Genomic DNA, 576,716 nt, shown 5'->3' on the forward strand with positions numbered 1-576,716 from the left:
AGGCTGATTTTGAACTCAGTCCTCCTGAATCCAGGGCGGGTGCTTTATCCAATGAATCACCTAGCTGCCCCCTTACTCTTTTTTTGTATCTTCATCACCCAGCCTATCTGTGCCTGACACTAGGTACTTACATGCTTAGCCATTGATTCATTGATTGAATCTTCTTTAGGGCTTTTGGTACGATTGCAGTCTCAAAAAGGGATAAATGTGTAGGTTGGCAGCCATAGGGTTAATGTGATTTTAGGTTGCATTAAAAGAAGTACAAGCTTAGCCCCAAAGAACAGAGAGATATGAAAAGATGTTCTCTTTACAGAGGTGGGGATTGGGGATGGAGGTGGGGCTCACATGTGAAATATTATATATAAAATATAAAATTTTTCAGTTTTAATGATTTTTCCCTCTTCTTTCCCTTTCTCTATTATTTGAATTCTTTATTATAAGGGATAGTTCTGGGGGGGGGTTGCAAAATGAGGAAAGATATAGGGGAAAATCTAGGTGATGTACACAAAAAGAGATCAATAAATCTATTTTTAAAGAAAAGTCTATTGTCCAGGATTAGAGAGAGGTTGGCCACACCTGAGTGTTCAACTGTAGGACTATATTTTAGCAAGGACTTTCATAAAAGAAGATTTAAGGAAAAATTGATGACTACATTATCTTCAAGTATTCAAAATAGTTTCCCATGCTTAGGATTATACTTTGATTCCAAAAGGCACAAATAGGAGAGCTATGGGTGGGAGATTTAAAATGAATTTTAAGTTTAATACTGTGAGAACATCTAACTTTTCCCAATTTGGATCAGAGGTACAGTTCTGAGTTTCTGTAATTTTCCCTATCCTATTTCATTTGGCTTTGGCTCACCAGAATCTTGGATCAATCTCTCTCCTTCTCTGTCTCTGTCTCTGTCTCTCTGTCTCTCTCTCTGACTCTGGTGTCTCTGTGTCTCTGTCTCTGTGTCTCTGTGTCTCTCTGTATCTCTCTCTTTCTCTCTCTGTCTCCTCTCTCCTCTATTTTCTCTCTCCTTATTGGTCAGAATCAAATCAGTCAAACTAGCAGTTTCTCTAATTATTCCTTCATCCTTTTAAAGAATGAAATTATCATTGCAGCAGGTCAATAAGTGATTAGCTATTTGGTTTTAGCTCGATGAGGATGAGTTCTTGCTGTTCTTAGGTTATGATGTATTTCTTTAAAAATCCTCATCATTACCTTTTCCAACTCATGCAGATTTTATTATATGCCCATCATATTATCTCTGTTCTTTCTCCCACCACTGACTCTCATTGACCTCAGATGCTCTCTATTATGTTTCTTATATCTGGTTTGTAGATATCCATATAAGTACATCAAATTGCCATACTTTGCTACCTACCATCATTTTCTTTTCCTTTTTACTATGGCCTCATGTCTTGGGGTTAGAGCAAAGACCTTGGTTTAGGAATTCATAGGAAATTGGTATTTGGGATAAAGAAGCCAAAAACCAATCAATCTCTCTCTCTCTCTCTCTCTCTCTCTCTCTCTCTCTCTCTCTCTCTCTCTCTCTCTCTCTCTTTTCCTCCCTCCACTAAGAACAATGTACAGATTCAGCCCTGAAGATATAAAGAAACTCACCCAACTCAAGAGGGAGGAAGACATGTACAATGGCAAAGATCTTGATGGGACTCCAAGCCCAGAGTAGGGGTCTGACCAGAGAAGTTTTATACCTTAAAAAATGGGCTTGACTGAGAACAAATAATCAATGCCAGATGTGAGAAAGGGCATTCCTAATCAGAACCAGATATGGTAGGGATATTCTGTGGGTCACTTATTGATGCCAGATTTGGGTGAAAGGAGTCAGTTTTCTTATCTCATGACCAGAAATTGGGTAAGGGTTTGAATTGGTGATCAGAGGCTCCAGGGATGGGTGTGAGTTGTAATAGCTGCAGTCAGCCTGGAATCCCATCCTCTCTGAAGATGTGATCATTTAAGTGTTTGACACAGGGTCAGACAGATTCAGAACAGTGGAATAGTTACAGTAGAAGCTGTCTCTCATTGCTTCTGGTGTTTACAGACATTAGGAACACTTAGCCAAAGTGACTACATGTTGTAGTTCCATCATAACTACAACATCAAATAACAAATTTCAAAAATTACAATTATTGAACTAATAACTTCCTTTTTAAAATAAAAGGTATAAAATCTTTGCTTAAATCTCTTTGGGTATCTATTATAACCCTATATATTCATTTATATATTATATATAATACATATTTATATGGGTCTATACATGTATAGACACATACACATACTTATACACATACATATGTATGTATTTGTGTGTAAGAAGAAATTTGTTGGTATAGAGGTAGCATTATATTTGGAGTCATGGGCTGAGTTGTTATTCTAAGACTGTTATTTATTACTGTGCAATCATAATCAGTTTATCAACTAGCATTTACTAAGTGATTATTATGTGTGCTAAATGTTGGGATACAAAAAAAAGGCAAAAATAGTCCCTGCCCTCAAAATCACATCTTCTAATGCATAGGCAGCGATTAAACCATTTTAAGCCTGTTTCCTAGTTTGGGGCACTGAAATATGAAATAACAAAATAAATGGTTGAGCTTTTGAGCATATCAATTTAAACAATACCTGCCAATTGCACAATCAAATCGGCACTAGACCTCCTCATCTTTGGCAGTAAACCCCAAATACAGATTTTTATACATTAAAAACAAGAAGGTAAGACCAATTAATTAAAAAGGAAATCACTAACAAGGTTACAAAATTAAGTAATCTGATTTCTATTTGGAAGAAAGATTAGGGGGTTTCTGAGTTGGGAAAGATAGAGCAAATAAGTGCAATTCCCTGAATCAGCAAAAAAGAGTGTCCCACTCCCTCCAAGTGTCTGTATTCAATCAAAGGAACATGGAAACAATAACTAACTGACCAGTACAGGACCAGTACAGTTTTCAGATAAGACGTTTGGGTTGCTTGAGATATATAATCATGAGACAACTCCTTGCATCAATCTTTGCATCTGACAGGGTTCTGGTCAGCATAACCTAGGTCGGTAGTTAAAGGTCTCTAAGCAGCAGGTAGAGGTGGTCCAGCTTTGTAGCCATGCAGAGTTAGATTCAAACAATGCCATAAGTTTTTTTTTTTTTCCCAATTCCCACAATTGAATAAACTTTTCTCGCAAGAAAGAAATTGGACTAGACCCATAATTGGAGTCAGTATGGGTCACTCAAATCCCACAATTCCCTCAATTTAGAAGATGAAAAGGTTGAACTAAATAATCTTTAAGGTCTCTTCTAGCTTTAATGGCATATTCCCCTTAATAGATTGTCTGTTCACCTTTGCATCCTCTGTACTTTGCACAATGTGTACATACGCTGCTAATACACTATTAAATCTGTTATCTCATCAATGTGGCTATCCTGTCCAGCAGAGAAGATTGCAGTCTATCTTATTCATGTACATGTTTTACAACAGATCCACCCAATGTGCCTTGGAGTTTCACTCTGGCTTTTTTTTGTTTTGTTTTATTTTGGAATTACAAGGATTTCAATGGTTCACATCAGATATCCATCAGGTATTTGTTCTTGCTACAGGACCAGCCATCTCTCTCTTTTATTTTTTTCCTTTCCCGTGTAATTCTTCATTTATAATGTGCTTTAGCTCCGCACCCCCATAAGCCTTTTTATTGCTCTTTGGGGATCTTAAATAAAATTCTTCCTATTTTGTCCTAATCCATGACATGCAGCCATGCAACATCCCAAAAGAATAATGATTTTACAAATCAAGTATATTGATGGGCATACAGTAAGCACTTAATAAATGGTCGTTGAATTAAATTAGTCAGAGTCCTGGATAATTAGTTCAGGTCTTCTCTGTAAGTGTCTGATTTGGGGCTATTTTAATCACTGGCTGCCAGAAGCTTTTTCAATTAATTCCATGCTTTTAGCTAGTGTGGAAGAAAGGCAAGGGGGGAGTCTTACATATTGTTTAGATAACTGTAGTGATAATGAATTGTACTGTCTTATTAATTACATTATTTTTTCTGTAAAAAAAGTGAAGTTAATTTACCATCTGTTGCCAGAAAAATTTCTTTGTCTTCTTCCCTTTTCAACTTCTCCTCCCCCCTTAATTTTTTTTAGGCAGCTACTGATCTCCTGCTCTTTCTCCAGCTCCCAACTCAAAAATCTACCTTCAGGTCCTTTCTTTTACACTGAGGTATATACGACTAAAACCAGTTTATCCCTTCTCAGGATTTCCATTTTAACTGGGACCAAATCTTTAAACTAAAGTAGAAATCCCTGGATTGGTATTTCAGGAACCAGCCACCAGGTGGTGTAAGTTCTTTCGAAGCCTCAAGGTGTCTTGGCACCAATGATATCATATCACCTATGAGTAAACCTTTCTCCTCCACCCTGCATTTTAGTGCCCCATCATTTTGAGGCCTCCAGAACCTGCCAATCGGAAGACCAATTAGCTCTGTGATTGTAGTACCTCTTGGACTGTTTCCCTTTGGTCTCTGAAGACTCTCTTGTTTATGTCCTGGAGTTGGGGAAATTCTCTGATGGGGCTCACTCAGAACATGGAACAATAATAATTAGTCTTAGAATGACAATGCTATTATAATTAAAACTTCTCTTTCATCTCCCAGGATGCCCAGACATCTTACCAGCTCTGTCTGTGTAGCTTTTCCCTTAAAATTGTAACTATATCAGGGCAGGGAGTAGAAAACCCAGACATCATAGCAGGGTGATGAAAAGCAGGTATTGTCGTTTGGCTGCTTTGGAAGCAGGTCCCCAAAGCTCCCTCCCCTCCTTGTGCCATACTCAGACTTAATTCGTGTTTGCTAAGGGGAAGGAAAGCTGAGTCAAACCTAGCCACTTATATACTGTGGTTCCAAAGACCTTAGGGGCTACCTAAGGCCTGCAAGGAAATGTTCTTAGGCTCTCAGACATGTCCTAAAGAAGATGGCATCTTTGTAGCTAAACAGCAGCCTCTGAACTTAAGAAAAACAGCCCTTTTAGAATTCAACAGCTGGTAGTAGCTGCCTTGGTCAAACAACCCACTGAATAGGTCTTCATTGTTTATTTACTCCCCGGGATGCCTGTTCTCAAGCTCCTTTTTCCCCCAATAGAATGGATGGATAGATACAGATAGATATACAAATACATAATACATACATAATGACTGCTGTTATTGCTATTCAGTTGTTTCAGTCATGTTCTGAATTCTTATAACCCCTTTGGGATTTTCTTGGCAAAGATATTGGAGTGTTTTGCCATTTCCTTCTCCAGCTCATTTTACAGATAAGACAAACAGGGTTAAATGACTTGCCCAAGGTCACACAGCTAGTCAATGTCAAAAGCTAGATTAGAACTCAGGAAGATGAATCTTCTTGGCTCCAGACTCGGCACTCTGTGCACTATGGTTTCACCTAGCTGTCCTCATACATAATGACTACAACAGTGTAAAGAAATGAAAAGATCATATTGTCTGTGTGTGTGTATGTGTGTGTGTGTGTATATATATATATGTGTGTGTGTGTGTGTGTATGTATATATGTGTGTGTCTATATGTCTGTGTGTATATATGTATATGCATTACACACATATTGGAAAAACGTTTGTATAGATGAATATGTGTGTATACATTTGTATGTATGCTTGCATGAATGTATGTGTGCGCGTATGTATGTATGTAATTTAAAACCACAGAATCCTGGTATCAAAAATGGTCTCAGAAATCAGTGCCTGGCACATAGTAGGCACTTAAATGTTCATTGAATTGAATTGAAATTGAAGCCTGAAGAGGTTTTATAACTGGTCCAACCTGGGGCAGCTATGTGCTACAGTGGATACAGTGATGGGCTTGGAGTCAGGAAGACCTGAGTTCAAATCCCTCTTCAGATACTTACTTAGCTGTGTGACCCTAGGCAAATCATTAACCCCCAATTGCCTCATCTGTAAAATGAGCTGGAGAAGGAAATGGCAAACCACTCCAGTATGTTTGACAAGATAACTCTAAATGGGGTTATGCAAAGAGTTGAGCATGACTGAATAATAACAACAACAATTCCCCCCACCACCATTTTAAAGGAATGTTGTTATATGTCCATTAAACTTCCTGGTTATACATTAATTTTAAAAAATGTGACCTTTAAAATGATTGATCGTGTGAGAATCTTTCTATCTAAGCAAATGTGCATGAGCACATGAAAAGCAGTGTGGAGAGATCACCACAAAGTGGTTTGAGAGAACACAGAAGGGGGAAGTTAGGGGTTGATCAAGTACTTTTCAAATTTGTATATTCCCAGTTCTGTTTTGAACCCTAGGTCCTAGTCTCAGTTGAGGGATTTTCTTTGCTTTCCTTTGTCTTGATTTCTCCACAGAGTTACAAAGATAAATGAAAACTTCTTTTTTGTGAAAACATGGAGGGGGAGAGGAATGATGCAAAGGAGAAAAAGAAAATAATGCCTTTTTAAAAAACATCACAACTATTTCCTAATCTTTCTCCCTATCCTAAAACTGAAACTTCTCTTGTTACAAGAAAAAAATAATTAAGCAAAAACAAAAGATACTGAGAACTGAGAAGTCATCTGAATATGTATGCAATATTTTGACCTAGTAATCCTTACTTTGCTCTCTAGAGGAATGTATGTTTTATTATCCATTTGTTGGAATTATTATTGGTTTTCTGTTTCTCAGAGCTTGCATTCTTTTTTAGTGATCTTTTCATTTATTTATTCTGTTGTAGTCATTATGTATATTTTTCTTCTGCTTCTGGTAATTTACTCTGTACCATTTAGTGAAATTGCTTTTGTGTTTTTTTTCCCTGAATTTTCCATGTTCATTATTTTTTGCTTCATGAATTGTGTTCTGAGCATAGTATATTCACCTTTAGGTGAATACCATGACAGTTGACTCTATGATGAGTGTATTTCCATGCCCAGAATAAGGAGTGATGTCACAGTGGGCCTCCTGTTGCAGTTAACCACCTAGAGATATTTCTTCATCCTGGACTGGTTTCCTGTGTCTTCCTCTTGCAAACCCCAGGACTCTCTCATAGATCACTTAGTATTACCATCACCCCCTTTCTTTCCATCTGTGGTCCTGTCTCTCTTGCAGAAAAGAGCCCAGGCAGCCAACATCTAACCTACACTTTTGCCTTTTGAAATAAGCACACAGTTCTTCTGTTATTGGTAATAACAATAGGGAAACTTGGGGGTCAGGGGTCCTGACCCGTGATTGCAATAAAATCACACAGGGTTTTAAAATAACAATCAAAACGAGAGAAGTTGCAAATGGACGAGGATACCCCAAAATCATCCTTGGCTTCTAATAAAAAATGAAAAACTAGACCTGATCTTAGTTACACGCTTTTTTTTTTGGTGGGGCAGTGAGGGTTAAGTGACTTGCCCAGGGTCACACAGCTAGTAAGTGTCAAGTGTCTGAGGCTGGATTTGAACTCAGCTTCTCCTGAATCCAGGGCCAGTGCTTTATCCACCACACCACCTAGCTAGTTAACTTTCTTAGTTCCATCACGGACTTATATTTTAGTTAGCTCCTGTCCCAGTCTTGACTAATTTGTATACTAGACCAAGCTTTCAGTCACCCATTTATCATAAATGGAGCAGGTACCTGGGACCCTAAGAAATTTTTCATCTAGGTTGTAGATACACCAGCTCAATCAATTGTTAAATTTACAGTGTAAGCATTTATGCCTTGGAAATTAGCAAGCCCTAGAAATTAGGATTTGATTTATTGTTATGTTGATTATCTAGATTTATGAAAGTGATTGAGAAAATATTAATAATACAGATTAAACTTAAAAGTGTGTCCTACATACTTCTCTCCCTATCACCTCCCACTGAACTAGTTGTCAAACACTTTACAAAAATACTGGTTGCTTCAGTTCATCCTGTACTAATGTTGGCAATTAACTCCTTCATGGTTTCCCCCCTTTCCCACAAAGGTTCTGTCCTCTGAACACCCTATCTGACCCATGACCCATTTATCTCTGTGCTGTTTGGTTTCTCAGAATTTTTATTAATTAGTTGTCTATGTTTACCTTTAGTCAAAGCTCAGTGCTTTAAACATTATTGTAAACCAGCCTTTGAAATCAGTCTTTGATGGCTGGCACTTTCTGATATAGAGAGTTCTATAAAATTTTTAAACTTATATACTAAATTTTATTTTAAAAATATTATAATTTTTTTCCTTCAAAGGTCAAAAGCAGATTACTCTTTTTTCCCCTGTTTCAAAGCTTCTCTCCCTTGTTGGAAATCTTGCTTAGTTTCTATGTTTCCAGGTCTGAGGGATTGCCTCTAACCCTCAAGTAGGGGTATGGTACTGACAATTTCTGAACTCTAAATGGTATCCAACAAAGATTAGAAGTCCTTTCCATTTACTTAATTGCTCATTGAAGACCTTGAGGTCTCTCAGAATCCCATCACTGCAATTTTTCTGTACAGAACTACTCCCAAATAGGCTAATAATACAATTCCCATGAATCATAAAAAGGGTCTTTTCTTCAAAAATGGCTCAAAATAAAAATATTTTGCAAACCTAATAATATCACTACTATCAAATAAAAAAAATTCCCTACAACAATTGTGTCCATGTAGCAATCCCCCTTTTTAATTTTATTTATTTTTTTTCTTTTGGTGAGGCTATTGGGGCTAAGTGACTTGCCCAGGGTCACACAGTTGGTAAGTGTCAAGTGGGTGAGGCCAGATTTGAACTCAGGTCCTTCTGAATGCAGGGCCAGTGCTTTATTCACTGCACCACCTAGCTGCCCCAGCAATCCCTTTTTAAGGGGAATATATTTTTTAGTTGTTGTCTATATGTATAATTTCTGACCTGTCTTTGCATTCAATGTAATAGTCATAATTTTTAGGTCTTGAAAAAGGTCATATTGGTGTTTTCAGTTGCTTGCTCTTGCTGGATCAAACCAGTTTTCAAGTTTGCTGAAAAGGTTTTTAATCTTCAAGATTTGGTTAAGTGGCTAGTGATGGAACAGAGGTTCTATCTCATCATGGCTTCCTGCTTTCTATTTGAAACCACAAATGCTGCTAAAATTAGTCTATGTAAACCACTTGAGAATGCATCCTCAAATTAAGGTGAAACTCGCTTGGCAGGAGATGGGGGGAGAGGGTGCATTCACGCTGTCATATGATTTGGATATTGGTGAGTCCTTTCCATGAGAAACGCAGGCCAGCAGTATTTGTATGGAAAGCATCCAGCAAAATGCAAAATGTCATTTTATTTAAACACTCTATTTCATTGCAGTATTTCTGATAGGAGAAAATGGTAGCATTGATACTTTCCATCTATAAGAAAGAAAGAAATCATGGAGTGATTTTCCAGCATGATAAAGTAGAAAGAACACTGGCATTGGTGCCAAGGGATATGGATTTAAATCCTTCATGTTATGGCAACTACCTGTGTGACTTCTGGCACCTTACCTCACTAGGCCTCACTTTCTTCTGTAAAATTATGTGGGGTTGGGCAAGAAGGCCATGGAGGTCCCTTCTCAATCTAGATCTATTATTCTGGGGGGGGGGCAACATTCAAACATTCCCGTAATGATGTTGGCAAGATGGGCTCTTGTGAAAGCTCAGCTATAGATTTTTTTTCATTTTAACTGGCTAATTTTCAGTGGTAACATCTCTCTTTGTTTCACATCTCTCTCTGTGTGTGTTTCATTTGGTGAAGGGGAAAAAAAGTACCTTTCAAAACAAAACAAAGCAAAAAATGAGAAAGGGAAGAAAAGGACCCATTTGTAATCCAATCCATTGGAAATAAGTTCTCATACGCTACCCTTCTGCTCCAGACCTGGAGGTTATAGGGTGTCTCCAGAACAATTGATTGACAATAATTGGGAAAATCCCAATAACCTGAGAAGTTTTCATTTCCTGTGTCCCAGCTGGCTTTCTCTAGTTCTGAATGTATCACACCAGTTTGTAATATTAACCTGTGGCTGATCATTTGCACAGGAAATGTTTTTGCACATTCACAACTCTTGTTACACAAGGTAGGTTTTGAGAGATGACTTAAGCAAAGCTTCTTGGCTAATTACTGGCAGTATGTTGTGTTCTTCCTGCTTTGCTGAATGTGGGGATAAACTGAAAACCATTTAATAGAGTTGGTGGTTTTTCTTTGCCTTTCCTGTTTGGAGAAGGACATTTGCAGCTGTATTCAGTCACTGACTCATAGAGAGCAGCGGAGGTTTTCAACCCTATCATATCGACCTCCTAAACCCCAAGGCCATATTCTGTGCTTTCAATGCACATGATGAAATCCCCTAATGACAAATACAGTGGGGAAAAAAAGAAGGAACTTGTACCTTTCTAGGACCCAGATTTAAGGACACAAAACATTGTAGGTTATAGTGGAAAAAAATGGCCAGTTTGTAAATTCAATGAATAATGCTATACTTTCAAATGATGAACTCAACTTAAATTTTATTCAAAAAACATTTATTAAACATCCATGCAATTAGATCACAGAACACTGTGATGGATACCATAGGAGAAACAAAAATAAATGGTTCATGGTTTATGTCCTTGAGGAGTTTATAGACTAGTAGGATGATACAATCCATATAATAATAGTTGTAAAATGAAATAGAACAAAAATACAAACAAGCTGTTATGGTGGGTCAGAGGAAAGAAGGTCATTTCTGACAAGAAGCATTAAAAAAGACTCCATGAAAGGGATAGTGTTTATCATCAGTATTGAAGAATGGGGAGGAATTCAACTGGCAGACATTGGGAGTGGGTATTTCAACAATAAAGAACTGTGTAAAAAAAAATCATGGCATTGGGAAAGCACAAGATGTGAAATGAGGCTGGCTTAATTGCCTGATTGTCTCTATTGCATTACTTGTTTCAGTGAAATCTCTACTTTAGGAAAATGATCAAATGATCAAACTAGAAAATAGCTTAGGAAAAAGTAGAAATTCCCCATTAGTCTCTGAAGATAGATTGTATTATCTGTAAATCATAATCACCAAATTTTGGTTTTTGTCTTGCTATTAGATCAAAATCTCCTTGAGCTGAAGAAAATAACGTAATTAAACATTCTGTGTCCCTGTCGTGGGAGCAAGATTCTAAGGCCCTACTGTGAAAAATGAAATCACTGAAGAAACAAAGGTAAAAGTTTCTGAGTATATCAATTTATTAAGCAATGCATACAAATTGCATAACAAGTAGGGACCAAGCCTCCTCAACTTGGCACTGGATTCTGGAAGGGGGGGTGGGCAGATTTTTAGGCATTAAAAGCAAACAATTAGGGGGCAGCTAGGTGGCTCAGTGGATAGAGCACCGGCCCTAGAGTCAGGAGTACCTGAGTTCAAATTTGGCCTCATACACTTAACACTTACTAGCTGTGTGATCCTGGTCAAGTCACTTAACCCCAATTGCCTCACAAAAAAAAAAAGCAAACAATTAACATAATATAAACCAGCATACAAGGTTAGGTGGTTTGGTTTCTAATTGGAGGAAAACTTAGAGGCTTTCCTAGTTAGAAGGGGACAGTATAAATAGATGCAATTCCTTGAAATCAGAAAAGAGAGGTGTTCCACTCTTTTCCAAATGTTTATATTCCGTGAAAGGAACTTGGAAACAATAAAATTGACAAGTATGGGGCCAGTTTTCAGATAAAACATATAGGTTGCTTGAGACATGATTGTGAGAAAATTCCTTGTATCAGTCTTTGGATTTGACTGGGTTTCTTGTCAGCATAACCTAGGTCCTTAGTTAAGGGTTTCTAAGCAACAGATAAAGGTAGTCTAACTTCCCAGCCATGCAGGGCTAGGTCCAAACAATGCAATAAAGTTTTCTCACAATTCCCATAATTCTCACAAGACAGAAATAGGAATAGACTATAATTGAATAGAAAGGGAACAGAGCTAGCTCCATAATTGAGTCACAAAATGGAGTCAGTGTGGTTCATTCAATTCCCACAATTCCCATACTACCCTACACAGACTAGACTGTCTTTTCCTTAAAAAAAAAATTGAAACTGTCCTCAGGACTTAATTGCCTCTAGGGACTGACAATTCATGGAGTTTCATGGTGACTTCAAAAAGACAGGGCATACCGGTGCTGGATTCAGAAGGACCTGAGTTCAGGTCCAGCCTCAGACACTTGGCACTTGCTGTGTGACCCTGGGCAAGTCACTTAACCCCAATTGCCTCACTTAGAAAGAAAGAAAGAGAAAAAAGACAGGGCATGGGGGGTGACCATCTCTCTCCTCAGGCTCTGACTGATTGGCAGACCAGCAGAGACAACACAGGGAAAAGGATGCTATGCCCAATTGAATCAGTACTGTATTTTTCCTGCTAAGGTTAAGTAAACCTCCTTTAGTTAACTGTTAGATATTCAACTAGTATCTCATTTGTTGCAAACTCTAATTTGAACTACCAGACCATCTTCAGTCAGGCCTGTCCTATTATATTCTCCTGGAACTTAGTACAGTTCTCTGGATATAACAAGCATTTAATAAACGTTAACTGAATGAATTAAGGAAGAAAAACTATGAATGTCAAAGTGTGGCTGTCAGTTGTAATAATCAGTCACCCACATCCTAATTGAATTAACTAACACAATTCTAACAAATAAAATGTTCACTTTTATCAGGTGAAAACACATATAAAATCAATCAAAGAGCATTAGACTGATTATAAGTAACCTAATTAATTAACTTGAAAAGTAGGATGATTCCAGTCATTGGATAACTTGAACTGATTCAATATGAAAAAGTATAATAGCATTGGTTTAAGAAACTTAGCTATGCCCCGTGGAGCTTGTACGAAAATAGCAAGCTGCTTTGGAATCCAACATTCTAATTGCAAGGCAAGAGAGAGCAATTACCTGAGATTTAAGAGGGGGAGAAGAGGAAAAAAGCCTCTGTCTCCTCTCTACCCTACCCCAGCCTACCCTTCATCAGAAGATGCACTTATGAACTTTAAAGGCTCAGAAAATTTGAATTCCTTTTAAGTACCCTAGCAGGATCTCTAGAACCACACCAGTTGGTGGCAGCACCAGCATAAAGAGCAAAGGACAAATTAAGCATAATGAGGAAAAGTAAATTTGGGACTCTACACATTATAAAATACCTAAAGGGGATTCCATAAGAGAAGAAAATCCTACCTCAATTAATTTACCTATTCAGTGCCATACCAATCAAACTACCTAAAATTATTTTATAGAGCTAGAAAAAATAATAACAAAATTCATCTGGAAGAACAAAAGGTCAAGAATATCAAGAAAACTAATGGGAAAAAATGCACAGGAAGGTGGGCTAGCCATACCAATTCTAAAATTATACTAAAGTATCAGTCATCAAAACTATTTGGTACTGGCTAAGAAATAGAGTGGTGGCTCAGTGGAATAGGTGAGGCACAGGAGACACAGTATTAAATGATTATAGTAATATGCTATTTGATAAACCCAAAGACTCCAGCTTCTGGGATAAGAACTCACTATTTGACAAAAACTGCTGGGAAAACTGGAAGATTGTGTGGCAGAAACTATGCATATATCAACATCTTGCACCATATACCAAAATAAGGTCAAAATAGGTATATGACATAAAGGATAATGCCATACACAAATTAGGAGAGAAAGGAATAGTTTACCTCTCAGCTCTATGGAAAAGAGAAGATTTTATAATGAAACAAAAGATAGAGAATATTATGAAATGCAAAATTGACCATTTTGATTACATTAAATTAAAAAGGGTTTTGTAAAAACAGAAGCAATGCAGCCAAAATTAGAAGGAAAGCAGAAATCTGGGAAACAATTTTTACAGTCAATGTTTCTGATAAAAGCCTCATTTCTAAAACATATAGGGAACTAAATCAAATTTATTTATAAGAATGCAAGTCATTACCCAATTGAGAAATGGTCAAAGGATATGAACAGGTAGTTTTCAGATGAAGAAATCAAACCTATCTATTGCCATAAGAAAAAATGCTCTAAATCATTATTAATTAGAGAAATTCAAATTAAAACAACTCTGAGGTACCACCTCATACCTTTCAGATTGGCTAATATAACAAAAAAAGGAAAATAATAAATGTTGGAGATGTGGAAAAATTGGAACACTGATGCATTGTTGGTAGAGTTGTGAACTGATCCAACCATTCAGGAGAGCAATTTGAAACTATGCCCAAATTACTATGGGACTGTGCATACCCTTTGACTCAGTAATATCACTACTAGGTCTGTATCCCAAAGAGATCATTAAAAAGGGAAAAGGACCTATGTGTACAAAAATATTTCTAGTGACTCTCTTTGTGGTGACAAAGAATTGGAAATTGAGGGGATCCCCATCAAATGGGTATGCCTGAACAAGTTGTGGTTTATTAGTGTAATGGAATATTACTGTGCTATATGAAATAATGAGCAGTAGGACTTCAGAAAAACCTGGAAAGGCTTACATGAATTGATGCTGAGTGAAACAAGCAGAATCAGAAGAACATTATATACAGTAACATTATGTCATGATCATATGGCATAGACTTAGCTCTTCTCAGCAATACAATGATCCAAGACAATTCCAAAGGACTATCATGGAAAATGCTCTCTACATCCAGAAAAAGAACTGCAGAAGCTCAATGCAGGTTGAACCATACTATTTTTACTTTTATTGGTTTTTTAGGTTCTTCCCTTTTGTTTTGATTCTTCTTTCAAAACACGACTAATGTGGAAATATGTCTAATATTATTGTACATATATATCAGATTGCTTGCTGTCTTGGGGAGGGGGAGGGAAGGGAGAGAGAGAGAGACATTTGGAACTCAAAATCTTATAAAATGAATGTTAAAAACTTTCTTTACATGGAACTGGAAAATATAAAATGCATTTAAGGTTGAAAAAAAAGAAAGAAAAAAAGTAGACCTCCAGCAACCATACTGGCATCTTCCTTACTGCCAGTGAAGATGCCCAGATGTTCTCTTCGCTCAGAAAAACCTCAATTGACTCTTATTTTTTGCTTCTCCCCTCCCTTTCCCTATCAAAATCCAAGAAAAAAAAATCTGCCTTTTCCTTACCTCCCACTTACTTCGTCATTTCTCATTTACTTCATACCTCTTTACAATATGGCTTTGGTTCCACCAATCAACTTACATTCCCTTTCCAAAGTTTTTATTGATTTATTATTTTTGGTTTTGGGTTGGTTTTTTTGAGGCAATTGGGGTTGAGTGACTTGCCGAGGGTCACACAGCTAGTAAGTGTTAAGTGTCTAAGGCTGTATTTGAACTCAAGTCCTCCTGACTCCAGGGCTGGTGCTCTATCCACTATGCACCTAGCTGCCCCTCAAAAGGTTTTAACAATCTCTTAACTATGAAATCCAATAACCTTTTCAGTCTTCATCTTCCTTAACCTTCAGACACTGCTGACCTTTCCCTTCTTCCTTCTCTTCTCACTGTTTATATATATGTATGTATGTATGTATGTGTGTATATGTATATGTCTGTATGTCTTGTATATGTGTATGTGTATATATGTATATATCAGTAGAGTATACCATATAGATAGATAGATAGATAGATAGATAGATAGATAGATAGATAGATAGATAGATAGATAGATAGATAGATATTTATGGTATACTCTACTGGTTCTCTTTGTACTGTTTTTCACTATTTCTCAGTTTACTTTGCTGCATCATCATCCTGGTACCACTGAATTTGTATGACTGTACCCCAATGATCTCTCTCTCTAGACCTTTTCTTCTCTCTATACAATGTCTCTTGGTTATTTTTCCACTCCTATGGGTTCAATTATCATCCCTTTGAAAATGACTTTCAAAGCTATCCTTTCAATCCTCATCTCTCTCCTGAACTATGATTCTGGCTGAATACCCTTTACTTGTATCTCAGATTCAACATGTCCAAAAGGGAAATCAATATTTTCTCAAAATACACACACACACACACTCACACACACACACACACACACACACATACACACACACTTTTCTAACTTTCTTATCACTAATTAGGGTACTAATATGTAATCACTCAGGTATATAAACTTCAAATCATTTTTAACTCTTGTCTCTCCACCCATGCCCATCCCCACATCCAACCAATTGCCTTCCTATCTTCCCCTGCCCTTTTCTCTTCACTCACACAGCAATCACCTTTGTTCCAAATCCCAACCTCCTGACTGATTCCCGTGCATCTATCCCTGCTACAAAATTGATATTCTTTTTTAATAGTATTTTGTTTTATTTTTTCCAATTACATGTAAAATATTTTTCAATATTTATTTTTTGGGGGCGGGGCAATGGGGTTAAGTGACTTGCCCAGGGTCACACAGCTAGTAAGTGTCAAGTGTCTGAGGCCAGATTTGAACTCAGGTCCCTGAATTCAGGGCCGGTGCTTTGTACACTGCGACACCTAGCTGCCCCTCAATATTCATTTTTGTAATATTTTGAGTTCCAAATTTTTCTCCCTCCCTTCCATCCCTCTCCTAGAAAGCAAGTAATCTGATATAGATTATACAGTACAATCATGTTGAACATATTTCCATATTTATCACGTTGTGAGAGAAGAATCAGAACAAAAGGGGAAAACTACAAGAAAGAAACAAACAACAACAGTGAAAATAATAAGCTTAGATATGCATTCAGATTCCATAGTTCTTTTTCTGGATGTGTAGAGCATTAAAATTGATATTCTTTTTTTTTTTCGGATAATGACTGTTAAGTGACTTGCCCGGGGTCACACAGCTAGTAAGTGTCAAGTGTCTGAAGCCAAATTTGAACTCAGGTCCTCCTGAATCCAGGGCCAGTGCTTTATCCACTGTGCCACCTAGCTGTCCCCTAAAATTGATATTCTTAAAGAAAATTCTAACCCTATGATGCTCCTGCTCAAGAAGGTTCAGTGGTTTCCTGATATCTCTGAGCATACAAACTCCTCCTCTGTTTGATATTTAAAATCCCTTATAATCTGGTTTCAAGCTATCTTTTTTCTTTCTTTCTTTCTTTCTTTCTTTCTTTCTTTCTTTCTTTCTTTCTTTCTTTCTTTCTTTCTTTTTGTGGGGCAATGAGGGTTAAGTGACTTTCCCAAGGTCACACAGCTAGTAAGTGTCAAGTGCCCGAGGCCCAATTTGAATTCAGGTCCTCCTGAATCCAGCACTGATACTTTATCCACTATACCACCTAGCTTCCCCCCCATCTTTAAAAAAAAATTTATATTTAAAATTTTGAGTTTAAATTCTGTTCCTCCCTCTTTCCTTCTCTCCCCTCCCCTCCCCCTTATCAGTAAACAATCAGATAAAAGTTATATTTGGACAATCATGTAAAACATATCCATATTTGTCATTTTGTATAAGAAGACTCAAATGAAAGAAAAAATGAAAGAAAGTGAAGAAAGCACGTTTCAGTCTGTTCGATCAATATCAGTTCTTTCTCTGGAGGCAGATGATATGCTTCATCATTAGTCTTTTGGGATTGTCTTGTATCATTGTACTGCTGAGAAGAACTAAGTCATTCACAGTTCTTCATGGAACAATACTGCTGTTGCTCTGTACAACATTCTCCTGGTTCTGTTCATTTCACTATATATCAGTTAATGTAAGTCTTTCCAGGTCTTTCTGAAATCATCCTGTTTGTCATTTCTTATAGCACAATAACATTCCATTATAATCACATTCCTCATCTTGTTTAACCATTCCCCAATTTAGGGGGATCCCTTTGATTTCCAATTCTTAGCCACCACAAAAAGAGCTGCTATAAATATTTTTGTTCAAATAGGTCCTTTCTCTTTGTTTTATATCTTTGGGATATAAACCTAGCAATGGTATTGCTGGACCAAAAGGTATGCACAGTTTTCTAGTCCTTTGAACATAGTTTGAAATTGCCCTCTAAAATGGTTGGATCAGTTCACAACTCCTCCAACAGTGGATTAGCATCGCAGTTTTTCCATAGCCCCTCCAACAGCCAACATTTTCCTTTTTTTGTCCTATATTTATAGACTTAGCCCATAAGAAAGCCCTTCACACAGTCTTGATTACTGTAAAACTGGACTATTTGTTACTCCCTATATATAACATTCTATCAGTTGCCTTTAGGGCATTGCCTAGGCTATTCTCCATTCCTGGAATGCTCTCCCTCCTCACCTTTAATTGGAAGAATTCTTTAAAATATGAAGTCTCCCTTAAGATTTCCCCCATTAGGTTACTTTGTATTTAGTCTGTTTATACTCATCCAAGTGTATGTTATTTTCACCCAGTAGAATGTAAGATCCTTGAGGGTAGGAAATGTCATGTTATCTTCTTTGTACCTTCACTACCTAGCACAGTGCTTGATATAGGCCAAAAAAAGTGCTCAGTAAATGCCTTTGAATAGAATTAAAAACAAAACAATGAGAATTTAAAGAAAATATATTCATGTTCATATATGTGTGTGTGTGTGTGTAAATATAATTTAATCATATTAATACTATCAGCTCTTAAAATGCAAATAGTTACTTTAAAAAACTTGAAGATATTATGAAAAATAGTTCAACTGTTCTTATTTCTCTAGTGAGAAACCTAAAAAAAGAAGCTAGCTAACTTGTACAAGGTACCACCTAGTTAGTATCAGAGCAGGACCCAGAAATAAGACTTTCTTTCTCCCAACACAGTACCATACTGATTCACTGTTTCTAAGATGTAGCATAGTGCATGGCCTATTCTATTTGTAATTTTTTTTAAAGTGTTAAGAGATTAAAGAAGGAAACGCAAAAATACCACTGAACTTGTATTGTCTTGAGTTTCCCTTCAACCTATCTCTTATTATTTGAACTTATCATAGGTGTTAGATAAGCACGCCTAAAAAATGAGAAGAAATAAGTTGACAGTGATTTCAGTTCATTCTTGTATTATCTGTAGAGATTAGACACATTCTACAAGTCTTCCAAAGTCTTCAACTATAGGAAGTCAGCAAAACAGTTGAACTCTGACACCAATTTTTAACCTTGCACTGCTACCTTCTAGTCAAGTGAAAAATAAACAACAACACTTATTTACTAGTCCATGTATGATAAATACTCTTCTACATACTGGCAGAATATTGAAATAATTTTTTCCCCCTCCAAATGAAGCTACTGGTAGTATGGTAAATTTGGCCTGCAGTTAGAACAACCTGAATTTAAATCCAGCCTCAGCCACTTCCTAGCTCTATGACCCTGGGCAAGTCATCTAACCTAACTCATTTTTCTCATTTATTATGTATGTAGGTGTATGTGTACACACACACACACACACACACACATGTATATATGTATGTATGTATACTGTGGGGAAAAATTTTTAATTGGAGAATGTTGGCTAAGTGGTTCGCCGCAATATTGGGGCAAGGAAGGATACTAGCAGCCTCCCTCAAAACAGAACAGGATTTATTTTAACAAGAATGAACTTAAAAAAACCCCCACACAAACAGGATCAGTAGGATCAAGGGAAAGGAAATAAAATGGGGAAAGGGAAATTATACAACCTGAAAAATACCACAGCCCAGGAATCAGCTGAGAATACACAGCGGAGCTCCTGTCGCCTTCCAGTTTCCAGCTAGAATGGCGAATTCTCCCCATTCCTAGAAACCCCACACAGCCCCCAACCAATTGTCTGGCTACTCTGATAGTCACATGACTGCCCTCACTAGGCTTCCAATCATTATAATTTTGCCAGGCCCATGTAGGCATCGGTGAGTGGTGATGATGTGAGGTGCCAGTGCCAAGGCAACAGCTACAACCAGTGGGTAGTGCACCGTGCGGTTTGTGGAGCCTCAGGCCAGTGTGCACCGAGGCATAACAACCTCAAATAACAATTAATTCTTTATAATACAGAAATGCATATATGTGAGTGTGTGTATACATACATATATGCATATATATAATATATAGGATTATTACAAGAACAAAATCACATCATATTTATAAATCATTTTTGTTGTTGTTCAGTCATTTCAGTTGTGTCTAACTCTTCATGACCCCATTTGTGATTTTCTTGGCAAAGGTACTAGAGTGGTTTTCCATTGTCTTCTCCAGCTCATTTTACAGATGAGGAAACTGAGGCAAACAGATTAAGTGACTTACCCAGGGTCTTACAAATAGTAAGTGTCTAAAGCCAGATTTGAACTCAGGAGGAGTCTTCATCAGTTAAGGAATGGATAAAGAAACTGTGTTTCATGAATGTAATAGAATCTTATTCTTCCATAAAAAACAATGCAAATGAAAACCTCAGAGAAGCATGGGAAGACATATAAACTGATGCAAAGTAAAATAAGAACATGGAAATAATATACAGAATGACTACAGCTACAACAATGGAAATAGAAGGAATGGCAGCATCAGAATCTCTGAAAAAGAACATTGTAATTGTAGTGATCAAGCTTGTTCTTGAAGAAAAATTGAGAATGACCCTGGGGGACTATGTATGGGCTTGGAATAATGCATATACTATTAGACTTAGTTTGGGTTTGCTTTGTTATATGGGATGGCTTAAAGGGTAAGCTATATGGAAAGGACACATTTGGAAATGAAGATAATGAGAAAACAAAATATTTACATCAAGTAAATTTTTAAAGGGTAAGTCTTTACAGCAGCCTCAGTCATAAGTCATATCATGTCTATAGTAGTTCTTTTTCATATCTATTTGGTCCTTTTAAAAGTGGAAGAATTACTATATTTTTAATATTATATATCTGCCAATAATCTTGAGAAGAAAATCACTGACATCCTGTTTGGAGAAGTAATGTTCATTGGTGGTAAATAAAAGGTCAGATTACTTAAGAATGAAATCAGATGTTTTCCCAGTAGTCTAGAGAGTTAACTTGTATGGTTTTTTACCCTGAGGGCAGGGTAGGAGGGAGTGATAAAGGAGAGAGACAGAGCAGAGAGACAGAAAGACAGAGAAGGAGAAAGAGGGAGGAGGAGAGGAGAAAGTGAGAAGGGAAGTATGAAGGAGAGAGACACACACAGAGACAGAGAGACAGACACAGACAGACACACAGAGAGGGAATGAATATGATCTTGACCTAGAAACTCTACTTCATAGCTTTGTGTTATGGACATTTGCTTGTTTTTTCAAGATAAGCCAATGATTCCAAAACACTTGGGATTCTTTGTTAAGTTAAGGATATAATTATTTTTTTTGCTGATTTACTATTCAGAAAATTTGCATCTATATTCTTAAGACCTCAAAATCAGTGAGTCATAAAATCATAGAATTTTAGAGTGGGACGGGATCTTAGAAACCAGTTAATCCTTTTATTTGAGAAATGGAGAAACTTTTATACAGAGAATTAATATGATTTGAATAAAATTAAGAAGCTAATTAATGCCAGCTCTAGAACTCATCTTCTGATTCCACATCCAGGTATCTCTAAATATTTGAAAAAAAAACAACAAACTGATATTTACATCACAAAGTACAATATGTACATTATAATATTTAATTTCCATAACAATCCTGTAAAGTAGCTACTACAAGTATCATTATTTCCTTTTTTGTTGTTTTTTGGGGTTTTTTTGGTGAGGCAATTGGGGTTAAGTGACTTGCCCAGGGTCACACAGCTAGTAAGTATCAAGCGTCTGAGGCTGGATTAGAACTCAGGTCCTCCTGACTCCAGGGCCAGTGCTCTATCCACTGCACCACCTAGCTGCCCCCCATTATTTCCATTTTACAGATGAGGTGACATGCCCAGCATAACGGTAATGGATGTCAAATATGGGATAAAGGTGATATCTGTCCTGTCTCCAAATCTAGTAATATTTCCATTGTCACACATTGTCTGTTATTAGCGTTAGGAATTAAGAAGTTATTCCTAAATACATGAACTCATATAAGGTTCAACTTCTATACAAAAGGATAAACATTGGAGTTTGTTGAAATAATTATGAAAAGTTTCAGAAACTTAAAGAAGTTCCCTTTAAATGTCAACAGAAATTAAAAGCTTTCATAGCTAGATAAGATTACGATCAACTCTCAGCTCCATAATAGGTATTGCTGTTTTTTTTCTAATTTTTCATGGCAAGGCAGAAAACAGAACCCAGAAGAACCAGGTCTCATACAAATGAAAGATAGATATCATGAAAAGTTCATTTTTGTGAATGAACCAAGCAGAGATAGATACATTTTTAAAAGCCATAGTCTTCCATTAATAATGGTTACATACTCTGCTCCAAATAAGGCACAAAGGACAAAAAAAATGCCTAAAAAATGAGAAACGGTGGCTTTTGGTTTTGTATTATTAATCTGACAGTTGTTATAGGTGGCACTGAACAAAATTATAATTCCTATATTTGTAACTAATGGCTTACACTATTTGTACTCTGAAAATGCAGCAAATTTCATTTATTCAGAATGGTTGAGAAATGGGATACTCTAGTAAACTGATATTCTGATTAAACAAATAACTCTAAACCTGTATACTGACGTACAGATTAGCAATTTTCAAACTAAAATTCAACAAAACATTAAATCTAGACTGAACAGAATCGAATGATTTGGAAGGTACTTAAAAATTTCGTAATAACTCAGATTCATCAATATAAATGTAAATAGATGTAAAAATTATTGTCAGGATAGGCTTTATATATATGCAGAATAATTTGCAGTTATGTGATTTGTAGAGTCCTGAAAATCACCACTCCCAGACCAAAAACAAACAAGTAAACTTTTTACAAGTATGTTGCCCACATTTGAAATTGTATCCTGAAAAAATAATTTTTTGTTTGAAAATATCCTGTACTCTTTTAAAATGCATGTAATTCTTGAAGAGACACTATATTAAACTCCTATTGTTCAGTTATTCAGTTGTGTCTAACTCTTTGTGACCTCATGGACCATACTTTCCATGGGATTTTCTTGGCAAAAATACTAGAGTAGTTTACCATTTCATTTTCCACTGAATTGAGGCAAACAGAGGTTAAGCCCACAGGGTCAGACTGCTTGTACATGTTGAAGGCCAGTTTTGAACTTAGGTCTTTCTGACTCCAGGCTCAGTGCTCTATCCACTGAGCTACCTAGCTGCCTTCTAATCATTTGTTAATACTTCAATGTGAATTAGTTATAGGACCATTTCTTCTCATCACAAATATCTAATAAAAGATTCTAGTGTATGAGAAGTTTTGGATGAATGAATAAAGCATTTATTTTTGTTTTGTTTTTTTGATGGGGCCATGAGGGTTAAGTGACTTGCTCAAGGTCACACAGCTAGTTAAATGTCAAGTGTCTGAGGTCAGATTTGAACTCAGGTCCTCCTGAATCCAAGGCCAGTGCTTTATCCACTGCGCCACCTAGCTGCCCCCAAAAAAGCATTTATTATACACTTAAGGGGGTATAAATACAAAATTAAAACATCCCCTGATCTCAAGGAGTTCACTTTCTAACTGAGGAGACAAAATATATAGAAGTTCTCCCTTTAGTTCAGATGCAAAAGTCCCATAAATGTAGAGGCAAAGTAGATGGTAATGCCTCATCTTTAATGCCATTTCCAATAATGAAATATTATCAAATTTTGATGTTAAACTACTTGACAATGCCAAAGATTTTGATGAAAACGTCTTTTTGTGGTTTTTCAGTACATGGGGCTATAGCACCTGTAAGAGCATTTGCCAAGCTGTATCCCCATAGGGAATGGTATGGGCAATCAAGGATGATGGCTTGAGGGTATGGAACTAGAAACATTGTCATTCCCAGGATCTTGGGTTCAGGGTCTTGAGTTGTCTCCAAGAGGATCACCAGGAAGATGATAGTCAAGGTGCTGGTGTTAGTGGTAGCTACACACACACACATATTCATTCATTCATACATACATCTGGCCTTTTTGATCATCTTTGTTCTGTAGGTGAAGTTTCTTACTGTTAATTGTAATTCCACTGATCTCTCCCTTTGGGCACTGATTATATACTGCATTTTCCCATTTCCTCCCTTTAGCACAAAAGTCACACTTCTAAAACTGCTGCTAATTCTGCCTTTTCTTACTACATTTCATAATTGGATACTAGTACTGGTTTCCTGCTTAACAGGAAAACCAGTTTTCCATAATGTGCCTAACTGGCCATAACATTGTGTACCCATCTACTGCCAGGTTTGCTATGCCAGTTGTATTAAAGGTTATGAGGATCCTGATTGCCTTTCTTGTCTCCCAATGCATTGTGTACCACCCATAAGCTAATGCTGAAATGCATGTGGACTATCAAATAAAGCGGTTTGTATTTATTTAGGAGTTGCCAGCCCTTTCCTAGGAAGTGATTTTATGAGTTAATATTGCCCCCAGATTAATCAATTAAAACACTATGCAGCAATGACAAATAATCACTATACCAATGGTTTTCTAAAAAACCCTGCCACTTTTCAAAACTCCTAAAAGTATTCATCTAGAATGAAGTCAGTAGCCAACCCATCTCAAACAAAATGTTTAAGCATTCCACAATTCCACATTTGACTAGATAGGCATATAATCAAAAGCAGGAACTGTTTTTTAAATTGTTGTTGTTATTATTATTATTATTCAAGTCCCAGAGGTGAAAATAACAACTCACTATTTTATTTTTTTGTCCAACTAGACATATAGCCACTTGTACTTTAAATACAACATATATGGGCTGTGAGGTCCAAATAGAAGGAAATTAAGATTTCTTTATTTTTTTTGAAAGAACCTGTGAGAAATGAAATATCACATTTGTTAGTCAACGAGTCAATAGCAAGAGTTTATCAAGTGCTTACTATGTGCCAGAAACTGTGCTATGTGCTAGGGAAACAAAGAAAGACAAAAAATAGTTCTTTCTCTCAAGGAACTCATAGTCTAATGGTAGAAAGAACATGCAAACAACTATATAAAGACAACATATATTTAGGGGGAAATATAGATAATCAACATAGAGAAGGTGCTAGAATTAAAAGAGATCAGCAAAGGCTCTTTGGTAAATGGTAAGATTCTAGTTGGGATTTGAAGGGAGTAAGGGGAAGCGAGGAGGTGGAGATGAGGAAGGAGGAAGAGGATTCTCATTAAGGGGAATAGTCAGTGAAAATGCAAAGTTGGGAGGATGCTTTATGTAGGAGATAGCATATTTTGTACTCTGTAATCGAGTTTTATTGGATTATAGTGTTCATAAACAGCAATAAAGTTAAAAGATAGGAAGTGTCCAGGTCATGAAAGGTTTTTTAAAAGCCAAAGAAATGATGATATATTTGGTCCTGAAAGCTATGGGGAGTCCCTATTGTTTATAGAATAGGGGGTTACATGGTCAGACCTGCACTTTAGGAAGGTCTTTGATAGCCATGTGGAGAATAGATTAGAGAGAGAGACACAAGTCAAGGAGACCAACTAGGAAACAGTTGCAGTAGCACAAAGGTCCTTAGTCTGGGTGTTGGCAGTGTCAGAAGCCACAAGAGGTCATATATAAGAGGGATGTTTCAAAGAGAATCAATGGAAATATCCTTGGGAAAGAGAAAGGCTACTTCGTGTGAGATGAGGCTGAAAGAAGAAATAGTAACACAAACTATCTGAGTAATATAAGATTAAGAGGGGGAAAGAGGGAAGTCTTTGTGAATAGCCTAATTTTTTAAAGTAAAATAAAAGGTGACTTTCTCAACTGAGGAAGAGGTCAGGGAGAGTCATGGAAATCTTGAGGATTGATGAGATAGTTTGGAATAACTTCTGTAGTGAGTGGGATAATCAAGAGATTAGTAGGGAGTGATGTTTTAAGTCTTTTGCTGCAGCAAGGTCATAATATAAATTTGTAGCAGGCCCATTCAGCATGGTTTCATGATTTTCTCCAGATTCTTTCAACAACATATAAGTAGGAGAGAATATAGCAGAAAATGGGAGTAATTTCAGGCTGAAGCTTGGAAGGACAATATTGGCAATAGGTAAGGGAACAAGAGACTAGATGAGAGGACCTTGGTGTTCTATAGACCAATGGGTTAATCTGGGGAAGGGATCAGAGCATACCCAATCCAGGGATAATAGCCTAGTGCCATGGGGGAGAGGTGGTGGTATTCCTCAATAAAGAATTACACTCTCAGACACAGTCCAATTAGAATTAAAGTAGTCATTTATTTGGAGCTAGAGAAAGTGACCGAGTGGGAAGTCAGACTTCACCCCTTGGGGGAGAGGGCTTAAAAACATTATCCTTTTCCTTGAACAGAGGGAAGGCAAAAGCTTTTATAGAGGATAAATGGGGTGTCCACTTGAAAACTGGAAAGTTCCCTTTGGGGGTGGGATGGGGAAAGATTGGATGTTTGTCATATTCCAGATAATCCAGGGAGATTTTTTTGAAATGATGGTCCTGACCTTTGGGGTTATCTTTATTTCCTAGCTCTGGTCAGGTAGTAGCCACACCTAATTGACTTTCCTGCTATAGAATTTTATTTCCCCTTACTCCTTTAGTATGTCTGTCCTGATTGGTCAATCTAAACTTTAATAGTCCCTTGATTCCTCCATATATGTGTCCTGTTATCTGGTCATCTTTGGTTTTGCTTCTCACAGGAGAAACATCTTTTGATTTATCCTAAGCCCCATGTTACTGGGAAAGAACTAAGGGGTTGAGTGAGTGGAGGTCATAATGAAGACAAAGAAAACAATTTGGGATTTCAAGGAAGATGGAGGAATAGAATGACAAAAAATTATGATCAGATAAAGGAATTCCAGAATTAATGAACATGGAAGTAGAACACTTGTGCATGATAACACCAAGATCAAGGTATGACCAACTCTCTGTGTAGCTGAGTTGGGGTAGAGGAGTAGGTTATGGTGTACAAGTATATTAAGGAACTGGGATGTTAGGGTGTTTGAGGAAGTATCAATATATATGTTGAAGTCCCTTAGTGGGAGGACAAGAGTTGGAAAGGACAAAGATTGTGATGCAGACACTGAATTTATTGAAGGAGGGAAGGTTTCCTGGAGGTAGGTGGATAATAACTACCATAATTGAGTGATAAATGTGGATGAAATGAACCTCAAAGGAGGAAAAGTTACTGAATCATATTGATAGGGGGAGAGCCTGGAAATAATAATGGGGAGCAAGAAGTATTCCAGTTTTCCCACATCAACCAATGAATTGGGGGTATAATAAAAAAGTATAACCAGTGGTACAAAGGACAGTCAGAAAAAATTGTCCTCAAGAAGGAGGGGGAAAGTAAAATGTTTAAGATAAAAGCAAGTTTATTACCTATACATAAGGCATTCCAGAGAACATATTTGAAGGGGTCCTGGACGTTAGAAGTAAGATGTTAAAATAACTGGAGTGGGAATAAGGTAATGGTCAGTGAGCAGTGAAGAATGGGGTTTGAACAAGAACAGCTGGTGGTTCAGAATCACTGGGATGGCAAGCAAATCATTGAGTGGGATTATGTTAATCATTGACTAGTCAATTTAGGTAGGTTGTCTCCCTACTTTGTTTGATTTAGGAGTGGAGTCATCCCAGGACATGAGGTGGTGCATAGATTAAAAAAGAGAGAGGAGAGATAAGAGAGCCAGTGTGCTATTACAGGAGGCTGTGTGCATGATGACTACAATTCAATTCAATTCCACAAACATTTATTAAGCACTTATGTGAATGGCACTGAGCCAAGTACTGTAAACACAAAAACACCAATGATGTCCCTGTCTTCAGGGAACTTACATTCTACTGAGGGTTATAGACAAAGCTAAATATATATCAAGTGTATAGAAAATTATGTAAACTAATTTCAAAGAGGTAGAAAGCACTAACAACCGGAAGGGATGGGTGGAAACAGGAAAGGGCTTGTGTAGGAGTTAAGTATTAATGGTATGCTTTAAAAGGTGGAGATTCTGAGAGGCAAACTTGAGGACAGAGTGAATTCCAGACAAGGTGAGACATGTAAAAACATGGAGGTAGGAGATAGAATATCATGAGTAGAGGACATGTTTTTACAAGGTTCTTGTTTTACAAGAAAAAAGCAAAAAGTTAGAGGGAATAAGATGAATTAAGACATATGAGGGAAGCATATTCTACAAACATTTTAGCATTATTTTGTTAAAGAGTATTTTCCCTGAAAATTATTACTAAAAAGTACAACCTAAAGATTTTCTATTTTAACCTAGAAGCAGTAAAAAGCCTTGAAAGTTTTGTTGGGTTGTTGTTGTTGTTGTTGTAGGGAAGTATAATAACATAGTCATAACTATTTTACAAATATCAATTTTGTAATTGTATGGACAAGGATTTGGAGAGAGAGAGTGGAATCAGGGAAACCAGTTAAGAAGCTATTAAAGTAGTTCAGGTAAGAAGAGTTGAGGGATGTAGCTAGAAGAGAGGCTCTGTAAGTGGAGAGAAGGAGAAAAATAGGAGAGATGTGGTAGAGACAGAATCAATAAGACTTGGCAACTGATAGTATTTAGTAGTGGGAAATGGGAGAGATTGAAGAGTCAGGGATGACCCCAAGGTTGTAAGCCAAGGTGACTTGGATGGTAGTGACCAGAACTGAAATCCTTTAAAAAAGTGAATGAGGAATAGTCTTGGGGAAAATGTAATTAATTTTATTTTGGACATGTTGATTTTGAGATGACTGTGGAACATCCAAGTAATGAGGTCTGGGGTCAGGGACAAAAGTCATGGTAAGGACAAAGAATAGTTTTAGTAAGGCAAAGGGATGAGATTGATGTAGTCAACTAAAGGGATTTTATAATCTTAGATTTTAGGGTTAGAACAGTTACATATCATGGTCAGATCAAATGAATAATCATACCTGTATATAATTAAGGTGGAATGAAAACGAGGCCATGGATGTTTAAGAAATTCATTAACTGAAAACCCAGCATATTCAAAGAAACATCAGTGTGTAGTCCCTAGGTCAAGGTCAGGAGTTGGGATAGAAAGGAAAACTAGGAGTCAGGTATTGAACTCCTTGAGAACAGAAGAGAATGAGCTAAAGGCTATGACTGTGACAAGAATTCATATTGGTTGACAGGTGGAGTGAACTTCTAAAAAGGAGAGTTATCTAATGATGTTTTTGTTTGTTTGTTTTGGTGAGGCAATTGGGGTTAAGTGACTTGCCCAGGGTCACACAGCTAGTAAGTTGCCAAGTGTCTGAGGCTGGATTTGAACTCAGGTCCCCTGAATCCAGGGCCAGTGTTTTATCCCCTGTGCCACCTAGTTGCCCATGTGTGTTTTCTTTTAAAGCAGCATGATCTGAACCTACTATTATTTTCTCACAGAATCTATCAGTGACACCTCAACTTAATATAAGTTAATATAACAATATAAGTTGAGGCCAATAATAACTTCCATTTGCAGAATGCCTCAAGTTTTGCAAATCTCTATCTTCCAAGTACAAAAGATCAAGAATTTATTATGTACCTACTATTCTGTATGAAACCCTGTGTTAGGTATTGGGGATACAAAGACAAAAGTAAAATAGTCCCTGCCTTCAAGGAGTTTCCCTGCTACTGGAAGAATGGGTATGTCATGGACAGAGGTAAATGTAATATTAGAGATATAATCAATGGGGTCAAAGATAGATCAAATAAAATGCTATGGGAAAATTGCATGGACCGGAAAAGCTAACATCCAGTCTTCTTGGAAGAAATAGCACTAGAGCAAACCTTGAATGCAGATTAAAAAATCAGAAAGCCAGAAACCAAGAGGACTATATATTCTAAGCATAAAAGATGGTTTGTGAATAAGCTTTACTCACAAATCAGAACCTCAGTCAGACCACCAAAAGCATTAAATGAAACACAAGAGTGAGGCAGAGTTTCCATCTTTGGGGCAAACTAGACTTGGGGTGAAATATTATTCTGTATTTAAGCACTGTAATGGAAAGATCACCACTCTGTTCATTTCCATTGCTTATATTATTTGCTGTTAAATGTTTAGCTTTTCTTTCTTTCTTTCTTTCTTTCTTTCTTTCTTTCTTTCTTTCTTTCTTTCTTTCTTTCTTTCTTTCTTTCTTTCTTTCTTTCTTTCTTTCTTTCTTTCTTTCTTTCTTTCTTTCTTTCTTTCTTTCTTTCTTTCTTTCTTTCTTTCTTTTTCAAATTGTCGGCTGTGTACATAGAGACCCGTTAAGTTCACTGTGAATTGAAAAACTTAGGTATTAAACATCTCTCCACAAATGTTTAAGAGATGATTAAAAGCTGAAAGTTTTTTGTGTGATGTTTTCAGTGCCTGAAAAAAATGCTTTGATTTTGATGCTTCTACAAATAAATGTGATTCAAAAAGTTACAGCTACCCAATATCCTGGGAATATTAGAACTCAGCAATAAAAGTTAATGTGTCTGATTTTACTGGATTTTTTGGAGGTGGCATATTTCATGGCCATTAAGGACCCCATTTCTAACCCCCTTCATAAGTGGTGTGGGGTATGGTAGTAGTATGAGAGAAGCAATGCTTGTAGGGGGGAAAAATGAGGAAACCACAGTATGACCTTGGGAAAGTCACAACTTTTCTAGTCTTCAGTTTTATCATTCATAAAATGGAAAAAAAAAGTTTGATTAAATGATTTCTGATGTCCCTTCTAGTTCCAACAGTTAAAGTTTCTAAAAAACCTCTGGCCCAATGCACCTGTCCCTCAGTTTAATTTGTATGACTCACAGATTAAAAAGTACAAGGAAATCCTCTGTATGTCTTTCAATATATCTTTTTCTCTTTGTTTTGCTAAGTATTTCAGTGTGGCACTGCTTTTATTACTTTTTTTCTTTCCCTTCTGTCTCCCTCTCTTACCTTATCTCCTTTTCATCTTTTCCTTCCTTTCCTTTTTCTCTCCCAACTGAATTACATTTTATCATTATTTGAGCATGTTTTCTGTTCTTTATTTTTTTAAACCGTTGAGAATATTTAATTTTAAAAAGATGCTTTTTACTTGCTTGAATTTTCTCTCCCCTTCCCCCACCAAGTGAGTCTTCTTTATAGAAAAACAAAATAAATCCCCTCTCCTTTGCTAGTAACTAAGCATTTTCCTCGGTTATGCGGTCAGGTTAATTTTGATTCCATTGTCCTGCTACTTTGGGCACAAATATTTTCAGGACTCAGAAACAAATTATTCCAAAGATTTGCCTACAAAACTCAGTAAGTCTCACAATTACACACTGAGCTTACTTGCTTGTAAATTACAGTTATTACATATTTATATGGCATCTTCTATTTTCAAAGTGTTTTTCTATCCATTAATTAGTAAATTCTTAAGTACTTCCTCTAAAGACCGGTATTTTGATCTCCACTTTGTAGCTAGATAAATTAAAGCTCAAAGATAAATGTCCTGTCCAGTAAAGGAGTTAATATTAGGACTTCAAAACTTGAATCTATATCTTAACTTTATGCATTAGGCCAAATTGTTTTTAGTGTCATTGATATATTTTAAATTCTTAGAGGAATAGAATTAATCCAATATAGCAATGTTGTTAGAAATAGTTTACTTTTCCTCTTCTTTCCACCCCCTTTACTTTTTCAGAAATTTGGGTCAGTTTGTGCCTGATTACCAAGTCTCTGGGTAGAGCCCTAGCTATGAATTTTTGTGCCTGGAGCAAGTGACATAAACTGTGCTCAGGGCTAGAAGCATGAAGTACACCCTCAGTTGAGTGATGGGGTGCCACACTGACTCATGGGGAGGGAAAATTATTGTGAATGCTGACCTGATGACACCAAGATGCAGAGCTTCCTGAAAAGTCTGGTGGTAGAGTGTGGAGAAGAGAGCTCACCCTAGTCCTCTCTCTGGTGGCTTCTTATTTTGACTTATTACTCATTATTTTTGTGTTATTTTCTCCATTAAGCTGAGATTCTTGAGAGCTTTTGTCTTTCTTTGTATCCCCAATGTTTAGCCTAGTGCCTGGCACATAGGAGGTACTGAACAAATGTTTATTGACTGACTAACTGGCTGATGGAATTAGGCGGACTATTACAGTTCACAGAAGGGTGAAACAGATTATTTTCTGAACATCGGTAAATGTATTCCCCAAGATTTGATTACTGCATGATCTGGAAAAACAGTGGTTTGAAAGGTTCCTCTGTTCCCATAACATTTTTGACCCAAGTCTTACAAATTCAGAGAGAGACCTTCTTCCTTTATTGAGTTTACAATAGCTGGTTCCTCTATTCTGCAGGACTAGGGTGAAGAGAAAGTAATTACAGGATATCTACTTCAGCTGTTATGGATTACCTCACAAGGAACGCAGCATTGTTATGATTGCACATGAGTGACTCCAAATTGTTGCTTATAAATGCATTGCAGGTCATGCCAATTGTGATAACAGGTGAGCAAATCCTGGCCAATAGCTCACTGCTTGAAATTGTAGTAAGCCAATAGATATTATTAAGCTACTATTCAACTAAGTGGAAATATCCCAAGAACAGATGCATGAAAAATAAATAAGTACGTAGATCTGGTATAGGAACCAAAACAAATTTGGTGATTGAGAAACACCAAATTGGCAACATGGGTGGTTCCTTCCAAACTAACCATCTTGACACTGATATTAATTCAGAAGGTTAGAGACAAAAGATTACCTGTCACAAAATCAGAAGATTATTACCTCCATCATAGCTAATTGTAATTTGTTTGGCTAGTTCTCATTGTTATACTCGGTAAGGAACAGATTAATTTAAGAAATCAAATACAGTAACAACATCTTAAAGTTTTATTGAGTGCATATCATAAGCACAGAACTCTTCCAAGAGCCTCTGGGATTACACAGGAAAGAAAAAAAGAAGTTTGACTATGAGTTTTGGTTTTTTGAGTTTTGTTTTGTGTTGTTTTTTTTTTTTGGCAGAACAAAATATTAGATATTTAGAAGCAACATTAAAAAAAAAACAACCTTACAATTTCTACCTGTGAAGAATGGAGGGCATCATAACCTTAGGTGGCTGGATTTTCAATTATTCATCTCTCATTTTTACATAATGTGTAGGGCTTTGAGTATTTTAGTTTCACAGTATAGTTGTTGTTTGTACTTTGTTCTCGAAAAGGACTATGACATGGTTAGATAATGCAGAAATCACAACGTAGAGCTCTACATGGGAAGAAAATGAGTGCTAGAAGTTTTATTTTTATTTGACTACCTAATGTATTATGATCATAGTAGCACTCCTCTTACAATTTAAGCTTGCTATTTCTACTCGTACTTATAATATTTTTTTACTATCCCCTGAAAAAATTTTCATGCAGTTTTTTTTTCTTATGTAGAATTTTTATGTATCTTCATGTTTTCTAAGGTTAACCCTGAAGATTAAGGAGGTTTCTAGTAGTTTTCTCATCAGTCCCCATGGTGGGACTTGCCACTAATTATCAGCCTGGCTTAATAAGCTTTTATAATGTAGGTTAATAAATAGTGGTTTATTATGTAGGTTAACAATAGTGGATAGAGTCCGAGGTCTAGAATCAGGAAGACCTGAGTTCAAATTCAGCCTCAGACACTTACTAACAGCATGAACTTGGACAAGTTATTTAACCTCTGTTTGTCTCAGTTTCCTTATCTGTAAAATGGGGATAATAATAGCACCTATCTTCTAGGGTTGTTGAGAGGATCACTTGAGATGATATTTTGCACCATACCTGGCACATAGTAAGCACTATAAAGATCTTAGTTGTTTATTATTAATTATTATTGTTATTATTATTATGTAGCAAAATCACTTGTTACAGAAATAACCCCCCCCCCAAAACTGTGAATATACTTAGGTCTTCCACACACAAGCTCTGCCAAGAGTGGATTTGGTTGGGGTGGGGATGATGTTATCTTGACTTGCTTGTGAATTGGACTTAAGTGAGGCAGAACTTTTCTTCACTCCATCTTTCAGAGTTGTTAAATTCTAATCAAAAGACAAAAGTCAAGAGGACTGGCAATGACCCAGAATTCAGTAAGTAACCTTGACCATTTTAAATTAAGGTCTTTTCCAGGTCTCAGTTTGTCTGAGGCAACAGCCATCTAAGAGTAGATCTAAATAGTAGACCTGCTGAATAGACCCTGTGAATAGTAATAAATCACAGGGTAGTTGGGCATCGAAGTGGATAATGTTAGGTTTGAAGGCAGGAAGACTCATCTTCATGAGGTCAAGTCTAGCCTCAGACATTTAATAGCTGTGTGACACTGGGCAAGTCACTTAACTCTGTATGTCTCAGTTTTCTCATCTATAAAATGTGCTGGAGAAGGAAATGGCAAACCACTCCAGTATCTTTGCTGAGAAAACCCCAAAGGGGGCCATAAAGAATCTGACACTGAACAAATAAATCACATGTCAACAGCCTGTGGCAAAGGGCTAACTCAGTTCCTGGATGCTAGAAGTCCTTGTACAGACAATATCTTCAGCCATGACTGCTCCAGGGACCTTGCTTCCAGCTGCTAAGTTGTTGATTGGATATTTTAAGGTACACCTGGACAATCTTTTTTTTGTTTTGTTTTGTTTTGTTTTTTTGTGTGTTTTTTTTTTTTTTGCGGGGCAATTGGGGTTAAGTGACTTGCCCAGGGTCACACAGCTAGCAAGTGTTAAGTGTCTGAGGCCAGACTTGAACTCAGGTACTTCTGAATCCAGGGCTGGTGCTCTATCCACTGCGCCATCTAGCTGCCCCACACCTGGACAATCTTACTCCTTCCCTTCCTCTACAAACACAATTTACTATTAGGAGTTCATATTTAGTAGATTTGACCACCACTTATCTGAGTCCCTCAAAACTAATTTGTTGTTCTTATACATATGGTTGATTTTATATACTTGAGACTGATTCTCTTTCTCCAGCATCAAGCTATTTCCTATGTGATGTCATTTACTTTAACTTAATGACCCAAGGTCCCTAAATTCTTTTCAAATAGACTAGGGATTTGTGAACCCCTAGTTTATTTATTTATTTATTTATTTATTTATTTATTTATTTATTTATTTATTTTCCTAGTTTATTTTTGATGTTTGATTCAGCTGAGACATTTGAGATTTTTGTATTTAATTACACTTCAGTAGAGCCCTACCCTCATGCATGTTTTCCTCCGGATTATTTTCTAATCATTTCTATGTACAGGTATTTTGATATTTCCTTTTCCACTTTCTTTTTTTTCCTTTTTTCCCCTCTCATCCCAGTTCTCTTTGTTTCTTCTTTTTCTCCCTCACCTTTCTCACACATATGAGGACTATCCTTTATTTTTTTCTCCTTTTTCTACTAGAAGGTAATGGAAAAAGCAATGTGTCCTGGTTTTAGAGGTTCTGTGTTCATATCCCATTTATTTGTTATTTGTATGACCTTGGGCTAGCCTCTGTCTTTCTATACCACATTTTCCTCATCTGTAATCATTTACCTCTCCCTCTGCTAGGGGTATTCATCTATGATGAGAGCAATATTTCTGCCTCCTAAAAGCCCCATACAAATTAGACTATTTTTTTTCCTTGAAAGACATTGAAACTGTCTTCAAAATTTAATTGACTCAGAGGACTCTGGTTTGGGCCAATGACAAAGCTTCCTGCTCCCTTGGGGACAAAGTGGTCAGGACTCCTCCCTCTGGCTTGTGGTAATAGATCAGAAACATAAACCACACCAAGAAACCTGCAGTAAACTAAACTAACTGAAGCACCTAGGTGGTGCGATGGATAGAACGTTGGACCTGGAGTCAGGAAGATGTGACTCCCTTAGCTTGTTATTATCTGTGTAACCCTAAAAGAGTCAAGTAGCCTCTATTTGCTTTGTTGTTTTTTCCCATCTTTAAAATAGAGATAACAATAATAATAATAAATAATAGCACCTACCTCTCAGGGTCATCTTTGGAGAGAAATGAGATATTTGTAAAATGCTCTGCAAATCTTAAAATGTTAAGTTATTTTTATTATCATCATCAATTAATGCTTTCTCCTTTCCCTGCTCTGAATGTCCTCCTCCTATTATGGCCAAGCAAAACTCATTTTGTTAGTTTGGGAGAAACAACCAGGGGAGTCACCCTGAGTTAAACCCAGTTCAGAATTTTACTAAACTTCAGTAGAATAAAGTAGGCTAGTAGAAGGACTGTTTCCAAGAGAATTGGTTTCTCTTCTTAGTTTTGACAGTTGCTTTAATCCCTACCTCACTCCAAAATGTCCTCTAAATTCCTCTGTCTAGTTTTTAAGGCCCTCTATAAGGTAGTCTTGCATTACTTTTCCAACATTACTTCCCATTACACCTCCAATAGAAACTCTCAACTCCAGTTGGTCCATTGTCTTACAAATCCACAAGGTGGTCTCTGTGGAAATAAATTTTCTCCTCTTTATGTGTGTAAGTTCTACCAATCAAATGAAGACTTAGTCAAGATTCATCTCTTCTAAGAAACTACCCCTTATGTTATACAGAATGTTATTCTCCATATTCCTCACTCTTTTCCTAAAGCACTCTTTTTCCTCTACTTGTATTTAAAATAATTGCTTATATCCTCTCAGGAACACTTTCATTCTTCACTCTCTCTCCAACTGCATACTCAGCTTTTAAAAGAAGAGGCATACTTGTACTTAGCTAGATGCTCTCCTAGCTCAATATTGAGCACATAGCCATAGAATTGCCAAAGTAGACAAAATCTTTGAAGTCATCTACTTTGATCCATAGCAGGTGCTCAATAAATACTTAAACACATTTTATTGATACCTTTCATTTCTATACTACCTTCATTGCCAAACATATCCTCCCTGTTCCACTACCCAGAGAGCCAGGCTTGTATCAGAGATTTATTTTGTTTATATTGTTTTTGTTGTTCTATATACTGTTTTCCAGGTTATTTTACCAAAGTAAAATCATTTCCTATGTCCTCCCTGTCTTATTGGAATGCTTCATATCCATTTTTTCTTATGATGTAGTAACATTCCATTCATCCTGGAAACAAGATTTATTCAGCCATTCCCCAGTTAATGGATATCCCTTTTGTTTCTAGCTTTCTGCTTTTGGTGAATATTAAACTTTTCTGCCACTGACCTCCTTGGGATGTATAACAAGCAGTTTTAGTCACTTTCTTAAATGAACGTCTTTCTCCTCAGTCAATGTTTTATGGTGGGAGGAGAATAAGAGCATAAGAAGTTAGCAATAAAGACATGGAGAGAGTTAAAACAGTGAGATACAAGTAGAAGCACCTGGAATAAAAGTTATATGAGTAATGGGCACAGTGGCAAAAGCATTGGTTCTGGGATAAGAGGACTTGGGTTTCAAAATCCCATTTTTGCTGCTTCCTACCTCTGTGGCTTTGGTTAAGTCATTTAACATCCCTGACTTTAAGTTTTTTCATCTGTAAAATAAAGGGGTTTTCGCTATATCCTTTCACAGGGCCCTTCCAGCTCTAAACCATGATCCTATGATTAAGTCTTGCTGTTCTTCAGGTTTTAGTCAGCAAATGATTATCCTATAATATTTGTTTATAGAGATGTGTGGGAATTAATAAATAAATAATGTTAACTAGCATTTACACTTTATATTCATTATCACATTTAAACCTCACATCAGTCAGGAGAGGCAGGTACTATTCTTATGTTTTTACAGAAAATGAAACTTGAGGCTAAAAGAACCAGGCCCATCAATTGACCAGCAAAAAATTGACCAGCTTGATTCCTCTGGGTAATCTTAAATTCTGGTGCTCCTTTAGGTGACTTGTTCAGGGTCACACAGTTATTGTATCTGGGGCAACATTTGAACTCAGATCTGCCAAGTTCCAAGTCCCAGCATTCTATTCACTAAATTATCCAGGGTGTATCTGAATCGTTGCAAATGAAGGCCCTACAAAATGTAATTATTTAGTTAGTACATTTTTGAAAGCTTCAAATTCAACAAGCATTTGTTGATAGTGCCTACACTGTGCAAGGTGCCAGGGCTCCAAAAACAAAACAACAAGCAGTTACATATACTGTCAGACTTTTCAGGTATTTATTCCTGTGAGCCAATCCAGACGTGTCCAGCCTGAAATATTCTCTCTTCCTGCCAGGCACCTGAGCATATGGTAGATTAGCCAACGTGCTTCCGGTTTTTTTGGTCGGAGGCAATTTACAGTTCTCGGGCCGGACTGACTGTTCCCCTTTAAGAGACTGCTCGCGTGTGAGCTAGTGTGAGTGTGTGTATGCATGGGTGAGTGCTGGGAAGTTGCAGCTGTTGGTCGTGATGCCTCCTCCGCTGCCGGCCCTTTCGCCCCTCCCGCCCGGCAGCCGGAGTCCCTGGGGGAGAACCTTGGCAAGCTCTCCCCATGCATGAGCGGCAGCGTCCCCTGCCACCAGTCTGAGCCGAGCAGGTGAGCCGAGCGCTTCCAACCAGGTTGCACGGCTGGGGCGGCAAGCTGAGCGCCCTTCAGCAGGGCTGGAGCCCTTGGCTCTGCTGGGCTCCCGGTGAGCGCTGACATTAAGCAGGTAAGGCAGGTGCCTTGCACTCACTTGGATCTCTATCAGTGCGGGGACTGGATGGGAGACTGACCCCCCAGTTTCGTAGCGGGCACGGGGAGAAAGTTGGTGATGAGAGAGGGGGACTCTCCCCTTTGCGATGCAATCCTGTTGGGGTTCTGTAGCGCCAGGTTGCCTGAAGCGCTTTTAGGACAGGTAGCACTGACTGACAGAATAGGGGTACTGAGAGTTGTAGGACGACATTGGATTGTTGAATCTGGGCTAAGCGACAGAAAGTGCAGGGAGAGAGGAGCTTAAGTTGTCTACCTACAGGAAGGATCTCCTTTGGTGACATTAAAAGGATTCAAACCGAATCTGCTTTGAACGCCTGGGAACCAGCCACTGTTTGAGACTACTTTCACCTACTCTGTGGTTAGATTATTAACCCAGATTCAATGGCTTTTGAGGCTTCCCCCAAGCGTAGACCCGGTGAATCCACTTCGAGTGGTTCGGTCTCTGGTCTCTGGCCGATTGATTTGTTTAGCAACATATAAGCAGAAAGCTACTATGCTAATTACGCAAATTACATACTTCCTCTGTGCAGACTTTCAGTAAAACTTTAAACTATGTATTGAGCCAGACTTGGTGTATGTAAAGGTTAAATACTAGTGTGGTTAACAATCCAGGCAACATTCATATTTGCTAAACAAATCGCGCATTATCTAACTTTAAACCATTCGAATCTTCATGTTCAACATTTTATCTTGTCCAAGTGAAGTTTAGAGGATGTGTTAGAGGTGTGAAGATCTAGCCATTTAAAGCATGTTTTTAAAAGCATGTACAGGAAGTAATATTTAGCACAGTCATACTGGAGTATTTAGAACCCTCACTCCTATTAAACCTACTTCAGGAATATGCAGAAGTTCAAGCTGGCTTTCTGTTGATTTGACTTTTAGTTCTTCCCTGAGCATTCGTTTTTGTTAGACTGGTGAGACGTTAAAAATCTGACACTAGGCAACTAACTCTGTTAGTGTTTGTCTTCTTTGACACTGAAGTACAAAGTTATTTTAAAAATTAATTTCTTTGTAGGCCAAGTTAATCATCAAATAGATATTTGGTAAGCTATGTAGGAAGCTTTTAAGTCTGTCTTAAAACACTGACATCTCTTACATAGTTTGAAAGATATGTTGTAGAAATGTCAAATTCTAAGGAGATTATAAATGTCAATCTGTTAACATTCGAAAAATATAATAAAATTTTATGGAACAGTATTTTTATGGGATACAAGCATATATATGTTTGTGTGCATGTATATGTATACATATATTTGTGTATTCTCATGTCAATATAATACAATCTTACCTGATGGGGCAAACTAATAGGTTTTTTTTTTTTAATCCCTTTTTTTTTTTAGTGCGTATATAATGAGGTAGCGACCTCTATCTATTCATGTCTTTTCAGCTTGTGTTAATCTTGTCAATATATTTCCTGTAAATCCTCCACAGGCAGTTCACTAAATGTACTCTTGATTTCATGACATGTCATGGATACCAATAGAGCATGTGGGCAGTCCATTGGTTTTTAACACAGGTTTACCTTTTTTAGTCATACATTACTTGAGAATAATATCTTTACATCATTTTTCACAGGTCTAATTATGATTCAGTTTACTCGAGTAGATCATGCATGTCTCTGCCCTTTGTGTGGCCTGAAGCTGTAATTCTTCAGAAACTTTAGCTTACTTAATCACTAGATTATTTCACCCCAAGAATGTTGGGGTGAAAAAGATGGGCCTTTGTTTAGTGAGGAAGCTTTGGGTTGTTACAAGTGTTGTACAATTTAAAAAATACAATCCAGGCCTCTACTCTTTCTATTCAACTCAAATTCCTGTTTATTGTCCATGTGCAATGATTGTCCAAGATGTCTATGTTGATAGTGCTGATATACTAATTGGGTGGTTTTTCCAACTGTGTATCATAGACCCAGACAATCCTTGGAATTAAAGTTCTTACCTTCAACAAGAAAGTAAATGGCAAATTTGAAGGATTGTATTGTTCATCATTTTCTATAAGGTCTCAGAAAGGTCCAAAATGGAACTAGAAAACCACAGTTAGTGACTTTGAAGGTGGATTTTCTATACATTAGCATTTTTGTCATAATTAGGTGTCATTCCCATGAAAGAGGGGTCACTATAGCTACTTAGAAAATTAAGATATGTTATTTGCAGAATTTTGATTAGATATTTTTCAAACTTGTCCTATACCTTCTTTGGTCAAAAAAAGCCCAGAAGTAGCATAGCAAATGGGAAGAAATTCAGAATTTATTAAATTTATATATATATTTTTTTTTTAATTTTTTTTTATAATTTTTAGTGAGGCAATGGGGGTTAAGTGACTTGCCCAGTGTCACACAGCTAGTAAGTGTTACGTGTCTGAGGCCGGATTTGAACTCAGGTACTCCTGACTCCAGGGCCGGTGCTCTATCCACTGCGCCACCTAGCTGCCCCCTAAATTTATATTTTAAGTAAATGATCTTTAATGGTTTGATCTCTAAGTTGTTTTAGCAGATATATGCTTTTTGATAAAGCACATTATTCACTATAGAATGGGAAAGGACAGTAACTTTTAAGAATTCCAAAGAATCTTTTCTGATGGAAGCAGGATATTTCATTACAACTTCCTAATCATTGTATGTGATTATATCCTAAAATGGAGGTTTTAAATAATTGATTAAAGATGGTTTCATATCTGCCAGACGTATTGAAGAGAATATTCTACTTGGATCAAATTTGGTCAGGGCTTCTAGCATTTTCATTTGGTTAACAACAAAACAACTTGTTAGAGAACTAAAAAACTTTTCTGGAAAAGAATTGTTCTGAAAGTATTATTTCCAATTAAAAAGATTTTATAAAGTCTTATAGACTGATGAAATGGTGGAGCTGTCCAGAAAGACCAAAGAGTGATGAACATAATTAAAAGGAAAACTTGTAATTAAGACACCAACTGGAAGAAAAGCCAAGGCCTAAACCTATTTCTAGCTCCACCCTCTCTGCTTTGGTGAGTCACATCATTTCTCTGAGCCTCAGTTTCCACTGGAAAATGACTTTGCAATAAATAAAGTCTTAGGTTCCATCCAACTCCAGAATTCTGTTTTTCTAAATGCCTTATATTTTGAACAGAGAAAACCACAGTTGGTTATATAATAAGGTAAAAGAAAGAGAAGGTGCCAACCATAAATCAGACTCATCTTCTTTATGGGACTTTTCCCTGACATGGATCAGCACAATTCTTCCTTCTCCATCATTATTTTGGGTACTCTTGAATTATTACAGTGGGAGCTCAATAATCTGTCCTCTGGGAGGCTTTTTACAGCTTAATTTGAATACCAGAATCACAGATGACAGAATAATAAATGTTATACCTGAAATCAATCTTGGGAATCGTTTAGAGGAGTAATTTGAGTTCTAGAGAGGGCCTTACCACCATTAGAATCTCAGACAAGACTAAAGCCCGACTATCCAGATTCTGACTCTAGTGCTTTTTCCACATCTTTGACCTCTTCCATTTCCAGAGAAGAACTGAATTTTTTGATCTATGACTCTCCCTAGAATAATGATACCCTATAAGCTTTCATGACTAATGTATTAAGTGAATCTATTAGCTTATCGGTAATCATACCATTAATATGAGGTACCACTAGTGTTGATATCATATATTACCAATGTGTGTGACTTTTGTTCTTAATTGTAGCTCTCATTCTTTAGAAAATGGTCTATTTTGACCATCACAGGTAATTTTAGTTTAAATAGACAGGTAAGCCTATTTCTAAGAAAATAATCCCATAAACCAGCCAAATGCTTTCCTTCTGACTCTGAAGGATACAATTTGCCCCCTTAATGAGTCACAGAAGGGAGAAAATATTCACTTACCTTTCACTTTACTGTAGGCAGAAGAATTCTCTTCCAAGGCCACTATAAAATTGGAACATATATGACCTCCTAATCTTTATTTTTTATTTATTTTTGTTTTTGTTTTTTTTTAGTGAGGCAATTGGGGTTAAGTGACTTGCCCAGGGTCACACAGCTAGCAAGTGTTAAGTGTCTGAGGCCAGATTTGAACTCAGGTCCTCCCGACTCCAGGGCCGGTGCTCCATCCACTGTGCCACCCAGCTGCCCCGACCTCCTAATCTTTAATTGGTCTGAATGAAAATTATCAGTAACTAATATAACTAATGTAGCAATATTAGCTGCATATCCATTGAAATTCAAAAATAGAGTTGAATGAAAATGTGTGATGGAAATTTAAATCATACTATATTTTAATGTAACATATAGTCTTTCGTATCTTAATTTGTTCACATGTCACCTATTTATTTTTTATAGTTTGTTTATAATTTTTCTAATAAATTATACAAATATTACTTCACATAACTCAGTAACAAGCATAAATTTATATTTTAAGGGCAGATTAAAAAAAAATTCAAATGAAGAGAAGATACTCATATACTGTCCCTGGAACTAGGGCTTTAAAGACAAAATTGTAAGAATCCTTGCCTTCAAGACGTTTAGAGTCTTTGGAGGGGACACCATATGTGCACAAGTAGACTACAAAGAATAGTGAGGTGAAATAGTGAAAGCTCTAATGCTTGGAGGCAGGAAAAGGTCATACCTTACTTGAACCTTGAAAAGAGAAAAAAAAATTCTGAGGAGAGGTGAGGAGAAGGGAAACCCATTTTAGGCTTAAGGGGTGGCTCCTGCAAACACAGAGCCAAGACATAGAGAACCAAATTAATGAAAGAACTTCATTATTGTGGGTAAAACTGATTATAAGAGTCACTTTTCTAGAGAGTAAAGTGGTCTTCACAGATGATATGATGAGACAAATAGGTCTATTTCAGCTTTTCTCCTATATAGATTGTAAACTTCTTGAAGGCAGGGTGCTTTTTTTTTTAATCTCCAGTGCCTAGCAGTAGCAGCTTAAGAAATACTTGCTGATTGAACAGTTAAAAATTGTAAATAAAGAAACATACTGTACACTCAAGCTAACAAGGTAAAATGTAACATGGGCAAATATAAAATCTCATATTTATGTTAAAAAATACCTACATAACTCAAGATAAGGATCTTCATTTGACCACTTACTACTTTTATGACTATATGTAAGCACCATAATGACCCTTCCAACTCTAAATTCTATGTGTTATCTCCAAATCCTAGTTTCTGCTTCTGAATTAATCACATTACATATACTTAATAATCATATAACAAATTTATTGAATTTTTATTCTCTTAACACTACTCATGTAAATATTATGAAAACTTTGGTGGAGGGGAGAAGATAAATTGACCAAGAGATTATAAAATAATCTTTAGCAAATTTTCCAAACATTTTGGGGAAATTTTCAATTATGCAATATTTTTTATATAAAGAATTTCCAAATTATGGGAAATGAAAACTTATTAGCAAAGAACAATGTCTCACTTGAACCACAGAAACCTAAAATGCTGGGACTGTTTATACAACTTGTTGTCAAGATGACAGCTTTCAATGAAATCTACATTTTGATTATCCTGCAAATGACCTTTTACTTTTATTTCCCATTTCATTTATGGGAACAGAATATTCGATTGATTCTTCTTCCACAAAAAAAAAAAAAGCCTCCTTCTTTATAAAACACTCATTATCTTTAACCTTGTTTTTGACCATTTCACTCACTTCCTTATATGTTTTAGTATTTTGAGTCACTCAGGAAAACTTGGCAGTAGTTGTTCTCAGAATTTCAGACCTGTCTAAACAAGATACATTTCTCTGATATTTCTTCACCTTCCTCACTCCCCTGTGAACTGGCACACAAATATCTAGCTTTACTAAATCATAGAAGCATAGAAGCTTTGGATTGAATGGGGCCGTAGAGATTATCTAGTTTAACCCTGTAACTTGCAGAGCAGTCAGGGAGGGAGTGGAGTTATCCAGAAGTGTGGTGCATTAGCAGTTTATAAGATTGATCTGAAAAACACAGCAAAAGCAGAGAAAGGTACATAGCCAATTGCCTTTAAACAACATAAACTATTTATGTGTGAGGGGAAAAAAAGAGTCTTTGCAGGTAGGGTGTGGTTCTGGTCATTAATAACAAATTGCTTTTTGAGACATTTCCTTCATTAACTTGTTCCTCCCCATCTCCCAGACTTCTTTTATAAGTACTTTATAAAATTTATATTTAACTGCCCAATTACCAGACTTTCGAGATTATTGCTTTTACTCTGTGTTCTGTGTCAATATGTGCTGTTTGTCAATTTTTTTTTCTCTTAGTGGAAGAAAGCTCATACTAAATACATTGAATAACTACTGGATGTTTTTACTTCTTAAAATTGAAAGCAGTTTTTATAGCCTTTCTTTCCGAAAGCACATTAAGGAATAAAACAAATAAAATGGCATCATGTATTTATATGCGGTAATTTTATTGTGCTGAAATGCATCCATTTTCTTTCTCTCAATTTCTCATTGACTATTTCCAAATCTAACTTCTCTTTCAAGGGAAATTATTCTTAATCTGTCTAAATAATTCTGGCTTTCTTAAACTGCATGATTATGCATCTGTTGTTCTTTGGAGGCAGCATGGTATAGAGCAAAGAACCCTGAACTAGGAGTCAGTACTTGATTTCTAGTCTCAATTTGTCCAAGGCCACCTTCATCAAGTAATTGAAATTCTGTGGGATCCTGTTTCCTGGTTCATTTTAGCTCTAAGATAAGTCAGTACTCTCTGAGGTTGTTATACTGTAGTCTCTAGCCTGACTGCAGATGTAAAATCCTTAGAAAACACAGATTATTTTGAACTATATGAGAGAGAGGCAGAAAAGCTGAGAGAAAAAAAAAACAGGTAGCAAGAGAGACACAGACAGAGAGACACCCAGTCAGAAGTACACAGACACACACACACACACACACACACACACACACATATGTATGTATGTATACTGAATATATTGGCATAGGCATTGACTGCATTGATTGATTGATATATTCCTTTGGTGACCTTTCCAGCCATGTGTGATATGAGTAAATGTGACCAGGTGCTTTGGTAAAGTTGTCTTTCACCTGATCCAGGTGATGCAATAACATTATCTCTCCAAAAGAAGCCACCTGTGGAGCAATCCAAGAAATCATTTCTTTTAAATACACACCAGATTACAGTTTGTTCACATGAGATATATACTTTATTTTGGTTTTAAAATGATATATTGTCTCCTCCAGATGAAAATGGATTGGCATTTCAAGGCCCATACAAAAACACTTGGGTGCTTGTTGTGGGTGTGGGTATAATTGTAATTTCATTGACGATAGGGAGCTTCCCTATGGGGAACTGGGTCTACCAGTGCAGAGCAGTAACTATTCTACAACTTCTAGTGTTAGCCTATAGCCTGGAGCACTGATAGTGACTTTTCCAAGACACTACATAGCCAATATGACACAGAGGTAAGACTTAAACATGATGGTGGGGTTTTTTTTGTTTTTTGTTTTTCTTCTTTTTAATTTAATACACTTCACCTTTGCTATCACAATACAGAAAGCTCTGGAATTTGGCATATATCTAAGATGTTGTGAGTTGGATTTCTCAAGGGCCTTTTATAGCTGATCTTGTGGTTTTCCCCAAAACTAAATGTAAATATTGGTTAACAGTTTCATCTAAGGAGGCAAAGAAGTCAAGACATTGCCATTTTATAAGTTTAAAGAGCTATAGTGCTTTAGGTCTTTGATTCTGAGATATTTTTGTCTTTCTCACAAAACATAAGGACTGTAACAGGCCAAAAAACTAGTCTTAGGATGTGGCAGAAAGTCTCTTGAGTCTGAAGTGCCAGACAACCAAGAGTGGGAGGACATAGTTAAGCCTCATTATAACTGACATCTGATGTCCTAGATATAGTCCTAATGCACCAACACTCATCAAACTTGTTATCCCAATAAGTATGTTATAGTAAGAGGCCAAACTTTATCTTACTTAATTCATTAAAAGGAAAGAAGGGAAACAGAAATTTGCAGAGGTGAACCTGAAAAGGCCTCTTGTCTTTTTGGGCATGCACCAGGCAAGTCTGTACAGTGTAGATACTATTGCTTTGCATAATGTTTCCTGCTGCTGACCAAAGCTTCAAAGAAAGAAAACTTATTTGACCTTGGAGAAGAGTAAAGAAAATCCCCTCCCCTCTTTTGCAGAGGCGGGAAGACTGTGTAGTGTGTACAAAGACTTTGTTGATGGTTGGTTTTGCTGAATATGCTCTTTTTTTAAGGAGAGATTATATTTGGATGTGAAAATTCTGTAAAAACAAGAGCTATCAAAATAGTTTTCGAAAATAATAGTTTATTATTTCCATAAAAAGAGGACCCAAATGATGAGTCTCTTAGAAACTGAATAGAGGCATATTTTTAAATACTGATAAATGTTTTAGTAGGCATGGAAGATTTTCTAAAGCAGATCAAGTTCAGTAATTGGGGGTTATGATAGCCCTGTTCAGTTTCCTGAATTTTTAACCTTCCTTTTTAAAGGAAGACTAAATACTAGCATTTAATTAAATAGTTGATAATAGAATGCCAATTAAAGGAATATAGAGACTAAAAACAATACAATGTTCTGAAGAGAGGACTAAAAGCTGAAGTTGAAGTCCATATCAATGCATTGTATCATAGCTGTCCCGGAGGAGACAGTGAGCCCTTTGGAATGATGTAATCAGAGAAAGTTTCTTAGAATAGGTGGGGGTCTTCATTAAACCTTAGAAAGATGGAGGAGATTTGGATAGCTCAGGGCCATACAGTTGTCCCTGATGGGAATAATACTTAGTTTCTATAATTGCTACTTGAAGTTTTGCATAACTTTTTCTAGGACCCCTTACTGAGCATAGGAAAATAGGTGGCCTATTTAAAGTCATTGGGAGGTAGTTGGTGTGGTAGATAGAATACCAGGCCTGGAGACTGGAATATCTGGGTTCAAACCCTGCCTCAGACACTTACTAGCTATATGACCCTGGGCAAGCCACTTAACCCTGTTTTCTTCAGTTTCCATATCTATAAAATGAGCTGGAGAAGTCAATGGCAAACCACTTCAGCATCTTTGCATCTCTCCCCAAAAAACAATCAAATAGAAAATCTAAATGAGGTCATAGAGTCAGATATGTCTGAAATGACTGAACAACAACAATAATTTAGGGTTATTGGTCAGCCTTTATTAAGTTTCTACTACATGCCAGGCATCATGTTAAGTACTGGGGGTAGAAAGAAAGACAGAATACCATCCCTGCTTTCAAGGGGCTCACAGTCTAATGGGGGAGACATAACATGAAAACAAAAATTTTCAAACACAATATAGACAGTATAAATTGGAGATAATAAATAGAGGGAAGACCCTATGATTACATAGGATCATGAAAAGATGCTATTTTAGCTGAAAGCTTAAAGAAGTCAAGGAAATTAGGAGATAGGGTTGAGTGAGAGTATTGCAGGTATTGGCAACATCCTATGAAAACACCCAGTTAAGAGATGGAGTATCTTGGGGGAAGAACAAGGAAGCCAGTGCCACTGGATTACAGAGTATGTAGAGGGGTAAAAGTGTGTAAGGTGTAAGAGAACTAAGGAAAAAAGGAAAGGACAAAGTTGTGAAGAGTTTTGAATACCATGTCAATGCACCTAGAGGTAAAAGGAGCCACTGGATTTTATTGAATAGGAATGCTTGTCCAAAAGTTTTGAGCTTTAAATAACAGAAAACTGCACTAAAGTTTTTGGGACACTATCATGATTAAACAGAGGCCTGCTTCTATATCTGATGATCTTTGGGGAATTAATTCTAATTGTAATGAAATGTTAGAAGTCATGACTGTTTAATCTTGTTTAGTAATTACTCCGTGTTAAGATTTTGTTTACAACATTTTAGCCTGAAGTGAAAGTGCTATCAAGATGTTATTAATCCTTGCCACCTAATTTTATAGCCGACATTCTTTGCTTAACATTAAATGAGCATTCCAAGAAAATTAGAAAAGGTTAGAATGTGGTAACTGTCCACTTAAACAGTTATATATTAAAATTCATTTAATAAAATTGAAACAGACATGGATATAATCAAAATAGGAGGGGGAAAGCCCCCCCCCTTTTTAAGCAAGATTGTTTTACAATTGACAGATTCCATTTCACTCAAGAAATGTCTTCATCAAGCATTTTCAATACAGATGACATCTTTGATATTGGGTAACTCTTTGGGGAATATTGACATAATGAAGTTTAGTCAGTCAGCTAGCATTTATTAAGTACATGCTTTGTGTTAGTTACTGTCCTAAGAACTGTGGGTACAAAGAAAGTTACTCATAGGCTTGGTCTAAAGAGAAGGTATTTGTGGCTTAACAAATGGAGAGTTGGCCTAGAGCCAGGAAAACCTGGGTTCAAGTTATACTTCCTGCATATACTGGCACAGTGCCTGGCACATAGTAGGTCCTTAATAAATGTTGGTTGATAGATTGACTATATGACCCTAAGCAAGTCATTTTACTTCTCAGTTCTCTAGGCAACTCTCTAAGACTATCCCTTGCAGAGGAGGTGCTAATCTATTGAAATCACAGGTCCAGTAGACTATTCCTAGTCCTCAAAAAAAAGCTATATTTCACATTACTCCAGGAAATCTCTATTTACACATATATTTTAACTTAATATGAAGGCAAGGAAGGTTATAATGCTCGTGCTTGAATTAGCTTGAATTCACTCTTGGTAATTCTTATTTGGCTCATTCAAGCATTATGCATCAGGCTTGGGAAGAAGGCAGAGGTGAAAAGGAAATCCTCATAAATTAATTCCCTTTCAATGCTTTTCTCATTTATTCCTCTTTGCATTTATTTCCCATAATTGTTGGTGGAAGGCAGATAGTTCTAAAGGAAAGTCAGTTTTGAAAGATCAAAGACCCTCACCAAACATTAATAAGGCTACCTAGGTAGTACAGTGTATATGGAGTGTTGGCTAGAGTCAGGAAAATTCCTCTTCTTGAGTTCAAATGTCACCTCAGACACTTATTTGTTGTAGGATCCTGGGCAAGTCACATAACCCTGTTTGCCTCGGTTTCTTCATCTGTAAAATGAGCTGGAGAAGTCACTCCACTGTCTTTGTCAAGAAAACCATAAATGGAATCATGAAGAGTCAGATACTCCTGAAAAATGACTAAAGAACAAGAAAAATTAATGGAAGAAGAGAGTATAGCAAAGGGCTGATAATGTTTGAATTAATCATATGGATTTCCTTTATCTTTTGGTCAAATGTGAGGTATCTATTATCAACTTAACTATGTCTTTTGTGAAGATGATAAGATGAGCAGGTGGTCTTTTCTAGAAAAGATTGATGGAAGGGAAAGTACACTTGGGCTGGAGAAATGATAAATTGCTTTCCATATTTACTTCACTTAAGAGAAACCTTCAAAGAAGTCAGATTTCCTTATTTTATTTACCTATTTTGTATCAAACAGCACTGAATGTCAATATAGCATAAATTGTTTAATAATTAAGGAGCTGATTACATTAAAAGTGTGTTTTAGGTTCTGTACCTTTACGTCAGTTTCTGGTCAGTTAGTATTGACTATAACAATCGTAAAAGGAATCACTGAGCAAAGTGACTTATAGGAAAATTAGTTCGTCTGAGGTTTGACCCCTGTCTCTCTTCCCGTGCTCTTCAAGAGCAGTCTCATATCACATTTCTCCTGCTCTGGGACCCTTGAACTGAACAATCTGAACCTAGTAGTTAGATATTCTCAACAGAATGATCCTCATTTTTGAAGGTGTCTTAGAGTCACAATTGCACAAAATCCAAGTTGAAAATGACTTCTTATATGTTTTGTGGTTTTATTTCTTTTTCAATTGCATTAGCCTTTTTGGAAAGGTCCGAAATGGAATGAGTCCTTAAGTTAATTTCATATGTAAATACCCTTATTTCACATTACCTTTTTAAGCTGTTTGTAGAAGATATATCAGTCCTTCATATTCTTAGGTAGTCAAAATCTATTGAGACACCTGCCGGAAATAGGCGCTTTCTCTTCTTACAATATGATCTTTCAACCACGGATTTCAATTGTTTTATAATATTTAAAGTGTTTGAATAATTGTGTGTATTTAAAGAAAAAGGTGCTAAAACCAGAAACAGTCATATAGGCTTCTGACTGGAGAATGAGTAAAAAGAGACAAAAAAAACCCACTTGATTAATGGAAAGCATATGCAGTAGTGTAAACTGTACTGTGGTTGTTTAAGCACATGCATTTTCTTTCCAATCGATTAACTCTCATCTTGGGGATAGGGGGTGGGGACAAAGGGAGAGCGAGAGAGGGAGAGAGAGAGCGAGAGAGGGAGAGAGAGAGGGGGAGAGGGGGAAAGACAGAGGGGGAGAGGGAGAGAGAGGGGGAGAGGGAGAGAGAGGGGGAGAGGGGGAGAGGGAGAGAGAGGGGGAGAGGGGGAGAGGGAGAGAGAGGGGGAGAGCGAGAGCGAGCAAGAGAGGGCGAGAGAGCGAGAGGGGGGGGAGGAGAGAGGGAGAGGGAGAGAATATGAGTAACTAAGCAAAGACAGGAGCACAATTCTCATGACCTAATTTTGGTACCTAAGAGCAGAAAAAGTATGATGACATTTAAACTACAGATTTGTATGCAAGTGGACATAGCTAAAACTGAACACTGATATTAACTTTTAAAAGGTAGAAACTACCAAGTTCTGTGATATCTAGAGAGCTCCTTCTTAATTTAATCATTTCTTGGACAGAGGTGGAACACCTCCTCTGGAGTCACTATTCCACACTGGGTCCCAAAATACATTGGGTCCCAAGAGGCCTGTCTGCTACTTCTCCTAGGGTGAACCTTGTGGGTAGCTCTCCTCCTAATACTAATTCATTACAAGTCATTAGTATGCTTCCTCCAATAGGCTCAACTGTGTTGTTTAGTCATTTTAGTCATGACTGACTCTTCTTGACCCCATTTGTGATTTCTTGGCAAAGAAACTGGAGTTGTTTCCCATTTCCTTCTCCGGCCCATTTTACAGATGAGGAAACTGAGGCAAACAGGGTTAAGTGACTTGCCCAGGGTTATGCAGCTAGTTTGTGTCTGCAGCTCTTCCTGAGTGCAGGACTGGCATTCTATCCACTGAACCATCTAGCTGCCCTTAGACCCCTTTAGAAAAGGCATTTATTCAAATGGTAAAGCCAGAATAGTTGTTAACAAAGCATCCCACCCCCCCTCCCCGCCCAAACAAGTCCACTGCCTGAAAAATACAGAGGTCATGGTGGGGGAATGAATTTAAAGTATAACATTAGAAAGTGTCCCATGTAGAGTACATATGAGGCCAAGGTAATTCACAACTTCAGAAATGCAGGTCTCCAGTGTCTTTTTTTTTTTCCCTCTGAGTGTCTTTATGAAGTTTTGCTATTAGGCATGCTAGTAGTGGATGATGCATCTTGCTACCTGGCTGAGCTGACTCCTTCAAGGATAATGTCTCCACCAGATGGAGAATTCACTTGAGTTTGCACATGGAAGCCTTCTGTGTCTTGGTTGGATGGACTAATCTGCTGTTGAACTGGGTCAGGCAAGTCATTCAACAACTGGGGCAGCTGCTTCTGGTGCAGGCACATCACCCACTGCTGGACGGGACTGGGCAGAACACTGTGTTACTCACTGTACAGCTGCTGCTGGACTAGGCTACTTAGGCTGCTCTGCCACTGGGCTCTTCTCAAATCATGCTGTCTCTGATATATGGTTTCCTCTGCTGGATTCTCTGGATTTACCCTTTAAAGACTGGTTCAAATCTGGTTTGGCTGGGTTCTATGGTACCTTCTTTAGCTATACACAGTGCTCCTCTCAAGAAGTGCTGCTGTGGGTTCCACCCCCCCCCCCCCTTTAGGGCCATTACCTTTAGTCTAGAATTGGTAACAGCCCTCTCCTCTTCCATGCTTTCAGAGCATTAGCTCTTAAGGTGGCGTTGTGTTTTTTTTCCTCTACATAAGGGGTGTTGCTTTCTAGTTCAACATTAGTCCTGTCACTATAGACTTCCTCGTGGATTATGCTAGGCATTACTGATTGGGGTCAATTATGCTGAGTGTCTAGAGTGAAAATTAAGATGAATAGTCTCTGCCTTAGAGGCAAGTTCATTAGCTCACTGGCTTTTTCACTTGCAATTGAGCAATTCAAGCTTCTAACTCTTTCTAAGGAGTTGAATGTTTATTTTGTTTTTGAAGACCTTTCCCTTAACATTTCAGTCTTTTCCACCTCCCTACCTTCAACTTTGCTAAAGTCTCCCTGGGGCAAACTATTACATTCAGATGATCTGTTTGTCCAGAATTGGTACCCTTAGGAAATCAGGATGTCAGGCAGAAAGAATTTTCTGTTGAATGTAGAGTTAGCTTAATTTAAAATTGAGCAGGTTCTTACTACAACCATTAGTGTTAAACACTAATTTTGATGGAGTCAAGGGACAATAATTCTACTCTGATGTTGTTATAGTGCAAAACCTACTACTAATCACAAAGACCAGTATATAAGCCTTTTTTTCATAGTAGTTTCTCCCCTTTAATATCAGATACTGGTGATGGCTGAAATACAGAATTTCTCACATTATCTCTTATGTGCAGTAGCTCATATGCATGGCTTATTTGTTGTGTAATGACCCTTGTTAGCCTTTAGTTGCTATGTACATATTAGCCTCGCTGATTTCAGACATTTTTTATATGTATTTCCACTTTGAATTCTGAGTTTTTCTCTCTGCTTTATATATGTATAGTGCCTTTAATATGTTCATGTGAACACATACATTCCTACATATGTACATGCACATATGGATGTGGATAGGATTATATTATAGATACAGATGCACACATAAAGCAGAGGCAGAGTGCTATAATTCATAATATTTGGAGACCAGAAGAGCTAGGTTCAAATACTAACTAATATTAGATGCTTGATTTGGGTAAGTCACGTAACTTCTTTGTTCCTTAGGAAATACTATAAGGATTTATCTACAGTCATAGGGGCAACTAGATGGTGCATAGATAAAAGTCCCAGTTCTGAAGTCAGGAAGAATCATCTTCATGAGTTCAAATCTGGCCTCAGACACTTACTAACTGTGTGATCCTGAGCAAATTACTTAATCCTGTTTGCCTCAGTTTTCTCATCTATAAAATGAGCTGAAGAATGAAATGCAAACCACACCAGTATCTTTGCCAAGAAAAACCCAAACAAGGTCATGAAGAGTCAGGCATTACTGAAACGACTGAACAACAAAAAATTAAATCATAGATTGTTACAATAATCATTGATGATGTGGTCACAATGCCAGGAGTTTCCCAAAATTGAATATATGGATCCTTCTATGTGTGAGCGGCAATTAGGTGGCACAGTGGACAGAACACTAGGCCTGAGGTCTGAGATCAGGAAGACCTGATTTCAAATTTAGCCTCAGACACTTACTAAATGTATTACTTTGGGCAAGTCACTTAACCTCTGTCTGCCTTAGTTTCCTGAACTATTAAATAAGGACAATAATGGCACCCATCTCCCAGAGTTGTTGTGAAGATGAAATGTGATAGTATTTGTAAAGCACTTAGCAAAGTGCCTGGCATATAGTAGGTGTTTAATAAATGCTTGTTTCCTTCCTTTCATCCTTTTGTCTGTATATACACATATGCATATGCTCATATATTTATATGTATACAATAAATATACAAATGTGCATATATGTATATGCATATATTTATATATTTCCAAATTCTTGTGACCTAAAGAACAAACTCTTGGGCCTGTAATGAATTAAAGAATTGTCATGGTTTAGTTGCTGCCCTGCACTGGCTGTGAAAAATATATTCTGTTTTTCCCCCGAAATCCTGAAGCTACTTAAAATTTCACATAGTGAAGACACTTTGGGAGTTGATGTGGAATCTTGTGAACCATATATTTTATATGTGTGCATTTTTTTTTTTTGCACAATGCTGTGTCTATTAAAAAAAAAAGATATGTTAAGGCAAATCACTGGACTCCCAGAAGGATCAGTGCTTTGAAGTTACTTACAAAACAAAATGTATCTAAGTGGATTTATGACTTAGGTTAAGAATGGGAAATGGGAGTTGTTGATTTTCTTTTTGTTGGCTCTGAGTTGGATCTTTTATATTAAGTGATCTGAGTTAAAGAAACATCTGCAAATAAAATCATTCAGAAGCCAGTGGTAACATTAAGAAGAAGGGGTGGGGGTTGGGGGGAGGCAGGAGGAATTACCTATTTGATTTTGTACACACACACAAACATATAAATGGTTATAGAAAGGACTGAAAATGTCAAGACAGGCAAAACATGCCAGCAATTTTCATATGAATATTATCTCTTATGAGGAAAAGTGGATTGTACTATATTATTAAATATAACTCAGTGTCCATTATTTTAAAAGTGATGACTATGGAGTTTAAAGTTCATAGGACCCATTTTCAATAAGTGCAGTGATAATAAAAGCAATATACATTTTCTACAATAAAACCATATTTATCTGGAACCTTAGGGAAAGAGTCATTTTAGAAACCTTATGGTTTATCCTTTTAAGCATAAATGCTTCAAAACACTTTAACCAATTTGAATGGAAATCTTCCTAAAATAAACTTTCCTGCTTCCTTAAACAGAGTATATTGAACATTTTTGAACCTTTTCTTGATGACTCAGGGTCATCTCTGAGAATCAGTTATGTTACTGTCTATTATTATAATGCCCTTGGGAGATATTGAGGCGTGTAGAGATGTTTGTTCCTACTCTGAATGATATCAGACTGTTGGGTTTGGGGTCTATTTTTAAAACAGGTTTTGTTTTTTTCTTCCTGTTTCCTCACTGGCTTTCTTTCATCTGTAACTTCAGAGTCTGTCTCTAGGTTCTTACTCTCCCTTCTATTTTTTTGTATCTTAAGAAACTGGAAAATGAAGCTAGGTAGAAACCTGTGCAAAATGAGAGAAGATAGGCTTAGAGTCAGGAACTGAGACACTTTCCCAAAGAAAGCACAAAACCTTTACTGTATCAATTTTATGGTATGATCTCTTTTGTTCAGAGGATTATCATGTTTATTTTATGTTTTTTGGTACTTTCTTTTTGGTTCTTGGCTATATCCAGATAAATTAAATTACTGGATTACTGTCTAAGACAGGTGAAGTCTTATAATGCCTATATATGTGTGTGTATACACACACATACATAGATACATACATATGTGTGTGTGAATACTACATCATACTTTATCTGTCCCCTAGCTCCAATAAAGCGCAGAAATTGTATTTTACCCATTTTTGTCTCTACCTGGCATACAACAATTAATAGCTTAGATAGCACTGAAATTTAAATACCTAAGTCTAATAGAAGGTGGGGGGGGGGTCTGAAAAAAAAAGGGTTTTTTATAATGCCAGAGTTTGTAGATTATTGATAGTTTAAAGCTGTAGGGTGGGGAGAAAGAATGTTGGGAGTTTAAATTAGGTCTTCAGAGTAAACCTCAACAATAATTTAGGAATACAGAATCCCAGCTTTTAGAGCTGGAAAGAACTTTCAAGATCATCTCAACACCTTTGTTTTGCAGCTGAGGATGCTAAGGTCCACCTCTCGGAAGTGACTTAGCAAAAAGTCACACTGGGTGACCAAGACCCGAACTCCTCGAATTTAAATCCAGCAGAATTTATGTAGCACTTAAAGGTTTGCAAAGCACAGTATATATTTTATTTGATCATCACAGCAACCCTGCAAGGTAGACACTTATTATCCCCATTTTACAGAGGAGGAAATTGAGACAAACAGAAGTTAAGTGACTTGTCCTAAGTCACATGGCTAATAAGTGTCTGAAGCTGGATTTGTACCCACATCTTCCTGACTTCAAACCCAGAGCTCTATCCACTCCTCCACCAGTTACCTCCATTAAAATATGACAGATTCAAATGTCCTTGCTGTGAATGTGAAAGACACTTTTGTGTTTTTCTTTCTTTCATATTATTCTTTCATAGCTAAATAATTTATGGTTTAGTAGTAAATCTGCTACTAATGAATCTTTTGATGCATAACCCCAGAGAGTAGGTCAATAAACATTTATTGTTGTTCAGTTTCAGTCTTGTCTGACTCTTCCTGACCCCATTTGGGGTTTTCTTGGCAAAGATACTGGAGCGGTTTGCCATTTCTTTCTCCAGCTCATTTTACAGATGAGGACACTAAAGCAAACAGGGTGAAGTGACTTTCCCTGCATCACACAGCTAGTAAATATCTGAGGCTGGATTTGAACTCGGGTCTTCCTGATTACTGGCCTGATACTTTATCCACTGTACTACCTAGCTGTCCTAAATATTTATTAAAGCCTTAATATGTGCTAGGCATGGCAATTGTTCGATGATTGTGATGTAGATGTAATAGGTAAAGACCAAATACTGAAACTTTTATTCTTCAAAACTTCTCTTAAATCCTACTCTGATGATGGATTCTCAAAGTTCTAAGTCAGCAAAGCATGTCCTCCAATAAAGATTTCCAAGCTGAAAAGGGCTTCTGATATTTGGCTGGGAAAAGACTCAATGTCTATTATTCAATATTTTTTTATATACATACCCATTCTTTCCACTTACACAGTCACCATACTAGCTTGAGCCTTTTTACCTCTCCTCTGATCTAGTGAAATAGTTTCTGAGTAAGTCTTGCTGCCTCAATACTCCTGAATTCAATCTGTCCTCCACACTATTATCAAAGGAATTCTCCTAAAGCACAGGTCTGACATGTCTTGCCTCTTCCGCACCCCCCATAAAAGTGGTTTCCTATTACCTTTTGGATCAAATATACAATCCTCTCTCTGATGTTTAAAGTTCTTCACAACTTAGCCCCTGCCTGCCTCTCCAAGCTTCTTACAAGTTACTCTCTTCCATATGTTCCACAAGCATATATCTATGCATTCTTGATGTATTTCATCCACAGAGCTTTATCTGACATCCTCATTCTTTTTACATGAGCTGACTTCTATGCCTGGAATGAACTACTTCCTCACCTCCCAGTCTTCTGGAAACCTTAGTTTCCTTCAAGACCCAGTTCAAAGGCTTCCCTCTACAGCAGTCTTTTTATAGTACCCCCAGCTAAAGATGTTAGTGCCTAGTGGTCTAGTGGTTAGAATGCTGGACTTGAAGAGGGAAAAATGTGGCTTCTGATACTTACTAGCTATGTTAAACTAAGCAAGGCATTTAACATGTCTGCCTCAGTTTCCTCCTGTCTAAAATTTGAATAACATGAACTTCTGTGTTTTGAGGATAAAATTAAATATTTAAATGCTTGCAAACGTTAAAGTATCATGTAAATTGTAGCACAATTATTATTATTCATTGTATGTGCCATCTTTATCATCTGTCTATCTGTCTACCTACCTACCTACTTACTTAGCTATATAGATAGATACCTATCTATAGATATATCTCCTCTTTAGAATATAAGCTGTCTAAGGAACAATTTCACTTTTTTTATTGCTAGCACTTAGCACAGTTCCTATGTTATAATAGACACTTGATGGATATTTCCTGATGGGCTGAATAACCTAATTAAGTTGAGTAACTTATCACATGATGGTTGAAGGATAATGATTTTTTCTATCTACTAAGCTGAAATGGAGTTGAGTGATATATGGAGAGAGTTCCCACACCATGAAATCACACATTCTTGAATTATTGAAGTTCTTCAAAATCTAAAACAAAACAGAACTTTTAAGTTACTGTGTCTCTTCAGAATATTAAAAGTGGTATTTGCTTCCTTAGCTAGATTGCTTTTGTTGCACTTCCCAAGGCTGGTTTCATTCACATTAAGTTTCTTGAAATCAGGATTGTGCATGTGTTCTCATGGATGGGTCAGAAGGAAGTGACATTTAAAAAAAAATTTGAATCCTTTCAAAGTGGTTATGCATCGCTATTTTTTAAAGAATAATCTTATGACCTCTTATGCAGTCTCCATTTTTAGTTCGTATTGAAGTTTCTTCTGTTCTCAAGAAGTTTTGGAATTTCTACTCAGGTGTTTATCATCACTGTAAATAATCTACTTGTTTGGCTAGCTCTTACTCCACTACTATCATTGTTTATTGTTATAGAAATCAGATTTTTTTTAAAGAAATTTTAAAATCGCTAGAGAGATACACTTTTATCAATTGGATGTTCAGTTCTTGTACAAACTAGTTTTTGTTTGTTTGTTTTTGTGATTTCGTCAGTGTAGGGACTTCCCCCTGAGGAAGTGAGAAAATGAAGAAATTCCTTCTACCAATGTACTTCAGTAGTTCTACAACCCAGACTTAGAGTACTCTGGGCTACTGAGAGGTAATTTAAGTGATTTGCTCAGGGTCAGGCAGCCTGTCAGAGGCAGGATTTGAACCTAGCTTGTGCTGACTCTGAGGCTGACTGCAGTTTCCCCATTTACTATATCATTCTGACTCTGCTGTGAACTTGTTGCATTTGTCAAATATGGATAGTTCATATGTTTCTTGCAAAGATTTCCCTAGTGGGTATACATAATTCAACATTTATTAAGGTCAAGGCACTGTCCTTGGTGCTGAGGGTACAAAAACAAAGTGAAGAACAACAATCCCCTTACCATAAAAAGAGTAAGTTCTACTGGGCATAGTGTATTTATTTAAATAAACCAATTCAAGGTAATTTGTCTATGCAGACAACTAGGGCATTTAGGAATAATTTCCCATTGGAAGTTGGTAATGAGTTGAACTGGTGAAATAAGATATGAACTATAAGTGTCAGAACTGAGAAGCGGGATGTACTCCAGCCCCTTCACACTGATGCTGGTGATGGAATTCTGAGTTTAGGGAATATTGCCCTTGTCTTATGTGATAATTTCTTTATATTGATGAATGTATATTAAGAAAAGACAAATCAAAACACATTTTCTGTTCTTCAAAATGTAGACTCTTGGAATATGTTTTTCATTCTGACAGTGGCATATTAGTCATTGAACTCCAAAATGTGATTTATGGTTATTTGTCTAGAGTATGATATTTTTAACCAGTGATAATGTTTTAGCTCTCTTACTTGGTGGGAAGCTAAATAAAGTCTTTCTTTGTTGTTCACCTAAAGTGGACTTCTTCAGGTGGGCATTTTAACAAGAAAAAGTGTTATATTCACAAAAGCTTAACAAATGAAATTGTAAGGTTTGACAAATTTAGTACTAAGAAGAAAATATTGTTTCATTAAGGAAAAAGGAAGGGAACAAACATTTATTAAGTATCTACTATGTGCCAGACTCTGTGCTCAGCACTTTACAATTTTTTTTTTATTCTTTCAACTATCCTGGGAGGTAGTTGCTCTCATTATCTCCATTATACAGTGGAGGAAACTGAGGCAGAGTTTAAGTGGACTTGCCTGTGGTCACACAATAAGTATCTGATGTTGGATTTAAACTTACCTTTTCCTGACTCTAGAGCCAGTGTTCTATCCATTAATGGACATATTCCTCATTCTAAAGTAGTATGAAGCAAGCCAACTAAAGATAAAAACCTATTTAATTTTGCCAGCATTATCCCTCCTCCAAAATCTTGATGTTAATGATCTTTAATCATAAAGATTTGATAGTAAAAACAACATTTTGTTTAAGAAGCTAATTATAATGGGCATTAATAGGGCTTTAAAAAATAATTATTTATTTATTTAAAGTTTTGAGTTCCAAATTCTATCCCTATCTCATTCCCTCCCTCTCTGACCTCACCCCTCCCTGAGGTAGTAAACAATCAGATATGGGTTATACATGTGCAATTATGTAAAACATTATCATATTAGTCATTTTGTATAAAAAGACAAGTAAAAAAAAAAGAAACCTCAAAATAGCATGCTTCAGTCTGTGTTCAATCAATATCAGTTTTTTCTCTGGAGGTGGATAATATGTTTCATCATTAGTCCTTTGGGATTGACTTGGTTCATTGTATTGCTGAGAGTAGTTAAGTGATTCACAATTGCCTGTAGAACAATAATGCTGTCACTGTGCACAATGGTCTCCTGTTTCTGCTCACTTCACTATACATCAGTCCATATGAGTCTTTCCAGGTTTTTCTGAAATCATCCTGCTTATCATTTTTTATAGCACAATAATATTCTATTACAATTATATACCACAGGGGCAGCTAGGTGGTGCAGTGGATAGAGCACCAGCCCTGGAGTCAGGAGGACCCGAGTTCAAATCCGACCTCAGACACTTAACACTTCCTAGCTGTGTGACCTTGGGCAAGTCACCTAACCCTAATTGCCTTACCAAAACAAAACAAAAAAATTATATACCACTGCTTGTTTAGTCATTCTCCAATTGATGGGCATCCCTTCGATTTCCAATTCTTAGCCACCACAAAGACTTGCTATAAACATTTTTGTATAATTTTTTCCTTTTCTATTTTTCAATTACTATTGTTAACTATTTCCCTCCAGCCTATTCCCTTCCCTGTGATATTTTCTCAATTTTCTAACTTCTTTCACCCTCTCCCTTCTCGAAAGGGATTTGCTTCTGACGCCCCCTCATCCAATCTGCTCTCCCTTCTTCTACCCCTCCCTCCTTATCCCCTTCCCCTCCTACTTTTCTGATGGGTTAGATAGATTACTCTACCCAGATGAGTGTGTAAATTATTCTCTCCTTGAAACAACTCTGATGAGATTAAGGTCTTTGAGCCAATTCTGATGAGTGTAAGGCTCATTCACTGCCCAGTTTAGATAGAATACTCCACCCAATTGAATGTGTATGTTAATCCCTCCTTGAGTCAACACTGATGAGATTAAGATCTTTGAACTAGGCAGGGCCAAGATGGTGGAGGAAAGGCAGTGAGCTCTCGAACTCATGACATGATCATTCCAAAAAACATCCAAATAATGCCATAGGAAAATGCCTGGAGCAGCAAAACTCACAGAAGAATGTGCTGAAATCATCTTCTAACCAAGAACAGCTTGGAAGGTCAGAAGGAGGGAGATGCTAGCCTAATACAGGAGTTGAGCCCAACCCCACAGTCACCCTGACACAGATCCAGTCTCAGGAAGTCCTCACCAGAGAAGGAGACCCCAGAGCCTCTGAATCAGCTGAAGCACCAGTGTCGTCTGGAACTAAGCTCACAATCTGGTGAGTAGGCTGAGCCCTGGGCAGGGGAGAGACTACAGGGGTCTATGCTGGTGCTAAGGCAGAACTTGGATTTTACACCCCTACTGAGAACCAGGTGGTAGGCTCAAGTAGAAGTGGCCCAGGTGGGGGAGGGACACAGGCGCGTCAGAGCTAACAACCACAACACACAAAGCTGGTTGATTAGCAAGTTGGTCTGGAGTCATCTAGGACCAGGAAACAGGCTGGGTGAGGGAAGAACCTGATTCTCCTTAAATCATACCACCTGGGACTTCTTAAGCTTGGGATACTGCAGCCTGGAAACAGTGCCCCACTTTAAGGAGCTAAAAATCTAGTAAAAGAAAGGCAAGATGAGCCGACAGAGAAATGTGAAGACCATAGAAAGTTTCTTCAGTCACAAGGAAGACCAAGGGGCACCCTCAGAGGAAGATGTCAACATCAGGGCCCCTACATCTAAAGCTTCCAAGAAAAATACAAATTGGTCTCAGGTCATAGAGGTGCTCAAAAAGGATTTTGAAGATAAAATTAGAGAGGTAGAGGAAAAAATGGAAAGAGAAATGAGGGTGATGCAGGAAAGACATGAGAAAAAAGTCAACAGCTTGAAAAGTCAAATGGAAAAGGAGGTACAAAAGCTCTCTGATGAAAATAATTGCCTAAGAACTAGGATTGAACCAATGGAAGCCAGTGACTTTATGAGAAACCAAGACACAATAAAGCAAATCCAAATGATTAAGAAAATAGAGGGCAATGTGAAATATCTTCTGGGAAAAACTGCTGACCTGGAAAATAGGTCCAGGAGAGATAATTTGAAAATTATTGGTTTACCTGAAAACCATGATAAAGGAAAGAGCTTAGACACCATCTTCCAAGATGTTGTCAGGGAAAATTGCCCTGAAATTCTAGAAGAAGAAGCTAAAATAGAAATTGGAATTAAAAAAGAACTTTGAACCAATTCTGATGAGTATAAGGCTCATTCACTGCCCCATTCCTCCCCCATCTCTCCCCTGACTCCATAAGCCCTTTCCTGTTTCTTTCATGTGGGATTTTACCCCATGCTACCTCTCTGCTCCCCTTCCCACAATGCAATCCTCTCACCTCTCAATTTTACCCTAAAGATGTCATCATGGTGCAGTGTTAAAGGCTAAAATTCTAGCTATTCTGTCTAAAATCTCTAATGAATGGTCGCCAATAAATTATAAGCTTTAGCAAGAGTTAGGTTTTTTAGCATTTATTAAGGAGAATAAGAATTTGATAAAGAGAGAAGAAAAGGCCTAGATTCCTATCTATTAAAGGGAGAGCGCATTTCTGGCTCCCTTCTCCACCAGCGTCCTCAGGAAAAAAGCGAGAGACAGAGCGCCCGGCTCCCCCTTCTTCCTTCCACAAGCAAACGTCACTTCCTGACGCCAAAGAAAAGACTCCTGGTCTTGCCCTCAAAGACCTTCACTTCATGGCAGAACTTTCCTATTGTAAGTCTCCAGTAGGTGGCATCATTCCAATCATTACAGCAGCTAGGTGACACAGTGAACAAAACATCCATCCTGGACCCAGGAGGACCTGAACTCAAATCTTACCATAGTCACAAGATACTCACCCACTCCTCGACCCCCCAGCATGTCACCCAACTCCTGCCATCCCATACACAAAAATGATAAACAAAAAATAAATCATTTACAGATATCATCTCTTCATAATCAATTCTTACCTGTACCCTCTGTCTAAATTTATTTCTATCATCTGCCTAATACTGAGAAATTTCTCATGAGTTAGATATATCATCTTCCCATGTAGGAATGTAAGCAGTTTAATCTTTTAACATCCCTGTTAATTTCTTTTTTTACTGTTTACGTTTTTATGCTTCTCTGGGGTCTTGTATTTGAAAGTCAAATTTTCCATTCAGTTCAGATCTTTTCATCATAAATAACTGAAAGTCATCTTTTTCACTGAAGTTCCATTTTCCTCTCTGAAAGATTATACACAGTTTTTCTGGGTAGGTGATTTTTGGTTATAATCCCAATTCCTTTGCCCTCTGGAATATCATATTCCATGCCCTCTGATCCTTTAATGTAGAAGCTGCTAGATCTTATGCTATCCTGACTGTAGCTCCACAATACTTCAATTGTTTCATTCTGGCTGCTTGCAATATTTTCTCCTTGACCTGGAATCTCTGGAATTTGGCTATAATATTCCTGGGAGTTTTCCTTTTGGGATTTCTTTCAGGAGGTGATCAGTGAATTCTTTCAATTTCTATTTTATTTTCTGCTTCTAGAATATCAGGCCAATTTCCCCTGACAATTTCCTGGAAGATGATGTCTAACCTTTTTCCTTGATCATGGCTTTCAGGTAGTCAAATAATTTTCAAATTATCTCTCCTGGATCTATTTTCCAAGTCAGCTGTTTTTCCAAGGAGATATTTCACATTGCCCTCTATTTTTTTATTCATTCGGATTTGCTTTATTGTGTCTTGATTTCTCATAAAATAATTAGCTTCTATTTGCTGAATCCTAATTTTTAAGTAGTTATTTTCTTCAGAGAATTTTTCGACCTCCTTTTCCATTTAGTCATTTTGGCTTTTCAAGCTGTTGACTTTTTTTTCCATGACCCTCCTTCATCACTCTCTTTCCTCTTTCCATTTTTTCCTCAACCTCTCTTACTTTATATTCAAAGTCCATTTTTGAGCACTTCGATGCCCTAAGACCAATTCATATTTTTCTTGGAAGCCTTGGATATAGGAGCCCTGATATTGCTATTGTCTTCTGAGGGTGCAACTCAATCTTCCTTGTCACTAAAGAAACTTTCTGTGGTCCACATCTTTCTCTGTCTGCTCATCTTGCCCATCTTTTACTTGACTTTTAACTCCTTCTTAAAAGGGAACACTGCTTCCAGGATGTACTGTCCTAAGCTTTAGGGGATCCTAGGTGGTATGATTTAAGGAGGGGCAGGTTCTTCACTCACTTGGCCTGTTCTCTGGTCCATAGATAACCCCAGGCCAACTTGCTAATTAACCAAAACTTTGTGTGTTATGGTTGTTAGCTCTGAGGAGCCTGTGCCCCTCCCCCAGCCTGGGCCACCACCACTCAAGCCTACTTCCTGGTTCCCAGTAGGGGAGAAATACCAAAGTTCCACCTCAGTGCCAGCAGAGACCCCTGTAATCTCCTCCCTGGCCAACCGCTTAACCCTCTCACCAGACCATGAGCTTAGTTCCAGATGACATTGTCACTGCAGCTGATTCAGAGGCTCCAGGGGTCTCTTTCTCTGGCGAGGCCTGCCTGGGACTGAATCTGTGTCAGTGTAATCACGGATTTGGGCTCCACTCCTGCATTAGCTCAGCAGATCCCTCCTGCCAACGCTCTAAGACATCTTTGGCTAGAAAATTATCCCAGTCCATTCTTTTGTGGGTTCCACTGCTCCAAGAATTGTCCTATGGCATTATTTGAAGGTTTTTTGGATTGATCGTGTAGTGAGTTCTGAGAGCTTATTGCCTTTCCTCCTCCATCTTGGCTCTACCATGGAAATCTTAAATTGACTTTAGCACCTAGTTATTCTGGGAAGTTAGGTGGTGCAGTGGAGAGAGCACTGGCTCTGGAGTCAAGAGGACCTAAGTTCAAACCTCATCTCAGACATTTACTAGTTGTATGACCCTGGGCAAGTCACTTAACCTGAATTGTCTTAAACATCCAAGGTCATTTCCCGATGTCCTGATATATATCTTGCCACTGGACCCAGATAGCTTTGGAGGAGAGAGTGAGGTTGGTGACCCTCCACAGCCCTCCCTCTTGTAAATCAATTCAGTGCAAGTTGTGACATTGCCCTGAAGTCATGATCTTCTTCAAGAACAAAGTATACAATAGCATCACATGGTTATTAATAATCATTGCTCATTTCTGCATACTTGGAATCCAAGAAGATTCCATACTGCTGCTTCCTGGACATTTTCATGCAATGCCACATAACATTTACTCTTCTCTGCCTTCTACTCTCTGCCTTCCACCTTTATTTCTTTCCTGAAGATCTTCTAACTTAGGTCAGTAGATTGTTTCACTCTGTTTTTTTTTTTTTTGCAGGTTTTGCAGCCATTAATATGGCTTTAAAAAAATACCTATTTAACCTTGCCTTTAAACTGCTTCCTCTTTCTACAAAGGGTGGAGTCTTTTTCAAATTCACCTGCAAGGCTTTATAAAGATTTGCACAATGTTTTGTGGCATTACTTAAGGTGGAGGAGGATGTTATAATCCTATTGCTAAATATCTGGGAAAGTAAATTTTCTTATGTAATACGTCTGCCTTTCAACTTTAATAATAGAAGTAATAAAAAATTGAATTGGAAATGAACATAACTCTCCTCTTACACCTTACCCAATCCCTATAGTTTACTTTGGGGTGTATTAACTAAGGGATATAGAGACAACTAGGGTCTTGCTTATAGTGTAGTAAGCTTTCTGTCAGTTTTTACGAGTGCTTGTAATTTCAAGACACATAGTAAATACTCCTTGATTTAGAATATGAACAGAAGGAAGATTAAAATGACAAAACTGTTGTTTTGAATGCTCTAAACTCTATTTTATGAGAAAGTAAATACAAGCAGACAATATCTGGTATCTTTAAAAAGTAACTCCAAAAATTACTTGTCATATCATATAGTCATTACTTATTCAAATTTTCTCTATATTGCACATCTATTACACCATTTTTACTTAACTTTATGCATGGGAAGGACCTAAGAGAATAAGCATTTATGTAGAGTCTACTACCTGCTTTTTACAAACATTATCTCAGTGATCCTTACAAAAACCTTTTGAGGTAGGTTCTATTATTATCCCCATTTTATTGTTGAGAAACTGAGAAAAATAGAGATTAAGTGACTTGTTCAGAGTCACACAACTAGTAAGTGTCTGAGGCCAGATTTAAACTCAGGTCTTCTTGATTCCAGGCTGAGTACTCTGGGCTAGCAGCTGCTATAATTACAATATTAATTAAAGACAACATTTATTATTATTATTCTTTCCACTTTTAATTTTTAATTTAACAAACACCAAGATAATAAGCATTTCCATATATAAAACAGAAAATTTTATATGAAATTTTTAATATCACTTGCTTTATATTAAAGCATATAATAAATTCAACCTTATTTTTTAAAAAACTATCCTCTTTATCCTTCTTTTTTGTGCTTCTTTCAGAGCTTCCTTTCATGTTCTTGTTTATGTTTTAAAATATTTCAAATAAAGTGCTTAGGGAAAATACATTTTTTTTCTTTTAGTCTCTGCTTGTACTTGTCATAGAGTTGCAATTTGAAGTATTTTTTTTTATCTTTATAATAGTCTGTATCTTCTACTTCCTCATGCATGTCTCCAGTCTGATATGGGGTCTATTCCAGGACCAAGTGATTGCATCCTTTTTCACTTTGGGGTGGGCTGATCAACTCTGCTTGCATTTGAATCAGCTAGGTCCTTGGACTAGGACATCCATCTCTCTGGGTTGAGTCCTGGGATCTTTGAGGTAGGTAGAGATCACTGGATTTTTTTTTTTGGCCTAGTTCTTTGGTATCTCAGCAGAAAGTAATATGAACCTAGATTTAGGGTTCCCTGGAATGAATTCAGCAGTGCCCTGATTGGTTGCTGTTGCTCTCAGTGGCTTCCAATGTCCCTCACCCCTTCAAATTTCTGACTACTCTGGGGTTGCCTTCAGAGAGTCGTCCAGTTGTGAAGCCTTTGAATACTGAGCCTTGCAGATTACAGGTGTCTCTGGTCAACCTGGGAGGCTGCTGTTTGATTTGCGTGTCTTGGTACTAGTTTTTGTCGGAAGCACCCTTTCTTCCCCTTTCTTTTTCATTTCTTTTGATTGATTTTATATGCAGCTAATTATATGCAGTAATTTACTATAATTTTTCATTGGATTTCTTGATTATTATTTGGTATAGCTCTAGGGTGCAGTATCCTGCTGACTATACCACTTGTTGGATACAGTCAGGGGCTCAGATGTATACCTCCCCTGTACTCCTTAGATAACAGCACAATACCTAAAAAACCCAAAAAACAAATAAACAAACAAACAAAAAAACCACTGGCAGCTCTAGGGTTAAAGAGAGAGAATTTATTTAAAGGAGATTTAGTTACAGGAGTGTCCATCTCCAGGACCAAGTCTCAGACTTTGTGAATTCCTGTCTAGCTCCTCCCCATCCTTCCCATATATATTAGCATACCTGGCAGAAAGTCTTCTTTGTCTATGCAAGCACAAGTCAGAGATATAAGGGTACATGCATGAGATGTTGATTGGTCAAAAGGTTGCATGACTTCCCCATGCTTGGTTACCTCATATTGTATGCACCTTAAGTGCAGCACGGAAATCTCTTCCTAATTTGTATATTCTGTTCTGCATGTCTTGGATCCTGCACTCCACCTATACTTCCCTGGAAAACTATTAATAAGAAAGTCTCCAAGACTGTCAAGGCTGGTCTAATAGGATAAGGATGTGCCTGAGAGATACGCATGCACACATACCTCCCCTTATTTAACAGTGTGAATGAGAGGTCAAATTTTTCCTTGTGAGATCTGGCCATACAGCTAAAGCCACAGTACTCTACAATAGCTTTTAAGATTTTACTCCAGTAGGTATGGTAGAGCTAGGCTGCCAGGCTCTCTTCAGGCAGTCATCTTTAAACATCTATTATTTGGGAAGTATTCATGCTAGCTGATGGGAGATCAAAGGTTAAAAATAGCACTATTGGGGCCCTGGATTCAGGCAGAACTGAGTTCAAATCCAGTCTCAAAAACTTGACACTTACTAGCTGTTTGACCCTGGGCAAGTCATTTAACCCATTTAACCCTTATTGTCCCACCAAAAAAAAAAAAAGGCACTATCCCTGTTCTCCAGGAAATTGAGATTTACTTAAAATTGAGGCAGAGGAAAAGATATATTTACCAGTGAATATAGTTCAAATAATATGCTCAGGGACAAGAGGGTGAGGAGAGAAATCTATACAAAGCATTAGAGGAAATTCAAGGGGCAGGAAATCAGTTGGTGGCATTAGGGGAGGCCACATAGAAGAGGTGGAACCTGATCTGGACATTGAAGTAGTAGAACGATGTACCTGTAATACTAGCTTTGTGACCTTGGGCAAGCCACTTAATTCTCAGCACCTCTGTCTCCTCAACTGAGCAAATGAGGGGGATTGGTCTAGAGTGCCTCTAAAACTGTGCTGTCTATACCCTGACCTCCTCTTCCTCCTTTTTCTCCTCATATTCTTCCCATCATAACTCTGACTCCCACTTCTGCATCCTGGGCTCTGACTGGTAAGATTTCACCTTATATCTTCTGGTCCCAGATCCAAAATACCATTTAATGGCTATCTCCAATCCATGGAGATATGGATACTCTAACTTCACTATATGTAATATCTTCTGCTATCATCATGGAAGATCCTTGAGGTCAGTGACTTGCTTTGCTTGTATTTGTAGTTCAGACACTTAATACAGAGTATGGCACATAGTAAATGCCTAATAAATAATATCTTCATTCATTCATATGTAAAGGAAATGCATTCCAGGCATGAGGAACTGCCTGCCACAGGGGGTAGAGGTAACAGAAGGCTGGATAAGACCAAGGAACTACTGCTAGTAACCCCATTTATCTGGAAGGTAGTGTAAGAAAAAGAGTCTAATGAAGCACTGCTAGAAAGGTAGGTTGAAGCCAGATTATGTGAGACCTTAAATGTCAGATTAAGGAGTTGTATTTTACCTTTAGGAAGTGAAGAACTGCACCTCCCCCCAAATTGAATAGAAATCCATTCTTTTGTATTAACTTGAGTTATTAATGTTACCTGTGTTATTCATGATCATATCTGTACTTAAGGAAGGCTTATTGGCCATAGATGTGAAGGTTGGGTTGCAGAGGCCAGAGGCTGGAGGCAGGGGGTCTAGTGAGAAGGAGATGATAACAGTCCACGCAAGAGGAATGAGAATCTGAATGGGAATGGTGGCAACCAAAGTAGAGAGGGGGAAACATGATAGACATATTGGGGAAATAAGATGGACAGTTCTTGGCATCTGCTTGAATGTGGATGATCAGAAAATAGGAAGAGTCAAGGACGATTCATAGGTTTCAAGCTTGAAGGTCCACTATTAACAAGTTGTGGTATATGATTGCGATGAAATACTACTGTACTATAAGGAATGATGATCTCAGTGATGTAAGAATAAAAACGTGAAAAGACTTGCATGAAATAATGAAGAGTCAAATGAGCAGAATCAAGAGAATATTGTATATAGTAACTGCAGTATTGTTTTAAGAATGCTTTTGAGTGAATAAGTTATTTTATCATTATAAATACCCAAATTAACTATAAAAGACATATGAAGAAAGATTCTATCTGCATCCAGAGAAAGAGCTGATAAATAGAAGTATTATAGAATAATTTTACACACACATACATACACATACACACACACCTATTTGTGTCTAATTGTAGTCATCTGTAAGGGAAGGAAGGGGGGGAGAAAAAAGAAATTTAAATGATAATGTATATCTGAAAGAAATTTGCAGTTTAATGTGCAATCATCTTTTTTATTGTACTATGTTATGGAAATGCTCATTTTATACCATAAATAAAAAATATATTTTTTTAAATAGTAAGGAGAAGTTGAAGGGCACTAGAAGATTCCTAGCCTTCAGAATCATCATAGAAAGATCCCATTATGGCTATCATAGTTTCAGGGTCAATGTTATCTTTATTGTGCTCTAATTCTTTGAAATGATAATATTAGGTTATTTAGATAGCATTTTACAATAACTCTGTGAGACATGTGGTAGAAGCGTTATTATCATCAGTTTGCAAATCAGAACTTCTAGGTTCAGTGTTTGTGAAGCAGAACTCAAATCCAGGTGTTCTGTTTCCTGATAGGTTTGTGCTCCTTTGGTAAAACTCAGTTGATTGGACAATTAAGTTACTCAAAAATAGTCCTTGCCCCAATTATTTTGAATAAAAAAGAAATGATTGACTTAATTCTCTGGTTGTGAAAGTTTTTTTCTCATCACATAGGGCCATCCCAAGTGAGAAGGAAGAACTTTTTCCCACATTCCACTTGATCTCCTAATTAGGAAGAAACAAGGAAGGATACAAGCATTTCTTGAGAGCTTACTATATGTCAGGCACTATATTAAGTACTTTACAAATATTATATCATTTATATAATTTGTTCTTCACAACAACCCGAGCAGGGGGAGGTTATACCATAGTTCTACCTGTTCTATAGTTGAAGAAATGGAGGCAGGTGTAAACTATATGACTCTGTCTGAGGCCAGATTTCAACTGTCGTCTTCCTGACTCCAAGCCCAGAGCTCTATCTATTGCACTATCTAGCTCCCTTTGAGTAAGTGGAAATGCTTCTGTATATATTTGAGAGATGAACATTATATTAAGTGTGAGAGAAAGCAAGAGCATGTACTATACTTTGTAGTTTGCAAAACATTTTATGAGATCATAGGATCATAGATTTTGGTCTGGAAATAGTTTTAACGATCATCCAGTTCCACTTCTTTATTTCTACATGTTAGAAAATAATGGGTTTAGGGATGCCCAGAAGCCCCTGCTTGAGGGAATTATTTTAAGATTGATTGGACTGACTGTGCTGATTGACTGGAACCACACCTACCAGAAGGCCTGGCTCTCAGGGGGTGTATTCTCTGAACTCGGAGCTCAGCACGTTCTGCTCATGGACCACCCTCAAGTCCAGTGAACTGATAGATTTGGGTGATGCTGGCCAATTATCTTGGAGAGGTGTGTAGGGACCGCCTCTCATCGGGGCCCACAGGAAGCTTCAGCTCACAGAGGCATAGGGACTTCCTTTTTTGGCCTGAGACTCAGAGGTGGCAGCGCATTTCTGTCTCTCCTCCTCTGTCCTAGCTAGGCTTTTCTAACTTTCAGGGTCATGTGCTCTATATTTACTAATACTTAATATGCTTTAATAAATGCTTAATGTCCCCAAACTGGTGCAATAGCTTCTAATTTCTAAGTATATGATAAACCCCAGCTAATTTTCCCCAAACTTGGGACAGAAATAAGGCAACCATCTATAATTTTAAACGTCACATACAGATGAGGAAATTGAAGCCTGAAGACTTTGTGAATTCCTTAGTCATACTTATAGTAAGTGGCTTAGACAGGATTTGAACTCAGGTCCTCTTAAGGCAAAGTCAGCATTCATTCCACTGCATTATGCTAGGCCTTACCATTCACTGAAGCTATAAGTTATTTTTCCCAAGATTATTACCACCAGAGGTAACAACTTCAGCTGCAAATACCTTTGCTTGCAAGAGTCTTTCTTTTGTTTTAATTTACACTAATTTTATTGTCTTCTACAATGAAAGAAGTCTTCTTCAGTTGAAAAGCAATGATGCTAAAGAGAAAGAAAAATTCTACTTCTCTAATTTCTGCTTCTTTGTATGTAATTTTGTACCTTCCTCTGCCTAAGAGGTATTTTAAGGTGGATGTGTTAATATTTAACAAAATAAACAGCAGACTAGTAATTTATTATAGATGAAAAATTTACTAAATGAAATCAATTTACATTTGTGTCTAAGGTGGGTGATGTGCCCACAATAAATTATCTCTTGGGAAGACTTTAAATTTAAAACTCTTGGGGCAGCTAAGTGGCACAGTAGATAGAGCACCGACCCTGGAGTCAGGAATATCTGAGTTCAAATCCGGCCTCAGACACTTAACACTTACTAGCTGTGTGACCCTGGGCAAGTCACTTAACCCCAATTGCCTCACGAAAAAAATAAATAAATAAAATTCTGAAAAAAAAAATTAAAACTCTTTAATGGAGTGGCGGGGGGGGCAGCCAGGTGGTGCAGTGGATAAAGCACAGGCCCTGGATTCAGGAGGACCTCAGTTCAAATTGGGCCTCAGACACTTGACACTTACTAGCTGTGTGACCCTGGGCAAGTCACTTAACCCTCATTGCCCCACAAAAAAAAACAAACAAACAACAACAACAAAACACCACCCCAAAAAACCCCTCTTTAATATTTCAAGACTCTGGGATTTTACTTGTATAAGCACTCCTCCATAAATATAGATTATTTTTGCTTGGGGACTTAGTAAATGTTTTCAGAATTTTCTGTGGCTCCCAAGTAAGCCATCTTACAGGAAACTAAGGGATGAACTTCTTCAAACCTGGCCTTTCTAATCTTAACAAAATAGATGTAACAGCACATCATTAAACCCTTATTTAAAGCCTTGCAAAGTTATCTTCCACTGGTATTGCCTTGAGGACTCCATAGTGATTGAAAGAAGACTTTGGTGGAAGAGTCTTAATGTATTTATTTTAAATCCAGACTAGCAAGAACAATGAATAAACTGGTACATCCTTTTGTTAAACTTCAATTCCCAAAGGCAGATGTTACTTTGTTCTAGTATTTTGATAACTGGATCATATATATTTGCATAGTAACCTCTGATTATCAGTTTTTTCCCCTATGTCAAATCAAGATTTGTGAAATGAATGTACCTATAATTCCAATTAAGCTTCATTTGTTAAGTCACTTGTAATCATAATGGACCTTGTTAATGAAAAATAAAAAACAGATTATTTCTTAGTAGTGTAAACTTAGGATAATTAATAAATATGCTCATTTTCTTTTTTGCTATGGGCATTAGTTAGCATTACTGTGATGAATCCATAATTGCTTGCCTTAAGTTTGTACCTCTAATTAATTTATTTTAATGAAGTCTTTCTACTTCAGGGTTCTTAGTATGGCATCTGTAAACTACTTTTAAAAATATTTTATAGCTCTTTCAATATAATTTTTCCTTTGTAATACTATTTATTTGATTTTATTCACCTAAAAACATTATTCTGAGAAGAGGTTCATAGCTTTCAACAGATTTCCAAAAGGGTCCAACACACACACACACACACACACACACACACACACACACACACGCACACACACACTCAGAAATCCCTTTTCATTTGGATAGACCCAAATTAAAACAAGTTATTGTTTTAAGAAATATTTTAGAATTTTTAAGACTTTTAGATTAAAACACATTAAAGATGTGTTTTAAAACATGATCTTTGGATCAAGTCATAATGAAGCTTCAATATGTCATCAGGGGAGTCAAATGACTTTCTGGAACTGTTATAAAATACTTTAGTGTAATGCTTATAACATAAGGATATGAATATAGTTAGTATAGATAAATTCTAATCATCTACTTCTAAATCATTGATCATTATAAGGTATTTCACTATTAATAGTTTTATGCATAACCATTTATATTAATTGATAACAATTAAAGACATTTTTTATGAATAAACACCTTGCTGTTGCTGTAAGATGATGTAAGATGATGAAACATTCCTCCACTAAAGTCCTGCTTCAGTGCTTCATTGGATCATGAAAATAACCCTGAGTTTTCAAAGACTATGTCAGCAGAGTATGATCCCTGGCAGTTCCATTGAACAGAAAAGTCTGTGACTGGAGCGGTCAAGAGATTGTATGTTTTTCATAGCAGGATGACCTAGCTAAGTTAGAAGCTCCTCATAAGTAAACATTATAGATTCCAACCCCCTCATTTTATAGACAAGGGAATTATGGCTCATAGGATTGTATATTTAGAAGTAGAAGGGGCAGTAGAGTTCATCTCATTCAAACCCCTCTCCCTACCCCATTTTCAGATGAAGAAACTGAGGTCCAGAGAGGCTGTGATATACCCAAGGTCTAATAGTCAGTGACGCAGGTAGGATTTTATCTCAGTTCCTCTGACTTCAAATCCAAGGTTCATTTAATCATGCTCTGTAGACTCAGGGTCACACAAGCAGCAAGTGTCAGGATTGGAAATTGAAGCAAGGTCTTATGACTTTAAATCCAGAATTCTCTTCTCTATACCTTTAAGCTTCCCTTTGAGTTGCAGAATGATGAGTTATTTGGTATGGAAATTCTAGAAAGTTTGTGATCTGCATTGGAAAATGGAAACCCCACATTAACAAAATTATATTAAAGTATTAAATTGATTATTAAGTACCTTAATATAGGTAAGAGTTGGTGAGTGGTCATTTCTTACTTTGACCTGGAGTTGTCATAAAGATGTTACTTTAAGTTCAGAAATATGGGTATATGTTCCCTTTTGGTTGCTCTTTTAGCTAATAATTTTATTAGCTCTTTAAATTGGTAGATACATTTAATCATAGCTAAAACATTAGGCATCTTTTATTAAGATGTGTAAACTAACCCCTAATTTTATCTTTAATTGGGAAAGCAAATTCAGCACAACAATTATAAGATTTATGAAAGTGATAATGGTGGTGTTCATAGGCTCAATTACAAATGCTTAATATTTGACTGTTTTTAGGGCACATATTTTAATAAGGCTCACCATGAGTTAGAGGGTAATACCTCCATTGCAAAGCAAATTGAGCATATAACTTGTTGAAACAACAAAGCAAACTCTTTTTGCAGGGCAGTGAGAGTTAAGTGACTTGCCTAGAGTCACATAGCTAGTAAGCGTCAAGTGTCTAAGGCCGATTTTTGAACTCAGGTCCTCCTGAATCCAGGGCCCGTGCTTTATCCACTGCACCACCGAGCTGCCCCTTGGGAAAACTCTTATTGTTTCCTACTAATAGACCTACTATCAAATCTTTGTTTCTGTGTTCTGCCATCACAGGCCAATAATAGCAGGGCTCTGGCAGTGTCTTAGGTTGCATATTAGACATAATTTTTAATGAAATCATCTACTTCCTTATTTAGATCTCAAGAGGAGAAATCAGATTGTAATTTACTTGCAAAACATGTTTTTAAAAATTTGGCTTATATTTTCAGTCAACAAGCATTTATTAAACACTTACCATGTTGTAGACATTGTGAAAAGACCATAAAACATGTTTTTTACCCTCAAGGATTTCACATTCTAATGGGTGAGACAACATGAAAAAAATTATACATGAAACTGTATAAAGAGTAAACGGAAGGTGATCTCACAGAGAAGACACTACTAGCAAGGGGGAAAGTAGAAACAGAAAGGACTCTTACAGGAGATGTATTCTGAGCTGTGAAAAAAGCCAGAGAAACTATGATATGGTGTGTTTTTTACAGTTTAATGATGGAACAAATGCAAAAGTCACAAACCTGGCCAGGCGTGAGGGTTATTCAAGGGAGTGTTATTTAAGTCTGGTACATTCAGAATAGATACAGGGAGGGCCAAAAGTCACAATGTTGTAATAACTTTTTGAAAATTATTTTTTCATTTTGTCATTTATAAGATTAGATTTTTCACATGTAATGTAAATTTATGCATTATATAAACTGTACATGATTCTATAGTATTGTAAATTAAAAACAAAAATATAAAGGCATTATTAAATATTGAAAGCTCTTAATGTCTAACCTGTAATACCTTAAACCTTAAAATGACTTAATTGCAATTCTGTTAGGAATTTTATTATTTATTGGAGTGTGTGTGAGTGTGTTCTCTATTAACTGTGTATATATGTTTTGAATTCGAGTAAGAAAACAAACGAGCGGTTTCTGTAGCTAAAGTCATCTTAGTTGTTAAAGGATCTAATACACAAAATGCTCCTCACAGTAAGTTTTGAATCACTAACCAGGAGAGTATTGCTTTTAAATTAATTTTAATAAGTGTTTCCCAATTACAGTTTATTTATTTATTTAGTTAGTTAATTTCTTTTTAGGCAATGGGGGTTAAGTGACTTGCCCAGGGTCACACAGCTAGTAAGTGTCAAGTGTCTGAGGACGAATTTGAACTCAGGTACTCCTGAATCCAGGGCCGGTGCTTTATTCACTGCGCCATCTAGCTGCCCCAAGTATTGCTTTAAAAAAAAAAAAAGAGTTAGCTTTATTAGAAGAAGAACTCTGATTTAGTAGACACATAAAAGTGGGATTTGGGATTTGGGATTTGGGCTGAGCTGCAGTTGAATAAACCTGAGAGGACCAAGATTAAATCTGCTGCTTTCCAGTGATGTTGGTCATTCTATTCCTCACTTTCCTCCATGGTCCTTCCTCTTCTCTTTGTTGTCTTAGCTGACTATGGTTGGTGAGCAAAGGTTAACTCAGGATCCAGGTTAGAATCTGGCAACTTCTGGGTGTCTTTCAGTCTTTTAGCTGCCCATGAATAATATAATCAATATAATATAAAACTTCCACCTCTGCATTAACTTAATGTTTAGTTTAATTGGTAAATTTCTGATGTTAACAGAAATCTAATTCGACCTCCAAGTTAAACAATATTCCTTCTTTGTCTTCTGTTTTTAGAGGAGAGAAAGACTACACAGGAGTGAAAGGAATGATAATGGGTTTAGTAAACAAAAGAAAGAAAGAAAGAGAGAGAGAGAGAGAAAGAGAAAGAAAGAAAGAAAAAGTAATAATTATAAAAAGCAGCATCTGAAGTATTTGATGACAGGAGCTGGGGGGTTGGAGGCAGGGGGATGATGGAGTAACCAGAATTGGGCATCCACTTACGGTGTCAATGACCAAAGAAGAAAGGGGCAACTAATTAGGGATCAGATGCCAAAGACCTTCCAATCTTGAGATCCAGCCAGGCTTAGTTACCCCCAAAAGGCCAAGATATTCCCTTTCTCAAATTAGGGTTTAGAAATCAGAAAGTTAGGAATTATAAAGAAGAGAGAGAACCCTGGACCTGAGAGTTAAAGACCAAGTCTTCTATAACTTTTGACTACCCTGGAAAGCTGAACCAGATTGTCAAGGTCTAGAGTCCAGAACTTAACCTGTCACATGTGTCAGATCACTTACAATGCCTTCCTTGATTGATATAATAATAGAAGAAGAGCCAGGGAAAGAAAGAATCCTGAGCAGTATTTGAAAATTGTAATTGGAGAATCCTATTCACTAGATGCCTTGAGATTATTCATTGTAATACTTCACTTTTTTACCATAAAAAGAATACCCAGGTGTCATGGACAGTGAAATTCTCTCTAGCATGAAAAATATGTTCATTTATAAAAATAGATACTAAAAAGTGTCCCTTATTATTTCCTTCCTAGTGTTGCTTCAGACTACCTACCTTACTTAATAACTGGTTCCTGCCTCTGAATAAGAAAGTATTTTCTGGAGGCAAGATTTGTGTAACAGGATAAAGAAAGTAGAATCACTTTCCTCATTGCCAATCCTAAATGCACTTTTCTTATCTGTTTCCTCTTCTATCACTACAAAAGTTAATTATCTCTAAGATGCCTTCCATCTCTAATTCCTATCATCCTTTGATAAGAAGGAACAAGATAGTTTGGCAAGTCATTTAAACAAATATTTAGTATGTCAAAACACTTCACTAGGTGCTGTAAATGCCAAAAATGAAGGATGGCAGACAGCCTGAGTTCAAACTGCTCCTAGTCTAAAAATTAAGGGAAAAGAAAATGACACAGTGAAAGGGTAGTTTAGGAGAGGACTTCTCATTGATGTAGAAAAGCTGTTGAAGTTGTTAAAAAGATGAGGACTATCACTGATCTTACTAAGTATGGCCTGTAGCCTCCAATCAAATATCTTTTATTTTATTTTACCTCTTATGAGGAATGCCCAATTACATGTTATGGAGGTACAGTGTATAAAATGTATTTTGTATGACTGTTTTCCCCAAAGAACATCTCGGGATCAGTTGCCTTTTCTCGTTTTTTACCCCCCCCCTTGTCCTTGGCAGTATTTAATACCACTAATCACTCCCTCCTTCTGATGTTCTCTCTTTCCTTGCCTTTTATACCACTTCAACCTAGGTTCTTTTCCTACCTCTCTGAACAGTTACCTCCTTGTCAGTCTTTTCTTCTACCTATCACCTAATTATGGTCATCTTTCAAGTTTCCATCCTTCATTATCTTTCCTCTATATTTTTTTTTTGCAGGGCAAGGGGGGTTAAGTGACTTGCCCAGGGTCACACAGCTAGTAAGTGTCAAGTGTCTGAGGTCAGATTTGAACTCAGGTTCTCATGAATCCAGGGCCGGTGCTTTATCCACTGCGCTACCTAGCTGCCCCCTCCTCTATATTTTCTTAGTAATATTACCCACTTCCACTGGTTCATCCATCACCTCTCTCTGATTTTTTTTTCTCAGCTCCAACCTCTCTTCTTCGTTCTCTTTCAGCATTTTCAACTTCCTGGTAAACATTTCCATCTATGTGTACCACCCAATGATGTACAACAAAGCTAAAACAATTCAATATATCTAAAGCAAAACCATCTTGCCTGTTTCCCCCAACTGGTTCTTCTGCTCTTCTGCCTGACTTCTTTATTTTTAATAGCACTATCGTTCTCTCAGTTATTCAGGTTTGAGATCCTGGAATCACAGTTGATTTTTCCTCTTGTTTCCCACATACAAATCCTGCCAATCCTGTATTTGAAGTCTTTCTATTTCTCCTATCTTTTCTAATCTCATTGTCACCATCATGGTTCACATGCTCTTTTTCTCCTAGAACCTCTCTGTCTTGTGATCATTGAAACATTTACCTAACTAGTTTTCCTACTCCAAATCTCTCAAGCTTTCATCTATCTTACCACCTCACTGTTAATCATCCTAAAATGTATTTGTGATCACATCGGTTCCCTTGATCAGAAATCTTCAGTGCTTTCCCATTGTCTACTGTATAAAGTCTAAACAACTCAGCCTGGAATTCATACTGTGGTCACAACTCTTCTACTTTTATCTCTGATTATGTCTCTTTCTCATGCCCCCAGTGTTTCAGTCTAACTGGACAAGATTACAACACCCCTTGCTTTTCTCTTTCCAAGCCTCTGCTTATACAATTTTTCTCTGCCTAGAATTTTTTCCTTTTTCTTCTCTTGTGCTCCATGTCCTCTCCCAGTAGCTTCCTATTAAATTCCTATCTATGGGGGTAGCTAGGTGGTGCAGTGGATAAAGCACTGGCCCTGGATTCAGGAGGACCTGAGTTCAAATCTGTCCTCAGACACCTGACACTAGCTGTGTGACCCTGGACAAGTCACTTAACCCTCATTGCCCTGTCCCCCCCTCCCAAATCTATCTATCTATTCCTATCTTTAAAGTTTTGCTTTAATTGTCTCCTCTTTTATGAAGCTTATGTGATTTTTAAATAGTCATCTGTCTTCTCTGAACCTCACTATTTTGGCACCAGCAGCATGTATATCATATGTTAAACTATTAAATACTTTATAAGTATTATTTTACTTGAATCTCACAACAAGCCTGGGAGGTAGATGCTATTATTATCCTCATTTTACAGATGAGGAAACAGACAGAAAGATTTGCTCAGTGTCACACATCAATGCCTGAGGCAACATGAAAACTCATATCTTTCAGACTCTAAGGCCTATGTTCTAACTGCCTGATGACACTTAGCTCTTTTATCTTATAATTATTTGTACATATACTGTATCTCCATTATATCTGAGGACTAGGAAAATATTATTTTTTTTTACCACCACCCTTAGAATGTCCATTACAATGCTTTGTACCCCATCATCGGGGAAAAAAATCTGTTGAATGAATGACTGAACTATCTCAAAGAAATGAAACATTTAGTCTATTTTTAAACATTTATAAGACAAGAGCTTCTATACTCTTTTTCTGTAGTCTATTTTAAAAAACCTGTCTATGTAGAATGTTAAATTACATTTGTTAAAAATTATATTTTATTACATTTTAAAAAATCATTGCACTGTTCCAACCATTCCTCCTTACACCATCCTTTCTAGAAAATAGTACAAATCTGGTACCATTATCTTTATATTTGAACATGTTTACTAAACTGTCCTTAGACTTCTGTTCTCCCAGGTCCAATCTTTTCAATTTCTTCATCTCTCCTCATAGATCAGGGGTTCTGATAGCCTAAGGTCCATGGACCTCCAAGGGGTCTTTAGTTTGATTTCAGGGGGTCTTTGAACTTGGAAAAGAAAAAAATTACATCTTTATTTTCACTACCATCTTAGTGAAATTAATATTTCTTTTAATTATTTTAAAACATGATTATGAAGAGCCCATAGGCTTCATCAAATTGATAAGAATAGTCTAGTACTCAAAAAAAGGTGAAAAATCCCTATCTTTGACCCTATTTTTCACATTTATAATAATTTAATTAGTGTGCCTCTGCAGCTTCTCCTAAATTTTTACTGTTCTGGTTAAACAGTCCAAATTTAAATGTTGTACTCTTACATAGATTTGATTGTTTCCAAATAGAATTGTAAAATTACTCTGTAGTTTCTCCTTCACTGTCTTTTGTTGTTGAGTCATTGTTCAGTTGTGTCCAACTCTTCATGACCCAATTTGGGGGTTTCTTGGCAAGGATATAGAAGTGGTCATCAAAGAGCATATTTCTTAGATATTTGCTTCACATATATGCTAACAGGATTGTATTTTTAGTTTCTTTTTCCCCTCTCTTTTTTTAAAGGTCAAGAAGGTGTTTATCTCTTAAGATTCTATCTAAGAAGAACTTGGGCAAAGATAGTTAAAAAGCATTTTTAAGTGCTCATTATGTGACTAGAAATATGACTTCTCTTAAAGAATACTGATTGTACAAGGCATCTATGTCCCTGTATGACTCCTGATAGTTCCTACTTTACAAACTAGCACAACCTCCCTTCCGTTCCACCACCACTTTGTCATTCAGAAAACCTATAGTCACTTTGATCCTGGGAAAATTTTCTCAAGTTGTCTCTTTGCCTCCATTAGAGAGTTTTTCCTTTTTTTTTTTTCTTATGTGACCAGTTGATGTGTTTGCCTACCCTACTATCTGTCCTGCCTGCAGGTTAAAGATAAAAAATGAGAAAAGGGACAAGAAATGGGTTGAACTGAAGATAGTTACTCCTAAGCTCTTCCCAGAGGAATTTTATTATAGATTGACTTTCCTGGTGATGTGTTTTCATCTTTCTCTCAACTAAAATCTGATGCCAATGCCTTATTATGGTGTGAATAGAACCTTAGGATTTTTTGTTTGTTACTTTTTTTAAAAAGGCCATTCCAATGAACTATGGCCTTTGATAGGCTTTGAGTATTGACTGAGTGCAATGTTTCATTTCCATGATATGATGACTAGCCAGAGTTTAGGGAGACCATATCAGAAGACAAAATATGTATGTGTGCACACATGTGCTTCTATATATACATACATATACACACATATAAGTAGATGTACATACACATGTTTGTGCATGTATATGTATATATGCAGCCATGTTTCATTCTGCTCTTGGGTAAACTTTTGCCCCTCTAGATGTTGCTACCATTGATCAACTATCTTCTTACCCAAGAACTCATCTCAGTACCCTGGGCCTTCTGACCCTGAAACAAGGCTGGCCTTGTTTCCTACTGGTACATTCCTTCTGGGGCCTGCATGAGGGGATATACTTCTTCCTTCCCTCTTTTCAGCTCCCTTTTTATATGTTTCATTTCTCACTAGGATGTAAGATTCTTAATAAGCTGTCTTTCTTTTTCTTCTACTTGCATCCCCAGTGCTTAGCATAATGTCAAGCACATGATAAGCCCTTGAAAAATACTTGTTGCTTGCATTGCCTGCCTATCCATATGACCATAAAAGAAACAACTAAAAATCAAAGGAAAACCATAGACTGAATTGTATTCCTTTATTTGAGAACAGTTAAAAACATAATTAACTGCATTACTATAATGTGTAAAAAGGGGAAGAAAGGAAGCAAGGGTTTTATCACAAATTCAACAAGATAAAGAGACACACTGAAAGCGAAACAAAGCAACCTTTCACTCCATTGAAATAGTTAGGTAAATAGGGGCTATTTTTGAAACCTGAAATAGTATCTTTATAAAAATGGTGCCATTGAAATGGGATGCATTCGAAAGTCCAGGGTTGACAAATATTGGAGAAGTCAGTTAAGGTACATAAGCATACAGTGTTTTTAAATTATTTTCTTTTCAATGATCTGTAAATTGGCAGAAATCCAGCTTATGTATCTTATCAGACCATCTGGTTGAATGCATACATGAAAGGGTTCCCCATAAAACCTACCTAACAAACAATTGTCTAGACCCTGCTTGAAGGTCTCCAAGGTAGTGGTAACCACCACATCTTGAGGCAGCGCACTTAACTTTCAGACCATGCTTTTCTTTTCCTGAAATCAAGCCTAAACTTGTGACTTTTTGGTAACATCTGTTCATTGCTCCTGGTTCTGCCTTCTGGGTTCCAAACAGGAAACAGAAGATAGGGACTGTGGTTTCATTGGTAGAAGGAAGTCTCAGGTAAGGAAATGTCCTCTATCAACACAGGTCAACACATTGTCTCTACTGTTGTTTTCTTGAACAGGGCTGTATGGTATTTCTGAAATGATATTTCTGGCTTAATGATGAAATTTAAAAAGGTAGCAATTCTCCATCTCTCGTATAGCTGTACTCTCATTGGGATTGAAAAATATTTGTCACAGATATATCATGCTGTGCTCTACTCATGTACATTGTTTTCCAGGTGTTTTATATATCTTATCTTGTAAACCCATTTAGGTTAAGGACCACTGCATCCTCCTGTTTGTATATTACCATGCTCTGTAGAAAATTCTTGGGAACAGAGTTCAAAGTTATAGATGCAAAAGCAAGAGATGGTAGATTTCAATGCCTTGCTCTTTCTACTAAATGAATATCTTTCCTTCCACATTGTTAAAGGAGAAGCATAACTCTTTTTGCAGGATTAATGGGTGAACACAATGAAGTTTATTAATATAGTTAAGGGACTTAGTCCACCAAATTTATTCTTGGCATGCCAGAATTATCATTTTTCCTTTCTCCCTGTCCTTGTTACTGTCCCTCTCCCACTGTCCCTGCCCCTGTCTCTGTCTCTCTCTGTCTCTTTCTGTTTCTCTCTGTCTCTCTTTCTCTTTGTGTCTCTTCCTTCTCCATTTTCCCTTCTGAGAGAGTGTAATTATTCCTATATTAGACAATGGAAGATTTCTGTAATTGATTTGTACAAGTTAGGAAAATATTTGGGGAACCAAAGTGCTTGAGATACTGTGTATTAAATAAACCCAGGAAAGCCCTGCAATGAGATTGGTGGGGTAGTGGTAAATTGTGTTATGTTGTTGTTCTTCAGTCATTTCAATCATGTCTGACTCTTTCTGACCGCATTTGGTGTTTTCTTGGCAAAAATACTGGAGTGGTTTGCCCTTTCCTTCTCTATCTCATTTTATGCAGTAGGAACTGAGGTAGATAGGTTTAAGTGACTTGCCCAGGGTCACACAGCTAGTAAGTGTTTGAGGCCAGATCTGAACTCAGGTCTTCCTGACTCTAGGCCCAGCACTCTGTGCCACCTTGTGGAATATGATTATGTTAAAGACATTTTTTTTTCAAATTTGAATTTATTCCCAGAATTATTCCTCCTTTTCATTTAAGATGATGAGGCCCAGTGAAATCATGTAGGTAAAGGGCTATGAAAACTTTAAAGCCTTATGTTGGCATCAGTTGTTGGCCACCATTTTCCCTCCTCTGGTAATTGGTTGTTAGATTCACAATACTTTTATGCAAATGTAATGCTTTTTTAACCACCCAGAGACACCTTGGAATGTAGGTGGGAAGGTTTCTCACATTCAAGTCTGTGCTTATTATTAGACATTCCTCTTAATTGTCCTTGTCTGCAGAAAAGTATTTTCTATGTCTCTACTTCTATAAGTCCCAGTGGCAAGCTCATTTTGAACTCTCATATGGTGAGAAACAAGAATCTTAATCTCAGAAACCCTCTCTTTTCACCTCTGCTACACCTCTACTTGCACAAATCTCAAGGAAAAACAGTTATCCTCTCATGACTCAGCAAGTGATAGGATGTTGATGTGATGAAAGCAGAAACAAGGATATTTGAAATATGGCAGGTTTTTCTTCTGCGTAATTTTTTTTTACCTAGAATTGATGTGTCTGTGTATTTTTATATTACTCTAACACAATGGATCACAGAATCAAGATCCAAAAAAAATTATGACAGACTAGAATATTGTTCTCTCAATAAGATACAATTGATAGGAATAAGTTAATCTCATAAATGAATTTTAAAAATCAACTTGAATATATAATGAGGGAGGCATGCATATTTTTAAAAGTTTTTTTTTTTCCTGAAAAAGATCTGGTGATTTTGGTGGACTGAAAATTCAATATTAATAGTGTGATATGACACCCAAAAGAACTAAAGAGACTTTAGGCCTCATTAAAAGAGGCATCGATTCCAGGAATAAGCAGGTATCTGTCTTATACTTAGCTATCATCAGACTACATCTGGATTATTGTGTTTAGTTCTGGCAACCAACATATAAGGATAACATTTATAAGCAGAAGGACACCCAGAGGAAGTCAACCGGGAAAGTTAAAGGCCCCAAATCCATGCCATATGAAAGTTGTTTGAAGGAACTGTGGATGGCTAACCTGAAGGAAGGGAAGACTCAGGTGGACATGATAGCTTATATCAAACACTTAAAGGGCTATTTTATGGAAATATGGATTAGTTTTGTTTCATCTAGCATTTGAGAGGACAGAAGTAAGAATAATGCTTGGAAACAACAAAGAAGGAAACAAATCTCCTAACAATTACAACTGCACAGAAGCAGGAGATAGTAGTTTTCCTTCTCATTGATGGCCTTAAAGTGGACTGGATGAACACCTGTAAGGTATATTGTAGAGTTTTTTTTAGTGTATGATTTAGACTAGATGTTCACTGCTGTCTTTTCCAACTTTGAAGTTCTGTGATTAGGTAAGCCATCAAATGTCTCTAAATGTAGGCCAGTAATTTTTGTTGCTGTTGTTTCCATTGTACATTTTGAAAAAGCTACATAATTACTTCTGGTATATCACTTGTTCTCTAGGTTTTGAGCCTATATCTTCATGAGGGCAAACATTTATTTCAAAGAGAAAAAAAATGGTCCACATAGTAATGGATGTGGTTAAGGGGCATTTCATTCAATAAGCATTTATTGAACATCAAGTAAACACAGAGACCGGTGTTAATCAATATAAAAGTATGGAAGATGAATATTACATCACCATTATAACTCTGCAAGATTATAAATTGAAGATAAGAGACTCTGACATATTAGACGATTGGGTTTCTCCATCCAGGAATTCCCTATGCTAATGAAATCACAGATTCAGTCCTTATCCATTCTAAAGGAGAGACTAAGGGAAACATAATTGTTACCTTCAAGTATTTGTAGGAGAAGTTGTGCTTTCAGAGATCAAGAGTAAAACAAAAGAATGTTGAAATTATATAAAGATGCATATTTTTACTTCAGTGCAAATAACTAGACCTGTCCACTGATGGGATGCTCTGCTTTGGGGAATAAGGAACTTCCCAGAATGGCAAGTGATTGGGTAGTCTTTCTCTGGGCATGGCAGAGCATTTAAACATTATTAGAGGTTTTCCCAAATGACCTCTTGAGATCACTTGCAGCTCTAAGTCTGATCTTCTTCTTCTCCATAATCCACTCCCAGTAGCTGTTTCTGTGTGCTCTGCTGCCAGAGAAATTTCCTGGCCACTGAAAGGTGAGAGCTATATGTTCTTTGTCAGTTTGAATCATTGATTTTGTCAAGGACTTAAATGTTTGTTTATTCGCAGATTACACTGTTCGCTCTTTAATCTGCATCTTCTGGAAAGCATGTCTTGGATGTGCTTTTCCTCAGTTCATTTCTCTCTGGTGCTCCAGGCAGGATCATAACTAATTCTGTTTAATTGAATTTTCTTGGCCATGTTTGCTAGCCTGTATTTGGAGATCTTTTATTCTTTAATGAGATTTTCCTTTTCTGTTTCACCTTATTTGTTTTTCTTCACTTGTTTGTAGAGAAGCCCTATTGAGAACAATTAGTCTTCCTCCAAATGTCCTCTGAATCTTTGGGATTTTGACTGTTTCATTTTCCTTTGTATCTGGATCTGGTAGTCCTCGGTTGGAGCACATGTAATGTTTAAGAAACTTCATTATACTTGACACATTTATATTTAAGGACTAGAATGCTCATTTTAATGACCCAGTATCACTTGACGTGATGAAGGACTAAGAATTTTCTACCTGACCCATAAACATACTTTTGTCCTATAGTCCTGATCACATTTTCCTTGACTACCCAACACATTTTGAGGAGAGAAAGCAAAAGTTATGAAGAATGAAGAAGAGAAAGTGGTAGGTAGGTTTGCTCTTCAGTGATATATAGCTAATTGGGAGAGGTAACTATAATTAAATTGCCAAAAAACCCTAAAGGGTCCTTCATAACCAACTGAAGTTTTAACTTTTTTTTTTTTTTTGGTGAGGCAATTGGGGTTAAGTGACGTGCCCAGGGTCACACAGCTAGTAGTAAGTGTCAAGTGTCTGAGGCTGGATTTGAACTCAGGTCCTCTGAATCCAGGGCCGGTGCTCTATCCACTGCACCACCTAGCTGCCCCTGAAGTTTTAACTTTTGACAGGGTAAGGGTGAGTTGGATGTTTAAGGCTGGGAATCCTGGACTGGCTCCGTGAGATCACCATGAAAGAATGAATGAAAAAATCATTTATAAAGTATTCACCATATGTATTCTAAGCTCTTAGAATACAAATATGAAACATTTACTGACCTCAAGAAGCTTTTATTCTAGTGGGAGAAACAACAAATATAGGGTAGTGGTGGCCAGAGAAGGGAATGTTGGTGTGCAGAGTTGGGGAACATAAGTTGATCCATAGGAGAGCAGACTGACATTTCTTTTATAGGGCCTGTGGCAGTATTGATTTGGTTACTGCTCCGAGGACAGGAAATGAAAAATGTGATGTCTCCTAAGCTGGATAGGCTGTGAGACCCGATCTGCTGTGTGATAAATGGTGAGCTAGATGAGTTTGACCACTCACCAACCAAAGCAACTCTACCCTAGGGTCGAATTTCCATAACTGAGTGAATTAACTTCCTCAACAACTAGAGACATAATTTCTGATGGTCCAGTCCACAAGCAGCTCATGCAGGGAGAAAGGATAAAATAAACTAGACCTCAGCTCTTCAGGTTCACATAGCTTGATTTTACTAAGGTGATTGGAGACTGAGTTTAATAAGCCAGATTTCTTAATCAGAATGTGAATGTAGGAGTTAATTAGAAAACTTGACCAGAGAATCATGACTTTCGAGGGTCACAGGATGCTCTGTTTATGAATGATAAGTCTAATCAAGGAAACAACATCAGATGCTTCAAAAACAAGATATCAGAAAAAGGAAACTGGATGTTGCCAAAAGGATCTTTACTTGTAGTTAATATAGCTTGGTGAGTTATACTTCCTTAGTTTAGGGATATTTTTGTCTAAAGACATCACAAAGTTATATAGATTCACAGTGTTCTAGTTTGCTAGTTCTTTGTATAGCATTCAATGAGTATGATGGAGAATGACTGCTTTCTTACCATTTAATAGAAACTTCTTTTACTCTAACATTACTTTTTGATGATAACCCAAGATTTTTGCGTGCCAAGATTATAACTTAATCTCTAGTCATTCTTTTCTAATGGCTTCTCTCATCTAGGATACCTAAACTGTGAGTTATTTTGAAATTACAGTTTTAAATGGGGATCACATCTAATTTCATTTATCATTTTGTTGACTCTTTACATTACTATAGATAAAATCATTGTTGATTTTATTCCTCGGGTTCTAGGATCCATTCCTATCTTATTCCTTGAACTGCAAACACTAAGAAAAGTGTAACATAGTAGAAGAAATACTGATTTGACAACTAGAAAACATAAACCTATATTACAATGCTTTTCTTTTAAAAAACATTTATATATAATGTTTAGTTCCAAATTCTCTTTTTCTCCAGCCCCCCCCCCCAATTCTTAAGGCAAGCAATTTGGTATTTATATGTGTAAAGTCATGCAAAACATATGTCCATTTCAGTCATAATGTGCAAAAAAAGTAAGAAAAAAGTGGGAAAATATGCTTTAATTTGCACTTAAGAGTTCAGCAGTTCTCCTTCTCGAGGTAGATGAAATTTTTTTATCATGAGTCCTTTGGAATTCTCAAGGAGTAGCTAAGTCTTTCACAGTTGATTATTGTTACAGTATTGATGTCACTGTGTGCAATGTTTTCCAGGTTCTCCTTACTCCACTTGACATCAAATCATATAAGTCTTCCCAGGTTTTATTAAAACCATCCCCTTCATCATTTCATACAGTAGAATGGTATTCCATCACAATAATATACCACAACTTGTTCATCCATTCCCCAGTTGATGGGCATTCCCTCATTTTCCAATTCTTTGTCATCATAAAAAGAGCTACTATAACTGGTTGTTATTGTTTTTTTTCATATAGGACTTTTTTTTTCTTTGATTTTTTTGGGATACAGACCTAGTAGTGTTATTACTGGTTCAAAGGATATGCACAGTTCCATAGCACTTTGTACATAGTTCCAAATTGTTCTCTAAAATGGTTACACCAGTTTATAATTCTGCTAAGAGTACCTTAATGTACCTATTTTCCCACATCCCCTTCAGCATTTGCCATTTTCCTTTTCTGTCATGTCAGACAATCTGATAGGCATCTTGGGATTGTTTGAATTTGTGTTTCTTTAATAATTAGTGATTAAGAGCATTTTTCATATGCTATTGATAACTTGGATTTCTTCTGACAACTGCCTATTCATATTATTTAACCATTTAGCAATTGATGAATAATTTTTATTTTTATAAATTTGGCTCAGTTTCCAATATATTTGAGAAATGAGGCCATTATCAAAGAAATTTGCTATAAATTCTCTCCCACCAATTTCCTGCTTTTCTTCTAATTTTGGCTGCATTGATTTTATTTGTGAAAAACTTTAATTTGATGTAGTCAAAATTATAAATTTTAGCTCCTGTAATCCTCCCCATTCTCATTTGATTATAAACTCCTGCCTAATCCAAAGATGAGATGTAATTTTTCCCAGTTATTCCTTTGCTTTCTAGTATTTTTAATAGTTTAATGGGGCATTATTTTTTCAAAAGCTTTTTTCTGCATATATTGATATAAATATATAATTTTATGATTGTTATAATCAATTGTGATGATAATCTTTCTAATATTGATTCAGCCCTGAATTCCAGGTATAAATCCCACTGGGGCATTGTATATCATCTTCATGTTATATTGCTGTAGTCTCCTTGCTAATGTTTTATTTAAAATTCTCACATAAATATTCCCTAGGAAAGTTGATCTATAGTTTATTTTGGCTATTTTTCCTCTCCATATTTTAGGTATCAAAACTGTATTTGTGGGCAGCTAGGTGGCACAGTGGATAGAGCACCAGCTCTGGATTCAGGAGTACCTGAGTTCAAATCCGGCCTCAGACACTTGACACTTACTAGCTGTGTGACCCTGGGCAAGTTACTTAACCCCCATTGTCCTGCCCCAAAATAAAACAAAACAAAACAAAAAACAAAAAAGCTACATTTGTGTGATAGAAGGAATCTGATAGGACTCCTTTACTATTTTTTCAAATAGTTTCCATAGTATTAGAATTAATTGTTCTTTATATGTTCAGTAGAATTTGCTTACAAAACCATCTTGTCCTTGGGAATTTTTCTTGGGGAGCTTACTTATTTCTTGTTCAACTTCTTTTTCTAAGATAGGGTTATTTAAGCAATTTATTTTCTCTTCTGCTAATCTGGGCAATTGATATTTTTAGTAAATAATCATACATTTCATTTAAATTATCACTTTTATTGGCCTGCAATTGGAGAAAATAACTCATAATAATTGCTTTAATTTCATCTTTATCGATATTATAATCACTGTTTTCATATTTGATACTGATAATTTCATTTTCTTGTTTAATTTTTAATCAGATTAACAAATGGTTTATATATAAATACATATACATGTATATGTGTATATAACTACATATATACATAATAATAAAACTACCTCATAGTTTCATTTATCAATTCAATATTTGACTTTTTAACTTTCAATTATTAATTTTTCCTTTAATGTTTAGGATTTCCATTTTAACATTTAATTGGGGATTTTTAAATTGTTCTTCTTCAACATTCAGTTTTACAAGATTTAGAGTTCCAAATTTTTCTCCCTCCCTTCTCCCTCCCCAAGATGGCAAGTAATCTGATGTAGGTTATATATGTACAATCACATTAAACCTATTTCCACATTAATAGCACTGTGCTAAGCACTAGAAATACAAATTCAATAATAAAGACATTCCTTGCCCTCAAAGAGATTATAATCTAATGGTGGGAGACTACACATATAGGAGAATGGTGCCTAGGGAGGAAAATTTTGAGTTGCAAAGTTACCTTGATAGTAAGTGGATCCTGAGAATCGTAGGTTAACATGCCCTTTCCAAGAGCCATTTTAGCTGGTCCTAGATTTGATTATGATTCAAGAAAGATATTGTTATACTCTCTGCCATGGCAACTCTTTAGGGCTTAGCCAGGGAGTGAAGTGAAGCTTGACCAGAGCCAGACCTAAGTGTAACAGGAGACTATGGAAACCATCAATTTTAATAAGTCAAGCATAAAAAGGTTAAGTCCTCTGTTCATTGGTTTTTGTGTCTTTTTGCGCACTAAGTCAGCATTGAGCTTTTCTAATCTTCATACTCAACTTCACTCCCCTATAGCCAACTACTAGCTGCTAGAAACTTCTACCTGTATGTCCCATTATGATCTCAAGCTCAATGTATCTAACAAAATTCATAGTATCTCTCCCAATTCACCCTCACTCCAAATTTCCCTATTTCTGTGGTGGGGCACTACCATCCTTCCAATCACTTGGGTTCATTATCTTTGAATCTTTTTCAATATGCCTCTCTTCTCCTATACAAAAACAGGCATCAAGTTTTGTCTCTTCAGCCATCCCAATTTCTCTCTTATCTCCACCACTCTAGTTTGGGTCCTCATAGCTTTGTAACTGGAGTTATTAATACAGCTTCCTTGTTCTTCTCTTTTCTAGTTTCTCCATTTTTTAATCTGAATTCCACAGAGCTGCCAAGGTAATCTTCCTAAGGCCCAGGTCTGACTCTATCCCTTCCTGCTTAAAAATCTTTAGTCCTTCCCTATTGCCTCTAGGAATGTGTTTTAGTTTTTCAGCCTGACACTTAAAACCTTTTGCTATATGACTCCTAACTACCTTTCAGACCTTTCATATTACAGCCCTCTTTTAACTCTACCTTCCACTTAAACTAGACTAGCAACTGTTCCCAGAATTCCACCTTCATTTTGCTGTCTCCATGCTATTGCAGTCTATCCCTCTGGCCTGCAGCCCCCTACTTCCTAATTTCTATCTCTTAACATCCTTTTTGTTATTTCCTTCAAGGCACAGCTTTTTTTTCCTGAGTTCTCTGAACTTCCAGTTTTTATTACTTCATTCCTCCTCAATTTAATAAATTTATGTAAATGTTGTAGAGTTTCTTGTGGGAATGTCCATTTAATTTTCATCTTTATGTCTCTACTGCCTAGCACAGTGTCTAACCCATATTAAGAGCTTAACAAATGTTTATTAAATTGAAGCCATCAGAGTAAGTTTTTTTATTTTATTTTATTTTATTTGTGGGGCAATAGGGTTAAGTGACTTGCCCACAGTCACACAGCAAGTGTCAAGTGTCTGAGGCCGGCTTTGAACTCAGGTCCTCCTGAATCCAGGGCTGGTGCTTTATCCACTGTACCACCTAACTGCCCCTAAGAGTAAATTTTTATGGAGATCCTAACGGCCTAGATGTTTTTCCCAATTACTTTAGAAATATTTGAGATCTTTTTAGTTGTTCTATTTCTTTACACTATATGTTATATAAAAATATGTTTCTAAGTAATTAATGCCAATTATGGGACTTTTGTTAAAATGTTTTTAAAATGTTTATACCTCAGATCATAAGGGGACCCCCACACCACCCTAGCATATGTCTAGGTTCAAAATCTTATAACCCATTAAAATATAACCCTTTTTTAAAAAAGAATTTTAATTGACCTGCTTAGGAAAATTGTGCTCTGAGCCTTGTTGACTTTGCTTCTCTGGGGTTTGTGTATTGATTCCAAACTGGCCATTTGAGCTAAGAAGTCATTAGCACTTTAATAGATTGGTTGAAAAGTTTTGATTCAGGAAAGTAAATCTAATTTAAGAAAAATGGGGCATTCCAGGATTACAGGAGAATGAACTGAAGGGCCACATTTCTCAATGCTGTTCTCAAGTTTGATAATGGATCTAGTTATGGAATTGTAAAAATTATGCTTTCAAATATGAAAATATATTTGGTAGGCGGGTGGTATAGTGGATAGAGTTCTGGGCTTGGATTCAGGAAGACCCAAGTTCAAATCCTGCCTCAGCCACTTAATATCATATACTGTGTTACTCTTGGCAAATCACGTAATCTTTCTTGGATTCAATTTCTTTAACTGTAAAATGAGGACCAGTTCAAAATCTATGATCCTGTGTGGATTTATAATCCTGGTAATTATCCCAGGTAAAATAGGATGTTATCCCGGATATAATCTGGTATAATCTAAAATGTATGTGTCTCCCTTATACTAAAATAAGGTCAAAATGGATACACGATTTAGACATAAGAGGTGATACCATAGGTAAATTAGGAGAGAAAGGAATAGTCCACCTATCAGATCTTTGGAAAGGAAAACAGTTTATGACCAAACAAGAGATAGAGTATATTACAAAATGCAAAATGGATGATTTTGATTATATTAAATTAAAAAAATTTTGTACAAACAGAAACAATGCATCCAAAATTAGAAGGGAGTCAGAAATCTGGGAAACAATTTTTGAGGCCAGTACTTCTGATAAAGGCCTCATCTCTAAAATATATAGGGAACTAAATCAAATTTATAAGAATCCAAGTCATTCCCCAATTGAGAAATGGTCAAAGGATATGAACAGGCAGTTTTCTGATGAAGAAACCAAAGCTATCTATTCCCATATGAAAAAATGCTCTAAATCTCTAATGATTAGAGAGATGCAAATTAAAACAACTCTGAGGTACCACCTGACACCTATCAGATTGGCTAAAATGACAAAAAAGGAAAATAATAAATGTTGGAGAAGCTGTGGGAAAATTGGAACACTAATACATTGTTGGTGGAGCTGTGAACTGATCCAACCATTCTGGAGAGCAGTTTGGAATTATGTCCAAAGGGCGATAAAGCTGTGCATACCCTTTGACCCAGCAATACCACTTTTAGGTCTTTTTCCCAAAGAAATCATGGAAAGGGGAAAGGGACCCATATGTACAAAAATATTTATAGCTGCTCTTTACGTGGTAGCAAGGAATTGGAAGTTGAGGGGATGCCCATCAATTGGGGAATGGCTGGACAAGTTGTGGTATATGAATACAATGGAATACTATTGTGCCATAAGAAATGATGAGCAGGAGGAGTTCAGAGAAACTTGGAGGGTCTTACGTGAGCTGATGATGAGTGAGATGAGCAGAACCAGAAGAACATTGTACACAGTATCATCAACATTGAGTGTTGATCTACTGTGATGGACTATATTCTTCTCACCAATGCAATGGAACAGAAGAGTTCCAGGGAACTCATGATAGAAAAGGATCTCCAAATCCAAGAAAAAAAAAAAAGAACTGCGGAGTATAGATGCTGAATGAACCATACTATTTCTTTTGTTTTTGGTGCTGGTGTTTTTTTTTTTTGTTTTCTATTTTGAGATTTTTCATCATTGCTCTCATTTTTTCTCTTATAACAGGACTAATGCAGAAATAGGATTCACGCTATTATGTGTATACATATATGTGTGTATAGATATATCTATATCTATATAGATATATACATATATACATATAACCTATATCAGATTACCTGCTGTCTAGGGGAGGGGGAGGGAGGGGAGGGAGGGAGAAAAATCTGAAATTGTAAAGCTTATATAAACAAAAGTTGAGAACTATCTTTACCTGTAACAGAAAAAATAAAATACCTTATATGTAAAAGAAAAGAAAAGAATTAAAAAAAAGAAATAATTGTTTTCTCACACATCTTGGCATGTAAGCATATCTTTCTGTTCAGGACAGGGCAAGAAAGGAATTTGTAGCTTTTTGCCATATTTATAATCAATAATAAAAGTTGGTTGGTTAACATAAAAAAAAATGTATGTGTCTCCTTCCTAGACTAGGTAGACAGAATTCAGGGTTAAGGATATTGAGTTCTTTTTTCCCCCCTTCTCCCTACTCCCCTCAGACACACAGCATGTAGTGAGGTGTCTTTGAGCTAATGGTAAAGTACTCAATCAATATAGGGTACAATCAAAGGGAACATGCCAGATTGTTGGTTAAACAAAAGGAGGTTCCAATTATGAGTAGTTGTTTTACTGTTCTGTCATAGGAATTTTTTTTTCCTAAATCCAACTTTTTCAAAGCATTTTTACCTAAGGAGAACTTAAGGAAATTGATATTTTGTTTGTGTCATTGAGAGTTAGAGTGATCTGTTTTTTTTCATTGTATTCTTATTCTCAGGCCTGATTTCTTGCCATTCATATTTGTATTTTTGTCATTGAGTCTGAGTTATACAGTAATATTATTCTGTATCTTAAAAGTTTTTGAGTTGTTCCCCCCCCCAATTAGGCTAGTTGATTGCACCTGATTTAGAAAACTGTACTCTTAAAACGGTAATAAATGAGGCTTCTTCCCTTAAGTGACTTGGCCAGGACTTTGCCAGGTAAAGATCTTGATTGCTTTTTGGGAGCTTGGCAACAGTATATTCTTCTAAATTCAATAACTGAAAGCCATAGTTTGCCAGATTATGTAGTTCAAATGTCCTAGTCTAAGGGAAATACTTTTTGGAGCTTAGTTACATTTTAACTTGTAAACTTGTGCTTCCTATTAGTAAAGGGAAAAACAGTCCCTTAAACTTGTTTTCAAACCTCTTCTGGGAGGAGTGAAGACAGATACTTTGTTATACATATAGATTTTCATTTAAACTCTTCTTTAGAGAGAAGAACGAGTAAACAAAAAGATAGGCTGAAGGTAAATTAGAAACAAGGAATCTGCCTGATGTACATATTAGATAATTAAATCTGTCGTGGCTTGTGACATGAAAATAGTTTTTAAAAAATATCAAAATGAGGAATAAAATATATTGAAAAAAATAGGATTGGTAGTTTTCCCCGTTCAGTCTCCTTTATGATTTATATGCAATTTGGATTTATAGACTCTAATACTTTGTATTTTTCTTTAAAGGACATTTCTTTATCTAACCTAAGTATTGTAAGTGTGATGATCAGACTTTTTAGACACTTCATGAAAGTTCGACTTTCGTTTGAAAGTTCTACTTTTAAGAGGGAAAAGTGCTTTTAAAAAAGCTTTTCAGAAGGAATAATCTTTGTCAAATAGATTTTGGGATAGGAAAACATGGTTATGTGTCTGCAGGGGTAAACAAAATACTGGTTTTGAAAATATTATGCATTTTATGTGTCTACAGAGAAAAATTGTCCAACTTGGAATAATTAGGTAGCTCTTTTTATCACTTGCTTTTAGATTAGTTATGATAATATATGAAGTAAATAAATGAAACCCTGCCTGTCTTGTAGAAAACAATTTTAAAAGGCTCTTTTTTTAGCTATGTACCTTGATATCTTTGGAATTTCCAGCAGAATAAATGAATGAATGAATGAAAAAGAATAATCCCCAACAATTTGCCAGGCTCTGTGCTAAACTTTAAAAAGAGAAACAGTTCCTGCACTTAAGAAGCTTATATTTGAATCGAGAAAGTCAACATTTGAATAGGAGAGAGTTTTGGGCTAGTTTTGGTCTGGGAAGTCACAAGGAGGTGAATTGCTCCAGGCAGATAATTGACATGCTTCTTCTAGAACAAGTGGTACTATTGATTGATTTCTATGCCCAAAATAAGAGATGGAAAATTGTGGGAAAGGGATGATCAGATGTTAAAAGTTGATGTGGACGGATGTGAAGATGAAGCATGGTCTGTAAATTTAGTAGGTGAATTTGCAATTGTGGAATCACCAACCAACTGGCCTAGGGTTAGGAGCTACAAAGATAAGTAGATGATCTTCCCCAGGGACTAGGAGCATTGATAGGATGTCGAGGTTGTAAGATCCAGGTTGAATGTGAAGGGTGCACATACAGGTTAGGAAAAGCCAGACATCAGTGGCAGACAAATAACAGGGGGACTTGGGAATGGCTAGATGGTATATGGGGCCATCTGGTAGATATAGTTGCCTGAGTAGGCTAATTCTCATTGTGTCAACCAATCAAATGGGTTAGACCTTAGAGTTGATGGCATACCATCGAGTCAGGATAAATTTTGGAAAGAAAGAAAGGAAAAATGCATTTCTTAAGCACCTTCTACATGTCAGACACTTTGTGATGTGCTTTACAAATATTATCTCATTTGATCCTCACAACAATCTTGGGAGGTAGATGCTATTATTATCCCAAATTTACAATTGAGGAAACTGAGTCATACAGAAATTAAGTGACTTGTCCAGGATTATATAGCTGGTAATTGTCTGAGGCAGGTCTCCCAGACTCTAGGCAGTGTTCTATGTTTACTCCATATAGCTGCCTAAGCTGAGTATCTAGACTTTTCTTTCAGTTATTTTTAGTCCTGTCCAATTCTTTGTGATCCCATTTGGGGTTTTCTTGACAGAGATATTAGAGTGGTTTGCCATTTCCTTCTCCAGTTCATTAAACAAATGAAAAAAGTAAAATGACTTTCCCAGGGTTATACAGCTAGGAAGTGTGTGACATCAGATTTGAACATGGAAAGAAGAAACTTCCTGACTTCAAGCCCTACTATACCATTGTACCACCTAGCTACTTTTCCTATTTGAGCTCTTTTGTTTTGAAGGTTCTTCTCTCAGACATGGCAACAAAGGCATATAATCTCTGTAAAAGATTTCCTGATGGTTTAACTTTTTTGCTGGTAATTTGAATACTGCAGATGCTATTCTGATTGAGTTGAGTGAGCAATTGATCTCAAAAATAAGGACATCAGTGGAGAATACCTTTTACCTAATATTTTGGTTTAGGGAATGGGAAGGTGTCTATACTGATCATACCAGTTAAAGCAGTTGAAATTCTTTTAATTTATAAAATGTGTAAATAATCCCTAGGAAAATTTTGTCATTATGCTTTCCCTTGGGAGGAAAAGAAGGAAAATAGTTTTCTAGATTATGTGTTCCGTGCTTTGTGTGTTGCTTTTACTTGCCTGGTCCTATTGTGATAAAGTCTAAAGGCCTCGACTCATAGCCAAAAAATATTGCATTTTCCCCAGTGGGGAAAATTACTAATTGAATTGTTCTCATTCTTGAGTCATTTTGGTTTAAGATTGGGAAATACAAACTGTGTTTTCTCTAAAGTCTTTTGCTCTAAAGCCAACCTATTAAGAAAGTTAACTACCATTCTTCCTATATTATGTTTTGCAGGATTTGTTGAAGTTGTTTTAAATTGAAGCACTTCAGCAGAAAAGATTTTTCACAGCAGCTTATGCAGCCATGGATCTGGATAAACCATCTGTTTGGGGTTCATTGAAACAGAGAACACGGCCTTTGTTACTCAACTTAAGTAAAAAGAAAGTGAAGAAAAACTCAGACAAAACTCTGGACTTAAGCGAAAGTTGTCGTTTAGACAGACGACTGAGCCTGTCCGTACCAGACATACTAGAGGCTGGGACTTTGGCCCAAGATGAGCATTCTTATCCTGGGCACCAGCCCTCATTCACATCTGTACCTCATGGCCTTTCCACTGCAGGAATGTCTCTCAAGAGCAGCAGTAGTTCCCTGAAACAATCTGAAGAAGACTCAGAGTGGAGCCAAGAGGAGGTAACCCATTACAGTGTAGCTGAAACAGATTCTGAAGACATATATGCCTCTGTATTGGAGGATAGGAGGGCATCTAGTGATGGTATCTTTGAGGTACTTCAGAAGACAAACCTGGGTGGTGATACAGTAGAAGAGACAGAGGTGAGTGGGTTGGTTTGGAGGAAGGGGGCTTTATTTCTGTGAAATTTAGTCAAAAGTTATAAAAAAATGTCCTTTTGGGTTTGTGTGGTGCTTGAATCAGGTTAGGAAAGCAACATTTTACTAGAATTTGTTAATGGAATGTTGACATCACTAAATATCCACATGAGTTTTGAAACTGACATGTGTAATTCCAAATTTTTTCACAGTATAGTTCACAGTATTTTTTCCCAGTGTAGTTTAGTTTATTAAAAGCTATAGTTAATACTTGGGGATTTTTGTTGTTGTTATTGTTTTACCTCTGGCATGAAAGTCTAAAATGTGCCTCTTTCTAATTTAATTCAACAAGTATTTATTAAGCATAAACTATGTAAAAGATACTATGCTAGACACTGATTATGCAAAGGTAAAAATGAAACAGTCCCTGCCCTCAATGAGCTTACATTTTATTAACAATATACATCAAATACTCAGAAAAATAAACATAGAACATGCACAAAATAAGTACAAAGTAATTCAAGGTAGGGAGAGAGTACCACAAACTAGAGTAGGGTATTAGGAAAGGTCTTCTATAGACAGCAACACCAGAACTAAACTTTGAAGGAATTTATAGATTCCATGAAGTAGAAGTGAGGAATGAGAGAAAGTATTCTGGGCTAAGATTGGGGGTGGGAGGAGGGAGAAGAATGCTTATGAAAAAAGCACAGGGGCAGAATATATAATGTATACATATGGTAAGTTGATGTGCTTACAGTACCTGATGTACTAGGGTTGGGAAGAGGGAGTTCTATATAGTTAGTCTGGAAAGGTAGGTTTTAGCCAAATTGTGACTGGCTTTAAATGCTGAGAAAAGGAGTTTACATTTCATCCTGCAGAAAATAGGGAGCCACTTTAGCTTGTTGAGTAGTCAGGCTGCTGTTTTAAGCAGAATGTTTTAGTAAATTTTTGGAGAATTAATTTGTATGGGGAGGTACTGAAAGCAGAGAGAATAATTAGATTTGTAATGGTTTGAGAGAATGGTCCCTTTAATAATAATCCAATCCTACAGATGAACTATTCTTTAAATAGTTGGTACTTTTTAGAGGTGGATTCATTCTTTTGGGTTACTAAGGTAAACATATATTGATTGGTAATAATGACCATATTTTCCTGAAACTGTAAGATCTTCAGTTATGAAAATATCTTCTCTGATTGTGTTCTTCCACTTTCCTGGCCCCTTGCTTGTTTTTTCCCCACCCTCTTCTACTCTATCACGTTTGTTTTGGCTTTATTTCCCTTCCTTCATAGTCTTCTTTTTAAATTTTATTAATTAATTAATTAATTAATTCATTCATTTATCTATTTACCTATCTTTCTATCTGTCTGTTTATTTATTTGCAGGGCAATGAAGGTTAAGTGACTTGCCCAGGGTCACACAGCTAGTAAGTGTCAAGTGTCTGAGGCTGGATTTGAACTCAGGTCTTCCTGAATCCAGGGCTGGTGCTTTATCCACTTCATCTAGCTGCCCGCATAGTCCTATTTTAAAAAAAAAGTTTAAGTTTTATTACTTCTTAAAAATTTTTAGGTCAATTTCATTTCTAGATGCCACTTCCCTCCATTCCCAATGAGGGGGAAAAGAGCAAGAGGTGAAAAGGCAGTTCAGCAAAATGAACACATCACCAAGGCTAACAGTATAAGCCATGTTCTGTACCTAGAGTCCTTTTCTTCTTCACAAAAGGGAGTAAGGTGCCTTTTCTCATTTTTAGGCAGTTAGGTGGTACAGTGAATAGTATACTAGCCTTGGAGTCGGGAAGACCTGAATTCAATTTTGGTCTGTCTTTATTAGCTGTGTGAGCCTGGGAAAGGCACTTAACCTTGTCTTCCTCATTTTCCTTAACTGTAAAATCTGGATAACATTTACATCTCAGGATTGCTCTAAGGTAAAGTGAAATAATATTTGTAAAGTGCTTTGCAAATTTTAAAGGGCTATATTAATGCTCCTGTTGTTATGCAGTCCTTCCATCATATCTGACTTTTTGTGACCCTGTGGACCGTAGCATAACATTATTATTCATGGATCTTTCTTGGCCAAGATACTGGTATGGTTTGCCATTTCCTCCTCCAGTGGAAAAAAGCGAACAGAGGTTAAGTGACTTGCCCAGATTCACATAGCTGGTGGGTATCTGAGGCCAGATTTGAACTCAGATCTTCCTGATTTCAGGCACAGCATTCTATCTTCTGAGACACCAAGCTCCCTCTGAGCCCTCTAGCTGCTTCATATAAATGCTATTTATAATAAAAATAACCAGCATTTATATAATTAAAATATAATATGGTGATTTGTAATCATAATAATACTTCATAATTATATATAATATAATATTTAATTACATAATACATTATATATTTGTGGATGGTAATTATAATAGCATTTATATCATAATATTATCACTGCTACTTAATACAATAATGACAATCATAATTTTCTGGCAATCATGAGCCTACTGGACTAGGAAGGGGGCAACTCCTTCCAAGTTCTGACTATTGAGTTTGCTACCTAAACCTATTTGGGTTCTAGGACTCCTAATATCTTTTCATTTTGGTTTTAGCATGCTACCAAAGTTATACCCCAAAATTATATAGTTGTGTTCTAGAGTGAAGTAATTAGTGGGGATACAGTGGGGAATTCTTAGCTATGTAATGAACAGGCCACCTGCCTGGAACAAGGTGAACTGCTAGGAACATGGCCTGCTGACTTATAGGAGATTTCAAATAATTTCCATTGAGTTAGTTTCTTTACTGGGAGTGCCTTGCACAAATCACATTTGGAGATCAAAAATAATAACTGGGGGGATGGAATAGGTAATTCAATCCAGCAAATATTTTATCCAGTGACTGTTTTGTTCAATAGGGGTAGCTAAGTGGCACAGAGGATAGAATGCCAGGCCTGGAGTCAGGAAAACTCCTCTTCCTGAGTTCAAATCTGGCCTCAGACAATTAAAAGCTGTGTCACCCTGGGCAAGGCACTTCATCTTCTCTGCCTCGATTTCCTCATCTGTTAAAATGAGCTGGAAAAGAAAATGGAAGACTACTTTAGTGTCTTTGTCAAGAAAACTCCAAATAGGGTCACAAAGAGTTGGACACTACTGGGAAAAAAGACTGATTAAATATGTTCAAAGCTTTGTGCTAGATATTGGAGGACACTAAGATAAAGCAATCCCCCTGGTCTCATAGAAGTAATAATTTAGTATTAGGTATCAAACCAGTATGTCTATATTTGTAGAATCTGTGACTACATAACTGTCAGCATTCTCTCCACAAATAGTTCTTACTATCTGTTCAGGTCTCCAGGCTTTAGCTGAAAGCATGGATGAGATGCAGTGTTTGGGGAAAAAGCAATGATTAATTCATTGATGGCCAATCTTTCTAGATTGCTGCTACACTTTGGGCTTAGTCTTTGTTCCTGGTTATACATGTGACAAAGGAAGCTGTAAAGAAAGAGGAAGTTGTTAATAGTGTCAAGTGCTATGAAGTGTTCAGGAGGAATGAGAACTAGAAAAAAATGTCATTGGGTTTAGCAATAAGGAGTTATTAGCTACTTTAGAAAGTACAGTTTTAAAAGTATAGAAAGTGCAAAAGTCAACTTCCAAAAGGGTAGAAGATGAAGTGGATATTTAGCAAATGGAAAACTCTTCCATTTTTAAGGTTCTTTGAATCAAATAGTCCATCCTCCCTCACTTTGTATATTCCCATTGCAGTAGGATAAGAATTAATATTCAGAGAATTGATCAGGTAAGTAGGAGGGAATAGACCACTAGATTCAGAGTCAGAAATATCTAAGTTCAAATCCTGCCTCAGACACTAACTTGTGTGACCCTGGACAAGCCATTTAATTTATCTTACCTCAGTTTCCTTATATGTAAAATAGATAATAATAGCATGTATAAGGATCAAATGAGATGAAATGTATTTAAAGTAATGACAGAAACACTGCAGACTTCTCAATCAACTTTGGTTTTATATTGTAATGATAATAAGTTCATATATATACATACACACATAAATGTGTATACATACATGCATGGGCACATACTTATATATATATATATATATATATATATTTATATAATTTTAAGGTTGAAAATTGGTTTGTTCACAACAATCCTGTGAAGTACGCAGGGAAAATATTATTTTTCCTTTTTAATAGATGACAGAATTGAAGCTTAGAAAGGTTCAGTGACTTACCAGTGGTCATCACAGAGGTAGGAACCTCTTTTCCTTAATTCTTTCAACATTTTTCCACTATAATACTGTCTCTTTCCCAAACTTAACACTATAGGAAAGCAAAATGAACTATAGAATTTTATTTTCCTGCTAACATAGGTTGAAAAAAAAAAAGATTGCTCTAATAATCTTAGATTGATCTGAAGTCAACTGGGACACCTGATACTTCAAGAATTATAGTTAGTTCCAATTTCACTTCATTTAGTTTTAGAAAAGAAAATGGAGAACAGTTTTCTTTGTTTTGTTTTATCATAAAGGTAAATTCTTCCATTGTATGAATCTGGAAGTGTACCTAAAAAAGAACTAAGAGCAGCACACTAGGGCTACTTCCCTAGTATCATATTTTACAAGCATTGGGTGCCCTTCCATATGTGCATTACATTCATATTTCTTAAAATTTCTGTATGGGTAGTAGCCCTAAATTCTTAGGTCAGATAAGCAGCTTTACATAGATTGATAGAATGTTAGAGCAAGAAAGATCCTCAGATAGCAATCTCCTCATTTTACAGATAAGTAAACTGAGGCCAACAGATATCAAATGACACAGATAATGAACGTGATGACAAGCTAATGAGAGACAGAACTGGTTTGGGAACCCAGTTCTGTACCATACAACTCAAGTCTTAAAATTGTAATATACCATATTGACACTTTAGCAGACACGTAAAACTTAGGAGTCCAGCTCCTTTCTTTTGTGCAGTAATTCTTTATTCCATTATCTTCTTCCCTCCTTTCTGTGTTCATTAGAAAACATGGGGATATGGATTTTCTGTTGATCACAATATATGCCTCAAGCATTCATGTATACAGAATACTAATGCCTCTAAGTTTCAGAGCTAAAAAAAGCAAAAAAAAACAAAAAAAAAACCAACAATATTTGTTGATGAGGTTTTAGAGGACGTTAGATCAGTGAACTGGAGGACATCTATTAAGCAGCTGTATTAGAGTGATAATCTAATTTTTAATAATAGCTTCAGGCTGATTCTAAATTTAAGAATTAACATACTTTTTCAGGTTTATAAATAAGTAGAAAGAGGAAGATAAAGATTGAATTTTAAGTTTTTTTAAAATTTTAACTTCTTCTATTGACATGATTGTGCCATTCTATTTTCATTGTGTCTGTGTGTATATGTATATATGCATATGTGTGTATGCATACATGTATGTATGTCTGCCAGTTAACAAATTAGAAAGTATTTTATTACAGTTTTAGACCTTCCATTTGTTGTCTGAGGAGCAGCATGGTTAAATGCAGAGATGTTAATCATAAAAAGGTTGTTTACAACAAGCATAGTAATTCACAAAGATGAGGACTAATCAAACATTGTACTCCCTTGGAATAACCATAAATGAAATCTATAGAACTACTTTACTTTGATATTTTTATGGATTCATTATCTCATCCATCTGCCAGAAGCAGAGGTCATACCCTACAGATTTTAACCATTTCATGTCAGGAATTTTTGAACTGGAGTAAAACCCACTGTTCTGATTGGTGCCTGCCTCATCTGTCCCACAATTTCAGGGAGGCCCCAACCATTCTTCACTTTACTTCCTGCTCCTCAGCCATTATCTTGATAGCCCTATCAGTCACCTTGCCCAAGATGTGTATCTCTCCAAACTTTAGTACTGAATCTATGATCAAATCAGCTCTGACGTTGTCCTTAGAGATATGTCAAGCTACTTCCCAAGCCATTCCACTCACCATCCCTGCAGGTTTCTGCACCAGATATATTCCTTTGGCCACTCTCTTCTCATGTGTATTGTCTCCCCCATTAGAATGTAATGGGGAAGTAGCTGTCTTTGCTCTTATGTTTATATTCCTGGGGCTTAGCCCATAATAATTGCTTAATTTTTTCATCCCTTCATCTATCCATTCATTGATTCATCTAGGTATGCCAACCACTGGTCTAAGATAAAGGCAACCCACACTTTGATGTTCTGGGTTATTCTTGTCTATGCCTTTCCATAAATTCTCTTCAGAGGAGCATCCAGGCTGCCCATTTGATAATGCTCACTCTTTTTAATGTACATTTCACCTTTTTTATTCACAGAGGTGTCTTGCATGTCATTAGTTATTTATAAATCATCATTAGTAATAATGGCAGCTTTTGGAGGTTTATCATTTGCCTTTCTATTGTTCTTTCTCACCTTGAGTTTTGATTCATCTAAGTTCCTGTCTTTTCTTGATTCACAATTATTTTGTATTACACAACAAATAGTTGGAGGTAAAAAAATATTTTTATTCTGTTAAAATAATTATGTATTATTTCTATTGAAGAAAATTCAGTTCAATAGATTCAACAAATGTTTATTAAATTCCAAATATGTGCTACATGTTGTGCTAGCTACTGGAGATACAAAGACAAAACTAAAAGTATATCCATCTTCAGGGACCTTATATTATCCGAGGGTGCGTACAACATATACACAGACAAGAATTCAGAATGGAAAATTGCAGAGGGAGAAGAGTCTTAACAACTGGGGCGATTAGGAATGGCAAGATGGCAAGTCTTCATGGAGGAGGTGACACTTGAGTTGGCTCTCAAAGGAAGATATTCAAAAAAGAATGTTTATTGATATAATTAAATAAAATAATTGAAACATTTGGTGATTTTAGTACAGGTATTCCAAAAGACAGTATAGTTTTAAGCTTTATATCTTTTGGAATATCCTATACTTGTTTCAGACCTCAATATGATATAGTGGAAATAAATTCCTAATAGTGTATCTAATTGGATATTTTAAAAATAGCTACTTGAATTAGTTTTGGTAAATAAAATAGCTAAGTTATTAAGTAGTTTTATAATATAGGTCTATATTAACTTCAAAAATATTTAAAATCACTCATAATATGTAGCATATACTTTCTAAAAAGAAAATCTGCATCTTTACCTAATTTGTAAAATAACATTGCTATTTTTATCAGACAATGATTTCAGTTTCTTATAAAGATTAGTATAATTGTGATTTTAAAATCTTAAATTAACCTAAAATCAAATTCCTGCTTTTTCCTTTCATTCAGTGATTATTTTTGCCTCTCTCACCCTCCAACATTACCAAGGATAACAGTATTTATATAGTGTTTAATATCGTTTCAAGTATAATGACCCTGGGAGATAAGTTGTTCAAATAGGAATATCCATATTTTACAAAGGAAAAAAAAACAGGCTTAATGAGATGAAGTAACTTTCTCACATTCATTTTTTATTTTTGGGACTAGGTCCTGCATTGAGCATTCTTTCCATTATGCCAGTGCCCATTTGGTAAGCTAAGAGGAGATGTTAATGTCTGTTAATTTAACCCTCATTGGGGAAAGTAAATGCTCTGTTGAACCATAATTCCCAACTTTACTAGTTCTTTCTGTTTGGGAGTTACCACTAGTACAAAATGCTGTTGCCGCTCTTTTTGTGGTGGCTAAGAATTGAAGATCAAAGGAATTCCCATCAATTGGGGAATGGCTTAACAAGCTGTGGAATATTATTGTGTTATAAGAAATGGCAAGCAGGATGATTTCAGAAAGGCCTGGAAAGACTTGTATGAAATGATGTATGGTAAAGTAAGCAGAACCTGGAGAATGGTGTGCACAGAGATGGTAATATTGTTTGATGAACTGTGAATGACAGCTATTTTCAGCAATACAATACAATCCAAGACAATCCCAAAGGACTAATGATGAAAAATACTATCTGACTCCAAAGAAAGAACTTATATTGATTGAGCACAGACTGGAGCATGCTCTTTTTCACTTTCTTTCATTTTTTTTAAGTTTTCTTATACAAAATTATTAATATAGTAATATTTTACATAATTGCACATGTATAACCTTTATCTGATTGCTTACTGTCTCAGGAGGGGGGGCAAGGGGAGGGAGTAAGGAATAGAATTTGAAACTTAAAACTTTAAATAAAAATGTTTGTTGAAAAAAATAAAGTGAGCCTGATAGATTTTTTTTAAATGATGGTACTGGCAATAGTATTGATTATTGAATCTTGAGAAGTCTCTCAGGGTCTGTGGCCAGAAATGATCCTCCCTAAATGAACAGTTGGTGCTTGAGTATGTTTTGTTTTGTTTTGGTTTTTTTTTAGTTGTAAAGCTGAGAGGAAAGGTAGAGGGGATTATTAAATTTAGTAAAAATTTATTAAGTTAGATAAATATTTATTATGTCTAAGATAACTGTGTTTGCTTTGGGTGTAGAAAGATGAAGGATGAGAGTCTCCTGAGGACCTTAAAATCAAATAGCAGGGAGTAGGGATAAAGCATGTATAGAAATAATTACAGTATAAGTTTGAACTCAATAGGGACAAAGATAAGGTTCAGACAAAGTGTGGTAGAAAGATTCGAAGAGGGAAAGATCATTTTCATATGTGTATGTGTGAGAGAGAGTAAGGAGGTGGGTAGAAGATTTCCATGGAGTATTGAACAACTCAAAGGGAAAGAAAACTTTAATATACCTGGTGATAGCATATGTTACAGGTGTGGTAGCCAGTCACATGGATTCTTGCCAACAGGTTTTCCTGCCTCTGTTCTCTTCATTGTCCAATCTTTTTTTCACACGGCCAGCAGAATAAACTTCCTTATGCATAAATCAGCTCAAAAACCTGAACTGCCTCATAATGCCTGTTGAATAAGGTTCAAACTTCCTTTCCCTGGAATTCAAGGCCTCCATGATTTAGCACCACCCGACCTTTATAATCTGTCTCATATTATCACCCCCTTTGTTCCTTCTATGTTCTTTGTCCTCATGTAACCAAACTAGACACTTCTTTGTTCCCAAAGATGTCACCTCTCTAGTTGTTTTTTTATTTTTTTGCTCAGTCTTTTCCATCATGCTGTAGTATCTTTTTTTTTATGAGATATTTTATTTTTTCCGTTACATGTAAAGATAGTTCTCAATTTTTGTTTATACATGTTTTACAATTTCAGATTTTTCTCCCTCCCTCCCCTCCCTCCCTCCTCCCCTAGACGGCAGGTAATCTGATATAGGTTATATCTATATATCTCTATACATATACATATAGATATATATATATACACACACATATATATACACATAATAACATTAATCCTATTTCTGCATTAATCCTGTTACAAGAGAAAGAATCAGAGCAGTGATGCAAAACCTCAAAATAGAAAAAAAAACAACAGCACCCAAAACAAAAGAAATAATATGGTTCAATCAGCATCTATACTCCACAGTTCTTTCTTTCTTTTTTTTTCTTGGATTTGGAGATCCTCTTCTATCATGAGTTCCCTGGAACTCTTCTGTACCATTGCATTGGTGAGAAGAATATAGTCCATCACAGTAGGTCAACACTCAATGTTGATGATACTGTGTACAATGTTCTCCTGGTTCTGCTCATCTCACTCATCATCAGCTCACGTAAGACCCTCCAGGTTTCTCTGAACTCTTCCTGCTCATCATTTCTTACAGCACAATAGTATTCCATTGTATTCATATACCACAACTTGTCCAGCCATTCCCCAATTGATGGGCACCCCCTCAACTTCCAATTCCTTGCTACCACGTAAAGAGCAGCTATAAATATTTTTGTACATGTGGGTCCCTTTCCCCCTTCCATGATTTCTTTGGGCAAAAGACCTAAAAGTGGGATTGCTGGGTCAAAGGGTATGCACAGCTTTATCGCCCTTTGGGCATAATTCCAAATTGCTCTCCAGAATGGTTGGATCACATGCTGTAGTATCTTGATATCTTGCTTCACCCACTTTGATTGCTGAATTCTTTCCTGTTCTTCAGGTAAAGAACAAATAGTAGTATCATAAAATATGATTAAAGCTCTAAACCTGGAATTCTCTCAGATGCCATCTAGTCCATTCCCCTCATTTGTCAAATGAGGAAACTGAGGCCCAGAAAGACTGAGTCACTTGCCCAAAGCCAAATTGATATTCTTAAAGCAACCATGTAGAATTAGTCAACAGACATTTATTAAGCACTTGCTGGTGCTAGTCACTGAGAAATATATGTATAGAAATAAAATGGTTTCCTTTAATAATATGCTTAATTATCGTTAACAAACATTTATTGAACCTAATATGGGGAAATTTATTAAATAGCAGAAGGTAGATTCTAACCAGGGTAATAATTCAGGGAAAGCTGGTCAGGAGAAGAACATTTTGTTATTTGACATGGCATATTTTTCCCCTCCTAAATTTTGCTATTCATTTCTAACTTCCATTAAAATAATAAAGGCTATAATCAGTAAAATTTTTAGTGAACAAGGAAAAAATATATGTGTATGCTCAGACATTTTGTATACCATATAACATAAACATGAAATATTTATATATGTGTGTGTGTGTGTATTTATAATATATATGTATACTTACATATATTTCAGGAATAAAGAGGAGGCTGATTAAAGAGATGATAATATTAGTACTCCAGCTCTCAGTAGACTGTACTTTAGACTTTTTATACATTTGTCCATGTCAGAATATTAAAAGTTATTGTTCCCCCAGTGGCTGTAATTCTGCCCTTTTGTGCATATGTAGTATTTTCTATTACCCCATAAGGTGATAATTTTCTTACCTTGATATGTATATATAACATGTGACAGTTACTGTTGCTGTGGGAATCATAACTTTAAATTCTGTGACTTCTCTGCAAGTATAACCTCCATCATAATGGTGAGTTAATGGAGCCCCTTGCCTTTAATGTTCTTGTTGTTTTAAGGAGAAGAGTTATTATAGTGTTTTGAAACAAATGTACTGCACCTGTCCATTTAGAAGTATGTAAATAAAATAAAGTGGTTAAATGGTGTCACTTTCTTACTTGCATGGAATCATCTGAAATGGGTAAAGCAAAGCTGGAGAGACGGTAGGCTGCCATAATTTTGGTGAGTTAGAGGAAAGGCGCTATTTAGATACATATTTTTTTTTCTGTACTAGAAGGCTAGTATATACTCCGCCATATTGGAGTACCTTTGTTTAGAAGGTGACTCTAACTTCTTGAAGTCTATGTCAGCATAGTCCAAACTCTGGCAGATCTGACCAAGGAGTAAAAGCTTTGAAGAAGTACCTGATAACAACAGACTATCCAACTTTTATCTGAGGATATCAAAAAGTGATCTACAGAAAGATGACTATCAGATTTTGGGGTTTGGAGCCACTGGCACCTGGCAAACATCCATGGAATTATTGATCTTTTGAGATATTAAAGCAGAAATATGAGTACTGGGACAGTTAGGTTCTCTGGACTCTTTTCTCAGTACCACCATAACTTAAAGTCAATCAATCAATAGATATTTCTTAAGCACCTACTTTTGACCTTGTGGTAGGTACTGTGAGATACAAAAATAAAAATGAAGTGGTCACTGCCCTCAGGGAACTTACGTCCTCCTGGAGGAAATATCAAGTATCCTCATAAATAGTTAAAAAAGACATATGAAGTAATGATAAGGCAAATTAGCAGGTAGGGAGGGGGGGATCTGGAAAGGCCTCATGTACTTTATGCTTGAATTGAGCTTTGAAGGAAGCTTGGGATTCTAAGAAGTGCAAGTGAAGAAGGACTGCATTTGGGTTTGGGAGAAAGATAATGCAAAGAGAAGGAAAATTCAGTGTTATATACCAGTAAGAAATAGCCAGTAGGCTAATTTGGCTGGGACACGTACATGACATGGGGATGATATAAGTCTGTAAAGATAAAAAATGGGGCCAGATTGAGAAGGGCTTTAAATAACTTTTTTCATTACAATGCTCTGTTTAGTGTTCCAAATCCTTCATACCTTTATATACTTGCCCCCTCTTACCGTTCCAGTCTTCTTACATCTGACTACTCACCATGTACTCTACAATCCAGTGATATGGGCTTCCTTGCTATTCCTCACACAGGATGTGTGTCTCCTGACTGTATTTCCACTGACTATCTTCCATTCCTGCAATCCTTTCCCTCCTCATATGTGCCTCCTATCTTCCCTGCTTTCCTTCAAGTTCCAATTTAGATAGATGGATGGATGGATGGATGGATGGATGGATGGATGGATGGATGGATGGATGGATGGATGGAAAGAAGGAAGGGAGAGAGAAAGAGAAAAGAAAGAGAAAGAGGTGTAAGGGCCTAAAATTTATCTGTGATGTCTAAAATCTAATGAGTGGTCACCTTAAATTAGAAGCTTTAGCAAGAGTTTAGCCTTTTAAGTATTTATTAAAGTGTATTTTAAGTTAGGGGAAAGAGAGAGAGAGAAAGAGAGAGAGAGAGAGAGAGAGAGAACGGCCTTCATCTATCTCTAAAAGCCAGCTTCCGACCTCCCGCCAAGCCCAAGTCCAGAACCGAAAAGACCTTGTTCTTAAGTGGCTTCTCCCAGAAGTCTCCTGTGAAACAAGAAACAGGGCTGTTCACAAACATAGCTCCAAGCTAATTGGCTGGTAGCTCTGATTGATAGGACCCACGGGTGGCAGACATCACTTCCTGATGCTGATCTGACCTTTGAAACCCCAGAAAGGTCACTTCCAGACACTAAGTCACATATGTTCTTTTCATGGTGGAGCTTCCCTGCAATATCTTTCTCAGCAGGTAGGTAGCACGGAAGGAAGGAAGGAAGGAAGGAAGGAAGGAAGGAAGGAAGGAAGGAAGGAAGGAAGGAAGGAAGGAAGGGAGGAAGGAAGGGAGGAAGGAAGGGAGGGAGGGAGGGAGGGAGGGAGGGAGGGAGGGAGGGACCAAGTTACACTGGAAGACACCTTTGGTGAAAGACTTGTTCACAGTTCCAGAAAATAAGAATCTCTATTACAGATTTTATTTCCTGGATAAATCTTTCTGGAGAAGAAATCAATAACAATAATGGAACAAAGTCATTACTCATCCTGGAGGTTTTAGAATCCCATATAATGGGGTATATTGTATAAATGTCAACACTGATGAACAGATAAACTAGCCACCCACAAAATAACAAACCAACCAACAGTTTTGCAAACTAAAAGCTAATTTAAGGTAAAATTAGGCTCATTCAAAATGAACCTGCAGAGACTACATCCTCCATGTTTGGAAGAATCAGAGTCACAGCAACTCCACTATGCAGACCTCATTTGCTTTGGCTGCAAGTTTCCTTGTATAGCCTTTCCTAATGGCAAGTATAGGATCCAGGTTGCCTACTGAAGGCAACCTCGTGAAGTTGGTACTTTATTGCTAAAGCTTACAGAGGGACATCCTCACTTGGTTGCTGGTTGGTTTATGTGTTTCAGGGGGTCAGAGAGAGCAATTTGATTATCAGTTTCATTAGAAGTATATCTGTAGACTTACTTGGATGATGGGATGTTTTATTGAGAGGGGAGACCCTGGTTAATGTTGAGAGAAGCATTACATTACTATTAGTGAAAGCTCCCTCTTCCATTTTGAAGAAGTGAAAGGTATGGTTCATGGATCATATTTCACATGGTGTGGGACTGATGTTTTGTTCTAGATACCCCATACATATGATATTCTGAATATGAGAACTGACAGGCCCCAGAATGCAGCTAGAGATAGACATAATCTATGGCATCAGACTGAAGCTCTCCATGTTATCAAGCTTCTCTCCTCCCATCCCACACCTCTAGAAGCCAACCTAAGAACCTGGTGTTCTAAGCATTTTTCTGTTTTATCTATATTTTGTATCCAAATGTGCCGATGAGGGCACCAGCTCAGAAAACCAGAGGAATGAGCTATAGCAAGTTTCCTTTATGGGTTGTGTTATAATTATGTCTATATTATTTTAGTATTATAAGTTGTAATTACTATTTCTTTCATAAAAGATCCTTGAAGGCAGGGATTGTCTTTTTTTTAAATAATCAACATTTTTATTTAAAGTTTTGAGTTCCAAATTCTATCCCTCCTTTCTTCCCACTCCTCCCCCCTCGCTGAGGCAGTAAGCAATCAGATATAGGTTACACATGTGCAATTATTTAAAACATTATGATATTAATAATTTTGTGTAAGAAAATTTGAATAAAATAAAAAGGGAAAGTGAAAAATCTCTAGCATTTAGCACAGTGTGTAGTATACAGTAAGTGCTTAATAAATGCTTGTTGCCTTGATTTATTGATAACCTTGTGGGTTAGTCAGAATATTATCACCATTTCATAGACGATATAGTTGAGTCTCACAGAAGTTAATTGATTTGCCTAGTGTCACACAACTAGTAGCAGAACGAATTAAAAACCAGATTTCTACTTATATCCAGTGTTCTTTCTACTACACTCCACTGCTTCCCTATACTCAGACAATTGATAAAAATAAGGCAAAAATTCTCTTTAAAAATCCTGAGAAAATCAAGGAGTTTTCTGGTTGTAATTTATGTCATTAACAAACTGTTTTATACAAGGTAATAGTTTCTTTATCATTAAAATTACAAAACTACTTCAAAATAGGATGACTCCAAAAATTATGGATAGAATGTTAGCATGTTGGAGCTTAATTTCTTTGGACATTATAAATCTAATAACAATCTAGAAGAAAAGGAAGAAAATAAGTTTAGAAATTAATAATATGGATTTAGGGTACCTAGAGATGTGTCAGGTAAGTCTTGTGATATTTAGATGGCTTCAAGCAGGCTTGGTGAGTAATGCCCTTCAAATGGGAAAATAAAAGAGGATTTTGAGAATACTCTCAAACTAGAATTCCTAATGCCATTATGTTTACTTTGATAGAAAGTTTTCACAAAATTAAGAGCCCTTCTAATTCCTATAAAATCAGTTAATCAAGGGGGCAAGTAGGTGGCACAGTGAACAAAGCACTGACTCTGGATTTAGGAGGACCTGAGTTCAAATCTGTCCTCAGACACTTGTCACTACCTGTGTGACCCTGGGCAAGTCATTTAACCCTCATTGTCCCACCAAAATAAATAGATAGATAGATTAATAGATAAATAAAATAAAATAATAAAATAATCAATACATCAAGTCCCTGGCTGAGAATACAAGCACAGAGAACAATCCTCACTCACAGTGAGCTTACCTTCTAATTGATGTCATAAAGGAAAGAAGCATTGAACTTGTAATCAATAGACTTGGGTTGGAATCCTAGTTCTAACCCTGACTAGCTGTATGACCATGGATAAGGAACTCAATCTTTCTGCCTCTGTTAACTCATCTATTAACTAGGAATGATAATAACTACTCCATTTCTCCAACATAGCTGACTTCAAGTATTTGAAAGTTTGTAAAGTATATCTATTCTACGTGGTTATAGGAGGCAGAACCAAGCACTTCCAGAAACTGGAAGTAGGCATTTTTTGGCTTAATAGTAGAACATATTAACAGAACTATCTCAAAAGTTGTGAGTTAGACCAGTAAAACAGGGAGTAGTTGGAGTTTGATTGGTTGGTCATTTGTCCTCAATTCATGTATCAGATAGAAGTTTGAATTAGATAACTTCTAAGCTTTCTTACAACTGAAATTATATCCAATTAGACAATGGGTGCAAAGGTCACTTTAACTCTGAAGTTCTATGCAAATTTAAGGAACCATTGCTAACCACATGTGTTTCATTTGTATTAGTCTGTGGCATAATTTTCTAGGTATCTTGACATATTCAAATGAGGAAACGAACTGGCATTTATAAGCTGTTTATATCCAGAGGAGGGCCAGGATATTGAAGATCCTTCATACTGTTCAGGATGAGGATTTTTTGAATGAACTCAGGGGAATTCCTTCCCAGATTTGGGAGAAGGCACACAATAATGATCTTTATAATATTCTAAGGGTTGTTATGTGGAAAGAGTTTAAACTTGTGGCACTTGACCCTGGAAGCTTTCAGTGGAAGTTAGGGAAAGTCAGAGTTAAGACAGTTAAGACAGGAACAAAAAATTTCCTTAGCAATTATTACCGCCCCAAACTGAAATGGATTATTTGGGGAATAATGAATTTTTGGTCCTAGAGCCCTTTCAATAGAGGCTGAACATTGTAGATAGGATTTATGATTTGGGGAAGGATTAGACTAGATGCCCTGGGGTTCCTTCCAGTTGTCTCCAATTGTATGTCATTCAATGATCAACTTCTTTAGAATGTTTTTGTAACTCAGAGCTAATGAAAATTCATTTTATGTTTAGCGAACTTGCTGTCTAATAGTTTGATACAGGATTTCAAATTCCACAAAGGTATAATTTAAAGTAGCACCATCAGGCCTCATTTGGGAAAGCGTCCCATTTTATTTCCTTATTTATCCTTCAGTTCCTGAGTACCATGTACTGCCCAAAATGTTCTATGAACTAGTCAACCACATCATACCAAAATTTTACCCTGCAAGCATTAAAACACTAAGTACTTCCTAGATTCAGCTGATGTAAAACATGTAAGGGACACATTTGCAAATAGCGAGCCTTCGTGAAGAGCTGTCTTCAGAATGTTCTGATCCAGGCATAAGCTTTTAATCTGTCAAATGTTCAAAGCTGATGAAGCACTTTCAGCCAGCCAGTGAAGAGACATCTTTCTATGTTTTTAGTCTGCTTAGTTCTTTCAATTGATTTATTATCAGGGTTTTAAAAAAAATATTTTTTTTAAAACAACAGAATCCAGGTGGATCTAGTGATTTGGAAGCTTCGCTGACCTCCCAGCTTTTTGAAGAACAATCTGTGAGTTTGTGGTTATTTTATTTTTAAATTCTCTAACACTCAAGTAAATATTTCAGAGGAAATATTTACTGGAAAGTAAAGTTAGGATTGGATTTGTTTTTTACTCTATAGAATGTTGAATGCTAACCAACCTCATTTATGGGGTTTGTAAATCATTTTGTAATAAACATGCAGTGACTCGACATCAACAATTTCTGCAGTTCTCAGAATGTTAATTTTGCATGGCAATCTCATGACTGAGTTACTGGATGGTATTTGATTTAAGACAATAAACAGTTAAGTGCTGACCATGGGCAGAGTTCTGGGTTTGGACAAGGGGAGAGACAGAAAAGGCCCTGCTTTGTGGGGTCTGATTATCTAATGGGGGCACAACAGTTACAAAAGTAGATACATACTCTCCAGTAGGAAGCAAAACAAAAAACTGTCTGAGGTTTAAAGATAATATTCTTTACTTGTGGAAATCAAAGGTTTCACCTAGTAAGTGGCCTGACAAGTAATTCACCTAGTAATTTGAGGAATGGGATTATACAATTTGAGGATTAGTGTGTGTATATACATATCTGTGTGTGTGTATAGAACTCATACCTATCAACATTTCAGCCCTTAAAAAGGGTCACTACCTTTAGCAATTTTTTTCTTTCTTAAGAAAACAGTTTTGTTTACTTTTGTGTAGTGAACATATGTGTATGTGTGTGTGTGTGTGTTTTCTTTTGCTTACATATCAGGAAAAAAATATATATGGTTTCTCTATTCCCTATAGACAATAGAAGAAGCAGGAGATTGCTTAAGTAACCTCCCCAGCCCTTTTGCTTACCTCCTCACCATACACCTGAAAGAAGGCAGGAACCTTGTCATTAGAGATCGCTGTGGTAAGGACACACTTTTATTTGCTATACTATTTGTGGGTTTTTTCCATGTTTTCCTTTCAACTCTGGCATTTCTTATCAAATTCTTCTTCCTCCTTCCTCCATATGTATTTAGACATAAGTCCATACAAATATTTTAAAGTAGAAAAGGAGGATAAATGTGTTCATTAAGTTTCTAGTGGTATTTGTTTTTTGGAAAATATCAATAAAATATCTACAAATACTCTGACTACTGCCTTTACCTGCACCTTTCACAAATGGTATTTTGTTGGATGATTGCTTTTTGCAGCTACATTTTATTTGATAATTTGGTGTTTTCTAGAGATGCCTTGTTAGTCATATTAGGAAGGAAACCATGATAAACAGAAGAAAAATGAGGAGTGAGGAGCCTTTATTTTTTTCATAAAAGTAATTTATTTTCCAGTTACGTGTAGAGATAGTTTTCAACATTTGTTTTTGGTTTTTGGTTTTTGGGTTTTTTTTTGTGGGGCAATGGGGGTTAAGTGACTTGCCCAGGGTCACACAGCTAGTAAGTGTCAAGTGTCTGAGGCCGGATTTGAACTCAGGTACTCCTGAATCCAGGGCCAGTGCTTTATCCACTGCGCCACCTAGCCGCCCCCTCAACATTTGTTTTTATAAGATTTCTAGTTTCAGATTTATCTCCCTCCTTCCCCTCCCTCTCCCCTCCCCAAGATAGCAAGCAATCTGATATAGGTTATATATGTACAATCACATTAAACATATTTATTAGAACTTTTCTGGTAAAGAGTAACACTTACATATAAAGAAAATATCTTTGGCCTATGATGTACACTTATTTGTTTCCTGCCTCTCTATTGAAGCTTAGCCTGGCCATCTTCTATATTGATATGTATATTTGTCACAGTATGAAGATAAGTAGAATTAATAACCAAGTTTGTTATGCAGTGAGGAAGTGACTGAAATCATAATAAATTGAAATGAAGTCATTGTTAAAATTTGAGTTTGCTTCTGCCAAGTTAATTCCTCAATGTCCTTGAATGTCAAGGAAATGTGATGCTCTTTAGTCTTATAAATTCTCATCTTCAAATTGAAGGTCTAATAGTTTTCTGAAGGGACATTTGTTTTGCAAAGGACCTTTATTTTTGTTGTTGTTGTTAAGGTTTGTGATAATGAAATGGATAAGGAATCTGAGTTGTATGACAATCTTTATTTTGGTTCCTAGGCCTATCCATGTTTATTTATGATCATTTCTATTTTTTAATAATGAGAATGTTAAGGATTAACTTCATAGGATTAAAAAAGACAAATCAACTCTGAAAAACTGGCTCTTTAGAGCTCTTGACATTCTGTTTGGTGGAAATTGACTTAACTCATTTCAGAAACATTCACTTAGTTCAAGAACCTGTGAAGGGTAAAATAAACCTTATGCCCAATGCCTGTGGTGAAATATAGATAGTCAAGTCTTGAAGCCCCACTTTGTCCATTATCCTTCATAAAGCCTTACATTCTAACTGTCACCAACCATCTAACAGACTTCTTGAATTATTCCAATAAAAGCAATATACAAAAAGTGTTTGGGGAAAAGGAAAGGAAAGAGCACACACTGACTGAGGAGATTCGTGAAATTACTTCATTTGATTTGTTGATCAAATTGAAGGAGGGTTAGGAAGGAAAAAGGCAGAGCTAAGAAATGAAGGCTACATTGTAAGAGGGAAGCATATGAACCAAAGGCACAAAGACAGGGAAACAAGGAGTTCGATTTCTTTTAAAAAAAAGTCTCCTTCCGTGCATATCAGCTTCTAAATATTCATTTGGAACTCATTTATTAGTTAAATGAACTTCATGAATATAACTTTAATATATAACATTTATAGGTACTTCAGTTAGCAGATGTCCAAAATTTAGGGACCACCTCGTATTTATAGTATAGGTTAACTGTAGCACATGATGTATTCCTTGTGGGAGATTAGGCTGGTCAGAAAGTATTTGGGGTACAGTAGAAGAATGTCTTTGATACAAGGATGAAAAGTTTGGATTTTATTTTTTGTATCATTTATACCATTGCTTGTCTCTATTGTATAAAAGGGAGATGACTGTACCTCTATTCTAATTTTCCTTGTCAGCATGTGAGAATATTTTTATTTTTTTATTTCTTTGCTGATTTATGCTAAGAACATGGTTAGTTTTGGCCTGTTTTGTTTGAGATCTAATTTATGAGCCATAGTTTTAAGTGGTTGAAATACATAGATAGCATTTTATCTTAATATTTGTAGGTCATGAAATGGCATTTAACACAGCAGATTAAAACACTGCCTCAAAGACTTCATTACAATAAAGTGTTTTCTATCCGTACTTCTAAATTATTCAAGATTCCTTGAAAGGTAGCCTTGTTTGTTTATTATCTCAGCAAATCAGACGAAGTATAAACCGGTATAAAGGTATGAAATCATTAAAAGTGATTACCACTGTTATATCATTATGATGAAGGAGGTTTATCACAGTGTTTGAGTTGAAGAGAAATTCCATGTGAATGGTGAGGTCCTCCAGATCAGAGATGTCAAATACATGGACCAACTGTGTAAAACTCCCAAGTTCAATGCAAACCAAAATAAAATGTAATTTGGAAATATTAAAAAAATAAACATAGAAGAGAATGTAGATGTTAACATATAGTTTTCTAAGTCAATATGTGATATGCAGGGATCCTTATATTCAGTTTAGTGCCTTCATTTCTATTTCAGTTTTATACCTGCTTCAGATGATTTTGTTGGTGGGTAACATTGTTCTGGCTACATCAAATGCTGGAACATTTCAGAGATCCATAACCATTTAAGAGTTTGGTCTGATCATTCACTCAGAAAGACTAAGCGAATAAGGAATGTGTTCTCCTCTGCTTACAACATATATTTGGAGGGGAAACTTGTTGCTGTTATCCATCAATATGTACATATAGAACAGACAGTACACATGAACAAAAGAATTGTGCTCAGACTTAAAGATTAGGAAGCATATGAGCTGGATTTCCTTCAGGGGACTGTGAAAGTAATTTAATGATGGTCAAGCTTCTCCCAGAAACAAAGGACCAGTAGTAGTAGTAGGCCTCCACCTGTCGCGGACGACCATGGATCAGCGTCTTGAAGAGCCACAGGCCACAGTGTGGCTGTGCAGTCCTATGTGGGAGCTGAAGCTCCGGAGTGACTTATAAACAGTAACTGCTGCATCCCGTGTTGTATCTACCCCATAAGGAGTAGCTGGAGTATCCTCTCCAGGGTGCTGGCCTGCGCAGATCAATATGGAAAACAAGCTGTTGCTCATGCAGCAGGTTTTCCCTCTCCATGACATTGGTGGATCCAAAGGAGAGGCAGAGCCAATACAGTTTGGCACCAGTGCCCACATCCAACTGCCTAAGGGACTCCAACTCCTGATTTTTCTTCAGGGTTAACTCCTGAAGCCTTTCCCATATATGGGCATAGCCACAAGGCAGCAGAGGTTTAAAATCAGGGTTCTTTCCCCTAGGTGGGTTGCCTGCCAAGGCTCACGAGCCCCACGTGCCCAAAGCGACTGGTTTTAAGGTGCCAGTGACTCACCTTTGCCCCTTCTCCTGTCATGCCGGGGTGGGCAAAACAAAGGACCATCCTTGTTAATACTAACTTTATACTAGGGGTTATTATTTGGCTCTGAGACATCAAATACTGTCTCTGTATTATTAAAAAGGAACATTCCACAGAAAGCAGTGGAGAGGTCTGTGGTGAGCATGCTATGAAATATAACCATTGAAGAACGGGAGTAAAGGATGTCATCGGGAAAATACATGATAGCAAGAGAAGATGGACTTGTCATGTGACAAGCGTCAGGGATAACAGGTCCAAATGCTCTATTAATAGAAGGTGATGAGACATTTTCGTGGTAAGTAGACCCTCTGTGATGAACTGTGAAGAACCAATACCACAAGGGATGAGTAGGAAAGGAAAAATTTTAATTGAGCATCATTGGAGTGACCATCTGCATCGATGAGATCACAGACACTTTTGAATATGTAAACATTTTTAGCATGACAAACAAAAAGCTTATTAATAAAGAATAATGAGAGCTGAGAAATCAATACTAGAGGGGATGCTGGAGAGATGATCTAATTCATTATCCTCATTTTACAAATGAAGAAATTATGGCCTAGAGAGATCAATTGATGTGCTTATGATCCCACAGACAGTTAATGAAAAAAATAGGACTAGAATTTGGGTCTCTGGATTTCTAAGCCAATTTTTCTGGCATGAATAGCCATGTGTTCTTCTCCTTGATCTGCCAATAATTTTTGCAAATTTTGTCACTATCTATCTACTTTCCCTCTTTGCATCACCTACAGATGACAGCAATATTTAGCACCTTTTGTCCTAGAGACATTCTCCGACAGTTAATTATGTCTACAGATTTGCTTTATCATAGTGAGATGAAAGTCAGCACTGAAGTACAGTACGCTTTATTTTATTTTGGGCCATAAAGTCCAATTGATTGAAGGTATAAATATTGATCAGTGACTCAAAGTGAGAGATGTCGAAAGTAGGTTTCAAACTTGTCTTTAACCTAATTACAGAGCACTCACTATTTTTATACTTGAACCATCAATGTAAAATCTGTATTTCTCAACCTCCGAGGAAAACAATCTGTGACTAACTTTTCCATGCTTTGGAAGCATCCCAACGTTCCTTGGAGTCGTATATAATTAATATCTCTTCAATACCTTTTCCCTGAAGATTACAGTGTTCTGAAATTGGACCTTTTGCTATGAAAATTTGCTTTTTTCATGGCTGCCAGGTAGAAACGATTTAGGTAAACAAGAAGGTTTTTATAATTAAAAGGAAGCTTAAGTATTGTACACTTAAAGTTTAAGCAGCAGATGATTAACTTTCATAGAATATCATATTATGGGGGGGGGAGGAATGGGGATGCTTGGGAAATTGCTTGTTTTTTAATATATATTTCCACTGGATAGTAGTGAACTGAAGAATTAAGCTACCCACCTTGAGGCATGAACAATTCTGAATACTTCAAATGAGGATCTTAAAATGAAGTTAAATTGTCATATGTCAAGAAAAGAAACCTACTGTCAGTGAACCCATTCAAAAAATAATGGGACTTGATAGGTCTTTTTTCCCAAAGAGATCATAAAAAAGGGAAAAGGACCCATATGTGCAAAAATATTTATAGCTGTTCTTTTTGTGGTGGCAAGGAATTGGAAATTGTGGGGATGTCCATCAGTTGGGGAATGGCTGAACAAGTTGTGGTATATGAATGTAATGGAATACTCTTGTGCTGTAAGAAATGATGAGCAGGCAGATTTCAGAGAAACCTGGAAGGACTTACATGAACTGATGCTGAGTGAGATGAGCAGAACCAGGAGAACATTGTACACAGTATCAACAACATTGTGTTTTGATCATCTGTGATGGACTTGACTCTTCTCAGCAATGCAATGGTCCAAGATACTTCCATGATGGAAAATGCCCTTGAAATCCAGAAAAAAAGAACTGTGAAGTCTAGAGGCAGATTGAGCCATAGTATTTCTACTCTTTTTTTCTACTCTATTTTATAATACAAAAAGGAAATCAGCAAAGTGCTGTAAAACTAATATATAACAGATTGAAACCTTTAGCCAAATTGTGTGTACTTCACTAGCTTGGACAACAAGGTCCTTTGTTTTGATTTTTTCTTTTTTGAAGTTTTTCTCTTTTGTTCTGGGTCTTCTTTCACAGCATGACTAATGCAGAAATATGTTTAATGTGATTGTACATATATAACCTATATCTGATTATTTACAGTCTTGGGGAGGGAAGGAAGAGAGGGAGAAAAACATACAAGAAAAATATACAAGAAAAAATCAAAACAAAGGACCTTGTTGTCCAAGCTAGTGAAGTACACACAATTTGGCTAAAGGTTCCAATCTGTTATATATTAGTTTTACAGCACTTTGGTTTTATAAGATTTCTAGTTCCAAATAGTGTATGTTGTTTTGTTTTGAAAGCAGGGGGGCGGGGTTGAGATATCCTGGGTGCCATACTTGATAATATTTTCTGGAAACAAAAATAAAATGTGTTTATAACTCCTTTGGAAGAAGAACTTGGGCTTATCAGTGTAAGGCTCCTCTGTGTTTACTCTTTATTTAGGTATTTGTGCTGCCTTAGTCTGAATGGACTCTTTGTGCTTTTAGAAAGCACTGAGAATTAGTGGATCATAAAATAGTACTGATATTAATGACATATTGATGAGCATACCTTTTCTTCCAACTAAAGCTCTGAGAATAGTAATTAAATTAATACTGACCTTCCTAGAAAGGACATGCCAGTCAGTGACTATAACTCCAATCTCTATCCCTCTCATTTCCCTGTCCAAAACCATCCTCCCTGGCCACTTCTTTCCTGTGGGTATTGTCTTCTCCTTTGGAATGTGTTCTCTTTAAAGACAGAGGCTGTCTTGCTTATTTTTAGTTGTGTCCTGTTAAGGGCTAAAATTCTAGCTAAACTGTCTAAAATATCTAATGAGTGGTCGCCAATAAATTATAAGCTTTAGCAAGAGTTAGACTTTTAAGCATTTATTAAGGAGAATAAGAATTTGGTAAAGAGAGAGAAAAAGGCCTAGATTCCTATCTATTAAAGGGAGAGCACATTTCTAGCTCCCTTCTCCGCCAGAGTCCAGAGGAAAGAGGCCCGAGACTCCGCGCCAGTCTCTTCCTTCCTCCTCCCACTAGTTCGCGTCACTTCCTGATACCAAAGACAAGACTCCTGGTCTTGCCCTCAAAGACCTTCGCTTCATGGGCAGAACTCTTCTACAGTTAGTATCCAGCAGGTGGCGTTATTCCAATCGTTACAGTCCCCCCTGTTGTTCCTCAAGAAACAAAATGTTTCCTTGACGGAACAGTAAAAAGAATATAATAACTATTGATAACTAATAATATGTGAACAACAATATAGAAAAGGAAGAGAGGAAAGTTTTGTCCAGAGGGGCGATTTTTTTTTGTCCTCATGAACTGACGCTTTGACATTAGTCTTGCAAAGGGAGGGCCTCTGCAGAGAATACATATTACAGATGGTGTATATTATAACAGAAAGAGAAAAAAAAAAACAAAAACAAAAACAACAAATCAAAACTGTTCATTTAAAGTCTCTGAAAGTCTTTTCTTAGATGTCCTCTAGGTGTAGTCGTGGAATGGAAGTCTTTTCAGGGGTTGATGTGTGGATACTGGTAATCAGCCAGGAAATTTCCTACAAAATTGAGCTTAACACAACTTTAAAATAGCTTTGTCAATAATCAAATCAAACAATGAAAGTTCTCAAAAACATGTCTAAGGGAATTCAGAATCTTAGTTGTTACACATGAAACATATAATAAAACAAAAATTGAAACATTCTTTAAAATTATAATATTACTATAGTCCCCCCCTTATGGAGGGTAATTGAGAAGACAATTGCTGCGATATTAATTATTAAAAATAATTTTTATCTTTGTTTCATCACTTTTTGCATCATCTGCCTAATTATCCTCATGCCATTATGAGAAATTAAAAAATCTAATATAATTGGTAACAGATGTCAAGGCCAAATTCAACACTGTATTTATCATGACACCTGAGATAATTATGGGGGTTACCATAAAAGAACAGAGAAATGATGGGATATGAGCATTCCCACACTTGAGCAGTATGTACTGCCCATACAGTATGCCAGGCTTAAAATAGGTGGATGGAATATACGTCCATGCCACCGAACATATTGGAGGAAACTGAGTCAGACTTAATCAGATGCATGGGATTGACATGGTCCATGGCATCAGGCATATAGGAGGGAGCATAGAAGCCAGGTGTAGAAGTGAGATGGGTGGGATCAATACTTCCAGCCATCTGTACAATATTGTGGGGAAAAATAAAATATTAAACCAAGAGAATCCAACCTCAACATTTGTCAAAAGCCGTTCCCTTGGCCATACCTTGACTTCATGCATGTCTCCCCTCATGTGACAGTTCAGTGTCTGCTCTTGCGTGTATTCCTCTTGTGATTGGATGGCATCTTGGCCAACTGGCATCTGATAACTCAGAATAAAGGCAATTAATGTCTTAAATGATAAGTTCCCATAATCCAAGTCTCATATGTATTTAAAAATTGAGGATAATAAATGATTGCAAAAAATGTGAATACATCTTGACTCAGAACACAATATATAATTATGCAACAATTTCAAATAATACCCCTTTTTTAAAAACTTAGTATACAATTACTTTTGTGAAAAATCTGAATATATTTAAATACAAGTTAAAGCATAACAGAATCTCAAAGAACTTTTTTTTTTTTGAAAAAAGAAAACTTTTACAAATGTTCCCCTCTTTTTTTTTTTTTTTGGAATATGCTTATCAAAAATAATACTTCTAGAATCAATTTACACTTGCCATGGCAAACAATTTGCTAGGGAAATGCTTTAAAGAGTTTGATCAAATAATCAGTTGAGAAAAAATAACAAAAACAAACAACTCAGAATATGGGAGCACAATACTCCTAGAATTAACATTGTATTATGAAATCAAAACCATGTTTCAAAATTAGATAGATGAATGAATAGAAGAAGATACATGTGGAACAATAAAAGACAATGAAATTCAAACTAGGGAAATCTAAATGAATATGAACTTAATATCAATAAGAGTATTATAAAATATAAACTGGACCACATGACTATAAAAAGCTTTTACAAATATTCTCTTTGTTTTAGAAACTAAGTATAAAACACAATCTCAAATGCATGAAAACCTCTACGAAAATAAACCTATACCATTAATTTCAAAATGTACATATAATAGCATAGAAATCCTATGTAACCTCTGAACTGATACTATTACTCTGAGTGAATTCAGAACACTTTTGATTCCGATACCTAAAATCCCCAATACTCATATCAATACCTTGCTGCTTACTTCTACATTTCTGTAAAATATATACCCTTCCATGGCAAAAGAATCGGAGTCTTGAACTATGTTGATGATTGTCATTCTTATTCGGCTTAAGTTTTTCTTCTTTAACCCCTCTATATTGTCTGTCAGCCTTTTCACCATACAAATGCTTTATAAGATTACTAATTAAAGACAAAAGCAGGTTAGCAAAATTATGAACAAAACGAGCATATCTGGAATTTAAAGGGTTTTCTAAAGTTGTCTCAGAAGCACAGCCAGGCTGGGGAAGGGGTGAGCCTGAAGCTGCAAATGCAGTTAGAGAAAGTTGAGCATGCGCATTAGATCTTTGGACTTCCCGGGCCAGGGAAGCAATGGGCTTGGCCATGGGAGGAGTAGAGGGTGGGGTTTGGAGAGGAGGGGAGGGACCAGAGCAATTAGAATCAGACTTGATTTTGAACTCAGGCCTGGATTCCTCTTCCCCCACTTGGCCTCCAGGTGCTAGGGGATTAAAAGCTTCTAGAGGGTGGGTCATTGCCTCCAGGCATGCAAAATTAAAGCAACAATTAGTGTTAGAACTGGGAAAAGCTGCAGGAATCTCTTCAGGTTTCTCTGAAAAAGCATGGTTGGGAGAGGGAGAGATATTTCCTTGTGTGAGTAAGTTGCTGGTTCTTTTAACAAAAATAAAAAGAAAAATAGAAAATCCACAAAAACAAAGCATTAACATGATCTTATCTCCCATTTGTCTGGTTAAACAGACTAAAATCAAAAATAGGGTAATTAGGGAGTTTAAAAGGTCCATTCGAAAAAATTTAAAGGAAAACACAGCCAGTGCGCCAGTACTTAGCAGTTAAAGGGAGAGGGAGGGGAAATTTCTTACCCAACCAGCAGATCAGAAGACTGAGGGTTAGCTTTCCTCTTCGTGGTCAGCCATCTGTTAAGGGCTAAAATTCTAGCTAAACTGTCTAAAATATCTAATGAGTGGTCGCCAATAAATTATAAGCTTTAGCAAGAGTTAGACTTTTAAGCATTTATTAAGGAGAATAAGAATTTGGTAAAGAGAGAGAAAAAGGCCTAGATTCCTATCTATTAAAGGGAGAGCACATTTCTAGCTCCCTTCTCCGCCAGAGTCCAGAGGAAAGAGGCCCGAGACTCCGCGCCAGTCTCTTCCTTCCTCCTCCCACTAGTTCGCGTCACTTCCTGATACCAAAGACAAGACTCCTGGTCTTGCCCTCAAAGACCTTCGCTTCATGGGCAGAACTCTTCTACAGTTAGTATCCAGCAGGTGGCGTTATTCCAATCGTTACAGTCCCGAGGTCTTCATACTGAGTTTGGCTCATAGTAGGCATGTAATAAATATTTCATACACTGATTTATATAGCTGATAGCATGACTCGTAAATCAATTATGATAAATAATAATCTAGGCCATATTCCCATATAAAATAGGTGGACATTTATACAGGTAAAGATGACTAAGGAGAGTCTGGGATGGGTAAGTATAGACTCTGAATTTAGCGGTCATCTAGTTCAATCTCCTATGTAAAAAATAATTCTCTACTCGGTCATCCCATGGTTCTAGTAAAGGGGTGCTTACTATTTATTAGGGTAAGCCCATTCAAGTCTTGGATTTTAATAAGGTATTTGCCCTATTTTTAGCAAGGTATTGACTCTGAACCAAAATGTGCCTCTCTAACTTCTACCTTAATTTTGCCTGAATAACAAGACAGAAAATAGATAATCCCTATTAAAAGAACATATACACTCTCTGTGTTTCTTTGACATATATAGCTATGCATGTAGTCAAGTTTTCCCACTCCACAGTTAATAGAGATGAGAATCCCACAAATAGCAGGGTTTTTTTACTAACCTACATGTATCAGATTTGGTAGTAGAAATATAATATAACATACTCTAAATAGCAACACCCCTAGAGTACTTTTAAAAATGTACCAAACCTGACCCCTCAGCCTGCAACTTTCTTCTTTATCTTATTAATCTTCTCTCATTGGGCTCAAAGGCAATCAAAGGACATGTTCTGATATTATCTAATAACTTGCCACAAATAGAGAAATGAACTTAATTAATTCTTAGCCCCTCCCTGGTTTATTTAAAAAGAAAACAAAAAATATCCCTCTCTTCCCATAAACCTTCTTCTGTCTCAAAATCCACTCTCACAGAAATAGACAAACATCAGTATTTAAAATTATCTAATTTAACTGATAATGCAATTACATAAATTAATATTTCAAAACTATATCTGCTATGAGAAGGGTCACAACTAGATACACCTCTTGCTATTGGCTAAAACTTCCATATACATTGGAATCACAAACCCAAAGTCATATTGTTCTCTCAGGATACCAGTTAAGATCTCTGTTCAAAACATCTCCACAGCATACCTGCTCGACACAAGGAAAGTTAGTGTCACATCACTCAAAATGTCTCCTTAGTCTTTCTCAAAGATGACAACATTTCAAGTCCCTCATAGACCTCGTCTTCGTAGATGACAATTAACTTTGCAAGTTTCCTCATGAAATAAATTGTCTTATTCCTCCCTCAGAGCCTTTTACAGAGACTTTCTCTACATCATGACAGTTCATGTACTAAAGAATACAATTAACTATCCCTCCTCAAGATTTTCATTTTCTCTCTTAAAGGTACAGAAACAGTGACCATGGCCTTTGTCAGAGCAATTGTTTATTCTGGAGTTACATATATAAAAAACACCCAGAACATCTCAAAAACTTCTGGTAAAAAAAAAATATATGTATGTCTATATGCATATGTGTATATGCATGTATATATTCACAAATGTACATTGTGTGGCAGGGGAATTAAAAGCTATTTTATAGTCCTACAGTTGATGTTCATATTGTACATTGAGGACCTCAGTAGGAGTTTTGAAAACTGTTGCATACTTTTGAGGAAACCAAAACATAAATCATACCTAAGCTTTATATGTATGCTTCTGTGTGCTTGCTTATGTATGTGAGAATACATATAAGTATATACATACTGTTCACTATATCACAATGCCTATACATAATGCATTTATATAACATATATATGTATGTGCATATATATTACATGTAACATAGAGATTAACTCTGTATACATGCACATATACAGACACATAAATATATGTGTATATTTATATATAGTGATTTTCTACATGTGTATGTGTGAATATGTATGGTTATATATACACTATAGAGAGGCAGTCTGGAAGACTGGATAGAGAAGCAGTGTTGGAGTTAAAAGACCTTGGCTAAAATTCTGTCCCTAATACATGCTGGTTGTGTGAATTTGGGCAAATCCCTTAACCTCTCAATGCCTTCAGAAAATGTGGAAAGACTATAAGTTGAAAGGTGCCCCTATCTTTGTTTGGTGGAGAGATTTCCCTAAATGAAAGCTTCCTAAAAGAATGAAACAACAGGGGGTGGCTAGGTGGCGCAGTGGATAGAGCACCGGCCCTGGATTTAGGAGGACCTGAGTTCAAATCCGCCCTCATACACTTGACACTTACTAGCCGTGTGACCCTGTGCAAGTCACTGTAAGGGGCTAAAATTCTAGCTAGTCTGTCTAAAATATCTAATGAGTGGTAGTCAATAACTTATAAGCTTTAGCAAGAGTTAGACTTTTAAGCACTTATTAAGGAGAATAAGAATTTGGTGAAAAGAAAGAGAAGGGCCTAGATTCATCTGTCTATTAAAGGGAGAGCACATTTCTAGTTCCCTTCTCCACCCGAGTCCTAAGGAAAGAGAGTGAGAGAGCCAGCCTCACCCCCTCTTCCTCCCACAAGCAAACGTCACTTCCTGACGCCAAAGAAAAGCTGCATGGCCTTGCCCTCATCACTTAACCCCAATTGCCTCAAAAAAAAAAAAAAGAATGAAACAACAGCTCTACCCTTCAGCCCACCCCTCCCTTAGAACATATAAACTACATGAGGTCAAGGGATATATCTTATTTAAACTTTAAATTGTCCCTGGTCTGGCGTTTTGCATATAATAGGTCCTAATAAATGTTTGTTGAATTGATTCAGGAGATTTGGGAGGAGGGATGCATGGTAGAATTATGGAGCATTAGATTTAATCTGTAAACATGAAAACTGAAGCAATGGCAATGAATGATTTTACAGAGGAAATATAAGTAGAATGAAGCCAGAGGAAGACAACAGAGGCTCAGGTGCTGCCCCTACCCGAGGCTTAGAAGATGATGAAGAATTGATAAAAGTGATCAGAAGAGTGGTTAAGAGGTGAATTAGAGATAGACAGCAGAGCCACAGAAATCAAAGGGGGGATTATAATAAGAAGGAGATGGGATAAGCAGTGTAAAATTCTGCCATACCATGTTACATTCTATATATGTATGTGTGTTTATAATATGAATTTATAAAACTACAAAGTAATTTTCTGGGAAAAGTCACAGAGGTCATAATTAGATAGCACTACATATTAGATACTGAACTGTTTCCAAAACCCCTTTATTTAACTCTTTTGTTATATCTTAAATTCTTTTCTTTCCCCCTATATCCTTCCTTTTTTTCCCCCTCCAAATGAGAAAATCCTGAGGAAGACCAGTTCCCCAGAATAGTTTTATTCTCTCAAAGCATTTGATCATCAAAGCCTGAGATAGAGATGTGCTCTAGGTATTCTTGAATGACTCTCTTGAGCAGAATAGATATGATATTATTAGTTCAGGTAGACTTCTTTCAATATTTCTTGATTTTGGATATTTTTAGATGGAGAAAACCATAGTGAGATTTAGTTCTGAGTCCCTGGCTTTCAGAACCAAGGACAAAGTATTATTCTTTGATATGAGAACTTTCCAAAAGTGAATATTGAAAGTATTGATAACTCCATGGGACACAATCTCTGTGGGCCTCAATTTCCTCATCTCTAGAGTGAGGGGACTAGACTAGCCATTAACAGAAAGCATATGTAAATGTTTTTATCCCATGCATCCCTGCATTTTAATCTTTAAGTCTGTCCTATCAGAATATAACTTGTGCTACCCATGACTTCTCAACCTATATTTGTGTGTTCCAGAAGATTTTTTTTTTATAACTCCTTGGAAAACATTAGCTTCTTCATTCAAATATTATTCCAACCTTATGGTTTGGAAGCTGATTACAATAGGTAGCTACTTGCAGATAGAAAAGTACAGTATGTTGATGCCCTCTGGTGGCCATTTCAAAGTCTTGCAATAGGGAAAAGTGAACAACTCTCCAAATAGTAATGTTAATAAAACCATTTGCTAAAATACCCTAGAGTGTTAGACCCAGAAATTAATAGATAAATATAATTTTATTCAGTGTGAACATATAAATGTTCTTGAGAAAACTCATGAACTTGCTGTGATGGTAACTATAGGAACTTGCAGCCAGGTTCAGAAATAGACAACTGTCCATTTTTCAAGCATAGCATTAGCTACTTTTCAGGTAATAGGGAAGACTTTGAATATATAATTATGAATACATGTGTATATATCTATTCATAAAAGATATTCAAAACTGTTGGTTTATAGGGTTTTATTTGTGGGGCTCCTGTTTATATAAATGAATACAGAATTTGTCAACATGGTTAATTACTTATTAAATCCCAGAGATTTTCCAGAGGCACTGTTACCTTTAAGAATCTTGCCCAGGGTCATCTGACTAATAAGGGTGAGGTGTAGGATTTGAACCTAGAACTTCTAGACTCAATCTTAGCATTTTTTTATAAACTATATTAAGTTTCTTTTCTAACTCAGGAATAGTTGATAATAATTTACATAAATGTTATGGCAGAAATATAACCAGACTAGTAGGCAAAGGACCTTTTTTCTCATTCTGTTCATAATGCTAACTCACTATGTTATCTTGAGAAAATGATTTAAATTCTCTGGGCTTCAGCTTTCTCATCTTTAAAATGAAGGGATTGGATTAATCCATCTCTGATTATAGTTACACTATGATTCTGTGAGTGAAAGATAGATTTTTAGAATATGCTTCCCATTTATTAATGCCCTATTTTAATTAAAAGAAAAAATGTTATATTTGACTCATTATTTTGTTTTTCCATGTAGTCAGATGTATATACTGCTTTTGAGAAAATATAAAGTTTTTACTAAAACGAAGGAAATATATTTCTGTCAGTTATGGATGAATTCTAGTGATCATTATGGCATGTTTAGTTTTTGTAGATAAAGATTTTGTAGACCATCTAATGGGTTTTGAATATTTGGAACTTTTTCAATAGCTCTTATAGCTCATATCACTTATGTTTGCTGTTTTTATTTTTTATCTCCATCTCAGGTTCTAACCGAACCATAATATTACTCATTCCCAGTCACTTGCTTTTTTGTTTTTTCTTTCTTTTGTCGTATTGGCAATCCTTCATGTTTTATCCTGCATATAATCGTGTTTTTTAAGTAATTTTGTTTGGATTTTGTAAACTGTCTGAAGTGACTGTTTACTTCCCTTTACTGACCTTCCTCAATTTCATCATTTCCTGTTTCTGTGTGTGAAATGTGATTTCTCTTTCATTTCTATTATTATTTTAGGATGTAGTATTTGTGTCTAGCAAATTCCAGAGTTCATTTGTGAGGTCGTGTGGCATCATTTTCCACATTTGTAATTAGGTTCTACATGTTTTTCTTAAATGTCATCATCGCCTCTTGCCGGGACTATTGCAATAACATCCTAGTTGATCTGTCTGTTTCACCTCTCTAGCCTCTTCAATCCATCCTCCACAGAACTACCAAAGGGAATTTTCTAAAGTACAGGTCCAGCCATGTCACTCCTTTGCTCAGTAAACCCTAGTGGCTTCCTGTTGTGTTTAGGATCAAATATAAACTCCCGTGATGGATTTAAGGCCTTTCACAACCTGACCCCAACCTACCTCTCCAGGCGCTGTCTGTATTACTCCCCATTCACATAATCTGGCACAATTGCCTTCTTATTATTCCTCCCACATGGCCTTACATCTTCTGTCTCTGGGCCTTTTTATGCTGTACTTTATGACAACTCCTTCCTCATCCTCTATCCCTTAGGGTCCCCTGCATACTCCAAAGCTTAGCTCAAGCAATACCTGCATAAAGCCTTTATTCTTCTCAACTACTCACACTTCTACTAACCCCCCTAAATTACCTTCTATTTCTTTTGATACATATCATGTATACATATATACCTATATACTCATACATATCCATATACATCCATATGTATGTGTGTATATGTATACATGTTGTCATTTCCAGCAGAATTTACACTCCTTGAAATCAGAGAAAGAGATTTTTACCTCAGGATCACCAGTGCTTGACATGTAGGTGCTTAATAAATGTGTATTGATTAATTTGATTGATAATATTAGAGACAAATGCAAGCCAAGAATTGCTAATCACTTACTCATTAATACCTACATCACTCTTCTCGGGCCTTTTCAATTCATTCTTTCCTCCAAGTGCCAAAATAAAATATAAAATAAATTTAAGTAAAGAGCAAAGAAATGTTCATTTGCCCTTTGCTGAAATTCAAGGTAAAAAATGTACAATTCCTAAGAAGAGAATTTCCAAAAAAAAAAAAAATAAAAATCAGTCTTTCTGATTAATAGGTTCCTGGAAGTCTGGCTAGCAGCAAGTTTTCAGAGTTTTATAGTGACTAGTACACTTTCGTCACCTAGCTTCCTTTTGGTGCTGCTATTAAAAACAATCAGCAGTGGGGCAGCTAGATGGCACAGTGGATAGAGCACCGGCCCTGGAGTCAGGAGTACCTGAGTTCAAATGTGGCCTCAGACACTTAACACTTACTAGCTGTGTGACCCTGGGCAAGTCACTTAACCCCAATTGCCTCACTAAAATTAAAAACAAACAAACAAAAAAATCAGCAGGGGCAGCTAGGTGGCGCAGTGGATAGAGCACTGGCCCTGGATTCAGGAGGACCTGAGTTCAAATCCAGCCTCAGACCCTTGAAACTTACTAGCTGTGTGACCCTGGGCAAGTCACTTAACCCCAATTGCCTCACAAACAAAAACAAAAAAACAAATCAAAACTTGTAAAGTGTGTTCAAATGATAAAGAGAGGTACCGCATAAATCAGGCTATTTAACTTGTCCCTGATAATTATTTACTTCTTTGTTTAGATTTCATTTTAAAAATCAGATTTTGTTTATGGAACAGTGAGAATTACAAGGGTCTCATGCTTGAGCCCCATTATTCTTCTTTACAAGATTTAACATGGGTTCCCTTGGAAAAGAAAGGGAAACATGAGAGAAAGAAAGAGAGGGAGCTATTAGGCTATGGTGCTGAAATAGTGATATTTGCCACTTGAGGCAGAGAAGAACAGAAGACATAGCAGTTACTTGGAATTAAGAAATAAAGAAAATATAAGATTATTTTTAGACAGAACTAATGAGTGGTTTGTGTGTGTGTGTGTGTGCGTGCGCGCGTGTATGTGTGTATGTGTCTGTATACACCCATGTATGTTTGCCTGGTAAGTAACATTTTAGAAATAAATTTGTCTACACTAATGTAGAATGGTTCCAAGAATATTTAATCAAGTGTATAGTCCATCATAGGGTCTGTACATAAACAAAGCCCCTCTTGGTTAGTAAGTTTTCCCAAAGCTTGTATTCTGCTGGCCTACTCTTCAAAAGTCCAGGGTCACCTCTATCCCATGATGAGGCACTGGAATTAGACCTTTGTGGAGGAACACATTGTATAGAGACAAAATATGTACAAGCCTTCTGAAATTTTTATTAGATACTACTTTTAGTAATGCTCACTTATATGAAGATCAGATTTCTGGGAACCTAGGCCATCCAGAGAGCAGAGAGGTGAATATGGAAATAAATATAAAATGCCTCTTAAATAGGATGAAGTAGCTATCACAAAGCTCTGTTATTAAAACTTATATACTTTATTGAATAATATAAGCTTTTTATCTCCTTACTCTTTTTAAAAACATAATTCATACATGATTAATTATTTTGTTTCCTAGCCCATGGCCAATCAAAAAGGAGGTGGCACTGCTAAAGCATAGCACACTGAGTACAAAGTTATAATTATGTAAATTATGATAGTTGATTCCAGTTGAAATATACAGTGAGAATTCAAATAATTCTACCACTCCATGGATTCATTATGTGCATTAATCAGGACCTAGCCGAAAATGTAGAGGAACATATAAGAATTCATAAAATATGGTTATCTGGGGCCTTCTTACACAGAGACAATCAATCCTACATACCTCAGCAGAGTCTGGGGGCATCAAGAATTACAGAGTATGATAGCCTAGTACAGTAATTATGTTGACCAAAAAGGGGTGTTTTTTTAATTGATGCTTTCTGTCTTTATATCATAACCATTCTCAAATAAGACTATGCCCAATAGAATAAAGTAAAACAGTTACAGCAAAATTAACCAGCCAATAAATATTAATTAATAATCTACCATGTGCCCACACTATGCTGAGCACTGAGGATAAAAATAAGAAAGAAAAAAAAGGTTCACTGCCCTCAAGGAACTTACAATCTAATGAGGAAAGACAATACACAAAAGGAAGCTGAGAAGGAGGTGGGACAGGGAGAAAGAAGGGAAGGCAGTTGCACTGGGCATGATGGAGGGTGAAAAGCTAGTAGGAAGTGAAAAGGTGGCTGGCCTGGGGCTCTCCTTAAATGGAAGTTTGGAGATGAGCTGTCTGGTCCCCCATCCATTCAGAGGGTACCCAGGAGCAGATAATACTAATGAGATCTGGGCTCCAAGACCAATTTGATCTTACAAGATGATGAGGTACCTGTGGGCATGATAGCAAAGGCCAAAAGAGGATAGCTAGGTAGGAAATGAAATTGAAAGTAAAACAGTTAAGTCAAACAGGGACTGGCATAATGACCATGTGTGGCAACATGTACAACATTCAGTATATGATGTGTTGTGTTTTGTTCTATATGATCCGTTTCTCTCAGATCAATGTTGGTCACTGTATTTAATCAAGATTTGAGTGCCTTTTAGTTCTGTTTTCATTTAAATTACTGTAGTCATGTTGACTATTGTTCTCTTGTTACCACTCTCTTTACTCTATTGGTTCATACAAGTCTTCTCCCATTTCTCTGAACTCCTCGTATTCTTTTGTCCAGAACAATAATATCCAATTAAATAAATGTACCACACTTTGTTGAGTGATTACTCAGTCAATAGGTACTTTGTTTGACTTTTTTTTCTTGAAAGAAAAAAATATTGCTATGAATATTCTCACAAGCATGGGACTTCTCTTTTTATCTTTGATCTTCTTAAGGATATTCAATTTAGTTATGGAATGGGTGGATCAAAGGATATGATTAATGGTTCTTCTTGTATTTTAAAAACCATTTTACAAAATTATTGGAGCAATTCACAGCTCCACCAAGAGTAAGTTACTGTTCAACATAGACTATGACATTTATCCTCTTTCCAGATTCACTGGGTCTGATTTATTTTAATTTACATTTCTCATGATTAATCCTTTGGCACATTTTAATAAAGTTGATATTTTTTATTGCTTCTTTTGCAAATGTTCATATCATTTGAGCCCTTGCATAGCTAAATGCTAGAGAAGACTTCTTAGTATTACATCTTTAGTTCAAAAAAGGTAATATTGCAGTCTGACATCACCACTGGTGAGGCAAAGAAAATCAATATTTGTCTCCCCCTATCCCCCAGTGAACATACATTCTAATGGAGGAAATAGGGAAATAACTAGTTGAATATAAAATATATACAGATTCCATTTAGGAATCTTAAAGAGGAATGTATTGGCAGCTGGGAAAATAGGAAAAGCTTCCAGCAGAACATAGGATTTGACCTGAGTTTTGAAAAAAAGCCAGGTAAGGGCAGCTAGGTGGTGCCATGGATAGAGCACTGGCCCTGGATTCAGGAGGACCTGAGTTCAAATCCGGCCTCAGACACTTAACACTTAGAAACTGTATGACCCTGGGCAGGTCACTTAACCCCAATTGCCTCACCAAAAAAAAAAAAGAAAGGAAAGGAAAAAAAGCCAGGTAAATGTGGTGCTGGAGATGAGGGGGCAGAGCACTCTAGTTTCTAGTTACATAACCATTGCAAAGGCATGAGGATGGGAGCTGGAGGGACACATTTGAGAAACTGCAAGTAGGCCAGTGTGTCTGAATCATAGAGCACTTCTTGCTGATTAACTTAAAGATATTGGTCCAGCACTGCAGGTCTTGCAAAGATATATTTTACTATAGGAATATCCACAAGGTCAAGTTTTTATTAAAGACTGCTCTGAGTTCTAACTAGAGGAGATCTGAAAAACTGATCCCAGAACTAGCCCTTTATGACCTTGGGCCCTTCTTGGCCTTAATCATTCCTGACAGCTGAAACCAAAACACCCTAGGTGCTAAGTAGTGCTTTTAGACTTGATGATGAATAGTAGAATGACTAAAAGATTGATGTGTAATGTTTCTGAATCAGGTTGTTTAGAATCGAGTTTCTTTTGGGGACTCATTTTGACAATACCTGGCTATCACTTAAATGCACAACAGGCTGCCTTTATAGTGTAAGGGTTGAGATAACTGCTGATCAAAAGCATCAGTGCAGGCAGTGATAACTATGGCCGAATCTATCCTTTTGGACGCCCTGTTTCAAAAATGATTTTTAGCACTTTCTCTTTTTGGCCTCAGGAGGGACATGACTCATTTATAGGGTACTTTATGACTCTACAAAGTGCTTTCCTCAAAGTAATGTTATAAGGGAAGTAGTACAACTATATTATCCCATTTTACAGAAGAGGAAACAAGCTCCAAGTGATAAAGTAATTTGCCCATGGACATAAAACTATTACTAGGTCTGGCTGACACTCAAATCTAGTTTTCTTTACTCCAAGATTATTGTTCTTTTCACTATATCATGATGCCTTTCAAGGTTCTGTTGTAGGAAATTCATAAAGGAGATTTTTTGTATTATTATTTTTTAAGATTTCCATCAAATTATTTTGAATATGAAGCAGTATTTTCTTTTTAAATAGTGTTTTATTTTCCCCAATCACATGTAAAATAGATTTCAACATTCATTTTTGTAAGATTTTGAGTTCAAATTTTTCTCTTTCCCTCTTTTCCCTCTCCCCTCCCCAGGATAGTAAACCATCTGATAGAGGTTATACATTACAATTATGTTAAACATATTTCCATATTAGTCATGTTATGAGTGAAGAATAAGAACAAAAGGGAAAAAGAAAACAGGAACAAACAAACAAAAAAGTGAAAATAGTATGCTTTGATCTGTATTCAGACTCCATAGTTCTTTTTCTGGATGTGGAGAGCATTTTTCATCATGAATCTTTTGGCATTGTCTTGGATTATTGTATTGCTGAGAAGAGCTAAGAATATCACTGCTGATCATCACACAATGTTGCTGTTACTGTGTACAATGTTCTGTCAGTTCTGCTCACTTCCCTCAACATTAATTCATATAAGTCCTTCCAGATTTTTTTGAAATCTGCCTGCTCATAATTTCTTACAGCACAGTAGTTTTCCATTACATTCATATACCACTTATTCAGCCATTCCCAAATTGATGGGCATCCCCTCAATTTCCAATTCTTTGCCACCACAAAAAGAGCAGCTATAAATATTTTTGTACATATGGGTCCTTTTCCCTTTTTATGACCTCTTTGGGATACAGACCTAGTAGTGGTATTGCTTGGTCAAAGGGGATATGCATATTTTTATACCCTTTGGGCATAGTTCCAAATTGATCTATAGAATGGACGGATCAGTTTGCAACTCCACCAACAATGTGTTAGTGTTCCAATTTTCCCACATCTTTTCCAACATTTATCATTTCTTTTTTCTCATATTAGACAATCTGATAGGTGTGAGGTGGTATTTCAGAGTTATTTTAATTTGCATTTCTCTAGTCAAGGATGATTGAGAATATTTTTATACTGTAACAGATAACTTTAATTTCTTCATCTGAAAACTGCCTGTTTATATCCTTTGACCATTTTTCAACTGGGGAATAACTCGTATTCTTATAAATTTGACTCAGTTCTCTATATATTTGAGAAATGAGGCCTTTGTCAGAAAAAAAAAAACAACCTAGCTCTAAAAATTGTTTCCCAGCTTTCTGCTTTCTTTTTAATCTTGGTTGTACTGGTTTTGTTTGTGCAAAACCCTTTAAATTTAATGTAATCAAAATGATCCATTTTGCCTTTCATAATGTTTTCTATCTCATCTTTGGTTATAAATTCTTCCCATCATGACTTAACTACTTTCAGGAGTACAATGGTCTAAGACAAGACTAAAGGACTAATGACAAAGTATACTATACACCTCCACAAAAAGAACTGATATTGATTTAACACAAACTGAAGCATGCTATTTTTCACATTCATTCTTATAGTCAAGTTTTCATGTACAAAATGACTAATATGGCAATACTTTACATATTTACACATGTATAACCTATATCTGATTGCTTACCACCTCAGGGAGGGGGGGGAGGGCAAGTAGGGAAGGAGGGATAAAATTTGGAGCTCAAAACTTTAGATAAAGGAGTATTTACTGAGGAAAAAAAAGAAAGTTAAATAAAAGCATTCTTCCTCGCTTCATAGATCTGACAAGTAAACTATTCCTTCCTCTTCTAATTTGCCTATGGTATCAAGCTTTATGTCAAAATCATGTATCCATTTGACTTAACTTTGGTATATGGCATAAGATGTTGCTTTATGCCTAGTTTCTACCATACTATTTTCCAATTTTCCCAGCAGTTTTTTCAAGTAGTGAGCTTTTATCCCAGAAGCTAGAGTCTTTGGGTTTATCAAACAGCAGATTGCTATATTCATTTACTTTTATGTTTGTGTGCCTAACCTATTCCATTAATCCACCACTCTATTTCTTAGTACCAAATAGTTTTGATGGTTGCCACTTTATAATATAGTTTTAGATCTGGTACAGGTAGGCCAGCTTCCTTTGCATTTTTTCATTAAGTCCCTTGATATTCTTAACCATTTGTTCTTCCAAATGAATTTTGTTATTATTTTTTCTAGCTCTATAAAATAATTTTGGTAATTTGATCAGTATGGCACTGAATAAGTATGTTAATTTAGGTAGAATTGCAATTTTTATTATATTAGTTTGGCCTACCCAAGTAATTGATATTATTGTTTAGATCTGACCTTATTTGTGTGAAAAGTCCTTTGTAATTGTGTTTATATATTTCCTGGATTTGCCTTGGCAGGTAGACTCCCAAATATTTTATATTGTCTACAATCATTTTAAATGGAATTTCTTTTTCTATCTGTTGCTGCTGAGCTCTGTTGGTCATATATAGAAATTCTGATGATTTATGTGGATCAAACCCATATTCTCAATGGTGTAATAATTCTGCAAATTTTTGAACAGTACCAATTTGTGATAATCTTTATTAAAAGTAATCCAAAAGGTAATGGAAAGCTACATGGTAGACATAAGTGCTGTGGGTTATTGCATGATACTTATGATGACTTATCTATTAGCAGAACCTTAAGAAGATATCAGTAGGGACCAGTATGACCAGATATGTCAGTGGGCAAGTCATAGCAAGAAGAGAGGAAACATATAACCTAAGAATACATCAATGCCTCTTTCTCCCAGGGCACTAAACTAAGATGAGAAAAGTTGCTGACATATCAGGTCAATTCTCCATGAAGGACTTGAAAGACAAGAATTAGAATTGCTCAGAATGAGAAGGCATGCCAATATTGTGACTCCTTTCAATGGAACAAAAACCCAAACTACTGAAATGATGAGTTTCTAAAAATGTCAAAACTTGTAAGATTTGGAACATTTTTTAAAAATCATTAAAATATTCAACTTGAAAAGGATCTTAAAGATCATCTAAACCAATACCTTTATTTTCTGAATGAAGAAACTAAAGGTCAAATAGTGAAGTGATGAATAAATAGATGGATGGATGGATGGAGGAAGGAGGGATGAATAAAAAAAAAACATTTACAATATGAAGAACATTGTACTAAGTGTCGGGTGCAAAATAGAAAATTAACATGGTCCTTCTTCTCAGGGAGCTCATAGTCTAATAATAAGGACATCCTCATATATGAAGTAATCATCCAGGGAAGTTGGAAGCCAAATTAGATGAATACATTTGGTTTTTTTGTTTGTTTTTTGGGGGGTCAGTGGGGGTTAAGTGATTTGCCCAGGGTCACACAGGTAGTAAGTGTCAAGTGTCTGAGGCTGGATTTGAACTCAGGTCCTTCTGAATCCAGGGCCAGTTCTTTATCCACTATGCCACCTAGCTGCCCTAGACAAATACATTTGCCCCTTGATTGCTGGTTGTACCTCAGTTCCCCAAGGCTTTTACCATTCCTGATGCTATACTCATTTCCCCCCCTGTAAAACTAGATTATGAGTGGTCCTCTGCTCTATTTTGTATTGCTCTATATCTTACTACTGTCCTGTAAGCAAGCACATATATTTCATTAAGGTTCTGTCTGACTGTTTCAGGGATACCCTGGAGCCACTCTGAAAAAATGCAGCCTCAGACACCTCTCTTTTACTGCTTTGTCTGCATTAGAGACAAAATCTACCCAACCTAAGGACATGTACTTAGTTTTAATTTATTATGTCTCTTCCATTTAGTTCAGTGGAGCTTTTCCATGATGTTTGATTTTATCTGACAATACAAGTAGTTGATTTCTGGACCAGTAAGCTGGGAGTGATTTTGTTGCTGCATGCTGCTTTCCCTTTTTACTATTTACATTTTGTCTTTCGTTATGAAAATTATCTACCTAGTAGTGTGTGCATGGGGTAGGTGATTTGGAAGAGAATGGTAGCCTTTTTGTGGTTTGAGTATAGTTTTGTGTGCTTGCTACACTGGAAAACAAAACCTCTAATTAGCATTGTAGCATTTTATCATTATTTCATACTTTAAATGTTCACAATAGATTGAATGTAGTAAATAGCTAGACCTATACCTCCCCTCTTCAAGGAGGAAGTTACATTACCTTGGATCCAAAGGGATGATTACTTATGCTACTCTGTTCCTCATATTGTCCATCTTTCAGTCTCCTACATGGAGAGGAGAAGGCTAGGGCAGTTTTCAAAGAGTGTGATTATAGTACAGGCTACTTACTACGTAGCAAAACTGATTCTCACAAGGGACTCTATTGGCACAAATAGGTTTTCCCATTGACAACCAGGTAGCAACATTGTTCCCTGACGGAAGAATTATTAAAACTATGATATGAAGTGTTCCACCTTAGCTTTTCCTTAACCACACCATTGACCATTTCCTTTCCTGGGGTTATGTGACCCAATGATGCTTATGCCACAATACTATCACTATGATGCTGGATTTCCAATGATCCGATATAGATACACAGTAGTTATAGATATAGATCTGTACATGATATAGGTATGTTACCTATTAGGTATAAGCTGGGATGCTAGACATTGTCAGGAATAAATGGTATAAACAATGACCACACAGCCTGTGAGAAACTTATGGCTGGTGATTTAAGTCCTATACGAACATAAAAATAACACCATAAGGCAGAATATGGTGTCGATCTCAAGTGCTCTACCTCACAGAAATTCAGATAAGAGTATTCACACACTCTAGTATATGGGGAAGAATGAATCAGAGGATATCTTAGAATATCCATAACATCTTTCTCTAGTATTTGTGATCAAGGTTTGCTTTAGAAGCCTAAAATTTGATATGACCTTTGCTATTCACTAGACCTAAGCTTTCATGAAGATTATTAAAGTTTATGAAAGGTAAATTAAGTGTGCAGAAGTTTGTAACCATTGCATTAGGAAATCTCTGTTTAGCTGCTAGAGGGCAGCAATAGCTACTACAAAAGCATCACTGACTCCTTTTGGTGCTTAGCTGTTGTGCACAGTAAGCCCCAAACAGCTATAATTTTAGTCCATGGATAACCATGCAAAAATAATTTGGAATCTTCAGAGACTTTTCCTGGCAAAGCCTCTTTCATTCAGAAAGTTACAGTTCTGAATGTGTCCACAGAGAAATATTTGCTTACTTTTGTTATCCCAAGGGGTGTGGGAAAGACCAAACTCCTATTCATCTGTTTTTCTGATAAAGTTTGTATAGGATAATAGTGCACAACTATGAATTTCAACCTCTTGCTACTATAGCACACAGTCTAGTATGTCTTATCCCTAAATACATTTCTGTCCCACTAGGTGAATATTGACTTCTCAAAGAAATGTGATAATATAAAGCTATGCAAATTTTTAAAATTTGTCATATTAATTTTTTTCTTACCTCTCTGTCCCACTTTCCTATTGAACAATTAAAAAGTCAAATCTCATAAATTATGTGTAGTCGAACAAATCAAATTCCTACGTTAGGGGTTTTTTTCTCTTTTTTTCCCCCCAGACAGTGGGGGTTAACTGAGTTGCCCAGGATCACACAGCTAGTAAGTGTCAAGTGTGTGAGGCCAAATTTGAACTCGGGTCCTCCTGAATCCAGGGCCAGTGCTTTATCCACTGTGCCACCTAGCTGCCCCTCAAATTCCTATATTAGACATGACCAGAAATATATGTCTTACTTTATAATGTAAGGCTGTCACCTCTCTGGCAGGAGGTGGGTAGCACATTTCATCCATGGACATCTAGAAGCATGGCATGTTATTGTTTTGATAATACTTCAAAATCTTACAAAGTTGTTTTTCTTTAAAAATGTTTCTGTTATTATATATATTATTTTTCAATGTCATTACTCTTGTGCAGATTTTTTAAATAAAAGTTATGTTACCTATGTAAAACTTATTTTAGAGAGGAACTGGAGGAAAAGGTGGGATGACTTAATTAAGAAATTATTATAATGAGAAGAAAAAACCTCTCATTTAAGAATTAAAGATTTTCTTGTTTAAAAATCCTTTCTCTGCAGAGAATTGTTCTGATTGTCATATACCTTAAGTAATAAGTATGTTTCTTGATTTGCATCAGGGTTGAAATTTTTTTTACTCAGGTTAATTTTTTGAGGGTGTGAGTCAGTGATATCATATTTATTAGGTGCTGAAATACCATAATTTATGTGTTGAGCCTCAAAAAAAAAATGATAAATTGTTTGGTTTACAGTCTTCATCACTACCTTTTAGCAAGTTAATTGTACTTTCCCCCCAAATAGTTTTTTGATGTGAGGACAATTAAATAGGTCATTGTGTTGAGAAATAAAGTGCCTACCAGAGCCTGTCATTTTTCTTAACATCAGTGGACATTTGCTGGCTTATAGATTTCAGAAATAAACATGTTTACTTTACAGAAACTATCCTCACCAGGTACTTTGAGACCTTCAGAGAAAAGTCTCATGATTATAGCCATAGCAACATCATGGATACTAATTCTTTGTGTTTCTTATTAGTATATTCTTGCCAAATATTATTAATTTTTTCATAATTTTAAATTTAAATTTCAGCAAAATTTTTGAGGAGCATATAAAATAGTGTTTTCCTATGATTTACAAATACAGAAATAGAACTAATCATAGTGTAAATGGCTCAAAACCTTTTTATAATCATAGGGAGGTATAAATGTAGATTATCACCATATTAGATGTTTCACAGCATTGGAGAAGATTGGAAGTGGAAGGACCTTAGAGAGATCATCAAGGCCAACAATGCTTCATTTTACAGATGAGGAAACAAAGCCCTAAATGTATTTTGAGTTCCCTAACATCACACAAGAAATTTGTAGAACTTCAATTTGAACCCAGGCCTCCTGACTTCAAGTTAAATGTTTGTTACACCAGTCCACTTCTATGTAGGAGACAACAAATGTCTAGCTATTAGTAAATAAAGATGCTATCATTAATATGCTCCCTCTTATTCCTACTTTATTCAATAATCAGAAAAGGTGTGCTTTTCTACAATTTTTAATCTTGTATTGCTGTTGTTCAGTCATTTCAGATGTGTTAGACTCTTTGTGACCCTGTTTGGGGTTTTCTTGATAGATACTGGAGTGGTTTACCATTCATTACCTTCCTTAACTCATTTCATAGATGAGGAATCTGAGGCAAACAGAATTAAGTGACTTGCCCAGGGTCGCAGAGCTCGTGAGTGTGTGAGGCTGGATTTGAAATCTTTTCTTGACTCCAGGCCCAGTGCTCTATTCACTGAGCCACCTGGCTGTCCAAATTTTTTATCTACTGCTACTGTATCAGGGTAGAATTCTTCTTTATGCTGTTTGGTTCCTTCCATGTAGATGGAATTGTAGGGCTTTAGTCAGTAAGTAAAAAAAAAAACTTTATTAAGCATTTACTGTGTTCCAGGCACTGTGCTAAACAATGCAAGGAAAGACAGATTGTGTTGCATAGTGGATAGTCAGAAAGATCTGAAATTAAGTCCTCCCTCTTACCTATCCTGGCTATTTGACCATGAGTAAGTCATTTAACTTCTCAATGCCCAAGGGCAACTCCACTATGCATTTTTAAAGTGAGTTCCTTCTCTATACTAATAAATCAGATCCCATTAAAAAGAGGAAGAGAGGGAGGAGGAAGGGAGAGAGGGAGGGAAGGAAGGAAGGAAGGAAGGAAGGAAGGAAGGAAGGAAGGAAGGAAGGAAGGAAGGAAGGAAGGAAGGAAGGAAGGAAAAAGAAATAATTTAAGGGGTTTGTGTATTACAATGGGGAAAAAATTACATCTTTATTTTCACTAGCTTCCACTTGAAATTGAACATTTCCTTAAAATATAAATATGGAAAACAAATTTTATTCTGAGGAGTCCATAAGGTTGACCAAATTACAAAAAGTTTCCACTACATACACAAAACTGTTCAGAACAGGACTCTCATTTAGTCCAACCTCTCATCTTATAAATGAGGAAATTGAAACCAAGAGGTTCTGTGACTTGCCTAAAGCCACACAACTTGTTAGTGGTAGCTAGGACAAGAACCTAGGTCTCTTGACCCCCCTAGTCCATTGTTCCTCCCATTACACCATGTTACCTCTTTTTTCCACAGACCCTTTTTATTTATGGAGCTCCCAACAGAAAGGTCAAAGTCCTATTTAGGTGTCATCTCATCATTTGTATAATGGGGGAGGTGTATTATTGAGCAGCCGACCCCTTTTCAGAGCCTGCCTAGTTGAGATGTTACTTCCCTGACAGTGAGACATTTACTCTTAGATAGAAAACCACCACATGCACCAACCCCCAACCCTAACCCCCCCTTCTCAATTATTTTCCCTAACAATTAACGCTGTACTAACTTGACACTCTTTTTCCTTGTTTGGCTTTGTAAACCATCATCCTTTTTTCTATTAATTCCAGACATTAATATTTTCTTTCACGCAAGTGCCGCCATTCACCCGTGAAACAGTTTGAACATTATGTAGCTGTCAAGATGCCTAGGGATTACCCAGTATGCCTTGCCTGTGAGAAAGTGACACCACTGAGGCCTAGTTTTGAGATGTTTATTTTGAGAGTAAGCTGACAGGCATGAAGGCCTGATCCCAGAGTGGCAATTTCATTTAATTAAAGGCTTCTTTTTATTATAGTTTTTTCCCACTGTTTTTTATATATATATATCAGAATGATTGTTAAAGTCTGACTCACCAGAGGCCCTCTCTTGTACAGTAAGAGGGGGAGGGGGTAGACTATGTTGCTTACTACCATCTGCGGAATGGTTTAGAAAACATTCATTTTACCATCCTTCTCAGTACTCTTCACTAAATGAGTCCAGAATGGGAGAAAGGGCTAACATTAGTGTTTCATAGAAACTAAAATGATAGGACAGGTATGCAGATTATTGCCTATTTTTTTCCAAAAATGACTTTTTCCAGTATGACCTTGGCCTATACCCTTGAACTACTGCCCCAGATATTCTATTCAAGTTCTTGTTCTTGTTGTTGTTTTGCTTGGCTATGGGCGGCCTCAACTTACTACTTAAATAGAATTGTTGGAAATTACTTTGACTTTCAACAACACAAAATGGTTTGGCTAAATGTTTTGCTGAAGACTGAAGACAAATATGGATAGAACTGATTAGGAGTTAAGGATTTAATATATCTGATGGCAGAATGTTTGAATTTATTTTATAACAGTATACATACATATATACATATATATTGTGTCTGTTTTCTGGGAATATAAACATTTACTAAATGCAGTTATTGAATTAGTAATTTTCATTTCCATTTTTAAAATACATATATATATATACTATTCTTATTTCTAAGTTTAAATTGATATTGACATTATACTTAACATAAATTTAATTTTTAAAAATGCATTGGGAAAAAAAAAGCCTTTATTTCTGCATAATTACTTCACATTTTCCAAAAAAAATTAGATTTGGCACATGCCTTTAAAGCCTCATATTTGTCTCATGTGCATAGCAGCTAATGATACTACACTGACATCGACAGTTTGCCTGTTAGCCACTGGGTTTGTTTTTTTTTCTTGGTGGTTTGAATGTTGCAAACATTTTGGTATTGGACCATTCCTCATGTCTTCATTGTAATTTGGGTTCAGAGGCTATTATAATAAGCGATTCTCTTAATCCCCTTGGGGTTCAGTTTAAAAGCACCACAGTAGGCACCATCGCAGGTCAGAGATGTCAGGTCTGTGGCCAGCTGAGTAACTGGTTTCGAGTTCAGCTGGCCTTGTGGAACAATATGTTAGGGCTTTATTCCAGGTGCAGAGAGTCAAAAAGAGATATTGACTGTCAATTTAATCTCTACGCCCTCCTTTTCAGTGAACGTTGTTCCAGTCCCATCTTTTGAATCTCAGTAGCTTCAGAGAATTTTTTTAAAAAGAATCTGCAGGTCCTGTAGAGTCAACCATCTGTCCATGCTCTTTAAAGTGGTTTCTTTCCCTTTTGCCTGACACCCTGCTGTTCCTGGGAGGTACAGCCTTCTTCCCATGATTTCTGACACTGTCACTTGGTGCCTGTGAATTTTTTTTCTTGAATTAAAAAAAAGAAAGAAAGAAAGAAAAGAAAAGAAAACAACACAGAACAAAACTGAGAACTCTATTCAGATTCTACACACTGAAAGGGCAGAAGGAATGTCATTTATCCTGACACTTCTCATCTTTTTTTCTTTCTTGGCCCCTGGGGCCCTCCATATATAGGAGGACTTTCATTGAGACTTTGTAGATGTGCGTTGAGTCTTGAGAGGGCATAGAAGAACTTTGTTTTGTGATTCTTTGATTTTTTAAAAACTATTCTTATTTCTTCCTTGTTCCTTTTTTTGGCTTCTTTTTTAAAGGTACAAGTGATCCATATGTGAAATTTAAGCTGAATGGCAAGACCTTGTACAAAAGCAAAGTCATATACAAGAACCTGAACCCAGTTTGGGATGAGATAGTTATATTGCCAATACAAAGCCTTGATCAAAAGCTGCGAGTTAAGGTAACCATCTATGAATCGGACATTTTTAGCATTACTATTGCTTGCCCCTTTTATTTCCTCCATTGAAAATGAATGACAAAATGGATTTGACAAAATAAGTACTTTGTATTCAAGTGCAGTGTTTTTAAGATTTGAATACAGGACAAAATTATTCAGTATTCTGTATTCTGATGTTTGTTGCACCCAGATTGTTGGGCTATAAGCTACAGAAACCTTTAGTTAGGATAATTTTCTCTGCATTTAAACTTTCAGAATATAAAAGTTATTACCTGTGATGCAGTGATGATAAGTAATGAAAGGTTCCTTGTTAGAAATATGTTTATACTTAACAGAATGTTAAGGTACCAGTTGCAAACAACAATTGCTCTAACATCTGTGTTGAAATAGCCAGATGAGTTTTGCTACAGAATGTGTTTAACAAATTTATTCTTATTTGACAAATATATTCCAAATGGGAAAAATCTACTTGAAAATTACATATGAAAAGAAGTATAAAAATGGTTATGCATATGAATTGGGCTTTATATCATTTTCTTTCGATGTTTCAAAGTTGGGAGGTAAAATCCTTGAGATGAAGTAAACTCTTCCTCTCCTTGGGATCTGTTAATTTTGTCTTAAACAAACACATATATTATTATGCATAATATAATATGTTATATTATCAATCATATTACATTATAATATAGCATGCATGTACACATGCATGTAATAATATACTAAAATATTAATTAGACATATAGAATATTATATAAACTTCTAGATAATTGCATATATATTATATGCAGAGCTTAAAAACATTCAATTCCTAGTCACTAGGATGTCTTATCAGATAATGCTTTTAGTATACTTGATAACTATGAGCAAGCCATAGATGATTTTCATTTTCTTCCCTTTCAGGTATATGATCGAGATCTAACTACATCTGACTTTATGGGTTCTGCCTTTGTAGTCCTTAGTGACCTTGAACTTAATAGGTATTGTATCTTTTCTAAAATGATTTTCACAAGATGAACATAGAAGAGATAATGAGACAATTCTTACCGCAGCCTATCTGTGGTTCCTATATAGTTGAATTTCAAATTTTGGGGGGATTTGACTTATGAAGATTATACGGTTTAGTAAAAGTTTGGATTGGATTTTGAATCACCTATATAACATGATTTACAAAGAACTATCATATATATTAAAGCTGAACAGTCACCAAAATAACTAGTAGGAAAAGTGAGAAAAATATCTGGGTAGTTATTAAGATATTTCTGAACAATTGATTTGATCTCTTCTTCCAACTCTCTACTTCTCTCAACACCCACCACTTGCTATACCTCCCCTTACTGAATTGAGTGATGATCTTGGGTATTGTGGCATAGCTTAAAACAAGAAGTAGAATAATTTTTCCATAATTTTCTAATTCATGATATAACATATCCTTTAATATATCTGAAAATGCTAATGCTATTTATTATTGTTTACGTGTAGAACGACTGAACATATTTTAAAATTGGAAGACCCAAACAGTTTAGAAGAGGACATGGGAGTTATTGTTTTAAACTTAAACCTGGTAGTCAAACAAGGTGACTTCAAGAGAAACGTAAGTTATGAAGGGGGGGAGGGAAGAATGAAAAGAAATGTTGACTTCCTTAGATTATTCTGCTATAATATTAAATATTTAGATCTGCACACTTTAAAAAAATTTTTTACTGGTGTACAAGATCTCTTGGTGAGCAATTTACTCTGCCATTGAGATCAGTACCATCTCTGCAATTTATAGTCTTAAAGACTTATCTTGGCCAATGAAAGATTATATTATTTATCCTGGGACATACAGCCAGTATGTGTCAGAGCTCAGATTTGAACCCAGGTCTTCCTGATGTAAGGTCCTCCTATGCACTTATTATATTATGCTACCTCTTGTTCTTATATTATAAAAGAAATTATTATAAAGAAATGATTTAATTTATCAGTAGTTAAATATTATACATCTCCCTAAAAGGAGTAGCTCTAAAGAGAAAATATATCAATATTGGCTGTGCATATTATTTTAGAAAACTATAAAGAACATATGTAGCTTGTGGTTTTAGGGTTATGTTAATGATAGTCTGAATGATGACTCTAAGTATGTTTTGACAGTTTTGTTTACAATTTATGCTAGGTTCCAAATGACCCATGCAGTGCTCAGCTGTGAGGAATAATTTCCTTGATTTAAATGTTGCGTTGTATGGTTTTTTTAACATGGCAAAATATAAATTCATAGAACTGTAATTTATTTTAACCAACATGTTTTCCATTCATATATTCTTCAAGATGTACTTTTTCAAATTAGAATTTGCTATAAGTGAATGAAAATAATTGTGTGTGTAAATTATTACTAGTTCAAGAATTCTAGGTAATGAAAAAACAACTATTTTATCAGTATTTATGAAGCGTGATATGAATGTATTCTTTAAAATTATTTTATATTCAGGGAAGATATTTTTGTCTCCTTTTAGAGACTTAAACTGTACTAAAAACATATCCATGATAGATCTAATTTGCAAAACAATTTTAAAAATACCACCACCTTATGGGTGAAAAAAAAGGATAAAATTTAGGTTTATTTATTGGTTTATATTTTCAAAATAAATTGTGAAAATCTGTAGACTACTGTTAAATTAGATGTTGATAAATTACTAAAATATTTTTTTAAAAAGTTATTGTACGGGGAAAGTAGCAATTATTGGAAAGGGCATGGAGTTTGGGTAGAAGATGACAGTAGAAATGAACTTTATAGTTTCATGTACCTTTTATAAGTTTTGATTTTGGTTGCTACTACTTTTTGTAATTATCTAAGTAATTTTTATTTATCTAATAAAATCATACTTGTGATTGTAGTAGGCTTGTAGTCTACAGTAAAAGTGAGATGCCTATCTGGAATATATAATCCCTTATATGAGAATGGTAGAAGAAAAATGTTCATATATATTCAGCATAGCTAGTCATGCCTTTTGCATGTGGAAAGCCCGAAACATCAAGGTGAGGTAACCTCCCCAAGATCACTTAAGAAATCATTGACAGGACCACAAACAGAATACCAAGTCCTTGTTTTTATATCTAACTTGTTTGCCTATTTGTTTTTTGTTTGTTTGTTTTTGTTTTGGGGAATTGAATTAGTGCTTAAAGTATTTTTACAAAATTTTAAATATATTTTGTGTGTGCTCAGAAAGGTTTTTTTAAAGCTTAATGAAGACTGGGATTATCTGATGGAACGTCAATTGTCCTGAGCATCTCCGGGATAAATTTAGTGTTTCTGACTCAAATTTCTTGATGTGAAGGTACCTCATAATAACCTCGCTATTGAAAATAATAACTACAAAATCTTCATAAGCTCCAAGTGCTGTTTGGTTCAGAACTAGACCTTTGGTTTCAGATTCTCTAAAAGGAAATTTTAATTTGGAGAAATTTCCCTTTGAAAATATTATTTTAATATGACTCATGTTTTATTAAAAAAGGAAAAAGACTTCCTCTCAGCATCATTGAATATATGAGTTTGTGAACATTGAGTTACTCTATTTTAAAAGTTACTCATTTTATTTAAATTTTACTTTATAATGCAAAAAAAATCTGAGGTTTTAAGTTACAGAGCAGGTAGCAATCTGCCTTGGTAGTGGGAAGTTTGTCACAAGGAACTTCCTTTAGTCACATAAATCCAATCCAAAGCAAAAAGGGTGTGTATATCTGTCATTTAAATAGATTAGTTTTTTTTTTTTCATCTTTGAGGTATTAAGAGAAAATATCAAAGAATAATTTAGAATTACTCCATTCCATATAGGATTTAAATTGTAGAATATGGCAATCATGTTATTTTATTTAAATTTATTTAAAATAACATTTAAGTGCAGAATAATACTACACTTTTGTTATTTGCAATAGTGAATGGCATGCATGACTTCCAAGTAAATTTTTTTGTTTGGAAATATCAAAGTATGTTTCTAAAGAATTATTTTCTGATTTAAAAACTAGTGTAATATAGGATAGTTCCTGGACATATATGGATTAAAATGGATTTCAGAATTTCCCTGATTTCTTTCTATTTTCCTGGAGCAGCCTGAATTGAAGGTATTTAAATATGGTGTATATCAAATTGTTACAAATAATCAGGCACCTTGAGAATTTTACCTTTGTTTATGCTGGAGTGAACATATGCAAGAATATGATTTTGTAGGAGGAAGGCTAAGTTGGAGTTTATAGGACCTATATTGATGTTGTTGGGAGCTTAAAGAAATTATAAAAATTATGTTTCTTTGTTTGAAAATAATATAGCAGGAACTAAATTTAATATTCAGTTTGCAACACATATAACCTGATGCCATTTGTTGACTTTAAGATTTTCATGGGGAAAATGGACTTTTAATGAAGAATATGGTATTTAAAAATAGCACTATAATGATATTTCTGGTTTCAGAGTAGGAAGCATTGCATTTTCCTCCAAAAGTTATTTATAATCTCATTCCTACTTTTTTTGGAATGTATATTAGGAGAGAGGAATATATCATTTATCCAAACAGTTTCCTCCTACCCTTACAACCACACTATTATACACATTGTAAGTACTAAATGTAGTATGCTTGATTATATACATAATTAAGATGTAATCTTTAGTATTTATTTAAGTTTTAGCAACCAGTTAGTTGTTTAACTAACCAGCATGGAGCTTTACTGAATTGGGCAGCAATAGAAATAATAAAAAAGTAATATTGGAAGGAAATTTTAATTATGAAATACATTCAGCAACTTAAGTATGACAAATGAGTGTTAAAATAGATTACATGGTAAAGCTTCCTACTGTTTGGAAAAATGTTGTTTCCCTCAGTGCTTAAATTAGTCTGCATTTGAAAAATTTACTAAATAATGATACAGGTTCTTTATACATACATACACACACACACACATACATACATACATACATACATACATACATACATACATACATACATGTATATGTGTGGATATATACACATTCATACACACGTATGCATATACATATGTACATACATATGTGTGTATATTCCTGAGATTCTCTTCCCAGCTCTTTCAAAATAAGTATTCCATTCTACCACTTATTTATAAGACCTCTCAGAGTTGTATTTCAAAATGGCAGACAAATGTGATTGTTTCAGCCATCTTGAGGATAAATACTAATCTATGAAGCCAAGTAGATTTCACGCATTGGTTTCTGAACTTGTATTGGAAGTCTGAATAGTATATAGAAATATTTTATCTTTGTGCATTTTTTTCAGCTTGGTACAAAAGTAAAATTGTGAATATTTTTAATTGAATTTCAGACATAGATAATGTACAACAGAAGACTATTGTTTTTGACTCTCTCACCTTATCTTTTATTGGAAACTATCAGAAAATTATTTCAATAAAATGTCTTTATTTCTGAAACTTTTTCTTTTTAAAAAATAACGCACACCTTGGCACCAAATTCATTCCCTATAATCATGATTAATTAACCACAAACTATTGTAATATAACCCATTTTATTGTTACTAATATTTCTCTTCTTTCCTCTTTCTTCATTTATTTACATGAAATTTTGGGGGATCCTACTCAACAATTCTTAGAGGTGGTCAAATCGGAAAAGGTTAAGTGCAAGTAAGGTAATTTGCTTTTTTTTCTCTAAAATTGCTTAATAAATTCTTCTTAAATAATGCATATATAGTCATTACCTAGATAAACTAAATTCTAGGTATCATAATATACATTTTTCTGATGTTATTTTTTCTGAAAAATGGGAAATAACAAACCTTTCTAGTTGTATTTACTAAATAAATGGCTGTGGTGTTTCAACATTGGAACCTGAAAACATTTATACAAAATCTGTAGCAAACAAGACTGAATAAAAAGATAACACACACACATACACATATGTGCTTCAATTGAGAACCAGGAGTACCTCCTCAATTGGCTCTTATTTTCAGTTATAAGGTTTTCCTGATTCTTGGACACATTTCATTTTCTTACATTTCTTATAATTGGAGGGTGTTAAACTTAGTTTGAATTCTTAAATTTTAGTTGTTTTTAAAATTTGTTTTAAATTCACCCTAGTGATAATAGAAACAAATATTAGAATGTTAATTGAAAAAATTGCATGCTATCTTTTGAAAGCCCATATTAAGTACCTTCCAGATATCTTTATTTCTTTTTGGTTAGCAATTACCTAAAAATCTTCATGAGGTAACATGAAATACACACACACACACACACACAAACACACAAACACGTGTGTGTGTGTATGGCTTCTGAACATGTATTGGAAGTCTATGTACATGTGTATATGTATATATACATATCTATCATATATGTATTGTGCCGTCTTATTTATTCAGTCTCATTTGCTACAAATTTTGTATAAATGCTTGTAGATTCCAGGGTCATAAGAAATCTTCTCAGTCCCAAAGTTTTAAAAGAAACGTTATGGTGTTTTTAATTCATATAGCAAATACCAATACTGGAAGACCTGGAGGGTGGGGATGCAGAAATGAATAATCAGTTCAGCAAACAATTTTGAGTTGACTAATGTGAAACTTAAGGCTAATTATTGAGTTAATCTGAAAACTGTTCTGTCAGGTAAATTGCCATGTGTTATATCTGATCTGTTGTGTCTTTATATGTTGTATAGTGTAAACATGGGAGACTAGAAGTTAGGAAAACTGGGTTCTAATTCTTATCTTCTCACTAACTGATTACATGGCCTCTTTGGTTATCAGTTTCTCCAACTGTAAATAAGACATATGAGTCAGATGATGTCTAATGTCTATTGAAACTATAAAAAATATATGTGTTTGTACACATATATATGTGTACATGTTTTATAAGTTTGCAGCATGAATATATGTGGGATGTGTATGTGTATGCCTACAATGCATAAAGTGATATTTTGGATCTGATAGTTGGTAGATGCTTACAAGAAAAAAAAGTTTAGTACTTCAAATTTTACTCTTTGGTTTTCACAAGAGCCAAAGTTCTGTCTCTGTTATTATCTTGACATATATAATCTTTGCATTTTTGTATACTTTAAAAATAACTTGAGATAAGGCTTTATGTTATCCTGGCAGATCATTCAGTTCCCAAGGATCTGGTTAATGTCTTAGAATCTTTTAAAATAAAACTAAAAGGTGCCAAATAATGATATTGGATTAAGGAAAATATCATGATTCATTCTATTAAAAAAATTCCCTGAACTTTTGCTTTATTCTGTTATAGTCACTAGAGGGTAGAAGAGCATCAGTTCTCACCAAAGAAGACCCAGTTCAAGCTCTCACACATTAAGAAGAGTTTCTGTAGCCATCTGAAACAGTAAAGAATTTCCCAGAATGCTTTGGTGAAACCTGACAAAGCAGTATTTTCTAGTTTATTGATTCTGCTACTGCACTAAAAAACTAGTACTGCACATCAATAACCATCTTTAGTTAGGGAACTCTGGTCTGTGCAACAGTACTGGCAGTTTGTGGAAGAACATAAAGGCTAGAAAGAAAAATTGTGAGCTTGGGGAATATTGGAGTCTAGGGAGGACAGGAAAGGTTATGGAAGAATGGTCAAAGGAGTGGAGTAGGGTAAAAAAAAATGTTGACGGCCTGGATAAAGATATCAAAAATATGAAGGAAACATGGGATCCTGGAGAGCAGTATTGTCTATATTTGCAGAGCTCGGTGATAGCATTCCCAATTCTCCTTCTACTGTTAAAAAAAAGGCTTAAAAATCATATAGCACCTAGGGAATTCTTACTATATAAGATACTGTATAGTAACTGAATTACTCTGGCATATACATCTAAACAGAGATGCAGGTCTACCTGACTATATATATATATATATATATGTACTATATAAATGCATAATATGTAAATATAGAAACCCCTCAAACACATATCATGATTATATTAAATAGTCAGTGATGGAGATTATTGCTTGTTTGAGAAAGGGAAATGGGAAATTATTTACATTTTTCTAATACAAGAATATGGAAATTCCATAGTCACTGGTTAAAGACTAACAAAGGTAATTTAGACATAGATATGCCAACTAATTTTTGTTGATTTAGGGGGGTTTTATACTCTCCAACATTAAATTTTGAGTTGAGTTCTCCTATAAGATTTTTAAAAATGCATTCTATAATGATCCTAAGAGAAAAGAGTGATCATATTAAAAAGTATCCCAAATTTTACTAGCTCTAAGTGCTTATGTTAACTGTGAAAATGACTTGTTCACCTCAATTTTATTTTAGTAATAACTTGGGTTTATATCCATAATTTCATCCAAAATGATATGAGTTAAATGGCATCTTCTTAACCCATCAAACAGAAGGTTCCAAAGTATTGTACCTCTGTGGGCTTTCTTCCATATTCTTTTCTTGATATTACATCTCAGTTTTTAAAACAGAATGCATACAAAATGCTTTTAATAGATTTAGGAATTACTCCAAACTCTTTGCTCTCATTTTGATATCTTTAAAAAGTAATAATGTCAAGATGAATTCTCCCTTTCACTGAAAATTAGGTATAATTGCAGATGGAATGTTTGTGTGATAGTGTGCATGTGTATGTGCAGTGCAAATAAATTTAGTTTGCCAAATTTCACTTCTATGTTTTATATCTTGATATTATAAATTGTATATAATAATTAATAATTACAACTGATATGTCTTAAATTTTGAAAAATGTCATAATGACATGATCTCATTTGTTTTTCCCAAGCACCCCTTAAAGCAAATACTATTGCCATTATTATCTCACTTTTTTTCTAAGGAAACCAAAGACAGAGAGGCTTAGTGACATCTCTATCATACACAGCTACCTAATTAGTGTCTTCCGGCAATCCTAACTCCAGCAATCTTTTGACCATACCATATTGTTTCTAGATATCATAAATGAACCACTTTTAGTCCTATTTTCTTTAAGCTTCTATGTATAAGACCTGAAACCCAAAGAGGAATATCTACATATAATGTACTACCCTTCATATATTGCTTCATTCTGAGAATATAGACTGTGAGATACAAGTTTTTAGTGGTGCTGAGTTCTCTCAGGGCTTTCTGTACACTCACCTGGCCTCTCTTATGCACAGCAGCATGGATTTGTGAGGCAGCTGAATGTTATTTAGCACTATAGCCCCTGTGGAGGATTGTTTTCCTGTATGAATGTCAATATAAGGAATGAACCCTAGGCTTGTGACTCCTTCCAATAGCGTCTTGCTATTTCCAACATTGGAAATTCTTGTTAACCATCTAAGTAGCTTGGTAAGAATCCATGGCTGATGCTTTTTTTGTCACTTATTTCCTCTCACTGAGATGAAGGTCTCAAGTCACCAGTATCCAGGCAGGCAGTAGCACTGCGAAAAGGCTACACAAACAATTGGTTTTGCTTGGGGAAGCTCTCACTTCGACCTGCAGGATGGTATGCCACCAATTTGAGTGACAGAGTTGCCAGCTAATTCTGTTCTGTTGCCATGTATTCAGTCAGAGTGAACTGATTGGATAAATTGGCTAAAAGGTTACTTGGGAATCCTGAGAATTAACTTATCATGAGACACAGTCCTATTCCCTCTCACACTTCTCATCCTGCTTTAATTTTCTTTGTCTTCCTCAGTGTATTTGATTTTTCTAGAAAAACCCTTTGGCATCGGCGCATCTTAAGTAGCAAACTCAGATGCCACAGGGTCCGGTGCCATCTCAGCAGTCTCCTGTCAGTTTAAATGCCTTTTCTTTTCCCCTTTCCCAGAGGGCAGCTGCCTCCACTGGCTGGTTTGCTTGCCTAATGAGTGAGACTCCGGAATTCTTTTTGCAAATCACGGTGGTTACAGTCTTGATTCTGACCTAGTCACAGAGACTTAAGTTCTTTCCCTGCCTTCCTCTCTCTCCTTTTCAAGCCTTTCCTCCTCTTTTCCCCTCTCACAATACTCAGGCTGCCTTCAGAACATAATGCAATTCATCGCTTTCACTTGATATCTCCCTATCTGCTCATGTATTTTGTAGACTGTAATTTGCAGAAAAAGTGACTTGATATGGGTTTGTGAACTTTCTTGGCTCGAAATTGTTTTAAACACTTTTAGCCACATGGAAGCTTTCTTAGTTTATGAGTAGGTAGGTATATGAGAAATGAAAAGAAGAGGATGAGGAAAGACGTGGGCAGAAATGCTATTTACCTATTAAATTGTGCTGCTCTGTTACTACACATTGGGAAAGGGAGGAGTTAGTTGTTCATTCAGACCTGGTTTTGTTTGTTTGATTGTTGATTGGTTACTTTTTAGATTAGATCTATGATTTTATCCATGTAGAGAGCTTCTGGTGAGGAAATCCCTCTATCAATGTAGAATGACTCCTACTCTATCTTTAATCTTTTTTTTTCTTTTGTGGGGCAATGGGGGTTAAGTGACTTGCCCAGGGTCACACATCTAGTAAGTGTCAAGTGTCTGAGGCCGGATTTGAACTCAGGTCCTCCTGAATCCAGGGCCAGTGCTTTATCTACTGCACCACCTAGCCGCACCCCCTACTCTATCTTAAAGAGTTGCCTGGGGCACTGAGAGGGGACTTGCCTAGGTTTATGCAGCTAGTATGTGTCAGAAGGGGTGTTTGAACCCAGGTTTTCTGTCTCATAGGTCTGCTACACCTCATGTGAAACTCAAATAGAGTCAGATTGCCTGCAGGCACATGTTGACTTAAAAACCACAAATTAACATTATCTGTGTCATATTGTATTTTTATTAATTTTTGTTAAACATTTCCCTGTTACATTTCATCTGGTTCAGGCTGTGCTCAGTGTTTTGCTGGCAGAGAGTTTGACATTTCTGTAGTATACCAAGCTGATCATTATATACTATATTGTTGGGAAAAGGGAAGATGACACCCTCTTCCTCTCCAAGTATATTCAGAGATTGTTCATTCACACATTCTGCTTACTTTTATTGAGTAGGAATCCCTAAATTTAAACACATTGGATTTATATGTGATTGTGTGTGGCGCTTGTGAAAATTCTAACCTATTTTTACATCTCTCAGTTGGAGACAGATTATAAAAGGCAGAGGAAGAATATATTTCCTCTTTCTTTTCCATTTTCACTTCAGTCACACGTTCTCAACCCAATCCCATTTCCCATTCAGAATCCCATTTAAAAATATATATATTTTTTTCCTACCCTGAAGTTATGGGATTATATTTATAGTTTTGTAGAACTGTATTTGTAGAGATAGCTAGGTGGTTCAGTAGGAATAGCTAGTGAAGTAAACTAGTAATACTAGGAGGACTAGTTAGTCCCATTAGCTAATTAAGCTATTAGACCCAGGATAAGGCACAACCTCCATTTGCCTAATTTTTTTTTTCAATCTGGAGTTGTTCATTTGTCCAGGGACCAGGAATTCATGGGTTTCAAGAAGCTTCTCCACCTCCCTTCACCCACTCTGCAGCACCACCTGAAGACCATTGTAGCTATGTCCTTTGCACACCATAGAGATGCTGATGTTCTAAGATAGACCCTAGATTGGGCCCAGCAGAAATATGCTAGTGTTGCTTGACTGATTTTAATTGTAAAAGGTTCAGCTTCCCAATTCCAGTGTTAGATATGTTAATGCATTGCTAGGTCTCACTGACTGGGATGGTGCCTCCACTGGTATGGATTGTGACCTTTCTGAGCTTCTCATCTTGGATTATTCTTATGCCACTATGTCTATTGTTACTACTGCTATTGCTACTATTGCTACTACTATGACTACTATTACTACTGCTGCTACTATTAATACTACTGCTGTATTACTATTATTATTACTACTACTATTGCTACTACTGCTGCTGTAGCTACTACTAACAGTGTTACTACTACTGCTACTATTGTTGTTGCTGCTGCTGCTGCTACTACTACTACTACTACTGCTGCTGCTGCTATTGCTGTTGCTGCTACTATCACTACTCCTCCTACTGTTGTGCTATCACTCCTAAAATTAATCCTACTACTATTACTGCCACAACTATTGCTACTGCTACGGCTGCTATTACTGCTAATAAACTACTACTAACATAACTACTACTAATAATCGGTATAGATATAATACTCTAAGGTTTACAAAATTCTATACACATGCTATCTCATTTGAACCTCATAGCAGCCTTGTGAGGCAGGTGATATTATTCCTCTTTTACAGATGAGGGCTCTTGGAATACCATTGTACTTTTATCAGTCATCATATAGCAATCAATGATGTTCCTGTAATCCCTGCTACTGAAACACTAAGAGTAGTAGGTTAGGGGGCAGCTAGGTGATGCAGTGGATAAAGCATCGGCCCTGGATTCAGAAGTACCTCAGTTCAAATCCGGCCTCAGACACTTGACACTTACTAGCTGTGTGATCTTGGGCAAGTCACTAAACCCCCATTGCCCCGCAAAAAAATAAATAAATAAAAGAGTAGTAGGTTAGGGGCAGCTAGGTGGCGCAGTGGGTAGAGCACCGGCCCTGGAGTCAGGAGTACCTGAGTTCAAATCCGGCCTCAGACACTTAACACTTACTAGCTGTGTGACCCTGGGCAAGTCACTTAACCCCAATTGCCTCACCAAAAAAAAAAAAAAGAAAAAGAAAAAGAGTAGTAGGTTGCTTGGCGTCAGGAGTTCTGAGCCATAGTACCCAAGGGCCCTGTAGAACTAAAATGAGGACCTCCCAGGACTGGAGGCCCTTCAGGCTCCCTAAGGAGGGCCAAATCTACTCAGGCCCAAAGTGTAGGAGGTCAAAGTTTCTGTGATGATTATGAGTACACTAGTGAGAGACCTTGCTGTACTTATAATTTGGGCAAGATATGGAGATCTGGTCTAGGAGTAAGAGGAGAGGAAGAACAGGACCTATAATAGCCTCTGTAGGTGCTGTCACTCCTTCTTCAGCAGCCACATTGAAGACCCAGGGAGGAGAAAAAAATTCTCATCCGGAAAGTCCTTGGCACTGCTAAATGGTTCAATCAGACATAGATATGTTTTCATTAGTGGAAATCACATTAAAGAAGAGCCATTACCACTGTACCCTAAGGACCTTGGGTCCTTTCCACCTGACTTGCAGCTAAAATTTTGTATATATCTTGTCTCCTTATATTAGAATTCAGGCTCCTTGAAAGTAGAGACTATCTTGCTTTTTTTTTTTTCTATTTGTATCTACATTCTTTTGTACACAGTGCTTAATAAAGGCTTTTACACTCTTTCATTCATTTCTCTGGGCTTTAACTTCCTCTATAAGATGACAAGGTTGGGCCAAATGATTTCTAAGATCTCTTTATGTTCTATTCATAATTCTGGACAATGTAGCATTTTAAAGGTAGCATTTGCTTTGTGTACCTCATATTATGTATACCTCTGCTGGCTCCATTTTCCTGGCTCTCTTTGATTCACTGATTAAAATACAATGTGATTTCACAGTGATGATCCACCAAGACCTGACCTCAGGAATTTGGAAAATTGAAGTTAAAAGATACACGTTGGTGAAATAAAATAATTGATGTAAAGGTGAGCTTTTATGTTTGAGGACATTGCTCGACACTGGATTTTATTGGTTTTTTAGAGAGTCATTGTTGGTCATTGAGTAATCACAAAGAAGTTCTGAGAAAAGGAAGAGAAAGGAGAGGAGTGTTTGGGTTTTGTTTCTCTGGCTTTTTATACAAGCTTAAGTTCATACCTGCAGTTGAGGAAGATAAGGAAAATCTCCTTTTAATTGGTCTGTCAGCCTCAAGGCTCAGCCCTTTCCCATCCATCCTCCATACACTTACCATAGACATCTATTCCTGAAACAGACAGCTGTCCCTATTATCCATCTGCTCATTAAGCCACAGTGCCTATCTGTTACCCCCTAGGATCAAAAATAAGCTTCATCATTTAAAGCCCCTGACAATATGGTTGCACTTACCTTTTCAGGCTTATTACCTATTCTCCTCTTCACATAGTCTATGATCTAGCCAAGCAGTCCTCTTTGCTATTCCTCAGACATGATATTCCCTCTCTGATCTTCATGTTTTATACACATTTTGCTCATATTTTATCTTGCCCACGCCCTCCCCTTAAAACCCCTAGCTTCTTTCAGATGTTAGATCAGGTGCTAAAGGTCCTTCATAAGGCCTTTCATGATCCCCTCACTTTTTAGTGCCTTGTCTCCCAAATTACATTGTATTTATTTACTTCATACAGATTTTGTATTCATATATATGTAGTTTCCATTGATAAAATGTGGTTTCCTTCAGGGCGGGGACTGTTTGATGTGCCTAGCATAGTGACTGGCACATAGGAAGCACTTAATAAGTGTTTGTTGATTGATTGAAATAGCTAAAAATTAGAGGAAGATAGGTGGCATAGTGGATAAAGCACTGGCCCTGGAGTCAGGAGGACCTAAGTTCAAATCCAGCCTCAGACACTTGACAGTTACTAGCTGTGTGACCTTGGGCAAGTCACTTTAACCCTCATTACACAGCAGCAAAAAAAAAAAAAGGAAAGAAATAGCTAAAAATCCACCATCATTTACACAAGTATGGATCATCCCAGGTCAATATTATAAAATCATATTTTGTTAGCTTGTTGTATACTCCAGTCATTTTGTGGTAACTAAGCATTTCCTTTTCTTTAACCAAGAAATATAGAATAAGTAAGATATAATACATCCTCTACAGACTAGAAGCATGTTGGTCTTTTTTTCCTAAAGGAAATAGCTTAGTGATGACACTACCTTATTCTTTAAGTAGATTGAATTCCACATAAAACTTTTTCAACTAAAGTGCACATACATATAGATATACATATCTGTGTGACCAAATTATTTTATATAGACTTCAGTTTAAAATTTAATCTCAGATCTACACATAAATCCTCACAAAATCATTTAAGGGAAAAAATAAAACTAAATTTCCCACATAGGACATGGGAACCGGGGGGGATTTATGCCTACAAAATCTGCCTCCACCAACTTAAAGAAGCTGTTTAGTGTTATCACTTTTGGAGGTCTGTTCCATGGAAGCATGGATATCCTCATGTCATTCCATAAAAGCTGTTGACAGGGTATAGTAGTTTCACATGATGAAAGTCAGGCCAGGGATATTTTGGGGAAGCATTTTATAAACTGAATGTCCTTCCTTAACTCTTTCAGCTTAGTGTTCATCATAGGCCTCATCTCTTAATGTTCACATTCTTCCTTAGATAGACATTGCTAGGGAGCTATTTTTTACCTTCTTTGTTCTGTTGCCTACCTAGTTGCTAATGGGAAATTTTTTGTATATCAGAGTTGAATTTTTTTAATTAGAATATTATTAAAAATGATTTCCTTTCCCTCAACACATTCCCCCCTCCAAAAAATGACCTTAAAGAGCTCTAAGGACAATTCTATTGTTGGAGTTGGTAATACCTGGCATGGACCAATCCAACAATCAATCATGTATTTACTAAGTACTTATGTCCTAGGCACTAGGAATATAAATACAAAAAAAAAATGAAATAAAACCTGTCTGCATAAACTTATATTCTAATGAAAAAGGCAACATGTACCTATAAAAATAAAGTGAATATAAACTCCACCAAGGATTTAAATACAGGATATTTGATATTTAATGGTTGAGGGTATCAGTAAAGACTTCATGTAGAAGATGGTTCTTAGACTGAGTCTTAAAAAGAGAGAGAGGGTACTTTATGAGGTAGAATAAGGAGGGATTGAATTCTAGGCATGTGTGATGACCAGTTCAAAAGTATGGAGTTGGAAGATAATGTTGTCATGTGTGAGGAACAGAGAGAAGGCTAGTTTGGAGAATGCAAGGGTGTGGGAGGCAGTAATGTCCAATGAAACTGAAAAGAGAAGTTGGGGGCCATGATGTTTGGGGCCTTAAAAGCTAAACAGAGGAATTTGTATGTTATCTTGGAGGCAACAGGAAGCCTCTGGAGTTGATTGAGTAGTGGAGTAACATGGTTTAGATCTAAATGTAAGGAAAGTCTCTTTGGCAGCAGTGTGTAGAATGGGCAAGAGAAGGGAGATGAAGCTGGGAGACCAATTAAAAGGCTATTGCAGTGATTTACGGGAGAGGTAATAATGGCAGGCCTGAACTAAGGTGGTAGTTGTGTGAGTGGAGAGGGCAAGGTGGCCTCATTTTCCAGTCCCTGATTGCTGCTTATATTGCTAAATTGGTATCTATGCCTTCCCATTACAGCACTAACCCTGGGCTTTCTCTACTGTTCTACATATTTCAAGACTTAATGATCATATATCTGGAAAGCATGTCTATATGACCATTTGATTCCCCCTTCCCTATATTTTTAAAAGAAATATATTTTATTGATATCCTTTTTCAAAATTAATTTTATTGCTGTATTTTATTTTTTACATTACCTAAATTTCCTGTTTCCCTCTTCTCCTTAGCTCCCAAATAGCAATGCCTTAAATCAAAGGGCAGAAGGAGAGGAAAAAAAAAAGTTAAAGAAACCTAACCATCATATCAAAGAAGTCTGATATTTTTGAAGTACACAACACCCATAATATCCTCTCTTTGCAAAGAAGTGAGAGGAAATGCTTTATCATATTTCTTCCTTGGGGTCAAGTTTAGACATTATAATTTTAAAGCTATTAGTTTTGGTCTTTTTGTTGTTGATATTTTTCATTTATATTGTAGTCATGTATATCATCTTGGTTCTGCTATTTCAATTTACGTTAGTTTATGTAAGTCTCCCTATGTTTCACTGTATTTATAATTAATTGGTTCTTACAGGACAGTAATATTTAATTATATTCATGTGTAAGAACCTCTTATTTTCACATCATTGAAATTCTTGATTTGGTCTTATGTAATGACATCGCTCCCTTATTTGGTTAAAATTTTGCTACCTAGCTAGAGCTATTAATACTACCTGATTTGATTTTCTTGTTTTTAATTGTATAGCTTTTCATATTCAGGTTAGATTATCCAGAATTTGTTATAGTATATGGTACAAACTATTTGTCTAAACTTAATTTCTGCCAGACTATGTTCAAGTTTTTCAAGAAATTCTTGTCCAATTCCCTAGGTAATTTATGTTTGGGAATTACTGAGTTCAGATATTTTTCATTCTTCCATCTCTAGTGACTGTTTTGTTGATCTCCTTTTTTATGTTTTAACAAGTAGCAGTTATTTATGAAGGCTGCTTTATAATATGATTTAAGATCTGTAAATGCTATACTTCCTTCATTGATATATTTTCATTGTTTCCATTCATGTTTTAAACCTCTTATTCCTCCTAATGAATTTTGTTATGTTATTGAGATCTGTAAAATATCCTCTTGATCGTTTAAGTGGTATAACACTAAATGTGTATCAATTTTAATAGTATTATCACTTTTATTATGATATTGGAATGCATCCTAGTCCAGTTTGATAAAAACCTAGCTTTTAGAGGCAGTATAATGCTGTGGGAAAATACTGGAAAAGGGACTTGGGTTATAGGAAATTGGTTCTGGCATTCACTAGCTGAGTGAACAAATTTATAGTAATAGCATTTATACTTCAAAGGCTTTTGATTTCTTTCCTATGGATATTCCTTCCACCAGTAAACCTCACAAGCCCTCCATGACTTTAGTGCGTGATCTAGGAGGTTCCTGTTATCTAAAAAGCTCCATTATCCAATAGCCAGCTTCATGATAAACTTTTATGAACTAAGCTAGTCCGGTCTTTGGACAACAGACATATAATTTGTCAATGTATCTGAAACTTATCCAACTTGCTAGCACTTAACACATGGCATAGATGTTGAGCACCCAAGTCCATACCATAAGACATTAGAGGAAGCTTTCAATGGAGGAATGATAACAGTGATGATGATTATGATAAACTTAACGTTAATATTCATCACATCTTATAATTCTTAAAACCCTGTGAGGTAAGGAGAGAAGAAATTATTATTACCACTTTATAATTGAGGAAACTAAGGCTTAGAGAGATCATGACTTGTCTCAGAGCAGGGCTTTTAATAAGTATGTCGTATGTTTCCATTATATTTCACTGTGTAATAAAATTATTAGAATTCAGAGTTTGGCGAGCCAGATTCTCCTTCTGCAACCCTTTGGTAACACCAGTAACTCATGCCCCATGATATAACTTCAACTTCATTCTATTTTATACATTAGCAATGGCAATCCCTTCACTACTATACTTTTTTTGTTCTAAAGTTTTATTTCAACATGAACATCTTTATTAAGATTCTCTTATATTTTACTACAGAATCAGAAAATTTTTGAATTGTAAGGAATTTTAGAGATTAATTAACTTATACTCATCTCGTAGATAAAATCTTTCCCAAGGTCACAAGTACTTTGTGACAAATGTGGAAATATAGCTTAGGTTTCTTGAGTACTATTCCAGAACTTCCTTTTCATACTGCCATGTTGGTCTCTTTTGTCATTAATACTGAAGTGTGTGGCAATACCTTCTTGAGAGCACTGTATATATCAATTTCTATTTGCATTACAAATAGATTAGAAAAACCAACCAGCTGTTTCATGAGGTTTATACTGGAAAAGACAAAATACCATCTCAAATCACTCTAAAAATGAAGACTTGTGGTAATAACCAACTCAATTTATGTTTGTTTTTATTATATATATATATAAAGTGGTTGCTTATTTTCTGACATGGGGATAGTTCTTATGATCCCACCTGATTTCCCCGTTTATTTAAAGTTCCATAGTTCAGGCTGAATATAGTAAAATAAGTACAATGAAGGGTTTGTGGGAGAGACAGAAAAAATATATTAATATATAATTTTGTTAAGTTGATGGGGAGGAGAAAATTAATCCATATGAACTGAAGTACTTTTGTGAGGTGAGCTAAGAAGTTAGGGTCAGAACCGAAGGTTTGACATAGTTCAGGTGAAACAGACTTCCCTTTTGATAGGTCACTTCCCTTTCTTTCTTCACATTCCAACTCTGTTAGGATAGCTAATTCTGCACATAGGCTCAGGCAGAGACTCAAGAATCTTAGTTGTATAGCCAAGTGAATTAGAGGAGATGAGATGATTTATTACTGGCAGAAAGGGAGTGCTAGAGGTTAGCACTGTAGCCTTCTGAGAGCATAGATCGGCAGAGTAGCACACACAATGGTTCAGAACTAGCCGACCTCAAAGAAAGACTTAGTGCCCTTAGAAGAAAGAAAGGTATAACCCTCCAACCCTTAGCTGTACAAAATAAATGTGGAAGTTATTAAGAATCTTATATGTATATACACACACCCTGACAGAATAAAGGGCTTACAAAGAGAAACTTTATTTTGAAGAGAACTATTTTATAGTTTTTAATAGATATTTTGGAGGAAAAAATAGCTGAGTGGAAAACATGCAAGTCTCTTTTCACTTTGTGAACCATGCAATAAATATGTCCTCTCCCACCCCATCTTTGGGGGGAAAAAAAAAGAAAAAAGAAAAAGAAAAAAAAATTGGACTGGATGCAGCAAGTACATCACATCAAACATGACTGTGTTAAATACTAAAATGTTCAAAGTACGACTGAGATAGATAAAGGCTTTGATGGGAAGTGGATATTTCCCAGGGACATTACAAGCAATAATCCAGATGTTATGGTGTAATGCAACGAGTGTCCATGGATAGATCGGGAGCTCAAGCCAAGCAGCGCCTGCTGTAGGCCTTAGCCCTCCACTCCCATGCTGTTCTGCCATATGGAAGCAATCTCTAGGCCCCTTTAATAACCAGCTTTGGATTCCATTTTCACAGGGCTCATAGAGCTAAGTGGAACTGTTTTATGGACAAGTTAGATAGAAGCCTTTCCAAGATAAACATCCAATTTGAAATTAGGACATACCAAGCCGCAAAATTATTTTAGGGCATATTTCATGGAAGCGCTGCCATTTTTCTTAGGCAATTGCCAGACTGTAGGATGCCCTTTGATCCCTTGTGGACATTACTCCCTTTTTATAAAAAGGATTTTGAAATAGTTGCAGTGTTTAGGGAGGAATATATCTGCCGGGACTTTGAAGTATGTCCATGGGAACAGTCATGCTTTAGCTTTTTGGCCTGCGAGTCAAACTTTAAAAAAAAAAATGCAGCTGGATTTATGAATCAAAATCTCATTTTCTTTTTAAAGGTAGGAGGTTTCAGCCTGTGTCTCTAATAATCCAAATAATGATTTAAAGGGAAGTATATTAACATGTATATAGAATACACTGGCTTACATTTGCCTTAATAAGTAAGAGATAGGAAGTGTAAAGACATTTGTGTTTATGTGTCTTATAAACCTTTATTACCGAATGCGTCACAACCTAATTCTAAATTTCAGCCTTTAAAGAAATTACTCATTTTCTTGTAGCAGATGTATTTGTCTTTCTTTTCAACAGCCTTCAAACTATAGCCTTTGAGTATATTGAGAGGAGAGAAAGATTCATGCAATTTTTATATAGTGTTTCATTTTTAAGGTTGTCATAAAAGAATAGACCAAACATCCTGTGTTTGCATTGTTGCTTCATCTAATTAAGGATAGGAAAGTGACTTGTATTGGATGAGGTAAGCCACTAGATAATTAATATGGTGCTGACATACCATTTGTTCTGGTAAATTGTGACTAACTGGTGTCTGAGTGAATCTTTGTCTAAATGATTCCAGAAGATATATTGCACAGATGACAAGAATGAACAAGCTAAGTTAAGAATTCATCCATTAACTTGGATCCTTGATGCCATTTAAATTTTTCTGCCTTTTTCCCCCTCCCCTTCAAACAAAAGAAAAACAAGAGATCTAAATTTTCTAGTGAACCCAGGGTTTTATTTTTTGAAATAAATATCATTCAGCTATCTCCATGTAACCTAATAATATAGATATTTAGATCGACATTTGTGTGTATCTTAGTTATCCTTAGCATCTATTGCTACCTCTTTCATTTTGTAGTATTTATCTGTCACTAAGAAGGCCAGGTGGCATATGCCTATAGTTCATGCTACTAGAGGGGCTAAGGCTGGTGGACCACTTGAGTTTGAGAGTTCCAAACTGTGGTAATGCTAAAGTCAATCTGACAGACAGGTAGGCAGGCAGGCAGGCAGGCAGAATACGTCTGGTGCCCTTCTGGTGAGTGAGCCTCTGGGGATCAGGGTACCATGATACTGACTAAAGATGGGCACTAGATTTCTAGCCTGGGTGAGATAGAGACACCTAGTCTCAAAAAATAGGGGGGAAAAAGTGTCATCATTTGTTGATTTGGATATTGTTAAATTTAGCTGCCATTGAAGACTTATTCCTGGGAGGTGATCATGTCAGTGGCAGCCTAAGGAACTTGAGTTGAAGTAACAAACTCAAATGTGAAAGCAAAATTCTAAGGCAATATCTCAAACTACCTGAAGGTTTTTCAATAAGCTATGCTTAATATTTATTCCATTCTTCACAATCATTTTTTCCTTTCTTCTTACTACTAAAATGGTTAGAGGCAAGGGTTAGCTGCTTTGGTAAGTGGTCAGTTCTAATGCAAAAACAGGGAAACCAATTCTTGACTTTGGTCACTAAAAATAGAATATGGCTAAGGATGGGGATTCTACCTGTGATTTAATTGATTTGGGGAACTCCCAAGTGAGAGAATTCTCTCCACCAATGCATAATAGTGAGTTAATTTAAATTATTGGGAAACCAAGGCTGGGGTTTTCTAAAATATTACTACTTATAAATTAATGGCTATTGCACCAGTTTAGGCAGTAAGCATTTATTATTAAAGTATATCAAATATTAGTAAAGAATTGATTGTGTGGCATTTCCCTAACTTCCTCATTAGTCACAGGCTTACGGGTCTAAACAGTTACATACCCAGCATATTGAGCCAAGAGAAAGAGGAGAATGCGCATGACAAGTTCAAGAGAGTCTCAGGAAGCAAGAGAGCAAGCCCCTGTGGTCCAGTGCTTTTCCTGCTTCCAATAGAGGCGGTTCCTTACGCACTGATCATAATTAATTGACTAGCATCATTCAATTGTTTGGGTCTAATGGGAGAGCAAGGGCACATTCAGATAGGAGTGGTTTTAATCCACTTAGTTCACCAGCCTAGACAGAGTCTTATCACCATTCCTTGGACTCACCTTGACCTCTGAAGTAGGGACAAGAGAAATCCAACTAAAACTGGGTCCCTGTGTCCCCTCAAGAACTCCCTAATTCATAATTATTTTCTCACAATAGTGAGGCCACATTTTCAGTAACTCATAGTCTTAGAAGGTTGTTTAAAGGATTTAGAGATTAAATAACTTGTCATAAATGATACTTTTAGTCAGAGATGGGCTTGAACCAGGGGTGTGCTGGTTAGTGCCAACTCCTACTGCTCTTAAGAACTGGTTGTGGCAGGGCAGCTAGGTGGCAAAGTGGATAAAGCACTGGCCCTGGATTCAGGAGGACCTGAGTTCAAATCCGGCCTCAGACATTTCACAGTTACTAGCTGTGTGACCCTGGGCAAGTCACTTAACCCCCATTGCCTCATCAAAAAAACAAAACAAAACTGGTTGTTAAATTTTCAGCGTGAGTATTTACAGGTCAGAAATCAGCAAACAACACTACAAATCAGGACTTTATTTGTTTTGTTGATTGTCTACATATAAACACAGAGACTTAACATGATGAATAAAATATTAATGATGCAAATTAAAAATATATCATGCATACATTTTTTCAGGAGTGCCAGTTGTTAAATATTTAGCAGCATACCAGTTGGCTTGAACCCAGGACTTTCTGGTTCTGAGGACAGCTTTCTTTCTACTATGACACAATACTTCTCACCATTAGAATTCATTTTAGAAAATTTTATCTTAGAAGTCTATTGCTTGCTGACACTTAAATTATTCTAATATCTTCAAATGAGGTAACAGTTTTCAGAGTCAAATTCTGAAGTCAGATCTATAGAATTATCAAGAGATTTTAGTAACTGATATATATTTTTTTCTCTTTTTAGTCCTCTTTGATACGCAACCTGCGACTTTCAGAATCCTTGAAGAAGAACCAACTCTGGAATGGAATTATTAGTATTACTTTATTGGAAGGGAAAAATATCTCTGGAGGAAGCATAACAGAGATATTTGTCCAATTAAAACTAGGCGAGCAGAAATATAAGAGCAAGGTAAGTCTCACCAATTTTATTAGGAAATTAGTAGCTTTAAGGGTATAGGGTGACCCCTGTTTTGTATCTTACCCGTTCCTAACCATTTCCCCAGATTTTACTGTAATAAAAACAATTACTTTTGCGTTTAAAATAACTGTAGTGACTACATACATTTCAAAATATATTTTTGTCCATATCATTCAAGAAATGTGAAGGCCTATTCATTTTGTTATATGCCATAACAAAAAATGCTATTTTACAGATTATTTTGAAAAATGCCAGTGATACCATATATATATATGTGTGTGTGTGTGTGTGCATATATGTATGTATGTGTGTATATATGCACATATGTATGTATACATAGATACATTCTAATACATGGAGGTTCTAGTACTTTTTCTTCTTGTAAGTCTTCAATTTATTTTTTTATGACAACCCTAGGTATCATAATCTCCAGGAAGATCCCAAAGTATTTTCATAGGTATAGGGGGAGAAAAAGAATCACTAATATAGTACATTGCATTTTTATTGAAATGTTTACATATAATTCTAGATTTAAAAAATCTGTGCTCTTCAATCTCTTTGCCTACCTATCTTTGATTTTCATACAAACAAGGATCTATTTTCCCCAGTAATACTGTTGTTTCTTGCTATTTTATTCTTGATTAACACAAATGTTGAAAATATTTTTTGGAGAAGTTGAAAAGAAATATATTTTGGCTTCCTTGGAAGATTTTTCAATTTATTTTCACCATCAAATACTCATTTTATTTTTAACATAATAATACAAGTTTACATATATATTTATATAATTAACTGGCAGTATTTCAAAATAATTAATCATTATATAAGTATGTATATTATATCATGAGTATTGTAACATGTAAACATGTAAATTCCAAAAGGGTTCAAGGAAGCATGAATAGACCTGAAGCAGTATCATTTCCCCTACTGTGTCATTTTTAGTGCAATACCAACTACTCAATTATTTCTCTTTCTACAAAATGTAGTGTAGAATTGAAGCCACAGAGTTTAAGAAAATATTTTCTTCCTTTGCCAGCAATATCCAAATAATTGAGTAAAGGTGTTTATTAAAATATATAAATAATACAATTATTCACATACTTTCCTCCTTTCTCCACTTTTATTTACAAGTGTGGATTCTGACAAATCCAGCTAGTGCAACCAAATTTAGTCTTATCCTCTGGATTAAGATTCATTGAGTCAGCCCCAAGTGGGTCATGCAAAGGATTTATAGGAAAATGATTCATCACTAACCTCATTTAGCCCTTTTGACTAAGGTGAAGTGTAGTATTAGTTAAATATCTTGTGCTTTCTCCCTCTGGGGAATTCTGCACTTAATTTGTGGTCTAATAGGTTTTTTCTATTTCTGAAATTCTGTGATTTGATATATCAACCCTAATGTGAAAAAAAGGCTTAAATTATTTTAAGTGATATTGGCTGCAGCTGAGGCTCAGTGTTGCTGAGTGTTTTTGCTATTCAAGGATAATACACAATACAGTTTGGACATGAAATAATACATCCAACTACAGGTCTGCTCAGCTTTTTATAATCTGATGGTTAGTGTTTTCCATTGTCATTTTTATAAGCTCAATTCTTAGTCTAAATGAATAAAATAATGAAAATGTTTCTAATGAATCAAAATGTATATAAGTAGCTTAATTAAAATATGGGATTGAACATAAATGATTAGTCATTTAAAAGTAGTTTTTAAACTATTCTTATTATCAGATTTCATTTATTTATTTTTTAAAATGCTAGAGCTCACAATCAGGCCTTAGTTTAGCCTCTCACTGTCCAGAAATTGGCAACTGACATGTTATAACATGCTTTGTGACGCCACACTGTAAGAATCTTCTTCCCATTCTGATCCTTTGCTAGCCTGTTAACTAGTCAGTAACTTCAATTGAAAAATCACTGACCATGTACATATCCTTCATTTCTGGTGACAGACAATATTTTCACATGTTTTAATGTGTCTAGCAGATGCTAGATAGCTGGAAAATCTTTTCAGAAGACTGTTTTATTTGCATTTTTTAAAAAATAACTATACTCTATTTAGAGCTCTTACTAATGGGTCATGGTAATGAACAGAAATGTTTTAGTGTCTGATTATAAGAACAATAATATCATAACCTATTTGTAAAATTGATCTATTCTACATTCTAACATTCTTATCCCATAGCCTATATAAAAGTGTATTGACATAAAGTATCCATCGTTAATAATAATCATAACATTTATGCAATATAAATATGAGGGAATGATATTATTTCTCCTTTTGAAGATAAATTGTTCTAAGCCCCAGGAAACATCTAAATCAAGAGTTTTACTTTTATAAATAGAGAAACACTTTAATACTCTTTAAGGTGTTATTTTAAATTTTGTCAAAATACATTTTTGTGTATAAACAAACCTTGCCATTTGCTCTCATAGTCCTTATATTTAATTGACAAAATTGATGTGTTAATACTATTGAGATGAATAAAGTTTTAAGAAAATAAATATTATAACTGCATGTTTTCTAGACACTGTGTAAGAGTGCAAATCCTCAGTGGAGGGAACAGTTTGATTTTCACTACTTCTCTGACAGGATGGGCATATTGGACATTGAGGTGTGGGGAAAGGATTACAAAAAGCATGAGGAACGTTTGGGGACGTAAGTCTGAAATATATAAATAACACTAAAAATGACATGAACAACGTGTGTTTGCATGTAGTTTACAGTTGAAAACTGATTTTACAAATGTGTTGGGTGTGAGATGTGCTTTCCTTGACAACCCAAGTGGTGATAAGAAAGTAAACCGCTGACTCTGGCTTCTTTGCAGAAAATAAGTGCTTGAGCACCCTTTTTGCATTGTGTTTTACTGGTCATTTTGTTACACTCAAGAAGACACTGCCTAATTGCTGGGCAGGGATGGGGGAGTTGGTGGTAAGGATGAAAGGGGCATATAAGACAAGTTATTTACTTTCAATACTATTTAAAACAAAAGGAAAGGAATCATCAGAAGATTTTTCTGAAAACAAAAATAATATACCATGGAACACTGCTCTCTCAGGTAATAAAACTTTTCAAAGAAAGTATAAGAGGGAACCACAGAGACCTAATTTACATTTGTACTCTTTTCACTGCTTCCCCTATATTCTATACACTTTAGCAGTTGGACTTCTATGAAAACAATGTGCATACAAAAACTTGACCTTGGTTCTCTATAGGATCTTGCCTTTTTTTGACCATGGCAAAAATGAGGTCTTGGTAAAGAGGAGAGCATTTCAATCCATAATAATATACTTTCCTAAAACTTTTTTGTAACTGTCATAGCCTTGGAAAACTTGATTTTGGAGCTCCTAGAAATCTACATACAAACCAGTGGTATTATTATAGTTTCACTGTTATAATTTCACTGCTGGGTCTAGCTGGGGCTCATTCATGAATGATGGTAGGGAAATAACCCATGTCACTGGCTAATTTAAATATGTTTTACTGGTACTGCCTATATGGTGAATAGCATACTTTGTTCACTTGTAGGGACAACGTAGACTTTATCTCTCTTCCCTGGCAGTTCATTCTCTCTCTTTCTCCCTCCTATCTTTCAATTTTTATTGCATGTCTAACTGAATAGTATTACCCACAGACATTTCAGAAAGTTGTAGGCACTCTTGAATCATGCACATCTAAGAAACCTGGGAATTGGCAAAATGAATGGTCTTTGTAAAAGATTTCTCTATCCTGTGCTGTCAGGATGTTGATCAGTTGTCTCTAAGTGTCCAAAATTTCATTAGACCATTATTGGTGATAAATGAGTGAATTTTTAATATATGTAAACTGAAATATTCTTATGTTTCACATATCATTGTGATGTTCCATTTCCTTTATGTAATAGGAAATTATTTTCTACCCAAATTCGTTTATCTATGTAGAAATATATATTTTAAGATGTGCCTTTTGCTTCAAGTTTTGTCATTTGGGCATGCATTTATTATTCTAGATATTTCCTGTTTGTAACTTAGAAATATACCTGCACTAGTGATCAGTCTGGCCTTCCTCTCCATGGGCTTTAAAGGATATCTTTTGCATCCTTTTCCTTTTTCCTCTCCTGGGGTCCAAGAGATAACAAAGTTCTCTCTTGGGAGCTGGTCAAAGTGCACAGATCACCACTGAACTTCCAGGTGGAGCCAAATCCCATTCTTAACTCATTTCTGATTTTTACACTTGGGAGAGATCTGTTTGTTAGGACTTTGCAAATCCTTATGATTTTCTAGATTCTGGACTTACTCCTTTTTTATCATTTAATAACATTTTATCTATTAGGAAATGTGTGTGTGTGTGTGTGTGTGTGTGTGTGTGTGTATGAGAGAGAGAGAGAATGAATGAGGTTAAGGGAGAAGAAAAAAGTTTGGGCATGATATTTTCTAACTGTAGGGAAAATAAACTGATGAATGGATATTCTTCACAGTAGTAGTTTGTTAGAATAAGATGATTCAGATGTCTCCTAAGAAATGGAAAAAATCAATAAGAAATTAATTCTTGGGGAAATAGAAAACTTGGTAGCTATTTAAATCAAGATGTCTTCTTTCTCGGGAAATTTTCTGTACCAAAACTTCAAACAAATATGATGGTGCATCTTTTCTGTGGGCTTTCTATCCCCCCCCCCATTGGATTATTGTAGATATCTACCTTTATTTAAGACAAACAACATTTTTGATACCTGGATTCGTTTCCTTTAATAAGTATTTCTTCCTTCTTTTTTTGCATTTAAGCTGATTTCTTCATACCATAGCCTAAATATTGTTAGCTGTTCACCAACAGCTACAAAGTTCTATAATTATTTTTCTCAGCCTTTGTTTTCTTAGTGCAAATAATCATAATACCTTTACATTTCCAATTAATGGGCTTATAATATATCTTTTTGGAGCTTTATTGTATGCTTTTCCTCTGATTTTGATATTCTCTGAATGTTAAATATCCTACTGATACCAAAGAATAGGAATATATGTATATATATATACATATGTATGTATATGTCTGTGTGTGTGTGTGTGTGTGTGTTTTTAATTAAACCCTGACAAAAACTTCACCATTCTTACCCACTTGATTTTATCAGTTCAGATATTTGGAAGGGCAGTTGCCGTTATTTGTTGTTATTGTTGTTGACTTCATATCAAACCCTCTTTGTCTTGGGCCATGCTGCCTCTCTTAATTAGCACCAGCCCTTCCATTTCTCATGGGTAATTGCAAAAGATCGTATCTGGGCCCTTACTAAAAAAGGTTGCATGCTCCTGAATCTGAGGCACTATAGAAAGTTCTTTCAGTTTGTGAACATAGAGTACCCCCTGACCTTTGGCTTCTATTATGAATCTTTGAAGGGATAGTAGAAGCTATAAAATGAAGAGTCAATAAATAGGTCAGAGTTGAGGCTACTTCCTTCCTTTTGTGAGGCATGAGGTAGTGCTGGCTATGAAGGAAGCTTTAGTTGGACATGTTTGGATTTTCATATCAAGTGATAATAGTCTAGATAGAGAATGACATTTTTCATTTCATATTTTAGAGGGAATCTCCAGTTCAGCATTCTATGTATACTGTTATTTTTTTCAAAATTAAATTGTTTCATTAGAGGTAACAGGAATAGGATCGATCTAGCATTTCTAAATGAATTCAATCTGGAAAATTCTTGAGTGATAATGCACAGACCCCTTTCAGCAGTCTTTCTTAGACACGATTCAGTTCCAGACTTTGTCACATAAAGTTGATCTGACGTTCTGGCAGTTTACTTCACTGGAGGGGTTTGTTAGTGGCTCAGAGCTGGTAGGGAATCTGGGCAGGAGAGTTCCTTTGGACAGACAAATTGGGCCCAGTGTCGTTGATCTGATTTTACAGCCAGACTTGACACATTCATAGTTTTCCTCCTGTTTTTTTTTTTTTTCCCTTAGCCCCTGAGATTTACAGCTTTTAAAACTATTGCACTGTTTTCTGTCTCCTGCATTTAAGTTAAAAGCTGACCAGTCTGCAATATAAAACATAGAATTATGGTAATGAAAAAGAGGTTAAAAGCTATCATGACAAGTAAAACTTGGGCAGGTTTGGCTGACTGATATGGTAAAATTATGCATTGAATTAAAGCATTAAAATGCAGTAGAATTAATGGAGAGGAGAGAATGGGAGGGCAGTAGCAATGCTGTATCAGCATGTGGACTGCAAATGGGCTGGAAGTGGGCATCTTAAATGCTTACTAGATACAAAAAATATTTCTATTTAGGACCCTGCTGTATTTGTCAGGTTGATAAATTTATGGAATTGTAGAACTGGATGAAATATTTAGAGATCATTTATTCTAGAGCCTTTAACAGACAGCCTAGAATAGTAAAATGACTTACCCAAAGTCATACACAAAATTAATCACAAAGTTGGATTTAGAGATTAAGTTTATTACCTCTAATCCATAACTTTTTGCTTCATATCACACTATTTCTAAAGTATTTTAATGAAAAAAGTGCAGAATTTATATGAACATTATTTAATCTTTTTTGTTGTTAAGTGAATATAACATACTCATAAAGGTTATAACAGTCCAATATTTTATGACAATTTCTCATTGAGACTGGGATCTTTCAATGATGTATCAAAAATAAAAGTACAGGGGGGCAGTTAGGTGGGTGGCAACAGTGGATAAAGCACCAGCCCTGGATTCAGGAGGACCTGAGTTCAAATCCGCCTCAGATATTTGACACTTACTAGCTCTGTGACCCTGAGCAAGTCACTTAACCCTCATTGCCCTGCAAAAAAAAACAAAAGAAAAAAGAAAAAGAAAAAAGTAGAATAAAAGCATATATTTAAATTAAGAAGGAAGGAAATAAACATTTATTAATTCAAGAATCCCATCAAATCAAACTACATTATCCATTAGGTTCTGTGGCTTCCAGGTTAAGAATCCTTAAATTAGATCAATTTAAAAGCATTTATTGAGCACTTACTATGTACTAGGCATTATGCTAGGCACTTGTTAAAAAAAATACAAAGTAAAAAGTGTATTCATTCATATCAGGATCTAGACTAGTGCTAGAAAAAAGGGAGAGGCAAAAGGACTTTTCTTCCTAATGCTTTTTAAGTTAAAAATGCCTTCCATTAATCTTTCTAGGATCAATATATTTTTTAGACTTTAGCCTACTGCTCTTTATTAGAAGTCTTTCTGATTTAAATTGCCTGCTTCTTACATTTCATGTTCATGCATATTACAAATCCATAGATATTAATGTATTTTCTGTTTTAATAGGAAGGCATGAAAACAGCTTTAAACCTAACTTGTTCTAAGAAAAAGAAGCAGGATGGTATAGTAGAAACCAATACATCATAGTGAATTAATATGAAAAAAATAATTTAATCCATCATAGAATACAGAAATACCAGGTTCTCATTAGAAAAGTCAACCTAAGATAAATTAAAATGACACCAAGTCAAGATATCATTTTGAAAAAGAGGCAAGATTTTCTTTGAACTTCATGTCAAGCCTCTGCTAAACATGCGATATCTATTCTCTCCCCCAACCAAGAGTAGGCCACAAAATATTGAAAACAAATCACCAGTTACTGTAGTCTTTGATTTCTCTTAGTGCTTCAGTGTTCCCAGTGAGTGCCCTGCTTTGGGAGGCCACACTTGCCCCTCTAGTAATTAAAATCTCCCTGATTCCCATGAAAATGACTGGAATGTCCTAGGTTGAATTCAGTCTGCCTCCCCATCCCCTAATTTGTCCTTCTGATTCTTCTGTTAATCCTTAAATCATTTAAATAAACTGGAATAATTTATGGTCAGGTTGACAGGAAATATGGGAAGCATGGGAAGGTTCTATAGGATGTATCAAGTTGATATCCCTTGAAGTCATGAGCATTGCAGATCACTCAAGATAGTTGTCCTTTTATGAAGGCCAGGCTAAACAGAAAATAGCTAGAAGTAGAAAAAATTAGTTGGTCCTTTTATTTATAAAGTAAAAAAAAAGATACTTAGGGGTAATAAATGTGTATTTATATCAGTCATGAGATAATTTGATTAAGAAGGACATTTTTTTTTCTTCGGTGGGGGTAGGAGGACAGGAGAAGATATTTGTTAATTTTAAAGGAAGGTGTATTTTTTAAAAGATAAAAAGATGTGCCTAGCTAGGTTTAACTCACCTAACTAAACCAATAGGACTACTTTCATTTTTTTCATCATATCCCCAGCATGAAGCTTGGCACAGATTGTAGGCTTAGTATATGGTTTATTGAACCACATTAAGGTTTTCCATTTTTGGTGAAGTGATGCTTAAACTTTTTCATGAGCTTTACTGTTAGAGTGACTTTTTGTCTAATGGATTTTTCATGAGTTATAGTGCATATGCAAAAGAGATGTGTGCCTAAATTGTGCCTATATGATGTAAAATCAAGTCACTTTGGCCATTTTATTCAGTTTAGTGAAAAAATTCACTGCTCAAATAAAAATGGACATACCAGTCTCCCCATGTCATTAGTGCCCCAATCCTCAGCCCTGCCACTATCAAGGATTTATTTTTCATAATGATGTTTAAAATTTATAGATTTATTTTACATTTTACCACAAATTGACAGCTTAAGTCTTCAATTTTGTTATCTTAATAACAAGTAAAAGTATAAAACCAATAAAATTCCATAGTGGAATAAAAAAAAAATCAGTTACCAAATGTCATCGGTTCTATCACCAGAAAATCTTATTCCCATCTCTATACTCACATACTTTAGTTCAGGTCTTCATCACCTCTCATTTAAATTATTGCAATGGCCTTCTGATTGGACATCCAACCTTCATTCTTCTTTCTCCCATCAATTCTTTTTTTTTTTTCTTTAGGCAATTAGGGTTAAGTGACTTGCCCAGGGTCACAAAGCTAGTAAGTGTTAAGTGTCTGAGGCCGGATTTGAATTCAGGTACTCCTGACTCCAGGGCCGGTGCTCTATCCACTGCGACACCTAGCTGCCCTCTCCCATCAATTCTTCATGCAACTTTCAGAGTCTCTGTATAAAAAAGTCTAATGTTCCCTCCAGACTCAAGGTCAAATACAAAGTCCTCAGTTAAGCATTTGAAAATGTTTTACAATCTGCCCCAAAACTACCTTTTCAGACTTCTTGCCATGAATTATTTTTCCAGATTCTACATTCAATGCAAATAGTTTATTTGATGTTCACAATATACAACAATCCATCTCCCTTCTCTTTGCCTTTGCCTAGTCCAGTCTCCATGCCTGGAATACACTCATTCTTTATTTGTACCTCCTAGAATCCATAATTTCCTTGAAAATTTAGTTCAAATGATATCTCCTTCAGAAGGCCTATCCTGATTTGTCTCTCCTATCCTAGTTGTTAGCACTCTTCTCTTCAGGACTAGCATCATACAACACACACATGTATGTATACATGTGTAAATATAGAATTCTATATACATGAACATGCATATACATATTCCCACATATACATGTAGAGTTTGGGGATATATCATTATGTATACAGTTATATATTAAATATATTTGTATATAGTTGTAACTATATGATGTATTATATAGATAGCTGGAATTATGTAAATAGTTATAATGAGAGAAAGAGTTCAATATCTTCATGCACATAGATAACTATGTAATATTCAAAGAAATTCTATCTTCATTCTCTGGGAAATTTCACTGTATCTAACTCATATTTAGAATTCTCTCCCTCCTCTTCTCTTCCCCCAGCTTGTTTGGCTTCCATAAAGTACCACCCAAGATCCCATAGTCTACAAGAAGGCTTTCCTTATTCCCCATAATACCAGCAGCTTCCCTCTTGAATATCTCCTTTTTACTCTATATGTATCTTGTTCATGCATGGTTGTTTCCATGTTGTCTCCCCTATTAAACTGTGAACTCCTTGAAAGCAGGAATTAATGATCTTTTGCATTTCTTTGTATCCTTAGCATTTAGTACAGTGCTTGGCATATAGTAGGTGCTTAATAAATGCCTGGCTGACTATATAGAACATGAACTTTTCTAAGGCCACAGCTATTTTGTTGTGTCTTTGCACTCCCAGGACCTAATGGTGCTTAGTATATATAGGCTCTATTTTTGTTGTTATTGTTTTTTGAGGGACTGGGGGAGCCAGTTGGGGTTAAATGACTTTCCCAGAGTCAAACAATTAGTAAGTGTCAGAGGTTGGATTTGAATTCATTTCCTCCTGACTTCAGTGCCAGTGCCACTGTAGGCTCTTACTAAATGTTGCCAAATGTATGAATCAATAAATGAATGACTGAATAAATATTTGTCCAATTACATTTGTTCCATATCAAAACTCAAGCTCAATGCTTGGAAGTCATATTAGTTTTTTTTTTAAATCAAAATCATATAATTCCAGCTTGACCACTCACTTTAATGAGCAGCATTGATTCAGATCAACTTTTGGTGGTTTTTACAATAAACAAATTTAACTTCAGAAATCTAACACTTGTTGCTTTTAAGAACATTATATATTTTTTGCCTTTGTACCTTTATTGTCTAACTCAGTACCTGCGGTGTAGTAAGTGCTTAATAAATACTTGTTGACTGATAGATATATCATTTCAGAACCCTGTTTTTTCCCACTCCCAACACCCACCTACAGTTTCAGTTAAACAGGAAGCTGATTTCTTAAAAGAGAATGTACAGGGGGGCAGCTAAGTGGCACAGTGGATAAAGCACTGGCCCTGGATTCAGGAGGACCTGAGTTCAAATATGACATCAGACACATAACACTTACTAGCTGTGTGACCCTGGGCAAGTCACTTAACCCCAATTGCCTCACCAAAAAAAAAAAACCACAAAAAAAGAATGTACAGAAACATAAATCTGCATGCAAAAGTTGGGATGAGATAAAATAATGCTTTCTTTTTGAGGAAAAGGAATTTGAATGTCTTCTCTCAAGAAATGATTAAACTGCAGATTTATACTTATGTACCACTTGACTGAAACATTTGCATTCTTTAAATTTACTTACACATTACCTTTATCTCTATATTTAACATTATCTGCATACATATAAAGATTGGTGATAAGGGAAAATAAATTATCAAGCCATCTGACCGACAATGATATATTTCTGTACATGGTCCTGCTCTGAAACCTTTAATATTCCTTTTTGTTAGCAGTGATGGAGAGAGCAGAGCATGGAAAAAGCTACACATTATGGTACCAGGTACTACCTAAGATTTTCTTAAGGCTTAACCCTCATGGTAGTAGCACTGTATGTAAACAAATCAAGTGGGGTCCAGGCCAACCTGGAGTGTTTTCAGAGGCATAGCACATAAATGGTTTAGCACCTCAGTCTCTTTTCTGTGTGTTTGCTTCTGTATTTAAATGTGTTTGAGGTTTTCAACATTCCCAGAAAATTGGCTGTTAAGAGGCAGAAAACATGCAATTTATAGCAGATGGGTACAAACTCTGCCAGCAGTACAACTGAAATGGGATCAATCAACAGCACTTCATGCCCCATTTATCCAGAAGAAACCCACCTGGGGGAACCCTGTGGAATTTTTGCCTATTAAGAAACATCTTAACAAGTTTTCTTTAAATAAAAACTTGCCAGTTGGCATTAATCTGGCAGAAAATGGTTTCTCCATTAGCCATCTCTTTGTATTTCTCTTGTTCTCTTTTTAAAACCCTTATCCTTTGTTCTATTTACTTGTAAAAGACTAAGCCTGGAGAGGAGCCCAGATTAATAATGCCCAACCTTCGAAACTGGTTACATTTGTCCAATTGGCTTCACCCAGGTTTGTTTATATATATATATTTTTTTTTTTCCAAAGATTAAGCTCTCCTTATCCCCCTCTCTCTCACACACACACACACACACACACACACACACACACACACACACACACACACACACACACACACACACACACACACACGGTAGCACCTTATTTCTTTTCTCTGTCTTCCTTGTTCTGAAACCTCTTCCCCTTCTTAATTTTAAAGTGTGTCAGACCAGCAATGAGTATTACGAGGCTGGGGAACACCTGCAACCTTCACTACCCTTCAGGGAAATGGAGCAATAAATCGGAACCCAGACTTTGTGAGGTTTCTAAAAGAGACTGGCCTAAGCAGCGCAGTGTGATTTTAAAATATAAATCAGTTGCTTTTGAATGTTCTAAAGGAACCACGCGTTAATCACCTCTCTCCCCTTTCTTTTTGATTCACAAACATGTTATAGGTGTAAAGTGGATATTGCAGCCCTCCCACTCAAGCAAGACAATTGTTTGGAGCTGCCGCTGGAGAACCGTCTTGGCTCACTGCTTATGCTGATCACACTTACACCCTGTTCAGGTGTCTCTGTCTCTGATCTCTGTGTCTGCCCCTTGGCAGACCCCAGTGAAAGAAAGCAGATTTCCCAACGATATGTGAGTGCTCTGGCATGATGTGTCACTTTTCTTTTAAAGTTGAAACAAACATCGTTTTTATGATTAAAAACATCATTAAAAAGGAATCTTTGTCTAGAGTGTAATTGTTTGCCTCATAAAAGAAGAATTAGAATAGTTGATAAGCAGGTAAGATGCCATACCATTTTCGCCTGCTTATATGTGGGTTGATGTTTTTAAGAGAAAAGGTGTTTTGTAGTCTAGGTTCTATGTAGGTATTACATAAAACACACTTGTGGATTCTAAGAGTAAACTTTACCTTAGAATATTTACAAATGCAGTGATAATCATATGTATACACACACATACACACCTCTGAAAGTCACTAGTCCCCCTGTCATGAAGCATATTTACAGATGCAATTGTAATAATATGGTTGATATATCTCTTTGAAAGTTAGTGATGATGCATTTGTGAATATTTGAGAAGTATGAAGTCCTTATTAAATTTTTACTCCTTATGGCCATATGATATGATACGGTAATTTTCAGTATATAATTTTGCAATTGTTTTATAGTCATCTAAAAACTTTTAAAAATGAATGTTTTGGGGGGCAGCTAGGTGGCACAGTGGATAAAGCACCGGCCCTGGATTCAGGAGGACCTGAATTCAAATCTGGCCTCAGACACTTGACACTTACTAGCTGTGTGATCCTGGGCAAGTCACTTAACCCCCATTGCCCTGCAAAAAAACAAAAACAAAAACAAAACAAAAAAAAGAATGTTTTTTTTTAATTTTATTGTCTATGAACCTACCTCTACTCTCCATTCTTTGTTTATGTTAATTTCATGCATCCAATTACAATGAACCTAGTAACCTGTCACTTAATGGGCATGATTAAGGATTGGCATGTTCTAATTGAAGATTAATCTCTTCATACATACAATAAAATGTCCATCAATATAGATGATAACACTAGTTGTACTCTAAACTCTCATGTGCAAAGATGCATTAACTGATCTCTTAGTTATATTTCTTTCCTTTTTTTGAGGCAGTTGGGGTTGTGACTTCTCCAGGGTCACATAGCTAGTAGGTGTCTGAGGACAGATTTGAACTCAAGTCCTTCTGACTCCATAGCCTGTACTCTATCCTCTCTGCCACTTAGCTATCCCTCTTAGTTATAGTACTATGGTAGTATAGAACTTAACCAACAACAAGTCTTTTAAAGATGCTTTCAGGAAGACTTATAAAAGTTGAAAGTTAATATGTTTGATGACTTTTGTTATGGAAAATAAAGTGTTAGTATGTAAACATTTTCAGAAGTCTGTGCAAATGACAATTATTTTTTAAGTGACATTAGAAACTTAAGAAGCTAGAGGTGCTTCTAAAGAATAATTTTGGATTAATTGATTAAAATGTTTAGGTCTAAGAAGCAGTATTAAAAATATAACTTGAAGTTACTCTTGCTTACTCACTAGCAGAATTAACTAAACTTGAATCTGAATTCATTCTTTCACTCCCCTTCCACCCAAAAGCTGACCAGTTCAAAACTAATCATTTATATTACCTTTAGAATGTTTTTTTAATGCCAATGAAATACTTAATGATGATTAGCCTAATTTTCTTTTTTCAGATGAGGAGTTAATTGTATATGTTTATTTATTGGCATGTTGTTTCATTCATGGCTGTAAATAAGTTATTTTATATTTTTCAGAAACATTTTTGAAATCTCTTTCTTCTATTGCAAAGAGTCAAATGGGCAATTTTTTTCAGTCCAGGATCTTCAGGGTATGACAAAGTCATTTACCACAATCATTCAAGTCCTGCTGGTTTGAAAGGTTCTGGTTATTGAGAGAGATGTCAATTAACCAGAGTGTCACTGTTTAAGAAGAAGCAGTGATAAAAATGTAAATCTGAAGCTGCTCTCATTCACAGTGATGATTAACAAATGATGTTAGAAGATTTGGTTCATAAAAAATTGAAGGGAAGAGAAATTTTTACATTTAATAATACTAAAACTATATACTTCTGACTTTTGAGTTGCTTAAAAAGTAGATCCCATATATCTCCTTACTAGAATTTAATCTCAAAATTACTCTTGGGCATATTTTGGGTTATTTATATACCCACAATTTAGCATCATGCAGTAGGCACATAATAAATGTTTATGGAATTGAATTGAATTTCCAGTGTTAGGGATACCTATCCAGAGGCCAAGTTCCACCATGTGATGTCCATAAGTTTGCATTTGTGGGATCAGAATAATGGGAACTTTCAGGGAAGTTCAGAGTTGTTTTAGAAAAGGAAAAGGAATACTGTCTGTAACTTTACAAACATTTGCCCTTGGAGGAAGAGGGAGAGTATGTCCAGTGTCACCAGGGAATGAAGTTAGAGAGATCTTATACCGTCATAATGGTTTCATTTTGAAGATGCAGCTGATTAATGCTCAACCATTTGCATTTTATGTAGCAGATATGAATGCCTATTTTGTTAATGGGTCCATTTTCTTAATGGGTTTAGTTGATTTTACCTGCATTTTTTCAGCTCTTTTTTAAGGGTATAAAAAGGAAGATAAAATGAAAACGTTCTTCCATAAGATTTAAATGCCATTTAAAGAGTATATCAATGAACTATTTTTGTACTCACTTAATTCCTTTTTTCTCCCCAGTGCTTACAGAACTCCCTGAAAGATATGAAGGACGTTGGCATTTTACAAGTGAAAGTTTTAAAGGCATTAGATCTCTTAGCTGCAGATTTCTCAGGTACAGTATACTTTCATTTATTCATTAAAATGTATTTTCTCCTTTGGTCTATTGGTGTCATTGCTTTTCCACCTTCTTTGTAATCTCATGGCAATGGAAAATATGATGAGCCAGGAATGTTTATAATAAAATCATTCTTTGAAAGATAGTCAAGGACTTAACCAAATTTATCTAATATATTCCTTTGCACTAACTTCATGATGATTTGTGAACAAAGTAAAAATATTTGGCATTTACATAATACTTTATTTTTTTTACCTAGATTCTAAACATTATTCTAACATTATCACCAGATGCTACAATGCTCAAGGAGGTAGAGAGGACAAGTACTATTATACCAGTTGTAGAGATGAGAAAATTGAGGCTCAGAGAGGTTAAGTGACCATCAAGATCAAATGCTTTATAAATGTCAAGGCCTGGGCCTAATTAAACCTATATCTTTTGTTGCTATACCCAGTGCTCTTTACACCATGAGCACTGCCTCAGGCATTCCAATAGCAAGGGGGGGAAAAGTGGAGATTTTAAGGTAGTAGGTAAATTATGGGGGTTTCCCTGTTTTTAATACTAAGTTAATTTGCAAATAGAACTGATGTGATGGTAGCCATAAGAATGAGTTATTTTACTTGTTTCCTGCCTTTGATCAATTAAAAGGAAAAAAATCCTCTCCAGTTCCAGTGTCTTATCTTACAGGCCCATCTATACCACAGACAGAATGTGTAATATATAAATTTTAGCCATAAGACATGTATAATATATACTAGCACAACTTCACCACAATGATAAAAAGAATAATTCACATTTATATAGTTCTTTAAGGTTTCCAAAGTACTCTTCCTTCTAACAATCCTTTTGGATAGGTAGTGACCCAGAGTCTACAGCAGGGAACCACTCTATAGATAAGACAATTATATGAGTTTCTTTTGGAAATTCACTAAACGTAGATACTTATAGAGAGAGAGAGACATTCATGTCATATAGAATTAAATTCTATAATGTAAATTATGTGTATATTTATATAAGTACATATAAACAAACAGTCCTTACCCTCCACATACTTATGTTCCATAATGACTAAGCAAAGTTTGGGTCACTTTAGGGGCAGCAATTGTGGTTTCCATGAATGTTCCTTCAAACACAGGGAATCTGGGATTAGAGATAGTAAAGAATACTTTTTAGTAGGGTTTCACAGCCTGGACTGAACTCTTGTCTAGTACCAGCCCATAGGCTAATACAAAGACAGTGAGGGAGGAGGCATTAATTGATTCATTTAACAAGCATTTATTAAGCACCTATTATGTTCCAGGCATGTGGTAGGCACATGTAGACTTGGTATCAGTGTAGGACCTATGTCTTACTCACCAACCACCACAGCTAGGTGGCACAGTGGATAGATTGCTGTGCCAGGAATCAGAAAGAATCAACTTCTTGAGTTCAAATCTGGCCTCAGACACTTATTATCTGTGTGACCCTTGGCAAATCACTTAACCCTGTTTGCCTCAGTATTCTCATATGTAAAATGAGCAGGAGAAGGAAATGACAAAGCACTCCAATATCTTTGCCAAATGGGTTCACAAAGAGTCGGACAAGACTGAAAAACAACTGGAGCATGTCAAAAATTGACTAATCATTCAGATGCATATACTCATATTTGTATAATGGCTAACAAATTAAATTGATGAATAGTGAAGATGGAGCATATCATCTATGCTTTGGTGTTCTCTCATTCTTGAATATACTCCTTACCTTTCCTCCACCTTTTTAAAATTCATCAAGGCTAACAAACAAGACCAATCATAAGTCAAACTTTTTTCCTGATCTCCAGTGTTTAATATTAATTCTCTCCTCAAATTAGCTTGTATTTACTTACTTAGTTGTGTACATCTTGCTTAGTCCAATAGAATGTCAGATCCTTGAGGGTAGGAGCTTTTTTAAAAAAAATTTGTGTTTGTATCCCTCAGGGGGATATATATATATATATCTTTGCATATAATAGATTCAATGTATATTTGTTGAATTCACCTGAATTCTTTGCCTCACCTCAAAAGTTCAATTTTCAGCAGAGAACATCCTGAACTCATGAATCAAGAATTATCTGAATCTAAATGGTATATGTTTGACAAGGAGAATTGTAAGTCGTTTATATACTGACTTCTCTGCTAGTATCAACATTTAAAAATCCAGATATTTACTCTTTCTAGTAAAGAGATTTGTCACCCTTTTGGAGGTAAGAATTTATAGAAGTGCATTCAGGAGGCAAGAGAGGAGTATTTGAAAGTACTGGGAAAAGAGAGTCTTCTTTTTGCTTTAAGAAAAACTTGATCACAGCTAAAAAATTCTTTTAGATTTGCTGAACCTTCCTCTATTAGCAGCCCCCAGACTTTCAATGGCAAGCTTCATTTCCCTTGTTGACCATTCTCTGTGTAGAGTTTATTGAGTACATTATCAAAGTATTGGGTTTGAGAAAAGACATTTGTCTTCAGTTAAACATATTTATAGACCATTTTAGTCTTTATTTTTAGAATAAAAATTATTTGCAATCTGTCTTTTGTGGGGATTGTGAATTCCACAGTGAACTGTTTCAAGAGCTAGAGGAAAAACTTCAAATCCCAAGTTGAACAGGCAATGTTTTATTTATTTAATGAAAAATAGCTTATTCTATCAGGTGAAAAAGGTGTTCCTGAGTGTAATTAGGAAGTACTTGGTAGCCTGATTTACAAGAAGGCTTAGATTTTTTTAAATCTCAATTCCAGTTCTTTTGATATATTGTAAAATGTAGCCCAACAAAGTATCTACAAATTGCCTGTGATTCCATCTGAGGTTAAAAGTGGTGGCAGATCATAGTGAGTCCTAGGAGAGTTCATAAAATAAATCCTCATGTTCTTTGGAGCCCTTTTATTTAGAAAAGCCTGTGAAAATATCTATCTAGTTGATTTGACCACATGGCTAAGTGGGACATTACAGTTATTCAGAAAAAGAAAGGTTGGCCAGTTATAAAAAATAAACACATTTACTGTAAGAAAACCAGTGGTCACCCTTTTAAAGATAGAGTACATTTGTAAGCAATGAATAGAGTCAACCAGCAGTTATTAAGCATGTTTCATGTACCTGGTACTGGAAGAATGAAAGGCTAAAAAGTCAATGTTCCAGTACTTAAGGAGTTACCATTCTGTCAGAGGAGAGACATGCCCATACAAAAAGGATAGGAATAGGAACTGGACCTATGATTTGTCCTCTCCATACAAGTTAGCACCATCTCTGCAACTTATTGAATTGCCTACAGCACTAAGATATTAAGTGACCTGCCCAGGCTTATACAACTAGTATGTATCAGAGGCAGGACTTGAAACTGGGTCTTCCTGGCATTTGAGGCCAGTTCTCTTTGTACTACATCATGTTGTCTGACATAGGGCTTAGAATAAATCAGAAGAGGTTTTTCCTGTGAGAAACAAAACCAAAGATGAGCAGATAACAGGACACACATATGGAGGAATCAAGGGACTATTAAAGTTTAGATTGACCAACTAGATTTCAGGACAGATATACCTAAGAAGTAAAGGGAAATAAAATTCTGTAGCAGGAAAGTCAATTAGGTGTGGCTACTACCTGATTACAGCTAGGAGACAGAGATAACGCCAAAGGTCATTGCAAAAAGTCCCCCTCAACTCCTAGGAATATGACAAACATCCAAGCTTTCCCTACCCCCCCCCCCGCCCCCAAAAGGGAACTATAAAAGCTTTTGCCTTCTCTCTGTTCGTGGAGGAGAATGTTTCTGAGCCCTCTTCCCCAGGGATGAAGTCTTTGACTTACCCCTCAGTCATTTTCTCTAGCACCAAATAAAATTAAAACAAAAAAATTCTTATTAGACTGTGTGCAGGAGTATAATTCTTTACCAAGGAATACCTAAGGACCCCCACCTTTTCCCCTGTGCCATTGTCCCTTATCCTCACCAACATATTATACAAAATTAAGTACAGGGTAATTTTTGACAAAATGCATTAGTAACTGGTACATTCAGGAAAGGCCTTATATGGGAGGAACTACTTGAGCTCAGTTTTGAAAGAAATTAGGATTCTGAGAAGTGGTGAGGAGGAAATAGTACATTCCAAGAATGGGGGAGGACTTTGTGAAGACAGAAAGATACACAGTAGAATGCCATGTGAGAAATTGCAAGAAGGCCAATTTGGCTGGATTGAAAAATGTTTATGGTATTTTAAAATTTCCAGATAGGCAATTGGAAGAAATGTGAAACTAGAGTCCAGGAGAAAGAATTATTCCATTCTTTTTTGTTTCTTCACTTAAAAAATTAACTAGAAAATAATAAGCAAGTTATCAAGTATGTGCAGTGTGAGAAAAATGACTCCACAATAATTTTCTGGGTGATGTGTCAAAGGTTCATTTATTGTCATTCTTGCAAGAATGGGCTACCCTGTGTGCAGCTGGTAAGTGACCAAAAATGGAGGCTCACAGGCCCCTTTTTAATCCCCTAGTCCCTAATGTAAATGGACCCTCCCCTTTTTCATTATTGGTCTGATTACTCAAGGGTTACAATTGATGGGCAAAAACTAGCTAATCAGGGGCAGCTAGGTGGTACAGTGGATAAAGCACCAGCCCTGGATTCAGGAGGACCTGAATTCAAATCTGACCTCAGACACTTGACACTAGCTGTGTGACCCTGGGCAAGTCACTTAACCCCAATTGCCTCACCAAAAAAAAAAACAACCTAGCTAATCAGAACACAGTATTTCTTAGCCAATGGGGGAGGTGATACAGGGACAATTCTTCAATTCCTCCCTTATATGGACACAGCTCAGGAGCTGACCTAATTGCAACCAGCTCAGGGTTTCCCTGAACCATGTGATTTTGTTTGCTGGATTGGGGGGAAAGGGGGAGGAGAAAGAGACCTTTCTCCTCAAACAAGTCCTGATGAGTGTAATTTGAATGGTGACTATTATATTCTTATTGAGAGGAGACCAATCTCCATTTCCTCACATGCAGACTGGGAGTCAGGAAGATCTGAGTTCAAATTTGGACTCAGACACTTTGAGGCAAGTCACCTACCACTGTTTGTCTCAGTTTCCTCATCTATCAAAGGAACTGAAGGAAATAGAAAACCAGTCCAGTATCTTTGCCAAGAAAACCCCAAATGGGGTCAAAAGTCAGTCATGACTGAAATGACTGAACAATAAATCAAGTATGATCCTCTTTAAGAATTTAAATGTCAGGGCAGCGAGGTGGCACAGTAGATAGAGCACTGGCCCTGGAGTCAGGAGGAACTGCGTTCAAATCCGGCCTCAGACACTTAACATTTACTAGCTGTGTCACCCTGGGCAAGATACTTAATCCCAATTGCCTCACCAAAACAAAACAAAACAAAACAAAAAAACACCAGAAAAAAAAAAAGAAAAACAAAGGATAGTATATACAGACATATGGAAGAGATTCTTCTCTTAAAAATCAATGCGAGTTTACAAAGAACTTTTGTTGTAACTCCTGTTTTTGATGACTTGTAATTTTCTAATATCTCTTGCTTGCTAACAAATTCCCAGTCAGGTTCTAAAATTTTGATCAGCAACTTCAGTGAAGGGATTTCACCAATGTCTATTGATGATTTTACTTTTGGAATCGTCTGGTCACCTAAAAAGGCCATTTTTCATAATTATGCAGATTGTTTCAGAAAAGAAAATGTAAAGGTACCTTAAAAAATAGACATCAGCCTTTCCAGTATAAAGAATAACATGAAGGTTAAAAGTCAAGTTCATGAGATGATATTTCTGCAAGTATTTCTTGTTCAAGCCTATTTAAGAATCATTAGTATTCAAACATCTGTCCAAACTTAAATCTGTTCATATATATAACTTTTAAAGACTTTTTCAATATAGGGTAAAAGTGACTCATTTTTTTTTGGGGGGGGGGAAGGGGGTAGTTGTGAGGCAATTGGGGTTAAGTGACTTGCCCAGGGTCACACAGCTAGTAAGTGTTAAGTGTCTAAGGTCAGATTTGAACTCAGGTTCTCCTGACTCCAGGGCCGGTGCTCTATCCACCACACCACCTAACTGCACCAAAAGTGACTCATTCTTAATAAATCTATGTACTAGGTATCAGATGTTTTAAAATGTGAAATAAGGTGATGTTATCTATATCATATTCTAAATAATAGTTCTTAGTAATTTTCTAGATATATTAATTTCTTTTTAAATATTTTAGTATGAGCCTAAAATTATTTACATATCAGTCTTTATGAATTTACTTCTAAATACCCTACAGAATTTTTAATTTGTGATATTTGTATTTAGAAAAGGAACAATATTTTTCTGATCCTAAAATAATTTATCTTTACTATTATCTTGTCCCTTTTAGTTGGGAAAAGACAATCTAGTATTTTCAGTTCTGAAATTAAAATTGAATATTAGCACCATAAGTGATTATCCTAATGGAAAAGTTAGTGCCTGTCAGACATTTTCTATAGTTTGTCTTGCAAACTTATGTCCAGTAGAGTCTAAAATCCTCTTTAAGTAAAAGGTTATTCAGTGTAATTTCATCACATTGAGGTAATTCATGCCTGAGCTTTGATTCATGAAGCAAACGACAAATTGTATTTTGAGACTAGTGCCAAAGAGAGCTTCTGTGGTATAGTGTAATGTGACCAACACATCCCATTTGGCTGCTACTGTTTAAAAAAAGAGTAGCATAAGTTCTTATTACACAAAAAGAGAATCATAAAGATCAACGTTCTCTCCTATGCCATTGAGAAATGATGAGTGCTGCAAGTACTGTTTCCATAATAATGCCTTCCTTAAATGGTGCCATATTTCCTACTCTCCCTAGGCCAGCACTCAGATTTATGAATTAATATTGATAAAAGTAAAATCAGGGTCCCTTTAAGAGCCTAATAAAGAGATAATCAAGAAGACAATAAAGATCTGTAAGGGTTAACAGAAGAGTTATGAAGGAGCTTTAAAACTTTTCATGTGGTCAGAAGAGAATTGTAATTCAGTGATGATAACCTTATCTTAGACTTTAACTGCTAAGATGCATCAGTGACCGCCTGATGACCCTACATCTATTGTTCAAGTAAAAGCATCCATTGTGAGGAGAAAGGATTTTTAAATTGACCTGAATCACCTAATTGCAAAAGAAGCACATAGGATAGCTATATTGTTTTAGGAGACTTCCATATATACATTGTCACTTTGGGAACTGGCTGGAAGTATAAGTCAAAGAATGTCAATAGGTGATTTGGGAAAGGCTACCTTTTGCTTAATGTATATTCTGGAGTATTAACTTAGCACTAGGACTCTCTTCCAACCAATTATAAAATCCGTATTTTGTTAAAAATACAAGACTTTCTACTAGGATTTGATGGCTGTTTGAGTTACTGAATATATCATCACTATGAGTATTGAATTGATCATTGTCTGAAAAATACTTCAAGGTCTCACCAATGCTACCATATGGCATTGAGCACACATTGATGGTTGCATATGAAACTTCTGGAGAATTAAGGCAACCAGGTGAAACTGTGACAACAGCAAGTCAGCAGACCTGCAAAATTGTGTGATCTAACTTAGCACCAATAATGGTGACACTGTTTAGTTGATCCTGTAAAACTATCTACCAGGTAGATTATTGAGAGCATCAAAAACTGATTCTATAATTATCCCTGTAATTTAATAATAATGAACAGCTAGAGTTTTGTTGACTTGCCAACATTTGGGGACCCCTAGTGATCCAAACAAAAAAGACAATTTGAGAAGCTGGCTTTATAGTCTGCAGAATACTTTTCAGATATTCATTTTATAAATAATATAATATAAAATTATATATAGTATAAATATAAAATTATATAAATCAGATATTTATCTTTTATTGGTAAGATTTTTAAAAGCCATAGACATTTAGTTCTAGGAAGATTGCTGGAAAGATGAAACTTCTTGTGCTGCCTTGGAGAATATGTATGGGAGACCATTTAATAATTGTGAAAATAATAAAAGTGAAAAGATAAGATTCCCTGTCATCCCTGAAAGGAAGAAAAACTTGAATGAGTTGCTCTTGGTGACTAGTTGATTTCTCTAATATTCACTCCAACATCTCTGATATGTATAAAGAACCTTCCAAGATACAAATATATTGGCATTACTTCTGTTATACAGACTTGAAAATACTTTCAGGATTTCAGTTGCCTGCAAACCCTTTACTAGCATGTTTTTCAGATTTCCTACTCAAAATGACTGGTTCCTTCTTACTAGAAGTCGCTTATCTAATATTGTCTGGAGAAGAGTCTCTTTTATGTCAGAGTTTGACTAAATGATTTCTGAGGTTCCTTCTAACTCAGAGATTATGTGCTTTTAATGATCCAAACCAATTTTTTTCAAGCTATTGTCCCATACCTCATAATATAACTAATCTTCCCCCTCCCTCAATACACAAATACTATTATCCATGATGTGTACATGTCTTTTCCAGTCTAATGTTGGAGGTGAGACCTTCATAGTTATACTTGGTGATAGATCAACAAGTATAGAAATCTGTTCTTTTTCATTCTCTTCTTTCTCCTCTACAGATACAGAAGTGAACCTGGCCCTGGCCACCAATGACTTTTGTTTTGTTTTGTTTTGTTTTTGTTAATAGGATAACTTGTAGAAATACAACTCAAACTACATACCAAGGAATAGTAACTCAAGTTTACTCTTGCTTTTGGTTTGTTTTTTGTTTTTTGAGGGAAAAAAAAAAGTTTATTTCTTCAGTAAAATGGTTCACTTAGAGGGCCATGTTTCAGCACAATTTAAATTTTTAGGTCCACTGCTTCCCTTGGGTCAGTCAATGAGTGCTGTAGCAAGAGAAACCAGTCCCAAGCATAAATATAACTTAAGCTACATATCAAGGAATAGTAACTCAAGTTCACTCTTGGTTCCAGTACTATTGGGACTTTTCTATGATTTTTTTTTAAACTTCTACTTTTGTCTTTCTTTTCTTTTTCTTTCTTTTTTCTATTTTTTTTTCCTGGATCTGTGATTGCAAGGAATTCTTCATGAGCAAACATCACCAGCCAATATGATTGGCACCTACTCTGCAACTTACAGTCATAGAGAGATACTTGAGGAACAGAGGTGTTAAGTGACTTTCTTATAGTCTCACAACCTGTATGTGTCAGAGGCTTGAGTATTTCTAGTACGATGGAAATACTAATGTTAATCACTTGATTTTTAAAATTTGTTTTTTAACATTAACATTACCAAAGTATGTTTGGAATGTGTTCCTTATTTCTATCCCATGCTTTAAAAAAAAAAAGTATACTTGGTTAATAGGAACACCCACCTTTAAAAAAAATGAGTTTGGTTTTTGCACACTAATTTTTGATAATCTAGATAATAGTTTTGTTAATGTAAAATATCGTTTCTGCCTCACTGAATATCTTGGGTATGCATAAAAGTGCTATTCTCAATAACTGTTGACCAAAAACAGTATTCAGAACACAAAATTATAGAGTAGGAATGTTCTTGGCATATTCTATAACACTGTGCATTTTAAGTAGGTTCTTCTGTAAGTTAAGAACAGTGGCTGTTGTCTTTTGAAACACAGGTCTGTGTAGCAGAAGAGAATAGTTCCTATAGTTATTGTTCCCCTGGCATATTAATCAAAAAGTCTATTTTCTTGTTTTTCTTCCCATTGTTGGCTTTTGAAGCTGTATCCATAGCAATACATCTCCTCTTAAAGACATTCTCCTTTCAAAAACATTTCTGTAATTGAAATTCTTAGAAAGCTTAATAGTAGCAATTGAATGCTTTTAATATTGTTTGTGAATTTCATGGTGATTTTTACCTAAATGGAGGGGGGGAGGGAAGAGAAATCACTTTTTTTCCAACTACAGGACTATAGCTAACTTTAGCAGGAATTTCACTTTAAGACCATCAGAAAAAATGGTATCTACTTTGTGTAAATTTGAGGAATAAATGTAAAATTTTTATGCCTTATTAATCAGTTGCATTATGAGTTTGAAATATAGTTCATTACTGCTGAGACTGATGAATATTTCCTTTTATATAGATAAAGCTCTTCTCAGATTACAGTGTATTTTCTTCATGCTGTCTTGTGAAGTAAATTTCACTAGCTCCCTTTTTACTAGAGGTTAAGTAAACTGAGGCCCTGTTACGGCACAATTGACACAGAAAAGACTCAGCCATTTACTTGAGGTAGAGAGAGAGAGAGTTTATTACATGCAGACCCAAAGAGGGTTTCAAACCTCCAACAATGGGCCCCAAGTCTTGTAGCCTACCTGGTTATATACAAAATGAATAGGCATGGTATAGTGGCAAATTTATCAAAAGAAGATGAGGTCAGTTATTCACTGATTAGGGGAGGCCTATCATTGCAGCTGGGGTATCTCAAGGCCAGAGCCTGTCTGAGACAGACAAGGTCAGAAGGCAGAGATTACAGGCCTGCAGCTGTAGCTGGAACACAGCAAGGCCAGGGTCTCTTTGAGACAAACAAGGTTAGAGGCTACATGTGATTTTCCACATCATCCCCAGAAGATTCAATGATTTACTTGCCTATGGTCATACACCTATAAAGCCTTAGAACTGAGAATTAAATGAAGATTTTTGGACTCCAAGTCCATTCCTTTCTTCACGCTGAGAATGTCCGTCTTCCCCTCTGCCTCTTAGAACCCTAATTTCCTTCAACATTCAACTCATGAAGCTCTTCCTGGCTCAACAGCTAGGGGCCTTTCCATCAATTTGCATTTACTTTCTATATAACTATATGTAACTAATTCTTTCTCTCTCCATAACATACATACATACACATGCATATATACTTATGTGTGTGCATGTATTTATACACACACACACATTTTGCCTGTCCTGATGGAATATAAACTTCCTGAGGGCCAGGGTAATTTCACTTTTTACTCTCTATCCTTAGCACCAATTACATTACGTGGCAGATAGTAGACAATAAATGCTAGTTGCCAGATTCTGTGGCATTGAAAAGGGCCAAGGTTTCTCTAAGTTAAGTAGGTGGGACCTTCCAGAGGAAGTAGAAAATGTTGAAAAATAAAGAGCTGCTCTATGGATAGGAAAGCAAAATAGACCAGAATATAACCAATTAAGGGCCATTGGCAAAGGGAAAATTATAGTATACATGTGAAATGGATAGAACAGAGAGTTAAGAATCTTAATAACAACAACAATAATAATAGCTAGAATGTATATAGTGCCTTTAGGTTTGCAATGCACTTTATCTGTGATCCTATAGGATTCTTACCAAAAACCTAGTAAGGTAGGCACTATGATTATTCCTGTTTTACAGATAAGAAGATTGAGGATGAGAGAAGATAAGTGATTGGCCTGCGGTCACAAAACTAGGAAGTGTTTGAGGAAGGGTGGAACTTCGTTCTTCCTGACTCCAAGTCCACTGTCCCACCTAGCTTCTGCTTAAAGTGAAATGATTACCACACAGCCAAACAGTATCTAAGGACAGATTTGAACTCAGATTTGATCCCATTTTCCTCAATGGGCCGGCCCCCTTGGGAATGAGAATTACTGAACTATAGCTAAGGCCACCAGAGAAAAATTGTATTCTGACAGCTTCTAGCATTAGAAGATAAGGTTTGAAGGTACCAGCCACAAGAAATATTGATGTGGGGGCAGCTAGGTGGCGCAGTAGATAGAGCACGGGTCCTGGAGTCAGGAGGACCTGAGTTCAAATCCGGCCTCAGACACTTAACACTTACTAGCTGTGTGACCCTGGGCAAGTCACTTAACCCCAATTGCCTCACTAAAAAAAAAAAATGATGTGGGTTTGGAGTCGATGTAAATATTTTCTTGTAAGAGATATTTGAAGGGAGGTAAATCTTAAGATTTTTATAAATGCTGAGGGAAATATAACACTCTGTAGTAACTAATAAGGTTATTAGATAGCATTTATGATGTGTCTCAATAATTGCAATCCTACTAACTACAACATGAATAAAAGCCAGCATTCCAAATCACATCTGATGGAACAAAGGAAAACAATTTTAAAATATTTCAAAATGGAAGCTATTAGTAAGGTTCATTGGAGGCATGAGTTTGAAAATAAACCATAGATATATTTAATCTTTTTTTTTTTTTTGGCAGGGTAATGGGGGTTAAGTGACTTGCCCAGGGTCATACAGCTAGTAAGTGCCAAGTGTCTGATGCCGGATTTGAACTCAGGTACTCCTGAATCCAGGGCCGGTGCTTTATCCACTGCGCCACCTAGCTGCCCCGATATATTTAATCTTGATGTAGTTACATGATAACTTTGAGGCTAAAGTCTTGTCAGTACTCATTTACCTGGAAGATCTCTAGGATGAAGAGAAAAATGTTGAAATAGGTGCATTTGTGTATTATGCCGTAGTCCTCAAAAATTCATAGAGGCTGATGGTAAGCCTTACTTCTTATGCCACATGCCATTACTTTCTAACACTTTTATTAAAGATACATCTGTTATTAAAGTGGGTATGTATTTGTTGATTAAAACTTGTGGTATATCAGTGGGTTCTTCTGAGGAAGATGGACTAAATTATAAAGTATGTATAAGTGGGTATATGTGGTGGTTAGTCCTTTTATTTCCTGGTATGACTACCTTCCTTGTTTATATTGTAATGAAGCATTTTAATGAGCTTTCACTGAATTATAATCTAAGGGTTGGTTCAGGGTGTTCCTCAGAGACATGTTACAAAAGTTTGCAATTTCTGAGTAGAAGTCTGTTCCTCATTAGCTGGGACAGCCAGAAGTATGCTTGCTCCACAGCTTCAGTGGCAAACAGAGAACCTGTGTCTCAAAAGGACAGGCCAGAGAATTTGCCCTGCTGTAGAGTAACCCCAGGGCTTTCATTAAAAGTGTCAGTCTGTTTCACTAGAGCAAGTGCTGATGGGATGTCATGTTGGTACCTCTGGAGGGTAAGCACTGACACCCACTAATAGTCTGACAAATTGTTAAATAGATGATGTAGTTTGGGTTGAAGAAACAAATCACTAAGGCTAGGTATACCTGGGCACAAAACTGTAGAGTGCTTACTATCCTGATAAAGATGAAATGTGTTCTTTCATATGGAAGAAAAGCAAAACAAAAGTCTTTGCAGAAACAAGACTTTGTTAAGGATTTGGGTTAGTTATGTGGTTATCTTAACACCAGATTGGATTCCTGGCTATTATTATTCTAGACAGCCTTGGGTTGAATATTCTTTTCAGTCATGGCCCATTTGTAGTCCTCTAATCAATTGAATCAAATGATCATTGATACTGGGCCTGCATCTGTCTGTCTCCTTTCTCTTCCTCTGCTTTTATATGGGGTTTCTAAGCATGTCAGTCATTTTATTGATATGTAGAGTTCTTAGTTACTAAATAAATTGGGTATACATAGAGTAACTTGAATGTTTGGACTACTGGGTTAAGAGGACCCATTGAACTCAGCATTAAACCCTGGCCCCAAGTCCTCCTTAGCCCTGCTGTTGCCCTGCTCCCTATTAATTAAGTTCTCTATTCTGTGAAGTGCTTATAAGGATATAGGCCTACAAAATTAGTCATTTTAGGAATGTTACATCAATTTTTTTCCCCAATCACCTGAGTCCAGATTGAAAATAAGGAAAATTTCATCTCCCCTTACTTGTTCTCAGGTTCTACTTTGGTTGTTTTCACTCTAACATGGTAGACTGAAAGGCAAGGGGAAGAGGCTAGGGAAAATTGGGGAAGAGGCTAAGGAAAATTGGGGAAGTTCCAGGGTCATATTTCTTTGCATTTTACCCATCGACAAAATCCAAAATGGACTCAAACATATACCCTAACATACCCTGAAATCAGCAAAACCTGTCTGCTGTTCATGCTAATGTTGTGTTTGTGAGTGTGTACTCACACGCTTATGAAAATGAATACATAGCCCCTATCTTGCTTCTATATTAATACAGATCAATTATTGCAGTGATCTTTCATTGCTGTGAGGCTCTTTCTGCCCTTGCTCAATTCTTTCTTCACCCCAGTCACACAGAGATTCCACAGGATTTGCAGGATCGTCTTTGTATATAATGAATCCTATATTTACAGTGGGAAGAAACCAAACAGGACAAATAATCCAACCTCATCATTTTACAGATGAGGAAACTGAGGCATAGATTAAGTGACTTGCCCAGGGCATCTGAGGCAAGATTTGGACCAACATCTTTCTGACTAAGTCTAACATTCTTTATTCTACAACTCTGCCTTGGAAGCACTAACAGTTTCTATTAGCTTAACAATTGCTTCAAAATTATCATTTACCTTTAATATAATGATAACATCTCTTTGACTCTTGTATATTTTCTTTTCAGGAAAGAGTGATCCTTTTTGCTTATTAGAATTGGGAAATGACCGACTTCAGACACATACAGTTTACAAAAACCTCAATCCTGAATGGAACAAAGTTTTTACATTGTAAGTAATGATATTAGAAGCAAAACTAATCAACCTTTTAGCTATGAGAATTTAAACTTAAGTGACCAATTAATTATGTTGTGTTAAGGGCTAAAATTCTAGTTAAACTGTCTAAAATATCTAACGAGTGGTCGCCAGTAAATTATAAGCTTGAGCAAGAGTTAGACTTTTAAGCATTTATTAAGGAGAATAAGAATTTGGTAAAGAGAGAGAGAAAGGCCTACATTCATCTATCTATTAAAGGGAGAGCACATTTCTAGTTCCCTTCTCCACCAGTGTCCTCAGGAAAAAGAGCAAGACAGAGTGCTAGTCCCTTCCTTCTTCCTCTCACTAGCCAATGTCACTTCCTGACACCCAAAGAAAAGACTCCTGGTCTTGCCCTCAAAGACCTTCGCTTCATGGGCGGGAACTCTTCTACAGTAAGTCTCTAGCAGATGGCGTCATTCCAGTTGTTACAGTTGTTGCTTCTTGCAGGTTGGGACAAAGGAGTGGGATTTCTATTTGTTGAGGGAAATGCTCCTTTATTTTTTCATTCCTTAGGGCTTTTCATGCTCTCATTTGATTGTGCTTAGAGCTAATATTGGAAGTAACTATTTTGAACTATATTAGTTAAGCAAATTATTTAATGGAAAAATTAGTCTACAAATTAACTTCTCTCCACCCAGGAATAGTTCTAGGGTTAGAGAACCTATGCCTGGAGTTCAAGGGGACTACTTTTTAAGACATATGGTAAAGTCAAAATATCTTAAATTGCACAGTATTTCTTAAAACACTCCATGTATGAATTCTCATTTGGTTTCAGATGGTTCTTTTCATTCTAGGTAATCTTAGCTATCCAATCTTTTAAATTCCTGCCATGTTTCTTAAACCTAATGCAAATAGTTAGGAAGCTTAATAATCTCATATTTAGAAGTCTAGATTGGAGGCTGTAACACTTGGCAAGAAATTGAGTGCTTGTGGTGTTTGGGTAAAATGGGGGTCCATTCTGGTAAGAGACTGGTAATATAATAATCTTGTAAAGGAAAGAATGGGGTTGATTGAAAATGATGTAGGCTAGAGTAATAGAAGAGGGCAAAGAATGCAATTGAAGCGGCTTTAGCTTTGCTGTTAAAACTAGCAAAATTCCAGGTGTTACCTACCATTTATTTGGGCATTTTACCCTAAGAACTATAGTTCTCTCTTTCATAGTAGCAGATTTCTGATAGTAGGTCAATAAATATAAGTTTCTAGATACTTATGGAATTATTAATATTGCATGTTTTGGCTCTGGGACACTGAATCTATTAGTCAGCTGTTGATTTTGAACACTTTCACCATAAAGTAATTCCTCAGTTTAATATTAAGAAAGAACTTGGAAGTAACTCACCCTTACCCTACTTAGTTATCTCGCCCCCAATCTTGTTTCTTTCACAATTCCAGACTGAGTTCATGTGCACATAAAAGAATGTCATAGAGGGAAAGTTGACTTTTTTATTTTTCATATGGATGTCTGAACCTTCTATGATGGAAGGTTTGGGAATACAGTCAGTTTGATTTAATTTTTGGAATTTAATTAAATGGTAGTTTTATACTCTAAGGAAATGCAGACTTAATTAGTGAAACAGTTTTTTCAGATCTTCAAGGAGCAGACTTCATTTGTGTGTGTTTGTGTATAACACACTCTGTACTTCTTGTTCCAGTCCTATTAAAGATATCCATGATGTTTTGGAAGTGACAGTATTTGATGAAGATGGAGATAAGCCCCCTGATTTCCTTGGGAAAGTTGCCATCCCCTTGCTGTCTGTAAGTTATCATCACTGAAAAACATTGCTTCTTTCTACTTTGATGGGATTCAGTGGATTAGAGTTATATTTTTTCCCTAGCTAAATTAAAAAGCTTGATGGGAAGATAAACAGCAATGGGATTATTTCTTGGGCAGTATTTTAAGGAATTCTTGATATATAAAAGTGTGCCTTTTTATATGATACTTTTAGTATTTAAAATGTTCTTAAATTTCCCATCATACATTGGTAATTTCCATATTTTCAGGTACCTGTGTATGATTGAAATATGTATACCCACAAATGAATATTACTGTTTTCCCATGGTTGCACATTTGTTAATAATCCTACTAAGAAGAATTGCTCTAGTCTGTCTGTCTGTCTTTCTGTCTCACTCTCTCTCTCTGTCTCATTCTTTGTCTCTGTCTCTCTCTCTTCCCATATGTGTGTAGAGATATCTATAGATATATGCAAAGAGTTAGGAAAAATAGACAGAAACACACACATCATATATGTGTGTGTGCATATGCATACGTGTGTGTTTTTCTTGGCATGAAACAGCATTTCATTGGAATGATTTGTGGACTCTCATAGCAGAAGGAAAAGTGCTTCAACGATCCACTTATATGTTAGAATTTGGAACCAGATAAGACTGTTTTAGTGAAAGGAAGATAGATATAAATGTTTTTTTTTGTTTGTTTGTTTGTTTGTTTTTTTTAGTGAGGCAATTGGGGTTAAGTGACTTACCCAGGGTCATACAACTAGTAAGTGTTAAGTGTCTGAGGCCAGATTTGAACTCAGGTATTCCCGACTCCAGGGCCGGTGCTCTATCCACTGCGCCACCTAGCTGCCCCAATAGATATAAATGAAAGCACTCAAAGGAGAAAAAGATGACTAGGGCTTTTCACGGTAACAGGGAAGTAACGTGGTAAAGATGGGTACTAAACTTATCCTAATCAATTTGATGTGCATGTCCTTTTTTATTCAATGTATTCTTCTACATTGGCCACTTATTGATCTTGACCAACCTGGACTATAATTTATTGGTAGCCATTCTGTCCCCTCTTCAGCCAATGTAGCTTCATATATTTTTTCCCCAAGATATGCATTTTTTAAAAAGCTCTTTGTACACTTCACTAGATAGAGTTAGTCTTTATTTTTTAAATGATTCTTCTGCATCACATGAAGTGCCATTTGATGTTTACAGGGAAGGGGGAGAATTGGTACACCTCTTAACATCTTTTATTCTGTTTTTGATCACTTTGCTAATTTTTCCCCAAGTCCTAATATCCCTGATGTTACTGGAAGAGAGTGGCTGAAGCATCTGCTCTCCTGTAGAATCTGTTCTTGCCAAATGCTCTATATGATTAGAATCAGGCAATGTGGGCTATAGAGGAAAGATCTTAATTTAGAATTTTCTTTTTCTTTTTTTTTTTTTTTATTAGGACATTGTCAGTTTTTCCTTAAAGAATTCATGTACAAAAAGGGATGGGAGTTTTGGTGAAATCCACATGCTATTCAGTTAATTTGGAGGAAAAGAGTTCTCCAATCTAGTCTCTTTCTCTTTGATCCATTGATCTTTCTAACTTATTCCTTTATGCATGTGCATTTATCTTCTTAGATGAGCACAACTTAGCATCTTTAATTTCCCTCTTCATAAAAATATTACTTTTATTTTTTATATGTATATAATCAGGTTGTTTGTTTTTCCCTTTAACCTATTCTGTCCATTTGCTAAAAAGTGATCATTAAGGAAATAATGTCCCAGATCGATTAATTAAGTACTTCTTTCCTTCTCTCCCACCCCCAAAAAAGGATTGGTAATTCTCAAACATTTGATACCTTTCGTATTTTTGGAGTCAGAAATCATCTATGCATCTATTGTCTTCATAAAATATCCTAATCCTTAACAATTTACCTACTTAATGTTTTCTTTCATCTATTCACTCAAAAATAGTTTAAAGTGCATCATATAAGGTCCTGTGTGGAATATGTCATTCTTATGATCTTGGCAGTCATTTATTTAAGACACTGATGTAACACTTCTTGTTATCCATCAATTGTGTCTCCTTACCACTAGAGTGGCCTCTGCTATTTACTGTTTGTCCTTCCTTGCCTTTTGTAAATAATTAATTGCTATTTGAGATTTTTATGCCTCAGCGCATACTGGCCTGAGGCGCCACAAACTGCATGGTACTCCACCCACTGGTTGTAGTTGTTGCCATGGCACTGGCACCTCACATCATCACCACTCATCGATGCCTACATGGGCCTGGAAAAATTATAATGATTGGAAGCCTAGTGAAGGCAGTCATGTGACTGTCAGAGAGGCCATCCCATTGGCTGGCGCTGTGTGGGGTTTTTCTGGGATTGGGGGAGGAAAATTGGGCATTCTAGCAGGATGCTGGAACGACAGGAGGTCTGCTGCATATTCTCAGCTGATTTCTGTGTGGTGGTATCTTTTAAGGTTGTATAATTTCCCTTTCCCCATTTTATTTCCTTTCCCTTGATCCTACTGATCCTGTTTGTATTTTTTTTTTTTTAAGTTCGTTCTTGTTAAAATAAATCCTGTTCTGTTTTGAGGGAGGCTGCCGGTCTCCTTCCTTGCCCCAATATTGTGGCGAGCCACTTAGCTAACACTCCCCAATTAAAAATTGGTCTCCACACTTTGCTGCCTTTGATATTACCTGTCACAAGTGACCACAACATTTTATTAGTGTCAGAAGAGTGAGTCATTGATAGAAGTATACTCCTCACTTCTAGACCGGATTTTCACCACCATCACTCCCCTTTAAGATTCACTTCATCACCCAATCCAACTCCTTATCACAGTGTCCTGGTCACATCGTTTCTTAAGGAGTTCAGCAACTTGTCCATGGTCTTCCTTTCTATATCAACCCTACCCTTTATAATTGAGGATTTCAATGTACATCCATTATCCCCTCAAATGTACTGGTCTACCTGTGTAGACCTTCAACCTCCTCCTCCTATGATGTCCATATTCACTCCACCTCAACCACAAATGGAGATGTTCATACTTTTGACATCATCATGTGTTTTGTTTTCATCATTACATGTGTTTTACCTCCATGATACAAAACTCTGACATAAACCTCGTATTTCTCTATCTCTTATTGTGCCTTACCACTCTTAAACCTATTATTCATCCTCTCTGTGACCTCTGGACTTTCCATCCTTCCCTGTTCTCCCATCCCATCATCCCTGCCCTGACCTCTCTTTCCTTAACCATCTGGACCTTGTGGTTGACCAGTTAGTTCAACATAAACCAATAGCTATTCTTGAATACTTTACTTCTATTTCCTAGTATCAGTTATGTTTTATCAGAGCCTTCCCCCTTCTGTTCCTATTCACATGCTGCTGAATACTCCTGATCTAGGTCAAACAACTGTGTTGATAGGGTCTGTCACAAATTTATTTTACGTGATCTTAATTGGGACCACACTATTGCATGGTAATGTGTTTATTCTTTCCCGATCTACACTAACATCCCACAGCAGTTGTTCCAAGTTAATGCTTTTTCTTTGGAATCCCTATGAGATCCCTTCTTCCCTCCTCTTGAGAAAACAGAGGTTATCTAGTTTATGGGCTTCCTCTCCTCTCCATATCTCAAAAACAAACTTCCCCCAAACCTACTTTTGTCATTTCCTGTTCTCTCATTTGATTTAGTCTGTGATGAAGAAGTGGACTTTCTTTTTGTCAGAGGGATTCCTTTATCTGCACCTTTGATTCCATCCCCCTTCTTTTCTTCCTGGTTTTGCCTTTCATTCATTCTATTAGCTTTCAATCTTTCTTTATCCTCTGTTTTCTTCTCTATTACAGGTTTCCCTTGAACCTACCATTCCCTCAAGATATCATCTTATACCTCCTCTCTCTCTTTCATAATCACAGTCCCAGAAAGGGTTGTGGGTATTTACTACCTCCATTCTTTTGTGTTTTACTCACTTCTCAATCCCTTGTAATTCATTTTCCTGCCCCACCACTTACTTGGTAATGACACTAGCTGGTAATAATGATCCTTTACATAGCATTGTAAAGCTTACAAAGCACTTTACATATCTTAACAACCCTGTGAGATAGATGCTATTATTATCTCCATTTTATTGAAGAGGAAATTGAGACCTGGAGAAGTTCAATGACTTTACCAGGGTCTCAAGGCCTTCCTCATTCTTAGCCCCAAGCACCCAGCTGCTTATCTCCACTGACTTTAGCATAAGTATTCCAGAATTCAGCATATCTAAAATGGTACTTATTCTGTTTTCTCCACAATACTTGTCCCTCTTTGAAGCTTCTATTTTTCTGTTCAAGGTTCCACTGCTTTTTCAATTAACCAGGTTCAAAATCTTTTAGTCATCATTGATTCATCCCTTTCCTCAATACTCAGGAGTTTCCAAATCCTTTCAATTTTAATTCTGCATCGCTTTGTCTACTCTGCATTCACTCATCTTTTACCCTAGTTCAGGCCCTCATCATCTCTCATCTATTTCAGTTGTTTCCTGGGGCAGCTAGGTGGCACAGTAGATAGAGCACTGGCCCTTGAGTCAAGATACTTACTAGCTGTGTGATCCTGGGCAAGTCACTTAACCCCAGTTGCCTTAACCATCTAAAGCCATCTCTAGTTGTCCTGATATGTTTCTTGCCACTGGACCCAGATGGCTCTGGAGGAGAGAGTGAAGTTGGTGACCTTGACAGTCCTCCCTCACTTAAATCCAATTCCCTGCAAGTCATGACATTACCCCCTAATGTCATGGTCCTTTTACAGATTGAAGGACAAAACAACAACAACAACAACAACAGTTTCAATAGTTTCCTGAGTATTTTGAGGATAAGATTTGGTTACATTTTTTATTTCAGATATTACCTTGTAATATAATTACTTGCAATGGATCACTCTGAGAGAGAAAGCTACTTACACTAACTTGGCAGAGTTAATTTTAACTTATAAAATAAGGATTCTCTCCATCTTGGGGAGGAGAGAGGGAAGGGGGGAGAAAAGAAAAATTTGGAACTAAAAATCCAGTGTAAACAAATGTTGAAAACTATCCTTATATGTAATATATAACTGGAAAATAATAAAATTAAGTTAAAAAAATAAAATAAGGATTCTCATAACACAGAATTTGAGAGGGTGGCTGTCAATATGACCTAAACCTGAAAGGAATCCCCACATGCAAAACATTAGTTGCTATGATAATTGTTGCATTTTCTAATAATGTTGCCTTTTGTGACTGAAAAAACAAGAACAACTTATTTTCAGTGGGAAATGTGATGTTTTTGATGTAAGGGTGGGTTGGGTTTAAATTGATTGTGAGGCATCCCAAACAATTACAAAACGCAGTGACTCAGATTCCCAAGTTTTAATAAAAGACTGTTGACCACAGGAAGAGCACCATGGAGATAGGTGTCTCAAATAGGGGGAAGAAGAATAATTATATTTATAGTAAGAAAAAGTAGGTTATCTCCTCATTATCCTAATCTCCTTGTGGGAGGTTCATGGGAGGTCTTATCCTAATTTGGACTTCCTGGGGTCCTAAGACATCCCCCAAAATGGGAACTTTTTTCCATGGAGGTGTGTTTTTGGGATTTACATGTCAAAAGTTGAACCTAAGGATACATTTGGTCTTTTCTGTGCATGTTCCTAAAGATATGATTAAACTTGTCAGACCCAGAGGGTCTCTGTTTTTATGATATGTCTTTACTTAAGATCTGGTTTCTAGGTGTCCTGTCATCTAGGAATATTAATGGCTATTAATGGTTAATAGTCCCTAGTTACTGTTTCTTTTGATGGTGTTGGTTGATAGGGACTTGAACCCTCTTGGTTATAATACTGTTGATAAGAACACAAACCTTAGTTTCTCTGTTAACCTATCAATAGTACCTAAAAGGGTTATCTGTTAACCCTTCTAGCCTCCTCCATCATTTTGATGAAAATATTTTAACTGGTACATTTCCAGGTTGAAAATTTAAGGGCAGCTAGGTGGCACAGAGGATAAAGGACTGGCCCTGGATTCAAGAGGGCATGAGTTCAAATCTGACCTTAGACACTTGGCATTTACTACCTGTGTGACCCTGGGCAAGTCACTTAACCCTCATTGCCCCACAAAAACAAACAAAAAATGATCAATATGAAAATTTAAAATGTAATTTTAAATGTCGCTTAATTATTTAAAACTTCTGTTTTGGCCTGTTCCTTGCTCTAGATTCTTATAACTATATATTGTTATTGTTTGGTTTTTGGGTTTTGGTGAGGCAATTGGGGTTAAGTGACTTGCCCAGGGTCACACAGCTAGTAAGTGTTAAGTGTCTGAGGCCAGATTTGAACTCAGGTCCTCCTGAATCCAGGGCCAGTGCTCTATCCACTGCACCACCTAGCTGCCCCGATTCTTATAACTGTATGAATAAGATATATAATTATAAAATTGTTGCAGTTTATTCTTTCAAACAGTTTAGCATATCAAATGTTGAAAAATATAATTATTAAAGGAGATCTAGTCCAATTGTTCTAGATTGGTTTTGTATTGTGCAACCAGTAGAATTTAATAAAGTTTATTGAGAAAGATTGATAAGAAAGAAAAAAAAGGCTTCAGTGACCTCACTAAACCAGCTAGAGAACCTAGCTTTTATTATTTACATAAAATAAGAATGATGAAGTAGATTTTATCCACCTATTTTATCAGTTCATCAACATATGTATAACATAAGAGTACACAAGTCAATATATTGTAATTCTTTATAATCAATTTTTAAAACTCTTTAAAACATAATTTTGAATATTAAAATGATTAAAAATCTCTTAAAATATGAAGTGTCCAACTTTTTAGTGTCTTCTACCTTATTAATCTTAGCATTTATTGTTTTGTTAAAACTCTTATTTAGCAAAGTTTCTGCCTATAGGGTAGGTTCTGTGATGCCATGTTCTACCACACTCATTTGCCTGGGTTATCAATATTAAAATATAAAGTGTATAGGTGAATTTCCTGAAATAGCACATGGTCAGAAGTTATGAGAAAATGAGCTCTCCTTAAGTAGCCTCAGGCTATCTTCCTTAGATGTGAACATTTCTCTACCCTAATCTGACATGCTTAGTTATTCACCTTAATATAAAACAAAACAGACATGATTGAACACTAAACTGAAAGAACTTAGAAGTCATATTGCATGCTTGTGTAACCAGTGGCCAATGTAATATAACAAGAAAAGTGGGTTGATAAGAGCTTCCTGATATGTTAGGTCTTTGCAGCTGCCTCTTAGAAGTTCTAGCTTAAACAGCACCAAAAGCAAAAGAAATAGTATGGTTCAATCAACATCTCTCCTCCACAGTTCTTTTTTTTTTTCTTCTGGATTTGGTGATCCCCTTCCATCATGGGTCCCCTGGAACTCTTCTGTACCATTGCATTGGTGAGAAGAATCTAGTGTATATATATATATATAAAACCTAAATAAGATTACCTGCTGTCTAGGGGAGGGGGCAGGGAGGGAGAAAAATCTGAAATTGGAAAGCTTGTATACACAAGTGTTGAGAACTGTTTTTATATGTAACTGGAAAAAAATAGAATACTTTTATCAGAAAAAAAATAAAGCTTACAATGTAAAAGGAAAAAAAAAAGTTCTAGCTTCCTTAAAGAATCAGTTCAAGTGCCTCCTACATAGGATCTTGAACTATTTATGATCTCTTCCTCCCATTAAAATTCACTTTGTGTTTATTTTGTGTATATCTGTGTTGACATATCTGTTTACTAGTTATTTCCTTCCAGCAGAATGTAAATAAACTCCTTCAGAGTAGAGGCTTCGATGATTTGCATTCCCAGCACTTAGTATATTGCCTATAGTAGGTGTTTAATAAATCTTGTTGAATTGAATCCAAATAAAATTGGATCCCTTGATGAAACATGTGCATTAATGACTCTAGGATAATTAGATAAACTAGTAACCAATTCACAAACCATGATATTTCAAAAAACCTAAGAAAAAGAATTTGTGTGTATCTGTTTTAAATAACAGCTCTATGTTTTTAAGGGGCAGTCAACATATTAAGCCTGGAACACACTTTGGTCTACTCAAAATGGTAACATTAAAAGTCTGCTCTTATAAGGTAATTGAATGAGTTCATTTTAGTTTTATTGAAAACCAATGCTTCATTTGATATACTGTACTTTGTTAAACTAGTTGTGGAAAATTCTAGAAAAAAAACATCATTTTTTTTTAAAGAAATCTCATAATTATGGTTTTCATTCTCTTAGATTTTACTTTAAAATTTTGTAAAGTATGTAGGTATGAGAATTTAAAATATAATCGTGACTAGACTTAATATAATATTTATCAAAATTATAATTCAAGGGTACATGAAAATATGTTTGGTTTGTTCCTTCCATTTCCTCATCTCCTAGTCATTTTTACTCTATAACAATCTGTTTTCTGACTCCACTACTTAGTCAACTGAAACTATTTTTTCCAAGGTTACCAATTATCTGTTTGTTTATTGCTAAATCCATTGACTTTTTCCTCATTATTCCTCATTCTTTTTGGCCTCTCTACTCTTTTTTAACCTGTTGACCACCTTCTTCTCTGGATATTTTCTTCTCCCTTGGTTTCTGTCATGCTGTTCTTAGTTTTCGTCACACCACACTAATTGTTGTTTCCTAGCCTCCTTTGCTGCATAATTTTTTAGTGTCAAGTCACTAATTATGAGTGACCCTTAAGGCAATATTGTGGACCTTCTCTCTCTATTCCTGGAGTAAACAATATGGATAACTCTAATGTGACTGATTGTAATCTTAAGTGTTTTGTTTTATGTGTTTTCGAGCATTATTTTTGAGAAGTGGTCTACAAATTTCATCATACTGCTAAAGGTGCAATCACACATACACACAGAGAAAAAGAACACCTACTTCTTTTGTTCTTGATAATTTGATAATACCATTAGCTAATATGGACCCAATTGTCTTTATGGGAGTGACTTCCGAATCTATAAATTCAGCAATGATCTCTTACTCTGGAACTCTAGTCCTTCACTGTCTATGTCTGCTGGACTACCTAGATATCTTTTCATCATCCCAAAGTCAACTTTTCCAAACTACAAATCATAATTTTCTTCCTCCTTCAAAATCTACCCTTCCTTGTTACTTTCTTACTTTTTATGGAAGGTACTAAACCTTGAAGTTGTTGTGTTTTCCCTTTCTGACCCACCCCTAATATCCAGTCAGGATTGAAGCCTTGTCAGTTCTATCTCAATCATATTTCTTATATTTGTTTCTCCCTCAGGTGCCCACCCCCATTTATATATCCACTGTGTATTTACACTGTACTATTTCAGGTCCAGATTACTTGTCTCTTAGATAATATCAGTAGCCTATTAATTGAGCTCCTTGCTTCTAGGCTCTCTGCTTTCTAATATAGCCTCCAGATATCTGCCAAGTAATATTCCTACAATATAGTTGTTGGCATTTTGCTCCCCTGCTTAAAAATCTTCAATAACTCCCTAAGTTCCCCTAAGATAACATACAAACTCCTCAGTCCAGCCTTTAAAGTGCTTCATAATCTGTTCCCCACCAATTTTTTTTCAGTCTTACTTCATATTATTCTCTTTTATCAATCAATCAACAGGCCATTATTTAGCATCTACTATGTTCTAGGCACTATGCTAGGTGCTGGTGATATAAATACTATAAATGAAATAATCCCTTCAACTACTTTCCAGCTAAACTGACCTATGAGCTATTCCTTAGACTCCACATGCTGTCTTTGCACAGGTTGTGATCCTTTATTGGAATGTAGTCCTTCCTCACTTCTACCACTTTGATCTCTAGCTTCCTTAAAGGCTCAGCCTAGGGGTCACCTCTAAGAGGAGGCTTTTCCTGATCTCCTCAGGTGTTAGAACTCCCTCCCTTCTTAAATTATCCTGTACTTAACAGTTTGCCAGATGTTGTGCTTCTACTCCCAATAGAATATAAGCACTTTACCAGCAGGGACTATTTTATTTTGGCCCTGACAAGTGCCTGGCACCTAGTGATACTTGCTAAGTTGAATGATAAATCAGTATGATGGACTTGCATTTTTTTTCAATCTATACCTTTTAGATGAAAATAACTGAAGTAGAGGGAGTTTTTACATGCCCTAAGACCTCTCAGATATGGCAGCAGAGCCAAGATGGCAGAGTAGCAAGAAGTTAGGACAGCAAATTCCCCACTAAAACTCCTGAAAACAAATCTAAAAAAGGTACTATACTGAATCATGATGGTGAAATTAAAAAAAAATATAACAATGAGTTACTTTTTCAGACCAGGTGAGCATAGTGAGAGTAACAAAGAAGTCTATGGACAATGGAGACAGGGTCTGGTGAGGAGCATTCCACAGAACATTCCAGCTCCTAGGGACTATACCTAAGGGCAAGATGATATCCCAGACCCAAACAATGGGAAACCTCATTTAGGCTGCTCTAACAGGTACCACCTGGCAACTTTGCAGCCCACTATATACTTCCAAATCACAGATCCATGGCAGAATGAAGGGACTTGCACTCTGGGGTTGCATTCTATCAAGAGGAGTTAGCACAGTAGCCATCGTTGTCGTCATCATCACACCTATGTGGCTCAGAAGCCAAGAGTGGGGTGGGGTCTTACTTCTAACTTCTGGTCAAATCTGAAGTCAGCAGAGGGATAACCAGGGAAAGAATCTCAAGCTAGTGGTAAACCTAAAAATCTGTTACTTTTCTGACACACAGCTTTCCAGATGGTTGCTAGTGGTTAAATTTAGTGGTGACCTATTCTTACTCACACCCAAGCACACGTCAGGAACTTGCAGAGCTTTGACTGTGGAAGACAGTGAACAAACTTTACTCTGGTTCAGACCATTTAGGAAATACTAAAATCTTGGAGATCCCCATGCTGAACTGTCCCTGAGAGTCTGAGAGATACAACACGCAATACCCCAAGAATGCAACAACAGGGCCAACCCAGACCTTCCTTCCAGAAATGTCCAGAGCTTGGGCCCAACATAAAGTTCCAAATCAGTCCAGTCAACAATCAGTCAACCAACATTAGTTAAGCACTATATGCCAGGCTAAGTACTGGGAATACAAATATAAATAGAAGGAAAAACAGCACCTGCCCTCAAAGAACTTAACTTCTAAGGTGAAAGAAAACACATGAAAGGAAGCTGAAAGAGAGAGAGGGCAGGTACCCAGCATGAGCCTGATAGAAGAAGTACAGAATGAAGCTTGGAGAGGAAGGGGATAAAGATGATCTGGGTGTGTACTTTAAATGGAGATTCTGTGAAGAGCTATCTAATCAGAGGAGAGACCACTAGGGCAGAGAATAATTCCAAAATATCCATCCCAGGGCTAGAGTGAGGTTTTATAAAGAAGAGCTGGGCATGGTAGAGGATGTCTGGTGCTCAGTCTGTAGTAGAATGAGTCATAAAGAAGGCTAGAAGAATGAACAAATTAAAAAAAAAAAGAATCCTATCATAAAAAAAATTTTTTTTTAACTATTATGGTGACAAGGGCACAAGTATAGAAGATAATGACTCCAAAATTTCTATTAGCATAGCCTCAAAGAAAAACATCTTAGACACAGATTCAACTAGATTTCCTAGAAGAAAGGAAGCGAGAGTTTTTGTTTTGTTTTGTTTAGATTTAGTTTTTTTTTTTTTATAAATTAAATGAGAGCACTAGAGGAAAAAATAGAAATTACTGTGATGGTAGAAAGAATTGGAAGGATAATTAACAGCTTGACACAAGATGTACAAAACCTTGTTCATGCAACAAACTCCCTGAAAATTAGAATGGTCTAAATAGAAGCCAATGATGAAAATAAAATCAAAAGGATGAAAACATAGCAAAAACAACTGACCTGGAAAATATATTGAGTAGAAAACAATTTTTAAATCATAGGACTACCTGAAAGTCATGACAAAAAAAAAAAGGCTAAACATAATATTTCAAAAAATCTTAGAAGAAAATTGCCTTGATCTCTTAAAACCAGAAAACCAAGGATCCACTGCCCACCTCCTAAAAGGAATCACAAAATGAACATTCCTAGAAACATCTTAGCCAAAATCCAGAGTTTCCAGATCAAAGAAAAAATATTGTAGAATACAGAAAGAATTTTAGTACCAACAAACCATAGTCAGGATCACACATGATGTAGCAGTCACTGCTATAAAAGAGTGGAGAGCTTGGGTTATGCTATTCCAGAAAACAAAGGAAATAGACTTATAATTTAGAAAAAACTTACCCAGCAAAATTTTTTTTATAATCCTACAGCGAGTGTGAGGGGAAAAATCTATCCTCTTCTCAATAATTCTCAGGAACTCAGCAGCGAAGTGACAAAGGCTCTTTATTTTTTTTCTCATGAGAAGGAGGCACCCTAGTGTGCAGCTCCTGGGTTCCCAGAAAGGGGGCTCACAGGCCTTGTTTTATACCCTAGTCCCTAACAGGAATAGACCCTCCCCTTTTTCATCACTGTCCGATTGCTCAAGGGTTACAATCTACCCGCAAAAACTAGCTAATGGGAAGGCGTATTCCCACCCCTCTTCCTTGTATGGGCATAACTCAGGAGTGGACCTTATACTTCTTTACATGGACATAACTCTGGAGTCGACCTTATTGAGACCAGGGCTCCTTGAACCATGTGATAGTTTTAACCTGAGGGGGAGGAGGGGATCTGAGACCTTTGTCCTACAAACAGGTCAAGAGGAGTATGACTAACTGTTATATTCACATTGAGAGGAGATAACTACCCATTTTCTCACAGTGAGAAAAAATGGACTTTTGGTACAATATAAGACTATTCCTGATGAAAAGACCAGAACTTTGCAGAAACTTTGATATTAAAATATGAGTAAGAGAGAGATAAAAAAGTAAATGTGAAAAAACAATAAAATACTCAAGGATAAACAGATCATATTATAATATAGGGAAATGAGATATGTGTCCCCTCTTAACCCTATCATCATCATCAGTAATTCTAATTATCCAGAAGTCCTGAGAGTGGTTCTGTTGTGTCGTACTAATTAAATATAACCAATGTTTAAATTTATTTTATAAGATTATGCATGTTTGTAACAGAGATTTTGTTTTTCTTTTTTTCCCTCATTTTGGGAAAGGAAAGAATGGGAAGAAGAAAGGTAGAATTTTGCTGATTGGAAAAAAAAATTAATTTTTAAAAAGACTTCTTATACGTAGTAGATAAATTTGGAGTAAAAAAAAATTATCCTAATGCTGACAAAAGAATTCCAATTTCTCACAAATGTATATATTTGTACTTTAGCATTTTTTTGCCAAGTGACCTCAAATTTATTTATTGACTCCATTCAAATTATGGTGATAAAATAGTGTTATTAAAGGAGCTTGGTATAATGAGTACATAGAGAGCTGTTATAAGAGTCAGAAAGACTGGGGTTCAAATCCAACCTCTGATATGCTTCCTTAAACTCTCATTGCCCCAAGGCATCTTTCTGAAAGTATAAAATGCAGGGAAGATGCTGATCTTAGTATAGCTAATTAGTTTCTCCTTGGAAGCCCCCTATACTGATAAAATCACAAGTCTGGTATAAAAGTAGCATTGAGATTATATATATATATAAAGTCACATTTTTCTTCTTTTTTAAATAATAAACATTTTTATTTAAAGTTTTGAGTTCCAAATTTTATCCCTCCTTCCCTCCCTCCCTCTCCTCCCCTTTCCCTGAGGCAGTAAGCAATCATATATATATATATATATATATATATATATATATATATATATATATATATATATATATATATACACACACAATACAAAAAAGTCACATTTTCAGTTTATCAGCAGTTACATCCCATCTTTAAGGTAGAATCATTTAAATTTTCTGATAAGAGAAATATAAAAAAGATACTATTTTACTATTTTGCTAGAGGTTCAAGGGCGTAAAAAGCCAAGGCTTTGCTATGAGGTCTGTGAATCCATCACATTCCATGGGCATCTGTGGGGACAGTAACTAGCTGTGCCTATTACAACAGTTTCAGTTAATTAGGTTTATAGAGTAATTTTTCTAGAATTGCTTGTACCTAATAAACATCCATGCTTTAAATGTGCATTTGCATTTCCAATTAAATATTTACCCAAGTTCTACTTGTGGTTGTAAGTTTGGAGGTTTGCACACTCTAATAGACATACTTTCTCCATCATAATTTTGGAGGCTAACAACTCTGCCCTTAATATAATGCAAAACCACACAGTCAGATCTATAAAAGCAGTACCATGGTGGCCTTATTAACTTTTCTTACTTATTATCATATGGTTTTATCCCTATATCATTGGAAATAGTTCTGATTCTAAATTTGTGCTAGAATCTGACTTACCTACCAATTGAAATCTTATTCATTTTCTTCTTTACAGTGCTTGGCTTTATAACCTCTTCTCATTGCATTCAATAGGATGGTAACTTTATACTGTGCATCAGCTGGAACAAACTAGGTTATCATGCCATTGCTACGCTAAACTGTTTTCCCCCCTCTTTTGTATTCAATAAAGGTGCCTGATGAAGTAATGTTACCTTATTTCCCATTATTCTTTTTTTCATGAAGGTCAAACAACTGAGAAATTAATATGAATCTTTAGCGTTGGATTGAAATATAATTGCATATCTTTCCTACATAAGCCAAGCTGATAGCTTTATTCCTTGATATTAATTCTGATTATCTTCTCCATTGAATCAGGTGGTGATGGTTTGCATCAATGCAATTCTAAATGGAGGATAATGATAACTTTTAGCATAAAAGAAATGTTCCAGCTATGAAAAGAGAGTGTTTTCTATGTCCTTGGATACCAATCTCTTTTGTGTAGGGACCTATATGGCCACTTAACTTTGTAACACAAATTAATGAATCCAGAACATGTATATACATGAAAATGATTTTATGTCCTGGAATCACAAAATCTTAAAGCTGAAAGGGAATCATCTAGGCTAACATAATCATTTTTTTTCATGCAAAGAACCTGAGATTCAGAAATGCCTCAAGTTACATAATTAGTGTGAGCCAGGTCTTGAAAGTCTTCTGATTGTCAATCACTTTAAACTCTATTATGATGTTATAGAATCATATGTGCCACTTCTTTTACCTTTGCAAAGCTCAATGTTTAAGTTTGTGTTCAGTTAGTCCCCATAAAACTAGAAAAACTTGTCTATATTTGTTGTCATCAGAAAATTGCAGCCAATTTTAAAGACCCAATAACAGTCAGTAAAGTGTTTTTGGCCACCACAAATGTATGTTAATAGAGTTTATTTATCTCTTAGCTCTAAAATAATTTGAGTGTTTTTATTTAATACTTAGAATTGGAAAATCTGTGAACTCATTGATCCCCCCCCCCACCATGTATAAAAAGCAGACATATAAGAATTATGGGAGTTAGGATATCCCAGAATTTTTCTCCTAGAGTTGAAAGTTCCACCAGAGAAAAAATAAAAGGAAATGTATTAAGTATTTTGTTGACTATTGTTTTGCTCTTTGAATGAATAAATGCAATATGTATTTCAAAATTGTTTTTATAAGACAAATGGACAAAAGAATTCCCAAGTCAAATGGGCAGCACTCTTGTCAATTCTCTACTTTTCTTTTTTCTTTTTCCTTTCTACTTTTTTTTTTAAAGTAGGAGTTAGTAGGATCAGAAATAGTGTAGTATTTTTCTTACTTAGTTCATTAAAGGATCATAAAGTGATCCATGTTCTGGCTTTGCAAGTTAAACTTGGCAATCACACATTGATGCATTGATTCAGTCTTGAGTGTGAAAAAAAGTCACTTGGGAAATCAGAAACTACTTTTCTTGCTTTGTCATGGTTTTTTTTCCATTAAGACTTTTCATCTCTAAAGTTGTCCAGGTTGACCCCACCTAGATTTTGAGAACTGATGGGAATTACCAGGAAAATGTGGTATGACTGCCTGTTAAATTAGAGCAAAGCTGGGTCAACATCAAGTTGCCATAGTCATACTTTTTTCAGATTTAAAAGATCTCATGTTCAATTAACTGAGACTGAGGACAAAAATAGAAACTGAGATTCCGGTATGGACACTGTTCAGGAAGGATACCAGTTCTTTATGGGGCACTTCTTCCTCTTAGCTGCTGGCTAAGGAAACTATCTGCTGAAAAGCTTTTCAATCCAAGGGAGATGGGTGGCTGTGGGAAGGAAAGTGACCTCTCCCTTGTAATGTGAAATTGCTGTTTCCCTTAGTGAGTTATTTAAGTCATTGCCACCACTGTTTATATGAATGCTTGTACTAAATTCATGCAGTGACAGCAATAGTCATTTAAAATATGGTTGAAATTTCATGCCCTCAAATTTCCCCTGTTATCTTTAATCTTTGATCATTACGATCCCAAATGGAGTGTTTGGTGAGTTGCAGCTTTATGTTGCTACCATCTAGAATTAACTGGTCTGCTTCCTAAAAAGCCAAATGTTTAATCAATACATATACTACTGTGTATAATAAAAACATTGCTGCCATCAAATTTGAAGAGCGAAGGCCTTTAACTTGAGCCAAATAGTTTCCAAAATGGTAAGGGAGATGTTTTTCATAGATGTCTAATGTGCTGAGGCCAACAGGCAGATTAGTGTATGGAACTGATTTCACATACTGGCAGGAAGAGGCTATCAGAGGGATTTGTTTATTTTGAATGTTTATCAGGACATGGTGCATTTCGAACATGTCCTGCACCTCACTTTTAGCTGTGTTGATTTATTTATTTAATTTAGAATGTGCCCTGGCTAATGGCAAACATGATCGTTTTAATAAACCAAAATTTTGGTGACCTTTTGGATCTTTGGAAGATAAGTTCCCATTTTGAATTGCTAATAAAGGGAGCTGATTGTTTTCCATCAACACACTGGCTTTCAGGGCAGAATTTTCAGATTGGTTATTATCGTAGTGTGCTCTACAAACTGCATCACTGTAGAATTAAAAGTTGGATTATAATAGGTTTAATCTGCAGTTTAATATTTGTTCTTTTGGTGGTCATTTGTATTCTCAGCTTTGAAGAGATGAGACTCTTTGGGTAGCCATTTAAAACCTAGCACAGAGATTGCTCATCAATATGTCTTTTATCTTTTATTCATGATAGATTAGAGATGGGCAGCAAAGTTGCTATGTACTGAAGAATAAAGATTTAGAACAAGCTTCAAAAGGAGTTATTTATTTGGAGATGGATGTCATATATAATCCGGTAAGTCTAAATGGAGCTTCTCTTTTGTGATTCTCTATAACCAATCTGTTGCATTCTTTGGCATCTACCTATCAAGAGAGCATTGGCCCTCAGACACTAAAGTCAAACATAAATCATTCCAGACCTGGTTGCATCTAAAAGGAGAGGTTACCATTTTTCTCTGGTCTTAAAGCTCAAATGCCTGTCACAAAGGAAAGTGAAAATTATTTTGTTTACTTAATTGTCTGCTATATGTAATCAAGGAGAGAGAGGGCCCAATTGTTCGAGTCTGCCATGTTTTGCTTCACAGTAAAAGCTGTTAGGTTACAGTAGTGTACCATAGCTTATACTAGCATACCATTCAGTGTACTTAGGTACATCTCTCAATTAGTATGCCCAGAAAGTTAAAGTAAGTTTTCCCCATGTGGGAACTGGTACATTTTAACAACTGGCATCCACCTTTCCTCAGTCACATATATATGATTGTGCTTCATCCAAAAGAGAGGTCAAGAAAATTCCCATGATTACACTAAATAGAATTTCCTAGATTGTAGGTCAGTGCTATTCACTCCTCTCCTCTAATTTCCTCTCTCTCTAAAACATATTCTAAATGTATGTAATATCAAAACATGTTACTGCAAAGGCCAACAAGAAACTGCCTGTTTCCTTTTTTGGTCTGCATTGTAGGCCAGCTCTGATCATTTCTATCTTTTTGGTAAGTACTCATAAGCAGAAATAGTATGAGGAATTAATTTAAAAGTTAGTGTAGGGGCAGCTAGGTGGTGTAGTGGATAGAGTACCAGTCCTGGAGCCAGGAGGACCTGAGTTCAAATCCAGCCTCAGATACTTAACACTTACTAGCTATGTGACCCTGGGCAAGTCACTTAACCCTAATTGCCTCACTCAAATAAAAGAAAAAAGTTAGTGTAATCAGCCTGAAGCTAAATATATTCTTATGAAAGCACCATTTGGTTTAATCTCATTCAATCATGAGAAAAATAATAGAAATAGATAGGGAAAGGACCTAGAATTCAAAATTCATTCGTCTCTTTTCCTAAAAAATCAAGAACTGACTTTAGCTACTTGATTTTGATAGAAGTTGTAAAGGGCAATTTGGATAACAATGAAAAGTTTAGGAGCACTGTGAACTATAAACCCATTAAGTGCAACTCAGCAGTAGTTAAAAATCTTCCACTAGTTTAGGAAAGTACAAGTGATGGTTTTAAATAATCCTGAGTTCTAACCTGCCTAGCCCAAAGATCTCATTAAATCTCATTCATTGAAATGCAGCAGCAATATTCTTATTTCTCCTCAGGCGTTAGCCTAATCCTGGTAGATCCCTGAAAACATTGGTGCTCTTGGCTAAAAAGGCAACAACAATAACAACAAAACAAAACAGGAATATCAAAATGTATTGGTTTCCTTTTTTTTTTTTTTTAATTTGCCCATTGAAAAAGAAGTCTGTGTAAAAGCTGCCATTTTAAAACTTTTTTTTTTTAAGGTAAAAGCAAGTATTAGGACCTTTACACCCAGAGAAAAGCGCTTTGTTGAAGATAGCCGCAAGCTTTCAAAAAAGGTAGGTCAATGTCTGTCAGCTTCTTTTTACACTCATTCATCATTAGAGGCATTAATTTGGTGTGGTGGTCATTTTTTTTTTTTTACCTTAAAGCCAAGACTTCAATGAGAAATACAGGAAGGGGATGACTAGGTTGTAGGGAGAGGAGAGAGGTAAGGACAGGAATGAGATGGAAGAGAATGAAAGGAAGAAAAGAAACCTATTGGATGAATTAGAAGTAACCAAATCATGACTCTCTCTCTCTCTCTCTCTCTCTCTCTCTCTCTCTCTCTCTCTCTCTCTCTCTCTCTCTCTCTCTCCCCTTACCATTTAAGGAACATATCTTTCTTTTTTTTTTTTTTTTGTGGGGGTTAAGTGACTTTTCCAGGGTCACACAACTAGTAAGTGTTAAGTGTCTGAGGCTAGATTTGAACTCAGGTACTCCTGAATCCAGGGCCGGTGCTTTATCCACTGTGCCACCTAGCTGCCCTGGAACATATCTTTCTTGATTTATTAATTACCCACATTAATGCCTTCATTGTCTGTTCTACCCATGTTTCTTATCAGTGGTCCTTTAAAACTGATAAGTTTTTATGTCCATGATGTCAATAATGAAATAACTCAATGAATAGTGTGGGGGAAGAGAATGTATAGCAAAGGGTCAATCATTGATTCTTCAATATGATCTTCACCCATGGCCTCCCTGATTATTTTGAGTTTGACTACAGGGTTAAATGCTATGGCTTTCTGCCCTCTTTTGAACAAAATACCTTTCCTCTGGATGATGCACTTAATTCCTCTCTCATCATTTCAAAGAAAAGTGAAGATAAGGTCATTCTAAAGGAAGTACCACATTTTTACTATGACCTTTGCATTCTTTTTCAGAGTCCCTCCCTGTCCTATTCACAGACAATTCAGGATTTTATTCTGTACCTATTGTCCCTCTTCAGTTGTATAACAAAGAACAAAGTGTCCCTTTTTAAAGTGTTTATTACTTCCACCATTTCCTGTGTAGGGAACAGCTGTGGGTTACATAAAATAGTTAAAAATATCCACAATGGTATCTTATCATCCTTTGGGTTTTTAAAAAACTATAAAGTATACTTATGAAAACTCCCGAATGTCTTCTGAAATTAAGCAACATTTTGTTTAGACCACCCATAATATTGTCACATTTGTCTCAAGTAACCTGTGGATTTAAAATATATATATTTCTTTGCTCTTACTATACTTACATAAATGCCAAAACTATATGGTGAAAGTGAGTGAATTATTTTGTTTGCAAACAAAGTGAAATGAAAAATCACCGGCCTAGATAGAAGTGATATCTGGATTCTAGGCCTTGTTTTGTTGCTAGCCTGGTGGCCTGATGCAAGTCCTTTTACCTGTATGAGCTTTCTTTATTCAACTCTAAAATAAAGTAGTTTGGTTATATAATCTCTTAAGATCCATTCCATATCTCAGATTCTTTGAGTCTGATCAGCTTGGTCATATTTAAAATTTTTCCTTTTGTAACACACTAAAACTCATTGTGAAGATGAGTGACAACTCTCTAATGGGTGGATTTCAAATAGTCACAGGAACAGAAATCATGTGGAATATATCAAATGGAATATGAGAATTAGAAAAGACCTTTAAGTCATCTCATTCTGCCCCCTAATTTTGGAGAGAAAGAAACCGAAGTCAAGATAAATTCTATGGCTTTGCTAAGTATACACAGTAAGTTAATATTGGGGTTAGGATCTGTTAACCTGGAAATTAAGGAAACAATAAAAATAGGAGAAATAAGGTCTTTAATTGGGGTAGAGGAACTCATGGTATTGCAAAGCTCTGAAGCTAGGAATACCCAAAGATCAGAAACAAGGACAGGGTTTTTATGGAGTAACAGAACAAAAAGGGAGCCAAAAGATTGCTCCAGAGTGAGGTATAGCTACTTAATGTAAATGAACCTTTGACAAAAGAAATAATAGAACTGCTCCTAAGTTAAGTATAGGTGTTACTGACTCTGAATAGAAACTACTTAATGTAGGTGGACCCTTTTTACATAATAACATAAAGTGGGGGGGGGAGTAAGGTGGGGAACACTGGGAGGGGATAAATTGCTTGGGGGAAGGTCCATAAGTCCATGGAGAGTGTGGAAATGACATAGATTGGTTAGCCCCAGGCAATTCATTTGACAGGGAAAGAGGGGACTGGGTTGGGAATCAGTTCTCAGTAAATTTTGTAGTTCTTAGATCATAGTTCAGGTTTATTAGCTGCCAGGTCTTTTTTCTATTACAGTAGGCCTCCTCTTTCTGTGTTCCAATGAGCCAGTGAAAATGTGTTAAGATCTGATATTTGAGCTAGAATTCTCCATTATCTTGCTTTTTTCTGCTTGAATCTTTGACTGCCATGACTTTTTTTTTCCCCCCCTGGGGCAATGAGAGTTAAGTGACTTACTCAGGGTTGCACAGCTAGTAAGTGTCCTGTCTGAGACCGATTTTGAACTCAGTTCCTCCTGAATAAAGGGCTGGTGCTTTATCCACTGTGCCACCTATCTGCCCCCCTACCATGAGTTTTTATTATAGACATTGTTTCTTACCAGTTGTACCAGGTAGAAAACTCAAAAAAACTCAACAGCATCTCGTGGTTAAAGTTAACTGTTCCCTGTGACATCTTTAAACACAAATAAAGCCCAATACCTCCTCTGATTTTATCACCTAAAAGAAGCCTTGTTTTTATACAAAACAATAAAGAGACATGGATTTCTTCTTCAGATGAACCCTTTGCTTTTTTTCACCCTGTAAATGATGATCTTTCTGAAATAAAGCTTCAGATGAAATTTCAGGATTAAAAAAAAAAAAGACTAGTTAATAGAGAAGGAATCAGAAAATATGTAAAAATATTTGATAAAGTATCACATTAATAGATCTGAAGGAAGGATTTGCATTGCATTTGACTTTTTCTTGTTTTTCCCTTACCATTTATCAGATTTTATCAAGGGATGTTGATCGTGTGAAAAAAATTACCATGGCAATATGGAATACAGTACAGTTCCTTAAAAGTTGTTTCCAGTGGGAATCTACATTGAGGAGTATAATTGCATTTGTGGTAAGTGTGTCTTTTCATGTTCAAGTAAGCTGAAGAGATCTTTTTATTGTATCAAAAGCAAATGTAACAGGGCCTGATTAATTTGGCATCTTAGAGAAGTATTGCATATTTGTGATATTTCCACCTGTAAGATTGTTCAGTACCATCATTAATGGTCTTTTGAACATACTCTTGTACTCGGATTGTTCTCTTCAAGGTTCCTAAAGATATTTTAATTGTTAAATTCTTTGCACTTTGGGGCAGCTAGGTGGCGCAGTGGATAGAGCACTGGCCCTGGAGTCCGGAGGACCTGAGTTCAAATCTGATCTCAGACACTTAATACTTACTAGCTGGGTGACCCGAGGCAAGTCACTTAACCCCAATTGCCTCACTTTAAAAAAAAAAAAAATTCACTTTTCTCTGTTCTCAAGCTACTTGACCTGTGCAGCTTTGGTCAAACACTCCCTCTTCCTAGATACTCTTTCCTCTCATGGCATCTATGATACTGTCCTGGTTCTCCTATCTGGGTAACTGTTCCTTCTCAGGGTCATTTGCTGGCTCACAGGATCATAGATTTAGAGTTGGAAAGGACCTCACAGATCATCCAATCCAACATTTCTATTTTTCAAATTATAAAACTCAGCTCCCCTACCCAACCACTCCAAAAAAAAAAAGCTTAAATGAGTTGCCTAAGGAGAGATTGACTTGAACTCATGTCATCTGAATTAAAATTCAAACTTTTTTTCTAATGCGACACACTCTCACCCACTATTTAATTCCCTAAGATTCTTCCCTACTTCTCTTCTCTCCCTACATTTTCTCTTGGTGATCTCATGTAACCCCCTGGAATTATTATTTTTTTTTTTTGGTGGGGCAATGAGGGTTATGTGACTTGCCCAGGGTCACACAGCTAGTGTCAAGTGTCTGAGGCTAGATTCGAACTCAGGTCCTCCTGAATCCAGGGCTGGTGCTTTATCCATTATGCCACCTAGCTGCCTCAAGCTTTTTCTTTTCTTTTTTTTTTTTTTTGGTGAGACAATTGGGGTTAAGTGACTAGCCCAGGGTCACACAGCTAGTAAGTGTTAAGTGTCCAAGGCCGCATTTGAACTCAGGTCCTCCTGACTCCAGGGCCAGTCCTTTATCCACTACACCATCTAGCTGCCCCTGGAATTCATTTTTAATCTCTAGTCAGATCATTTCCAAATATCTATATGTCTAAATCATCTATCTATCTATCTCTCTATGGAGAGATATAACTATATCAATCATTCAATTATATTATAAGTAGTATAATTATAATAAGTATATCAGAAAATATATATCATCTATTGATATCAATAAATATATCTTTAGAGAAACATTTAATGTAAATATTTATATCTCTCTAAAGAGAACTATAGACAGAGAGAGAGTCTATGGAGATAGAGTAACATATCTTTATAGAGAGAGATAGAGAGATGATAGAGATAAGATAGGTATTTGGGAATTATCAACTAGAGGTGAAAATCATAAATCTCTATCTCTATTGAGATAAAGGATATATGTATATATAATGTATATAATCCTGATTTCTTCCAAGCCTCAGTAAGGGTGCCCCCTCCTGTGTGAAGTTTTTTCTGATCCCACTTGTTAGCCCTTTCCCTCTCCTCACATTATTTTAAATTTACTTATCTGTATACATGTTGTATACATACACACACACCCCTCAAACACACCCCCATAAGCTTCTGGAAGATATGGACCATTTTATTTGTTTCAGTCTGTAATGGGGGAAATGGGGTACAGGTTGGGTTGGGGGTTGGGGTCCTTAGGAATTCCTCTTTAAAGAATTACACCCTCTTGCACACAAAAGTAGTTAGAACAAGGTGGTAGTTTATTTAGGGGCAAGGGAAAGGAAGGGGGGGGGAGGGAAACCATGAAAGAAATCCTTGGACTTCTCATGGGGAGATAGGGACAAAGCACATGGCTCAGAGGTACCAATCTCCTCGAGCAGGAGACTGGAAGGTACTTTTATAGAGCAGTGATGGGGGTGGACCATCTACCTGTGGAAAGTTCCTTTAGTGAGGGAGGACCATCCCCCACTGGCAGTGACTGGAAGAATTGGGTGAGTGATGGCTATGGATTTCTCTTCTGGACACAAAGGCCACAGCCACACCCAAATTTATCTCCCTACAGTAAGGGAGACCAGAATGGAGGGTGGGAGGAAGCTAGTTCAGTCTGATTTGGTTCTTCTTATCTCTCTAGGTGTTATCTGTCTCTGGTTTAGTTTCTCAAGGAGAAGGTTCCTTGATGTGCCCCAGAGAACTTCTGGGGTGCTCTGCACCCCATGACAAGTCCCTCTCCCCCCACCCCCCAACCTTGCATCCTCAGTGACAAGACATGGTAGACAATAAATGCTTGTTAAATGGTACAATAAAAATAGGTTAGCAAAGCAATATTGATGGTGGCTGGTGAGGAAGCAATAAATAATCATACTGATTTTTCTGGAAACTTAATGCCATTTGGGATCACTTCATTATTGACCATCATATTTGCATACCATACACATGTGTGACCTAGTAAAGAGAGGGCTAAGTTTAGAGTCGGGAAGATATGAGTGCAAATTATTTCTATGTCATTTTCTAACTTGGTGACAGCATACATATTTAGTCTCTCTGAGCCTTACTTTCCTCATCTGTAAAATGTAGATAAGGATATCTCTCATATGGCAAAAAATAATGTTAACTTTCCTCTCTAATATTAGATTCAAAGTTTTATAGTTATTTCAAGCTTGAAAATTTGAAGTGACATTGGAATAGTATTTCATTATTTAGCATTAAGGCCCCATGGTTAAAGATGGGTTTGGGATTGTAATGGACAATTCTAAACCTTCCCTATAATGGATGCTAGAAATTTTGTGAGAATTAGCTTCTCTGATGAGAGTGTGTTGTGCTTATTTCCAAATTTGAAGTTACTGGCAGCTTACCTCCAGGTAAGTTATATTATATTTTCTTTCTTTCTTTCTTTCTTTCTTTCTTTCTTTCTTTCTTTCTTTCTTTCTTTCTTTCTTTCTTTCTTTCTTTCTTTCTTCCTTTCTTCCTTTCTTCCTTTCTTCCTTTCTTCCTTTCTTCCTTTCTTCCTTTCTTCCTTTCTTCCTTTCTTCCTTTCTTCCTTTCTTCCTTTCTTCCTTTCTTCCTTCCTTCCTTCCTTCCTTCCTTCCTTCCTTCCTTCCTTCCTTCCTTCCTTCCTTCCTTCCTTCCTTCCTTCCTTCCTTCCTTCCTTTCTTTCTTTCTTTCTTTCTTTCTTTCTTTCTTTTTTTCTCTGTTGCTACTTTGAAATTGCTAAAGAGACTGGTTTCAAGGAAATATTTTGTATATGTTAATCAGGGTTTCTCCATATTTGCCTTTATTTCCTTAATTTTCATCACCACATTTCTTTAGCTGGTACTTTCTCACTCATACAGTATAATTAGCTTCTTGCTCAGATAGGGGCTCCCCTAAGGTCTCTTAAAAACTTCCAGCACAGAATTCCACTGATTCTCAGGAAGAAGAGAAATATGAAAAATGTTTATTTCATGTCTCCACTTGCCTCCAATGAAGCAGAGGGTTTTTACTTTTTGAATATATGGCACTTTGAGATACCAAAGTTTGGAGAAGAGAAACATGTTAACCATTAAAGGTATTTCTATAGGAGAATTTTAAAAATATTGATTAATGGCCTCTAAGATTAACCTAAAGAAATAATTAAAACTAATGAATACCAATGGGTTAAAGAATTGAAGGAGAATTCTGAAAGTTAAACATGGACAGTGTGTGATCATGAGCCTCCTGTTCCACTAGTAGCTCACTTTTTTTTTTTTTGTCTAAACAGTGACAGTTTTCCTAGGATGCAAGGAACGGTTACCATAAGTTACTTTAAAATTTTTTGGTATCACAGAATTGAACAAGGACTTTGGTGATCTCTAAAAGTCTAACTTATCAAAAATTCAGTTTTGCTTATGAAAATCCAATGTTATGTCACAACATGAGCAGTGGATGTTTCCATTGTGTGTCTTTTAAAACAAAACACAAAAGGTAGATAATCCTATATTTGAAGATTCCACCTTGCCTAATAGTTGTATAAGAATGGAAGTCTTGGGGACAGGTCTAATATTCTTCTTCCCATTTTTCCAATGGTTAAAGGTCATGTTAAACTGCTAATTTTATGATAGTTTCTCAACTGATCAGCAGTAGCTGGTATTATCACTGACCATATTGATATATCATTCACTATATGGTACATGAGGATTCAAGTAAGAAGTTTGGATGAAATTTGAGGAATGTGCCTAATAGATGAAATAGTCAATCATCACATTGGTTGGTACTACTTTGTTCTTCCCCAAAAAAGTGTTTGGTGTTACACTAGCTCAGGGGCCTTTGAAAGAGTCCAGAAGCCTTTCTTATCTGTTCATTTTACTATTTAGAGTGCCCCATTTTCCTAATTAATAAAACATTTTTACTGTTGCTATAACATAATCGAAATGGAAAGTGTTGCTACTGTTTTTTATTCAACAGTGACATTTTCTGCATATTGAAAATGCATGGAATGTTATTAAAATTTATTGACTAATTTCTTGATGATCCTGAGAAAAGTATTAATCTGAGATTTATTAAATTATGTGATCCTATTTCTAGAGGTTTTTTTTCCTCCCTATATTAGAAGTTGTGTGAAAGTAATACCTTCTAGGAGTAATTTGTTCTTTGCTAAAACAAAAACAACAAGACAATAGCTTGTTTGGTACACTGAATAAAAGTAGGTATTTTGAATTGAGAGAAGCATGGGCCTGCCTTCTAACTGCATTTCTAGCCTTCCACCAAAGACTCCAAGGCAGGAGAATTTGGTAGTAAAATCTGAAAGGTACTTAGAGACTGCAGGGTTTAATAAGGGGTGCGGTGTTGTTGTTTTTTCTTCCTTATCTGCTTTCTAGTTATTATCATTGTATTTCATCATACCCTGTGACTACCTTCAGGGAACAAGAATGTCATAGAACAATATTTTTGTGTACTATGGCTATTAATATTAAGATTATATGATTGGGGGAAAAAAGATTATATGATTGGGGGGAAAAAAAAAGATTATATGATTGGGGGCAGCTGGGTGGCACAGTAGATAAAGCACCAGCCCTGGATTTAGGAGGACCTGAGTTCAAATCCGACCTCAGACACTTGACACTTGCTAGCTCTGTGACCCCTGGGCAAGTCATTTAACCCTCATTGCCTCACCCCCCCAAAAAACAAAACAAAACAAACCCCCCCAAAACAAAAAAGATTATATGAAACAGAACCATGTTTGTAAAGGATTGATATGTATATGTATCCATGTATAACATAACTTGTAGTGAAATCAGTAATAAAAATAACATTTATCTCTTAGATTTCAAATTGTCTTGATCTATGTATAGTCTGAACTTTTGGGTATTCATGTAAGAACTTTGTTTTTATTTTTTTGAGCTAGTAGAGTGCATTGAAGATTATGATGGATAAGTCTGTGTACTTGAATGTGTGGTCATTCAGTTGTTTCAGGGCACCTAGCTGGCAACTTGGATAGAGTACTGGTCCTGAAATCAGGAAGACCTGAATTCAAATCCAGTCTGAGACACATACTAGCAGTGTGATCCAGGGAAAGTCACTTGACCTCAGTTTGCCTCAGTCTCCTCATCTGCAAATCTAGGAAATAATAGCACCTACCTCCTACGGTTGTTGTGTGGATCAAATGAGATCATATTTAAAAATCAGGCAACATAGTGCTTAGCACATAGGAGCTACATAAATGTTTTTTGTTGTTGTTCTTCATTTGTTGAGTAATGTCTGACTCTGTAACCATACTGTCCATAGGGTTTTCTTGGTAAAGAGACTAGTTTGCCATTTCCTTTTCTAGTGTATTAAGGCAAACAGAGGTTAAGTGACTTGCCCAGGTTCACACAGCTAGTAAGTATCTCACAGGTCTTCCTGACTCCAGGCTCAGAGCTCTATCCATGGAGCCACCAAGCTGCCTCATGTATATGTTAGTTGTTGTTATTGTTATTGTTATTATTGTTCTTTGAAAAGTGACAGTTTTAATAAATTAAGTTTCGGGGGTTTTTTTAAGGCTGTTCAAAGTTTATTAGTTTCTGTTGAGTATAATTAAACAAAGTTTCCAAGGCTGCTGGAAAGCACACAGGTGATTTGGATAGTAAAAAAAAACAAACAATAAGTGTGGTGTCTTTTACTTGTTTTTTGGTGTTTTGCTTTTGTTTTCCTTTTTAAAAAACACACACACACACACACACACACACAACGCAACTATTTCTACACTTAAGTAGCCTGTCTATTCTAAGGGAATAGGTGGGAGAGGGAAGGGGACGGAAGAGGAGGAGGGGGGGGAGGGGAAATGGCCTCTGATGCCTAGTACACTTCAGAAGTGGGGGAGCAGCACAGAGTGTGCTGCTGCTCATGCAGAAGGCCCAGTGTTGGTTTTGGCTGAATTCTCTGACATGCCACTTCCTCATGGCCTCCCGAGCCAGGTCACAGGTGATCGTGCCCTGAACAACCTGGAAAGTTCTTGAGTGCTTTGGGGATTCCAATACAGTTGTCAGGAAGGGATGACTTGAATTCCCAAAGAAGAAGCTTGCCCACCGGTGGCCTGGGTCTGATTTGGGAAGACCAGGATGGTGGGGGATCACTTCCCCAGAATACTCAGCACTTCCACAGTAGCTGTTGCTGTAAGTGGAACCCAGAAATCTTTGGTAGTAGTCATGGGTGGCTATGAGTGAACCGCTGGACGGGTTTGCTGCCATGTTGCTTGTTTCTTCTTGTGCTGATGTAACCTTGGTGGCAGCTCCCGAGTAGCCCCTGTCAGGCAGTGGGCTGTGACAGAGGATCACGGGTGACCCAGCTCGGGGGAAGGGGGCGGTAGGCCACAGAGCCCATTTGTAAAGGAGATAACTCCACAGCAACGGAAAATGCAAGAGTTCTTTGGGTTTTTCAATAAATTAAGTTTTAAAATGAGAAAAAAAAAAGAAGAAAACTGAGTTCAATTTCTTTTTCTAAGTGTTATACACAGGAATTTCCTTTAAAAAAAATCACTAGTCATAATTTATAATTGAGTTGGAAGCTCAGGTGAAGAAAGGAGCATTTCCCACTAAGCTATTATCTTATACTAGGTTATTGTTAAAATGTCTAATTCTTTGGTATAATGAATAGTGTAATAACTGGCCATATCTTTTTTTTTTTTTTTTAGTGAGGCAATTGGGGTTAAGTGACTTGCCCAGGGTCACACAGCTAGTAAGTGTTAAGTGTCTGAGTCCGGATTTGAACTCAGGTCCTCTTGACTCCAGGGCCGGTGCTCTATCCACTGCGCCATATAGCTGCCCCTTTTGTTTTTTGTTTTTTGTTTTTTGTTGTTTTTTTTAGTGTGGCCATATCTTTTTATAAGTTGACATTGTCAATAAAAATACTTCAAAGAAATAAGCATCAAAAGTATTAGGTACTAATTAAAACATAGAAAAAGTTGATCAGTATATAAAGAAGCGTGCAAACAGTGTAATCCCAAAGAGAATCCAAATGATTTCTAGGGTAATGAAATTATTCTATAAAAATTCTAAGAAAACTGGAAAGCAGTTTGGTAAAAATTAAGTTTAGACAAAGTGCTCACACCATATACTCTCAGGCTCCAAGTCAATATATGACCTAGATATAAAAGGTAAAATAAATACACAAATTAGAGTAGCAAGGAAGAAAATAATTTTTATCACTCTTGATAGGGGGAAAAGCATTCATAACCAAATGTGAGATCAAGAGTATTGCAGAAAATAGAATCGAAAAATTATACTGTACAAAATTGTTTTACACAAAATTAACTTAATTAAAATTATGAATCATTAACTAGAGAAAATCTTAGCAATAAGATTCTCTAATAAAAATCTGATATCAAAATTAGATAAGGAACTAATTCAAATACATAGGAATAAGAGTCATTTCCTAATTTATAAACAAAAGATATAAATTGCCAGTTCACAAAAGAAGAAAAAAAACCTAAAGCTATTAATAGAAATATACAAAAATGTTCCAAAGAACTAGTGATAAGAGAAATGCAAATTAAAACAACTCTGAAGCTCTACCCCACATACATCAGATATACAAAGATGAGAAAAAAAGAGAAAATGACATTTGTTAGAAGGCTTCAGAAAAGTATGCATATTAATATATTTTTGGAGGAGTTCTAAATTGAACTAGCCATTCTGGAAAGTAATTTGGAACTACATCAAAATCACTAAAATGTGTATACCCTTTCACTCTGTAGTACTACTGTCATGTCTCTGTGCTTGGCAAGTAAATTAATTGTTTGCGGACTAAGGATTTTTAAGCTCTTTTGTTTGCCTGAAGATGGCCATTGATTTATAAGTTAAACTCGTATGTGAAATTGTTATAATCAGTATTAATGTCCTTTCCTTTAGTTACCATTTTTGTGTCAATAACGTCTTTAAATAATTCAGGTTAGGATTGTTTTGCCTGTCACAATATTTTCTTGTCTTTATTCAGTTTTCTAGTAATTTTGGTTTTTAGTGAGTCACTGTACAAACCTGTACACTGTACAAGGACAGCTGAGCCTTTAATAACTTCTGCATTAGTGTCCACTTGTCTCCTATATATATGAAAATAGAATCAATTTTGTTTCATGATGTATTTTGTGCTTACATATCCAATGTTTTCTGATTCTTTTCCTGAATGTGGTAGCATAATGTATGGACACAATTTTATATATAGTCTATAAGTTCTTTAATACTGAATTGTATTACCCTAATTCTTTTCTTTCTTTTTTTTTGGGGGGGTGGGGTGGGGCAGTAGGGGTTAAGTGACTTCTCCAGGGTCACACAGCTAGTAAGTGTCAAGTGTCTGAGGTTGGATTTGAACTCAGGTCCTTCTGAATCCAACCCCACATTCTTTTACCTCTAACTCATTGCCAATTTTGCATTGAAGTTATCAAATATATTGACTTTATGTGTAAGGTCTTTAATAAGGTCTTCATCAAATTTATTTCAATCTTCATGTTTTGAAAAAGATGTTGGCAAATTAAAATTATTATCATTAACTTCCTCAACAATAGTGTTTTTAAGTACATTTACTGAAAAAAAAAAAAAAAAGCAACACTAAGTGAGGAGGAACTGAGATACTGATACTTCCAGTGCTGCCTAAATGTTATAAGGTAAATGTGATTCGATCTGGTGAGACCTCCAAAACTATTTCGTCCCATTCCCTTAAAGGATGGAGTCCTGATCTCTTTAGACTGTCAAAGTGGTCCTGCTCCAAGAGAACCACCCGTGGATCAACAACAGCCAATAAATGAACATAATAAATATACAACAAACAAGAGGATGGCTGAAAAGTCCCTCCCTGAGCAGTGTTACCATTGAGATAAACTGCAATCATTTTCATGATAGTCTTTACACAGAAGACATTGTAAACACTGAAGCAATGAATTCCCATGAAATGATATTTGTGTTTCCTGAGTGTATGATAACACCAACCTTAACAAGATTTGACTCCAGGGAGAACCTGTAAGCCATCCTAAGTGGTCATTGTACAATAAAATAACATTTAGGGTACTAATTGCTATGTTAGGATTTGTAAATCACCCAAAACTTGTGCAACTTAGTTTCTCTGTCTCTTTATTCCACCACAACTCTTTCACTCCATCACTGCAGAAGGGGAAAGAACCAAAGGACTAAGGTTGTTTTGTAGTTTTCTCTGTTGCATGCATTAGCAACAGTTTTTAAAAAAATCATCACTAGGTAGCCAGATTAATGAAGATAAACTTCTCTGTACTTAAACTGATCCCCCCAAACACAAATACACTGTTCCTGGGCCTAGATTTGAAGCCTTTCTAGTATCATACTGTGTAATTTAAGATTCTAAAGGTAGGTTCTAATCTGTTCCCCCAGTTTTGGGGGAAACTGACTAAAATCACTGATAAAACGAGTTTAGGTTTTTAAGGGTTTATTGAAAGATAGAAAGAGAAAGATTGAGAACAGAATTCCAACAGCCTGGCATTCCTATCTTTCCTCAAATTTCCTGTGAAGTCCTCGGCCGCCACCACCACCATCAAGTCAGGAACCCCCAAAAAAAGACAGAGCTCTCCGAGCAGGCCCTCCTTCCTCCTTCCTGTCCCCTCCCAGAAAATAGGAGGCTTCTCAAGTTGATTGGCTGGTAGCCTTGATAGACAGCACCCATGAGCAAACGTCACTTCCTGACCCCAAGGAAAAGCCACATGGCCTTGCCCTCTGAGGCATTCTCCTCATGGTGGAGCTTTCCTATAGTAAGTCTCCAGTAGGTTGGCATCATTCCAATCATCACAATAGATTCTGCTAGGATTTTAAGTGTTCTAGTTTGCCCTTCAATAATCTGGAGTCATTTCCACGTTTGAAACAGAGAACAATGTTTTGGAAGCTAGGTGGTATAGGAGATGGAGCACTGGGCCTGGAATCTGGAAGACCCGAGTTCAAATCCAGCCTCAGACCCTCATTAGCTATGTGACCCTGAACAAGTCACTTAACTTCAGTCAGCCTTAGCTTCTTCATCTACAAAATGGGGATAATAGTAGTGCCTTCTTCCCAGAGCTGTCATGAGCATAAAATGAGATAATATTTGTAAAATATGTTTTAAAATCTTGAAAGTGTTTTATAAGTGATAGCTATTATATATAACAGAAGGATATATTGAAGTATTTAAATAATAGGAGTATTCATTTTAAGGAAATGCATTTTTTACAAGATTAATTGTCTGAGGCCTACTCATATTAAGTAAGGTAAGCCCATAGTACCTAGAATTAATGGGTTCCTTATTTTATGTTAAACAGCTACATCAGTAGCTTCAAATACAACAGTATTTGAAGTTAAAAAGAAGTCAGTAGTGTCTAGCTATGTATACCATATAAAAATATGTTTGTAATGCCTATGAACAGTTGTTTTTCTATCTATGAAGTACTGATTTTTAAAAAAAGTGAGCAAAGCAAAGGGTTTAATTTTCAGGGCTTAAGTTATGAGCTATTACTTAAAGAATCTTAAAACAACAATGAGGACAACAGCAACTTTTTTCTAGTTGGATGGGACTGCATTTGTAAAGTGGCAGGATATTTTTTCCAGAGATGCATGTTTTTCTGAGTGTATCACTTGAGGAAAATATAATAAAGGCAGGTAGAAAAGAAAAAAAAATATGACAGCAAAGGTAAGAAAGGAATGAAAAGTTGACTTGTATGCTTTTCAGAAGTAATGATATGTGGATGGGAAATATCTATTTGGAACCTCTAATAGGTAACTCAAAACACTGCACTTAGTCTAAAAGAATTTTCAATAGATTTGACCTTTGTGAGGAGATAAAAAATGGAGTATTGTTTTGGGAATTGACACTAACAAACTAATGACAATATCTTTCAGGATCCTCAGTCACTTGCAAAGGAATAGATTGTGAACAATTATTTTCTTCTTTACATGTTGCAATACTGATTTATTCACAATTTAGCCTACCTACATTTCACTAAGCTTACGGGTTCTACTTTTATGTCCCCTCTTTTAAAACACTACTTCCCCACCTTACCCCAATAATGTCTAATATAGATGTTGTAAAACAAATATTACTGTCTATTCTGCTTGGCTTTTTTGCACTTTTGTGTTGTCAGCATGGTATTGACAGACAAGAACATTTCCATCAACAGATACTTTTTTTTTTGTGGTGAGGCAATTGAGGTTAAGTGACTTGCCCAGGGTCACACAACTAGTAAGTGTCAAGTGTCTAAGGCTGGATTTGAACTCAGGTACTCCTGACTCCAGGGCTGGTGCTCTATCCACTGCACCACCTAGTTGCCCCTAACAGATAAATTTTTTTTTTTTGGTGGGGCATTGAGGGTTAAGTGACTTGCCCAGGGTCATACAGCTAGTATGTGTCAAGTGTCTGAGCCCAGATTTGAATTCAGGTTTTCCTGAATCTAGGGCCGGTGCTTTATCCACTGTGCCACCTAGCTGCCCTCAACAGATTGTTTTTTTTAAGGGGAAAGGTCTTTTGGCCTCATTAGATGTCACCTTCATTACATATGTGCTTTAAGTAATATTGTAATGTTGACATGATTTTTTTTTCTAGCCCATTGATAAGTGTCTCCCAAAAAAATTCGTTAAAAGGATTAGCTGAATATTATATTATAAAATATTTTAAAGTTAATTTTACAGAGTATTTGAAGAATTATCCATCATTGCACATCGTGATGACAATTTTATGCAGCATAATTGCACCTTCTATTGATAGCATTTCAGGCACCAACAATAATTATGACCTTTAATACCATTGTAGTAATTGAATTAAAAAGATAATCTGTTGAAAATTAAAAGGACACTATAAACTTTTTAAATGCACTTGTTGTCACTGTTTATATTTTTCCCCATTTTAAAATGGAATTACGGCTTAGGAGAAAAGTACAGGTATATGGGTTAGAATCCCATAGAACCAAAAAAGTATCACCTGCATACCTGTCTTGACCTATCAAAGCTGCCTGCTAGGTTGTAGTCTCAGAGTAACAGTAGAACTGTTCTACTCATTCACCCCAGCTCTGTTATATAATACAGTGTAGTGTTAGCTAACCTTTGTTATTATAGGCCTGACCCCTCACTTTGTCAAAACAACTCTATTGCTGCCTGCCACTTTTCCTGCATTTCCAGTTTAGGGCATCTTGAGCAGCAACTTTCTACTATCTACAGCTGCTTATTTTAGGTTATAATAAGATCTGTTAAGTTCATTTCACTTAAGACTTCAGTTGCTGCTTTTTTAAGCAATGGTCTGGAAATGTAACCTAATATTGAATTGAACTTAACTCTGGTTAGAGCTTGAATGTGAAGAAGGTACTTCAAAAAATAATTGGCTGAAAAACACTATCCAAATACCATCATGACTAAAAGCCTTGAATATGTTCATGTGAATATATTCCTCAATCACTTTTTTGACAAATCATGAGTGGTTTATACCTTATATGGTCATAGAATCAAACAATTTTGGAGTTTAAAGTAACTTAGCTATCCAGTCCAAGTCATGCCTTGCCGAATTCTTCATATTCATCATTTCTTATGGCACAGTAAAATTACATTATATTCACGTACAATTTGTTCAGCCAGTCCTCAGATGATAGGCATCTACTTTGTTCTAGTTCTTTGCTACCAGAGTAATTGCTATTATAAATATTTTGGTCTATGGTAACATTTTGTCTTGGGATAGATGCCAGCAATGGAATTCTGGGTAAAAGGGTATGTTTTCAAGAATGATTGAATTGGTTCATAGCTATACCTCCAGAGTGTTATTGTGGTTATAATACATTAATGTGGCTATGTAAGCTATTAAAGCTTAAAACTGCACTAAGAATTTTAGGACACACTATTTCAACAACTCCAAATATCAACTGTTCCCCATCTTTTATCATATTTGCCAATTTGCTAGGCGTAGGATATAACCTAAGAATTGTTTTGACTTACTTCAATCTTATTATGCTTTGGAACAGTGTTTATTTAATTAATAGTTTTTTGTTCGTTTTTGAAAGCTGCTTGTTCATATCCTTTTACCACTTATATGTTGGATAAGAGCTCTTGGTCATATATATGTATGCATGTATATATATACACACACATATGTGTTTATATATATATATGATCAAGAGCTCATGTGTGTATGTATTTATACATACATGTTTATATAGTATATATATGAGCTCTTGATCATATTTGTGTGTATGTATATATGTGTATATATGTATATATACACACAAACATGTACATAGATACATGCATATACAAATATACCATAGATGCATTTGTATATGTATGTATGTATTATATATTGTAAATATCAGACCCTATCAGAATTATCTTATAAAAAAGCTTTTCCCCTAATTAGCAGCTTCTCTACTTGTCTTAGTTGCATTGATTTTGCTTGTGCAGAAGTTTTTCACTTTCATGTAATCAACATTATCCATTTTATATTGTATGATTACCTCTATTTCTTACTTAATAATTAGTACCCAGCTATAACTACGGAAGGTATCTGGTCTGGTATTCTTTCAGTTTGGAGAGGGGAGTGATCTTTAATAGTCAAATCATGTATCTATTTTGAGCTTATTATAGTATATGATGTAGGGAGGTTGATCTAAACCTAATTTTTGTCAAAGTAGAAGCAAGCAACATTTTTAAAAGTGCTACTCAATGATTCATATACATATGTTTCTTTCCTTTTAGCCAAATTGATTTTTTCTAAGCCAAATAGTACCATATCAATTGACTTCACTGTACCTAATTTAGTACATCCTATATGGGAAGAGTAGATTTTTCATTTTTTTTACATGACCATTCCAGATTATTAAAATAGTTGAAGTACTAGAATCATCAGTTAAAAGTTAAATTATTAACCATATTCTAAATTAATTACTTAAATTTTTCATATCTTTGGCTTTTTTATGCACCAAAATGGGGACAGGACTTGGTAACTTCTTCACACTTCAAGTAACATTTATTCTGCGTTGTGGAGGTTTTAAGTAAGTTAGACATTAAAAATAAAGTTTGGATAATACCCTTGCTTCCTTATTAAGTCACTAAAGTGTCTCCACCATTGTTGACAATCTTTTTTTTTTGGGGGGGGGCAGGGCAATGAGGTTTAAGTGACTTGCCCAGGGTCACACAGCTAGTAAGTGTCAAGTGTCTGAGGTCAGATTTGAACTCAGGTCCTCCTGAATCCAGGGCCGGTGCTCTATCCACTGCACCACCTAGTTGCCCCCAACAATATTTTTTAAAAGTTCAGGAATGATATCACAGAAAAAAATAGGGATTATTTTAATTAAATATTTTATTAAAAACTTTACATTAGATATCAATGCAACCAACTGAAGTTGCTTATACTTAAATAAATTCATATTAATTTGTACTGATACATGTTGCTCCATATTTATAACATTTGCATAAGGGACCTTTGTGCATTCATTTTCATTAACTTTTCCATTTATATATAATCATAGTGTATATTCTGTTGTATTTCTGATTTTTTTTGCTGTGCATTATTTCATGAAACTATTTCTATGTTTCTTTTGTAGTATTTATATTCATCTCAATTGTGTTATGGTCTTACATTATGTTATTACATTTTCTTAATAATCCACCTATTGTTAAACATTTAGATTGTTTCCAGTTTTTGCTGTTACATACAAACTGCTAAGAAATCATTTGAACAATTCCTTTGTTATTGATTTTGATAACCCAATATATACCCAATAATGAATTATTGGTTCACAGAGTATAATTTTTATAGCATTTGCTGGCTACTACCAGATTACATTCCTAAAAAAATTCTATACATTTTCAATTCTACCAGCAATGGAATGTACATTTCATTATAATACTATAAATATTGAGTGTTGTTGCTTTTTCATTATTATTTTAGCAGTTTGATGGCTTTGGTGTGGTTCCTCGGTTTTAATTTTATATTTCTTTGATTTTTAGTGAAGTTGAGCATTTTCTTTATATGATTTTCAAAAATCATGTTTTTTTCTTTCAAAAATAGTCAGTTTATAGGATTTGACTGTCCTGTTATGGACTGAAAATGACATTTTCATGAATACACTTTGTATTCTTATGTTTGGTATGTTCTTATTTGATTTATACTGCTAGGAATTTGAGTTGTCTGGTTTGTTCAAAATGTCTAATTCTGTATCATACTGTTAGTTGTGGGTTTTTGTTTTGTTTTGGTTTTTTGTTTGTTTTTTTAGTAAAAGAACCAGTTAAAATTGGAATTTGGGGGGCAGCTAGGTGGCACAGTGGATAAAGCACTGGCCCTGGATTCAGGAGAACCTGAGTTCAAATCTGGCCTCAGACACTTGACACTTACCAGCTGTGTGACCCTGGGTAGGTCACTTAATCCCCATAGCCCCACAAATAAATAAATAAATAAATAAATAAATAACTGGAATTTGAAAACCTGATACCTATCATAATCAAAATGTAATGGGGGCAGCTAGGTGGCACAGTGGATAAAGCACTGGCCCTGGATTCAGGAGAACCTGAGTTCAAATCTGGCCTCAGACACTTGACACTTACCAGCTGTGTGACCCTGGGTAGGTCACTTAATCCCCATAGCCCCACAAATAAATAAATAAATAAATAACTGGAATTTGAAGACCTGATACCTATCATAATCAAAATGTAATGGGGGCAGCTAGGTGGCGCAGTGCATAAAGCACCGGCTCTGGATTCAGGAGGACCTGAGTTCAAAGCTGACCTCAGACACTTGACACTTACTATCTGTGTGACCCTGGGCAAGTCACTTAACCTTCATTGACCCACACACACACAAAAAAATTAATGTAAAATTTAAATCCCCCCAAATGTTGTTCTAAACATTACAAAAAGATTTAAGGTATAAGGCAAATATGTTTTTCTCAACTGTCTGCAGCCACTCTCCAAATTCTATTGGATATTTTACCTTTGTTTGAATTTCTTTTCATTTGCTTTGACACTAAGTTCACAGTTATCATATGTAAAATACAAAATAACCCTTTTGTGTGTGACTAAAACCTATAAATATGAATTTAGATATTAACTTTAATGATATAATGCCAGGGAAATTTACATAACACAACCAGTCAATTCAATAAGTATTGTGCACCTATTATATCCAAGCCACATTGTTAGGTACTTGGAGTACAAAAACAAAAGAAGAGGCTGTCTTGATGCTTGAGGGGCTTATGGAGTTTTTATTTTAGGGTGTTTGTGTGAATTGTAATGTTCACACAAATAAATATAAAGTTAGCTTATCTGAGAGGGCCCACTGAGACCTAAGGGGTTCCAGGAAGGCTTCTTGGATTAGCAGCACCTAAACTGACCCTTAAAGGAGGTAGCAAGATTCTTTAGAGACAGATGAAGAAAAACTATTCCAAGCATATTCCAACTATATTAGTGCATGACAGCAGAAAATTGTGGGCATTGAAGATGTTATAATAAGTAAACATTGTAAAAAGACAAAGTTGGGTCTGATATAAGAGAAAACACTAATATTATAGCTATCTGCGAGTAGAATGGACTACCTCAGGAACTAGTGGGTTCCCTCCTCATTGTAGGTCTTTAAGCTAAGGCTGGATGAACAAAGGTATCTTGTAGATTGTGTACTTTTGAGGAGTCTGCATTAGAGTGGCGGTTCCTTCCAACACTGAAATTCTATGATTCTGTTAGTATCAAGATTAGGAATGTTATTAATTCCATTGGATTTAAAGTTCACATAAGAGTGTAGTATGAGAAAATGCCAGAAAAGTAGGTAGGGAGTAGATTGTAAAGAGCCTTAGATGACAAGGCTGCAGAGTTTGTATTATATCCTAATGGCAGCAGGGAAGCCTTGTGGCATTTTAAGCATAAAGTGATATGGTAACTCCTATGCCCTGGGAAAATTATTTTGGCAGCTGTGTGGAGAAGGGATTGGATAGAGTGAGAAGAATAGCAATATGTACTCATTTGCTTTGATATTAAAATAAATCTGTGATCTTAACCATGGTCATATTTCTCTGCTTGTGTAAGTATTCCATGTCTTCTCCTAAACAATTTTTGTCCATATCTTTCCGCAATTTCTCCCAAAACAATATTTCATTGGAAACAAGTTTAGCATTCATTCACCTTCTTTTCTTTTATGTTTTCCTGATGATACAGTCTTCCATAAAACTTTACATGTAAAAGTCATGTTTGTTGTTGTTCAATCCATCATATCATGGGGTGCAGTGGATAAAGCAGTGGGCTTGGAGTCAGGAGGTCCTCGGTTAAAATCTGACATTTACTAGCTGAGTGACCCTAGGCAAGTCGCTCAATCCTGTTTGCCTCAGTTTCCTCATCTGTAAAATGAGCTGGGAAAGGAAATAGGAAACCACTCTAGTATCACTGCCAGGAAACCCCTAATAGAGTCATGAAGAGTTCACATGAGTGAACAATAAGGTCATGCATACAGTTTATTATGAAGATGATCACTGCTGGATGGTCTTCTCTACTCATGAAGGATTATACTCAGTTTTGCAGGACCAAATATACTATTCAGCTGAACCTGTAGGGTACATAATTGTTACTCAGATCCTTTCTTAAAGTTACTATGGGCAAACTGTCTGTGATGGGAATAAGCTAGAAGCCCTTCCAGTAAGATCAAGGGTGAAACAAGGATAACTCATCACTATTATTCAATATTGTTCTAGAAATGCCAGCTATAACAATAAGACAAGAAAAAATTGAAGGAATTAAAATGTGCAATGAGGAAACAAAACTATCACTCTTTGCAGACAATATTGTGGTATACTTAGAGTATCAAAGAGAATCAACTAAAAAAGTTGTTGAAATAACAACTTCAGTAGAATTGCAGGATATAAGGTAGATAATATAAATCATGAGCATTTCTACATATGACTAACAAAGTCCAGCAGGAAGAGATAGAAAGAGAAATTCCATTTAAAATATTTACAGACAGTATAAAATACTTGAGAGTCTACCTGTCAAGACAAATCCAGGAACTATATGAACACAATTACAAAATACTTTTCACACAAAGTCACAGCTAAACAACTGGAAAAATATCAATTGCTCATTGGTAGGCTGAGCCAATATAGTAAAATATTATATAATAATAAAATAAATAATTTAATATATTAAATAAGACAATTCTACCTAAGTTAACTTGCTTATTCAGTGTAATACCAATCAAATTACCAAAAAAGATGATTTTAAAGAGATAGAAAAAAATAACAATTCATCTAGAAGGACAAAAGATCAAGAATATCAAGAGTATCAATGAAAAAAAAATGTGAAAGAAAGTGGCTTAGCAGTACCAGATCTCAAACTGTATTACAAAGTGGTAATCATCAAAACAAACTGGTATTAGCTAAGAAAGACAGTGGTAGATCAATGGAATAGACTAAGTACACAATAGTGAATACTTAATAATCATAGTAATCTAGTGTTCAAAAAACCCAGAGATCCAAGATATTGGGACAAGAAATCACTATTTGACAAAAATTGCTAGGAAAAATTGAAAGCAGTTTGGCAGAAAGTAGTTATAGATCAATATCTCACACAGTATACCAAGATAAGGTCAAAATGGATACATGACTTAGACATGAAGGGTAAATTAGGGGAGCATGGAACATTTTACCTGTCAGATCTACAGATAAGGGAAGAATTTATGACCAAACAAGAAATACAGAGCATTCCAGGATACACAATGGATAAATTTTGATTACATCAAATTAAAAATGTTTTGCACAAATAAAACCATTTTAGCCAAGACTGGAAGGAAAGCTGAAATCTAGAATGGAGGTGGGGGGGGAGGGGTTTACATAAAGTATCTCTGATAAAAGCTTCATTTCTCAAATATATAGAGAACAGAGTCAAGTTTGCAAAAATAGAAGTTATTTTCCAAAGGATTTATGGTCAGAGGGTATAAATATGCAGTTTTCAGAAGAAGAAATCAAAGCTATCTATAGTCATATTAAAATGCTCAAAATCGCTATTAATTAGAAATATGCAAATTAAAACAACTCTGAGATATCACCTCACATCTATCAGATTGTCTAACATGACAGAAAAGGAAAATAACAGATGCTATAACAGCTAATGAAAAATAGGGACACATACATTGTTGGTAGAGTTGTAAACTCATCCAACCATTTTGAAGAACAATTTGGAACTGTGCCAGAGGTCTACACAACTGTATAACCTTTGACCCAGCAATACCACTACTAGATCTATACCCCAAAGTGATCAAAAAAGAAAGGGACTTATATATACAAAAATATTTATAGCAGCTCTTTTTATGGTGGCAAAGAATTGGAAATTGAGAGGATGCCCATCACCTGACAGGTGAACAAGTTATGGTATATGACTGTGATAGAATCCTATTGTGCCATAAGAAATTATGAGCAGGATGCTTTCAGAACAACTTGGGAAGATATATGAACTGTGCAAAGTGAAATGAATAGAGCCAGAACATTGTATATCGTATCAGCAATATTGTCAAATGATCAACTGTGAATAACTTAACTATTTGCAACAAAATGATCCAAGACAATTCCAAAGAATTTATGATGAAAAATGTCATCCACTCCAGAGAAGGAACTAATGCAGTCTGAGTGACGATTGAAGCATACTTTTTAAAAACTTGGTTTATTATTCTTGAGAGGTTTTTTTGGTCTGCAGTTTCTTTTGCAACATGGCTAACATGGAAATGTTTTGTATCACTTCACATATATAATCTATATCAAATTGTTTGCCTTCTCAAAGTAAGAAGAGGAATGGAGGGAGAAAATTTGGAGCTCCAAAAAACTCTCAAAAATTGTTTGTTTACATATAATTGAGGTTTTCATTGGAACTTAAAGGAAACTAGGGAAGACAGTAGGCAGAAGTGAAGAGGCAGTCCATTCCAGGCATGGGGAAACAGCCAGAGATATTGCCCAGAGCTGAGAGATGGAGTGTTTCGTTCATGGAAAATCAAGGAAGCCAGTGTTGAGATTGAAAACTAAGTGGGTGAGGTAGTATGGTATAAGAAGACTGGAAAGGACTGAACTCCAAACATAGCAATCTGTATTTGATCCTAGAGGCAAAAGGGAGCCATGGAAGTTTATTGAGTATGAGGTGATATGGTTGGACCTACGTTTTAAGAATGTGCTTGAATGGAGGAAAAACATGGTCATTATTCAGTTTTATACTTCTGAAATTGGCATCAAAGATACCTGATATTTAGAAATACCGTGCCAGGCTCTGAAGAAAGATAGGAAGATGAAAAATGTATTGCCCTTCCCCTACCTTCACAAGGAGTTTGTGTACTCATTTAATTTATTATGGCCAGTCAGCCAGTCAGTCAAAAAGCATTTAAATAAGCATATCCTATGTGCCAGACACAGTGCTAAGCCCTGAGAATATAAAGAAAGGTCAAAACATGGTTCCTGCCCTCAGGGAGCCCACACACAACCTGTAAAGAAGGAAGTATGTAAAAAATGTACAGAGTAAATGGAAATAACCTCAGAGGGAAGCCATTAGGGAGAATGATGTGGGGCAGGAGAGACCTCCCACAAAAGGTGGTCCTGAGACAAGGCAACACCAACAAGTATAATGCTGAGATATTATAGGGACTTCATTTTAGCTTTGAATTTCAACCTTTCTCTCTGGAGGTACTAACCCAAATAGTAGACTCATATGCATTTTTACTGGCCTTTCCTTGACCCTGCTCACCCTGTGGTGGTGCTAATTAGGACAGAAATAGTCAAAAGGCAGATATGAGCATTAAGGGGGTACAGATCTAAAGAGGCCAGTTAATCTATAACCCATATGACCATCATCTAAACTTGTTTTTGTTTTTTGGGGGTTTCTTCCCCCTCTGCTTATAGAGCTGAATTAGTGATTTTTCCCCCAGCTTTTTTATTTTATATATGCAGAACCTAAATGTTCAAATGTTCAAATATTTTGTGCAAAGGAAAAAAGAATATTTAAAAATAATAATAAAGAGACCTGGTGTGTGTTGGGGTGTGGGGGGTGTATGGGTGTGGTGTGGTGTGTGTGTGTGTGTGTGTGTGTGTGTGTGTGTGTGTGTGTGTGTGTGTGTGAGAGAGAGAGAGAGAGAGAGAGAGAGAGAGAGAGAGAGAGAGAGAGAGAGAGAGAGAGAGAGAGAGAGAGAAAACAGCTATAACTGATTTCCTGCTTGGGTTGTGACCTGTTGAAGAACCATGCTCTGAACTTACCTTTCTAGCTAATTCGATATTGCCTTTTTTTGTGGTCAGAGCTTTGTCGTTTGTTTCTAAGCTGTCATTTTTATTAGTCTCCCTGGCTGATCTTTTTGGGCTCTCGTCAGGTGGCGCGTGTACTCTCCATTGTCTGCCTGGTCTTGGCAAGCCGCAGGTCCTTTTATAGCTGTATGATGTGGGCGTGCTTGCAGCAGTAGCCTGTAATTATACCCACCACAGGTGACAGTTACCAGAGAGCCTTGGTAATAATTTCAGCTGCCTGATCTGATGTTTATGAAGAGAAGAGAAGCCCTCTTTGTGGTCTGGTTAGAGTTTATGTATTGTGCTTTGGCTATTTGATTTATGATTTATAAAGCTTTTATATCCTACCCCTAGCCTTCATTTGAAGTTATGGATCTAATATTATTGAACAAGGTTGGATAATCACCTGATGCTAATCATTTATTTGCTTTAAAAAATGCATGCAAGATTTAACCAGTACCAAAATGGATAGGACTAGTTAATTTGTGATTGTTTTGACTATGTATATATAATATATTTTATGTATATATTACATATGTATACAAATCAGTAAAACTTTCACAATTTATTTTTCTGTTTCAGAAAACAGTTGTGACTATTGTCTCAGCAGAAAATATTTTTACCTTCCTCTACCTCCTTGCTTTGCCCATAAGATTACAGTCCAGTGTTTAAATAGGATAGGCTTTCATTTCTTTCCAAGCTCTTTCAATTCTATCTTTCAGCTCATTGTCAAAGACACTTGGTTTTGCCAGGCAAAAGATCACACACAGTTTAAATCAACTTATGTTTAAAAAAAAAAAAACTCCAACAAAACACCTGCTGCTTTAGGTTGAGAAAAGTATGGAAGCAGAAAATGTTATAGCTTGAGGGACCTAAGAGATCTAATCTAATGTCCTCATTTTACAAAGAAATTGAGGCCCAACAAGATTAAATGACTGCTGAAAGTTACATAACTTCATAGGAACAGAGCCAGAACTCAAATTCCTCTCTTGATTCTCAATCCAATCAATGTCATGTTACTGGACTATTGTGAGAATCAAATATGATAATATATATAAAGCACCTTGCAAATCATAAAGCATTTGTAAATGCTAGATTTTTTATCATTCATTCTATCTCATACTTTTCTGATAATAAAAAATAAAACTATGATTTTCTTATAGGCTTATGAACTGACAGGATAAGGTAGTGATTGATTTTGTTGACCAGATAGAAATGTTTCTTCTCTTCCAAAGTCCTGGGTTTCTGTCCCTTCTTCCCCTCCCCATGCTTACCTACCTTCCTTTTTTTTTTTTTAATAACTGTTGGGAATATTTACCCAGAAGCAATAGTGTGTCACATGAGAGAAACTGAGATCTGACTAATTGCAAACTTATGTGTATATAACTGTTCTTGCTCTTCTGACCAATGAATTAATCTTTTAAACATTAAAAAAAACTTATTAAAATAAATTTAATTGATGCCTTTTATTTTAATAGCATAGGCATTTCTGAATTATGTCCCCACCCCAAATTGAGCCCATCTCTATAACAAAGAAAAAAAGTTAAGCTAAAAAACAAGTAGGCACAGAGACCATGTCTCACCATGTAGACAACATTCTGCCTTTGTAGTCCTTGTATTTGATCATCTGATCTCTTGGGAGTATTATTGGCTTTTCGGTCACTTAGAATATGGCTTCCTTTTAGTGACCTCTTCATTTACATTACTGTAGCCAATGCATTAATCTAATTAAGACTCTGTACAAGTATGGGTCTGTAAATAATCTTTCAAGACGTATTTCAGTTAGCCAACACAGTAGAATAATATCCTCAGTGCTCACTTTGGCAGCACATATACTAAAATTGGAACGATACAGAGAAGATTAGCATGGCCCCTGTGCAAGGATGACACGGAAATTCGTGAAGCATTCCATATTTTTGAAAAAAAATAAAATACTTTATTAATTTAAAAAATTATATCCTCAGCTAAATAACAAGGGTGTTTTAAATTTTCAGATTTTGTATTTGTTGTCATATTTAGTCATCATAATGACCCTTTAAAGAAAGTAGTAGAATTTTACAAATGAGGGAATAGAAGTTGAGAAAAATTAAAGTGACTGGGGAATGGTATTTCTTATCAAATGGAATGAGGAAATTATTTTTGTGAAAATTCAGCATTGAAATTACTGTCTGATTTATAGAAAACAATGTATCTTTCAATTATAAAACAAAATAAATGCCTTAACACTAATGTAGTAACACATATGAATGACATAATATAGTTTTAGAAGGATTTCAGAGGTTGTCTAGTTCTGCTTCCACATTTTGTGAGTGAGGAAACAGCCCAAAGAGAAATTCTGACTTTCCCAACACTGCTCAGGTTGTAAATGGGCTGAACTGGAATTTTGAAACCAGATTCCCTGACTTCAGACCATCAGTCCTTTCATTATACACACAGGAACATATATACACATTACTCCACTATTAAAGCACATTTGACAGAAGTACATAAAGTGGTTTTACTTTTTATTATTATGGAACTTTTTTCATACAAAACTATCTCATATTTTCAAAATAATATCAATGTGTACAGCTTTATCACTGTTGGGCACTAGCAACTTATACAGAATAATTTGCTTGGAAAATTTAATTTCACATCTCAGATGTAACTTATTTTTTCCTTTAATATAAGAGCACCATAGTTTTCAAAGGAAAAAGTCAATTTATTCTTTTTCTTCTCTCTAAAATCATTTTCAAGCATCAAATAACCAAAACATTATCAGGTTTTCAGAAAGAAGAAAAATCCTGTAGGTGGCGATAGAATCTCATAAATGACTAACATTTTGCTGTATATTTCTCTAGGCTATTTCTTGAAGATTTTAATTTGAACTATTTCTTTTAATTTTACTCAAGCATCTCCTAGCAAAAATCTTGACCACTGGCAAAATGTTGTCTATTATAAAATAGCTATAATATTTTCTCTTGTGATTGTTTCCCTTATACTTTTGAGTTCTATTTGACAAAGCTGGTTGATTTTCATGGACAGAAGAAAAAAAAAGATGATTTCATGTGGCAAACGTATATTTTAAAGCTTTTAAAAAATACTTTTGTTTTTGGTTTCTTCACCTTCAGCTAAAATGTGATGCACATGTCAGGGGTTAGATTTAGCTTCAAGGAAGCCCCTTGTTATTGGATACAAGGTTGCTTAAGGATAATTTTTTTTTAATTCCTCAAATCAAATCACTGTATCAAATCCAATTGCTTTTAGAGTTCATTTCCCTCCTTAGCTACTTCTTTAGGGTTTATTTTTATCTGAGTATGACTGAAAATTCCTAGAAAACCATTTTACCAGTGGGAAAAAATTACAACCAAAGATGTCCTTTAAAAAAAAAATAGAAAATACATTGTCGATATGGTATAGCTTTTCTGTTACTTATTTTTGTCATCTTTAGCAAGTATTATAAAGTTAAAACATTCAACAAATATGAGTTTCATCTTTCCTGCTAGTTAAAAAGTTTCAGAAGAATATTAGTTGCTTTCTCTGTTGTGCATTTACATTTGTCCTTTTTTTTTAAGCTTGGGTTTCAAAATACCAACTACAAAATGATTTGCTTAGATGTAAAGCCAATTTTCAGTAGTTTTATTTTCCTTCTAATTTGAAAACCTTTACAATGAACATTTACCAGAGAAAATGTGTTGATTCTAGGAAGATATAATTATTTTGGTATAAATGCTGTAAGGCTTTAGATGCATAGTGTCATCAACTGACAAGTGTGATGATAGTGTGCAAATTATATAATTTTCTATCTTATATTCCTCCAAACATTTCACAATCCATTAGTGTATACTTCGAATCCGAAAGAGTATTGTAATCCATACCAAGAGATCTATAATTTTCTAATATGGGCTGGGGGGATCCTTGGCTATACTTACATATTTTGTCAATTCTCACTTTTGATTACTTGTAAAGGGAGAAGAATGGAAGGTAAGTTGACCTGTTTGAAAATCCATTCTGCAGCCTTTGTACAAGGAATGTACAGTATTCTACCCTGTTAGCAGCTGACCAAAATCTAATCCATTAAAATTATATAGTGGTAAGCAGTTCTTGAAACATGTTTATAATAAATGGTAAAAAGCAAAGCTTACATAGTGAGATTAGCAGTTGGAACAGGATGTGTTCATCAGGAAATAAGTTATTGCCTGACTAGAGCATCCTGTGGAACAGGAGTGACCTACAGAATAGATGAAAATGTAAAAGCTCACAGTACGGAATTCTTCTTTCCTCCTTCTCCTCTCCTCCTAACCTCCTCCCCCACACTTCCTGTCTTCTGCATATTAGAGAATTCTTTATCCAACACTTTAAAATGAATCTGTTATTGACTTCTACTAGTACCACCCATATGGTTATCAAAGGAACAAGAAGTATTAATTAATGGGTCACTATTTTTGGACTGACTTTTATAGCCGGAAGAACAGAAACAAATTGGTCAATAACGTGAGATGCTGCTGAAGATTGTGTGTGTGTGTGTGTGTGTGTGTGTGTGTGTGTGTGTATGTGTATGTATGTATATTTACACCACACAGTGGTGGGTTGAGGTAGATTCCTTCGTAGCTATTCAGAAATGGTGGGAACACCAACCTACATAGAGTGGACATGTAGTGCACCAAGAATAATACCTCCTAGCCTGATACCTATAGTAACACATACTGAGTCACTCTGAGATCAAACACTCTGGCTAAAAAGCCTTAGGGAAGCATTATGTGTCTGAGGTCTGATCTATTGTCTGTGAGGTCGGAGGGTGTTAATGCACTCTGCAAAGATTAGACTCCCTCTCTAATTGCTCCAACACTTCCTTAAAGGATTTAAACAGTCAGGAAAGGTGATACTTCTTGTCAATTTTTGTCTTCTGACTACAGTTGAAGTTTATCTGTCTTTCCACTGAGACCACTAGATCAAGTAACCCAGCCAGTTTCAGAAGCATAAACCCTGAATTAGGACTGAAAGCAATGAGTGACATTATTTACAGCTCAGTTATTTTTCTCTCTAAATCTCCTAGAGAGGGAGATTTCACATTTTACATTCCATTTGTATTGTTTACATTGTGAAAAGATAGCACCTCTAGTTTGAAAAATGGGAGGGTTTTTTTTTTTTTGTCTTAAGCTTTAATTTTACTTCTGACCAGATTTGTTTTCATGACCTGCTTTCCACTCCATAACTTCCAGTCTGTCATTTTGCATTTAGGTTATTTCAGTAAAAACTAAGAAGACTGAATGAAAGGGTGGAACAGGGAGAAGGCGAGAATGAGGCAGATTATGAGATTGGTGAACTTGAACCCTCATTTAAAAACACAACCTACAGTGGTAGTTTATATTGCCAAGAGTTTATCCAAAATTTGGCAGGCAGAAGACCAAACTGCTCTTGGAAGTTGGTAACATTTGGCTGGAATGTCATTGTAAATTGAAAATGTTGTATAAGCACATCTTAAAACCTGCTTCCTCTTTCTATTAGGGAATTTTTATTCTGCTTTATATGTGTGTATCTTATAATACCTGTTTTTCCTGACCTGCCATTCCTTATCTTTGTATGATTAGAATTCATAAAGTAGACCTTCAGTGCCTTTAATTCATATTTAGCAGTGTAAGAAGAATTTTAAAAATTTCTTAATAAGAATTTGGGCATATTCAGTTCTGTAAAACCATGCATGTAGCCTTGTCAGAGTACATGGGGGTTGATAATTATCTTACATGGATTTTTTTTTACTAAAATACACAGTTGGAACCATTATTTCTATTGAGACAAGAACTCCCTTTTGCAACCATTTGAAACATCTAATAAATATAACCTAAAATATGTAAAGTTATGTCTAAGTTTCAATAAGAGCTGAGAGGATTCCTCAAAATGGTAGCCTGGTTGGTGAGTGTACTAGAATGATAAAAGGGAGGGGGAGGGAACCCTTGTTTGTCCCATGGGATTTTCACACTTTTCCACTGATGGCACTGTATTTTAGTCATACTGTATAAAGCTGTCAGTGTATTCTTTATGTGTCTCTTATGAAGACTCTGAGCAGATGACTAGAACAATTGCTGGAGGGAGAAAAACACATTTGAATCAAAATCTAAGAGGAGAATTTGTCTAGTATATCCTGATCATTCTCTCTCACGGACAGTTCCCTCTCACTTTTTCATATTGCATGTTATCTCACACTGTTGGTGTATTACACTGAATGTTTCATCTGTATATAAAAATTAAAAATTCAAACAAAAATCTGGCCCACATGAAGAACAGGCCCTTTGGGCATATGGTTCATTATGCATATTCGTTTAATTACTAAAACACTTGGGATGTCTCTACTGCCCTTGCTTTCAACTTGCAAAGTTGGATCTGTTCTGTAGCAAAGAATATGTAGAACAGAATTCTGCTGTGAAGGGTTTTAAATTTTTTTTTTCTTTCCTAAAAAAAAAAAATAGGATTGAGTCTTTGGAAGAATTATTGGAATTCAGAGCAGTGGTATGATCCACAGTATGAAAGCAATTATGGTGTATATTTCTTTCCTTTGCTCTCCTTTTTTCCTTCTCTCTCCTTTCCTCTCTTTCTCCCTCCCATTCCTACCACCACCCCCTGAAGGCCAGTTTTACAGTGCTTAGCTCATATTAATGTGAGTAGCAAAGTAATGTGAGACTAAGGATTTAGGTTTCAAGCACATTCCCTTAGAGCACCTAAAGTCTCACGGTAAAGCTGTATAAGTTTTATTGGCTAGGAAGGGATTGCTGTGATAGTGTGACTTTAATTGATTTTCAGGGCAAACAGGTGGTGATGGTTTAGACATCCCCTGGCCTCACTGCCATTCCTAATTTGGGGCTGCACATATAATGGCTTTATTAAAATAAACAATCTTCTGGCTTTGGTTTTACCTGAACATCTGCCTTGTGGTTTTAAAGGGCCTTTTAAAATATTTCCATTCTGTACTTAAAAGGATATGATCTTTAAAAAAAATCCAGAACTGGAAGTTCTTTATTTTCTATTCACATTATCAAACTTTCTTATTTGAAATGTAAGGTATTAAAATGTTATTATTATTGTTTTATTTTAGCAACTTTTTGTACTTTTATTATGCATTACAAGAGTTTGAACTTAATTTCATAGTCCAAAAAATGAACTTTTGTTTTGATAGGACAATTATGTAGATATGCACACATCTTTTAATATGCTATTATGTTAGACTTCCTGATTTTAAGAAGCAAAACAAAAAACAAAATAACTCCAGACTATTAGAGATAATGCTTGGACCACTGGTCAGAGAGGTAGGACGAATGCAATCTTTTGGGTCCCCAAAACCTATTCAAGCAGTTGGTGACTTCGGGGTCATTTCTTTTAAATTAACTCTTACTATGACGCCAGTAGCTAATATATTATAATATTAGGCAAAAATCCAAGAGAGACTTGAGATCTGTTCCCAGTTGGAATTAAACATTGCTACAAATAGTATCCTACTCTAAGCAGATTCTTGGTATCCTGAACAGATGAATGAACCCTGGTCTGTTTTAAGAACATGAAATACAAATAGAACTATTCCATACTTAATTTGGACCTTGCATCCTCAATCTTTTCAAATAAAAAAATAAGTAAAATGACAATACTCTATTACTTATTGGTGCTAATTATATATCCTTATAGGGAGTGAACTTTTTCCCCCACTTCATTCAGATCTAATCTTTGCTATGAACACAAGGGAGTGTTTTAAGTGTCAAGTTGAAACTTTTACACACAATTGTAAGCTGATGTTCATTTGACCAAAGTCAGAGAACATTTCTTTTAAATACTTTTTTCCACTTAGAGTCCAATTAAAGCCCCATCTTACTTACCATAGATGTTTCCTAAAATACTAACATGTCCCTAAAGTGAGCAAGACATTTATCTGTGTCTTTAATGGGAATTTTTTGACCTCTTTAGCTTTAGCAGGAATAAATAAAATTGTGACTCCCCTTAACCCCTATTTCTTTAATCAGTGTAAAGTATTTGCTGATGGATTTTGAAAGATGTATTTCTCCCAAATCTGATTTTCAACTGCTCAATTACCAACTTCTCTGAAAACGTATAATGAGAAACTTACCTTCCCATTCCAGATCTGAAACTCTGACCTTTCTAGGGGAAAGAGAACAGCAGCAATGCTTGGGTAGCTTTGATTCTTTCATTTAGTTTCTTTCTTTCTTTCTTTTTTTTTTTACTTCTTTTCTAGTTTAAAACTAGTTCCCCTGGCTTTGTGTGTGGTGGGGATTTTTATAGTGCCATAGGCGACTATTTGATTTCTTCAATTATATAAAACTGTCAAGAAATGTAAAGTACATGGTGGTCAGTAGCATGAGGAAAAAATTAGAATGGTTGGCATTTTAACAAATGTTTTCCATTCAGGACAGGGAAAATGTTAATTATTTGACTAAAAATTTTATGTACGAATATAGGCTAAAAGCAATTTTTCCCCTTTTTCTATTCACCCCACTTTATGGATACACCAGGGAAAAATAGTAGCCAAGAAATACATTGAAGGCTACATTCTAAAACTCTACAATTTAAATTTAATGCTTAGAATCTATGTATTTTCTTAAATTCCTAGACTACATAGTGAAAAAAAAGGAATCACTTCTTTCCTTCATAGAAACTTTCAAAGTATTTTACCATGAAAATGATGAACTTTGTTGCTTTTCACAGTGAAGTATGACAGCAGTACTAAAGAGGAGCACATCACCCAATGCTCAGCCCACAAAGGATAGCCACTTAAGATATCCCTCCACTTTTAAGTTCTGCCCTCCCCAAGTCAGGAAAAGAAACAAAAAACAGTGTAATAGGGGAAAAAAGTTTTGCCTACAGGATTCCTGATCAATATTAATATGCTTTTTTCATTGAACATTTACTGACCAATTTTTTTGATGTCCTTTGAGTAGCTAGTTAGCTTTGTAAGGCAAGTAGGCCATTTAGCATATAGAACACTGGACTTGGAGTCAGGAAGCACTGAGTTCAAATGTCTCAGATACTTATTAGCTATCCCCAGACAAATAGAAACTTCTCAGCACACTAGCTTTTTCACCTGTAAAATGAGGTCAAACTCAATGACTTCAAAAGTTCCTTCCAGCCCTAAATTTTTGATCTTAAGAAAATGAAGGCCAGTCTAAATGGAAGATATGTAATAACTATAGGGACTAGATTTAAATGTATTATGAGTTTCATAAAATGAATGTTTAATGAACATTAAAGAACAATGACTAGAAATTAGAAAAGCTAGTTTATGTTTGATGTAAAGAAGTTTCTAATAGGGTGAATTAATATGGTTTAGTTTTGTTTCTTTATACATCCTTTCTCTGTTCCCACCTATATAAAAGCTGGTTTATCTGCCCTAGTTGACTTCAGCTCCATAAAAACCATACCTTCCCCAGGATAAGTTTATCATCTGAAATCTCATCATCTTGAAGAGTGATTCAAGTTTGATACTTGGTACTTCCTCAGCATCCTCAGTTGCTTCTCCCTCTGATTAAAGGGCTGAAAGGCATAGCAATGAACTCCTCCCAAGGCCTCCCTTTATTCAAGACTCAGACTTCTCCAGCTAACTTCACTTACCATAAGTTGCTGTGCTTGTTTTTGACTCCTCAAACATCATGCTCCCATGCCAGGTACCCTTTAGTGCCCCTATACCCTTCCCCCTTTCCAGCTGTCCCCACCATTTAACATAGTGCCTGTCACATAGTAGGTGCTTAATAAATGTTTAATGACAATTAACTAACTGGTGACCTTTTCCACAGCTAGCATCTCTCTTCCCTCAATCATACCTTCTCCTCCCTCTTGTCAATTGTCAGTCTTCTCAATTCTTATTCACCTTTCTCTTAAACTACTTAGAAATATGTACAGGTCTCACCTAGGTTTTTTAAAAATCCCACTTAATTATAATAACACAGATTTTCACAATTGCTCTCATTTCTTTTGTTGAAAATCTACTTATCCATCTGTCTATATATTTCCCAGTACAACTTTCCCATCACACTCCCTCTCCTTAACCCCCTTTAATCTGGCTTCCACAACATCCACTCTACTGAAACTATATTTCTGAAGGTTGTTTGTAACTGGCTCACTGTCAATTTCAATAAAATTTCTGAGTTTTCATATCCTCCTTCAAACTCTTTCCTCCCTTAGCTACTATGGTTCTATACTAACCCGATTTCCTTCCTATTGCTAAGACAGTTCCTTCTGTCTCCTTCGATAACTCCTTTTTTTTTTTGCTTCTACTCCTTTAAGTGTGACATCCTTCAAAAATTATTCCTTTGTATTATTTTCTATATACATAACCCCTTCTATGGGAAATTTCATCTTCTGTCCCAATTGCATGTTGTTTTCATCTTAAACTAACATGTCTAAAATTGAACTAATCATCATCCCAGCTCTGACATTGCACAGCTCTATGAACAAGTCACTTGCCTCAGTTTCCTCATTTATAAAATTAAAATAATAATACTTGAAGTATCCTACAAAAATTCATACTATTAAATGCAAATGGAAATGATTATGATGATACTTATTTTCCACCTTGCCACCACAAAATATGACCTCTCTAGTTCTATTAATGGCGCCACTGATCTCCAGGTCTTCCAAACTCAATGACTTGTAATCATCTTTGACATATCATTTTCTCTTTCCTTTCTTTCTCCTACACTGTATTCAATCAATCAAAAAGCCTAGTCAGTTATTCTTTATAGTATCTTATATATCCTTTTCTGTCCTACTAAACTATCACCTAAATTTATAACTGTACTACTTTACACCTACACATTCCTACATAGTCTCCCATTGTCCAGTCTTAAACTTTCTACTTCCTATTCTATAATGCTTCCTAAAACACTGCCATGATCATATTACACAAACTTTCATTGACTCTCTATTTCCTATAGGATAAAGTAAAATGTCCTCAGCCTAACAGTCATTGCGATATGCAGTCCAAACCAATCCTAAAGGCTTATATCCTTCTATTTCCCCACATATACCTTTAGCTCCAGCTAAACTGCCTTAGTATACCATCCCCACTTAGACATTTGTCTAGAATGTGTTCTTCACTCCCATCTACTTATTGAAATTCTTTATGTTTTTCAATACCCAGATTTTTAAAAAGTCTCCACTTGAAAACCTTCTCTTACCAATCCTGCTAGAGATTTCTCTCCTCCTGCCCAGCTCCCATAATAGTTATGGTTATTTGTATAATATTTTGGCAGTTAATCATGCTCTGCTTTGTTTATCTCTGTGGTTGTCTTAAACATTTCTGAATCTCTTCTGAACATGTAACTTGTCATAGCCTTGTCTCCTTGACTAGATTATAATGTAGAAAACATTTGATAATGTTATATTTTCTTCTCCATTCCTCATAGTGCCTAAATTGACACTTCAAGTGTAAAAGATGATAAACTAAATAGTTGATGATTTGTGTAAGTGCCTTTGAAGTTGGAAAAAGGGTGAGGTGGGATTATTGTGAAGTTGAAGCAAAGTATGAAGGAAGGCCCTAATTTTCTTAGAAATTTGTACAGGTTTAAGAAAATAAGAATATTTAACTTTCCTAAATGACTAATGTATTGAAATGATTGGGCTCTTAAGCTTCCTGCAGAGCTGCCCAATTATTTGCCATATGCTTATGCAGATATACTTTTATGATAAATCCCCATAAGAATTAGCATGGCTATTATCCATCATCATCATAGTCATCATCATCGTCATCGTCATCGTCATCATGTCTTTCAAATTAAATCTTAGTAAATCAATTTTGAACTTACTAATGACATAAACAAGTGAAACTAACTGCATAGTTCATCTTCTGTAGGGATTATTTCATGACGTGGAGTACTTTTTGGCATATTTGGATTTTATTAGTATAAGGTATATCTGTCTTATTTTATAATACTTTAAAAAATATAATTAGAATGAACGTATGTAATAGTGAATATAGAGCTAGCTTTGGAGTGAGGCAGCCCTGGCCTCTGCTGCTGCAAGTAGGCTATGTGACCCTGAACAAGTCACTTGACCTCTTAGTGTTCTAGCCAACTTTCTAAGACAAAAATTTCAGATTCCTTAAGGAATCAGCTTCCTGTGCCAATGAAACCACACAGTCTCTGCCTCTGTTCCTTTTATTAGCATGGTAGCTTTGCATATGATATATTTATCAGAATATGGTATTTTCTCTTCAAAATCAGCAATCACTGACTTTATTATATACAGTGAAATTTAGTAAACATTTATTAAGCACCTACTATGTCAAAGGAATTTACAAGGCACTCGAGAGACTTTAGAGAGATTAAGATGTGGTTTCTTCCCAAGAAGAATTTTGAAACTTATACCAATAATTATATTACAAAATAGAATATACTAAGAGCAGAAGACAAATACAGACCAAGTGCTCTGCAAGCTAATAAGATGTATCACAGGATTTTGAACAAAAATAAACCTGAGAGATGACCTACTCCAACTTCTTCCTTTCACATATAAGGAAAGTGAAGTTCAGAGAGAAGGAAATAATTTGCCTCATGTCATGCTAATAATAAGTAACCAAGTCAGAATCCAAGGACCAAAACCAATTTGGATAAAATAACCTTTGAGGAACTTTGCAATACTACAATTCTATAATTTCCATATGGAGGGAATAGGGGAAAATGTATGATGGTACAGGCAGTATCATCAAACCATAAAAGATGGGTAAGATTTCAATACATGCTGATGGGAAGAGTGGTGTTGGAAAGAGTATCCCAAGGATAGAGAATGCCATGAACCAATATGGAGAACAGTGGCCAGTCAAATTTGACTGTATATTATAGAGTACAACAACAAAAATAGTGTGATGCAAGGTTATAAGAAGGCTTGAATGCCAGGAAAATACTTTTGACTTAATATGGTCATCACCAGGGGATGAATAAAGGTTGGGAAGTAGAAGAGTAACATGCTTAAATTTTTTGCATAAAGCAGATTTTTCTAACAGTCACAAAAAGGATGGATTGGAGAAGTTAGTGACTAGATATAGGGATACTGGGTAGGAGATTTTTATAATAGTTTGTCCTGATAACAATGAGAGCTCATACTAGAAGGCAGAGAAAGCCTGTGTGACAGCTTTTGAAGATAAAAGTGGCAGAACTTGAGATGTGATTGGATATGAGAAAAAAGGGAGAAAGAAAACTCAAAGAAAACACAGGAGTTTTTATGATGGTTCACTGGAAATGGTGAGTATTAATGACATAGGAAAGTCAGAAGAAAGAAGACATCATGGGGGAAAGGTGGTGATTTTGATTGGAATATGTTAAATTTGAGTTAGCGATTAGACATTCTAGTAAAATCTCTTGCTTGCAGATTATCCTAGCATGAAAGTAGAAAGAAATTTGGAGTTATGGGTTAGAGGTTTCTCAGAAATGAATGCTTTGAAAATACCACAAAACCCTTCTTCAATGTCATGGTTTACTAACTGTAGTTATACCATCCAAATTCATCCATCAGAGAAAGCCAACTTCATTTACTTTATGGTATTTTTTTTTGCTTGTTTAATTAACTTTGGATATAGGGGTGCCCTCTAATCTAAAGATTAACACAATTTTCTTGTTACTCTTCCCTTTGCTTTTCTCTTGTGGGAGTTTTGAATCCATATCATCAGATAGCTTCTAAAATATACTTCTGTTCTGCCCTTGCTTATACACTATTATACAGACTATATTGATCCTCTATATAATGATTAATCATGCCTTTATACCAACAATGAATCTCCTTTCTCCCAGACTACTGTATTTTAATGGTTAGTAGACCTTTAGTATGACACTGCCTGAATACAATATTCTACAAGGCTATTAAAGTGTTGAGAATTTTGTTTGTTCTTTAGCTAAATACACCCCTTATTTCATTTCCCCTTCTCCTCGCCCACCAATGACAATGCAACTTTGCTTTTGGTTGACAAAGCAGATTTCATGCATCATCTTCAAGTCTTCAGCCATTTCCATTGTTGCCATCATAAAGGCAGCTTTTTTACAGTTGGAGTGATTTTTTAATAGAATGTAAGTTCATAAAGGCAGGACCCATTTCATTTTTGTATTCCTTGGAGGTCTGGGTTGTGTGAGCAACAAAATGGAGGAGTAGACATTTTCTTTAATCCCCACGACCTTTCAAATTTCTAACCTCTCTGATACATGGTCCAGAACACACCAGAATTCAAAAGAAGGAAAAAAAATTAAAATGAGCTGATGCCTACCCTGAGCTCACTCAGCACCACTCTCCTACCTCTTACACTACTGGCAGCAGAATTGCACTAACCGACCCAAGAACCCACACAAAGGCTTGCAGTAGAAGCCAATTCCACACTCTGGCCCAGCCTTCCTCTTTCCAGTGCCATGGATATCCTGGTTCCATGCTGCAGAAGTTTTCTTGGGCTGCAACAAGCAGCTAGTGTGCTAACAGCTCTTCAGGAGCAAAACATTTCTGGGGGTCCCAAAAGATTGCTGGCACATGGTAGACACCCTCATAGCACCAGGGTTGCAAAACTTTGAACTGTCAATGTAGGACCAGAAAACTGAGGAACAGAGGGAAAGGAGCAAGACACCAGGCCAGGACCATCTGGGGGCCGAGGTGGGGGGGGGAGGTGTGAAAGAAGGGATAAGGAGTCAGTGTTGAATCACTCCACTAAGCCTGAGGATAAGGGCTCAACATCCAGCTGGGGCCAGTTCTGTCCACACCTAAGTCATGAGGCAAAGACCTAGACTGGGAAACTGTAATTTGTCCAAAGGAGAATTAGAGGCTTTGAGATCCAGCCCCTAGGGACATTATCATTAAAGAGAAGAAAGACAGAAGGGAAAAATGAGGGGCAGAGGTGGGGAGGGGAGACACTGAAATGACCAAAGATCTGAGGAAGAAGAAAACTCAAAGACTTTGAACATAAATAAATCAACAGGGAAAACATTAGCAACAGAAGAAAACATTGGAATATATATATACACACACATATATATATATACACACACAAACACACATATACATATGTATATATCCACACATACATATACACACACACACACACACACACACACTAAGGTACCATTGGTAGAGATGTGAACTGCTCCAACCATTCTGGAGAACAATTTGTGACTATGCCCCCAAAACTATACAATTATGCATACCCTTTCACCCAGCAATACTGCTACTAGGTCTTTCCTAAAGAGATTAAAGAAAAAGGAAGTTGAACAAATTGTGGTATATGATTGTCATTGAATGCTGTTGTGCTGTGCTGTAAGAAATGCTGAAGGAGATAGTTTCTGAAAAACATGGGAAGACTTATATGAACTGATATGAAATGAGCAGAACAAGGGAGAACATTATATACAGTAACAGCAATGTTGTAATGATAACCACTTATAAAAGACAGCTATTCTGATCAATATGATAATCCATAACAATTCCAAATGACTCATGATGAAAAATGCTATCCAGTTCCAGAGAGCTGAACAATAAATGCAGATTGAAACATATATTTATTTTTAATTTTCTTTATTTTTCTTGATTATTTGGCAACGTAACTAATATGGGGGAATGTTTTGCATGACTTTACATGTATAATGGAAACAATGGCTGCTTACCTTCTCAATGATGGGGGAGAGCCTGAAGGGAAGGAGAATATTTATACAAAAAAAAATTTAAATGAATGTTAAAATTTTTAAAAAGAGAAGGAAATATGGCTTCCAGATCTAGTAAACAAGTTCAAGTATCCATGGATAAATACTGCAAAACAAAAGAAAATGATCCAACAATTGATTACATAGAGAACTCCATAAAATGTGAAGAGAACGTGGAACCACAATACTCTTTTCCTGAGTGATTCAAAAGAAAAATAAGAATTATGGAAGTAGAATTTATGGCTGTGCAACAAAAATAATAGACAAAATAGAAAAACTGGAATCTGTAATGATATGTCTCACCAAATAAAAGAGACAACAGTAGATTGGTAATGCAAATATAGAGAAGTGAAGGACAATCTAGGAGAAAAAAGCAAAAATTAATAACATTAAAATAAAATATGCTTGTTTTTGTATTCCTAACAGCTATCATGGTGTTTATGACATAATAGCCGCTTATTAATTGGTATTGCTTTTAGCTTTTGGGGTTTAAAAAAATTTCTTGGTTTTGCTCTAGTAGGAATACTTTATATCATTGGAAGTTTGGCCTCAAAAATAAATTATGTTATTCTGTGTAGTAGGTAGAACTGTCATGGTTTACGATAAAATCCATGTCTTTCAATTGATAAAATACTTACTGTATTGTTCCAATTTTAAATATTTAATGAAAAAAAATTCCCGCTCTTTCACTGATTTTTATGCAATGATGACTTCTAATATGGTGGTGACTACACATGTTCTTGATAGAGTTTTCAGAAATATAGCTACTTCAAACTCTATGACAAGAGGAATGAATGGGGCATATAGCATCTCTTCCAGAGGTATGCCTTTATACAAAGCACTTGGTACACTGATAAATAATCATAGTGTAAAATTTCTGGTATAAATATTAAAAAGATCTATGTGTCATTTCAGTCTTTATTTTTGACGAATCTAGTTTACTAGAAAACACAGAGTTCATGGCTATTACCAAATTGAACTAATTTTAATTGTTGTTTAAATGTAATTTTGAATAAATAAAATTTCAAGTGGTTTCAAGGTCCTAGATAATAGAAGTTAAAAAAATGTATTCTTTTTCTAGTCCATTTTTAATGTCTTCAGTTTCGTATACGTATAACTGACCCAATCATTAAGTAGCATGAAACTGCTTAATACTAATAGAATAATTATAAGAAAAAACCAAATTATCTTTGTATTCTTTAGTCTAACTCACAGTTCCTTCCACTTATTATCTCTATGACCTTAGTGGTTTATAAGCTACTTAACCATTTTGGGCCTCAGTTTCTTATAATATAAAGTAAAGATGATAGGCTAGCTTCCAATTCTAAATGTATGGATCTTTTAGTGAAATTTCATGCCTGTATTGTACATATTCTACAGGTATATTTAGAAGTACAAGGTGAGTTAGTGAAAGAGATTTTCACAGTGGCTTGTGGAAATCACTTTCATTATTTTATAATCACATCTCATACAAAAACTTTATATATAGAAACTAGCTATCATAAGCCAGGAAACTATTTCTTGAATAGAATTTTATTTTCCAAAATATATGTAAAAAAAAATTTTAACATCAATTTTTAAAAAAAATTTGTGTTCCAATTTCTCTTCGCCCTTCCATTCCCCTACCCACAAGAACTCAAGCAATTCAAAATAAGTTATACATGAGTAGTCATGGAAAAATTCCGATATTAGCTAGTTGTGAGAGAAAACAGTAAAAAAACCCCAAAATTTCAGATTAGAGAATTGTCAAAGAGGAAAAGAAAAAAAATTTAAATGTGTTTCCATCTGTTTTCAGATACTATCAGCTCTTTCTCTGCAGATGGGATGCAATCTTCATAAGTCTTTCAGGGTTATATTGGATCATTGCCTTGCTGAAAATAACCACATGCTTCCCAGCAGATCATCCCCCACTATTGCTGTTATTTTGTATACAATACATTTCACTCTGCTTCAGTTCATGTAGGTCTTTCCAGGTTTTTCTGATAGTATCGTGTTCATTATAACCTGTATATAGTACCTTAAGCTTGACAGAGAATTATCTTCATAAAAGCCCAGCAAAGTAGGTACCATATGTTTTGCCATTATAATCAATCATCATAACTATTTCCCTCCATCCCACTCCCTTCCCATGACATGTACTCTATCTTCTTTTTACCTATTCCTCCTCAGAAGTGTTTTACTTCTGACTATCCTCTCCCCCACTCTGAACTCCCTTTTTTCACCCTTCCTTCCTTCTCCTCTTCCCCTCCAATTTTCCTGCAGGGTTAAATAGATCGCTCCTCCCAATTGGGTATGAAAGCTATTCCCTCCATGAACCCACTCCAATGAGATCAAGGTCCCTGAGCTAATTCTGTGTTCTAAATTTTTCTTCCTCCCTCCCTCCCTCCTCAACCCTCCCTATGAGATCAGGCAATTCAATATGTCATACTGGTGCAGTAATGCAGAACATCTTCATCTTCCTTGAAAGTGTTTTGCTTTTTACTGCTCTCTCCCCTAATCTGCCCTTCCCTCCTTCCCTTCTCCCCTCCCCCCCACCCCTTATCTCTCTCCCCTCCCTCAGGGCAAAAATATATTACCATACCTACTTGAGTATGTATTTTAGTCCTTCTTTGAGCCAATTCTGATGATATTAAGATTCACTCACTCCCCAACTCCTGCCCCCTCTTCTACTCTCCTCCATAAGCTTTTTTCTTGTTTCCTTCATGTGAACTACCTCTCCCCAGACCATCTCTCCCCTTTTCCCTCCCTCGGTCTATTCCTCCTACACCTCAACCCTATTTTAATGATGTCATCATGGATTAGTCAGGTAGCACAGTGGACAAAGCACCAGCCCTGTACCCAGGAGGTCCCAAGCCCAAATCCAGCCCCAGACATGAGACACCCCACCCTGTCTGCCCCACAAAGAACAAACCATAAATGCTTTATAGATATCATCTCTTCATATTCAGTTCAGATCTGTGTCTTCTGTGAGTTTCTTCTTACTGAGATAGTTCTTATGATTTTGAAGTATTATCTTCCCATGTGGGAATGTAAATGGTTTGATCTCTTAATATCCCTCATGAAGTCTTTTTCCTGTTTATCTTTTTATGCTTCTACAGGGTCTTGTATTTGAAAGTCAAATTTTCTATTCCGTTCAGGTCTTTTCATCACAAATGCTTGAAAGACCTCTTTCTCATTGAAATCCCATTTTTGCCTTTGAAAGATTATACTCGGTTTTGCTGTGTATGTGATTTTTGGCTGTAGTCCCAGTTCCTTTGTGCTCTGGAATATCATATTCCATGCCCTTCGGTCCTTTAAGGTAGAAGTTGCTAGATCTTGCTTTATCCTTATTGGAGCTCCACAGTATTTGAATTCCTTTTTTCTAGCTGCTCACAGTATTTTCTCCTTGACCTGGGAGTTCTGGAATTTGGCTATAATATTCCTGGAGGTTTTTCTTTTGGGATCTCTTTCAGGAGGTGATCGGTGGATTCTTTCAATTTCTATTTTAGCTTCTGCTTCTAGAATATCAGGGCAATTTTCCCTCACAATCTCTTGGAGGATGGTGTCTAAGCTTTTGTTCTGGTCATGGTTTTCAGGTAGTCCAATGATTTTCAAATTATCTCTCCTAGATTTATTTTCCTGGTCAGCTGTTTTTCCAAGGAGATATTTCACATTGCCCTCTATTTTTTCATTCAATTGGATTTGCTTTACTGTGTCTTGGTTTCTCATAAAGTCATTAGCTTCCATTTGTTCAATCCTAATTCTTAGGCAGTTATTTTCATCAGACAGTTTTTTAATCTCCTTTTCCATTTGACTTTTCAAACTGTTGACTTTTTTCTCATGACTCTCCTGCATCGCTCTCATTTCCCTTTCCATTCTTTCCTTCTTTTCTCTACATCTTCTTTCTATTTCTCCTACTTTCTCTTCAAAGTCCCTTTTGAGAGCTTCCATGGCCTGAGACTAGTTCATATTTTTCTTGGAAGCTTTGGATGTTGGAGCTTTGACCCTGTTATTATCTTCTTCTTCTGAGCCTGTATTGTGGTCTACCTTGCCCCCAAAGGAGTTTTCAATGGTCTTCTGCTTTCTCTGCCTACTCATGCTGGCTTACTATATCTTGGCTTTTAACTCCTTCTAAAAGTGTGGCACTGCTTCCAGGACACACTGTTCCAGTTACAGCATGGCCTGGGGGATGGTTGGGCTTCTCAGCCTGCCTGGCCTCGCATTCATTTGATTTTAAACTCTCCACTGGAGGGCTGGGAGGGGGGGGGCTTCTTCTCTGCTCTATTCCTGTTCCCAGGTGTTTTGGTTTGAGGGGGGGCAGGTTTTAATCTCACCTGGCATGTTCTCAGGTCTGGAGATAACCTCAGGCCTACTTACTAAGCAACCAACCAGCAAAGCTTTTGGTGGTGTAGTTTTTAGCTTCTGATGAGCCTGCCTGCTCCCCTCCCCCACCTGGGCCTTCAGCCATTCAGGATTTCTTCCTGGTTCCCTGCTGGGGTGGGACAGTCGAATCCTTACCCCCAGTCCACTGGTACCCCTGCACTTACTCCCCCTGGGCCAGCCATTCAGCCCGATCACACACTCAGTTCCAGAAGACGCCGGTGCTGCAGCTGATTCAGAGGCACTGGGGCAAATTCCTATGGTGGGTAATCTGGTGTGTTGGCCTGATTGTGGGGTTAAGCTTTATTCCTGGCCCAGCAGCACGGCTCCCTGAAATCTATCTATAGCTATAGAAAACTCTCAGCCCAACTTTTTGTGTGTTTTTCTGCCCCAAGGGTTCTTTTATTGCTATTTTTGGGGTGATTGTATCAGGAGCCCTCTGTTTAATGTCTTTCTTCTGCCATCTTGGCTCTACCCCTCGAAACTATTTCAAATTATATTATTTGAAGCTTGGTTTAACAGAATTTTAAGAATCCTACTTGAACCATATTTCAATAAACATGATCCCTTGTGATTTCACTTTAGTATTGTAACCCATATGAGGAAATACCCCATCTCCTTCTCCCACTAATTTTTTGGATCTTCAGAATGTGGCTCTATATTTCCTTCAGGATTCTTGGGGTACCACTTAATGGTCAGGAGTGCTCCTCTAATGCCATAAATTTGAGCTTGAACTAGAATTCTTTCCCCTCCATTTCCCCTACTCAAGATTATCAGTTGAAAATCATTTTAGAAATCCATCTCTAAGTAACTTTTTGTTACAAAACATTCTCCAATAATGTGGGATATACTCTCCCACAAGTACATTCAGAGCCCAAAGTAAAGTGGGTTCAAACTTAGAGAGTACATGTGACAAAAGAAACAATTCACAGCTTCTGGTTGTTGAAAGTCCTTTTATCATTAAAATGTAATTACATAATTAATTAAATTATAGCATTAATGGTGTGATTTCTCTGCTGGGCCTGTTGTCCCTCTAAAGCTCATGAACTGATCAGCTGGTCCAAGGCTACTTCTAAGACACCAATAGGAAAATGAGAAGCCTGACACTTTTCAGACCCTTTGAAGCTTTTAAGATCCTTCTCTGACCAAGGGGAAGGGGAGGGAGAACTAGAGAGATAGGAAGAAAGAATTTGGCTACAGCTGAAGCTGAGGTCTCTCCTTTCCATCAAACAGTTCCTCTTCACAAGTGCATTGGAAAGACACTCTTGCTCCAAGTTAACTAGATGATTTTTATACAAGTCCCAATGGATGTAATGAAACCCCACAACCAATTAGAACAGTCTTCCAGTCTTGAGTCATTTCCCTTCATCAAATGTCTTTCAAAGACTTTTCATACTTAGACTAAGAACTATGATTGAAATTGTTTAAGTATCTGTATTATGACTTAATTCAAATCATGTGGAGTGACTTGATTGAGTAAATATGTAACAACTCTGCCCTTAAACTTTTTTTATATTGCAGAAAATAGGCTTCTCTATTTGTATACCACTGATTTTTATATTTTAGCCTATAGTATATCTTTTACATCTTTCATTCAGCCTGGATTAACCCATTCTTTTCGAAATGAAAGCAACTTCAGGGGAAGCTAGGTGGTGCTGTGGATAGAGCACTGGCCCTGGAGTCAGGAGGACCTGAGTTGAAATTTGATCTCAGACACTTGATACTTACTAGCTGTGTGACCTTGGGCAAGTCACTTAACCCAATTGCCTAATTTTTTTTTTAAATAAACGAAAGCAACTTCTACAAAGCAAAAGGATACAATGTTTAAGCAACTAAGTGATGTACTATGTTAGCCTATCAGGGAAAAGATTCGATTAAACAAGTATTTTTCAGTCTAGCAGAGAAGTTCTTAAGCTTTGTTATGTTTTATATACCCTTTGTTGATCTCATAAAGCCTGTGTATCCCTTCTCAGGATAATTTTTTTAAATGCATAAAATATGTGGGATTATAAAAGGAAACCAAGTATATTGAAATACCATTATCAATTTTTAAAAAAAGTTCATGGGGAGGAAGTGAAATTAAAATTCACAAAATGATAAATCGCACTATAATTTAAAGACTATAGAATGATGTTGTAAAGACTCTTGGTTATATAACTAAAAGAAAAAAAGGGGTTTGTGAGGTTCTTTAAAAAAAATAACCTCATTGATTATAAGAGTTTGTGTTGATTTAAGCCATTGAAAGAATAAAATTTGTAAAGCCTACATGGAATGGTTAAAATAAAGCAGAAGAGGAAACAGGAAGTAGAAAAGGGAGAACTGAGGGATTTATGTGGGAAACAAACAAACAAACAAACAAACAAACAAACAGTAGGCTTCAGATGCTACTTCCTGATTGGTTGGAGAAAGTGATGCTAACTGGAGTTGGTTATTTTGTTCTTTAACACCATCTACAATGAGAAAGAGGAAGCTTCTTCACAGGTACTCTGTTGTCCTCTCTGGTATTAAGGAGAAGAGCAAGAAGGAGAAATAAAATTTTTATAGCTGGTTTCCTGCTAAATTGGCTACAAGCTGATAGAATGGATTATACAGAATCTTTGTAAGTGAAGAGCTGGCTGAGATTTTTTTGGCATTATACAGAAAAGGCCAGCCTCATAAGCTTTGTAGTTCTTTGTCTTAAAGGGGACTGCTAGCCTATAAAATAAAATTCCTTTCTCTCTCCTATTTTAAGATTGATTGTTAATTAAAAAGAATCTGACAATGCTACATCAGTCCTAGAGTAGAAGCCAGGATTTTGCCCAGCAAGAAAACTGTGGGAACAAGAAGTAGAGCAATCAACAGAGAAGTGGTTTCATGGTGGGGTGGGGGGCAGGGTGGGCAGATATTTCTTAATGGACTGATGACAAGAAGGCCTGAATTCCAGAACTAAGAATTACCCTGAGCATAAGGATTTTCTTCACTCATGTATCTCCATTAGTTTTATTTAATTGTATGTCTACTCTTCCCCATATATAGTGAGTTTATTGGTAAAAGAGTATGACCCAGGTTTATGTGTAACCTGTGATTTATTGAGTTTTCCTGCATTTATTTTATAATGAGCACCTGTGATTATTATTGCTTTTACCTTATTAAGTAAATTATTATATTTAAGATATAGTGGTGTTATTATTGTGAATGCCTAACCAGTGTAAGTATTTAAATGGAAGCACACTGGTAGGGGCTCAAGACCCATGGTGGTAAGTAAGGAAAGTATATTCCTACAACTAGTTTCCCCCTAAGATCTGAGAGAGTTTAATTGTAGCTTCATTGTGGTGTTCCTTCTCTCAGAATTCAAAACTGTGAGATTGAAGATAAGTTGGGTAAGTTAGCTAGCAGAGAGAGTGTGTGTGTGTAGGTGTCCTATACCCCAGGAGAGATGTTATAGTGTGGGGATCCATATCCAGGCACACCACGGGAATTATATATTAATGTATGTAATTAATAATTATGTTGTCTTTATACATTTTAAAAAATTCCTTGCTTTCTTAGGTGTCATTTCTACAGAGGATCATATTTCTAATTTAATCATGAAAGTCACAATAGGATTGAGCATATAAAACTTTACATTAACTTTTCAGGGACAGACTGAACCAATATCTATAAAGTGGTACTTTATAATACACACCCACACTCACCTACATCCACACCCTAGAAAAAGACAAAGAATAACTAATGTTCACAAAAGGGGAAAATGTTAAACCCATAAATTATGTTTCTGCTTACTCTTTTATTATCAACTATTACAGCAGATTTATTCATGTGATCAGAGAACTATAGATTCAAAGCTGGCAAGGGACATCAGAAGACATCTATCTACCCCAACTCTCACTTTTTAGATGAGGAAATAGAAAGCCCAGGGAGACTATGACTTTTGCAGTTATAAATGTAGTAAATATCACAGGTGGGAGTTAAACCCAGAGTCAGTTTTGACTCTAATCAGTAATCTTTCCACTATACTTTGCTACGTCTGTAGCCTTCTGTCCTAATTACAACTTGTAGTCAATGAGAGCAGATTTCCATCTCCACAAAGTTTGAATCTTGCAAATCTTTCCATTACTACCAGAGTCTGGATCAAGAAATTCATCCCCTCAACAACAACAACAAATTACTGAGACGAGGACACTAAATGTCCTAGTGAATAGAGCCTTGGGCTTGGTTTGAGTCCTTCATCAGCCACTTTACCAGCTATGCACCTCCATGCCTGGTGAACTCTGTGAGCCTCTGTAAAAGAGGGATAATAAAGTATCTGCCCCACAATATGCTTGTGAGGATCAAATGAATAAACTATGGAAAGTACTTTGAAAACCTTAACATGCTCTAAAAATGTTCTTTATTGTTGTTATTTTACATAATTTACTCATCTCCCAAATGTACAGACTACTGCTAGGTAAGAAAGACTTTTGAATGCCCACCCCACCCCAAAATACTTTGAAGTGTCTACATCCAAATTTCTATATCCTTCCTTTTTCTTTTCTTTTTTTTTCTTTTTTCTTTTTTTTTTTTTGGCAATGAAGGTTAAGTGACTTGCCCAGGGTCATACAGCTAGTAAGTGTTAAGTGTCTAAGGCCGGATTTGAACTCAGGTACTCCTGAATCCAGGGCCAGTGCTTTATTGACTGTACCACCTAGCTGCCCCTCTATATCCTTTCTTAAGCACATACCTCTTATTGCCAGTGCCTTCCCTCTGATGGTTATCTTTCATTGATCCTGCATATTGTAAAAGGTTGTTTGAATGTGGTATCCCCCATTAGGCCAGGAGCTCCCTGAGATCAGAAGCTGCCTTTTTCCATTGTTCCCTTGGTGTTTATATAGTACTTGACACATAGGGGACAATAAATGCTTACTGGCAGAGTCTGCTTGACTGAAGACTGAAAGTGCTGAATTAGGTTAAATTAGGTCTTGTGATCAATAGACTTTTGGGCTTGGAGACAGATAGACTCATCTCCCTGAGTTCAAAAATGGCCTTAGACACTTATTATCTGTGTGACCTTGGGCCTGTCACTTAATCCTGTTTGCTTTAGTTTCCTCATCTATAAAATGAACTGGAGAAGGAAATGGCAAACCACTCCAGTATCTTTGCCAAGAAAACCCCAAATGGGGTCATGAAGGGTCAGAGACACAGCTAAAACAACAACAACAATGTGTATATACTATATATACATATAGTCTACACCTCATTACGCTGTTTACTGATCAATCACAGTACCTAATTCTGTATAAATCAGTTCTTGATTCTATTTTTCAGTCAAGTAGTCAATAAGCATACATAGCTATACGTTTATCATATAAAAAGTATAGTTAAGTATATATAATATATAAAGCGTTATGTATTTTGTATATATATACATACATACATATATATGTGTGTATGTGTGTGTGTATATATATATATATATATATATATAAAGTAATATCTAAATTATATTTGTCAGTACCATCACTCATTTTGCTTTAGGTTTGTCAAAACCAGGAAGCACACCAAGTTGAAATGCTATACCACCCAAATCAGTGCCATATTATAATGTTTAAGACTACCTGTCAGTGTTGCAATTTGGGTTCAGGGAGTATCCCAGTTAACTGCCTGACTTTCTTTGCTGTTCCTCCTGGAATTTTTGTGTATGTGTGCTTCTTGTGGATAATTACTAATCTTTAGAGTGATTTGATAAGGCTATCAGTCAATCCTTGGTATAAAAATGTACAAGACTGAAGAAGAGTCATTAGAAGTAACTAAAAATTTCTTGAGAAGGGATATTTTAATAATTTCTGCTAGGAAAAACCCATTTCATTTGTTGTGTTAATAGAAGAGCATTTAGTTTGATTAGAATACCATTTGTTTCTTTTGCCTTGGGGTTTTTTGGAACTGAACTGGGATTCTTCATTTCAGAATTCATCCTAAGCTATGATAAATTCAGTATCCACTTGCATTGCCTAAACTTCAAACATCAAAAAAAGAGTGCATGGAATGTCAATTAATAAATACCTTATAACTATTATAATAATGAATAATATTGAATCTCTAGTTGTGATGTACAGTTGAACAAGAAGTCTGCCTCATTCAAACAATATTCCTGAAGGGTGTATGTGATTTAAGTTGAGACTGTCTTCTCTCATCTTTTACATTTCTGTCAAAAGGACCACTCCAGTGGAACTCAACAGAAATAGTTAGGCCTCTCCTTAGTACTTTTTTAGATGAAACAGCTTCCAGTCCTCAATAACATTTGCTTGAAGCCATTAGGCTTTTTGAAATAGCATTGCATTAATCAGATGAAATCAACTTGACTGGTCACCAAGGCTGTCTGGGATGTTAGTGTTCTTTTCCATGCTAGAACAGAAGTCTAGTCAGGTCTGAGTTCTGAGGGTTTTATTCTATCTGCTTTTACTCCAAAATATCTATTCAGCTTTTGCTTTTACTTTGAGTATTAAACATTATTTATAATATAAACTATTTCTCATTTATCTTCCTTCTTAAGATTCAGTTTTTACTTTGGGGTAGGGGTACAGATAACTCATGTTTTAGATAGCTGATTTGTCTATAGGTTAATCTTTTTTTATTCATATATTCTTGTACCACAAGTGAACATTTTACATTCATATTAAATATCTAGTATTTATTTATCTTCTCATAAAAGTACTTCAGTATGTTCTTTGAAAGAGTGAAATGCAAATGTAACGATCATCTGCTTAATTGTCAATAATGATTATAGTATCCAAACTACCCACCAAATCCTCACTTTAAAGATATCTTAAAATTGAGTTTTAAATTAATATTTGCATTATACTTCATTGATAAATGAAAAAATAGAATATTTAGCATTTTTATTCCTCATTTGTCCACTTAAAAGTGTCACTCCAATCCTGATCCTTGTAATGAATGATGGTCCTTAGTTCTCAAAGGCTATGTTAATGATGAACAAGCTTTGGGAGGTTGCATCATGTCAGAAATATTTTGAGTTTGATCTTGGCAATAGACTTTCCAAGGAGCAGCCTAACTAAATTTGGAGTTGTTGGTCACTATCGAACTGACCACTTGATCTTGAATTATCTGGCAGCCAGAAATAGAAAATAGCCCACAGTTCTTTGTGCCTCCCTTTTGGTTCTGTAGTAACAATTGAAATGGTAGAGAGGAGTCAGAGGATGATAAATATCACATTTTTAGGTATTTAGATATTATATTATATTTAGATAATATAATAAATATTAGCAGTTGGTACTTAAACTTATGAAATAATTCACCAGTAACCAAAAATTGGCCATGCTACTTAATATGAATCTTAACATTTGCACCATGAAACCAGAAGATAGAAATAGGTTGCAAATAAATTGAATCATGGCTCATGTCTCTCATTAAAGAGGCAAATCAAGTAGATGGTTTTCATCCAAGGGAAACAAGTATTTTATATTTGGTTATCTTGTTGTGCAGTGGTCATGATATATAAAATGACCACCATGAAAACATAAAATGTTTTCTCATTGTTTACAAGTAGTAAGAAAGTAGAGAAATTCTATGAAGTCAGCAAGATCCAAATTTAAGTGAATGTATAATGAGTCAGTCAAATATTTATCAAGTGCCAGGGAATAAATACTAAGGATACAAAGAAAGGCAAGGAGTTAAGGGTAGTGGAGATTAGGAAAGGCCTATTATATAGGAAGAATTTGAGGTGTCTTTTTTTTTTTTTTTGCGGGGCAATGAGGCAAAATTTTGCCACCTAGCTGCCCCTGCCATTTTAGAAAAATATGGTTCATGGGAGGCAGCTAGGTGGCTCAGTGGATAAAGCACTGGCCCTGGATTCAAGAGGACCTGAGTTCAAATTCAGTCTCAGACATTTGATACTTACTAGCTGTGTGACCATGGGCAAGTCACTTAACCCTCATTGCCCTGGAATAAATAAACAAACAAACAAATAAATAAGAAAGAAAGGAAGAAAGAAAGAAAAATATGGTTCAGATGTAAGAAACAAAATAGACCAGTGAATGTTAGACTTCAAGAAGCCTCAGACCTATAAATCCTAAGAACTTAAAGAATCAGAGAGCACCAAATAACACACACACACACGAAGTTGATAACATTTTAAACCACAGGAAATACCCGATTATTGTCAGAGTTGTCATTGCTAGATCAGATATAGTCCAACAATTATCTTGTTAAAGTAAGGATAAAAATTAATATAAAGTTAGGAAAAGAATATGAAAGTGAAAATATACATAATTTAATACTTTAAAATACTTTGATTAAAGTTGAATTAATCAGTTTGAAGGGTTTTTAGCAGCTTTCTCCAAGTTTATGAATACTGGAAAGATTTGTTGAGAGAAAATATATGGTCACAAAAATGGACTTCCATGAGGAGTAGGCAAGCAGTATGAGAAATTCAGGAGTCTGAGGCCAAGGCCAAAATTAAGAGTAAAACAAAAGAGTGGTGCTAATGATCATACTGAGATACAAAGCAAAACCCCCCATGTCTTTGGGAGATTTAGAAATTCAGCTGTCTAGAGTTGGAAGCACAATTGCCTTGATCACGGAGGGGATCAAATCAAGAAAAGCAAACATGACATCCACACCACTAAGGTCTTCAAGCCTATGCAAGGGAGGGAGGCAGGGATGGATGGATGGATGGATGGATGGGTGGATGGGTGGATGGATGGATGGGTGGATGGGTGGATGGATGGATGGGTGAAAGGAAGGAAGGAAGGAAGGAAGGGAGGGAGGGAGGAAGGGAGCGAGGGAGGAAAGATGAAGAGAAAGAAGGAGGTATGAGAGAAAACAAAAACAAAAACAAAACAAAACATAGATGGGACTTCTGTAACTGGCAGATACCCTGATTAGCTGACTGTTTATTCTTCTAACTTCTTCCTGTTTGGTCAAAATCTCTTTTCACCTGCTTTTTTGTTTTTAGTGCATATTATAGTACCTTCTTATTGTTTTTAATGGTGACAGTTTTAGACTCTTTTTTTTAAAAAGCAACTTGATATTCAATTACATGGTGATAGATCCCAGTTCCCTTTCTATTTTTTTCTCATGTATTTTCACTTTTCCCCCTCAGGTGTTTCTGGTCACTGTCTGGAATTTTGACCTGTACATGATCCCCCTGGGTTTATTGTTGCTCTTTGTTTATAATTTCATCAGACCCATGAAAGGAAAGGTCAGCAGTGTCCAAGAAAGCCAGGTAAGCCAAGCTCCCCATAAGCTTTGACATTTGAGTAAAGAATAATTTGTTGGTTTAAAAACATAATCCAAATTTGTTTTATTTTAGACATATTTAAAAGCATTGCCTATTAGTTTCACTGAGGCTATCTTTTTATTTATTTGTGTGTGGCAGAGCCTCTTTCCCCTAATGAATGTCAATGGCTCAGCCTTCAGGTATGCATCTTTCATACTTTAGAAGACATCGTAATATTATATATGCAGAAAGAACATGAATACTTATGGTACACAACTCTCTTCAATTCTCTTTCTAAGCAAGTTACCAAAATCTGACTTGATTGGAAGGATGTGGGTTGATAATATCCTTTGTGTGATTAAATCCAGGTCCCATATAAGAAATTGGATAGACTTGGCTTTGTGACTAATTTCATACTATTTTATTAGGATGAGATTTATATCAAGAATAATATCCCTGGGGATGGAAAAAATTGATTACATAAGAGACAGTGTGGTATAGTGGAAAGTATCTTGAGTCAAGAGACCAGAATTTGATTCCCACATCCACCATTTACTAACTAAGGACAAGTCCCTTAACTTGTCCAGAGTCTTGTTTTGCTTATCTGTAAAATGGGGAAAATATTTGCACTGTCTGCCTTACATAAATGTGAACTCTGTGAACTATAAATATTTCATACAGATACATTCTTATGATGATTTAAAATTAGTTTTTATTTGCAACCTTACTTAGGGGGAGTATTTCATTAAAAAATCAATAAAGGGGGGGCAGCTAGGTGGCACAGTGGATAAAGCACCAGCCCTGGATTCAGGAGTACCTGAGTTCAAATCTGGCCTCAGACACTTGACCCTAGCTGCGTGACCTTGGGCTTAACCCTTAACCTTAACCTTAAACACTTAACCCTCATTGCCCTGAAAAAAAATCAATAAAGGGAATTAACGCCAAGTTAAAGTCAGAGAAAAGACTGACTACAATAAAATCCAGGCATCTAGTACTTCCACAGTTTCTTTGCCAATGATAAAATTGATTCAATTTTTCCAGATATATCTGTACATATATATGTATATGTGCATATATAAACATATGCACACACATTATTAGTAGAGAGCTAACATTTGTACAATGCTTTAAGATTTGCAAAGTACTTTCCATAAATAAGTTGATCCCCACAGTAACCCTGGGAGGTAGGTGCTATTATTATCCCCATTTTATAGTTAAGGAAACTGAAACAGATTAAGTGACTTGCCCAGGGTAACACAGCTACTGTGTCTGAGATTGGATTTGAACTCTGGTCTTCCTGACTTCAATCCCAGTACACTATCCACTTAGCTACCTAGCTACCCACTCTATAATCAGCATGAGCTGCATAATCAGTGTATTGTTGTTCAGTTATTTCAGTCATGTCCAAGGACTATCTCTGACCCTGTTTGGGGGTTTTCTTGACAAAGTTACTGGAGTGATTTTTCATTTCCTTCTCCAGCTCTTTTTATAGATGAGGAACTGAAGTAAAGAGTGTTAAGTGAGTTGCCCAGGGTCACACAGCTAGTATTTGAGGACAGATTTGAACTTGTAGGGAAGAGTGTTCCTGATTCCAAGCCCAACACTCTGTCTGCTGTACCACTTAGCTGCACTTTCTAATCATTGTGGCCCCAACAAAGGAGGTAGATGGGATGTTTGGAAGGAGGGAAAGAAGACAGTATCAACAACATTATATATTGATCATCTGTGATAGATTTGATTCTTCTCAGCAATACGATGGTCCAAGATAGTCCCAAAAGAAACATGATGGAAAATGCTCTCTAAATCCAGAAAAACAACAACAACAACAAAAAACCCAAAACAAAAAACAACTGGGGAATCTAGATGCAGATTTAACCATACTATTTCTATTGTTTTTGTTGTTGTTGTTGTTTTTCTTTTTTGAAGTTTTTCCTTTTTGCTCTCATTCTTCTTTCACAGCATGACTAATGCAGAAATATGTTTAATGTGATTGTACATATGATGTATATCTGACTACTTACTGTCTTGGGGAGGGGGGGAAAGACGGGAGGCAGGGAGAAAATTTTGAAACTAGAAATCTTATAAAAACATGTTCAAAACTATCTCTACATGTAACTAGAAAATAATAAAATACTTTTATGGGGAAAAAAGGAGGGAAAGAAGAGGATAAAAAGTGATATATTTTGTGAAAGCACAGTGGGATCAATACAAACTGGCAACAAATTCAATAGGAGGGGTTAAGAAGAAGGCATCAAGAAAGACTGCATTTGTGACCATAGGGACTGGGAGAATAGTTAGTAGAGAAATTAAGATATTTAGAATAAGGGCAGGTTTAAGGAGGAAAATAATGAATTCCATTTTGGATATATTGAATTTGAGCTGCTCATGAACCATCTACATAGAGATGTCCAGCAGGTAGTTGAATGTACTAAACTGGAGTTTAGATGAAAAATTAAAGCTAATGAGATAGATTTTAAAGTCATCTGCTTAGAAATGATCCTTGAACTCCAAGGAACTGATGAGATGACCAAAGAAGACCATCTAAGGAAAGGAAAGAGAAGAGCTGAGGGCAGAGCCTTGAGGGACCAACATACATAGTGTGTATATGTGTGTGAAGAGTGGTAGGGTGGATGATGACCCAACAAAGGAGACTGAGAAGGTGCAACCACCGAGGCAGGAAAATAAACAAAAGAGAACAGTGCCATGGGATCCAAGGAAGATTATTTAGAAAAAGAGATGATGGATAGTGTCATTAAAAATCAAGGAAAAGGATAAAATCTATTAGATTAGCAGTAAATAGGTTCAGGGAAAGATTTCTAAGATGATTACTCCAGAGCACAAGTAATTTAGGGGAATATGAGGGGAAGTTCCCAAGCCATAAGATGAAAGGGACATGAGTGGATTATTAACCCCTGCTTTTCAAGGGCTTATGAAATAGGAGTGTGGCATCAATGTAAGTGCACTTCATTTGTAGTGTAGTCTCTCTCCAAATATTGGTGAACTAGGGATAGAGACCAAATGCCAGAATCACTAGGTCCCTTTTTGATAGATTGAGCAATGAATCCTAAGGAAGATGACCAAGATTTACACAGCCATGCTGTACAGCATTTAGCTTAACTGGAGAAGTTTGGTTTGTAGAAGACTTAGGAATAACACAGTCTTCAAGTACCCAAAAGACATGAAAGAGTAATTAGTTATTGCATTTTACCTTAGATTATGGAAATAGAAGCAATAGGCAGCTGTTGTATAGAGGCGAGTTTTAGATTTTAGCAATGGATCATTAGGGTTTTTGTTGGATGAGATATGACCTTTAGAATTCCTTCCAATCCAAAGATCCTCTGATTTCATATAAATATTGTGTATATGTGTGTGTCATTATATCTTTCCTAAAGAGCATAGAATCCTTCCATTTCCCGTGCCGCTGAACCTCCTTCATGTTTTCTTCCCTATTATAACTCAGGGACATTTTTTCTATTTGTGTTCCCAGTACTTAACACAGTGCACCTAAGAAGTGCTCAAAAATGTGGGGTTTTTTTCATTTGTTTATTCACTTCAAGACAAGTAGTTGAGGATGCTTTATTATGATGATGCATGAAGTGATTTTGCCCATATCATAATTCATTTTCTCCTTCACATTTGATGTAATTCACCCTGTGATGGATCAAACTATAGTGAGCAGCACTGTTCCTAAATACCATCAGGAGTGGTTTGTTTTTACTCTTTTCTGTGATGAAATATTATTTACATTTTGGTTTAGCTTGAGACCTGTAATTTCAGTGGTATAGGGAATACCCATAATGAAGATTCTCTCCATTGATGTGGAGCAGCAACTGTTCTGCAATTCATGGTCATAGACAATGATGCACTGAATGTCAGATTTATGGTCAGAGGACCTACATTCCAATTCTGTCCCTGTATCTTACTACTTTTGTGCTCTTGGATAAGTCACTTCACTTCTCTTTCCCCCATTTTCTTCATTTGTAAGAAGAGGTAAATGGATTAGATGACTTTTTGGGTCCCTTCCAAAATCTATGATTCTGTGAATTGCCCATAGTCATAGCTAATTGGGTATGACATAAAGCTTGAACCCAGGTCTTTCTCTATGCACTAGATCTCTCTGCCTTCAAATAGCATAGCTTCCCCCCACCCTTTCCTTTTTTTGTCTAAATATTGGAAGCAAAATTTTCCTTGGTAAAATGTGCTAAATAAAGTCTTTTAAAGAGTAAGAAAAATGCTTCTATCTTGAAAAATAGCCAGGTCTTAAGGCTCGCCAAATTCTAGATCCGGCTTTTTTTTTCCTAAGGTGAACTTGAGATCCGGTAGTTAGTGGCATAATAACTTTTAACATTTTTAAGCTTAAATGGTAAAATATGTACTTCTAAGTTTTGAGGGTGATATGAATCATTTAAGCCAAGTTATTCTCAATCCCTAGTCAGAGATGAGGTTTTTTATTATTATTTTAAAGACCTCATTTGCTTTCATGAAATACTGCCTGCTGACAATGCTGAGCACTTTATTTCCTTTCATCTGAAGATCTCTAAGTGTAATACAGGCTGCTAGTGAATACTCGTCATATTCTATGAAGTAAGTAAGGATGGAAACATGTGAAATTCAAGGATAATCAAGTCTTTGGTTCCAAATTCTAGCCAATGTTAGTTGTCATTATGTGATCTAATAAAGTTTACTCCAGTAAATTCAAGGAGTTACCCCTTTAATCTTGCTGTTCTAAAACTCTTTTCATAATGGAGCATAGAGAAATTGATTCTCTTGTACTGCTAAATAGGAAGCATAAGGAAGATTTTAGCACTTAAAACACACCCCAGTTTTTAGTATAAAGCATTCCTTTCAAATAGCTATCTAGTGTTAAGAACTAATTACATATAGATGTGTATAAGCTCTCTACATTTTTAGTGATATAGTTTAAATATGCCTATTAAATAACAAATTTTAAAAGAAACTAAACCGAACAGACCTATTAGTTGGGCAGCTGTTCTAGCACTACCTGAATGAGAGCCAAGTGCCCTCAAGTTCAGATCATTGCCTCGTCTTTTAATCCAATCACCTGTCACCACAGAAACCAAAGCAAAATTATAATGCCATAGAGAAATCTGTATCTTATTGTTATGATTGATGATATTCGTACTGCTATATTTTCTACCGTCTAATCTTTCAGCACTGTATGAAAGGGAAAGCACTCATTGTAGCAATGAGCCTGGAATAAACTAAGTATGGAGCCCTCAGACTTAATAGGCCAACTGGTTCATTTGTCTAACAAGAACAAAATGGTTTATAAACAGGAGACCGTGGCAATGAATTCAAAAGCCTGTTGCCTTCAAACTATGGGTACAATTCTAACAGCAATATTTATACTTAACAATTTTATATAGATTGTGAAACAATCAATTAACTAATTAAGTGCTTACCATGTGTCAGCAACAATACTAACCTTTGGGAATACAAAGATAATCATGAAACTGACCTCTTCCTCAATATTACTTTCTACTAGGGAAATCAAAATGTACCTATATAAGTATACATAAAATATATGTAAAAATGAATACATTAGAATATAACTATATAGCATATATTACATATACGTAATATATTACAATATTTATTAGAATGTGTAAAATGAATAAATTAAATGACTACAAGTTAATTTTTAGAGGAAGGGCAAAAATAACTGGGGAAACCAAGCGAAATTTCAGGTAGAAAGTGGGATATGAGTTGAGTTTTGAATGCAACCACCCATTCCAAGAGGTTGAAGTGAAGAAAGAAAATATTCCAGGCATGGGGGAGAGTTAGCGCAAAGGTATATTGCAGGTAAAATATTACATGTGAAGAACAAATAGGCAATATATGTAGTCTATGGATGGTGTGGAATGAAGTAATGAGAAAAAGAACTTGAAAAGGTAGGAAAGGATCAGGCTGTGAAAAACTATAAATGCCAGACTGAAGAAAATATATTTGATCTAGAGGAAATTTAAAATAATGAATGAAACTTAAATTTTGAGAGATATTTTTAAATATATGAAATATAATTTACTGTATCTTTTGAATGTAGTTGTCAGTAGGATAGGATTAATAATGAATACTGAATAATTTTTTCTTTCAGGAAAGCACAGACATTGATGATGACTATGATGAAGACGATAAGGTAAGTGTGTCTAAAGACAGATATCTTTGAGGAAGCTAGTTTGGAGATCAAAATGATGTCTAGTCTGTTGCTATTTTTTTTTTGTGGGGCATTGGGGGTTAAGTGACTTGCCCAGGGTCACACAGCTAGTAAGTGTCAAGTGTCTGAGGCCGGATTTGAACTCAGGTACTCCTGAGTCCAGGGCTGGTGCTTTATCCACTCTGCCACCTAGCTGCCCCTCAGTTGCTATTTTTAAAAGATAAAAGTGAGAGAGATAAAACATGGTGAAATAACAAAAGAATATAAAGGGGTGTCTATACAAAGCATTTTAAGTGAAGCAACCTAAGAAGTGCCTTTTATTTTTTGGAGAAAAGACACTATGTAATAACAAAAATAATTAAAGTGTAATAGCTGTTACTTTGGAATGATATCTTCACTCTATGGGTCTGGTCACCAAATGTGTGAGTCTATCACTTCCCCAGCTGTTGCTGGCACCATTTTTATCTGGATATCCAAGTATGTCTGCCCATTTTCCTCTCAAGGGAGATCCTCTTGAACCTGCTGCTTTATTGTCATTAGATTTTCAGGCTAAACCTTATGGAATAAAATGAAGAAAGTGAAGTGCCAAATTAGACGTCATTTGCTTAATGAACTTCCCTCCTTCCCAGAAGCATGTAGAGATTTGAAACTAAAGTAAATAAAACCTAAGAGATTTGATGGCTAAATCAGGGAGAAGGAGCAAAAAAGAAGAGCCAAATTTTGGGGTTTGGAAGAAAAATAGTTAAAGTTCAGCACTGAGGAGAACAATACCTAGAATTAGCTTTTTTTTTTTTTTCAGGCAGTGGGGGTTAAGTGACTTGCCCAGGGTCACACAGCTAGTAAATGTCAAGTGTCTGAGGCCAGATTTGAACTCGGGTACTCCTGAATCCAGGGCCGGTGCTTTAACCACTGTGCCATCTAGCTGCCCCTAGAATTAGCTTTTAAGTGAAAGGCTATGTCTACATCAAACTAAAAATTCAATAAGGGCAGGATTATCATCTTATCTAAACTTGCTATCTATATACATAGTAGGTACTTAATTTGTATTTTATTTTTATATTATTTTATAAAGATTATATCAATTATATTTTTATTATCTTATATTCGTTATGTAAATTATATCCATATATTTATTAACTTGAAGCACATTTTATGATATGATAAAATTTCAAAATGAATAGTATGCTATTGCTTAAGACCATCATGACTTCTGGATAGCCAGGACCATAGAGCTCATAGTGAACATCTCAGTGTCACAACTTCAATAAGAAAACTGTTTAAGGGGGCAGCTAGCTGGCTCAGTGGATAAAGCACCAGCCCTGGATTCAGGAGAGATGTGAGTTCAAATCTGACCTCATACACTTGACACTTACTTGCTGTGTGACCCTGGGCAAGTCACTTAACCCTCATTGCCCTGGAAAGAGAGAGAGGGAGGGAGAGAGGGAGGGAGGGGGAGGAAAGAAGGAAGGAAGGAAGGAAGGAAGGAAGGAAGGAAGGAAGGAAGGAAGGAAGGAAGAAAGAAAGAAAGAAAGAAAGAAAGAAAGAAAGAAAGAAAGAAAGAAAGAAAGAAAGAAAACTGTTTAAGATCCAAATTATTTCCCTGGTATTAGACATTTCCTGAGAGGTAGAGACAATCATCTTGTAAGAAAAATACCAATAAATAAATAAAAGGAAATCAAATGTTAATAAATAGCATGAGAGATCCACTGTTATATGGAAATAAGTTGTATAAACTTTATACCCAAATTATATTGACTAAAATATGTACTATTAATTTCTACTCCCAAGCCCATAACCAGTTTTTTTGTGGTACACAGACAATGAGGCATTAAACTATCATATTGAATTTGTAATGAAAGAAAATTTGAAACTTTAAAATTCTTATTAAAAGGAATATATGTCTGTACATATATCTACATACACATCATGATTTATGCTTTCTCCTAATTCTCCAACCTATTCATAGTAACTGCTAAGGCTAAGATTATTATATAGTATAAAAGGTTCATGATTTGGTATACATCCTTCTGCTTGCCATCATTAATGTTCTGCATCAAGATATTCACCCAGAGCTTTTCTGGATTCTGTTGTATGTTAGACATAACAGACCCTGCTTCTGGGAATTGTAACCCACCCTCTGAGAGATGAACTGTTTACAAATCCTAAATATACAGACATTTAGTTCAAAAATAAAAGTGCAAAAGAACTCTTTTTTTGCCTAAATTATCAGCTTTGAAAATGACAACTCTTAATTGTCAGCTCCCCTCCCTCCTCCATGGACAAATAAGTGCAGAGATTCTGGCTGTCTTGAATGTACAGTCCAGACTATATCATGTCAATGTTGGGGCCTACCATCCTTTTATCTTCTGGTATAGGAACGATTGTAAAATTACATCATAGTAACTTGTTCTTTTCATTACTTAAGGTACCTGAACTTATATTAATAACCAAAATTTGGCTTAGCATGGTTGGTTTCCTTTCTTTATCAGTACTCTAAGTCTTTTCAATGTAGTTTTCTGAATTAAAAAAACATTTAAAAAGTAAACTTCGAAAATAAGATGACCATTCTCTCTTATAACTAATGGTACATAAAAGAAATTGCTTGTTGCAAGTAGAATTCAGTAAGGACCCAGCAGAACAGATAATGGCAAGGTTCATCTGGTAGCAAAGAGATGACATTTTCTATTTGTGTTAGATTTAGCATGTGGAATCCTTCCGTATGAGCCTTATTTGTACGGATGGATTACAATGAAAATTGCATTAATTTTCTACACAGTAAAGGTCAGTAATTGAAACATGAACCAAGAGTCTATTGTGTAAAATGCTGTATCCCCATACTTAGGAAAGGTCACTCAAGACAATAATATCTTGTTTTCATTCCTGAAGGTATAAATAATTGCATTAGAGTTTCTCTCTTTTTCCAGCCCAACAATCACTTACATAGAAGATTTTCAGCATTTATCATTAACATCAGGAAGGAGGAATGATAAGGGCACAAGGAGAAAAATTAAGCTGAAAGAACTTTTTACTGCTGTTTGGGATGGGGATTGAGTAGGGGGAAGCCAGAAGCACCTTGCCTGCCCTGTGGTCTTAAAAATTTGACTGCCAGAAGTCACAGTAGCAGACTCCAGGTCTTCTGTGGGGACTAAGTTTTTTCATTATATGTTCTCCTAACGTACTACTGCATGCATATAAATTATGGATAGAAAGAGGTACACCTCCTTTGCTCTAAGAGATTATAATTGAATGTAATAAATGTTTCTTAATTGAGAAACATTTTGTACTGAAAAATACAAATACATATTAGTTATCTTTTGACCAATCAGATCATCATCATCATTTAAGTAGCTTTGAAATCTGTGTTTTGAGTGTTTAAATTGGATTGCCTTCTACAAATACATTGATTTCCTACCATTAATTGAGGCATGACTTTTTTAGCGAGAGATACACATGATATATGCTAGAAATGGTCCTTTCTGAGAATTCAGGCTCATGTCACTTTGGACTAGATGGTCAAGTCTAGAATGACTGATTTTGCTGCATTTTTACAATGTAGAGAGAAGATGCTCCATATGATTGTTGTCCTTACAGGAAACTTTTTCCCCCTCTCAAACTGATAGCAAGAGGATGGTTGGCTAAGTTTCTTTTTTATCCCTTCCTTGGAAAATGCTCAACTCAGAACCGTTTTTTTTTTTTTTTTGGTTTGTTTTGTTTTCTATTAGTAATGTACTTTTTTTTGTAGCCAGCTGGAAGGGAGTATTATTGTATATTAAATAGTAATTGAAGATTGTGAAGTGTTACTTCCTAAACTAGGAATGAAAAGGAAAGAACTTGGTTCAAAAATTAATTTCATATGATTAGTTGTTTGTGCATATATGTATGTGAGAGATATACAAAGGGTAAGAAAAAACCCATCTACATGACATTTTGTAGCAGCCTGATTATGAATAATTGTCAAAGTAATAAAGTAAATGGTCATTTTGATTTAACTCCTTTTAATTTGATTTAATATGATTTTGGCTATGAATTGATTTAATTGCTAACATTTTTACCGTGCCATCATAGTTTCAAGACTTTAATAGTAAAGTGGATCAGAGCCAATTCGTAATTATCAGTTTATTCATGTTGTGAATGAGAGGGGATTGCTTTCTCCATTTCCTGTAGGCATTTCATTGAGACATCAACTTCCTCAAATTTTCTTTTTTAAAAACACAACCCTTTTTCTCATAAATTTTCAAAGCAGAATTTTGGCTTTTATTACCAATAAAGGTCATATTGGAAAATGTGTAGGACTTATATAAGACATATTGAAACCTGCTTTGAAATCAAGCCAATTGCTCCAGGAAGTTTAGTTACTTTCTAGTTCAGGGATAGTCCAAATGTTTCAGTGGGTTCTTTATACTGTTTTCAGGTAGCCCAGCTCACATTTGACACTTTTTGTGCTGGAGAGGCAAGCATGCACTTCACAGGACGGTAATTTGGCTTTTCTATAGAGGACTTTTAAATGAGTGCTATATCCTCCTGTCAACTATGGATAATTCTCCATTCAAAATGTAATAAAGGAGATGCGGTGCAGTATTCATAGTAGAAAGAGCCCTACGCAGGGAGTGCTGTCTTGGATTTTAGTACCAATTCTGCCACTTAACTAAGCCCAGTTTCCTAATCTATAAAATTCAGACCTAGGACTAGAAGATTCCTAAATTCCTTCCCACTCTAATATTGAAGAGTCTTGTGAGTCGTCTGATTTTAGGGTCACCTGTTCCTCTACGTATTTTTTTTTCATGTTTCTCTTAGTAAAGGAAGCTATTATTTATTACCTATCATCTATTATCTACCAAGTTAGCAATAATAACATATGGACTCTTCATTAACAGATTACTATCACTCCTGCCTGATGTGGAAACCAAGGTCTAATTTTCCTAACAAGCCATTTTGATTTATAAAATTCGAAGTAGTTTTTGTTTACCTCCCATCAACAACCACTACCATCACAACTCCCCAATAAGATTTAAGGTTCTCAATTGGAAAGTAACTTTGAAAATTCAATGGGTAGAATTTAGACACAGATTTAATAAATTAGGGATCAGAGGAAAATATAGTGTAGTGATTGGTATTGTTTGTTACATGACATACTTGAAGGAACCCAAATACCTCAGAATCTCAGACTCCAAGGTTCTCTTTAAAAACAGAAACCTCTTTTTACATCCACTACTGAAAGAGTTCTATGAAAAACATTAGCCCCATTTAACTTTCAATGACAATGTCATTCTGGGTTATCTGCCTCATATAAGCTTTTCATGAAAGTTTAAACTTGCCCGAAGCTAGCAAAAGTTCCAAAGAAGATTTTTCTAAAACTGTCCCAGGTTTTTCATTCATGAATTATCATTATTTTTTCCATTTTTTGTTCTTCATTACTTTTACTGCTTGAGCCCTCCGGCTTGATACCAGATGAATTTCCTGTTGCGTGCCAAAAAATGTGTTGATGAATAACAATTGTGTGAAAGTTACATGTGCTGTGTGTGAGTGCTTTATGTAATGTACAGGAAATTAGAACAGCATAAAACCACTTAGAATTGATATTGATTCAAAGCAGAAAGTCTCAGTTGTGTTCATTTCCCTAATATTGAGTGTAATAGATCCTACTTGAGTAGGAAGTGTTCTATTAGAATTTAGAACATCTCCCCCGCCCCCATTCTAATAACACACAAAGTGGGTTGATTTAAAAAAAAAAAGTAGCAGCTTTCTCATGGGAATGGAATCATAAAGGCAATTCCTGGCACATTCAGATAGGAATCCTCAAATCAATTTCTATTGCTTACATAAGAAAAATTAGCTCATATTCTTGGTGACTTTTTAAAAGACAGATAATGACTTTTTTTTTCCATTCTGAACATCACTTTAAAATCTATCCCTGAATTTTATAATTCTTCACATTATCAATATTCAGTGATATCAGGCTTAGAGAAACAGGTTATATTCTTTGGCAAAACTGGATTTTTAAATTCTGATTTATAGTTAGAATAACATTTAACAAAGAACTTGGAGATAGTCATTTTGAATCTATTTTTTGACAAAGTTGATGTGTACTATTTTGACAAACACTACTTAATTTTTAAACATGTAAAATATATTTTTCCCTGGCATAGTTAATCTTCAGCAATGTGTCCCTATTTTGGCTCAGGCAATTAATGGAGAAATGAGGCTTTTTTTTTTTCATAAATCAGACCATGCAGGAAAGATTTAAAGTAACATACTGATTGTATAATTAATTCTCAGTTGTAAATTCATTTTGATGGTGTTAATTCTTTCCCAGAGGCTCAAGACTAGTTTATTTCACCTACAGTGCTGTAATCATCTGAGAAATTAGGGAGAAAAAAGGCCTTGAAGAAAGATTGGACTCTATTAAAAAAAATCAGTTGTGGCAATTGGGGTTTGGGATTGGTGGAAAAAAGAATAAGTTATTATTCAGAAACAAGCAAAATATTCATTATTAATCTACCTAAACATTCCAGAACATACATTTTAAACCTTCAAAGTTTCAGTGTATATGAATCATATAGTTATTGTCTTAAAGTCACCAAAGCAGCCTAGTGATGATAAAATGTCTTGAAAATACCTTGGATTCAGTTTATTTTTTCCAACAGACCAATGGAAAAGGAAACACAGGCATCTTAATGTGAGAAGTTGTGTTTATGTTACATATACATTACTTATAAAATCTCCTAAGACCACAGGAGCCCAATTTTTCTTGACAATCTATGATGAGATAGATAGGAAATCTTTGGATATGAATTCTAGAACTCAAAATTCCACCCTTTTACTTGTGACATATGACATGTTTGATCACTTGGTAGCACCTACCCTTATATAACTTTTTAAAAGCACTATGCTATATAAATCCTAATTATTCCTCTATGGTATTGATTTGTACATGCTGTTGTTTTTAAGTTCCTAAAATGAGATGGTGACAGTTCTTCTGTTCTTTTTTCTAAAATATAGGAATTTAACATAATTAGATATTCCTTAATTCAGTTTATCTAGTTTATCTACTGGCTCATGTCAAGGTATTTTCCTCTTTTCCTGCATATTCTATGTTACATATTGAAAATTTCAGCTCTACTTTTTGGTGCTAGGTATAAAAAAGTAAGCATCTGAGATTGCTATTATGCCTTTCTGAATGAATCAGTGTTACTTTTCTTGGAGGCTTAGTAGCTGCAGCAGATGTAATGTTGTCTTTGCTAAACTGTGTTATCACCACATTTCGTAGTTCAATTTGAAATGTGTAAATAAAGCCAGCATGATATAGATAGAACTGCCAGATGATCTTTCTTACAGCTCAGGGCAGCATGAGTAGACTTGTCCTGGAAGATCATTTTTTTCCTAAAAATTATGTTATCTCCAGTTTTCTGTAAGTTAGATAAGGACATTTACTCTGGAACAAATGAGTCTCTGTACTCTGCTGGATGCTGGTACTGATGCCTTATTCAGTATGTAAATCATAAAATTGTAGATTCCAATATAATTTTTGTCTTTACCTAGCTTCCACTTACCAATCCAAGCCCATCCCATAGATCCATGCAGCTAAATGATTTCATAATTCATCCATAAATGCAAAGGATCACAGAATCCTAGAAATAGAGCTAAAATGGATAGAGAGGTCATCAAGACCAATTTTTTTACATAAAAAGAGACTGAGGCCTAGAGAGATTACTTGGTTTGTCTAGGGTCACACAGATGGTAAATGATGCAGGATTTGAAGGTAGGTCTTGCTGAATCCAAAACTGATATTTCTGCTACTTCACCACATGACTTTTGAAAGTTATGTGTCTTTAAAACATATACAAGTGATAAAACACACAAGCTTATGCAACTCATTGAAAAGGAGAGGAGGCAGAGAGGACAAAAATAATTTTAATGCAAAAAAATGGTGTAATCAGTCAATGAATTGAATGCCTAAATTGTGTTAAGGAATTGTCATAGGCTTTGGGAAATAAAAATATAAAATTTAGTCTCTATACATAAAGGAGTTATAATTATTTTGAAAGAGGGCAAAATGATAATCTACATGGAACAATTACATAGTAAACAAAATGCAGAGAGAAAATAGAACCAATATATTTATATAATATATATTTTAATTATTTATATCCATGATTTATATCCTTACTAGACTGTAAACTTCATGATGGCAGGGGCTGCATCTTAGCTATATCTTATTTCTCTATACTCTAGCCTTAGTATAAAGCTCTGCCCCCAGTAGAGATTTAATAAATGTTTATTCCATGAATGATGTGCTATTTGTATAATCAATCAGCATTTAGACTCTGATACAATAAGCAAAATGATGTTAAAGAACTGAGAGAACAATGTACACTGGGGTTACTAGCCATAGCTTCACAAAAATAAATGAGGTAGTTTGTGTCTCAAAGGACAGGTAGACTGTAGAAACACTTCTACAAGTTGTTATAAATCGTCTTTAAAAATGAAAGAAAATGGGGGCGGCTAGGTGATGCAGTGGATAAAGCACCGGCCCTGCATTCAGGAGTACCTGAGTTCAAATCCAGCCTCAGACACCTGACACTTACTAGCTGTGTGACCTTGGGCAAGTCACTTAACCCCCATTGCCCCACAAAAAAAAAAAAAAGAAAAAGAAAAAGAAAAAGAAAAAAAACAACAATCTTCATGGCTTCAAGTATTGAGACCAGCTAGGGAGAGAAAGAAAGGTTATTTCCTCCAACTGGGATTATATATTATATTTATAAAACACTGAATACCACCCCCCACACACACACACACACAAACCCAACAAGGTATTTCCCATTTGGGGGTTGGTTTAGAGGTAAAGCTAGTGGTATGTACAAAGAGTTCATCCATGGGAATATCTAATTCAACTAATGTTCCTTAGGTATTTAATATGAATAAGGCACCACATTAGGCACTGAAGATAAGACTGAGGTGGCAGAGGTAGAGGGGTATGTGTTCAGAAATGCCTATGCACAAATAACCCTGACGTGCCTCTGAATAGAATAGGAGCAAAGAAAAAGGTCCGGGTAAAGTTCTATGAGAAATTTGAAGCTAGAGGACTCACTCCCATTTGGGAGGTCAGGAAAGGTTTCACAGAAGAAGCTAAAACTGAGTGGGCCTTGAAGGAAGAGAAGCATTTCATCAGAAGAGGATAAGGGATAGTGCTTTCCAGAGGTGGCAAATAGCATGATCAAAGGCACAGTAATGAAATAAGACAGGCCAAGAACAAAGGATGGAAATTGTTAGTCTAGTTTGACTGGTGTATAGAGAATGAGAAGGGATGCCATATAAAACAGTACTAGAAAGTTTGGCTGAAGCCAGACTGTAGAAAACCTTGGATCAAGGAGGAAAATGGGAACCTGTACAATCTTTTCAGACTGGGTCATAAGCATATACTAGGATAGTGCTTGGGTTATACTTCCTGACAGAGATGATGTAGAATGAGACAACTGTTTTTTAGACATGGAAAATGTGTATTTTTGTTTTATTTTACTATCCTTATTTGTTAAAAGGATTGTGTTTTTCTTTTTCCTTTTTTTTCCTATTGAGCAGAGGTGGGGAATTTGGGGGCTTAAAGGATCTAACACTACAGTTTCCAGAAAAAGAAAAGAAAAAAAGATGGTTAATGAACAGAATATAAAAGGATATTTACAAGAAAACAGCACAACAGTTTAAAAGTAATGTGATAAATGAAAAGAAATCAGAGATAAGCAGGACTTAATCTATAATAGTAAAAATGACTATTTTTTTAAAGTGGAAAGTAATGTGTTGAATTTGTTAAATGTTTTTATTAAGGCAACTGTACACAACAGAGATTCATGGTTTCACATATCTTCATTTTCTGTTCTATTTTATAAATGGAAATTTTGTGAGAAGGGCCAGAGAGAATTGTTAAGTTCAAAATAAAAGTTTTTTTTTTTAAAGATTAATGTAAAATATGGATTTGAGAGGATAGAGTGGTGAAAGAAATCCATTTCAGAAACTGTTACAGTAATATAGGCAAAAAGGGGAAAGGACCTAAAGAAGGTCTTTTGCAATGGGAGCTAACAGAAGGCAGCAGTTGCAAAAGACTTCAGAGGAAGAGTCAATTAAACTTAGCCACTAATTGGACTGTGGAGTAAGGAAGGGAGAAGAGTCAAAGAGAATTCTGAAGTTGCCAGCCAGAGTTGCTGTCAGAAATAGATAAATTAGGAAGAAATTTAAGGAAAAAGATGTACTCTAGTTTTAGATATGATATGTTCTGGGAACACCCTACAGTGTGTGGGTCAGGCATCTAGTTGGAGATATCCAGCAGACCAGTGGAGATATTAGGCTATAGCTGTAGGGAGAGTTTGCATGGCATATTTGAGGCATTGTTGAGATTGCCTAAGGCAAATTTGTGGAGCTGATAGCTAATTTATAAAATAGCTAACATTTATTTAGTGCTTACTACATGCCAGGCACTATACTAAGCACTTTATGATGATCTCATTTGATGCTCACAAGAACCTTGGAACATAGGTGCTGTTATTATCTTTATTTTGCCATGGAGGAAACAGCAAAATCAGGGGCACGTGATTTGCTCTGGGTCACACAGCTTGTAAATGTCAGAGGTCAGATTTCAAATCAAGTTTTCTTGACTCCAGGCCTAGCACTCTACCTGTCCTAGTTTCTCTTCTGAGTGAGAAGAAAAGAGGGTTAAGGACACAGTCTTGAAAGTCATCCATGCTTAAAGTTATATGATATTTTCCATTTTCCATGCCCTAATCCCAAATAATTATCCCAGCACTTTTCCAAATGGCTGCAAAATCCTCTTAAGGAGATATGCTTGCTATTGATATGGTCAGTGCCAACAATTAATTTTTCACTGCAATTTGAGTGCCAAACTAGTTTTACTGGAGAATCTATAAGAAGAAGATGCCGGGAAAGTGATTTCTCTTTTTGACTGTGGGGGAAGTATAGAGGAGATACTTGTGTATACTGATAACATTACTAAACCAAATTCATGTGGTAAGGGTTGTTGTTTTTTGCTTCATCTTTAATATAGAATTACTCAAAGGTCAAGCCAATTAGAAAGTAAGATGACTTTTATAAGTGTAATTTCTTATTTTGTTTTGTTGTCTTAATTTCCTTCTTGATAACAAGAACCCAACTGGATGTTTGGTTGTTAAGGAGCTGGAGGTAGGGGTGGAATTGCTTCATTAAAAAGGGAAAATTTCAGGAAATTGAACCGTGTGGAAATTTTAGTCATTGCTCAATAAATTGTTTTGACCTAAACTGTAGGCTGCTAGAAAGGGGAAACTACGTCTGCCCTTTGTATCAAATTCCCAAATGTTCTCAAATATCCCTTTATACCCATGAACCCTTATGTAGCAAACATAGACGGGTTTTCATGATTGTGTTCAGTTAATATATGTTTTTGGATTGCTGAGCATGAATTAGGTCAGAGAGACAGCATAACTAATTATCGAATACAAGATGCTGAAAGACTTGGGAGTTCAAAAATAAAGGGAAGCAAAGAATTTAAAAACCAGATTGAAAAATATAAAATTGTAAGAGCCATTAGAGTCCTACAAAGGAGGAAATAATGAGCTTGACTCTTCTCATATAAAGCATGAGGAAGTAGTAGAAACAACTAAAACTGGAGTTATTGTAGTGTTGCTGGGAGCTGCAGAATATTCTTACCAAGGGAAGGTGGAAATGAAGCATGTTCATCAGTTTTTATCCCCTTCTTCAAACTCCTATGTATAGGTTGATAGATAGATGATAGAGACAGATAGATATAGATATGTGCATATATGTACATGTATATATTATACACATGCATATACATGTGCGTGCATGCATACATACATAAACATATGTAAAGAATATATCTTCTATTCTCTTAAACTGTTTGCCAGAAGCTACATAGGAATGACACAGTAGCTCTCCACTACATCTGGTCCTAAAATTCTATGATCTGAATAGGATAATCTAAATACCATCCTGGTCTCAAAATTCAGACTTCAGCAAAACAGTTTGTTTGCTTCAGTTCTATTGTGGCTTCCAAATTACTAGCTGTGTGACCCTCGGCAAGTCACTTAACCCCCATTGCCCCACAAAAAAAAAAGAATATACATTCTAACAGGTTATATAGTATGTTATATGTATAAATAGACATACATATATGTACATATTTATGCCTATATTAATATATGTTTAAGTGCATGTATGTGCATCTATATAGTATGTTAAAAATCATTGTGTCATTTAACTTACTCTTATCATAAGCATGAAATAGAATAAATGTGTAAAATATTTTTTCCTCTTCCTCTAGGAATCTGAGAAAAAAGGTATAATTGAAAGAATCTACATGGTCCAAGACATTATTACTACTGTTCAAAATGTCTTGGAGGAAATCGCATCTTTTGGAGAACGTATTAAAAAGTAAGTGGTGTAAGATAACCTTTAAAATGGTTAAAGCCCAAGAAAATGTGCACAAATATGCTGCAGAAAATATTCAGCTAAATGTAAGCGAAATCTTGTTTTTTGTAAGTTCGATTTGACTTTGGATGGTCCATGGTTAGAAGTGTTCATGGCTCAGAATCCTTTAACTCACTTAGAAATGACACAGGAAACAAACTTGCTTTTTATATTAAGTTTGCTCTCTATACTGAGTTAGAGCATAGATGTCAAACTCATTTCAGGGGGCAAGGAGCTTGTAAAATATGTGCCCTGAAAAACTCCCAACTAGATTAAAATATTAATTGGGAAATATTTAACAAAAAATAAATATACACTATAACATAGATAAAGTTAATTTGTGATTTTCTAAATCAGTATGCAGCCTGAAGGGATCTATGTCTTTTTGAGTTTAACTCAATTAGAGAAATAAGTAGAAAGTAATTTTGCTTCTGATTCTATAGTTCTTGATTATTGTTATTTTTCCTACTCTGACCACCAGGCTGAATCTAATTTTCACTAGAAAAGGCTGTATTTATATTTCCAGCGTCTGACATACAACAAGCACTTAATAAATGCTTGTTGAATGCACGGGAGGATTTTTCTTTCTCTTAATAGCAAATGCCTGTTTCTTATTCAAAAGCAAAGCAATGTCAACTACACTGTTCTTCATGATGTGTACTGTAATGTGAGGCCTTGCTATTAAATAGTAGCCATAGCTCCTGGTCTCTGTTAAGGACACGAATGGATCTGACAGTGATTTTGACAGTGAAAAAAAAAAATAACAATGACCATAACATACACCCTACCTTAAGAAGCTACTTGGGAAATGAAAATATAAAAGATGAAAATGAAAACTAGTAGTTATCATTTTGTTCATTAGAGTACACATCATTTGTTAAAATTTTTTTTTTAACTCAGAAGTCGAGATAACCTAGAGACAGAGTGGTAGAGTGAATAGAGAAATAGTGTTGGAATCAAGAACATCTATATTTAAGTGTTACCTCTGGTAATCATTGAACTTCCAGTACCCCCAGCCTACTCTTTAAATCTGCAGATCCCATAGGTGCAGCTAGGTGGTGCAGTGGATAGAGCACCAGCCCTAGAGTCTGGAGAACCTGAATTCAAATCTCACCTCAGGCACTTACTAACTGTGTGACCCTAGGCAAATTATTTAACCCCAATTGCATTAAAACATCTGGAGCCGGGGGCAGCTAGGTGGCACAGTGGATAAAACACAGGCCCTGGATTCAGGAGGACCTGAGTTCAAATTCGACCTCAGATACATGATACTTAACTAGCTGTGTGACCCTGGGCAAGTCACTTAACCCCCATTGCCCCACCAAAACAAACAAACAAACATCTGGGGCCATCTCTAGATATCTTGATGTATATCTTGCCACTGGACACAGATGGCTCTGGAAGAGAGAGGTTGGTGGCCTTGCACAGTCCTCCCTTACTTAAATCCAGTTCACTGCAAATCATGAAATCACCCCAATGTCATGGTCCTCTTCAAGGATGAAGGCCAAAACAATAACAAACCATGACAACAACAACAAGGTCCCAGAGCTGATGCTAATCTACCTTGACAGAAGGAATTTTCTCCCTAAAGGTAAAGGTAAGAGAATGGAAGAGGTGTTAAATTTGGAGCCAGATGTTGTGGACCTGAATTCTGGCTCTTGCTTTTACCAACCTTATAACCTGGAGAAATTTCAATGAAATTCACTGTCTTTATCTCTAAAATAGGCATGCTAATAATTGAACTAAATACCTTATAGGATTACTCTTAGAAAATTACCTGTAAACCATAAAATACTATATTTAATTTTCACTGTTATTGTTATTCTTAACTTGTAACAAAATATTCAAATTATGAATATTTTTTCTATTGCTTTATAATAATTTTTCCAGATAAATGTATAGAAATAGCCTCATTTTTCTATTACCATAATAAGTACCTTTTGGGGATTGGAAGTAAATTTTATTTTAATTTACCCTGTCCATGTTGAATCATACACTATTCATCTGGTTATGACTTAAAAGAAGGGAAGAGTTTAAAGAAAAGTAGTATTTCTACTCAAATGAATTATGAATTATCTCCTTCATTTTTCGTTAGGGACAAAAGCAGTACTGATTAATATATATTAGAATTAGTCTCAGAAATATTTTACTTCAAGGAAGTACTAGTGGTAAGTGAAACAATGAAATGGTGATGGTATAGAAGGAGCATCATCATGTAGGTGGCTAAGAGGTTCTAATTGCTTTAAAAGCTTCCACAAATAAATATGTCCATTGACCGACTAAAGAAAACAGGGGAAAGACTTTTTTAAGAGGAAGACAGAAGAATGCTTTAACAAAAATCTACAAGGGCTTTGAGGTTCTACCCTGCCTGTGCAGCTGTGGTGGCAATGTCTGAGACATATATTCCAGTCCATGAACAGGGTACTGTTCTGACCAGCTGCAATACAGGAAGGCTTATAAAGCTCTGCTACTATTAATTTGTTTGCTATTCATTTTGATAATAATGACCTTAAAGAGCCTTTGGGCATTAAAGTGGGATGTCATGTGTAATTCCATTGGAATTCCATTGTAATTTGGTGTTCATGAACCAGGAAAAGTTTCACCCAACTTTTTGCAATTGATGGATCAACTGATTTAAGCACAGTCTTTGGAGTATAAAAGCTTTTTCTATATGTATATTTCTAGTTGTATGTTATACCAGAGATACTTTGGACCCCTAGTGTCATAACGTTATAGTCATGACAAAAATTTATAGTGTGTTGAATTTTCATTTGATCCCTAGAATTTTAGTTGTATTATACAATGTCTCAATCAACAAGTATTTGTTAAACATCTAGTACACAATAATAATTAGCATTTATATACCATTTTAAGGACTCCAAAGTACTCTATATATTTTATTTCATCTGATCCTTACAATGGCCCTGTGAGGTGAGTGTGAGTAATGTTATTGTCTATATTTTACAATTGAGGAAACTGAGGCAAACAAAGATTATGTGACTTGCTCAGGATCAAACAGCTGGTTAGTGTCTTTGTAAACATTAAAACACTGTATACATTGGAACAATTCTCTTTATAAATAGGTGCTTAATAAATGATAGTGAATTATTAGCTCCTTCAGAGTAGGGACTATTTTATTTTTGCCCTTTATCTCTAACGTCCTGTTATAGTTGCTGGTATGTGGCATTTGATATGGTTAACAGAGAAGGTCTTTAAGAAATTCTCTTGAGAATTGGTTTCCCTCCTAAACTCCATAGCCTCATTCGCTCCTTTCATTGCAACATGCAGGGTGTTGTACAGTTTGAAGGCAACACCTCTGAAGCATTCAGCATAAACAGCTGGGTCAAGCAAGGATATGTGCTTGCTCCCACGCTGTTTGGAATTTTCTTCTCCATGCTGTTGCATCATGCTTTTGGTTCATCAACTGATGGCATCTATCTGCATTCCCAGTTGGACGGAGGCCTGTTCAATGTTTCACATCTGAGATCCAAAACCAGAGTGAGAGGTAGCACCCTTAGAGACCTGCTTTTCGCCGATGATGCTGCACTTACCTGTCACTCGGAGCATGAATTGCAGACCTTGATGGATCGCTTCTCTCAAGCTTGCACGGACTTTAGCCTAACCATAAATCTTAAAAAGACAAAAGTCATGTGTCAGAGTGCTATGTCGCCTCCATTGATACACATCTGTAGCTACCAGTTGGATGTCATAAGCCAATTCTCGTATCTTGGCTCTATTGTCAGTGACAATTTGTCACTTGATTCTGAGATCAATCAGAGGATTGGGAAAGCAACTTCAACCATGGCTAAGCTTGCCAAGTGTGTCTGGGCAAACAGTAAACTGACAAGACGAACCAAATTTGCTGTCTATAGAGCATGCATCCTAACCTTACTGTATGGCAGCGAAACATGGACTACATATACTAGACAAGAGAAGAAGCTTAACAGCTTCCACATGCACTGCCTTCAGTGCATCCTTGGCATATCTTGGTCAGATAGGATCACAAACACAGAAGTGATCCAATGCATGCAACTTCTGAGCATCTACACGCTACTGAAACAAAGATGGCTGCGCTGGCTCGGTCATGTGCACTGCTATGGCGAGTTAGCTTCAGGCCAAAGACCTGCTGGACGCCCCCAGCTTCGCTACAGAGATCTATGCAAGCGAGACTTGAGGGCTCTGGGAATAGACATCGGCAGCTGGGAGGAGATGGCCAAGGACTGCATTGATGGAGTTCAGTACTCAGGAACAGCTTGCGCAGCTGAGATGGGCCTTCAAGCTCGGGAGGAAGAAAAATGAATTAGACGCAAGAACCGACGGGCAACAGAGAGCGCAGTTTTCTAATGTCCTTGTTGCGGCAGGAGCTGTGGCTCCCGTATCAGACTGCACAGCCACACTGTGGCTTGTGGCTCTTCAAGGCGCTGATCCATGGTTGTCTGCAACCGGTGGAAGTCTACTACTACTACTAAGTGGCAGTAAGACTGTGCAGTAGTCAAAGTATTGGACTTGGAAACATGAAGATCTGAATTCAAACCACTTCCTTGCTCCATACCAGGAGATCAAGCTGGAACATGAACCCCAGTCTTTGAATTCAGAACCAGAGTTATTTCTATATTCTATCTTAACATAGTAAAATGCTGGCCAATGTGGGGAATACAGAAAGTTGAAGACACAGTCCCTGACTTTTTTTTTTTTTTAGTCCCTGACTTTTTATTAGAGCACAAACACTATACTTACAAATACATACACATATGTATAACTATACAAAAAGAGCACTGGTTTAAGACAAACAAGTGTCAAAATATTGGGCCAGGCAAGTGCTGTCAGAATACAACAGAGAAAGCGGTCATTGTCAGTGAGGGTGCTCAAGGGTGGTGTGGTAGAGCAGGTGTGACTTGAGCTAGACCTTCAAAATAAGTAGGATTTTGATGGGCAGGGATGGAACTCTATGGAGTTCCAGATAGACAAAACTGATACAAAGACTCTATTAATATGTGTAAGATATATCTACTGGTAGTGAATAGACAAATCTGGGACAGTGAATTTCTATCCCAGAATTGTGGAAGATGAGGTAAGAAAGGGAGATTAGACAACATACAAAGCAGAGAATCTTGAGTGATAGGTTAAAGAATTGAAGCTTCATACTATTGGCAGTGAAGGATATTTCATGACAATAATGATTATATAAAAACAGCATTGGGGCAGCTAGGTGGCGAAGTGGATAAAGCACTGGCCCTGGATTCAGGAGGACCTGAGTTCAAATCTGGCCTTAGACACTTGACACTTACTAGCTGTGTGACCCTGGGCAAATCACTTAACCCTCATTGTCCCGCAAAACAAACAAAAAAAAGAAACAAAAAGAAACAAACAAAAAACAAAACAAAAAAAACCCCACAGCATTTATATAGCATTTCAAGGTTTGGGAAGGACTGTAACAAATATCACCTCATTTTATCCTCACAACCCTGGTAACTAGATGCTATGATTATCCCCATTTTACTGCTAAGAAAACTGAAAAGCTAAGTGACTTGCTCAAGCTTTTAGAGGATTAACTCTATTGAGAAGGAATATGCCTTGGAGGTCAGAATACTAGAATAAGAATAAAGAGTCCAATCCTACTTCTGATACTTGCTGGCCCTGTGATCCCAAACAAATCACATAATCTCTCAGTTTCCTCAGATATGTCCCCACAGGGTTATTTTGAGGTTCAAATGAAATCACATGTAAAGCATTTTGCAAACTCTAAAGTGATTATATGTAAATATTATTGTCCTCTGTCATTGGAGTATTTTAGAAATATCAATCTGCAAGAATTGTATAGAGAGAAATTAGTGGTTAGGAGGCCAAAGAAACTGCTTTACGGCAAATATAAGGGGCAGAAGTAATGTGGTAAATTGGGAAGAGAAAAGAGAGAATTGATATGGGAGATTTTAAGGAGGAAGAATTTCTAGGACCCTAGGACTATGGTGACTGAAAGTAGATATGGGAATTCAGTTAGGAAGCAGGAAATCAGACTAGTTTTCTGTGTCTGGGTACCTGGAAAAGTGATGATGTCATTCATGGTTCATTCTACAAGGCATTACTTTGCCAAAATGATAATATTCCTTGATCCATTCATTCTCTCATACTGCCTTTTTCTGTAACCAACTCCTCTGCTTCCATCCATTATAATACTGAAAGGAGATCTAGTCAAAGGGAAGGACCATGTCTGTGAAAGCTATTTATTCTATTGGGAGGACATACTGAGGGTGGAATGCTACTCAGCCAAATGCTCTCACTAAACTAAAGTTTTTAGGTCTTTTTTTTGTAAGTGGACATTTGGAGCACTAAATATGAAAGGTATTTGATACAGAATGTTCAATGGTCACATGAACATATCCATTCCTCAGTATTTGTTGCTAAAAAATTAGATGATAACTAAAATAGAAACAGAAATAATGAACCAGAAGAGATTCTGGGAAATAAATCTTTTCTAAGCCCGAAGGTCAAAGCAGGCCCATCTCCCAACCTTCAAAGATGGTGTGTTCCATTGTACTGTTAAGGCTCACTAGAAGCAGATGACATCTTTTTCTAGAATAATTACTGTTATGGCCAAAGCATGATCTTGTGAATGGACAGTTCCATAAATGTAAAGCTACCAATATTCTGACAGTCATCTTCAGAAAAGCATCTCTTTCAGTCACTTGAAAGGAAACCTTCAAATCTATGTGAATCTCAAGTAGACAGAACTTGGCACACAGCAAGCACTTAATAGATACTTGATAGATTGACATTCCAAGATTAGTATAATGTGATACTAAATGTTTCAGAAGCATCTTTATTAAGTTCCTCATTTTTCTACAGCACATTTAACTGGACAGTTCCATTTCTGTCTGGACTGGCCTGTTTAGCACTGGCAGCAGCCACCATTACTTTGTACTTCATACCACTGCGCTACATCATTTTAATATGGGGTAAGTTCTGCTAGATTCTTTTCTCCTATTTAATTTCAGGAAACAATACAATTGACTCACACGGTGAAGGATGGACCATAAAATTTAACATTGCTGTTGTTGACAATTACATACAAGATTATAAAAATCATCCCAACTAACAATTTTTCCAAGACCTCCTTGAAATAATCAATTGCCCAGAAGATCAGTGTATGTGTGTCTTTGTGTTCATACACCTCTTGCATAATGTTGAACAAATATATAAATTGCTTGTGTTTTGTCCCTTTGTATTTTTCCAGCCATAAATGCCCTAAAATAAAATACAGCTGAGCTAGCCCATCACTGCAGGAAATGTGGTTGTTCTTATATTGAATGACAAGCTAAAATGTGCCTTCTATATAATATAAAAGTAAATCTAGACCCTTCCAAGGGTTTTCCCAAGACTTTGTCTTTCTCTGAAGGAAAGACAAAATAAACTAACACAGTCTGTAAATCCAGAAGCATTTAAAGAAATAATCTATGCGTCCCTGACTAATGCTTCAAAAGCAGAGAAACGATTTATGGGAAGAGAAAAAAAAGACACTATTGTACCTATGGGCAGCTCTGTTGATTTTTTTTTCTTTTTTAGAAACAGAAATAGTAAATACATAGGAAATTTTAGCACTGATTTTTAAAAGAATAAACCTTTTTATTCATAGTTCGGGGTTCCAATTTTTATCTCTCTTTTCCTCCCTCCCGTACCCCGTCCCTGAGGCAGCCAACAGATATGGGTTACACATGTGTGATAATGTAAAACATTACCATATTTGTCATGTTATTCAAAAAAACTTGATTAAAAGAAAAAATGAAAGAAAGTGAAAAATAGCATGCTTCATTCTGTTCCATCAATATCACTTCTTTCTTTGGAGGTGGATAGTATGTTTTATCAATACTCCTTTGGAATTGTCTTGGATAATTGTATTGTTGAGAATAGGCAAGACATTTACAGTTTTTCAACAAACAATATTGCTGTCTCTGTGCACAATGTTCTCTTGGTTCTGCTCACTTCATGATATATGTTTTCATACATGTCTTTCCAGGCCTTTCTAAAGTCATCCTGCTTGTAGCACGGAATCTAATACTCTTGGTAATAGTTATGATTTAATACTCAGTAATAAACAGCACTGGGAATGGCCTCTGGTTAGGCCTTATGTTGTGATGTGATATGAAGAGAACTCACTGCAGGTTTTGGTTTTGTTTTTTTTTTTCATGTGTTGGGGAAGCTGGTTAACTTTGAAAGATCTTCTGAGCCTTGACCCAAATTTCTAACTGAACCTTTTTCATTGGCATTCTATCAATCGTGATTTCTCAATGCCAAAAGCCTATGGTTCCTGCTGTTACCTAGTCTCTTGCCACTTCCAGTGTTCTTCAGATTATGTGACTTTGAGGAAAGCCATATAGATGGGACCATATGCTCTGGGAAACATTAGTGTCTAAGATGTGAAACCATTTTCTAAGAAAGAGCAGGGTTTCAGCAAAAGCTGATAAATCTACTACTTTGTTATAAAGGAATGACAAAGTCTGTCCTTTATAACATGTGTGTATATATATATATATATATATATATATGAATATGATATATGATATTACATACATATGATAAAATTCCTCAGAATGAAATTTTGGTTGACTTTGAAAGAAATGAAGATAGGAACTTTTGGAAATGGGGGGTTGATTAAAATTCCTCTTGGTCATCTATCCTTATTTATGCCATACTTATACCTGGCTATCCCATTATAATTTTTCATTTATGTGTTTTTCTAGCAAAGGAAGCTTAACTGGCATTTTCCTTTATTGACTAATTCTTTCTGCTTCTCTTCTCTTCTCACATTTACCAAAATCACTTGAAAAAGATTTTTTTAAGGTCCTGGCTACTCCTCCTTTCAATTTGGCTTAATATGAACTTATTTTGTTATCATTGAATACTGCAGAATGACCATAGGACTTCTTGTTATAACACAAGATATTGATATTGATCCCTTGATCACTGTGTGCAGTCCTTCAATAAGATTTTTTACAAGCTTTAAAATGGGTTATCAATTGCTTTATCCCATTCTTCTAGGTCTACCATGCTGGCACAGAATATATTAAATTATTTTGATAATAGTACTCATTTTTTACAGAGGTATCTTGATTGTGACTCAGTAACCTTATCTCTTAAATTTTAGCTTATAATTTATATAATGTTTAATTTTCCAGATTTTTTTGAAAAAAGGTTTTTAAAAAATGCATATCATCTGGATTATTCTTTTCTACCCTTAATTTTTAAAGAAGAGAAAATAATATTAATTGAATATTATTTTTTTCAGGAAACTTCTAGCCTTCCATTCATGTTCAAAATGATAATTACATATATTATATAAGAGATAAAAAATATCTATTACAATACAGGGAAAGAAAGTAGGGATGAGCATTGTTTCAACCTTACTCTCATCAGATTTGATTTAAAGAGAGAATAACATATACACCCATTTGGATATAGAAACTTAGATTACTCTTTAAGGAAATAAAAGGGTAATGGGAAAAGGGTTGTACTGATAGAAGGAAGGGCAGAAGCAGGGCAGGAAAGGGGAAAGAAAAGGAAGGGCAGCTGATAAAAAAAGGGAGGGTAGACTGAAGGAGACAGTGGTCAGAAGCAAAATACTGGTGAGAAATACTAGAGTGAATGAAGGAAAAAAAAGTACAAACAACAGGGAAAAGAGGATGGAGGGAAATACACAGTTTGTAATCATAACTGTGAATGTGAATGGGATGAACTCTCCCATAAAATGGAAGCGAATTGGAGAGTGGATTAAAAACCTGAATCCTACAATATGTTGTTTACAAGAAACAGATTTCAAACAGAGAAATAAATACACATAGAATAAAGGTAGAAGTGTGGAGCAGAATATATTATGCTTCAGCTGAAGTTAAAAAAGCAGGTGTAGCAATCCTCATCTCTGACAAAGCAAAAGCAAAAAAAGACCTGAATAAAAGAGATAAGTAAGAAAACTGCATCTTGCTAAAAGGTACCATAGATAATGAAGTAATATCAATACTAAACATATATGCACTAGGTGGTATACCATCCAGATTCTTAGAGGAAAAGTCAAAATGATAATTAAATAAATACCTTGCTGGGACTTACCCGCACCCTCATTTTGAAGGGTAGCATATTCTAGTCTTTAAGATTCACATAGTATTTTCTATAGTATGATGTATAAAATAGAAAAGTTTTCCATTGTGCCTGTAATAATAAGCTGATTTCCAGAAATCATCCAGGACATTTGGTCTCTCTATTCATTACATGATACATTTCTTGCCTTGTTCAGTTGTAAGTTTCTTGAGGAAAGAAACATAGCCTGTTCTTCCTTTATATACATCATCTTTTTTCTGGTATAGTGCAGTGCATTGATAGATTCTTACTACATTCTTTTTAAATGTGAGTCAGGTATTTATGGGTTATGGGATCAATAAGATGACAAACTAGCCACTTTCTCTACCTTCTATTTACTAATGATCCAAAAAAAGAAGTATATGATTGATATGTATGTATGTGTATATATGTATATGTATATATGTATGCATGTATAGATAGATATATAATTTATAGTACAGTTACAGTACAAAAACCCACAGGACAAAAAAAAATTAGACTAAGAGAGAAAAGGTTAAGCAATTTTTCTTATTATATATTATGTGTCCTCAAGGTAAGCCCACCTGTTCTGAAATATCTAAACTCTCCTAATTGTACATTTGGTCATGAAAACTTGTCTCTAATATTTTAGTTAGACCAATCAAGTCATGGCTATGATTATTACATAGTTTATCAAAGTACTATATTTTGTCTCCTAACTTTTTTCCTTTTGTTTGAATTTTCTGAATTCTTTTTCAAGAACTCATCTTTCTTAAAGAACTTTCTTGATTCTCTTGTTTCTGACTACTCATTTTCTTCATCCTTCATTGGTAACTCTTTGTTCTTCCTCCCACCACATTATTTCAAGGCACTGTCCTTGTACTTCAATTCTCTCATTATCTCCCATGATGTCACATAGATGTCTCAATAGAAATTTAGACTTGATATCAGGAAACACTAACAGAGCTGTCCAAAAGTAGAAAGAGTTACCTCAAGATTTTATAGCTTTTTTTTATTGGAAGTCTCATAGCAAAGGCTCAGTAATCAAATACCAGATATGATATAGTGAAGATTTCTTTCAGTTTTGATGGTATGGAACAGGACCTGTGCTAATTTGAGTTAACCTCCCCAACTCTATACCTCTACCTAGGGTTATTTTGAGCCAAGAATGAGGAACAGACATAGGCAGTTTGAGTTAATTTTCCCCCTAAATAGACTGAATTAATAGCTAGCTGTGGGCCTTTTTGGTAAAGAGTATATAGGGGTGACTCTATGGATCTAGAAATGTTTCAAAGACCTCATAAAACCTTTTTATGGTATGCTTTTACCTCTTTGTAGCCTACATTTCTCTTTGGGTGACTGAGTGTATTTTTAGTAAAGTAAATTTAAAAACTCTGAATATTAAAGCTCTGAGTGCCCCATTGCCTTTGCACTGGATATAGAAATCCTCTCAGGATCCACATGTTGCATTAGATGGTCACTGATGCCTCTTCCAGCTCTCCAATGCTGTGAATACCCAGAGAGGAGAGAGTACTCAGTAGGAGAAGGTAGTCAACAGTGCTAAATACTTCAGAGAGGTCAAAAAGGATGAATATTAAGAAAAAGCCATTAGATTTGTTAAATTATTCATCATTAGTGACCTTGAAGAGAACTGTTTTGGTCAAACAACAAAGTCAATAGCTGTACCTCATCTCATCCTAGCTTCTAGCAACCATTTCAGAATTGTATCAAACTAAGAACCACCTAAACTGAAGGAAAAAAACCTTGTTCTGTCAAGCAGTTCTTACACCAATGTATCTTTGTTCATGTAGTTCTGCATGCCTAAAACAGCCTGTCTCTTCCCAATCTCATTTTTTAAAAAATCTTATCCATCTGTCAAGGTCCAGCTAAAATACCACTTTCTTTATGGAACATTCTCTAATGCCTTTGTTCCTCATGTAGAAATGTTTTTTTTTTCTCTTGAATTCTTACATTCTTTTTTCCATCCTAATTATCTGTGTGTATATTTGTCAGCCTCCATGTTGGATTGCCAGAATCTTATTTTACTTATCTTTGTGTCTCCCTCAGCATCTACCACATTACCTTGCATGTAGTAGGCTCTCAAAATATTTGAATTGAGCTAAAATATATTTGGAAAGGATTCCAGGGATCTTGTAATCTACCCTTTATATGAATGGGAGTCTTCTCAATGAGATTCCATGAAAAATAATTACCCAGCCTCTCCTTGAAACCTGTACAGAGGCTGAGCTCAGTCCTTCTCAAGGAATAATATTACCCTGGTGAATAAATTTAATTCTGACGATTTTCCTTTTCTTGGGCCAAAAGCTACCTCTCAATGACTTAAGACTCCAAGGTCTGCCTTCAGGTATTAAGCAAAACTCAAAAGCTCTTTAGATACTTGAAAACAAATCTTATGTCCCCACCTCAAACCCAATAAGAGATATCTTATAGGGGCAGCTAGGTGGCGCAGTGGATAAAGCACCGGCCCTGGATTCAGGAGTACCTGAGTTCAAATCTGGCCTCAGACACTTGACACTTACTAGCTGTGTGACCCTGGGCAAGTCACTTAATCCCCATTGCCCCGCAAAAAAAAAAAAAAAAAAGATATCTTATCCAGGCTAACACTATCCAGTTCCTTCTATATGGCATAGTTTCAAGTCCTTTTACCATCTGGTCACTCTCATCTAAGTATATCCCAGCTTGTCAATGTCCCTTCTAAAATATTATTCTCAAAACTGAACACAATAATCCATATGTGATCCAACTGACAGGTCCAACCTCCATCATTATAGAGTCTATGATTACGTTAATTCAGCTAACATTAGCATTAGCTTTTTTTGGCTGCCTCATCATATTGTTGATTCGTTAAACTTGCAATCTACAAAAACACCTGTCTTTTTTTTTTCACCTAAACTATTATCTGACTAGTTCTTCTCTCCCCTCCATCACTCTATGGGGAGATGATTTTTCTAATCCTAAAGTAGTTTTATTTATAATTATGATATTTTATCTTTTTAGACTTGGCTCATAACATCTAGCCTATTTCACTATTTTGAGATCTAGATTCCATTGTTCTATGCCTCCAAACTTTTGTCATCACATTTGAAAAACAATTATGTGCTTTAAGCATTCATAAAAATGTTAAACATTTAAGATCAACGATAGATTCCTGTGGCAATTTGACATTAATCATAATAATTTGGTTTCCAGTCATAATATTTAGGTCTGGAAGAAACCTTGTAATCTAGTCTGCTATACCAAAAAAAAAAAAAAAGAGAAACTTAGCGATGTTAGGTGAATTGTCCAAAGTCAGTTGTGATACATAGGAAATATCAGTCCTGGGATTCCAACATGATCCTGCCATTTTATTTACCTAAGTTACAAAACTGTATTGTCATCTAGCTCACAGTTTCACACTATTATTAGATACTCTATCAAAATCTGTCCCAAAATTTAGGTATATTATATCTAAAGCAAGATAATGATCTGATGAATCAATTTAATGGCCCTGTGAAGGGAAATGAGTTTAGACTGACTGAGATTAGAATGATCATCTAGATGATCCCATGTCAGCACATAGTCATATCAGCTTTCTTTTCTACCAACAAAACATATAATTAATAGTCCAAAATTTTGAATTGAAAGCAAGCTCACAAGCTAGATTGATAGATAATTTAGTTTAATATCCTCCTTTCTTCATTAGCCAGTCTCTTCCTAAAAGCATTGGTCTACTTTTTTTCATGTGGATGTCACATCTCATGGTCAAGGAAGCTGAAAAATCGGGGCAACATCATTTGTGAAGTTGAAAGACAACTCATATTGTCTTTCTAATAACCCCTCTCCATACCAGGGAGGACTGAGGGAAATCTTGTCCTTTATCTCTATCTTCCTGTCCAAAACTCTGCATTCTTTTAAATTAACATAGGCTTAGACCTGATAATATCATTTTTGTCCGTATTTTATGCAAAGAATTTGTCCTCTCAAATCATTGTTTTACTTTGATTTTTTTGGATGTAGGTCAGCAGTAAGCAATATATCCTGGGAACCTTGATGGTAGCAAATCTCTCCCTTTATCTTTCTCCCTTTCAAAAAGTAATAATCCAATGCTACTATTCTTTTGTTTATCATAGTATTTGACCTTAGATTCCTGATTCCCTGGGCAGAGCTAATTCTACCCTTCCAGGGCAAGAGTGGGCCCCTGTGTATTTGGAACTAGGACTATACTTGCCATTAATACTTACAATAGTAGTGATATAAAGCTATTCCCAGGGGTGATTTTAGGGTAGCCATGTAACTACAGAGCATCTGGTCTTTTTTCCCCATTCTGACTCCTTCCTTTAAACAAACAAACAAAAAAGGCTTCATATACTTCCTTTTGTTGAGTTCTTACCATCAACCATCTTTCACAGGCTTGTAAACCCTTTCAGTATTGTTCAGTTGCTAGTTTCCCAATGGAGTGAATCCCCACATTAGAAATTCCTATTCCCCTTGTTACTCTGCTAAAGTATTCAAACTACATTTCTACAATAGAACCCTGTTTCCATCTACACTAGGCACTAGGAACACTTTTTAATTTCCATACCTTATCCTCATTCCTTATATTGTTTCAAGGACTTATTCATTACTGTATCATTTGCCTTTCTTGATTCAAGATGACTCCTGGGTTTCTAACCCTTGGCCTCATACTGAAGAAAATTGTATGTGACTGAGAAAAAATAATTAAGCCTACAAAACCTTATAAACTAAGGTATATTTTTGAAATATTTTATCTCAGTTTCATATAATTTTTTTTGTTCTAACTAAGCTTTTCAGATTACTTCAGACAGCTTCAGTGCATTGTGGACAACTTCTGCCTTTATTGGTACATTTGAGCTGCTGCTCAGGTTTATAATCTTCTCAGTCACTAAGAATGCAGTGTTTTGATCGGTTGTGATATTATCCTTGCCTTGCTGTTCATTGTAAAGACTCCAGATGCGCACACTATATATAATTAACAATAGAAGATATATCTTTTCTCAATACGTCTTTGTCTCCCTTCATCGTTTTCCCTTGTCTGTTTTCTTTTGCCAAAAAAGCCCACAATTAAATATCTTCAGACTAGCATAGTTGAGTGTATTTTAGTTTAAAGGAGCTATGGGGAAATTTTAGCTAGAAGCATGAATTTTTCTGTGGGGGTAGAGGGAAAAAAGCCCTGGTGGGAACAGCCTTTTGTCAAGGAAAAGGGTACCATTACTGAGCAGCCTTTCACTGTCAAACCACCACATGATCCTGTATTTCTGGACAATGGTCAGTTCCTATTAGCTCTAGGGTAGTAAAGCAGTTGTTAATCTGCCTTTCAGCATAAATGGAGGTTGGCAGTATGGAAGGATAATAACACGGAGGAAGCCAGAACTGGAGATGAAACTGAAACGATATTTAATGCAACAAGAAAACGTCAAACCTTTCATGTGTGTGGAAAAAGTTCAATAGATAAATGTTATTTCTGATTCTTTGTAAGAGACAGAGTACATATAAACTATGCATCTACTAGCATCATTGAGACTGACAGGGCCTTCAAGTATGACCCATGTTAAACAAGGATCCTATGGAAAAGCTTTGAAGACTACCTAGAATTTTTCCTCTTTTAAAAAAATCACATTTATAACAAATGGAGACGACATATGGTGAAAATAATATAGTTTAAGAGTCACTGGTCATCCATTGAACCAAATTCATTCTGAGAACAGAGAAATGATGACAGGAGTTTGTGGAGTTTCCATCTCCTGTGGGGGAAAATACACATACAGGGAGGGTTTAGTCTGAACTTGTATGTTGACATAAGTTATAGACACCTCTGTGGGAGTTTGAAGCATATTGACATCTTAAATGTTGATCCTGCCCTCTAATTATCCTCATCCAAATCCTAAATTAACATTCACTTCACTGCTTAGAAAATTAGAGGTGATATTACTGTGGTCAATCAATGAAGTTTTAACCATCGTAAGATAATTTTCCAATAACTTTTCATAATTGCTTGCAGCATCAGGGCACAATCGATGTGTCAAGTTTTTCTTTTTTTTTCTGTAGAAGGAAAGAAGGCGAGGGTAGATTTAAGAAAAACAAAACAAATAAGACAAACAAACCAACCCTCCCACTCCCCTTTCTGTTCCCTCCCTCCTTCCCTAACCTTCTCTCCAATACATTTTGTCTAAAGCCATCAGGCAGGAACATGTTTGGGCTAATAAAGGCCTTTTCCCTTCTGGGACATTTGTTTTCATAGCAGAATAGGCTGTTAATCAGTATATTCCAAAAAAGCACATGAGCACCACAGTTTCTGCTTGTGTACCTTCTACCCTGCTGCTGAGGCTGTAATGGAATTTTCACAACTAAAGCAAGCTGAGTTCTTTTTTCTCTCTTTCCCCCCCTTCCTTCTTCCAAGAAAAGGCATTTGTGAATGATTCCACATGACAGCAACATGTGCATGACTTGAGGTCTAGTAATTGTTTTCACACTAATTTTTACTTGTGAATTCCCCTCCCCACCCCCACCCTCCCCACCACTTGGCCAAGGGAGTTTGCAAAAATACAAAAAATAAAAAGGGCCTGTATTTCTGGTTTTTTTTTCTTTCTTTCTTTCTTTTTTTTTTTTAGGTATAAATAAATTTACTAAGAAGCTTAGAAATCCCTATGCCATCGACAATAATGAGCTACTAGATTTCCTCTCCAGGGTACCATCTGATGTTCAAAAGGTAAGTAATGAATGACCACCACCAACAGGGGCATCAGGCAGCAGTAGCATTGCCCGCCACTGTGAAGGAAGAATACAATGCACGAGCTTTTTGAATAACAGAGATAAGAAATCAGAAAATCCATAAAGGGAGATGGATAGCAGGGGAGGCAGCTACAAAACCTTTGTCAAAAGCATAAGATGATTGTGGAAAATTATCCTGAAAAAGAGCTGCTTAAAAATGATCTGGAACTCACACCGAGTGGCCACGGAGCAATGTTTTTCTCACCTTTTTGCTCTCTGGCTTCCCTGAAGGGGATAAAATACACTCAGTAAGTGACAGAGACAGAGATACAAAGCCTGGGGAGGTTTTACTTATTTTTTCCCACTTCCAGATGAAGAGATGTTGGGAGGAGGGGGATTATTCTTTTCATTTTGTGCTTGCCACGATTATCTGCTTGGTGGGATAAACTCCTGTATTTTTCTTCTGCAGACCTAGGAATCCAGTCATAGAAAATGTCAGAGCTAGGAATGAGCATAGACATCATCTAGTCTAACCTCACTGTGTTCCAGTTGAGGAAACTGAGGTCTGAAGAGGTGAAGCAAAGTCAAGGAAACATGAAATTCATGGGAGTGATGGGACTAGAATCCAGGTTTCCTGAATCTGTTCAGTTCTAATCCCTATTTCCTACTAAGATTAAGGAACTGAATTAAAGGACTTGAGATCAATAAAAAGCAATATTAGCAGATGGTTACAATTTAATCTGGTAACAGCCTTTTCCCCCAAATTTGCTGAGATCAAAAATTCAAATAAGATATTGTACATACTAGTCTTTTTTTTTTGATTGGCTAGCTCTCTGACCTGCTAAGATCCTAGAGAAGAGGCAGTATAGGGTTTTTTTTTTCCTTAATTTGTATTTTATTTTTTAATGGGAGCTATCACAGGTGCAGAACAAATAGGAGGTAGAGGGTTGGTGCTTAGGGAGACATTTTGTGGTGAATTTCAGGGAAGTAATCAAACAAATGAGCTATTATTTGAAAGAACCTAAAATCAGATCTTGTTTTTAATCTGTGAGAGATTATAAAATAATTGTTGATATACCCTCAGGCATATTTGTATAAAACCATAACTTCAAAGGCCTATAGACTCTTTTAAAGTGTTTGTAAATTAAGGAAAGAACTCCTTGGTTATTCCTATTCATTTTCAGTATTATTTGATCAATATATGTGCAATGTGCTGTTGGTTTGTCCCTTGACATTTACATTTAAAGGTGAAGATACCATGATTCTTATCTGTGTAATATTTTAGATTTATATTTCTCCCATTCCCCTAAATAGATCTGTCCTCCTTAGGGATCATCTATGAATCCTCTAAGGAAGTAGATGCTTCTTTTTTCATTTACTTTCTTATAAGGAACTATTCTTTAAATCTGTGAGATAGAATATACTGTCCTGAGGGAGTTTGGCACAAACACCAAAAATGGTGAGCACATGTGGCATGTAATACAATATCATAATTAAAGCCACTCCACTATGCATATCTGAAAACTCCTGCACTGGACCACTCAGTGCTCATAGCTCATTAGCTACCTGTGAGTCCAGTTCCCTAGTCCTCCTAGTAGTTGAAATTCCCATCAAAACTACTTAGTGACATATCTGCACACAGACCAAGGACTAATTCTCATAGCATTAAGACTGGTTGGTTACTGGCAAAAGTATAGTGAAGGGGGCGGGGAGAAGATTAAAGGAAGCTATGCCATAAGTAGGAATCTCAGTGCTTCAGTGGGAGTACTTTCCAATAATACAATAGACAGCTTGCCACTAGAGACTCTACCATGGTCATATTTATCACATGTGTTTTAGCCTTTATACTGAAAACAAAATTCATTTTAGACAGAAATAGATATAATTCTTGGGACCAGTATTAGATTTGCTACTTTTTTCCTTTGAGGAAAAATAAATTTATATAATTTGCTGATATTTTTTGAATTTTGAGATGCTCTTTAAAAAATGAATAATTCTAAAAAAGTTGTCCTGCTGTATGTACATTTAGATACACATGCTTTGCAAATCCCCCAGAGAGTGTTATTAAATTTACTTACAGGTTAATGCTGGCACACACAAAAATAATCTTGCAGTGCTGAGAGCAGGTAGAAACCCATGCATCTCATTAGAAAAATCTGCTTTTAATATTTTGGTTTCATGAAATGATGCATGACTTCTCAAATCCTTCCTGCAATTAATCCCCCATGTTCCTGTGTTTAGAAAATGATTCATTACTTTTGAACCTTCCTTAGTTTCCCTTGGTTTGTCCTTGGGGAGCCATTAACACACACTGTAGTGAGCTTGAGTTACCTAGCTGCAAACGTCATGTCTATTTGTTTTTACAGGTGCAGTACGCCGAATTGAAACCATACAGCAACCAAAGTCCCCTTAGGAAGAAGCGGAGTGCTCTCTAGGACACATACCGACTTTGGAATGCAGCATCTCTTTTTGGGTTTGGTTTAGACCAGAACTAAAACCATTAGTGTCTGTATAGTCATTCTGGGGAAGGGCATATTTATTTTACATTCTCCCAACTCCCCCCTATAAGAAGTCATGGAGTACTGGCATTGTTTTCTGCACAGAGGGTCAGCCCTATTGGAGGAGACAATCAAGGGAATGTGCACAACTGGTCCATTCTCAGAAGAGCCGGAGTAAGACCTTCGGTAACTCATCTTCCCCTGTTGGAGAATACCAACAACTAGTTTGTGCAAGCACATTGTCTAGCCGTCTTGGACTCAGGAGAAACTTTGGCCTTTTTAATGCCTCCAACAGATTTACTATTAAGATTTGAGAGCCATTTTTTCCATCCTTGTTTAGATCATTGTTCACTTAAATGTTTTGTTCTAATATCTTTGATGCCCGACATATTTTCAAATAATTTAAAATATCTATTTCATGATGATCAGAAGGGGAAAAAGGCTGAGGCTTCAATGATGTCTTAGGAGTTATTATCTAGTTGCAATTAACTTCTTGGTGCTGGATGCCATGTTGCTCCTTAAGGTCTATTGCTGGCAATGGACATGTCAGGAGCAAACCAGTTTGAATAAATGAAAGAAATACAATCTTCTGTCCTACAAAGAGTACATTTTTAATTGTCATCCCAATACTATCTCATTGATTTTATCAGTATCATTTGCTTTTGTTTGTCAAAAAGAGATTGGACACTACAGTTTTAGAAATAATAGATTTTTAAAATGTGAGTGAGGGGACAAAAATAATCCGGTTTCTGATTATTAAAATTATTTCCTTCAATACTTGATTTCTCTATATTAGTGCATTTCTTCTAATGATCTCCAGTGCCTTATTTTGACATGGAGGTGGCAATGAGTTTCCAGAGGCTGTTAGCAAAACCATATTTTCTGGTGGGTTCTACCAGGATGCAAAGAAAGCTTTATAGGACACTGGATCTAGAGGGAGAAGGATCTCAGAGGCCATCTAATTCAACCACCTCCTCATGCACAAGATAACTGAGGCTCAGAGAGGTAGTATCGGAGGTTGGATATGAGTCCTAGTCTAACAGCCCTGGGGATAGACTATATGTTTTTCCACAGAACCAGCCTAGCTAAATGTGTAGAGGCTCTTCACTACGTTGCACAAGGGATAACAGATTTTTTTGAGGCCTCTAAAATTTCAGCTGTTAATTCTTACATGTACTGGTGGAGCAGAGGGCCCACAAGAGTGGAATTCTTGATCCTTGAATAATCTTCTAAATTAATCTAAAATTGGTTTATAGATAAATAATGAGGTTTGCTCACTTAATTCAACAAGCATTTATTAAGCACCCACAACTGCCAGGCACTATGCTAGTCACTCGACATTCCAGAACAAACAAACAAAAAGATATGGATCCTGCTTTCAAGGAACTTATATGTCATTGAATTTATTTAGGGCCTTCTTTATGTTGGCTTACTAATACTGGATCTAGGACTCCTATTCTGATCATGAATAATGTGCACAATAAGAATTTGTTTTAAAATCCTACTATGGGTCAGTAAGCAAAAGCAATCTAAGAATGGAAAATAATCTCTACCTGTTTGCCCATCCATCTCTATAATGTTAAAGAACATTTATCCCTTCCCAAATAATTACAAATGCTTATTCTATAAAAATGTAGAATTAAATGAAACCATCTCTTTTCAAATGAAATTTAAGTTTATAAAAATGGGTTTTTTGACACATAACTTTGTATGTGCCATTTTATATATATATATATATATATATATATATATATATATATATATATATATATATATATATATATGTATAAAACTAAGTTGGAAACCAAGCTAGACCTGATTTAATAGTTTTAGTGTTTTTTCTAGGTTGTAATTTAATAATCCTCAAATGAAATATTTATGAAAAATGCCAAAGATTCTAAACCTTATCATCCTGTGTCTGTTTTTCTTCATCTTGTATCTTTCCTGGGTTTTCTTTCTGGCTGAGCCAGATTTCTGCATGATTTGATTTACTTCAAGTTAATGAAGCCGGTTGGAGAGAGCTTCGTAAAAATCACAAAAGCTTCAGTAAAGCTCTTACTTGTACATACAATGGATACCCCAGAATCTCTTTTGTTAAACCAGTTACTCAATCTTCTGTGTAAACAATGCCTCATTGTCTCCCTCCCAACTATCATCTAGTTTATCATAGTCTGTCATTTTGTAAGGACCTTAGGCAGACATTTTTAAACAGACATGTGAGATCCGATCAGTCATTTCAATGAAAAATTTCAGCAGTCAAATAACCCTTTATTTATTCAGAAGTAGAACCAGTATTTTATCAGCATTCTTTTGTATAGGATTTTCTAAATGAAATAATTGACTGGTCAAAAAGCATGGTAAATTGGACTTTTTACCATTACCTGACTCTGGGACTCATTCATTGCATTAGGTGAGCACACAAGGAATGCACTCTTCAAATAAGCCTGGTGAGCAAAACATTAAAATACAGTATCTCCTAAAGACTCTTTTTTGTTAATTAAATAAGCAGACAGAAATCAGCAAACATTTTATTGGGAAGGAATTGAGGTTTAATGTCAATCATCAGAAATTACCTTTATGACATTAATGTTTTCTAGATTTGTGATCACATTATGTGTGTACTCCTTCCAATCATGCAAATCATAACCCATTCATGCTTACCTGTTCTGTGTGAATCTTGACCATCTAGTCCCATAAATTTACCCAAAGTACAGAGGCTGCCCATGGTTTCTTTTTTCTTTCTTTCTTTTTTTTTTAGTGAGGCAATTGGGGTTAAGTGACTTGCACAGGGTCACACAGCTAGTAAGTGTTAAGTGTCTGAGGCCGGATTTGAACTCAGGTACTCCTGACTCCAGGGCCGGTGCTCTATCCACTGCGTCACCTAGCTGCCCCCATGATTTCTTTTGAGAACACATGGACATCAGTAGAGGATACAGGCTATCTTTTGGTTAGCCCTCTTTTATTGTGACTGCTAGCTGACTCAGTGGATAGAACACTGGGCTTAGAATCAAGAATGAGTTCAAATTTATGCTCAGACACTTACTGGGCAAGTAACTTAATCCTGTTTGAGGTAGAATGGGAAATGGCAAATGACTCCATTATCTTTGCCATGAAAACTCCAAATGGGGCCACAAAGAGTCAGCCATTACTGAAAAACAGTGGCAGCTTGAATTGTGACTGGTCCGTTGTGGTTTTTTTACAGTTATACATTTCTCTGACAGCAAACTTTATATCAATTCTACATAATTTTTCATTTGTAATGTGCTACATAAGAATTAAGAAGATGGGCTTTTGTTTCAGAAAGAATGGGGAAGGGAGCATTAAAGCACTCCAGTCCAATTTTCTCCCCCTTGCTTCCTTTTCTACGTTTCTGCCTGAGATAAGAGGCACATGGTACAGTGGAAAGAATACGGGGTCTACAGTTGGAGGGTCAAATTCTACTTCTCCCACTTTTTATTGTATGAACTTGAGCAAATATCATCCAAAGGCTTCATTTTCTTCATCTGTAAAATGAAAGGGTTGGATTAGATGACCTCCTTTGTAGCTCTGTGATTGCGTGATCCACATCTAATGGACAGTTATGATGTTTTGCTGTTCTAACTTCATTGCTGTTCATTAGAATATAAACTTGAGAGTAAGGAGTATCATTCTTTATATTTGTATTTCTACCACTAAGTACAGTACCTGGTATATATAGTAGGTGCTTAATAAATGTTTGCTGATTGGTTGAGTTTCAAATCATGGTCTGGAGAATAGTTATTTTTTGTTCACTTACTTTTCCCAACATGCAGAGTTAGACTATGGAACATTTGAGTGACTGCAGAGCACCTTAATGATATCCATAATATTCTAGTGTTCAAAAGTAGGGTTATATGAACGACATCTTTTCTTACAAAGATAAACCCCTTTGTCATAGATACATTTCCCTGTTTTATACCTCGCTTGCTTCTTAAAGGCAAGGACTGGGGTTTTGTATTCTTTACCTTTCATGAAATTGTGTGATTATAAAGATGGTGTGCTATGAAAAATCATTTGGAAAAGCCTTCCTGTTCTCTTAAATTTTCATCAAGTGTATCCTTGATGGGATGGGGAGGGAGCAGGATATCCACCATAAAAATGTTGAGTTGATGACAAAGTAACCATTTTGTTCAGTACTTACTGATACTGTTTTAATTGCCTTATTTTGGTAATAAGATTCAAGACTTTTTTCTATATCTTTAGTAGGTTCCCTTATTTCCAATTCCTTGTGAATCAATTTCTTAACATCTTCAAATATTGCCTTGGGTCTCTGTGTATACTTCTTCTGGTACAACTGGTTTCTCTACCTTTGTTTTCTTTAGTACCATTTTCACTTTTTTACATATCATAGCAGGGACTTTAATGTTAAGTCCAACTGTGGTTACTCCACCACCCTTGATGTTGAAAATAATTTATTACATATATCTTTCCATATCTTCAGCTTTGTCATCTATTTATTGTTTTCCTTGTTTCTATCTTTAAATGGCCTAACTCTGCTTAATGTAATCTATTGACTAGCTTTCATTAAACATTTTTTTCCTCCAATTTTTCTCATTGTCTTATGAGGGTTATCTTGCTAGTAACATTCTATCATTCCTCCCCAAAAGATGTTATGAACAATTTTTATACTATGTCAGTGTATCCACTGGATACTATGTCTCTCTGCTTGGCAAAGAGATAAAGTATTTTCTGACTGAAATTATTCTAGGTTCTTTTGGTCTCATACCAGTCAATTTGCACTGGTTAAACTTCTTTAGGAAATTGTCAATGCTTTGTTGCTCCATTCATTTACCATTTTTGTCATCAATATCTAGTTTAAATATGTCGTGTTGGAGTTATTTCAACTCCAACATGGAGTTAAAACATGGAATAACTCTTATTTTCATTTTTATTCTCCAAGTTTATATGAAATTTAATTTTTACTCTAACAAGTTGATTGTGTACTACCTGATTCAGAAGTGACTCTTACATCAGAAATGGATGATTCTCATAGGACTGAAGAACATTTTCTATTTTATTTTTGTTTCCATAGATTTCTTTGACCAAAAAAATGAATTGACATAAAACCATCCTGTTGGTGATAAAATTCTTAGTACTTAGCCTGGTCCTTAGAAAGAAGACAGTTTATTGAAAGATCACATAGTATGGTAGAACCTGCCAGAATGGCAATATAGACCTTGAGAATTGAGGATCACTTTCATGCTACAGTGATATACCAAAGTAGGACTTTGCAGATAGTTTCTAGAAAAACTTAGATAAATTTGTTAACTGATGAAGCTTTTATATGTTATGAAGGGAAGATTATGGGTTTTGGGGTATGTCCATATCTTCTGAAGACTATACTAAAGAAAGTTACAATTACTATACTTTCTCCCAAAAGCTTTTGGACACCACTATCAGAAGTAGAGTGTTAGGTTAGAGCAACCATGACAACATAGGAATTTCTTACATAAAGTAGAAAGAAATAACTTTAGAACTGGAAGGAAGCTCAGAAATCATGTGTCAGGGTTTCTTATTTACAATTCAAGGAATCTGTGACTCAAAGAGGATAATGTGATTTTTTTTCATGACCAGAGACTAGAATCTAGGTCTCAGATTTAGTGTTTTTTCCACTAGATTATTTTGCCCTCTTTCCCCAGTTGCAATAAGTTCACTTCATGGATTCTTAGTATATCAGATGACCAAGTTCAAATGTAAACACCAAGTTAAAAATGCTTCATTACATGCTTATTTAGAAAAAAATATATATATATATACAAAGTAGTGAGAGAAAAAATAAATTTTTGCTTCTGAGTAGTAATCCACTTTTTTTTGGTCAGATATATTTTAGATGTATGGGATAATTTAAATGAGGATGAGAATCTGGATTTGTCATAAACCCATTGATCACTCATTAGCTCCAAAGGTTTCTCACATGTACAAATGGTAGGTGCATATGTTTATGATTTAGGTTAGCAAAGGATGTTCATACTTAATAAACTATAGGTACTTCTGCATTTTAATATTGTTCAATCTTTTTACCTATTAATATATCACATTTCTGACAGCAGAAAAATTGAGAAATATAAGTAAAAGAATCTCTGGACCTGTGTTTGTGTTGTAAACTGGTAACTGATGGAAAGTCACCATTCTGAATAGTGATTTGTGCTTTCTGCTACACTGCACCCTTAATATCTTTAAGTCAGGGCTTAAATGACTCTCCTTCGGGTGAGTGCCACAGGATACTAAAGCAAACTCATTCTTCTAGTATTAGGCTAACCTTGTCAGAGAAAAAGCCTGGGAAAATCTACAAGCCTTCAAGTTTTAAAGACTAGTCTAGACTGGAAGATCAAAAAACACCTAACATATAACAGATCTCCAGGTCCTAGACAACCTCTACTTGAACACTTCCTAATAATGGGGATTTTACTTCCTCCCATTCCACTTTTAGAAAGTAGCTTTAATTGTTTGGAAGTTTCTCCTTATATTGAGTTGAAATCTCTCCCTGTCACATATACCTTTTGGTCCATTTATGCTTTCTGGGGCTGATCAGAGTAAATTTAATTCTTCTTTAAGATAGGTGATACTTTATGTCTTTTGGTGATGCCACATTGCCATAAATACCACAGTTCCTGAAGAATAAAAGTTTCAGGTGACCCAAAGGCCAAAAGAAAACTCAATTGCAGAAGCAAGCAGTTTGAAGTATATTAATATTTGCTGGAAACAAATTACTGAATAAAAGCTATGGGTTAAACAAGTAAGAAGAGCAAGAGATAACAAATGGAATGTATGACTTATCCACTAATACCCGCAAAATGTTAAAAAAAAAAACAAAACCTAGAGAATGGACTCCTTTGGACAGCAACTTTATGGACAATCTGTGGAAGGACATGGAAGTTATTGAACAGGATGAAATGGCGTAGATGGGTTGAGATCTGAATCACTGGAAGAAATCCCACCTTGACAAGATCAGAAATCCTCTGAATTATGCTTTGCTGGTGACAACACTACAAATATTGAAAACTGCAATTGTATCTTGCCCATTGAGGCTTCTTTTTATTAAAATAAACATCCCTAATGTCTCATTGATGATTCCTAGTTATTAATTTAAATTATTTTTATTCTGTTCAACAAATACCCTCCACAACCTGCCCTCTCCCTAGCTGATTTGATTAGAGGGTAGACAAATTCTTCTCTCTCTCTCTCTCTCTATATATATATACATTTAAATTTGTAGAAGAAAGCCATCTCAAAGAATGTGCTTCTCTATCTTTATACCTCTTGGTTGGAGAATCAAAACTCATTAATATTTAAGTGAAAATTATATACTAGGCATTTGTAGACTGGCAACTCCTTATTCTTTTATCTAGTCCAGTTTTTAATGCTGCTGTAGTTTTTCTCTAGGAATACTTCGATATTGTATTTTGTAAGATGGAGAAAACCAAAGATTTCAGTATATTTTACATTTGTTACACTAGGAACCTCAGAGGTCATCCATTCTAACCAGTACTTGAATAGAAATTCTTTCTACAATGTCATTAGCAAACGATCATCCAGGCTTTGTTCACAAATGATAGTAATGGGAAACTAACAACCTATTTCACCACAGACAATACCTATAGAAAAAATGACATCAAATCTACTTGGAGGGAAATGAAAAATTAAGTCAATCAGTTCCCTTAACTGTGGGAGCTAGACTACATCATCTTTAAAGTCATAATCTATCATCTCTCAAAATCCATCGTCCTATACTGCCAAATAACATGTTTAGCAGTTTTTAAACTATACATTTTGGTGTAATAAAACTATAACTGATACCTATGTCATTAGTCATCATGTTTCCCAGTGGAAGATACTTAGCAGACACTGTAAAACAAAACAAAACAAAAACAGTCGAATCCCCTCTCTAAATTCAAGCCCACCCCACCCAAAACAAGTTGGAGAAATAGCCCCAAACAGTTTAAAACTCAAAGGATTAATAGAGCAAAATAAGCTTACATTAGTAGACATTTACATCTTATATGCAAGCGCACACATACATAATCAAGCAATTCTATTGGATCACCAACTGAAGGAAGACCATAATGCTCTAACAAAATGTATGTTTCTGAGATATTTATAAAGACTAGATGAATAATTCGTTTGCCTGGTTGTTCTTTATAACATTTCCCAGTTTAACACTATTGATGCATGCCTCGATGCTGGGGTAGTTTCCTTCTTTAAAGTTTTATTAATAAAGCTGTTGAAACAAAACCTCATCTGATACTGAACTTCTTGCCCCTTTCCTAGAAACATCTCAACCATTTGATCTATTACTCCTTGTTTACAATCTTTTCAAATTCTGTTGAAATTATGGGGCTGTGTTCTCCCAAGAAATTAAAGCATCACCCCCTACTAGCTTCTTTAGAGACATTCCTAGATACTTTATGAAAGTCCAATTGTAGAAATGTAGCATTGACCTTGAGAACTGGCCATATTTTCAAAAATAGACTTTGTATTTAATAACTTGTTCATCATAAATTCAGTGGTTTGGAATGAATCAATGCCATTATGCCTAATACATGGAGTGATGCTTCTGATAGTTATCTTAATTGGTATGCATTATTAATGTAGTCTTTATCTTGGTATATAGGGAAGGGTATAATGACATAGTCAGAAGACCTAAATTCTAGTCTCAGTTGTGTCACTGACTAGATATGTTACTGTAGCAAGTCACTGAACCTTTATTAGTCTATTTTCTCACCTATAAAATAAGAATTAGTTTCTCAGATTGTTTGAGCTAAAATCAAGCACTAAATGGGTATTACAATTCCTGCATCACCTCTTAGACAGTTTCTATACCCTTTTCTTGTTTACTATAAGGAGTTCTAACTCTCCACTTCTATCTAGTAAGGATGTTCTGCATTACTGCACAAGTATGACTATTGAATTGCTTGATCTCATAGGGAGGGTTGAGGAGGGAGGGAGGAAGAAAAATTTAGAACACGGAGTTAGCTCAAGGACCTTGATCTCATCAGAGTGGGCTCATGGAGGGAATAGCATTCATACCCAATTAGGAGGAGTAACCTATTTAACCCTGCAGGAAAGTAGGAGGAGAGGAGGATAAGGAAGGAAGGGTGAAAAAAAGGGAGTGCAAAGGCAGGGAGAGGATAGTTAGAAGTAAAACACTTTTGAAGAGGAATAGGTAAAAAGAAGATAGAGTAAATGTCATGGGAAGGGAGTGGGATGGAGGGAAATAGTTATGATGATTGATTATAATGGCAAAATATATGGTACCTACTTTGCTGGGCTTTTATGAAGAAAATTCTCTGTAAAGCTTAAGGTACTATATACAAGTTATGAGGAACAGGATACTATCAGAAAAACCTGAAAAGACCTACATGAACAGAAGCAGAGTGAAATGTATACAAAATAATAGCAATAGTGGGGGGTGATCTGCTGGGAAGCATATGGTTATTTTCAGCAAGGCAATGATCCAATATGACCCTGAAGGACTTATGAAGATTGCATCCCATCTGCAGAGAAAAAACTAATAGTATCTGAAAACAGATGGAAACACATTAAAATTTTTTTTTCTTTTACTTTTTGACAATTCCTTAATATGTAGTTTTGGTGTTTTTGACTGTTTTCTCTCACAACTAGCTAATATGCAAATTTTTCCATGACTATTCATGTATAACTTATTTTGAATTGCTTGAGTTTTTGTGGGTGGGGGGTGGGAATGGAAGGGGGAAGAGAAGTTGGAACACAAAGTTTTAAAAAATTGATGTTAAAATTTGTTTTTACATATATTTTGGAAAGTAAAATTCTATTTAAAGCAAAAAATATAAATAAAAGGAGAGAAAAGTCTTAAAAAAAGTAAGTATTCACATATGCTTTTCTTGTGAAAGGTTTGCAACATTAATGCCTCATCCATTTTACTTATAACCATTCCTCTTTCTCCCAGTCCTTCCATTTAAACTAATTTTGGATTGCTCATAGCCATATGGGAACAGAGGTAAATGCAATACACATGTTTTTAAAACTTTATCTTAACTATTAATTTCTCCTGTATGTAATACTTGACATGAGTTACTATAAAGTGGCAATGTCATTTGATTTGTTTTGGGCCTCTTTCTTTTGCTGCCTACCTGATAATGCAGGTGAACAAGTAGCAGAATGATGAAAAGGGGGAGATGTAAAAACAAGAAAAACAAAGTGGTCTTAAATAATATACAGACTAATAAATTCTTTTTTTTTTTTTTTTTTAGTGAAGCAATTGGGGTTAAGTGACTTGCCCAGAGTCACACAGCTAGTAAGTGTTAAGTGTCTGAGGCCGGATTTGAACTCAGGTACTCCTGACTCCAGGGCTGGTGCTCTATCCACTGCACCGCATAGCTGCCCCTCAGACTAATAAATTCTTAACAGTCAAGATGTTCATTAAGATGAAATGAACTCCTTTTTCTTTTTGTTTGTTTTGCTTTTGTTTTTATTTTTTATTTTTTATTTTTTTGTGAGGCAATTGGTGTTAAGTGACTTGCCCAGGATCACACAGCTAGTAAGTGTTAAGTGTCTGAGGCCGGATTTGAACTCAGGTACTCCTGACTCCAGGGCTGGTGCTCTATCCACTGCGCCACCTAGCTGCCCTACTCCTTTTTCAACCAATAATTTTCATTAGGATTTTGGGGGTTTCCTTGGGATTATATAATTATTGGGTTGACTGTCTTTATTGCTACCATTGCAGTTTTAAGGCTTTGGGGACAGAAAATGAGGGCATAGAGAAGGGTGACATTTATGCTTTCCTTCCTCAACCATAAGTTACATTCAATCACTTCTTTAGAACACATCAGGAAAAATTGTACATATACCTCTGGGTAATAATAATAATAATAATAATAATAATAATAATTTACATAGTACTTTAGGCTTGTAAATCATTTTAGAAATATTGTCTAATTGTATCTTCATACAACTTTGAGAGGTAGAACTATTATCTCCACATTACAGATGAGGAAACTGAGGAAAACAGAGCTTAAGTGCCCCCCTTGCCCACTGCTCAGCATCACACAGCTAGTATGTTTCTGAGATCAAATTTGAACTCAGGTCTTACCGACTCTAACTACAGCTCTCTATTTCTATGCTTCTTAGATATCTGTACTTCAACAAGTACCCTTCTTCAACCAAGTTCTTTCTTTCCCTGGTCCCCTAATAAGACTGATTTCTCTTAGTTTCATCCTTGTTATTGCACAAACTCCTTCCTTCAGCTTTCTTACCTCACCTCCACTCAACCCACCCTCCCATGTCCAGTAAACACCCTATATCTAGTTGCATAGGATACTGAACAAGCTTCTCTTGCTCAACAACTATCTCTCATCTCACCACCACTCTGTCTCCTTCAGGAGGTAATATGTCCCTCTCTCCCACCTCTCTGGAATCACCATGAACTAGTCCTCTTTAGTTATTTAGACTCTCATCTGTTAAATTGTCCACCTGCTTCCAGTGTCCATCATTCTTAATTTCTCTCCACATTTCTTGACTTTCCCTTCATTTTTCACACTTCTCTCATTCCCCAGGCACCCAGGTTCAATTTATCTTTCACCCTTTGTTTTGCTTGTCCCTGTGATTTTGCTCCCACCATCAATTAGCATCTGTAAAAAGTCCAAATTTCCACTGAACACAGAGGACTCTAGTCTACAGGCCAAAGGGGATATTTAGAGCCTGTCATGGGGAAGGAGATATTATCACAACTTGTGGACTGTTTTTTTCCACTTAGTCATGCATAGAATTTCAGAGAAGAAAGTGGGCGACATAGCTATTAGTTCAGTTTCTGCTAGGGTGTTCGGTTTCTTTTTTTTTCCATTCCTCAAAATATGTTTCATCATTATAAAACACTATTGAAATCCCACTCTGTTCATAGTTAAATTTAGTTTAAAGTTTAAATAAGCCCATTTCTCCATTGAATTTTCATACCTTTAACATCATTCCTCTTTCTGTAACTCCCACTGCAATCACCCTAGTTCAGACCCTTGTCTTATTCCACCTAGTATATTGTAATTAAATCCTACCCAGCTTCCTTGCCTCTCCTCTCAAATTCATCCCTCATAAAACTGCCCAAATAATGTTCCTAGGACACTGTTCTGATCATCTCATTCTAGTAAACCAGTTTTAGTGGCTTTCCTTGGCCTGTTGAATAAAATATAGATGTCTGGTCCCAACATTCAAGGCCCTCCAGAGTCTGATGCCAGTCTAGTTTTTCCAGCACAGTCTTGTATCACCCTACTCACAGAACAACATCTCAAGTGTGACTGAGACTTGAGGTTATCAAGGTTAGCCCATAACTGTATTAGAATTCCCCGTGGTCTGGTGAATAAGACACTGGACTTGGAGTTAGGAGGGCATAGGTTCAAATTCTAACCCAGACATGAAGTAATGGTATGAGTTTGAGCAAATCACGTCATTCCTCTGCTTCAGTTTCCTCACCAGTGGAATGAGGGGGTTACACTAGTAGTCCCTTGAGATCCCTTCCAGTTCTAAATCTTTGAATCTTCTCATTTTTGTTCCAAATCATTTGAATGACTTTGTCCCCACAGTAGCCATACTGTCCACTCTCCATGCTTTTGTTCACTCTTCCAAATGACAACTGCGTCATACTTCCCCCCACCCTGGTCTCTGCAGAATCTCTTTCAAGGCCAAATCCAGATGCTACCATCTTCCTGAAGCCTTCTGTGATCCCTCTTCCTCCAAAAAACAAAAAAGAAAGTGGATTCTCTTCCCAAATCTCTTACTGCCCTACACCAGGATCTCTTCTGTACACTTCTCATGCCCCATTATGCTTTGACTTTTTGTGTACTAGTTTTATGAATGAACCAGTGGCTGAATGAATAAAAAAGCCTTTATTAAATACTTACTGTGTACCAAGCATTGTGCCAAGTGCTGGGGTTACAAATAGGAAAACAAACAAACAGCCCCTACTCTCAAGGAACTCACACTCTATTGAGAAGAGAAAACATATAAAAGAAGTTTAGGTGAAAAATAGATGAAAAGACCTAGAATTTCTAAGGTTTCAGTGGAGCAGTATATGGCAAGGCCCAGGAGTCCTTAGTCTATATCAGTAGATTACATCAGGATTTCTTAAACTTTTTCCACTCGCAATCCCTTTTCCTGCAAGACAACCCAGGTATATAGGTATATAAAATAGATATGCATAACCTTTTACCATTGCCAAATTTTTCATAATCCCCACATTCAGTAATGCAACCGTATATGAAGTTGCAACCCACAGTTTAAGAAGCTAGGGATTAGATAATGGTGCTAGATGTCTGCAGGTCATACACAGAGCAAATGGTAGAGCACAATGGTTCTGCAGTGAAGAATCTTTATGTTTGAGAGGAGAGGCCAAAGGGAGAAAGAAGAGAAAGGGATGGTGCCCTGGCAGGATCATGTTTTCCTGCCATTGAACAGTCCCAGATTAGTTTGGGATGGTCCTTCCAGGGAAGGAGGTAAGGGAGAAGGGAAAGAGGAGGCCCAAGGATCATTTGATAAAAATATAAAACAGATTTTTTTCTCTATGAAAAAAGATATAATTGATCAAAGATGATGTGTTTTGCCCTAAACAAGTTCTGTCTATAATATAACTTCATCAAATACTAAGTATTTGATGTGATACACAGGCTAATATACCTAAACAGGTTTTCTATTTATCCCTCTTAAAAGATTATTTATTTTTGTACAATGGAAGAATCAAATCCAATGAAGTTTGTTCTGAGGTGTGATGATCAATTGCTCATTGAAAACATCAAAGTTTCTCGAAGGCTATCTGACTGAAGCACAACCTTTTTTCTCCAAGATGGAAATTCTTTGATGGTGGACTTAGTGATAGACTATATGCCCATTGTCCAAGCACAGCCTAGATAAGTCAGAAAGGCTTCTCAACCTTTTTGGCCATAGCAACTCTTTTCCAAGTTAAAGAAGGGTCTCCATGTATATCAGTGAAGGGAGTACCTACCTAGATCCTTAATGTATTGAAATAAGTTGAAGCAGGTAATTTTCCTCAAATATTGAGCATCCAGTTGATCCTTTTAAGAGTTATTTAATATAGTTTTTGTTGGAATATGACTGCCTGGGTAGTCCTTTATGATCTCTCATAGCTTCAAGTTCAGAGGAGGATTTTAATTCAAGTCTCCATTTTCTATTTCTGATTATTGTATATGGCACTATCTGCTTGCTCACTACACACTTTCTCAGGTACTCACTGGATTACTATTTCCACATAGTTGGCACTTTTTCTTCTGTATATTATTTGGGTTTATTGAATATTTTCCCAGTGCTGAACCTGTATCACTTATGTCCACTTCCAAAAGTTAGCAAAGGACTTAGAACTTGATGGAAGTGCTGCTGAATGGTCAGTATTTTAGAGTATACTCAGGCAAGATCTTAAACTACAATTTATTATATGAGTCTCAAAATCTATATTCTGTTCCAAAGAGATTGGCCATTGGGCACTTTCATATTAATGGATACCTCAGTGTGTTTAATAGAAAGATAACTACAAGGGAAGTGTTCCAATGATTGATAGGTTGGCAAAATATTTTTTGAGGCATTTTAATGATAAATCTGGGCCAAGTAGCTCAATATATAGGGCCAAAAATGCTTAGATTATGAAATTAGTCTTGGTATAATTCAGTTTTGCACTGAGAAAAATATCCAGAAAGACAAATTCACGTGTCACTTAATACCTTCATGTCCATTATCTCATTGGAGCCTCATAGCCCTGTAAGATTGAGTATGTAGATCAAGTAGAAATATACCCATTTAGTAGATGAGGAAACTGAAGTGGTCTGACTTTTCCAAAGTTGGACAATGAATGAGTGATAGAACGAGGACTAGGACCCAAGATCTCCTGAATTTTTCTTTTATCCAGTGATATTTCATTTCCATCAAACTGTATTCCAAAACCACAGACTGCATCATTTAATTTAGCTAGCAATTCCCTAAACACATGTCACTGGCTAGATCAAGTAGAGAAAAACTCCAAGGTAAGGTCAATGCAAAATTGTTACTAGCCCTGGAAAAACAATTCCCAGTGTATGATCAGAACCATCACCTTCACATAAGAAGGAGTGTCCATTTGATATAAGTAGGAATCCAAAGACCACTTTTTCCCTCTTTTTAGACTGTTTGCATTAATTTACATTATATGGTCTCCATAAAAAACCCATAGTAATGAGTTATTAACATTGTAATACTTTCAGCAATGCACCACTCTCTCTGCTTTTGTAGACGAGCCTTAATGCAGGAGTTAATGGAAGAAAAGTCAAAGAAGGTCAGTATGTTTTTGTTTGCTTCCTTTGTCAGGGAGGCTGGCCTGTTCTGCTAAGATTCTTTAATTCACATAGTAGAAGAGACAGTAGTATGGCCATATATTATGGGGAGGTGTTTTGTTTCCTTCTATTCTTGTATAGCCTTGGTACACACCACCCTGAATATAGTCTTCATTAAATTGTGAAGGAGTGAACTAACCCAGGCAAACTCTTAAAACTGGTATTTCTTTTCAGGGCTGCTAATGCTACAATGGCAAAACATTGGAAAAGAATACCAAAAGTTACCAGTCTAGAAAGGAAAACAAAACGAGTATTGTGGTCACTGGAGAAACCAACTCTACAAGAAAAACTTAAGCCATGTGTATTTGTGAAGATATTTGTGAAGAGTAATTGCTGAATAAATGCTTGTTTCTTTCCTTCCTTCCAGGTAGTAAAGGAGCATTCCTGCTATACTATTACTGAAGCAACCCCTTAATTTTTAAAACCTGAAAGCTGACTCTCACCTATACCACTTAGAATTCTTAGCTTCCTTCAAGGTTTGAAGAACAAACCAATTTCTCTATGAAGCCTTTCTGAGCCTTCGCAGCTTTTAGTGCTTTCTTCTTCCTCAATTTACCTTGTATTTGCTTATCAGTGTATATGGTATAGATACAAAAGAAGGAAGCTTATTGAGGAAATGAAATGCTTTCTTTTTGCTCCTTTATATCCAGCAACTACAGCTGGATGGTGCAGTGGATAAAGCAATGGCCCTGGAGTCAGGAGTACCTGAATTCAAATCTCACCTCAAACACTGGCTGTGTGACCCTGGGCAAGTCACTTAACCCCAATTGCATTAAAACATCCAGGGACATCTCTAGTTGTCCGGAGGTTTATCTTGGCCAATGGAACAAGATAGCTCTGGAGGAGAGAATGAGGTTGGCAACCTTGCACAGCCCCTCACTTAAATCTGATTCACTGCAACTCATGACATCACCCCAATGTCATGATCCTCTTTGAGAACAAAGAACAAATAACAGCCCAGCACCTAGTACAGTGTCTTGCACATTTATTTTCTTATCAGTCTGTGATCCATGGTTTAATGCCTTCACAAGAATTTGACTTACCTGCCATGTAGAGAGAGGGAAACTGAAAGCAATACTGGTATGGTATATACATTCATTTGAAAAATCTTACGGAACAAAATAGACTAAAATTTTATATGAACAATAATATCCCCTAAAGCAGAGAGAAGTAGCAAAAGGCAAAAGCCAATTTTTACCAGGGAGTTTGGTGAAAAACCAAGCTAAGAATAATCATCCTGAGGGCATTAAAGGATGCAAATGGAAAGAGGAAAACAGAAGGAAAATGGAAAAGACATGCAAAGGTAAAATTTTATAATAAACTTTTTTTTTAACATTCAGGACAATCTAGCCACCATACCTGAACTCTAATATCACCATCTCAGACATGTTTAAAGAGGAAGCAAAATTGTTACTAATGAGAACAAGAATGGGAAAAAGTAGTTGGATTAGATTCAATGGACAGAGAGAACATGCTTAGAGGTGACACAAGGTGAGATCACTGAGGGATTGATTCATAAGGAATCTAAAGGAAGGAAAGAAATAAAAATGTGGAAAAAATTCAGCTCTTATTAATATGGAAAAAGCAAAATAAATCATTAAAAACTACAAATCTATTTACTCGCTTCACCATCTAAATACAATGTTCATAAGTGTTCTCTATATACACAGACACACTGAGAGCAAATTCAGTGTTGGTGTTGGAACATGTAAGCTAAGCACTAGGGTGAAATATACAAGATAGCCCTTTCCCTCGGGGAGTTTACATTCTAATGGAGGAAGACAGTACATAAAGGGGAGCTGCTATTAGGAAGGTAGAAACATAGTGTGGAAATATTGGACAAGAAAAACATTTAAAATAATAAAAAAATAAAATAAATTAAAAGCTCATTCCTATCAGAACCCAGCTTCCCAAGGATAATGTCCACAGTTCAGGTAGGGGTTAGATAAAGCCAGAATGGTGTGGAAGTGGAGGCTGGTAGGTATCATGGAGGTCTGATTGGGGCAAGATAAAACTGGGTGACCCTAGGTAAATCACTTCTCCTTTCAAATTTATAAGTTGCAAAGCACATGTCAGTCTCTATTGGTAGAAGAGATTTCCTCATATGGAGTTCCCTATACCAAAATAATGACAAATTTAAAATAAAAACTATCAGTTTGGTTATCTGTTGTCCAAGGAATTAATAGTGGATATCACATAAAAGTAAAGGCAATGGTTCCTAGTGGGTCTGACAGGCTGCAACATATACAGAAAAGGAACTTTAAAGAACTGGAGTAAAGCATACCACTAGAAAAATGTCTAAGAGAAAACAGACAGGCTTATCATGTGGCCAGACCATGTGTTAAATATGGAAAGCCCATGATTCAGTAGCGTTCTCATCAAGTAAGTAAAGTGGAAAAGATATTTAAAGGTAAAATTTATGATAAACCATTTTTTTGTCCATTAAGGACAATTGAGCTACACTTGTATTCTAATATTATAGTCTCAGATGTGCCTAAAGAGGAAGCAGAAAGTCAGTAAAGAAAGCCAGGATGGGGAAAGTAAGATTAGAAAGTCACACATATTTTGGGTGGACCCCCTGTAGGGAAATTATAAGAGAACATAGATAAGAATTACATAGGATTGAGCAGGCATAGATGGGTTGCTATCTGTGTTATGAGAGGGAAAATTCACATTGATGAGTTCAAACATCCATGGAAATTATTTGACAGAACTCCCACAAAAGAAGTCCAGATAAATCATGTGTGATAAAGTATGTGGGAGTACTGAGAAGTTAAGTGGCTTACCCCAGATTGTGCTTATCAGAGGGGGGGACTTGAAATTACATCTTCTAGCCTCAAAGGCTGGCCCTGGAACCACTACTTCAGGCTACTTTCCACCTTGCAGAAAGTAGGTATTTAAAGAATTATTTTAAATTTAATATTTCTTAGACTGAAATGTTCACATTTTTCAAAAACCATATGAATTTGACTATTTGAATGACTGAAAAAAACAACAAAAATAATTGAAAACATCTTAAATGAACAAATTAGATTATCACGTAGTTATTAAAATGATATTGAATAACACAGTTCTTGTGGGCACATCATGGATATGGCATTTGGGTTACTAAAAATTAAAGCAGGAATATAAACTAGATAGATTTTCCCCATGTACTATTATTTTTAAATTATACATTGATTAGTGTTTTGTGTGCATGTGCATATGTAGACCACATACAAGCAAAGTACCCTAAGAAATTCTGCTGTGAAAATAAATAAATATGAGACCTCCCCAGGAAGGAAGTTGGAAATGGGCTAATGCCAAAATGGTCAATTTCTAGATTAGAAAGTCTTAATGGTATCCCTTGAGAGTGTTGTACCTGCTCTAACCCTTTACCCTACAAAACACCTAGAGATCTAATGTCAAAATGCATATCCCTTTGTGATTTTTTTGTTCATTAATTAGCCCTTCACTTTTTGTGAGTCAAGAAGTCTTTATTGCTCCTGACATCCAAGCCATAGTTTTCTTTAATATGCTTTCAAGAATTGTTGAGGGAGGGTTAGGAAGGGAAGTTTTGTTTTGTGTTTTCCCAACAGGCAGAATATCAACAACTGCTTCTTTCTCTCTCAAAAACAGATGTTTTCCAATTCAGAGATTATGATGTGAAACCTCAGTAATTGGTATTTCCTGTTGCATATGAAATTTGGGTATCTATAGCATCAAAAAAGCCCAGTATTAAAATAGTTGTTTATCCTTTTTAACGTGTTTTGATTGTCTTTCCCCCTCATATTATGATAGCTGTGTATTTCAGAGAAGGTGATAATGATTCCTTTTGTTTCCCAAGATTCTTATCCATATCCATCATAACCAGGATTCAGATTTCCTACTATTTCTTTCTTTCATTATGCTTAATAAAAAGTGTCAGAAAACTAAATTCTGAGTTTGAGAAGTTACTTTGGGGATTTTTTCCCCATCCCTGACCCCAACAAGGTAATAAATTAGTAACTCGAGGTTACTATTTAGAAAGGGTAGGTGGACTGCAGAGTGGTACAGTGGTGTCCTCAAAGAGCCAATATGCTTCCAAAAGTGCCCAGACTAAGAATACCAGAGAACAGAAGGGAAAAGAGGCCCTTGGTAATGGTTTTCACCTTGTATGTTCTTCAAAGGCAGCACATGCACATGCGGGCATCTCCTAAATATTCATTAAAGTTGATACTTCCATTAAGTGCCTCAAAACCAGGCCCAAGAGGTCAGCCTCCAGAGGTGAAGTTCAATCCTTGATCTTTTCGGCTTAGACTTCAGTGAGAGGATAATTATGATGGCGATTTGATAATAGTGATGCCTTTACCTAGCAAGCACAGGACAGCATGACCCAAAAGACAGAGCTGAAGACTGCATTCTGTTCCTGACTTTATCACTGACTTGTTGTGTGACCTTGAGAAAATTGTTTCATTATTCTCTATGCCTGTTTTTCCATTAGTAAAATGGGATAAGCATCTGGCAGGGGTATTTTATATGTGGATAATGTCAATGGAATTTTGGAGGAGATGACACACAAATGACTGATTGAACCCATTTGGCTACTTGTTACCAATTCTACAATAGAGTAAAAAAAAGTATTTGAAACTCATTAAGTATGGGACTAGGGGGTATTTTATGGGAGGTTGTCTTTGGATTTTTATTTGTCATTCATGGATGACAAAATCATTTATTTCCCTTATTTCTGTCTTTGACTTTTTTGAAGTGTATGCATAGGGGTGGTATCACCATGCCAAGGTGAATGATGAGGATGATGATGACAAGAAAAGGAAGAAGAATTTATATAGTGCTTTTAAGGTATGTAAAGTTCTTGACAAATATTCATTTCATTCATTCTCCTTTTGGCGTGGCCAGACTTTCTGTACTTGAAACCATGCTTCATCTGCTGGGGTTTGGGGAGAGGGGAAGGAATTCATCCAGGAAACCCCCTCAGTACCTGGGGCGTCCTTGCTCTCGAACAATTGACCACCTCTCTGGTCTGCTCATCCTAGGGTATTCCTCCACAGGGTCCACTCTTCCTCTGGCTTTGGTGAGTTCCTTCCAGAGTATCTTTTTGTGTGCATGGAAGGATGTAGGTCATTTTTGTCTTTATTTTTCTTAAGACTCTGTCCCTGACTTTTTGAACTTCCTCCACATCTTCCTTGTGTATTGTCTTCTCCAATTAGAATAGAAACTCTTTGAAAGTAAGGACTGTCTTTCTTTTTGCTTTTCTTGGTACATAATAAGCATTTAATAAATGCTCACTTGTTGATTTTGTTTGTATTATTCCAACCTAAGATGTCAGTGTTATTACTATCCTCATTTTATAGTGAAGAAACTGAGGCAGACAGAGGCTAAGTGATTTACTCAGGGCCACACAGCTAGTAAGTGTCTGAGGGAGGATTTGAACTCAAATCTTCTGAATTCCATGTTCAGTATTCTATCCTCACCAAATAGCTGTGTCTAGGGTTTGAACATTGTAATGATATTTCTCATCTAATTCCAAATTGTTTTCTAAATAAAACCAGGTCAGATTCTGAAGACCTCTTTCCATCCCTCTGACCTCATGTTTATACTTTCAAGCCCCAGTCCTCAAGTAATTTGGGAATTTAATTCCTGCTGCTATGGTAGAATCATTAGAGGGCCCTTGGACCTCCTACTGAGCTTGATTTGGGGAAGACACATCATTGATTATTCTTGCTGAGATTAGAATGGAGCCACCTACAGCTCTAGTCCATCTAACAAGTTCTCCCAAGAAAAATTTGAGTCCAGAAATGTCTGGTATAGCCATAACCTGCTCTGGTCAGTGGTGTCGAACTTAAATAGAAATGGGGACCACTAATTTGTACATAAGGATCCCTGAAGGTCACATGTTTACTTAGCATTAAAATAGAACATTATCTCTATGTTTTATTGTCTTTTTATTTTTCTTTTTGTTAAATATTTCCCAGTCACATCTTAATCTAGTTCCTGGCACTTGGGATGTCGTGGGCCCATATGGGTCCCTCAGGCCTTGTGTTAGACACATCTACTTTGGCAGACCCCTCATAAGTAGCCTATTCCCCACTCTCTCCTGTCCTTCCAAAGGCTCCTTTTCCCTACCCCAATCTTGAGATCAATGACATTGCCAAGTCATATGACCCGGACTTTGTACCTGTGTATTGTATTGCCAACTTTTAAGAACCTTGCCTTTGATAAATGAGGTAGAACAGTAGAAATTTGCTGGATTAAAAACCAGATGATCTGGGGTCCAAATCCTGACTCTATCACTCACTACCTATGTGACCTTGGGCAAGTCACTTACTCGCTCTTAGCCTTGAATCTCTCATCTATAAAATGAGAAAATTGGACTATATGACCTCTGAGGTACCTTCCAGCTCTAAATCTATGATCTATCAACAGTTGAACCAATTCTCTAGTGCTCTTTCGACTACTCCATTCTGAGACATCACAAGTTGGCAATAATAATGATGCAATTCATTTTGAACAGGCTGTCAGAAATAAAGTTTTATAAATAAAAACTGGAGCCCTTTAAGGTAAGTGATTTGGAAAACTGTCTCCAGCAACAGGACACGATTTGTTTGAAGTGATGAATCTTCCTAACAGTCCACTTAGATTATAACTGTAACATTACATTTACCACTGAGTCTAACCTTTCTACTCACACAAGCAACTGATTCTGTCTGGACTAGAATTATTAAGTTTGAAACAGAGGGACCCTATAAATGCCCATTAATCCGGCATGTGGTGAATGGAGTGTTCAAACTTTGTTCAAAATGAAGAAATTAAATTACCTTTCTTGCTGTGACTTTTGAATTTGGCTTTTGTTGAGATGGGACTAACACCAGGATTCAGATTCACAGGGGGAAATTAGACATTGAATTTGGGAATGGTGTATATGCTATTCCATAAACAGAGAAAAGATCTGAGTAATATTAACCAAGAATTTCTTCACTTTTAATATAGGCTTACAATTTTGAAAGAAAATAGTCATTTTTTTTTGTTGTAAAAATGTATTCCTACAAGTTTTAATTTTGCATTTGAATACTCAATGGATGGAAGTCTCCTGTCTGCAGCTGACTGAGGTCAGGGTTTCAGCTTATTTTGAGTGAATCTGTGATGGTGAATCTGGTGAAATGAGACCAGAAGTCTAGCATATGTGTACTTAATTATTCTTATGTTCAAACTACATCTAGTTCTAACATTAGATGGAAATTGAGATATATTAAGCAAGTCACTTCATTTCTCTAGGCCTCAGTTTCCTCATTGAAAAAAAATTGGGGGGCAGCTAAGTGGTGCAGTGGATAAAGCACCAGCCCTGGATTCAGGAGGACATGAGTTCAAATCCAACCTCAGCACTTGACACTTACTAGCTGTGTGACCCTGGGCAAGTCCCTTAACCCTCATTGCTCTACACACAAAAAAAGAAAATGATAGAATGGTTTAGATGATCTCTAAGCTCCCTTCCAGATTTAGGACCTGTTAATATTGTACTGAATGGAAAATTGCATTTATTTACTCCTTTGTGCTGATTTAATTAAACTAACTTTCATTTGCATTGTGTTAAATAATGGAGAAATGAGTCAAACTTTAAGATCAGACACATATTGAGGGCAGCTATGTGGTGCAGTAGATAAAGCACTGCTCCTGGATTCAAGAGGACCTGAGTTCAAGTCCAGCCTCAGACACTTGCACAGTTTTGACAGTTACTAGCTGTGTGACCCTGGGCAAGTCACTTAACCCTCATTGTCCTCCCTCCCCCCAAAAAAAGATCAGACACATATCTATCCTGGTGGCACTTGCATTCCAAAAGAGTTATATGGTATATGTATATGTATATATGTGTGTGTGTGTGTATATATATATATATATATATATATATAGTTATATATAGTTATATAGTAAGGGGCTAAAATTCTAGCTAGTCTGTCTAAAATATGTGATGAGTGGTCGCCAATAAATTATAAGCTTTAGCAAGAGTTTAGACTTTTAAGCATTTATTAAGGAGAATAAGAATTTGGTGAAGAGAGAGAAAGGCCTAGATTCATCTATCTATTAAAGGGAGAGCACATTTCTAGCTCCACTCTCCACTAGAGTCCTGTCGAAAAAGAGAGAGCCAGCCTTTACTCTTCTTCCCACAAGTAAAAGTCACTTCCTGATGCCAAAGAAAAGCCACATGGCTTGCCCTCAGGTGCCTTCTCCTCATGGCAGAGCTTTCCCACAGTAAGTCTCCAGCAGGTGGCGTCATTCCAATCATCACTATAAATGTGTGTGTGTATATATATATATATATGACATATATATATATATATATATATATACACACACACACCATTAATATAGCATGAGAGAGAAGTAAATAAAATTCTATATGAGGTCCAAAGAAGAAAAGATAATATTTATTTCTGAGGAATGAGATTAGAAAAATCATCATGGAAGAGGTATCTTGGTTTTGGTTTTGAAGAATTCAGGCAAAGTGGTGGAAAAAACCCATTCTAGTCAGAATGAAGACCGTGAACTGTGTTGTTTAAAAATCTAAGTGTGGGTTCTAATCTGTTCCTCCAGTTTTGGGGGAAACTGGCTAAAATCACTGATAAATTCACCAGGAGTTAAGTTTTAAAGGTTTATTGATACAAGATAGTAAAGAGAGAGGAAGATTGAGAACATATTTCTTATAGCATGGAAATCCTAGCCTTCCTAATCTCCCACATGAAGTCCTGCCATCAAGCCAATGTCTTGAACCCAAAAGAGGAAGATACCCTCTGCCCGTGTCTGCTTCCTACTTCGTGTTTTCCTCCCAGAAATGGGAGGCTCCTCAAGTTGATTGGCTGGTAGTTTTGATAGACAGTACCTACGAGCAAACATCACTTCCTGATGCCAAGGAACTTGACCACATGGCTTGCCCTCAGATACCTTCTCCTCATGGTGGAGCTTTCCTACAGTAACTCTCCTGCAGGTGGCGTCATTTCAGTCATTACAGAGCAAAGGCATGGAGGTGGGAAAACATGAGTTGTCCTTATAGAACAGGCAGTCCAATTTTTTTTTTTTTTTTGGTGAGGCAATTGGGGTTAAGTGACTTGCCCAGGGTCACACAGCTAGTAAGTGTCAAGTGTCTGAGGCCAGATTTGAACTCAGGTCCTCCTGAATCCAAGGCTGGTGCTTTATCCACTGAACCACCTAGCTGCCCCAGCAGTCCAATTTAGTTCGAGTATGTTGAAAAAGGTACTTTGATATAAAGCTAATAAGATAGGGTTTTATGAAATTGTACAGGGCTATGAAGTTGGCGAAGGACTTAAATTTTATTTTGGAAGCACATAGGAGCTAGTGAAGATTTTTGAGAAGAATGATATGACAAAATTGATTGGGTCTTATGACTTCAGGTTCCAAATGCTTTCTCTTAGATTATGGTGCCAAATTCTGCAAAGATAGAGCCAAGATAGATATAATGTTTTGTGGTTTTGTTTGTTTTTTAAAGACCATTAGATTTGAAAATCAAGATGTCATTGGTGATCTTTGAGAATATAAGTTTCAACAGAGTGTTTGGGACTACATTTGCAAAGGGCAGAGAAGAGAGTGAGGAAGTGGGGGCATTACTTGGACATGGTATTTCAAGAAGTCTGTCAGTTAAAGAAGTGGGAGATAGGAATGGGATAGTAGCTGTAAAGAGTTGAAAATAGAAGAAAAGAATGAGGATATTTGAACATGTCCTCAGTCACACACAGGGATGGTAACAACCTGGATCTCACTGTTAATTACAAGTGATCTTTTTCTATGAGAACACTGATATTTCTCTAACTAATGTCACCAGGCTATCACAACATCATGAGACTTAGGTGAAAACTAAGTTTATTACAAGAGAAATGAACATACATGGGAACCCAATGGACTCAAAGTTTTTACTGAAGTTTACACTTTTATAATAGCAGGACAAGAGGAAGAGGGGATGCCAAGAAGGGGTGCAACATGGGAGGGGGAACAATGCATCAAAGGTGTAGGACACCAAAATCACTGCCCATGGAGAGGAGCAGGGCAATGGCAAAGCCCCATTCTTTTCCCTTGAGAACTGCTAAACTATGAAGATAGGACGGTCCTTTTATCCACTGAAGACCCCAGATGCACAAGCAATATCCCAGCCTGGCACAGACGTCTGGACCCTGTCTTGCTTCCCAAGGACACATCAACAAATGATTTCAACTTAGAGGGAGCTTCTTCCTTGACACATTCAGGGCCTCCTACATGTACTGAATCCAGTGTTTCTGAAAAATAAGGCAATTCAGAAAGACAAGTTCAGGGGATCCCCTTAACAGTCCTTAACACTATAAATGCTCTTACAAATGTAGATGCTATTGTTAAATAGTTCAACTCCACAATAACAACTACTCTCAAATTTCTCACTCTTTTGTCCTCATACCAAAAATACCTTGTCAAATGTGAACCCTGGATTAATCAGATTGTCCATCATCTTTTCTCCCACTCACATGTTGACAAACCGAGCCAGAGGAAGTAGCCTACCTAAAGTGATTATAATTGAATTGTATTTGACTTCACATAGACCCTTATGTGTAGGTAATATAGAGCTGAGACAAGAACCAGGAACTCTGTAACAACCAGAGAAAGAAGAAAGAGAAGGTAGAACTCAGCTATGGAAGAGAAGGGGGAGAAAAAGGAGGGCCAGAAGGTCTCAGAGCAGAAGACATAGACCGATTCCACCAGTTTATTCACCTACTTAAGGGTTGAGGGAAAGCCCAAGACAACATCCATTCTCTCCCCTGTCAATGCCTGTCTATCTAAAGACACTATAATCAGCTGATTCTATTGGTTCATTACTCAAATGTTTCTAGTAACCTGAATTTTGCCATAACCACAAAGAGTCCAGAGGTTAATTTTTTATGTGTGTGTGTGTGTGTGTGTGTGTATAAATTTAGGAATTTGGGGCAGCAAGGTGACACAATTGATAGAGCACTGACCTTGGAGACAGGAGGACCTGAGTTCAAATCCAACCATGGACACTTACTAGCTGTGTGACCCTAGGCAAGTCACTTAACCCCAATTGCCTAAAAAACCCACAGGAATTTGGCTAGTGAGGTTGAACAATTGAGAGTAACTCATTATCTTTTGTGTAAAATGAGATTTCTAATGCTGAAGAGCAAAAAATATGTATAAACCATAGGGGCCATTATGTTGTCCCTAGGCTTAAAATGAGCCAATTATTATAACAGGGTATTACATGTATATTGTTTTCCTGGGACCTCATTCTTACCATCACATTAGTTCATATACATTTTTCCATGTTTCTCTGTATTCGTGTTTGTCATTTCTTATAGCACCATAATACTCCTTTACATCCATGCATCATAATTTATATAGCCATTCTCTGAAATATGAGCATGAACTTTGTTCGAGTTCTTTGCTAACACAAAACATGATATAACTATTTTGGTATGGGATCTTGTGTCAATGACCTCCATGGTCTATAGGCCTAGCAGTGGAATACCTGGGTGAAGTGGTATGGGCATTTCAGTCACTTCATTTGCATAATTCTAAAGTGCTTTTTAGAATAGTTTTACAAATTTACAATTTTACCATGAACTCATTAGTGTATCTGTTTTTCCATAATTCCTCTTACACTGACTTTTTCTGTGTTTTTCTTAAACATACTATAAAATGGGGGTGGGGGGGCAGCCAGGTGGCACAGTGGATAAAGTACCAGCCCTGGATTCAGAGGACCTGAGTTCAAATCTGGCCTCAGAAACTTGACACTTACTAGCTGTGTGACCCTGGGCAAGTCACTTAACCCTCATTGCCCTTCCAAAAAGACCCACAACATACTATAAAATGTAATGATCTCTTCTTAGCCCTCATTCTACTTGACTTTTCTGAAGCTTCTGACATTGTTGTCCACTTTCTGCTCCTAAATATTTTCTCCCCTTTGGGATCTCACAGCACTACATTCTTCTATCTCTCCTCCTTCCTATCTTATCACTTTATCTCAGTCTCCTTCATTGGCTCATCAGACATATCATGCCACCCCCAACAGTGTGTTCCCCAAAGATCTGTCTTTGGCTCTGTCTACTGCATACCCTGGTGACCTCAATCAGTTGCCATAGGTGTAATTTTAATTTCTATGCAAATTATTCCTAGATCTACATATATAGTCCTAGTTTCCTGGAAGCTTCATTACTGTACACCCAACTTCCTGTTACACATTTTAAGTTGGATATTATAGATACATCTCAAACTAAACATGTTCCAAACTGAATTTATCTTTCCAATCAAAATTTTCCTATTCCTGTTATAGGTATCACCATTTCCCCAGCCACTTAGGTTTATAACCTCAGCATTATCTTTAATTCTTCATTCTCTTCCATCTAATAGAATTAATGCCAGTTTTTCCTACTTCAGTGTTTTCATCTCACATCCAACACCCCTTTTCCAGTCAACACCTTGATTCACGTCCTTATTGTGCTTAACCTACATTCTTTCAACTACCTCCAAACTGATTTTCCCTGCCTCAAGTCTCTGTCCCCTCTAGTCTATTCTCCAAACATCTGCCCAAGTAATTTTCCTCAAGAGCAGATCTGATCATAGCACTCCCCTACTCAATAAACTCCAATTACTCCCTCTTGCCTCTAGGATAAAATATACTTATTTATTTATTTTTTGGTGAGGCAATTGGGGTCAAGTGACTTGCCTAGGTCACACAGCTAGTAAGTGTTAAGTGTCTGAGGCCAGATTTGAACTCAGGTCCTCCTGACTCCAGGGCCGGTGCGCCACCTAGCTGCCCCTCTAGGATAAAATATAAACTCTTCTTTCTAATTTGTAAAGCCCTTCACAACCTGGTCCTAACCCCTATTTCTAGTATTATTGCACATAACAATCCTTCCTGTACCCTGTAATACAGCCAGAGTAACCTTCCTGCCCTGTTTCCATGCCTATGTACTGACAGTCCACCATGCCTGAAGTACATGGCTTCCTTATCTCTGCCCCATAGAAGATCTCTCTTACTCAAGACATAGTTCAAGTGTCATCTTCTAAATTAAACCTTTCCTGATATCCCCAACTGCTTTTACCCCATATACCTTATATTAAACTTACTCATATATACTCTTTTTACAGTCCGGGCAGACTGTAGCTCTAAGAACGACCATGTGCCATCAGCATAGCTGCTTCAGCATAGCCAAGTTACAGAACTATCACGTAAAGGGAAAAATACTGCAATTGACCAGAAAGAAACAATTCAAGTAACAGGGAGCCACAATCAGATTACACGGGACTTAGAAACTGCAACTTTAAAGGACATTTCAGAAGGCAAAGGAGCTAGGACTATAACCAAGAATCACCTACCCAGTGAAATTAAGCATAATAATTCAAGGGAAAATGTTGTCATTCAATGAAATAGAAGGATTTTGACTTTTCATAAGGTGAAGACCAGGATTGAACAAAAAATTTGATCTGTAATATCAAAACCCAAGAGAAGCCTAAAATGGAAAAGAGGAAAAGAAAAAATAAGGGATTCAATGGAATTGAACTGTTTACATGGGAAGATGATACTTGCAATTCTTAAAAATTTTAGCACTAATACTATAGCTAGAAGTAATATACACAGAGGGTATGGGTATAAATGAATTTGAGGGAATGACAAAAGTAATTAAGGGATGAGAAAAAGGAGTACACTGGGTGCAGAAGGGAGAGGTAGAATGGGGTAAATTATTTCACGTAAAGAGGCATTGAAAACCTCTTATAGCAGAGGGAAAGATGGAGGATGGCATCACTTGAACCTTACTCTCATCAATATTAGCTCAAAATGGGAATAATATACCCAACCAGTTGAATATAGAAATCTATCTTACCCTACAGGACAGTGGGAAAGGAGGAGAGTAAGTAAACTGGGGGAGAGGAGGAACTGACAGAAGAGAGGGCAGACTAGGGGAGGTGGTAGACAGAAGTAAAATATTGTCAAGGAGTGAAAGGACAAACAGGAGAAAAAAATAGAATGGAGGGAAACACACAGCAATTATAACTGTGAGTGTGAATGGGATGAACCATCTCATAAAACAGAAGCATATAGTGGAGGGGAGCAAAAAACAGAATCCTACAATATGTTATTTACAAGAAGCACTTTTGAAGCAGAGAGACAGACAAAGAGGAAAGGTAAGGGGCTGGAGCAGAATCTACTATGCTTCAGCTGACGTTAAAAAAAAGCAGGGGTAGAGATCCTGATCTCAAACAAAGCAAAAACAAAAATAGACCCAATTAAAAGAGATAAAGGAAGAAAACAATGTCTTGCTAAAAGGTACCATAGACAATGAAGTAATAACAAAACTAAACATGTGCCCCAAGTCATATAACAGCAAAATTCTTAAAGGAGAAGTTAACTAAGTTATAGGTTCATGACAAAAAACCAGATAGCGAGCATTACCAAATGAAAAATAGATAATTCTGATTATATTTAATTAAAAATGTTTGCACTCCTCTCCACCTCCAAAGAAAGAACTTATATTAATTGAATGCAGACTGAAACATGCTATTTTTCACTTTTTTCTTTTATTTGAGTCTTCCTATACAAAATGACTAATATGATGATATTGTACATAATTGCACATGTATACCCTATATCTGATTGCTTACCTCCTCAGGGAGGTAAGAAAGGGAGAGATGGAGAGAAGGATAGAATTTGGAATTCAAAAACTTTAAATAAAAATGTTTATTAAAAAACTTATTTTGTATAAATAAAACCAATGCAACCAAGATTAGAAGTAAAGCAAAAATCTGAGAAACAATCTTTATAACAAATTTTTCTGACAAAGGCCTCATGTCTCAAATATTTAAAGAACCAAGTCAAATTTATAAGAATATAAGCCATTCCCCAATTGACAAATGTTCCAAAGATATGAATAGACAGTTTTCAGATGAAGAAATCAAACCTATCTACAGGCATATGAAGAAGTGCTCTAAATCACTTTTTTTTTTTGGTGGGGCAATGAGAGTTAAGTGACTTGCCCAGGGTAAGTGTCAAGTGTCTGAGGCCAGATTTGAACTCAGGTCCTCCTGAATCCAGGGCTGTTGCTTGATCCACCATGCCACCTAGCTGCCCCCCTAAATCACTTTTGATTAGAGAAATGCAAATTAAAATATCTCTGAGGTACCACTGCAAACCTATCAAATTGGCTAATGTGACACACACACACAAAAAGGAAAATGATAAATGTTGGAAAGGATGTGGGAAAATTGAGATACTAATGCACTGTTGGTAGAGTTCTGAACTGATCCAACCATACCGGCAAGAAATTTGAAACTATGCCCACAGGGCAAAGGTCTATATCCCAAAGAGATCCTAAAAAAGGAAAACGGACCTACATGTGCAAAAATATTTATAGCAGCCCTTTTTGTGGTGACAAAATATTGATGGGGATGCCCATCAATTGGGAGATGACTGAATAATCTGTGATATATGAATATAATGGAATATTACTGTGCAATAAGAAATAATGAACTGGCAGATTACAGAAAAACCTGGAAAGATTGTATGGACTGATGCACAGTGAAATGAGCAGAACTAGGAAGACACTGTACACAGCATCTGCAACACCGTATGATGATCAAATAAGAATGACTTAGCTCTTCTCAGCAATACAATGATCCAGTACAAATACAAAGGACTCAAGAAGGAAAATGCCATACATGTTCTGATAAAGAATTGATGAACTCTGAATGCAGATGAAAGCATACTTTTAGAAATTACTTTAGTCTTTTTCATGTTTTTTTCTTTTGATGTGTTTCTTCTTTCACAAATATGACTAATATGGAAATATGTTTTACATGATAGTACCTATATCAAGTTGCCTACTATTTTGGGAAGTGGGGGAGAGGGAGGGAGAAAAGTTTAGAACTCAAAATCTTGTAAAAATGAATGCTAAAATTTTCTTGACATGTAATTGGGACAAAAATAAAATACTATTAAAAAAAGAATTGTTTTGCTCTTTCTCTTTGTATTCCCAATGAATAGCACAGTTCCTGGCACATAGTAGATGATCAATGGTTTCTTATTGATTGAGTGCTGATTAAATGAATTAATGGAGAGGAAGAATTTGAAGATGCATGAGAGAAAAGTAATGGTTGTAAAGCCATAGTCTTGAATGATTTGGGAGGTGATGAAATCAAAGTTATAGGTAGAATGATTAATCTTAATTTTTAAAAGTCTGTCTTTCCTGTGTGGAAGGAAGGAAGGAAGGAAGAAATGAATAAATGAACCAACTCAAAGTGAGTAGCACTTATTTAAAATGTTGAGATGAGGGAGCAGAGCCAAGATGGAGGAGAGGCTGTGACTCCCGCAAGCTCCAGATAACCATCTACTCACTTCCAAATAATGCCATAAAAAAAACCCCAGAGCAGCCTAAAGCACATGAGAATAGAGTGAGATTATTTTTCAGCAAAAGATAGCAATTGCATTCATCTGCTGATTGGGCTGAGCAGCCAATCCAGGAACAGACAGTGCTTGTAGCGCCTCAGAGTCTTCAGCGCCAGTGGCTTCTTCTGAGGCTCAGCTCATGGACTGGTGAGGGTATTTGGTGGTAGGCTAGGGTGAAAGAGCTGCAGTCTCTGCTGGAGTTGGGGCAAAGTACCCTGGTTCTGAACCAGTAGGCTGAATTGAGTGGTGGTGGCTCAGTGAGGGAGGGGCACAGGCACGCCAAGCTTCTGAGCATAGAGAATCAGATTTCAATCAGACTTCTGTTTCTGGGTCAGAGAGAAAGTGGCCATAGTTACTCACAGGCCAGGAAGGCTGAAAAGAAGCCCAATCACCCCCTGGACCACACTACAGCTCAGAACTGTGTGTCCTGGAAACAGCACTACACTTTAAGAAGGAGTTAAAAGCTAAGAAATAGGTGGCCAAGATGAGCAGGCAGAGAAAGCAGCAGACCATCAAAAACTTCTCTGGGGGAAAGGTAGAACATAATACACCCTCAAAAGAAGAAGATGATAATAACAAAGTCAAAACTCCAACATCCAAAGTTTCCAAGAAAATTATGAATTGGTCTCAGGCCATGGAAGCACTCAAAAGGGACTTTGAAGAGAAAGTAGGAGAGATAGAAGGAAGATTTAGAGAGATGGAGGAAAGAGTGGAAACAGAAATGAGAGCAATACAGGAAAGTCATGAGAAAAAAAGTCAAGTTTGAAAAGCCAAATGAGAAAGGAGATAAAAAAGCTCTCAGAAGAAAATAATTGCCAAAGAATTGGGATTGAACAAATGGAAGCTAGTGACTTGATGAGAAACCAAGACACAGTAAAGCAAATCCAACTGAATAAGAAAAGAGAGGATGATATGAAATATCTCCTTGGAAAAACAGCTGACCTGGAAAATTGATCTAGGAGAGATAATTTGAAAATCATTGGACTAACCTGAAAGCCATGATCAAAAAAAAAATCCTACACATCATCTTCCAAGAAATTATCAGCAAAAATTGTCCTGATATTCTAGAAGCAGAAAGTAAAATAGAAATTTAAAGAATCCACTGATCATCTCCTGAAAGAGATTTCAAAAGGAAAACCTCCAGGAATATTATAGCCAAATTCCAGAGATCCCAAGTGAAGGAGAAAATATTGCAAGCATATAGAAAAAAGGAATTCAAATACTGTGGAGCTACAGTAAGGATAAAAGAAGATCTAGCAGTATCTACATTAAAGGGTCAGAGGTCATGGAATATGATATTCCAGAGGGCAAAGGAACTGGGACTACAGTCAAGAATCACATATCCAGCAAAACTGAGTATAATCTTTCAGGGAAAAAATGGGACTTCAATAAAAAAGAGGACTTTCAGGCATTTGTGATGAAAAGATCTGAATTGAATAGCAAATTTGACTGTCAAATACAAAACCCTAGAGAAGCATAAAAAGATAAACAGAGAAAAGAAATCATGAGGGGTATTAAAAGATTAAACTATTTACATTCCTACATGGGAAGATAATACTCCTAACTCATAAGATCTTTCTCAGTATCAGGGCAACTGAAAGGAATATACTTAGAGGGCACAGGTGTTAATTGAATATGAAGGGATGATATCTGTAAAGCATTTATTTTTTGCTTATCCTTGTTTTTTGTGGAGCAGGCAGGGTGGGGTGGCTTATGTCTGAGGCTGGATGTAGGCTCAGGGTCTCCTGGATCCAGGGCTGGTGCTTTGTTCAATGTGTCACCTAGCCAACCCATGATGACATCTTCAAAATAAAGTTATGGGGCAAGAGGAATGCACTGGAAGAAAGGGAAAGGGAGATGCAGATTGGGGAAAAGTAATTCACATAAAAGAAATAAGAAAAAGCTTATGGAGTAGAGGGGAAGATTGGGAAGGAGCGGGGGAGTGAGTGAGCCTAACTCTCATCAGAATTGGTTCAAAGAGGGAATAACATACACATTCAAAAGGAGATAGTAATATATCTTGCCCTATGGGAAAGTGTAAGGGGAAAGGGATGGGGGAGGAGAGGCAATGGAAGGAAGAGCAGATTGGGGGAGAGGGCAGTAAGAAGCAAAACACTTTAGAGGAGGGATAGGGTGAAGGAAGATAAATAATAGAGTAAATATCAAGGGGAGAGATTAAGATGGAAGGCAATATAGTTAACAATATTAACTGTGAAAGAAATGATGAGCAAGATGCTATCAGAAGGACGTATGAAAAATGCAAACCATCAACAGAGATAGAACTGATGGTATCTGAATACAGATTGAAGTATAATTTTATTTTTTAGCTCTTCCTTCTTTTTTTTTTTGTTTTTTGTTTTTTTTTGTTTTTTTTAGTGAGGCAATTGGGGTTAAGTGACTTGCCCAGGGTCACACAGCTAGTAAGTGTTAAGTGTCTGAGGCCGGATTTGAACTCAGGTACTCCTGAATCCAGGGCCGGTGCTCTATCCACTGCGCCATCTAGCTGCCCCAGCTCTTCCTTCTAAAGGTATTTTGTCTATTTTCTTTCACAACCTGACTAATGAGAAGATTTTTTGCATAACTTCACATGTATGACATATTTAATTTCTGGATTTCATAGGGAGGGATGAGGAAGGAGGGAAGAAGAAAATTTAGAACACAAAGTTTTAAAAAATCAATGTGAAAAGTAATGATGAATAGGAGGAGTTCAGAGAAACCTGGAAGGACTTACATGAACTGATGCTGACTGAGAGGGGCAGAACCAGGAGAACATTGTCTACAGTAACAACAACATTCTGTGATGAACAATGGTGATAGACTTGGCTCTTTTTTTAGCAATGCAATGGTCCAAAACAATTTCCAAGAACTTCATAATAGAAAATGTTCTCAACATCCAGGAAAAAGAACTGTTGTTTATGAATGCAGATTGAATCATGCTCTTTCTACTTTTGGGCTGTTTATTTTTTTCAATTCTTTTTTGAGGTTTTTCCCTTGTGATCTGACCCTTCTGTCACAGTATGACATGTTTAATATGATTGGACATATATAACTTATATTAGATTGCTCTCTGTCTTGTGGAGGAGGGAGGGAAGGTAGGGTGGGAAAAATTTGGAACTAAAAATCCAATGAAAACAAATGTTGAAAACTATCCTTATATGTAAATGGAAAATAATAAAATACTGAACAAGTAAAAAAAAAAGAATTAAATGACATAGAACAGGTCTACCTCTCTTTGTAATATTCATTCTCTCTCGTTAATTGTTAACCAATCAGAGTTGATTGCCACCCCCAGAAATACCTACTCTTTCAGGGGCTGGGAACCCACCACCATGATTGGTGTTTGGCATTAGAAAGTGTCACTGAGGGGGCAGCTAGGTGGTGCAGTGGATAAAGAACCAGCCCTGGATTCAAGAGGACCTGAGTTCAAATGCAGCCTCAGGCACTTGATACTTACTAGCTGTGTGACCCTGGGAAAGTCACTTAACCCTCATTGCCTGCCCTCCCCCCCCAAAAAAAAAAGAATACACAAAGAAAATGGATATATAGAGATGAATATCTCAAAGTGAGACAGCTCCACTAAGGTACATAGAAAAAAATATATAGTAAGTTATAAAAAAAAAAAGTGTTACTGACCCATTTTATTGGTAATATGATAACATTATTAATAAAATTATTAATTACCCAGAAAAAATGTTGAGATGAGAAGGCAAGTTAAGGCAGCTCCTGGTTGATGGTCTCAATGTTTTCATTAAAGTAAGAGACTATCATCTCATAATTTTGGAGAACAAAGGTGCTGCCGAGAGTTAAAAAAAAACCAAAAAATTAGAAGAGTTGAAGTGGGAAATGAAAGAGGGCTTACAAAATGAAAGAGTAGAGCAGAAATGTTACTGAATAGCAGTGAGAGCCAGCTGAGGTTTGGAATCTTACATTTGTAGTAGTAAAATCACCTTTCTTTCTTGACTTTCTCCAAAATGCAGAAAGAAATCATATAGGCAGACTACCTCTAGGTTTGAAGATTAGCAAAATCAGGAATTGTGAAAAATCAGGGGATCCCTTAAGTACAGAGCTAGTAAATACACCCCCTCACTTCAGTTCCTTATTCTTTCCACTGTACTGTGTTGTCAAATGTTGAAAAGTGGCAAAGATAGAGGTTGTTTAAATTATTATTTTCTCTTAATATAGGCAAGGGTTCTAAACCTGAGGTTCATAGAGGTCTATGAACTTTGATGGGAAAAAATAATTTTTTACTTTTTCTGACTTCTAACTCAAATTTAGCATTCCTTCAATAATTTAAAAACATCATTATGAGGAGTCCATAAGCTTCTCTATATTGCTGAAATGGCACTGTCACAAAAAAGAAAAAAAAAAAGAAAAGAAAAAGAAAAACCTCTGATCTAGGGTGGTAGTTAATTAGTAATTAAAGTGCAAAGTATGTGAATCAGGCTGTTCTTCATTTGATTTCCTTTCACCTTACACCGCTTTTCCCCCACAAATGCTTTGTGATCCAGTGACACTGGCATCCTTGCTATTCCTTAAAGAAGATACTACATCTCCTGACACTGGGCATTTTCACTGGCTGTCTCCCATGCCTGGAATTCTCTCTCCTTCTTCATCTTTGCCTCTTTCCTTCCCTGGTGTCTTACAAGTCCCTCCCTTCAATTTTCTTCTGTTTATCCTTCTCTCTTTTTATCCTGTCCTTTCTCAAAACTGTTTTGTTTCTCAGCACTGCCTCCCTTCCTTTTATCATTCCTTCCAACCTCAACCCATATCTCTTATCCCCTTCCCCTCCTATTTCTCAATTGGGTAAGATAGATTTCTATTCAAAACTGAGTGCATTCTTTGAATCAGTTGAGATGAGAATGAGGTTCAAGCATTGTCCACCCACCCCCATTTTGTCCTCCAATATAAAAGTCTTTTCTTCTATGCCTCTTCTCTTTGAAAAAATTTTCCCCATTCTACCTCCCTCTTCCCCTTCTCCCAGTGCATCCCTCTTTCTCACTCCATTTTTTTGAGATCATGACAACATAAGAGACTCAATCCTTTTCATTTTTTCAATGTAGAATCCTTATAACTGCCCTAATAATAATAAAGTTCTAAGGAGTCACATGTACCATCTTCCCTTATAGGAATGTAAACATTGTGACCTTATTGAGTCCTTCTGATTTCTCTTTCATGTTTACCTTCCTATGCTTCTCTTGAGTCTTCTGTTTAAATGTCAAAATTTCTATTCAGCTCTGGTCTTTTCATCAGGAATGTTTAAAATTACTCTATTTCATTAAATATCCATTTTCCCCTTTCAGGATTATACTCGCTTTTGCTGAATAGGTTATTCTTAGTTGTAATCCTAGCTCCTTTGCATTCTGGAATATTATATTACAAGCCCATGGAAGCTTCTAATTCTTATGTTATTCTGAATGTGGTTTCAAATTATTTGAATGGTTACTCTCAGGCTACTTGCAATATTTTCTCCTTGAGGAATTGGGTGATAATATACCTGAGAGTTTTTATTGTGGGTCTCTCTTTCAGGAGGTGATCAATGGATTCTTTCAATTTCTATTTTACCTTCTGCATCTAAGAAGCAGTTTTCCTTGATCATTTCTTGAAATATAATATCTGGGCTCTTTTTTTATTATGCCCTTTAGATTATCTCTTTTCAAGGGCAGCTAGGTGGTGCAGTGGATAAAGCACTGGCCCTAGATTCAGGAGGACCTGAGTTCAAATTTGACCTCAGACACTTGACTCTTACTAGCTGTGTGACCCTGGGTAAGTCACTTAACCCTCACTGTCCCACAAAAAAATCACATCAATCAATCAATCAATCAATCAATAATCTCTTTCTAAGTTTTTTTCCAAGTTAGTTGTTTTTCTGGTGAGATATTTCAAATTTTCTTCTATCTTTTGACTTTTTAATTATTTCTTGAATTCTCATGGAATCATTAGCTTCCACTTGCCCAATTCTAATTTTTAAGGAATCCTTTTATTCACTGATTTTTTTGGCCTCCTTTTCCATTTGGCCTGTCCTATGTTTTAAGGTGTTATTCTCTTCAGTAATTTTTGTGCCTCTTTTACCAAGCTGTTGGGGCAACTAGGTGGGGCAGTTGATAGAGCACTGGCCCTGGAGTCAAGGACCTGAGCTCAAATCTCATCTAAGACACTTAATAGCTGTATGACCCTCAGCAAGTCATTTAACCCCAACTGCTTTAAAACATTGGGGGCCATCTCCAGTCATCTTGATATATATCTTGCCACTGGACCTGGATGGCTCTGGGGAAGAGAGTGAGGTTGGTGACCTTGCACAGCCTTCCCTCACTTAAATCTAATTCCATAAAAGTCATGACATCACACCAATGTCATGATCGTCTTTGAGAATGAAGGACAAACAACAACAGCAACCAAGCCATTAATTCTCTTTTCAGAATTGTCTTGCATCACACTTACTTCTTTCCCCAGTTTTTCTTCTACTGCTCATCTTTTTCTTTAATGCTTACAGGAATTCTTGTACTTCAATCCAAATAGCAATTTTCTCTGAGACTTTGGTTATAACAGTTTTAAAATCATTGTCTTTTTCTGAGTTTATGTCTTGTTCTTCCTTGTCATCAAGTTCTTTCTTTGATGTTTGCTCACTTTTCCAGCCTATTTCTTTACTTTGAACTTTATGCTAATTTTGGGCTCTGAGTAGTTGGAGGTAAAAAAGGCACTATTCCAAGCTTTGGAATTTTTCATGCTGTTCTTTTCAGAGCTAATTCTGGGATGTCTGCAAGTTTTCAGTGTTTCCAAGGTGGTGTGTTCCAGAGAGAGGTGTGATTATGGCTCTCCTGGTCTGGGCTTTGGTGTTTACCAAGAAGGACCCTGCTCCCCTGAAGCCACAAGCTCTAGTTCTCTTCTCTGCCTTGGAACTGCTAAAAGGATCCTTACTCCCTTGTGACTGACCAGAAACATTCTTCTCTGCCCTGGTACTACAACCCAGAACTATATATGGGCAATAGAGTTGAGAAACAGCACTAAGTTCTGCACTCAGTGCTAGCAAAGTGTCCCCTCCTCTGACCAGTTGTTTTACCGCCTTACCATCCCTAGGCTGAGAGCACCCAAAGCTGCTACTGCTTTGCACAGCCTCCAAGGAACTACTGGTGCTGTTGCTGAGCTTTTGGCCATCCTCAATCCCATTTTGCAGTCTTCTATTGCCAACATCCTAAGTTGTCTTAGGCTGGAAAAATGCCTCACTCTGACTTTTTGTTGGCTTTGCCACTCCATAATTTAATTTGAGGAATTATTTGAAAGTTGTTTGTAGGGGAATGTTGGGAGAGTTCAGCTGTTTTGTCTCCTGTACTCTGCCATCTTGGCTCTACCCATGTCTACTATTTTCATTGCAGAATAGGTTTTTAAAAACCATCCATAGTCTTCTCAGAGGGAAAGGATATTAGCTCTTTAAATAGGCACTGCTACTACTTGATTAGCTAAATTTAACTTTAACTGCTTCGTTCAACCCCCCTGGACTCTGCCTCACAGTAGTCTATGTTGCTGGGATTTCTGAGAGCAATTCTTAGATAGCAATAGTTGTTGCCTTCTTTTTCTTAGGGAGAAAGTATCAGCATGGGAAAAGCCTGCAGAAACTTTAGTGAAAGTCAATGCTATCCCTTTGCATTTATCACTGCCAGTCTTGCTCTGCATATTTTTGGTATTCGCCATGCATTGTTAACAGTGATTGTCATGTAATTAAATCACTGCTCATCACAAGAGCCTGGTTTTTATGCTGAGATAAGCATCAGAAGTCTGCTGCAGGGCCCCCAGATCAATAAAGATGTCCCCAGTAGGATTACAAAGAGGCTGGGGGGTGAGCAGGGCACTAGAATTAATTAGGGATGATTTCTCTTTTTTCTTCTCACATTCAATATATTTTAATTGTTTATCAATTTTCGATGGCTTCTTTAAGAGAAAAAAAAATCTGCCTTGATGCCCAGACACTTATGTTCCACCATCTTTAGGATCCAGGAGTTCCCAGGCCACAGTCATTGCCAAAGCCTACTGTGGTGTTAACTCAAAGTGAATGAATATTCTCAGGATTTGAAATACTTTTTGTTTGTTTGTTAAAAGGAGCTTGGCCAGCCAACTTCAAAAAGCTATTTAAGCATTAAAGACAAGCTGCTTTGAACTATATGGTATTTGCACTTGATTTAGGATTTACCTTGGACTTAACTGAAAGTGATTTTCATTTTCCACAAGTATTCAGCTTTTGAGAAAGAGAAGAGCCAGAGCCAGAGAGAGCTTTCTTAGCCTTTAAACAAGTCTGATAACCAGCATTTTGATGAGTGATGTGTGAAGGAATGAGAACCACATGGGATATCAGGATGATGGAAGCTACTGCCTCTAAGCAAAAGCCTCTAAACAAACATTCTACTGCCCAAGGGCTGCTGACACCAAACTAGGTGCACCAATTACTAGATGTCCTCAAATTATTGAAATTCCCTGAGAAAGAATATAAAAGAAGAAAGAGTTTTAGAGAGAAGAGTAGAATTGAAGGATTCAGTAGTAGTGAGGGGAATGGAGTGTATAGAAGCAGAGTCTGATATAAGGAATGATTTCAGAAGGATGTAAGATGTGATAGGGAGAAAGGAACATTGTGCTACTTCTTGAAGATCCAAATGAAGTAGAAGCAGTGTTGGCTCTCAAGTCTGGAAACATTCAAATTTGGTGCTGCATTGTAATTCTGATATTTTTTAGGTGTATTGATGATGGGCAAGTCATTGTCTCTGCAAGCATTAATTTCCTCATCTGTAAAATCAGGATAATACTTGTACCACTACACACAGGTAAATAGATGGAGCAATGGATAGAGTGTGGGGGCCTAGAGCAGGAAGATTCATCTTTCTAATTTCAAATCTGGACTCAGTCATTTACCAGCTATGTGACTCTGGGCAAATCTCTTAACCCTGTTTGCCTCAGTTTCCTCATCTGTAAAAGCAGATAGAGAAGGAAATGACAAACCACTCCAGTATCTTCCACAAGAAAACCCCAAATGGGTCATGAAGAGTCAAAGACAACTGAAATGATTGAATAACAACAACTATTGCACCCACCTGGTTCCTACCTATCATTCCAGCTTCATTGGACATTATTTTTCCTCTCGCATTCTGTGATCTAGCATTTTCCATGGCCATTTCTCTTAGGTGGAATGTACTCATTTCCTCCACTTCACAGAATCTCTTTCTGTACAATGAACCTCAGGCATCACCTTCTACGGAAATTCCACCTTTTCTGATTCCCTCAATTGCTAATGCCTTCCCTCCCAACCCACATTTATTCAACTACTTTGTCTATGTATGTAGTTATTAACTTTATATTTATCCTGTATATATATATATATATATTTACATAGATAGATGTCATCTTTCTTTCTTTCTTTCTATCTATCTATATCTATCTATCTATCTATCTATCTATCTATCTATCTATCTATCTATCTATCTATCTATCTATCTATGCAGTGTCCCAAAAGTCTTGGTTTAATCCTAAGCTTTAATAACCTCTGATTATAAATGCTACAAATCTATAAAAATCATCATTTGAAAGTTTAATTATTTACTTTTTATATCTATTTAGTTTTATGAATTTTTAATAATGTAGTTGTAATTTTAATTGTAACAAGATGGGGTACCCTGTCATTATGCATTGCTTGTGCAAGTTTCTGGATGACACTTTTTCAGATCAGTGGATTGGTAGAGAAAGGCTTCTTCCTGGGCTACCTGAATCACTTGACCTTTCTACATTAGACTTTTTTTCTTTCAGGGTCACTTTAAAAGTATCTTGAATCCATGAAAAAAAACAACTCATTTTTTAGTTGATCTGAAGGCTGAGATTATAAATACAATCCTTTCAGGGACTGAAGAGCATCTGATGAAAGATTTTACAAAGTTCAAAAATTGACTAGAGCAATGTACAACACAAGATGATGGTTATGTAGAATTTAATAAGAAACATATGAATATTTTAAAATGCTAAATAATTAACATTTCAAATTTTTTTTAAGTTTATAGCATTTATACTTCTGAAGTTATTGGAACTTAAAACTGTTCTAAGAATTTCAGGATACCACACACACATACATACTTACACATATACAAATACACATGTGTATATATGCATGTGTACATACACACATGTGTATGTACACATACACATACATATACATATTATGTACTTGTCTCCCGCATTTAAATATAAATTCAATGAGAGGGGCAGCTGGGTGTTGCAGTGGATAGGGCACCAGCCCTGGATTCAGGAGGACCTGAGTTCAGATCCGGCCTCAGACACTTGACACTTACTAGCTGTGTGACCCTGAGCAAGTCACTTAACCCTCACTGACCCACAAAAAAACCCAAAACAACAACAACAACAACAACAACAACAAAATAAATTCAATGAGAGTTAACCATTTTTTGTCTTTGGGATTGTATGTATTTGTATCCATAGTGTCTAGTACAGTGACAGGAACATAGTAAGCGCTTAATAAATAATTGATTGACTGATGGATACTATCAACCTTACAATATTGTCATGACAAATGATACTTTGCAAACCTTAAAACACTATATAATTGTGAAGAGGAAAATTATGACAATGACCAGGAAGTTCTGCAAGTAGCCATTCATTTGCTCATACCTCATGGTGGTATGGAGACAACACTGGGTCCTCAGAGTCTTTGTTCATTTGTTCATTTGTGTCCAACTCTTCATGACCCCATGGGCCATAACACACCAGGTTCTTCTATCCTTCACTATCTCTCAAAGTCTATCCAAACTCCTGTTCATTGCTTCGATGACACCATCTATCTATCTCATCCTTTCCCAATAATACTGTCTTTTTATTATGTGGTCAAAGTACTTCAGCTTCAGCTTCAGTATTTGACCTTTCAGTGAATAGCCTGAGTTAATTTCCTTAAGAATTGACTTATTTGACCTCTTGCTGTTCAAGGGACTCTCAAAAGTCTTCTTCAGCACCACAATTCAGAAGCATTGCTTCTGTGTCATTCAGCTTTCCCTATAATCCAACTCTTGCAGCCATTCATTGCTACTGGAAAAACTATAACTTTGACTATATGGATCTTTGTCAGCTAGGTGATGTTTCTGCTTTTTAGTATACTGTCCAGATTTACTATAGCTTTTCTTCCAAGGAACAAGCATCTTTTAATTCATGGCTGCAGTGATCTTTGCGCCCAAGAATATAAAATCTGACAGTGCTTCCATTTCTTCTCCCTCTATTTGCCAGTGATGGGATCAGTTGCCAGGATCTTATGGGGTTTTGTGTGTGTGTGTGTGTGTGTGTTTCTTTTATACTAAGCTTCAAGTCAGATTTTACACTCTCCTCTTTCACTCTCATAAACAGACTTCTTAATTCTTTTTCACTTTCTGTGATCAGAGCATATCTGAGATTGTTGATATTTCTCCCAACAACCTTAATTCCAGCTTTTGATTCATCCAGTTTGGTATTTGCATGGTGTACTCTGCACATAAGTTAAATAAATAAAGTAACAAAATACAGCCTTGCCATGCTCGTTGTTCCATGTTTGGTATTAGCTGTTGCTTCTTGGCATGCATACAAGTTCCTCAGGAGACAAATAAGATGATCTGGTACTCCCATCTCTTTGAGGACTTGCCACATTTTGTTGTGAGCTGCAAAGTCAAAGGCTACAGTATAACCAATGAAGCAGAAGAAGATGTTTTTCTGGCACTCCCTTGCTTTCTCTATAATCCAGCAAATGTTCATAATTTGGTTTCTAGTTCCTCTCTGTCTCTTCAAAACCAGCCTGCTATTCTGGTATTTCATATTGCTGCAAGCACAGCTTGCAGAATGTTAAGTGTAACCTTGCTGGCATGTGACATGAGTGCAATTGTTTGGTAATTTGAACATTTCTTGCCATTGAAATTCTTTAGGATTAGGATGAAAATTAATCTTTTCCAATCCAGTGTCCACTGTTGAGTTTTCCAAATTTCTTGGCTTATTGAGCCTAACACTTTAACAGCATCATCTTTTACTATTCATTTCCATCACATCCACTTGTCTTATTGTTAGCAGTGCTTCCTAAGGCCCACTTGACTTCATTCTCTAGGAAATCTGGCTATCTATTAGTAACCACATAAACATGCTTATTGGTGATGTTAAGATCTTTCTTGCATAATTCTTCTGTATATTCTTTTTTTTTTTTGTGAGGCAACTGAGGTTAAGTGACTTGCCCAGGGTCACACAGCTAGTAAGTGTGTGTTAAGTGTCTGAGGCCGGATTTGAACTCAGGTACTCCTGACTCCAGGGCCGGTGCTCTATCCACTGTGCCACCTAGCTGCCCCTCTTCTGTATATTCTTGCTACTTCTTCTCAATCTCTTCTACTTCTGTTAAGTCCCTACCATTTCTTGTCTTTTATAATGCCTATTTTTGCATGAAACATTCCCTTGATATCTTTAATTTTCTTAAAGACATCTCTTTCCCTTTCTATTGTTTCCTTTTATTTATTTGCATCACTCCTTTAAGAAACCTTATCTCTCCTTGCTATTTTCTGGAATTCTGCATTCAATTGAGTATTTATTTTCCTTTCTTCTTTCTCTTTCCTTCTTTCCTCAACTATTTGTAAAGCCTTAGCAGAAGACCATTTTGCTTTCTTGATCTTCTTTTTCTTTGGAATGTTTTTGTTGCTGGCTCCTGTGCAATATTGCAAACCTCTGTCCATAGCTTTTTTAGGCACTCTATCTACCAGATCTAATCCCTTAAATATATTTGTCACTTCCACTTCATATTCATGAGGGATATTATTTAGATCTTACCTACATGGTCTGATGGTTTTCCCTACTTTTTTCAATTTAAGTCTGAATTATGCAATAAGAAGTTCATGATCTGAGCCACAGTCTGCTTCAGGTCTTGTTTTAGCTGACTGTATGTATAGAGAGCTTCTCCACTTTGGGCTGCAAAGTATATAATCAAATTAATTTCAATATCAACCATCTGGTGATGTCCATGTGTTTTGGGTTGTTGAAAAAGAGTTTGCTATGACCAGAGAATTATCTTGATAAAACTATTAGTTGCTTTCCTGATTCATTTTGTATTCCAAGGCCAATTATCTTTTTTTTTTTTAAAAAAAGAAATTTTTTGGTTAGGCGATTGGGGTTAAGTGACTTTCCCAGGGTCACACAGCTACTAAGTGTCAAGTGTCTGAGGTCAGATTTGAACTCAGGTCCTCCTGAATCCAGGGCCGGTGCTCAATCCACTGAGCCATCTAGCTGCCCCTGCTAATTATCTTTTGCTTTTCTACTTTAGAATTCCATTCCCATATAATGAATATGACATTCTTTTTTGATGTTATTTCTAGAAGATGTTATAGTCTTCATAGAACTGAGCAGTTTGGGGTTCTTTGGTATAAGCGATTGGAGCATAGACTTATATTACTGTGAGGTTGAACTGTTTGCCTTGGACTTCAACAGATATCATTCTGTCCTTTTAAAGAATATACCAGGGGGAGGGGGGCAGCTAGGTGGCGCAGTGGCTAGAGCCCCGGCTCTGGATTCAGAAGGACCTGAGTTCAAATCAGACCTCAGATACTTAACACTTACTTGCTGTGTGACCCTGGGAAAGTCACTTAACCCCAATTACCTCACTAAAAAAATAAAAGAATATATTTCAGCACTGCTTTTCTCCCTCTTTTATTGACTATGAGAGCTACTCCATTTCTTCTAAGGGATTCTTGAACACAGTAGTATATATAATGATCACCTGAATTAAATTCATCCAATTCTCACCCATTTGAGTTCATCAACACCCAAGATGTCAATGTTTAGTCTTTCCATTGCTTATTTGACCATACCCAGCTTACCTTGGTTCATAAATCTTACATTCAAGGTTCCTACACAATATTGATCTTTACAGCATTGGACTTTTCTTTTGCTACCCATCTTTAGCAGAAGAAAGCAGACTCTAGTTGGTCTTGACCACCTGGATTGGCTTACAATATGGGCCTCTTGACCTCCTTTCTTACTGTCATCAAATGATCAATATATTATACCAAGAGAAACAGCAGTAGTTTTTTGTAAATTATGGTTTTTTAAGTCATGATAACTAAAGGAGATTTCCTAAATTATAGAAAGGGTTGTGATCAACTTAAGTAGACTGATTACCCACACTATGAAAACATGCACTTTAAATAAGAAAAAAAAAGAAAACACACATACATTAAAATACTGAAGTATCAATTAGATAAGGGTCATACATAATAATGTTTTTACTAAAACTGACACTGGAGGCAGACTTTGGAATGATTTTAAGAGCTTGTCATTTGAGGTATCTACTAGAAAAGGCCAGTGCTGGCTTTGTCTTGTTCTACTAAACAATAACAAGAATATGTCTAGTGCCTGAACGAAGGAAAACAGTGGAAACTCACAGTGGCAATAATACTGCAAGATGTTTATCTAGCAACTTTGAAGAAGTTCAAAGGCTTTCACAGACATATGTTCTTTTGACCACTATAAAAAGGGGGGAAAGATTTGGTTGTGAGTGGGGTCAGGGTTGTTTATGCATTTTCAGTGGGTTGGAAGGTTAGCAATAACCTAGGGCAGGACGAGGAATATTTATTATCATCATCATTATTATTGAAACGTATTAATCCTTTTTTTTTAAATACATTTTTTTTCATGCCAGAAAATCCTTCGTCATGGTACAAAGTTATTTATTTTGGGATAAAGTACATATTTTGCAGCAAAGGCTCAAAGCTTCTAGTGGATCACTACATATAAGGGGACATAATTTTCTGTTGTCCTTCACTGGGGTGGGGCATAATTGTTAAACCTCTCCTAGGGAGCACAAATGCCTTTTCTAGATCTGGTTGTGAGTTTGGTCAGTTTTTTAACTATCAACCAACATCACTACTTCTCTGAATAGAGGTTAGTAGTTGGGTTACCTGAGAACAATTTGGAATAGTCAGTTAATAAACATTTATTAAGTGTCTTCTGTATGCCAGACACTATGATAAGAATATCAAAGAACCCTCTTCTCTCCTTCCTCTTTATTACTTCACTGAGTGATCTCTTCAGCTCTCAAGGATTTCATTACCATCTCTATGCTAATGATTGTCAAATCTACTTATCCTGCCCTATCTTCTTTTCTTACCTCCAATCTTGCATCACCAACTGTCTTTCAGACATGTCAAGCTGGATAACCAGTGGACATCTTAAACTCAATATGTCCAAAACCAACTCATATCTCTTTCCCTAAACCCTTCATTCCTCTTACTGTCTCTATTACCGTAGGGGGCAACACCATCTTCCATCGGTCTCTGGTTATCATCCTCAACTCCTCACTATCTCTCACCCTTGTATCAAATATGTTTCCAAGGCCTATCAGTTTTACCTTTGCAACATATCTGGTATATATGCTCACTTTTTTCATCTGGCGCTGGCAGCAGGTTCTCATTGCCTCATGCCTCAACTATTCTAATAGCTTGCTGGTGGGTTTGTCTGCCTCAAGTCTCTCCTCACTTCAATCCATACTCCATTGAGCCACTAGAATGATTTTCCTAAAATGCAGGTCCAATCAAGTCACACAGAGCACCTCCTGACTGCTCCCCCTCCCCAATTTGGATTCAAAGCCCTTCATATCCAGGGGGTAGTGCTAATTAGAACTAGGACAAGTTACCACAGTGGATAGAGCACCCAGTCTGGAATCAGGATAACCTGAGTTAAAATCCAGACTTTTACTGGCTGTGTGACTCTGGGCAAATCACTTAAGCTCTAGTTGCCTTAGCTTTCTCCTCTCTAAAATGGGTATAATAGTAGTACCTACCTCCCAGTGTTGTCGTGAGGACCAAATGAGGAGATAATTATAAAATGTTTAGCACAGTGCTTGATACATAGTAAGCCCTTCCTCATAGGACAACATTCTAGGAGATCAGTAATCATAGAATATAGAACTGAAAGGGATCTTAGACATCACTTAGTCTTTTCATATCTCATCACAGATTTAAATCTAACAAGAGATGTTAGAAGTCAGCTGGTCAAACTTCATCATTATACTGTAGTAGCACTTTAGTTTCCCATGGAGTTGGGTATGTGCTCTGACTCCTTGCTATAGGACACACACAAGAGCTACTAGTTGGTATTTTAGTTGAGATACCTGTGGATTTGTGTCAAAGATGATTACTCCTTAAAGTAAGTTATAAGGGCTATAGAAGAGTTCTACCTCACACTCCTTTTGGAGCATTTCTGGGGACTCTGCCTGCTCTCCTTTGGATCCACATTGGGAGAGAAGGGATTTTTCTCTCTTTCTGCACCTTTCAGGGAGAATGGTGACTTATATGGCACCAAGCCCATCAAGTTGCTTAGGTTATCATGAAACCAGACCCCAAGTCCATACTACCTCTTTTACTTTTATATGGTGATGTTGTTGTTGTTATTGTTGTTCATTCCCCTCAGCATAAAAAGTCAAATGGTGATCCTGAAAAATGGGCTTTTCCAGCCTTGTCTAACCAATTTAAATAATTACTCAGATCCTGAGTTAGTGCAGGTTGCCCAGCAAAATGTCCATCCTGCAACTACCATACTTCTCTGAGGAGAAGATAACCTCTGTCAGGATTATCCTGTACTTAAAGGGAATAAAAAAAACCCAATTCTGGATGGCCGGAAGATCTGGATTTTGTGAGTTGCTTGGACAATACATATCTGAACGTGAATGCAAATCAGCTACTTAGTAGTCCTACAAAGTTGTCTTTATCTCCTGGGAGTGAAGAATAAATGTGATGGGTTATTGTTTAATACTTTAAGTATTTGCATATGCATGCTTATGAGTGTTCGAGTTTTAAGCATGTCTTTTGTGGTAGAGGAAATAATTAGCTGTTCTATATCTGATATCTACTTTGTACATCCTTTTTCTAGAGGGACTCTGCTAATTTCTCTTAGAAGAAACTAAACATGAGTTATACCTGAGTTTGCTAAGACATTTTCCCCTAGAATTATACTTTGGGGTGGGAGCATGAGGAGCCAGAGAGTACCAGAAAAAAACGTTTACTGCCCTTTTCAGTGTCCAACTACCCCAGGATGAATACAGGCTCATTGTGACTCCAGACTTGAGGCTCTTTTCTTGAAGGAATCTGCCCTGAGTCTCAGGTGGCATCACAGATAAAGAAACTGAGGCCTAGAGCAAACCCAGGTCCCAAAACACCATAATGTCATTTGGTCTACTCATCTCATTTTATAAATAACAAAACCAAGGGCCAGGAGGCTGAATGGTTTGTACCAAAAGTAATAGATGACAAAACTTGGATATGAATCCAAATCCAATGTTCTTATACCTATGCTGTGCTGCCTTCTGCCTTCTTGAGTTGTTTCTCTATTTTCTCCTAGGTGTCACTAGGAATAAACAAAGATCCATGGGTAGTACCTTTATGCATTCATCATGATCTATTCTATGTTAACAATATTTGTAAATTTGTGTCTCCCCCAAGGATCAAAGGGGCATAGATTTAGAGATAGAGAAGACCTTAGAGGCTATGAAATCTAGCTTCTTCATTTTACAAATGGGGCCAAGACTGGGGCCAGAGAAGTGTTTAGTGTGATACCACTGGTAAGTGTTTGAGAGAGGAATTGAACACACATCTTGACTCTAATCTCAGGACCCAGTACAGTACCTCACTACTACCCTCAACTAGACTGTGTTTCCATGAGAACAGAGACCATGTCTTGGCTACCTTTGTATGCACATGGTATAATGTGCTGTACTAGTAGACATTTAATAAATACACATGACATTGAATTGAGTAGTTAAAAATAAAGATGAACCAGCTGCAAGGCAAGAGCTCATGTACTGTACTTGTATGTATGAAATAGTAAAGAATGAAAGGTCTCTGGTACTTTGGATGAGTCCTCTCTGGAGAATGTATGTAAAGACACAGTCCAGAATCATGCAGGATGAGATTTGAGGGAAGTTTTTCTCTACTGGGAGAAAGGATGCCCATGCTTATGAGAACTCCAATCTATTAAATCACTGAATTAAATTGAATTGGACCCAATTGAAACTCTATTTGGTAAATTTTATGAAACTACTTAGTGAAGTGAGTGCTTTCAGAAACTGTAGGGAAGATATTCTTGGGGCAAAAACAAAACAAAACAAAACAAAAAATCCGTCTTAGAGGCCCTTTAATGTGTTTTTCTCAATTATTGAGGCTAGGCTGTACTTTCTAAAATATTTACTACTTATAAATTAATGACTTTTGCACCTGTTTTGGCAGTAATCATTTATCATTCATTAATATTAAATATTAGTAAAGAATTGACCGTGTGGCAGTTACCACATGCAGAAAAGCCCCAGTGCCATTTTGTCTCTCAGAGAGCACATGGCCTACCAGCCTATCTTGTCCTAAGAGGGTGCACCAAGCAACAGCAGGTCCAGGAAGCCAAGAATGCCAAGAAGATAGAACCAAGTTGCCTGACAACCTCTTGTTCCAGGCTTTCATCCTCTTTTGATAGAGGCGGGTCACTATACCCTGATCAAAGCTAATTGACTAACATTATTCAATTCCATTGGTTGACATGACCTGAGGGTGGTCCAAATTAAAATGGGCTCTACAGATAACATCAGGGTGAAGTGTGGAAAAAGACTCTTCCCCAAGCTGCTCAAGGCAAAGTCCATTATCTAGGTGTGGTTTAATCAGTTCTTCAATGAGCTAGACAAAAGAATCTATCTCCATTCCTATTGTACACTTGGGCTAAAACTGACCTGTGTTCCCCCCAAAATCCTTTATTAATAATTATTTTCTCACACAACTAATTCTGGAATAGCACTAAGTCCCAATAATCAAAGTTTTAGGTGTAGCTGTGAAAAAAAAATAAGACCAAAAGGGAAAGGAATGGGCATTTATTAAGTGCCTACTATGTGCCAGGCATTATGCTAAGCACTTTACAAATATTATCTCATTTGATCCTCACAACAATTCTAATAGCTAAATGCTCTTATTATCCCCAGGGCAGCTAGGTGGTGCAATGGATACAGTACATGGCCTGGAATCAAACACAGATCTTTCTGAGTTAAAATCTGGCCTCAGACATTTATTAGCTATGTGGCCCTGAGAAAGTTACTTACTTAACTTTGTTTGCCTCAGTTTCCTTATCTGTAAAATGAGCTAGAGAAGGAAATGGCAAACCACTCCAGTGTCTCTGTCAAGAAAACCCCAAATAGGATCACAAAGAATTGGACATGACTGAAAAACAACTAAATAATTATTATCCCCATTTATCCTTCATTTACAAATGAAGAAACTGAGTCAGACAAAAGTTAAGTGAATTGCTTAGGATCAGAGAGCTACTAAGTGTCTAAGGCTAGATTTTAACTTAGGCCTTCCTGATTTCAAACCTAGCACTCTATCCACTGCACCACATGCTTGTTTCATATGGTAGAAAGACAATGGAACTGGTCTGTGCTCTAGAAGAACTAGGTTCAAATCTCAGTTCAACCACTTAACAATCTTTTGAATTTCATCAAATCTAACTTCTCTGAGTATTAATGTCCCCATCTATTAAAATGAGGATAATAATAATACATACCTCCCAGGGCTATTATGGGGAGCTTATGAAATCATTTACATAAAGGAATTTGTAAACCTTAAAGTGCTATTTATCATAATCATCAGCATTATCAGTGTAATTTTTTTTTTAAAAGAAGAGGAAGAAGGGAAAAAAAGATTCTCCTAGGGCTGTGCAAACCTGAATATGAAAATTTGACATTACTCCTAACTCTTACTGCTTGTCTTCAGAGCCAGCTGATCATTAGAAAATACTTTGCATTGCAATCTAGACTGATGAGCCTTCTATCAAAAGATTTTCCTTAAAACAAAGGTACTAGGGGAGTAAAGAATGATATTATTTATTCTCCTTAGTGTTTGTATTGTGCCTTCTTAAGCTCAATTTTCTCAGTATTCTGTGGCTTTCACAGAACAAAACATTTTCTCTTTATAGTAAAGACTGGAAGTGACCTTCGCTGTGTTTATTGCCTCTCTTGCCGTGTTAAATCTCCAAGCAGTGCAATGGGATTTCTAAAGGACACATGCATCAAACCTGCCAACTTATCAATTTAGTTGAAAAAATAAAAGTTTATGTGCCCTCACAATCCTGAAAAGTATATTTGTAACTAACCCTCTGTGCAAATCACTTTGTTTATTTACCAAAACCTATTTCTATGGGAGAATTTTAGATCAACCGTCGGTTTTCTTCTATCTCTGACATTTTAGATGTTCTCTTTTATTCCCCCAGATGAAATGACTTCTCTTCTTTTTCCCCTACATTCTCTTTCTCTGGAGCGTGTTATATATGTTTTAGGTAGGCATCCACAATGTACATCCCTAGTACCAAAGGCATTAGGTAAATAATTCTCAATGCTAAGAAAGGGTGTTGTTGCCACCAGGTCTGTAGGTAAAATGATAGAGGTGAAATTTCCATTTTTCTCACAGCCCTGTTTCTGAATCCCTTGTTTCTTCAAAATCTCTGCCTCCTACTTACATACCCTGCAGTTCCTGATTTCTGTCTGCACTCTTGTGTCTAAAGATCCTGATCTGTCTTTCCTTCCTTTAAACTTACCTAGGCTTTATATTTAGCTCACTTCCCCACCCAGCCTTCTCAATAAAAATTTCCAGTCCCTTAGTGGGGATGATGGTAGGTAATCCTTTGGTAGCTGTCCTTTCTATGGTGCTTTATGGTTTACGAAGCACTTTACATCCACAATTTCATTCTATCCTCATAACCACCCTTGGGCATGAAAGGTTTTGTTCTCCCCCTAGCTATATGGGCAAACAGAGTCTCAGAGAGGTCAGGGGACTTGACCATAGTTTGCCTAGATGGTGAATGTTGGATCCAGATCTCCCCTGATACTAATTCAAACCTATTTAGGTAGAACAGTGGAGTGAGCACTAGACCTGGGTTCAAGAAGACCTGAATCAAATCTGGTTTCATATCCTTACAGTGTGGCTCTGGGCAAGTCACTTAACCTTTACCTGCCTTGGTTTCCTCATTTGTAGAATGTACTTAATAATGGCATCTACCTGCCAGGGTTGTTGTGAGGATCAAATGGGATAATATTTGTAAAGCACTTTGTAAAACCTATAAAAATGTTACTTATTGTTTTTTCTATACCCTGGAAGTTCACTCCACCCCTGGAAACAACTCTTGCTGTGAAAGCCCTGGACTTCACACACGAGAAAGTACCCTCCTCTCCCATGTCCTCTCTTCCTGTTTTGTCTGTTTACTTCAAGAACCTCCATTTAAAAGAGGGTAGCCAGGGCTTTATTCTTCTCCAGGCTCTAATCTTGGCTTTCCTAGTCTTTCTCTACAGTGCCCTTTCTAGTTACTTTTATTTTTTCTTCCTTCATCCCTTTCTGGGGAAGCTAGGTGGTACAGTGGATAGAGTGCCAGTCCTAGAGTCAGGAAGACTTATTCTCCAGAGTTCAAATCTGGCATCAGGGGCAGCTAGATGGCATAGTGGTAAAGCACCGGCCCTGGATTCAGGAGTACCTGAGTTCAAATCCGACCTCAGACACTTGACACTTACTAGCTGTGTGACCCTGGGCAAGTCACTTAACCCTCATTGCCCTGCAAAAAACCAAAAAAAACCCAAAAAACAAATCTGGCATCAGACATTTACTAGCTGTGTGACCCTGGGCAAGTCACTTAGCCCTGTTTGCCTCAGTTTCCTCATCTGTAAAATGAGCCTCTAAACACTGTTGCACATGTAGTTATAAAAAGACAGACACAATTCACACTACTTCAAATAGTTCAGTTAACTTTTTTTTTTTAATGCCTGTTAGGCACAAAGGAGTATATCAACCATTAGATAGCTATCTGTTAGGGATATCACTGATCCACAGTAAATCTGGTATTCAAAGGGCTGTGAAATATATTTGAAGCATGCCCTAGCAGTCTATATTCCTTGGCAAATGTCTATCAGAACATATCCAATATTGGATATTGGGAGCTGACTTCGTGATGAAGTAGGCCAAGTGTCAAGCTTATATTCAAAAGACTCAAGTTTGAGTCTCACCTCCGGCCATCACTAACTCTGGTACTTGTGGGCAAGTCATACCATCTTATTGGACCAGAGCTTCCTTTTCTGTAAAAGGGAGATTATCATTTCTCAGTATGGGAATTCACAACTTGTAATCTTTGCAATTAGAAAGTCAGAGACTGGCAGATCTCTTGAACTTAATGAATTTCTGTGCCAAAGAGGGTTGGGACACTAATTTAATATGGTAAAGTGAGTGGGTGTAAGTGTTGGAGGGTGAACCAGGTTGTCCAAGATGGGTTAAACCAGCCCAAGTTAAAAAAAAATGGAGTGGGACTCATGAGTAGCCCCTGCATTTCCAGACTGATTAAGATAGGGAGATTCAGTCTTTTAAAAAATAAAATGGAGATTATAATTTGTATTTCATATGATTATTATAAGGAAAGTTTTTTTTAAACTATAGCATACTATATAAATATGATGCTATTAAAATTCTTATACTCTATGCTTCCATAAAAGTCTTTCATAGATATGACTTGCAAGCTAATGATTCTTATTTACACATGTAAGGTAATTCCAGATGACTTCTGACTCCAGAGAGAAAGACTAAATTATGCTTAGTTTGTTTTTTAGTGTTATGTGAATTGTATTTGATTGTAGTTCTTTGAGAATTAATAATACATATATGATCTATCTGGTAACTATTAACTATAATGTTTGATTAACCAAAATGCCTGTTAGCATAGTACAATGAGCACAAAGGTAGAGGATTACAACTGAGGGCTGATGCTATAGCTGAACCCTTTGCATTTTCATCCATGCCTGGTTTACAGTGGGGAGAATATTTAGACAGGACTAGTGGTAAACAGTGCAAAAACAGATCCAACGAAGTGATAGATTAGACAGTCATTGTATTTTGTCTGGGAAATTTCAGGGGCAAGTATAGCTAGAGGATTGGCAAAGATACATAGCCATGAAGATCCTGGGGATTTCTTCTTTGCATCCATGTGGTATGTACATCTTACCTCTGATGCCCTTGAGAGAGATTATGAGAAATACAATGTTTCTATATAGGAATGAAGTCATGCTCAGTCATGCTCCAAGAGCAAGGCACAAGCTACAATTTCACTTCTCTGGGACTCAGTTTCTTCATCTATAAAATAAGAAATTTAAGTTGAACTGAACAATGATAATTTTTTTCTGATTATTGATAGTTATAAATAATTATAAATGTATATTCCTATATTCTTTGTTACAGATTCAGCTTAAAACCTAATATCCAAACTTCACCTGATGATTCTGATCCCTCTTTTCTTCAGAAGTGGGATCTAGAAACAAATAGTGTGATGTGATAATGTTAACAGGAAAAAAAAGCTTCCTAAGTATTAGAGCTATCCTACATTGGAATAGGTTGGTAAAATCGCCCTCCTTGGAGCACTTCAAAGCAGAAACAGAAGGCTCATTCATCAAGTAGGTTACAGCCTGGATATGTGTATGTGTGTGTGTGTGTGTGTGTGTGTGTATGTATGTATGTATATATATATATATGTGTATGTATATGTATATATATGTATATATTTGCATAGATATTTGCATATTGATTGTACTATATGGTCATTGAAATCCCTTCAAATTCTCAGATGTGTGATCTGTGACTAGATGGATGATAGCTAAAGTCTCTCCCACCTCAAAACTTCAAAAATTCTTTCTATTTAGCAGGAGGCAAGTGGGAACAGCACTTATATAAGGAAGTAATGCTCTTCCCCAATAATATTAATTTCATAGGCTTAGGGATATAAGCTAGACACATGATTTCACAGGTGTGCAGAACTCCGTGGGGAGAAAACTCCCTCTATCAATAAAAGCTGACACCTTTTCTACAATTTATAGTCTTAGAGAGCTTCTTCTTTTTTTTTTACTTTACTTTTGTTTATTTATTTATGTAGACTTTTGTTTTCCCAAATTATGTGTAAATACAAATTTTGACATCAATTAAAAAAAAACACTTCGTGTTCCAAATTCTCTTCCTCTCTCCCTCTGCCCTCCAAGAACTCAATGTATTTAATACAACCTAAACATGGCCAGTCATGTAAAACATTTCCACATTAGCCAGGTTGTGAAAGAAAACAGACAAAAATAAAACTTCAGATAAAGGAACTAAGAACAACAACAACAAAAAAATCCTTACGCTTCAATCTGTATTCAGACACCATCAGTTCTCTCTCTGTAGATGGACTACATTTTTCATAAGACCTTCAGAGTTGTCTTGGATCATTGCATTGCTGAAAATAGCCAATAATTCACAGCAGATCATCTTACAATATTGCTGTTATTTTATATACAGTACATTTCATGTTGCATCAGCTCATGCAGGTCTTTCCAGGTTTTTCTGATAGCATCCTGATCTTAGAGAGCTTCTTAAAGCATTGAGATGTTCTTAACTTGCCCAGAGTCAAATATCTAGTATGTGTCAGAGGAAGGACTTGAACTCAGGACATCTTGGTTCCAAGACCTTTAAACACAACTTTTCACACTGCTATTCATTCAATTAGGAATAACGCACTTTAAAGCATGCATCCAAATTCAGAACTCTGGAGGAGAAATGTCTTTTTTTTTTCAGTGAAATTTCGAGGGGCAGGTAGGTGGCACAGTGGATAGAGCACCAGCCCTGCAGTCAGGAGTACCTGAGTTCAAATCTGGCTTCAGACACTTAACACTTACTAGTTGTGTGACCCTGGGCAAGTCACTTAACCCTAATTGCCTCACTAAAAAAAAAATTTCGAGAAATCATTTAAGAATATACTTGTTCTTCTACAAGTAACTCACGTAGGTGTTTGCTCCTATACAAACTTAGCTTTTTCCTATATGAGAAACAATAGCAGTGCTAGGGAGTTATCAAGGACTGAGAGTGAGAAGATGATCAAGCGGTGGAGGCAAATAGGAGGTACCAAGTGAGCAGAACTGAAATATAGACCTTTATGGACAATTCCATTGCCATTTTGCATGCTCAACCCACAGGTACTTTCTAGTTTTGCCCCTTTGGATCTTTGATCCCCAAATTCTTTTATTTTTGAAACTAGAACATACGTCTAGCCTGTTTATTTTCTTTTTTTTCTTTATAAAGCTTTAATACATGCAAAGAACTTTACAGGTATTTTCTCATTTAATCTTCACAATAACACTGCAGCATAGGCGCTCTTATTATCTTCATTTTATAGATAAGGAAACTGAGACAGATGGAGAGTAAATAATTTGCCCAAGGTCACCCAAGTAGTTAGTGTTTGAGGCAGGACTCAAACTCAGCTTGTCCTAACTCCAAGTTCAATAGTCTCTCCATGACATCACCTGGTTGCCCCACCTCTTATTTTTCAACCAAAAAAAAAAAATAGGGAGGGCTTATTATACAAGCCCAAGAGACAAAAATTAGTTCAAACTGAAAAGAGTGCCAATGTAACAAAATCAAGTAAATTGATTTCAGGAAGGAAGACCTCTCATCAAAAGATGGAAAATTCTTCATCAGAGAGGAATCTAATGCTGTTGAGTTCTTTATCAGATGGTTAGAACTGGCATGGTCCTTATAGGGTGATATCTCATGATGGTTTCTTCCAGTGTAAACAGGCTTCTGGTATTCCATCTCTTTCTATCTGTGAACTTAGTTTTTAGCACAGTAAAGTTACTTGGACTTCTGACCATCTCTCTCCTTTTGAATTTCAGCCTGCACACTCAATTTTCCTACCATTTGGTTCTCCTGGTGGAGTAGAAGTTGTAGGGGCAGAGAAGAATGAGATTAGTCTATGGTGGTGGGTGGGGAGTGGTATGACGTGTGATAAACCACATTTTACCTCATAGGACCCCATGCTTATTTTTGGCTTCATCCATAAGCCTGTTATTTTTGATCCACTATCCATGTAGGGCCTTATTTTTATTTCAAGAACAGTCATAATTTAGTTAAATACTTTTTTTCTCAAATTTTCATTTTACAAACCTTTGAATTTGTCCTTTAAACACAACCCAGTTATTATAGGATTAACAGACAGTGTGTGGTAACAGGGTAGTGGACTTGGAGCCAGGAAAATCTGGGTTCAAATCTAGCCCTCAATATTAACTGTGTGACCTGGTCAATTCTCTTCTCTGTGCTTCATTAGTAAAATTAGGGGGCTAGACTAGATGACCTCTTAGAAACTATTCAATGTATGATCCTATGATCTTACAAGCAGATATGTATTATTATTAATAATGATAATAATAGCTAGCATTCACATGGTACTTTAAGGTTTTCAAAGAGCTTCACAAATATTCTTTTACTGGATCATCACAACAGCTTAGAAGGCATGTCCTCTTATTGTCCTGATTTTATAGATGAAGAAACTAAGGTAAACAGATTAAGTGACTTGCCCAAGATTACATAACTACAGGGAGCAGTTAGGTGGCTCAGTGGACAAAGCACTGGCCTTAGATTCAGGAGGACCTGAGTTCAAATCCAGCCACAGACCCTTGACATTTACTAACTGTGTGACCCTGGGCAAGTCACTTAACCCTCATTGCCTCTCAAAAAAAAATACACAGCTTATAAATTGGATTTGAACTTGGGTTTTCTTCACTCCAGGTTCAATGCCTTATGTATGGTACCATCTAGTTGACTATTTTTATCTACTTTATTTCCATAGTCTTTATTTCATAGATATCCAAAGAAATTTCATCAATAGGCTTTTAGCAAAGATTACATCAATATGACCTCTCCTAGTGAGATAATTCTGGGCCTCTCCCATCTACCTGATCAGTCTTTAGGAGTAATAATTCCCATTTCTGTAGCACTTCAAAGTATACAAAGTACCTTCCTCACAACACTTCTGTGAAGTACATAGTGCAAGTATTGCTATTCCCATATTATAGATGAGATAACTGAGGTTCAGAGCAGTGAAATGTGACTTATCAGAGACACATAGCTAGTAAGGGACAGCAAAAGAACTTGAACTCAGCTCTCCTGACCTCATGCTTCTAGCCCTTTCTACAATATCTCACTGCCTCCCCCAGCAATATTTCATATCATTTTGTTTCTGCCTAAGGAGAAAATGGGAAATCATAGAGTTAAAGAAATCTAAATCTTTGAGGAACTTTAGAGATAATCTAACAGTTCAGTTTCCTCATTTCACAGATGAAGAAACCGAGTTCCAGAGAAGTGAAAAGACTTGATAAAGTTTACAAGCCAATTAGTGTCTGAGGAAGGACCCTAGAACCTGTGCTCCCTAGCTCCCAGTCAATGTTCTTTCTACCATCAGTTGTACAATGTATTATGACAAGAGGTCCAAGGAGCTCTGAGGGAGTTCAGAGATGAGGTTAGAATCCAGATCTTTCATATGGGTAGTGGGTAGGGCATTCAAGCATAATACTTCCCTTTCCTTCTTGAACCCTGCTGCTGTTTCCCCATTCCCCTTCATGCACCATCATCATCTCTATAAGCTACCCAAAGTAAATCACCTCCTTTGCAAAACTGATATCCGTTTTGGAGATGCCAAGTACTCCCTGAGAAACAAACCCGCTTCCCTTGGCTGTCAGGAGATTTTAGAAATAACACCCTCCTCTGAGGAAGTCAGAATAGCAACAGGAAAATAAGTAAAACCTATTATAAAACAGTTGTCCAAGAACTTAGGCACGGCGCGGAGTAGAGATCGATACGCTGTGAAGGTTAAATCTATTTTCACACTGTGTTCTATTTCACAGTTTAATGGTGTTTTAATGTGTCTGTCACTGAGCCCCCTTCATGTTATGCAGGTAGAGTCTTTACAAAGGAGAAAGAACCTTGGCTTTTCAAGTTTCACGGTAACATCTTATTTACCAGCTGTGATCTGACACTTTTCTTTCCACTCTGGAGTGATGCCAGGGTCTGTCTCATCCCTGCTCCCCTTTTTGTTTTCATAGGACCTCCTTTTTTTTCCAAGAAGGAGACTCTAGCTATCTTTGAATAACTGAATTGTGTGTCCAAAGAACTCACAGGATTAACACACGACCAAGGAAATGGCTAGTGAGTGGGGAAGAATGAAGCAAAGTTTCTGTTTTGTGATTTATACAAAGACGTGTAATCCTACCCCTCTGTCTTTCAGGTTGGTCCTAGCAGCTTCAGGGACAAACTGGAATCTGTATTTTGCAAGATTTCTGCTCTTCCTTGCCTTGTTCATTCTCACTCTGTGCTGATTTTACTTTCTCTTTTCACCTTAGCTTGTGGTACAAGGACCTTCTCCTCTGAAGCATTTCTCATGTGACTCCCAATTTACATTGTTTCTTTAACTATTTTTGCCTGCAAAATTCTCCTTTTGCTTTTCCTGTACACTTATAAGCCATAGTTTGGAAGAGATGGGGAGAAAGAGCACTGGATTGAAGTGAGAAGGTGTGGTTTTGAATCCCATGAATATGTGACTTCGAGCAGGTCATTCCTCTCTTGGAGTTTCAATATAATCATCTTCAAAAATGAGTAGGGTGGGAGGTGTGGAGTAGAAGACTGCTGAGGATCTTACAGCTCCAAAGTCCTATGATCTATGATTAAATCAATGAAAATTATGTAGAATACCACACTATTTATTTGTGTTCAACGAGGGAGTCAGCATGTAGGACTCAAACTTTTATAGGTTTGAGTAACATTGGCAGAGTAATCTATCCTTTTTCATGTCTTTCAAAGAATTAGCCTTTCAATGGTATTCAAATTAGGGGAGCAATGAAAGACTTGGCATCACCTACACATATGCATGTTGTAGTTTTTGGCTGGCTTACTTATATGCTCTGAGTTCCTCTCAACTCCCCCTCCCATTCCTTACCCCAAACTCATTTCCATTATTGCAAAAGTGATCTTTCAGTGACTGCAAAACAAAATTCTTCCAGTGTTGTAAGGGCAAAGTAAACTCAATATTTAGTGTATTTTCTATCCTTGGCTAGGTAAGATCCCACAGATTAGATTGACAACCTCTCTCAGACTGAAAATCCATAAGCTCACTTTTGTGAGGCTAAACTATCATCTTAAAATACAAGACTTATCTTATTACTTTCAGAAGGAAAAAGTCCACGAAGGGAAAATTAACAAGGACATGTGAGAGTAAAGTTTAAAATTTTCTGTTTAAAGTACCAAGTTTGTCTCCTGCTCCCCCTTTTGGAGCTTCAATCATAAATGAGAAGCAATATAGTGAAGTAGAGAGCTGCCCTTGAAAGCAGGAAGTACTTGGGTTCAAATCTCACTTCAGAGTGTCTGTGGGACCTGAGTCAAGTCACTTAACTTTTCCGTACTTCTTGCACCCATAAATTGCATGGAAAGTACCAACCTGGATTGGTAAAGGAGATTTCTTTATTTGGGAATTCCCTTTTTCAGTAAAATCATGGATACGTTTCCATCCTGATGCCAAACACTTATAAAACACACAGTTTACTCTCTCATTCTAGAATTCATATTTATAATTCACTTAGTCATAGTCATAGAACCATGGTGTTTTAGGGCTTAGAGATGCATGATAGGCTATCTATAACATCTATTTCATACATGAGGATATTGAGGTCCAGAAGGGTTAAGAAAGTAGTCACAGATAGCCAGTGGCAGAGTTAGGTTTAGATTTATGATTGTTGTTGGGGCTTTTAAAAAAATTTTTGAATTATAACTTTCTGAGAGGTTTTACTATACTAGTTGACATCTGGGTTGCTGGTTAGCTGATTATATTAGGTGGAAGGTGTGAGATATTTCAAGTTCTAGGGTACAGAAAAATCCCCATGAAGCCATGGCATTGGACACAGAACTTCTAGAAATGATATGGCTAGGATTTAGCAACTTTCTCCTCTCACTATGGGGATCTTTAAGAGATTATGTTATGAAGTCCAATTCAGGGCAGGTTGAACCTGGTGGCATAAGTAAATAAAGAGATCACTTTGGTTTAATTATTCTCAAAGGTGTTAAGCTATACCAATACTGTTATAGTTACTATAAAATGGAGAAGAGACAACAATGTGCAGCTAGTCACTTTTCCTTAACATCTATTGGGCAAATGACCTCTGAACGCTTTCATTTCCTATCTAAGAGAACAGGTTCAAAGCCCTCTATTTCAGAAATCTGAATGCATGCTTTTCTGATTTTACACATGATTTAAATTTCATACTTCAACTTGTGTTTTCAAATCACATGCATTATTGTTCTCTGTGGACTTTGTTTTAATAAGTCTATTGAAAAATTCATAATGCAAATGCAAAGTCCTGTGTTACATCCTGCAAGTAACTTCTGCTATTCACAGACTTTAGTCACTGGCCTTTGATCTATGTGGCAAAGGTTCTATGAACCAACTGGCCCCTCAATCCTGTTGCTTTGGAGAATTTTTCTGCACAGACCCCTAAGTCAGGAGGTTAGCATATAGAACCTCTCTGTGGTTTCAAAACTATTAATTGGATGGGAATCTGCTCTATAGGCAGCTGGTTGACAACCACACTGGGAAAAGTCAAAATGGTTATAAAATGTGTAGCAATTCAAGGAGAATTGATAAATGTTCTGGAAGACTTGGTGAAATAATTGAGTTACTCATTCTTTTCTTGCTTTTCCAAAATCCAATACTTTCAAAGACATAGCCACTTAGTAACTCTGAGTACTCTGTCTGACTCTAGTCAAGTGATTCTTCAACTTTTACATCCATTTTCTTTTATTCTTTTATCCTTTTTTTTTTTTTTGAGCAATGAGAGTTAAGTGACTTGCCCAGGGTCACACAGCTAGTGTCAAGTATCTGAGACTGGATTTGAACTCGGGTCTTCCTGAATCCAGGGCTGGTGCTTTATCCACTATGCCATCTAGCTGCCTTACATTCATTTTTCCTTGCCTTTCCAAAGCCTTTCCACCATTCTAGGCAGAGCACATTCGGTTGCTTTCTCCAGAAAGTCTGATCTGCCTATCCCAGCCCTCACTGACCTCTCCTTTGTCTAAAATCTTCACTTGCTTGCACTGGTTTAACCTAGTCAAGATTAAATAAAATAATTTGTGCAAAAAAAAATGTGTTACTTGTAAATACTATGTATGTGTCAGAATGGATAGAAAATGTGTGTAAATATGTATGTGTCAGAGTGGATAGAAAATGTTTGTAAATATGTGTCAGAGTGGATAGAATAATGGACTTTTAAATAAGGAAGATCAGTGTTCAGATCCTGCCTCTGACACTTTGTTTTGTGACCATGGATAAATCACATAACATCCTCTTCCTCATTTATAAAATGGAGATAAGATATCTATAGTACCTATATCACAGAGTTGTTCTGAAGTCCAAACTAGGTAATATGTGCACTGTATTTTGAAAACTGTAAAACCTTATATAAATTTCAGTTATTATAATGTCATCTATTTCTTCTTCTCCTCCTCTTCTATATACTGATTCTTCTAACAGCTCCCATGGATGCCCCTGTCTGTGTCTCATCTCCACACACAAAAAACCATCCTCAAAGTGGAATCCCTGCTTGACATGCTATCTTTCTAGGCTCTCTCAGCATTTTAGCATATTCTTTTTGCAGGGCAATGAGGGTTAAGTGACTTGCCCAGGGTCACACAGCTAGTAAGTGTCAAGTGTCTGAGGCCTGATTTGAACTCAGGTCCTCCACAATCCAGGGCCAGTGCTTTATCCACTGTGCCACCTAGCTGTCCCCTCTAGCATAATTTAAAGAGAGGGAATTTTACTGTATTGGAAAATGGACGGAGGCAGATTGGGTTGGAGGCCAGGCACTTTCATATAACTATGTGATGTCATAACCCTTCTGAGGTTTAGTTTTCTTATCCATGAAATGGGGATAATAATACTTGCACTAACTATTCAAGGTCATTTAGAGAATTCAGTGAGATAATATATAATAACAATAATAGCAACAGTTCTCATTTATTTAGGCTTTGAAGTTTGCAAAGTGCTATATATGCATTATCTCCCTCTCCAAACTACATTATATTCATTTGACTTCTATTAGTATGTATTCATTTTGTTTTCCCCAACTGAATGTAAGCTCCTTGAGGACGGGGTTGTTTCACTTTTTTGTTTGTTTTGTTTTGTTTTGTTTTTGGTGAGGCAATTGGGGTTAAGTGACTTGCCCAGGGTCACACAGCTAGTATGTGTCAAGCATCTGAGGCTGAATTTGAACTCAGGTACTCCTGACTCCAGGGCCAGTGCTTTATCTGCTGTGCCACCTAGCTGCCCTGGTTGTTTCATTTTGGTCTTTATTTTTCTAGTTTTTAACCTGGTACCTGTAACCTAGTAAGTACTTGTTGTCATTTAAACCTAATGATAACCTTTCCTCCATTTTGCAGATAAGGAAATAGAGAGTATCTTGCCCTAGGTTACTTGACTAGTTTGAGGAAGGATTTGAACCCAGGACTTCCTGACTCCTAATACAGCAATCTGCATGGTTTGACACAACTTGTGTCAAATGTGTAAGTATACAGTCCTATTTATGTAATTGGTCATTGTCATTATTAATAGTTGTAGTGGTATTAATAAGGACCAGGAAGAACAGCAAGAGATTTACATAACCCTGTACAGTTGGTCAGCAGATCATCTCTGTCACCTAACCAGTTTCCCAGAGTACCACAGCTCTGACCTCTTCTGTGCAAGGAATCCTAGGTATTGTTAAAGTAACTGAGAATGAATCAACATAAATGGAACCAAGCCTGGCCACAAACACTTACATTATACAATGAAAAGGAACTATTGCCTTTGTTTTGATGTTGCTTGAATATTCAATCTTTCCCTCATTGTCAATTTCCTGTTCATATCCTTTTTAAAATCATTTCAAGGACTTATTTATTTTTCCTGAATTCTTGGATCATTTCAAAAATTTATTTATTCTTCTCTCCTAGACAGGAAATGTATGGAAAATAAAGGAAGAAAGTTTTAGGGATAGTATAAACACATCCTTTTTAGAAACAACATGTTACAAAAGTATGGAAATACTAAATACATGGAGCCTGTACCAGGTGAGTTTTGGGGAACATGTAGATTTTGCACTTGAAATATTATAATGGCAGAAATAGGTATGTTTTCTCTGGAAAAAAATCAGTTGTCAAAGTTTCCTCTAGCTTTCCCCTCTCTATTTTAGCTGACTCACTGTGCCTCATGCGCCTGCTAGGCCAAGTACGTCAGAATGATCATTAGCAAGCAATGCTTAATAGTTACTGCTTAAAGGTACAATGTCAACTTAGTTTTAGACTCAAAACTTCAGTCCTAGCCCCCTGTTAGACAGGAATGGGATGGTGGTCAAAAATAGAATAGTAGTATAAATATTATTATACATTTTCACAAAAATTACCCAGCAATGGAATTTGATAAAATACACGTTTTCCCTGAACTTCTGGAAAGCACCGAATTGTTAGCATTGGGGTCATAAACATAGTTTGTGAACCTGTTTAAGAGATGATAATATTCTAACCAGAAATGCCAGCTAAATAGACCAGTCAATTATCACTGTCCAAATGGAATGAGATTCTTTTTGCCCTTCTAACAAAAGGCAATGTTAGTGAAGGAGTTAGAATTTGATGTTGACATTAATAATGCCCTTTCCACTAAAAGCCCATCAAATCCGCATTGTTGAAATAGATTGACTTGATAATCAGGGTTAGTTCAGATCAGTTCTTACTCTTGACCTCCGTTGAGGGAGGAATTAGAATCTTGAAGAGGTGGCCACCATTTTTACTTTGTTAGATCACTGTCCTATCCTGAAAGGTCATATGAAGGTCAACATTAAATAAACATCTTACTGCTTAAATACTAGACTTTGGACCAGAGATTTAACCTACAGGCTTGTATCATATTGACAGACCATTGAAAATAAAAGGCCATACTCTATGTCTCATAACCACCCCCAAAAATAAATAAAGACATTTTTAAAAGGATTTGCCAAGTGGAATATAATGAGACCTTTATATTTTGTACTTTCTGATAGAGAAAAGAAACCAAATGTCATAGTTATCCTACTCTGTCTTCTGTTCTGACATGATAGTGATTTTTAACTGTCCTGCTTTGTGGAGGCCATCCAACCCTAGGTAGAGATAATCTGTACTGCTCACTGAGCATACATACTATCCACTCTTAGGTCCAAAGTTAAGAATATACAGAATTTCATGTGAAAGCCAAAATGTGACTCCTGACTCCAAATCCATTGATTTAGTGGGTCACTAAGCCTTGTTGCCTCTCTAGAAAGTATCCCTTCATGTCATTACCAGAGAGAAAACATGGGGCTAGACGAATTATTTGTTTTGTTTGTTTTACAATCCAGTATTATATTTATTGAAATATCCTAAAATTAGTATAATTCATCTTAATGTCTACAGAGATTTATTTTCTTTTTAAATTAGTATTAATATTTCTGTAGCAATTTTCCTTAGAACAATCATTCCAACTAATAAAGTTACTTTAATTCCCATTTTACAGATAAGGAAATTGAGGCTCCCAAGGTCACATAGCATTGGAACCAGAGTCAAAATGAAGTCTCCTCATGTCAGATCCAAGTCATTTCCCAAGAATGACTTTTGAAATATAAGTTGAATGATTGAAAACCATTAAATAGGGTCATAATTCTGTAGAAGAATGAAATTTGACTGTTAGTCCCTCTAGCTTCAAAACAATAACTGGGATAAGACTAGTTGGGGGTGTTGTAAATAGGGACTGAGGCTAGATATGCTGTGTGAAAACTTAAGACTTCAGTACTGATTTGTCCTGAATGTAAATGCATGGCAGGGGTGGTGTGAAGGAAATGCACACGGGGCCTACTCACATTATTCCTGGCTCAGTCCAGTATTATTATTAGACTTGGGAGAAGTGAATCATAGGAATTAGAATTTGGAAAAAATGATTAGGTCATTTTGAATGCATCTCACTATGAACAGAGACTTGTATGCTTTCCAGTATTTTCTGGAAAGTTTACTCTTCTCATTGTAGGTATCCTAAGAGTTGCATTTTAAAAATTGAATTTAAAATCCTAATTTCCAACTCAAAACCCCAAGCTAAAGAAGAAGAGAAATAGGAGGGTAGATTAAATAGTTTCTGGCCATGATTCTTTATCCCGCAGTTGCTTCAAGATCTACCCCCTTGAAATTAATGTGAAATTAATTAATTGAGGCAGGGAGGTAGCAGAGTAGATAGAATTGAAGTCAGTAAGACCTGAGTTCAAATTTGACCTCAGACCCATAACCAGTTGTGTGACCCTGGGCAAGTCACTTAACATGTTTGTTTCAGTTTCCTCAACTGTAAAATGAAGATAATCACAGCACCTACCTTATAGGGTTGTTGTCAGGACCAAATGAAATATAAGATTTGTAAAGCTATTAGCATAGTACCTGCCACATAGTAGGCTCTATAAAATATTTATTCCCTTCCTTTTTCCCCTGCTTAATGTAAAAAATCCAAACTTTGAAGGAATAATAAATTATAAATAACACTAATAAACAACTGCTCACATTTCTATAGGTCTTTAAGTATTCCAAACATCACTAGGTGTTACTGTCTTTCCTATTTTTCATCTCTATTGTTCACTTTCCAAATTTCTAAAAACTGGAAAATAATCAAACCTTTTGTCAAATAGTTATTTCTGAAGCCTTTAGATCTTTCATCTGCAGACCCAAGAAAGTTAGCCTATTCAGTCAAAACAATATCCAAACTAATAACTGAATAAACACTTTGCCCCAAATTTGGCATCAGCTCCTGTGATCTCTATGATAAATTTTAAGCTAAAGCATCACCTGAATTTAATATGATCCAAATGAAGATTCTGGAGCTCACTTTTCTCTGAGAATATGACTCAGAACCTCTGCCTTGTTTATGTCCAATTCACGGGCAAGGCAAGATAATGCCTTTGTGATGTCATTGGTCTTCTTTGAGAAGGAAGGATGAACAATAAGATTTGTGACACTGACACCAGTTTCTGGTTCCCTCTGTTGTAGGACATTTTTACTTAGCACCAAGGAGTATTCCTTAATATCTTCTCTCTTCCCCTTTCACAGGTCAGGCCACCAGATAATTTAATATGTATTTGCAAAAATTAAAAAAAGGAATGAAATCAGACAAGGAAAATATAAGGAAAACAAAAGGAATTTTATCTCCAGGTTTTATGAAAATAAAAATGTTTATAATAAAAATACTTTGCTTTGGGACTGGACCTCTAATTTCATGGAGTGTGGGGAACTTCTGCAACTCAAAGTTTTAGATAGTAGTTTGAGGCAGCAAAGGGTCTAGTCACTTGCCCAAGGTCATACAGCTAATGTGTTAGAAGTAGGACTTGGATCTCCATTATTTTGACTGAAAGGCCAGCCCTGTATCCAAAGGTAGCCACCTTCCCTTTGTATAATGCCTACTGGTATCTCTAGTGTCACTATTAGCTTTGGAATTTCAATTCTCTTATGCTGTCCTCCAGAGACTTCTGATTGGTGAATAGAAAAATAGGATCATTGATTTAGAGCTAGAAGGGACCATAGGGATAACTGGTTCAACCCCTTCATTTGACAGATGAGGAGACTTGAGGTCTAGCAAATTTAAATGACTCTCCAGTTCATACAAGTAATAAGTGACAGAGACAGAATTTGAACACAACCCAGGTGTCATAATTTTATTAGGCACAGCCTCAGGGTTTGAGTTCATAATTATAAGTGAATCAGCTCTCTCTATCTAATATTTGCTAATGTATTTGCTGTTTTATTCATTCCCTTTTGATAAGAATCTAAAAATGGGAGAACTCTTAATAATAATAATAATAAATAGAGCTCACATTTACAAAATGCTTAAAATTTGCAGAGTTCTTTATGTACATTATCTCTTTCAATGCTGGAGTTAATGAAAAAGCCATAAAAAATTTGTACTATTTAACGTTCCTTTCTTGAAGAAAATAGTCAGTCCAATTCCTTGGCAAATTGTGACTAGGCTTCCTTTCCCAGCAGGCTCACTGGAGAGCAATGTGTCCAGCCTGTTCTGGCCCAGAGTAATCCTCATTTCTAATTAAGGTTATTTGCAAGTCTACTTATCTGACATGTGCATACAGCGAAAAATAAAGCAATGAGGATCCAGCCCTGTGAAATGAAACCTTTGTTTTGAAACCCTCTCCTTTATCTTCTGCTTGTTTAAACTCCGATTGCCTGTAACACAAAAGAAACCTCAACAATACTATCCATTGCTCCAGAAGCTTGCTGCAGTTACAGTTGCTCAAATTGTTTTCCTATCCCCAGTATATCTCATCGAGGAAGAGGAGAAACCATTCCAAGGAGTGACCCATTCAGCCATTGTATTGACATCTCCCTTTCCTCACATTTAACATCACTTTCACTCTCAAGTAACCTAGCAGTAGATTTCTCCTTGTCCACATGTAAGAGAGGCAGCTCTACTTAGCAACTGAAATCTTTGCCATTTAACACAGGGTTTTTTCAAGTTGGCTAGGGCCTCTTTGAGGAAGAGCAGTTTTATGGAAGGTTTTATCTTATTACACTAAAGAAAATTGTATTAAGAACACTGGGGAAATGTACAGTTAGAGTGTTTGTACGAGACTGTAGTTTGAAATACTGTCCACCCTATCTCCCTTTTTAAAGATGTAGAAACTGAGACCCACAAAGGTAGTTATTGGCAGAGGCAAGGCGACTTCTGGTCTCATGAATCTCAATCCAGTTCACTTTCTGCTATAGCATCCTATCTTGACATGTACTGAGTTTGGGGGAGGAGGAATGAGGAAACACCTTCTTTTGAACTTTCAACAATAAATAAAATGAATGATAGTGTGGTAGTCACAAAATTTATATGATCTCTGGCAAGAGAGGCAACATAAAAATGAACTATAAAATTAATGAAGATGCCTTTGGATCTTCTCTCGTCCTTGGGATTTTCCTGCTTGTGAATTTTTGTTTCTTATTTAAAATTTTTATTTATTTTATTCTGAACTTAAGAAATAAAATGAGCATTTCCCTAACACAGTAGAATATATTTGACTAAGCAGAAGGTTGTCCCTCTTTTTTTAAAACTTTTTTTTCATTTGTTGGCAGAATATCTTGTGCTTGATACATATTGCCAGGCAGCCCTTTACTACAGATAAGCAATTGGAGTAAACTCCATTCATGTATTCTGGGGTTCTCAAATCTGTCCCATTGACTTTAGGGCAGAGTCACAGCATCTTAGAGTGAAAAATTAGAAGAGACTTGGAGATGATCACATTTTAAACACTCACCTATTTTAGGAATGCAGCTTAATCTTTCTGCAAGTCGTTTTACTAATTGATTTATACCAGAAAACAGATACTTCCCCCAGGAGAGACAGCAAGCAAATTTTTCTGCACAGCAAATAGGCAAATAGAAGGGAAACAATCTACATACTACCCTCCTTACTTCTTCCCCATAGGTGAATGTTAATGGCAGATCCAAGTCTAGAACTAAGTTCTCATCATTCTTGAACTATTCACTTTCTATCATGGCATACTGTCGTGACGTACACTGATTTTTGTAAACCCCCCCCCCCAACCCAAACCCAAACCAAAGCAACCCCCCCAGCAACAACCTTTCCTTTAAAATGTCAACAACAAATAAATTAAATGAATTAATAGTCACAAAATTAGTGCAACATACAGACTCACATCAAGGAAGCTTCCTGGAGAGTTTAAACAATGCAAATAACTCTTTCCCTTAGCTTTGGATGCTTACTTGTGTCTGGTTCTCCCTCTGCAAATAAGAAAACCTGCCAGAAGGCCCTGCCAAGTATTGGTCAGTTTAGTTGTCCAGATATTGCTTAAACGTTCCAGGTTCATACCATTCCTGCATGGTGATGTGACATAAATTGCTGCCAGCTCCCAGCATCACTTAAGGCATGGTGTTAAAGACTGGCACAATTTAAGTAGCTCTAGGCTTTCATCATTGCCTGCTTTCAAGTGCAGGCTATATCGAGACTGTAATAGCATGAACCATAGGTCTAAAACAACATACACACACATATACATACATACAAACATATACATACACATACATACACACATATATATAATATATTCATATATATGAATATGCATATACATATAAATATACATATGTATTCATGAATGCCTCCAGATACCATAATATAGACACAGGGTAAAAAGACCCAATACCCAATACCATGGGTGCTGTAAGTGCACCATGCGTTTCATCATTAATCACTTTTTCTCACTCCCTTTTCCCACATATTCTGTTTATTATCCCATATAGTTAATTTGATCCAAGATTAGCCCAATCCCCAATATCCCACTCAATTCCTACTATCTGGACAGTGTGATGACTAGTATTGGGTGATTAAGGTTTTGCCCCAGAATACTGACATGACAAAGGGGATGCTTTCTCCCCAATGCACTTCTCCACATTCCACAGTTCTCTTCTGGCCCACACTTCCCAATGTGACTGCCCTCCATTACTCCCTCAAACACACTGAGCTACCACTCTCAACACTGTTCTGTTGGTGACATGCTCCCAACTGAGACCCTGCTTCCATCACCATTCCAGTGTGACTACATCCAACTGGGTAATTAAGGTATATACCCTGTGTCTGACCACAGACCTAGGGACTCCTGCCACATGGTATCACCATGATCAACAGTGATGACTGTGCATTCCAACTTCTACAGCTTCAGGGGTTTTTGTCTCACTCTCTCCCCTGTTTCCCCAACTGAATTTGCCCCCACTTTATTAAATTCAATATGGTTATGATTTTATATCCAGATCTAATTAATACCTTGGTAGTACAACCAATGCAATTAGCTGCCAGTCATTTTAGCTATTTGCATCAGCCCTTACAAAGCAGGACTAATTCAGGATAAAGCACAGGATACCATCTACATCTGCTTCCACCTTTGTACCCCAGAGGGCCTCTTCCTGTTATAATGACATGGGGAAGGGACAGTAATGGTAGTGTATTTGCCATGTCTAGCAACTCTTGTGTTAGGTTACCAGGCTGAAGAGGAACTTATGGAACAAGCATTGAACAGGAAACGCAATTCTGATCACCTTTAACACAAAGCAGTCCATTTCCCTCACTTCTGTAATTTGTTCCTTATAATGAGTTTCAACTTTGTAATTACAGATACTTATTGGCATAGGTTCCCATTTGTTCACAGATCATCATTCTGGATCCCAAAATAAATATAAATTTGACTGCTGAATAAGCTGAAAGCCAAGTATCTAAAGGATTAAGGAGTTGGATTCAATTAGGCAAGCAGGGATTTCTCAATATATGTCGTCAACCAATAACCCTATCTATAGACAGTTTATGTGAATAGCCTCTTCTCTACATATAAAGGTGACAAGAATGGCTCATTAGGATTTTGTACAAATTTTATTGGTTCCTTTTTTCCCATTAAAGAAGCACCATGAACTGGAAAGAACAGTACACTTGAAATAAAACTTTTGCTTCAATTTTCCATTCCACTTTATGTTTTATTCTCTCTGAAGTCTTGAGAACATTATTTACACTGTCTGCTTCTTCACCTATAAAAGGGAGGTAATAATACCTATCTCTTTGCATTAATGAGAGGTAAATGTTTTATAAAAACCCCAAAGTGTTATATAAACATATTACTATTATTATTAAGAATGGATTGTTAGTTCACAAGTGTTCCACATTGTACATGTTTTTGGACTTTCTCAACATATCAATCAGTTGTACTGGCTCTCCCCCCCTTAAAATAGTATTTGTTGTATGGAATGAATTTTGGAGGATTAGGGCAAAGGATACCTGTGATACCATGATTATATAAGAAACCAAAAACATCAATAAAATTTTTTAGAAGAATGGATGGGTACTAATCTTAGCCATATTATCTAGGTGCCTCTCGCTTTGTGACTAACCACATTTATGAAATGGCTAAGCCAATTTGGAAGTAGAATTAATGGTTGTGAAGCGGTGTTTGTGTATTTTTTGAAAATACCCACCAACTTGGTTATACCAAAACCATTTAGCTATATGATGGTGGAATATACCCATGTAACTTTTGGTTTTAATTCTGAGGGGAGAATTGGCAATTTGTGGAAGGATATAGGGCTTTGAACATTGATGGCTAGGTCAACTTACTGAAGAAAACCTTCTTTCATCATTTATACAAACACATTTGAGCATTTTCAATAGAAAAAATATATTAAGAGGTAGGTAGAATCAAAGATCTCACTTTTATTTCTTCTTTTGCATTTAGTGATGAAGCTGTTTGTGCAATGGAAAAGTTCATAACTTTATTCCTCAATGGAAATTAACTGAAGCACTGAGTTCTCGTTGATCACCAAAAAAGTGTTTTATCCATTCTCCTGGGAATAAGGAAGAGACAAAAACTTGGCCTTCATTGTCTCCTCTGTAAGAATGTGGCAACATCTTCCTCAGCAGGAAGACTTTTAATTTAATACAAAAGTATTTGAAGTACTTTCTAAGAAAACAAAGACAAAAACAAAGGTACTGGAGAAAGGTAAAGTGGCTATTATTTTTCAGTGTTTGGTATATTTTGGGTGGGGGGAAGGTGGTACAGAAAACTGCAATATGCATAATGGAATGAAGGAAGCATTTCTAAATATCAGATTAAATTTGCTCCAGTACATTCCTGTACTAGTCTCCAAACAGTGTTGTATTTCACACATCATGTTTGTCACCTCACTGTGTGGATGCTGGTTTGTTTTCCCCACCCTGTATCTCTTAACAAGCTCCTTGGTGCAGCTGGAATTAATGCTTCCTGTCGTTTTAAATAATGTGACATTGAAATACAATTTTTTAATGTGCTGGCATTTAACATGCCACAATATTTCAGTTATTTTACATTCGTTTGGGTGCTCTAGTGTTATTACAGCTGTTATGAAATTCTGACAAAGAGGTGCATTTCTTTCTTCTGTTCCACCATAATTGCTTTTTGCCGCATCTCTGAACCGTAACCATGGCGATCCGCAACATTCATCAGAGGACCTCTTGTTATTTCCCTCGTGTGAATGGAAAACAAAGTGGTATAAATATTCGGAGAAGTTTTTAAAAGGCGGCATTCTCTCTATCTCTTTCTTTCTTTCATTTTTTTTTAAGTTTCCAATTGTAGAGGCCCTATTGAGGGGGGAAATGAAGTCGCATGGCTTGGGGTTTTTCATTTTTAAAATGAGAGATTCTTTAAACAGGGTCTTTCTTTAGACAACACAGAGAGAAAACTAGAACTCTAAGTCTGTGTAGTTGGGAAGAAGGGACTGTTGTCATCATGGAGAAAAGGAAGAAATAAGAGGGTTAGTCTTTCCCATTTTAACTAGTGACAAACAAGTCCTTGTTTGGGCTATTTAATATGGCACATCATTACCATATTAGAGTCTTGTAAATTATGTCTGGAAATGGTGGAACCTTCTTATTTCTCATTGGGAAAGCCAAGTGTTTGGGGCCTTACTATTGCTGTCTTTCATTTTGGAGGCAATGTTGAAATAACAGGCTGCTGGCAGGAGTCAAAATTGTCATCTTTCAACAATTTGTGTGTTACCGTATGTTCCCACCTGTCTTCCAGTTTTCTGTACTTTATCACTCTCTATAAGTTCCCATGTCCTTGAGGATTGGATTAATGTTAAGACTTTGAGACAGAGCAGTTTTATCAGGTTTCCATTAGTTTTTCTGTGGGAAGTGGTTTTGTGGTAAGCCTGAGAATTCCCCAAATTTGGAATGAGAAGATGATGCAGAGATTGGCATTTCTTTTCACCTGCTATCTCCAAACTAGTCCCAGGGTACACTGATGTTTCAACAATCTCCTACTAAGTTTTGGTACATCACCTTGGCAAATTGTAAGCCCTGCCACTCACATTAGAAATTTACCTCCTAAGTCTTCCCAGGACTAGTTCCAAAAGCACACACTGCCATGTAATGCATTGTGTTTGGCTGAAAAGTTAAAATGATTTTGTACTGTGTGTATAAAAAACTGAAGTGTTCAGAACAAAGGAGGTAATGAATTCACTGTATTCTGCTCAGCCTACAGAGATATTATTATGTATAGAGCTGGCCACCACATTTTAGGAGGGGCATTGGCTAGCCAGAGCAAGTGGACAGAGGAGGGAGCATACAGGTAAGATGGAGGGAGGTTGGGCACAAAACAAATAAACAGTATCATACTGAACTTGGGGTCATAGATCTTAATTTGAGTCACATCTCTGCTACATATTGCTGATATGTCTTTGGGTGTCACAACCCCTCTATGCCTCAGTTTCTTCATCCGTAAAATGAAGAAGTTAGACTAGATGACCTTTACCATCTCTTCGAGCAATCCTAAGTTAGTCAGCATCTGCATCTGTATGAAGAATTATTCAATACATTAGTGTTTTAGTTTTTCAGAGGCCATCTAGTTTAACCCATACAGCATTGATCATCACCCAAATGACATCCCCAACACATGGCCATTCAGTCTTTTTTTTGTGGGGCGATGGGGGTTAAGTGCGTTGCCCAGGGTCACACAGCTAGTAAGTGTCAAGTCTCTGAGGCTGGATTTGAACTCTGGTACTCCTGAATCCAGGGCCAGTTGCTTTATCCACTGTACCACCTAGCTGCCCCCTCCCCCATTCAGTCTTAAAGACATCTAATAGCACCCAACTATTTACCAAGTAAGCCTACTCTACATTTGAATAGCTATAAATGTTGAAAAGCTTAAAGTATTCATTTACAACTTTCATCTATTGTTCCTAGTGTTGACCCGTATGGCCAAAAAAGAATGTCTGATCCATCTTCCAAGGGGCAGTTCTTCAAATACTTGAAGATGGCTGTCATGGCTTTATTATACCTCCTATGTTTTCTCCAGATTAAATATCTTCAGTTCAGTTAACCAGTCCTAATACAGCATGATTTTTAGACCCTTCACTAAACTAGAAGCCCAACCAGATCCTCACAAATTTATCAGTGTTTTTTTCAAATATGTGGCATCCAGAAACTAAAATATCAGTTAGGAATTTAAATTTAGTTGTCCTGATATCTATTTTAGTAAGCTTTTTAAAAACAAAGCTTCTTAAAACTCTGGGTCATGACCTTATATGGGGTTGTGTAACTGAATGTGGGGGTCATGAAAAATTTGGCAACATTAAAAGGTTATTTATACCTATTTTATATACCTACATACCTTGGGTTGCATAAAAATATCTCAGGCAAAAAGGGATTGTGAGTGGAAAAAGTTTAAGAAACAAGTACTAGAAGTTGATATTAAGAATTTTCCCATTAGAATGCAAGCTTCTCAAAAACAAGGACTGTTTTTTTTTGTTATGTGTGTATATGTATGTATGCATGCATGCATACATGCATGTATATGTGTATGCTGCGTCACCTCCAGTCATCTTGATTTATGTTTTGTCACTATAGTCCAATGACTCTTGAGGAGAGAAGGATGCAGATGATTTTACATAGCTCTGATTCACTTAAATCCAATTCATTAGCAGAAGTCAAGACATTATCCTCGTGATGTCATTGGTTCTCTTCAAGAATGGATGACAAATAATTACAATAATGTATGTATGTGTGTATGTATGTGTGCATGCATGCATGCATGTATATATTTTTGATTGGTTTTTGTCTACCCAGTCTTTAGCACCATGCCTGGCATATAGGAAGCACTTAAGAAATTCTTTTTAGGGGGCAGCTAGGTGGCGCAGTGGATAGAGCACCAGCCCTGGAGTCAGGAGGACCTGAGTTCAAATCCGGCCTCAGACACTTGACACTTAGTAGCTGTGTGACCCTGGGCAAGTCACTTAACAACAATTGCCTCACCAAAAAAAAAATTCTTTTTAATTAAAAATTTATAATATATGTTTTAGTGACTGTTTAACTTTAACTCATTTGTATTAGTAAATCTACAACTTAAAGTAATATGAAAATAGAATTGAATATAAGTTTTATACATTTATCCTGGTCCAGCTCTGTGGGGACAAGCAGAATAAATTTTCTTTAAAAATCATTCTGAATTTAGCAAACAGTAAAGAGAAAAGAGAGGGAGAAAGACACAGAAAGAAACAGAAAGAGACAGATGGAAACAGAGACAGAGACAGGAAGAAATAAAGGCAAAGGAGAAAGACAGAGAGAGGGGAAGAGAAAATTTTTATATACAAAGGATAAAAAAGATTATATGTGAAACCACAAATCTATATTACCTAGAGCTCAAAATAACTTGAAAATAGTTATTGATGTCTTTCGATGATGATTTATTAATAACAATGTTGATGATATTGACATCCTTATCTATAATTGCTAATACATCTTCTCTTCTTTTTTCTCCTTCCCAGAGAGCCATCTCTTACAAAAAGAATAAAAAAGAGAAATAAAAAATAAATCAGGAAAACCAACCAATATATCAACTAAGTTCTATATTATATTCAGTATCTCATACCCATAGTTTCCTATCTCTGCAAAAAATACTGCGTTTTTATCTCTTCTTTGAACCCAAACATAGTCAATATAATTTTACAACAATTTCAATTATTTGTCTTTTTGTTTTCTTTTGTTGTTTCTATTCCTCCCATTTACATTGTTGTGACCATCAAACATATTGTTTTCCTAGTTATGTTTAATTCACTTTACTTGGGTTCCCACATCTTCCCTTGCTTCTCTGTATTCATCTAATTCATTGTTTCTATGTATATGTGTATGTATGTATGTATGTGTGATCTACGTGTATCAATTTTTACAATTTATTGCTACTGCAAAAAGTAGAAGCAGAAGAATAAAATCTTCACATATACATACACATACACATATGTATACATATACACATATACATACACACATACACATGAATGATTTGTTCAGTTGTTTTTAGTTGTCTGACTCTACATAACCTCATTTGGGGTTTTCTTGGTAAAGATGCTAGAGTGGTTTGCCATTTCCTTCTGCAACTCATTTTACAGATGAAGAATTGAGGCAAAGAGGGTTAAGTGACTTGCCCAGGGTCACACAATTATTAAGAGTCTGAGGCCAGATTTGAACTCAGGAAGATGAGTCTTCCTGACTCTAGGCCCAGGTAATCTATCTACTGGGCCATCCAGTGTGTGTTGTGTGTGTATGTATGTATGTGTTTATATATATGTATGTATATATAATATGTGTGTATGTATATTATGCATATAATACAATATACATACAAATACATAAACTACATCTGTATCCATATCTATCTATATGTATATCATCTATATCTATCTATCTATCTATGTATACACCCACGAGATGGCCCTTCAAATACTTATCATATGGCATCTGTTCCTTAACTTTGAAGACCTTAAGAACCGCTGACTGACACTGAATCAAGATATCTTTGCATCCCTTCATCATCTCATTGCCTTCTCTAGGTACTCCAGTTTGTCAAATGTCTTTCCTAAAACATAGCATTAAGGACTAAATATTCCAGGTACTGTCTGACCAAAGAAGAGTATAATGAGACTATTCCCTCTGTTATCCTGAACTCTGCTTATGCAGTCTAAGACTGCTATCAGTAGAAAGAGTGGGGTAGGGGAAAGAAGAGTTGGAGAAGTTCTTTCATGAACTGATTCACATTGAAGACTAGTGTGGAACAGTAACACCAATTTGCCGGCTGCATCAGGGGATAGGGAAAGTTGAAATCAGAAGCAAATGAAATGGCTAGACCTACCCCACCCCTCAAACTAGGGTAAAGAGAGCTACCTGGGCTGAGATCAGAATGCCCTAGCCTCAATTTCTATTCAGTGTTTTGTTGTTTTTTTGTGGTTTTGTTATTTTTCCCCCTAGGCAACACCATCTCACTCAGGCAGAAATGTAATAGATTATGACTAAGAGTTATTCTCTTCACACACAAACATATTCACAGCCTCAGAGGTTGCCGCTCATTTTACCTACAGAGGTGAAAATATATGTTTGAGTTAATTTAATCATCTAGTTGAAGGTAACAAAGATGTGATTTGAAGATGATATTGCTGAAATTTTGTCATTTACTTATTTTTTTTTCCATTCCTTTAAGTGTGAGGGGGAAGAGGTTTGGAAAAGTGCTGAAATCTGTGGGCGAAAAGTGTCTTAGGTGGTTGCTAGAAGAATTATGATGAAAATGTACAGTAATTTATGGGTCTGACCCACTTGGAACTGAAAGTTTATTCTCAGTTTTCTGAAAAGTTCTATAGTAAGTACAAGATAAAGCAGCAATTTTACCTAGGGAGTAGCAGAATTTGTTTAAAAAATAAATTCTCATTCATACAAATGCAAAAAAGCAACATAATATAATATTAATAACATTTTAAGATTTACAAAATGCTTTGCAAACATTCTTAATTGATTTAAATTCTATGAAAATTGAATTGGATTCAATTTGAGCATTCATTACATGTCTAGTATAGTATGGGCAAAACTCTGTGCTAGGTGCTGGGGTTACAGAGAGAAAAATGAAAAAATCCCTGCCCTCCAAGAACTTAATGTTTATTTAATAATTGTTAATAACTAATATATTATTATTTACTTCTGTATCCTGGATGACATAGGTACCCCGGTAGCATCATTTTCTTCCCCAAATTTTTTTTATGACTAGTATAAGTGAATCATTTCTTTGGGGATAGATGTCCCTTGTATGATCAACAGTTAAAATATTTTATGTAGGCAAGAATCCACACCAAATGTATTTGTTGTTGAGAGCCCAGAACCTCTGATATAAGTACACTGGAGAGACTAGGAAAGCATTATATGAAGGTATTTTCAAGAATGCAGCTGTCTGCAACTAACTGCATCACAGATTCATAACTTCTAAATCCTTTGGTGGTCTAAATATTGAAGACTTTGCCATTTTGCAGCACAGGACAACACACAAGAATTCCCAAGGGGGACACACACACACACACACACACACACACACACACACACACACACACACACACACACACACACACACGGTGAAAGCCATCCAGAAATGCCATTCTCATCTCCACATTGTTCTACCATAAAGAAATCTCACCTGGCTCTATCTCCACTCCCATATCTGCCCAGAAACAACCAGATTTTCCATTGTGATATAATAGATAAGCCTTAAAACAAGAACTGATAAGTCCTGCTTCTCCTTGTTTTTATTTGAGAGAAATCCTTATACTCTTAGAAGCAGCTGCTGTTCCCCTTCCCTACAGCTCAGCTGTCCCAGCATCTTTATTGTAGTAACATCTGGGACTCTTGGTGTATTCATGGGAGTAAGATTGGCCTTAATCAAAGGCAGAGTAATCACCCACCTGCATAGTATGATTTAAGTAGCTCCAAAAGACCTTTAATTTAAAATATCTTTTTCCAACCAGCATTTGAAATTCTTTCACTATTAATTCCTTTGAGATAGAAGAATGAGGTTGAGGCTCTCAGGTAGCATGAAGTAGTGTTGGATTTGGAATTGGGAGATCTGAGTTCAGATCCAATCTCAGATATTTACTAAACTCTTTGAGCCTCAGTTTCCTTTCTATAAGATGAGGTTGGGCACAATGACTGCTAAGGTCTCTTTTATCTCTAAACCTATAATTTTTTTTGAGGGGCATACTTTTTTAAAAAGTAAAAGTATTTTATTATTTTCCAGTTACATATAGAGATAGTTTTCAGCATTTATTTATATAAGATTTCCAATTATAAATTTTTCTCCCTCCCCTCCCTTCCCCCCCATCCCCTAGACAGCAGACAATCCGATATAGGTTTTAATATATATATATATATGTATATGTATGTATATATATGCACACACCCATATATATATATATACATATACATAACAACATTAAACATATTTCTGGATCAGTCATGCTATAAGAGAAGAATCAGAGCAATAAGGAAAAACCTCAAAATAGAAAAACAACAGCACCAAAACCAAAAGAAATAGTATGGTTCGATCAGCATCCATATTCCACAGTTCTTTTTCTTTCTGGATATGGAGAGCCTTTTCCATCATGAGTCCCCTGCCACTTTCTTGTACCATTGTATTGGTGAGAAGAATCCAGTCTATCACAGTTGATCAACACATAATGTTGATACTGTGTATAATGTTCTTCTGGTTCTGCTCATCTTACTCATCATAAGTTCATGCAAGTCCTTCCAGGTCTAAACCTATAATCTTAATATGTGTTTCCTGGTAGAGATAAAGCAATATTGTATGTTATTAACCCCTTGTTGAAAATTAGATTATTGGCTTGGATAGCCAGGCACTTTAGGAAATTGTGACTGAGGAGCAAATAAGTTCAGGGATTGTGGGAAATGCCATGGCAATGAAATACAGAACATACATGGTAAAAAAATTTTTATTAAAATGATAGAGGGGCAGCTAGGTGGCACAGTGGACAAAGCACCAGCCCTGGATTCAGGAGGACCTGAGTTCAAATCCAGCCTCAGACACTTGACATTTACCATCCGTGTGACCTTGGGCAAGTCACTTAACCCTCATTGTCCCACAAAAAAATGATAGAGAAAATAAGTAAGAGGGAACTTAGGCTTCCAACAGTAAGGGGTGGGTCAATAATATCCCTGTTAAGTGGCTAGGTGTTAAAGTGCATAGGACACTGGACATGGAATTAGGAAAACATGAGTTCAACTCTGGCCTCAGATACTTACTAGCTATGTGACCCTGGACAAGTCATTGAACTTCTGTTTGCCTCAGTCTTCCCATCTGTAAAATGGGAGTAACAATACTACCTCCCTGCCAGGGTTATTGTGAAGATCAAGTGAGATAATACCAGTAAAGCATTTAGCATAATAACTGGCTTACAGTAGAGTATTGTATAAAATGTTGACGATTATTATTATGGTAAACTCCCAGCAGGATGGCTTTATTTGAGTAGAAGACCCCTTGAACTAGGCCAAAGTAGTACTTTTTAGATGAAACTGAATTCATTGTTTTGGAACCAGCTAGGTGCTGTATTTTGCAAAACTCTCATTTAGCACTTAGATGTTATATAATGTGTAAGGGTAACAAAAAGAGGTTTCTCATGGCCAGGGTCAGAAAATGGTCACTACATATCAAAAACGAAGAGAAAAACTTCTCTTTAACCTGCCTTTACGATGCTCTTTAACAGAATTTTGTGTCTATTATAGGAAGCTTCTGAGTTTGGGACACAGGATAGGAGAGCTTTGATTAGGCATTTTAAGGAAAGGCTTGGAGCACACAGTGTTGCATTGGAAGAGATAGATATGTGGAGTACTTAAATGCAAGCCCCTGGGAACCCATGGAAACAGCATGTGGGCAGTCATTGGGTTCAGTCATTTACAGTGAGATGCGAAGTAAGTGGTCTTCAAATTATTCTGCTGATGACTGAAAGAAAATTACCTATACCACATTGTCACCAGTTATCTCTGCCTGGAAGAATTTCCAGCAGCACATAAGGTGCTCTTTGCAAACTCCACCTTTATATCCATCAGGTGCCAAGTCTTCTTGATTCTATTACATAGCCTCTCCTCCTCCTCCTCCTCCTCCTCCTCCTCCTCTTCTTCTTCTTCTTCTTCTTCTTCTTCTTCTTCTTCTTCTTCTTCTTCTTCTTCTTCTTCTTCTTCTTCTTCTTCTTCTTCTTCTTCTTCTTCTTCTTCTTCTTCTTCTTCTTCTTCGGCAATGAGGGTTTAGTGACTTGCCCAGGGTCACACAGCTAATACACGTCAAGTGTCTGGGGCTGGATTTGAACTCAGGTACTCCTGAATCCAGGGTCGGTGCTTTATCCACTGCACCACCTAGCTGCCCCCTAGCCTGTCCACTTCTGTGCACTCCCCTGCCCATCCCCCAGGTTCAGGCCCTGATCACATCTCGCCTATACTATTACAATAACTTCCTAGTTGGTTTCCTTGCTTCCAGTCTCTCCCTTCGCCGACAATTCTCTACACATCTGCCAAATTGTTATTCCTAAAACACATGTCTAAACATGTTACTCCTATGTTAAAAAAACTCCAGGAGGTCCCTGTTGCCTATAGGGGAAAATATAAACACCTCCTTGGCATATAAATCCCTTTATAGTCTGACTTCAGCCTATCTTTTCAGGCTTATTGCACTAGTTTCACTTCAGAGAGATTAGCAAAATTAATTTACTTGCTGTTACCCAGATACAAAATATTCCCATGTTATCCTATGCAACAAATCCTGAAAAGGAAATACTAGCTTAAGGAAAGAAGAGAAATGTGTAGTGTGTCTAAGCTGACTATGTCATAACTCACAGACTATGAAAGGCCTTTCTCACTTTGATTTTTTCATCAGATCCAGTTGATTTACTAATTGAGACACCTTCATCTTCCCCTCCTCCCTTTCCCTTTCATCTTTCTGTACCTGCCCCCAGCCTTACCACAGTGAACAAGAAGCATAAACCAGCCCAAATGCATGGTTTCTTGCATGGACTAGAAAGGTAGACTATGAGATACCATTTCTCTATTTAACTGGATAAAAAACATCTGTGCTTTTCACTATTTCAGCAGATAGCATGTGCTCTCATATCTAAACAGTCTTAAGTTGTTTTCTATTTCTTTTCTGACAGTGTGGATCCAGCTGTAGCTGGAACTCTGCCCTGACTTCAATTTGTCTTATCCCTTTTCTCATGGATAAAATATACCTGGTCTGACGTGTCAAATACCCCTTTGGCCTGAGCTATGTGACACAGATAATTAGAGCCTGGAGACTCTCTGTCCATGATTCTTAGCTTAGGGTGCTAGATTTACCACTTAGGACTTCAGAGAAATATACATAGATTTAGAGCTGGGTGGAACCTTAGACACCATCTACACTCACTGTCTCATTTTGGAGATGAGGAAATGGAGGCTCAGGGAGCTAGCAATTTGCCCAAGGACAAAAGATGGCAGATCCAGAATTTTAAATCTGTACCTTTGAGTCTAAATTGATCAAATATTTAACTATACCATACTCATGAATGCCTTCTTTTTTTGAAGAACCCTCTAAAGTGTTATACAAATGGGATTTGTTAGCACTGTTGTTACTGTCATATTGCTCTTCCAGTTCTCTGGGAAACTAAATATCTGATCTCTAAAGTTGTTCCAACCCCTATACTTTTAAAGCTTCTTTCAATTTAGATATCAAGTTGTTTGACTCAGAAAAATAATTTTATTTTATTTAATCCATCTATTTATTTGTTTGCTTGTTTATTCACTTATTTATTTGCTTATCTATCTGTTTATTCATTCATTCATGCGTTTGTTTGTTTATTTATTTTTAGGGCAATGAGGGTTAAGTAACTTGCTATTAAGTGTCAATTGTTTGAGGTCACATTTGAACTCAGGTCCTCCTGAATCCAGGGTCAGTGCTTTATCCACTGCACCACCTAGCTGCCCCAGAAAAATAATTTTAATGTAATTAAGTTAGATGGTTTCATAATGTGTCTCCCTTTTATTATTTATTTATTTTGGGGGAGAATAAAGAAACCTGCCAAGGCAGGGGCAGTCCAGCATATGAGGAATATCTTCCAAAATGGAATCTCTATGCCCACCCTAAATTTCACTGTTAGCTCTTTCCACTCTTTCTCCTAAAACTCCCCAACAGACCTTCTGCTCCACCCTCCCTGACTCAATTTGAAGGACCCCTCTCAGAGGAAGGTTGAAAGTCCCACAAATGACATAGTTACTGAAGGAACATGCTGTCTGGTCCTTCTAGCTTTACTGATTTCTTGTTTCCCCTTAGCAATACAGACTGCTTGTAATAATGATTTCTGCCATCTTAAAGAATACAATCTCATTTTCTAGCTCAGACAACTTTGAAAAAGATACAGGACACCTAGTGTTTTATTTTAATTTAATTTCCCCTTCTTTGATTTTTGGCAACAAAAAGTAGACAATCCAGGGGCACATCGTGGGATTTTTTGCTATTTGAAGCTGCCCTGGTTTTTCCCTGCACAGTGTATTTGGCAGGATCATGTGGTGAGAAACATTTATTTGCAGGTATAGAGCCTGTAAAATTGTATCAGAAAATTAAAATTTTTTAATTAGAAGGCAGCATCTGTGAACCTTTTGCTAGAAGCCACTGTTTTTGCTGATAAATTATACTAGCTCTGTGCCCCCGTATCCCCCTCCCACCATGTCAGAGACTGTAAAACCAGTCTCTTCTTCCCCTTGTGATACTTGTGTAACAATCAGATGGAGATTTCTGTGCTTAATATTTAACAAGCTACTGATGCCTCCTGGAAAACTTTGAAAAATAGTTAATTTAGAAAGCCTCTTCTGCTTATCCACAGGCTTGTATGGCTGCTCTGCTTTCCATCCTACCCCTTTTCATTCTTTTTTTCTTATTTCCAGGAACCACCAAAGAAACAAATAAAACAAAACCAGGATGGATATTAAGGGGAGTTGGCACTGAAAAGTTCATGAGACATTTATTCCCTTTCTAGTGTCACTGTATGCTGTCTGTGAGAACATAAACTATACAGTTACCATTTGGGAAGCCACTGGGAGGGAAATTGATTGAAAGTAAGGGATATTTGAGCAGGTACAAAAAGAACAAAACTTCTAAATAACCATGATCTTATTTTCTCAGTGTCAACATGGGGACTTCGGCAGTAGTATATGTCAGGAAAAGCTAGGACCAAAAATCTTTTGAAATGAGAGAGGTATGATAGACTTTGGGAGTCTGGACAGCAAGAGGTCACAGCAAAGAGGTCATTTAATAAATACAAAGGTATGGGAGCCCTGAAAGTTAGAAAAGAAGCAGGATCCAGGGCCCTGGAGATATGCCCTGGCCAAGAATAGCAGGTAGGTTGGGCCAGAATCCAAGAGATCTGAGCAGGCAGAAAGGAGCAGATGGGTAGAGGGATTCCAAGTGACCATGCTAACACAGTGGTCCCCATCTGTAACTATGCTGATGCATCAGTTCAGGACAGGACTGGAGAACAGAGTCAGCCAACCTAAAAGTTTAAAGCTTTGGGGAAACAGTTACATAAGTAGCCTGCACTCTGACACTTGGTATACTTTCTCTCCTGATCCAGTACTCAATCAATCAATCAGTCAATCAACATTCATTAAGGCATAGTGGATAGAGTGCTGGGCCTGAAATCAGGAAGACTCATCTTCCTGATTTCAAAGCTGATCCTGGGCCAGTGACTCAACCCACTTTGCCTTAGTTCCTCATCTGTAAAAATAAGATGGAGAAGGAAATTGCAAACCATTACACTATCTGTGTCAAGAACACTCCAAACAGAATCACAAAGAGTTAGACAAGACTGAAAAGCCTGAACAAAAGCTACTATATTCAAGGTACTGTGCTATGTGGTGGGGATGTAAAAAAGAAGGCAAAAGCTAGTCCCTGCCCTCAAGTATTTTACAATCTAAGGGAGGGGGAGACAATATGTAGCAAGCTATAGAAGGGAGAAATATGGGGATAATTAAGAGAGGAAAAGCACAGAAAGTAAGAGGAGTTGGGGGAGGTTTCCTGTAGGAGGCATTTAATTGGGACTCAGAGGAAGCTGGGGAGGTCAATAATCAGAGTGGAGGAGGGATAGGGTTCCAGGCAGAGGATGAGCCAGAAAGAATGCCCAGAGTTGAGAGAGAGAATGTTTTATTTCTGGAACTGGCAGGAGGCCAGTGTCACTGAATCAAAGAGTAGGTGTTGGGAAGTAAAGTGTGAGAAGACTGAAAAGGTAGGAGGTATCTAGGTTATAAAGGGCTTCTTATGTCATACAGAGAATTTTCTATTTTCTCCTCAAGGAGACAGGGAGCCACTGGAGTTTATTGATTAGGTTGTGTGTGTGTGTGTGTGTGTGTGTGTGTGTGTGTGTGTGTGTGTGTGTGTGTGTGTGACATAGAGAGAGAGCGAGGGGGAGAGGAGATGATGATGATGATTGGACTTGTGTTTGAGGAAAATCACTTTGGTGGCTGAATGGAAGGTGGATTGGAGCAGGGAGACACCTGAGGCAGGTAATGCACAGCTATCGCAATAATGCAGGTGTAAGGTGATGAGGGCATACACCAGAGTGGTGGCAGTGCCAGAGGAGAGAAGAAGGTGTATTAGCGATGTTGCAAAGGTGAATCAACAGGCCTCAGCAATGGCTTGGATATTGGGGGGGTGGGGTGAGAGTGAGGAATCCAGGATGAATCTAGCTTGACAATTGGTTTCCTGCTTCTGCCTGTACTCCTTGAATTTTGTTCTGAAGACTCACTAGCAGGGCTTTGGAACTAAAAATCCTGTGAAAACAAATGTTGAAAACTATTCTTATATGTAACTGGAAAATAATAAAATACTTTAAAAAAAAAAGTAAAAGCATAGCCTGATGAGTTAAAGTTCACAAGGCCAGATGAATTTTTAGTCTCTCTTTGTATCTTTAGAATCTCATTCTTAAGTGAGTCTCAACCCTCCTGTTCTGATTTTCTATATAGTAATAAAGTTCATGAAAGCCTCCATCTATGGTTCTTGTGCCACTTGAAGTCAACACTCCCAACATTTAAGGTGCATATCAGTTGATCAATCAAACATGATTCACCACCTGATCCTTCTCTCCTTTTATATCATAAATTGTAAGATGGACTGGCCACTTCAACTCACCTGGCATTTCTATTTCAGCAATCTATTGTTATTAGAAACAGTTGCAGAATAATATTGTTTGGTTCCCTTCACTGTTTAACAAAAGAAATCAAGAAATTGTGGCTGTTTTTCTTTTGACCAAGAGAGCTCCAGTAAAATGTCTGGATAATTGAAGTCTCCTGTTCTCGACTATGCCAATACCTCCATGACTTGATAGTTATTTCCCAAACCCCTCTTTATGTCCATATGGTTACGAATATACTCTGATAACAACGTCATGGTTATTTCTGCCTCTGTTTTTTCAGTCAGATGCTCTCTGCCTTGCTCTACTATGGTTCCTCACAGGATTCTGTCTTCTTAATATACAGTTCTTTCCCTTTTATCTATTCTGTTCCTTTTGAATGTTTTTTTTTTTCCTTTAAGAGTAGGATTTAAGGGGCAGCTAGGTGTACAGTGGATAAAGCACTGACCCTGGATTCAGGAGGACCTGAATTCAAATCCAGCCTCAGACACTTGACACTTACTAGCTGTGTGACCCTGGGCAAGTCACTTAACCCTCATTGCCCTGCAAAACAAAGAAACAAAAGAAGAGTAGGATTTCTATTGTGGGTCCTATCCACAATAGTATATTGTCATCAAGTTATAATCATACCAATGAGATCCAGTTTTCCTCCTTGTGTTAGAATTTTTAGTTTACCTTTAATTTTTATGTTTGTTTTTTTACTGATATTTTACGCCTTTCTGTATAGACAGACATCTGATGCCACAGATTTCATTTTTAGCTTCTTTCTTACTTTTTTTTTTTGTGAATTTCTGGGCATTTTTTTTTCTAGATTGGAGCTACTATTTACAGAACCTGGTCCATATTCTCTTTCTCCCTTGCTTTTCAGTTTCAAGGCTCTAGGCAAATACACTCTTTTAACCCTTATAAGGCATAGTATATCCCTGAGAGGCACCTGCCATTCACATACACACACATACACACATGCATACATACACACAAATTAAATACATATATATATATGTAAACAAGTACATGTATATTTATGTATCTATGTGTGTGTATATTTTTATTTATTTAAATTTTAATTTATGGAATAAAACAAGCATTCCCATAACATAGTATAATATACATTCATCTGACCATGTCACCCTCCCATTCAGCAATCTCCAGTGGTTCCATATCACTTCTAGAATCAAAAATAAAATCCTCTGTCTGACATTCCAATCTTTCCTTACCATCTCCTCTTGCCAAACTTTTCTAAATCTTCTTCCACCTTATCACCCTCCCCTCCTCTCTTCCTCTAACACCAAGTACTTGTTAATCTAGTGGCAGTGGCTTCCTTGCTATGTCTGGAACAAGACAGTCACCCTTCCTGGCATATTCTCTGACTGTCCCCCATGCCTGGATTATTCTTCCTCATCTCTGCTTCCTGGCTTCTCTCAAGTCCCAGCTAAAATCTCACCTTCTATAGGAAACCTTTTCTGAACCTCCTTAATTCTAGTGCCTCGCCTTTATTGATTCTAATTCTAATTTATCCTGGATACAGCTTGTTTGTACACAATGTTTGCGGTTGTTTCCCTTATTAGATTGTAAACTCCTCAAAATCAAGAATTGTTTTTTTGTCTTTTTTTTTTGTATTTCCAGCATACAGCACAATGCCTGGCTCTTTTTTGGGGGGGCAATGGGGGTTAAGTGACTTGCCCAGGGTCACACAGCTAGTAAGTGTCAAGTGTCTGAGGCCGGATTTGAACTCAGGTACTCCTGAATCCAGGGCCGGTGCTCTATCCACTGTGCCACCTAGCTGCCCCAATGCCTGGCTCTTAATGGGTACTTAACAAATGTTTATTGACTGACAAAAAGCCATGGCACAGAAAAGGAAGACAAATCTTGTGCTTAGACACCATCTTGACTAGCTGTTCACTTTCCTAATTTTCCTTCTGAAGCTATTGTCTTAGAATTAAAGGAAAAATGAAAATATCACAAGATCCTAGAGGCTTTTTTAAAAATTTCATTTCCAAGAATATGCATATGATAATATATGTGAAAGATGATGGATTTAATCATGTATATTACAAAGCTTAAAATGTTTCTTAAAGTCAAGGTATTTTTAATTGCATGATTTGTCCAGCTGTTTTGCCTTACTCAACTATGGTTTAAAATAACTAGTTTATAGAATAGTCATATCAGAGCTGAGCATGTGGAGACATAGTAACCTCATTGTTTTTAATTTAATCCTGTAGCCTAATTGCTAGTACCTGGAATAAGAAAACATAAGAAATATGAGATTATTCCTAAATAAGGTTTGTAAAACACAACCTGCTAGGACTTAGAGCTAAAAGAAAGGATCTTGTCTTAAAATCCTCATTAAGAGATGAGGAAGCTGGAGCAGCTAGATGACTCAGTGGATAGAGCACCGGCCCTGGAGTCAGGAGTACCTGAGTTCAAATCCGGCCTCAGACACTTAACAGTCACTAGCTGTGTGACCCTGGGCAAGTCACTTAACCCCAATTGCCTCACTAAAAAAAACAAAAACAAAACAAAACAAAAAAAAACCCCAAGAGATGAGGAAGCTGAGGTTGAGAGATAAAGCAACTTGGCCAACGTCACACAAGTAATAAGTAGTGTGCTTAATAGAACAGAACAAACTGGACTTTATTTTTCCTTTAGCTTGTTAGGAAATTTCACTGGAAATGAAAGAAAAATTATGTAATTGTTATGTTTTTCAGTATTGTTGATTCTGTGTCAGTTGATACGGTATCTCAGTATATCAGAGTTAAAAGCCAACTTACATAACACAGAAAAAATATATATTTTTTCTAATAAATTACATGTTTAGCTGACAACACACATTTAATAGGGAATAGCTACAGCTCCTTGCACATAACAGAGACTTAATAAATGCTTGTTGAATTGGATTGGTTATTTCTAAAAACGCACTTGTATTTTAAGCAATTTCTCTAGTTTCTATTCTGTATACAATGTGTCATTGCCTAAGTTGGTCAGACTGGAGCTGAACTTCCAAGATTATTTTTAGTAGTATAATCAATAGTGAATAAACAGCCTAAATTTTTATGGATATTTTCTGTATCTTACATTACCATAGTATCCCATGTATCACTTTTCCTACTCACTGAGAGCCATTGCTTATGACAGTATTGTTTGAAGAGGAATAAAAAAGTCAACACACCTAATTGATATATGGAAAAAATGCAATGTGTAACACCTGTGGATTTTTGCCTTCATAAAGAGGTAGCTGAGGGGAGAGGATTCCTCTCCTATTTCTTCTTCATCTTTATATTTTTTACATTTACTTTTTTGTGTTATTCTTTCTATTTGTTTTCCATTTATGTCATCAATGTTTATATGTTTTCTTGTCTTTGCTCACTTTACTTTGCATCAGTTCCTGTAGATCTTTCTATACTTCTGTGTAGTCATCATAGACATAATTTCTTATAGAACAGGAATATATATATATATATATATATTACATTCATGTGCCACAATTTGTTTAGCCATTCCCTGAGTGATGTTCATCTACTTTGTTTTTACTTCTTAGCTATCATAAAAAATGATGCTATAAATATTTTGTAGTATATGGGGCCTTTTTTTTCTTCTTCTTATCAGGGGCCTTCTTGGACTATAAGCCCAATAATGTAATCTCGGGTACAAAGAATACGGGCATTTTAGTCACTTTATTTGTACAATTCCAAATTGCTTTCCAGAATAGTTGTACCATATCATAGTTCTACCAACAATTTGTTAGTGTGTCTGTCTTTGCACCTATATATACACAAGTATGTGTATATATATATATATATATATATACATACATATATATATATATATATATATATATATATATATATATATATATATATATATATATATATATATATACACACACAGACAAAGAAAATGAATGAATGGGTGGCAATATGTATAGTCTGAGGGAGACCCCATTTCAGGGAGATCCATCCAGACTTATTTGAAGTAAATATTGGCCCTAAAACTTGGGTGGTTAGGTCTCTCAAATTTACTATTAGTCAATCAATCAAAAAGCATTTATAAGTCACTTTTTATGTGCCTGGCATTGTGCTAAGTCCTGAGGATACAAAGAAAGGTAAAAACAGCCCCTGGCCTCATGGAGATCATACTATAATAGGGTTGACCACCTGTATATAAGTAAGTGCATGCAAAAAATCTTTAGGACAGTTGGAAGATAACCTTGGAGGGGGGAAGCTATTGCAGCTGGGAAGCTATAGCAGCTGGGAAGCTATAGCAGCTGGGAAGCTATAGCAGCTGGGAAAAAAGACCTTTCCAGAAGATGGAAATTTGAGCTGATTCTTGAAGGAAGCAAGGGAGGCTGTCAGACATGACAGATGCCAACCCCTGGCCTTCCTGAATGCGTCTGCCTGTTGTCCACTTCCAGATTCACCAATGGCATGCTCCACCTACTCACCAGGACATTCAGTCACCTACCAGGAAATCCACCTCTTTTCTACTGTTGAATCAACTTGATGCCAACCATCATGCCCAGTAGGTCTTATCTTGTCCTAAGGTTCTTGATATTCCCAATTTACTTTGTTCTGCCTCCAACTAAACACCACTTCTCATAGCAGCCCTCAATTTTGAAGATGTTATCATAGATGCACCTGGAATTGACTTTGAGCCTGATTGTAGGCAGTCCAATACAGTTTCAAATGTGGTGGTGTCATTGTTAGGTAACAGGCAAGGAGCTGTTTCTGAACCTAGTATAAAATTCAAATATGTTGCTACCAGGTCATGATGGTATCTTCTTATGAACATATGGATGACTGCATGGCCCATCCAACTAGCCTGCTTACAAACAGAGGGGGAGAAAAGAGGAAAGAGAGAGAGATCTAGGAACATGCTTTGCTGTTGAATCAAGTCTTTTTATAAAAATGCCGAGCTTAGAACAACTAAAGATATACATTAATGGGATCTACTAATTACCATATTTGGTTGATGTTGAGGCACAGTTTAGAACTATGAAATGCAATGTCTTTTAACTACTTGCTTTTATGTCAGAATTTCCTTGGAATCATAGAGCCCTGGTGGCTCTTAGAGGAACATCCTGAATCTTTCTTTGCAGTGGTGGTTATCTGCTACTTCAGCCCCTTTCTCACTGTGTCTCAAGTTTAAAAAAAAGAGAGAGAGAGAGAGAGAAAGTATGAAGCATAGTAGTCTCTCTCCTCCCCCATGCCCACCAGCACCCCAAGTTAAAAACTGGTCAAGTTAAGAAATCATTCCTTTTATTGTTCTCATTTTCAACCTGCTACTGAAGTAATATCCCAGCTGGCTTGGCACGTTTCTTTGATAGCTCCTTCTCTCTTTCCCTATCCCCTTCAGCACGTGACTACCTAAACAGAAAGACCATGGCCACATGTGGACAGCATTTCCCAGTGAAAAATCCTCTGGGCTTTTTTTCCCCCCAGTCATAAAAAAAAGGTTATAGCTACTTGATCTATTTGCTTATTCTACATTTACCTTTCCATCAGCTTTTTCCTCAATATTTCTGTGTATTACTTATATAATTCTTAACTCATATTTTTCAAAATTGTGGAATTTAACTTCCCTTGTGGGTTATCCTGGAGCACACAGAGTGTGAAGCAGTGATCAGAATGATTGTCTATTTTCATCCCAGATAAATATTTTTATTTTTTTCAATTAAAACAAAATTCAGGGGGCAGCTAGATGGCGCAGTGGTTAAAGCACCGGCCCTGGATTCAGGAGTACCTGAGTTCAAATCCAGCCTCAGACACTTGACACTTACTAGCTGTGTGACCGTGGGCAAGTCACTTAACCCCCATTGCCTAAAAACAAAAAACAAAACAAAACAAAACAAAAAATTCAAATCAAAGTCAGCAAAAAAGGAGACAAACTCTTTTCCAACTGGTGGGGTTTGGAAGAAGGGAAATGAGCTATCACTAGGTCATGGGTGGGCCTTGGTGTCACTAGGTGAACATTGAGTCTGTCTGTGACCTCCCTTCACCTTATCCCAAAGTATCTTGGCATATACCTCTTACATCCATCTTCCCCCTTTTCTGGGGCAGGGCTTCTTAAACTTTTCTCACCTGTTACCCCTTTTTGCCTGAGAAATGTTTTTTTGTGACACTGAGTATATAGGTACATAAAATAGATATACATAATTTTTTACTGTTGCCAAATTTTTCATGACCCCCACATTCAGTTACTCTATCCCATATGGAGTTGAGACCCATAGTTTAAGAAGTTCTGCTCTAGGGAGTAATGGCATGGCCCCACCAGCAGGGAGAAAGAGCCAGGACTCTCCACTAGAGAGGGTGGGGAACCTTTTAAGCAACCATCAATTAATCAGATGCTTCCCACAAACCTCACTCTGTCAAGGAATGCAAGAGCCCATGCTGCTCCCTGGGAACATAGGCCATAAAGCTTCCTCAATGGTCAGACAGCAGGGTGCCACTGCTCTAATCCCATACCCCACCATTGATGAAGGAGATTCTCCAGGCCAGGGAAGTTAGGGGATGTGAGCACTGGAAGGGAAGCCCTACTTCCACTAAGGGGCAGGGCAAAACCCCCACACTTTCCCTGGACCCCAGTCCAATGTACCTAGCATGTCCTCAAATGGAGGTTTAAAAATTGGGAGACAAAGTTTTCCCTTCACCTTTGAGAGGAAGTATGTTATAGTGAAGCAGTGCTGGAGTTAGAACACCAGTGTTTGAATCCCCAAATTATAGCTTGCTACCTACACAGACCTTGGACAAGTCACTTCCTTCTCTTTAGAGTCTCAGTTTCCTCAATTGTTAAATTGACAGGATTGTACAGGGTAAGCTTAAAGGTTTCTTCCCTCTAGGATGGTGAAAGCCATGTAGCAATTAAGTTATTTTATGTTATTTTTATTGTATTTTTAAGTTTTGTATTACATATATAATAAGTTATCAATTTTATTTGAATGAAATTTGAGGTAAGAAAATTATGCAGACCTTCTATATGAAAAATCGAGGGGGATTCTCTTAAAAGGAGGATCCATCACTTTATAAAGCTCAGGAACCACTTCAACTTCTTTCCCTAATAATACTAAGCACCACAATAGTGCACTGTATGGATATTTTTTGCGGGGGAGGGGAGGCAGACAATGAGGGATAAATGACTTGCCCATGGTTACATAGCCAGTAAGTGCCAAGTGTCCGAAGCTGCATTTGAATTCAGGTCCTCCTGAATCCAGGGTTGGTGCTTTATCCACTGTGCCACCTAGCTGCCCCACACTGTATGGCTTTTTAACGTTATTGCTGGAATATTTGGAATTTTTCCTTGAAGTTCTAGGAACATTGGGGAATTCTGGGCAGTATAAGCACAATCCTCCTTAGTAAAAATCACTCATCACTTCTTTCTACCTCTGAAATTCCCCATTGGGTGAATTTTCTTACCATAATCCTGTCCCTGCGTCCCATTTCTATTCCTTTCATATTTAATAAAATATTGAGCACCTTTATTTTGTTAATGAACAAGATAATTTCTTTTAGAGTATACTTAAAAAGAAAAAGATCAGCCACAAATCTTCACTGGTCAGCCTGTGTATGTCAAAATGATCTACTGAGTGCCAAGCACAATGCAAGGCACTGGTGGGGATGAGGGCTGATGATAAACATGGTCCATGCCCTCATGGAACTTACTCTTTAGCAGGGCATATATGGTACATACTGCATAATAAACATACATGTCTCCAGTGAAGAATGGGATGTGATTATAGTTTGAGGTGAGTATGTATTTTTTTCTCACAGCTTCTGAGGGAAGCTTTCTGCAGGAGCTAGGATTTGATCTGGGCATTGAAAGATGCATAGTATTTCAAAAGTTAGAGATGGGGTTGGGGCAGGCATTTGAGGCATAGGGAAAAGTGTGGTCAGTGGCATAGAGCTGGGAAAATACTGGACATGTACATGAGCTAGAGTGAGTTGGACCATAATGTGTGAAGGTAAATGATGTGAGAGAAGGCCAGAAAGGTAGGGAGGTGCTCAGATGCAGAGGTTCCTGAATACTGGGCTAGAAAGATTGGCTTTTATTGAAGGGTTTTGAGTGAAAGAGTGATTCAATTCATCAAATATTTGGGTACTTATAGTCCTTTTCCATCTCCCTTTCTTGTCTACTGTTCATCTTCAAAGATGCAGGACTATCCCAATATGTGTGTTAATAAATATGATTTAAGTACTTATTATGTGACAGGGACTATTAGATCATGTGATCTTTTAGGGTAGGGACTGTCTTTTGCCTTTCTTTATAGCCCCTTTGCTTAGCAAAATACCTGGTACTTAAGTAGGTACTTAATAAATGTTTATTGACAGATTGACTATGTCCTCTACTGTTGATAAAAAAAACAAAAATGAATCAGTACCTGCCCTTAAGAAGCTTACATTCTATTGGGAAAGACACTGTATGCTAATAAATCTCTAGCATGTGCATGGTAGCTCTCCTTTTCCAGGGTCAGGCAGGCCACCTTGACTTTCAGGATTTTAGAGGGGTCCCCTGGGGGTGATTTCTTCTCAGTGTCACTGGATCAAGCTCCTTCCATACCCTCCAATCCCTCATTGTTAGGTGCCTGTGACTAGCATCCTAGTTCCATTTAACCACTTAAAATTGAATGGCTTTTAGAAAGGGAATTTTATTTCAAGGATATGGCAATGACAAACATACAAACATTTCCCTCCAAACTTCCAGGGGATACTCTTCTCTTTACCACCTAGGTTTCTGGGGGTATAGGCTCAAAACTTAGCTCATTTCATACATAGTTTTGTTCCCACCAAGTTCATATATTGCCAGGTGATTTTTTTGATTCAGGAGAAGAGTCCCAAAGTCACTTCTGAAAGACAGTCTCAAACATTTCTCCTTGCTCTTAGGCACAAGGAGGCTACCCTTGCTACAAAACTCAGCCTGGTTTCATCTTCCATATTCCTATAGCTCACTCTCTCAACTAAGACTGGTGAGTCTACTCATTCCACCTAGAATGGAAAAGAACAAATGAAAAGTCCAAGGATCAAGGTCTGTTTCTTAGGACTTTTATACTATGGTCTCAGAGAGGATGAAGGTCCTGAGACCTTTCCCCTTATAGCATAATTTCTCACTGGACACCATGAGAGGAAGAATCACTTGAGCTCCCCTCCTTGTGAATGAAGCCAAGAGCTGACTGAAGATGACTAGGTCCTTTTTGAAGATGCTTACTGTTCTAGCAATGTAACCAATCTCAAAAGGCATTTAATTAGCCAACCAGACCCAATTTCAGAATGTCCACAGTCTCTCAAAGGCACTTGCCTTATATATCATGATGATTCTACTGGAAGCAGTTCCTCAGTGTTGAGCATTTGAAGAAGAGGCATCAGCTAAGCAAACTGATGGGGTCTGCACATGTATCAGAGCCCATTATAAGATAAATATAAGGTAAAAGATAGGGGAACACTGGCCATTGGAGAGAGATGAGGAGAACGTCCTTTAGAAAGTATTCCTTAAATAGAATTTTGAATGAAACAAAGAATTCTAAAAGGTAGAGAAGTACTATGGGAGCATATTCTGGTCATAGGAATAATTGCAGCCAAGATATAGAAATAGGAGGTGGTATGTCATATGAATTGCTCAAGCAAGTCCCATGTAAATTATTTTATATGATGTCAAGTTCTCGATGCAAGAGAAAAACTGAAGCCCGAATTCTAGCCTCCCTCTGTCCTCATATTATCTTTTTTTTTTCACCCTAGCAATAGACCATTGTTTTTCCCCTGCCCTCACTTTCCAGGCCCACTTGGTCCTAAGGTTTTGCAGATAGTTACAGCTAAAGAAAGAGACCTCATTACAATCATCCCTTTTCTTAAAAGCAGCTGTGAAAAGCACATGTTGCAGCCGACATTTATTCTTATGCATTGTTCCCTGGAATAAACCTAATTGTTGATAAATTTGGCCAAATGAGCAAGTATTTCAAGCCTTTTTCTCTTTTATATGTTCAATTCTTAGGTGTTATTCTCTCTTCTAAGACAATCATTTAAACAAGACACTTTGAATTCTGTTTCTCCCCTCTAAGACAGTCATTTGAAGGAGAAGCTCTGAAGTCCTGCTCCTGAATAGATAAGAGACTGCTGCATCATTTTGGAAGTCCAAATATTACTTACTCTCTTTTAAAATCAGAGACACTTGTTAGTACTTAAAAAAAAAAGAAGAAAAACCCCATAAACTGCTGTGGAATGGTGCACATACTATCATGACTCATTAATGTGTTGGTTGCTTTAGCTGAATTAGGTTTTTTTTTTCTCTTTCTTTTTTATTCTTTTTGTTACAAGGAACGGCTTTCTTGGGGGAAGTGAGAAAAAGAAAAAAATTTGTAAAACAAAGAGATCAATAAAATTTACAAAGCGACAAAACCAAAATCAAATCTATTAACCAAAAATTATACCTTGATTATCTTTACTTCTTATGCAGTGCTACTTCCCTTTTCCCCTTAATACTAGTGATTTCCCTCTTAAATTATCTACTGTTTGTCATATGTATGTGTATATATCCTGTTTCTACACAGTCATTTACATGTTCTCTTCCCTACTAAATTGTAAGCTCCTTTAGAACAGGGAGTGTTTTTACTATTTTTTTTTTATCCCCAGAGTTTACCACAGTGCCAGGTATACAACTGGTACTTAGTAAATACTTGTTGACCTGACCTGCTATTCCATCTTCCATTTTACCTCTCATTTTCATTTGAGTAAAGCATATATCCATCCAGACTCATATCCCAATCATGGGTCTCATCCTACTAGGGAAACCTATTAAGTCAAAATTGCTCCTTATATAGGGACTTCTGGTTCATCTTAATGGTTGCCTCAGTTTTGGATATTTATGTGTTGACATTTCAGATTTTGTTTCCTGAGAACTTCTGGGGGTTTCGGTTGCTCTTTCTCATATGATATAATAGCAGTTTTCTAAGGTCCCCAACCTAGTGGACATATATAGGCAATTTCCTTCTTTTTTGATCATTTTCAATTTTCAGGAGGAGTTTGATTGGGGGACTCCTTAGTAATTGAGTCTCTCCATTTACTTGAAGATATTACAGAGAAAAGGGACACTTCTTGGGGAGCTGGACTTGTACCCTAACTGATGAATGAGCAACATGCTCCTTGATGGAATGACACCTCTGGGACTGAAGTGAAGGCCAGAACTGAAAATGTTGGTGTCCAAGCATCAGCAAGGACAGTTTCTTGATAGGAAGGGCTTCCTCTCTGCTCTGTGAAGCTGCTTCTCTTCTCTCTTGGGACTCTTTCCTCCTTTGAACTACCTGCAAGGTATAGAGCTACTTTGAATGCTGTGGATCAGTTCACTTATCTTAGTAATATACTTTTCAGGAATGTCCACATATATTGGGGCCTCTTAAACTTTTTCCACTTGTGACCCTTTTTCATTCAAGAAATTTTTATGTGACCCTGGGTATGGAGTAATATAAAATAGGTATACATAACCTTTTACTGATGCCAAATTTTTCATGACCCTCACATTCAGTTACATGACTCCATATGGGATCCAAACCCAAAGTTTAAGATGCTTTGACACAGATGATGAGGTTGATGCATGCATTGCCAGAGCGAGATCAGAAAATTGAACCACTTCCATTTGAATTGTCTTAGGAAGATTTTGAAGATCACCTGGCAAGATAAGTTACTGGATGCTGAGGTCCTCTCTAGAGCTGAACTGCCAAGCATTCAAATTCTATTCCAGAGAGTGCAACTCTGATGGACTGGTCATTTAGCTAGAATGCCAACCATATGTTTACCTAAAAGACTTTTAAGAACTTATACAAAGCAAGCACTCATGTGGAGTTCAGAAAGAAGTACAAGGTCACTCTCAAGGTCTCTCTGAGAAACTTTAGTATTGATTATGAGACATAGGAGACACTGGCACAGGACTGCCCACAACGTGGTGTGCCCCCATTGAAGAAGGCACAAAGGAAAGGTAAGATGTGCAAATCTAGAGACATCACCGTCTCAAATGTTCAAATAGCCTATTTGTGCCAACCTATGGTAGAGCCTTCTGAGCTCCTATTGTATTGATTAGGCACAGTAGAACAGTAGACTTGTGATGTTATTGGTCATCAATGAGTATGCCTTTTATTTATTTATTTATTTGTTTGTTTGCAGGGCAATGGGGGTTAAGTGACTTGCCCAGGGTCACACAGGTAGTAAGTGTCAAGTGTCTGAGGCCAGATTTGAAATTAGGTCCTCCTGAATCCAGGGCTGGTGCTTTATCCACTGTGCCACCTAGCTGCCCTCTGTCCTCAATGAGTATGAAGGACAAACAACCATCAAGGAGGATTTCTCTTCCTTTCCACCTCCAGCACATAACATCAGGAGACAAGCCTGACTGGGCAAGCTTAGGATGGGGACTTATGTCCCTGGCTTTCTTCTGCCTCTCTGTTTCCTTCCCTGAGGGCAATGGAAACTGATACTGAGAAATGGGAATTTCTAGTCTTGGTGGCTTCATCATGAGTTGGACAGTTTCTGACTCTGGTGACAGTTCTCCAGGAGGATGTAATTTCTGGAAGTGTAACCTTCTCAGAGAAGAGTAGCATTACCACTAGATGCTTCTAAAGTTGGAGGGAGGGAAGAAGAAGTAAGGAAGGGATGAAGGAAGGAAGAAAGGAAGGGAGGGAGACACCATTTATTGAGTACCTACTATGTACTAGGTACTTTGCTAGGCACCTTTTATAAATTTTCTCTCATTTGACCCTCATAACATCCCTGGAAGGTAGGTACTATTATTATCCTTATTTTATGGTTGGAGAAACTAAGGCAAAAAGGTTAAGTGGGGACATCTAGGTGTGGCAGTGGATAGAGGACTGGCCCTGGAGTCAGGAGGCCCTGAGTTCAAATCTAGCCTTAGACACCTGACAGTTACTAGCTGTGTGACCCGGGGCAAATCACTTAACCCCAATTGCACCCCCCCCAAAAAATGATAGTGTAAAAAGTTTCAGTGACTTGCCCATGGTCACACAGCTATGAGGTGTGACACAATGGCCTATCCACTGCACCACCTCGATGCCTCTAAAGAAATCTGGAATTTCCGAGATTTTTGGACAGTTTGGTTCAACAAAGAGCTGCCTTGTTACCTTGGGAGCAAGGTGTCATTAAACACCATTATTCTCCTTTTTTTTTTCTTCCTTCAACTCTTACTGGGCTAGCACTTACTTAACACCTGTGGATTGAATATTCAACAATACTTTGAATACTCTTCTGAAGACAAGCAGCTGCTTTTCCCTTTGAGCATCTAGCTCTCTCCTATTCAAGAAAGGTCTCCAAATGTGTGTGTGTATGTGTGTTTAGTTCCAGGTATACAGTTGTCCTTTTCCTCTGTGTGACATTCCTACACTCCAGTCTTCAGACACAGATCAAATTTCCCTCTGACTCCAAGCTACCTCTTTCCCCTCCCCTGTAACTGAAACCAGTTATTATAATCTAGGTAACAATTGACCTTGATAGCAATAGAAATATAGCACACTAAATGTAAATCACTTAAAAATCTCCTACTCTTCCTTCTTCAGGCTAGCAAGGTCCCAAGTTCTCTTTCCAATTGCTTGTTTTTATCACCTGCCTCATTAGCACTTCATTAACACCTCTGTGCTCCTTTGTCTTTTTTTTACACTTTTGCCCCCCTTCCCTACTTCTTTACACCCTTTTATCACCTCTTAATAACTTGATGACCACCAATTTCCCTTCCCTTTTTTCAAGGACAAATTGCAACCTTCCTTTCCCTTCCTTCACTAACCTCTTATCTTTTCTTAGCATTTTATTTTTTCCTTACCTATTCTTATTTACTGCTTCTTGTCAACTCTTCTTTTTCCCCTCAACTTCTACTCTAGTTCCTCCAATTCCTTTTCTACTTTAGAGGTAATAATAATCCTCCTTCAGACTGAGCCCTTCTCCTTTGCTTGAGTTGTTATCCTTCAACTGTTCCTCAAGTTCTCCCAAATTTCTCTTCACCAGATTCAATCTCTGGCCATTATCAGAAACTCAAAATTCTCTGAATCACCTTCTCAATTTCCTGCTCCTTACTCAAGTCTTTCTCCTCCAGCTCCTTTTGCTAAACAGTATTCTGCTTCAGAAGCCATTAGGTAGAAAGTTTCATAGTGCTTAGCGACTTTTAAGTATGGCCTTTCAGAGATGGATTACCTACTTGGACACGAGGCTGAAATCTTTAAGAGAACAAACTAATAGGCCAAGAAAAAAAAATTTTTTTTTCTCTATTTGCAGTTATAGCTCCCAGACTTCAAGTTACATGGAGTCTGGTTCAAAACTCAATGTAGCACACTCTGAGGAATGTATTTTAAAGTCCTTGAAAAAGTATATACGGTACTACTAGAATGGAACAACTCTGTAAATTGGCCAGAATGAGGCACTCTCATTGGCACTTGGGGCAGAGACCTATAAGGCAGAATCTCTTTCCAGAATGCCATAAATATAATAGGAAGATCCATTTATAGATACTAATTTCACTGTAGAGGTATACTTTCTGAACCTTTTTTGTGGTCAAAGGTCATAATGGACAAGGCCCTGATGAAAGTGTCATGGTAACAGGATGGATGTGGTTTTCTCTTGGAGTTAACAATGCATCTCTTCGAAAAGATAGTTTTTGTTTTTTGTTTTTTTTTTTAAACCTTGAAACTCTGATCCTCTACTGCCCTACAATTTTTATATCCTTGCTTCTAAAAGAGCTTGCAATGATATAATCTAAAAATATATTTTTTACTTATACTAAACAGAAGTGAATTTTTTAGAAAATCAGAGATATAAAGGAAATTTATTACATTGAAGTTTGAATATACCATTCTCTTCACTAACCAATTTTTATTTTATTTTTTGCAGGGCAATGAGGGTTAAGTGACTTGCCCAGGGTCACACAGCAAGTAAGTGTCAAGTGTCTGAGGCCAGATTTGAACTCAGATCCTCCTGAATCCAGGGCCGGTACTTTATCCACTGTGCCACCTAGCTCCCCCCACTCACCCATTTTTTTTTTTTAAAAAGCCTAGAGGCTTTGTGAGAACCTATGTAGACTCTCTACATGGAGAAGAAGGAAAGTCTGTTTTAAGTGACATGTAAATTGAACTCAGGAACTAGTTTGGAGATTTATCCCATGCCTACCATATATAGTATAGCTGTGTATTTTTGGGGGTGTGGTGGGAGGCAGACAATGATTTTGGACCTCTGATTTCATAAATACTGAAACTCCTGTTTCTTTCACTTACTACCTAGATCACCTTAGGTACATCAGCTCAACTGTTTTGGTCTCAGCTCTTCTCCTGTAAAAATGAAGGGACTGGGGGCAGCTAGGTAGCACAGTAGATTGAGCACTGGCCCTGGATTCAGGAGGACTTGAGTTCAAATCCGGCCCCAGACACTTGACACTTACTAGCTGTGTGACCCTGGGCAAGTCACTTAACCCCAATTGTCTCACCAAAAACAAAAAACAAAACAAAACAAAAAAAATGAAGGGACTGTACTAGATGATCTTTCAAGTCCTTTCTGGCTCTAAATCTGTGATGTTCCTGACCCCAAGGCCAGCTCTTCATTCACTTCACCACACTCCCTTTCCTAGCTGTGTAACAAAGATCACAAAATCAACTAAATTCATTTCATCCAGTCAATTGTGGTCAACTTCGTCAGAATTGAGTATCTATAATATAGTATGCAGGGCTTGGCAACAACAGATTTCATCCACTGAAATATGCAAACTTGCTAGCTTCAGACTCTAACTTAAATTGGGATGGTCATAGATTAAAAAAAAATTGGCATCCTTTATTAAAATCATTATTCAATTTTTAAAAATTGGGGCTTGATTTTCATTCATTGTAATAGAGGTTTGCCATAGGCTTACTATAGGCTCATTGTACTATAGGCTCAATGGGGGAAAACAGTTGGGTAGAACCATCTGGCATCAGCTTCATTTGGAGGTGCTCTCCATATACTTAAAAAGAGTAGAGACAAAAATACATTCTTTGCACTATATTCTTTGCCAAGAGAAACCTCAAGCACAACCAAAAGCTTTGTAATTCTTAGAAATCAGATATTCTGACTCATGTGCCTCTGTCAGAATGCAAACTAATAGAAAATCATTAGGATATTTCAAGAGAGATTGCCTAATTGAGATTTGAGGCAAAAGTGGGTCACTCTCATTATACTATGATGAAAATCAAGCCCATTCTTTTCAGGAAAGTTGCATTATGTTAAGGTCTCCCTGCAATCCTAGTCTTTTTTGTTCATACTCTCTGCATAATCAAGAAATACCTGTGACTCCCTGATTCTTCCTCTTGATACACTTGCCCCCATCATATACTTACATCTGTAGGGTTGCCCATGCTGGGTTTACAGGCAAGTCAGAGGGTGAATACTCCCCTCTTCTAGTATCAGACATAATTGAGTGTTTCTTTTCTTCCCAATCTTTTGCACCTTTCTTGGCTTCCCAGATTTCTGATCCATTGTTGATTGTGACCTTCAGAATCTACCTAATCCTGATCCTTCCTTACCAGACTTCTATTCCTTAAACTCATCCACCCTGTCATATAACTCTTCTCTGATTTGTCATAACCTGTCTGCGAATTGCTTGTGCTGTTGATTTTATCATCCTGATTCCCTGTCACATAGTAATAAAAGGCAAAAAAATAATAACTTTTCAAATTTTATTTATTCTTTTATTAGAGGGAAATATGTAGGAAGGGTCTTCTCTTAATTCTAAAACTCTGAATTGATTTGATTTCTTTTGGCTAAATATTTAAGTGGATTGGTGATATCATGAATGTGAGTATTCCTTCCAGTGATCCACATCATTAGTTTTTTGCATGGGAGGTTATTGAGGTGGTAGTGCATATCTGAGAGGCAGCAAAGTGGCTCAGTGGATAGATAGAGTGCTGGACCTCAAGTCAGGAAGATATATTTTGTCACTTGACCTTTGTTTGCCTTAATCTACTGGAGGAGGAAATGGCAGACCACTCCAGTATCTTTACCAAGAAAACCCCATGGCCATACGAAGAGTAAGACATGACTGAATAACTGAACAACAGCAGTATCCCATATTATTCTTGCACGTGTGCTTTAATAATTTTGCAAATGGCCTTCTCCTCACATGCTGGGGCCTTTCTTGTTTTTTCTTGCCACAATGCATTACTCTAGCCATCCATTGATTTTTATATATTTTTGATGACACTTTTTTCTCTTCTTTCTGAATTGCTGCTGCTCTCCCTCCCCACCCTTCCTCCTCTTTCTCCTCCTCCTTCTTTTTCTTCTCCTCCTTCTTCTTCCATGATTTGCATTAGTGAGAAATGCCAATGAAGAAGAAGGAAGATTGGAAAAGCAGTTTAACTGGACCAGGGCTTCTTAAACTTTTTCCAGTCCTAACCCTTTTTTGCCCAAGAATTTTTTACATGACCTCGGGTCTATGGGTATATAAAATAGGTAGACATAACCTTTTACTGCTGCCAAATTTCCCTAACCTCCACATTCAATAATGCAACCTCATATGAGGTCAAGACCCACAGTTTAAGAAGCTTTGGACTAAACTACATATGTACATTGAAAAAAATATTGTATCACTGCTAAAGTCAGATGACTGGCAGAAGATAAATAACTACTAATTAATTTTCCCCTAGATATGTTTTATGAGTATAATTTAAACATGTGTTGAAGCCATCCTTGATGACAGTATTAGAAGGGAACAGGAAGGATTTTACAAGTTATTTTCCAGTGCAGAACACATCTTTACCATTGCATAATTGACTGAAAGTAGAGAAAATAAGATTCCACTTTGCTTATTATTTGGTAATCTTTAAAAATAAAAAAAAGATTCAGTTGAGCAAAATGTTACCTTAAGATTCTCTCCCCCAAATGTTTCCCATTCACCTGTCAAAATTATATATGATTCTTTGAAAGATATAAAGGAAATAACCTTCTTTGTCAAACTTCTGATCATTAACATCAGGGGAGGAATAACACAGGGAGATAAATACTTGTCAAAGATATTTGCCACCATCACAGAGAAGATCAAGCACAAACTACTCCTTATCCGGAATTCTTAACCTGGGGTCAGTGAATTTTTAATTTTTTTTTCATTTAAAAAATGTATTATATTTGTATATAACACATTTAACCTAATCTTATGTCTTTAATATCATTAGCTTCCTTTGTAACTTAATATATTTTATTTTACGCATTTAAGAACATTATCCTAAAAAGGAATCTTAAACTTCATCAGACTGACAAAAGGGTCCCAAACACATCCATGCACACACAAAGGTTAGGAATCCTTATTATAGATGGAGAAGTCCTCCTGATGTTCCTGTTTGTGGATGACATTGTAGCAACTGCATCGAGGGTCCTTTTATTGCAGAACCTTCAAAATGAGAGGTTATTGAGGTCCAAGAACCTTGAGTTTTGCTTTTATCCCAGTTATAACTTATTTACTTTTATGTTGCATTTTGCAGTGTACACAACACTTTCCTCCCAATAAACCTGTGAAGTAGTTGCAGTCAGTTTGTGAAATACTAATTCTTTAGAGTGAGAGATATTTGCTGTGTTGAATCTTACGTGAGGTTATAAAATATACATGTTTCACCATGAAGGATTTCATCCCATAGGGAAAAATTGAGAGAAAGAGTTTTCTGCATAGTGTTAACGCAATGGGAATTTCAGTGAAATGATCTTTTTCCATTGGATGACATTGAACTGAATTGATTAGAAGCAAGACTTCTTGTGACTAAAACCATCCCGTGGAAATGGTGTTTGTTGTTCTGTTATTCAGTTGTGTCTGAAGTTTGTGACCCCATGGACTATAGCATGCCAATACTATACAATGGGATTTTCTTGGCAAAGACAGTGGCATAGTTTGCCATTTCTTTCTCCAATGGATTAAGGCAAATGGAAGTTTAAGTGACTTGTTCAGCGTCACACTGATAGTGTCTGAGGCCACATTGGAACTCAGGTCTTCTTGACGTTAGGCCCAGCACTCTATCCACTGGGCCACCTACCATCCCATTGTTTAAAGAGTTTCTACTACATTTACTGCAAATGAATATGGACTGGATCTCAATCCCTAACAAATTTAGCCCCATTTTTATAGATGGCAATTTATATTTTCAGAAATATTCCTATTTTAACTGAAGTGAAATTTACTTATTTAAGTACCAATGATCATAACTTTTTGTATTAAAATGATGTGAAATTCTTTCACCCTAGTCTAAATCCTCTATGTACCACAAAGATTCTAGCTCATATGATATAAAGGAGAAAATTAATTTAAGTCCACAAAATAGTTTTTGTAGAGAAATAAAATTTTTCCTTTTGGTTTTGTTTTAATATTTTTTATTCTTTATGACCTTGGGCATTGCCCCTCAAATATATAAATAAATAAATGTGTGTATATCTCCACGGAGTCATTAGTACTTTCTAGTCCATTCACATTTTCAGGGAGTTTGTTGCGTGGAGAAAATTTTGTACCTCTATGTCAAGCTGTTAATTCCCTTTCCCATTCTTTCTCCCATAACTCTCATTTCTTTTCCAATTTTTCCTCAAGTGGTGCCATTCCACATATACAAAAACAAAACTTAAAAACATTTTTTAAAAAACTCTTGCTTTACCTCTTTAAAAAGGAATTCTTGTAGAGTTTGTACCCAAGCTGTGTTTTTCTTGAGGCAATCCTTATAGATTTCTGGAATTATTCTCTTCTGTGTTTACATCTTGATTGTTCTTGTCTCCAAAATCACTCCTTATAGTGAAGTTCTTTTGTTTGTTTGTTTGTCCTTTTAGTCTACTTCCTTATTTCAGACTTGGTGTTAGGTCTGGGCTGTCTAGCACCTGTAGGGAAGTCTAGGCTGGTTCTGGTGCTGCTTTCTTAGGTTATCGAGTACTTTGTTAACCTGGTATCTTGGGAACTGGCTGGAGACCTACAAGCTTTCTTTTCTTTTCTTTTTAATTGTTTTTCTTTGCAACAAACATTTATTTTATTTTTTTCCAGTTACAATTAAGGGTAGTTTTCAGCATTCATTCATAAGATTTGGAGTTTGAAATTTTTCTCCCTCTCTCCCTTTCCTCCCACCTCCACAAGACATCAACCAGGTTATATATGTAAAATCCACAAGTGCTCTTTTTATCAGTTCTTTCTATGGGGGTGGATAGTATGCTTCATCATTAGTCCCTTGGGATTGTCTTGGATCATTGTATTGCTGAGAATAGTTAAGTCATTCGCAATTGCTCAATGAACTATACTGCTGTCACTATGCACAATGTCCTCCCAGTTCTGCTCACTTCACTATACATCAGTTCATATGAGTCTTTCCAGGCTTTTCTTGGATCATCCTGCATGTCATTTCCAAAAGCACAATACCATTCCACTACAATCATATACCACAGCTTCTTCAGTCATTCCTTAATTGATGGACATTCCCTTGATTACCAATTCTTAGCCACTACAAAGAGTTGCTATAAATATTTTTTGTAAAATTTTCCCCCTTTTCTATTTTTCATGATTACTATTAACTGTTTCCCTCCATCCTATTCCCTTCCCCATGTTAATTACTCTATTATCTATCTTCTTTCACCCTATCCCTCTTCAAAACGGATTTGCTTCTATCTTTTCCCTTCCCCAATCTGCCCCCCCCCCCTTTTGCCCCTCTCTCTTTATTCTCTTCTCTTCCTGTTTTCCTGCAGGGTTAGATAGATTACTCCACCCAATTGAGTGTGTATATTATTCCCTCCTTGATCCAATTCTGATGAGATTAAGGTCTTTGAGTCAATTCTGATGAGTTTTAGGCTCATTTAGTGCTCAGATTAAGTAGATTACTCCACCCAATTGGGTGTGTGTGTGAGTTAATCCTTCCTTGAGGCAACTCTGATGAGATTAAGGTTTTTGAGCCTATTCTGATGAGTGTAAAATTAATTTACTGCCCTTTTACTCCCCCATCTCCATAAACCCTTTCTTGTTTCTTTCGGGTGGGATTTCACCCCATGCTACCTCTGCCCTTCCCCCTACCCCAGTGCATTGCCCTCACTCCTCAATTTAACCCTAAAAATGTCATCATGGGGCAGCTAGATGACACAGTGGACAAAGCATCCACCCTGAACCCAGGGGGATCCCAGCCAAAACCCAGCCTCAGACACAAGACAGTCACCTACTGCACAACCCCAGGTATATCCTCCAACTCCAATTTTTTATGATTCTCTAGGGTCTTATGTTTGAAAGTCAAATTTTCCATTCATTTCAGATCTTTTCATCACAAATAACTGAAAGTCCTCTTTTTTCATCGAAGTCCCATTTTTTCCTCTGAAAGATTATTATCAGTTTTGCTCAATACATGATTCCTTTGCCCTCTGGAATATCATATTCCATGCCCTCTGGTCCTTTAATGTAGAAGCTGCTAGATCTTGTGCTATCCTGACTGGGGCTCCACAGTACTTGAATTCTTTCTTTTTGGCAGCTTGCAATATGTTCTGCTTGACTTGAGAGCTCTGGAATTTGGTTATAATATTCCTAGTTTTCTTTTTGGGATCTCTTTCAGGAGGTGATCAGTAGATTCTTTCAATTTCTCTTTTACCTTCTGCTTCTATAATATCAGGGCAATTTTCCCTGAGAATATCTTGGAAGATGATGTCTAAGCTCTTTCCTTGATCATGGTTTTCAGGTAGACCAATAATTTCCAAATTATCTCTCCTGGACCTATTTTCCAGATCAGCAGTTTTTCCAAGAAGATATTTCATATTGCCCTCTATGTTTTTTATTCATTTGGATTTGCTTTATTGTGTCTTGGTTTCTCATAAAATCACTAGCTTCCATTTGTTCAGTCCTAATTCTTAGGCAATTATTTTCATCAGAGAGCTTTTGTACCTCCTTTTCCATTTGGCCAATTTTGCTTTTCAAGCTGTTGACTTTTTTCTCATGTCTTTCCTGCATCACCCTGATTTCTCTTTCCATTTTTTCCTCTACCTCTTTAACTTTATCTTCAAAGGCCTTTTTGAGCACCTCTATGTCCTGAGACCAATTCCTATTTTTCTTGAAAGCTTTAGATATAGGAGTCCTGAGGTTGACATCTTCTTCTGAGGGTGCACCTCGATCTTTCTTGTCACTTAAGAAACTTTCTATGATCCTCACCTTTCTCTGTCTGCTCATCTTGCCTTTCAACTCCTTAAAGTGGGGCACTGTTTTCAGGCTGCAGTATCCCAAGCTTCAGAATGTCCTAGGTGGTATGATTTAAGGAGGCGCAAGTTTTTCACTTGCCCGGCCTGTTCCCCCATTGATGACCCCAGAATAACTTGCTAATCAACTAGCTTTGTGTGTTGTGGTTGTCAGCTCCAACGAGCCTGTGCCCCTTTCCCACCAGGGTCACTACTACTAAAGCCTACCTCCTGGTTCCCAGCAGGGGTGAAAAACCCAAGTTCTGCCTCAGCACCAGCATAGACCCCTGTAATTTCCCCTCTGCCAAGACTGTGAGCTTAGTTCCAGATGACACTGGGGCTGCAGCTGATTCAGAGGCTCTGGGGGGTCTCTTTCTCTGGCAAAGCCTTCCTGGGACTGGATGTGTGTCAGGGTGACTGTGGGACTGGGCTCCACTTCTGTCTCAGCACAGCAGCTCCCTCCTTCTGACCTCCCAAGCTGTCCTTGGTTGAAAGATGATCTCAGTACCTTCTTCTGTGGGTTTTGCTGCTCCAGGAATTGTCCTATGGCATTATTTGGATGTTTTTTTGATCAATCGTGTCTTGAGTTGGAAAGCTCACTGCCTTTCCTCTGCCACCTGACCTGAAAGCTTTCAGTACTCCCAGAGTGATCTGATCCAGAGCAAAGTCTGATTGCTGCCTACCCCTGGTCTGAGCTCTACAAGTTCCTGACTGAACTGGGGACTGAACAAGATTAGACAGCTACTGGGTTCCAGCCTGTAGAATTATAGGCTTCTTTTTGGTCTTGCCTGCCCACCCTGAACATTTCACTATGGGCTGATTTCAATGCTTTAAATGACCCTATTCTGTGCTTGAAGGCTGAGCTCCACTACTGCAAGTTCAGTGTTGGGGAGGCTGAAGATAGGCAAGCACAGCTGGTGAAACTATGCATGGACCTAACTGTTCTAGGAAAAGCGTATGGAATAATGTATGAAAAACTTCTAAATCATACTCTTTCATCCAGAGATCCTACTACTGGGTTTTTATCTCATGGAGGTTCATGATAACCAGGAAAAACCCACATATATAAAAATCTTCATAGCAGCATTGTTTGTAACAGCAAAAAGCTGGAAACAAAATATGTGTGGAACACTTAGGAAATGATTGAACAATCTACATGTGGTATGTTCTGTAATGTACTATTATTATGCCATAGGGGAGGATGATTGTGAAGAGTTCAGAGAAACACGAGAAGGCCTGTATTAAGGGAAGCAGAGTCAAAAGAACATTCAACACAATAGTGACAACAGTGTTAATAAAGATAACACTAAAGGCAATAAAACCTTAGTCAAAGACAATGGGCGATGCAATGTTATTGTACTATGTTATCAAAGTTAAAGCAAACATCATGCCTTTACTTTAATAATCAGCAAATTATATCAGTGGAAAGTAGTGTATGGGGAATGAGCCAGCATTTTATTATAACACTTTAAGGTTTACAAAACACTTTAAATATATTATCTCATTCAGTCCTCAAAATAAATCTGTGACAAAGGTGGAACTATTATCCCCCTATTATACAAGAGGAAAGTGAGGCTGAATGAGGGTAAATGACTGGCTAAGGGCACACTGCCATGGATTAGGCAGGATTGGAGTCTGGTCTTCCAGACTCAGTCAACTGCTATTTAGCATGCCACCTTGCTGCCTCAGTTATGTCATTAGGTGGTATTCCAGTTATCCCTTCTACACTGTGGGGGTTAGGAGTGCAGTGCCCCTGTGAGCTGGAAAATCTGAGTAAAATTTTTTGGCGTTTCCTTGCTACCAGAGAAGAAATCTGATTTTTTTTCTTTTCTTTTATGGGGTGTTTACAGTACTTTATTGTAAAGTTTGGGTTAAGTATTTGGTTTAAGTATTTGGCTCTATATTGTCTGCAGATTGCTCAAAACTCCCCAAAATTACCATTTAATTTCTTGCACCAACCAGTGTGATGGGGAAAGTTGAGGTGTGAAAGGGATATTTGTAACTGCTAAACCATTTCTATTGAAGGTAGTTAAGGTGTCAACAGAAAGGGTTAGTTGGGTCTTTGTTGCAGGCTTTACGGGCAGCAGATTCTGCTTAGACTGGTAGATGTTTTCCCCAAACAGTTTCCTTGATGTTTTAGGCATCAGAATCAATCATTCAGCCATCAATCATTAAGTACCTGCTGTATGCCAGGCACTAAGATAGGCAGTTGGGGTACAAATCAAAAATGAAACAATCTCTGCCCTCGAATATCCCACATTTTATCAGGGGAGACAACATTTACATGAAGAAATATTCGTGGGGGGAGCTAGGTGGCACAGTGGATAAAGCACTGACCCTGGATTCAGGAGGACCTGAGTTCAAATCTGACCTCAGACACTTGACACTTACTAGCTGTGTGACCCTGGGCAAGTCACTTAACCCTCATTGCCCTGAAAAAAAATGAAGAAATATTCATAACAGAGAGAGACAAAGTAAAAACTGGGTAATGATGGGGAGGATGTAGCAGTCTCGGGTTGGGGTATCAGGAGACTCCTCAAGGTTAAGGTGCTTCTTGTATTTAGCCTTGAATGAAGCTCATGATTTTGAGAGGTGGCTGTGTGGCCTGTGGGAACTTCCTTGCTAAGGTATAAAGATGGGTGGGTGTTGGGGTGCAGTGTTGTTTGTGAAGAACAACGAGGCCATATTATCATAGATTTAGAGCTGGAAAAGACCTGGAGAATATCTAGTCTAATCCTCTCATTTTAAAGATGTAGAAACTGAAGCTCAGGAAGGTTACATGACTGGCTAGGGTATGCATCAGAGGTTTTAATTGGACCCAGGTCTTTCTGGTTCCAGGCCTAGTTCTCTACCCACCATACCACACTGCCTCAACATGCCAAAAAGAATCTTTACAGACCAAGACAAAATATCAAGTAAAAAAACGATTGAAATTGTGAATTTTTTTGTCCAGGAGAGTGGTTCTTGAGAGTGGACCTTAAAAAGCAGGAGAAATAGAATACTCTCAAAAAAAAAAAAAAGGAAAAATAAAAGGAACAAAGGGGTTTTTTGTTTGTTTTTGTTTGTTTGTTTATTTTTCCTGGGGTAGGAAAAGAATGGAAAGGAAAAAAAATGTGAATTTATTTTTGCCCATGTTAAGTTAAAGATTTCAATTTGTTATCCAGGTAGAGACTTTTGAAGGCAGAGGAGCCACCTCCAATCATCCTCATCTATATCTTGCCACTGGACCCAAATAGCTGTGGAGGAAAGAGTGAGGCTGGTGACTTTGCACAGCCCTGCCTCACTTAAATCCAATTCAGTGCAAGTCATGCCATCATCCAGGTGTCAAGGTCCTCTTTGAGGACAAGAGACAAACAGCAATCTGCAGGAAGATCAAATCATCATGGTGTCATAGACACAGATGGAAGAGTTCTTAGAGGCCATCTAATCCATTGCTCTCATTTTACATAGGAGGAACTGTGGCCAAAAAAAAGTTCAATGGCTTGCTCAAAATCACCCAGGTCCTAATCAGAAATGGGATTCGAACCCAGGTCCTCTGACTCCTGACCCAGAGCTCTTTCCAGTTAGGAAGATGGAACCAGAATGTGGAAAGATGTTGGGGCTGGAGATATCTATTTGAGGGATGATATACATAGAGATGATAATTGAGGTCATACAAGTGATTTAGAAAGAGAGAAGAGAATTTGAGGGAAGACCCTTAGGGAACCAATAGCACAAAGAGAACAGGAAAAGGATGAGGAACCCTCAAAGGCATACTGAGAATATATGATTAGAGAGTTAAGGTAAAAATGAGGAGACAGTTGTGTCATTGAAACCAGGAGAGGATTATCAATCTGGAACAGGTGTCAACATTGTTAAATGTTTCAAAAAGGTTAATGAGTAGGAGGGCTGAGAAAAAAGCCATTGTATTTATCAATAAAAAAGGTCACTGTTGACCTTGGAGTAAGTAAGGAAGGCAGTCAGATCACAAGAGATAAAATCGGGAAGGAGGAAGGGGAGGCAGCCAGTGTAGACTCCTCTTCCTAGAAATTTGACCCTGAAAAGGAGGAGAAATAGAGAACAAAAATAGCTTGAGGGGTTAGCAGGATCAAGGGAAAGCATTTTTAGAACAGGGGAGACATGAGCATATTTGTGGACAAAAGTGAAATTGCCCGTAGAGAAGGAATGATTGAAGATACAAGAGAGAGTGAGAATGATTGATGGAGCCAGGTCTCCAAGGAGACAGGAGTGGGGATGGGATCATGCGCATAGGTGGAGGGGTTAGCCTTGGCAAGCCGGAGAGCCTAGAAGCTCCAGTATTTTATCTTTTTTTTTTTTCTTTTCTGATTCCTTAGTGTCTATAAATTGTATCTATGCTGGTAGTTTTCTTATTTCTTATACAGTTTAATCCTCATCATACATAAACACAAACCCTCAGATATTATATATATATATATATATATATATAATGAACACTAAAGGTGCTGAATATGACTTGCTAACAACTTGGTTTTCTTGTATCCCTACTAAACCCCACATTCTGTGGGATATGAAGTGAAGTTCTTCTGGGCCCCAGATCTATAATCTACTCTCTCTCTCTCTCTCACCTGAGGTGTATGCTGAAACACGTTGAGCTTTTCCTGGTTCCCCTTCAAGTGGAAGGGGCCAACCTAGATGTCTTGAATAAGACAGGACAGCAGAACAAATTCTGTGCTTGAGACAGTGGACTATGAACAAGTCCAAATTCTCCTACTAGTCACATCCCTAGACCAAGAGGTGTGCCCTCAATAGTGGGAATCATCTACGAAAGGATGTTAAGAAAAATGAAACTTGTGCTAATCCTGAGTGCTCAGAATCACAAACTATTCCCATAATCAGTAAAACTTTGAACTAGGCTTTAAGGGCAACATGCTGAGCACCCAGTCTTGGCCACCTTCCCAAAGTGGTCTATTACCTAACAGAAAGACCTAGATATCTTAGGTGTACCAACATCTCACATGGCTTTTGGTCTCTTACTGCCCTTGTTTTTGTAGCTTCAGTGTCACTAAGAATCTCATACCTGTGTCCTATATGTAACAGAAGCTTCCATTGCTACTTATGCTTATTCATGCTGCCTGAAGATAATACCTTTGAATCAGAAACACCAGAACTTGGCTCTGGTGAAAATAATCACACCTGCTCTCCTTTATTCTTGATGACTCCACTGGATTGCCTTTCATTGGGCTCACAAAAAGCACTGCTTTAGATCAGAATATACAATCTCTCCCTTCCACTTCGCTGTTTTCTGTAAACACCACTTGAACTATGTTGAGACTATCCTTGGGAGGAAGGCCAAGCCCTAGCTTGCTGTCTGACTGAGGGAAGGATAACTGCCATTTGTTCGGAAAGAGAGAAAAAAAAAAAATGTTTTTTCTGACATTTCCTGGATCCTTTAGCAACACTTTCTAAAGCCTTCAGGAATGGCTCAAGGTAAATACTGTATGATGCCTTATAAGGATTAAGGTGAGAAAAGGAGTAGCATGTTCATTCCAGCTGAGATGTAAATGAAATCAGAAGTTAGATGTTACTGAAGACAAATCTTACACTTTGTGATTTTGCCTAAGAAAATAAAAGCTGTGTATACAAGTGTTTTATGTTATGCATAGCTCTGACAGACAAATGTAACTTCTTAAAGCTATGTTCCTTGCCAGTTGGGCAGCTGAGAAAACTTACTATGCTCTATGATAGGCTAGTAAAGTCATGAAAAATCAGAAGGAACTCAATAGTGCACTGGATAGAGCACTGTGTCTGGAGTCAGGAAGACCTGAGTTCAAATTTGTCCTCAGACTCTTACTAGCTGTGTGATCCTGGGCAAGTCACTTAACCTTCTGGCTCAGTTTTTCCAACTGTAAATTAGACGACATAATAACACCTATTTCCTAGGGTTGTTTTAAGTATCAAATGAGATAATATTTGTAAAGTGCTTAGCATTGTGCCTAGCACATAATAAACTTAGCTCCTACCCTTTTCTTCCAGTGAGTAGATATGTAGTTCTGAGGAAAGCCCAACAACTCAGGAATTCTCTTTCTAGATGCAGAGATGATTGTTCAGGACTGAGTCATGATCTGGTTGAAGCTGAGGGTTTCCGTGTCTTCATCCAAAAACTAGCTCTTCCAGAAGTTTCAGTCAAGATCAAGTGGACATTCCTTTGCCAATTTGCACATGACACAGCGATGGAGAATTAATCTGAACTTTGTTTTTTTTGAATTCCTGCATTTGGATCAATCTTATGAACTGAGGTATGTAGGGTCTTCCAGGGTATAGCAGTGATAGATTTACAGCCACTGGGTAAGTAATTTTATTGTGCAATTTTTCTTACATATTATATGATCTATTTTATGTATTGTTCAATTATGTTATTATTTCTATGTTGAGTAAATCTTGCACACAATATCTAAGCATTTAAAAAATTCTTATTATATTGGGATCACATGACTATGGCACAAAAATATCCCTAATTAAAAAAAGAAGGGAGTCAGCTAATTTGTGAGATTCCTGAGGTGTGAGGTCAGTGAGGCTGACTTCTGATTGGTTAAATTCACAGCACCTTTGATAATTAGTAAGCATGGTCCGCCCTAGGAAGGAAATAGAGAGGGATAGGAGGTCTCTGTTTCTGAGAACCATAGAGAGCTTGAAACTTAATCAATATTGTCCAGTGGGGTGCAAAGCACTTCCACCAGGGTCACCAGGATAGCTGAGCATTACCCAGAGCCAGAGCCTTAAGGGCTGAATAGCATCAGGTGAGCGACTATCAGTGCCACCTGGTGGTTAAACACAGTAAGAGGGAATGTCATTGACTGACAAATAAAATGGGTAAATAATAACTGGATAATAGTCAGGATGTTAGCTAAGAACCTAGGTAGATCCAGAATGAATATGGGAAACTCTTGATTCTTGTGGGACAGATGCATGTTGTGGGTTGTTTCTTACCTATTTTTAATGCTGAAGCTAATTGCTCATCTCCTTCTACATACCTGCCACCTGATGTTTTTATCTGTGAATACTAACAAATTTAACAGTAGCCCCCAAAAACATCTATAATAGAAATCAAATAAGAATAAAAAGTATATGTGGACATTCAAATGTTTACAGGATTCAGATTTTATATGTCCCTCTAATTAAATAGGTGTAATTTATTTTTTGAATAGAATTTTATTTTCCAAAATATATGTAAAAACAAATTTTAACATCAATTTTTTAAAACTTTGTATTCCAACTTCTCTTCCTCCCTCCATTCCCACCCCCCCCCAGAACTCAAGCAATTCAAAATAAGTTATACATGAGTAGTCATGGAAAAATTCCCATATTAGCTAGTTGTGAGAGAAAACAGTCAAAAAACCCCAAAACTTCAGATTAAGGAATTGTCAAAGAGGAAAAGAAAATTTTTTTATTAAATTTGTTTCCATCTGTTTTCAGATACCATCAGTTCTTTTTCTGCAGATGGGCTGCAATCTTCATAAGTCATTCAGGGTTATATTGGATCATTGCTTTGCTGAAAATAACTACATGCTTCCCAGCAGATCATCCCCCACTATTGCTGTTATTTTGTATACAGTACAATTCACTCTGTTTCAGTTCATGTAGGTCTTTCCAGGTTTTTCTGATAGTATCCTGTTCGTCATAACTTGTATATAGTACCTTAAGCTTGACAGAGAATTTTCTTCATAAAATCCCAGCAAAGTAGGTACCATATGTTTTGCCATTATAATCAATCATCATAACTATTTCCCTCCATCCCACTCCCTTCCCATGACATTTACTCTAGCTTTTTTACCTATTCCTCCTCAAAAGTGTTTTACTTCTGACTATCCTCTCCCCCACTCTGCACTCCCTTTTTTCATCCTTCCTTCCTTATCCTCCTCCCCTCCTACTTTCCTGAAGGGTTAAATAGATTACTCCTCCTAATTGAGTATGAATGTTATTCCCTCCATGAGCCCACTACATGAGATCAAGGTCCCTGAGCTAATTCTGTGTTCTAAATTTTTCTTCCTCCCTCCCTCCTCATCCCTCCCTATGGGATCAAGCAATTCAATATGTCATACTTGTGTAGTAATGCAGAACATCTTAATCTTTCTTGAAAGTGTTTTGCTTTTTACTGCTCTCTCTCCCCCAATCTGCCCTTCCCTCCTTCCCTTCTTCTCCCCGCCCCCTTACCTCCCTCCTTTCCCTCAGGGCAAAAATATATTACTATACCTACTTGAGTATGTATGTTAGTCCTTCTTTGAGCCAATTCTGATGATGTTAAGGTTCACTCACTCCCCAACTCCTTCCCCCTCTTCTACTCTCCTCCATAAGCTTTTTTATTGTTTCCTTCATTTGAACTGCCTCTCCCCAGACAATCTCTTCCCTTTTCTCTCCCCCAGTCTATTCCTCCTACACCTCAACCCTATTTTAAAGATGTCATCATGGGTTAGGTGGCACAGTGGACAAAGCACCAGCCCTGGACCCAGGAGGCCCCAAGCCCAAATCAGGCCCCAGACATAAGAGACCCCACCCTGTCTGCCCTACAAAGAAAAAAACAAATGCTTTACAGATATCATCCCTTCATATTCAGTTCAGACCTGTGTCTTCTGTGAATTCCTTACAATTTATTTTTTTTAAAGCAATATTTAAAGACTTTTAAAAGACTATTGTATTTTTCAAAGTCATTTAAAAATACATATTTGGTTATGGTTCTGAAATTCCACTGGAACCTTGAAAAGCTCAAATGCTACCTCCTCTGAATTGTTTTTGGTTTTCAATAGGTGAATTTTTCTTCTCTTGTAGTCTTTTGTTTGTACTTCTTATGTACTAAATCTATTTTATATATTAATTCCTTTTTGTATTTGTGTGTGTGTGTATATGTATATATTTTTCTTTCCCTCTCTAGATTACATATTCCTTGAGAGTTCATTAATATTTACCTTTGTCTTATCTTCATCACATATATATAGTAGGCAATTAGTCATACACAAAATGATAGCTGGATTTGGAGTCAACAACCTGAATTTAGATCGTGACTCAGCTATTTACTATCTATGTGAGTTCAGAAAAAAATGTCACTTATCTTTCTGAACTTCAGTGAACGAGATGATCTCTATGACCCCAGCATTTAGAACTCTGCTAGACCTCTTAATTTAATAAATATTATATGAATGAATGTCTAATACTTAACTCATAACTTTTCCAACAAACTGTCATCTTTTTCTAACTTTCCATTACTGTTGAGGGTACCACCATTTCCCCAGTCACCCAGGCTTACAATCTAGTTGTCATGCTCAACTCCCTACTCTCTTGCACCCTCTATATTCAAACCTTGAGGCTAAAGTTTATCGATTTTACCTCCTTAACATCTCTTGAGTCTACCTTCTCTCCTTTGACACTGCCATCACTCTGTTGCAGACCCTGATTAGCTCATATCCAGGCTATTGTAACAGTCTGCTTGGTGGTCTCCCTGTCACAATCCTCTGCCCACTCTAGTCTGTCCTCTTTTAAGCTGTCAAAGTGATCTTCCCAAAGTAGAGGTATGCCCGTATCACTGCCTTTGCCATACCACACGACACTCAGTAATTCCAGGGACTCCCTATCACTTCCAGGATCAAATATAAAATCTTCTGTCTGTCATTCAGAGCCCCCTATGACCTGCTTCCACCCCCCCAACACACACACACACACACACACACACACACACACACACACACACCCCTCTCCTGTGTTCATAAACCCTCTCTTTCCCTGTGTACATTGTCTTCCTTGCTGTTCCTCAAATAGGAGACTCCAACTCCATTTTCCAGCCATTTCCAGTGGGTATCCCTCACATCCTGAAGTCTCTGCCTCTTCAGCTCAGCCTCTAGGCTTCCCTGAAGTCTCAGCTAAATCTATACCTTCTGTAGAAAGCCTTTCTGGATCCCCCTTAATTATAGTACCTTCCCACTGTTGATTATTTCCAATTTATCCTGTATATAGCTTGTTTGTACATAGTTGTTTGCCCATTGTGTCCCTTAGATTGTCAAGTCCTCCAGAGCAGGGACTGTCTTTTATCTTTCTTTGTATTCCCAGCATTTAGCACTGTTCCTGGCACAGAGTAGACACTTAACAGATGTTTATTGACTGATTGAATGCACAACTGTCCTGTACCATCTTATCCTATTCAATTTTAAAGACCACTTTAAAATGAGAACTTTTTGGTATCAATAAATACTCTTGGGTGTGGTACAAGAAGGCCTTGCTTTTTCTTTGAATTTTACTCAATAGTCAATAGTGTTACATGCGAGTTTCAAGTTGATATTTTATTGCTGTAGCTGAATAAAACTTTTGGAATGAATGAATTTCCCTGAACCAAGTTAGAGATAGGGGAAGGAGAGGGGGAAAAGAAAAATTTAACTTGCTTGATTGCAAATACTGCATCTACCATTATGTTACAATTGAATTGTAAACTCCTTGAGGGCCAGGGTTTTTACTTTTCTCTGCATCTTCAGTGCTTTGCACAGTATCTGTTAAGTAGTAAGACCTTATTAGATATTTTTTCATTGATTGGTTGATTGTAAATGTGTAGGTGGTAAAGAACCATAGAATGCATTTGTTCCTTAGATCCCAATGTTAGTAAAATTATTATTAACTATGAAGATAGCATGTTTTGTATTCAAGTAGTTGACTTTCTCAACAATAGGCTAATGTGGGGGTTAAGTCAATTTATTGAAATCTGTAATAAACATATTTCTTAGTTTTCTCTAAGAATTTCTTTTAGCCTCTGGGGCAGATGATTACTATTTCATCTGTTTTTACATGACTGTTTCATTACTTACTAAAGCATCTTTAATTTCTGATAATTTTTTTCTTCATTTAAAGTACGTAGTTTTCTTTCCCTTCTGAAGTGGGAGTAGCTGGGTCAGGAACTTCTAAATTAGGAAGCTGTGAATCAAGAAGAGCTACAAGGATCCAAAGGTTATAACAGTAGGACAAAAAAAAAAGTGATAAAGACCAGAGGAATCAGATTGAATTCAACCTCTTGTTCATGTAAATGGAGATGTAAATCACTGAAGGATTTTCACTTAAAAAAAAAATTCTCTGTTTCCCCCGCCCTTATCTTTTTTTAGGATCATTTGATTCAGTACAACTTAAACCAAAAAACTTGGAGCATTTCAGGTATATATATATTATAAAGCATAATAGACATTATGATAGATACAGTGGAAAGCATTACCTAGAATATGGATCTCATGTTTAGAATGCCAACAGCTGGATGAATGTTTGTCTATTTATCTAGAAGAATGTTTGTTATTTTTAGAAGTTGACTTAAGATATAGAATGCTAGTTTTGTAGTTATGAAGGGGTGATTCATATCTCTTCTTCAATACTTACTAGCTCTGTGACCCTGGGCAAGTAATTTAACCAACACTTAGCATAGTTCCTAACTTAATGCTAATTGACAGATTGACTGAGTTTGGCTCTCAGTTCCTCCATCTGTAAAATGAGGGAGTTGGAGTCAATGCCCTCTAAGGTCCCTTCTATCTCCGTATTTATGATCCTCTAATCCAATTAATTAGCTAAAAGCAAAAAGCATTTAATGGAATAAAATTGTAAAAAAGATTAAGAAAAATACTTTGTAAATTTGGGGCTAGATGCTTCTCAGCATGACTAGTTTCCATTGAATGCTTCTTGGCTAGACACTGACTTGATGATGATATACCAGGTGCTACTTTCTTTGATATGTAGTTATTATTCAGCTGTACTTTGCTTAGCTGGCTACATGGTCTCTACCATTGCTTTGTTGCTACTACTTGGGTGGAATCCATTATTCTTTTGATGTTGCTCAACTATCCTTGACTATCTTTTCCTTGAGCAAAGAGTGAACCTGTGTTTTTTTTTTTAATTTTAAGACCATAGACTTTTTCTTGCTACAACTCTTTTAGGAAAAAAAGGGTGGAAACTTTTGCCTGGAATCCCCAAAATTCCTCCCATTCCATTATCCAGTCTTAATACCTCAAAGTTTTAGATGCCAGTTCTTCTTTAGAGCAAAGAAGAGGAAGCTCCCAGTAAGCTAATTCCCGCAGGCTTAATATTTTCTTTGGGCTAAACCTTCTGGTGGATAGACTTGAATTCTTTGTGACCTCCCTCACTTGGTGAACATTACTTGTACTTCCTGATTTTAATCTAGTATTGGTCATTTTACTGTTGAGAAAGTGTACATTAAGAATGGTACTATAGGTGTTAATTGCTTTAAATATGATATTCCCAATGAGTTTTGACTTCAGTATGCCAGTAAGTCTCTAAATACATTCAGACACAGACTTTTCTTTATGCTCAGTGTCTTGCCCAGAGGAGAGCAAGATATTTGTAGTTATTAATAGCCTTCATTTATTTGTTCAATGTACATTCAAGATTCAGGCTTTGAAGGCTTTAGTAAGAATCTTTTCTTGGCATACCTTAAAAATTTTATACTTATTGTGTTCAAATGTCATTTGAATATTATTGGAAAAAGATTCCATGAGATGAAAAAGCTGACTAATGTATTTTTAAGGGGAATTATATAGCTTGAGCTCATCTGTGTTCATTGTGATTAATAAAATGTTTTGGTTCAACATTTCCTTTAATTTGGAAGGAAGCCATACTTAATTTTATTTAGGAAATGTGATAATAGGTTTTAAGTCAAGGAAGGAAAATAATTGGCTTAATTAGACTCCCTGAAAACGATACATTTGATATAAATTGTTTTTGTTATTATTTTGTGGGTGGTATGTTTAAAATAGAGAATGCTTACCCACCTGGATACCAAATGCTCATGTACTGTTACTATCCTTGGTTCTGTCATACATTATTAGTACTACATAATTCAGCCATGAGTGTAGATCTGAGTCAAAGGCTTTGTAGCAATCAACAAAGGCAGGATAATTGTTATGGTTTGTTCAAGTAGCTTATTCAATAATGAATGATCAATATTTTGTAAAATATACAGTAATTGATATATATTCATAGAGGTCACTTGTATCATCTTTTGGTAATGTGTGATGCCTTCTATTAAGAAAGGTGAGAGCAGGCCTGCATCTAAAACCAGACTGATAAAGCACTTTGCTATTCAGTAGCCACAGTGAAGCATTTGAATCAATAATTGGGGATATCACCCCTTTCTACCATTTTCCAGGTTTGCAAAGAAGTTACAATTTTACTCACCTTCTTCGCCTAACTGTCCATTATATTAATGGTATTCAAGCTTTATGTTTCACCTTTGGTCTAACTTGCATTTTTATCATATTGGATTTTTGAGAACATACAGACAACCAGAAATTGTCTACTTCCTTTTTCTTTGGGACTGTCTGTCTTGCCTAGGATTTCTTTATTTTCAAATGTCTTTGGTAAAGTTTTCTTTTGATATTGAACTATTTATTTGTGTGTATGTGCATGCGCTGCTTTGACTTAATGTATCCCATTAATCTTTTTTAAAAAAAGAAAAAAAATTTGCTTTCAATAATAGTTTAAGAATCCCAAAATTCTGATATCATTTTTCTTTTCCAGATTCCTTTCCACATTATTTTTTTGTTATTGTTGCCTTTAATTGAGCAATAGGGCATATAAGTATACCAGCTAGTTGTTGACATAATCTTCCAATAGCTTTCTGCAAATATTAAATATCTCTCAAATATCTTCTTCCATGGTGGTGTTTGACACCTATCCCTAGGGATATTCCTTGATATCTTCACCTTTTGTTTTCTGGTTCTTATGATCTGCTGCCACCTATACCTCTGTGTTCTTTTTATACTTTTTATTTATACTTTTTACACTTTTTTATAACCTGAGAGGATGTGTTTCTTCCTAATGGTTATAGCAGATAGCAACATTTAAAAATTATCCCATCATGTTATAATTGATGTGCTCATTGGATTCTTTCTGTCAAACTCAAAAAGGACTTTTCAGAATTCCAGTCTAAGTATGTCTATCTCCTTTTATGTATAATAACAATTATTATTCTTTATGTATAATTTCTGTAGTTTGCATTAAGTGAACATTTTCATTGTCAGTCAACAATTATTATACACTTACTATATACTAAGTACTATGGTAAATGCTGGGAATAAAGATACAAGTAGAATCAAAGATACCCCCCTACCCTCAAGGAAGATACATTCTAATGGGGGAAGAAGACAACACATAAAAGGAACTTGAAAAGAGGTCAGGGGACATGAAGGTATGAGGGAATGGGGGAGGAAGACAGGAGTGCAGCCTAGAGAGGAATGAGATATGACTAGCCTGGGTGCTTTCCTTAACTTGGGTTTCGTGGAAGAGCCACCCAGTCAGAAAGAGATTCTACAGGAGCCAAAGGTACTTCCAATTTGTGAATTCTAGGACTGAAATCCTAGAACCTTCAGGATATAGAGATGAGATAGGATCAAAGCTGAAGAGGGTTTTAAACCTTTTCCTTTTTAGTAATCCCAAAATTTCTTCTTTTATTTAGTCTAATCTGTTTGTAGGAATGATGCTTTTATTATGTTTATTACTCTGTGCTTGATAACTTGTCGTTGTATGATTTGACGATTAGCATATTGTGTGTGTGTGTGTGTGAAACCAATTTGAAGCCCTTTCTTGTAATTGGTGAGATGCATTTACATTTTTAAAAATTGTATAGTACATTAAAAATATATAGTACATTTAAAAAATTATATGAACATTTGTGTATATATGTGTGTATGCATGTATATATACACATGCATATTTATACACACATATATGCATGTATATATTCACATGTATGTATACATACACACGTATATATGTGAGACACACATATAATATTAATGCCTTCAACACATATTCATACTCATGGTTCATCCATATAATGTTTGGCACCATCTACACTGACAAATATTCTGAGAGTGAAATATGAGTATTTCTAATTTTGCTCTGATGTTTCTTATCTTGCTTTCCTATTGTCCCAGCAAGAACTTCTCTTTCTGCCATCATCTATTCCAAGGTGTAGGGGCCAAATTTAATATGGGGAGAATTAATTTGGTAGCTCGCTGTAATATTGGGGTTCAGAAAATAATGAGGGACCTCTGGGTCCAAAGCTTCCTCCCCTCTGAACTGCTTTTTTTAGTTATTTCTCCCAGGCCAATAAGAAAGGAGCTTAACAGCCTCTTTTCCACAAACAGATCAGGTTTTATTTAATGGGAATAAAATACACAGCAACGGTGAAATTAATTAAGCCAATGACAAGAGAATAGGGAAAGAGGAAAATGGATAATCTCCCTGGCTCTAGCAAGGCTGTCTCAAACCCAAACTTGCTTTCAGCTCAGCTAATTCAAAGGGCTAGATTTAACTAACTACTGGGGGTCTATAATTTCAATAGGAGTCAGCAGCCAGTTTCTAGTCTGCTCTGACAGCTCCAAGGAGAGAGAGTGAGTGAGTGAGAGAGAGAGAGAGAGAGAGAGAGAGAGAGAGAGAGAGAGAGAGAGAGGAAGGGAGGAAGGGAGGGAGAGAGGGAGAGGGGGGAGGGGGAGGGGGGAAGGAGAGGGGGAGGGCTACTTCCTGTTGGGGTCCCCTTTTCTACCTTTTTCTCCCTCCCCCAAAGGGGAGGTCCTTCAAGTAGTACGGCTGAGACTCGATCCCTATTGATGACGAAGTCCACAGCCTCTGAGGACACTCCTCAGGGTTGGCCAGATTAAGCTAGGGCTAACAGGGCAGGCCAGGTGTGGCTAAAAGCTAATCACCTTTAAGTGGGTACTTAGTAGTTTCTCATTCACACTCAATCCAAACACTACTAGATCAATCAAGTGGACCCCTGAGGATCTGCCAAATTCCATTATTTTACCACAAAGGTAATCATGCCCTTTTCTTTCTTTCCTCAAATGATCTCGCACTTCTTTCAAAATGCTACTCAGATACTACAATGTATCATTTTCTTATTTCATAATTGCTAAAACTTCCTCTAAAGCACATTTTAGGTGCTTTGACAAATGATTACCTATTGGCTATATATTGATTCTATATTAATTTAGTCATTATGTGTTTATTTATACATATAACATATATGTGTTTTATATATCCATCTACACACACACACACACACACACACATATATATATATATACACACACACACATACATACACACATATGCATTTATATCTCTATGTAGGCACACAGTTTTTTTCTCCCTCAATATAATGTTAAACTCTCTAAGAATAGAGTTTCTTTTCAGTTTTTATGTTTTTATTCCCATAGTGTTTGTGCCTAGTAGAGTGCCCAGGACCCAGAAACATCTTAGTGAATGATGGATTGATTGATCAACATTATGATTTTGAATAGGGTCCTCCCTTTCAGTGTTATTTAAAAAACACTCTTCTAGTTTATACTATTGATTGCTTTTTGCTTATTTTATTTACTTATTTAACTATCCATTTATCTCTTCATTTATTTATATACCCATTTATTCATTTTTCTATTTATGCATTTATTTATTTACCTTCTCATTTTAAAATGTATCTATACACCGCTTTATTTATTTATTCATTCATTAATTTCTTCTTTCCAGTTCATTTGTTTATGTAGAGAGACAGTAGATTTTGACATAAGGAGGGTTTTGAGTTTGAATCCTCCTTCTGTGCCTTACTAACTCTGGGAACATGGTAAATTCTCTCTAAAACAAGGATAATAATCCTTTTGTATCTACCATGTAGCATTGCAGTGAAGAATTATAAAGCTCTTGGTAAACTTTAAAGCATCATAGAAAGGTGCTGTGATGTTATGTTGCTATATTTTGACTTTTTACCAAATGGGTTCAGTTGCACAGGATGGAGGCCCAGCACCTGGTAACCTCTGCTTCTCAGGTGAATGACAGAAGGCATTTTAGGATTGCTGTTTGTTAAGGTCCAAGGTCAGGGCAGCAGAAAATGGGGTGGAGGGAAATCAATGCCAGCAGAGGCCTGACAATAGCAAAGTATGTAAACATTGCTGAAACAAAGAATGGGAGTGGTGGTTAGATAGAGAAAAGGGAAAGGAAGGAAGGAAGCCAAGATAGTGAGTTCCACACGTTCTTCCACAAAGACTTTGGAGCTTTTGAAGTTTGGTAGAACTTATCTTTGATAAAACTTTGTAGTGCTCTAAGTTCAAGGTTAACAAAGGGGAAATGTTAATCAAAGCAAGACTGCATTGGATGAATATTTAGTTTTAACTTTAAAAAAGTGTTGAGTAAAAAAAGGATTAGGAATGAGAAATTTAAAAAATATCTTCAAGCATAAGTAATAAGTAGTGATTTTTATATGTGAAGAGGGTCTGATTTTGAATTTTTAAAAAATAAAATGCATATATCTAATCATCAATTGAATTAACAGATTTTCAAAAATTATTCTTGAGAGCATTAGCTGGTCTGTATTGCTACACAACAAACACTAATACCCATTATAACACTTCCTCCTGCCCTTTGAAATTTCTTACAATCAAGATGTTAGAATGCAAGTTATTTTCTGGTTATTAAGATGCATCTCTCTCAGTTTTAATCAACAGAAGAATTATAAAATGTCTGATACCACATATTGATATGAGCATAAATGTGTGTATTTATGCACCCAAATGGATATGCTGTCACATGTTTTGTGTATATATCCTCTGGTATGTATTATTAATTAGAAATTCTAGCTTAGTTCATCTTTTTTTTTTTCCAAAGAGGAAAAAGAAAAGAGGCAATGGTTCTTTAAATCTCAGAATCCTGAGGGGCTGGGGATGGACATTAGCTCTTGCCCTACTGTCAGAGTCTATATGGGAATATTGAAGTCACAGATGCGGAGGAAATGCATCCAGTTGGTAGATAACGCCTGACTGCCCTCTGACCCTCAGGTTAAACTGCTGTCTAGGCTGTTCAGTCCAGTAACCCAGTTCCAAAGAAAGAAAATTGCCAGTTGTCTGTCAGCATGCCAACACACTGAATCTCTCACAAAGAGACAAAGATACAATATCTTTTTAATGGCCTTTCCTTTTATTCCCCTTCTCTGTTAGTAGCATTTAGGGGCACTCCAGTGTACAGAGTTTGGGGTGTTGCCCAGTAACTGAGGAACGGATGATTTTTCCACACCTTGTGGTGAAAGTAATTAAACAGCAGATTAATTTCTCTTCATGTTTAAAGCCTTCCTGTTAATAATTATACTGAGGATGAGCATGATGCTCAAAGAGGTTCTGGCATGTTTCTTTTTTGAAGTCCTTTATAAGTCAGTATTTGTGCACACATTATGTATACACAAAATAAGGGCACTGTCATGGTATTTACATGCGTGTATACATGGAATAATATGACCACTGATTTGTAGCTGAAAGGGATTTGCAAGATTATTTAACCCAACCATGTTATTTTTACAAAGGTGAAAACTGAGGCCCAGAGTGGTGAAGTGACTCACCCCAAGTCTCTCAACTTAGTAAGACGTAGAACCAGGATCCATCCCCTAGCTTTTCCAAATTGAGGTAAGTCCTCTTTCCACTATACTGCATTGATTTATCCATGTAGAGACAATCTCCAATAAAAAAATATTGACTTATCTCCAACATTATGTCAACTATAACAACTAGGCAAATTTATCAGTCAATTGTTGATTAGTCTGTCAACAAGCCTTTATTAAACACTTACTATTTACCAAAGTATTGGTTTGGGCGCAGGGGATACAAAGACAAAAATGACAGTTCCCACCCTCAAAGAGATTATACATAACTCGGCAAAATGACATGAATGTAGATAATTAAGTCCAACATATAGGAACCATAAATACAAGGTTATTTCAGGGAAGACAGCAGCTGGATCAAGATAAGTAATATGTAGGTGGTGGTACTTGAGCTTTGAAGAAAATTATGGCTTCTGGGGGCAGCTAGGTGGTGCAGTAGATAAAGCACCAACCCTGGATTCAGGAGGACCTGAGTTCAAATTTGACCTTAGACACTTGACACATACTAGCTGTGTGACCCTGGGGTAAGTCACTTAACCCCCATTGCCCCCAGCCCCCGAAAAAGAAAGAAAGTTGTGGCTTCTAAGAAGTAGAGGCAGAGAAGAGGGAGTGCATTCTAGGCCTGTGGGTGTCTGACTGTGGAAAAGTACTGGAAATAGGAGATGAAACACCATGAGGAAGAGTTAATAAGTCAGTTTGGCTGCATGAAGGGGAATGATGTGTAATTATATCTGGAAAGGTCGGTTTGAGCCAGAGTGTGAAGGACTTCATATGCCAAAGACAGGAGGAGTATGTTACTCTGTATGTAATAGGAAACAACTGGAGCTTTTCAAAGCAAGTGAGTAAGGTGATCAAACCTATGCTGTAAGAATATAATTTTGCTATGTGGAAAGAGCAGAAAATTGAAGCAGGGACAACAATTAGGAGGCTATTGAAATAGTCCCAATACGAAATCATAACATCTGCAAACACATTTTATATTATGTCCTTAGATGAAGTTTATTAAATGATAAGTTTGTTAATAAATATGCTTAGTTGGAGAATAAATGAACCCTGAGATTCTCTAGTATAGGACTATCATGGACAGTCACATTAGAGGTACAAGGCCAAGTACCTGATAAAACCAGTGAGGTGCTTAAACAACTGACGTTAGAGGTTAGTGGTCAGTGTCAGTAAAATCCACCCCTCACCTTCCTTTTTAAAACATGTTTTTCCCCCTGGATCATAGAGCTTTAAATTAAGTTGTGTTAAGGAGACTAACTGAACATGTTGAATTTAAAAGCTTTGGTTGTAGCCTTGAGATGTTTCACATTTGTCTCTTTTTCCAGTGTCAGTAAATCATAGTTCATTCAGTAGGTGGTGCTGTCTGCCTTTGAGTCAGACCTTAACCAATGCCCTGTCCTGGAATGAGGGCAAATAAATAGTTGTCAAGACTATTAATTAAAATGAGACTTAAGGTTTTCGTGTATATAGGAAGAGCATTGATCTTGGACCAACCCCCTTAGCCCCCTTCTTTTCAAAGTTACCCTCTTCATCTTGATCTTTTGAAATTATTAGCTCAGCTCAGCTCAAGTGATACCCATAATGAATTTGCATTTATTTTGCTTGTGTTTTGTGATTACATATCTAAATGCTTGCTACCTTCATTGACCAATATAAACTCCTTGAGGGTATAGGAACAGTTTTATTTTTGTCTTTGTGTTCCTAGCACATAATACTATAATTATAACTATATACATAATACTAATAATAATAGCCCATGGAAACCATTTAATAAAGGCCTGGTGAATTGAACTGAATTGGACAAAAACTCAGCTTACTGTCATGATATCCTCTATACCTTTATTGAATTCTTAGCCTACCATCTATTCAAGGGATTGACCATCAATTCATTCATAAAAATTTTATATATATTTATATGTATGTACATACATATAATGTATACACATGCATATATGCACACATGCATGTATCTGGTATATTATTTTGAAATGAACTATATAACATCCATCCATGTTAACATGCACGCACACACACACTGAAAGTCAATCTCTAATAAAGCAAACATTGACTTATCTCCAACATTAGTATGTTGGGTATGTTGAAGATGGCCCCTTCTATCAAAAAGTTTATAATATGATATGTAATATGGGATGTGCACAGATAACTGAAATACACATAGCATGCATAAAATTGGTGGATGAAAACAAAATACTGTAGCAATTCAGAGGAGTAGAGATCACTTCTGACTGGGGTGTTCAGGAAAAAAACACATTTGATCTGAAAAATAAGATTTTTGACAGAGATTGGGGGTTAGAAAAGGACTTTCCAATTCAGGAATGGGCAAAAGTGTGGAGAACAGAAGTGACTCAAATGTGAGAGGACCACTTTGTCTAGAGAAGATGAGGATAGAAGAATAAACTGAGTTACTAGGTTACTTAAACTAGCTTCCAAATTTAATAAGTTTTCTGTTTCTTTTTCTTATCTTTGTCCTATTTAGAGGACCTTGAACCTGTGTTGTTCAAAATTTTTTGTCAATGACTTGTATAAAGGTGTTGATAGTATGTTTATCAAATTTTGAGTAATGGCATCATGATCTCCCTTTCCTCCTCCCCCACCCCCAAGAAAGAGAAACCTAGACAGAATAGAATGATGGGTTGAATCATATAAGATGAAATTTAATAGAAAATAAATGTGGTGTCCTATAGTTTCACTAAAAAAAGAATAACACAAGAATAGGATTAGATGCAAGAAATATGGCTATTTTCACAGGGAAAAGATCTAGATATTTTGGTAGATTCCATATGAGTTAGCAGTGTGATATGACAGCCCAAAAAACCCACGATCTTTATTTAGCTTCTAACAGCCCCGTATATGATAATTTTTGTGTATGTGTATTTGCTGGATTTATTTGTATAATGAACCTTTATATTGTGTTTTAAGGTTTATAAAGTATTGTTACTTTGAAAGTAGATAATACAAATTTTATTATCCCCATTTTACAAAAAAAGGAAACTGAGGCTGAGAGTTTACATAACTTACCCACCCATGGTCACAAAACTGGTAAATGTCTAAGGTAAAATTCAAAACTGGGTCTCCTGATTCCATGTTCATATTCATCTACCCATGCTGAAGACAAACTATGTAAGTTTCCACTTAAATGATTCCTCTGAATTATAATGGAGCAATGAAAATGCCTTGCATCATTCATTTGTTGATGTTGAGTATTTGATTTGTTCCAACCCAGAACAGGGAGTGTTCCATTTTGAGCTATGGTAGGAAAAGTATACTATAGATAAATAAACTATCAGTTGGATTGTATTTCTTCAGTAGCCCTTAGCTACCCACTTCTTCCTCAACTGATTTATCCATCAACATTTTTGACATAGGAAAAGATTCTTAAAAATATAGTTCTTCATCTTGATGAGAGCAAAGCTATATCACATCCACTGAATCCCCCTCAAAGATTGGGCTATCTATATTTCTATCAATGTTGCTTCCTATCTGGAAGAATTTAGGGTGTTTTTTCTCTCTAAATTTTTGAAAGAACTATCCAACTTGGAGAAATTGCATGGACATAAATGATTAGAGGAATATGCAACACCCCTTTCCCCCCCCCACCATTTCACTGGAGCATCACTTCTTTGCTCATGTTGTAAATTTGTCCTACTCTCACCTGAGTTTGACACATGAACCTTTCTTGAAGGATGGCACTGAAAGCAAGGTCATGGGAAATGCGAGAGGGAAAGAGTAAACAAAGAAGCAGAAACTTATTGCGGCTGGACTCTAGCTTAGGCAACCTAATAAAGATACAAGGAGCCAGTCCATTTGTCTTTTAGCCAAACATACTGGAAACCAGGGCCCTAATTAGAACTGTTGTGGTTTATTTATTGTTTTAATGAGCTTTGCTATGTAACCACAGCACCATTATGACTGGGCCACACCACAAGAGAAGGAAGTTCCAGTAATCCTTTTCTCTGCTTTCTTTTTTGTGTTGCTGGAAGCTGCATCCTTTGGGCTGCCCAACTCTCAGGTTTCAGGAGTTGACAAGACCTTTCCTCTTTTACAGCGAAGTACCCCCTGCCACTTAACTACTGTCTCTCTTACTCTCATCCTTTCTGCCTGGTTTGTGATGCCTTCTTCACAGATCCATCCGAGATGGCCCAGAAGTTAGTAATGAATACCATTCCTTTGAGGAAAAAAGGACAGCAAAGTTGTTGGACTGACATATCACAGTCCCTGGGTGAATCATAAGTGAAAACTCAAACATTTTACATGATTTTTTCCAAGAGGTGCCACTAATCAAGGAAGTATAGACGTATTTTGGAGGATTGGCATTGAGGTATAAGACCAAGGTAGACACATAAAATAATGAAGTCAAATGAGAGACTCAAAATATCTCATTATTTAGTTTGTGTGGAATGTTGATGAAATAAAGGACAAAGAATTTGCAATTCTTAAGTTCTCTAGCATTCGTTTTGCCATTGGGACAACTCAGGGGTAAGTGAAAAAGTGACCACAAAAAAACTGGCTACACAATCATAAATATAGTTTAGTCTGGCAACTGTGGCTCAGGAAGGGGTGTATTTAAGAGGAAACAGGACTTGGAATCAGGAGATCTGTGTTTGAGTTTTGGCTCTTTCCCCCACCAAATATGTGACCATAAGAAAGTCACTCAAATCTACCTTAGCTTGTTTTCTTGTGTGTAAAATAAGGATTGACAAGGCAGCATGACAGTGGATAGAAAGCTTTCCTTAGCGTCAGAAAGAACTTGCTGAGAGTTCCATCATATTGGCCATGTCACCCTGGGCAAATCACTCAATCTCTGAGTCCCCAGGCAACCCTTCAAGACTGTGAAAGAAAAATGGAGAAAAATAAGCATTTGTTAAGCACCTACTATGTGCAAAGCATAAGAAATAATATTTTTTTAAAATTCAGGAAACAGCCCATGCCATCAAAGATGCAATCATTTCATCAGCATGTGTCCTAGTTTCCCTGGCTCTGGGTCAGCCCACAAACTCATCATACAGACACACCATCCAACTGTACCTCACATGTAACTTTCCTTTCAAGCCACCACATTTTCCTGGAAAGTATACTACATGTTCCCAGATAAATCAATATAATATACTAGAGAAGAGAGCACTGATAATTGAGGGTCAGGAGTGGGGAGAGGATTAGAAAAGACCTCATGGAAGAAGTAACCCCTGAGATGCATCCTTTAAAATACACACATACACACACACATACACATACACACACACACACACACACACACACACACACACACACAGAGTTCCCCTTGAGACTGATGTTCAACTATGTGAAATGTAGCTGTAAACTAAAGCCATGCCTGGACCACAGTGTAGAAGTTGAGTTGACCTTTATTAACCAAATAGTAAGTAACTATTGGAAGAGTATTAATACTATGTTTTATTATCTTTTTATTTCTTGCAGTAAATAGAACTGAACTATAATATGAGCATGTTTTTTGTTTAGGTCATACGAAGCTGGGATAAAGGTAAGAATCTTAAATGGGAAATGAAACCTGTGGTATATACATAAGTATATTTTTAGATTTTCTTAGAATAAAATTCCAGATGTGGCTAAAAATATGAGGTTGTGTTGAGGTTATAAAGTATTACATGTGAGTGCTTCTTTTACATTTTTTAACCCCCAGACTTGGCCTAAAGGAATTTGGACCATGATGCAGGGGTCAAATTTGCAGCAGTAAGGACAACTTCTTAGTCATCCTGGCAGAAAAGTGGAAGAAATTCTCTAGTTCCTCTTTCTTTATACTTAAGGATAAATATCCATATCACATGTGAGGGCATTATTAATAGAGTTGTATAATGGGTAGTTGGACTAGATATTCTCCCATTTATTTTCTAGTTCTAATATTCTATTTTGTAATCCTTTCAAAGTTACCCTTACTGTAACTGTATCTATCAATTTGAGAGTCTTTCTCCTTTGTCTTAGGAGAGTTTAGCCCATTAATGTAAAGTCTCTAGTTTGAATCTTCTACTTCTGTTTTTTGTTTGTTTTGTTTTTGTTTTTTTGTACAGGTTGCCCTCCCATTCTTGATTGTTCTCCCTCCTCACTTCCATTTCTCTGAATCCCTAGCTCCCTTTAATGTTCAGGTCAAGTGCCATTTCCTACAAGAAGTCTTGCCTGATCTCCTCTCTCCCTCCCTGTTCCTGCTCCCTTACTAAAATTCTATTCACTTTGTATATTTTATATCTACTAATCTATATGTATGTTGTTTTCCCTGGTAGAAGGTAAACTCCTTGAGGATATGACTGGTTTCATTTTTGCCTTAAATTCCAAACTCCAAGTACAGTGTCTTGTGTCTTGAAAGTAAAATCCAATTATTTAGTGATTCTAGTAGAGCAACTGAGCTGAGGTAATACTACTAATAATAGCTTTTACATGGCAGTTTAAGGTTTGCCAAGCACTTTACATAGCTTAACTCATTTTATCATCACAATAACCTTTCCAGGTAAGTGTTATTGCTAGTCCTCATTTTTCAGATGTGAAATTTGAGGCAAACAGAGGTTAAATGCCCAATGTTAGGCAGGAAGCTTGAGGTTGGATTTGAGCTCAGGTCATCTGTACTCTAAGTTGGGGTTCTATCTACCACATTACCTAGCAGGGATCCTTGGAGATCCCTGGCAAAAAGAACTTGTCCATCCCTGTCCCAGTTTCTAAGAATTTGTCTTTTAATTCCAGTCATTTTGCATCTGTCTTTAATTTGGTGGGGGAGTGAGCAAATACATTGGGGATGATAGCACCCATCCAAAAGCATCCTCTGTTTCACCTCCTTCCTAATAGCATGGGAAATGGAGCACAAAAATACCCTGTGGAAGGTTAAGTGCTCTGTTCTAAATGTAGTGGATATGGAGGAACCAGTGAAGCGAAAGGTGTATTAAGGGTGGGGAGGGGAGGCAAGGGTTCACATATACTGTCTTTCTCCTTTGCTGTTGTTTGGATGTAATGATGCTGTCTGACAAATTAATAGTAAAATCAGATTGCACAGAGGAAAGACAAGCAGAGTTTTTAGGAGAACAAATTGAGTAATTAAAAGGGAAGTCCTATGTTCTGATAAAAACAATAAAGAAAACTACCTAGCTTATTTGGAGGTTAGGATATATCAGAATGTAGGCAGGCTGAAGGGCCCAGGGCAGGAAGTACTCTGAATGATTTGGCCTCTGACAGTAGTTCCCTGTGTACACTAGACTGGTGGTGTCAAACTCAAATAGAAACAGGATCACAAATCCATATGTTGGGATTCTTGTAAACTATGGATTGACTTAGTTTTACCATGTGATATTCTCTGTTTAACTGTATTTTTATTTTGTTAAATATTTTCCAGTTACATTTTAATCTCAGGAGTGTTGTGGGCCATATCTGCAGGCATGTTTAACACCTTTTGTTCTAGAGAAGTTCCAGGGATCTCTGAAGGCCTTCTGCAGAACCCCCAAGAAGATTTTTCTCATACAGGCATCTCACCTAATCCTAAAAAAGAACATTAGTCTCTCATTCAACTCTAGTATCATCTTTGAATACCAAGATATCATCAGGAAGGTGAAAACCTAGAGCCAGAGTGTTTCTCTCAGAGTTACTCTATTGGAATAGAGCAGAGATTTCAAAAAGGCTATATGCAGCCCATTATACTCCTGAGCACAGCCCGAACTAGATTAAAATGTCATAGGGAGGGGCAGCTAGGTAGCACAGTAGATAAAAGCACCTGCCCTGGATTCAGGAGGACCTGAGTTCTAATCCATCCTCAGGCACTTGGCACTTACTAGCTGTGTGACCCTGGGCAAGTTACTTAACCCTCATTGCCCCACCAAAAAATAATTTCATAGGGAAATATTTAACAAAATAAAGATACAACAAGATGTAGATAATATTACACTTTAAAACTAAGCTAATAGTAGTAGTGTGCAGGGATTCTTATAAACAGATCATCCTCCTCCTGCCTTTCTATTTGAGTTTGACACCATTTATATAGAGTGTGATTACCCAGGACTCAGGTTAAGACTAAATTGACTTTCGGGGGTGAGGAGTTTTCCCTGCTTAGAATAACTTCCTTTTCTTCACCTTATCAGATCAAGTCCTAAGATTGAGTCTAAACTGAAACTTACCAATGTTCTGAAGCCTTCCCAGACCAACCTGATAATTATGTTCTTTTGTTTATTTTATTTTCTTCTTATTTTATAAATACATTACATTTGTATAATTCATAAGTGGCTCAAAGGCAAATGATTTGTTTTTTTACCTCCTTTCTCTCCCCCATGTTTCTTTTAGTGATAGGCATATGACAAGTGCTTAATAGACACTTTTTGGCTACCTGACCAATGGGGTTACTTCCCTGCTCATTCTTCATGCGCATTCTCTTTTATATATTGCTAAAAGACAGATCCTAAGTGGTTCCGGGTAAGGACAATTGATTTTTTAAAAATACTGGGTATGAGTTGTTCAGTTGCTCCCCAAAGTCAGAGTTTTGGCAACTCTTATGAAAGCAAGTGTTTGGAGATATTGTGGGTTCAGTTCCAGAACACTGCAATAAAGCAAGTGACACAAATTTTTGGGTTTCCAAGTACATATAAAAGTTTTGTTTATACAATACTGTAGTCTATTAAGTATATAATAATATTGTATCTAAAAAAGATTGTACATATCGTAATTTAAAAAATACTTTAGTGCTAAAAAATGCCAAACATCACCTGAGCCTTCAGCAAGTTGTAATTTTTTTGCTAATGAAGGATCTTGCCTTGATGTAGATGGCTGCTGATTGATCAGGTGTTGAAGGCTGGGATGGCTGTGGCAGTTTCTTAAAATATGTCAGCAATGAAGTTTGCCTTATCTATTGAATCCTCCTTTCACTTGAATACTCAAAGGCCATTATAGGCCTATTAGTTGGTATAATTTCAATATTGTTGTGTCTCAGGGAATAGGGGAGGCTCCAGAAGAGGGAGAGAGATTGGAACAGCCAGTGGGTGGAGCAGTCAGAACACAGACAACATTTATTGATTGAGTTCACCATCTTATATGGGTGCTGTTCATAGTGCCCCAAAGCAATTACCGTAGTCATAATTTAAAAATCACTAATCACAGATCATCATATAGATATAATGATAATGAAAAAGTTTGAAATATTGTGAGAATTATTCAAATGTTATATAGAGACATGATGTGAGCCCATACTGTTGGGAAAATGGCACCAATAGACTTACTCAATGCAGGGTTGCCACAAACCTTCAATTTGTATTGATATTTGCAAAGCACAATAAAGCAAAGCTCAATAAGATAAGGTATGCCTGTATGCATAATCTTAATACATCACTGCTGTAATGATGATGATGGTGATAAATAGTTGTATTGTGCTCTAAAGTCTTCAAAGTGCCTTCCAAATGTATAGTTTGGTTCTCATCTCTGCAAAATGAATGCTAAGTATAGTATAACCTTCATTTTTTAGATGAAAAAAACTGAGCCTCTTAGTGGTTTAGTAATTTACCTAGGGCAGCTCAGCCAGTATGTATCTGAGATAGGATTTCAACATAGGTCCTTTGACTTCAAGCCTGGTAACCACTCTACCCCACCACACTGTTGTACAACAGAGTGATATTGGAGAAAACATTCTGGATTCACAAGTCTATATTGGAGTAAATTTGGAAGAGGTGCTTAACTAGAAGGAATGATTGTTTCAAAAGACTTTTGAATGGGTAATTAGGACATTGTCCCTACTATTCTGTGAAGAACTGCTCTCTTTAGCTTTAAGAGTTACAGTTGGGAGCCATACCATGAAAATACATTTGTGCAACTTGCCAACATTAGAACTCAGAGATAGCACAATCTTTAAAGACTGTCCCTTGAAAGAGAGTGGTGAGGTGGCCAGGGCTGCTCCAGGAACTATGGTGAGTCTTTTATCATGTTAAAAGCATTCCTGAGGGGGCAGAAAAAAAGGATGAAATACTGAAAATAAAAGTTAATTAAAAAATAAAATCAAGAGAAATGTGTCTCAGAGGCCACCTCTGTTACAGAGACCACCTGTCATTAAGCATTTTCCTGTCTATAAACCCAAGATTGGAAGCCAATCTACTATTCAGTTCTTTAATTTTTAATGCCTCTCTTCTGGTCTCCAAGGTAGCTATTATAGGCAGAAGCTGTCGCCTATATTTATCCTTATAGATGTCTGCATGTGTTTGTAGATGCACGTGTATACAGGTATATATTTACTGTACATTCAAAAAGTGAGTCCTCAGGATACAGACAAAGATACCCTTTGTGAGATTTTTTTTTCCCTTTCAATTGTAAATAAATGAGTTCACTTTTGTAATGAACTATTCTTTTTGTCCTCTTGGTGCAGCTGAATGGGTTTAGACAAGGAGGCTGGAAACGTCTTAGGGAAGAATGAAGTGAGTAACACTGAAGTTGGAAGAAATCTGTAGGCTCAATTCTTCAGATTTTTTTTTGTTTATTGCATTGGTGCTATAGAATGCACGTTACAACCGTAAGACAGTGGGAACCTAAGATTCAAATAGTTTAGGGAATTGATAGCAAACTATTAAAGCCTTTGGTTCTTAGACCATCAGATCATTTTGGGACCTAGCCAGTAAAAATAAGAAGTTAAAATGGTTTTATTTCTCATTCTGGTGAAATGCAGATCAAATGAAGCATCATTCAAGTCAGCCAGCACTTACTAAGAAAGAGGGAAGAGAGGATGTCCAAGTAGTAGGGTAGATAGAGAGCTGACCTTAGAGTTAGGAAACCATGTACGGTTTCAAGACTTGTCTCTGATACATTCAAGCTATGTGACTCTAGCTAGGTAGCCAAGTCCCCTCATCTCTCAATGGCCCAGGCAACTCTTCGAATGTATTTGTTTCAGACTGGCTAAAGATCTGTATTGGGAAAGTCTCCTTTTGGTCAAGTGCTATCTATGCCTTGGAGATTCAAAGAGAACTATGACACAATCTCAGATCTACAGAGTCAGTGGAGGGAAGGATACATGCTCAAATAACTAATATAAGTGAAAGTGAGATAAGAGCAAAGGAAAGATCCTGGCAAAGAGTTATATGAAGGGAAGGATAGATGGTTTTCACATCCTAGGTGAGGGTGGATCAGAGAGAGCATTTCAGAGGAGGTCCAATCTGAATTGTTACTTTAGCAAAGGTGCAAAAGGGAAGAGAATGAATTCATCCTAGATAGGGGTTATAGTATAGGCAATACATAGACATATAGGAAGGAAGAAAATGAAGGGGGAATAGACAGCAATCTACTTTAACCATTATAAAGAATACATATAGGGGCAGCTAGGTGGCACAGTGGATAGAGCACCAGCCCTGGAGTCAGGAGTACCTGAGTTCAAATCTGGCCTCAGACACTTAACACTTACTAGCTGTGTGACCCTGGGCAAGTCACTTAACCCCAATTGCCTCACTTAAAAAAAAAAAAAAAAGAATACATATAAAATAATACTGAATGTGTATGTTAGAGCCAGGTCATTGAAGGCTTTGAATGCCTTTATAGGATTTTATATTTTAAATCAGTGGTGTCACACTTAAAAGCTGTTGAACACTGACTTTGAAAACCACAAATTAACATTATGCTGTATTGTGTTTTTATTTTCTTAAACATTTCACAATTGCATTTTAATCTGGTTCCTGTGGGCACTCTTGAGTATTAGGACTGCTTTAAATCATGGACAAAGGGGAACCAAAAATTGGCAAAAATCTTATTGTATATCTTCCATCAAGCCATGGAAATTAATTAACTTCTCCAAAACAGGATTAAGGCAAGGCAGGAGAAACTTTCTCCAATCCTGATGGGCAAATGTAGTTTACAGTAATTGAAGGGTTTGTTTCTTTCAAAAGCATTGTATTAACTTAAAGAAAAATGAAACATCATTGCATTTCATAAGGTTTTTGGTATTTTGACAGATCACTTAAAATTGGTATGGTTAGTCCCTCCAACAAACCAGGTTGCAACTTCTCCATATTCTGTCATTCTGTGTGATTTTTGTCCATGGTTCCCTACAAATCCTCCTTAGGGGAGTCTTTATAATATCCTGGAGAGTTTTTTCTTAGTGTTTTAATATCTTCAAGATATTAATATACCTACCACTTAACCTGTTTATCTGATGTCTTTCATTCTTGTATGTCTGGTCCATTTTCATTTCCTATTGTGCAGGTAGCCAGGAATGTCTTTGCTTCATGTAGGTCTAGATTATTGGTAATATTCGGTAGCATATCTATGCCTACCAGGCATCTTTCCACTAATTCCTATTTGACTTATTTGTAATATAAATTATTTTCCTGAGGCTATGATATTTCATGCTTTGCAGGTATATTGCATCACCAAGAAAATACGGATGTTAAGAGAAGGGCTTTTTGCAGTAGCAAGTACCTTGGGATCTTTGAAAGGACTGCTCAGTTTTCTAATTATAATCCATCTTGATCTTCTGCTCTTATTCAGTGCTGGGATAGTGAATGAATGAGTCAGTCAGCAGCTCTTTATTAAATGCTTACCTATAAAGACAGCACTGTTCTAAGTCCCGGGGCAACAAGATAGGCAAAAATAGCCCCTGCCCTCAGAAGCATACATTCTAACAGGGAAAATAAGAGAACAGAACATGTAATTAATGCAATACACCCAAGATACCATACAGAAGTAGATAGATGGAAAGTAATCCCAGAAGGGGAAGGCAATAAGCTTCTTGTCAAATTGCAGTTCCCAATGGACCAATGTGGCAGCCTGCTTGTCCCCTGTTATACCATAGTCTTCGTAATGTTTCTTTTTTGAAATATAATTAATTGTTTTGTTATTGTTTTACGTTCCAAACTGTCTCCCTCTTTCCCTTCCCAATGTAAAACCATACTATATATTCTCCTAATTTATCAGTTGTTTCTCTGGAGGTAGATAGCATCTTTCTTCATAGGTCCTATGTAGTTGATTTTATACTTATACACCACATATAATTTAATTTATATTTATAATACTCAGAAGAACTTAATTGTTTCACAGTTGTACTTCAAATAATATTGCAGTTACTGTATACAATGTTCTCTTGGTTCTGCTCATTTTACTTTTCACTATTTCATTCAAAGTCTTTTCATGTTTTTCTAAAATTAACCAGTTTATCCTTTCTTACGGCACAGTAATATTCCATCACAATTATATAACACAGCTTGTTTATCCATTCCCAAAATGTTTATTTTTTATCTATTTTATTCCGGTTTTCTTTTGTGGGCTGTTAGACAACTATTTTTCATATTGCTATGGATTTCCCTGAGGAAGATTTGTAGTGTTCTGGGGATGGGTACAATGCCATCTACAAATAGGAATACTTAGTGAATCTTGCCATCAATAGACAGTCTTTTTGTTTATACTTTACAAGAGACATGCTCCATAACATAAAAGTAAAATACCTTTAGTCATGTATGTCCAAAATTTGTTCTGTCTGAACCTCAGATGCTGTCCAACTAAGTTTTTAGCCAAATAATTTTACCAAACTAGCTAGACCATTAGGGACATTGCTTGGTTTTAAAGTAAAAAGTATGAAGATAAAGGGGAAGTTCAAGTAGAATATAGATGTTCTCTTAAAGTATGATTTTTTGGCCTTACTTCACTTTTGTTTTTGTATTGCTGGAATCTTACAGAATATCATGCATGAAGTAGGCATGCAGTAAATATTTGAATTGAATTAAATGGGTATTAAATATATGTAGCTCAAAAACTTAAGGATTTCTGATCCAAAGTCCCTAAAATATTCATCTGTCCTTGTCTTAGGTGAATGTTTGCTTCTTGCTTGGTGGAATATAGAACCAAGTTAAACATGTAGTTGGTTGTATTTATCAGACACCCTGCCCTGATTTTAATGTATGTATATGAGATATCTTGTCTGAGTAGTCAGTCAGTCAGCAGGCATTTATTAACACCTACTATGTGCCAGACTCACTATGTTGAGTGTTGGGGATCCTTAAAAGCTGTACTGTTGCTATACTGAACGATTTTAAAAAATCAATAAGCAGTAAACACAGTGGGATCTTATATTCTCTAATACCTCTCAGCCAGTGGAAAAATCATCTGTGAAAGCCTGTTGTTTTATTAAGTGACAAACAATAAAATTCTGCTCTTATTACTAACATGAGAGCTATAAATTATGCTCAATGTTACAATGTCATTTTTGGAAGGGCCTTTAATTTTGTTGTTTTCAGGGTAGTTTTGAAGGTAAGGAATGAAACTCCTTGCATTAGTACGTGAGGATGTCTCAGGAGGATTCCAGAGAAGTTATAATAAAACACAAAGTACCATTGTTTAATTTAGAACACCCAGTTATTAAATTATAGCCTCTCTAAGTCCTTTCCATGTCTTCCAGAGCTGTGATTATGCATGTTATTTTCCACACAGAAACATGGCATTTCTACTTCATAGTGACATGGCTTTGATTAGAGACTTAGCTGATAGAATAATGGAGATGTTCGTTTTACAAGTTGTTTTGTATACATGGAGACTTTAACAAAAATCCAATGTGAGGAAGAACTGATATATCTACATGCTAGACAAGTGGTTCCTCTGAGGTTATGGCTAATATTGAACTTCTATAATAAATTCTATGGTGCCTCATAGTGTTCTTTAAGACACAAAATTGGAGTAATCACAGAGGTGATAAGTATTGAGAACATTGGTACGTTCAATCAGAACACTCCATGAAAAGTGACTGTATAGACAGTGGCAGCAAAAAGGTAACATCTATTTAATCTTTTCAATCTACCAGTTGATCAAACAGTTTGTAAATGACATCTGAACACCTATTTTAAACAAGGCACCACAGGTTTACAATCAAGAGTTTCATCAACATTTTCCAGCTTCTATGTCAAAGGGAATGAACCTATAATCTAGGAAACATTAATTAAGCATCCAATAATTGCAACTCATTGTGCTGGGATCACAACAATGAGAATGAAATAATATCTAAACATTAGAGAGGGTAGAACCAGGAATAGTATCAGGAATGTTGATAAGGCCCTGGCAACAGGCATAACTGGGTCTAAATCCTGCTTCAGATACTTACTAGATGTTGACTCTGGATAAACCAACAAATGTTCCTTGAGTGCTTGCTCTGTTCCAGATGACTGTGCTAAACACTGGGTATAAAAATACAAGCAGAAGGAAATGCAATGCATCAAATCAAGGAACTAGCCATTCAGGAGGGAAGTCTGGATAGGAATGAAGGCATGGTTGACACAGGAGACCTTCTTAAAATGTAAGCTCTGGGAAGAATCAGTCTGAGAAAGAGACCTCAGAGATGGAGCGTCCATCAATGTGAGAAGTCCAGGGGAGAAGTGAATTTGCTGGGAGGTTTTTGTCAAACAGTAGAGAAATTCCAGAGAATCACTAGTGCAGCCTGAATAAAGGATGAAGGAATGAATAGGTTATTTAACCTCTCTGTGCCTCAGTTTCTTAATCTGTAAAATGAGAAGCTTAGCCTTGATGGCCTCTTTGGTCCTTTCAGGTCCCTTTTGAATCTATCTAAGTCTATACAGGAAGGAAGGAAACAAGGATTTATTAAGGACCTACTCTGTACCAATCACTGTGCCATGTAGACACTTTACAAATATCTCATTTGATCCTCATGATAACCATGGGAGGCAGGTGCTATCCTGGGAGGCAATTTTACTGTTGGAAAAAAAATGAGGCAAACAAAGGTTAAATGACTTGCCCAGGGTCACATAGCTAATAAGAGTCTGAGGCCAGATCTGAACTTAGATCTTTCTTATTCCAGGCCTAGCTCTCTATCCATAGGGTCACCTAGCTGCCTACCTATACAGAGAGGCATATTTTAGCTTAATATAGGAAAGAACCTTCTAATAATTAAAGATTACCAAAAATTAAATATGCTGTTAAGTAAAATGTAGAATTTACCTTTCTAGAAAAGTCTGAGTACTGTTTGTGACTGTCAGGGATGTTATTACAATGATTTCTATAGATCCTGGGACATTGGAGTAAATGATCTTTAAGGTGCCTTAATTCTCTAAAGTTCTATTATCCTATTTAATTTTGACTAGATATTTCAAGGCCAAATGGTTATAGCTAGCTTCGTTTTTAACTTTCTATGACCCTCACTTCCATCTAGATATAATTACTGTCATCAACTTTCTTTTTCTAGTTCCTAGCCTTGAAGTTGTATACAAAATAGCCTTGGCTATCTGTTGAAATCCTTATTTAATCCCCCCTTTCCTTCAGCTTGGGCATTTAGAGTTTCCTTTTCAATGACCTTAGTAGAGCTCCTGAGTTCTGTAGAGTCCAACGTGGAAAAAATGATATTCTTTCCCTTTAATCTGATTCATTGATATGTAACTTCATTAGTCGTAGTCACCATATAACCTTGCTGCCACCCTTTATTCCAGGCTTGGGTTCAATGTTTTTAAAATAAAATGCCTCGTTCTTCAGCCAATGTCTTTGATCCATCCCAGTACCCTTTCATTCATGGAGTGCCACGTTCCCCATGCTCTTTGGCCAGTTTGACCCCCATGGGTATGACTTTTTTTGTGTTTGTTTTGTTTTTGTTTAAAAAGTACTAAATGTATTGAATATGATGGTAGTTCAATAAAAGAAAAGACTATTGCAGTAGCCTGCTGTTCTCTTCATGCCATAAATTTCTTTCCACTCTAATCCATCCCTCTACTCAATAGTCAAAAGTGATCTTCTAAAGCATATATTTGACCATGTAACTACCTCACTCCACCCCCCAACAAACTACAGTGGCTCCCTGTCCACCTCTAGGATCAAAAAAAAATCTCTGTCCCTCTTTCCCCACATTTCCACTTTTCTTACCTTGTCTTAAACCCATATTGACAAAGTTTGATGAATATGTTTGTATATGAAGGAAAATACATTAAGAGTAGTCAAAGATGACCTTGTGGTTTCAAATTTTTAGTGATTAGAAGAATGGCATAGCCCTCACCCTAAGATTATCTCTTTTATCTTTGTAGGTTATTTATGCCATTGATTAGACAAACTCCATAATAGAAAAAGCCAAATACCTTTCTGAAACAAGAGACAGGTTCTTAGTTTTTAGGGCACCATAATGTAAAATACTGAAATACAAAAGACTAAGATGAGCGGCAAGATGGGTTGGCAAAGTGGAGATTCATTCTTGAGAAGTCTGAAATTGTTCAGGAAGCCAAAGTGTAGTGAATGCTATGAAAGCAACTGACTTAAACTGATTCCTTAAACTACAGGCCTTTTATGTCACTGATTAAATTCCCTGCCCCTACAGAATCTGGTCATGTTTGGGCCAATGGGGTCAAACTCCATTGCTCCTACCAGGATTGTCCCCTGGCCTTCAAGATTATGGCTAAGGGAAAAGCATTGGTGGAAGTTCTCAGTAAATTTCATATATTCTCTCCTTGAGTCCATCTCCCTGGATAGTCTTTGGTATTATCAAAGTGGTCCCATTGACTTTATATGGTGTTCTGAGCTATATATTCTTCCTGCTCTTCCATAATTCACTAGGGTAGGTGAATACCTGAATGGTGTGGTTTAGGATTGAAATGAGACTATTGTCATAAAGACCGTTTGAACATAAGGTAGGTAAAGAGTGAGGAGTATATTCAGTAAATCAAGCTAGTAAACCACCAAAATAGATCGACTATTCTGAATAATGAATTAAATCAACCTCCTTACTGCCCCTTTCTGACAGTTTTGGGAAGTTTCTCTGCTACAGAACTTGTGGAAATTTAGCCAGATCTTTTCTGCTATGCTCAAGAGATCCTTGGGGATGAAATGGTGATTGATCCTCTTGGCATGCCCCTTTGACTTCTCACAGAATATGCCATATCAATCAGCCTGGGAAGCCTCTGACTCATCTAGGTAGTCACTGATTGTAGGAACTTCAGTATGTGCTGTGAGAGCAGAAAAAACATTCACACACAGACAATCACAGGCACACACAAAAGAAAACTGTAATTTGTATAAATTTACATATTTGGGGTAGAAGAGTGGACTGGATAATTATAACATAACTGTACAGTGGGCAGTGGAGTAAACCATCTTGATCAAATTGCCACCGAGACAATGATGTATTCCTGGAATAGGGACAGGTCTGTAACAAAATCAAACCTACTTCCATCCCGAGACAGAGGAAACTAGGATTATAGTAAGCTTTCTGGTTGCCTAAGTCCATGGCCCAATATACTTCACATAACTGCCTGATATCAGGTTGCAGTCATTGAAATTATAAGCAGTTTCCTATAAGATTTTAAAAAAAAATTTTATTATTTTTTTTAAAGTGAGGCAATTGGGGTTAAGTGACTTGCCCAGGGTCACACAGCTAGTAAATGTTGTGTCTGAGGCCGGATTTGAACTCGGGTACTCCTGACTCCAGGGCTGGTGCTCTAGTCACTGTAGCACCTACCTGCCCCCCTATAAGATTTTGAACGGTTCCTCCCTTCCCACCACTGGCTGTCATGGCAGAGCTGGCTTATTGCTCATCAAGTCTCACTAAGAGCAAGCAGAGGTACAGGATCATATTCAAGACCCAACTTTCCTTTGGTACAGGAGTCTGGAAAGTAGAAAAGTAAGCTTGAATCTAATAGGCAATATGTATCTCCTGTTGTCAGGTTAGCTTTCATAACTTTGTATATAGTTCAGTGACTGGACAATTATAGTCTAAAGAAGAGTCCCTCAGGGTGATTGATTGTGGGTATCTGATTTCAGGCTTTTGCAATAGTACATCTGCCTATAGACTGCATCGTCTTGAGTAAAAATAATTAACTCAAATATTGAAACATAATGCCTAATGGCACAAGCATTCATTGAGCCACCTTGAGGTGTGAGGTATCCTAGGTTTCTAATGCTTGTGAAAAGAATGAGGTTACTTAACTTACCCCTACACAATAAAATGTTCTTTCAGATCTGAATATACCAAGAAGTAGGAACTGAGCTAAACTGGTCCTTCAAGTCATTAAATATTCCTCCTCCTCTCATCTCCTGGAAAGTCTTTTTTAGGTGCTTTAGCAGATCAGTATGTGGCTTAACCACTAAGACCCATGTGGGTTTAAAATAGTGGTTCATAGAGAATAACAACCACAGAATGTCTTTGTAAAGGTGGGTAGTCCATCACTGAAGCATAGTCTTTATCTAACATCAATCCATATATGTGTCATTACGAGCTACATCTCTTTCTTCTCAAATGGCATTTTTCCAATTTGGCAAATAATCGACTTTGGCCCACATGCTAGAGGCATTTACTAGTTTTGTGACTCTAGGCAAAGCTCTTAACCTCTGTTTCAGTTTCCTTATCTGTAAAATGAGGCTAATGATAGCACCCACCTCCTGGAGTTGTTGTGAGGATCAAACGAGATAATAATTGTAAAGCTCTTAGCATAGAACTTGGCACATAGTAAGCACTATATAAAGGTTAGCAATTATTATTTATTATTATTATGTAAACAACAATGTAGAAATAAGCTATTATACCAGATAAATTGGAGCAATAGAGGGAAAATGTCCATACCAATTGTGCACTTTTCATTGCCCTTTGATGGTATAGAGATACTCCAAGTGGACCTGGAGTAAACAACACTTGACTATCAAATCCAGCATCATACACTATGACCTTAGGCAAGTCACTTAACCTCAGTTTGCCTTAGTTTCCTCATTCGTAAAGTAGGGAAATTAATAGCACCTCTTCCCATGATTGTCATGAAGATAAAATGAGATATTTGTAAAGTACTTTTGAAACTTTAAACTACTACATAAATGAAATGCTAGCAGTTAATTCTTCATGGAATGTGATACTCTCTGACCCACAGCCATGGGCCACCACTGCAAGAATATCTGAATCAAGAAGATAGGCTTTTGTTTCTTGGAGTCATTAAAAGTACTGCACAATTTTTAGCCCATTCTTCCCATGTTTACCTTAGGGCCCAATTCATCATCTGTCCTTGTCTGTCCAAGATATATTTACTGATGAAATACCTGGATGTGTTGTCCATTTAGCTGTATATCATAGTCTGGATAATTGTTATTCTTCATCTACTCTGCTTCCTTCCCTCCATCCCCCTCCAGCTAGGTAGGTAAATATATTTGTAGTAATTATGGCCTCATTTGAGAAGCTCTAGAATATTCCAGGACTTAATGCAATCAATACGATGTCATCTAAAAGAAGAATCTTCTGGAGAATGCCCTTATCTATAGGGAATCTCTGCTTGGACTATTCACTGGACATCAACCATCATGGTGGCAAATAGTTTGTTCAGCATATGTCTACCCTTTTTATGCTTCATGTGATATTAATAATCAGACAGTCCTTGAACAAAGTTATCTTCTTTGACATCCTTCAAGGAATCTTCTATAATATGCCATGCAAAGGAGACACCATGCTGGAAGAGAGCCCTTAAAGCTCATTTTTGCCTCCCAAATAAAATGTTATTTTTCCTTCTTAAAGCCAACAAGAAATAAGTATGGTAGGATCTTTCATTCTCTAGGCCTTCTAGTTAATTGGGTGACTTTAGAGATATGATATGATTCTGATATAGAAACTCATTGATAAAAGTCTGTTCCCGGGGCAGCTAGGTGGTGCAGTGGATAAAGCACCAGTCCTGGATTCAGGACGACCTGAGTTCAAACCTGGCCTCAGACACTTGTCACTTTCTAGCTCTGTGACCCTGGGCAAGTCCCTTAACCCTCATTGCCCTGCAAAAAAATAACAATAAAAGTCAAGGACAAGGGAATAGAGAAAGAGGAAAATGGATAATCTTCCTGGCTCTAGCAAAGGCTGTCTCAATGAAAGTCTGTTCCCTTCTCATACATTCAACACAAATTCCCTTGATACATATGGAAATTATATAGATAATTATTATACAATTTATAGAAAGTATGCATGAATAAATATATAGTAATAATAATAGCCAATATTTATGTTCCAGGGACTGGGTTAAGTGCTTTATGATTAATATTTAATTGGATTCTCACAACAGCCCTGACGAGGAACCTGAGGCAAACAGGGCTTTAAGTGACTTGTCCAGGGTCACAAAGTAATATATGTCTGAGGTTGGATTTGAAATCAGGTCTTCCTAACTCCAGGCCCAGAGTTCTATCCATTAAGTATGTAGTTACAATATATTGATATTCTCTTAATAACTTTTTGGTAATCATAAAAATGAAAATTTTTGTATTCTTCTCTTTCAGATAATTTGAGAATCAATCCTTGAATATTCTCAAAATTTTATCACTTCCAGTATATATCCCTTCTTGTTTAATTGATTTCGTCTAACTATTCTTCCCATCTGACAACATAATGTTATGATATAGAGGCTCTGTTATTATTGATGGCAAAATTAGTGTTTTTTTAATAAAAATCTTTGAAGATCTTTTTCATTTCCCTCTATTTATCTTTCCTCCAGTTTTGTCCTTACATTGATTAATCAACGTGCAACAACCAATTAATAATCAAAATGATAATTTATCAAGTTTCTATTAGAAAACTTGTCTGCACATTGTGCTAAACACTAGATATGCTCATGCTGACTTAATTGGATCACTTACTAAACTTTCTAGAATTATTTATTCCCCAACTATTACTTGCTGTTTTATGAGGTGATACTAATCACAATCTTCCACCATTTTCCACTGTAAGATATAATGAAGGAGTTTGTATTCTATGCTGCCCTAGGCTGTCATATTTTTTCTACTTTACAAAAAGAGGAAGTAGTTGTTGCTTAAGGGAGTTTCCAAGTTCTTCTGATCTCCTCATTATGGCATTTGATTAACACCAATAGTCTATGTCAATGTCTGCTCATTTATCTGTTTCCAATTTTTTGTTGTTAACAGAAGCTACATAAGTGTAGTAGATATAGTCTTGCCCTTAGAATTGTAATGATCTAAGTTCAAGTCCTATCTCTGACTCATATTTGTGATTATGGATATATCATTTAACTCCTCAGTGTTCCCAGACCATTGGATAAGACAAATCGCAGACTTCTCTGGTAAAGGGAATTACCATGCCAGGATTTCCTTACACTAATGAAATCACAGGTTTGGACCAAAACAACACAAAACAAAACACACAGTAACTTGTTTAAATAGATTACATTGGAGTTGCCTCAATCATATGCCATATTTTCTTACTTTTAATTCTTTCTTATAGCTTGGAATTTTTTATCTTTACTCTAAGAAATTGATGGGATGACGGTTCAAAACTAAGTAATTGAGAAATGACTATTACAATAGTAACTATTCATTAACACTGAAAATCAAACAATTTAATTTTTTGTGATGTCATTTGGTATTTAACATGTTCAGTGCCACCTGACTTCCTGAAATGAAATATGTGTGTAGGTAGGAATCAGATATGTTTTGTCTTTATGGTTTTGTTATTTTTTGTATTTATTTGTTAAATCATATTTTCTGACTCCTAGCTTTGTACTGAAGGCACTGAGTGTTAAAGTATATGTTGTTTTTATTTGGGACATTTTATTGAATTCTTCATATAATTTTTCTAACTTCTTATACTCAGCAATTGCTATTGGTAGATAAGTTGTAATTTTCTTCATGGCGGTCTTTTAGCAAATACTTAGCATGAATACTGTAATTCTAGATGACCAAATGTCCCATTAAATGATGCATGATAAAACCAACTTTAATACTTATTTGCCTCTAGAAGGATGATCCTTTGGCTTCAACCTCCTGCTTTCTTCTGATTTCTTCCTTAGTGAGAATGTCAAGACTGATATAAGTAAGTTCTTCTAGTATTATGCCCATTCATTAACTGAAAAGGCACCTTACATTTAACATCGATAAGTGACTTAAAAACTGTGTAGTTCTTTTTTTTTTTTTACACGGGGCAATTGGGGTTAAATGACTTGCCCAGGGTCACACAGCTAGTAAGTGTTAAGTGTCTGATGCCGGATTTGAACTCAGGTACTCCTGAATCCAGAGCCGGTGCTCTATCCACTTTGCCATCTAGCTGCCCCAAAATTGTATAGTTCTTAACACCCTCCATCCCATTTCTGCTACTTGGTCACCGTCCTTACAGAAGCAGGTTGAGACTTTGCATAGAACTGAGGAACATTTTACATTTTTTTCTTTGTTTCCTGTATTGCCACAGCCAATAATTTATCACCAGTTGGCTAATCCCTTAGTGATGAATCTTTTTTCATGCTTATTAGACTGATTCTTGGAAAAGGGACAAAATATCATTCAGAGAAACCAACATCACCACCACTAATAGCCTAATAAAGTTAGGTGGGGTAGTGGTTAGAATGCTGGACCCAGAGATGGAAGACGTGAGTTCAAATGTGATCTCAGATACTTAGTAGCTGTGTGACCTTGGAAAGATCACTTAACCACTGTCTGATTCAGTTTCCTCATCTGAAAAATAGGGATAATACAAAATGAGATATTTGTAAAGTGCTTAGAAATAATTATGTAAAACTAGCTATTAAAAAGCTGATAGGCAATATATCTGGCTAAATTTGGAGCAGGTGACATTTCTTGAGTCATACATAATGGTTGAATCTTATTACATCAACCAAACTATCTTAAGTAATACTAGGAAAAAAAGAGGAATTGGCAATATTTAGACTGAATACCTTGCAGTATTTTCTTACCCTGACCCACATGGCTTTGTTTCCCTGGAGCACTTGTCTGGACCAAAGTGGATACCTTTGCTTGTCTCAGATATCACTAAGGTGGCATGAGATCTTTGGGGTATTAACTCTTATTGGGCCAGAACTTAGTGAACAGAGTTTAAGTCCACTATTGTTGTTATCTATAATATTCAATGGTCTGACAGTATTGAAGTTTAAAAAATATGTATTGAAGGGTACTTGAAAAACATGATCAATACATTAATAGAGACAGATGAGATTTTTGTCCCCTTACCTGTAATGTCAGGCAAACCGGTCCATCAGCTAGAGGATATACCTGCCTGGGAGAAACTTTAAGTGTAGCTGATGGATCCAAGTCACTGCAGATCTCCCCCATCATGTAACTTGTTTCTCATGGATGGCTTAGGACAGTGCTAAAAGATCTTCAACAAATATAGCAGTAACCAAGATAGGGCTCAATGCGTACACATTGTTGGTTAAGTTTGGTAGCCCTGTTTACTCTGGTTAATTCATCACAGATATATTTGAACAATTGTTCCAAAAACTCATTCACCAAAACAAGGGTTTTCTATTACAACTTCTAAATGAGGGTTAACTTCCTTCTATGTCTCATTGAATCCTCCTTTTTAAAAAAGATAAGAATTAGGTAAAACTGACATGGCAATGATATTTTGACAGAATATGCAACACCCTACCCCCAGCATATGCCCTCATCTCTGCCAAAAGAAAGGACATGCATTTCATCATCTGTCCTCTGGAACAAAAATTGAAGAAGATTTCATTCAAGCTCAGCTTATGCTGAATATATTACCAATAATGTCCTATTAAATAAGCCATGGCATAAAATGTGCCATCAGTAACAGACATGACTGGAAAAGGATGTGAGCCAGTCACTCTTACTCTAGTAAGAATAAAGGGAAACTGATGGACAGCCAGCCATAGAATTGATATTGACAAAATATTCCAAGTCCTAGAAGAGGACTTCCAGGATATTGGTAAGTCATTCATGTTGTATTTATGGGAGGGCATAGGAAAAATTGCAGAAGATAAACAGACAAAGGAATTTGGATCTGAAATTGGTGGCTGGAGTACCCACAGCAAATGATATCTTAATGTTCATTGATGTATTGAAATAGACATTTGCAGTATAGGAAAATGTCCATTATCCATCATTCTACTACACAACATGGTCTATTATCTTTACATTCTATTAAATTCTATAATATATTAGGGGTGAAAATGCTACATAACAACAGAATATTATCTCTATAAGAAACATCTTGAAATGGCAGAGAAGGATCTATTATAAGGCCTAGGTCTTTTTTAGTCATCCTGATACCCAGCTGCTTTGGTACTTAGCAAGATAGCTTCTTCTAGCATATCTGAAACATATGCTCAAAAGGTTTGCAATACATTGGCATTTCTTTTCAAGATCTACTCAAATGTATTACATGGAAATTTGGCTTAGACTGGTGACATCATCAGTATGAGAAATTTTTCCATTGGTGTAGATGGCAACTCAGCTATAATTTAGCATCTTAGAGAGTTGCCTAGGAAACTGAAAGCTTAAATGACTCCCCCATATTATAGAAAGTATAAGCAGGACTTGAATCCAGACTTTCCTGGTTCCAAGGTTGGTCCTTCATCCATTACAAAACACTGACTGTCTGCAAGGAAATTGTTTCTCACTTAATGTTTTTGTTTAGTCATTTTTAGTCATGTCCAACTCTTTGTGACCCCATTTGGGGTTTTCTTAGCAAAGTTACTGTAGCGGTTTGCCATTTCCTTCTTCAGCTCATTTTACACATGAAGAAACTGAGGCAAACAGGGTAGAGTGACTAGCTCAGGATCACAGAGCTAGTGTCTGAGGCCAGATTTGAACTCAGGAAGATTCTTCCTGACTCCAGGCTCAGCGCACTATCCACACTGCCATCTACCTGCCCTTCCCATTTATTTGTCTATGTTTGAAAAATTTTTTAAAGGCAACTAGGTAGGTCATCCCACCCACTCTCTTTTTTCACTAAACCTTTCAGATCCAGGCTAGATCCCTATAGTCATGGCTAGAGAAAAGGAGAGGAGTTTGACTTAAAATTTATGGGGTTTATTTTTGTTTGTTTTTTTTGTTTTTTGCTTCATTACTTCAAAATGCTTTGGCACTATGGCAATAGATACCGCAGAAATTCAGGCAGACAAAAGCAGGGTCAGTTTCTCACCTGATGGGCCTATAGCAAGATCTGATCCTTATATTTTGGTGGCAGGTGAAGCAGGCAATAGATATTGTTGGTGAGATCTCTAAAGCGCGTGGAGATTACCTGGGATTAAAACAGTTGCAGCATGAACATGAGGGCATGTATTGCCATTTTAATTTTGAAAGCCAAAGAGAATAAAGGAAAACCCCTGGAAAGAAGTCAAGGAATAACTTGCCTGCAAAAGCCCAATAGGTGACTAGGCCTCTGCTGCAGCCAGAGGGCCACCACTCAGGGCTGTCTGGGCAGGGGATCAAAGGCTGTACTATCAGTGTGAAGTCCTCCAGGCCCCATCTCCTTGACAGTGTGATTTAAAGAAAGCTGTTCTTCCTCTGTCCTTTCCCTGCTCCTTTGGCCTTGAACATGCAGCTGCCTAGGAGAGGAAGGGGCTTTGAGATAAGTCTGTGTGTATATGTGCGTGTGTGTGTGTGTGTGTGATGACTAGTTTTATAACATATACAATGAAAAATGTTTTCAGTGGTGAAAATTAATCAGCTTCTGGTTAAACAGAAATAGTATTTTGCAATACAAAGCAGTTTTGTTTACTTCCTTATTTATGACTTTTTTCTTTTTCTTTTTCTTTTTTTTTTTGTGGGAGGGAGTTCGCATTTTACCTCCCAGACAGAGTGCCTGCATCTACTGTGTAGTTCAGAGGAGCTTTCAAATATGAGAGTTTCTTGGGAAGAGATGATGCTGTTATTTTATATAATTTTTTGATACAGACCCTAAATGAAGTCTCTGAAGAGGAATATGTCTTTTCTAACAACCATCATTTTTATATAAAATAGAAGGTATTCATATTATGTCTTCATCTTCTATATCTCAACTAGTAACAATATCAGAACTACTCCCTCCTGACAACTATATTCATTTCTCATTAAAGATATTTCATGTTTTATTCAGGAATTTAAATGAAGCTATCAGAGCCTGTAATAGCATCAGTTTGGTATAATTGTATCTCACTGATGCCAGCCTCAAGAGTTCTAATTAATATATATTTAGCTCCCTGGCTGTCTTTAGACCAAATGGTTGAATGTGGAAGACAGGAAGAAAAAAAAACACATTTAGATTTGGACAGGAAAATCTTTTTGAAAGAGGGAGTTTTTTGGTAATTGTGCAATTCAAGGCCATTTGCTCCTGCCTATTTCCAGATCAGAAATGACTTTCAGGCCTCTGAGTTCTTTATGAAAAAGATAACACAAGATCATTTTTTTTACTGACCACACATGCAAGTTATTAATTTTTTTCAATTTAGTTTTTTTATTATTATTTTTCACACCCAGGGATTTATTTGCATTCTCAATCCTCTTTGGGTTCTCCCCCTCCTCCCTTTTTACTTCCAACCCCACATTATTAAAAATGATATTGTTCAGCTTTGCCAACATGAAAATGAATGAAGCCAGCCTGGGATTACTTGTCCTCCCTTAACCTATAATATGAAAAGAAGCTAATTGGGTACCAACCGCATTTCTACTGGGGTTTGCCATCCTTCCTCATTTCACCAACTACATACCCATTTTTACTCGTAGGAAATGAGGCTAGGGAAATTTCTGGCGCTACTTAGATATTGGAATTCATCATACTTGTATTCACTTTTAAGCCTGGAATATTTTCTCAAATCACTTCAGTTCCTATGGCTCTCTCAGCCTGGAGTTTAAAAATCACTCCTGGGGAGCACTATATTTGGGGATCAAGACCTCTGGCAGCTTGAGACATATTGAATTGCAATGTGCCATGGAGTGTCATTAGGAGTTTACAGTAAGAAAAAAAGAAGGAAAGGCCTTATAAATAGGCTAATTCAGTGGGCACTTAAAGTTTTAAAGGCATTCTTGAAGAGAGGATGATGGTGCTATTTGCTGCCAATTTTATTCTCATCAGCAATAGCAAGGTTCTAGCTCTTCAGTAGGGGAGGAATTGGAGTTTCAAGATGCTCTGTTCTGAAAGCCTGAATTTTTATTTAACCAACTGTTAAGGATCTCTTAGTGGTTTATTTAGATCACTATAAACTTGCAATGAATTTGATTCATGGAAAGAATTGCTCAAGAGCCTCTATCCCTTATCTCATCCTAATCAGTTTAGATGGTCTTCCAAAGAGCCTTGTTTGAGGTTTGTGGATATGTGGACTTGCTGACAATGAAAGAATTTCTGGTGTAAAGTTGACTCAACAGCCACATTTTTTTTCTCTTCCCAAATAGCAGCATCCTATGTAAAAAAAAATCTTTCTGAAATGCTATTATGTATGTATGAGAAAGAGAAGGGGTGGGGGGGGGTGGACAGCTCACAGAGGGACACCTTTTATTTCCAGAAACATTCATGCACAGCCTTATTGGAGACTGAGTCAATTTGTCTAGACTCAGAAGGGTTTTATTATCTAAAACTTCTCACTGTGTGGTCATGATGACAGGTGTGTCATGAGGAGAACAATGACCAGAAACAGATGCATGGAATATTCACTAATGTGTCAGCAACTCCAACTCATCTCAGCAGAAAAAAAAAGGAAAGAAAAGAATCTATATTTTCATGGAGACAACTTCCATGCCAAAATGAGCATCTGTCTAGCTTTTGTGTTTGGTGCAAACAGGACTCACACACACACACACACACACACACACACACACACACGCACAAATAATGTCAAAAGTTCAAAGGGTGGAGAGTTGAAAATCCTCACATGGGCAAATAAATGAAGCCTGCTGATTGGCTGGCCTTCACAAGGCTTTACATGAAGTGTCTCCTTGGGACGGAGTTGATGTGTTGCTTTGATACTCTGCCCTCGCACTTCCATAACCTGGATTGGAATGTAGCCCGGTCCTAAGAGATTGAGGGTCACTCCAGTTTGATAGTGTAAGGTCAAAAAATGGAATGAAGCGAGGATATCTCAATTGAGATTTGAGTGTATAAAAGTATAAATCAAAAAAGCAAAATCCTTGAAGGGACACCTTGCAGCTGTCTCGGCAAATGAAAGCCTTCAAAATAAGCAGATACGGGACCAAGAGAATATCGTGGCCAGTGCAATGAATGACATCATCCACGTTCTGCTTGAAGGATATGAAAATACCAGGGAACAGAGGGAAAAGTACAGAGGGCATTGTTACAAGGGTAACCGGGTGCTGGCCAGGGATTGCACATAGCTTTTTAGATCATTTCAGTGGCAATTGTGAAAACATCCTTTTAAAAAATCCCTTTCTTCAAGTTCTTTGTGGCAGGATGCAAATCGGAAATTCTATCCAGTGACCCAAGGAAACATCAGAATTGAATCCCTGGTGTCTCTTGTTCTTTGTCCTTGAAAATTCTGGTTAAACCCAAAGTTCAGGCATTCACTCATGAAGGAGAAAAGAGCGTACAGTTTTTCTCTGCATTTAGTCCTAAACACCACTGTCTCATTTGGCTTTAGGATATTCATCATTTTATGTTTATTTAGACAGACATATCTGTAGTTTATGGGCATATTCGAGAATAGAAATACACATAGCTTGGAGTGCAGTTCTTATGGGCAAACACCTGATCCCCTTTAATAAGAGATAAAAGGGAAACAATTCCCTGGCCATTTGGAGACATTACGGCGCCTTGCTAGTAGATAGTCTGGTTGTTTGTACTTCTTTAACCAGAACATGGCAGCCTGTGTACTGATCCTGCAGGTATAGTGATCATGAATGGCTCATACAGATGCCACTTAAACCCACTCTAGCATAACTTGCTGGAATCACTGAGTGCTCTGCAATTATGATTACCAGACAAGGTTTAAGAGTTCAGGATGTGCACAGCTGCCAATCATCCAGGATCAGGGTAGTTCTAATTGCTGTTCAGTTGCATCAAATCCAGTCCTCTACATTTAAAAAATTCCAAGAAATTTCCTGTGCATCCTGATTTGTTAGTCATTTTTATCATGGTAAAAAAAAGTTGTGCTTAGTAACCTTTTTTCCTTCCCTCCCATTCCATTCATTCCCTCTCCCCTTTGCTCCCTTTGCCTCTCCTTGACTTCTCTTGCTTTTCTTTCTCTTCCCTTCTGCCTGTCTGTCTATGTATCCAATCTTGAGCCAGTAAACCAGAAAAACCGAGTTTCAGTTGTACCTCTGATATACACTGGAAGGGAGACCCTTCTTGAAGACATTTTTCTTCTCAGTGCTCTGGCCAAGTTACTAAGAATATAAGTTTCAGAGAAACTGCTGGCCTGCATTGGCAGAAGGAGTTTCCTCATCTCAAAGTTTTCTATACTAGTGACATAGTGGTACCGTATATACATACATGCACACACACATATTTAGTGTGAAATGAAAAAAAATTGTGAACATATTTAGCAAGGGGAAAAAGATTGGTTTTTTTGGGGGGATGCCTAGGTGAGAAAGAGGTGTTTTTACATACAGCTACACTTCAAATTAGCTTAACTGCACTCTGGTTACCATTCCATACAAATCAACTAGGGGGAAAATCGCAAATTATGTACTTTCAACTTAAGAGAATAAAGGATACAGAACATGTTAAGTCACCCCTCCAGCAGACACCCACAAAGAATTTGATAAATCATTTAAAAAGTGACAACAAAAGAAAACCTGATCAAATGGCTGTCCAAATAATTATAGTTTACTCTTCAACTTTCTCTCACCGAAATCACATCATTTGACTAGTTAACTTGCCACAACTAATTGTTGCTATCCAAGAAAAAGAAAAAGACTCATTGTCATATGACCAGTTCTCTCTCATATATCCAGAGTAATGAATGAGAAAGAGACAGAGAAAAGTGTATTTCCACCATCCCAACCTCTCTGGAGCTCTTTCTTCCACATACTCATACACATAAACACAACACCACACCCATATGTGCACTCACACATTTTACGCAGTGATTTTCACTTTCTGGTAACTATGGAAAACTGACCCTTGAAGTACTGTTCATTCAAACCAGTTCAGACTGCTATGATGCTTCTCTGAATCATCCTCAAAAGGAATGAAATGGTTGATTTGAGTCTTCATCTTTATACCTGGTCTACACTATTAAGAACAAAGAGCCAGGAGGAAGGATAAGAAGAGGAAAAGGCAAGCAAATCTACAATCCGAAAAATGAACTTCTAAATAATTAAGAGTTGACTATCTTTCAAGTTTGATGAAAATGGGGACCAATTTGCCTTTCAATAGATACCATATCTCTTTGAAACACTATGGATGCTCTAGAATGTTATTATTGGCTCAGCCACTATTAGCTCTCATTCTGTGATTCTTCCATGAAAAGCCACACTTTATAAGGTAACTCTCAGGCTTCACTTATCAGGCTTTACATGTTCATCTTTATCTTAATGGTAATTGAGGAATTAACTTGAAAACATGCTCAAGATTCACTGGCAGTAAATGAACAGGGGAAACTGGCTCTCACACTATTCTCTTTCAAAGCAAGAGAAAATTGCCATCCATGCATACTCACATCTAGGAAATAGATATATTTTTTTAAAAACGATGTTGCAATGAAAGTATTAAGTCTTGATCCTAACCTGACTCCACTGTTTTTTTTAAAGCCAAGCTCAGTTAACATGTAAACTCAAATCAAGAAAAATGATAACACTTCAGCTGAAAATAAAATTGCCTAAATATTTCAACACAGTCACTGTTTGCTTTTGCCATTAGAGGCTGTTTTCCTCCTCTTTCTCGTTATAGGATACTACTCAGGAACATGTTTTCCAAAGCTAAGAATCAGGCCAGTGGCTGCTGATGTTAAAAGGACATGACATGTGCACAAGGCAGGGCAGAGGGGCTGGCTGCACACATTAAAGTCAAACACATCACAATCCGATTAGCAGAAATGGACTGGGAATATCATTTCTGGATACTCCCCCCTCCCAAGTAACACATGAGCCATTTTTATTTCTTTTAGAAACAAGCAACTTTTTGATTTCCCTATCATTAACATCTCCTTTTTCCTTCTTTAGTGTTGATTTTTCACTTTGTATAACTGAGGACAGTTCTCCAATCCATCTAACCTCTCCTATTCAACAGGAGGTTTCCCCAAATGAAGTGCAAAAAATTAAATGAGGGACAAAGTACATATTCATATTTCAGAACTAGTTCAGCCTATTTTTAAAAACGCTACATTCTAAACAGAGGACAATTTTATCCATGAAGGGTTTTCTTTCTTTTTTTAATGTTTAAGCTTTCTGCATCTGTGGAGGGAGTACCTACAATGATGAAATCAGAGCTCAGATATCAAAATAAGCTGACTTATAATATTAGAGGGAGAAAGAGAAAGAGAGAAAGGAGGAAAAATCATGTGGGAGTAAAGTCTACAGATGCATGTGGGAGGCAGAGAGTTCAAAACAGTTTCTTTAATGAAGAAAACTTTAGAATTCTAAGTACCTCTGTGTCATGGCATTTAGAGCAGCAATGCATCTTTCATATCTAGCCTCATGTATTTATTTTATGAATGAAGAAACTGAGGCCCAGTGAGGTGAAATGAATTGTTCAAGATCACACAGGTACTAATTGGAAAAAACAAGATTCAAACTTGTCCCATTGACACCAAATAGTAACCTTTCCATAACAAAATGCACCCACATTCCCAGCCTGTCATGATTGCTTTACCTGAAGGTGAAAGTGACCTGCTCTAAGGCAAAAGAAATAAATGTGTATTTACCTTGCAGAATCAGGGAGCAATTATTTAAACTAAGCCAAAAGGCAAGACCTCTAGGGTTTCTTTACCCACTAGCTTGTCTAAGGGAAAATGAAGCAAAAGGCTAACAGGAATGGTATGTGTGAAAAGGGAGTTACAACAGAAACTCAGAGAAGGCTGTGAGCAGAACTGACTTCCTGAACTGCTTCCATCCTGAAACTTCCTATGCTCCTATAATCTCAGCACAGCTGTTTCCTCTGTAATCTCAAAATCCAGCTGGCAGTGTTTCTGCTCTCCTGGATTTAGCTGTACAAAATGTACATCAAATCTGTCCTTGATAGGAAATTTTCTTCTTCCTTTTCCCATCTCTTTAACATCCCTTTGGATTCACTTTACTAAGGAACAGTTACAAGTGCTTAGGACTCAAACCTTTAACATTTTAAATGATAGGATAAATACAAAGGTTTAAAAAATCTAAAGTAGTGAGTTTTGTTCAGGAACCTTCTCCTATGAGACAAGGATGGATGTGCAGGGTGATTTTACTAGTTTTTTAAAGGAAAGTCAGCAGAATAGGATGAAGCAGGTGGGGGGGTGTTGGGGGGATGCACCTGAAGCAAGTTGTAAAAGGCTCTTTTTAGAACAAAATAGAATCAAAATCTGAGTAAGTAGTGATTTTTTGTGCCTATCTTTATTTATTTTTGTGTTTGTTTAGTTATTTATTTTAAAGTAATAAACATTTTTATTTATAGTTTTGAGTTCGTTTTTATCCTTTCCTCCCTCCCCTCACCCTTCCCTGAGGAGGTAAACAATCAAATATGATTATATGCGTACAATTATATAAAACATTACCATATTAGTCATTTTGTATAAGAAAACTTGAATAAAAGAAAAAAATGAAAGAAAGTAAAAAATAGCATGCTTCAGTCTGTTCCATAGATATCAGTTCTTTCTTTGGAGGTGTATAGTATGTTTCATCAATAGTGCTTTGGGATTGTCTTGGATCATTATATTGTTGAGAATAGTTAAGTCATTCACAATTCTTCATCAAACAATATTGCTGTCACCGTGCACAATGTTCTCTTGGTTCGGCTCACTTCACTACACATCAGTTCATAGAAGTCTTTGCAGTCCTTTCTGAAATTGTCCTGTTTGTCATTTCTTACCACACAATAATATTCCATCACCATCATATACCACAGCTTGTTTAGCCATTTCCTAATTTGTGGGCATTCTTTTGATTTCCAATTCTTAGCTACCACAAAAAGAGCTACTATCAATATTTTTGTACAAATAGGTCTTTTTCTCTTTTTTTGTGGATAAGCAGTGATTGAGACATTGTATAAGAAAGATACCACATCATTTAACAGGTTAAAAGGATATTTACAATTAAGAACCTACATTTGATCAATCTTTAAGGAAATACAAACAACTATGGACCAATTAAGTAGTAATTGATGGCTGTGTACTTCATATTTTAATATTTTGTTTTTGTAGAAAACCCATTCATGCCCTCAACATCCAGCTAAACTGGTCATTTTGCTCTTCAGTTGTGACATTCTCTCTCTCATCTTGTATGCATATATTATCTCCCCATGCCTACTTCTTCCTCACTGCCACCTTTTAAGGTTTCTACTTTCCTTCAGAACTCATCTAAAATACCAGGTAGCTTTCCTAATGCCCACTTTTGCCAAAATTGCCTTGTATTTACTTTGAATACATACATGTTGTTTCCTCTGATAGAATTTGTTTCATGAGGGAAGGACATTTTAATTTTTGGTTTTGCATTTCCTGCACCTTGTATAGTACCTGGTAGACAGTAGGTACTTAATATATACTTACTAATTGGTTGATTGATAACTCTGTTATACACTCCTGGAGACAGGAGTCTAGACAGTTGAACCACCACCAACTGGAGATGCTGGAGACAACCATTAATTTATTACAGTTTTGCCAAAGAGTGAGTAATCACCAACTCAACATAGGGGCTGGTCTTACAAACTTATTAAGTAACAATAACTATCAAGGATATATAATTTCTAATTTTTTTAGTTTGTTAATTAAATTATATTTGGAAGGGGAAAACAAAGTGAATATATTTGCACTATTAATAGCAAAGTGAATCTGTCTCTAAGATTTCTTTGGACATATGTGCTTCAGACAATGCTTAATCTAGTCATAAGCTTTCAGAAGAAAACACTGCACACATGACTATGATATCACCACCACCATCATCATTATCAGTGTTGTTGTCATCATTGTGGAAAGACTAGTTCTCATTTACTTGCTTCCTGATGTGGAGGTGGGGGAAGAAATGAGAGAAAACATGAGAGTTTTAACCTAAAAATGGTTCTAGAAGTTGGAGAGGAGAATACTACTGGGAAGAGACTAGGAGGGAAACTGAGGACTGAAAGAAAACGATTAATAAAAGGTTATTGGATCATCAACTATTCTTTCATGAAAAACTTAAAGTTGATTCTACTCCAATGGTCAATGAATCATAACAATCAATTCATTTGATTAATAGTGATTATAGTCAATTAGTTCAAGTTCAAATCTATAGTCCTATCACTTAAGAAATAGTTCTACCTCTGAATGAGGTAATAATTAGACTGCTTTAGTGAAAACCATGAATTCCCCCTAAAACATCCTTGATAAAATTTTGAGTAAATACCTCCAGTAACAGGGACCTTTTATTCCCGTATGAAGCATCTCATTCCATTTTCAGGTAGCTCTAATTATTGGTAATTCTTTTCTTTTTTTTTTTCGCAATTTGAATACAAATATTTATCAAATACATTATATCTAGATATAGCTTCAGGGACATATTTAGATTATTTGTTTTCATATCCTTCTTTTATTTATTTTTTCTGTTAAATGTAAAGATAGTTCTCAACTTTTGTTTATACAAGCTTTCCAATTTCAGATTTTTTCTCCCTCCCTCCCCTCCCTCCCCCCTCCTCTAGACAGCAGGTAATCTGATATAGGTTATATACACACACACACACACACACACACACACACACACACACACACACACACATAATAACATTAATCCTATTTCTGCATTAGTCATGTTATAAGAGAAAAATCAGAGCAATGATAAAAAACCTCAAAATAGAAAAAACAACAGCACCAAAACCAATAGAAATAGTATGGTTCATTCAGCATCTATACTCCACAGTTCTTTTTTTTTTCTTGGATTTGGAGATCCTCTTCTATCATGAGTTCCCTGGAACTCTTCTGTACCATTGCATTGGCGAGAAGAATATAGTCCACCACAGTAGATCAACACTCAATGTTGATGATACTGTGTACAATGTTCTTCTGGTTCTGCTCATCTCACTCATCATCAGCCCGTGCAAGACCCTCCAGGTTTCTCTGAACTCCGCCTGCTCATCGTACAGCACAATAGTATTCCATTGTATTCATATACCACAACTTGTCCAGCCATTCCCCAATTGATGGGCATCCCCTCAACTTCCAATTCCTTGCCACCACATAAAGAGCAGCTATAAATATTTTTGTACATATGGGTCCCTTTCCCTTTCCCATGATTTCTTTGGGAAAAAGACCCAAAAGTGGTATTGCTGAGTCAAAGGGTATGGACAGCTTTATCGCCCTTTGGGCATAGGGAATTCTTTTCTTAAATTGAATTGAGTTATTCAGTTAATAAATGTTTGCTGGTTGATTGACTATTACATCTATTCATTGGTCCTAGTTTCTTCCTTCTTAACCCCTCCTCCTGAAACCACAGAGAGTAAATGATTCATGCCCTTTGATAGAACTATGCAGTATTCCATATCTTCCAACATATTTTGCAGAAGGTCCATATACCATGCCAAGAACTTCCCTCTTGCTCTCTTGGCATTGCAGATATCAATGCAGCACATATGTTATCCATTTATTATTTCTAACTTGAGTTATATGATTAGCATGCCTCCTTTCTAGTCATGCATCTTTTTGATCATATAGTTCATATTGCTTAGTATGTAGAATTAATTATTCATAATAGGCTATAGTCTATTTATACCCACCATATATCATTTCATGGCCCTTTGGCCCACAATTTTGATTTCTTGGAGATTGTAGCATCTTTCATGATCTGCAACTAAAAAGCATGATGGGAAAAAAATTAGTGCTAAAAGGATGGTATTTCATTCTGGAGAAAAGCTCTGAAACTGGAATTGGAAAAAAAAATTGTGCAAATACCCAAATGTGTATATGGAATCATATACTTTCTCCTGTTCAGTTCTGGGTATCCCTTGGTTTATTTACCATTTGTAGTATCTTTCCAATGTATATGGGCTAATGAATGGTCCCCCTTGATAAGATTTGATGTTCAGTTGTTTCTCAATCCTGTCTGACTCTTTGTGATACCATCTGGGATTTTCTTGTCAAAGGTACAGGAATGGTTTGCCATTTCTTTCTCCAGTTCATTTTACAAATGAGGAAACTGAGGCAAACAGGATTAAGTGACTTGCCTAGCATTACACAGCTGGTAAGTATCTGATGCTGGATTAGGACATCATAGTCTGGCAATGTGTATCCATTACTCTTTTTTCCTATAAAAACAGATCAGACTTTTTTTTGTGGGGAAATTGGGGTTTAGTGACTTGCCCAGGGTCACACAGCTAGTAAGTGTTAAGTGTCTGAGGCTGGATTTGAACTCCAGTCCTCCTGACTCCAGGGCTGGTGCTCTATCCACTGCGCCACCTAGCTGCCCCAATCAGACTCTTTTGAAAGATTTTGGACCTCATTTTAGAAGGCACTGAATGTTCCAGAACTCAGTAAAATCAGCTCAGTTTTTTATCTGCAAAAAGGAGAACCTGAGGGAGCTTATCTTCTTCCATATGTACCCTGTGCTAGACATTTTCCATGACAAAGTTAACACCTTCAATAAATGTACAGCTCCTGTTTTGTGTTTTAATATTAATAATAAGGTGATCTTCAGAGTTATTTCTTTTGTTACTTCTCTAGTAGGCCAGGTCTGATCCAGGCTGGGCTGGTACCTCAGGATATCTGACAGTTAACAAGGATATTCAGAGCAGGAAATGTATGCTCCCCAAGGCACAGTGTTGACTAAACTGAGCATGGCTCCTCTGGTCTGGTGTTGGTCATACTGGTCAGCCAGAAGCAGAAAGGAGAGTGAGATCTGAAGTAACTCCTTGTACCCTAACTTTTGTATTGAAGACACTTGGAAGCTACATCACTTGCCCAAGTCTTAGTTCTTGAGCAAATCAAGGAAGCTTTCAATATATTTAAAGGACAAGCTAGCCTATCTCACATAGGGTAAGGACTTTTCAATCATCTGGCCTTTCTATGTGTCAGGGGCCAAGAAAATATTGCTTCCCTCACCCCACACCCCATAGCAGCAAGGTCCTAAAAAGTCTTACAGAGGAGAGGTATCAAACCTATGCCCATGGGTTGCATGCAGCCCACAACACTCACGAAGAGGCATAAACTAGATTAAATTGGAACTGGGGCATATTTAACAATATAAATAAAAAATATAATAAAACACAGATAGCATTTAATTTTAAAACACTATGCCACGTATCCAGTGCTACATGCTATGCTTTTGGTCAGAACAGGATGTGGGGGCTGTTTGAGTTTGGAACCTGTATTCATGTTAAATAAGCATTAGTCTAACACCCCCTCCCCCCAAAAACCAACAAAAACCCCCACTATGCCAGCATGCATCCTGCAAGGATCCTTATATATGTGTTAGTACTCTCATTTCTATTTGAGTGTGACACTAGTGTTCTACCAGCTTTGGAGCTATTACTCTATAACCTGACCAGGATATGAGCAGCCTGGCCGTGAGCATCACTGGAGGAAAACAAAAGACCACAAGCAATGTAATGGTCCCCTGAAGGAGTGGTTAAGTATAGAAAAGAATGAAGAACTCTACCTCTCCCCCAATATTGGAGCCTGACCCCTGCCCTCCATCATGCCAAGGCACGAGCATGGCCATGGGTGTGGCTACTTCCCCAATGTGTCTGACACCACCAGTTCTGTGACTTAACTCTGCTCCCCTATATTGGGCCTAATGACTGTCTCATGGTGTGTCAAGCTAAGTAGTGCTCCCCACTTCCCCCACCCACCCAAATGCCAGGGCCTTAATTACTGCTTCCAGTGTTATTACTGACTCTCCCTGCATCTGGGGCAAGAAGCACCATTGCTGGGGCCTTCAGCCCCTGAGCACTTCCCCCACCCCTTGCCAGGGGCTGAGTGTTGTAGGTGCTGCCACCACTATCTTGAGCCACAAACTGCTACTGTTGGTGTCTGAGCTCTACCTCCTATTCCATGGCTTGAGTGCTAACCTTTATGCCAGGGCCGACCACTGTCCCCTTGTGACAGACTAAGAGCTGCCTTCACGTGTCAGGGCTGCACTAATTCTGGCCAATGCCACAAGCAAGGATGGTGATCCCTCTTGGTTTCACTGCAGTGATGGCAATTCTAAGAGCCAAAGCTTGGCTTCCTCTTACTGTCAGTGGTCATCCTTTTCAATTCAGGACATTCCTTTGCTTGCCATTCACTCTTTTTTTTTTTTAATTTTTTAATTTAATTTAATTTTTTTTATTTTTAGTGAGGCAATTGGGGTTAAGTGACTTGCCCAGGGTCACAAAGCTAGTAAGTGTTAAATGTCTGAGACCGGATTTGAACTCAGGTACTCCTGACTCCAGGGCCAGTGCTCTATCCACTGCGTCCACCTAGCTTGCCCCTTGCCATTCACTCTTGACTGTGGGATGTGGGAGCTCTGGTACCTCAAAGTTACAAGGGCTGTCACCAAGGCTAGAAATATCCAGCTTAGAAGAAACTTGCTCAGGTAAAGACACAAAGCAAAAGAAATAACCGCTTTTTTTTTTTTTTGGAGGGCAATGGGAGTTAGAGTGAACTTGCCCAGGGTCACACAGCTAGTAAGTGTCAAATGTCTTAGGCCGATTTGAACTCAGGTACTCCTGAATCCAGCCAGTGGTTTATCCACTGTGCCACCTAGCTGCCTCCAGAGGCTCTCTTTAAACCACACATGTCTCTAGTTGTTATAAAACAATATCTGTTGATATCCCTAATTCTGGAAAGGTCTTTGGTCCCTGAGGTGGATAAAGCATTATCCTTTTAAGCATACTCTTTCTTATTCCCCAGAAAAGTAAAGCTGAACACTTCCTAATATCTCCCAGATACAATGTAAATAACTCCAAGCAGGTGCTTCAACACAATTCTTAGACTCCCCAAATTCTACTCAAGGGGCACAAGTAGGGGTGGGCAGGCTTACTACTAACTTGGGGGGCCTGGAATTCACTGTCCACTCCCCTCCCCGTATATATAATTCAAATTGAAGTTTATAACATTTATTCCTTCCTCAGAGGCAAAAGGGAGGGGGCCACATTTTTCACATCATTTTTGAGGTTGTTGAATGTCCAGTTTTTGTTTTTGTTTTTTTCCCCTCTAACCCTCATTAGACATTAAGTCGACCCAGAAGCAACTGTCACAAAAGACCGAAGCACAGAAGGCACCCTCAGTTTCCTGTGCATCCCTCTTCTCAGACCGCCATGAGATCATTCTAATACTGTTGAATATTGCCAAATTTATGAGGCCAAGCCTGATACAGGCCAGTCTGATACCTTAGGTTCAAAATGGAACAAAAATGAAACACAGAACATCTGACTCAGTCAAGAAGCAATCATTAATGCTTACTGTGTGCCAGGCACTGTGTTTGGTGCGGGGGATAGAAAAAGAGGAAAAAGATAGCACCTAACCCTTAAAGAAGTTCACAATGTCAAGCAAACAAATACATAGAAACAAGTGCTATACAGGATAAAGAGGTAAGTAAGAGAGGAAGCATGGAAATGAAGAGGAGTTGGGAAAAGCTTTCCGCGGAACATGGGCTTTCAGGTTGGATCCTTAAAGGGAGTTAGTAGGGGAAGTCAGTAGGGCAGAAATGAGGAGAGAGAGTTATTCCAGACATGGAGGACAGGCAGAGAAAATGCCCAGAGCCAGGGGGTGGAGGGTCCTGTTTGTGGAACAGCCATGAGGCCAGTGTCACTGGGATCTAAGAGTACGTGTTAAGGAAGTAAGGTGAAAAACGACTGGAAAGGGAGGAGAGGGCTAGGTTATAAGGACTCAGAATGCCAGAGAGGCTTTTATATTTAATCCTGGAGACAATAGAAGCCACTGGAGCTGAGTACATAGGTAGGATGACATGGTTAGACCTTCTCTTTAGGAAAATCACTTTGGTGGTGGGATTGGAAGATGGGTTGAAGTGGGGGAAACCTGAGGTAGGCAGACCCACCATTAGGTTATTATTTTTGTGGGGGGGGGGGGGCAGGCAATGAGGGTTAAGTGACTTGCCCAGGGTCACACAGCTAGTAAATGCCAAGTTTCTGAGGCCATATTTGAATTCAGGTCCTCCGAATCCAGGGCTGGTGCTCTATCCACTGTGCCACCCACCTGGCCCCCCCCCAATATAGTTATTACAATAGTCCAGGTGTATGAGGGTGATGAGGACGTTGCCCCAGGGGTGGTGGCAGTGCCAGAAAGAGAGAAGGGGACATATGCAAGAGATAGTTTCAAAGGTGAAATCGACAGGCCTTGGAAACAGCTTGCATATGGAGGGTGAGAGCTAGTGAGAAGGTCCCAGGATTACACATAGGGTTGTAAGCTTAAAGAACTAGGATGATTGTGTTGGTCCTCTACATAAATAGGAAATTGGGGATGGAGTGGGGAGAGGATTTAGGGAGAAAATTAGTTCCATTTTTGAATGTTGAGCTTAAGGACGGTTGGAAATGCAAGACTGGAGGTCAACAGAGGGGACAGGGCAGGATTGAGAATCATCAGCATAGAGATAGTAATGAAATACCATGGCATCTGATGAAATCACTAAGTGAAGTAGTAATAGAGGGAAAAGAGAAAAAGTGACTAGGGCATAACCCTGTGGGAAAGCCTATGTTAGCAGGACTGAACTACATATGACTCGAGCAAAAGAGACTGAGGAGTTAAGTCTGATAGGCAAGAGTAGAACCAAGAGAGTGCAGGTGTCCCAGATATCTAGACAGAAGATGGGGTGCCAAGAGACGGATGAGTGAGGAAGCAACCCACTGCAGCTCTCCCCCTGATTTCCCTCCAAACCAAACATAAAACCACCTCTGAAATCATTCCATGAGCAGGGAAGCAGCCTACCAGCCCAACAGGAAAGGTCTGTCTTACCTGAGTGGGAGGGAAGTGAGGTCCAGGAGCAGCAGCTTCTGGGCTCACAGCAGGGGGCCTGAGGTAGGGGGCACTGAGCCTGGGGCATTCCACCAGTGAGGGCTTCACCCACCTGAAAAACCAGGCAGTTCCCAGGGCAGGTGAGCAGTCTGGGCAGCATAGCGGGACCCTCACCAGTTACCCCAAAGCTAGCACAGACCACCAGGGAGGCTCTGACCCATTGCTGACCAGTAGTGAAGCTCTACCCCAACAGGTCAATAGCAGTTCCCACCCTGTGACCTCTCAGCAGAGAGAGCTATTTCCAGGGCAAAACCAGCTCCAGGGACTCAAGCAGATCACTACAAAAGACGATATCATGGAAGAAGAGGGATCAAAAATGTCAAAGGTTTCAGAGAGGTCAAGGAAAAACAGGATGAGAAAAGGTCATTGGATTTGCAATTAAGAGATCATTCATAACTTTGGAAATAGCAGTGTTGTTGGAATGATATGTCAGAAGCCAACTGTGAAGAATTAGAAAAGAGTGAGAGGAGAGACAGTGGAAGCCCCTATTGAAGATGGCTTTTTCAAAAGTTTAGTCACAAAGGGGAGAAGAGATATAGGACTATAGTTAGTGAGATGGAAGGATCAAGTGAGGGTTTGGGTTTTTTTGAGATTGGCAGAGACATGGGCATGTTTGTACATGATAGGTCAGGAGACAGGTAGAGATTGAAAATAAGGTCATAGAGTGCAGAATACTGAGGGGTAAATCTCAGTGGAGATGACAGAGGGGGGGGAAATCTCTTGGAGAAGATGGATCGAATAGGCTCCCTTGACAAGTAGAGGGGTTAGTCTTGTGATGAGAGGTAAGGCCACTTCATGTGAGATAGGGGTAAAGGAGGAGGTGGTAGCAAAAGCCACCATATGAGTGATATAAAATGGGAGAAGAGGGGCTCACAATGAATGGGCTTCAGTTATTTTCCTGTAAAATAATTAGGCAGATAGAGAGGTGAGATGAGGGAGAACCATGTTAGGTTTGAGGAAGGATGAAAAGATTTGGAAGATCTACTGTGGGAAAGTGGGATAGTGATTGATAAGGGAGTTTTAGTAAGGTCTCCTAGCAGCAGTGAGGCTTAGGTTGAGGTTGTATAACATAAGATTTATAGTGGTCCCAGTCAGGAATGGTTATGTGACTTCTTCTTGCTGTGTAGGGAGCAAAGGCGGGGTGATGGCAGGGGTGATCCAAGACTGAGGCTTGGCAGGAGTACAATTCATGATATGATAATGTTGGATAGGACTTGAGGAGAGGACAGTGAAAGTTGAATTTGTTCACCAATGAATAACAATGGGGAAAAGAGCAGAGAGTGGCTGTTTGGGAGTGATGGCCCTGGAGATGAGTTGATGGATAGAAAGATTTGAGGTCAGCAGTATGGATGAGTTTGGTTTGCAAGGAAGGCAGAAAGAGGGGAAAAACCAATAGATTATGGGTCATATATGGGAGATTTACTTAGTATAGAAGAAGAGAGTTATTTAGAGGGAGAGAGTAAAGTTATTCACTGTGAGGGCAATGTATTAATTCAGCTGAGTGATGCTTCCTGTGCTGGTGTTGCTCATACTTCTCTGCTGTTTAGTAGGAAAGGAAGAGATGGTGAATGCTTGGGGCCTTGGCTTTTGTACTTAGGTCACAAGAAGTTGAATAAATGGCCTGGTCTTTTGTTTCCTGAAGGTAATTCGTGCCAAGGATTGTTTTTGAATAATCTTTAAGGAAAGTCAGTTTATCCTTCATGAGGTGAAGCCTAGGAAAAACTATTTCACCGCACAAGGGCAAAGTACTAAGGGTATATTACTTCTACCCTCCATTTTTATAAAGGGAATCTCTGGTGATTTGAACATGCATCTTGTTTAGGTAGGAGCCTTAAACTTACATTTTGTTCTTTGGAATCAAATTCTTTTTTTTTAATAGTCAACAAAACAATCATCAGAGGGAGATCTTGCAATATCTGGATCCATTAATTATGTGCCTGCAAAGATGTTCTGATTTAAATTTCATTTGTGTAAGACTGCCTGGTCATTGTTTTTACAATTTTCATCAGGGTATAGGGGCACCAAGATGGTAAATCAGTAGCAAGTATTTTCCTTCTCATTCCAGTTTTGTCTTTCTCTAGAATTCTTTGGGCCATTATGAGGATTCACAAATTTATCACTTCGAACAAAATAGAGATGATGCTTGGCAATTCAGTATGTGCTCCCTTTGGGAAGACGAGACCGCTTTAACGTCCTTTTTATTCTCAGACTTCATTAAGCTTGTACTAGTGGTTGACTGAAATTAGTTTTGTAGATTATAAAGGCATTTGCAAATTTGTCAGTTTGTAGATTGTATTAAACGACCTGATTTACTTCTGCTTAGAGAAATTATGTAATTTTGCATTCATTTCTAACTTTTCGATTTTAGATATTTTGGCATTATGAGGCTTGCACAACCTGGGAAAACAAATCCCCCAAAGGATTATTATGTCAATGTCATTTAAAAAAACCATAAATTTTGACTTCAAGTGCTTAGCCCTTTAGTAGCTTGGAAACACTAAATGTCTCTAAGGACTGTAAAATTCAGTTCTGTTTAATAAGCATTTATTAAATACCTACTAAGTGCCAGGGCAGCCGCCTACTAGGGCACTGGGGTTACAGAGGGCAAAAAGGGCAATCATTTCCTCAGAGGCACAGGCATTCTACTACAAAGAAACCATATATAGACAAGTAGGCGATATAAAAATATATTTTATACATATATATTTTTTCTATATAACTGTGATTTTACTAGCATGGACAACTCCAAGTAAAGAACTGCCCCTGGGGCAGCTAGGTACACAGTGGATAAAAGCACTGGCCCTGGATTCAGGAGGACCTGAGTTCAAATCTGGCCTCAGACACTTTATACTCTACTAGCTGTGTGACCCTGGGCAGCACAGCACGTAAACCCTCATTGCCCTGCCAAAAAAAAAAAGAAAAAGAAAAGAGACTTCCCCTACCACCGTTAGTGCAGATTGGTGACTGCTCCATACTTATAGCCTTGGAGAGTCACTTCAGGCATTGAGATAGCAAATCATTGCTGGGGGGGCCATCCATACAGTTGTATTTGTGAGAGCATCCCTTGAGTTTCTGTCTCCTCATCCTAGGGGCCAGCTCTTTATTTCCCTAGGCCAGTTGTTCCTCTCTTCAAGTATTTGGAAAATCTATATAAAAATGAAAAGAAAAATAATTTCAGAGGGGCGTACTAACAGCTAGGGAGTTGTGGAAAGGTTTTCTTGTAGGGGATAGACATTATGAACACCTTTTCTCTTTTTCATTTTTATATGAGTGATCATTTCAAGAAAAATATTCCCTTCCTATCCTTCCCTGGTATGGTCTTCCTATTCATCATCCACAGTCTATTTTGCTAAGAATAAGCACTATGATTTGAAATTGTCCAGTCTATAGGGCATATTGGGAAGGAAAATAGGATAGTATTGGGCTGGGAAACATACGTTTACCCAAACCAAACAGTGCAACGTTCAGGCCTCTGTAATCCCTCCATCTCGTCAGCATCCACTGGCTGAATGTTTGGCTGTCTATTCTTTTCCAGAAAAACTGTGCTACTGGGCCATCTCTTTCATATTTGTGAAGACTCTCTCAGGTCAGAGAAATCAGATTGCCTCATTTAAATTTAATTTGAATTTCTGTTTGAAGAATCAACCTGAGACATCAAAGAGAGCCAAAGAAAAATGCACCACAAAATAAATGATCAAAATGACTTTTGAACACTAGGCTTTTATATCTGGAAATATTCAATCAAACTCTAATTTCTTTCATTGTTAAAATTAAAAAGATAAAAGTATAGAGTAACTTAAAAAAGAAACTGTCATGTAAGGTTGACACTGCATTTAACCTATATACAAATGATTGCAACCTAGTTGGAATTGTCTATTTCATGATAAACATACCTAAATTCTCTCTCCATCCCTTAATGACTCAGGTTTCTTCTGTTCCCTAATCTGCTCCTTGGTTATAAGTTTGGGAGCTACATTAATTCTTTCAGGCCCTGAAGGTATCATTTAATACACTGTCACAGATGCCTAATTTGTAGTGTGGGAGTAGTTGAGGTGCTGTGCTGATGCTTCGTCTACAACACACAAACCAGTTAAATTGTTCAGAGTTGGCAAACCAGGTTCTATGTAGAGATGTGACCTAGGAGGATCCAGCCCTGCCAGGAAAATGGTTATGACTTACTTGCAGTTTTTCTTTTAAAAATTTAAATCTTTTATTTGTGAAGGGTTACAGTTGTTTTTCAGGCACTGTGCCAAAAAGTAACTCAGATTTTTACCCCTTTTATGGGTGGAAAATCTGAGGCACAGAGGTTGAATAATTTCCTTTCAAGATTCAGTAACTCACTTAGAAAGGGACTTCTAGTTATAACCAGTAGGCAAAGGGTATGTTTACATGTCCCCACTTTAAATATTTTTAGGAGTTTTGTATGTATGTGAATTGTTAACAAAATGTAAAATGGGTTAAAGAAACCCACAAACCTTTTTGACTATTTAATTACTTTTCACATCAGATCTAGGTGTGTGTGTGTGTGTGTGTGTGTGTATGTGTAAAATGATTCCCAACTACATTGCTTCAAATTATTGCATTTCACACAATAAAAAAAAATTGAGTGAACTAAAATTATTTTCAGTTTAATCTTTGTGAGGATGTTTCATTCCCACTTTAAGGCGTTTGCAATACCAGTGTTGGGAATTGCACATTTGGTCGTAGCCAAAACTGCCCAGGTTATAGGCAACTTTCATTTTCCAAAATGAAATTTTTTTCTCTCTGGAGAGAGGTGGGGAACTACTAGGATGGAATGTGGTATTCATTGTCAGAAAATATTGAATTTGGAGTTTTGCATAACTTTTTCTTCATCTTAAGGGAGGGTTCAATTCTAAGTGGGAGGGTGTAAAAGGAGGTGATATTTCCAGAAATGATAATTGATATAAAAATAAAGGGCATCAATAAAACTTATTTAGATGGGGAGGGGAGAGACATACACATGCAAACAGAACTGAATTTTTAGATATTGTGAATTAGAAAGTTCTAAAGATTTTTAACAAAAAACTATTTGCAGACAGATGGCATAGCTCGTATATTGGGCTGATTTTTACCCTCCCCCCCAAATCTGAAGCTAATCTAAAGAAGTATTTATTAAATCAGCACTATTTGAGAGGAAAAAAAAAGACCCCCTCTGCTAAGTGCAAGCTTCATAGTTTTCTTCGTATATTTCTGACTGATCTTTCTCTTCTTTTTTTCTGTGGCCCCCTACACTTAGGAACTGGCCCATTGTTCTGTCCTTAACTCCCTTTCCCTCTTAATTTTTATATTCTCCATCTGTTCTCAACATTTGGGCTATAGATGATTTCTAGGTTTTAGCTCTTATGCTGACCTTATTTCCAAACTCCATTTTCCACTTCCCAACTTCCTTTTGGATGTAGCAATCTTGTTAACTTTCCCCTCAAATCTCCCCAATTCCATATTGTTGTTAGTTACCACCATTCTTTCTTTCAGAAACCCTGAGTCCAAACTGAGAATGCCTCCTTCTCCTATAAGCCTGCCCACAGTTGCCACATTCTATAGGGTAGTCTGTTGTAGTGTATCTTACATTGGTGCCTTGTTTTTATTCTTATGGAACTCACTCTAGTTCATTTTGTTTGTTGTTCAGTCATTCCAGTCATGTCCAACTCCTCATGATCCCTTTTTTGAGGTTTTCTTGACAAAGATACTGGAGTGGTTTGCCATTTCCTTCTCTAGCTCATTTTACAGATGAGGAAACTGAGGCAAATAGTGTTAGGTGACTTGCCTGGGATCACACAGCTAGTAAGTGTATGAGGTAAAATTTGAAGTCAGGTCTTCCTGACTCCAAGCCTGGGGCTCTGTCCATTGTGCCACATTGTTGCTTGTTCACTTTAGTTGAACTGAGCCCTTATTCCCTTATGACTAGATTGTTGTAGTAACCTTATTGGTCTCTCAAGTCATCATCTTTTCTTTCTCAGTCTGTTATATCTATATATACAAAAGACCCCACATACTTCTCAGGGTTGTTGTGAATGTGGTAAGATAATGGAATTTGGCAGACTGATTGGGATGGGCCACACCTGGCCTGGCCTGAGTGCCGTGTGCTGCTGATGTCAGCAGGAGAAACCACTCTCCATAGGCAGTTTGAAGGACCTCCCCTTTTGGGGGAGGGAGAGTAACCACTCCCTGAGGGGAGCTCAGAGGTTTTCCAGAGTCACCTTCTTTCCGGTGGGATGAGCTGCAGGAGCTGACAAGAAAGAGCTTCTTTCTTAGCAGTTTTGTCCTGCAGGCCCTGGCTGTTTTCCATTGAAGCTATGGACCCCAGTTGGTGAGTTAACATACAAGCCCTGTTCTTTTGAATAAGCTGAACTGGAAGTGAGTTTGAGGATTGTATAGACTTAGGTTAGGGTTAGGGGGATTATCCGTATTTCTTTTTCCCTATTCCCTTGTCTTTGATTTTATTAATTTCACCTTTGCTGTTTATTTTATTCCCATTAATAAAACCTGACTCATTTGTGGAAAAGAGGCTGTTAGACTCCTTTCTTATTGGCCTGGGAGAAATATCTAAAAAGGCAGTTTGGAGGGGAGGGAGCTTTGGACCTAGAGGTCCCTCATTATTTCTGGGACCCCAATATTACAGTGAGCCACTCAATTAACTCTCCCTATATTAAATTTTCCCCCCACATGAGGATAAAATGAGATGATATTTGTAAAGTCCATTGCCAATCTTTTTTGCTTTGCTTTGCTTTTCTCTCATTTCTTTTCGTTTCTTTTCTTTTTCTTTCTTTTTTTTTTTGTGGGGCAATAAGGGTTAAGGGACTTGCCCAGGGTCACACAGCTAGTAAGTGTCAAGTGTCTGAGACCAGAGTTGAATTCAGGTCCTCCTGAATCCAGGCCTGGTGCTTTATCCACTGTGCCACCTAGCTCCCCGCCTTTGCCAATCTTAAAGCATTATTTATATATGCTATTTTTATTACTACTACTAGCAATGATTGAGAACTTTTAAAGTCTTTTGAGAATGTGACCTACACAATCCAATCAAGGTTGTAAGATTAATCTGATGATGATACAAATACATATATCTGTATATATTATGTATCATATGCATATGTGTATATATCTATGTATGTATCTATGTGAGTGTATATGTATATACTCACATACATACACATACACACACACACACACACACACACACACACACACAGAAGAAGAAAATGGCAAACCACTCCATTATCTTTACCAAGAAAATCCAGGGGTCAATATTAGCATACTATGGTCCAAAGGATCACAGAGTTGGGCACAACAATGATTGAACAATGATATATATACACATGTGCATACATATATGTATACCTATATACCTATATACCTACATCTATGCATTAGATTACTACACCCATGCCTGGAACATTCTCCCTTCTTAACTCTGCCAACTGGCCTTAGTGACTTTGTTTAATTCCCAACTAAAATTCCATCTTCTATAGAAAGCCTTCCCCAAACCCTCTTAATTCTAGTGTCTTCCCTCTGTGAATTATTTCCTTTTTGTCCTATACATAGTTTTCTTTGTATACATTTGTTTGCATGTTGTCTCCCCCAGTGACTGTAAGCTCTTTGAGGGCAAAGGCCATCTTTTGCCTCTCTTTGTAGAGAGTCTTCACACAGCAGGGATTAAATAAATGTTGATTGATTTTACATCTTTGCTTATTCCCTTATATCTGTCTAGAATGTCTACTAGAACATAGACTTTCTTTCTTTGATGAAATTAGAGTAATCCTTTAGAGTTTCTGTCAGATGATAATTCCTATAAGAAGTGTTCTAGAGCCATAAATCAGAGGATCATAGATCTAGAGTTGAAATGGCCCAATGTAGTCTAACCACCTATTTTACAGATGAAGAAACTGAGGACTTCCCATGACCATAGAGATTATATTTACCAGAGGTAAGATTTGAACCAGTGTCCTCTGACTTGGGTACTAGTACCTTTCCCACTATACTATGTACTCTAGCCCTCCTCAAAACAGTAGGTTCTTGTTTATGGTACTAGTATGTTGCCTTTTAGTATAGGTATTTGTGTATTCTCCTGATGGGTTGTAAATCCTTTAAGATCATAGACTATGGTTCAATTATTATTTCTCCCATAGAACAGGACTGTGTACATGGTAGATACTCAGTGAATAATTGTGAAAGTCATTGAATGTGCTATGAGCTATGTGCTAGATGCGGTGGCCATGGTGAGTGGGGTACAGAAGTATAAAATGTTATTCCTCATTTCTAGGGAAGACTAGACTTAATCACATGTAAAACAGACCCTGATTTTACCAAGAGTGTTGAATAGAAGGATATTTGCCCAAGGTGTGGTTACTCCTTGGCCAGCCCCACCAGTAATTTAAAAATCTAAACCACTACTAGAAAAATAATGGAAATCTGGAGAATAAAGAGGCAAGCCTTTATCTAGAGAGTCACAATCCAGAGGGAGAGGCAAATCCTTTTAACTATAAAGGAGGCAACTCCTCCCCAATCCCCCCACCCCCACCCCCTCCAGGCCTCCAGTCAGAAGTACCTTATTCTTTTATTCTGGCCACATCTTGAAGAGTTAAAAGAATGGAGAAACACACAATAAATACACACATGCATATATACATGTACACATATGTATACATGACATATGGAGGAGGGGTGATAATAGAAAAGAATATTCTATCACTATATTATACATATATAATTTAATACAAGTATGTTAATTTCCAAGCTAATGACAGAATAGTTTACAACCCTACCAACTCCAGGAAGAAAAGGTCCCTTCTATTTCACTCTCTAGTCACTATCACTAAATGGAAAAGCCTCTTTCTACATTCTCCTCTTTTAGAGCTGGACTGTTCCCTACAGGATATTACAAGTGCTTTGTCTGATCTTCTTTTTAATAAGTCCAGTAATAGGGGTTTCCACCATTTCCCCTGGGATACTTTTCCATTTCTGTGTTATGAACTCACTGTATGGATTTTGAAAGTTTTTTTTTTTTTAATTTTAATTGACCAGTCAAGCAGCAGAGAATTGTCCGCTAGCTCTGACTTGGTGGAATCTGAGATTGTTCTGAAATTGGAAAAGCTTTCAGGCTGAAGTGGGGGAAGGAGAATTTCCCAAATCCCTACCCAGTAAAACATCTCATTTATCCTCTAAGCCTCATCCCATTGGATTTCAAAAGTACTCTGTAACCTGAAGCGCCCTTTGTTTCAAGGGACAAGAAATAATGGACTGTTTCCAAGTGAAAGGCAGGCTTTGCCTTCTCTCAGAATCTATTTGTACCTGCATGTAACACTGTGAGATAGATATCATGTACTTTTGGAAAAAGTAGGGATGTTCTTGCCTCTATTCTTCCATTTGTGCTACCAATTTGCTTCCCACTCGACATCTGAACCCATCTCTGTGTTTGAATTTTTTGAATTACAGGAAAATAGAGAAACTTTAAGCCCCAAATAGGTTTGAATTCTCAGACTTTATGGTATTTTTTCTCTTATAGTGCATTTTTTATAGTAAGAAGAACATAGTGTTAGAATGGTGATAAGACATTGTGGAAAGAATGGGCAACTTGGCATCATGAAGACATAGGTTTGAGTCCTGTCTCGGGCACTTACTGAGTGACCGTAGGCATGTCACTTAACTACTCTGACCTTCACTTTCTTTATCTACAAAATGGGGATGATAATAGCACCTGCCTCAGAGGATTATTGTGAGAATCAGAATGGCTATAAAGTGATTTGTAAAAATTACAGCACCATATAAATGTTAGCGTTATTATGATAAAGAGCACCTTATTTCTGAAGCATTCAAATTTGTGACTAGGTTATCGAGATCTAGAGGTATAATCAAACTAAGATATGAGACAAATTGGTTCTGATTCTTGAGGGCAGAAAGAGTTAATGCAATTCAGTTCTGGAGAACTCAGCTTTATCCTGCACTGTTTGTGTACATCCAGGACAGTGTGCTGAGTGCTAGGCTATTTGTACTAACGGGCGTGCTAATATGATGTATTAAATGTCATGCTAGCATCGCTGGGTATGCATATCTCTCCTGTTGTACTGCCTGTTTATGCTTATTCAGCCCTTTGAATAATTTAACACATTTCGTACTCTAAATTACCCACAACAATTTGATGGGACTGCTGGCAGTTTACTTGAAACACTCAATGTTAGGTCAACAAAGGGTCCCAGCTTCTGCTAAATAGAAGTACACTTTCTACTTAGAAAAATATAATTAGATTTCTCCATGGATATTTTTAAGAAGGGGGCTGGGATACAGAAACTATGTGTTTTCATCTGGTTGTCAACCTGGAAGAAGCACAGCGATGTGTAAGGGTTAAAATTCTGGTGGGGGGACTAAGGTAATAGAAGGGGGAAAAAAGCTAATGATATAGTCAAAAATCTCTGCTCTGAGTACATGAGAGAAGAAAAAAATGTCTTATTTAATAATTCTGACTGTGTTGCATCTTCCTTTCAATTTAATCTATATCTGGGGGTACCAAGAAATAGATTTTCCTAATATTATTATATCAATTGGATGAACAATAATATAATAGATACTGGTAGTCTAGGGCTGTTTTTTCAGATTTTTAATCTGACTTGAAACTCTTGCTAGTTTATACTGTCCTCAGTTACCATTTAGTTATAGGCAATGAAAGTAGCTGAAATGTTAAGGTCTCTTTTCTCCAACATCTATGTATAGAGAGATGCAGCATTCCTTAATGTTCTAGGAATACTTTTGGACAAAGAGTATCTTCCTCCTCAGCTTTCGTCTCTCTTTCCCTGTTGCACAGGCAATACAGGATGAAAAGGGCAAGGCATAGTGTACAAAAGGTGAGCCTTTTCAAGTAGACTTAAAATTCTGAGCTTTGATGATGATCCTCCTGCATGGAATTCTAGCTATTCTAATAACGCCAGCCAAGGAAGGGCTTCACAAACTGATGATTCAAGGTGCAGTCAGCTCAGCTATTGGAAATGGACAGCAGGTCCCTGATTGACTAGACCCTTTCAGTCTGAACTCCTCTTCCACTTTCAGGATATGCTGAAAAATCTTCTTGAGGATTTGAACAAGTCGTACACAAACTGAGAGTTCATATGAAGTGTTTTGCTTATCATCCATTTTAACCCCCCTTCAAAATAGTCTGAGCCCTGCACTGTAACCTTGGGTCAAAACTATTTTGGGGTGGAGAAACGCATGATAAACACATCTTTGGAAGGTTAGAATGTCATCATTTAAGAACATCAGATTAACTTATGTAGAAAGAAGAAAAAAAAGAAAATCCCTAAGTGTGAGGATGGCCAAATTTATAGATATATTTAGGCATGAAATATGTGTACATAGCATACCTCTAGACACTGTATATGTGTGTATACATATATGTGTATGTATATAGGTCTATGTGCATATATGTATATACACACATGCAGTTGGGATATTTTAACGGTATATTATTTATTTTTTACTGCAGTAGAAAAACAGTTTAGGATTATATAATCCCAATGCTACTTCAAGGGAAAAAATGCCTATGCAGTTTTTGAAAACTTAACAGCACTTTTGAAATTCTGTTATAGTCTCGCAGAATCCCAACCTCCAGCTGAAAGATCGCATATGTCTTATTTTTGTTAATGAAAGAAAAATTAAGTCCAAAGAGAAATGTAGTCCAGAGAAAAAGTGTTGCCTCTATCAATTAGGGAATCTTAACTGGTATCTTACTATTTATATATATTTAAATGGTCTGAGAAATTTTTAGTGCTTCATTTTGGGGGGGGGGGTAGATGATAAATTGTTGCCCTTCAGAAATATAATTACTTTTGGTTCTTATCTCTGAATAAAGGTAATATATTGTACTAGAAAGCATTCATGTGGGGGCAGCTAGGTGCACAGTGGATAAAGCACTGGCCTGGATTCAGGAGGTGCTGAGTTCAAGTCCAGTCCTCAGACACTTGACACTTACTAGTTGTGTGACCTTGGGCAAGTCACTTAATCCTCACTGCCTTGAAGAAAGGAAGAAGAAAGAAAGCATTCATAAGGTTACCTATGACAGATAACCTTAATCATTAATGGTGTCCATTGGACTATTTCTACATATTGTTGTAAAAATGGTCATATGTGTGTGTATAGGTGTATGTGGATATATTTCTATATGTTGTAATATATTTATGTGATAGACACAAACACAAATATAATATATGTGTTATTTTGGTCTAGACATGATTTCAACTGTGCTTGGAACTCCTGAGGTAGAAACTTCATGATGCTATGATGGAGATCATAGCAACCTATGTCCCAGTGTTTTAATCTTAGAGATTTGCCTGGGTCACTGAGAAGTTCAGTAGCTTATTCACAAACCATTGTGTGTAAGAGTGGGATTTCAAATGGAGTTTTTCTGACTCCTATGTTAGAACTCTATTCCCTGCAATATGTTGTTCCTCCTATCTGTATTAAAATGCTTTCATCATGTGACTTTTCCTTCTGAAGAGCTGGATAGCAGCTTCAACACAGCTTTCCCTGAAGAAGAGGCTTTTCTTAAAATGATACCATTGGGTTATATATTTGTCTTCCCCAAATGGCTTCTTTATTACATTTTCCCAACACACAAGAAGATGTTTCCTAAATGTTGGCACCACAAATCCCTGAAGAATTAGAAAATGGCAAAAAAGTCTAGCTGTTTTACCAGTCTGCCTGTATCTATCACCAGTTTCAGAGGTGCTATACCCAGCACACTTTTGCTACTGACAAAATACAATGGATTTCTGTTTTTCTGGTCATGGTGATGTTGCCTCTGCCTCAAGACAAGATTTATTTTTGTAGCAAAACTGAGCAGCCACATCTTGACATCCGGGGCACAGAGACACAGAATCAGAATGTCGTTTTCATTTAGTTGCATATCTCATCATAATCCCATTTCAATGCAAAACCACTCAGCAAATTCAGCTAACAGTTGTTTAGTATCTAGTTTCGTGAAAGACACTGTCAGACCCTAGAGAGACAAAGGTGAAGAACAACACAGACCCTGCCCTCAAAGAGCTTAAAAAGGTATAAGATGGTTAAGCATAGCTTTAAGTAGCAGTTTTGACACCAGGGACAAACAGCACTAAATTGCACCTTAAATTATCTTTGTAATTCATTATGTGAAAATTATAATAAATGTATTAAAATATTAGTATATATCATGAACAATATAAAATAATACAGTATAAATATAAATATAAATTAAGTTATATGGGGAGGGAAAATTTGTTACTATACATATTGCAGATGGGGTGCATTTTGTAGTTTCCTATTTTAATTAATTATTCTTGCTAAACAGGTGCTAAAATTCAGTTGTTTTGATTAAAGGAGTACATGTTGAATGTTATGTCCTTTAAATTCTTATGCCCAAGGCAAAAGCCCTGACTTCATTACCCTACTTAAGGGGCTAGGAATATGACCACAAAGTAGAAATGTGGTTTGGATAAAGCAGATATCTCTTCAGAGTATTATTTTAATGTTTGAAGCAGGAGAAATTGCTTTCAGCTATGGCATTAAGGAAAGCTTCATGGTGGAATGACCCCTGAGCTGGAGTGAGACCATTTTAGAAAAGGAAGGAGGGACCATGTCATAGTCAGGAAATTGTAAGACAAGGGGAAGAGCTACTAGACTCATTGTATCTAGTGCTCTGCTTTGTTGATATCTTTTGGGCTTAGTAGGTAGGTAACAAATGCTAGTGTCTCTACCTTTTGACTCCTTCTTCTGAAGATTATTTTTAAATAAGGGTCAAAAGGATCATCCACTCAGAAGTGTAGCTGTTATACTTTTTTTACCTGTAAACAATAGATTTTTCCACATGAAATGAAAGGGGCAAATACAATTTGCTATCAATTTTGACTCAGTGGAGTGATGTAGCATATAATCTCTATTATTTTTCCTACTGTTTGATGGTAACTGTTGCTAGGTAATGCCTTTTTCACTAAGCATCAGTGATCTAATGTGAGGGCTTTGAGAATAGGTTTCATTATATAATTAAGCCCTTGGTGTACTGACTTTCATGTTACAGAAGTCTCAAATATATATTTCAGGGGAAGAAAAAACCTTACAGAATAATTCTTGTTAACATTCAAAGTTTGAGGTATTCAGGACCAACTTCTGGGTGCTAATAGAGGAAGTAAAGTGTCAACTGTGTGATCTGAGAGACAAGAAAACTAACACAGCCTTAGGCTACATTAAGAGAAGCATGCTGTTCAGGATCAGGAGATAATAATACCCCTGTGTATGTGCTGGTTGGACCATAACATAGAATACTGCATTAAGTTCTAGGCACTAAATTCGAGGGAGGCAATTGATAAGCAGAAGAAGAAAGCAGCCAGTATGGTGAAGGGCCTCAAATTCATCCCATATTGTCGTTGTTCATCCTTTGTTTTCAAAGAGAACCAATGACGTCAGGAAGGTGATGTCTTGACTTCCAAGTAAATTGGACTTAAGTGAGGCAGAGGCATGGAAAGTCATCAGTCTCACTCCTCCAGACTCATTGGAGTTCATTGGCAAGACATAAGTAAGGACTACTGGCAATGGCCCAGGATGCAGTGAGGGGACCTTGGCCTCTTTAAGCTAAAGTCTTTTCCCAGGCCTCAGCTAATGAGGATCGATTGAAGGAGCTGTAGGTTTGTGTTAGAAGAGAAAAGACTTAGGAGGGACATAATGCCTCTCTTCCATATCTGAAGGGTTGCCACAGGAGAGAGAGAGAAGAGATTGAGAGATTAGAAAAGTTCTGCTTTTTCCTAGAGGGTAGAAGTAGAAAGCAATGAGTGGAAATCACAGAAGGACACATTTAAGGTATGTGTAAGCTTTCAATGAGAGCTATCCAAAGGCCTTGGGAGGCAACGGGTTTTAAAGTTCTTCCTTACTGGAAGTCTTCAGTCAGAGGCTGGATAAACACTTATTAGGTATTAAGTAGAAGGGATTCTACTGAATAATGATGAATGTTGAATTATTTAGTTTTATTTTTAAGCATATGCTTTGATTTACACTTGGCAATGTGGTTGGGGTATATGTGGTTCAGAATTATGAAATTTCAGACATGGTCAAAAAGCTTGGAGGTATTCAAAAGATACAGATGCTAACCAGAAAATCCTTTGCCCTTAATGCCAACTTTTTTAATGCCCTCTAGATGCTTGAGAGGATATCCTTTCCTTTTTGAACTAAAAGCTCCTTTTCTCATCTCCAAGATTGGATGGTTTTTCTCTCACTGAAATAGAATGAACTGCCTTTGAGTGTTTCGAATATGTTAAATTTGAGCCACCTATGAGATATCCAGTTTAAAATATCCAGTATATAGCTAGTGATATTGAATTGGAGAAAAGGCTTTGATGGATAGATCTGCTAATAGTCTACAGTAAGATGATCATTGAAATATAGAAACTGATGAGATCAACCAACTTTGATAGTGAAGAAAGAAAAGAGAAGGGGTCCTAGGACAGAGCCTTGGGGTATTCCCACAGTTAATGACTATCATGTGGAAGAAGATCGAGCAAAGGAAATAAAAAAGAAGCAGTTAGGCAAGTATGAGAACTGAGAACAGTGTCACAAAAACCTAGAAAGGAGAAAATGTCATGGAAAAGAAGGTGATTATTGATTTCAAATTCTACAGAAGGGTCAAAAAAGAGGAAGTTAGACACAATGTAGTCTTCAGCTATTTGAAGGATTAATGTGTAGAAGAGGATTTGGACATTCTGTCCTCTTCTAAAGGGTGCAATGAAAAATCCAGTACCAAAAGTGTCATTTCAGATTTTGGTTCAGTATATCATGAGAGACGATTTGGAGTAGAGCTGAATAGAGAGCTGACCTCAGTCAGGACAAATACATTAAAAAAACTCTGAGCTCTTTGAGAATGGGAACTATTTTTTGTTTGTTTGTTTGTTTGGTTTTTTTTTTGTTGTTGTTGTTGTTGTTTTGCTTTTTGCCTTTGCATCCCCAGTGCCTGACATAGTGCCTGGAAAACAAAAGGTGATTAATAAATGCTTATTTACTGACTGCTAGATTCCGCCTTTGCTACATACTACTTTGTATCTCTGGGCAAGTTCTTGTACCTCTTAGTGATCCCAAGCAATGCTCGAAGACTGTTAGTTGCTGAACTACTTCTAATCAGCGTTAGTAGAGAGAACTTTCTCGATAGGTAGTCCCACATGCTAATGAAATTACATGGCTGAACTGGAGGATGATGGTAATGATAATGAATATAGGTTGTTAGGACCTAGCATCTGAAAGAAACTTAAAGAAAAGTTTTTCTTATAAAATAGATGCTATCGTATGAAAAATCCTAAAACAGAATTCTATTTCATAAAGGAAGGAGCTATTTATATGTTTAAAATATTTAAGCCGAAGCTGAATGATTGTTGGTCAGAGGTTTTATAGAGAAAATCCTTGCATTGGGTGGGAGGATTGGATTAGATGTACTCTGAGTTTCCTTCAGCTCAGATTCTATAATTATAGCCAACTCAAGTAATTGCTAAAAGGCTTCGAAAATACTTCAGTTTATTACTAAATGTGTGAAGACTTTTAGATGAATTATTTAGTTTTATTTCTAAGCACATATAATTGCTTTTTCAAGTTAATTTTCTTTTTGGGGACTAAAACTTTTTGCTTGTATCTCTCTCATTATGGGAATAACATAGTAGCCACCATAGGAGACCCTAGGAAATAGAATAAATAGCATTAACTAATCCAAAGAGGAAAACTATCCTAAAATATTTTTTCAGGGTCAATTTTTAAGGAAAATTGAAACATATTTGAAAATAAGGCCAAATGAAATACTATTTGACAATGTTTGATTTTTGGTTTTATATTTGTTATTCTATTTGGCTTTGTATTATTTTTGGTAAAGATAGAATGCTATATTGGATAGAACTGGAATTTTTATGCCCAGGTGTTTTAGTGTGATATATCTCAGACTGTGCTAAGCATTGTTTGGCCAGTGGGGGGAAATGATGGATGACACTTGAATCTCTGTCATTAAGATCATCATTTCTGTGGAAGTGAAGATTAAGACAGAAGGTGAAAGGAAATGAATGGCTATACAGTGAGAAGGCTCTTCAAGGCCATGCTCCTTTCAGCTTTGGCTTTGGGACATTGAGGGCTCCCCTAAAGAAGAAAGAAGGAGGAAGAATGGCTCCAATCTGGAACAGGAAGGGGGAAGGGTTTCTAAGATCTCTGCCTGCTCTTCCTTTGACTAAGCCATGGCAGAGTTCAGGGGTCATTTGATTGCTGAGTCAAGCCTATTGCACCCTGGTTACTGGTTATTGGTTACTGTTTTCTAGGTTCCCTTAGGAAATGCCTTAATCCTATTAATGAGATCTGTAGAGAAAGGAAGTTTATATTACTCCAGTGAACTTTCTAATCTTTTTTCTTCTGTTGCTCAAATTCACAAGTGTGTGTGTGTGTGTGTGTGTGTGTGTTGCATGCATAGACATGAGTGTTGAGAGTGCTAATGCTCTTCTAATTTGTAGATATTTCAGTGATTACTGTGTTTTTAAACCAAATTTTCCCTATCTCCCTCCCAAGCTATTCAAATCTAAGTGATCTGTAAACAATGGCTTAATTTTTTTTAAAGGATAAAGAATTGTCATTGAGTGAGGAGAAGTGAGCCAAGAAGAGTAACTGATACTCAGGACACAGAATAATAGGAAAAGCAGACCTGGGAGGAACTACTCATATCCTTATTACAGAGCAATCCAACAAAGTCATAGAAAGAAGCACAATGGTACAGTTTAGTTACATGACTTGGGTGTTAAAAGAATTCTTTAAATATGGACTGGAAGTGTTTTAAGCCAACAAGCATTTATTAAGCATTTAGTGTGTGCTTAATAAGGAGTTCCACCTTCCAGGCTCTGAGCTAAACACTTGGAATATCAAAAAAGGTAAAACACTTGGAATACCTAAAAAGATAAAAATAATTCTTGCCCTTGAATATTAGTGGGTGAGGCAACATGCAAACAACTATGTACAAACAATATAAATAAAGGATAAAATGGAGATAATCTTAAAAATACAGGGAAATATTAAACTGAAAGTGGTAAGCATCTGTTCTGAGCAAATCTTGAAAAGTCTTAACAGGAATAGCCATTATTCATAAGATGAGCAAGGCAAACTTCATTGTTGTTAGTTCCTAAGGTGTAGAACTCTTCTGAAACATGCAAAGACAGAAAATGTCCAGTTAAAAAGTAAACAGTGAATCACTGAAGACATCTAGCCATTCCAAAATATTCATGTGATAAGTGGCTATAATTGGCTTTCTTTTATAAGCTTCAACATTCTTTACCTGCAGCTAGGACAAGCATTCAGACTGGGGAAAATGATTCACTACCTTTGAAAATATCAAAAAAACATTTCTCCAATCCCTTCTAGATAGCCTCACAGCTGCATGCTTTTAATGATCAGTGCTATGAAAGCATACAATATTCTAGGCAGTATTCATACGGTAACAGCTGTTGTTGGAGAGGGGTGGATTTAGGGTAGAGTTTTCTCTCTGTGACCAATGTCCCCACTTATATTGAATTTGGAGTTAGAAAAACTGGGTTTAAATCTTGACTCTGACATTTACAATGTGGAGTGGATGACATTGGAAAACTCACCAAACATCTCTGAGATGCAGTTCCCTCATCTTTACTAAGGCAGACTGGTGGAGTAGGTAGAAAGCTAGCATTTGAATTAAGAAGACCTGGCTTTTCTAGTGCTGTTTCTGACTCATACAAACTGTTTTGACCTTGGACAAGTCAAACTTCTCAGTGGCCCAGGCAACTCCTTAAAACTAGGAGTGTTAGAGGAATCCCAGGTATTTCCCTTCATTGATGAAATCAGAAGTGTAACCAGAGCCAAAAAATGAAGGGCCTGTACTAGATGATGTCTAAGGTCCCTTACAATTCTAAAATCCTGTGTCACTAGGATCTTCACTCTGTCACTGCACAATATCATGAAACCTCTTGTTTCTACAGAGCTGTGAATACATGTCTGTAGGAAAAATGCTTCTTGTACACGAAGTCAGTTCGTTTAAAGGGAGAGAGAAAGAGTGAGCAAGTGAGCGAGCGAGCGAGAGAGAGAGAGAGAGAGAGAGAGAGAGAGAGAGAGAGAGAGAGAGAGATTAGTGAATGGTGTCTTTGCCAACTACTTTATCCATCCTGTTCTATCAGACCTTTCTTACCTTTCTCTTAGTCATAACTTTCCCCACCCATAACCCCAACCACAGTGATCACATGATGTTCATTCTGAGAAAAAAAATATGATAAACTCATTTACCCTAAGGTGTTAGGGGCTAAAGGACGTTTATATATTAGAGGACCTCAGGGAGAACCCATGTTGCTTCACACAAGAGAATGCATCTCCAATTGTGGAACTGTGGACCCTCTAGTATTGGGTAGGACAATATTTTGAGGTGGGGGGGAGCTTTTCAAGCACCTCTCATGTCATAGGTTTAGGGCTATTTCTCCTGTCTGTGCAGCAAGGCTGGCCTTAACATGGAAATGTATTTTCTCAACTATATATTTTATTTTAACTTAGTTATTTTCATATTGCCTCCCCCATTAGACTGTGAGCTCCTTGAGGGTAGGGACTATTGTTGGCTTTATTTGTATCACCATTGCTTTTATAGTAGAGATTTAATATGTATCTTAATATGACTTTACTCTTTTTAAATTTGATAGGTTCTCCCAAGGTTTTCATCTTTCCAGTATAACAAACAACTCTTTCCATAGGAAACTTTTTTATTCATTCCCCATCTATCTAAGCCTCCTAAGTACATGTCCTAGAAAGTTTATTATAGCCTACTTTTATTACTTAACTGATAGATTTTTCATCTCCCTGAACTTTTTTGTGGTAGCTATAGGAAGTCAAAATAAATTAATTCAATCAGACAAGTATGTGAACCAGTGACTGACAAAAACAACAAGCCTTCCTAACTTACTGTTCAAATGAACTGATAGATTCGTTTGACAGAAAAGAAAGGTCAGTTTAATTAAAATGATCATTAGAATTCTAGGATGGAGATCTGAAAAGCAACTTGAGTATTTTGTAGACCAAGTAATAGATCTCTTTTCCTTCATTCTTTAGTTTGGTGGCATGGTGGATAGAGCATGGGACATGAAGTCAGGAAAACCAGAATTGAAATCCTGACCTAGATACTTGCCAGTTTTGTGGCCCTGGGCAAGTCATTTTACTTTTCTCTACCCCCATTTCTTCATCTGTAAAATGGAAATAAAAATAATACCTACTAGGATTTTTGTGACAATCAAATGAGATAATATATGTAAAGTGTTTTTTAAATCTTAAATAGTTATATAAATGCTAGTTGTTATGATGGCATATATAGAATAAATAGTATGCATATGAAGATGGTGAAAAAAGAAACAATTTCTATGGACAGTATATTAGGTGGCTATGCATTATCATGAATAGACTAAGGCCAACTCATAGACAGGCATAGAATTTGGGTCTGGTGTGCTAACACACATCTGGCCTTTACTCTGTGCACATATATGTTGCCACCAAATGGCAAAATACCAAGTCACAGACCTGGGAAAAGTGTCACACCCTGCTAAAAATGCTGTCATACTTCACCAATGTTCTGAGTCATGGCCCCAGTCTGGCCATGTGCTCAAAACTGAGAGGGTGTGTTACCCCATCAGAGTTATTATGCCCTTACTAAAATACCAAGTTATGGCCCTATTAGAAGTTTTAATTCCTCTGACTCATGACTTTTAAATCTACCTGACAAAGGCCCTACCTCCCTGCTATTATATCAGATGTACCTGGTGCTTGGAAGGCACTGTCTCCACCCTGACCCCTCTTTGAACCCTTCCTTTGAGACCTAGCCCAAGTACCACCTACTGTGAAGCCATTCCTTAATGCCCACTCTTAGTCCTCTCTCGCTTCTCAAATGATCATTTATTTACTTTTCTGTTTACATGGTGCATCCACCAACATAAGAATATTAATAAGCTCTTGAAGTGGCGTTTTGTTGTTCTTATATTGGTATGCCCAATACCTAGCAGAGTGTCTTGCACATAGTATCCAAATTTTGTTGAGATGAATTGAATTTTTCTTTAAAATTCTCACCTGATGGCACTTAAATGTTCACTGGACAGGACATTTTATATTCCATAATTCTGCACTTTGATTTTTGTCAAAATCCAATGTGTATTCATCTCTGTTTTTCCCTTCTATCTACACACTTTATTAAGCACCTGCTATGCACCAGGTACTCTTCTAGTCAACTGTCTAGAAACACAGAAGCCTCAGAAGAAAACCGGTGATCAGGAAAAGGCTCCTCCCTTGATCTCATCCCCTCCAGGCTTCTTTAGGACCTAGTTCCATCACTTTCTATCTCTTACATCTTCAGTCTTTGAACTCTAGTTCCTCTTTCTCCTTCCTCTCCCTTCAAACACACTTAGGTTGGGCAGCTAGGTGGCTCAGTGGATAAAGTACCAGCCCTGGATTCAGGAGGACCTGAGTTCAAATCCAGGCTCAGACACTTGATGTTAGCTGTGTGATCCTGGGCTTAACCCTCATTGCCCTGAAAAACAAAAAACAAAAAACTAAAAAAAACCTAAAGTACAAAACAAAAAACCAAACACACTTAGGTCTTCTCATCTTAAAACAAAAACAAAAACAAAACTTTCCTTTGACCCAGCTATTCTACAGTTGTCCCATTTGTTTTCTACCTGTCAAATTTCTTGAAAGAATAGGCAGCATTCCCTTTCACTTCCTCTCTGTTCACTCTTCAACATTTTCAATCTGCTTCCCAGTCCCACCATTACACTTAAAATACTTTCTTAATGATCATCATTGACTTCCTCATTGACAAATTTGTTGACCTTTCCCCATTGGTCTCATTTTCTATAACCTCGCTGCAGCATTTGATATTGTCAAACACTTTTTTCTTTCTTTCTTGACATTTTCTATTCCATTTATTTCCCAGATAATATACTATACTATTTCCCTGGGTGCAAGGTGGTACAGTGAATAGAGTATTTTACTTATAGTCAAGAAGAGTTAAGCTTGGATCTTAGACACTTTTAATAGCTGTGTGACCTTCATCAAGTCCCTTACCCTTTCTCAGCCTCCCTCAGTTCCTTACATGTAACAGGAGCATAAAAAAATAGCATTTACTTCCCAGGGTTGTTTTAAGCGTCAAGAGAGATACAATGAAATTAAAGCACTTTGCAAACCTTAAAGTACTGTATAAATGCTTGTGATCTTCCTAACTTCTCTGACCTTTCTGTATATTTGCTGGCTCTGTTGCTCTTCTTTCTCTGCACCCCAGTTACATGTTTCTTTTTCCTCAGACCATTTTTTTTTCCTCCGGAGCATTTTCTCCCTCGGTAATTTCATCCATTTCAGTATATTCATCTTTACATGCATGTCTCCCAAATCGATTTCTCTTGCTCTGGTCTCTCTCCCAAACTTAAAATTTTCATTTCACATTATCACTACCTATCTCTAGTATGAACAAGACTTTAAGCTTAATGTACCTAAAACTTAACTCCCTGCTCTCAATACTGTTCCTATTCTCCACTTATTTTTGGGACAAATAAATAGCATTTAGTTCAGTAAACTAGTTTTGCAAATAACTTGCTTCCATAGGAACAAAAATAATAAAGCATTTATTTTATAGAACTTTTATGAGGAAACAAGATAGGTCAAGGTCTTCTAAGGAATATAAAAATATATACAAAATAACTTTTTGGTTATTTTTTAAAGGACATTAACAGAAGACAATGTTCTTTTTAAAAAAACACTATTACATGTATATAATAGGACTTTTAACCACAAATTGCAATAGCAGAATTTCAATTCTCCATTTTTACCAAGTAGCTGTTAAATGTTATTATTCTGATAATAGCAATTAAGCTTACATGCTTTTTGTGTTTTGTGTTTGTTTTTTGCCCTTCTAAATGAAGAACAAAATGTTCTGCCTGATAATTTTGAAGAAAAAAATAATGCACATCTGGATAAGTTGGGTACTGTCAATGGTTCTATCATTTTTCTAGTTACCAGGTCTTAAAACTTCTGTTTGTTCTTCAAATACAAAAAACCCCAAATATTTATTAAGTTCTTCTGTTTATAAATCAATCTGCTGTATGTTGAGGAGTCACAAAGTTTAGGTATAACTCAGTTCCTGCTTTTAATGAAGCTTACTGTCTAGTAGAGAATCACAGACTATGATAAAACATATTCCTAAATGACTAGTATTTTAAAAAGACTCAGAACATCATGCATTTTGAGGTCTGAGGTAGGATATTACTGATCAAGGAGAATAGGAAAAGACTCCATGGAGAAACATTTGAATTGGGTTTTGAAGCTTGGACAGTTAGAAGGCAAAAAGTGGCCTGGCAGATACATTAGAACTTTCTATAGCAGGTAATAGGAAACCACTGAATATCTTTAAGCAGATGACCAATGTGACTATCATCTATGTTAAGAAAATTATTCTAGCAGTGATTTGCTTGCTTGATTAAAGGCAGGAAAGAAGAGGTTGTTGCACTAATCCAGAAATGTGAAAAGAGCCTTACTAGAGCAGTAGAAATGGAAAGGAAAGCAACACAGGAAAGGAAGACAGGAAAAAGACATTTCTGTGATGTTGTATAGATTGAATCAATAAGATTTATTCATTGATTGGCTTTGAGAGATGAGAGAGAGGAAAAAGTCAAAGATTACCACCAAGATTTAGCATGTGAATACTCATGCCACAGACAAATATAGGGAAGTAAGATGCATTTCTAAAGAAAAGATTAATAACTTACTCTGAGGCATAATGGGTTGAAGTACCATTATGACATTTGTGGGGAGATGTAGTGTTTGGAACTCTGAAGAACATTAAAGCCTAGAGAAACACATGTGAACCAGCTACAGATGGTTACTTTTATACATAAAAGTGAGATCCATGTGAATGAGGGAACTAATTTTCTTCTTTTTTCCTTCTTCAACACCTATTAACCCATAGTCAGTCACTACATCCCGTTGACTCTTCCTACAGACTCTTTCCTCTTGCCCCCATTTCTTCTGCCAAAATCATAGTTCTAGTCTTTATCATATTTTGCTAAAAGATTAAAGTATTAGGGAGCAAGGTTGAGTTAGATAAAAGAGTTGGCTTTCTTCCATTATCTGTATCTTATTCATGAATTGTTACTGGGCTCCCAGCCTAAAATTGTGCTCCCATGAACATGTCCCTTCTCATCTCAGCCCTCAGGATATTGACATCCCACAAAGAAGCTCTGTTGAGTCAGCCTGCCCTTTTGGCTTATGCTTGCTTGGCTCCTAGTTCAGACTGTCTCTCTTTCCCCAGGAGGGAAATTGCTATTCCCCTGCCTCAGGGGCCTTGCCTAATCACCCTCTTGTGTTAGCCTGTCCCCAAGGGGCAAAAATAGTATTATTTGACTTACTAAATAGATTGCCCAGGGATTTCCAGTGAGATGGGTAGGTGAATGGTTGTATCTAAGCACAGCTCTCTTTTTTCACCTAAAAAGAGCAAAAAATAAACCAATAAAAATTTAAAAATATTCAAAATGGAGGAAAAGAAAGATATAAGATTATTAGAGAGAAATCAGGGCCCACCTAGTCCAACCCCCTTTTAATAGCTATTTAATATCTATGGTTGAAGAATTCAAGTTTCCAGGTACTTCAGTGACCTACCCAAGGTCATACATATAGTGTCAAAGGTGATAAATTTGAACCCAGTTCCTCTGACATCAGAATCAGTATTCTTTCTCCTATAATACTTATCCATTATTAAGGAAAATATTGCAGAAAATAGCAGAGAAACTAAAGAATTGAGCAAATGGATGATCTAATATTATGAGATAAAAGTAAGTTAGAAGAACTATCCAGGAAAAAAATCACTAATTTTTCAATAACAACAATTAGATCTTAGGAAATGAGTAGAACAACTGCATGAACCTTGAGAATGTATTAGAAGCTAATGTAAGGGGCAGCTAGGTATCTCAGTGGATAAAGCACCAGCCCTGGATTCAGGAGGACCTGAGTTCAAATCTGGCCTCAGATACTTGACACTTACTAGCTGTGTGACGCTGGGCAAGTCACTTAACCCTCATTGCCCCATGAAGAAGAAGAAGAAGAAGAAGAAGAAGAAGATGATGATGATGATGATGATGATGATGATGATGAAGGAAGAAGAAGAAGAAGATGATGAAGGAAGAAGAAGATGATGATGAAGGAAGAAGAAGAAGATGATGAAGGAAGAAGAAGAAGATGATGAAGGAAGAAGAAGAAGATGAAGGAAGAAGAAGAAGATGAAGGAAGAAGAAGAAGAAGAAGGAGAAGAAGAAGAAGAAGAAGAAGATGAAGGAAGAAGAAGGAGAAGAAGAAGAAGAAGAAGATGAAGGAAGAAGATGAAGGAAGAAGAAGAAGAAGAAGAAGAAGAAGATGAAGGAAGAAGAAGAAGAAGATGAAGAAGAAGAAGATGAAGGAAGAAGAAGAAGAAGATGAAGGAAGAAGAAGAAGAAGATGAAGGAAGAAGAAGAAGAAGAAGATGAAGAAGAAGAAGAAGATGAAGGAAGAAGAAGAAGAAGAAGAAGAAGAAGAAAGAAGAAGATGATGAAGGAAGAAGAAGAAGAAGAAAGAAGAAGAAGATGATGAAGGAAGAAGAAGAAGATGATGAAGGAAGAAGAAGAAGAAGATGAAGGAAGAAAAAGAAGATGATGATGAAGGAAGAAGAAGAAGAAGAAGATGATGAAGGAAGAAGAAGAAGATGAAGGAAGAAGAAGAAGAAGATGATGATGATGAAGGAAGAAGAAGAAGAAGGAAGAAGAAGAAGATGATGATGATGATGAAGGAAGAAGAAGAAGAAGGAAGAAGAAGAAGAAGCAGCTAATGTAAGAATTAAAGGAAGACAATGGGGCGGGGGGGGGGGTGAGCCGAGATGTTGGGGGAGAGGCTGAGAGTCCTGCAACCTCTCAAGAAACCTGTCCACTCACTCCAAAATAGTGCCATAAAACAACCCCTGGGACAGCCTAACTCACATTAGAACAGAATGAGACTATTTTCCAGCCAAAGACAGCAACTGGAATCATCTACTGTGTGGGCTGAAAGAGAAGGTCAGCGTGGGTCTGTACCCAGCCAGGAACAGACCATTCCTCCAGGGCCTCTGAGTCCTAGGCAGCTTCTTCTGAGGCTTGGTTCACAGACCAGTGAGGGGATTTGGTGGTTGGCTGGGGTGAAATGGCTGTGATCTCTGCTGGAGTTGGGGCAAAGTGCCCTGGTTCTGAACCAGTGTGCCAAATCAAGTGGTGGTAGCCCAGTGGAAGAAGGGCACAGGTACACCAAGCTTCCAACCATAGAGAATCAGATTTCAATCAGACATCTGCTTCCGGGTTGAGATGAGTAACTAGAGAAAGGAACAGGCAATAGAAAGCTTCTTGGGGAGAAAGATAGATCAGAAAACACCTTTAGAAGAAGATAACAACAAAGTCAAAGCTCCAACATCCAAAGCTTCCAAGAAAAATATGAATTAGTCTCAGGCCATGGAAGCACTCAAAAGGGACTTTGAAGAGAAAGTAGGAGAGATGAAAGGAAGATTTAGAGAGATGGAGGAAAGAATGGAAAGAGATATGAGAGTGATGCAGGAGAGTCATGAGAAAAAAATCAAAGCTTGAAAAGCCAAATGGAAAAAGAGATACAAAAGCCCTCTGTCTAAGAATTAGGATTGAAGAAATAGAAACTAGTGACTTTATGAGAAACCAAGACTCAGTAAAGCAAATCCAATTGAATAAAAAAAATAGAGGGCAATATGAAGTATCTCCTTGGAAAAACAGCTGACCTGGAAAATAGATCCAGGAGAGATAATTTGAAAACTTTTGACTACCTGAAAATCATGAACAAAATAAGAGTTTAGATATTGTACAAAAAAATTAATTATTCATAACTATAACTATCCTGGAAAAATTATATATAATTGGATTTATGAAAAATTATGATTACATGAAAAATGATGAATTTAGAAAAATTATAATTGGGCCATAAGTCCCATCTGGGGTGCCATTCAAATGTTAGAATATTTTTGAATTGACTTGGGCTAATTTTGGGGGCTGAAACTGACTGGAGGAGTAATCTGGGACTTGTGACTATTTGGCTATCTGACTTCGTTAATTTAATGTGGGCCGTTTATAAAGTTCTACCACACTGCTCCCAAACTGATAGACTAAAGATTGAGAAGCCTCTTAACCAAATAATCAAAGCAGAGTTTATTTATGAGATACTATTTAAAATTAGGAATATGGGGAAATAAAGTGTACAACCTGACTGCTTTCCTGTGGTCTCTTTCCACTGCGTCTCTTTCATCTCTCTTTCGCCACCTGCTGCTCTTCGAACTTCTTGAATACAATAAGGGCCTTAGCCACCTCCGGCCTCAGGGCATGTTACACTTTCCCTGGTTTGTATTAAGGCCCTTAACCTTGTCAGACCCGCTCTCCTTTTCCAAACCGAACTCTCCTCTGTTCTTGTCCGGGCTCCCCTCTAGTCAGCTTCTCTCCTAGTCCGTCCTTCTCTAGTCTGTCCCCCTCCTTTTTTTTTCTAATCTGTCTCCCTCTAGTCTCCTTCCTTCCTCTAGTCAGCCGTTCCCCCCTAGTCTGTCTCCCAGGTCTATATTTACCTTTTCTTCTCTCCACTCAAATCTCAGGGCTTCCTTCGCCCCCACAGACCAAGCTAATCCGCCAGCCAGAGCTGCGGCTGGTGGGGGGGGGCGCTCCAAGTTTCATGTGCCTCAGCACAGGCTATCCGGGATCCGCTCAGGTCAGAGGGAGCTGGGGGCTTTTTTTACCACCCCCCCCCAGCTGTCTGACCTGGCATCTTGTATAGCCCACGGGGCTTTTTCACTCAGCTGAAGCTGAGGAGGAGGGGGGAGACCCTGAGGGCCTAAGGCTTTCTAATCTCAGCCTAAAGGTAGGGTCCCCAAATCAAAATAAATTTCCACAATATCATCTTCCAAGAAATTATCAGGGAAAATTGCCCTGATATTCTAGAAGCAGAAGGTAAAATAGAAATTGAAAGAATCCACTGATCACCTCCTGAAAGAGATCCCAAAAGGAAAACTTCCAGGAATATTAGAGCCAAATTCCAGAGATCCCAGACTCTGAAAAATATTGTAAGCAGCTAGGAAAAAAAAAAAAGAATTCAAATACTGTGGAGCTGCACAAGGATAACACAAGATCTGGCAGCATCTACATTAAAGGACCAGAAGGCATGGAATATGATATTCTGGAAGGCAAAAGAACTAGGACTACAGCCAAAAATCACCTATCTAGCAAAACTGATTATAATCTTTCAAGGGAAAATATGGGATTTCAATGAAAAAGAGTACTTTTAGTCATTTATGATGAAAAGACCTGAACTGAGTAGAAAATTTGACTTTCAAATACAAGACCCTAGAGAAACATAAAAAAATAAACAGGAAAATATAATGATGTATATTAAAAGATTAAACTGTTTATATTCCTATATGGGAAGATAATACTTCTAACTCATAAGATCTTTCTCAGTATTAGGGCAGTTGAAAGGAATATACTTAGACAGAGGTCACAGGTATGAATTGAATATCAAGGGATATTATCTGTAAAGCATTTGTTTTTTGTGGGGTAGGAAGGGTGGGGTGGGTTATGTCTGGGGCCGGATATGGGCTGAGGCCCTCCAGGGTCCAGGGCTGGTGCCTTGTCCACTGTGTCACCTAGCTGACCCATGATGACATCTTCAAAATAAAGTTAAGGAGTGAGAGGAATGCACTGGAAGAAAGTGAAAGGGAGAGGTGGAGGGGAAAAGTACATCACATAAAAGAAACAAGAAATAGCTTATGGAATGGAGGGGAAGATGGGAGGAGTGGGGGAGTAAGTGAACCTTACTCTCATCAGAATTGGCTCAAAGAGGGAATAACATACACACTCAAGTGGGTATAGTAATATAGTGTGCCCTGAGGGAAAGTGGGAGGGGAAGGAGATGGTTGGGGGGGCAGGAAGAGGCGAAGGAAGGAAGGGCAGATTGGGGCAGGGGGCAGTAAAAAGCAAAACACTTTTGAGGAGGGATAGGGTGAAAAAAATAGAAAATAAAGTAAATATAAAGGGGAGGGAATAAGATGGAGGGTAATACATTTAGCAATAGTAATTGTGAAAGACATGATGAGCAGGATGATATCAGAAGTACTATTAAAAAATGCAAACCATCAACAGATAGAACTGATGGCATTTGAATACATATTAAAGTATAATTTTATTTCTTAGCTCCTCTTTTTTTTCATATAAGGTATTTTATTTTTTCCGTTACATGTAAAGATAGTTCTCAACTTTTGTTTATACAAGCTTTACAATTTCAGATTTTTCTCCCTCCCTCCCCCCTCCCCTAGACAGCAGGTAATCTGATATAGGTTATATCTATATATCTATATACATATACATATATATAGATAGATATAGATATATCTATACACACATATATATACACATAATAACATTAATCCTATTTCTGCATTAGTCCTGTTATAAGAGAAAAAATCAGAGCAATGATGAAAAACCTCAAAATAGAAAAATGAAAAAAACAGCACCAAAAACAAAAGAAATAGTATGGTTCATTCAGCATCTATACTCCACAGTTCTTTTTTTTTTTCTTGGATTTGGAGATCCTCTTCTATCATGAGTTCCCTGAAACTCTTCTGTACCATTGCATTGGTGTTAGCTCCTCTTTCTAAAGGTATTTTGCCTATTTTCTTTCACAACCTGACTGATGAGAAGATGTTCTACATAACTGCACATGTATGACATATTGAATTGCTGGATTTCTTAGGGAGGGCCAAGGAGGGAAGAAGGAAGAAAATTTAGAACACAAAGTTTTAAAAAAATCAATGTGAAAAGTAATGATGTTTCAGAGAAACCTGGAAGAACTTACATGAACTGATGCTGAGAGTAGCAGAACCAGGAGAACATTGTCCACAGTAACAACAACATTGTGTGATGAACAATGGTGATAGACTTGGCTCTTTTTAGCAATGCAATGGTCCAAAGCAATTACAAAGAACTTCATGATAGAAAATGTTCTCAACATCCAGAAAAAAGAACTGTGGATTATGAATGCAGATTGAACCATACAGTTTCTACTTTGGGGTTGTTTGTTTGTTTGTTTGTTTTCCTTCTTTTTTGAGGTTTTCCCATTGTCCTCTGATTCTTCTTTCCACAATATGACTAATGCAGAAATATGTTTAATGGGATTGGACATATATAGCCTATATTAGATTGCTTTCTGTCTTGGGGAGGAAGGAGGGAAGGAAGGGTGGGAGAAACATTTGGAACTAAAAATGCTTTGAAAAAAATGTTGAAAACTATTCTTATATGTAACTGGAAAATAATAAAATACTAAATGAGAAAGAATTAAAGAAAGAAATATGGAGGAGAATTAGAAATCCTAAGGAAGAATTCAAAAAGACAAATATTTGAACAAATGGTTTAAAAAAGATGTTAGAAAAGCTTAATTAAACAATGGGCACCATGAAAAAGCATGGCAGAAACAACACAAAAATAGAGCAATACATCAGGGCAAAACATAATAGCAGACCTAGCAAAATTGGAAGAACACAGGTACTCTACAACTCCAAAGAATTTGCAAACACAGCTCAGGGAGGTGATCTAAGAATTGTCTTCCAAGGCAGGGAAAGAAAAGGGGATTATCTTTGATATTGTATTTCAGGAAACCACATGAAAATAATTCCCAGAAATATTGGTGTTTGTGTGTATGTGGGGGAGAGTTGACAGATTGAGAGAAACTCAGAAAAAAATCCCAAGTTTCTCTAACCCATCGATGTCATTGTCAAGTCCTAACACTTCAAATTAAAACAAAATGAAAAGACATAATTTTGCAAGCAGCTAGAAGTAGGCTATTTAAAAATCAGTGCACGGGGGCAGCTTGGTGACACAGTAGATAAAGCACCGGCCCTGCATTCAGGAGGACCTGAGTTAAAATCCAGCCTCAGACAGTTGACACTTACTAGCTGTGTGACCCTGGGCATGTCATTTAACCCCTGTTGCCTTGCAAAATGAAAAAAAAATCCATGCACAACAGGTTGAATTACAGGGTTGTGATATTTAAAATTTAATGTATGATTGCCATATTCCTTTCCCATATACAGGGAAAATTAGCTAGGGTTTCTAATATAAATTAGAAGCTTTAGCACCAGTTTGGGGCATTAAGCATTTATTAAAGTATAATAAAAAGAGAACACCTAGGTCAGAAAGTTAAAAAAAGATGTAGCTAGCCTAGAGCCCCAGCCTGTCTTGGTTTTTCCTCAAGTCCTCCTCCACATGCCTGTTTGAGAGATAAACTGAACTTGGAAGCTTTCTCTGCATTCCAAGGAGAGGCGGTCCTTCCATATTGCTTCAAGCTAATTGGCTAGCATCACCTAAATCCATTGGTTCGCTGGACTTGAGGGTGGTCCCATGTTGAGGTCAGAGTCCACAGTCTCTGAGAACACACCTTCCTGAGGGTCAGGCAGGTCTGGCTTCAATTGAATTAACTTTAAGTTAGTTAATCAGTGAAGTCAGTTAATTTCAGTGAATCCAATCAATCCAAATCAATCCCCTGGAGCTGGGGTCTTTGGGTGTTGGCAAAGCTGATTATTTTCTTACAGGGGAAACTAATAAATAATTAGAAATCAAAGAAATGATGAGAATCTAACACACTGAAAAGGAAAGGAAATAAGCTTGTATAACAAAATATCCTGCAAAGCTAAATATACATAAAAATAGATCTTCAATAAGATGACAAATTTTTAAGCATATTAAGAGAAAGACAAAGATTAGGGTTTGTAAAGTGGAAATTTCTCAAAAAGAAGAAACAATAAATATAAAGAAATTCAACTGACACTGTTTATAAACTTCAGGGAGGAAAACAAATAAAATTTTTCCATAGACATCCTACCTTTTTTGAGAGCTGTTGAGGGAATAAGGAGAGGTAAATCAAGGATAATTAAATAGTAATATCCTTGGGAAAAGATTAGAGAGGAGAAGTGAATTAACATTTCTACTATCTTGGTGCTTCATTAAAGCCACTCAAATAGGTGACAGATTGGGTGGGAGGTGAAAGAAGGGTACCCCTGAGGTGGGGGTGGGGAATACTCTTATCTGGTCTTACCAAGGAAAGTTCAAAATAAAAGAAGGATATATCATAAAAGGTTGAATCCAGGAATATGGATCTAGCCCAGGGAAGAAAGGAGGGGACCGAGTGTGTGAGGATAGAGACAAAAATTATTTTGTTTAAAGAAAAATAAGCTACAGATAGTTTGAGATGATCTAAAAAAGTTAGGCAAAAGAGCCAATAATCTTGATCTGAGCTTGGCAGGGAAAAAAAGAAAGCAACATGACTGTGAGAGAGGACGTTTGAACTGGATTCCTTTTCAAGGTGAGCAAAAAAAAAAAACTGCACAAAAGACCTTTAAATTTTTTTTAATTGAAAGAAAAAATGATTTAAAATAGCTTTAAAAAAATAATTGATAAACCATGAAAAAAATGACCAAAATTTAAAGTGAAAAAAGGAAGAACCAAAAAAATAGAGAAGTAAAGAAAATGTTCAGAAACTGAATACCTGGACAGGCAGTGAAATTGAAAATTCACCTAAAATGAATAAATAAATACACAAATACCTAAATTGGTAAAAGCAGAGGAAGGAGATCTAAACATCAGACTATCATAAAAAAGAATTATAGTGAGACATAGATAAACTTCCAAAGGGGGAAAACCAAAATACTTATAAAATGAATGCATTTATTGATTTCTTCATTTAATAAGCATTTATTAAGTGCCTTTTGCTAGGCACATTATTGGAGTTATAAAAACAGAAATAGAAACAGTTTTTATTCTAATTGGGAGAAATAAGATATACACAGATCAGTAAAGAAAATGTATACAAATTGAATTTGGGAATTGAAGAAGATCAGGAAAACCCTCATGTAGGGTTGAACTGAGTCTTGAAGGAAGACAGAAATTCTAAGACATGGAAAAGATAGAGTCTATCCAAAACTCAAGGAAAATATAATCCCCAAGAATATCATATGACATCATAGATTGAAAACTGGAAATAGATGACCTTAGAAGTTATCTAATCCTGGGGGGCAGCTAGGTGGCGCAGTGGATAAAGCACTGGCCCTGGATTCAGGAGTACCTGAGTTCAAATCCGGCCTCAGACACTTAACACTTACTAGCGATGTGACCCTGGGCAAGTCACTTAACCCCCATTGCCCCACAATAAATAAATAAATGAATGAATGAATGAATGAATGAATGAATGAATGAATGAATGAATGAATAAATAAAATAAATTTTAAAATAAGTTATCTAATCCAACTCCCTAATTTGATTGTTCTCAAAAATAGAAAAAAGAAGGAACTCTAAAAATCTCTAAGATGATTAAAGTTCTGATATTTAGAGCAGAAAAAGATTTATTAATCAGAGAAAGAGTGCTATAGACCAGTATCACTAATCAATTTCCTATAAAAATATTAGATTTCAACAGAGCCTGGACATAGGCATATGCATACATACATACATATATACATACATATATATACATATATACATGTATATATATATATATATATATATACACACACACACACACACACACACACATTCATCATTACAAAGTTGGGTTCATTATGAGAAAAATTATCAAACCAAATGTTTTAAATCACTTGTCTAGATCAATTGATGTAGACTTAAGGTCTTCAAAAATATAACAGATCTCTTTATAAGCAACCAAGAATTACCATTATTTGAAGTAGGGAATGGGTAGAAGATTTCTCAATAGGAAAAATAGTGATGAAAGGATACTTACTCTTTTCATTATTTATTGGGTCTATAATTAATTAGAAATGCTAGCTAAGGACTATAAGATAATGAAAGAATTACCTTACCACTTTAAATACAGTAAAAACATTACTATGAAAGTTATTTTACATACATAGCACTATACCAATCTAATATCCAAGGTCATATTTTTCTAGAATTAGACAAAATTATTATACTACTAAAATGGATGATATAGTAGCATTATATATTTAGATTATATACTTGGGAGAAAATCCTATAACAGGGGAGAGAATCGGGAAACACAATGGAGGTCAAACATTTCACTAGAGATTAATGAAGAAGAAATAAAAGTGATATGATCCTGAAGATTATACTATAAACTTACTGACAAAGGAAATAGATGTTGGGGAAACATCACTGTCCTGCCATAGAGGTGCAATATAGTACTGATAGAAGACTTGCTTTATTTGGAAATCTGATAACTTTCTGTCTTCCAAAAATGGAGCCAACAAATTCCTTGACTTCTTTTGATGGTAATTTAAAAGGTGGGAGAAATCACAAAGGGAAATTATCTTATGGGTCATAGAATTTTAGAATGTGAAGGGATCTTGGGGCAGCTAGGTGGTGCAGAAGATAAAGCACTGGCCTTGGATTCACGAGGACCTGAGTTCAAATCCAGCCTCAGACACTTGAGACTTACTAGCTGTGTGATCCTGTGCAAGTCACTTAACCCTCATTGCCCTGTAAAAATAAAACAAAAAACAAAAACAGAATGTGAAGGATCTCACAGCTATCTTAGTGAAATCCATGACTGAACAGAAATTCTTTCTACATCAAAACTAACAATGCTCACCCATCTTTTACATAGCTTGGTGAAGCAGACATTCCACCTTTCCATAACTGATTATTACTAAGTACTTTCCTTATACAAATTTAAATTTTACTTTTTACAATTTCTTCCTGTTAGTCCAAAGCCTTCCCCAGAATGAATCTAATCCCTCTTCCATTGACATTCCTTCAAGTAAATACTTGAAAGTAAGTATCATGTCCTCCCTAAGTGGCTTGTTCTGAGGTAAAGCACACCCAGTTCTTTCCATCTTAAATGGTTCTTTCACAATTTCCCTTGCTCTGCTTTGAATGCTCTTATAGTTTACCATTTCCTTCTAAAAATGTAGCCCTCAGAGGAGGGAGGAAGAGGAATTTGGAACACAAAATTTTGAAAACGGACGTCAAAATTGTTTTTTTTGTTTGTTTGTTTGTTTTTTGTCAAAATTGTTTTTACGTATAATTGGGGGAAAAATAAAATTCTAAATAAATGGAAAAAAGTTAAACTGAAAAAAAAAACCAAAACAAACAAACAAAAAAGAGATCACTGTAACCTAGTTGCTCCCAAGAGTGAGGACAGAGGAAGAATCATCCTTTTCACCTCCTATCTCTGGCACAAGGAATGTCTATCACATTTATCCCTAGAAACAATTTCCTCCTACAAAATTTGCCCCTCCCCAGAGATACAAACCCCCCTTTCTCCCCACCCCCACCACAACACACATACTCCAGTATACCTACCCCACAAAGTAGGTACCATGAATCCTCTTACCTGTAAGAATTTCTAGAAGAACAGGGACCAGGCACTGAAGATCAGCAGCTTAGCTGATCAAGTTCCAGATTGTGCTTGGTTCTTGGTGGCTACCCAGCAAAAATACAATAGTCAAAAGTAAAGTCCAGTCAGTTCCCCCCCCAAAAAAAATGCGCTCGCTCACTCTCTCTCTCTCTCTCTCTCTCTCTCTCTCTCTCTCTCTCTCTCTCTCGGAAAAAAAAAATGTAGCCCTCAGAACATAACACAATATCTGACTAGGGCAAAGCATAGCAGAACTCTTGTCCCCTTATAACAGAAAGTCATGCCTCTTTTAATCCAATTTCCACCAAAAAAATGGAAATTATGGGAACATGTAGGGAAGTGTCTTCATTTTAGAAGTTCCAATAGAGAAGGAGAAGTAAGCCTGGACTAGTCTGACATGTAACCAAGATAGGTTCACTTGGCATAAAATTCCATAGGACAAGTCAACACAGAGGTTTAGGAAGCTCTCAAAATTAAATTCTGAATACACAAAGGGAAACAATGCTAGGAAAAGGAAAAGTGAGTTTGTATAAAACAAGATTTTAGAAACTTTTTTGTGTCATGGATCACCTTATTAGCATAATGAAGACTAAGCTCCCCTTTTCAATATTTTTAAAGTCATAAATTAAAATATATAAGATTACAAAGAGATACAATTATATTAAAACATGGTTTTCAAAAATATAAACAAACAAAAAACCTGGGTTCATAGAACCCAGGTCAAGAACCTCTGATCTAAAGATACCAGTGTCAATGCACACGTAACTTACAAATAAACTTAGGTTTTGAAACACACGTATAGACGGCAGTAGCAAAGGCAAGTGGCTGAATGTGAAAATATAAGCTTGGCACAATGCTATAGAACTTTGTTAAAAGTGATAAAGCTCAGAATAAGCTAAGCCTGGCAAAGAAATCTAATGTCAATCAATCAACACTCTTTTTTTTTTTTTAATACCTACTAATAAGAAAGGCTGGATTCTTTTTAAAGTTGCATAGTGGCAGAGAGAGCACGATGTATGAAAGGATGGCACTATTGATTAGAGAGGAAGGAATGATGAAAACCCAGAGAAGGAAAAGCCTCTCAATTCTTGTTCTCTTTGACTGTAGAGTTGTTTTGTTGTTGTTTGCCTTTTGTTTTCAAATGCTAATAACATCATGGGTGATGTCGTAACTTATGGGTGAAAATTGGATTTTAGTGAGACCACCCATACACACTACTCTAGAGTGTTGGAAAAGGAATACTGGTGGAGTTTGAAAGGAGTCAAATGTATACTTAATGTAATAAAAAAAAACATTCTAATAGTTAAGCGATTAGATGGTGAGTTTTTTGAGAGCAGAAATTCTTCTCCTTTTCTTTTCATTCCCAGAGCTTAGCATGGTATTCAGATAAAGCAGGTGCTTAATAAATGCTAGCTGATTACTGGATATGCACCAAAAAGAAATGGGCTGCCTTGAGAGGTAGCCCCTTCCAAACCCTAAGTCAGTCTTCCTTCATTGGAGGTCTTTGAGAAAAGATGAAATGACCATTTGTTGAATAAACTGTAAAAGGAATTCTATGGGTTGTATTAATTGGTCACTATGATCCCTCCCATTGCTAAAACTATGTGATTTGTGTGGCCTAAATATATCATTGTTAGGTTTAAACAACAAAGGTTAATACAAGAAGAAAAGACCCATATATACAAAAGTCCCCTGAGCATCATTATTTGTAAGAACAAAAAACTGGAAATGAAATGTGGCCAAGATTGAAGAATAGTCAAACAAATTGTAGTATATGGATGTAATAGAAAAGTATTGCACCACAAGAATCAACAAATGGGAAGATTTCAAAGAAACCTGAGAAGGACTTAAATGAAGTGATGAAGAGTGAAAAAAATAAGGAGCCACAAGAATGCTGTACACAATGACTAAAACAATGTAAATAAAGACAAACCCAAAAGGCAACAAACCTCCATCAAAGACAATATACCAGCCTTGGCCCAAATGATTAAAGTGTATGTCCTTCCTTTTTTCTTTCTTTCTTTTTTTTTCTTAGCAATCAGTAAATCACAAATGTACTAAGTGACACACACAGTCAGTTGAAATCATTCTGTTAGGCCAGCTTTGTATAACAAAGATGCACTAGAAGTTCTAAAGTAAGGAAGAAATTCATGGAAGCTTGTTTGAATATATTTGGATTGTGCTGTCTAAAACAAAATGTATCTAGTTAGAATAAAAATAAAAATAGACTGCCTGAAGCTAAAATGGCAGTCACTGTCATACCTACAAACCGTCTAGCATTTGGGGTCCAGAGACTGTAAAACCAAAGCAATAGTTGGCCCAGACTTCAGAGTGATTTGGCTGCAATATGAGGGACACAGACTTCCAGTCCAAGTAATACTTGGAATATGTGATCCTGGTCCTGGAGAACTGTTAGTGCTAAATTACTGTAGAATTTTTTTGCTTGCTGGGCAGAAAGACCTCCCAGAGTTTGTCGGTGCAGTATTCTCTTTTTTTTTTTTTGCAGGGCCACGGGGAGTTGAGTGACTTGCCCAGGGTCACACAGCTAGTAAGTGTCAAGTGTCTGAGGCTGGATTTGAACTCAGGTACTCTGAATCCAGGGCCAGTGCTCTATCCACTGCGCCACCTAGCTGCCCCCATGGTGGCAGTATTTTTTCACAGGCCCTCTCCTCTGTGGATAACATATAGACCAGGCTAAAGTAGCTTACTTGAACCCCTCATTTTCAGGGCAGCTGATTTATGGAAAATGAGGTCCCTACTAGATAATGTGGACAGCTATTCTTCAGGAGACAGTGTGTACTTTGATACTAACTATGTAATTGAGCAGATATGTAGTTTCTTGAAACAAAGGACAGTTCTGGAATATGTTAGATCCTTCCCCTACCTAAGCCAGAATTTAGCATGGAATTGTCTGTCCTCAGGGATTATTGTTTTAAGAACAAGCAGGGGGCAAGCTAGGTGGCGGCAGTGGATAGAGCACCGGCCCTGGATCAGGAGTACCTGGGTTCAAATCCGGCCTCAGGCACTTAACACTTACTAGCTGTGTGACCCTGGGCAAGTCACTTAACCCCAATTGCCTCACTAAAAAAAAAGAAAAAAAAGAACAAGCAGCCACAGCAAAAATACCAAAATTTTGGGAAATAGAATTAAGTCAGAAAACTATTTACCTCCTTTCATTTGGTTTTCTAATCTATTATGGACTCCTCCATCTCTGATCTCTACTCTGGCAACTGGTTAACTGCATGTCTCAGCCTCTTGTCATTCTATGTTAGTCAGATATCCTGGTGCCAATCCACGTTGGCTTTTGGGCTCTAGATCTCTCTCTTCTCAAGTCTGATCCAGACTCCTTTGTCCCAGGTGGAGATTATTCTATTTCTAGCCTCAGTTAACCAACCATTTCCTGACAAAGCTAATTGCCATAGTCGGACATACTGTGGGACCTCTAACAGGATCCCCAGAGATAATGGAGCTGAGACAACTCTTGTCTCAGACCTATCAAAACCTGCCAATGGGAGGAGGCTCATTTGCAGCTTCAGAATCAGAACCTCACTGTCTTACACAGGGCTTAGAGGTAGAGGTCTCGGCCCCCAAAGCACTCAGATTTCCTGATGTCCAATGATTTCAGAAAAGGCACTTGAAGAGTATGATAGTCTGGATAGGGGCACTGAGCTATATGCTCTGGGCAATTTTGCTTCCATATCATCCAAGATCTCTTCCTCAATCAGTCTTTTCTATGAGTTCAGGGCTTCCCCTATGGCTTAGCCCTCTCAAGGAGTGATACAAACCACTTGTGCTCTGTCATTGTAGAAAAGTCGGGGACCCATTTTGCTTTCATGTATGAGCAGTGAGGAAAAACCATGGAACTGACCTCAGATTATTAGGTTGCCAGGAGTTATGATAGCTCCTCATAAGAACTAATTCCAGCCTGGGCTCTTGTGTGAGAGTGTGACTACTTATTAAAAGACAGCACTCAGGAAAGAGCGCTAAGACTTTTTATTTTTGCATTTAAAGTATTGATATTATTTTTTCAATCTTAATAGTATTTTATTTTTTCAGTTAAATGTAAAGATAGTTTTCAACATTTGTTTTTATAAGATTGAGTTCCAAATTTTTCTCTCTTCTTCCCTTCCCTCTCCCCTCTCCAAGACAGAAAGCAATCTGATACAGGTTATATATGTACAATCACATTAAACATATTTCTGCATTAGTCATGTTGTGAAAGAAGAATCAGAACAAAAAGGAAAAAAAAAACTTTTAAAAAAAGATGTAGAAATAGTATGGTTCAATCTGCATTCAGATTCCACAGCTCTTTTTTTTCTGGATATGGAGAGCATTTTTCCATCATCAGTCCATTATATTACTGTGAGGAGCTAAGGTCTATCACAGTTGATCATCGCACAGTGTTACTGGTTCTCCTGGTTCTGACCACTTCACTCAGCTTGAGTCCACTTAAGACTTTCCAGGTTTTTTCTGAATCAGCCTGCTCATCATTTCTTATAACACAATAGTATTCCATTACATTCATATACCAACACTTGTTCAGCCATTCCCCAACTGATGGGCATTCCCTCGAATTCCAATTCTTTGCCACCACAAAGAAAACAGCTATAAATATTTTTGTACATGTGGTTCCTTTTCCCTTTTTTATGATCTCTTTGATTTACAGACCTAGTAGTGGTATTACTGGGTCAAAGGGTATGCACAACCCCATAGCCTTTTGGACATAGTTCCAAAATGCCTTCCAGAATGGCTGGATAACTTCACAACACCAACAATGCAATAGTGTTCCAATTTTTCCACAGCTTCTCCAACATTTATTATTTTCCTTTTTTTTGTGATATTAGCTAGTCTGGTAGGTATGATGTGGTACCTCAGAGTTGTTTAAATTTGCATATATTTAATAAGTATTAAGTTAGAGCATTTTTTGTATGAAAAGAGATTAGCTTTGATTTCTTCATCTGAAAAGTATCTATTCATATCCTTGACTATTTCTCAGTTGGGAAGGACTTGTTTTCTTATAAATTTGATTCAGTTTCCTATATATTTTAGAAATTAGGCCTTCATCAGAAACACTGGCTGTAAAAATTGCTTCCTAGCTTTCTGCTTTCCTTCTAATCTTGGCTGCATTGCTTCTGTTTGTACAAAAACTTCTTATTTTAATGTAATCAAAATCATCTATTTTGCATTTCATAATATTCTCTATCTCGTTTGGTCATAAATTGTTCTCCTTTCCATAGATCTGAGAGGTAAACTATTCCTTCCTCTCCTAATTTACCTATAGTATCACCCTTTATGTCTAAATAATGTGCCCATTTTAACCTTATTTTAGTATATGGATGTTGGTCTATGCCTAGTTTCTGCCATACTATCTTCTAGTTTTCCCAGCAGTTTTTGTCAAATACTGAGTTCTTATCCTAGAAGCTGGAGTCTTTGGGTTTATCAAACAGTAGATTACTATAGTCATTTACTACTGTGTCTTCTGTGCCTAACTTATTCCATTGATCCACTACTCTATTTCTTAGCCAGTACCAAATAGTTTTGATGACTGCTGCTTTATAGTATAGTTTTAGATTTGTTATGGCTAGCCCATCTTCCTGTGCATTTTTTTTTTCATTAGTTCCCTTGATATTCTTTACCTTTTATTCTTCCAGATGAATTGTGTTATTATTTTTTCTAGCTCTATAAAATAATTTTAGGTAGGCTGATTGGTATGCCACTGAATAAATAAATCAATTTTTGTAGAACTGTCATTTTTATTATATTAGCTCAGCCTATTCATGAGCAATTGATCTTTTCCCAGTTATTTATATCTGATTTTATTTGTGTGAAAAGCGTTTTGTAATTGTGTTGATAGAGTTCCTGGGTTTGTCTTGACAGATAGACTCCCAAATATTTTATATTTTCTACAGTTATTTTAAATGGAATTTCTCTTTCTATCTCTTATGGCTGAACTTTGTTGGTCATGTATAGAACTGATGATTTATGTGTATTTATTTTATATCCTTCAACTTTGCTAAAGTTGTTAATTGTTTCAAGTAGTTTTTTTTAGTTGATTCTTTCAGATTCTCTAAGTATATACCATCATATCATCTGTAATGAGTGATAGTTTTGTTTCCTCTTTGCCTGTTCTAATTCCTTCAATTCCTTTTTCTTCTCTTATTGCTAATGCTAACATTTCTTTTCTTTTCTTTTTTTTTTTTTTTGTGGGGCAGCGGGGGTTAAGTGACTTGCCCAGGGTCACACAGCTAGTAAGTGTCAAGTATCTGATGCTGGATTTGGATTCAGGTCCTCCTGAATCCAGGGCTGGTGCTTTATCCACTGTGCCACCTAGCTGCCCCTAATGCTAACATTTCTAGTACAAATATTTAATAATAGAGGTAATTATGGCATCCCTGTTCACTCCTGATCTTATTGGTTGTGATAAAATAATGGAATTAGCAGATACCCCAGGGGCCCCACCTGATTTATTTAGTATTGTTTGAATTGGGTGAGATTGAGAAACTAAGTACCTACTTGGAGATGATCAGATGAAGGCCACACCTGCCTTGCCCTGAGTGACGTTATTCTCGGAAGCTAAGGACTTTGAACTCAACTAGAAACCACCTTCAAGTCCAGTGAACCAATGGATTTGGGTGACACTTACCAATCAGCTTGAAGCAGTGTGTGTAAGGACCACTTCTACTCCAGACCTATTAAAAGCTTCCACACTCAGTTTAAGAGGGAGTTCATGGTTGAAGCAGGCTCCCGGCAGAGGACTTGAGGAAGAACCAGACCAAGTTGGAACTCTAGGCTAGATAGGCCTTTTCTTAACTCCACGTGTTCTTTTTTTTCTAATACCTAGTATGCTTTAATAAATGCTTAATGCCCAAAGACTGCTGCTAAAGCTTCTAATTTAAGGCAACCACAAATTTAGATTTTAAACATCAAATTGGGAATGCCTCTAACTTATCCCCATTACATATAATGCTTGCTGAGAAGTGATATTATTTCTACTCCTTTTCTGAAAATTAATAAAAGTTATTCATAAGAGAGGATGGCTTTGTCCTGAATACTAATTCATTAAATGACATACTAAGAAATGTTTAAATAAATTCCCATTTATTTCTACTTCACAATTTATTTTCCCTTCTGGTATTTTTTTGAATAGTAACTTAGAGTCCTTACCCAATGTGTACAATGTCTGAAGTCAAATGGAATTCCAAGCTATTAGCCTGCTATTATTTGTTTAAGTTAAGTTATGTCCAGAATCAAAATTTGGGCAATTATTCACTCTAACATTTGCAAACAAAGAACAAAACACAAACACATGTTTCTTCCAAACTTTGATATGTGTTGTCTTAAGGATGAGAATATTGTATTATCCCTCTTGTTAAGTAAGTAAATTTTTCCTTTTTGTTATATAAAAAACTGCCATGGGATAATATAAAAGAAGAAGAAGATCCAGTATAAAAGAATCAGAACTTCGTTTAGCCAAAGGGATCTTGAGGATCAACTGGTTCAACACTTTTATATTTGAGAAGTAGATCTAGTTACTTAGGCTGTTTGGGACTAGATATGGTAGCACTGAATAGTATCACGGTAAATAAAATTGATTACATTTTGAAATATAGGAACTGATTCATTATTGATGTGTCAAAATCTTTCTTGAATTAAATGTTTATATTCAATTAGATGACTGCCTTGTTAGAGCAAAGTTAAAAATTAATATAAAGGAAGATGAGAAATTTAAGAAAAAATATGCTGTGCATTAAAGCAACTACAATCTGACCTGTTTAAATTAGTTATTGAATATGGAAAATAGAAGATGCATAAAAGAAAGAATATTTATATCACTAACAGTTTCATATACAATTGAGCCAATTGATTTAAAGAGGAAACCAAAATAAACTAAAATCAGCCATAGTTGGAAAACACTTGACTTATTTACCAAATCGAAAACAAAGAAACCAGCAATAAAATTATAGTCATTTGTTGAATTATGGGAAAAATAGCAGAAGGTTATAAAGTTCTACTTTTTTACAGACTAGCAAAGACAAAAGAGAGAAAATGAGTTTGAAGAAAGCATAGCAAAAGATCCAATCAGGGAAAGTCATTCTGAGGCTATTTAAGGATCAAACTGGAAGGAGGCAACCACAATAACAACTACAAAAATATGGAAAAGACCTGCAGATATCTATATGTAATATAGATATATAGTTATATAAATATATATCTACATCTATTTATATCCATCACACTTGTACTGCATTATCACAGCGACAGTTGTGCTTTTAGCAGAAGTGGAAATGCCAACAACAAAAAGATAGAAAATTCAATTGAATAAAACCAGGTCTACACACAAAAGGTCCATGCTGGAAACAATGTAGTTTTGAGGTTCTTGAGGGACCTGAAGGAAGGGGATATTCCAGAGATTTGAAGAGAAAAGTATCTGATTTATTATTATTATTATTTAAAATGGTACCAAAACATCAAAAACACCTGATCTGAGTATTTTCTTTCACCTCTACTGAAGGTTCTTATGAAAACAATCAGCACATGCACTGAGGGCATCCTCAATGAGGGTATTAAACAGAAACATTCAGACTTTTCCATGGAAGGCTACATCTTTGCCATTACACAGTTTAGTGAAAGATATAGAGAACACATGATCTCATTACATTTATCGTTTATTGGTTATAAAAACCCATTTTATTTGGCAAAGTAAAACACTGCTTTAAAAGCCCTCCTTTAATAAAAGCACCCCATGCATATAGCAAAATTATTTTAAAGGACTGACAGAATATATAATATTTTAAACCTGTTGTCTAATTCAGTGAACCCTTGATTATGAATATCAGGAAAGACATAAAACAGAGAGATCTATGCTCACCAGAGATGGTCACCACCAATACCATGGAGACCTAGCATAGAATCAAAACTGAGAAGGCATGGTAAGTCCTCCAGATTCTCCTGTTTGTGGGTACCATTGTGCTAATTGCATCAAATATTGAAATATTTCACAGCTTCCTAAATAAAATCCTTAATAACATAAAGTAGTTTTCCCTCACTGTAGGGAAAAATGATAGAAAATGTTTATTGTTCAGACTGTGATATGCAGTTCAGTGGAAAACCTGTAGAGCTTGTTCATCCTCATATCTTGAAGAAATATTGTAGATGGTCAATGAGACAGACTAGAATTAAACAGGAGGAAGAGAAAGGAAAGAGAAAAGACTAGATTGCCCTTTGGACATTGCCAAATTTTTAAATACCCCATACTGCTTCTCCTTAAACAATGTCAATATTCTTCAAGTATTTTTATACTGAGGAACACTACAGTCTTTTAAGCATTAAAATTGAGGATCAAATGAAGGGCAAAAGAGAGGCATATGGTGGGCATGAACAGGATGAATCATATTATAGACAAGAAATTGTGAAGGAGAAGTAGTGTGAAGGATGTCATCAAAGAAATGCATAGTCCTCTGTAGTGAACTTATGGAAAGATATAGACAAGAATCACACAGGATGGGGGAAGTATGAACAATTTGCAGTCTGCATTGTTTGAGGGAATAGCGACATTGGTAAGATCACAATTCCATTAGAGTGTTACCTTTGACTTCAAAAAGGGTTTATGAGACCTATTTGTACAAAAATATTTATAGCAGCTCTTTTTTGTGATGGCTAAGAATTGGAAATTAAGGCAATGCCTGCCAATTGAGGAATGGCTAAACAAGCTGTGGTATATGATGGTGATGGAATATTATTATTGTGCTATAAGAAACAACAAGCAAGATGATTTCAGAAAGGCCTGAAAAGACTTGTATGAACTGATGTATAGTGAAGTGAGCAAAACCAGGAAAACATTGTACAGAATGACAGCAATAATGTTTGATTAAGAACTGTGAATGACTTAACTATTCTCAGCATTACCAGGATCCAAGACAGTCCCAAAGGATTAATGACAAAGCAAACTATCAACCTTCAAAGAAAGAACTGATATTGATTGAACAGAGACTGAAGCATGCTATTTTCACTTTCCTTTATTTTTTCCTTTTATTCAAGTTTTCTTATACAAAATGACTAATATGGCAATGTTTTACATAAGCGCACATGAATAACCTATATCTGCTTATTGTTTAGGTAGGGGGGAGGAAAGGAGGGATAAATTTGGAGCTCCAAACTTTAAATAAAATGTTTATTATTATTAAAAAAGAAAACCATGTATAAACATAAAAAAGAAAAAATATCTTATGCATACATTTTTGTGCCATAATCACTTCCAAATAACCTGTCCCATAGTGCTCTATTTCCCCAGCCCCCATTTTTTTAAAAAGGAGAAAAATAAAACTATCCAATAGTGTTCATAATTACAGAATATTTAGCATTCCAAACCCATTGTCTAATTCACCAACTTACAACAAACATGAAGTGTATTCACATATCAGCCATTAGGAAACAATACTGATCATTGTACCTAATCTAAATTACATTGCTTTTTAATATTGTCTTTCCTCAATTGCATGTTATTTTTTTATTTCTGCTTTCTTTCATCTACATACATATTTCTACATTTCATCTACATACATATTTCTACATTTCATCTACATACATATTTCTCTGAAATATTCACAGTCACTTTCCCTTAACCATGCAGTATTATTCCATTATATTAATATATCTGGGGCCCAGCTCCTGGTGATTGACTATCCTGGAATCTATTTCAGATAGCCTTGCCATCATAGCCTTAAGTGTGCATCCTTTGCTCTTCCCTCCAGTTCTGCAACCATGAACCAAGATCAAATGAACTCTGTTATTACTCATGAATGAGCTAAGTCAATCAAGTTCTTTACGACCCTAATCACTATCCCCACAGTTTTCAGGACCAAAATGTCCTCCTTTAGCCACCAGACTTTCTGTATGCTGTCTGTCCTTTTAGAACCTAAGCTCTCTTTGCTTTTGTAGTTGTATCTCCAGTGCTTCAAAACTGCTTGGAATTTAATAAATGCTTTTTCATTCATTCATTCATTCATTCACCATCATTTATTCAATCATTCCCTGGTAAATGGTGTAACGATTGGAATAACGCCACCTGCTGGAGACTTACTGTAGAAGAGTTCCGCCCATGAAGCGAAGGTCTTTGAGGGCAAGACCAGGAGTCTTTTCTTTGGCGTCAGGAAGTGACGTGGGATAGTGGGAGGAAGAAGGAAGAGACTGGCGGCTCGGTCTCACTCTTTTTCCTTTGGACTCTGGTGGAGAGCGGGGCTAGAAATGCACTCTCCCTTTAATAGATAGGAATCTAGGCCTTTCTCTCTCTCTTTACCAAATTCTTATTCTCCTTAATAAATGCTTAAAAGTCTAACTCTTGCTAAAGCTTATAATTTATTGGCGACCACTCATTAGATATTTTAGACAGACTAGCTAGAATTTTAGCCCTTAACAATGGACAGAAAGTTCCAGCTTTCTGCTACTACAAAATGTGTTGCTATGAATATTTAATTTTATATGACTTAGTTCAATGAATTGCCAAGTCAAAGGTTATTACCAGTTTAATAACTATTTGCATAATTTCAAATTCGTTTCAGAAGCTGAACCAATTCACAGCTTAAACACTGGGTCAGATAGAAGCAGTAGAACCAGTAAGATGGCCTTCTGTTGTTTTGTTTTGTTTTTTGGTGAGGCAATTGGGGTTAAGTAACTTGCCCAGAGTCACACAGCTAGTAAGTGTTAAGTGTCTGAGGCCATATTTGAACTCAGGTCCTTCTGAATCCAGGACCGGTGCTCTATCCACTGCTCCACCTAGCTGCTCCCTTCTGTTGTTTTTATTATAGATTGCCTTATGGCAAAGTTTTCTTTCTCCATTTAGGTTTTGTTCTAATCACTTTTCTGAAAGGATTTCTTACTGTTTTAAGGTGGTGATTATTATCTAGGTGTGATTTTATCATGAAAAATACAAATAGTAAGTCAGATGACTTTAAAAATTATCAAGCTCCATTCCATGTAAGCATTCACGGAACATAGGGATTGACTGAAAAGATGACAGTAAAATTTGTGACTTCCCTTTGCTTTGTTACTGAAATTTTCACAACCCCCCTCCACAAAGGTATCCCTGTTTTGTTTGGCGGGGGGATCTTTTACAGTTTAAAGGAATGGCTGTGAGCTTTTAGAAAACATGGCAAGGAAATGACTTGTGTCTTTTCCTCTCAGTCCAGAAAGAAGAGGCAATACCATTTGGAAAGCAGTCAGTGCTGGCAGTGAGCCACATTGAGGGCTTGTGAGGTGACCCTGGGAAAGTCACTTAAGCCTGTTTGCCTCAGTTTTCTCATTTGTAAAATAAACTGGAGAAGGAAAGAACAAACCACTCCAGTATCTTTGCCAAGAAAACCCCAAAAGGGGTCAGGAAGAGTCAGATACGTCAGAACACCAACAACAAAAGGGAAAGAAAAGAATGAGGATGGGGAGAATTGGAGAAGAAGCATTATAAAGTTAGAGGGTTGGGGCAGCTAGGTGGCACAGTGGATAGAGCACCGGCCCTGGAATCAGGAGGACCTGAGTTCAAATTCGGCCTCAGACACTTGACACTTTCTAGCTATGTGACCCTGGGCAAGTCATTTAATCCCAATTGCCTCACCAAAAAACAAACAAACAAACAAATAAATAAATAAAGTTAGGGGGTTTTATCCATTAGCATTTTAGCTGCTACATGCTTGAGCCTAGAACCTAACCTTAAAGGGAAGGCTGGGTTTTTTGGGAGTCGGGACTAGACCTGTGATTTCACTGGTAAAGAGAACTTTCTTGTGAGGGAACTCCCACTACAAGTAGAAGGCAACACTTGCTCTATAATTTATAATCTTAGAGAACTGCTGACAGTACTGAGAGACTTGGGGTCACAACAGCCAGAATGAGTCAGAGGCAGACTTGAAACCAGGTCCCCTGGCTTTGATGCTAGCTCTCTGTACACTAGATTATTTTGTTTTTTAAAATTGGATCACACTGAATCACCAAATTTCATCTTTGGAAGATTAGCCCAACCCATGTGAGAACAGAATTTCTTTATACAAATTTCTTCTGCTTGAGTCCCCACAATGATGGTTAGCTCCCGAGGCAGGCCATTCCACTTCTGAACAGTACCTATAGACAGCTGTTTTCTCATAATGAGCCAAAATTGATCTCTCTGCACCAACCCCATTGCTTCTAATCTTGTTCACTGGGGCCAAGCAAAACAAATCTAATTTCTCTTCCAATCCAATTCAATTTAAAAAAAAAATTATAAAATACCTGTTATGTCCCAGGAACTGTGCTAGGCCCTGGGGATTACAAAGACCAAAATGAAGCAGGCCCTAACCTCAAGAAGTTTACATTCATTTGGGAGAATGAAATATGTATATACAAGATAGTAAATACAAAGTCATTTCAAGTAGGGGAGAGTGTTAATAACTGGGGGGAAAGGGGCTAGAGGAGGTTGTGAGGCATCAGAGAAGCCTTGTGTGGGAGGGAGGTGGCACCTGAGTTGTGCTTTGGAGGAGAAAGCAGGAAATTTTATGAGATGGAGGTAGAGAACTTTTTTTTTTTTTCCAGGCAAGGAGGACCACTTAGGTACAGGTATTGAGGCAGGAGATGAAATAAGGTATACAGGAAAAATCAGGGTGTGAGTTTGAGGGAGGGAGTGAAAGGGAGTAATATGAAATAAGACCAGAAAGGAAGGTGGGAACCAGATTAAGGAGGATTATGTTCTAATCACCAGCCTGGGGATATTTTATTTTATCCTAGAGGCAATATGAACCATTCACAATTTTGGAATATGTATGTGGGGAGTGGGAGTGGTAAGGAGGGAGGGATTCAGATTTAGGCTTTAGAAAGATGAAAACCCTAAAAAAACCTGAGGCAATAAATTTTTTGAAATACAGTCTGGGAGCTTTGGAGGGCAGTGAGGTGATACACAGAGCACTGGGCCTGAAGTCAGACCTGAGTCCAAATTTGACCTCAGATACTTACTACCTATATGACCCTTGGCAAGTCACTTCATCCCTGCCAGCATAAAACTGAAGAAGGAAATGGCAAACTACTCCAGTATCTTTGCCAGGAAAACCTTATGGACAGTTGATCCACAAGGTCATGAAGAGCTGGACATGATTGACCAGCAACAAGAGAAAGTTTTGCATTAGGAGTCAAGAGGCCCAGACCTGGTTCATCACTAATTTAGGTAAATTGCTTCACCTGTTTGGAACTCATTTTCCTCATTGGTATTAGGAAGAGATTAGACTTGAAGATTTATCCTTATCCAACATTATATGATTCTATTATTCTTCCTATGGCTTTGTGATACCAATTTGAATTTGAGCATGACATCACGAGAGCAGCAAAGAGAACTCTGGCCTGGTATGGGAATGAAGATAGCTCAGGACTGGTTGCGAACTGCAAAAATCTTTCTCATCTCTGAAATCACCTTTGAACTAGCAGCCCTCCAGGCAGTCTTTGCCACTCTTCACCACCATTAAAAAAGTGTTAACAGCAAAAAGGCAATCTCATTAGCTAGCATTCACATTTATTCCTAATGTTAATTACCAAATCTTAGAATGTATTGGAAAAAATAGCACTTTGTAAATATCAAATGTAGCTGTTGTCTCCATTCAGCATGTTCTGGGTAAATAGGGAATTTTAAGCAATTGCTAAAAAAACTATTTGTTGCAATTTGAAAGCTAGCAAACAACAAATTGGAATGTTATTTATTTGTTAAAAATTCCAAATAAATTAAAACCCTCTCGACTCATTATCCCTCTGCGGAATGTGGCCAGACATCTACCATCAGGACTGAGTCTGATGCAGTGTTTGCAAAAATCTCAAACAAATATTGACAAATATTTCAAGAACTGAGTATATAAAATCCTAGTCACATCATGCATGCTTCATTAATTTAAATCCAAACCATTAGCTCTGTTAAATCCCTACTTATTGTAGTCTAGAAATATTACTACATATAAAACATTTTTCATAGCAAAGGGACATATATTATGACTGTAATTTATCGTACAACATCCTTACCGTCCAATAACATTAACCTTAATCTTTGTCATACTTATCCCACCAGTCTGACAGCACTTGGCATTTTGAGAACAGTGCATTTATCTCTGAAGTTCACATGAAGTTGCAAACCCTAACAAGGCTTAATGGCCTTTGGAAACCATCTTCGTGTACGCCAATGTTCCATTCTGAATTATATTTCTCCTCCCTGGAAATTCTTTGGTTTTAAAGAAGAGGTGGAAACATACTATTTGATGTCGTACTTAATGAATCAAAACCAAATTAAATATGTAGGAAGTCTTGTTTCTTTTTAGCTTGCTGCTCTCAACACCATTTCCCCCTTTTGTGCCTTTGTACTTATAGGCTGCCCCTCATGGCATAAAAGCATTCCTTGCTCTACTCAGCCTCTTAGGATTTCCAGCTGCCTTCAAGGCTCTAGTCATGTACCTTCTTCTGTGGAGAGCATTTCCTCTTGGCTGTTAGCACTCTCTTTCTTCCTCTCCCTTCAATTATCTCATGGATATTAAGCTTTTTACATGTTGCAGGACCCCTAGACTCTAGTTGAATATAAAAGAATTTATCCTAGTTTTGCTCAATGGGGCAAGCATCTTCAGGTCAAGAGGCTTTCGCCTTCATAACTTTAGTGCCTAGCCTAGTGACTTACATTTAGTTGGCACAGAATGAATGCTTTTTGTTCTTGCACCAGCTGATTTCTTCTGTTACTTCTCCCTGTATTTTCATCGCCATCTCCTTTGGCCTTTCCTCTTACATAGCCTGTAATTTTCTCTGCTTACCTCTTTCCACTGTGCCATTTTAGATCTTTGCTATATAGTTATCCCTTCCATATTGCAGGGATTAGGGGCATGGTGCCCCTCTGATCTGGAAAATCTATGTAAAATGTTTTGACCCTCCCTTTATACCACAGAAAAAGTCTGATTTTTTTCTTTTACTTTTATGAGGTGTTTACAGTTTCTCATTGTAAAATTTGGGTTGATATTTTAGGATAATATATGTATTTTTATGCATTTTTAAGTTTCTAAACTTTTTCTGTGTTGTCTGCTGTCCTCGATGTGCCATCTGTGGCTTCTGCAAAACTCCTCCCAAATTCTCATTTAGTTTCTTATGATAAGCTGCAATATCTTGAAACTGTCATGGGGAAAGTTGTGGTATGGAAGGGATGACTGGTTTGATAACAAACTCCTATTTGTCATTGATCTCTCCCTTGGACACTCCTACAAGGAAATAATCTGACTCCTCCCTTCTTTGAATTTACCATCTCTCTTATTATGGTATTCTGTTCTTATGTCCCTTCGACTTACAGGATAAAGAATCAACAAATTCTTTTCCCCTCAACGTGGTATTATAAATCGTAGAATATCATCAGTCTGAGAGCTAGGAAGGATCTTTGAGGTCACCTAGTCCAACCCCACCTCATTTTACATATGAAGAAACTAAGGCTAAGGGAAGTTAAATGACTCAAATGAGTCAAATAGGTAGTAAGTGTCATAGACAGAATTTTAACCTTGATCCTCTGTCTCCTGAGCTGGTGCTCTGCCTCTGGACCTTTACTCTATCCCCATAACTTGGGAACTCTTACTTTTAAGTTTACCCTATTTAAGAAGAAGTAGTGTGGTTCAATAGAAGGAGTGGTGAACTTGGACTTATAGGTCCTGAGTTTGAGGCCCAGCTTGATCACATACAGCCTATGTGACTTTGACATGTCACTTAACCTTTATGGGTCTCAGTTTCCTCAACTGTAAAATGAGGGGGGTTATACTAGATGATGATTAAGGTCCCTAATAACTCTCAAGCTGTGACCCTCCATGTACACTACCTTCTAACCTTTGCCCCTGTCATTTACTGAACTTTATTGCATGCTTTCATACTTTTTCACCTACAATCTGAGCAACCTTTACCATCTAAATTCTCAAATCCCACCCATCAGTCTTTGAGTGTTGCTATAACAAGTCATGAAACTTGCTTGAGCCTACTAAAAAATTCATGCATTACTATATAACCTCAGCAGGGCAAGCCAGCCAATGTGGTAAGAATCATCTTTTCATCTAATGTTGACTCCCTCTCATATTTCCTTTCATGCCTATAGCAAGCCTTCTCCTTTTTCCTCAAGCACTAGACTCCACTCCAAACCCTTTTCTCATAGCAGATGACCTCAGTTCCTACTTTATTAAGAAGATAGAGGCCAGTGGATTTAGGTTTCCTCATCTTGCTTCCTACCTCAGAAACTTTTTCCATCTTAACCTATTGCCTCAGAGGATGAAATAGGATTTCTTCTTGCCAAGGCTATCCATTCTCTCTTGCCTCTCCTTAGAACTTTTTTCCATTAAATGTCCAACATCCTTATATTTTTCAGTTTTTTACTCTTGACTGATTCCTTGTCTTTTTTTTATACATGCTCATGTCATTCCTCTGCTTACATTTTTTTTTAAAGTCTTTCTCTTGACCTTTTTTAACCCTGAGCTCTTGCTCTCTCTTCTCCCATTTACTTTGAAAATTCTAGAAGTGGTAAGTAGTCTCTACTCATTTCTTCCACTTTCTTATCACCCACTCATTTCTCAGTCCCTTGAAATGTCTTCCACCCCCACAATTCTATTAAAATTGCTTTCACCAAGATCATCTGTGACATTTTTATTGACACATCCAATGTCTTTTTTTTCAGTCCTCATCCTTCCTGACCTTTCTGCCACATTTCATACTTTTATCCATTCTCTCCTCAATAGTTATTTTTGTCCTTTAGCTTCCTCACCACTGAATTCTCTTGGTTCTCCTACTTCTTAGCTTTTTTAACAAGTTGTTCTTCTTCCTCCCACTCAGAATGTGTGTATACCCCTCAGGACTCTATTATAGCCTATCTTCACCTGTCTTTCTGCACTAGCTCCCTGTGCAATTTATCCCCTTCCATGCTTTAAATTATTGCCTCTATTCAGTTTTCCAAATCTTCATCTCTAGAACAGACTTCTCCTTTGATCTCTAGTACAGTATCTCCAACTACCCACTGGACATCCACACCTGGATTTCCCACTGAAACCTCAAACTCAAAACATCTAAATCTTAATTTGTCAGCTATATTCCCATGATTATTCCACTTAGGTAATTTCACATTCTCCTTGAATACATAGATTCTTAGAGTTTCAGTTTCCTACCTTGAAACCACCTACTATATGCAGGGTCCTGTGCTTGATGGTTAATAAATGTTTTGTTGGGTTTTTTTTTCCCAATGGAATTGGATTGGATTGGATTATATTGATATGAGAGATATGAAAGAGTAAAGATTATTCAAGGGAGAATAAGACAAGTATACAATAGGGTTCCATCAACACACTGTGAGGATTTTGAGAAGTCAAGAGACCACTTTCAACTGGAATTCATGGCTGGTATCAGAGAGAGCTCTGTGGAGGTGTTTGTACCTGAGTATGGCCTTGCCAAATCTTATAGACTCAACTTTCATATTATCTTTACATCTGTCCCCTCCTTTTGACTCACAGTGTCATTACATAGTTTGAACCCTTGTTCTTCGTCTTGACTATGATAATTATTGCACTTATCATAATACACGCCTTACTGGTCTCTATGTTTCTAGTCTATTCTACTTCTACTTCATCATTCACACATAATTCATAATGCCCAGGCCTGAACTATTTTGTGCCTTATTCTAAATGTCTTCCTGGTTCTCTATCACCTATTGAATAAAACACAAACTCCTCTAACCATCATTCCAGGCCCTCCACAATATGACTCTATTACGGGAAAGCCTGACTCAATCTAGAGTTGTGTTGATTCAAGAATGGGTCATTTAAGAGTTAAGAAGGTTAAGGAGGTTTTCTTAGTCATAGAATAGAAAGGATATTCAACAAGCATAATTTATCACTTAACTTTGCCATGATCTCTGTCCTACTACATGTGGTCCACAGAGCAGGGCATGGTGACTTGCTTATACTTCAAACATTCTCCAAGTCTGAAGGGCCTTAAATCCATATGGGCATGTCTTTTGGTGACCAGGAAGTTACATCAATAAGGCCATTATCTCCCAGGAAGCTTCAGCAAAGGAAGATGTAGCTAGAGGCTTAGCCTTCTAGGCCAATCAAGTCCCAAGAAACTATGGCTGCCGTTAAAGGAAAAACTAGCCTAACTTGCATGTGGAAAGAGATTCAGACGTTGCTCCCACTAAGGGCACAAACACACATTTCCACACTTATTTGTATATTCATTTACTCTGTATTCCAGCCAAAATGGAATACTAAGAGTTGCCACATCTTATTCTCTCTTTTTCCCTCTTAGTGCTTGCACTAGAATATACTGTATCTACATTTCCATATTTTGAAAGCCTTTCCTTTCATTATGGTTGAGCTCAGCTTCTAACTTGTCCTGTAAATCTTTGTCAATCCTCTAACTAGAAATGATCCCTCCGTATGAATCTTTCATCCTCCTTTGTTGGAGTTTTACTTATTTGTTATTTGTGCATATCTTTTATCCCCTTACTACACTGCAAACTTGTTAGCAGATACTATGGGTTTTTTGTTTGTTTTTCACTGCCTAGATAAAATGTCTTAAACATAATCAGTACCCAAACTTTTGTTAGATTAACTTTTTTGGGGGGGGGCAGGGAAATGAGGGTTAAATGACTGGCCCAGGGTCACACAGGTAGTGAGTGTTAAGTGTCTGAGGCAGGATTTAAACTCAGGTCCTCCTGAATCCAAGGCCAGTGCTTTATCTACTGTGCCACCTAGCTGCCCCAAGTAACTTACTTTTTGTTTTGTTTTGTTTTGTTTTGTTTTTGTGCGGCAATGAGGGTTAAGTGACTTGCCCAAGGTCACACAGCTAGTAAGTGTCAAGTGTCTGAGGCAGTATTTGAACTCAGGTCCTCTTGAATCCAGGGTCGGTGCTTTATCCATTGCACCACCTAGCTGCCCCAAGTAATTTGCTTTTTATTTGGTAAAGTTTAATCTAGCCAGAACAGAAAGAACCATAATCTTTGTATATTGTGATGGTTTCAGGTAGTTGCCCATATGGTATGATTTGGGAAACACTAAAGGGATTTCTTGATGCCCTCCCTAAAAAAAACCAAATCTATTCTATCATTGCTACAATGCCACCATTAATATTCCTTTGTGTTAAAACAATGTCCACAGAAGTTGCCTGTTAAAATGGAAATACCACTGGGAGAAATAAAAGACTAAGGAACTCTTTATAAGCTCTAATAGCCTAAAGATAGATTTATGATAACAAGCTATCACCATAGAAAGTGAAGAGCAGTACTATCAGGGAATGGAATACAGGAGAGGTGTGTCTTAATGGAGAAAGAAGATGAGGGTATCCAATTTCAAAACTAAGAAGAGAGGAGAATCTCCAGACTATAAATCAGTGAATTTGACTTCTCTTCGCAGCAGAGTTATAAAATATATTCTTTATTTTAAAAAGCAAGCGATGTTCACAAAGTATCAAGAGCTGACCATACCAAACTGAGTTTACTCTTTTTTTTGTTTTTGTTTTAGACAGGATAATTAATTAGACTACAGATCAGGGGATACCTGAAGACATAGTCTACTTATCTTTCAGTTAAGTATTTGAAAGGCATCATGATATAGTAACACCCTTCTGGCAAGTTAAGCCTGAAAAGATCTGCGGATTGTGTTTCTTCCCTCCTTGGGAAGAGAAGAAGCCAATGGGAGATCAAGACTGGAGGGTGTTTTTTCTTCATATAATAGGATTTATGAGAATCTCTCAAGAGGGAGAGGAGGGAAGATAACAAGAAGGAGGTGGTAGCGTCAGCTCCCCAAAATAGACCTACAGTGCAACCATGGTAGCTGCTGGCAGCAACATATACTGAAACATTCTTCCCACCCAGGCCTGTATTAGAAGTGACCTCTAAACTAATCAGAACAGGGTTACCTGAGTATGTTTTATTTTGTTTTTAGCTGGGGAAGGGAGACACTTACTCTGGTAACTGGTGCACTGAGAGAAAAACAGATATGGGGGGCTGACACTCCTTACCCCCATCCTTTGGCTTACTTCATTTCGGTGTGATTAGCACCTGTTTCTAATTACATCCTTTTCAAAAATTCTATTAAAGGCTATATTTGATGGAATTAATCTTAATTCTTATACACACCTGTGAATGTACCCTTCCTTATGTTTTCTATTCTCCCTGTATTCATGGCATGAGTCTGCAGGGACAGCTATATGAGTCATCCAGGAGAAAATGATATTTCCTAGCAAGACAGGGATCACAAGCCTCAGGGTATTATTAGAGTGTTTCTCTCTAACTGGGGGCATCATCACAAGGCATTTCATAACTACTCTTCCAAGGGCGAAATTACCATGAAACCAGACCGTTAAAAAAAAATCTGCCTCATCAGACATAGGCCTAACATGGTAACTGGGAGTTACAAGTTCATGGAAAGCTGGCCAAGGAAGCCTGGGTTCACATCCTGCCTCTGAAGGTGCTGACCCTATGACCCTGAGAGAGTCATTTACTCTGTCAGTTCACTGGGTCTATAAAATTGCAGAGAAGTTGACAACCTCCATTGATAGAAGAAATTTCTTTAATCAAGGGTTTCCTATACTAGTGAAATCACAGGCCCAATTCTTGTCTTTATTTTTACAAAATCTCTCATAGTTGTTGTGGACAAGACAGAGAGACATGAGCTAGTTGAATATATATATTTAGGTGAATTTGGAAGTAGTTGAGTGACCAGACCCACTAACGGGGACAAATTGGAGATATATGTCTATCAGCACACCCCTGGGAGCTATCCTTGGCTGTCTTTATTAATGACTTGGGTAAAGGCAATAATGACATGCTTATAAAGTTTGCAGTTAACATGAAACTTGGAGAGATATAACTATCACATTAGATGAATGAATCTACATAAAAAATCTCAGGCTAGAAGATTTGGGTGGATCTAAGAAGATGAAATTTGATAGGAATATAAAGTCTTACAGTTCAGTTCAATAAATTAACCTAAATATAAGAAAAGTGAGACAAAACTAGATAATATTTCCTATTTAAAAGAAAGGTCCCATAGCTTTAAAGAAACAGAAATTCAGTATGAGTTCATGGTGGGATACAGAAGCCCTTTCCTCCCCCCAAAAGAGGTTATATTACAAGAGTCATAGTGTCCAGAAAAAAAGGAAATAATAATTATGCTGTACTATGTATGCCCTGGTCAGTGTACATCTGGAGTACTCTGTGTAGTTCTGGAGGCCACAATCTCAGAAAGAATTAGATATGCTTAAGGCATTTTTAGAAAAGGATGGAATGATGAGAAAACTGGCTAATATGTCATACCAAGATTTATTTGAAGGAGACATGATAGCAGCTCTCGAGTCTCAGAAAGCCTGACATGTGTAGGAGTATTTATTCTACTTGGCCCCCAAAAGACAAGAGTAGGCTCAATAGATGGAAATTGTAGAAAGATAATTAGGCTTATTGTAAAGAAAAATAATTCCTAGGGAAAGTGGAATTAGCTGCTTTAGGAGCCAGTGGATTTTCTCTCAAGAAGTAGCTACAAAAAGAAGTTGAATGACCACCATGTTGCAGAAGGGATACTTGATCAGACTCAGGTTAGAGCAGTTGGTCTCTAAGCTTCCATTTATCTCTGAGATTTTGTGAAGGATGAATTTAGAGCATGGTGCTGCTTTACATCAACATTTCTGTCTTTTTCTTTCATTCATGTGGATGTTCCTCCCCATCCATGTGCATGGTCTTACCCGGTTCAGTTTTTGTTCATGTTTACCTATAAATCCTCCATGATAGGCCCACCCACTATTCTCTTGACATTGTCTAGATACCAGTGCAACATATTTCAGTATCTTTCCCTCTTTTAAAAATAGTACTGCCAGGGCAGCTAGGTGGCGCAGTGGATAGAGCACCGGCCCTGGAGTCAGGAGTACCTGAGTTCAAATCCGGCCTCAGACACTTGACAGTTAGTAGTTGTGTGACCCTGGGCAAGTCACTTAACCCCAATTGCCTCATTAAAAAAAATTAAAATTAAAAAAAAATAGTACTGCCTACTTCATAATTTTTACTTGATCTGGCTCCACTCTTGGAAACTTTGGCATGTTACATCATGATCCTTGAGAAACTGTAGAACAATTTTCTAGCAGAATTTCACAACTGATAGTAAAATGGGAGTAGTCTTCCTTAAAATTTTAAAGAAGGAAAAGTTTGTCTTCAGGGTGCCTGGTATTAAAAGGACAGGTGACCAGGGCAGCTAGGTGGCGCAGTGGATAGAGCACCAGCGTGGATTCAGGAGGACCTGAGTTAAAATCCAACCTCAGACACTTAACACTAGCTATGTGACCCTTGGCAAGCCACTTAACCCCAATTGCCTAAAAAAAAAAAAAGGACAGGTGACCCTTCCTGGGAGCACTGAAATCATACCCGATATTCTACTTATACCTTAGGTAGCCTTGGAGGTAGCCTTTATCTGCTATGCAGAAATAGTGTAGTAAATCTAGAAGTTAGTAAGTTGCCATATCTGATAACTTAGTGAATTGGAATCAAATTGTAGTTGGTGTTCTATTTATGTAACTTCTCATGCTTTACTTTTTGGGAATATTTCCATTACATGATTCAGGTTTGTATGACTATTTCTAATTTTTTTCCCAAGCTAGGATGGTCATAATTTCTTTATGTAGAAAGATTAGCAATAGAGCAAAACTACTGTAGAGGAATTGTATGGGATAACCCAAGAAAGGACTTCAAGCATTTTTGCTAAAAGATTATAGACAGCAATGACATTACTCCTTAGAAAGCTACATTGACACTAGCTAGCCAGAAAATTCCTATCACATTCTCTATGGAATGATAATCGAAACTGGGCAAAAAGAAAATAAAAAATGAATATTCCTAAAAGCTCACAGATATTTGTTATAAATATTTAAATATTTTTCAGAGTTCTCAAACTTTCAACCTCTGGCGGTCACTTTTCTCACTAGATATACATACTAATTCATCATTCATCTGAGCAATAGATCTAAGTGAGAATACAAAGGACAAAAGAACTAATCTGTTGTACTTTTGCTTGTCCCCTGTTAAGAGGACATTGGTAAATGCCAGAGAATCTCAATGTAGCTTGTCTTCCACTGATCTGGATAAAGTTTACCTGAGGTAAGGTTCCCAGGTCGGTTTTAGCTTCCAAAGGGAATCTATGCTTTCTGACAATGACATTTTTAAAGCTCAGTGCTCAGCAGGTCTTGACTACATCACTGCACACAACCATTCAATTTATGTACTCAATGATAAAAACTGCAGAGACGTTGAACTGCGGCCAAAAAAGGAAAAGAAAATAGTCCCTTTTCTTGTCTAACAATGTGATCTGTTAGGCCCAGCTGGGTATTATGTTTTAAGCACCCTGGAGCTGCATCATTTCAATTCTCCTATGCTGTCTTCTGGGAACAGACATCAAAGCACTGACCAAAGGCTATCTTCTTCCCTTGACAGTGCGTTTGCAGGACAATCAGCCCGTCCCTCATTCACCTTCTCTGAATCCTCACGAGAATACTGGCTGGTTCACTGTCCCAATTTGTACACCCAGTGAAGGACTGTGGGAAACATTAGCAGGACCAAAACATCATTCACTTCCTGGGCCTACTGAAGGAGAGACGGAGCAGGTTAATAGGTTGGGTTTATTATGAGTATAGGCTGGAACCCTAACCTAGACAGCTGGCTCATAAATGCCTGTCACAAGGGAGAGAGAGAGAACAGGAATAGAATGGTATAGATCTATCACTTCTACTGGCAATATTTCTCATGTAGTAGATACTTAATATATGACTGTTAATTCATCACACAGGAGGCACATGCCCCACTGAGGGTGATTGAGTAGTATCATTTTTTCATCCAAAAGAAAGATAACACGTGAAAATATGCTGGTAAAAACTTCAGCGCTTAACTCATTATTTCTTGTTTGTTGCTATTTTTACTAGGGTTATTGTTACATAGTTTAGGATTATTGCATAGTATAGGTAAGGTAAGATCAGCCAAGATTTGCCAGTTAACAACCTTTTTTTTTTTTTTCCAGATGTATGGATTCTTTTGTAATCTATCATCTAAAATGTTATAAATTTGCCTAGTGTAATCATAGGTTAAAGGACATGCCCATGATAACACAGGTGGTGGAAAGTATCAGCAGCAGGTCCTTCTAATGTCAAAGATCTGTTCATATGAAAGCAAAGAGAATTTCCCCAATGGAAGTTCTCAACACCAATGATGTCATAGGACCGAAAAGAAAACCCCATTCTTAAGTAAGGAGAGTTGGGTCTGACTGGCATGAGAGGGAAAATGTGATGATGTCACCTTTTTTAAAACTTAGAACCGAGGACAGCTAGGTGACACAGTGGATAGAGCACCGGCCCTGGATTCAGGAGGACCTGAGTTCAAATCCAGGCTCAGACACTTAACACTTACTAGCTGTCTGACCCTGGGCAAGTCACTTAACCCCAGTTGCCTCACAAAAACGAAACCAAACCAAACCAAACCTTAGAGCCTGAGGCCATTATTTTTGTGACTGCATTTTTAATAAAAAAGATCGGGGGCAGTGAGGTGGCGCAGTAGATAAAACACCGGCCCTGGATTCAGGAGTACCTGAGTTCAAATCCGGCCTCAGACACTTGACACTAGGTGTGTGACCCTGGGCAAGTCACTTAACCCCCATTGCCCCGCAAAAAAAAATCAAGGAGGTGTATTGCATTAGAGAATTTATATTTACTGAGAAAATCAAAGTAAAATAAAATGTTGGGATTTTAATTTAGAAAATTTTGTTTTTATTTTGCTTGTTTTTAAGAAAAAGGTTTTTACTCTAGAAAATTGTCAACATACCCCTGCTTTCAGAGATGTATGTGACAGTTAAAAATTGGCTTTCTATAGTTCTTTGGCCTCTTTTTATGTCACATACTACTATAATAAAAGTTCTCTCTCCTAGACCACCAATGATGTCTTAATTACCAAATGTAATGGCCTTTTCTCAGTCCTCATCCCCTTTGAATGCCATTTTCTCTCCTGGTTTTCTTATCTATCCTCAGTTCATCTTTTTCATCTTACCTCCAAAGTGTGAGTGTCCCTCAGGGCTATGTCCTTAGCCCACTTCTCATTTCTGTCTATACTCTCTCACTGATTTTTATCCATTCTTATAGCTTCAATTATTACCTCTATTAAGATTATTTCCAAATCTATATATCCAGTCCTAATCTGTCCTCTAAGCTTCAGCACTGCATTTTCAACTGCCGGCTAATACCTCCATTTAATTGTCCCACCAGCATCTTATACTCAGTGTTTCCAAAACTGAATTTATCATTCTCCCTTCTCCCCACCTCAGTAATATTCCTTTCTTCTAAGTGTTTATTGACTTACTTTTAACTTCTCTATTTCTGTTGAAGGCATCAGCACCTTCCCCATTCAACTAGACTCAAAAATCTGTTATCTTTGACCTTTTCATCACCTCTAATATCAAAACATTTGCCAAGTCTTGCAATGTCTACCTCAAAAAATGTTTTATGTATATAACTCCATGTTTCCCCTCAAAATTTCTCTGGTTCAGGTCTTTGTTATATATTTAGTTCTTGTATTTATTTATGGCTGTTGTTTTTGCCTAATAACTTCAATGTATCCCATCCAAGGGACCTTTCTTTATGACAGGGGGGAAAAGTGAAGCAAAACTAATATATCAGCCTCATATGACAACATAAGCAATGTTCCAAACCCATATTTCCATGCTTCTCCAATGAAAGGAGAGAAGTACATATCTTCATTTATTATGAAAGACCAACCTTTACCTAGCCAGCTAGGTGGCACAATGGCTAAAGCTTTGGGCCCGGAGTCAGAAAGACCTGAATCTAGGGCTATAAATACTTACTAGCTATGTGATCCTGGACAAGTCATTTGTTTGCCTCACTTTCCTTCATCTATAAAATGAGGATAATAATAAGACCTACCTCTCAGCATTGCTGTGAGGATCAAATAAATTAGATATTTGTGAAATGTTTAGTACAGTAAGTGCTATATAAATGCCAGCTGTTATAATTATTACTCTATTATGGATTATCAACCTTCACCTAGGCAACTAGGTAGTACAGTGGAGAGAGTTCTGGATCTGGAGTTAGGAAGAATTGAGTCTAAATCTAACCTCAGACACTTACTAGCATTGGGACCACAGGCAATTCACTCAAATCCCCATCTGACTCAGTTTCCTCAACTGTAAAATGAAGATCATACTATTACCTACCTTACACAATTGTTGTAAGGATCAAATGAGATGATAATTGTAAAGCACTTAGTACAGTGCCTGGCAAATATCAGGCACTTAATTAATGCTTTTTCCCTTTCCCCCTTTTTCTTCTCGTTATTCATTTCTCCTTCCTTTACCCCTTACCCTTTTCGTTTCTTTCTGTTGCCCTCTCCCTTCCTCCTTTTTAATCTCTTTCCTTTGCTATTATACTAATTTTATCCTTTCATTCTCACTGCCATTCCAATCTATCTTTTACACTTCTGTCCAAATAAGATTGCAAAGATTTAAGTCTGTCACTACCCCTAATGAAAACCTTATATGACTCACCACTGCCTACAGAATAAAATACAAGCCACTTTAGGGCCCTCCATAATCTGACACAAGTCGACATGTTCAGACTTCTTATACTCTACTCTCCTTTACACTCAATCTTGTGAATAAAGTGCTTTGTAAATCTTAAAGTACCATGTAAGGATAAGTGGTTATTATTCCAGTTAGAGTAGACTACTGGCTGTTCCCTGAGCTCAGTCAGCTATTTCTTCCTCTTGACGTCTCATTGCAATTCAGTTCTTTCCCACTTTCCTTCAGCTAAAGTTGCACAAAGCCTTCCCTGAATGTTTGACCAAAGAGATCTCTCCCCCTTTAAAATTTCTCCTATTACATTTTATAGACCCTCTCATTTATATTCATTCTAGTCTACTTAATATCATACTTGTGTTCCAGTTTTACCCTCCTTGTAAACTACTTTGGGGAGGGACTGAGTTATTTCTCATCGTTGTTTTGGGTTTTTTTTTTGTTTTTTGGTTTTTTTTTGCGGGGCAATGGGGGTTAAGTGACTTGCCCAGGGTCACACAGCTAGTAAGTGTCAAGTGTCTGAAGCCGGATTTGAACTCAGGTACTCCTAAATCCAGGGCCTGTGCTTTACCCACTGCGCCACCTAGCTGCCCCATTTCTCATCGTTGTACCCCAGTGTCTCCCATAGTGCCTTGTACCTTGTCGGTGTTTAAATGTCTAACGAATTGAAGAAAGAGCTTCAGTATGATGACTGCTTTGTGGAAAAGTGTGGCCTCTCACAGCATGATCATTCTCAGGCTCTATGACTCATTTAAAATGTCTTTCCAGGTTTACTCTTTTCATCCTGAGAGATTAAGTCAAAGAGGCCTAGTAACAAGGAGAGAAATCTCCATGAGCTTCCATTAGCTACAATATAATTCATTTCATGTAAAGAAGATTACCATTTTCTATGTGTGTTCATTGTATTAGGTTATACTGTCCTCCTATATTTCACTTGGGTTCCTGTTGGTCTAGCATTTTCCAAATCAAAGGGGCTATGTTACACTGACCCACTTGTTCAAACATTACTACTACAGCCCTAAAGAAGACATGTCAGACACTAATCACAGTTCTCATCCTCTCCCCATAAGTCATCTCTCCCCATAAGTCTCTGTTTTGAGTTATGTGTCATAGTCATTTCTGATTTACTACAATATATTTTTTCATCGTTTATACAGATATTTCTACCTTTTGTATCAAGTTCCTTAAGCTCATCATCTTACTTGTTTTCCACTGTTCTTTATATCACTGTGAGGTTTTATCTTATAAAGCTAGGTCCATTTTTATGTGATAATAAAAGCATCCATGATCAAAGTAATAACATAAGTTAAGTAAGAACTTCCTAAACTCCCTTCTTCTAAACTTGAAATGAGTGACAATCATTTAGAAGCAGATGTTTTATTTGCATTTATATTTGTAGCAGCTCAAACCACTTTGTCGAGGTCATTCATATAAATGGGAACTATTTTCCATAAAAACTAAGTTGGCTTTGTTTGCAAAAGTAAGCAATACAAGCAAGAGGTAGAGTGTAGGTTTGTTCTGAGTGCTTTGAGTTTAAAGGATTTTCATTTTGGAAACTTAACCTAGTGGGGAAAAAAAGGTCCTAGACCACTAACTATGTCTTAATATTTTAATTAGGGAAGCTTCTGTATACAAGTAAATGTATATTGTATTAATATTTTGACAGCTACAGTCAAACTATGGGGCATTAATGATTTTTTAAAAGAACTTAGTATTCATATAGCATATACATGTATTTAAGTTTTAAGGCATTTTTCAAGATGCCTACCATTGCCATCCTTCATTGAATATATATTGTCTTTACTATACAAAGATAAAACAGTTATATCCCTTTCTCATTGCTGGGGTTAAGGGTAGGTGCAACACCCCTGCAATCTGGAAAACCCAAGTAAAATTTTTTTTTTGCTTTCCCCTCATAGCAGAGATGATGTCTGGATTTTTAAGGTATTAAAAGATAAAATATATTGATATTATATTATAAATATATTTTATGCATTTCTAAACCTTTCCTGTGTCATCTGCTGGCCTTCACATGTAGTCAGAGGCTTCCACAAAACTTCCTGTGATATATCAAAATCAAGATGGGGAAAGCCTGGAGATGTGGAAGGGATAACTGTATTACTGACCCAACTTTGGATTTTTTTCCCCCAGTTATTATGATACTTTCTCACTTGTTCTCCTTGTGCATAATGAAACAATGTCTCCCATGGTTAAGAGATGGTTTGCATGATTTTCTTTTTTTATTATTATTATTCTTTTTACCCCCAGTGCCTAGCACTGGATACTTGGTAGGTTTGTTCATTTGAATTGCATTCAGTTTTGAGTTTGGAACAAAGATAAACCACCCTGGAGCACATCAAGGGACATAAAGATGAAAAATAACAGTTCCAAATCTCAAGGAATGTCTAGTTCTAAGAAGGAATGCATAATATCAATGACCATTTACAGAACACTTTTATCTATTATCTCATTCGATCCTCACAACCTTGTTTGGAGTAAATGCTATAGGAATTATTATTCCCATTTTACAGATGAGGATGAAGGAGGTTAAGTGATTTATCTCTAGTTTCACAGTAACCTTCAGATGTAGGATTTGAATCCAGGTTTTCCTGACTAGAAGTCTAACACAGTATCTACCAGGCCATATTGTCTCTCAAATGAAAACCATACTGCAGGCAATCTTTTTCAGTGTTAAAACATAAGCTTCTTGGGAAGTCTAAGCTCATACATAAAATAGTAATAACCAACTACATGAATATAGGGTTTTTACAGGGTGAAAAAGATAATAAAGCTAAGAAATAGGCCATAAGGAATAATAAATGCATTTGAAGCATCTAGGTGGCAAAAAAAACAAAAAACAGTGTGCTGGACTTAGAGGAAAGAAGATCTGAGTTTGAATCCTGCCTCAACCATTTACTTGCTGGACCAGTCACTTAACCTCTTTCAGTCTCAGTCTCCAGATCTCTAAAATGAAAGGATTTAGATAAGCAAATTAAATTTAAATGGCCTCTCAGCTCACTTACAATTCTAAAGATATAGTCCTTGGAACTAGAGCTAAAAAAAAAAAAAAATGCAAGGGATAGCAGATAGCCATATAACTGAACTTTGTGTGGATTGAGGGAGAAAAATTTTTAAACATGCAGTAATTTAAAACTTTAAAAGAGATTTGAATTTGTACAATTCATTTAAATACTACTAAAGGTATAAGCATATTTTTGGTATCCTGTAACATGCATATTTGCCTCTTGTGCAGTGAAGAAATGCCATTTATCTTTCTTAAATATAACACCTTTCGTATACTATCCTGTATATGAATGTGATAATTGTATAATTCTCCCAGAAATCATGTCAGATACTAGATTTGGAACCGGTAGAAACCTCACAGGCCCGTTTACCCAAATGCCTTACTTTACAGATGAGGAAACTAAGACTTGGGGGAGTTGTGACTTACTGAGGGTCACATAAGTAGGACTTCACTTAGACTACTCAGAGCATTCTCTCTCAAAAAAAGGGTACTGATAACTTTGACTGCTTAAATACCTTTTTTTAGGTATTCAATCTGATTTCAGACTCTAACTAGCTATGTGACCCTGAGAAAGTTACTTAAGTGTCTGCCTACCTGCCTCAGTTTCCTCAGTTGTAAAATGGGAATCATAATAGCACATATCTTACATGGTCATTAGGATCGAATGATTTAATATTTGTAAAGTATTTAGCACAATGCCTGGCACATAGAAGGCACTTAATAAATCCTTTTTTCCCCTTCTTTCCTTGATCAAATTATAACAGAATTAAATTAAAGATAGGAAATGAACAGGTGAAGAACAACTTTCAGAGCAATGGCATTTCTTCCAATTGCTTACCAGTGAACTGAAGTGAACTGAACTTTCCCTCTCTTTCCCAGGAGATACCTCTGTCATCCACTTTTATAGTAATGGCCCTAGAAACAGCACTAGGATGGAAACTTGACTATTTATAAAACAATGTTTATCTCTTTCATGCCAGATACAAAATGCTGAACTTTTCCATTGGGATGTGTTTACATGGGTTTTCTTTTTCTCTTTTGCAGTGCTCTGGCAAACTTTATTGAGAAAACACAATGGGCACAAAGGAGTGTAAATAAGTAGTTATGTTATTCCATGTCAAAACTGAAACTTAAAAATTCTGAGTGAGATCATTACAATAATTGTCAATAGAATCTCACTTATTAATATTGGCCAATGAAATTTATAAAAGGTTCAAACATCTCTCTGTGAACATGAAAGGGAGTGATCTAGAGGCAGAAAAAAAAAGAAATATTGAAATATTACTGCAGAGAATGCAATTTAGAAACTTGCTTGTCAAAGTCATTTTCTCTTTATATATACTTTTGGTAATTTTCTGTGATGTCTGTAGTAAAGAAGTAAAGATTAATCTCATCATTCTGTTAGATAACTCTTTGCTTTCTTGTAAAATATAGAAGCAAAAAACCTCTTAAACAACATTGTGAAAATAAAAAAATCCCCTATCTATACCATGTTTCCCAGCTACCTCTCTTGTCTTACCTCCTTCAAGTCCCAGTAGCTAGCTTCTGTGCCTTGTTTTTTCCAAGGTTTTCCATAGCAATGTTCTATACTGAGAGTGTTGAATTCAAATACTTTAATGATCTCAGGTTATAAAAACCTGTCTCCTATGATTTATTCTTTCTGGTCCTCTACATTCTATTCACTCATTGATTCCACCATTCACTCAGCAATTATTTTATAAATAGCTTATTATGTGTATTGCCCTGCACTAGACCACTTCTGCCTTAGAGGACCTTGAAATCTTTGTGGACATAAAACATGTACAAATGAAATAATTAAGAATAAGTAAGATAGTCATTTAAATAATACCGATAATTCAATAGCTCAAGGATCTTTGTTTTTATTTATGTGGGCATGCCCTCTATTTTCATGCAGATTGTCTTCTACAATAGTGTTCAAGAGTTGCTGGGGGGGCAGCTAGGTGGCGCAGTGAATAGAACATCGGCCCTGGAGTCAGGAGTACCTGAGTTCAAATCCGGCCTCAGACACTTAACACTTACTAGCTGTGTGACCCTGGGCAAGTCATTTAACCCCAATTGCCTCACTAAAAAAAAAAAAAAAATGAATAAAAAAATTAAAAAAAAAAAGAGTTGCTGGGGCTGAAAAAGTCATCATTTCATGACCAAAGAGGTGGTGAGCTGCCTGCCCTGAATTGAGTTTTAGCTCAGATGATACCTGTGGTGCCATCACTTAGACTCATCCTTGAAATCTTTCTGGCTTGGTAGGACCTGCTCAAACATGTGCTTTATATAAATGTAAATATAAAATATATAATTATTATATATAAATAACCTTAATGTCTTTAATAATTTTGAATAATTGTTCTATTGACATATTCTAGATAATAAGTACTTTGGGAGTTTGGAAGAAAACTACAACTAACTGAATTTGTGTTCATAAATGTTTGGTCTTCTTTTTCTGAGGATTTTATTCACTGTTAACATACATTTGCCTTCATACCCTACGATTTTGTGTCTGTGTGTAAATGCACACACAATACACACACACAAACATATATGCGTGTGTGTGTGTGATAAAAGATAAAAACTCCGCTAAGACTTTTGGGATACCTCACACTCATATATGTATATGCATATCTTATATAGTATATATGTTATATGTAGATACATAAACTTCATATTCTTAATTATTATGGTTTTTCTCTCCTTTTAAAGAAATGCAATCTAGGGCCATAGGCCCACTCTTTGTGTTAGAATTAGACATCATAGAACATTTCTTTTTTACTTCCTAGCTATTCATTGTTAAACTGTACATTTCCAAGCTATAACATAAAGGTATGTCCTTTCTTAGTGAAGGTTCTCTGTCCTCACCCACTGTTAGTCCCACATCTCCCTGGTAAGGGTAATCTTAGCGATTAGTAAAGATTCCATATTTTATCCTTTCTGACAACCCTTTTATAGTGTCAATCTTTCTAAAACATTCACTCTCATGACTGTCCCCAAACACCTTCATTCCCTGTGCATTGATCCTCTACTCTAACTTAAAAAAAAAAAAGGACAGCTCTATTTCCTTATATTTCAACCCCTTGATCTTTAGTATCACTGTATCTTCCCACTGCTTCCCCAAACCTCTCACCACTGATCTTCCTTTGGATTGGTGTCCTTAGCTCTCTTTCTATTTTATAGATAGTCCATCAGGATGTTTTGTCTCTTCCTCTTGGTAATTTCCTATTCTTCAAATTTCTCAATACCACTTTCACTTTCCCCCATTTCCTTCAAACACTACTTTGTTCATATATATATACCTTTCCCTTAGGACATCTGCATACAATCCTATCAGGCTTTTAGCAGTCAACTCCTCTTTCTTTATTCCACCCTTGCCAATCGGCTTCTTCTCTTTCTCCCTTTGAAAAATCTCTCATATCTTGTCCCTAAGTCCTTTACCTTTTTTTCAAGGTGCCAAAGCCTCCCACTGCAGTTGCAAGTAGAGGAAGTAAAACCTTTTGTCCATTTTTTTAGGTCTCCTTCCTTATTAAATTATAATGCAGAAAGATAACTACTGAGAAAAGCTCTAAGAGTGTGATTCCCTGGCTACCTTGACTGTTCAGGGACTATGATAACTGCCTTTTAATCATATTGGCCTTATTGTTCTGTGAGGCAATAAAAATCAGTCTCAATGGAGATATCGCACATCCAATTGGAGTTACATTGATTAGGCATAACAGGTACAGAAAGACCAGAATTAAATACCATTGAGGGAAGACTGTCCAAAAGACTACCTTCCAACTTTTCATTTCACTTAAACCATCTCCCAGCTTCTCTTCCAAGTTTTTCATCATACTTTCAATAAACTGTACTCCTAGAATTAAACTGGATCTTTCTTCTAAGTCCATTCTTCTTGTATTGTTTTCCTTCCTCTTCTTCATCACTTGAAGCTACTTTTTCATTTATCATTTGGGTAGTTTAGAACCATGGAATGTTCTACCCAAAATGCTCTTAAGAACTTGTATGGTCTAATCTCCTAATACTGCAGTTTCAATTTAGTTCAAGCATTCATCATGCATCTGCTATTTTTTTGGGGGGAGGCAATTGGGGTTAAGTGACTTGCCCAGGGTCACACAGCTAGTAAGTGTCAAGTGTCTGAGGCTGGATTTGAACTTAGGTCCTCCTGAATCCAGGGCTGGTGCTTTATCCACTGTGCCACCTAGCTGCCCCTATGCATCTGCTATTTTTCACAGAACGGTGTTGGGTGAAAGGCAAGTTACAAAGTTTAAATAATTTCTGAGCCCCATTTCATGAAGCTTGAAGTCCTGTAGGAGAACAGATCACCTGTGCCAATAATTATAACCCAAAAGAATACATGAGAGATTCATGCCAAGTTCTATGTGAGAACTGAGAGGAAAATCAGCAAAAGTTTCCAGGAGATGAAGACATTTGAGTCAGGCACGGTGCATGGCACACGGCACATGATACATGGCACACAGCACATGTACCATGTGCTGTGTATCGTGTGCCATGAACCATGTACCATGTGCCGTGTGCTGTGTGCCATGTATCATGTGCTGTGCACTGTGTACCATGCACCATATGCCGTGCACCGTGTACCATGTACTGTGTGCTACATATCATGTAGCATGTAGCATGTAGCATGTAGCATGTACCATATACCGTGTGCTGTGTATCATGTGCCATGAACCATGTACCATGTGCTCTGTGCCACGTATTATGTACCGTGCGCCATACACCGTGTACTGTGTACTGTGTGCCATGTGCCATGTGCCATAGTAGGCACACCTCAAGGTTATCAGAGAGGCAACCTCAAGGTTAATGAAAGGTCCTCATTGCTTCATGTAAAAAAGAGTCATGACATTCAGAGCCCTATAAAAATGGCTTCAACTTACTTTTCAAGTATATTTCGAGGGACTCCACTTCAGGAATTCTGTGTTCCAACCAGGCATCTATTAACTGTTCTTTGAATCTATTGCATCTCCTATCCCCTTGCATACCCCAAGTCATCTCCATTCCTGAAATTCTTCTATCGCTTTTTTCTGTCTCTCAGGATCTTGGTTTTCCTTCAAGACACAACTCGGTTCCAACCACCCCTGTAAAACCTTTTCTTTCTTTCTTCTAGTTCTCACATTCTTATTTAGGTATGTGATATAGCTTCCAAGTTAACAGCTAACAAAGTTCCAATTTCTGGCAAGATCAGGCCTCTCTCTACTGATCATTCCAGGAAGGCATCTTGGAGGAGATGAACATCATGTCCCTAAGATTAATGAATACAAAACAATGATTTATAGTTTTTGACATGTGTCTATGAACTCTCACAGGCCTTTGTTTCAGTCATTTGTGAGGCTTCCAACATAGTTTTCTTTCTATACTAGTTGTTTGTATACATTTCGCTCCCTTACTCAATTGTGAGCTCTTTAAGGTCATAGATTCTGTCTCATCTGAATTTCTGTTACAAGGCTCTGGGCAATGTGATTAACAGATATTTACTGAATGAAAGCAAATGGGTAGGAAAATGAATGGTAGTAGACATTTATAGAGCACTTTAGAGACATTATCTTATTTATCAGAACAACCCTATGTAAGGGGCTGAAATTCTAGCTATACTATCTAAAATCTAATGAGTGGTCACCAATAAATTATAAGCTTTAGCAAGAGTTAGACTTTTAAGCATTTATTAAGGAGAATAAGAATTTGGTAAAGAGAGAGAAAGAGGCCTAGATTCAGCTATCTATCTCAGGGAGCTACCGTTCTCCTGCTCTGCTCTCCATGAGAGTCTTCATGAAAGAGGGTGAGAGCCCCAGCCTTGGCCCTTCTTCCTCCCACAAGCAAATGTCACTTCCTGATGCCAAAGAAAAGGCACGTGTCTTGCCCTCAGGCTCCTTCTCCTCATGGCGGAACTTTCCTACGGCAAGTCTCCAGCAGGTGGCATCATTCTAATCATTACACCTATGAAATCAACACTACAAGCTTTATCATCCCCATTTTATAGATGGGGAAACTGAGACACAGAGAGGTTAATTGACTCGGTAATGTCATAAGTAAGATTTAGACTCAAGTTTTACTCCCTCTAACCTAGATACCAATATCCCTCTCCAGATATAAATGCTTAGTGGATTGTTAATAAGTATGCTTATGCTAATGGGGTGGGGAGTAGAATTGAAGTTAAAGGTAAACCTTGATTATTTTTTTAACTGAATAGGTAAGATTCTTTTGCTTTTTTGGGGGGAGGGGGCAGGGCAATGAGAGTGAAGTGACTTGTCCAGGGTCACACAGCTAGTAAGTGTTAAGTGTTTGAGGCCAGATTTGAACTCAGGTCCTGCTTAATCTAGAGCTAGTATACCTAGCTGCCCCCAGTTAGATTCTTTTAAAAATTCTTTTAAATTCATAAGATGGACTAACAGATATTGTTCATGCTGGCTAAAGCTTAAATTTTACATTTTATACATATTTCCTTTGGAACAGAAGTGAAAGTAATTGTTAATGTTAAATTGCCCTTTCATCATATTGATTTGTCTCCCAACTATGACTGTCATTGCTCGATAGGTTTTCTGTAGCCAAGGACAGTAAAGTGCCTGCAGCCTATAACTGTTGCTGCTTTTTGGTCAGCTGATGGAGGAATATGTCCCGGACATGACTCCCTCCAGGAGATTTAGCATCAGTTCTACTACATCAACCTCTTTCTGACCAAAGAGGCATATGATACTATTTTTTCATTAATATTGTAGCTTCAAAGGGTTCATTAGACCTCCAAAATCTTACAACTGAAGGATCTACATTTTATCCCATTCCTTTGACTGTTGGGAGTAGGATTGATAGGGAGTCAAGTCTTCAGAAAGTGGAACCCAGGCTTATATTCAATTTGTTTTTATTTAACTTTGCTTATATATTACTTTCAATCAAGACAAAAGTGAACTCATCTCAAATTTATTGCAAAGGTGAGAGGGTAATAAGAACAGTATTCCTCATCTATAAATTTATAAATCCAAGAGGCAAAATGTGGATTAAAACAAAGTTTCCATTCTATTTAAACTGTAGTCTCAAAATTAATATATGTGCATTTCTGTCTTTTGTAGTGGTATATGAAGTCTGAGTACCTAATTAAATAATGGGGCTAATATTCTATCTTTCTGAGGTCTATAATTCTATGAATCATTTCCTTCTCATTCAGTCCATTATTATTTATTTATTTATTTTTAGTGAGGCAATTGGGGGTCAAGTGGCTTGCCCATGGTCACACAGCTAGTAAGTGTCAAGTGTCTGAGGCCAGATTTGAATTCAGGTCCTCCTGACTCCAGGGCCGGTACTCTATCCACTGTGCCACCTAGCAGTCCCCAGTCCATTATTATTTTTTTTTTTTGCAGGGCAATGGGGCTTAAGTGACTTGCCCAAGGTCACACAGCTAGTAAGTGTCAAGTGTCTGAGGCCGGATTTGAACTCAGGAACTCCTGAATCCAGGGCCGGTGCTTTATCCACTGTGCCACCTAGCTGCCCCCATTATTTTTTAATGTAAGGAAACCCTGTTTTACCCAAGGTCAAACAATAGACCCCAATTAGGGTATGAATCTATACATGAAAGAGAGTTACTATATTTTGTTTTCTGTTTTGACTCTCTCATAACTTGCTGTGCAACACTGGGCAAACTACTTCTCTACTCTGATCCTCAGTTTTTGTCATCTGGCCTACCTGTGTGATCTTGGATAAAGTCAATTACTCTCTGAACTATAATTTTCCAGTTGTAAAATTTCTATTCATACTTTATTATGATGTTTGAGTGGTGATTAATGAACACACATATGTATGCATACATATATACACACAGGAGCAATAACTGACAAAGTTTGTATATCCTTGAAGTACTAGAAATAAAATCCTTAATAATTGGTTAGCCTGAGTTCATATTTCAGCTCTGGCATTTAGTCATTTTGAGACCCTGGACCCATTATTTAAGTTCTTGTAACTCAAGCAACTTCCTAAGACTTATCTACTAAATGAGTCAAACAAGACTGTTTTAGCTTTGTTGGAGAAACCAGCCTTTGAGTATGGTTATTGTTGTTCAGTCATTTCGGTTTTGTCTGACTCTTCATCACCCTATGTTGGGGTTTTCTTGGCAAAGATACTGGAGTGGTTTGCCATTTCCTTCTCCAGTTCATCTTTTTTTTTTTTTTTTGCAGGGCAGTGAGGGTTAAGTGACTTGCCCAGGGTCACACAGCTAGTGTCAAGTGTCTGAGGCTGGATTTGAACTCAGGTCCTCCTGAATCCAAGGCCAGTGCTTTATCCACTGCGCCACCTAGCTGCCCCTCCAGTTCATCTTATAGATGAAGAAACTGAGACCAAAAGGGTTAAGTGACTTGTCCAGGGTCACTTAGCTAATAAGTGTCTGATTTGAACTCAGGAAAATGAATCTTCCTGATTCCAAGCCCAGTGCATCACCTACCTGTCCTTTGAGTATTAGCATAAAAGAAGTTTGGGCTTCACATAAGAAGCTGGAATGGTACAACTCTCACCTCATTCTCTTCATATATATTATCTCATCTTAACAGTCCTGGTTTTGTTGTGGGGAAATTGGTGGGGGTTTGGGGAAGGGGTTCTTAGGAATTTCTCTTTAAAGAATTAAACCCTCTTACACACAAATCCAATTAGGATAAAATAATAGTTTATTTAGGTGCTAGGGAAAGGAAAGCAAGAGAGAAGTCCTTGGACTTTTCATGGGGAGAAGGCATGCCACAGAGGCATGGTTCTTTGAAATACTTATCTTCTCGAGCATGAGACAGACAAATACTTTTATAGAGGACTGATGGTGGTCAGATGGGGTGATCATGTGATCACCCTTATTGGGAAAGTTCCCTTATTGGGGAGGACCAATTATTGGTGGTGGCTAGGAGAAGTTGGCAGCAGCCACACCTAATCTTATATCCCTGAAGGGTTGGGGGAAGACTGGAATGAAGAGTAGTGGTCCTGGAGCTAACTCAGTCCAGATCAGGTACCTCTTATCTCTCCTTTTTGTTTGTTTGTTTTGTTTTGTTTTGGTTTTTGTTTTTCTGTTTTTTGGGGCAATGGGGGTTAAGTGACTTGCCCAGGGTCACACAGCTAGTAAGTGTCAAGTGTCCAACACCAGATTTGAACTCAGGTACTCCTGAATCCAGGGCCAGTGCTTTATCCATTGCGCCACCTAGCTGCCCCTCTCTTATCTCTTTAGGTGTGTCTGTCCTTTGGTTTAGTTTCTCAAGGATAAGTTTCCTTGATTTTCCCCAGAAAACTTCTGAGGTACCCCAGGCCCATAACAGTTTTATAAATGTTGAGAAAAAAACCCTTTCCTTTAAAATCCAGTTTGGTAGGAGGTCATGAGGTATAAAAAGCTTTTGCTCTGGAATCAGAAGACTTGGGTTTAAATTTTACTTCTGATACTTCCTGTGTGACTTTGGGGGAGTTATTTAACCTTGCTGGGTTTCCAGACATGGTGGTGCACAACTAAGACTGTGGCTGTTGGATCTTTTGTGTCCAAAGGTCTGAGTTACCGTGAGCTGAGCTATTTGAGTATCCTCATTAAGTTTGTTGTTAATAATGGTGAGTTCCTAGTGCAAGGGCAGGGAGAGGTATGACTGAAGAGGGGTAGAGTGGCCCAAGTTGGAAGCAGATCAGGTCAGAGTTTTCATGCCAATTAGTGGTAAGACTGGGCCTGTGAGTAGCCCCTGCACTTCCAGTCTGGATAAGGTAGGGATGCCCAGTCTTTAACATGAAATAAAATAAATTAAGATACATAACATATAACATAACATATCCCTGGGCTTCAGGTTTCTTATCTGTAAAATGAAAGAATAAACCAGATGATTCCATAAATACTACTCAAAGTGCTTGAACATCAGTAAGACATGTTAATACTGTGAGAAGCATTGCAAATACCCTTCTTTGCCTTAATGAGGGTTTTCATGAATAACTGGCTAAAACACCAAATCACCCAATAGTCAGTCTTCTGATACTAAGCCTCTTCAATCTTAGCTGTGTTGGTTATTGGACTACAAATGTAGTCTGTTTCTGGACCCAGGCCTGAGACCTTTCCAGCTTGATAGGCTCCACCAGACCTTAGGTATCTCCAACATAGCCATCAGAAATTCTTTATTACTACAGTAAGACTGGTCATCAGAGTAGGAATTTGGGGTATATTTGTGCGTGTATGAAGGTGTAATAATGATTGAAAAGAAAAATTGAAAATGAGTACATTTTAACATAGTTCAAAAAAAGATAAAGTGTTAGTATTTAATTATTCTCCACCTTAATCATTGGAATTGCTGTCCCTACTTTAAAGATGCTGATGTACAAAATGAAGCAAAAAAATGAAATTTAATAAATAACACCTAGATGTATACCACCCTAAATATTGAGAAACTGAATTGAGTATTAGAACAGTCATCTTTCATGCACCTCCCAAGATTGCATAACCTAATTATGAAAGCATATATGTCAGTTGTTACTGACAATTTTTTTTTACATCTAGGAAGAGTTTTATTACACTTAATTCCTCTGGAAAATGGGAATTCATTCATTACAAATGACTTTGAAATACTTTAATAAACAAAGTGCTTAGAAAATCTAGTGTTTACTGCTTGAAAATTCAGCTCCCTAAAAAGTCACTGGAATGATGATATAATTTGGTCCCACTTCTATTATTTGTGTGGTGGGGCTCATAAAGCTGAAAATAAAAACTTATAAAAATCATAGGTGAAGTCACAAAAAATTGTAACATAATTGTGACAGAGATATGGAAAAGATAGGTTTAGGTTATCATTCTGATAACTTTTATGTTATTAATGGGAAAGTGGCATTTTGTTATTTCAACAGCCATTTTGGGGAGGGAGGAAGGGAAAGAGGAAGGGAAGAAGGGAGGGGGAGATAGAGAGAGAGAGAGAGAGATAGGAGAGAGAGAGAGAGAGAGAGAGAGAGAGAGAGAGAGAGAGAGAGAGAGAGAGAGAGAGAGAGAGAGAGAGAGAGAGAGAGAGAATGTATGTGTGTGTAGAATCAGTAAAGTATCATTAAGGCCTTTTTTTTTTTTCTTTCGGGATGACTTTTCCTATATTGTTTCAAGTCCTCACTATTTCTCTCTCTGTCCAGAAGAGGGCAATGAAGTTACATGATTGAGAAAAGAACAAAATTTAAGAAGCGTCGAAGAGTCTCTTCTTAGAATAGCTCACTGATTGGAATTAACTTTTCCTTTAATGGTATTAAAGGCCATGTAGAATTACCTGATTTTTTCTTTAATAAATAAACTTGAGATACAATATTCCTATGGCAAAAGAGATAAGCATAAAAGTATAGGTCTATTTTATAAATTTCACTCATGCATGAAACTCTTCTTTTCTCTTAGTTTTTACTATTTGACTAGTACTTGGGCGGGGGAGGGAATCTCGCCATATATATTTTCCTCCTACTTTATAACCTAAGGGCATTTTTCAAATGAAAAATATGCTTAATGCAAAGAACAGTCATAAAGATTTTTTTTTTTAAAGCTTTGGAATCAAGAAGAAAAAGGAAGACTCACAGCAATTGAAAAACAAACACCTCCTAGAAAGAAACTTAAAATCCAAAATACTTCCAGCAACAGTCATTTTTTATGTAGACAAATTCCATTTAAAAACAACAACAACAAACCCAACATAAAGTATAGGAGAAGGCGGGGCAAGTCTTTTTTCTCCATAATTTCATAGTTGATTTTCTTTCTCAGTAAAAATATTTATAGTAAAATGCAAAATGCAACAGATATTTCTGCTACCCTTTCCTCTGCTTCATCAGCATTGTGGCCAGACACTAGAAAGCTGCTGATTTAATTGCCTAGAGGAAGATAGAATGTTAAATTTGTAGAATTTTAATAATATTCATTTGGATTTTTGTAAAGATTAGTTTCACTTCCATTTAAGAAAAAAAAACACAACCAAAAGAGAGAGAGAGAGAGTCTTTTAGGGATGTGTTTCTCTAGAAACTGATTCCTTACCTTTTTCCAACTGAATAGCCATGACATCAATTCACTATCTACCTAGGCAACCATAGTCTTAAATCTTAATTTATTTACATTTTTACATTTTCATCTGAGGTTGGAATTTTCTCATTGGATGTAAGTGCTTCTAATGCTTTTCTACAGTCTTATATATAAGTATAATGCTGTTTAACCAGACATACGTAAAAAAAAAAAAATTAATTGCTGCTTTGCTTCACAGTGTCCTGTTAGCTATGAAGTACAGTCCTTCCCGATATTCTGTGAATTTCCCAGTGGAGAGTTCTGCATTCAGTTCCTTTTGAGGCCTATGGATAAGCTAGGAAGCTAGGTAGTCATGGACGCACTGCTTTTCTATCATTCCCAGAGATGCTGCCTTCAGAAAAGCGATGCCTCTGAAAGTGACCTTGCTTGGCAAATGCCGATTGGCTGCTGCTGAAACGTCTTTCCCAGAAGTGGTGCTGAACGATGCCAAGTTGTACTGCAAAGATGGGTATTAAGGGGCTAGGGGGAGGAGGTGAAAGAGGGATGAAGCTTGCCAAATAGCCTGTGCTACTTAAAAGTAAACTTGGGGTTTTTTTTTAGAAAGCCATTTATGGGTGAAACAAGCAAAGAGGACACATACTGTGACCGAGATACTTTGCATCCTATGTAAAGCCTTAGGGATAGCTAGTTTTGAGATCCGATTTAGTTTAGAAGATGGTTTACATCTGGCTACTTTTTAAAGATACATGCTATTTTAGTTTAAAGCTGATGACTTAGTAGAACTGCGTTAGGGATTAAGAAACTGCATGTATTTTAATGCCTTATGAATAGGAATAGTTGATAAAAGAGGCTCTTGTTACTCTTGCTACGTTTAAATCTGAAAAGCAGCTGTTTTCTATGGGAAGGGCCACAGGGACGGATGTCATTTGGATTTAACCTGCAGAGTCTAAACTGTAACCGTAGAATACTATTGGCTATTTGCTTATGTGAAACACTCTAATCAGTCTTAGATCTCTAACACTAAGGAAAATGAGAAATGAAAGATACTCAGAGAGAGAAGTGTGTGTGTATAGCATGAAAGAGTTTGGTTATTTTAATTTGAATTTAAATTCTGAAGATCTGATCAAAACACACAAACTGAATTGGATAGCTTTACCCTTCTACAAATTAACCCTTTAAAACTTTTGAAACACCACTCTATTAAGAAGACAAGGAGATGGGGGCCAAGAGAGGATATTAAGTCCTCTTCATAGTGTGTTCTCAGAAATGGGCCCCTAGGGCAGCTAGATGGCGCAGTGGTAAAGCACCGGCCCTAGATTCAGGAGTACCTGAGTTCAAATCCGGGCCTCAGACAACTTGACACTTACTAGCTGTGTGACCCTGGGCAAGTCACTTAACCCTCATTGCCCTGCAAAAAAAAATCAAAAAACAAAAAACAAAAAACAAAGAAATGGGCCCCTAGAGTAAGATGAAAGACAGTTACTGGGTTAGACATTATGACTTAGTATGAGGAAATAGAACATTTAGTTCACATACCTTACAACTCTTGGATTAAAGAAATCTACAAGGCATAATTCAAAAAGCAAAGAGAGAATGCACAGAGAATTTATTACCACAAGAAACTCATAGAGTAAATGAAGTGGTAAGATACAAGGTCTGGAAGACTTTAGCAAAAGATACTGACTTTTGTTACCATTAATGACAAGATAATACTTGAACATAAATATCATCACGGTAACATATCTTCAAGCCTTCGGCCTTCAGTAGGATTCTAGATCTGGACTTCAAAGGACACTCAGGGTCATCTAATCCAATCTACTCATTGTACAGGTAAGGAAACTAAAGCCCAGAAAGAAGCATCAGAAGTAGGATTTGAACCCAGGTACTTTGTCTCCAGAGTCAATGTTCTTTCCTTTGTAACACATTGCTCTCTAGGGGTGGTGCAATTCCATGTGATGCAGTATTGTACGTTATGTTATTCTCTGGTCTTAGAGAAATGTTACCCCCTGACCTGTAGAGAATGAGATTCCTAAAGGGTTCTGCAGAAAACTTCAGAAATATGCTCAGGATCTCCCTGGTACAGTTAGGTCCATGTGCCACTCCTATTCCTGCCATTTATTATTATTTTTAAACAATATTCATCACCTTAAATAAGTAAGGAATTAAACAAGTAAATGTGGTGTGGGTTAATGACAAATGTGGAGTTCTTATGTAGCTTGTAATTATGGGTAGTTCACATGCAGGAGGTTTGACAGATCTATCCTGAATACTTAGGAATTTCCATCAGAGCTGAACCAAATGAAGCATTTCGTCCCTCATCACAGCCTGGGCCATTGTGGCGCTGGAAGGCTTGATTTGCTATCATACTCACTCCACAAGTGCTCCAGAGAGGAGGCTCTAATAATGCAGAGGAAGAGGAAAGAGGTAGAAGGGCAGACAGGCCCACCTCTATGAATTCAGCAGAAGGAGGCAGTCAGTGCATAGGGCCTGCTCTGAGCACAGACAACGCAGGCCACCTCAGACAGCATCTCTCGTCCTTTGGCTTTCACTAAAGGAGAATATCCACATCCAGGCATGGGATTTTTAGGAAACCCGTATAGATGGGAGTCAAGCTCATGTCAGGCTAGCAAAACAGCTGGTTTGCTGTAAAAAAAAAAATAAAAAGACAAGAATTTTAATAACAACCAGCAGATTTACCCTTTCTGTTCTCACAAACAACATATTATCACCACGGGTTTAGAATGCTGTCATGGACTTGAGTGAATATTGCTGATATCACAACTTACCTTCCTCCCACATAATAAAAAGGCAACAACTCCATCACCAGTTAACCCCCAATCCTCAAACACACAAAAAGTAGAGAAAGACAGTGTACGATAGGAAAGGTGCAGGAGTAACCAGCTCTGATCCCTGAAAACCTTACTGGCTGGCTGCCTGGTCAGCCTGGGTTGCCATCGCTTCTCTCCCTGCTGTGGCCACAACCGTGGCTGCTGCTAGATCAGGTCATCTCTGTTTCTTAGTCCTCTTGCTTCTACTTCTTTTCTTCTTTCAGAGGAGGAGGAAAAGGAGGGGGAAAACCCAATGTGGCCATGGAACATTAGGTTTGATAAAGGGAAAGCGATTTAGCATCTTTTAACTGAGAGAGGTTGATTTTCATTTGAGACAGAATGGCTCATTTTTACCTTTTTTTAGCTCCTGGAAGAGTAAAAAGTGAGAGGTCAAAACTGCATCACCATAGCAACCCCCACAGCCATGAGGTTTGAAGAGATGAAGGAAGGTGATAATAGCATTGAAGTTGCTCCCCTTTACATGGCATTTTCCCCCTTCGGGGTGTGCCTGCATATTTTTTCATGGGTGGGAACTAAATCAACCCTCTTCTTAAAAAAAAAGAAAAGAATAAATACAGATAGAGGACTCATGTTTGTTCCATTTTCTGACCTTATATCAAGCAGTTTCATACAGCATATTCATATCTACATAAAAATAAATTTATAGAGAGAAGAGGCTAACCCATTTTTGCAGTGAAGAGAAATATGGATTATGTGAATAACACACCAAGTCAAGTCCAGTAATGGGAGCTTGGAGCAGACCAGAATGTGCATGTGGTACCCCTTTTTCCAGGGAAATCAGTCATTAAATCAAAAAGGCCACCTGAAGGTGTTAGAAAAGCCTGAAGCAATAATGAGGAGAGCTTTAGGCCCTTGATGGCAGAAATCACAGCAGCCCCAAACCCTGAGCACATGGCACATTATAGGAGACTTGTGTGGGAAAGGACCTTCAAAATGCCATTACAATTCAGGTAACTTAAAAAGTAAGGGGAAAAAATTTAGATCATAAAAATGAATGTATATGCTGTGTTCAGGGCAGCAGGGTTCTGTTCCAGAACAGGCAAAGAGCTTGGAGACTTAGGAGCACAGCTTCTAAATTGTCTTAGATGCTTGCCTGTGTCCCCTGCACCCCCCACTCCTTACCTCTTATCTGCAAAACAAATTAGAAGCCATAATTGTTTGTCCAGCCCAGGCATGTGATTGATAGGGAAAAAATGGTTTTTCAGACAAGTTCATGTTATTGTGAGGCATTCAGACAAGTCCACATTGCCACTCTGAGCCTAGAGCCTAGAGCCTAGAGCCTAGAGCCTTAGGCTATTCTAAGAACACCATAAGTCCTTGGAGTCAGTGAGACCTGGATTTGAATTCTGGTTCTCTTAGCTATGTAGCTATGGGAAAGTGACAGAGCCTCTCTTGGCTTCTACTTGTTCATCTATAAAGTGGAAATAATAATGGTGCCTTTTTTTTTTGGTGAGGCAATTGGGGTTAAGTGACTTGCCCAGGGTCACACAGCTGGTAATTATTAAGTGTCTGAGATCGGATTTGAACTCAGGTCCACCTGAATCCAGGGCTGGTGCTCTATCCACTGCGCCACCTAGCTGCCCCAATGGTGCGTTTTAGAATCAGGATGAGTCATCTAAATAGCAATTTAAAGCTAATATCTATATAGTACCTATATATATATATATATATATATATATGTGTGTGTGTGTGTGTGTGTGTATATGTATATAGATAGATAGATAGATAGATAGTATGTGCCAGACTCTAGGAAAAGTGCTTTCTAATTATTACCTCATTTGATCCTCACAACAACTCTGAGAGGTAGTTGCTATTAGTATCTCCATTTAATAGATGAGGAAACTGAGGCAAAAGGTCAGTTGTTTTTTGATGATGATGGTGATAAAATATGTTAGGTACTCCTTCCCCTTCCTCTTAGGATGTGTGTGTGTATGACAGTAGCAGCAATAAATACTTGGAATGTACCAAATGGAAAAGGACTCATGGGGAAAGGAATGGAATAAGCATTCATTAAGTGCCTACTATGCACCAGGCACTTTAGAAATATCTCATTTGATCCTCACAACAGCCTAGTGAGGAACTGAGGCAGAGATTAAATAACCTTCCCAAGGTCATGAAGCTAATAAATGTCTAAAGCAGAATTTAAACTCCAGTCTTCCTGACTCCAAGACTACCACTCTATCCCTGGACCTGCCTTGGGACATTAGAGAGTTTACAAAGTACAAGTGAGAGGGTTCTAGCCCCACATCTTCCACTGTAGCCTTGGACAAAGTCCCTCTCCTTTCAATGACACCATTGTCTTCCATTGCATCAAAGAAAAAAAAAGTTAAGCAAAATCCATCAATATATCCCTCATGTTTGATATCATGTGAAAGAGTACACACCCATAACTCCCCAACATTCCATAGAAAAGAAGGTAGAACGTTTCTTCTTTTCCTGGGGCCAAGACTAGTTCTTATAATTATATAATATTCAGCTTTATTTTAGAGTTCTTTGCATTTTCATTGTTACAGTCATTTTTTTTGCGCAATTGGGGTTAAGTGACTTGCCCAGGGTCACACAGCTAGTAAGTGTTAAGTGTCTGAAGCCGGATTTGAACTCAGGTCCTCCTGAATCCAGGGCTGGTGCTTTATCCACTGTGCTACCTAGCTGCCCCATGTTGCAGTCATTTTATACATTGTTTTATTCCTTCTTACTTCATCCCATCAGTTCATACATGTCTTACTATGTTTCTTTGAAATTCTCATATTCAATAATACCATTCCATGGTAATCACATGCCATAATTTGTTTAGCCATTTTCCATTTAATAGGTAGACACATCATTTCCAGTTATTTGCTACCACATTTTTACATATATAGGATATGTATTTCTTTCTTTGACCATTGAGGGAAGGAAGGGAGGGAGAAAGGGAAGAAGGAAGGAAGGAAGGTAAAGAAGGGAGGGGAAGAAAAAGGAAAGAAAGGAGGAAGAGAGGGAAGGAAGAAAGAAGGAAAGAAGGAAGATGGGAAAAGAAAGGAGAGGATGCAGGAAGGGAGAGAGAGAAGAAGGAAAGAAAGAAAGTGGGAAGGGAGAGAAGGAAAGAAAGAAGGAAGGTGAGAAAAAAGGGAAAAAAGGAAGGGGAAGAAAGAAGGGAGAGAGAAGAAGAGGAAGAAAGGGAGGAAAGGAAGGAAAGAAGAAAGGTGGGAGGGAAGGGAAGGAGGAAGTAAAAAAGTAAGGGAGAGAAGGAAGAATGGAAGGAAGGGAAGAAAGAAAGGATAGAAAGAAAAAAAGGATTCATTAATCACTTACTATGTGATAAGCACTAGTCTAAGGACAGAAGATACAAACAGAAAAATCAGGCTAATCCTTGTTCTCCACACATAAAAGAGAATTCAGTTTCAGAGCATATGAAAAGGTGCAGAAGTTCTAAGGGTACAGGAATCTGTGGGGTTCTTCAGCCAGCCAGTTGACAGTGTCTGTTGCTCTGGAAGGAATAAAAGTAAGGCAGACGGTAAATACATGAATATTAAGTTGCAGTGGCATGACAGGTGGTAATCTTTTGCTGTGTGAATGAAGGTATGTTAGTATCTTTGTTTAGTCATTTCAGTCATGTCTGACTCTTCATGACCCTATTTGAGGTTTTCTTGACAAAGGTACTGGAGTGATTTGCCATTTCCTTCTTCAGCTCATTTTACAGATGAGGAAACAGGCAGTTAAGTGACTTGCCTAGGGTCACACAGCTAGTAAGTGTCTGAGACCATATTTGAATTCACAAATATGAGTCGGATTGCTTAGTGGCACACTAGATAGAGCTCCAGACCTACAGTCAGGAAGACCTGAGTTCAAATTTGACCTCAGATACTTACTAGCTATGTCACCTTGGTTAAGTCACTTAACCTTGTTTGCCTCAGGTTCCACATGTGTAAAATCAGCTGGAGAAGGAAATGGCAAACCACTCCAGTATCTCTGCCAAGAAAACCCCAAATGGGGTCACAAAAAGTCAGACACAACTGAAATGACTCAACAACAATAATAGCAGCAACAACAACATGGCACGTGGAATCCTTCAGCAGCATTGAAACAATAGAGCTTTAGAGCCCTGTTAGTAAGAGTAATTACTTAAAATAGGAAGCTTCTAGATAGTAGGCCCAGATAAACTCCCCTTCCTCACCTTCATTCTGTCCCCTACTAAGTGCACACTTCATGCTTCTTTTCCTGGGCTCAATTGTTATTTTTCCTTGTCTACTCATTTGATTTCCCCCCTCCCTCCCTTACCCTTTCAAGTAGAATGTAAGACCCTTGAAAGCATGTTTGTCTCTGTCTCTTTGTTTCCAGAGCCTCAACCTGTGCCTTGTACATAGTAGGCACTTAATCACTTGAATTTGAATTTCTGATACTTGCCTCATACACAAAATGTTATACTTATGGCTCTGGCTTAGTCATACCCATCTGGAATGAATCAGACTCAGGTGGATGTAGCTGAAGCCCTGCCTTTACTTATCTAGCAATGAGTGCACATTGAGACCTGCTTTCAGTTATAAACACATTTTCATAATGAGAAAGTTGCATAGGAATAGGGTGATTGGGACTGGCTTTCTCCATATGTCTCCCTACTTCCTATAAACATGGAAGGCCACCCAGGGTTATATTGGTTTCCCATGTTCAGCTCCCTACCCAGGGCTATCATGAGAAGACTAAGCAGAATTTCAGAGACAGGAGCCAACACAGTTAGCAAGGGAGAAATATATGGTCCTTTAAGTAAAACTAGGGAGAAAAAAGTATGTCCTGGCTCTTTATTTCATGACGGCATCTTACATAAGGCTTATATTATGGTGGAACATGTAGGCACTGGGAGCCCACTATAGGAGGTGGAAAAACCAGTGCAGATCAGGGAATATCATATAATGCTAATCCCAGACATACACAGATGCAAAATTGTAGCCAGGCTGAAATATGGCTCTGGACAGATTAACCTACAGCTATTGGGTTAAACTTGGAATCAAGAAAACCTGTGTTCAAATTTCATCCCTGAAATAAGAGGCAAATTACTTAATTTCTCCGAAACTCAGCTTTGAGTCAGCTAGGTGCCACTGTGGGTAGTGCTCCAGGCTGGATGTCAGGAAGAGGAGTTCAAATCTGACCTTGCACACTTACTGGCTGTGGGGCCCTGGGCAAGTCACTTAGCCCTGTTTGCCTCTGTTTCCTCAAATGTAAAATAAGCTGGAGAAGGAAATGGCAAACCACTTCAGTATCTTTGCCAAGAAAACCCCAAATGGGATCATAATGACTGAAATGACTAAACAGCAATTGGATAAGAGTGGAACAGGAGGTCTTTTCCCTCATTTCTGTACTAACCACTTTTCATCTACTTCCCTACAATCCACTTATTTATGACTCTCAACTTTGAATTACCTGGCCATTGTGTATTGTAGATTCTACCTATAAGGGGACTTAAGAGCTTCTGTGAATCTTATGAATGGAGTTCTAGGACAAAGAGAACAAGAATCCCCTTAAATGCTGTTCAGTCCTGGTAAACAATTGGATCTATTTAGGATGACTAAGGAAGAGAAAGGACCTCATATAGAGCGTTTGATTGTGTGATCAGATTCTGAGAGGCCATTGTTAAGGGCTAAAATTCTAGCTAGTCTGTCTAAAATATCTAATGAGTGGTCGCCAATAAATTATAAGCTTTAGCAAGAGTTAGACTTTTAAGCATTTATTAAGGAGAATAAGAGTTTGGTAAAGAGAGAGAGAAAGGCCTAGATTCCTATCTATTAAAGGGAGAGCACATTTCTAGCTCCCTTCTCCGCCAGCGTCCTCAGGAAAAAGAGTGAGACCGAGCGCCAGTCTCTTCCTTCCTCCTCCCACTCGTCCGCGTCACTTCCTGATGCCTGGTCTTGCCCTCAAAGACCTTCGCTTCATGGGCAGAACTCCTCTACAGTAAGTATCCAGCAGGTGGCGTTATTCCAATCGTTACAGTCCCCCCTGTTGTTCCTCAAGAAACAAAATGTTTCCTTGACGGAACAGTAAAAACAATATGATAACTATTGCTGAACAACAATATAGAAAAGGAAGAGAGGAAAGTTTTGTTCAGAGGGGCGATTTTTTTTGTCCTCATGAACCGACGCTTTGACATTAGTCTTGCAAAGGGAGGGCCTCTGCAGAGAATACATGTTACAGATGGTGTATATTATAACAGAAAGAGAAAAAAACCAACAAAAAGAACAAATCAAAACTGTTCATTTAAAGTCTCTGAAAGTCTTTTCTCAGATGTCCTCTAGGTGTAGTCGTGGAATGGAAGTCTTTTCAGGGGTTGATGTGTGGATGCTGGTAATCAGCCAGGAAAATTTCCTGCAAAATTGAGCTTAACACAACTTTAAAATAGCTTTGTCAATAATCAAATCAAACAATGAAAGTTCTCAAAAACATGTCTAAGGGAATTCAGAATCTTAGTTGTTACACATGAAACATATAATAAAACAAAAATTAAAACATTCTTTAAAATTATAATATTACTATAGTCCCCCCTTTATGGAGGGTAATTGAGAAGACAATTGCTGCGATATTAATTATTAAAAATAATTTTTTATCTTTGTTTCATCACTTTTTGCATCATCTGCCTAATTATCCTCATGCCATTATGAGAAATTAAAAAATCTAATATAATTGGTAACAGGTGTCAAGGCCAAATTCAACACTGTATTTATCATGACACCTGAGATAATTATGGGGGTTACCATAAAAGAACAGAGAAATGATGGGATATGAGCATTCCCACACTTGAGCAATATGTACTGCCCATACAGTATGCCAGGCTTAAAATAGGTGGATGGAATATATGTCCATGCCACCGAACATATTGGAAGAAACTGAGTCAGACTTAATCAGATGCATGGGATTGAGATGTCCATGGCATCAGGCATATAGGAGGGAGCATAGAAGCCAGGTGTAGAAGTGAGATGGGTGGGATGAATACTTCCAGCCATCTGTACAATATTGTGGGGAAAAAGAGAATAAAATATTAAACCAAGAGAATCCAACCTCAACATTTGTCAAAAGCCGTTCCCTCGGCCATACCTTGACTTCATGCATGTCTCCCCTCATGTGACAGTTCAGTGTCTGCTCTTGCATGTATTCCTCTTGTGATTGGATGGCATCTTGGCCAACTGGCATCTGATAACTCAGAATAAAGGCAATTAATGTCTTAAATGATAAGTTCCCATAATCCAAGTCTCATATGGATTTAAAATTGAGGATAATAAATGATTGCAAAAAATGTGAATACATCTTGACTCAGAATATAATATATAATTATGCAACAATTTCAAATAATACCTTTTTTTACTTAGTATACAATTACTTTTGTGAAAAATCTGAACATATTTAAATATAAGTTAAAGCACAACAGAATCTCAAAGAAAACTTTTTTTTTTGAAAAAAAGAAAACTTTTACAAATGTTCCCCTCTTTTTTTTTTTTTGGAATATGCTTATCAAAAATAATACTTCCAGAATCAATTTACACTTGCCATGGCAACCAATTTGCCAAGGAAATGCTTTAAAGAGTTTGATCAAATAATCAGTTGAGAAAAAATAACAAAAACAAACAACTCAGAATATTGGAGCACGATACTCCTAGAATTAACATTGTATTATGAAATCAAAACCATCTTGCAATTTTTTAAAATTAGATAAATGAATAGAAGAAAATACACATGGAACAATAAAAGACAGTGAAATTCAAACTAAGGAAATCTAAATGAGAATGAACTTAATATTAATAAGAGTATTATAAAATATAAACTTGATCACATGACTAAAAAGTTTTTACAAATATTCTCCTTGTTTTAAAAACTAAGTATAAGACACAATCTCAAAAGCATGAAAATCTCTATGAAAATAAACCCATACCATTAATTTCAAAATGTAGATGTAATAGCATAGAAATCCTATGTAACCTCTGAACTGATACTATCACTCTGAGTGAATTCAGAACACTTTTGATTCCGATATCTAAAATCCCCAATACTCATATCAATACCTTGCTTCTTACTTCTACATTTCTGTAAAATATATATACTTCCATGGCAAAAGAAGCGGAGTCTTGAACTATGGTGATGATTGTCATTCTTATTCAGCTTAAGTTTTTCTTCTTTAACCCCTCTATATTGTCTGTCAGTCTTTTCACATACAAATGCTATTATAGATTACTAATTAAAGACAAAGCAGGTGTTAGCAAAATTATGAACAAAACGAGCATATCTGGAATTTAAAGGGTTTCTTAAGGTAGTCTCAGAAGCACAGCCAGGCTGGGGAAGGGCTGAGCCTGAAGCTGCAAATGTAGTTAGAGAAAGTTGGAGCATGCGCATTAGATCTTTGGACTTCCCGGGCAGGGGAAGCAATGGGCTTGGCCATGGGGGGGAGTAGAGGGTGGGGTCTGGAGAGGAGGGGAGGGACCAGCACACTTTGAATCAGACTTGATTTTGAACTCAGGCCTGGATTCCTCTTCCCCCACTTTGCTCCAGGTGCCTAGGGGATTAAAAACTTCTAGAGGGTGGGTCATTGCCTCCAGGCATGCAAAATTAGAGCAACAATTAGTGTTAGAATTGGGAAAAGCTGCAGGAATCTCTTCAGGTTTCCTCTGAAAAAGCATGGTTGGGAGAGGGAGGTGATATTTCCTTGTGTGAGTAAGTTGCTGGCTCTTTTAACAAAAATAAAAAGAAAAATAGAAAATCCACAAAAACAAAGCATTCCATGATCTTATCCCCCCATTTTGTCTGGTTAAACAGACTAAAATCAAAATAGGGTAATTAGGGAGTTTAAAAGGTCCATTCGCAAAAAATTTAAAGGAAAACACAGCCAGTAGCCAGTACTTAGCAGTTAAAGGAGAGGGAGGGAAATTTCTTACCCAACCAGAAGATCAGAGACTGAAGTTTAGTTTCCTCTTCGTGGTCAGCCATCTGTTAGGGCTAAACATTCTAGCTAGTCTGTCTAAAATATACTAATGAGTGTCGCCAATAATTATAAGCTTTAGCAAGAGTTAGACTTTTAAAGCATTTATTAAGGAGAATAAAAGTTTGGTAAAGAGAGAGAGAAAGGCCTAGATTCCTATCTATTAAAGGGAGAGCACATTTCTAGCTCCCTTCTCCGCCAGCGTCCTCAGGAAAAGAGTGAGACCGAGCCGCCAGTCTCTTCTTCCTCCTCCCACTCGTCCGCGTCACTTCCTGATGCCTGGTCTTGCCCTCAAAGACCTTCGCTTCATGGGCAGAACTCCTCTACAGTAAGTATCCAGCAGGTGGCGTTATTCATCGTTACACCATCTAGTGTGGCTTGGGAAATTTATCTAATGCTTTGCTAGAATCTAGATAAAGTATATGTATGGCATCTTCCATATTCAACAGTTTAGTGTTGCTGTGAAAAGCAAAAAACGGATTAGTATGACATGTTTTTGGTGAAACATGTTTGATAATCAGCGCTTCCTTATCAAGATATGTACAAACTCTTTATGCTCTATTACAGAATTTCCCAGGAATCATGTTAAACTATATCAAGTATTCCATGTTATTCTACATCAGTAAGGATGGGACTTGGGAAGGGTCAAGAACTGACAGTCATGCATCACCTAGGGCCTGTACCAGTCTGGACTTGAATTGGAAAAAGAACTTTATGAAGTTCTAAAAGCTGCTTTATTGGCACCTGCCATCTACCCCCAACTCATAGCTTATTGCTTAGAGATCATACAACTTTGAATAAATGCTCAGAAATTTCACTTTCCCAAAATATTACTAGTTATATCAACTATAGGCTGCATACGTCATAAATGGTTAAGAGACCTGCGGGAGGGGGGGTGGGGGGCTCAAACAATACATACATATTCCTGTCCTGTTTCCTGATGGTTAAATTAGTGATATCACCTGGATCACATTATTTTAAGGAGATTTTTCAGTTGTCTTAAATTTGGATGATGACTTAATTCCATTTAATTTCATTTTGGATTCAGGGAGGAAAAAATAACAGAGGGAAAAATTCTCTCAATGTCTTCTTCCTCTTCTTATTTATACTCACCCCATATATGTAAAGTGTTGAAATTGTATCATTGTATCGTTCCACCCTAATCTTCCACTCACAGCCACTATCACAGGCCCTAGTAACTTTTTTGTTTGGACTACTACATAAGGCCTTCAAATTGGTCTCCTTGCCTCAAGGCTGTCCCCACTAAGTTGCCAAAGTGATTTTCCTAAAGTGTAGATCTAGTGAGTTATCCTCCTACTCAAACTGCAATGACTCCCTCTTATCGCTAAGGTCGATTATAAATTCCCATGTTTTACTTTTTAAAAATCTTCATAAATTGGCCCTTTCCTATCTTTTCAGGTCTTTTATACTCTCCTCCCCTCTACACCCTCTCTACACCAGCCTGGTTGCTATTCCTAATAAACTATACTACAATACCATGTATTTCCACTGGTTTTCCCCTATGCCTGGAATGCTCTTCTTCCTCACCTCCACCTAATGTCTTTTCTGGCTTACTGCAAAATTCAGCTTAAATATTACCTTTTTTCAAGAAACCTTTCTAATGTCCCTCTCACCCACTAGTCCCTTCTCTCTGCGATAACCTTCCGTTTATTTTGTATGTACCATATATATATATATATATATATATATATGTATATATACATGTACATGTATATATACATATATATATATATACACACACATAATTATTTTCAAGTTGTCTTTCAATTTATATTGTGAGCTCCTTGAGTGCAGGGGTATTGTTTTTGCCTTTTTGCCTTGTACCCCTAAGTGCCCAGCACATAGCAAGCTCTTAATAAATCTTTGATGACGTTCAAATTCGAACAATTGAATTTTACTCAATAACAGTGTTGTGTAAATCATAGTAACTCAAATATGTATTGAATGAAAGGATATGTGAGTGAATGAAAACTCAATTATATGATATTTCAGATGAACTATTTAGTTCATAATAAAAGCTTTTCTCTTCTAAACAGCAAAGGAAGGTAAAGAAAAAACAATCTTATCTACAGGACAAAATCATTTCTTTTTTGGCCATGGTCACAGAGACTTCTCTACTAATCGACCTGTCTTTCTGAGGCCTCATTCATCTTGTTCTTTATAGTTCTTCAACCAATCTAGTTTTAATAAAAAGGATTATATAAACTTCCTTGTAAGATCATTTCACCTTGTAAAGAAACCCATCAAAATCTATTTTTATTCAACATAAATTGGCTTCCTTTACTTTATCACATTAACACTGTTAAGCCATTTGTACTGTGCTAAATAAATGCCCCTTTTCTCTTGTCGCCTGACTGAAACATGAGTGATATAAGTTAGCTATAAGGAAGACTTTTGGACAGTAAGGGCTATAAAACAGTAAAAAATGGGCTACTGAGAAGAGGCTGTGTAGGTCAGAAAATTTTAAAAGAAAGAATTTCATCTGAGACCTTTGATGAAATGGCACTATGGCCTGATTTTTCTCACTGTCCAACCTTCTGAACTTAATGTCACATTTTAACAACAGGAAGCAAATAGCCCTGGTGACCCCTGGCATCCTGTTTTACTTCTGAGTGTTAGGTTCTTTCAACACTCATTATAATCAATTGCCTGCTAGACAACTCCTCCTGGTTGTCCTATAGACACCTGAAACTCAATATGTCTAAAGCTGAACTCACTATCTCCACCCCTATACAACCCGCCCCTCCAAACTTGCCCAGTGATGGGGATAGATAATTTAAAGGTGCCATGACAGTACTGTTATGAATACTACTGAGAGTTCAATCGTTCAAGGTCCATTTGAACTCCATCCAAAACAACAACTCTGTATCCTGTATAATATGTCCAGATGAACACATGTCACTGATTAGGCAGATCTGCAAGTGTAGGCAATAAGGAATTCCCACCTACAGCAGGACACAGTAGAATTGGGAAGAGAGTAACATAAGTGAAAAAGCCAGAGTAAGTTGTCTGGAAAGCATCTAGATCCAAGGGTCTAAGAAAACCTAGAAAACTGGTTACCAGACCAGTAATCTTATTTGTTCATAGTTAATTGCATTTTATCTCCACATTAGACTATTAGCTCCTTGAGAGCATGGACTCCCTTTTACCTTTTGTTTTATCCACAGAGCTTAGCACAGGTCCTGGTACATAGTAGGTACTAAATAAATGTTTATTGCTGACTGACTAAGAATACATATTAAATTAGAAAGCCAAAATTCAGAGAGTGACAGGGACATACATTGTCTGATTCTGTCTCATTCCCCACAGTATTAAATTTCTTACAATAATTACTTTTAGTCTCCACCATAATGCAACATATGTAGCAAGGTCATACAGATAGGTCTACCAAGTTGACTCTGCTGCTCCCATCAGGTCCACAAGCTGTACACAAGCAAAACTTAATGAACCTTGATTCTATTGCTCTGTGGACGTACAGTGATGGAGCCCTCACCAATTCAAAGCTTTGTATACCCTGTGATGATTCATACACAGTTTCCATAGACCTATGTCCTTTCAAGTCCATTAGATGCTAGAGATGACCATTTAGACTCCATCAATTGATGATAGACTTTACACTTTATTCTTCCTTCCTTTACAATTTTTAGTACTGGGTAAAGATTTGGAGGTTGGAATTTGGGGCAAAGGAGAGCCCAAAGGAATATGAGGTAGATAGGTATTAAGGAGGTACTTTAGTCTGACCACCTAATTAATTGGGAATTGGAATATTGGAATTTCCATTTCTGGAAAGGTCGAAGGGTAGAGGTGATAGGGTGATGGAGAATAATCAGACTTTGGCTTCTAGGCTCAAGGGCTGCACAAGGTTGCAGTGGCAGTGTGACCCCATTTGTATGCCATTGTGATTATTCACAGAATGCGTTGTAGTCATCCTGGGTGATCTCCACTTCCCAGGGAGTCATTGACTATACTGTACTACAAAGTGTGTCATTTCCATAATTGGGCTTCCAGGTTTCCAATCCAATATGGGGAGATTATGTATCCCTTATCTCTCATTTGTCCCATTTCCCCACAGTTCAAAGGGGACTTATAAGAATACCACAGCTCAAAACCAACATAAAAACCAATTAATTCCAAAAGGTAGCACATGTTATTCTTAGAGGCTAAAATGACCATTATAGCAATTTACAATCCAACATCAATTTCCTTAATAGAATAACGTAAAATCACAAAAGCACTAGAACTAAAATTATCATTATGATAGTTTATAGTACACCACAATTTCTTTTATATCATAGCATCTCCCAATAAAGGGACAATGTTCCCCAAAACTGAATATACACATCCAAACATAATGAATAACTCTCTTTGGTTTATATCTAGTATATTACATCGTTCTTAGAAAAAAGATCAAACTTTTCCTGACTGCCCATCATCTTTATATTGTCCAGACCCCCGAAGGGAATTGACAAAGAAAATTATAATGGAAAAAACTTGCAACTCCTCCATTGTCTGTGTAATTTAAAGCCAGTTATTTATAGCCTAGATGGTCTACCCAATCAGTCAACCAGTACTAGCACTAATATCTTCAGAGAGAATTTTTGTCTTTCTGTCACCATCAACTAACTACTATTTATATTCAAAATACATGTTGGAGTCCTTCATAGAATAGAAAAGAAAAAAGTTGAGGAGGCTGCTTCTCTACTCTGCATATTACCATGGAGAATGAAGATTTACTTTTTTAAATTGAAGGTCTTCAATGCTAATGCAAAGAATAAAATCATCTCAAAAGGTAGAAAGAAATCCTGACCTGTGTCAGGAGTTGGAGTGGAGAAGGATATGACCTAGAGGAAGAGGAGAAGCTCTTCTCATGAAGAACAGAACTGGTACCCATGTGGGGAGAAGAGTTTGTAGGCTTCTAATTTTCTCTGTCTTTGCATTTCTGAATCCAGATGATATTTGGATAATGGACAGTATTGAGAAAGACATTTTTGGTAAGGAAGACAATTTAATGTGCCTAGATTGCTAGCCAAAGGCTGAGTAT

The 576,716-nt window shown here is 36.8% G+C and overlaps 1 protein-coding gene, 1 non-coding gene and 1 pseudogene across 2 annotated transcripts; 2 read left to right on the plus strand and 1 right to left on the minus strand.

The window, feature by feature from the left end:
- Positions 1–37,985: 37,985 nt before the first annotated feature.
- On the plus strand, positions 37,986–313,094 carry MCTP2 (multiple C2 and transmembrane domain containing 2). Its single transcript, XM_043984960.1, has 23 exons — positions 37,986–38,274; positions 97,678–98,214; positions 114,975–115,037; positions 115,798–115,906; positions 147,021–147,163; positions 148,061–148,137; positions 148,640–148,751; positions 152,767–152,802; positions 170,085–170,249; positions 172,784–172,914; positions 182,466–182,652; positions 185,279–185,372; positions 199,698–199,800; positions 201,480–201,582; positions 218,672–218,773; positions 220,254–220,328; positions 223,278–223,397; positions 274,245–274,367; positions 280,477–280,518; positions 292,859–292,968; positions 299,848–299,957; positions 309,720–309,817; positions 312,186–313,094. The coding sequence occupies exons 2-23, from the start codon at positions 97,747–97,749 to the stop codon at positions 312,252–312,254; spliced, it is 2,640 nt and encodes an 879-aa protein (XP_043840895.1). The 5' UTR covers positions 37,986–38,274; positions 97,678–97,746; the 3' UTR covers positions 312,255–313,094.
- LOC122741457 lies at positions 229,824–230,169 on the minus strand (annotated as a pseudogene).
- On the plus strand, positions 246,980–247,086 carry LOC122744756. The gene has a single exon (XR_006355104.1). It is a non-coding gene; the product is annotated as a U6 spliceosomal RNA (small nuclear RNA).
- Positions 313,095–576,716: the final 263,622 nt, after the last annotated feature.

Source organism: Dromiciops gliroides, chromosome 2, assembly GCF_019393635.1.
Source record: "Dromiciops gliroides isolate mDroGli1 chromosome 2, mDroGli1.pri, whole genome shotgun sequence".
Lineage (NCBI taxonomy): Eukaryota > Metazoa > Chordata > Mammalia > Microbiotheria > Microbiotheriidae > Dromiciops > Dromiciops gliroides.

Bases quoted from the DNA above. Each gene is read 5' to 3' on its own strand.
- MCTP2 (XM_043984960.1), top strand. From the start codon at position 97,747: ATGGATCTGGATAAACCATCTGTTTGGGGTTCATTGAAACAGAGAACA. The intron at 182,653-185,278 runs GTGAGTGCTCTG...TTTTCTCCCCAG, and splicing joins AGCAGATTTCCCAACGATAT to TGCTTACAGAACTCCCTGAA. The intron at 274,368-280,476 runs GTAAGCCAAGCT...TTTTTCTTTCAG, and splicing joins GCAGTGTCCAAGAAAGCCAG to GAAAGCACAGACATTGATGA.